Source organism: Rhinatrema bivittatum, chromosome 3 (assembly GCF_901001135.1).
Source record: "Rhinatrema bivittatum chromosome 3, aRhiBiv1.1, whole genome shotgun sequence".
NCBI lineage: Eukaryota > Metazoa > Chordata > Amphibia > Gymnophiona > Rhinatrematidae > Rhinatrema > Rhinatrema bivittatum.
The window spans coordinates 280,853,385-281,430,100 of record NC_042617.1 but is presented as its reverse complement, the minus strand read 5'-3'; the positions used below and the strand labels follow the sequence as shown (position 1 = coordinate 281,430,100).

Genomic DNA, 576,716 nt, shown 5'->3' with positions numbered 1-576,716 from the left:
GCTGAATTATTTTATTATGAATGTTTTAGTGTGAGTAGCACAGAGTTATGTATGGATAGCATATGACTATGGTAAATAAATAATTCCACTTGAAAGCATAGTTTATTTCTGATGATGCTTGCAAAACTGGCTTGATCTGTTTTCCTGTGATCTGTCGCATCTGATGCAATACCTCTGCCATCTTTCTAATTCAGGTATTGTGACTTTGTGAGTATGAATACACCTCCATGCATTTATGGCATATCATTCTCTGACAGCACACATCTCCACCAAGCCTCTGGTTTCTTGTTTTAAAAAGTTCTCTGTCAACTCAAGCCCCTGGTGCAGAAGATGGCAGTAGCTTGGGATCTGAATGTAGTTCTTTCCCAGCTCATGAAACAGTCTTTTGAGCTTCTAGCATTAATTCCTCTAAAGTTCTTTTCCTCATATCATCTAAGCAATGCAGTGAGCTTGAGGTTCTAATCCATTATCCTCTGTATATGCAATCCATCATCTGCCTTTTTTTTTTCCCCAAGGCCATATGCTCATGAGTGTGAGAAAGCCCTCCATCCTTTGGACTGTTAAGTGAGTTTTGGCTTATTACAAGGGATGGACCCAGCTGCACTGCCAATCCAATCAACTGTTTATTTCATATGACCCTAATCGCCTGGGAATGGTAGTCACTAAGCTAAATCTTTATACCTAGCTAGCTGACTGCATGCCTTACCTGGTTTGCCTATCACACATGCAGTTAAAGCACATCAGGTGAGAATTATAGCATCCTCTGTGGTTCATCTTTGTGAAGTCCCCATTGTAGATATTTGCAAAGCTGCACCACTGTCATCTGTTCATATTTTCACATCCCCCTATTATCTTGATAACTGTGCAAGGGTTGGTGCTAAATTTGGTCAAGTAGGTTTGTGAAACCTATTCTTGCTGTAGTCCACTCTCCATGGTGGGATGACAGGTTGCTTATTCAGTAATGCTCTGCTGCAACCTTCAGCATGACACTCCCCACTGATAATGGTTAAATCAAGTTTTCTTACTGTAAATAGTGTTTCCATGAATTAGCTCTGAAAATAATCCACCCACCTCCCTGGAGAGTAGACTATGCTGCTAGATTAGTTCTGTTACTGATTGAGGAGGCTCATAAGGCAACTCCTGCACATACTCTGAAGAGCTCAAAGCTCTACTAGCTGGGAGAGACAAGTCTAGTGCCACCCGATGATATCACTCACATGTAATGGCTAATTCATCCTGTTATTTATGGAAACCACTGTTTTATGGTAAGCAAACCTGTTTTCTATATGTTAGAAAGCATAAATGAAGTAGGGAAAGTATGCAGGGGCATGGCTTTGGAAAAGCTTTTCAACCTAGATTTGTAGAAAAGGTAGTAGTGGTGGTGGGTGGGTTGTATGTAGAGGTATCTCTCCCTAGATGGGTAGGGTTGGGTTATGTGGATCTATTAGAGAGGGCTTGTATAGGTTTGTGGGGTATTTTTGGGTGGGATAGCTATTTGTAGGTAGCAGCTGATATGAGGAAGTGTTTGGGGGGAGGGGGGTTGGTTGTATAAGTTAGATACTTAGAGAAGGGGGGGGGGGAATTGAGAAGCTGCATCCTTTATTTTCTAGTGGGGGAAGAACGGTATAGGTGTGAAATTTGAATGCATAATTTGAAAATGTCTTTTTTGCCATCCTTTGCTAGTTGCTTCATTTATTGCCTCTGTGTTTAAGGGTGGCGAGCTTTGGAATGGAGTATTGGTCACTACTCGCAACAGTTTCCTAGCGAAAGTAATATGGTTATTTTATTTTTGGAAACTTAGTTTTCTGAAAATAGCCATTGTGGCTGGTTTTTGAACGCAGCGAAGATACATCGAATTCCTGTAGACTAAACCGCATTTCTTTCATTTCCTTTTTTAAAGTTATTGTAATGAGGGGTAGACGCAGTGTTGCCAGGTTTTCATGAAAGAACAAGCACTTTTTTCCAAAAAAAACAAGCCCAAAAAAAGCCCAAAACACGTGAGATTGAAACTTTTTATTTTTTATAGCATTTAACGCCCTCGCATATTCATTTCCCTCTCTCCCTCCCTCCTCCAAGTACATCTCTGGCCTCCACACTCATTCCCCTCTCCAAGCACATCTCTGGCCTCCACACTCTTATTCCCCTCTCCCCACCCCCCTCCGAGCACATCTCTGGCCCTCACATACTCATTTCCCCCTCCCTAACCCCTCCGAGCACATCTCTGGCCTCCACACTCTCATTCCCCTCTCCCCACCCCCCTCCGAGCACATCTCTGGCCTCCACACTCTCATACCCCTCTCCCCACCCCCCTCCGAGCACATCTCTGGCCTCCACACTCTCATACCCCTCTCCCCACCCCCCTCCGAGCACATTTCTGGCCCTCACATACTCATTCCCCCCTCCCTAACCCCTCCGAGCACATCTCTGGCCCCCACACTCTCATTTCCCCCTCCAAGCACATCTCTGGCCCCCACACTCTTATTCCCCTCTCCCCACCCCCCTCCGAGCACATCTCTGGCCTCCACACTCTCATTCCCCTCTCCCCACCCCCCCTCCGAGCACATCTCTGGCCTCCACACTCTTATTCCCCTCTCCCCCCCCCCCCTCCGAGCACATCTCTGGCCCCCACACTCTTATTCCCCTCTCCCCACCCCCCTCCGAGCACATCTCTGGCCTCCACACTCTTATTCCCCTCTCCCCACCCCCCTCCGAGCACATCTCTGGCCCCCACACTCTTATTCCCCTCTCCCCCCCCCCCTCCGAGCACATCTCTGGCCTCCACACTCTCATTCCCCTCTCCCCACCCCCCCCTCCGAGCACATCTCTGGCCTCCACACTCTCATTCCCCTCTCCCCACCCCCCCTCCAAGCACATCTCTGGCCTCCACACTCTCATTCCCCTCTCCCCACCCCCCCTCCAAGCACATCTCTGGCCTCCACACTCTCATTCCCCTCTCCCCCCACCCCCCTCCAAGCACATCTCTGGCCTCCACACTCCTCATTCCCCTCTCCCCACCCCCCCCTCCAAGCACATCTCTGGCCTCCACACTCTCCTTCCCCTCTCCCCCACCCCCCCTCCAAGCACATCTCTGAGCCTCCACACTCTCATTCTTCCACTTCTCCCCACCCCCCCTCCAAGCACTTCTCTGGCCTCCACACTCTCATTCCCCTTCTCCCCACCCCCCCTCCAAGCACATCTCTGGCCTCCACACTCTCATTCCCCTCTCCCCACCCCCCTCCAAGCACATCTCTGGCCTCCACACTCTCATTCCCCTCTCCCCACCCCCCCTCCCAAGCACATCTCTGGCCTCCACACTCTCATTCCCCTCTCCCCACCCCCCTCCAAGCACATCTCTGGCCTCCACCACTCTCATTCCCCCCCCCCTCCAAGCACATCTCTGGCCTCCACACTCTCATTCCCCCCCCCCTAACCCCTCAGAGCACATCTCTGGCCCTGCACACTGATTCCCCCCTCCTTAACCCCTCTGAGCACATCTCTGGCCTCCACATACTCATTCCCCACCCCCCACCAAGCCCATCTCTGGCCCCGCACTCTCATTTCCCCCTACCAACATACTAATTCCTCCCCTCCTGATACCTGGCTGTAGCTACACACGCTGGATTCCTTTGCTGTTGCGCTCCAATGCTGTGCTGCTGGCCTTCCCGTTCCGCCCACGTGCGATGCTGGGTGGGTCTGCCCACAAAACGTGTCGTGTGCATCAACAAGACTTGCATTCTGCTCTGATTGGCTTACTGCTGCAATATAGGGATAGGGTGCGCCTGCTATGGACAGGCTTCATCGCAGCAGCAGCAGTCGCCAATCACTGTAACATGATTCAGAGCACAAGTCCCGCCCAACAAGCCCCAAAAAACCGCGACTGGCAGAAAAAATAGCCCAATTAAAAGCAACCCGCGAATGGGAAAAAAAAACCCGCGAATGACTACAAAAAGAAGCCCAATCTCGCGGTAAATAAGCGAGGTTGGCAACACTGGGTAGACGTCAATTGAGTGAGTTACAAACGAGACTTATGAGTCAGGTGCTTCTCGTCTTTTAGAGGGCTAAAGGTTTTTGGGATGGAAAGGCTAGAAGCCCAGCCTTATATACGCTGTCATAGTAGGCGTGGCGGTCGGAGTTCGGCTAACACGGGTGCCATATTGAGAGTGGCTGACCCGGAAGTAGACGGCTACTGCGTGCCCATGTTCCGGTGGATTTCCGGCTCTTTCCTTTTTTTTTTCTCAGCCATCTTGGATGTGAGTTCGTCCAGCGGTAAGTGTGTGGTCTTTATCCGCTGCCATCCTGCCGCGAGAGAGAGGCGGGGAGTTGAGGGATAGAGCAGGTGTCCCACCGCACTGGGTGCTGACTGCTTGGTCTGACATTGGCAGTGGCATCCGGAATGGAAAGTATTGGAGACAAGATGAGGCCCGGGCGGCGGATGGGCCTTTTAGACGGGAGACTGCGGTTCCTGAGATCCTTGTGGTGCTCCCGGGCCTGCTCCCGGCTCCCTTTAGACTTCGCTCGGGTTACCTGTTAGTCTGGGTACTGAAGAGCCGCACCGCTCCCTTTGGTCTCGCGGTTTCTTCCGTTGGGAGGCCTCGGTTGGCACAGACCCCTGTCCTGGATCCTGGCTGACAATGTTTCCTCATGTTGTTGTTCCCTTAGTGTGGCACGTTTGTAAGAGATGTCACGGTGTGTGTATGTGTGTCTCACCAGGGACCCATGGAGGGTAGGGCTGGGGCTGGCATACGGCAGGTCCTTCCCCGGAAAGGGAGCTGGAGAGGGGGTGCTTTAACGCTGCCTGTTATCACATCAACTTTAAGTCAAAACAATCATGATAAAACCCTAGCTCCATTATTGAAGAAGAGAGTAGCGAGCCGTTTTGTTGTGGCTTTTTTATTTATTTATTTATTTATTTTATTAATTGGTTCGTGGGGAGAAATCCAAGCAGCCATATAATCCACTTTTAATGTAGCTGCCCGGTGAGTCTGTTGTACTTATATGGAGAAGGGGCAAAGCCTAGCTTGGTATCAAAGTCCTGTCATTCCCATTTCAAGAGAGTACTTTTAAAGTATTACTAAGGTCCGTGGCAAGGAGCGATTACATTTGTGTTGTGGCTGTTCATGTGAAAGCTGCCCTATGTTAAGAGGTCCGTGTTTTGAGCCATTCTTAGCTGACTGGTACATACAAATAATTGGTTAGGTTTTGTACTGTATAACAATACTAGAAAATAATATACGAGGTCTTACAGTTCTTATGATGGTATAAGAAAGGAAGAAGATGTCCAGACTTAGGAGTGCATGTGGTAACATAATAGGCAAAAGGTGACTGAGTGGACCAAATGGTCCTTATTAATTTGAGGTACCATTATACTGTGTAAGACTTGTTTTATACATAGTTTTGAGGATTGAAATGTTCAGGCTAATAATACTTTATGCCATATCTGAGTATATGCAGCACAGAATGTTCAAAGGCAACTTGTGAATTTTTTTTATCTGCATTCTGAAAATTGGTTTTTTTGTTTTTTGTTTTGTTTTGGTTTTTTTTTTTTTTTTTTAATTTTCCATCTCCAGACATGCCCGGTGAAGCCACAGAAACTGTTCCGGCAACAGAGCAGGAACTGCAGCAGCCTCAGGCTGAGACAGGTATGTATGATGATAGTTTTAATCTATTTCACAACAGGGAACCAGAAGCTCATCCAGATGGAGTTAGTGTTACATCTTCCAAATCAGGAGATGGATGAACTTAGGGAAATCCATTTGTTTGCTGTGTGCAAAAACTGTCATAATTCTGTCACATCTTGAACAGTTGATGATCTGATCCATTTCAGCTCCTTATGATGGATGAGTTAAGGGGTCCTGTTGATGGGCAATAAGACACAATGCTAACATGCAAGGTGTGGGCACTGCTGTACAGCTGGGCTTTGGTGTTTGACATGCAGAAATACTAACAGAAAAGCTTATGGATGCTATTCCCACTTTTTTTGTTTTGGTTTGTTTGTCAAGACTTGCAAGGACAAGCATTTGCTTCTCTGCTAGGCAGACGAAATGCTGGTTTCTTGCTTTCTTTAAATGATCTTTTTTGTTTTAGCTGTTACTGCAGATATTGTATCGTTTTTGCACCCCTGTTTTTTAATAAGAATTCTTCTTTACTAATATCATACTGTCCTATTTCCTTTTTACTGTGTTTATTGTTCTGATGTTGACACACAAAGCACTACTTCTTTTTCTTCTGTTAGTATCTGGTCATCACCTGCTGACCCCTTATCACAATCTTCCTAGGAAAAACTGTTTTACTTGCAAAGCAGCAAGTGTGTCATTGCACCTCTGCTACTGTTGTATCCTGATGCAATGAAGGCAAGCCTAATGGTGGCAAGAGACATAGGATTGGAGCTGCATGGGTGTTGTCCATGGGGACTTTGCATTTAAATCTCTGGTCCTTGGCAGGCTGTACTTACTTTTTTTTTTAATTGGTCAATATCTTATATTTTTGTACACAATGAAGGATATGACAACTTTTAAATTAGTTTGTTCCTTAGCTAAATATGGCACTCAACATGTTGATCTAATTGTGCAGTACAATGAATGAGGATGTCTAGGTCTCTTATGGGTGTATGTGTTCCCGCACATTGTGTATCTGTTTTAATTGCTTTGTGTAGGCAGATCAGCGTACAAGTATGGCTGTTTTAATGCAAATCTCCATCCATGGCAGTGGTGCCCAGTGCCTGTGACTATACAACTATCCAGAGATTTTTTTTTTTTAATTTCCCCACTATTTTGTATCCCCTCTCAACTCACTTGACCCAGTCATTACAGTGATAGTTCTCAACTGAGGGCCACTACCTCTTCAGCATGCCTGACTGACCTGGGGAACAGAAGCTCTGATCTGGGAGTTTAAACCTACAAGGCAGAGAGCAGCACTAACACTGAGCCCCTAACTGCGAGTGTATAGGAGAGAGGTATGACTAGAGAACTGTATGCCACTGTAAAAAGCCCCTAATGAGTTCTTAGGCTGCAGCATGTTTCCTTTAAACAGAAGAGCATAAGCACAGCCATTGGTTAAATATTTTCAGTTGAGAACATAATGGGAGTTTGGCTCATAAGCCTGAGCTCATTGTGTGAAGATTGTGCTCTGTTGGCATAGAATATCAGAAGGTCCAGCATGTTCCATCTTGTGCCCTGTGCACTTTTGGAAAGCTTCTTCTTGATTGGTGCCTGCTGAAGCATTTGCTTCTTACTTTGGCTTCAGGAGTAGGGATATTGCATGACCTCATTACACAATGTGGGTTGCCAACACTGGGGTTCACTTGGTGCATGTTGCCTGAAGGGTCAGGTTTTACCCAAAAGAGTGTGAGTTGACTTGGGGAGATGAAAGAAAAATTGATTGGTCACAAGCATCCTGAACAAAGCTCCTTGCTCATTTGTCTCAGTAGCTGGTCTGGGAGTGGACTTTATACTTCTGATTTTAGAAACTGAACAAAAATTCATATGAGGCCAACCTTTTTTGTGTGTTTTGTTTTTCTAACTAGGTAAAATGCAGTCATTTGAGAGACTTTCTCTGGCTGCAGTTTTTCTTTCTCCAGGGTTAACTCTCACTTTTTGGGTCTTAGTGCAACACACGACTGGTACAAGATCAGTGTGGTGTGTCTGGTACGTTATTCATGGATATTTTTTTAGAGATTTCTTGAACTGCTGATATTACAGTAACTCCTCCCCCAGCCCCTGGGGAAGCAGGCGGGGCCCCCACTGAAGTGACAATGACAGCTGAAGAAACCAAAGCCATTGCCACTGAATCTCCCAAGGTGGCAAGTGAGGCTTCCCAGACTGAGGCCATGCAGTTTGAGGCTACTCTTGAGCCTTCAGGTAGGTGTCTGGGTTCAAGAGTGATACATATGATATGAATGAATATGTACCATGTGGTATTCTCTACTTTACTTTGTGCCCTCCATGGAGATAACCCATTGCATCTGCAGTACAGGAGCAGTCTTGACAGTGGCTTTTTAACATAGCATGGTAGGTGACTTATATTTGAATTTATTCAAACTTATTTGCTGCTCTTTTCAAAGACAAGGTGGCTCCCATAGCCACATTCATAAAATAATACAAGAATACATATACTGTTCAGACAAACTATACATAAGATGCTACATCTTAGCAAAAACAGTCAAAACTTGGAGCCATTAAGATGGCAAAATTAGAAGCGCTTGACCTAAGCTGATAGTTATTTTAAATTAAGCCAAAGGATCCAAGTTATAGGCCTATTTAAATAAGTATGTATGTCTTTAGAGTCCTTTTAAACTGATTGGTACTGCAGTTCATTTTAATGTAGTCTGATGAAGAATTATAGAGGCATAGGCCTGTTAAGGAAAAGGCTTTGTTAAATCAAGTCTTGCAATTTTGACAGAAGGAATCTCAAGCAAGCATTTCCCTTCTGATACAAAGGAAATTATGGGTCTATAAATTCTTAATATAGAACTGATCCAGCATTTACTGTTGTCATGCACCATCTTATGAATTACTCAAGATCTTATAGTTTATCCGCCACTTCATGGGTAGCCAGTGTAATGAAATCAAAGTGGTGGAGATTATGTTCATGTAACGGTGTATTCATTGATAGGAGCTGCAGCATTTTGACTAACTGCAGAGGTTGTACCCTGTATTGAGGGAGACCAATGTAGAGTGAATTCCAGTAGCCAATTCTGCTTAATACAAGTAATTGTAGTACAGTAGTCAGATTCTAAGAGAGGGCGTAGATGCCTAATGAGGCGCAGCTTATTGAAAGAAGATTTAATTACAGTTTTAATGTGTCGTGAATGGTAATTCAGAATCAATTATGCCTACATTTTTTGCTTGGTTCTTTAATGGGATGATGTCTTTTTAAAATGGTAGATGACAGCAGGAAAAGAACTATTGGCCCATCCAGTCTGCTCAGTTGGATAGGTGAGAATACAAATTACCATACTTAATCCAACATCTTCTCCCTCCTCCACCCCCCATACACACAGTGGCTTACCACCAAGCTTTGAAGTAATTGAAACAAACACAAATATCTAACTTTGGTCATATCCCCCTGAGTGTGTTTGTTTTTTTTTGTGTTTTTCTTTTTTTCCCATTGCCCACAAGAAGTAGGTGAAAGCATGGTCTTGAACTGCAAGGTGAGGCTTTAGTTTGGATTGGTGGTGGCAGAACTGTCTTGCAGGTGACCTGCCAACTGTGTATAAAACAATACTAAAGTCTAAAACTATTTTAATTCAGCATATGTTACCTATGTATGCAAGTTCTCCTGCACCCTTTTAGGGCTGGAGGTTGTGACTTCCAAATTGAAGACTGGTCACTGAGCTGCTTATAAAGAATTGATAGGATATTCCCACATCTGCTGGAGAGCTGGAAACTGCATTTCATTTAAAGTAACAGATTATATCTTTTTCCTCATTTGCAATTATTATCCATGTACCTGGTTTCATGATGGGATTATTTAGTATTTTAAAAAAGTTCTATTTCCTAGCATGTAGCCAGATGGACTCAGAACCAATGGGTTATGCTCCCCTGTCAGCAAATGGAGACTGAGTCAAGTTTCAAAGCTGACGTCACCCTAGATACACTTCTGCAGTGACATCAGCCATTCGGTATTTCTCCGTTTCCAGCTGATGTGGACATGCTTTCCCTATGGGGATCACTGTACCTTTTGGAAGAAGAAATTCTACTTTTAAATTAGAGAAAAGATTGAGCCCCTCTCTCCTGCAGTGATACCTAAAGGTCCCACCCCCAGTTGAGAATTCCTGAGGTGATTTCCGAGATCGCTCAGAGGCAAGCCTTGGTCCGGTAGCCGGTTCCCGGCGTGGACTTTGCAGCTGAAAGGCAGCGAGTGCAGGAAGCTGAGTGCGGCAGCGATGGCCAAAGCCCTCTCCACCCTGCAGCCGGAGACTGTCTCTGTACTCAGCCAGTAAGTGCTGTCCCTGGATAAGTTTAAAAAAAAAAAAAATCCTCCCGATTCAGATGTTTTGGAGGGGTTTCAATAAGACTTCCTCTGGTCTCCTTGCCCGGCATGCCGTACTGATGTCATTCCCAAACCCGTTGGGGTAGGGGGAAGTGGGCTTCTGAGCAGTTTGAGCGACCCCTGGGGAGCTCTGCCCCACTTTAGGCTTGGTCAGCACACTGCGTGGTAAGCTGCGGCGGCACCATCTTGCGCACGTCTTTGTACGCGCTGTATTGCCCACCATAATGCTTCAGTACATGCAGTGCGCATAACGTCACGTATGAATATATGTGCACAACTTACTAGGCGCAAAATATAAATAAAGCCAGGTGCACGGGCTATGCATGCGCCTTGCTGCAGCCCACATAGGCGCCCGAAATATGTGCACATCAACTTTAAGTGCAAGCCGTCTGAACACAGTTACAGTCTCCAGTGGCTCCGGCAGCAAAGAAACATAAGCGCCTTTCTCTCTGTGCTGCTTGTCATATTAGGGCTGCACGCTCTGACCTGGATTCTTGCTTATGTCAGCACTGTGAGGAAGCCTGGGGAGAGTTGGCCTCGCTAAACTTTGCTAAGTCCAGCTCCTCCCATTCGGAGGATGGGTCAGCCACAACCTTAACCAGAAGTGCCCCAGATCTGGGTTATCCATGGGAGAGGAAACTTAGATTGCTTCTTCTTGTGCCTAGTTATCAGTTCTGGGCACTGTCCTTTGTCCTGGCCACTGCCCCCAGAACATTTTCCAAGATTATGGTGGTCGTAGCGAGAACGTTTTGAGAAAAGAGGGAATCCTGCTGCACCCGTACTTGGGACGACCGGTTGATCCGGGCAAAGTCCGTGGAAGAGAGTCTCCAGGTGACCATCAGGATGACCTCCTTGCTTCCGGAACTCAGTAGGGTTGTAAACCTGGACAAAAGCAGTTTCAAACCCTCCCAGTCCTTGGAATATCTGGGAGTCCGGTTCGACACCAAGCAGGGCAAGGTCTTCCTCCCAGCCATGTGGATAAGGAAGTTAATGTCCCAAGTGCATCTGTTGATGAACACGATACGCCCAACGGTGTGGAGCTATCTTCAAGTCCTCTGTTTGTTGTCAGCAACCCTGGAAGTACTGCCATAGGCGAGGGCACACATGGGACCACTTCAACACTTGCTGCTGTCACTTTGGAACTCACTGTGTCAAGACTATTCAATTTGCCTCCACTTACCGATGGAAGTATGCTCTCAGCTCCAGTGGTGGCTGCAGGAAGCTCATCTGGACAGGGGTGTACCTGTGTCCCTCCGAACTGGCTGGTTCTCATGACAGACGTGTGCCTCCAGGGCAGGGGAGCTCACTGTTGGGAACTGACGGCCCAGGGGCATTGGACCAAGGAAGAGGCCCTCTGGAACATAAACTGCCTGGAAGCCTGGGTAGTCAGATTGGCGTTTCTACAATTCGTCCTGACTCCATCTGCTGGCAGGGGAGCATAACCCATTGGTCCTGAGTCCATCTGGCTACCCTAAGGAAAACAAAAATATCTGGTAAGTACTTTCTCCAGTGGTGATCCAATTGGCAGAACAGGGCTTCAGGTTTGCATGCTGATCTCAGCTGTAATGAAGTCTTCCTTCACTAGGCATGGGGCTCTTTTTGTATCATCTTTTTCCCCTTTAATCTCATTAAAGAGTGTGTGTGTGTGTGTGTGTGTATATGTATGTGTATATATATATATATATATATATATATATATATATATATATATATACATTCCATCTGACTGCATAAATCTGCTTATTTTGAAATGATTTAGTGTACCCTTTTGGTTTAGGTGGTATATTAAGTAAGAGAAATTATAGAATTGAATAATTAGCTACTTTATGAATTTAAAAAAATTTAGTTGTAAATGTAGTTAATCTTTTACCATTTTCATATTCTGTGCAGCTCTTTCAACTGTTGGTCTTTCTATTAGTGATTCTCTTGGAATCTGGTGGGCCTGCAAGAATCTTGCTGATGACTTTGTTAATAGTGTGGGTGGTGGTTTGGAATATATGCTATAACTCCCTCTTGCTCTTACTCTAGCTCCTGCTGTTACTTCCCTTCCTGCCAGTGCTCCAGTAGCACCTGCAGGCCCCGTTTCTGCTCCTTCGGTTCCAGCATCAGGTACACTGAGTGTGCTGGCTGTCCATAACCCTTGTGTCTCACTAACAGTACTTTGCTGTGAGAAATCATAGTGAACTAAAAACTGTCATATATAAGGCACTAACACAGACAATTTTAGAAATTTGTGGAGGGATGGAGTGGCTTTTCATTTAGTTTTAATTGCATCTCTTTATTCATTCTGTTGGAAAATAAGTCTTTGCTATGGTCGTTTTTTTGTTTTGTTTTTTTTTAATTGATTTCCCCATTCTCTGAATATGATGTGGAAAATTTGGGCATCTTAAGCCACCTCTTGTTACAGATGTGGAAAAGGCAGTGGATGTGCCACTGTACAAATCTCCCAGTTTGGCTTCTTTGTGTATAGCCAGTGAGGTTGGTGCAAGACCCAGAACAATTACGTTATATCGTCAGATCTTGGAAGGAATCCTGCCATTCAGGGTAGCTAGCAATTGGAGGCTTGCTACCCCAAGCATATTAATTTACATATTATAGTATCTGTTTTTGGTTGAAAGCAGGAGCTGTAGGTTCCAATTTGAAGACTAGTCATTGGCCAATTATAGAAGATGAAAAGGGATTTCTGTCTCTACGTGGAAAGCAGTTTCCTTTTCCACAGAAAAGACTTCTTTTTTTTTTTTTTTTTTTAAACAAAGACCCTCAATTTGCTGCAGAATTTAACTTTGTATGCAGGGTCCAGGCAAAGTCCTATTATACGGTTCCAAGGGTGTAGACTGGGGAGCAGTATTAGAAAATCCCTTCATGGAAAGGGTAGTAATACATGAAATGTCCTTTGAGTGGGGGAAAAAATGTAATTAAAAACAAACAGGCCGATACAGTACAGTGCACTCTTGGATGCGCGTTTTCCCTTACCCCTTATTCAGTAAGGGGAGGAAAACACGCGTCCAACCCGCGGCACCTAATAGCGCTCTCAACATGCAAATGCATGTTGATGGCCCTATTAGGTATGCGCGCGCGATTCAGAAAGAAAAATGTGCAGCCAAGCCGCACATTTTACTTTCAGAAACTAGCGCTGACCCACAGGTTGGCGCTAATTTCTTCCAGCACCAGAAAAGTACACAGAAAAGCAGTAAAAACTGCTTTTCTGTGCACCCTCCGATTAATATCATAGCGATATTAAGTCGGAGGTCCCGAAGGCTGTAAAAAGTTAAAAAAAAAAAAAGAAAAAAAATTTAAATTGGGCCGGCGGCTGTCGGGCCGAAAACCGGACGCTCCATTTTGCCGGCGGCTGGTTTCCGAGCCCACAGCTGTCAGCAGGCTCGAGAACCGACGCCGGCAAAATTGAGCGTCTGCTGTCAAACCCGCTGACAACCGCCACTCCGGGTCAAAAGGAGGCGCTAGGGACGCGCTAGTGTCCCTAAGGGCCTCCTTTTCCCTGTTTCCACCGCACCACCTAATTTGAATACTGCATCGCGCGCACCGGGGGCCTTCTCTTGTTTGAAATTTTTCCAGGTCCTCCTCCAAGCCTTTGTTCAGGCACAGTCAGCCCCTGTCCCTGCCCGAGCATAACTCCAGCTTGGAAGGCTTTACCCTCTCAGCCCTATCAGCAGGCCTCTGGACATGTCTCGGTTCACCAAGGGTATCCCTGACAAGGGACCCAGACACCACGGACGATGGAGATGCAGGCTCATTGGAAAACATAAGAACATGCCATACTGGGTCAGACCAAGGGTCCATCAAGCCCAGCATCCTGTTTCCAACAGTGGCCAAACCTGGCAAGTACCCAAAAACTAAGTCTATTCCATGTTACCGTTGCTAGTAATAGCAGTGGCTATTTTCTAAGTCAAGTTAATTAATAACAGGTAATGGACTTCTCCTCCAAGAACTTATCCAATCCTTTTTTAAACACAACTATACTAACTGCACTAACCACATCCTCTGACAACAAATTCCAGAATTTAATTGTATGTTGAGTGAAAAAGAACTTTCTCAGATTAGTTTTAAATGTGCCACATGCTAACTTCATGGAGTGTCCCCTAGTCTTTCTATTATCTGAAAGAGTAAATAACAGATTCACATCTACCAGTTGTAGACCTCTCATGATTTTAAACACCTCTATCATATCCCCCCCTCAGCCGTCTCTTCTCCAAGCTGAACAGCCCTAACCTCTTCAGCCTTTCCTCATAGGGGAGCTGTTCCATTCCCCTTATTATTTTGGTCTGTACCTTCTCCATCGCAATTATATCTTTTTTTGAGATGCGGCGACCAGAATTGTACACAGTATTCAAGGTGCGGTCTCACCATGGAGCGATACAGAGGCATTATGACATTTTCCATTTTATTCACCATTCCCTTCCTAATAATTCCCAACATTGTTTGCTTTTTTGACTGCCTCAGCACACTGAACTGACGATCTCAATGTGTTATCCACTATGATGCCTAGATCTTTCTTGGGTGGTAGCACCTAATATGGAACCTAACTTTGTGTAACTATAGCAAGGGTTATTTTTCCCTATGTGCATCACGTAGCACTTATCCACATTAAGTTCCATCTGCCATTTCGATGCCCAATTTTCCAGTCTCACAAGGTCTTCCTGCAATTTATCACAATCTGCTTGTGATTTAACTACTCTGAACAATTTTGTATCATCTGCAAATTTGATTACCTCACTCATCATATTTCTTTCCAGATCATTTATAAATATATTGAAAAGTAAGGGTCCCAATACAGATCCCTGAGGCACTCCACTGCCCACTCCTTCCACTGAGAAAATTATCCATTTAATCCTACTGTTTCCTGTCTTTTAGCCAGTTTGTAATCCACAAAAGGACATCGCCTCCTATCCCATGACTTTTTACGTTACCTAGAAGCCTCTCATGAGGAACTTTGTCAAACACCTTCTGAAAATCCAAGTACACTACATCTACCGGTTCACCTTTATCCACATGTTTATTAACTCCTTCAAAAAAGTGAATCAGATTTGTGAGGCAAGACTTGCCTTGGGTAAAGCCATGCTGACTTTGTTCCATTAAACCATGTCTTCCTATATGTTCTGTGATTTTGATGTTTAGAACACTTTCCACTATTTTTCCTGGCACTGAAGTCAGGCTAACCGATCTGTAGTTTCCCAGATCGCCCCGGAGCCCTTTTTAAATATTGGGGTTACATTAGCTATCCTTCAGGTACAATGGATGATTTTAATGATCGGTTACAAATTTTTACTAATAGGTCTGAAATTTCATTTTTTAGTTCCTTCAGAACTCTGGGGTGTATACCATCCAGTCCAGGTGATTTACTACTCTTCAGTTTGTCAATCAGGCCTATCACATCTTCTAAGCTCACCATGATTTGGTTCAGTCCATCTGAATCATTACCCATGAAAACAACCTCCAGTACGGGTACCTCCCCAACATCCTCTTCAGTAAACATCGAAGCAAAGAAATAATTTAATCTTTCTGCGATGGCCTTATCTTCTCTAAGTGCCCCTTTAACCCCTCAATCATCTAACTGTCCAACTGACTCCCTCACAGTCTTTCTGCTTCGGATATATTTAAAGTTTACTGTGAGTTTTTGCCTCTACAGCCAACTTCTTTTCAAATTCTCTCTTAGCCTGTCTTATCAATGTCTTACATTTAACTTTCCAATGCTTATGCATTATCCTATTTTCTTCTGTTGGATCCTTCTTCCAATTTTTGAATGAAGATCTTTTGGCTAAAATAGCTTCTGTCACCTCCCCTTTTAGCCATTCCGGTAATCATTTTGCCTTCTTTCCACCTTTTTTTTAATGTGTGGCATACATCTGGACTGTGCTTCTAGGATGGTACTTTTTAACTGACCTCGCCTTTTGCACACTTTTTACCTTTGTAGCTGCTCATTTCAGGTTTTTTCTAACACTTTTTTTCTCATTTTATCAGTTTCCCTTTTGAAAGTTTAGCACGAGAGCTGTGGATTTGCTTACTGTCCCCCTTCCAGTCAATTCAAATTTGATCATTTTATGATCATTATTGCCGAGCGGCCCCACCACCGTTACCTCTCTCACCAAATCTGTGCTCCACTGAGAATTAGATCTAAAATTGCTCCCTCTCTTGTCTGTTCCTGAACCAATTGCTCCATAAAAATGTAATTTATTCCATGCAGGAACTTTATCTCTCTAGCATGTCCCGATGATACATTTACCCAGTCAATATTGGGGTAATTGAAGTCTCCCATTATTACCGCACTACCAATTTGGTTAGCTTCCCTAATTTCTCTTAGCATTTCACTGTCAGTCTCACCATCTTGACCAGGTGGACGGTAGTATACTCCTATCACTATAGTCTTCCCCGACACACAAGGGATTTCTACCCATAAAGATTCAGTTGTGCATTTAGTCTCATGCAGGATGTTTATCCTGTTGGACTGTATGCCATCCCAGACACAAAGCACCACACCGCCTCCCGGGTGCTCCTCTCTGTCAATGCGATATAATTTGTATAGCACTGTCCCATTGGTTGTCCTCCTTCCACCATGTCTCTGAGATGCCAATTAAGTCTATGTCATCATTCACTGCTATTCATTCTAATTCTCCCATCTTACTTCTTAGACTTCTAGCATTAGCATACAAACATTTCAAAGTTTGTTTTTTGTTTGTATTTTCATTCTGGTTTTATAATTGATAGGGACAATTTAGAATTTTTAGCTCAGGTGAGTTTTTAGTTACAGGCACTTGGACTACTTTTCTTATTGGAACCTCAGTGTCGGGATGCCCTAATTCTAATGCATTTTTAGTATCCTTTGAAGATACCTCTCTCTGAACCATGCGCTGCTGAGCGACTGTCTGCTTTCCCCTTTGTTCTAGTTTAAAAGCTGCTCTAGCTCCTTTTTAAAGGTTAGCGCCAGGCTTGGAACCATACCGGACCATGTTACGGTTTTTCCACAGAGATGACTTGCTGACACTGGTTTCCCAGACCCTGAAGATTCTGGGAGTTCCCAGTATGGACCCTAAATCTGAGCCAAAGAACACCATTCTGGTGTCTGTACAGAAAGCCTCTTGCTATTTCCTGATGCTGGAAGCCATCCAGGAGTTAATTGACCTGGAATGGGTTGCCCCGGAAGCCAGCTTGAAAAGAGGCTGGGCATTGGAGGCCCTGTACCCTCTGGACCCAGAGGCCAAAGAATGCCTGTGTTTCCCCAAAGTGGACAACCCTGGTCTGCACTGTTTTGAAGCAAACTACTATCCCAGTAGAGGGAGGAGCGGCCTTGAAGGACACGCACGATAGGCGGCTGAGGTCCATCCTTAAGTAAGCCTTTGACGTGACAGCAATGACTATACAGATCGCTTCCTGTTGTGCTCTGGTGGCTCGCTCATGTCTGCTTCTCTTGAGAGAGAGGCAGGTAGTTCAGGGATGCAATCCGGCGAAGCAGTGGAGCCCGCTGCAGCATTCCTAGCAGATGCAAGCTCTGACCTAGTGCATATCTTGGCCAGAGGAGTAGTCTCAGTTGTGGTGGCCAGAAGGCAACTATGACTGAAGCTGGTCAGTGAACGTGATCACTAAGGCAAACCTCTCAAAGATGCCTTTAAGGGATCCCTCCTATTCAGAAGCGAATTGGAAAAGTTGGCCAGTAAATGGGGTGAATCTCCAGTGCTGCAGCTACCAGAAGATAAGAAAGAGGTTGCGGCGCCCTTTGCCTATGAGGGGTCAGACCAGAGCTCCCAGCATTTTCGGCCCTATATAAACTCGCCATTTCATACATCTGTACCTTCAGGAAGGTCTCAGTCCTTTTGGAGCCATCAACCAAAAAGAGGAGCTGGGTCGGGCTCAGGTTTCACTCTAACTCCCCACTGAAATTTGGCCAACTCGTCCATGGGACAAGGAGATAGGGGTCCGACTATCCCTTTTCTATCAGCGGTGGGTCGAGATCACGACAGACAAATGGGTACTGGACATCATAAGAGAAGGATACGCGCTAATTTTGCAGCATCACTCTGACATGTTCATTATGTCTCCTTATCACAAGAAACTGGCAGTGGAATCTATGTTGGTAAGGCTCCTCAGTTTGACAGCTATAACTCCAGTACTTACATCCTAGGAAAATACAGGGCATTATTCCGTCTATTTCATCGTACCAAGAAGGAGGGTTCCTTTCGCCCCATTCTGGATCTCAAGCACGTCAATCGTCATCTGCGGATAAAATTCACTCCTCATGGCAACTCTTAGCTCAATCATAATGCCCAAACAACTGGGAGAGTTGTTAACCTCCCTGGACCTCTTGGAGGCCTACCTTCATATTCCAATCCGCTAGGACCACCAGCATTTCCTACACTGCGGTACTGGGCTGCCATTACCAGCTCTGGGTGTTGCCCTTCAGCCTGGCAACTGCCCCAGAACATTCTCCTAAATTGTGGTGGTGGTGGTGGCGGCTCTGAGGAAAGAAGGGGATCCTGGTGCACCCTTACCTAGACGACTGGCTGATTCTAGTGAAGTCATTGGAAGAGAGCCTCCAGGTGACCAGCAGGGTCAATTTCCTGCTTCAGGAACTTGCTTGGGTTGTGAACATGGACAAGAGCAGCCTCAAGCCCTCCCAGTTCTTAGAGTACCTGGGAGTCGGTTAGACACCAAGCAGGACAGAATCTTCCTCCCCCCCCCCCCCCCCCCCCCCCCCTTGAGGATAAGGAAGCTGATGGGCCAAGTGCGCTGGTTGACTAACACAATGCGCCCCAGGGTGTGGAGCTATCTCCAGGTCCTCTGCCTGATGGCTTCAACCATAGAGGTAGTGCCATGGGGGAGTGGCCGCATGTGCTCTCGAACGCTCCCTGCTGTCACGTTGGAACTCGCTGTCGCAAGACTACTCAGTTCACCTCCAGCTACCGATGGAAGTATGTTCTTGGCTCCAGTGGTGAATACAGGAAGTTCACCTAAGCAAAGGTATAAGCTTGTCCTCACCAAACTGGCTAGTCCTCACGACAGACGCAAGCCTCTGAGGGTGGGGAGCTAACTGTTAGGAATTGACAACCCAAGGGGTGATGGACCAAGGAAGACACGCTGGAATATAATCACCTGGAAGCCCGAGCTATCAGATTAGCTTGCCTACAATTCAGCCACAGACTCCAGGGCCAGGCAGTCCGCATAATATTAGACAACACAACAGTGGTAGCCTACATCAACCACCAGGGAGGAACCAAAAGCCACCAAGTGTGTCTATAGAAATAGACTCCCTTATGGAATGGGCAGAGTTAAATCTACAAGGGATCTCGGCCTCCCACATTGCATGGAAAAGACAACGTCAGAGCAGACTTTCTCAACAGGGAGAGTATGAGTCCAGGAGAATGGGTGTTGTTGACCAGATTGCTGGGGCTGCCCATTCATCGACCTACTGGCCACATCCCAAAATGCGAAGGTTCCCTGATTCTTCAGTTGCAGAAGGGATCAACTCCCTGGCCCAGACCTGGCCAGAGGAGGACTTATTGTACGTCTTCCCTCCGTGGCCTCTAAGTAAAATCATTCGCAAGTTTGAGCGCCACAGAGGATTAGTCCTTCTGGTGGCCCTGGATTGGCCTAGATGCCCATGGCGTATAGACATGTGGAGGCTTCTGGTGGAGAACCTCCTATATCTCCCTCCGCACAGGGAGCTTTCTCCAACAAGGTCCAATCCTTCATGAGGATCCAACTTGGTTTTGTCTTACGGTCTGACCCTTGAGAGGGCTTGCCTGCTAAAGCATGGGTATTCAGCTGCAGTAATTGCCAACTTGCTCTATGTGCGGAAGTTCTAGACATCCTTGACATACGTGCGGAGCTAGAGAATATTTGAGGCCTGGTGCGAGGAACACAAGCTCTCTCCTCGGTCGATTAAGATCCCCATGATTCTGGAATTCTTACAGGACGGCCTGAACAAAGGACTGTCCCTCAACTCCTTTAAGGTCCAGGTGGTGGCTCTCCTGTTTCAGAGGCAAGGTGAACTGAGGCCACCTGTCGACCCATCCGGACTTGGTCCGTTTACTAAAAGGAGTTAAAACACCTCCGCCCACACTTAAAGTGGCTGGTACCCCTATGGAACCTCAAACTAGTATTGGACTTCTTAGCAGGGCCTTCCTTTCAGCCGCAGCACGCTCTGCCTCTATGCCTTACATTGCACTCTTTGGGGGGGAATTTTAGTTATGTGCATAATCTAGTCATCTCAGGAGCAACTCTCCCTAGCAAAGGGAATCCCATTTTTGTTAAGAGTCCCTTCAGTTGCTGGATGTCTGAGTTTTGCTCACGTTTCACTCTCCAGAATTGATTACCTCATGATTTCATCTGGATATCTTACTAAGGTCCTAGAAACAGGAATAGATCAGATAGTTATATCTGGTTATGCACTGGTTTGGGTATGAATAATTTGGGGTTTTTCTAAACCGAAGAATTGGCGACATCTGTATGAGCCCATTGTTTTTTGGGGAAATGGCCAAGGTGGTCCTGAGAGGGTAAGGGGTTTTGTTTTTGTTTTTTTTTTTATCCTATACTGTTTAGCATTCAGTTCCCCCCCCTTATTTTTTTTATTTTTTTATCTACTGAGCTTAGAAAAGCAGTTATATAAGGGCAAATGACACTTAGCACGGAACAAAACTAATTCTGCTTGTGAATGATTTATGGCCACTCATTGCTCAAAGGGCGTCCAGAGTATTGGGTATTACAAGTACAAACTGTACCAGTTTGTGGATAAGCCTGAGAAGCTAATGTCCAGTCTCATTAGAATCAATAGTGGGCCTAAGCATAGAGCCATACTGAGAGACCAGAAGGGGGAATCTTTGCAGTTCTGGCCTTGACATATGTATAATGGAAGAGTTTTTATAAGGAGTTTTATACTTCTCAGGGTTGTGACCTAGAAAACTGCATCTTTTCTGTGTCGCGTAAACATTCCAAGATTCACTTCAGAGTACCTAGTTACATTGAATGCCTCACTTACCCGAGAGGAGTTGGTACAAGGAATTAATAGGGCCCAGCTGTGTAAGGCCCCAGGCCCGGATAGTTTTAGTGCAGAATTTTACAAAACTCTAGTGGCTAAGGTGGTTGAATCTTTGGGCTTGTGCTTCAAGGCCTTGACGCTGAAGGGACTATTCCCCTCTATTCCAACACAGCTTTAACTGTTATTCCCAAATTAGGGAAAGACTCTACACTAGCAGGTTCCTATCAACCCATTTCTTTGATAACATTTTAAATTAAGCTTCTAGTAAAGGTGTGGGTGGACATGTTAGCACATCTTAGCTCTTGTGTTTTATATACAGTATAATTTTTTTATGTTTTGTATTATATTATATTTTATATCTTGTTGTAAACTTCTTAGCACAGTTTTTCTGATACAGGCAGTATAAAAAAAAAGTCTGTAAATAAAATAATGCAAAGCACTGCCTCCAATCCCAAAGATCCAAAGAAGGTTTAATAAAATATCGTGGTTCATGATATTGAAGGCAGTGGAAAGATTGAAGAACCACCATGGTTTCTTTTCCCCTATCTTAGTCCCAATTGGTTTCTCTATTATAAGCTTCCCTGAATCTGGATTCGCTAGGGTTCCGTTCTTCCATTATACAATTCTGTTCTTTCATTATACACTTAAGCAGACTAGCCAATGCCTGTTCAATTAATTTAGCCACCTTAAGAGAGCAATAATATTAAGTGGTCTCTCATGTGCAGAGATCTTAATGCCAGAACAAGGCAATATTTTGGTTACTTTATTTAGCTTTGCTGATGAGGTGATTTCTCTGACTTACTCTCGCTCCTGTTCCATCTCCTCCTGCTGCTGCTCCAGTGGCACCTACGGACCCTGTGTCTGCTCCTTTGGCACTGGCTTCAGGTACTCCAAGTGTGCTGACTTATCCGTAACTCCCTGTCTCTCACTAATGGTACTTTGCAATGACAGTTGAGACTGTGATGTTCAAGTCTTCCTGGAGATGGGTGTAGGCTATAATTTGATCACTTTGTTGAACACTCTTCATCAGTAGAAAATGCAAGAAATTTCTTGCTCCAGCAAAGTTTTGGCAGTGCAGTGACCTTCAGGGAGTGAAGGTTTGGTGGAAGAAGGGCATTTGCTTGCTGCTTTCCTCTTCTTCCTCCTCCTTTGGGCTTTCAGCTCAGTCAGAACCAGTCTCTACTGGCTATGGTACCATCACCACAATCCTTCATTTACAGCTACTTGGGTTCCCCCCATTTTTCCCTTCTTTTGTCTAGCTCAGCTATCACAGTAATAGACCTTGGCTAGGGCCAAAGACTTTGGCTCGCTCTGCAGTCCAGTATGCATGCATCATGAGTCTGGCTACTACATGATGCCATTGTACACTGACTATAGTTTAAGTTTTGATGCTTTCTAAGTAGAGTAGACTTTGTCAGTTAATTGCATAGGTATGATTCATTTTTCTTCACCTCTTGTTTTTCTTTTCTTTTTTTGTAATACTTGATCTGTGTGTGTTTTTTTTGGGGGGGGGGTTTTGGTGGTTTGAAGCTCTGTCTGTTTGTACTGTCTTAAAAGCTGACTTGGTATCTGATAATGCTGTTGACCAGGAAAACTTGGCACCTTCTCCTGCTCATATCCCATTGCTTACTTCTAATCTAGTACTTCAGCTGACATCACAAAATATACCAGAATGCCCTGCTCTACTCCATACGTCACTCATTCCCCCTGCCTCTCATACTCATTTATTTTCATTGCCTGCTGGAGAGGAATCTGCTGTCATTGCCTTGGATGTAGATGAGAGCCCCAAAGCCAAGATCCTGAATACCCAACACTAGATATATACCATGTTTCTGCAGCTGTGCAGAATATACTAGATCTCTCACTGTTCAATCCCCTCTTGCAGGGAGTTCCAGTTACCTCAGTGGGAAATATCCCTGTTGCTCCTATGGCCCTTGCCACACAGGTCCCTGTGCCTCCAGTGGTGCCTATTGCTCTGGTTGCAGCAGTTCCTATGGTCTCTGCCACTCTAGCAGCTCCTGCAGTGTTTACTGTTCCTGCTGCTCTAACTTCCCCCACCTCTGATATCCCCAGGGTTGCTTTCAATTGTTTCCATCACAGCAGTGGCTGGGTCAGAGAATACTGTTGCAATTTGTCAGCTGCCTGATGATGCAGGAGTTCCACCCTTACCTGTGAATCTAACATCACTGAATGCTGCAACTGATGCTCCTAAAGTTGCAGTTTGCAGTAAAGCCCCCTGTAGCTCAAGTGCCCAGCTGTGCTATGCCCATCACTGCGAATGAAATATACTCTTCAAGCACTGTTTCATCTGAAGCTGATTTACTTCCAAACCAAACAACTTCTATTTCTTCTTCTTCCCCTATTCCAGCTAATCCGGCTTTGCCTGCCTCTCCTGAGCCTGTTCATCCTTTGGGAACTCTATTGCCAGCTAAAGAGCTAACTCCCTGCCCTGCATCTTCTGCTGCTTTCTCTCCACCCTCATTTCCATCTCATGCGACTTCTGAAGCACCACCCTCTTCTCTAACTAATTCCCTGATCCCTGCTGCCGCTGAAGACGATGACCTGCCGCCTCTGATTCCTCCAGAGGTGCCTATGGAAGAAATTCCCTTCCAGCCAGTTCTTGTGGATATATCATCTCCCAAACCAGCTGGGCCCCCTCACAAGGCCATGGCTCCCCCTGCCAAGGAGGCAGTGATGAAGAATGACAAGGGTATTTGCCTTCATGTTTGCTGTGTGCATGGTGTGTGAGCCAGAGGGCCTGGCCCCAGAGTACTAACCCCCACTCTTGATTATACATAGTCTTGTTTCCACTATAATCTCCTGTTTTCCTAATGCATATAGAGCATGGATGTTTATGGAAATCTTATAAAACACATTGTATCGAAGATTTTATCTGTTCAATATATCAAAAAATTACCTTCATACCTTAATATAAAAAAAATATTTTATAATAAATGCTTTGGACCTTCATACCACCCTGCGGTTTATAAGCTGTGAGTTTTGCTTGTGTTTTCACGGCTCGGGGTCATCTTTAATCATTGGTCCTTTTTAAAAACGCTTATTTAAGTTTGCAGTCTTTTTTTTTTTTTTTTAATGAAAGATTACTTAAAGTATAAAAGTAATACTTCCCCTTTGGTTTGGGATCCAGAGTCCATCTTTCATAAAAAAAGACTGCAAACTTAAATAAGCATTTTTAAAAAGGACCAATGATTAAAGATGACCCCCGAGCCGTGAAAACACAAGCAAAACTCACAGCTTGTAAATCGTGGGGTGGTATGAAGGTCCAAAGCATTTATTATATTTAATATTTTTTTATATTATAAGGTATGAAGGTAATTTTTTGATACATTGAACAGATAAAATCTTAGATATGTGATTTATATAATATTTGGTTCATTGATCACTGGACAATTTGCTATATAATATTGGTGTTTCACTAATGTTTATGGAAATCACCAGGTAAATGTTAAGCAATGGCAGGGCACTGTGATCAGCTCAGCTTGCACTGGTCTCAGTATTTCACCTGTCTTGTTTTTTCTTAAAACACACCTAGCATGCAAAACAATGAATAGTTTATTGTCCTCCAAAGTGTAAGACTTGAAAATCATTATGTGCTTTTATGTGTGTTTTCTGTGTCCTTGGAATGTACTACCTGAGATTTGGATCTGGTCCTGAAGTTCTTGTTCTCATCTCAGTACCTTCTGACCCTTTTACTGCTTTGGTAGAATGGGGCAATTGGGGAAACTGGCACTGGATCAAAATCTCATAGTGCCCTGGAAGTAGCTTGCATATACCAGTTGCAGATAAGCACTGGACTTTATGGTCCTCTTACCTACAGCTGCCCAGAGACCATCTTATTGCATATAGGCATATCCACATGCACCTACAAACTTCTGAGGAATGTGCATGCTGTGATCACTTGGTATTACTGTGCTGCTTGGCTTTTGTTTTAGGTGACGTGTGTGTGTGCACACAGTTTGCATTGGAAAGAAAATACCTCCGCTCTTGATGCACCCCTTTTCACTAACTAGGAGCCAACTAGTTACAGCCCCGAAGCATGGTTCTGGTCTGTGATCTTGTCTTTTTGTCTGGCATGAGTGTTGGAGGATGTCTTGTTTGTGTTTGATACCGCACATGTTGGTTTGTTCTGTCTGTCTTAAACTTGAGTGGCAGAAGTCTTGTTACAGCTATATGATCCTCTGTGACCTTGCATAGTCCTGCACTTGCATATTTATTGCTGAATTTCAGTAAAAAAAGACATGCAGTATGGGGCTGAGCAACATGGCATTCCTGAGGTCGCAGCACACCTGTATTTTTGCAGAATTTAGCATTGTCCTGTTCTAGTGGATTTACATCCTTACTGTTCTGTAGGATCTAGGCAAGGAGGGAGACTAGAATAAGAATTGCCAAATTGGTTGAGACCAAATTAATTTCTTGCCCAACATCATGCCTCATGCCAGAGTGTTTAAAGGAATTGTGTAACTTCAGCATTGAAATAAGCTTAAAAGTTTCCTTTTTTTTTTTTTTTTTTTTTTTTTTTTTTAGTTACTGAAGTGTGACTGTTTTCTAATCTTCTGGTAATATAGTTTTATTTGGGGGTTGAAATCCTTCATTTTTGTACACTTTATTTTCTGTACAAGCTGACATGATTAGACAGCGAGAGGTCGGTTTGGCAGGGCTTGCGAGAAGGTGAAAAAGGGAACTAATTTTCTTGCTGTGATCCAGGTTTCTTTGAGTACTGTCTGAGTGCTTTCAGGGAAAGCAAGCTTTCTAGCATAGTATTTGAGCTTTGTCAGGGAAATCCTGAATGGTTTAGTTTCCCTTTGTATTGCTTCCTCCCTCTTTTTGCCCTCACTTATTATTGGGCCGATACAGTAAAGTCCGCGGGAGAGTGGGTGCACAGGCCACTCTCCTGTGCGCGCGATTCTGTATTTAAATGAGGCCCGGCGGTAAAAACAGGGAAAAGGAGATGCTAGGGACACTAGCACGTCCCTAGCGCCTCATTTTGGACTGGAGCGGCGGCTGCCAGCGGGTTTGACAGCCAACGCTCAATTTTGCCGGCATCGGTTCTCGAGCCTGACAGCCACGGGCTTGGAAACCGGACGCCGGCAAAATTGAGGGTCCAGTTTTCAACCCGACAGCCGCGGGCCAAATTTTTTTTTTTTTTTTTACCCTTCGGGACCTCCGACTTAATATCACCATGATATTTTCTGAATCGCGCGGGAATACCTAATAGGGCCATCAACATGCATTTGCATGTTGCGGGCGCTATTAGGTTTGGGGGATTGGAAGCGTGGTTTCGGCCCCCTACTGAATAAGGGGTAATGCTAGTGCATCAAAAACGTGCGTCCAATGGCGGGTTAACAGTGCGCTCCGGCGCGCACTGTACTGTATTAGGCCCGTATGTGAGCAGTAAACAGGCAGCAGTTGTACCCATCAGACCTGAAGGTTGAAGGTAGTGAAGGGAATTATCTTGTCTTCAAAGATGAGTTGACAGGACTTCCCTCCCTTCTTTTGGCACTGGTACCTTCCTCTGGCTTAGGCTTGTGTTTCAGCAGTCCAGGGGTTTCTGAAAAGTTAGTTTGTCAATCCTGTTTTGTGTACATCTGTATGCCTTTTGTGTTGGGGTAGGTAGTCATTGGTGGTGGCCATCTTTGCATAACCCAGTTTTTATCCAGAGTTCCTTTGCATGTGAAAACGGTTTATAAAGTCAGAACATATGTATCCTTTCATAGGTCATAGTGCTACCTTTGCTTGGTAATTTATATGGTCAGCATTCCTTCATGAGGTACACATTTGAAATGTTTGTTTGTCTGTCTTGCCAGGCTCTGGAACAGAATCGGACAGCGATGAATCAGTACCAGAGCTGGAAGAACAGGACTCAACACATGCATCAACACAACAAGCCCAGGTGGGTCTCTCCTAGTATCTCACCCTCAAAAGGGCTCAATTACCCTTTCCTCTGTGTGAAAATCTGGGATCTAATGCATGGTTAATTTGTGCAGAGCCCAAGACTTCTGACAGATTTATTAGAAACTGATCCATGGTAGGCTGGTAATTTTCCTATGCATTGAAGTGATGTTTATTGAATGCTACTTGCCATGTTTCATCAGATTTTTTTGCCCTGGGTACAGGTGACACATGGTGTATGAGCTGTAAGGAAGAATTTATCTGCAAAACTGAAAAATGCACTTATTGTGTTTCATACTTGGGAATGCTGAAAGGGAACTTAATGGTTTTATTTACTTATTTTTTTTTTTTTTTTAACAGCTTGCAGCAGCAGCTGAAATAGACGAAGAACCAGTCAGCAAAGCAAAACAGAGCAGAAGTGAGAAGAAGGCTCGGAAGGTAAATATCCAGACCATCTGAGGTTACCCGTGCTTGTCATGTAGGTGACAGCTGCACTGACACAATGTATAGAAATAGCAGTTGGTTAACTTGGGCAAGGTGTGGCAGCTATGTCTGACCTTTGACCCTTGACAACCACTTTAACATTTGATGCTCTGCTTTGTATGTGATATCTGGTGAAGACACTCTGCAGTCTTTCATCCTATAGAAAGTGTCTGTCCTGCTCTGGGCATCTAAGGGTGTACTGAGGAACTTTGGGTGACTTCTGCAGTAATTGCCCATGGACAGACCAAAACTCCATAATCTTGGAAATCCTTGACTACTTGGTCTGAAAACTTTCTCTGACAATTGGGTCAGAGCAGCCTCCACAACTGAGTGTGTGAGATCTTAATTCTCCCATTGTTCACTGCTGTACTGAAGTCTGCATCAGGAACGCATATGGATGGAGAAGTTTTGGAGACTTGACACAAATATTAACTAGTCGGAAGGCATCCTATCCCATTAATTTGTTTACCTGTCCTTTAAAATAGTGTCTAATTTGGGTGCAGCAAAAACAGTAATACAACACCTACACTGATGCCAGAAGGTTGGGTTGAGGATGGTAGTACAATGGCTTATTAAAATAGAGCCTCAGGTCTGTTTGTTGGGGAATGGAGTTGTCAATTTCTTTCTTTTTTTTTTTTCCTAAAGGCAATGTCCAAACTGGGGCTTCGCCAGGTCACAGGAGTAACCAGAGTTACAATCCGAAAATCCAAGAACATCCTTTTTGTGATCACAAAACCCGACGTGTATAAGAGCCCAGCATCAGACACTTACATCGTCTTTGGGGAAGCTAAAGTGAGCAAGATCTCATCAGCAGAATCTATTATGGGAAGGGGATGAGGGCAGGGGAAATGGTGGGACTGCACCCATACACTGAGCAGCCTTGAATTGACAACTCATTGGCTGTACCATAATTTCCTTCCTAACATCTGTTCATTTTGTATTTCCTGCCCCCTCTCCCCATACCTGTACTTCAATAATTTTTTGGCAAGGATTGCTTTCCAGTTCTGTTACTACTTTTTCACCCATCCCTCTTTCCTGCCAATAGATTGAAGATCTCTCCCAGCAGGCTCAGCTGGCAGCTGCTGAGAAATTCAAGGTGCAAGGGGAAGCTGTCTCAAATATTCAGGAAAATACCCAGACTCCAACAGTGCAGGAGGAAAGCGAAGAGGAAGAGGTATGAGAAACTTAAAAAAACTTACATCTTTCCCCACACAGGTATTGCAGTTGGAGAGAGCCAGTGTCGGGGCCTGCATGTTCAGGCCTCTTCATAGGGGAGTGATGCACTTGAACCTTAAAGGAAAGGTGGGATGTTTTGTAATCTGCAGCAGTGATTGCATTGGCCTTTTTAGAAGGCTTCTTTCGCAATACTGGGCAAATGAACTTAATATTGTCTTTGAAACCTTAAAGAGGGAGAGACAGGATGTGTACTTTTTGCATAGCAACTCTGAGGCTGTACATCTCTATAATCAGCCTGACACTAGATAAGTGACCATTTTCTGTCTGTAGTTCAAAAGGTATTGGCTAAGCAATAGGTAGGTGGGCTATGCAACAGCTTTTAAGGAATCCATTTTTACTTGAATTTTTAGAAACATTTTAAGTGTTTATAGCTATCCCCACTGGGATTGTACACATGACAACCAAATATTAAAGTCCGCACCGATGAGCTCATCCTCCCTTTCTCGCGCCCAATGCACACCCGAGCACTTCGGAGGCCACCGATCGGCCCTGCTCCACTTCATTACCACGAGGAGCCGTCCAGCCTGCCAACCAGGCCCCATCTCGGGTCCCCACTGCTCCAACTGGCTCGAACCAACCCAAGACTCCACCTACCTTCACGTCAGACGCGCCGAGGGACAAATCGATTAAAGGCCGTGCCGGTAAGCCGTAGGCGCAGCTTGCCGAAGGAGAGCAACAAAGGGGCCTGCCCCTAAGTGCGCCCCTTTGTGCTGCCCCCTATGCTTCCCACCCTCCTACACCTGATCTTGACCTCACCACATCACCTAGCCCATTTCCCCATCCCTGAAACACCTCTCACAGATCTCGCAAAATTAATAAACTTGCCCTGACTTACTCGCCTCCCCTGCACCTCTCTCCCCTAAGTCTCCATGGACTCCCCACCAACCAGAGCACCACCCTCCCAGGCATCTCAATCGTGAACCCTCCCTTTACTTCCTAGACCATGGTTCCACACCCCTCGTCCTAGGGGTGATTTTGTGCCCATTTTGCCTCTAGGCGCAGAACGGCGATCTGGTCCGTCACCGGCCATTTTGTCGGAGCCCTGCCTGCTGACTGGGGGAGAGGTTCTCCAATTTCTCCTCCCAGCCTGAGTCCCGTTCGACCTCACGATCCGGGGTCCGACCCCCTCGGGGAGCCCGGTCCTCTCCCCCCCCCCCCCCCCTCACCTATCTGATCCCTTAAAAGGCCAGTCAGTTTTTTCTTCAAAATTTATTTTACTTACGCGTAGGGCTTTTTTGGAGGCGGAAGCTCATCAGGATGAGCAGCCCCCTCCCGCTAAGATTGCGCAGCAGGACACGTCTCTGGATGCCCTTTCGGCCCCTGGGGGAGCTCCGGATCCTGCTCCCTTGGGATCTTTTCTGGATCCTCTCCTCCAAAACCTAGATGGGAGTGTTGATGAGTCCGCTCCAGTAGAGGGGACGACCCTCGGGTTTCTCGGCTGTTTCGCCAGGAGGAGTTGGATCCCTTGATCCCCTATGTCCTGGAGGAACTGGAAGTGGAGGAATCAGTTAGTTATTTATTTTTATTTTTTCTATACCGATATTCCTGTATACAATACATATCGCACCAGTTTACATGGAACTGAACTGTCGCTTCAGGGCGTAATACATTATAACAAGTTGACATATAACTTAAAGGAGAACATTCATGAACAAGGTAAACTGAAGCAGGGAACAAAAAACTATGTACATTCAGGGTATGCATAGGTGATACTGGGTACACAATCAGAAAGAGTATGTAAAGTGATAAAGATGACGTCTGACTCTTAATCAAGTTTTAGCTCTCCGGGTATGTAAAGTGATATAGATAAGGACTGTCTTTTCATCAGGTTTTAGCTCTCCGGGTATGAACAGGTGATACAGTTAAGGGGAAACCAGTACTCTCGGGGCTGTGTGCCCTGCCCCAAACTTTTCCTTTCCACCCAATGCTTAAGCAGTTGGTCACTCGGGAGTGGGAATCTCCGTACGCGACCCTGCGGGTGGGACGGGCGATGGACAAACTCTACCCTTTACCCGAGGAAGCCTTGGATATCCTCAGGATTCCCAAGGTGGACACGCCGGTTACTGCAGTCACCAAGCGGACCACGATTCCTGTTACGGGAGTGACGGCTCTTAAGGACTTACAGGATAGGTGGCTAGAAGGCCTCCTCAAGCGCATTTTTGAGGTGTCAGTGCTCTGTGTTAGAGCGGCGGTCTGCAGTAGCCTCATGTAGCGAGCGACTCTCGGGTGGGTCCAGCAAATGTTCACATCACAGGTGTTGCTGCCAGAGGAAGCAGATCAGGCGACTAGGATGGAGTCCGCGGTAGCTTACACAACGGATGCATTATATGATCTGTTGTGGGCATCTTCACGCAACATGGCCACTGCAGTTTTGGCTAGACTGCTTCTCTGGCTCAGGAACTGGTCCGCAGACGTTTCTTCCAAAACTCAGTTGGGCAATCTTCCTTTTAAGGGAAAACTGTTTGGGGAGGAATTTGATGCCCTTATTAAATCTCTTGGGGAGAATAAGGTGTATAAATTGCCAGAAGACAAACCTAAGTCTTCCAGGCCCTTTGGGGCAGCACGTTACCATTTCCGAGGACAGCGCAGATTTCGGCAGTCACGGCCGCCCGCTTTTCCCGCCTGACAACAGATTCAGAGGGTTCAGTCTTGGCCTACTTCCTTTCGTGGTCGGAGGCCATTTCGGGAGGGAGGCTCTCAAGGGGCCACCGGAGGTAAGCAGTCCCAATGAATGTGTTCTGACCCTCTCCCCGGTTCCAGTGGTGGGAGGTCATCTCTCCCTGTTTCTCGAGGAGTGGGTCAGGATAAAGTTGGACCAGTGGGTCCTCAATATCATCGCCCACAGTTACGAGTTGGATTTTGCCCGCCCGTTAAGGGATCTTTTTCTGATTTCTTCCGCCGGCTCTCTGGCCAAGCAAGAGGTAGTTGAGCAAACCCTGAGTCACTTGAAATCCCTGGGGGCTATTGTTCCGGTCCCTCCAGAGGAGCGCAGGGCCGGCTGGTACTCCATCTATTTCGTAGTCCCGAAGAAGGAGGGGTCCTTCCGGCCAATATTGGATCTCAAGGCAGTCAACCGAGCACTTCAGGTTTCCCGATTTTCGCATGGAGACTCTACGGTCTGTCATTGCGGCTGTCCACTCAGGAGAATATTTGGCCTTTTTTGGACTTGACCGAGGCGTATCTTCACATTGGGATACGCGAGCGCCATCAGTGGTTTCTCCGGTTCATGGTCCTGGGGGAGCATTATCAGTTCCAAGCTCTTCCCTTCGGCTTAGCAACAGCGCCTCGGGTCTTCACCAAGGTAATGGTAGTCATAGCAGCGGCCCTTTGGCGGGAGGGGATCTTGGTTCACCCATACCTGGATGATAGGCTCATCCAGGCCAAATCGGAGAGCCTCTGTCGGGAAGCAGTGAGCAAGGTTCTACTCCAGCTCCAGTCCCTTGGTTGGGTGGTCAACTTTGCCAAGAGCCAGTTGGTACCATCTCAGGTTCTCAACTTCCTGGGAGCACGCTTCGGTAGGCAAGGTCTTCCTCATGCGGGAGAGGAGGCTCAAGTTAGTGGTGCAGATCCATCTGCTCATGTCCTTATCCCTGCCCATAGTATGGGATTATTTGCAGGTACTTGGTTCCATGGTGTCTACTCTGGAGGTGGTTCCCTGGGCGTGGACACATATGAGACCATTACAACGCGCATTGCTTTCTCGGTGGGATCTGAAATCGGAGGAGTTTCACCTGCCTTTGCCACTGATGGAACCAGCCAGGTCCAGTCTCGATTGGTTGATTCCGGCCCACTTGTTACAGGGGATGGACCTGGAGGAGCTGCAGTGGGTAATAGTCACGACGGATGCCAGCCTCACTGGTTGGGGAGCAGTTTGCCAGTCACAATCCGCTCAGGGTCATTGGACAAGTTATCAGGCGACGTGGTCAATCAATCGATTGGAAACCAGAGCGGTACGCCTGGCATTGCGTGTTTTTCTCCCTCTGGTAGCCCAGTGTGCGGTGCGAGTCTTGTCAGACAATGCGACGACGGTAGCCTACATCAACCGCCAAGGGGGAACCAGGAGCTGGTCGATGGCCTGGGAGGCCGAAAGGCTCATGACGTGGGCAGAGCGACATCTAGTCTGGTTGGTGGCCTTGCACATAGCCGGGGTGGACAATGTGCAGGCAGACTCTCAGCCGCCAGCATCTAGATCCCAGTGAGTGGGAATTGTCTGACGCAGCTTTCCGGCTGATCACTTATCGTTGGGGGGGGTTCCACACCTCGACCTGATGGCAATTCAGACAAATGCAAAGGTGCCCTGGTTTTTCAGTCGTCGGAGAGACCACGGGTTGGGAGGAGTGGATACTCTTGTTCTTCTGTGGCTGCTGCAGCACACTGAACCAACAATTTCAATGTGTTATCCACTATGATGCCTAGATCTTTCTTGGGTTGTAGCACCTAATATGGAACCCAACATTGTGTAATTATAGCATGGGTTATTTTTCCCTATATGCATCACCTTGCACTTATCCACATTAAATTTCATCTGCCATTTGGATGCCCAATTTTCCAGTCTCACAAGGTCTTCCTGCAATTTATCACAATCTGCTTGTGATTTAACTACTCTGAACATAACATAAGAACATGCCATACTGGGTCAGACCAAGGGTCCATCAAGCCCAGCATCCTGTTTCTAACAGTGGCCAATCCAGGCCATAAGAACCTGGCAAGTACCCAAAAACTGTCTATTCCATGTTACTGTTGCTAGTAATAACAGTGGCTATTCTCTAAGTCAACTTAATAGCAGGTAATGGACTTCTCCTCCAAGAACTTATCCAATCCTTTTTTAAACACGACTATACTAACTGCACTAACTACATCCTCTGGCAACACATTCCAGAGTTTAATTGTGCGTTGAGTAAAGAACTTTCTCCGATTAGTTTTAAATGTGCCACATGCTAACTTCATGGAGTGCCCCCTAGTCTTTCTATTATCCGAAAGAGTAAATAACTGATTCACATCTACCCGTTCTAGACCTCCCGGTGCACACATTAAACGCACAGACTGGGGTTTTAACGACCTACACACACAAAACCAAGGCACAAGCCCTCTGCCCAGCCCACCACATAAGAGCGGCGCAGCACGAGGAGGCCACAGCTCTGTGCCTACAGTGCAAGGAGGCCCTGGGAGAACCTGGACAAGGACTCCCCAGCCAATAGAGGAATCCGGATCCACCGATTAATACCCTGGACCTCTCTATCCCCAGCACGACCCTCCCCCAAACGGGATCCCTGGGGAACGCAGCAACCTTTAATCTAGGCCCAGGATCCTTCTCCTGGGTAGAATTCTTTAAGGGTCTACACACCTTGTCCACATGCAACTGCCACCGATGGCACAGACACATCTGCCACCAGAGGACCCTTGCCTCCAGGCCTTCCAGTGACATGTTCTCCCCCCCCCCCGGCCAAAAGCCTTACCATAGGGACACGGACACCTCTGACGAGGATCAAGACCCCCTGGAGGAAGGGGAAATACCTCCAGGAGCAGAACCTTATCGAACCATGAGACATTTCTTCTCCAAAGAAGAGATACCAGATCTTGTGGCTCTCAGCTTGAAGGAGCTCACCATTCCAGGCACAAATGCCACAGAGGAATCAAAGACTAACCCTTTCTTAGAAGGGCTCAGTCAGGCCTCCCTCCATTTCCCCTTGCTGAAAACCATACAACAGCTGATCAACTTGGAATGGGATGCCTCAGAGACCAGTTTCAAAGGGAGGCAGGCCCTGGAAGCCCTATATCCACTGGAACCCTCAGCCAAAGGTCTACTAGTGTTCCCCAAAGTCGACGCCATGGTCTGCGCGGTAACAAAGCACACTACCATCCCGGTTAAGGAAGGAGCAGCACTCAAGGATGCCTAGGACAGACGTCTGGAATCCATCCTTAATCAGTCATTCGACGTATCAGCTATGACACTGCAGATTGCTGCCTGCTGTGCCGTGGTAACACGTGCCTGCTTATCCATGACCAGGAACGCCGCCACGCCTGGCGAAGCACTAAAACCAGTGGTATCCTTCCTCACGGAATGCGACCTCTGACCTGGTCCACACCTCAGCCAGGGGCGTCTCATCCATAGTGGCAGCCAGAAGGCAACTCTGGCTCCGAAATTGGTCAGCCGACACGACCTCCAAGACGAAACTCATGCGAATGCCCTTTAAAGGAGCCCTCCTGTTCGGAAGCAAACTGGAGAAGTTAGCCGACAAATGGGGCGAATCTTCAGTACCTTGGCTACCGGAGGACAAGAACAAAAGAAGCCAACACCCCTCTCCCCGATTTACCTAGGGGCAGAGGATCACAGCGTTTCAGACCTTACAAGAGTACATATCAAGCCCCTCGCCCCGCAGGCAGGGTCCAGTCCTTTCAGAACAAACACAACAAGAGGGAAGCCAGCTCTGGCACAGGTCCCAGCCGACCCATCCACAAGAAGAAGCCATAGGGGGCAGGCTTGCCCTATTCTACCAAAGATGGGTCGAGATGATAACTGACAAGTGGGTCCTAACCATCATTCGAGAGGGATACTATCTGGACTTCCACAACATCCCTCCGAACAAGTTCCTGAAATCTCCTTGCCACGCAGCCTCCAAGAGGACTGCAGTGGAAACCACACTGGACAAATTACTCGCCGATGCAACATCAAAATACTGGGCACTATTCCATCTATCTTATCGTCCCCAAGAAAGAGGGAAAGTTCCAGACCATCCTGGACCTCAAGTCGGTCAACCGCTCCCTGAGGGTACCACACTTCCGCATGGAAACCATGCGCTCGATAATAAGGGCAATACAGCTGGGGGAATTCCTTACATCCTTGGACCTGTCAGAAGCATACCTGCACATCCCGGTCCATCACGAGCATCAGTGCTTCCTGCGCTTCACAATCCTGGACCACCACTACCAGTTCCAAGCACTACCCTTCGGGCTCGCCACAGCCCCTCGGACATTCACCAAAATTATGGTGGGAGTAGCGGTGACACTGAGGAAAGAGGGAATCCTTGTACACCCATTTCTGGGCGATTGGCTGATCAGGGCAAAGTCTCCAAAGGAAAGTCATCAGGTGACCACCAGAGTCAAGGCTCTACTGGAGAAGCTCGGGTGGGTTGTCAACACAAGCAAGAGCTGCCTACAGCCCTCCCAATCCCTAGAATACCTGGGAGTCCAGTTCGACACCAGACAAGACAAGGTCATTCTTCCCCCTACGAGGAGAAGAAAACTGACGAACCAATTGCGAAACCTGCTAACAAGTCTTCACCCCAAGGTATGGAACTACCTCCAAGTACTCAGCCTCATGACATCAGCCCTGGAAGTGGACCCATGGGCAAGAGCTCACGTGCAACCGCTATAGCGCTCTCTACTGTCACGGAACCCGATGTCCCAGGACTACTCCATTCGCCTGCAGCTCCCGGAGGAGGTGCGGAACCATCTCCAATGGTGGCTACAAGAAGACCATCTGAACAAGGGAGTAAGGCTATCCCCACTGACCTGGATCTTGCTCACTACGAATGTGAGCCTACGAGGGTGGGGAGCCCACTGCCAGGAACTGACTGCCCAGGGGCAACGGGACAAGGAAAAGTCAGGATGGAACATCAACGGACTGGAAGCCCGGGCGGTCAGACTAGCCTGCATACGGTTCAGACACAGACTCCAGGCCAAATCGGTCAGTCATGTCAGACAACGCCACGACAGTTGCCTACATCAACCGCCAGGGAGGAACCAAAAGCCAACGTGTCCCTGGAAATAGATCCTCTAATGGTGTGGGCGGAAGCAAACCTACAAGGGATCTCAGCTGCCCACATCGTGGGAAAAGACAATGTCACTGCGAACTACCTCAGGAGAGAAAGTTCTAGACCCAGGGGAATGGAAGCTGTCGACCACAGCCTTCCAGTTGATAGTAAATCTCCTGGCAACCTGGTCCAACGCCCAAGTTCCCAACTTCTTCAGTCGCAGACGAGAACCACAATCCCAAGGGATCGATGCCCTTGTCCAAACCTGGCCACAGGAGGACCTGCTATACGCCTTCCCCCTGTGGCCACTGCTGGGCAGGATCATCCGCAAGATAGAGCACCACAGGGGGCTAGTACTTCTAGTGGCCCCGGTCTGGCCAAGAAGGCCGTGATACGCAGACATGCGAAGACTCGTGATGGTGTGCTCTCTACCTCCACACAGGGATCTGCTCCAGCAAGGCCTGATCCTCCACGAAGACCCAACTCGATTCTTACAGTCTGACCTTTGAGAGGACATGCCTGAAGAAGAGCAGATACTTGAGGGCAGTGATCGACACCTTGCTCCGAGCATGCAAGTTCAAAGCTTGGTGCGAAGACCGCAACATCCTTCCGCGAACAGTCAAAATTCCCACGATCCTGGAAATTCTGCAGGACTGATTACAGAAGGGGTTGTCTGTCAACTCCAAGGTTCAGGTGGCCGCTCTGGCCTGCTTTCGAGCCAAAGTGAAAGGTACCAGCCTAGCATCTCATCTGGACGTCTCCCGCTTCCTGAGGGGTCAAGCAGATTAGACTACCCCTAAAGTGGCCGGTACCCCTATGGAACCTCAATCTAGTACTAGATTTCCTAGCGGGAGCCTCCTTCAGACCTGGCCGAGGTCTGCCTCTGCGAATCCTAACTTTGAAGACGGCAATCCTAGTAGCAATATGTTCGGCCTGTTGCATCTCCGAACTTCAAGCACTATCCTGCTGAGAATCGTTCCTCAGGTTCACACTGGGATCCATACAGCTACGCACGGTCCTTTCCTTCTTCCCAAATGTGGTTTCTCACTTCCATCTAAACCAAACCATCTCGCTGCCATCCCCAGACGAGCATAAGGGCTCGGTCCGATACCTAGAAAGGTCGGAGCCCATACGAAAGACGGACCACCTATTCGTCCTTCACAGTGGGAAGAAACAAGGGGAAGTGGCCTCGCGGGCAACAATAGCCCGCTGGATCAAAGAAGTAATCAAGGCGGCCTAGATAGAGGCAGGCAAGCCTCCACCTCTACAAGTCAAGGCCCATTCCACTAGAGGTGGGCCCAAAAAACAAAGAGGAAGACGGTCTAACAAAGCCGTGAGGAATAAAACAAGGAGTAGCCGAAAGTCCTTCAGAAAATCTTTATTAATTGCCCGACTCTAGGCCTGAGTTTCGCCCATCAAATGCCTGCTTCAGGGGCTATAAAAAGATGATAAACAATAAATAATGAACAATAAATAATAAATGATATAGTCAATTTTATAAATATTAAAACGAAAACTAGGAAATAATTAAGATTAATATTAATTAAAAACAGACGCAATTATACTTCTACTATTACATCCAGGTTGCGTAGTAATAGATGAGTAAAACAATTTTTTGGCAAGCAAAACAGAGGACTAAAAATATACAAATAAAATTACAGCAAGGTAAAAACACAAGCGACCTTAATACTATCAACAAGGGATGTAACAGCCAATTAATTAAAAAGTTCTTAAAAACCTTTCATACAATGGTAAAAATCGGAAACATACCTGAATGGAATCTAAATTGGCATGTTCATAGGTGTGCTCGATCCATTGGAATCCATCACAGACTTAACTAAAGAATATTATTAGTATAAAAATATTATTGGTGGTAATTAAAAAGAGGGGGAATGGTGATTAAAAAATGTTAAAAATGAGCAAAATAATAAATCAGTTACCTCGCATAGATACCATCACTGGGCTCACAGGTTTGCCCTGTTCATTGGACTGCGCAGATATTGTGTATTCATCCAACAATCGGAAAATTCACGATTGTGGTTAAAACGACTTCAGAATATGACTAAAAAAATCCATATATATAAAAACCAAAATAAGTAACTAACGTTGTTAAGTGAACAGCGTTCTTGGTGTTATACCTTCATTTAGAATAATACATTTTTTTATAAAATATGGGCATCCATACACGAAACATAATATTGATGAAAACGATGTATTAAATCATTTTTAGAACTCAGCGAAACTGCTCATTTTTGAGCTTCTATAAAAAAAAAATGTAAAACTGCAGATACTAAATGAATCATAATACTCAAAACAATCTTTATCTAGCCGCGATGTCACAATTACTCTTACTTTGATGCCGAGATCTGAGTTAGTAATAAATATCCTCTAACTTAATGGCAAATCTGTGTCCACAAGAGTATAAGTTGGAATCAGTGATGTGGCATTTCTTATTTTCTGCTGTGTCCACAGTGACCAGTGAAAGATAGGGTGTTTGTGAATAAATGGCATTTTTATTTTCTACCGGGTCCTGAGTGACAGTGTGCAAACAACATTATTAAGCCAAAATTCTTATTGTATGGAGAACCACAAAAAAGTGCTTATATCAACTACTAATAAGCTGTTGTCAAAAAATGATAAAAAAGCGGCAATGCAAATTAAGTGATGTGCCAAAATGCTTATATAAAAAACCGCAAAAAAGTGCTTATATCGACTCCTAATAAGCCGCAGAAAAGTGCTTATGTCAACTACTAGTAAGCCGCTGTCAAAAATTGATGCGAAAACGGCAATGATAAAGTGCTGTGCCGGAAAAATAATGTAAAAGAAATAATCAGTGCAACAACAACGTTGTAATAAATTACCTAGAGATTTGCTAAAACAGACCAACTTAGAATACTTACAATGCGTCTGTCTACAAAAACTTAGCAAAAGAAAGAGGTCGGCGAGAGAGAGTACCTTTTAAACTTGTTTGGCGCCAAAAGGTGTTGTCAATCAGCTATGAGTGGGCGGAGCAAAAAACCAACGATATCCAAAATGTCTTGAACATTTGTAATAAGAAAGCTGCTGAATGAATAAACTATAACACTAATCAGGCTGAATATAAAAGTAAAAATTAAATTTGATAAAGGGGGAAGTTTGATGAAAAGATGTCAATCAACTAGTGACGGGTGGAGTCTCGCTAACATACTTGTCAATCATCTACTTACACTTATAACAATCTATGACATCGCAAAAAATATTCCATTCTTGAACAACAATTCTATATAAAGTAATGTAAATCTGAAATCTTATTATAATTGGAACTTAAAATATCATTTAATCCACATAATAAAAAATCAAAAGGTGTCACAAACCACCTAAAATAGATAATAAATAAATAAATATAGATACTAACCAAAAACAATGTCTGGGTGAAACAAAAAAAATGTTTTTGTGTTGTGAAAGGGATGTCAATCAATGAGTAGAGGGCGAAGACTCACTTATATTACACCCATCTATCACCATACTTTCATTTACTCTTCATGAATCTTCATAACAGCCCATCATATCACATATTGATCTATCCATAAAGCATAAAGAGTGAGAGTAAAAATAGCTATAAAAAATTAAAACCAATATTTTTAAAAGGGAGGAAAAAAATTATTCTGTGATGAACTCCATGATAGGAGCAACCTAAAAACATGAATTAAAAATGGATACTTAAAAAAAAGAATAACAGTGTTATAGAAAAACAGAAAAATCAATATCTAAATTTAGACCATGTGGTGACAGTTTTAAAATCATAAATCAATTTTTGTTCTTGCTGTAATAGTATTTTGTCTAAATCGCCTCCTCTCCAGTGCATAGATTCCATTCAGGTATGTTTCCGATTTTTACCATTGTATGAAAGGTTTTTAAGAACTTTTTAATTAATTGGCTGTTACATCCCTTGTTGATAGTATTAAGGTCGCTTGTGTTTTTACCTTGCTGTAATTTTATTTGTATATTTTTAGACCTCCTTTTGTTTTGCTTGCCAAAAATTGTTTTACTCATCTATTACTACGCAACCTGGATGTAATAGTAGAAGTATAATTGCGTCTGTTTTTAATTAATATTAATCTTAATTATTTCCTAGTTTTCGTTTTAATATTTATAAAATTGACTATATCATTTATTGTTTGTTTATTATCTTTTTATAGCCCCTGAAGCAGCCCTTTGATGGGCGAAACTCAGGCCTAGAGTCGGGCAATTAATAAAGATTTTCTGAAGGACTTTCGGCTACTCCTTGTTTTATTCCATTCCACTAGAGCCCAGGCAGTGTCCTGGGCAGAAACAAAGATGCTGTCACCCACCGAGATCTGTCAGGGCGGCGACATGTTCCTCCATTCACACCTTTGCCAGGTTCTACCGCCTGGATGTCCAAGCTCGAGAGGACACAGCATTCGCAAGGGCAGTACTAAGTGGGCCACGGGCAGCCTCCCACCTGGTTCGGGAGTAGCTTTTGTACATCCCATTGGTCCTGAATCCATCTGCTACACGCAAGGAAACTGAGAAATTACTTACCTGATAATTTCGTTTTCCTTATTGTAGACAGATGGATTCAGTATCCCGCCCACGGCTGCCGCTAAGCACGAAAACCTCGGGTGTCAATTCCCGAGAACAGGACAAACACGGGTAAGCTACGCTTTCCTTCAGCTAGGACACCCATAGTTACCAGGTGTCGGCATTTCTCGGTTGAGGGCACTGGCGGTGTCCAGCTATAGTCCACGTCAACCAGTTCAAGTTGATCACGTTTCTCAAGTTGTTCAAGTTAAACAAAGTTAACCAAGTTAATCAAATTATCCAGGCACACATATATCCACAATTGCTTTGTGAGGAGAATACTGAAGAGCAGAGCTTCCTGCACGGGTATATGTACTGGTGCTGATGTCAGGAGCACACTATACCCATTGGTCCTGAATCCATCTGTCTACACTAAGGAAAACGAAATTATCAGGTAAGTAATTTCTCCAATAAATAGATATGGTGATCTGTTTGTCACAGAAGAGGGTCCCGTTTTTCAGCACAGTACATCACTACATTTGACATCTTCATGATTTTGGTGACAAGATGAACCCTGTATTTATTCTCTCCTCACTGTCTGGTGTAGGTTGATGAGACTGGTGTGGAGGTGAAGGACATTGAACTGGTGATGTCTCAAGCTAACGTGTCCAGGGCGAAAGCTGTCCGTGCACTGAAGAACAACAGTAATGACATAGTAAATGCGATTATGGTAAGTGGGGATATGTGCTCTCCTGCTTAGTGTAAGCCCAGTGAAACACTTGTCTGCTGCCTTTCCACAACTGAAGGGTTGCACTATGAACAGCAAAATGCTGATTTCATTGTGCTAATAAAAGTGAGAGTCCATTTATATTATCAATGCTGTCAGTAAACAGAACAGATCCCATGTGGGATCTGTTCTTTTTCAGATTGGGAAATATATATATGATGATTAAATTGGGAAAAGGTTCTCTTTCCATAATAGAAGCTGTTAATGTTCTCCAGGCAAATGTATGTTCTCATCTGGTGCTGATAATGTTGCAGAATGTTACAGAATGGCTAGGGCACTAGCAGTCAAAACTGTAAAATCAAAAAATCACATTTTACACTTTCTCTTTTTTGAGGGTGTATACAGCACTATTTGCTCTTGGGAGCATGGCACAATTTAACTTTTTGAATTAACTGCTCAATCTGTATTTAAAGAGTAGACTGTACCTTAACATGTTTTTCTGTTTCTTTTCCAGGAGTTAACGATGTAAACATCAAAAGTGAGATCTTTATTTTAATTTTTTTTTTTTGAAGTGTTGGAGAGGTTGAAGCAGCTGAAATTGGGGTTTGTACTATTTCTATTGATGAATAAAGTTGTGGCTTATTGTTGGTGAAAGACTTGTGTTTTTAAAAAAAAAAAAAAGCTGGTGTGGACACCCGTCCACTGGGAATTATACAGAGACTGCTATCCACACAGGCTGCCAAAAGTTTTCCGGATACCAATTACATTTGGTCACTGCCGATCTGAACTGATGACCACTCCACTGAGCTATCCAGTAGTTTGTCCCCCTCCTCTGACAAACACACACACAAGACTGGTCTTTTTTTTTTTTTTTTTTTTTTACTAGAACCTGAAACACTGGGAAGTTCTTTAGACAGCATCTGGTCATTTAGTTTAGTGGAAAATGTTCTGTCATGGTGATAGATCTAGTGTTTTGGTAAAGGTTTGCAAGTTGCTGAAATGTAAGAATGGAAAGCAAAGCCCCTCAGCTGGAGCTGGCTTTTGGCAAATATTGAACAAAGGGTGGTTGTAAGGAATGACCCTTTCAGGTGCAGCAGTGCAAGCTACTTTTGGCCAGTGCAGGCTGATTGAGCTACAGCTTTTTAATTAGAAAAAGATGATGAATGTGAGCAGTCAGAAATCAGAGGGAGAGGAAAGTCTTGCACTGAGTGATGCTGTTACTGAGCATACTGTGGGAGTTCTTCCACAGGGAGAGTACTAAATCCAGTCCCTCATTTATATTAGAAAATCTATTAACCTTCAAAGGACTGGTATTTCATTGTAGGCTGCAGTAAGGATGAGGAAATAGCATTTTCCTTAGGAAGAAAGAAGAAAACAAGATGGCTTTTGCTGCATGAAAGCAATGTAGCCATAGACAAAATACAAACGTGCCATAACTGTACCTGGACATGTAATAAAGTTTGGGCTCTGTACTACATCTCATTCTGTAGTATGATATTTAGGGACTGGACCAACTTACACCGTAAAGCTTGTGTTCTTTCTTGCTTCTCTCTCTTTGGGGAGATGAAATACGACATCAAGTATTCTCCTGAAATACTCTACCTGTCTCCCAGTGCTATATATTAGCAAAGTAGTGAAGCACTACAAGCCCCATCTGTTGATGACGACAAGATAGTGTGTTTTTTGTGGAAAAGACCACTGTTCTCGCACAACGCCTTCTATAGCAAGTGTTAACTATTCCAGTATTCAGTTTTGCATTTTTAATTCAGTTCTATTTCTTAGAAACTAGGAAACTACATTTTAAACCAGGATTAGTTATTCTGGGATGAATATGTGAAAACAATAGATGTTTTCCATCGATAAGCGAGTGAATCAGCCATGGTGTCTTGGGTGTGACGTCATCCGGTGTGCAGCTCGGAACCATCTCAGTATAGAAGAGCTTGACGCTCTGCCCATGCACGGACATTCCCACACAGTTGTCTGTCTTCGGTTGCTTTTTTCCTGTGTCTCACAGCAGATGCAAATCTTCTCACACCAGGTCGTAGAGAGCCAAACAGCACTTTTACTTCTTGAAAATGTCAGAGCCCCGGGGTTTAAATATTGTTCCTGAGGGCACATCATGTCCACAACAAACGGACATAATTATTGTTATGACTGGGCCCGGAGCACGATCAGGCTATGTATAAGGACTGCAACCATATGTCCTCATGGGCCAGAAGACAAGAGGGCCGAAAAGATTGCAAGGCTGCGGGAGACAGAAGCAGGATCTTCCATGTAGGTAGTAATTTACGCACCTTCACCCTGACATTCAGTTCATTAATCACCGAGCCCCAAGCCTCAACATCCAATCCAGCAAAAGAGAGCTGCTTCAGAAGGCCCAAAATAAACAGTGCAGCACAAGCAAAAAAAAGAAAAAAAGCACCCCAACACTATCAAAGCCAAACCCCAGAATGATCAGGGTAGTGCTTAGAGGCCAAAACGTCCTCTCAAAATAAATCTGCATCGGTGCAAGTGACAGTGATGCATGAGTCAGGTGGACGCCCATAAACAGCGTCTTGAGTCCCATGCGGTGGACACAACCACATGCAACGTGCCTCAACATGGCAGGATGCTCCTTTTTCATCTCAGCCGTGGTTTTGACACCCATTCCACCTCTGGAGCCTTTTCCTCAGTCAGGGGATCTTCCCACTCTTCCTCGGGGCCACCTCCATTTTCCACAGATTTTGTTCTCCTGCTTCACAATGCTTACCTGGCCAGAATGGGCCAGCACCAGGAATTTTTGGCAGGACCTCCTCCTAAGGTACCCAGAAGGGCTGATTCCACTGAGGTCTTGGGAAATGCCCAGACCGTGGGGAGTGCCCAAGGGTCAGCAGTCCTGGGTCCCAGGGGTACCTCCAACCACCTCAAGTGCCCCGAGGGTCCGTTTGGTACACCCCTCTGCGGGGGGGGTCTGTTCCTCAGCAGGACCCGGATCCAGATGAACCTTCAACTACGGCTCAATTGGAAAGGGATGATCCTAGAGTCCTGCGGATCTTCCAGAGAGATGAGCTGGACCCCCTCATTCCACATATCCTACAGGAATTGGACATTGAGGACCCGCCTGAGCCTAATCCACCAGTGAAGAAAGGGGACCCACTTCTGGCTGGTCTACGTCTACTGTGTAGGTCCTTTCCTTCCCATCCCACGTTCCTTCAACTGTTATCCAGGGAATGGGATTCTCTGGAGACCTCCCTCAAGGTCAGCAGAGCCATGGATAAGCTATATCCTCCTCTCCCGGATGATTTCCTGGAGCTTCTTAAGGTTCCCAAAGTAGATTCTGCAGTCTCAGCGGTGACGAAAAGAACTACCATTCCAGTAACAGGTGGTGCAGCCTTGCGAGAGATCTTCAAGTTTGAAAGCTGGAAGTTTATCTTAAGAGAGTTTTCGAGGTGTCTGCCCTGGGGGTCCGGGCAGCCATTTGTAGTTCCTTCGCTTAGCGTGCAGGCCTCCCCTGGCTTCAACAGCTTCTCAGCTCCAAGGAGTTGCCTCCTGAGGAAGCACTTCAGGCAGACCACCTGGAGGCCGTCATAGCATATGGAGCAGACGCTCTATATAACATTCTGAGAGAATTGGCCAGATCTATGGTTTCTGCAGTCTCGGCTAGACACCTCCTGTGGCTTCGCAACTGGTCGGCGGATTCTTCCAAGTCGCAGCTGGGATCCCTACCCTTCAAGGGCAAGCTACTATTTGGGGAGGATCTGGACCAGATTATCAAGTCCCTCAGAGAGAATAAGGTACACAAACTGCCAGAGGATTGCCCTCGTTCTTCTAGGTCTTTTAATTCCACTAGAAGCCAATTCAGGAATCAACATCGTTTCTGCCAGGCAAGGAATGCAGCTCCTCGTCAGTCGTCCTCTCAATCTCAATCCTGGACTCAGTCCTTTCGTGCCTGAAGACAGCCCTGCTCTGGTCCGGCCCAGGGGATGTCCTCCCAAGTCTTCACAATGAAGCTATGCCTGCCCACTCCCCGATCCCCAGGATAGGGGGATGTCTCTCCCTTTTCTACGAGGAGTGGGTCAACATCACGTCAGATCATTGGGTCCTGGATATTCTAAGACACGGCTACGTGTTAGAATTTGCTCGGCTGCTAAGAGACAGGGTCCTCTTCTCTCCATGTGGCCCAGTCCAGAAACAACTCATAGTCCGGCAGACACTCGACAGGCTTCTGGCTCGTGGAGCGATTCGTCCGGTCCCCCCCCGGAAGTAGGCTGGGGACATTATTCGGTATACTTTCTTCCCCAAGAAGGAAGGCTTCTTCCGCCCGATCTTGTATCTCAAGATGTCAACAGGGCCCTCAAGATTCCCCACTTTCGGATGGAAACCTTGCGCTCCGTGATAGCGGCGGTACACTCCGGAGAATTTTTGGCCTCCCTGGATCTGATGGAAGCTTATTTACACATTCCCATCCTTCAAGCGCATAAACATTTTCTGCGATTCAAGATTCTGGGACAGCATTTCCAGTTCCAGGCTCTACCCTTTGGTCTTGCGACCGCTCCTCGAACCTTCACGAAGGTGATGATAGTAGTAGCTGCCACTCTCCGGAGGGAGGGAGTCTTGGTGCACCCATACCTGGACAACTGGCTCATTTGGGCAAAGTCCTCAGCCCAGTACCACCAGGCGGTTGACAAGGTGTTGACGCTTCTTCACTCCCTTGGTTAGGTGGTCAATTTTGCCAAATGCAGCCTTTCTCCATCTCAGTCTCTGGACTTCCTGAGGGTGCATTTCGACACAGCGCTGGGCAAGGTGTCTCTGCCCCCGGACAGGGCTCATACACTCATAGCTCAGATACAGCGATTCATCAGTCTCTCGCTTCCAACGGCATGGGATTACCTCCAGGTCCTGGGATCCATGGCTTCCACTATCGATCTGGTCCCCTGGGCGTTTCCACATATGCGTCCCTTACAGCGCGCCTTGCTCTCCCACTGGAAGCTGGTGTCTCAGGACTTCCAAGCCATCCTTCCTCTCCTGCAGGGAGCCAAGGACAGTCTCTCGTGGTGGTTCATCCTGTCTCATCTTCTCCAGGGTGTTCCTTTGGACATCCCGAAATGGGTAATCGTCACGACGGACGCCAGTCTCTCTGGCTGGGGAGCGGTGTGTCAGATGAGTTCTGCGCAAGGGAAGTGGACACCGTCCCAAGCAACTTGGCCGATCAATCGCTTGGAGACCAGAGCAGTGGTCTGGCATTGAAACGCTTCATACCTCTCGTCCATCATCGCGCAGCCGAATACTCTGACAATGCGACCACTGTGGCCTACATCAATCGCCAAGGGGGGCACGAGAAGCCGGATTGTCTCTCGGGAGACAGGTTGATGGCGTGGGCAGAGACTCATCTCTCCCGCCTAGCGGCTTCCCACATCGCAGGCATAGACAACGTTCAAGCCGACTTTCTCAGTCATCAACATCTAGATCCCGGAGAGTGGGAACTCTCAGAGGCGGTGAATCGCCTGTTCCACTGATGGGGGGACCCCTTAACTGGATCTAATGGCAACCTCCCGGAATGCCAAGGCAGCTCGGTTCTTCAGTCGCAGAAGAGAGTACGGCGCAGAGGGAGTGGATGCCTTAGTCCTCCTCTGGCCCCATCACGTTCTCCTCTACATGTTTCCCCCTTTGCTTCTGGTGGGCAAGGTGCTCCGGAGAATAGTCCCATCAGGGTCCGGTAATGCTGGTGGCGCCGGAATGGCCCCGTCGTCCGTGGTTTGCAGACTTGATCAACCTCGCAGTGGACGGACCTCTTCGTCTGGGTCACCTTCCACGCTTGCTGCATCAGGGTCCGGTATCTTTCGCCCAGGCCGATCACTTCTGTCTTGCGGCCTGGCTTTTGAGAGGTGTCGGCTGAGATGGCGTGGATACCCAGAGGCCGTTATCTCGACCCTCCTCAAGGCTAGAAAGACGTCTACCTCATCTCCTATATCAGGGTATGGAAAGTTTTTTGTGTTTTTTTGAGAACTGGTGTGCCTCCATACCTGTCGCCACAGACCGCCTCTGTGACTCAGATCCTATCTTTTCTTCAACAGGGACTGGATAAGGGTCTGGCCTACAACTTGCTGAGAGTGCAAGTCTTTGCCCTAGGCGTTCTACTTCATCAACGAGAGGGAACTACCTCTCCTCTCACAAGGATATCATCAGATTCCTCAGGGGGGTGAAGCACGTGAAACCCCCGGTCCATGCTCTTTATCCTTCGTGAAATCTCAATCTCATTCTCCAAATCTTGGTCGGTCCACCCTTTGAACCCATGTGTTCCGTGACCCTCAAGGATATCACGCTCAAGATGGTTTTCCTGGTAGCTATCTGTTCTGCCCGCAGAATCTGAGCTTCAAGCACTCTCATGCAGAGAGCCCTACCTTCGTTTTATGGATTCCGGAGTTTCCTTGCGCACTGTGCCTGCTTTTCTGCCTAAGGTGGCTTCTGAATTCCACTTGAATCAGACGGTAGAGCTTCCGTCCTTCTCAGCAGACGCATCAGCAGATCTACGCAAGCTAGATGTTAAGCATATCCTCATTCGCTATCTGGAAGTCACTAATATTTTCGCCTGTCGGACCATCTTTTGTTCTCTGGCATGGTCCGAGGAAGGGGGCCAAGGTGTCAAACTACCATTGCTCGCTGGCTGAAGGAGGCGATCTCGGTGGCCTACATTGGAGCAGGTCAACAACCTTCGGCGGGTGTCAAGGCCCATTCTCTTCGAGCTCAGGCTGCTTCCTGGGCGGAGATGCAATCGGTCTCGTTCCAGGAGATTTATCGAGCGGCAACTTGGAAATCGTTACATACCTTTGCTCGTCGTCATCGTCTTCACATAGTCGCCTACTTTTGGCTCCTTTGGCTCTAGGGTCATTCGAGCAGGGCTTTCCGGGACCCACCCTACATAGGGAAGTTTTAGTACATCCCACTGTCTGCACTGATCCTGGCACATACAGGGAAAAAAATTTATTCCTTACCTGCTAATTTTCGTTCCTGTAGTACCAAGGATCAGTCCAGACGCCCTACCTGACTGTTTTATTGCCTCTCTGCTAAATTGTTCTTCAGTGCCTTTTTTCCTTTGGCTGGTTAATGGTTCATTCTGCAAGTTTGTTTGACACTGTTTTGTGCCTTTTGCACACTGTTATTTGTTACTTAATTCTATTGTTCTTGATCCATCCTGATTTTCCTCTTTGCTTTGATATACTCCATACTGAGGATTAGTAGAGGGTGCATTACCTTATAAGGAAGCATCCTTCAAAGTTCTAATTGACTCCAGCTGCTGGAAGGGGGAGATAACCCACTGTCTGGACTGATCCTTGGTACTACAGGAACGAAAATTAGCAGGTAAGGAATAATTTTCTTATATAATAATTCAGCAGCTTTCGCACATATCAGTACGTTTTGTTGAGGTTCTTACATTCACTCGTCAAATTTATTCCTCATGCTTCAATTGATTTCTCTTGTCTTTTTCTTATTGTAGTTCTCTGCATTCTAATGATTTTGTTAGGTTAGGTGTTATACATTTTTGAATAGCCATGTTTTTAGCTCACGATAGTGTCATGGGTAGGGCAGTGCTAACTACGCTAGGAGAAGGCTAGATGCTGTCACTTAGGTGACCAAGTAGCAAAATTATAAATAACTAAATATATATATATCATAATGATTAAGAAGAGGTACATTCAGCAACCCTCAGCTTGGGACTCTCCAAGACAGGCATGGCTGATTCACTCTTATTGAAGGAAAAAAGCAAGTTTGCTTACTGTAAACCTTTTTTTTTCTGTAGATAGTGAATCAGCCATGCAGACCCACCTACCTCCCTGGCACTTTCTGGATATGGGGGCCGATCACGGGTCAAATTCTTTAGTACCAACTGAAGACCACCCAAGGTAACTGCATGGGAACATCCGCACATGGGCAGAGCGTCAAGCTCTACTATACTGAGAAGGTTCCAAGCCGCGTGCTGCCAGATGACATTGTGCCCAAGACAGCATGGCTGATTCATTCTATCTACAGAAAGCACTGTTTATGGTAAGCAAACTTGCTTTTTTCAGTAAAGTGAGTTCTTCGGTCTTGATGGTTAATAAATACCCAATAATCACTCAGGAATTTTAGTTCCGTCTTGGTGCACTTGTCTTCAGCTGGTCGGAAAAGTTAAGATTAAAAATCATGTGTTCCCCAAATTTGGAGCAGTTTAAACTTTTTTGATCAGGTTAAAAACAGTGTATAACATGGCAGCTTGTCACAGCTATGAATGGAAACTGGCTTTGCAAGAAAGAATTGTCATGAAATCCCAGAAAGCTGCCCAGACTGTTAATACACTGAAACTTCTTGCTCATGCATAGTAACTATTTTCTTGCTTACAATGTTAATTCTGCAGCAAATAAAATAACAGATATATAGGTGCAAATGTGTTGGGTTTTTTGTTAATCTTTTTGATTGGTGATGCTTTTTAAGATCCCTGCATCAGTGTAAAATTATGCAGACAATGTATTATTTATTAAGTTATATCATTTGTTACAATGAAACAATCCAAGAAAAAAAAGAATATTAAATTATATGAACTTGGAATACATCCAAAATATATATCTGTAAATTCAAACTTATTAGCCCACATCTAGAGGGAGAGGAGAGAGAACGAGGTTCATAAGTGAGTCAGTTTATTATACAGCCACATTATACCCTTCTAGCCAAAACTAAGATGTAGGATAAGATTTAGTGAATGTTTTCTCTTAGAAAGCAATCTAATTGCAAAGGATCCAAAAAAAACCAAATTTACTGTTCTGATAGGTTATTAAACATTTACATGGAAATTAAAGGAAAAAGCTAGCGCCAATATCCAGAGCTCTCTTAAAAAGAGAAAATGTTTTCTATGGGCTTGAGTAGCTCTGGAAAGATCTGAATTTTTTGCCCACCAAAAAACAAATCTTTACACTGAAAGTATTTATGAAAAACCTGCTTCAATGACAGAGACCAACAAAGTAGTTAAGATATTGTCTAATGAATCTTCTAGGAAGGTAGAAATGCCAGGACTTTCCAGAACATCCATTTCTCCTTCCTAGCTGAAATCGCTTTCTTATTAAGAAGGTAATACAATTTAGATAAAACAGGAACTTTGAAGACAAAGGATAATACTTCACAAATATACTTCCTGAATAATTTTCTACGTGAGAGCAATCTAGAGAGAGGAAAATTTAGAAAGCGTAGATTGAGGTGTTGGAAAATGAAATGAGATAATGCAATCTGATTATGAATAAAATTCTCCTTAATAAACAAGTAACTTGCAAAGAGGTAAACTGAGAATTAAATGTAGAAATAGAGCCTTCTACACTTTTAGTCTTATCTTGATCTTCTATCTTAGCTCTAGTTTCTGTTGAAAAAATATGAATCTGGGACATTGAACTAGATAAATTTTTATCTACCTTAGCACACAATCTAAAAGGGTAACATTTTCTGGTTCTTCAATTCCTTCAACTAATCCACTCATAGAGGGATTTATTGAAGGAAAAGGTACAAGTAAAAGGTTACCCTTCGAAGCCTGCAATACTAAGGAGCTAGGTTTTGACCGATTTTCCGCCCCATAACTCCCTGCAACCTGTTGAGGTTGAGAGGCTACCACTGGAGTGTCAGAAATGTCCCTAAATACAATCAAATCTTCAGAGTGATAATGCAGCAGGTTGAATGGGGTGGCTGAGTTAGACCCAGGACTTAGAGATATTCCTGAGGGTGAATTCACACCCATACAGTCCCTGTATGGGGTAATGTGGTCATTCATAGGTCCATGTCTTACTGACGAGGAAGGAACAGGAAAGGAGGTCCAGGCTTTGGATTTCTCTTTCCTCCCCATTTTGCACCCCTTTGGCTGTGCACTACAGGGCCCCGGACTTTAAAGGTGTTCCGGGCATTCCTTGATGACATTGATAGGGCCCAACTGTGGGGAACCTCTCCTCCTCTCAGGACATCAGCACTGGCAGAATGGTGATTCAGCCTGAGTGGCCTTCCAACACACAAGTCCTTCCTCTCCTCCCCAGGATACATTCCTCTTAATGCAGCTGTTTTCTCTGTGGACAAGCAGGATGGCAGTCTTCACGGATGGGTGATATCATCCGATGGAACCAGTCATGGAACTTTGATCTCCTACTGAGCATGTGCAGCTGTAGTTATTTCCCTGGCCCCCCCCCCCCTCCCCCCGAGCCTTGTGATTGAGGTATTCAGCTTTGCTGTTGCAGCTACTGCTGTGTATTGTTCTAAAAGCCTTTTTCATACCCTTCAATATCTTGTTCCCCCCCCCACCCCTTGTTTTTTTTTTTCCTTATTTCACCTCTCTGTGAGTCGCATGCCGGACCTTATGCTATGTGGCCTGGCAGAATCTGCTGTCTTTTCTTAATAAATAATGCTGCATCTGCTGCTTATTTTCTATGTCCTCTCATTAATCTGGCTATTGTGCTGATGGGACTGGTCGCATGCAGTCCATGCGTGGACCATGTAGGCCTCTTGGCCTGGAGACTCGCCCGAGTTTCCAACCAGGCTGGAGTTCCTTATGATGTTAGACCACTAATCCAGGCAGTGCAGAATAGAGGACTGGATCCTTCCTGTGGGGAGGAGAGTGCATCGTCCCCATGCTCCTAGGAACTAATCTCTTGGGCAGAGCTTCCCAAACCTGTCCTGGGGACCCCACAAACCAGTTGGATATTCACAATGAATATGCATGAGATAAACTTGCATACCATGGAGACTCAGTATGTGCAAATTATCTCAATCATATTCATTGTGGATATCCTGAAAACCCAACTGTGGAGGCCCCAGGACAGGTTTGGGAAGTCCTGCTCTAGGGGCTTCGTGTACTCTGAATGACACTCTCCTCCCGATTGTCAGCTAGCAATGCAGTCTTGAGAGAGGAGCATGAGCCCGAGCCAGCAGCATTGCTGCTGCACCATTGGTACCATGCCTGATTATAGGTTGCTTGTGCATGCCCGAGCACCAATGGTCTTGACGCATCAAAGTCAGGGATGCGTTGGGTGCCATGGACATCATTGAGCACCATGGCTTCCCCAGATGCCATCAAGACTGCCATCGCTGGCCATGGTCAGCAGGCGTCTGTGAGAGCCATGGACACTTCTAATACCTTTGAGTACCATGGTTGCCATAGGTGCCATTTGATGCAATGGCTACCATTGACACAGTTGAGCATCATCCTGCCATGGACACCATCGAGCACAACTTACTGCCTTTGAGTGCCTTGGGTGCAGCCAGGCACTGTAGTCCTTGGGTGTCATGGCTGCCTTCGGTGACATGGGGCACAGTGGACCCCCCCTCAACCCTGTCAAGGGCTGTAGATACCACATCAGTGTCCATATGGGCATCATGAGCACCATGGGCTCCATTGAGCACCATAGATGACATAGATGTGGGGCACTGTTTTTTGCCATGGTTGCTGATGCTGTCCATAGACGAGTATAGACAAGTGCCATTTGCAGTGGGTGCAAATAATGCCTTCAAGCACTGGGGGTACCATTGAGACCTCTGATCACCATAGACGCTATAGAGGTGATCACCTTAGATGCTGTTGACTGCCATGGGGCTATCTATGCTGGTGGGCACCACAGGTGGTGTCAAGGCATCCACCACTCCTTTGAGCGCCAGGGCACTGTTGAATGCTTTGATACTGCATGGCTTTCAACACCATGCGCCATGGGTGCCATTGATACCACTGTACATTCAACCCCTTCAAGCAAAGTGGGTGCCGTTGGTACCGGGTGAGGTGGGGTCATAGATGTCTTCAGGCACCAAGGGTGCCATTAGCTATCTGCTCTCAAGACTGTTGAGCCCCTTGGTGTTGTCGAGTACCGTGGATGCCATCAAGCATCTCTGGCGCTGTTGCATGCTGCAGATTCTGTGGATGCACTTTGTTTAGTGCCATAGGCATTGTTGATTGCGGATGAGCATCTGCTGTTCTGTTGGCACCATGATTGCATTAGAATGCCACAGGGCACCACTGCTGCTGAGCACCATGAATGCCGTCGGGCACCATGAAGGTCATCAATGCCGTAGCACTGCAGACGGCATGCTTATCAAGCTTCTTTGGGTGTCCTCGGGTGCGGTGTGTGCCTTGAGGGTGATGCCGTTACCTACTGCCCAGCAACGGACCAACACAGTTGGGGCCCCAGCGACACACTGGTGTTGAGCCTTGTGCATGGACTACATAAGGCATCATTGAGACCGTGGCACGCAGCAAGCACACATGACACCAGCAGGAGTTGTTTACTCTTCCCAGCGCTATGGCACTGCTGGAATATATTCTCTCCTATTGGTGCCATGGCGTGTGGGAGTGTCATGGCATTGTTGCCGTCATCGCCTAGGGGCCTTGTTACATTTGTTTTAATCATCTCTTTTGTGTCTTGCCATGGGTGCTATGTGGCATCAGTGAGAGGGGCACCGTCACACACTTTTTGATTGCTCTTTTCCAGGGTGCAGCTGCCAGCCATAACTTGTGGGTGGTCCAGGCTGTGGCCCCAGTTGCTGTGATGTTGAGCATATACATGCCTTCAGCCGGATGGTGCACCATTGCACAAGTGCAAGGTGTTGCATTTGCAGAAAGGAAAATTAGTTTCTTACCTGATAATTTTCGTTCCTGTAGTACCAAGGATCAGTCCAGGACACCTGGGTTGTGACTCCGCACCAGTAGATGGAGACAGACTAAAACTTGTGGGCGGAGCCATATATAAGCCCCTGTGCCAGTCACAGCCCCTCAGTCATACGTAATGTCAAAGTAGAAAATCCAAAAGCCAACATAGCTAACTATAGAAACTCACTAAGTAAACGAAAACAACTCCAACACCCCTACAGGAAAACAGACTCCCCAACCAGGAGAGCGAACAAAACAAGGGGTCAGCGTATTAAAAAAACAACAATGAGCGGACTCTCCGTTACTATAGTGCAACACTGCGGGCGGGATCCTGGACTGATCCTTGGTACTACAGGAACGAAAATTATCAGGTAAGAAACTAATTTTCCTTTCCCTGTACGTACCAGGATCAGTCCAGGACACCTGGGATGTACCAGAGCTAAGTTACCGAGGGTGGGAAGCAGAGAGTCCCGCTCGGAGTACCCTCTCTCCAAATCCCCCAGCATCAGTAGCCTGAACATCCAACCGGTAATGTTTAATGAATGTATGCAACGATTTCCAGGTAGCCGCCCTGCAAATCTCTTGAGGCGACACCTGAGAAGATTCCGCCCAAGACGCAGCATGAGACCTCGTTGAATGAGCACGAAGACCCACCGGCGGTGATTTACCGCGCAAAATGTACGCGGAACCAATGGCCTCCTTGAGCCAACGGGCGATCGTCGTGCGGGACGCAGCAGAACCTTTCTTCGGACCCGACGTCAACACAAACAGATGATCCGTCAACCGAAAAGAATTGGTGACCTCTAGATAGCGAAGAAGAGACCTCCGCACATCTAGCTTTCTCAAGTCCCTCTATTTTGGGTCAGAAGACTCCCCTACCGCAAAAGCGGGAAGTTCAACTGATTGATTCAAATGAAAAGCCGATACGACCTTAGGCAGAAAAGAGGGAACGGTCCGCAAGGAAACCCCCGAATCGGAAATGCGCAAAAAGGGCTCCCTACAGGACAAAGCCTGCAACTCGGAAACTCGACGAGCCGACGCAATCGCTATCAGGAATACAGTCTTCAACGTGAGATCTTTGATCGTAGAACGCTTCAGAGGATCAAACGGAGCTGAGCATAAGGCCGAGAGTACCCAGTTGAGGTTCCAAGACGGACAAGGGAACCGCAAAGGAGGACGGAGGTGTTTCGCTCCCCTAAGAAAATGGGAGATATCAGGGTGGAGAGCCAGAGAGACTCCCCGGACTTTACCACGCAAACAACCAAGCGCCGCCACTTGGACCCGTAGGGAACTGCATGCTAAACCTTTGGCCAGCCCAGCCTGGAGAAAAGCCAAAATATCAGGAATAGTAGCGGAAGTGGGATCCAGACCCCGCTCTACGCACCACTCTTCAAAAACTACCCAGACTCTAACATAAGCCAGAGATGTAGACTGCTTCCTGGATCTCAGCAACGTGGCAACTACCGCATCTGAGTAACCTTTGCGCTTCAATCGATTCCTCTCAAAAGCCATGCCGCGAGACAGAAGTGATCCGCATCCTCTAAACAGACGGGGCCCTGACGAAGGAGCCCCGGAAACCCCTGTAGATGAAGGGGCGGCGCCACCGACAATTGGATCAGATCCGCAAACCACGGACGGCGCGGCCATTCCGGCGCCACCATGATCACGTTGGACGGGTGCAATTCTATGCGCCGCAGGATTTTGCCGATCATGGGCCACGGTGGGAACACATACAGTAGCACCTCCACTGGCCAGGGAAGAGCTAACGCGTCGACCCCTTCTGCTCCTCTTTCTCGGCGTCGACTGAAAAATCTCGGAGCTTTTGAGTTGTTCCACGTGGCCATCAGGTCCATGTGGGGCGTTCCCCAAGTCCTGCAAATGAGAAGAAACGCTTCTTCCGCCAGCTCCCACTCTCCCGGATCCAGGTGGTGCCGGCTGAGGAAGTCCGCCTGGACATTGTCGACTCCTGCTATGTGAGACGCAGCGAGATCGCTGAGATGCCGCTCTGCCCAGGCCATCAAGGAACGCGCTTCCTCCGCTACTTGAGGGCTTTTCGTCCCGCCCTGGCGATTGATGTAAGCCACGGTGGTAGCGTTGTCCGACAATACTCGGATCGCCTTTCCTCGTACGAGGGGTAGAAAAGCTTGCAATGCCAGACGGACCGCCCTGGACTCTAGGCGGTTGATAGACCACCGGGTCTGATCTTCTGACCACAGACCTTGAACCGATTTCCCTTGGCAAACTGCACCCCAACCGGAAAGACTGGCATCTGTGGTCACCACTGTCCAGTTGGGAAGGAGAAGAGATACTCCACAGGAGAGATGTTTGGAATCCAGCCACCAGCTCAGGCTGGAGCGCGCCTGACTGTCGAGAGGCAGTGGAAGATAAAATTCCTCTGAAATCGGTTTCCAGCGGGAAAGCAATGAAGACTGCAGCGGCCGCAGGTGAGCGAATGCCCAAGGGACTAACGCCAGCGTGGAGGCCATAGATCCGAGAATCGTCAGGTAATCGCAGACTCGCGGACGGTGCTGAGACAAAAGACGTCGCACCTGAGACTGTAATTTGCATATCCGTTCCTGAGAGAGAATCACTCTGCCCCGTTTTGTGTCGAAGACGGCTCCTAGATACTCCAAGGACTGAGTGGGTTCCAGATGACTCTTGTTGTAGTTGACCACCCAGCCCAGGGACTGCAAGAATTGAAGCACCTTGGCTACCGCCTGCCGACACAAGCTCTCTGACTTCGCCCGAATCAGCCAATCGTCGAGGTAAGGGTGAACCAGGAGGCCTTCCCGACGTAAGTGCGCCGCCACCATCACTTTCGTGAATGTCCGAGGCGCTGTTGCCAGGCCGAACGGAAGAGCCCGGAACTGGAAGTGTCTTCCCAGAATGCAAAACCGCAGGAACCGCTGGAACGCTGGTTGGATGCCCACATGAAGGTATGCTTCTGTGAGATCTAGTGACGCAAGGAATTCTCCTGGCCGCACTGACGCGATCACCGAACGAATGGTCTCCATCTTGAAGTGAGGGACCCGAAGGCATCTGTTGACTCCTTTCAGATCCAGAATGGGTCGGAAAGTGCGGTCTTTCTTGGGAACTATGAAGTAAATGGAATAACGGCCCTTGCCGTACTGATCGACCGGAACCGGAGAGATGGCCCCCAAGCTTTCTAGTTTTCGAATGGTGTCTAGCACCGCCGCCTTCTTCTTGGGATCCTTGCAGGGCGAGATCAGGAACTTGTCCGCTGGAATGCGAGCAAAATCTAACTCGTAGCCGTGTCTTATCACATTGAGGACCCACTGATCCGACGTAATGCTGGCCCATACCTCGAGGAACAAGGATAGACGCGCCCCCACGTTTGGGACAACGTGGTGAGGACGCAAGGAGGGATGGGCCGGCCGAACTTCATTGCGAAGGCTTAGACCCCGCACCCGAAGGGGCCCCTCCTTGCCTGCCAAAGCGTTTGCCTCGAAAGGACTGCTGCCAGTGAGTGTTTCGAGAAGAGGACGATCTATAAGAGGGCCCGGTGGATCTTTGCGGCCTGGACTTTCGGGGTCCCCGGAAACGAGCTCTGCTGGAAAACAAAGAGCGCGCCCGGGCCCTATCCTCTGGCAGCTTAAACGCTCGGTTCTCACCTAGCGAAACCATCAAGTCATCTAATTCCTTTCCGAACAGCAATTTCCCTTTAAAGGGTAACGCCCCGAGGTGAGCCTTGGACGAACCATCCGCTGCCCAGTTGCGCAGCCAAAGGAGACAGCGTGCCGACACTGCCGAAACCATGGATCTAGCTGAAGTGCGTAAAAGATCATGGAGCGCATCAGCCCCATTCGCAATAGCTGCTTCCAACCTATCTGCTTGGGAAGCCTCCTCCGGAGAGAGACCTGCATTAGCCTGCAGAACCTGGGCCCAGCGCAGACTAGCTCGCATGGCAAAGTTCGTGCAAATGGCGGCTCGCACTCCCAGGGCGGAAACCTCAAAAATCTTTTTGAGTTGTACCTCCAACTTCCGGTCTTGAATATCCCGGAGGGCCGTAGCTCCCGTGACCGGGATGGTAGACCTCTTCGTGACAGCGGACACCGCCGAATCCACCTTTGGAAGTCTGAGGAGCTCCAGCGCCTCCTCCGGTAAAGGATAAAGTTTATCCATGGCCTTGCTGACTTTCAAACCCAGCTCCGGAGTATCCCATTCCTTGAATAGGATATCCGTGGATGAAAAATGAAAAGGGAAGGCGACCGCCGGCCCTGTGAGACCGAGCAGAACAGGATCCATATTCGCCTCCTGGCGGACCACCACCGGGGGAGCCTCAATCCCCAGCTCCTGGAGAATGGCTGGGATGAGAGGTGACAGTTCCTCCCTGCGGAATAGCCGAACTACCTTGGGGTCATCCCCGTCTAAGGCCTGTGCAATTTTCCCTGCACTGGGCTGCGCCGTTCCATCCGGTGCTGCCGTCCCGGCCCCCATCAGGGGCTCTTCGGAGGCCTCAGAATCCGTTCCGGAGAAATCCTCGGAATCCAATTCTTGCGGGAGCCCCCGGGGAAGTCGCTTGTCCCTGGACGAGCCCTGGGCAATTTCCGCACTCTTTCTGGCCTTCTTTTTCCATGGTGGGGACTTGCGGACAGCCGCACGCGAGAGATCCCCCCGTATGCGCTTGTGGCGCTTATATTTGAGGACTTTGCGCAGCAACAGCACAAAGTCCTCAGAAAATTCTCTGGAATCCGCTGAATCGCTACACGAATCCTCCCGGGACCGAATCCCCTCCGAGGGGACCTCTCCCGCCTTGGCACGCTGCGGGGAAAGCGCGGGAGGCAGAGACGAAGCCCCCACCGTCTCCCTGGAAATTTCCTGGCCGGTGGCCAAAATGGCTGCCACTCCCCACGCTAAGTGGGAACAGCTCCTGAGGAGTGTCAGAGGGGCCCCCACCTCGCGGCGGCGATCGCGCGACCCTGGACCGAGCTCCCCGAGGTGCTGCTGAGGTGCCCTCATCACCCGGGACACAAGCCGAACAAAGGCTGTCCCGGGAGAGACGCGCGCGTGCCGAGCCACAGGCCCTGCACTGCGAACCGCGAGGCATGCCGGCGAACGCGGGGAAAACAGAGGCGCGACAAAAAAAAAAAGTTACCTCAGAAAAAAATTGAAAATTAAAAAATGACCAAAACGGTGCAATTCGGCGACCTCCCCCCAGCTGGCGACGCCCCCCCACCGACGAAAACGGAGCGGCAACGCCAAGGAACGGAGAGCCGCAAGAAAATAAAAGTAAAACTTTTTTTTTTTTTTTTTTTTTTACAGAAAAAAACGCGCTGTCCTTGGTTCTGAAAGCCCTTTTTCCTGCAGGGGTGAGTGAACCAGGCTCCCTGGTGTCACCCCTGACGCTGCCACTAGTTTAGCCGGGTCCTCAACCCTGGCAGCGGCCTCAACAGGGGGAGGGTAGTCCCCTCAGGACCTCTCAACTCCCCTGGGAGGCAGGGCACCCGGGAAAAAAATTAAAAAACAAAAACCCAATTTAGCACATAAACAATTAAACTAAGACCAAAAAACTAACTCAAAATCAAACCTAACTAAACACCAGAATCAGGTCAGGCAGAGGCTGTGACTGGACCTGCACCATCTACTGGAGACAGAGTAAGACTGAGGGGCTGTGACTGGCACAGGGGCTTATATATGGCTCCGCCCACAAGTTTTAGTCTGTCTCCATCTACTGGTGCGGAGTCACAACCCAGGTGTCCTGGACTGATCCTGGTACGTACAGGGAATGGGAGTTTGAGGCAGGGGCACTAATATTTAGTTGCCCCCTAGTGTGTGTTTCTCTTTGGAGGCATAAAATGTTATGCTCTGCGGTTGCCAGTATATTGGCATGTCGTGGCTAAGACTGCGCTCCAGGTTACTTCACAGTAAGTGTGGATACCAGAGTGATAGTGGTGGGAGCTTCCCCTTATGGATAAAGGGTAGGCCTTTTAGGTCCCTCCTGTCTGGGCTTACACTCTAATCCCTTTCACCAGAGAACAGGCCCTTTCTTTTTGGAGGGGTTTTGGTTGTCTTGTGACACCAAGGGAAACTGCGATCTTCAACCAAGAGATCTTCTCTTGGTTCAATTTTTGTGCCCTTTCCTGTACCACAGGAGAATCTAGGCCTACTGGTGCTTGTCAGGGCTCACTACTGGGCACCTCTGTGAGGTGCAGTGTGTTTCTCACCCTGAGTTTGCATCATTCCCCTGCCTTGGGCATTTATGTAGCACATCGGGTTTTGTCTCTGCCTGTCCTATGGATCTCTTTTGTGTAGAACCCAGCTCTTCCCTCCTAGCCCCCTTTTTGGGTTGGCTGCCTCAGATACAAAAAGGAGAAAAGTGGGGCCTTCAGCACTATAGGGTTTCCTTGCTTTGACCTGTTTTGGGCAGCCCAGAGCTAGGGATTCACCCATAATTGAGGACTACCATCCTGCTTGTCCTCTGTGAAAGCAGAGTTGCTTACCTATAACAGGTGTTCTCCATGTTTTAGTTATATCAGTGTCTGAGGGGTTCTGCCTAGGGGGCAGGAAATAACTAAAGCTGCACATGCTCAGTAGAGCATGCTGAAAGCTCTAGATTCTTTGATATCAAAGTTCTGTGACAGGCTCCATCGGATGATGTCACCCATCTGTGAGGACTGACATCCTGCTGTCCTCTGAGAACACTTCTTACAGGTAAGCAACTTTGCTTTCTCTGCCTATTTTTTTTTTTTTGTCTCAATAGGAGCAGTAAGTATTTGGAGAGTAATATTGGGACTCCTATGGATCGAGTATCCAATTCTTAGCAGAGAATTTAAACTGTAGGTTAGGAGTGAATCTGGTTTGGGGTCCAGGATTCAAATCCTTACTTAGGTCTTTATTTTATTTTTATTTAAAAATTCTTCTATACTGTCATATAGAGGAAGAAGTGGATTCAGTTTGCATTCCCACATTTGGCTTTGGGCATTTCAGGTTAGAATATGTATGGTTTTACCTGTTTAGGGCTCAGCAAAACTTTGTTCCTTACCATGGGCACTGGTATAGTGATTTATTGCACCTCTGCTGTGAAGAAATCTGTTTTCAATTTGTTAATCCAAGTTTATTCTCTTTTGTGATTCTAAATGCCCACTGACTGTGCAGAATAACTCTACAAACACACAGACAGAAACTGAAGGATGAATGATTCTAAACTAGTGCATAAACATAAAAATAAATATTTAATAGCAAAGTACAAAACTTCACTGAGAATACTGACATACACAATGCACTAAGTAGATATACTGAGGTTATGACAATTTGGTATGCAGACCTGTGGTGGCTCATAGACTTCTGTGGTCGCTGCCATACTGGAAGTGGAACTATTAACATAGAAACATAGAGGATATTCTGCAGGTTATGCAACAGTAATTATCGGTAAGTCTATAAGAAAAATTGCGAACTTGTTAACCTCCTTTTTCCTGGGTCTTTGTCATTGGCTGAATAAATCATACACTAGAGAGACCTAAATAAGTTAGTTAATATAAATGAAATTGTAGCTAAGTCAGAGAAAAATAGCCCTTTGGAAAGGAAGCTAAATTAAAATCTTTTAAAACTGTTCAGCGAGGAGGAAGTGATGCAATCCTGCTAGATGGTGGCATAAACTCGGCTTTATCCCCAATTCTCAATCTAAAGCAATCTTTTCAAAAAAAAAAATACCCTCTTGACAACTGAAAAGTGCTGAGGTGGGAGACGCATACACTGGGATGGCTCAGAAGAAAAATCATTAGCAGAGGAGAACTGCTTCAGATCGAGCTGAAGTTATAAAGGCTGCACATCTGGCGGCGGGAGAAGGTGTAAACAGTGTAGCATCAAAGGTAGGCCATGATCTGGAGGGGGCCAAGAGCAGAGGGGACAATGAAAACATGCCTACATGAGTGGATTTTAGGCATTGGTTTACCAAGGTGCAGCAGGATATGGCCACAATTAAACTCTGAGCGATGGTGGCAGATCTTGGCGGAAGGATTGAGGAATTGGAGATGCATGTGGAGGAGCAGGCTGCAGATTTGAACGCAGAGTAAGAGGAGGTGACTGGAGTGACAAAAACGATGCAGGAGCTTGAGAGGCTGGAGTACCTCGAACAGGTTCCGCTGCTCCAATCTGTTTTCGAGGGGTCCAGGAATCTCCAGAGCATGCGGATTGCTTTCAAATTGTCACCAGTATTTGCACTGCAATTCTAGGGGCAAATGAAAGCTTGGAAGAATTGCCTTTCATTAAACTGGAAAGAATGCACAGAGTTTTAAGAGCACAGAGGGGAAATCTCCCCCATGAATTAGTGGCCTGTTTTCATAGTTTTGCTATAAAAGAAAAGATTGTGCAGCAGGCTTGGAAAATGGATCCAGATTATCTTGAAGGAACAAGTTGTGGTGGTGTTCCAGATTGTTTTCTGTTGGTAATTAGAGACCAATGTGACTTTAAAGGAATAATTGTTATTCTGAAGAGAGAGAAGATACAGATGGCTCTTCCCCTTCGGGCTTACCTTAATGAAGCAAGGCCAAGGCAGCGCGGGTGAAAACAGTGGCAGCAGCATTGTTCCTGTGGAACGAGGGGGCTCTTTATCAATGGAGCAACCATGGGTCAAGTCCTCAACATTTCATGAAGGAAGGTCAAGCAGCCCAAATAGCAGTGTGTGCCTGGAGCAGGGGGAAAACTTGCAGGCAGCCGGAAAATCCTGCTTCACCTGGCACAGAAAGCTTCTGATAGAAGATCAGAAGATGGCTGAAACCCAGTATGTCTGTATAGTGAACAGATCAGTATATTTTACTAGGGTTCTGTTAAATGGGAGGTGGTTATATGCCCCAAAGAGAACCTAGAGATGAGGGAAAATTTGGGGGGTAAAGACAAGGCAATTTTATATGTTCTTGTGTGGGTGGGGTTTTGTTTTTTGGGCGTAACGGGCTTTGTGTGTGTATTCTGGAAAGAGCTTACTGGATGGGATGGGGGTCATTCCTCATGATGGGCACACACCAGGTGGGGAGGTGGTGTGGGAATGGGGGGTAGAGGAGGGGTAACAGCTGGGTGGTATGGGATTTGGCAATTTAGGTGTGGGGGTAGGGCTGTTAGAGATCTGGGTATTTTGAGTTGATAGTTGGGTATGGGCACATCTAGGAGGTAAGAAACTATGGGATCGGATTGCTAAATGGCTCAAATAAAAATTCTTTAAATGTGAAACGGCTAAACTCCCCTATTAAAAGAAAATTATTGCTGAAGGAGGCAGAGGCTCTGAAAGCAAATATTCTTTGTCAAGAAACCCAGTTACAGTTGAGAAATGAAAGATTAATGTTATCTAAAGCTTTTCCAAATCAATAATGTGTCTTCTACAAAAACAAGGAGGTGTGGGGATTTTATTTGCTAGTCATTTGTGGATGTTAAGGTTGTAACCAGGGACACTGAGAGGAGATTTTTAATTCTGAAAGTGGCAATATATTGTGAATTGTTTACTTTAGTAAAATATCTGTGCCAAATACAGCGCAGGGTGCTTTTCTGGTTTCTCTCTTGATGGGTGGAAGTTCATCTGTTGATTGGAGGTGACTTCCTTTTAATTCAAGTGGAGGAAATTGGGTTTCATTTTTGCAGAGATCTAGACTGAAGGAAATGATTATTAAATGGAGCTTAATGATATTTGGTATCTACAAAATCCAACCTTGTGAGATTATTCTTTCTTCTCAAACCTGCACTCTTCCTCTTTGAGGATTTGACTACTTTTTGCTAGATAAGATGTTAGTGGGTACTACTGTGGGAGTGGGTGTCAGTACTATCTCATGGTCCAATTATGCTCCAGTGTAGGTAGAGTTGAAAGTTGGGAGGGACCAGAAGGGACACAAATATTGGAGACTGAATGAAGACTTGCTGTCAGATAAAACATTTAGTGAGCGCTTATTGGAAGAAATTAAGGAGTATTTAATGACACTGGTAAGGTTAACGCAGCTACGTTATGGGAATGTCTGAAAGTAGTGGTGCATGGTAAACTAATCTCTCTGTCATCTAGAATTGGGTTTATGCCACTCTGCTAGCAGATGGAGACAGAATTCATGTCTGGACTGGTGTAGCAGGATTCAAGGAAAAGAAAATACTAGGTAAGACCAAATTTCAACTTTTGGAAGCTGGGGGTTTTAAGCTAAAAGATTCAGTGGACTGGAAAAACAGGTTCTACCTTTAAAAAAACAAGCAAACAATGAAATAGTGCAATGCTTCATTAAATGCAGCATTGTCATTCCTTTATATTTCCAGTATCATGATTAAATGGGCTGTATCACTCCAGAATAATCTGGCATATTGAGTTTTAAGAGTTTGATTTCCAGGATGGATAGTGAGGATGTTCCGGTCATTGTGCAACAACATTTAGTAGCTGGACTTAGGGCTGAAATCAGTGGTCTGTTGTATGACATCCTCTTCCCTGCCCTCAACTGAGGAGCCACTGTAATGGCTGGACTACATAAATTAGACGGGTAACATAAAAGAAATGAAAAACCCTAGGTAGTTGTGAATGAAAAGTGGCATAGCTCAACAAAGGCAGGTGCCAATGGAGCCGGAAGCCTAAAAGAGCAGCAAGAATTGACCAGGCTGAAAAAAAAATGCATGTATTTATTGAATTTATTCAAAGGCTCTCTATTTGGAGAAGATCTGAAACTGTTAAACTGACTGATTGATAAAGTTCATTACTACAGGTCAAAAAATAAAAAAAATGAATAAGGCCATAGTAGATTTTCTACTGATAAATTATAAGAGGGCGGGTCTGGTGACACAGTAGCTGTATTGCGCATTGCCATGTAAAGGATCCACAAGTTGTATCTTCATTCTCCAGGTCGGCTGGGACTGGGGATGCTGGAAAGGCAGCAATCATAGGCCCATGGAGGGAAAGGCTGATGTTGCTTATGGCTGGATTCGTAGCTCATGATTGCAGGATTCCGAAAGGACACCTGGTGCATGGCCCCTGGTCATGGATTATCACTGCCGTTTATTACTTCTGTTTATATTGCTTTCCCAGCAATAGTTCAAAGTGGTTTACATCGGTAATGCAATACACTAATTTAGTGCTAAGATACTTCATAATCTGTTTATGAAATGTCCAATCCAGCTGTGAATAGTGAGCCACTCTGATATTACTTATATAAATTAGAATGTTAAGTTACTTTGTTAAATGTTACTAATGACACAGAATTAAAAAGTTAGTTAAATGTCATTAAATGTTACTTATGTTAGTGAAATTGTTAGTAATATGTTACCAATTACTCCATGTTAAAATGTTAGAAATGATACAAAGTTACAATGTAAAGTAACATAAATCTTACTGGAACTATGTTACACTGTAAACCGTTGTGATATGCCAGATCGAACAACTGTATATAAAAATAAATAAATGAGGCTCCAATCATCCAAGCAGACTTCTTCAAAGCTTATGAATGTATAAGATGTCCCTTGTAGCTTCCTTTTTATTGCTGAATTCGACCTCTAACCTTTGGAAACTAATGGATCATAATTCTACAAAGTTAAATCAAAATATGCTTTATGTATTCATAGAATCATAGAAATGATGGCAGAAAAGGATCAAATGATCCACTTGGTCTGCCCAGCAAGCTTATGCTAGTATCTGCTGCACTGTGCAGGTTACCACCATGCTTATCAGTTTCCCAGACCGTAAAAGTCAGGGCCCTCGGATGCTGTTTGAATCCAGTTTCCCTTAACCGTTTCTATGAAACAATGTTGGAGTTGCATCAAAAGTATCAGGCTTAGTGATTAATGGTAGTAAGTGCCACATCAGCAAGTTAAGCCTGATGTTTGTTTGTTCCCAAAACTAAAAGTCAGGGCCCTCAGTTGCTGTCTGAATCCAATTCCCCTTTTCCTACTGCCATTGAAACAGAGTGATAATTGCATTAACAGTATCGAGGCTTATTTCTTAAGGGTAGCAAGTTACCCCCATGCACCCTTCTTTATTTCCAACCTGTAGCCTTTAGGGATCCACATTGTTTATCCAATGCCCCTTTGAATTCCTTCACTGTTTTATCTTCACCACCTCTTCCAGAAGGGCATTCTAGGCTTTCACTACCCTCTCCGTGAAATATTTCCTGACATTTAGTTCTGAGATGTACTCCCTAGAGTCTCATTTCATGACCCCTAGTTCTCAGAAAGGGTTTGTCGATTGTGCATCATTAAAAGTTTTCCGGTATCTGAAGGTCTGTATCATACCTCCCTGCACCTCCTCTCTTCCAGGGTATACATATGCAGAGCCTGCAGCCTCTCCTCTTACACCCCAGAGTTCTGAAGGAACTAAAAAATGAAATTTCAGACCTATTAGTAAAAATTTGTAACCTATCATTAAAATCATCCATTGTACCTGAAGACTGGAGGATAGCTAATGTAACCCCAATATTTAAAAAGGGCTCCAGGGGCGATCCGGGAAACTACAGACCGGTTAGCCTGACTTCAATGCCAGGAAAAATAGTGGAAAGTGTTCTAAACATCAAAATCACAGAACATATAGAAAGACCTGGTTTAATGGAACAAAGTCAGCATGGCTTTACCCAAGGCAAGTCTTGCCTCACAAATCTACTTCATTTTTTGAAGGGGTTAATAAACATGTGGATAAAGGTGAACTGGTAGATGTAGGGTATTTGGATTTTGAGGAGGTGTTTGACAAAGTCCCTCATGAGAGGCTTCTAAGAAAACTAAAAAGTCATGGGATAGGAGGCGATGTCCTTTCGTGGATTACAAACTGGTTAAAAGACAGGAAACAGAGTAGGATTAAATGGTCAATTTTCTCAGTGGAAAAGGGTAAATAGTGGAGTGCCTCAGGGATCTGTACTTTGACCGGTGCTTTTCAATATATTTATAAATGATCTGGAAAGGAATATGACGAGTGAGGTTATCAAATTTGCAGATGATACAGAATTATTCAGAGTAATTAAATCACAAGCGGATTGTGATACATTACAGGAGGACCTTGCAAGACTGGGCGTCCAAATGGCAGATGAAATTTAATGTGGACAAGTGCAAGGTGTTGCATATAGGGAAAAATAACCCTTGCTGTAGTTACACAATATTAGGTTCCATATTAGGAGCTACCACCTAGGAAAAAGATCTAGGCAACATAGTGGAGCTGAAATCATCAGCTCAGTGTGCTGCAGCAGTCAAAAAAGGAAACAGAACGTTAGGAATTATTAGAAAGGGAATGGTTAATAAAACGGAAAATGTCATAATGCCTCTGTATCGCTCCCTGGTGAGACTGCACCTTGAATACTGTGAAAAATTCTGGTCGCTGCATCTCAAAAAAGATAGTTGCGATGGAAAAAGTACAGAGAAGGGCAACCAAAATGATAAAGGAGTTGGAACATCACCCCTATGAGGAAAGGCTGAAGAGGTTAGGGCTGTTCAGCTTGAAGAAGAGACGGCTGAGGGGGGATATGATAGAGGTCTTTAAGATCAAGAGAGGTCTTGAATTAGTAGATGTGAATTGGTTATTTACACTTTCGGGTAATAGAAGGACTAGGGGGCATTCCATGAAGTTAGCAAGTAGCACATTTAAGACTAATTGGAGAAAATTATTTTTCACTCAACTCACAATTAAGCTCTGGAATTCGTTGCCCGAGGATGTGGTTAGTGCAGTTAGTGTAGCTGGATTCAAAAAAGGTTTGGATAAGTTCTTGGAAAAGTCCATTAACTGCTATTAATCAAGTTTACTTAGGGAATAACCACTGCTATTAATTGCATCAGTAGCATGGGATCTTCTGGGTGTTTGGGTACTTGCCAGGTTCTTGTAGCCTGGTTTGGCCTCTGTTGGAAACAGGATGCTGGGCTTGATGGACCCTTGATCTGACCCAGCATGGCAATTTCTTATTTTAAGTCCATGGGGTAATTCCCCAGACCCCTTAGGTTGCCATATCAGGTATCTCAGAGGTATAGAGGATATGAAAACTTGCACAAAGACTGCCTATGAGTTTTTATATATGGACCTGTGCCATTCCACTACCACCCTAAGGTTGGATGCTGCATTGTACCACTTTTAAATTGGGAACCTGCAGACACCCCCTCTTTCCCCCCCCCCCCCCCCCCCCCCGGCCTGCTTTGGGTAAATATAGGATCTTCCTAGCTACTTTGGATTGCTTACCTAACCAGATGAATCTCAACAACCTAGTTTGCCATTTTTCCAACAATGGGACCGGGATTTCTATGGGCAGAGTCTGGAAGAGTTATAGTAACTTGGGCAGTACATTCATTTTGATAGCTGCTATGCGCCCTAACCAAGAAATGTAGCGGTCCCATTCCTCCATTTCTTTGAAGATACCAGTCAGCAAAGGAGGAAAATTCAGAGAAAAAAGATTACCTTTCTTACCCAGGAAGATCCCCCAAGTATTTTTTATTTTACTGGCCACCCATTTAAAGGGGAATTTCCCCCGAAGAGCCCTCTCCTCTTAAAGCAGCTGTTACGGTGATGGGCGAGAAGGTGGACCCCTTGCCCGAGGGGGAGTTGGCGCTACCTGAGAGGATGAATCCCCACTGTCGGGAGGCGAGGCCGAACTGGTGCAAGGGCCAGCTGGAGCTTCACCAATACCAACCCCGTTCCCTGCGGGTTGAGCCTTTTGGGTGATGGGGCCGGCTAGTCTTAGGTGGGCTCCCGTGAAGATGATTGGATAACAGCCGGAAGGATCACAGATAGTCTGGCCAAGATCTGAAGCCAGAGGGTCATTGGCAGCCAGAGGATCGTGGATAGCCAGTCCGAGGTCAGAAACCAGAAGAGTCACCAAAGCCAGTCTGAGGTCAGAAGATTACTGAAGCCAGACAGAGGTCAGAAGCCAGAAGATCCATCCGCAGGAACCAAGGATGGGGGGGAGGAGGACTCAGAAGGCAGGAGCAGGAACGAAGGCACCACGAAGCATAAAGGACTCCACAGGAGTGAAGAAGACTCATTGCAAGTCACCAGGGGAGTGTCAGTTCAGGTTTTTATAGGGCGTCACCGGTCCAGCTTGGACGCTGCCTCCCACCATGCTGTCCAGCTGCCTTAGGGCGCGAACCTCAGGGGTGTCCCCCTGTGATGATGTCACGCATCCCGGTTACAAAAAGCCTACACTACTGCTAGCCCTCGGGGGCCTCTCTTCTCTTTCAGGTCACTGCCTGGAACCAGTACTCGCTCCTCTAGGGCCCATGTTCCCGGACTCGCTGCCTGGACTTCACTTTATTTATTTTATTTATTTAACATTTTTATATACCGGCATTCGTAGGACACATCATGTCGGTTCACAATTAACTGAGAAAGGAAATTACATTGAACAAGGGGGGTTTAACTGGGAGAATTGGATAATAATTGGATAAAAGGAACAAGGTAAAAAGCGAAGAACGAGAGAAAAGAGAAAGCAAGCATGGATAACTTAATTGGAAAGATATGGGTTTAAAATTACATATTACATATGTGAACTTATTTACAACGTTGGGGGGAGGGGTGAGGGGAGAGGGAAAGGGGGGGAGAAAATATGCGAGAGGGGAGGTAAAGGTAAAGGAGAGATTGATATGGTAAAGAAGGCGGGGGGGGGGAGGCTGAAGAGGCTAAGAGGCGGGGGGGAGTTAGGGCACTTCTGCCTGGAAGATACCGCTGCCTACACCATCAGTGAGTTACCATCTACTTCTCTCAGAGTTGTTCCCTGGAACCAGGTACTTGTTCCTCGAGGGCCTACCTTTACTTCAGCTCCTGTTTTCCCTACCAAGAGAAACCGCTGTGTGAATACTCAACCAACGAGGCTCTATTCCAGAACCATGCATATACTTCATTGTACTCACTATCTCAGTTTCTCTTCACTACAGCACAGCCATTGTGAGATCGCAGTTCCAGAGCCCTGAGGGACTAAAAGCCCAGCTGGGCTTCATCTCTGCTCACTACTTCCACCTCTGGTGGCTCCTCAATACTGTTAATAAAAGATCTATCTGTGTTGTGTCCTAAGCTGAGCCTGACCTGTGGCCCCTCACGGGACTTCCCCCCGTGGGTGTGGTCAGCAGCCACAGTGTCCAAGGGTCCACCCAAAACCTTACAAACAATAACAGGGGGGCACCAGTGGCGTCCTGCAGGCCGGAGGCCCCGCGCTGGCGTTGGCAGCAGCAGAGGCCTTCCGGGCTCGGGGAATTGCGCAGGACGAGGAACCGGCCCGGGGGGTAAGTATAACAGTACCCCCCCTTAAGCCCCCTCCCAGGAGGTTTTGGCTTCTTGGGATGAGAAGCGTGAAATTGCCAAAGTAGACTCTTATCTAGGATGTTACTGGCGGGTTCCCAGGAGTTTTCCTCTGGGCCGAAACCTTCCCAAGTGAGAAGATACTCCTTGCTTCCTTACGTCTAGTACATCTCGAACTTGGTAGATGATGTCGTCATCTGAGGCTACAGGTTACGGTTCCAGTTGTCTCCTGGTGGGCCAGGAGAGTACCAATGGTTTTAGGAGTGAGACATGAAAGGAATTATGGATCTGCAAAGAAGGGGGCAGGAGAAGCTGGTTAGTGACAGGTCCCAAGCACCAAAGGACTGGAAACGGCCCAATATACCATGGAACTAGACGCATGGATGGAAGTTTAAAGCCGATATGTTGAGTACTGATCCAGACCTTCTCTCCTGGCCTGAATTGAGGTGTTGGTCTTCGGTGGGTATCAGTCACCTCCTTGGCTCTGCGGCCAGCTTCTTGTAGAAACAGTTTGGTCTCATTCCCAAGATGGTATAGCTGCTGGGCTTTTAGCTGAGCCGCCGGGGATGGTACCGTCAACGGTACTGGCAGTGGAGGGAGAGGCTGACAGCCATATACCAGGAGAAAAAGAGATGTCTTAGTGGCTGAGGAGACATGAGAATTCAAGGCGAATTCCGCCCAGGGCAAAAGAGATACCTAATCATTTTGTCGGGCATTGATGTAGCTATGCAGTAACTGTTTAAAGGTTCGGTGGGTCCTCTCCGCCTGTCCATTTGCTTGCAGGTGATAGGCCCTGGTGAAATCGAGTGAAATATTAAATTTTTGCAAAGGGACTTCCAGAACTTGGCCGTGAACTGGTTTCCGCAGTCCAAGACTATATGCTGGAGTAGGCCATGGAGGCGGAAGTCATGCTGGATGAAAAGCTGTGCCAATTAGAGCTGGCAGAGCGACAAAGTGCGCCATCTTGGAGAACCAATCGACAGATGACTGTGTTGCCAGATGGTGGAAGATCTACCACAAGTTCAGGATACTTTGGAGTTTTTCTGGGTCCATCTGGAAACCACGGCAGGAGACTATGTAACTGAGGAACGGTAAATTCTCTACCTCAAAGGTACATTTTTCCAGCTTGGCAAACAGCCGGTTGTCTTGGAGACGTTGAAGGACTCGGATGACATCTTGTCGGTGAGTTTGTAGGTCCTTGGAGAACATGAGGATATCATCTAAATAAACAACCACTGAACTGTATAAGAGATTGCAGAAGATCTTGTTCATCATGTTTTGAAAAATGGCAGGGGCGTTGCACAAGCCAAATGGCATTACAAGGTACTCATAGTGCCCGTCTCGAGTGTTAAACGCTCGTCCCACTTTCGGATACGGATCAGGTTGGAGGCCCCGCGGAGGTCGAGCTTCAAAAAGATTCTAGCTCCTTGCAAGCGGTCAAACAATTCTGAGATGAGTGGCAGAGGATAGCAATCCTTGATAGTGATGGCATTCAGACCCCTGTAATCTATGCAGGGTCGTAGAGACCCATACTTTTTAGCCACAAAAAAGAAACCCGCTCCAGCGGAGGATGTAGACTGGCGGATGAATCCTTTGGACAAGTTCTTCTGTATGTAGTTCGTCATGGCTTTGATCTCTGTGAGTGAGGGTGGATAGACTCGCCCACTAGGGGGTTCTGTATTGGGCCGGAGATTGATGGTGCAGTCATACGGACGATGAGGTGATAACATATCCGCCCCCTAGTTTCGAAAAGACATTGGCGTAGGAGGCGTAGTGGGCCAGTAGCCCGGCAGGAGACAGGGCGGTGGAGAGACTGCACCAAGTGGACGGTATCTGCAAGCAAGAGTTGTGACACGATGGCCCACTCAAACCTAGGGGAGTGTTTCCGGAGCCAGGACAAGCCGAGGACTATGGGGTGAATGGCTTGGTCCAATACGTGAAAGACTATTTATTTTTTCTTCATGGAGAATACCAGTGTGCAAGATGACAGGTATGGTGGTATGGGTGACTTTCCCCAGCAGGGGTTCACCCGAGATGGAAGAAAATACCAGCGGCATGGGGGTCAGGTAGGTAGGAATTCGCAGGTGCTGAACCAGTTGTTTGAAGATAAAGTTACCGCCCGAGCCAGAGTCAACTAGAGCCAGAGTGTAAGCAGGGGAACGGGAGAAGTTAAGCCTAGGGAAAGTCCCCCGATTCGACCTAAGCCTGGGAATTTCCCGGGCGCAATAGGCAAGCATGTGTCCAGCTCCTCCACAGTATAAGCAGTAGGGATGTGAATCGTTTTTTGACGATTTAAAACAATCGTCAGATATATTTTAAATCATCAAAAATCGTTAGAGCCGCGATACAATAACAATTCCCCCGATTTATCGTCAAAAATCGTAAATCGGGGGAGGGCGGGAAAACCGACACACCAAAACAACCCTAAAACCCACCCTGACCCTTTAAAAGAAATCCCCCACCCTCCCGAACCCCCCCCCCAAATGTTTTAAATTACCTGGGGTCCAGTGGGGGGGTCCCGGCGCGATCTCCCACTCTCTGGCCACGGCTGCGTTAAGAGAAATGGCGCCAGTGGCCCTTTGCCCTCACTATGTTGACATAGTGAGGGCAAAGGTAGCGCCGGCGCCATTTTGCCCTCACTATGTCGACATAGTGAGGGCAAGGTAGCGCCGGTGCCATTTTGAATATTGGCAAATCGGCCCAAGTGCAGAAGGTCGCTCCCGGACCCCCGCTGGACTTTTGGCAAGTCTTGTGGGGTCAGGAGGTCCCCCCACGCTGGCCAAAAGTCCCTGGGGGTCCAGCGGGGGTCCGGGAGCGATCTCCTGTACTCGTGAAGTCAGGTCACAGGAACCAAAATGGCGCCGGCGCTACCTTTGCCCTGTCATATGGTAAGGGCAAAGGGCCACCGGCGCCATTTCTCTTAACGCAGCCGTGGCCCGAGAGTGGGAGATCGCGCCAGGACCCCCCCACTGGACCCCAGGTAATTTAAAACATTTTGGGGGGGTTCGGGAGGGTGGGGGATTTCTTTTAAAGGGTCAGGGTGGGTTTTAGGGTTGTTTTGCTGTGCTGGTTTTCCCGCCCTCCCCCCTCCCCCGATAAAACGATTTTTTAACCTAAAAAACTAAGACGATCAGATTTCCCTCCCCCCCTCAGCCAAAATCGATTGTTAAGACGATCACATGATTCACATCCCTAATAAGCAGTCCTCTACAACGACGTCTGAGGTGTTCCTCGGGGGTCAATGGACTGTGACCCAACTGCATGGGTTCCTCAGGGACGTCCCTGGTGGCAGTAGGCACCAGCTTGGGAGACGAGAGGACCTGGAAATAAGTGGAGGTCTTTTAGAGGATAACACCCGGGACCCCTCCTGGAGCCGGCGGTCAATGCGGCCAGCCAGGTCGATCAAGGCATCCAGAGAAAAGGGTAGCTTGCGGGCCGCCAATTCATCTTTTATCCAAGCGGTGAGACCATCTAGGAAAATTGAGCGCAGACAGTCTTCGCCCCAATGAAGTTCAGACGCCAATGTACAGAACTGGATTACATAGTCCGTCAGGGGTGGGGGACCCCTGTCGCAAGTGGACAAGGTGGTACTGCAAATCGCCTGGCACCTGGGGTCATCAAAGACAGTACGAAAGAGCAACAGGAATGCTTTGAGGTCCTGCAGGACTTACTCAGCTTGTTCCCACAGCGGTGAGGCCCAAGCCAGAGCCTTCCCCTCTAACAGGGAGAGGATGTAAGTCATTTTGGTGAGATCCGTGGGAAAGAGGGTGGACTGCAAACAAAAGTGCATGTGGCACTGGTTAATAAAGCCGCAACACAGCTAGGGATCCCCGGAAAAGCGAGGAGGAGCCAGAAGCGGTAGGACCGGTCGAGGGGCAGGCACAGAAGGGGAGAGATTCCCGGCTGAGGAAGAGGAGGCCCCCTGTTGTATTGTGGACTCCAGACGTTGGTTGAGGTGATCCACCGCTGAAGCAAGGGACTCGAGGACCTTCTGCTGTTCTAGGATTTTCTGGGCCAGGCAGAGGCCTCTGCCGCGTCCATGGACTTGGCAATCTGTTACGGTGATGGACGAGAAGGTGGATCCCTTGCCCGAGGAGGAATTGGCGCTACCTGAGAGGGCGAACCCCCACAGGTCCCTACCGTTGGAAGGCGAGGCCGAGCTGGTGCAAGGGCTGGCTGGAACTTCACCAATACCAACCCTGTTCCCCGTGGGTTGAGCCTTATTGGTGCCGGGGCCAGCTGGTCTTAGGTGGGCCCCTGTGAAGATGGTTGGATAACAGCCGGAAGGATCACAGATAGCCAGGCCAAGATCAGATGTCAGAGGGTCATCAGCAGCCGGTCCAAGGTCAACAGCCAGAGGATCGTCATTAGCCAGTCCGAGGTCAGAAACCAGAAGAGTCACCGAAGCCAGTCCAAGATCAGAAGCCAGAAGATCCGTCCGCAGGAACCAAGGATGGGGAGGAGGAACCGGAGCAGGAACAGGAATCGGAAGGCAGGAGCAGGAATGAAGGACTCCACTGGAGTGAAGTAGACTCGTTGCCAAGTCGCCAGGGGAGTGTCAGCTGCAGGTTTTTATAGGGCAGCGCCCTGGCATCCAGAGGAAAGGCCGGCAGCGACTTCCTGCCACGGGCTCTTTAAATCTTCAGCAGGGGCGCATGCCTAGAACAGGAAGTAGCTGCGGGCAGCACCGGCAGCATCCTGCAACTCGGAGGCCCCATGCTGGCATCAGCAACGGCGGAGGCCCTCCGGCCTCGGGGAACGGCACAGTAAGATTCAGAATCTCAGATTTATCCCAGTTAATTCGGAACTCCGAAACCGTTAAAATGCTCCATTTCTTCCACTGTAGCTGGGAGTGATTCTTAGGGTTCGTCAGCGTAAAGAGGACATCATCTGCAAAAAGTGACTGTTTAGAAGAAAAGGTCCCCAGAGGGATGCCATGTATAGCTTGATTATGCCAAATTTTTATGGCAAAAGGTTCCAAAACAATAACAAATAGGGGTGATAAGGGATGATATATGTGAGCCTACTTCTGAAATTAACATGGAGACTATGGCTCAGACTATGGTTCACCCAGAATCCTTTGCTACATTGGCCTGTCTGCAATTCTGGCCATGAAAACCTCAAATGCTTTATTGACCCTAGTTTGGAGAGACTCTGGGAGACATCTGAACTGCATATGGAGTTGTCTAAAACTTGTGATGGAGGGTCATGCGGTCACAAAGGGCAAATGGATGAGGTCACATTCTCACAGGATACCGTCAGAGTCCTGGAAATCTCCCTGAGGCTGAAAAGCTGCCAGGACAAAGAACTAACAGAAGATTGACGTGAACAACAGCCAACTGGGCCTCAATTCATTCACTAGGGCATTTTTAGGCCCTAGTGATTGATGAGCTCATTCTAGTTTGATCACCAAGCTTTCAGCCTGATCCTCGCTCGAGGTGTTATTGTTCAGAAAAAGGTCTCAACAAAGTTTACTGCCACTTCCTTGCAATCAGTATACTCCAGTGTCTCAGGTACTCCGCAGAAACAAAGATTGCACCAGCACGATCTGTTCTCAAGATCATCTAGTTTTTTGGCCATAGCATTTATCTCCATTTTGGAGGCCATCTGATCAGACCGCACCCACTTCAGGTCTTCACTGAGCGTGTCCACCCTGACTTTCGTTTCATCAATTCGGCAACCTAGTTCGGAGATTTCCTCTTTAACATCAGAAATTAGGTTAGTAATTTCTTGCCTCAGATCCCGAAACCATCCATGAAAATCCTCTTGTGATAGTATGCCTGCTTTCCTCGAGGACAGATCTCCTATCAAAGCCCGAGTCTGTCTCAGCCTCGTCTCCAGCCACCATGTTGTCCGCCTCGCTTTCTCAGCCAGCATCTAATTTTGAGTAGGAGAATTTGCAAAAATCAACAGCCTTTTTCTTAACGGACATTTTAGCTTGCTGCGAAGTAAATCAAATAGAAATCACTTCTCTGGGTACATTGATGCTGAAGATATTGCTCGGATTGTTCTGCTCGACAGAGGAGCTCGTCCATAAGCGACTGCTCACCCTGATGATGTCATTTCCTTCCATTAGATTGCTTCTGAACTCCCTTGCTTGTAATCTTGGAGAGCATTGTTTACACAATTGGATTTAATATCCAATTTACACGCTGAGTTTTTGTTTTCCTAATTGATTGACATTAATACAGCATCCTCTTAATAGAAATGTATTTTCTCATGTATTAATGAGGCTGGGACTCTTGGAAGTCATGTGATTGCTTGTAAATTGAGCCCAAAAGGCAGGAATGAAACTTAAGGCTGAACGTGACCCACTTTTTGAATTTTGGCCTACATTCTAGCATCTCAGTATGTTCTGTTTTGTAAAAACTAATAAGGTTGCTGACATGTCTGATCAGTGTGATTTTCATAGTGCAGTGATGAGAGCTTCTAGGAAAAAATTTTCAAAGCACCTTAACAAAGAAAACGGCAGCATAATAAGATTTTACTGATCAGACTTGTGCAAATGATGACTAGGAATGCTAAAGTGCCAAAGGTCAGTATTAAATTTTGCTTCTGCCTTCTAGGCTCAGCTTACAAGAAATCATGACTTTATAAGAACACAATATTAGTATATATGAGATAATAGTATTAACTAATTGAAACATTTTATGCTTACAACGAAACTAACCCATTTGTGTGCAGGTTTAGGGGGGATTATGTATATAATTTATTGTACAACCAAAAGAGCCCTTGAGATCTGCATGTGCCTTACTCTAGTATCGGGTTCTGCATTCCTCTATAAGAGATCTTCCTAATAAAAAAAAAAATTAAATAAAAAAAAAACATTTTTCCTGACTGTTAGTGTTCAGTATGTATATTGCAGTGGGAAGTGCCCAGTCCAGATATATCCCAAGCCATATGTCTGTATTGGGGCTGGTCAGGTGTAGATTTAATGGCAACAACTTGCAACCAAAAGAGAAATATCAACAAGCAGCAAGTTCAGTAAATCTGAAAGTGGGTGCACTAACAGTAATCTGGGATTAGAGACTAGCATACATAGTCTTACATCTTCCATTTTCATAGTGATTTGCTTCAGTCTGCATTTTTCCTTACCTGGACAATTGACTATTGTCAGGCTCATCCCTGTTGAAGGTTCTAGAGTTTCTTGAGCAGACCATTCGGCTCCTTCAATCTCTGGGATTCCTGATCAACTGTGCCTAGTCTAATCTTATCCCTGTTCATAGGATTATGTTCATAAGGGCATGTTTAGAGATTGTGCAAAAGAAAGCATTCCTGCCAGGTGAAAGGGCCATAGTGCTGGGGTCTACTAGAGATCCTCTTTCAGCAGAGCTGGTCTCCAGCAAGATTGGTCCTAGACCTACTCAGTTACATGGCAGCTGCAGTGTACGTGGCTCCCGCAACTTGACTACATATGAAGTGTCTTCAGTGGGTCCTTCGAAACCAATGGGATCAACTATCAACCTTTTGTGAAAATGTCTCTGCAGTGGTAGTTGAAGCTAGACGTTCAGAGTGTGTGTCTCCTATTGCATTGAGTGATCTAGTGATGCCTCCACTAGGGGGTGGAGGAGGGCTCATACCAGCTGACACAGACACAAGGAGTGTGGTCCTTAGCAGAGAATTTCAGTTGATAAGCAGACTGAATTAGCTATGCTGCTTGGGTGACGTTAGGTGGAGCTGTCTCTTTTTTGCTCTACTGGGCATGCAAGGTAGTTCCTGTGCAAATTAGCCTCCTCTGTTTTTTCATCAATGCTTCGTACGGGCATGGAATCTCTCCAGACAGTCAACATCTTTGGGGGGAGGTAAGGGTGCCTCCTTGCTCTGTCCAGGACATCTAGGTTGTCCTCATCAGCCAAAGCGCTGGCCAACCTCTGCAGGGACACTCCAGACACGGGGCACAAGACCTGCGTTGCAATTGACCCTGGCACCACAGCTGACGCAAACAGCACCAAAGACTTTGCCAAAGACTGCATATCCCATGCTGGCAGCACCTCTTTCTGCACTAACAGTGCATGTATACGTAAGTCGGCACACATGGCTCAGAAGGCACTAAAGTGAGTGCGAAAGGCCCTGACGCCATGTGCACCATCCGCACTATCACAGAAGAAAGCCCATGCGGTACACCACGCTCCAGAAAAAGCCAAGGCTCCAAAAGCACCACAACACATAGGCAAGAGCTGTTTGGATAACCCACCTTTCAAGAGAAGAAGGCCGGAGACAGCTGATTCTCCAAACTTTTCGCCTGCAGAAGAGGATCAGACTTTGGCCCATTCTCTTCTGATGTCATGATCATCGGTTAAGTGTTTGTTTGTTTTTTTTTGATGGATTTTTTTTTTTACTCTCGCATCTCCGGAGGCTGTTCACAAAGAGTGGAAATAATCTGTCCCACCCTTGGGAAATTCCAGCCCGCTCTACATACTAACAGTGGCTATTCCGCCATCAAAAACTCCAAGGGTCGTGTATCATCTCATCAATGCACCATCTCATTTACTGTCACAGTCCCAGGTTACATTACTATCATGTAATCTATGGCAACAGGGGTTCAGACTGCCTACAACTCAACCCATATGCTCCCTCTTACTTCTTACCCTAGTCTGTATATGGGATAAACAAGGCATGAAGCATGCAGATCCTATTAAATGTTCTCAGCAAGTGGTGGAGCAAATCACAGACATTGTCTGCAATTTATTTCTCCTCTCTTTCCACAAGCCGCACCTCATTTTTCCCCCAGTGTACCCTATTCATCCACTGGAGACTATGCCATCAGAGCTGACTATGCCCCATTCACTGACAACTGACCCTCTCAAGCATCAGAGAGAGGAACTCCCTCCTCCATTTCCACTTTCTTGGGATCCTTCACCATTATCCCTGAGATCAGAGAGTCCTATTCTACCGTCCCTGGGGGAGTCCCAGGGTAAATTTACAGGTATTCCTTCTGACCCACCAGAGGAACTGCCAGACCATTCCTCAGTTCCAGAGGGCCTCATGTATTCACGTTTTATTGAAAAGGTGGGTTCTTTTTTAAAAATTGCAATTCGGAAGGAACCAGATTCCCCACTCAGAGGTTATAAGCTTAGGGGTAGATTTTCAAAAAACACGAATAGGCGTACTTTTGCTGGCGCATCAGGCGCAAGCAAAAGTACGCTGGATTTTAGTAGATACGCACGGAGCCGCGCGTATCCGCTAAAATCCTGGATCGGCGCGCGCAAGGCTATGAATTCTGTATAGCCGGCGCACGCCGAGCCGCGCAGCCTACCCCCGTTCCCTCCGAGGCCGCTCCGAAATCGGAGCGGCCTTGGAGGGAACTTCCTTTTGCCCTCCCCTTCCCCTCCCTAACCCACCCACCCACCCGGCCCTGTCTAAGCCCCCCCCCTTACCTTTGTCGGGGGATTTACGCCTCCCGGAGGGAGGCGTAAATCCCCGCGTGCCAGCGGGCCGCTAGCGCGCCGGGACGCAACCTGGGGGCGGGTCCAGAGGGCGCGGCCACGCCCCTAGGCCGCCCCGGGCTGTAACCACGCCCCCATGCCCACCCCCGAAACACCCCCGACACGCCCCCCTCGGAGAACCCCGGGACTTACGTGAGTCCCGGGGTCTGCGCGCGCCGGTGAGCCTATGTAAAATAGGCTCACCGGCACGCAGGACCCTGCTCGCCTAAATCCGCCCGGATTTGGGCAGATTTAGGCGAGCAGGGCTCTTAAAATCCGCCCCTTACTGTTCATCCTGGAGATATCAAGCAACCCTACCACTTTCCCATCTCACCCAGTATTGTAGAAATCTCGGAGGTTCTGGGAGCCCCTTCTTTGGGTATCATCACAGTGTGAAAACTGGATCTAAAGTTTTGCCTTCAAAAATCGCCCGGTTGCGGGGTAATACAGATTCCACATAATTCTGTTGTGGTGGAGGCAGTATTGCACTGAGCCAAAATGGCCAGACTTCACTCTAACTCACCCTAGGAAGGGACCACAAGCTGCTGGACAACTTTGGGAATAAGCTTTTCCAAGGCTCTATGCTGTCAACGTGGATCCGGCAGCAAGAATTTTAGATAGTACTTACAACAATTAAAACCTTTTGTTCGATCCGAGGAAGGACAGGCAATTGTATCACAACCCCTTCCAGACCTGGAGGAAGGTCTGTCACCTCTTGCAAACCATTTATGAAGGCTTTGACACAGAGGTGAGAACATCAACAGCCTCCATTGTAGCGGGGTAACCATGCCAGTAGTATCCGGGAAGATGTCCATGACAAATTGGCTGATCTTCCCTGTTCAGGTGTAAACCTCTTTGGGGACAAGCTAAAGAACACACTTACCCACATTTAGGACCAAAACCTTGCAGTGTAGTCACACTATAGATGGGAGTCAATCTTCTAGTTCTCAACACTTCTACTTACAATTTAAGAAGCCTTTCCTCCAACAAAAGCCCTATTGGCCATATCAGGGTTATTGTCAATAACCCTACCAATTGTTCTGCCTTCAACAGCCATCTACACAGCAGAAGGGTAGAAGAGGGATAGATGCCAGCAAAAGCTACCAGCACAAGCAGAGTCAAAGCCACAACATATTTTGACAGAATCGCTGCCACAGCAGATGACATCATGTGGGGGCAGGATCGACTACATGCAACATCTTGGGCCCACATAACGTCAGACCAGTAGGTACTATCAATAGTAAGACACAATTATCAGCTCAACTTCAAGAGCAAACCTTGAATACCCCACTTCTCCTCCCCTCTAATAGTTAGTGTAGCTGGGTTCAAAAAAGGTTTGGATAAGTTCTTGGAAGAGAAGTCCATTAACTGCTATTAATCAAGTTTACTTGGGGAATAGCCACTGCTATTAATTGCATCAGTAGCATGGGATCTTCTTAGTGTTTGGGTAATTGCCAGGTTCTTGTGGCCTGGTTTGGCCTCTGTTGGAAACAGGATGCTGGGCTTGATGGACCCTTGGTCTGACCCAGCATGGAAATTTCTTATGTTCTAACCCCACTCAGGATCTTTTACAGAGGGAGATACAATCCGTCCTCAAACAAAACATCATACAAGAACTATCTTACTCCAGCTACAACCAGGGCTATTACTCCAAATACTTTTCATCCCCCCTTTCAATTCTTTGTTATAATATATACTTGTGTTGTTTCAGTTTTCTTAAAGTTAGACTGGAGGGGGTTGGCGTTGTTTTTTTCATTGGGTGAGTTGGTATGCTTTGAACATCCATGTTTTTAGATCTTTTTTGAAAATTTTAGGTTTTCTTGAGTTCTGAGTTTGGTTGGGAGGGAGTTCTAGAGTTTTGGGCTTCCTAGAGAGATTGCTCTCTTTTGGGTTGAGGTGAGTTGTTTGGAATGAGTAGGTGGTGTCTTTAGAAGTCCTTTATTTGCTGATCTGAGGTTTCTGTTTGGGGTATGTAGTTTTATGGAGGAACTTAGCCAGTGTTCTTGTTTTTCATATATGATTTTATGTAGTATGGATAGTATTTTGTATTCAATCCTGAATTTTATTGGTAGCCAGTGTAATGAGATAAGTGTTGGAGTGATGTGGTCATGTTTTTTAGATCCAGCGAGGATTCTTGCGGCTGCGTTTTGTAGGATTTGGAGTGGTTCGGATAGTGTTTAGAGGTAAGTTGAAAAGGAGTGAGTTACAGTAGTCCAGTTTAGAGAAAATGAGTAATTGAAGGACTGATCTGAAGTCGTTGGTGGAAAGGAAAGGTTTTAATTGACGGAGTGTTAGTAGTTTATGATATCTGTCTTTGATTTTTGTTGTGATGTGGTTTTTGAAAGAAAGTTTGTCAATTATTACTCCAAGATTGCGGGCATGATTGAAGATGAGGAGAGTTGTTCTTTCTGTCTAATATGATTATTTCAGTCTTGTTGAAGTTAAGGATGAGTTTTAAGTTGGTTAGTATTTCCTTTATTCTGCTTAGGTAAGTGGCTGTTAATTTGTATGTTTCTTCTAGTGATTTTTGTATTGGGATTAATATTGAATGTCATCAGCATAGATGAAGTGGGTCAGATTAAGATTTGATAGGAAGTGGCATATTGGAAACAGATAGATGTTGAAGAGCGTCGCTGATAGAGCAGATCCTTGTGAAACTCCAGTGTTTAGATTAATTTTCTTTGAGAGGGTATCATTGAGCAGCACTTGATAGGTATGAAGAGAACCATTGTAGGGTTGTTTCCTTTGCCCCAATTTCAGATAGATGGTCAATCATGATAGTGGTTTACTGTATCAAAGGCTGCTGATAGGTCGAGTAGGACTAGAAGGTAGCTGTGGCCGTTTTCGAAACCTTTGAATACGAAGTCGTTCATTGCTAGTAGTAGAATCTCCGTGTTCAGTTGCTTTCTGAAGCCAAATTGCGTGGGTAGCAGGATGTTGTTTTCTTCCAGGTGGTCACTGAGCCATGTGTGGATGACTTTCTCAATGATTTTGGCATTGAATGGTAGGTTTGATATGGGTTGGTAGTTCAGTGGGTTTTCTGGATCAAGATTATTCTTTTTCATAATGTGTTTGATTGCAGATTTTAGGCATTCTGGGTAGTTTCCTTCCGTGAGGGAAAGGTTTACGATTACAGTTATCGTCTTAGTTATTGATGGTTCAGGATTTTTTATCGCTGTAATGGGTATGGTGTCAATAGGGTGTTTGACTGGGTTCATTTTTTTAATGATCATTTGGATTTCCAGAGAAGATGCTGTCCCAAAGTTGGGCCAGCTTTTTGTTTGAATGTTCTGTATTTTCTTGTCTTGTGAGTCATTTTTTAGGTTGTTCTTTATAAGGATTTTGATTTTTTTCATTAAAGAAATCTGCGAAGTCGTTACTAGAGATCTTTGGTGTTGATTGTGACTGATGCTCATAAGATGATTTGGTTAGTTCTCTCCTTTATTCAATGGACCGACTAGATGTGTTCGGTAGACCTCAAGGATGTGTACACCCACATTTCAATATACCCTTCCTGTTGGCAGTTCCTGTACTTCCAAGTGAATTCCAAACATTATCATTATAAGGTCCTTCCATTCGGGCTCTCTTCAGCACCGAGACTCTTTACCAAATACCTGGCTGTGGCTGGTAGATGTCAGAGGATTCACATTTTCCCTTATCTGGATGATTGGCTGATTGTTGCCCCAATCTGCTATCTCTATGGCAACATCTGGACTCCACAATAACTTGCTTGGAGTCATTAGGATTCCTCATCAATTACGAGAAATTGGTACTCACACCGACAAAGACTTTGCAGTTCATTGGATCAAGTCTATTCTGGCTCCTATCTCGAGCATTCCTTTCACAGGAGAGGATTGACAAACTTCATCAGCTATGTACAAATTTACTTCTGCAGTCAAGGGCCACCACCCACCAAGCCCTGGTACTCTTGGGTCACATGGCAGCAGCAATTCACGTAGTACCTCACACTCGCCTACACGTGAAGCGCCTATAATGGGGCTTGAAATGTCAATGGACCCAGTATATTCAACCAATGTCCACAATCAGAACTGTGTCTTCTTCCATGCAAAAGGACATAACTTGGTGGTTAGATTGGAAAGTCCTTTCCATGGGGGCACCTCTTTGAGATCCAACCGATGCTTCAACACAGGGGTGGGGGGGGGCTCATCTCCTTTACTACCAGACTCAAGGTCAGTGGTCAAAAGATGAGCTTCCTTATGAGATCAATCTCTTGGAACACAGGGCCATTAGGTGTGCAATAATGGCCTTTGCACATGTGCTTCGAGGCCATGCCCTAATGATTCACACGGACAATCAAGTAGCCATGTTTTATATAAACAAACAGTTCCTGGCTCCTTTACAGGGAGTGGGTCCTCAACAACATAATAACCTTTAGAGCCACTTATATACCAGGAATAGCGAATGCTGTAGCCAACCGCCTCAGCAGAGTGTTCCATTCTCACGAGTGGACCCTCAACCCATCTGTAGCACACCAAATCTTTGCCACAGAGCAAGATCAGAAAGTACGTCAATTCTGCTCAGTTCATCTAAGTCCATATAGAATGGCTCATGATGCCTTCCTAATTCCATGGTCGAAGGGACTCCTTTGTGTTTCCTCCAATTCCCCTTATCTCACGGACAGTTCAAAATATGATACAGGACAGAGCTCGCATGATCCTCATAACTCTGGCTTGGCTGAGACAACCATGGTTTACTTATCTGGTACAATATTCCAAAAGCGATCCTTAGATCTCGGTCAAGACCCAGACCTCTTGACCCAGGAGGATGGCTGCCTTCTTCGTCTACACTCTTCCCTCTTTCTGACAGCGTGGATGTTGAACACAAGATCCTGCAAGGTCTAACTCTTCCCACAGATATCCAGAAAATTATAGAGGCAAGGAAACTATCGACCAGACGTAACTATTTCAAATGGAAAGAAATATGCCAAGCGGTGCTAACTTCAGGAAATTAACCCCTTTTCTTTGCCTCCTAAAGAGATCCTTAGTTATTTACTCCACATAAGAACATAAGAAATTGCCATGCTGGGTCAGACCAAGGGTCCATCAAGCCCAGCATCCTGTTTCCAACAGAGGCCAAACCAGGCCACAAGAACCTTGGCAAACACCAAGAGGATCCCATGCTACTGATGCAATTAATAGCAGTGGCTATTCCCTAAGTAAACTTGATTAATAGCAGTTAATGGACTTCTCCTCCAAGAACTTATCCAAACCTTTTTTGAACCCAGCTACACTAACTGCATTAACCATGGAGGCGGTCCAGAGAAGGGTGACCAAAAAGGTGGAAGGTCTTCATCAAATGACTTATGAGGAGAAATTGAAGAATCTTAATATGTACACCCTGGAGGAAAGGAGGAGCAGAGGTGATATGATACAGACTTTCAGATACTTGAAAGGTTTTAATGATCTAAAGCCAATGACAAACCTTTTCCATTGGAAAAAAATCAGCAGAACCGGGGGTCACGATTTGAAACTCCAGGGAGGAAGACTCAGAACCAATGTCAGAAAGTATTTCTTCACGGAGAGGGTGGTGGATGCCTGGAACGCCCTTCCGGAGGAAGTTGTGAAGACCAAAACTGTGAAGGACTTCAAAGGGGCGTGGGATAAACACTGTGGATCCATAAAGTCTAGAGGATGTGAATGAAGAGAAGAGGCATGGGGGTAGCTTGCGGGAATGACAGCTACTACCTGGAGATTAATACCCTTATTCAATAAACATACTCACTGTCACTGCGACTCCAGCATTGCTCTATGCTTCAACTGCAAGAGGAAATGTGGTAAAAAGGATTTGCATTCACAAAAACTGGGGAGTAGCTTGCTTGTTGCGGCAGTTACTACCCCAAACCAAATATGTCTGATACTTCACTTTCAATGCATATCCAGCATAGCTCTCTGCTTCAACGGCAGGAGGAAAGAGGAAAAGAGGATTTATATTCAGGCAACAACCAACAAGGACTGAATTACATAGTCTGGGTAAACAAATAATTATGGGTGTAGCTTGCTTGTTACGGCAGTTACTAACCCAAATCAATTAAGCCTGATACTTCACTTGGAATACATATCCAGCGCAACTCACTGTTTCAACGGCAGGGGGGAATAAAGAAAAGAGGAATTATATTCAGACAACAACCAACTAGGACTGAATGGCACAGGCTGGGTAAACAAATAAGTGTGGGAGTAGCTTTCTTATTGCATCAGTTATTACCCCTAACCAATTAAGCTAGATACTTCACTTAGATGCAGCTCCAGCACTGCTCTCTACATCAGTGGCGGGTGTGGAAGGTAACTAGAACCAAAAAGTTACTAATAAGGGCCAAAAGTAACAGATAAGTATGAGAAAAAAAAATAGTGTGAAAGCTTGCTGGGCAGACTGGATGGGCCGTTTGGTCTTCTTCTGCCGTCATTTCTATGTTTTGGGTTTTTTTTGTAAGTGTGAAAGTGACACCTGCTTATAAATTAAAGGATGAGCTAAGGGTGAGTGGGAGAGGGGTGGGAAATATAAACACACAAACTTCTGTTTGCTGCCTGTCGTTCCAATTACCTATTTATTTTATTTATTTAAAAACTTTTCTATACCGTCGCTAAGTTATATACCATCACAACGGTTTACAAATAGGCACATAGACTAAGGTATGTAATGTAGGTTATCTTACATTCTAAAACAAAACACACGAACACACTAAATAATATACTCCAATAGTTTACTTCTCCCCAATATTCTCCAAGCAGTACTTACTGATTTTTTCCAGCCACCAGCAAGGTGATCCTTTTCTCCCGCCTGAGAGGCTGCATACACAGTAGACATATCAACAGATGCCAGTGTTCAGAATTCTCCCTTCATCCTGTCCAGGTAGGAGTACTATATTCTCACAACTATACTCTTCACCATCACATATGGAATTTCTATTCATAAAGATGCTAAAGAACAGTCTACAACTTGTATCCTGCTTGCCTCTGCCATCCTTAACATATAGCATCACTTCTCCACCAATTTGGCCTGCTCTGTCACTTTGATACATTGTGTATCCTGGAGTTAGTGTCCCATTGGTTATCCTCTTTCCACCAGGTCTCTGAGATGCCTAGTATGTTTATACCTTCAATTAATGCCATATACTTTAACTCCCCAATCTTATTTTCTTAGACTTCTAGCATTTGCATGCACACAATTAAAAGTTCATTTTTTATTTTTAGTGACAACCTGCTTATTATTGGTTTATTCAGGTAATTTGGAATAGTGTACTTATCTGCTCTTTATTTAAATCCACCTAAACTACTTCTGCCCGTACCATAATCTTTCTGGCAGGATATTCTACCTTTCTTGTTTTGACAGTATCTTTAGGAGCTACCTCGCTCTAAACCATGTGCTCCTAAGTAATTTTTTATTTTTCTCTATGATCTAGTTTAAAAGCTGCTCTATTTCCTTTGTCAATGTTAGCGTCAGCAGCCTCATCCCATCCTGTCTGAATAGGCTTTCCCTTCCCCCAGAATGTTCCCTCAGATCCTAAGAAATCTAAAACCTTTTTCTCTGCACCATCCTTATCAACCACTTGTTGAGCCTTTGGTCTGCCTCTGAAGTGCTGCACCTGGAACCATTGCTGAGCATGCTCTCCTGAAGGTTCTCAATTTCAATCTCATACCTAAAAACTAAATGGCTTCCAGAACCTACCTACCTCCTGCACCTTCCTATGCCATTGCTACCTACAAATACCATGACAGCTGCCCCCTCCGCAATGTTCCCTAAAATCCTATCTGGATGATACATAAGGCAAGTTACCAAGTACTTCTTATGCCCACAAGCTAACCGGATGTATACATTTCTAGTAATTGAGTGTCCATTTGGGCACTTACCCCTGGAAAGATATCCTTGGTGTGAGAGGATAATTCATCACCTAGAGAGCAGGTCATAGCTACACCATCACTACCTGCTACTCCAATGTGATGCTCTCCTTTCCTGTAACCCTGCTTCTTTAAAGCAGCACAGGCCCTGCCAGACTGGAGGTAGGACCATTCTACTAGGTCTCCGGTTTCTGCTATACATTTCTCTCTTACCTTCTTCAGGAATGCCACTCTAGCAATCAGACTCCTCCTCTGAGAATAGGACCTCTATTTTAAGGCCTTACATATAAATGCCCACCAACAGGCAAGTGCTTATATATGACATTTGGTGCAAAAGACTAGGTCACCCTCCTCACTGCTGCATTGCATTGGTTTATTTCTAGTTATATGCTGGGCTGCATAGAGAGAGGAATATCGAGTAAGAAAAGGGAAGTGATTATTCCCCTGTACAGGTCCTTGGTGAGGCCTCACCTGGAGTACTGTGTTCAGTTCTGGAGACCGTATCTTCAAAAAGACAAAGACAAGATGGAAGCGGTACAGAGAAGGGCGACCAGGAAGGTGGAGGATCTTCATCGGATGACTTACGAGGAGAGATTGAAGAATCTAAATATGTACACCCTGGAGGAGAGGAGGAGCAGAGGTGATATGATACAGACTTTCAGATACTTGAAAGGTTTTAATGATCCAAAGACAACGACAAACCTTTTCCGTAGGAAGAAAATCAGCAGAACCAGGGGTCACGATTTGAAGCTCCAGGGAGGAAGATTCAGAACCAATGTCAGGAAGTATTTCTTCACGGAGAGGGTGGTGGATGCCTGGAATGCCCTTCCGGAGGAAGTGGTGAAGACCAGAACTGTGAGGGACTTCAAAGGGGCGTGGGATAAACACTGTGGATCCATAAAGTCAAGAGACCGCCAATGTAGAGTGGGTGGCTCACCAGAACGATGGCTACTGCCTGGAGACAATACCCTTATTAAATAAACATACAGATGCTTACTGTGACTCCAACATCGCTCTAAGCTTCAACGGCAAGAGGAAATGTGGAAAAAAGGATTTGATATCACAAAGAGGGGACTAGCTGGCTTGTTACGGCGGTTACTACCCCAAACCAAATAAGCCTAATACTTCACTTTCCAAGCATATACAGCATAGTTCTCTGCTTCAACGGCAGGGGAGAAGAAAAGAGGGTTCGCACTCACAAAGCGGGGAGTAGCTGGCTTATTACGGCGGTTACTACCCCAAACCAAATGTGCCTGATACTTCGCTTTCGATGCATATCCAGCATGGCTCTCTGCTTCATGGCATGGGAGAGGCTGATACATCAAGCATTTCCAGCATAGCTCTCTGCTTCAACAGCAGGGGAATAAGAAAAGCTGAGGCTTCACGCATATCCAGAATAGCTTCAACTGCAGGGGAGAAGAAAAATAAATAAATAAATAAAAAAGGATTCGCACTCTCAGAGCAGGGAGTAGCTGGCTTGTTACGGCGGTTACTACCCTAAACCAAAAGGGCCTGATACTTCACTTTCAATGCATAACCAGCATGGCTCTCCGCTTCAACGGCAGGAGAGAAGAAAAACAACCAATAGGGGCTGTATGACATAGTCTGGGTAAAGGGAATAAACATGGGTGTAGCTTGCTTATTGCAGCAGTTACTACCCCTAACTAATCAAGCTAGGTATTTCACTTGGATGCAGCTCCATCACTGCTCTCTACATCAATGGTGGGGGTGGAAGGGAAATAGAACCAAGAGTTAAGAGAAAATGATAAGTATGAGAGAAAAAAATGTGTGAAGCTTGCTGGGCAGACTAGATGGGCCATTTGGTCTTCTTCTGCCGTCATTTCTATGTTTCTATAAAAATGTCCTTAACTGTATTTGGTATATTTTTGCTTACTTTGGGGCCTGTTTATTAAAGGTTTTCTCCCATTCTGTGACTATGGGAAAAATGCTTAGTTAAATGACCCAATGTGCCATGATCTATGATTTATTTAAATTGTAGTTGGGGTTAATTTGTAAGTATTTGTATGAAGCCATTAATTGACTACTATTTACAATTTTTCCCAAACCCCCTACTTGGGTAGTAGTTATATATATAATCCATATCAAGATTTGAGTTGTGGATGAATGAAAATGAGGAAAAACAAACACTAACGCAATATAAAGTTTATATTTTTAAATTCAAAGCATCAGAATCCACCCAACAGCTTAAGCACAGTCCTCTTAGCAAGTAGAACTGCCTGAAAGATGGAGAAATATCAGCACCAGTACAAAGTCTTGCTCTCACATGCCGCAACAAGTTTATAAAATTAATTAAGTAGAACAAATATAGAGGGACTGGTTCGTCACCCTTTCAAATAATAAGGTAACTACTAAGCCGAAAGCATATGAAGATAAAGGGACTGTACTGTCATATATAGGAATTTTTTCCTGCTTTTTCTGTTTCACTGTAAACCGGCATGATTTGCATTTAATGCAAGAATGTCGGTATATAAAAGTTAAAAATTAAATAAATAAATAAATAAATATATATATATCAAGAGAAAGAACCGGGGCAGTTTATAGATATCCATAAATCATACGCATCTTAGCATGAGCAGAACTCCAAAGTTTAACGCTAAACAGAAATATGATTATATAAGCACTACAATTCCCAACACACATACTGAAACAGCTGTCGCCAAGGCAACAAATGTTCATGTGGTCGCACTTTTCCTGGAGAGAAAGCATGTACAGGAAAGGCAAAAAAAAAGCAAGAGCTCAAAGTGGAAGCGCGAGACATGAAATTATAGAAGTGGGCGGGGCACAACTAGGGATAGAATAGAGGTGATAGAACAAGGAGGCGTGGCTGAGGCCGCTGCAGCCGGGTCTTTTCTAGAAAATACGTGAAGCTCTGCCGTCGTGATGGCGGCTGTCTCTAATCTCCACACCTTCTGAGAGAGAATTTCGCTGCGTCACCAGCGCGCGATGGCTGGCGGGCGTCGCGCAGGCGCAGTGCTGGCAGTGTGAGCGAGCAGACGGTCGGTGTGCGAGGTTGTGGTGGTAGTGGGGATTGATAGTGAAAGCGCGCGCGTAGCCGTCGGTTCGCTGCTCGCGGAGGCGAGAGGAAGAGCACAGCAGTATTGAAACACCAGAAAAAAAAATAAGCTTTCTGCCTTTTCCTCCGGGACAGGGAGCGCCCTCCCCCTCCACCCGGCGAGGCCGGAGCGGCGGGACATAACGGTTGTAGAGACCCCTCGAGAACAAAGGCGCGCGTGAAAGCGTGTGTGTGGGTTTGTAAGAACAGCGCCCCGGGAGCCAGGCAGCCAGCGACCGCCCAGCCCGCCACCGATATGTAAGTTCTGTCTACGGATGGAGGCTAGGCCGCAGACTGCGCCGGCCCCACAGGAATGGGATTTGGTGGGAGAGAAAACTTTGGTAGAGGATTGCCTGGGTTAAGGAAGGGAGGGATTCCGCGCACGTGTAGCTGGGCCGACCTGTTCTGTTCCGACACCTGCCTTCACACTTCCACTGTTCCAGCACTTTCTTTTTCTTAAACTCCGTTTTTGGTATCTTTCGCGCCCCCCCCCCCCCTTTTTTTTTTATCTCTAGTGTTTTACCCTATAGCCTTACACATAACTGGTCTAGGCATCGTTCTTACTCTAAAACCCTCTTTCTTTACTCTGATCCCCTCCACTGTCCCAGCAACTTCGTTATTGTTAAGCCTCTGCCCCAGCACTAACCTGTTACTATCTTATCTAGCTTGCACCCCCCCACCTTGCTTTACATTCTCTGTCTACCCGAGTTTGTCACCTTTATATCTTACATTTCTCTTCCGCCCTTTATAGTCATATACGTTAGCTTAATCATTGTTGGGATGACTTTCCAGAGAAAAAAAATGTATTTTGTAAAATAATTGTATCAAACTTATATACAAACACAAGTTCTGCCATTTGATTGTAAAGGTTATTTGTATGGGATTTTGGTATTTCCCTTTTCTAAGGTGGAGGGGGATGTGTGTCCTATATTGATGCTGTACTGTTGTTTTTTGGTTTGTTTTTTTTAATGAAAAATCAATTGAGTTGATATAGTTACATGTAGTAATAAGGAAAAATATATGCAGACTTATAAAGAGGAAACCAAGACATGGGATAAATGTCATTTTGATTTTACTTGTAATGTTTCTAGTGGTATTATTGAAATCTTATATTTAGAGACCACCATTTTCAGTTTTTATATAATCTATTTCTGGAAATTTAGCAGTGTTTTATTATGAGAACAAAAATGGGAGAGAGAGAGGAAAAATGATGCATTTTTCCTGGTAAATTTTTATTGTAATAAATGCTGTTAAATTTCCAGAAGAAATAACTGAAATCAAAGGCTCCTACTTAGTTTGTTCCATTTTCATGCTTGAAATGTCAATTGTACAGCTTTGCTCTTTCATAATGTTAGTACTGATGAGAGAAATCATATTTTCATAACTAACATTAAGGAAAACAAACTAGAGAATATTAAAAGGCAGTCTTTACTGATGGTAAAGTAGTTTGAAAATATGCTGATTAAAAAAAATATAACTGTCATTGTTAGATCTTGTACTTTCAGAAGGTGTTAACTTCTCTATATATTTTGCTTTCATGGGTCCAGAAGAAGTGCATACTAACTGGGGACAGTCTTAACTTCAGCCCCTCCCCCCTCTTTTCCCCATCTTTCCTCCCCTCAAAAATAAATATTTCTATATAATACACAGTATAAATAACATAAAATGTCTAAATTCAAACATCAAAACAAACCACACCAAAATCCAAATTAGAAATAATGGTTTAAATCCAATATAGCACAAATCATTAAGACTAGGACACTGCTATTGATGTCGTGGGAAAGTATCTCCAACTCATTTTTTTTTTTAATATAAAAAAAAAAATTCTGAAATTATTTGGCTATAGGCTTTTAATTTCTTTCTTTCTTTCTTTATTTATTTAGAAACTTTTATATACCGGTATTAGTGGGGACATCATACTGGTTCACATATTAACTGAAAGCTTGTAAAATACATTTCAACAGGGAGAGTGTAAAACTGGGCGGGGGGTTAACCAGAAGGCAGTAGGAAGAGTAGAAAAACAAGAAGTCATAACAAGAAAATAACAATTTACAAAGTGATTATCTCCTTAATATAAGGAGAGGGCGGTCACCTGGAGGGGGGGAGCGGACTGAGGAGGGGAAGGGAAGAGCTATTCTATGTAGGCATGAAATTTTTCAATTTTTTCAATTTCAATTTTTTCAATTTCTTGAAAAAAACTTTAAAAAAATCAGATTTGATCTGAGAAACTATGACTTAAACAAATGGGTGCTGATTGTTTTGTATTTAATGTAAACATCAAGACAAACTGTTAGCTATACAAATTCTTCAGTGTCTAGAACTTAAGGGCTGCGCGTGCACCAGTGTCTTTTAATGTTGCTTATCCTTGACAAATCAATAACATTTTCCATCTTCTTTTAATGTTGGTAAAATATTCACTTCTCTGAGGTCAAGCAGTATGGCAGTCCTCGCACATGAATAACTACTACAGATGGATCTGACATGGAAGTTTAATTTTGAAGTTTCTTAAAACTTTAAGCATACCTCACTGGGTATGTGCAGTCTGCTATGCTATCTTTTCCATGAGGATTATCTTCTCTCCTGCTACTAGGGAACCATTTGCTTCCTAAAAGTGCAGGAATTGGTCTTCATTGGGTCTTGCAGTCTTTTGTTCTTCCTCATTTAGTCACCTTGGTAGGTTTTTCATGTTTATAAGTTTTTGGGGAGTATTTTATTTTTTGTGTGTTTTTTTCCTTTAAGCAGCCAGATGGTGCATTGAGTTAGCATTGGTTGCATTATTTGCAGACATTGAATCGTTCACATTTGTTGTGTTTTTATTTAACAGTATTTATGACTCACTTTCCAAACCAAGCTAGGATTCACTCAAAGAAGTTTTCATACGATGTACCCAAAGGAGAAGAAAGCAAGCAGTTTCAACAAATGCCCCCGTGTGTAAGAGCATCATATCTGTCACAGATGTGTCCGTTGCCTGGGGGCTGACCACGATATCTGGAGGTTGTCACCCTTTGTGACTGTCGTTCCTTCCTTGACTTCATGGAGAATTGTTTTAGGATCCATGAGTCTAGTCTATTAGTATCGGAGGCATCAACATCAAGTGACCTAAGTGCTGCATCAACTGCTGGTAGTGTGTCACCTAATGGAGTAGGGCAGGAAGCAAGGAAAGAGGGGAAGAACAATAGAGCATCAGACAAGATCAAGGAAGCTGTCATCTGGCTCTTTCCACCTGAAGAAAATGAAGAATTCAGCCTCCTTCAATTCCAGCATTGCTCTCTTGTCGATGCATGATACTGGGAACTAGGCCATTATGGCAGCAGCCTTGAATCCCTGAAGTATTCCTGCAGGGATGAGCGCTCACCCTCTGTTTAATCCAGGAGTCTACTCAATCTGATTGTCCAGGTGAATGCCACCTATACATCTCTGGTATCCCAGGAAACAGTCTCCCTGCTTACCTCCCAAATTTAGGGGACCCTGGATCATAAGATGCAGAGCATTGGTGCACCAGCATCAGTGGCTCTGCAAATGGGCAACTAGCCATTAGTGGAATCCATACTGGCACCTGGTAAAAGGAAACAGATGCTGATTCCTGGAAGGAAAAAGATGTTGGTTACCGTTGTACCAATAATTTCCAGTCTATGGGAGGAGAAGGCTTTGCTGGAACACAGGAGTAATTGGTGTCTAGGCTCAACAGAAAAGTTCTCCTCTCTGAGGCCTTGTCTGCTAGCCAGGTGAGGGCCTGGTCCATACCCCTGACCTACATTCTTGGGTATATGGCTATAGATCTGAGAACTTCTCTGATAAGGAGGCTTCAACAGGTGATCCCTTGGACACTATAGAAAAGATCTCCTCTGGAGGGCCTCTCCTTTGTCTTGTTTTAGAGAATGGTGGATATCATACTATTTATATTTCAGAAGGAGAGAGTCCAGGGCTAAGATGCTTGACAGCCTCCAACTTATGGAACCCCCAAAGTAAGTCATGGTAGTACCTGTCCATTAGATCCTTCAGAGGAGGGAAGGAATGCCCTCTCTGTCCAGAAGGCTCCAGGCTTCTAGAAACAGTAGCTGCCTCACTAATTTAATGATGGTTGAATCCACTCTCAATATAGCTAAGAGGTTGAGAACTCATTCATCTACCTCTGGGGAGATTTGCTTGCAGAAATGTTTTTCAAGAAGTTGTGCTCAAGGCCATAGAGCATTCTATCAGTTTTTCATGCACCAGTATATGTAGGACTTCTCTATTGGTATAGAAGTTTATGAAAAGCTTATGGCATATTAAGCCTCCTGTCCCATGGAACATGAATGTGGTTCTGGCACAGTTAATGGAGCTTTTGTTTGAACCTTTGGAGTCTGCTTCTCCGATTTCTCTGGAAGGTATTTTTTCTTAGTTTTAATCACATCAGCCAGAAAAGTAAGTGAATGCTAGGTATTGGTTCATTACTCTCTCTCTATATGCTATTATTTCACAGATTGGTGCTCCCCACACACCCAAAGTTTTGCCGAAGGTAGTATCTGCTTTGTTTCCAAGACTACATGCAGGTGAAAAAGCCCTTCATTCCTTAGATTGGAAAAAGGGTCTTGGCTTACTACAGAAAAAGTACTCTGCCACATCATCAGGCTTCGCAATTTTGTTTCATACAAACAAACATTGTCCTGTTGGCTGGCAGACTGTATTATGCGTCATTGTTCCCTAACAAGCATTCATGAGAGCCATGGCTACGTTAGTGGATCATCTGATAGCTGTACTTATTGAAGGCATCTACAAAGCTGCAACTTGGTCATCTGTGCACATCTTTTAATCCCATTACCATATGGACAATTTATCAAAGAATGACAGTAAACTTAGACAAGCAGTTTTGTGTAATTTTACCCAGTAGTCCACTCTCCTCGGGTTAGGGTTGCTTATTCAGTAAATGCTCTGCTGCAACCCTCAGCTTGGGTTTTCTCATATGTTGTGGCTATTGCCTTGCTTGTCAATAAAGTAAGCAAGTTTGCTTACTGTGAACCTTGTTCTTTGTAGACAGCAAGATGAATATTATTCTAAATACCTGCCCATTTTCCTGAAGTCGCCTACTTACCTAGACCTAGCTCTATCGATAGGTATCTCACAAGGCAACACCCACACGAGTATTCCTGCGTATTGCTCAGTAAAGTAAAAGCTCTAGAAAGAAGGATCCATGTATCACAATTTGGTGACATTACCCATGTGTCATTAGCTAGTTCATCCTGTCTATGGAGAACACTGTTTACTTAAGCTAACTTGCTTCATATATACTGTCACTTTTTGCAGCTTAGAGCTCCCCTTAGATGCTGTGGATTGCTAAAGTAAAATCCCCAAAAAACCAGAAGCCCTAGATAATGATGCAGTATTACTTTGCTTCTTTGAGAATTCTGCACTAAAACCTTAAAAATTTTGCATCTCAGGAAGAACCTTTTTCTATTTTGATGTTTAAATTGCTACTCGGTCAGTGCATTGTTTTATTTTAATATAGTGTGGAGAATTTTGCTGAATTTTAAAATATTGTGTACAAAATTCCCTCAGGAGTAAATCATTTTACAGCTGTTTTAATTTAGTACTCAGTGATATGATTAATGGCATAAATTCAGGGTTCTCGAGTAAATCACACAGAGACTTAATAGACATGCAGGCCAAAGCAATATCGGCGCATGTTAAAGGGGCGCTCATGATTGTGCACCGATCCACCCCTCTAGGGTGCCAAATGCTACATGCAAATGGGCTGCCATGGTAAAAAGGAGGCACATGGGGAAATTGCATGCCCCTAGTGCCTCCTCGGCAACAGGTGCCCAGGAGGAGGTGGCTGTCAGCCACTTAGGAAAACGGACGCTCAATTTTAGAGTATCCGTCTTCCTAACCAGTACACAGCCACAAGTTAGGAAAATGGACGGTCATTAATTGATCGTCCATTTTTTTAACCTGACCACGGGCACACTTTTTTTGGGGCGGGGGGGAGAGTTTCTATCATTTTTACCTCCGACTTAATGTCACAATATTAAATGAGAGGACTTACAGAAAAGCAGTATTTTCTGCTTTTCTGTATGCTTTTTGGGCTCCTCAAGGCTAGCTCCAGATTTGGCGTTAATTTTTTAGATTAAAAATGTGTGCTGGAGGCACATCGAGGTTGAATCGATAAGGAGCCTCATCATGCATTTGAATGTGATGAGTGCTATTATCTACGCAAGCGATAGGACACTCATTTTGGGTGCAATAGCCCCCCGTTCTGAATCGGGGGATATGGACGCGCATCCAGTCGAGGGTTAACTGTGTGCTGCAGCCAGTGCACGGTATAACATCAGCCAGATGGATTAGGTATGTAGGGAGAGGATTGATAATTTATATATTAAATAGTAACATTTATAGAGGCATCATAATGACACTGTAAATGTGGGAGCAATTTCAGTTAACTGTAAGTGGTATGCTGAGTATTTTTTGTTTGCGAATAAATATGCAGAATGAAAATCTTATCCATTTATCTCAGAATAATTTTAGTAAGTTAGTTTGTAAAGGAGACTCATTCATACTGTTAGAGGGTGTGGCATACCCCAGCTCTTCTTAGTTGCAATCTGCTACATCGTTGTCATGGTGCAGAATTCTACAAATGGATTAGTCAATCCAAATTACTGTCACTTAATGAATGTATATGATTAATTCCTGCTTGAAATTTCCCGGAATTATAAATGTAAAATCACAATGGTAAACTGCCTTCAAATATTAAACTTCCTCTGCACTCAAGCAGGCCAGTCCCCACAAGTGGGTCATACACCTCTACCAGCAGATAGAGACTGAATAAAAGCTAATGTAACTAATATATAGCCCTGCCCAGATATCAGCCAGCCAGTAATCTCCATCTCCAGCAGATAGACATGCGTTTCCCTACTGGGGATTGATTCTAGTGTAAAAAAAGAAAAAAGAATTTATAAAGTGGAGGGCTTTAGGAGAAAATGAGAAGTTGGATAGCACCGCTTTCCTCCCTTAGTCGAATGACTTGCGTCCTGCAGCCTTTTTCAGGCATGGACATAGAAGGGGATAAAAAAAAGCAGTTGCAGGTGGTGAGGGCTTTCTCCCTCTCCCCTTGAAACCAGAATGGGTCTCTGGCTACAACTAGGGAGGGCTGAGCTCAGGTTAAAAAAAAACAAAAACTATAGAGACTTTCTTTTCCCTATCTTATTCTTACCAGGTATTCCTCCTTTGGCATTGGTATTCGGCATCTTCCAGCTTACGACTTTGGGGAGTATAGTTAGCTGTGGAGGTGGCACAGGCTCGTCAGGTTGAGCAGCCTTTGGCTAGGCCTTGCTCCCAGGTTTGGTATCTCTGACCACGTAGTAGGCCATGGCAGTGCTTTCATACACCTTTGTAGGTGCCTTCTTGCCAGCGGTACTGTGGTGACATGGGCACGCATAAGGCCACGGCCTCTGTGCGTGTACCTCTACCCCTGCTAGTGTGCGCGCATAGCTGAGTGCATGCTTGAGCACATATCTTATTGGGCATGCTACAAGCCGGTGCAGCATGGCGCCAGTGTCAAAGAAGTCTAAGTGCTTGGTGATTTGTACTGCTGGTGATTCAGCCAGGGCTTTCTGCAAGTCTGTGTTAGTGCTGCCTGGATGCTCAAGGTGACTTGTTTTCTACTGGTTTTGCCGATGCTGGTCCATCCTTTCGAGTCAAAGGGGAGTGGGACTGTAGACGACACATCGAGGGTATTCCCTTCGGTTGATCCAATGGCAGACTTCTTTAGGAGATTCTCGCTCAGAGGACGTCAGGTTTGAGCTTATGGGGCCTTTTCCTGGTTTGAATTTTTCCAGGAATTACAGACTTTTCTGCAGGAGTGCATGTCAGAGATGGTAATAACTTCTAAATCAGGGTTGTGTACTCGTGGTCCCCACTTGTTTGCCACCACATGCAAATGCCGCAGTGCAGCGGTGCCTGATGTTCGGGAGGGTGTGGATCAAAATGACACTGACAATGACTTGGTTTTCTCTCCTTTTGAGAGAGGGGAAATGCCCCCGGATTTAGAGCCACATAGAACTCTGCTCTGTTTCTTTCATAGAGATGGGTGGCAGGCAGTGTGGACCCCATATTGGTCATGTTACGCAAAGCATCCTGTATCTTTCCCCTCCGAGTTGATTGACCTAATGGAGTGTGCCAGAGGCAAGTTTTAAAAAGGGGCGTGCCTTTGGATCCAAGGGATACAAATCTGCCAAGGCAAGAGAGCAGTTGATATTTCCCAAAGATGGATGCGCTGGTGTGTTCTGTATTAAGCAAGCCACCATTCCAGTGGAAGAAGGGGTAACTCTAAAGGATGCTCAGGATAGAAGAATTGAATCTATCATTAAGTCTTTGAGGCCATTGCGATGAATTTGCAAATTGCTGCTTTTTGTTCCCTGGTGGCTTGAGCTAGTCTGTCTCTCTCTCGCGACAGGGTGTGTTATCCCTTCCCTCTCTGGCCTTTTAATAGGCAGGATCGTTAGATAGCAAGTCATGCTGAAACCATACTTTGGTGGCTCTGGATTGGCCATGGTATGCTGATCTACAGAGGCTGCTGGTGGGCAGTCCCCTCAAACTGGCTTCAGAAGGATCGTTCAGGAACCCATTTTACATGATGATCTGGGTCTGTTTTGTCTTACAGTTCGGCCTTTGAGAGGGTTAGTTGTTGAAGCATGGTTATTCTGCTGTCGTGATTTCTACTCTTCTTTGGGCCAGAAAAGTTTCTACATTTATGGATTATATTACAGTTTGGAGAGTTTTCAAGGCCTGGTGTAAGGAGTGAAATTCCCAGCCTCTCAAAATGGAAATTCCATTAATTTGGAATTTTTACAGGAAGATTGCGTAAAGGCTTGGCCTTTAACACCTTAAAGGTTTAAGTGGCAGCACTCGTCTGTTATAGGGGGCGAGTCAGTGGTGGGCCCTTGTCTTCCCACCCAGATGTGTCTCGGTTCTTAAAGGGATTTAAGCATCTTCATCTTCCCTTGTGGCTACCGGTGAATCTGTGGGACCTTAATCTGGACCTGAATTTCACGGCAGGTCCTACATTTTGGCCACTACTTGTCCTCTCGTTGCAATTGCTTACCTTGAAAACAGTTTTTCTGGTGATAGACTATTCTGCACGTTGGGTTTCTGCCTGATACTCTGGGGGCGATACAGCTTCAAAAGTGGTTTTGGAGATCCATTTGAATCAGTCTATTTCCCTGCCACATTAGATAGGGATAGAGATGAGAGTAAGTATCATTCTTCTGCGTACCTTGGATGTCAAGCCATATCTGATGGCGGTACTTGGAAGTTCTAATATTTTGTCCGGAAGTCTGACTGTGCTCCATGGTGGAAGTAAACAGGCGAACTGGCGATGTGGGCAACTATAGCCCGTGTTAAGGAAGTCATTACGGCTGCCTGTGTGGATGCCGAGACTCCTATGCTGAAGCCGGTTAGACGACATTCCACGAGGGCTCAAGCGATGATATGGACAAACATTCAATTGTCTCCTGTCAAGATTTGCTGAGCAGCGATATGGTCATCCTTACACGCCTTTTCCAAGCATTAACACTTGGACATTCGGGCTCGGGAGGATGCCGTATTCACGCGGGCAATATTGACTGGACTGTGGGCATTCTCCTGCCCTTGTTCGGAAGTAGCTTTGGTATATTCCACTTGTGGGGATTGGCCTGCCTGAGTGCAGAGAAAGGAGAAATTACTATTTACCTGATTTTCTTTCTTCTAATGAAAGCAGCCAATTCCTGACCTGCCCTCGGCTGCTGATTTTTGCCTTTGCTTTGCCCTTTAGGTACAGAAGTTGCTGCTATTCGTGTCTTAACCAGCCCCTCAGTTTGGTGAATGTTCATTGTTTTGTCTGAGCTTGGTGTTCCCTATTGGTCGGAAGCATGAGTGGTTGATTGTTAATTATGTTCATATAATCAGTTTGTCCACAGTTTGGCTTTTCCAGAGAATACTGGCAAACTGATATTGGGGCAGGGCTATATGTCCATGATATCAACTTTTATTAAGTCTCCATCTGCTGGTTAGAGGTGATAACCCAATTGTTGGGGATTGGCTCTTCCTCATTAGAGGAAAGGAAATTATCAGGTAAGTAGTAATTTCTCTATGGGTGTAATTGGAACCAAGATACATTTTAAAAGTTCTGGGTTCACTGTAGCAGCAAGGAGGAAAGTGAGTGCTCCTCTGGATTTCTGGTGTAATACTTCGTTTCCATTCTTCTGTATTTTTCTGGTCAGGAATTCAACTCATCCTAGATGCCTTCATCCTATCCCACTTCAATCCATTACTTTCACCCAATCTAAACACGCTCTCCTTCCCTACAACTCTGACTTTTGCATGCTCAGCAAACAACAACTCCCATTATATACTAGACCTCATCGAAGAATTTATCCTCCACTTACTATGCCTCACTGAGACCTGGATTGGAGAGGGTGACACTTTCTCACTCAGCTATGCCTATCTGGAAAACTTGTCTACCACATATCTCGTCATAAAGGAAGAGGTGGAGGAGTTGCAATCATTTTCAAAGATACACTAGCTCTTGAACTAGTATTCTCCATACTAAAAGGCAAACCTGACTGCCTAACAAGTTTCAGGGTAATGAACCCCCAAAACTTATAATTTATTGTCCTCTGGAAAATCACTCTGATTCCTGTATGAGATTATCTGAATTTGTTAGCTTGCTACCATCTTTCCCAACCTGTTGGTTCTAGGAGACTTCAAGTCCTCCTTTAAAGGCTATGCTTCAACTTTCCAGCGCAATATGGATAACCTGGGTCTCGCCCAAATAAGGTTCTGATCTATACCCATGGAAACACTCTTGACCTAATTTTCTATTCTTTCAACATTAAACTAAATATAGCTTCATATCGGTGATTTGTCTCCTGGTCAGACCACAACCTGATTTGGATTACCTTACAAAACCCTAGTTAAACATCTATATCCCAGACACCACGACCTTCATCCAGAAACTTGTCCACAGTCACCAGTGACACCCTAAGAGAATACCTAAAAATACCCACTGCTATCAACACAGGCCTAAACCAGTTCAGCAGTGGAATAAGACATTTAGACACTAGCACCTCTCAAGCCAAAACCTACCAAAATTCTCCTTTGTTCCACAAAGATCTCCGCTCAGTCTCAACAACTTGAACGGGCTTATCATAAACAGAAAACACATTCCAATAACCAGTTCTATAACATACACGCCAAAAAGTAACAAAGTGGCCATCTGTCAAGCAAAAAAAAAAAAAGACTACATTTCTAAACAACTCGAACTAGCAATGTATCAGCAGATCCTTTGAACTTATGTGGAAGCTTTCTAAACCTGAAGCTCAAACACTCACCACTGCCACTGTTTATCTTTCAGCAGAAGACTTCGCTCAATTCTTCACAGAAAAAAATCCAGAAAATTAGATCTTCCCTAGATGTTCTTCCTTTCTCAACTTCACTGATCATGGCAGTAAATCTTCCAAACAAAGATGATACCTCCTACCAAACCTCAACCAAACTATTCCCACTAACTGACTTTAGGAAAGTCACCCCACAAGAAATGGAGAAAATCCTCCAAAGAATTAGTCCATTAGATCCCATTCCACCTAGATTTATCTGCAACCTGAAGTAAGACTTAACCCCAGGGCTTAATTTGTGGGGAATGGCCTGGAACATAGTTCCACCACTTCTTTTCAGACTCGGGACAATAGGCAAAGCAGTGCAGCCCCTCATTTCCCCTCTCCCCCCCCCCCCCCCCACTAGATAGCCTACAGAGAAGGGGGGTAAACCTGGAGCAGAGAATAGCCATTCTGCTACTTAATCCAGCCCTTCCAATCCTATTCTGCAAGGAAGGGAAGGGGGTATGAACCTGAGGTGGGCACTACAGAGCAAAGAACAGATACAAGTGTTGAATTATCAAAAGTTTAAAACTTGTAAGCAGCAGTGCTAATAGTTAAGGCTTCAGAACCTGCCTTGATGACTGGAACTACTGTTTACAAGTTTCAGATTTGTATTAATTCATCCCTTTTTGTGTCTATTACTTGGAACTTAATTTCTGGTAGAATGACTGAGAATGGGTTTTCGGTTATCTTTTTTCCTGGACCCAAAGAAGAGCAGAACTGGTGGTGTGAATCATTTGTGGCTTCCTCACTGAAATGGAGTCTGAAATGTGTGTGAGAGAGATTGTATCTTTAGGGGAGAAAGAGTTTATACCTGGCTCTGGCCTTACTCTCTCACATGGTTTACACCCATCCCTGACCTTGCTTCCTCCATCTCACCTCCAACCCACTCGCGCTACAATGTTCCTTTTTGTGTACAGACTAAGCTCTGCTTTACCCCCTTGGCATTTGCAACAGTGGTAAGCCATTCTTTCTCAAGTCACTTTCTCTCACTCAAAAGTGCAATCACCAAATTGATTCTAAAGAAACCTGGATCGTATGAAAATAAATTAGACAATTATCGCCCGATCTCTAGCTTCCCCTTCCAGTGTAAGCTAATAGAAAAGATAGTTGGTTTTCCTCGATGGTAGAGGAATTGGAAATAATTTTACAGTGTCAACATTCTGCTTTAAGAAAGGTCATGGAACTAAATCAGTTCTTCTAACCATCACTAATAGCATCCATTTGCATGTTGGTCAAGGTGGTGATTTTCTCCTCATCTTGCTAGATCTCTCTGCCACCTTCAACACAGTTGACCCACCAACTTCTGATCCAGCATTTTAATGCAACATCGGCATGGAAGGCACATGCTAAACTGATTGAATCCTTTCTGTCTAACAGAACCCAGTGAACCCTCAAAACCTCAAGCTCTCATGTGTGGAGTCCCCCAAGGCTCAATCCTCTCCCCAGTTCTTTTTAACATTTTACATTCATCCAATATGCGACCTCATTCAGATCTTCAACATATAGTGCTATTTTTTTGCAAATGACATTCAAGTCTGTGTCAAAATCGAAGCTGACCAATTGCCTTAGATTTCAAATCTCGCTAATTGTTTTATCAGTGGCACACTGGCTTAGCAACTAGAAAATACCATGCTAATAACTGCCTAGGATAAATCTATGTTTACTTATCTTATAGTTTTTGTTGATTATATATTTATCTCTCTCTAATTGTTTCTTAGTTTAAATTCTGTACTGTCTTCCATTGCCCAGGTTTTACGCTCCCTGTTTAATGTAACTTTACTTTCTACCTTGATGTTAATTGGTTTCCCCTCAGTTACATTGTAAACCGGTACGATAAGACCTAGTCTTGAGCATCGGTATAGTAAAAGAAATTAAATAAATAAATAAATAAATTAAATTAAATTGAACCCCTCTAAATTGCAGCTTCTCTGGATTAGCCGCCAAGGATCATCCCTTACGGTCACCATCCTACCTGTTAAACACTCCATTACATCTCAAAGAATCCATATGAAGCTTAGTGGTCCTGTTTGATCAGAACCCCAGTATGGAGAAATATCTCCAAAGTAATAAAAACCTCATTCACATCCACCAACTAAGAAACTACCTAATCAAACACAACCTGGCTACAGTAATTCACACACTCATTGCCGGAAAACTACTGCAATTCTTTATTCATTGGCGTCTCCCTATACAACTCAGAATGCCTCCAGCTCCTACATAAATCAGTAAGAAGAATCCTAGTAGGAACAAAAGCATCTGACCACATAAGTTTTATTTCAGCCATACTGGCTTTCGGTAGAAAGCAAAATCAAATTCAAAACGCTCTGCTTCCTCTTCAAGTGCATGAACAAACAGGTCCCAGAATATCTCTTGCAACTCTCTTCTCCCTTGTGCACCCAAGAGAGAACTCAGATCTTCCCAATTCGTTCTACTTTCTACCCCACTTCTGGTCTCTAATAGATTGTCCTGCACCAGACAGGGCCTTTAGCTGTTATGCATCAAAGATGTGGCACGTGCTTCCATTATCCTTAAGTACGAAGCCCAGCTACCTCACCTTCAGGAAAAAAGCTAAAGCATGGCTTTTTAGCTAGGCATTCTTTATAGAGACTGCCTGTCCAACAACCCAGTTACCACAGAAATATTCCTATTTCTCCAACAACAACAAAATGACCTAATTATGAATCTGTCTTTAAATATATATAGTTGCTCAGCCAGTATTGTTTGTTGATCGAATACTATTGAAACCTAGTTTAGATTTATTTTAATCTCTTTGAGGCCATGCATGATTAAAGTGGTATGTCAAATGATGGGAATCCGTACAATCTAATTCTTTTTAATGTTGTGTTTTTAGGCAGCCAGCATCTGCAAAGTGGTATGACCGAAGGGACTATGTCTTCATTGAGTTCTGTGTTGAAGACAGCAAAGACGTTAAAATAGATTTTGAAAAATCCAAATTGACTTTCAGGTAAATAGCCAAAGCAGAATTTTCCCAAATTGGAAATGTCAATAGGTAAAATCATTCCCCAAAATATTTGGTATGTGACAAGTTGGCTGTGGTATTTTTAGTCTGAGGGTCCTGTTTCTAAGCTGTTAGGGCCTCTGATATTTGGGTTCTTTACTATTTTTTTAGGCAAAGGATATAGGTTTGTGCAAGATAAATTCTTAATATTCATCCAGTATTCATTACTACATTACCTGGAGTCATTCTACTAGTAACAATTTAAAGTAACTATTTAGCAGGGTTAATTACTTGCCCAGCCCTTAAAAATTCCATTCACAAGCTCACCAAAAATGTGAGCAGCCTTGGTTTTCATAAATGTGAAAAGATTAGCACCACTGCCTGGTGCTTTTTGCCACATCTCGAAAGAAAGATGCCAGTCCCTTGCCTCACAATGAAAAAAAAGCCCCCATATCATAAAAATGAGGGACCAGCCAGCCAAGGTTATGTGGCAAAGTGAGTTGGTGAGAGGTGGAAGGAAAAGGAAGGTAAAGAAGGCTGGAACAGAGGCAAAGAAAGCAAATGAACAAAAAAAATCAAGTAAATCATAAGGAACATTTTTCCCTGGCTTACAAAAATTGTGGCTGCTGTCTATGACTTTTTTTTTTTTTTTTTTTTTTTTTTTTACAAATCACATTTGTATTTTTAGGCTGCCTCACCAGTTTGGCTCAAGGCAATATTTTTCAAATATAAGTTTTTGCCTAAGTGGGTACCTGAGGCAACTAGAGATAAACTTGCTCAAGGAATGTCCGTTTTAATCCTAGTTTCCCAGGTTACAGGTTATTGCTCAAACCACTAGATTACGCTATCCACCCTTGCAGTGTTTGCTCTCTGTAGCACTCTAGAGGTCAGAGGGTGTCAAGTTTGTGCATGGGTAGTGAGGCGGGAGGGAGGTGAAGAGAGCTACCTGTATATAACAGCATCAGCACATCATGAAAATAAAACTTGAGCTGTTACTAGTAGGGTGTTTTAGTGACATTTTTGGGGTTTACCGTAGTTCTCCATGGACAAGCAAGATGAATCCAGCTACACAAGTGAGTGATGTCATTTGACAGGGCCAAAATACAACATACTTTTCCTAGAACTCAGAAAAACGTAGAAGTATTTCTGAGCATGTGAAGGTGTTCCTGCACAGCCACTGCTGCATGAGCCTCCCCAATCTTTTTCTTCCACCTAAGCAAAAGAATGTCTTGCACGCTTTCAGCTACCACTGTACTTCTTGCAAGTTTTTTGTGCTGTTTTGGTTTACTTTTGATTAGTTTATTTTTCGTTTTTTCAAAAACATTTTCTTCAGTTTCTTCACAAACAATGTTGGAGAAAAGTTCCAGCTCAGATTAAAAAAAAAAACCCCAAAAACTTTCAAATTCTATTTTAAATGCATGCACAAGATGTCAAGACTGGATCTATGTGATATGTCTTCTGTGTCTCTGCCACACATGACATAGTTAATCATTCTATGCCTGGAAAAATGCCCATCCCTCCCTCTTCCCCCTCAGTTAATAACTCTCCTTAAAAAAAAAAAAAAAAAAGCATCAAACTTTTATTTGAAAGTGCTTGGTTTGTGCCATAAAGGTCTAACCAAAAAAAGTGGCACAGCAGGAAAGCAGCTGAAGGTCTTCAGCAGGAGCACTTCTTCAGGTGAGGAGACAGGAATATTTATTGTCTTCTGATCAGGGCCATTCTTGATGGTGAAGTGCTGTTATGGCTGCTCCTTAAGAGTGTGGGAAAAAGACTGTGCTGTGCTCTGCCTGAGAGTCATGTCAGCAATTGGTGGGGGAAAGATTGCAGAGTTGCGGATGCATAGAAGAGATGGATCAAAGATGACTGCAGCATTTGCCATCCTGGGAGACCCACATCTGCAAGGTGGATGGTCCAACCTGTTCTCCCTGCCATGCTTGCTGCAGGGAGATAGGAGCTGCAGTCATGTCTGAGCTATGGCTGGGGAAATCACTGTCTTCTTGGTTCCTGTGGTACAGGAGATTGAAGTAATTTCTTCCAGAGCTGTATTTGCAGTTAATTTTAAAGGGCCAGCTACCACACCTCAAAATCTTTCCTCTTTGGCTTGGCCTCAATCAGCTGAATAATTTGAAGTGCTTGCACCAGACATTTTGTTTGGGACAGAACTGCTCCAGGATCCTCTTCAGTGGTTCCTGCCCTCCAGGGTGCTGCTTGTTAAGCAACAGGATGGAAGAGTATGAGAAGGAATGAAGATGTGGATGGGGGAGATGAAAAGTCCTCCAAGTCAGATTGTTCTCTTATGGATCTTAAGATTGCGAGGCAATGATTCCAAAGGTGAATTAGAAGAGAGGGGAGTATTCTGTGGTGAGGAAAAAAGTTTATGGTTAAGCTGTTTTGGTTTTTTTTTGGGGGGGGGGGGGTTTACAAGTATAAACTAGCTGGTCTTCTCATACCTTGGAAATTCTTAATATTGCTGAGGAAAAGATTGAAAGTTCAGGACCCTCCTCTAAGAATCCTATTATGCCTAGTTAAGGAAGCCTTTCTAAATCCTTTCCTTTGCACAGGTCGGTCAAGGATTTAATTGATCTAGAGTGGAATTCACCTAAGACCAATTTTAAAGGCGATGAGCACTGGCAAAAACATACCTTCACGTGTCACAGGAAAGGGGAGTACTGAGATTCTCTAAAGTAGATGCTCTGGTATATGCTGTTACTAAAAGGACTACTATTCTGATAGGAGGTGCTGCTTTCAAGGATTCATAGGATATGAAAAAGAAGCAGTATTTAAGCAAGCCATTGAGGCTTTTAGTATGGCTGTTCGTGTGGCAACATGTAACTGTATTATGGCAAGGACAGGTTTGTCACAGTGTTGTTCAATGGAGGGCCCCTGGTCAGTCCTTCAGGAGGCAGCACAAATGGAACTGGGGGCAGATGCCTCTCTTGATTTGGTATGCAATTCTGCGAGGAGCATGGCCTCTTGTAGTAGCAGGGTGTTTGCTGTGGCTTCGAAACTGGTCAGCAGATTTGATTTTTAAAGGTAATCTAAGTTTTCCTTTAAGGGAAACTAATGTTGGCAAGGAGCTTGCAGATGGCAAAGGCTTGGGGCAAGTCCAAGGTGCCCAAGCTTCCTGAAGATAAGCAAAAAGGTCTTTGTATCAGATTGTATTCAGAAATTTGTTCTGGGACTTGAGAAGTACATCAAGCTCAGTATATAGGGAGTCAAAGATCCAGACCCTTTAATAGGTTCCAGTCTTTTTTTCACTCTTCTAAGAGGAGGAAAGGATGGAGGTTTGGGTATATCTCAGAACTCCCAATGAAGGAAGTCTGAAAGTGAGGCTAGGTGGTCAGTTCACAGATTTCCAGAGATGGGTTCAGATCACTTCAGACCAGTGGGTCTTAAAAATCATTAGAGATGGCTATGCCTTAGTTTATCCATACAATTTCAGATGCCTTTATGGTTTCCCCTTGTCATTAGACACGAAAGGAAGTGGTTCAAGTAATGCACGATTGTGTGTTCAGCATAGCAGCGGTAGTGCTGGTTCAATGAAATCAGGGTCGGTATCATTTTACTTTGGTTTCTGAAAAAGAGGGCTTCTTTTCAGCCTATTCTGGATCTAAAGCAGGTCAACAAGACCCTAAAGGTGCCTCATTTCAGGATGAAAATTTTGTGGTTTGTGATTCTGGTAGTAAGGGGGAATTCCTAACATTCTTGGATCTGATGTAGGCATATCTCCATATTCCTATCAAAAAAGAGCATCTGAAGTATCTTCATTCTGCAATATTGAGCGGTCAGTTTCTATTTCAGGTGCTGCCTTTTGGCTTGGCCATGGTTCCAAGAACCTTTCATAAGGTTATGATGATGGCATAAGGAGGGCGTTTTGGTTCATCATTATCTGGATCACTGGTTAATTCGGGCAAAGTTGTAGCAGGAAAATGAAACAGCAGTGACCAGAGTGATTCAGTTACTGCAGGAACTGGGCTGGATGATAAATTTTGTAAAACGTAGATTGCAGCCTTTTCACTCCCTGGAGTATCTGGCAGCATTTTTTTTGACATGAGAAGTGGTAGTGTTTGGTTATGGTGCAGAGGATCCAGAAGCTTCAAAGTCAGTTGTGGGCCTTGATAAGTATCATAAGACCTACAGTGCAGCGATACCTTAAGCTGTCGGGCTCCATGGCAGCACCCTTAGATTTGGTTCCTTGGGCAAGAGCTTACATGAGCCCCTTACAGAAAACCTTGTTATCTAGGTGGGATCTTCGATCACAGAACTACACAAAGCTTTCTGTTGTGGAGCAAACAAAACTCATCCTAAATTGATGGTTGATGACAGAACTTAGTTGATTTGGATTCTATTGAGTAACAGTAAGGATGGATGCCAGTCTACTAGGTTGGAGGGCTCATTGTCAAGGTCTAGTAGCTCAGGGAACTTGGTCATCAGAAGAAGCTCATTGGTTCATCTTCTGACTTGAAAACAGGGCAGTATGATTGGCTTTCCTTCAATTTGTTTCCCTCCTTTGGGGACGAGCAGTTAGTTTTGTCATATAGTGCCACAGGTCCAGGATGTGCGGAGAGTAACTATTTTCTGTTAAAAGAAAGAATAGTGCAATTAAAACTCCCCAACCCCCCTCCCTTCTCCCCTCTGCACTTCGTAGCGCCTGGGGGAGTGTACCGGGACTTTGGTACAAGGTGGGGTGGCCGCTCTGATATCTGACCAGATGGGAGACCAGGAGGTGTCCCAATGGAGGATATCATGTAGGCTCCTGCAGGTGTGTGAGCGGTAAGTGGTACCCGCATTTCTGTATGCTGTACAAGGAGACACTGAGACCTGTGGCCAGGCCTCAAGGTGGACTTGTACATGGGGCAATGGTTGCTGAATCTCATGTTTAGCAGATCAGCCAATGCAGCTGGACCTTGGTTGGGAGGGAACCAAGAGTCAGAGCATTGGTCGGCACAGGGACTTGTTACTGACAAGAGAAGAAGCCCTGCTGCAATCCCAAGAAGATAGAGGGGTTCTCCTGATATTGTGGCTAACATAGCGATATGTGACACTAATACAGTTCTAAAAGGCACATGACCCAGAACTTTTCGAACCACGGTCCGAATGGGAGAACACAACTCTATGGGAATGCCGCCGAAGCGGGTACTTACCATCTCAAGGAGACCAAGAACCCTTTGGTTTTAGCTGAAGCAGCTCCTCTCTTGGATTGGGTAGAAACATATGTAGGCCATTTCGGTGTTACATATAGCAATATTCAAGATGATTTCCCCAGCTGCAATTTTCTGGACCCTGGGAAATGGGCTTTTGTCACAAAGGGCCTTCTCTCAAGAAGCCTGATGGGTGGGGGAGGGGGAAGCCACTCATGGTGTCCAGCAAACGTGAAAAGGTTTTTCAGCAGAAGAAAAGGTCATTAAGATTAGATGCCCTTGTTGAGGTACCCTCTCAGGAGGGTCTGCTTTGTGTTTCCTCCATAGACTCTGTTGAGCAGGGTCATTCAAAAGATTTCCAGGCATGAGGGTCTGATAATCCTGGTGGCTCCCAATTGCCATGGCGTCCTTGGTATGCAGATCTAGTCAGGATGGTAGAAGAGAATCCATTGATTACCCTAGAGCAAGGGCTTTCCTGTGCAGGGTCCAGTGGTACACGAAGATCCATGTTGGTTTTTGTCCTGCAGCATGGCTCTTGAGAGGGCTTGGCTAATTAAGAAGGGATATTCTCAAAAGTGATAAACTCTTCTAGAAAGAGGTCTACTTCCTTAGGCCAGACTCTCACATGCACTGCATTAACTTTGAGGATTGGTACGCTGCTAAGGTACTGGAAAAGTAGGCCTCAGTGCCTACAATTCTTGTAGAAAGGTTTAGGTAAAGGTTTGGCTCTAAACTCCTTGTAGGTTCAGGTAGCCACAATTGCATGTTTTAGGGATTGATTTTTGGTAGCTTATCTGCTAAGGACAGAGGTCTATCTTCCAAAGTTCAGTGCTCATTGTGGATTATGAGGAAGAAACAATTTCATCATTTGAAATAGTTTCCAAACTTTTGAAAGTTCTGTAGAATTACTATCTCATCCATCATTGGAAGTGCTACTCTGCCAGATGACATTTTTTACCCAGCATTTATTCAAAAGATTGAGGAAGAAAAGTTCCCCAAGGAAAGGAGTTTCCTGGAATGCTGAAATTTATACATCTGCCTGAACAAGCAATGGCTGTTTCAGTACACAAGGCACTTAAAGAAATTCAACCAGATCTGGCAAGTGCCTCTTAATATGTCACCAGTAAATAAGAAAATAGACTTAAGATATCAAGTCCAGCAATGTTCAGGACATAGGAAAACATAACTCCCTTATGACTTGGTAGTTGTGGCAGTAGCCTTAAAGAAAGCAAATAAAACTAAAATATATTCCAGTGTACCTCCGGGTAAAGATGCATAATTATTGGACACTGCAGTTGAAAAGATGTTCCAGTTAGCAATGCTTCAGTTGGATTTCAGCACACCAGTTTCATATGGTTTGATATTTACATGATATTTTACAGATAATGAAACACATCAACTGTCAACAGAGATTTGAGATTTCTACCACACATTGATGCAGAAGACCATATAAAACATTTAAGTCAATCTGTTATGTCTTTGATATATCATCCAGGTAGTTAGCAATAGGATCTAGAAAATTCACATGGCTAAAAGTATCAGGCCTAAGAGAAGATATATATGATAAATTAGCTGATGCCCATGCACAGGAGAGAATCTTTTTGGTGATGGTATAAAAAAAAAAAAAAGCTGTAGATACTAAAGATCAGTTCTACTCTGTAAACCTTCTATAGTAGCTGCTGTCAGGCTTCACAAAATAAATTCCAACAACCTTTCAGAAAACAGCATTACCATCATGGAAGATATCAGCCTTACCCATATCAGCAACAACAAATTCCTCGTCCCAGGGACAAGACTCAAAGATCTACCCACACAAAGCACATGCCCTCAATTTTGATATCAAAGTGATGGCCACTTTATTTAGGGGCAAGATTGTAGCATTTTCACAATGGGGGTTACTCATCACACCAGACCTTTGGATTCCAAAGTTAATTCAAGAAGGTTATTGCCTAAATTTTCTGGAATTACCACCTCAATCCTCCATATGGTCTACTGCCTCTAGATAAGGTTCTAATACTAAAAGAAAACTTTCCTCTCTGGCAGTACATGGGTTAGAACCAGTCCCAATATCAGGAAGGTAAACATTCTGTTCCAGATAACTTTCTGATTCCAAAAAAAGTCAGGAAGTCCAATTCTGATCTACAGAATCTAAACAGATTCCTCAAAAAGAAATTCAAGATGAGCTCCCTTGGTACCATTCTCCCACATCTAGAAGTTGGGTATTGGCTGACGACAAACCTAGATTTTAAAGGATGCTTTCATGCACATAGCTATTCACAAGAATCGGATGAGGTACCTGCAGTTTGTAGTAAGCAAAGAGCACTATTGGAATCTAGCCCTATTCTTTGGCCCGTCAGCAGCTCTGAGGATTCACTAAGTGCCTGACAGTAGTAGCTGCACATCTCAGGAAAAGCACGATATTAATCTTTCCATACCTTGATGACTGGATAATATTGAGCAGATTCAGCTCAATATATGTGATGGTTATCTGATGATCTAAGGTGGTCAGAGACAGGTGGTTAAGGCGACAGCAAGAGCCAGGGGATGCTTGGCTGCACTGGGAAAAGAAAAGATGGTGATATTGCTCCATATAAATTCCAGAAGAGACCTCCTTTGAAGTGCCATGTACACTTTTGGAAATCTTCCAAATGATATAAACAGGATGGAGTCTTTCCAGCGGCTACTAAAATGGTCAGTGCATTTTGCTGTAAAACATATGGTGACAGACTTAAAGATCTAAACATGCATATCCTTCAAGAAAGGCAGGATAGGGGGGATATGGAAATCCTGGAGGTTTCTAAATTTCTGTGCACATGAGGAGGGCATCTGTCAAAGGAAAGGAGGCTTTCGGTCATGAAATGAGGGTGAAAGGGGTTAGACATAGGAGTAATCTAAAATATTTCTTTATGGAGTGGGTAGCGGATGCATTGAACAATATCTGAATTAACACAGAGAATCTGAGGAATTGGTTGAGATTATAAAGCTGAATAGTTATTTGTGTAGATGAGCAAGCTAGGCAGGCCATATGGTCTTTTTTTTTTTTTTGCTGTCACATTTCTTTGTTTCTATCCTCAATAGGACCAGAACAAACCACATCCTATTTGCTTCATACCCGTCTCTAGTTGAAATTCCTAGCGAACTTCCATAACTCTTTCAACTGCAACATGTTAGTTGGAATTCATAGGAGCTTACCTAAACACTGAAAGCAACGAAAATTTTCTTCTTCAAAGGTTGAAGAATTTAATTCCCAAGTTGTCCAGACAGCCATCACTGACAGCCTTTAATGAGAATGTTAGGCCACATGGCAGCCACTGTCGTTCCACTTGCTCATTTATACATGAGAAGACCAGTGGTGTTTGAGATTTTGTTGGAGTCTGCATACTCAACCATTGGCTTTCAGAATAAAGATAATCAAGCTGCTCACCTGGTCCCTATATTGGTGGACCCAACATTTTGAATCTTCTCTGTGGTGACAATTTTCATCTTTTGCTAACACAACTGAAATTAACAGATGTTTCTACACAAGATGGGTTCCCAAAACAATGTGACTTGCTTGCAAGGCAAACTATTCAAGAGAAACATTGCCACATAAACCTTTTAAGGCTGAGAGCAATACTCAAATCTCTGCTTGTCTTCCAGAGGTGGCTGAAGGGAACCATAGTTCAAATATGGTTGGACAATCAAGTAGCCGTGCATTACTTAACCAGGGAGGCATGGGATCTGCCATCCTGTGCACGGAAGGATGCAAGATATGTAATTGAGCAACAAAAAGGAAGATATATTTGAAAGCTATATATTGCCCAAGAAAGCTCAATACCCTGACAAACTCCTCTGCCATCCACTAATCTCATGAATTGACTGCACTCTTTCCTAGCATTGGAGAACACCAAAGGTGGACATCTTCACAGCTTAATCAAACCACAAGCTTCCCCAGTAATACTCAAAAATACCAGCTCCAAATGCCCTAACACCAGATATCTTTATCATTCCAGAGAACAAACATCTCTATGCATTTCCTTCTCTTCCTCTTATATCAAGACTATCTTCAAGTTAAGGAAGGATAAAGAGATGATACTGCAACTATTTTGGCTGCATCAGATTTGGGTTCCATAGCTGCAAAGACTAGCTCTTGCTCCTGTTGCGTCCGTTGGTCTTCGGCTTCGCCCCGCCTACCTCTCTCTACTTGCGGCTCCTCCCGCTCACCTTGGACTGATGGCTGTCGCGGTGTCTGTTTGCCGATGTCTCCGGTGTCCCCGGACAGGCTTTGGTGCTGCCTCCCACCATGCTCCTTCAAGGTACCTCTAGGGCGCACGCATGCACGCCCCCCTCATCTTTATTTCCAGGTTGGCGCGAACCTCAGGGGCGTCTCCCTGTTCTGACGTCACGACCTCAGGGTATATCTGCCTACTGCATTTGCTAGCTCATTGAGTTAGCAACCGGAACTATACGGATGGGATTCGCTCTCTATTCCTAAGCTACTCTGCCACTTCAGCTCTACTGGAACTCTTACTACCCTTCGGAGTCACTAATGGAGTACCCGCTCCTCAGGGGCCTCTCTGCTCCTTTCATGTGCTATCAGGAAACTGGTACTCGCTCCTCGAGGGCCCATGTTCCCTGTGTCACTGCCTGCAACTTCTGCCTTCTACTTGGAAGAACTAACTACAGTCATCTGTGAGTACAAAAAACATCTCTACAGTACCGCTTCGCCGGAATCAGGTACTCTCTCCTCGAGGGCCTGCCCTCTGCTCCAGTGCCAGACCTCTCGTCTAGTGAAATCTTGGCTATTGCTAGTGAGTACAACGCTACAAGAGTCTCTCTGCTCTAAGGGATCAGGCCCTCGCTCCTCGAGGGCCTGCTCTCCCTGTCTTGGAGCTCTCCTATTCTACTTGGGACTCTGAATGCTAATTCTATTGTGTGCTCATAACTGTCTCTTTCCACTACAGCACTGCTTACAGAGGAACCGTTCCAGCGTTCTATGAGACCCGCCCAGCCGGGCTCTACAACTACTACTCACTACTGCCACCTCTGGTGGTTCCAAATACTGTTTAATAAAAGATTCAAATCTGTGTTCGGAGTTTAGCCTGACACTGTGGTCCCTCACGGGACTCTTGCCCGCCCCCCCCCCCCCCCCCCCCCCGTGGGCATGGTCAGCTGCCATAGTGTGCGAGCCTCAGTAGCTGATATGTGTTCTACAGCTATGGTTATCTAGATATACTCTTTTATTTTATTTATTTTTTTTTTTAAAGCACTGTCTTGAAGACTCTTGCAATGATACTTTTGGCTAAGTAATTTTAATAAAATAGAGAATCAACTCTCCCTTCTTTGAAATTACTGTGTATCCAGCAAAAATTCAGATATTTCCTTGCATCCCTCAGCTTCAGAGTTCCAGTGTGGCTGGAATTGTCTTGCTTGTCAACATAGAAAGCACCTGTAATGTGTGTTCTGCGGACAGTAGAACAAACCAGCCACCCAATCCCTCCTTCCTATACAGTTAAAGCTTCACTAGTGAAGGATCTGGGGAGGCTTGCATGGCAGCAGTAGCTGCATGAAATTACTCACACATGCTTAGACTCGGGGTCTTTCTGAGCTCTAGAGAGTGCATTCCATGTCTATGCTGCAGGTGACTTTATCCATTTGCATGGCTGGTTTGTCCTAGTGTCCACACAACATCTGTTGCAGATAAGTAACTTTTGCTTAATTATTTAGAGCATACTATTTGTATTTGCAGGTATGTAATTGCCGTTCCTTTTCTAGTCTGGTACTTTTCTGAAAAGGAAGGAGTTTAGGATTATAATGTCTTGAAGAGCTGTGTGGTTTAGGATAAACTTTCCTGATTGGGATTCTGAAATGTTACTGATTTGAAATAAGCAATTAACTTTTTTATTTTTTTTTTTATAGTTGTCTTGGAGGAAGCGATAATCTTAAACATTTAAATGAAATTGAACTCTTTCAGTCTATTGATCCAAACGTAAGCAGTTTTATTTACTACTACTAATGCTTATTTTTGTAATGTACAAACCGTTCTGCTCCGTAGTACTTATAATTCATTCAAGAGACACAGACAAGATGAAGTTATTGTAAATTTCTGAAGACAAGCAGGTTCACCATTCCCGCAAGTGAGTCACATTCATCTCTTGCACCAGAAAAATTTTCCAGAGCCTTCTCTACTCATGTATAACAGTTCCCACCCTGGTAAGGCAGCTTCCCTCAGTTTTGCTTTTTCTACCATGCCCAACTAATACATTCTTCAGCAGTTCTGTTAGATAAAAACTGAGAATTCTCTGCTGTGTCACCTGCCAAAAAAATATTCTTATACCACTGTTTAGGTTCTGCAGTATTTGCTAAGTTTTTATTAAACATTTTTGAACTTACGGTCTTTTTTTTTTTTTTGGGTTCTCACCAGTATGATTGAACTCTTCTTGACAAATAGACCACTTTATTGTCCTGCCTTATTCAAAGTAGGAAGTATTATAAAAAAAAAGCAAATATTAATTTTAATATTTTCAGGGTTTATTCTTAACATTTTCTCTGAAGACAAAGCACTTCATCATGACATCAAATGGATGACTTCTTCCAGAGTTTTCTAGAAAGGCCTTAAAGCCTTTTACTGCCTGTATACAATAGCTTCCATACTGCTGTGTCTCCCCTCAGTTCCTTTTTTGTCTTTCACATGCATGATTTTTTTTTCCTGTAGATAAGCAGCATGAATCAGCCATGTTGTCTGGGTATGTCCTCCGTGCCACTAGGTGGCGGAGTTCTCAAAGATCACTAAAGTCTTTTAGTGAGGTGTTCCTTCTTGTATCTTCCCGCGTTTCCCTGAGTCTCCTCAGTCTGTTTTTTTCCGCACAACTAAATGTACGTGGAGCTGCTCTTTGAGAAAAAAAGTGATTTTAACAGAAAAAAGGAAAAAAAACATCAGCTTACTATAGGAAAAGTTAAACAGACTTAAGATGCCTCATCCGCCAGGCTTTAAGTTCTATGCATGTGGTAAAATCATGTCTGTCACAGATGGGCACGAACGCTGTTATCCCAGAACAAGCAGGATGCTAGTCCTCACATATGGGTGACGTCAGTGACAGAGCCCCAACGCGGGAAAAACTTCTGTCAAAGTTTCTAGAAAGCTTTGACTGGCAGCCTGAGGCTACTGAGCATGCCCAGCATGCCATGATATTCTCTGCCACAGGGGTCTCACTTCAGTCTTCGTTTTTCCGCGCTGTCATAAGCATCGCGGTTACCGGAGCCCTGTGAGATTCCCTCACATTTTTTGACTCAAAAATTTCAATTTTCTCCCACATCAGGTCTCACTTTTCATTTCCCACCGGACGGTGACAGGAATAACATTCCATTTTTTCAAATTGGAAACTTTTTTTCGAATACTTTCATCGACGGCCGTCTATTCCAACATGGCCTCCGGGTTCAAGAAATGCCCTTCTTGTAACCGGACCATGTCTGTTACAGATCCGCATCTAGAATGCGTGATCTGTTTGGGGGAGAAGCATGACATCGCTTCATGCCCTCAATGCCAAGAAATGACCCCAAAGGGTCGAAAGCTTAGACGTGAAAAAATGGCTAGTATTTTTCAGCTAGTCCTCTCACCATCGACATCGAAATCCACCTCGGTGGGTGGAACTAAAAAGCTTCTCCTAAAGAAGAAACATATCGAAGGTTCCGGGGATGCCACTTCACCGACCTCCCTCCCCCCCCCCCCCCCCCCCCCCCCCCCCCCCCCCCCCCAATCTGTCATCGACAAGGTCAGTGATTGAACCCAGAATAAAACACAAGCATTGACATCGTCGACCTTCGGAATCTTCATCTGTTCCGTCATCGACAGAACCGACGGCAAAGAGTAAAAAAATCGCTGATACGGTGCCAACCTCGATTACTGCACCGTCATCGATATCGGCATCGGTACCTGTCTCCGCCGCACCGGACTTAACTGATCTAATCCAAAAACTAGTTATGGATGCCATCCAAAAACTGCTGGCGTCATCGCCGATGCCGACTGTATTGTCGATGCCGGCAGGAACGCCGATGCCGACATAGTCTATGCCGGCGGCTGTGCCGAGGCTGCTACTGCCGATATCTCCGGTTACCTCAACGGAGACTTTCGAGCATGTCATCGGCATCGAAGGATACATCGATACCGATGCCACTGCAGCCCTCGATGACTTCAGCGATGCCGCATCCATCGTTCTCTATGCCTGCCGTCATACCATCGATGCCAACTTTTTCTTTGTCATCGAGGCCGATTTTCTCGACTCCCATTTCTCATCCGGAATCGACCATTCCATCGACGTCACAGTCGATGTCACTCTATACAACGGCACCTTCTATATCACTGCATAAGAAATCGAGGTTTAAGTCATCGATTAAACAAAAATTGTCGATGCCTCAACAACCTAAACTTCCATCTTCACAAGAGAAGCAATTGCATGACATCTCGACTAAGAGGTATCAGGATTTGATATCCTCTTTACCATGTGGTCCAGAAGAACAACAAGTGGAGGATTCTTCACAGGACGAACCCATTCCAGGACCCTCTGGAGTAGTTCCTCTTCCCAAGGTTGTACCTCCACAACAGATACCTCAATATGACACCTGGTCTGACACAGATTCAGATCCCTCCTCGCAGGACTTCATGTCAAACCCATCTCCACCCCCTGCTGCAAAACAATCACCGCCAGAGGATCTGTCTTTTCCACTTTTTGTCCAAGAAATGGCAGATTCTATCCCTTTTCAGATACAGACTGAACAGGATGTACGGCAGCAGACCTTAGAGGTCCTTCAATTCGTGGACCCGCCGAAACACACTATGGCCATTCCAGTTCATGACATTCTCCAACTGCAACAAAGGCTCTGGGAACACCCATGTACCATTCCTGCAGTTAATAAGAGGATAGAATCAACATATCTGGTACAGCCGACTGCTGGTTATCAGAAAACTCAACTACCCCACCACTCTGTAGTGGTAGTCGGCACAAAAAAGATCCAGAAGGACAAGAATCCATTCTTCGGCCCCTCCTGGAAAAGATAACAGATTTCTAGACCAGCTAGGCCGCAAAATCCTTCCAGGGAGCAATGCTGAACTCAAAGATCTCAGCATACCATTTGTACATGACACAGTACCAGAGGAACCTCTGGAAACAGATGGAAGATTTTATCCCTTCACTGCCCACTCAGTATCAGGAAGCTGCATCTGCTATAATTGGCAAGGGATTAGATGCAGGAGAGCACGAGGTGAGAGCGGCCTATGACAGTTATGACACAGCTTCCCGAGTAGCTGCATCTGGCATAGCTACAAGATGCTGGGCCTGGCTTAAGGCTTCTGATGTACGCCCAGAAGTCCAAGACAAGCTAGTAGATTTACCCTGCCTTGGTGACAATCTATTTGGGTCCAAGGTGCAGGACGCAGTTTCTCAGCTCCGTGATCATACGGAAACGTTACGTCAACTCTCCGCATTGCCCCATGAATCTGCTACGCATACCATGAGACGACCTCCACGAAGAGAATCCAGACGTCCTTTCTGTAGGCAGAGAAGGTACGATCCCCCTGCCTCTAGACCACGACAGCCTAGGTCTCAGCAGAGACCTCGGCAAAGAGCGGCAAGAGCACCACCACCTTCACAAACTGGCCCTACTACCGGTTTTTGAAAGTGTACCCAGAGAACAAGGCCTTCATATCAATCCTCACTCAAACATTCCGGTAGGAGGCAGATTGTCCAAATTCTACATCAATTGGACAACAATAACATCAGACCAGTGGGTCCTCTCCATTATACGTCGAGGATACCAACTAAACTTAGTTTCAACCCCTACAGAATTTCCACCAAGCAATTCTCACCTCGACAAAAATCACATTCATCAACTTCAAATAGAATTATCCACCCTTCTGACATCCAGAGCCATCGAGCAGGTCCTCTGGACTCAGCAGGGCAGAGGCTTCTATTCCCGGTATTTCCTCATTCCAAAGAAAACAGGAGGTCTTCGGCCTATCCTAGTCCTCAGAAATCTCAACAAATTTGTAAAGAAGGAAAAGTTCAGAATGGTTTCATTAGGAACCATGCTTCCACTTCTTCAAAAAGGGGATTGGCTTTGTTCTCTGGATCTTCAAGATGCTTACGCTCACATTCCAATTTTTCATCCTCATCGCAAGTACCTACGCTTCATAGTAGGCCATCAGCATTTCCAGTACAGAGTTCTGCCATTCGGCCTCGCCTCTGCCCCCAGAGTGTTCACCAAATGCATGGCAATAATATCAGCACACTTGCACAAACAAGGTGTCCATGTTTTTCCGTATCTCGACGACTGGCTCATCAAAAGTCAGTCTCAAGAAGGAACTCTAACTTCTTTGAAGTACACAATTACTCTCCTTCACAACATGGGATTTCTCATCAATTATCAAAAATCCCATCTGACTTCATCCCAGCTCCTTCAATTCATAGGAGCAGACTTAAATACCATCCTCGCAAAAGCATTTCTTCCCAAGGATCACGCAGAAACACTTTCTTGCCTGGCGAACTTGATTTCTTCAAGAACCACAGCTACAGCTCGTCAGCTTCTAACCTTATTAGGCCACATGCCCTCCACAGTTCATGTTACTCCTCTAGCAAGACTAGCCATGCAAATCACTCAATGGACTTTAAAATCTCAATGGATCCAAGCCATTCAACCACTTCATGCTCTAATTCAGATCACACCCAAGCTACGCTCATCTCTGCTTTGGTGGATAAACAAGGACAATTTGCGCAAGGGCCAAACCTTCCAGCAAACAGTTCCACAAATAACTTTAACTACAGATGCATCCACCTTGGGTTGGGGAGCTCACATAGAAAATCTCCACACCCAGGGTACTTGGACGAAACTCGAAGCAACCTTTCAAATCAATTTTCTCGAGCTTCGAGCTATACGCTATGCACTACATGCCTTCAAAGACTGCCTTTCCAACAAGACTGTTTTGATCCAAATGGACAACACAGTAGCCATGTGGTACATCAACAAACAGGGAGGTATGGGCTCGTATCTCCTTTGTCAAGAAGCTGCACAGATTTGGGGCTGGGCCCTAACACACTCAGTGTGTGTTCGGGCAACTTATTTGCCAGGCATACACAACACAGTAGCAGATCAACTCAGTTGTCTATTCCAACCACACGAGTGGTTTCTGGATCCCTCAGTAGCGACCAGGATCTTTCAGCGTTGGGGCCAGCCGCCAATAGACCTCTTTGCATCACGTCTGAATCACAAAGTGGACATTTTCTGTTCACTACACAAATAGAACAATCAGCCAGCCAAGGACGCCTTTGCTCGCCCTTGGAACTCAGGCCTACTATACGCGTATCCTCAGATATCGCTCATAACCAAAACTCTAGTGAAGCTACAGCAGGACAAAGGCTCCATGATACTCATAGCCCCGTATTGGCCTAGACAAGTCTGGTTTCCCACACTTCTAGACCTCTCGATCAGCGATCCAATTCACCTGGGAGTAGCTCCCACTCTAATTACTCAGGATCAGGGTCGGTTGCGCCATCCCAACCTTCAATCCCTCTCCCTGACAGCATGGATGTTGAAAGCTTAATTTTAAAACCACTAAACCTTTCAACAAAAGTATCTCAAGTGCTTATAGTTTCACGTAAACCTTCAACTCTGAAAAATTATTCGTCAAAATGGAAAAGGTTTACTTTGTGGTGCAGGCAAAGCAATATTGACCCTTTTTCCTGCTCCACCTCCTCTCTACTAGACTATTTGTCACCTGTCAGACTCTGGTCTGCAGACTTCATCTGTAAGAGTGCATTTAAGTGCCATCTCGGCTTACCATAATAAGATGGCAGATGCACCTATATCCACACAACCTCTCATCAGTAGATTTATGAGAGGTTTAACTCAACTTAAGCCACCAATTCGGCCACCAGTCACACAATGGGACCTGAATCTGGTCTTAACACGACTCATGCGTTCTCCTTTCGAACCCATAGATTCCTGTGATCTTAAATTTCTCACATGGAAAACTATCTTCCTCATAGCCATTACATCAGCTAGGAGGGTTAGTGAGCTACAAGCACTTGTCATATATGAACCTTATACAAAGTTCCTACATGACAGAGTGGTTCTCCGTACACATCCAAAATTCCTTCCCAAGGTAGTTAAGGAATTCCACTTAAACCAATCCATAGTTTTACCCACATTCTTCCCAAGGCCCCATGCTCACCAAGGAGAACAGGCCTTACATACCCTGGACTGTAAACGTGCACTATCTTTTTTTTTTTTTACTTAAACCGCACTGCAGTCCACAGGAAATCCAATCAACTGTTTCTCTTATGACCCAAACAAACCGGGTAAAGCAGTGGGTAAACATATTCTATCCAACTGGTTGGCAGATTGCATACAGTTTTGCTATGAAAAAGCAGGCCTTCCTCTCCAAGGGCGAGTAAAGGCACATTCAGTAAGAGCAATGTCAACCTCGGTAGCACACTATTGTTCAGTGCCAATCATTGACATATATAAAGCAGCAACATGGAGTTCCCTTCACACCTTTGCAGCTCATTACTGTTTAGACAAGGAAGGACGACAAGATTCAGCCTATGGACAATCTGTCTTAAAGAACTTGTTTCCAGTGTAATCCCAACTCCTTCTACATCCAACCTGCTGTAATCTTCGGCTGATTCATTTCAAAAACAATACTTCACTGTTGCTTTGCTACACAATGAATCCGCCTCTGGCTTGCTAATCACCCATATGTGAGGACTAGCATCCTGCTTGTCCTGGGATAAAGCAAAATTGCTTACCTTGTAATAGGTGTTATCCCAGGACAGCAGGATGTAGTCCTCATGAAACCCACCCGCCACCCCGCAGAGTTGGGTCTTATGCCTTTTATTATTTTTAATTTTTGCTAAAAGCTTATTGCTACATACGAGACTGGAGGGAGACCCCTGTGGCAGAGAATATCATGGCATGCCGGGCATGCTCAGTAGCCTCAGGCTGCCAGTCAAAGCTTTCTAGAAACTTTGACAGAAGTTTTTCCCGCGTTGGGGCTCCGTCACTGACGTCACCCATATGTGAGGACTACATCCTGCTGTCCTAGGATAACACCTATTACAAGGTAAGCAATTTTGCTTTACATCTGTTTTGGGTCCCAGCCATGATCAGGCAAGTTGCAGGGACTGCGGACGCATGTCCCCACGGGCACAGCGGCAGAAAGCTGCCCGTATAGCTCAGAGAAGAACCATCTGGCTCTTATGCCCCCTCTGAAGTTTGCGCCAGATCTTCTCCGGGACCACATCAAAAACCTAAGGCCCCCTCCCATTGTAGGGCCACTTATGCAGGGCCCCCCCGCAGTCCATCACATCAGCGCTGAAACAGGCTCGATCGGGATTGACGCATGGTGCGGGACATGTGCTGCTGGCGCTGCAGCCGCACACCACGTCGAAGCACTGATGCACCTAAAAAAAAATATCGACGCCCTGTCGCCTCTAAAAAAAAAAAAAAAAAAAAAAAAAAAAAAAAAAAAAAATCGCACCGAATGAGCATAGGCACTCCAACGCACAGAAGAAATTGCATCAAAGTTGTGTTCCATCGACGCACTGCTGACTCCATCACAGCCCTCTCCGATGCAGCCCGACGCAGTGCCTTTGACACAGACGCAGCCTATTGCCAAACCTCCTAAAAGGCACTCTACTGGTCATAAAAGGCCAAGGGAACCTTCTCCCCTACTCATTGTGGATTTAGATGATGGTCCATCTCCTCCAAGAATCTCTGGAAGTTCCTCAGCCTCTTCAGAAATTTTTTTTCAGGTTTCTCCACGACATCACACCGCCGCAGGGGATCCAGTCTTCAGGATCCGCTCTACGAGAAGATCAGATGCCCACCAATTGACCACTCAACCCAGGGGGGCTGGATAGTGACATTCTCCTGGCAGCACTACCTCCAGCGGGCCTCCCGTCACAACTGAGGCCGCCCCCTACATCGGGCTTGGCCTCTCAAGCCATATCTCAGATCTCAATGATCTTGACACAATTTCTGACATCAATGGAACATCAACCACCTTCTGACAAGCCCTCCGAGGCTCCATTGTCACCTGGGAGCTCACCTATTCCAGGCCCTTTGCCCAGGGAGCAACCCCAGAAACCCTCTCCTCCGGTGGAAGACTCTCCCCACTCATCCTTCTTGCTGGGTTATCCATTGGACCCAGCGGAAATCCCGCCTAAACCAGTATTGCCCCCCCCCCCCCCCCCCGAGGTTCTATTTATTCACATTTTTTGGAGAAAGTGGGCCACCGCTTAGACATGGAGTCCAAGAAAATCCCAGTTCCCTGTACGTACCAGGATCAGTCCAGACTGCTGGGTTATGCCTCCCGTCCAGCAGATGGGGTTATGCCTCCCGTCCAGCAGATGGAGTCAGAGAGAAACTGAAAAGGCACCACTGATATACCCTGGTGCGCCCCCTGCGATCCTTCAGTATATTTCTGACTCCAGCAGATGAGAGAGCATAACCTTGCGGTCCTGATCTCCTGTAAATTGAATTGTGAAGGGGTTTCCCTATCAGGTTTGATTAGTATATAGGAGAAATCCTGTGACTGGATCAAGGTAATATTTTGTACCTAATGAGGTACTGCTAATTTGGTATTGCTAATAGGAGCCGTAGCAGGCAAGGCAGGGCACTGCCCTACAGCCTTTTCCCGGGGGTTTCTTTCAGCCCTACCCAGTGAGAGGAGGGGAGAATTAATCGGTGGGCCGGTCACTCTCCCTTTCCGACTCCTGAGAAGTTTAATTCCTCGGAGAAAAAGTTTAGCCGGGTGCACTACACCCCCTACCGGCTCCAATAATAAATTGTTTGTGAGGTAATTTACTTAGCTGCCGGTGGCAGCGCTCTCAATAAAAAAAAAAAAAAAAAGAGGTAATTTGGTCCCAGCCTGCTGTACTCACTGTGGTCTCCGGAAGGGGTGGCTTGTCACCCAGCCCTTGTTCGCGCCGTTTTTGGATTTTCTTAAAAAAAAAAAAAAAAAAAATGCCCCGAGGAACTGTTTGTGCGGCGTGTGGGGATCACGGCCGCCGGCTCTCCCGCGAGGGCCTTTGCTCCCGGTGTCTTCCCGGGGGTGAGGGCTCCTCGCGGGGGCCAGCCGCAGCCGGGGGCTCCCCTTCCCCTCGGACTGGTGCACGGGCAGCGTCGGGCAGATCTCGGCAGTCCTCGCTGCCGATTCCGGGGGCGGCAGCCATTTTGGAAAATTCGGCGGCCATTTTAAATGAGCTCGATGGCGACGCGATTTCCTCCGAAGAAGGGGAGGACCTCCCCCCTCTGTCCCCACCGGACCTTAGCCCCCGCGGGCCAGATTTGCCACCTGGGGGAGCAAAAGGAGGTTCCTTGAAAAGACCTCATCCCTTTACCTCACAATTTGTTCTTTTGCTCCATAAGGCGTATATGGAAGCCGAAACGGAATGGGATCAGGGTAATCCTGGCCCAGCTAAACAGGGAAGAGTTTCTACAGGTCTCTTTGGATTGGGAGATCCAGCTCCGGCTCCTCCTAAACCCCCGCAGCAGGCTTCTCCGGCTCCCCCTCCAAAACCACAGCCTGCAGCTCCGGTTCCCCTTTCACAGGCTCCGTCCCCTCCGGATCCTGATACGGACGTGGGGGGTATGGACCCTGTTGACCCGGTTGAGGGAGATGATCCTCAGATTCTCCGGTTATTTCATAAGGAGGAATTGGATCCGTTGATTACTCATGTCCTTAGGGAACTAAAGATTCCAATACCCCAGATAGACTCAAATGCCCAGCCAGGGGATTTTGAATTGGATGGGCTCCGCACTCCCGCGCATGCTTTTCCTTTTCACAATAAACTGTTTCAGCTTGTGTCCCGGGAATGGGATAATCCGGAGGCAACTCTTAGAGTCAGCCGGGCTATGGATAAGCTTTACCCTCTCCCTACTGAATCCTTGGAGCTCCTTAGGGTGCCAGGGGTGGATTCGGCGGTCACTGCCATGGCAAAACATACCACCATTCCCGTAACAGGGGGTACGGCCCTTAGGGAGCTTCAAGATCGGAAGTTGGAGACGTTGCTTAAACGCATCTTTGAGGTGTCAGCCTTGGGAGTACGGGCGGCAGTTTGCAGTTGCATGGTACAAAGGGCTACCCTTCGCTGGGTACAACAGATGTTGACATCTCAGGATCTGCCTCCGGATGAAGCAGAGCAGGCAAAACCGCATAGAATCTGCGGTGGCTTACGCCGCAGATGCCTTCTATGACCTCCTCCGCACTTCGGCCCGGTCTATGTCTTCGGCAGTGTCGGCTCGGAGGTTACTCTGGCTGCGTCACTGGGCAGCAGATTCTTCCTCCAAGGCCCAACTCTGTTCCTTTCCCTTTCGGGGAAAACTGTTATTTGGCACAGAGTTAGAAGACCTTATCCGGTCTTTGGGGGAGAATAAGGTGTTCAAGTTACCAGAGGACAGGCCTAGATTTTTTTCGCCCTTCGGGTACTTTTCGCGGACGATTTCGCGGGCAGCGACGTTTTCGATCGGGGAGGGGCTCCTCCTTTGCTACAAGGCAGCCATCTACGCGCTCCCAGTCATGGACTCCTTCCTTTCGTGGTAGAAGGCCGGCCCGCGCAGGGGCGTCTCATACCTTCGCCACCTCTAAAGTGGCTCAATGAAGGGACGCCGGTCCATTCCTCCGTCCCGGAGGTCGGAGGACGATTCTCTTACTTTCGGGAGGAATGGGCCACAATTACCACGGACCAATGGGTCCTCGACATTATCTCTCACGGATACGCCTTAGATTTTGCAAAACCCCTGCGCGATTTGTTTCTAATCTCTCCCAGCGGTTCTCTAGTAAAGCAACAACGAATTGCTCAGACCCTGGAGCGGTTACAGGAGCTGGGAGCGATAGTGCCAGTGCCGCCCGCCGAACAGCGCACAGGCCGTTATTCCATCTATTTCATCGTTCCCAAAAAGGAGGGCACGTTCCGGCCGATTCTGGATCTCAAGCGGGTCAACAGGGCTTTGCGCATACCACGGTTTCGGATGGAGACCCTGCGCTCGGTCATCGCCGCGGTACACAAAGGCGAGTATTTGGCTTCCTTAGATCTCACGGAGGCTTACTTGCCCATAGGAATCCAAGAGTTCCATCAAAGATTTCTGCGCTTTATGGTCCTGGGATCTCATTTCCAGTTCTGCGCTCTTCCGTTCGGTCTGGCGACAGCTCTGAGAGTGTTCACCAAGGTAATGGTGGTCGTGGCGGCGAGTCTTCGGAGAGACGGAGTGTTGGTACGCCCTTATTTGGACGACTGGCTCATTCGGGCGAAATCGCACCATCTCTGCGAGGACGCAATTCAGGCAGTTCTCCATCGCCTCCACTCCTTGGGGTGGGTAGTCAATTACCCCAAGAGCCATCTGATCCCCTCCCAGAATTTGGAATTTCTGGGCGCCTCGTTCGATACCGAAGTGGGGAAGGTTTTCCTGCCACGGGCAAGGATGGAGCGGCTGATGGCGCACGTTTGCCGTCTCCTCGCCCTTTCCTTACCAGTGGTATGGGATTACTTACAGGTCCTTGGATATATGGCGTCCACTCTGGATTTGGTTCCGTGGTCTTTGCGCATATGCGGCCGCTACAGAGGGCCCTTCTGTCTCGTTGGGACCCCAAATCGGAAGAGTTTCAGATACCTTTGCCACTCTTACCCCCAGCGCGGACCAGTCTGCAGTGGTGGTTGGATCCGGTCCACTTGCTCCAAGGTACCGATTTGGAGCCACCCCAATGGATTATTGTCACGACCGATGCCAATCTGACGGGCTGGGGAGCAGTCTGTCAGTCTCAGTCCGCTCAGGGACGTTGGACGCCTTCTCAAACCAAGTGGTCTATCAATCGTTTGGAAACAAGGGCGGTTCGCCTAGCGCTACAAACATTTTCTGCCTTTGATTCGGAACAGAGCAGTTCGGGTTTTGTCCAACGCAACCACGGTAGCGTATATAAATCGGCAAGGCGGTACACGGAGTCTACCGGTGGCAACCGAAGCCAGCCAATTGATGGTGTGGGCAGAGCAGCACCTGTCTCGGATTGCAGCGTCTCACATCGCAGGAGTCGACAACGTTCAAGCAGACTATCTCAGCAGGCAACGCCTAGATCCGGGAGAGTGGGAACTATCTCCCGAGGCACTCAGACTCATCTGCCGCCGGTGGGGAACTCCACGGTTGGACCTCATGGCAACTCGTTTGAATGCCAAGGCAGCTCGCTTCTTCAGTCGCAGAAGGGAACACGGGTCGGAGGGCGTGGACGCGCTAGTTCTTCCCTGGCCCACGCACGTTCTTCTGTATGTGTTTCCACCGTGGCCGTTGGTGGGGAAAATATTGCGGCGAATAGAATCCCACGCGGGACCCGTCGTTCTCGTAGCCCCGGAGTGGCCAAGGAGGCCGTGGTTCGCCGACCTCATCAATCTAGCGGTGGACGGCCCCTTGCGTCTCGGGCATCTGCCTCGGCTCCTTCGGCAGGGTCCAGTATTTTTCGACCAGGCCGATCGCTTTTGTCTAGCGGCTTGGCTTATGAGAGGCGGCAATTGAGAAAGAAAGGATATCCGGAGTCGGTCATTACTACTCTTCTGCAGGCTCGTAAACCCTCTACCTCGGTTGCTTATGTCAGGGTATGGAGAGTTTTTGACTCCTGGTGTCAGGGTCTGGAGGTGCCGTCGCGGAAGGCTACGGTGTCTCATATTCTGACTTTTTTGCAAGAGGGTCTAAAGAAGGGTTTATCTTACAATTCTCTGCGTGTGCAGGTGGCAGCCTTAGGCTGTTACCGTGGTAAACTTGACGGAATTTCCATTGCCATGCATCCGGACGTTGCACGATTTTTAAAAGGAGTTGAGCATTTGCGACCCCCGGTATGACCTATCTGTCCTTCTTGGAGTTTAAATTTGGTTCTCCGGGGTCTTTGTACTTCTCCGTTTGAACCCCTGCGAAGGGCTACTCTCAAGGATCTCACTCTCAAAACTGTTTTTCTCGTCGCTATTTGTTCAGCTCGCCGAATCTCGGAACTTCAGGCGTTGTCTTGTAGGGAACCTTTTCTCCGTATTTCTAATTCAGGGGTTTCTCTACGTACCGTTCCCTCGTTTTGCCTAAGGTAGTTTCCGCTTTTCACGTCAACCAGACGGTGGACCTACCGGCTTTTGCGGTTGACGGAGCGGAGGCGTCGCGGCAACCGGAACTTCGCAAGTTGGATGTTCGAAGGACGCTCTTGCGGTACCTGGACGTTACCAACCCTTTTCGGTTGTCTGATCATCTGTTTGTCTTGTGGGGTGGTCCAAAGAAAGGGAATAAAGCTTCAAAAGCTACGATAGCACGCTGGTTGAAAGAGGCGATTGTTTCTACTTACATTTCCCAAGGTCGCGCTGTTCCAGAGGGTCTTAAGGCTCATTCTCTGCGCTCCCAGGCGGCGTCTTGGGCAGAGAGTGGTTTTATCTCCTCACAGGAAATTTGCCGAGCGGCTACTTGGAAGACGTTGCACACATTTGCGAGACATTACCGTTTGGACGTGCGCACTCCGGTGGACTCCTTTGGCAGTGGTGTGCTTCGTGCAGGACTGTCAGGGTCCCACCCCGTTTAGGGCAGCTTGGGTACTTCCCAGCAGCCTGGACTGATCCTGGTACGTACAGGGAAAGGAAAATTAGGACTTACCTGATAATTTTCATTCCTGTAGTACCAAGGATCAGTCCAGACGCCCGCCCATATCAGTGAAGAGTATAAAGTCCCGCAACTGTTGTTCTTTTTTTTCGGGTTCCGTTTTTACGGGTACTTGTTCTTTTTTGTATGGTTGACTGCATGGTTTCCTCGTTTTCCACATGTTCATACTTTTCATCTTTATCTTGATCTAGTCACAGAGTTTGCCATAGTTTTCTAATTTTCATACTGCTTTGTTATGGATTATACTGAAGGATCGCAGGGGGCGCACCAGGGTATATCAGTGGTGCCTTTTCAGTTTCTCTCTGACTCCATCTGCTGGACGGGAGGCATAACCCCATCTGCTGGACGGGAGGCATAACCCAGCAGTCTGGACTGATCCTTGGTACTACAGGAATGAAAATTATCAGGTAAGTCCTAATTTTCCTATCCTAGGCAAGAAATGCTGGGAATTCTTAAAATCTTTGACAGCCCAGCTGAACCTACGGCACTACCATCACACTCAGTGCTAGACTCCATAATGAAGAAGGTGTGGGAATCTCCCTTCTCGACCATGCCAACTTCAAAGAAAACCGACCTCAAGTATCACATGCGGGACTCGCCTTTTTATTCAACAGTCCAGCTTCCCCATGTGTCTGGTGGTCAAATAGGCAATGCAGAGGGCAAAAAAAATCGAGGCTTCATTCGAAACCCCCCCTCCCCCCCCCCATGGAGAGACGGCAAATACCTCAAATTTTGAAAAGAAGGCATTCCAGTCAGCTATGTTAAATGCCAAAATACAGAACCACCAGTTCTGTGTGACACACTATTTGTTCGAATGCCTTCAGTCCCTGAAACCCCAATTACAGGAGGGGTCTCCAGATGCCTGCCTCCCTCAAGAATTCCACGATATGGAAGAGGGCCTTCGGCACCTCCTTCGTTCAGTCTACGAAGGTTTCGAGACATCGGCAAAGACTACCACTAATGCCATAGCGGCAAGACGACTTGCATGGCTAAGGGCCCGTGCAATCAGAGATGATGTGCACGAGAAACTGGCAAATCTCCCCTGCCACCTGGACAATCTTTTTGGGACAGGCTCACAGAGACTGTGGCGAAAATTAAAGAACAAGGTGGCAGTCTTGTCCTTGACCTCCCCGTCCGAAGGTCCATAGTCTCCATGCCATTTCACCTCATACCGGAAGTTACCCTCGACGCACATATAGGCCATACTCATCTTACTGGCCTCCATCCTACCAACCCAGCCACCAACAACACGGGCCACGCCAACGCCCTCGCGCACCTCTGCAACCGGCGGATCCTCCTCCTCCTAAAAACCAACAAGGTTTTTTAGGACTCTCGTTACCACAGCTACTGGCACAGACTGTAGGAGGCAGGCTGTCCCATTTTCTCTCAGTCTGGGAAAGCATAACAATCCGACCTTTGGGCCCTAACCATAATAGAGGGTTATTCTCTCAATTTTCTCTCTCTCCCAACCCTGCCTCACCTAGTTCCCCAAAAACATACTGCACATCGGGGACTTCTTCAGATCAACCAGTTACTCCAGCAGTGCATACGAGAGTTGACTGCATCGCAACTTCAACATGGATTCTGTTCACAATACTTCCTCATTCCCAAGAACTCCGGGAGGCTTCGACTAATCCTGGACCTATGCTCTCTCAACAAATACCTGCAGAGGGAAAAATTCAAAATGACTTCCCTCAAATCCATCCGTCCTTTCCTTCGACCCAGAGATTGGATTTATTCACTAGATTTGAAGGATGCATATGCCTATATACCAATGCATCCCAAGTCCTGACGCTACCTTTGTTTCACGGCGACCGCTAGACGCTTCCAGTACAAAGTACTATCGTTCAGCCTCTCCTCCGCCCCAGAGTCTTCACAAAATGTCTAGCGGTAGCGGTGGCACGCCTCAGTCGACAGGGAGGTCAGATATTTCCTTACCTGGATGACTGGCTACTGGTAGCCCCCAACCAGTCTACCCTGCAAGACAATCTACTCCGTACAATATCTTGCCTAGACAATCTAAGCCTTCTGATAAACTACGAGAAATCAAATTTGCAACCTACTCAAACCTTGCAATTCATCGGAGCCCAAATTGACACCATTCAGGACAAAGCCTTCCTGCCACGGCCTCGAGCGCTTGCTCTGACCACACTGGCCAGTCGCCTCTTACAACAGCTCCAGCCCGCCAAATCCTCACCATTCTGGGACACATGGCAGTGGCCATCTGTCATCCTCCATACGCAACTACATATGCTTCGTGTACAATAGGGCCTGAAGACACAATGGACTCAGTTCCTCAGCCCACTTACCACTCCTATCGCTCTGACAGCCAGCATGAAGATAGACCTACAGTGGTGGCTAACACCACCGGCACTGACTGACTCACCTTTATGATCCCCTCGACATCAGACAGCCCTCAACTGCTTACCCAAGAAGGAGGATCGCTGATCTCCCACTCCATTCATCACTAAATCTCACTGCCCTGGAGGTTGAAAGGCTTGTATTCCAAAGCCTAAACATTTTCTCCTCAACTTAAAGATAATCTGGTCTCCTCCAGAAAACCATCAACTACACTGAGTTACCAACGAAAATTGTCACGTTACACTTCCTAGTGTTCGGCCAAGGGGACAGATCCACTCACCTGTCCACCAGAATGCCTCCTGGATTATCTCAATCTGCTTTACAGGGAAGGCCTTGCCACAGCCTCACTTCGAGTATACCTCAGTGCCATAGCAGCTTACCACACTCCTCTCAATAGGGAGCCTATCTCTTGTCAGTTCCTCATCTCCAGGTTAATGAAAGGTGTCCTACGTTTACGACCACCGACCTGTAAACCTCCAGTACCGTGGGATATCAACATAATATTGGAACAGCTCATGCTTCCACCCTTTGAACCATTGGACACTTGTCATCCCAGGTACCTTTCCTGGAAAGTGCTTTTCTTAGTCGCCCTCACCTCTGCAAGGCGCATCAGCGAGCTACAAGCCTTAGTTCACTACCCACTTCACCTTGAGTTTTACTATGGCAAGGTTACGCTGCGTATGCATCCTAACTTCCTACCAAAAGTGGTTTGGTTTTCCACATCAACCAGACCATCACTCTCTCGACTTTCTACCCAAAACCTCATGCAAACGAGAGCGAGCGAAATCTCCACTCATTAGACAGTAAGCGGGTGCTATCCTTCAACCTGAATACACCAGGATTTCTTGTATCAAAAAGAACACTATCCTCCTGGATCTTAAGCTACATTCAGTTCTGCTACCAGAAGCTTTCAGAGACCCTATCCGCCACACCCAAGGCGCATCAAGTACGTGCAATGGCTGCTTTCATTGCTCACGTCCTCCAAAAGATGTGGGAAAACCCTTTCTCAACCCTGGCTGGGTCACGGAAGATGGATTTAAAGTTTTGCATGAGAGATTCCTCCATTTATGAGTCGGCCCAATTACCACACGATTCTATTGTGGTGGAATCTGCAATGGCGAAAGCAAAAAAGTCGAAACTTCATGCAAATGCACCTCCCGGTAAAGACCACAGATACCTAGATGACTTTGGACGTAGAGCTTACCACGCGTCAATGTTATCTTCCAAAATTCACCACCATCAATTCTACATGACGCAGTACTTGTATGAATGTCTACAGAACTTGCGTCCAGTTTGTTTCTCGACTCAACACCTTGCCACAACCCTTCCTTGATATGGAAGAGGGCCTATGCCATCTACTTAGATCAATTTATGAGGCCTTCGAATCCTCTGCTGGGTCGTCTTCAGCAGCAATCGCTGCAAGATGCCTTGCCTGGTTGAGGGCAAGCACAATTCGTGATGTCCATGAAAAGCTGGCGAACATATCTTGCAATGGAGACAGTTTATTTGGAGACAAGTTTGGTGAAACAGTCTCGCACCTCAAAGAGTAGAGCACCGCAGTACTATCTCTTACTTCCCCCTTGGAACATCACGCAACATCTACTGGCACCTACTGGGCATGCCCAGCATAGCACCAACCCTGCATCCAGCAGGGGTCTCCCTACAGTCTTCTTTTTTTCCGTGCAGCAGTAGCCATGCGGGTTAAGGAGCTCTTCAGAGATTCCTGACAGGAATTTTTCCTCATGGAACTTTAAAAAAAAAAAAAAAAGTTATACTCCCATTCTGGTCCCCTTATCGATACCTTTGCTCCGTTGGCGAACGGTAAGATTCCCGTCGAGTTTTCCCTAGCAGCCTAGTGGCCATCGACTGCACCGCGGCTAAATTTTTATCGAAGCCACGGTGTCTGATTTCCGTCTGTGCCCCGACTGCACTCAACAGTGTCCATAACTGACCCTCACATGGTCTGTGTAATGTGTTTGGGGTCTGACCATGATGTCCTTATTGCACCAAATGTGCCCAGATGACACCAAAGGGTCGCAAGGCTAGGCTGGAGAAGATGGAACTTCTCTTTCGGTCAAAAACCCCGACTCCATCGATAGCTTTGTCGTCCGAATCAGTACCGTTGACTTCGCGCCAGCACCAGGAAATCGCTGCTGCCCGACCAGCTTCCTCAGGAAAAAGACCGAGGAGAATATTGAGAGAAACATCGACACCACCATCGGAAGGCTCAGGCCACCGATACAGGCAAGCCCTCGGCAACGTCGTCTGAGCCAACTGCAAGTCCCGTACTAAAAAGGCCCCATCCTCTTCTGCTTCTGGGTCACAGAGGCGTTCCCCACCTGGAAAGGTGCCGGGAGCTGCGACTCCACTTTCACCGGTGGACCAGGCTACACCAGTGCTGCCTCCTACTCCGGAACCGGGTATCCATGTCCCAGGTTTCCATGAGGAATTGGATCGGATGATCCAAGAGGCCATCGATAAAGCACTCCAGGGGCCCAAACCTCCATCTGTGCCGGTTCCCGAGCTGGCCACCGATACCCTTGTCATTGGAAGAAGAAGAAACACTGATCTCCATTCCGCCCTCGGGAGTGCCTCCATCGATGCCTCCCTCAATGCCTTCGATTCCTCCTTTGAGGCCATCGATGCCTAGGCCTGGGCCTTCCGGGATAACACCTTTACTCCCTTCTGATTAACATATTGGAGCTGGTGATGAGCCTGAAAATTCGTCCCAGGATACTGATGATCTTCCTTGTGAAGGAAATGTCTGAATCTGTTCCATTCCAGCCTCAGACTGAAGAGGACTCTGGGCATCAGATGCTGGAGCTTCTCCAATTTCTCTATGCTCCAAAGGAAATCATGTCTATCCCTATTCATGAAATCCTTCTGGATCTTTTAAAGAGAAATTGGGAGCACCCTGGCTCTGTGGCACCTGTCAACTGGTAAGGCAGATGCCACCTACTTAGTTCAGTCAGCCCCTGGCTTCCAGAGAACTCAATTAGATCATCACTCAGTGGTTGTAGAGTCAGCCCAGAAGAGGGCACGACGCTCCAAACCTCATTCTTCCATTCCTCCAGGAAAGGAACAAAAATTCCTGGGTGCATTTGGAAGACGTGTATTCCATGGCTCAATGCTGATCTCTCTCATTGCTTTCTATCAATTGTACATGTCCCGATACAACAAGGACCTGTTCACAAAGATTCAGGAATTTGCTGAAGCCTTACCTCTGCAATTCCAGGACCAGCTTCATGCCCTAGCACAAAAAGGCCTAGATGCTAGCAGACATGAAGTACGGTCTGCATATGACATCTTCGACACCGCCTCCAGAGTTTCGGCAGCAGGAATTAGTGTGAGGAGATGGGCCTGGCTAAAGTCTTCAGACCTCAGACCAGAAGTTCAGGACAGGTTAGCTGACTCGCCCTATGCTGGGGATAATCTTTTTGAAGAAGCAGTGGCACAACTCAAGGACCACCAAGAGACTCTGCGCCAGCTCTCCTTACTACCTTCTGATCTCTCTTCCTCTTACAAAAGATCCTTTAAGAGAGACTCCAAGAGACAAGTCTACCGGCAAAGGGGATACTATCCCCCGGCATCCAGGGGTCGGCCTTCTAAACCTTACCAAAAAGGCCAACCCAGGCAACCTCGAGTATGGAAGTCACAGCCAGCCAGGTCCAGCGTCTGGCTTTTGCCTCATTCCTAGAGAGCCAGCCTCTACTTCCGGCTATTCCCATCGGAGGCCGGTTGTGCCACTTCTCCAAACCTTGGCGCACAGTCACCACAGATCAGTGGGTACTCGCTGTAGTAACTCAAGGTTACCACCTCAACTTTCTCTCTGTTCCACTGGATTCCCCACCTCGGCTGACATGGGGAACATCCGACCACTCCTGGAGCAGGAGGTCTCCCTCCTCCAGTCCCGAGCAATAGTCAGTGCCCCTCTCCCAACAGGAGCAGGGGTTCATTTCCTGATACCAAAAAAGGCAGGTGGTGTTCGCCCAATACTGGATCTTCGCACCTTAAACAAATACCTACAAAGAGAAGTTCAAGATGGTGACCTTGGGTTCTCTTCTTCCCCTTCTCCAAAGGGAAGACTGGCTCTGCTCTCTAGACCTCCAGGACGCCTACACCCACATTTCATTACTCCGTCACATCGCAGATTCCTGCGGTTCCTAGTAAACCCAAAACACTTCCAATATTGTGTTACATTTGGCCTAGCATCTGCCCCACGAGTCTTCACCAAGTGCCTCGTAGTGGTAGCTCCCTTTCTCAAGAGTCAGTGTCCATGTCTACCCCATCTCGACGATTGGTTGATCAGGGCTCCCACTCAGCAAACTGCACTGACATCCCTATGACTCACTATGCATACCCTGATCTCCTTAGGGTTCCTCAAACTATCCAAAATCCAGGCTAGTTCCTTCTTAAACCCTGTCGTTCATAGGGTCCGACTTGGACACTCCAAAAGCGAAAGCCTTCCCACCTCAGGATCAAGCTTTCACTCTCACTTCTCTGGCCCAACGACTGCAGTCTCGACCACATTCAACTGCACATCATTTTCTGGTTTTACAGGGTCATATGGCATCCTCTGTGCATGTCACTCCCATGGCTCGCCTTGCCATGAGAGTAATGCACTGGACTCTAAAATCGCAGTGGATTCAGTCTTCTCAGTCAATGTCCACCATTATCCACATCACCAAACAGCTCCACTTATCACTGACCTGGTGGGCAGACCAATTCAATCTGCTACAAGGCCTTCCATTTCAGGTTCCAGAACCTCAAATAACCTTGACAACAGATGCTTCCAGCCTCAGTTGGGGTGCACATGTTGGGAACCTGCAAAATCAGGGCATTTGGTCTCCAGAGGAAGCCAAACACCAAATAAATTTCCTGGAGCTTCGTGCAATCAGATATGCTCTCAGGGCTTTTCAGGATCACGTTTCCAAACAGGTCACCCTGATTCAAACAGACCACCAGGTGGCCATGTAGTACATCAACAAGCAAGGGGGAACTGGCTCCTACCTTCTGTGTCAGGAAGCAGCAAAGATATGGGCGGGGGCCCTTTCCCACTCGATGTACCTCAGGGCCACCTACTTGCCAGGAGTGGACAATGTGTTAGCAGATAAACTGAGTCGCACTTTTCAACCTCACGAGTGGTCCCTCAACCCCACTGTAGCGGACTCAATATTCCAATGTTGGGGTTACCCTCACATAGACCTCTTTGCGTCAATTCACAACCGCAAAGTAGACAACTTCTGCTCTCTCACTCGCAGCCAACACCTGCAGCCGTGGGCCAGCGGTCTCCTTTATGCGTACCCTCCACTTCCACTCATTTCAAAGACTCTCGTGACGTTGCGAAGGGTCAAGGGGCTAATGATTCTGATAGCCCCTCATTGGCCACGCCAGGTCTGGTTTCCAATTCTCCACGACCTGGCAATACACAGACACATTCCTCTGGGGAAGGACCTGTTTCTGATCACTCAGAACAACGGCTGCCTTTGTCATCCCAACCTCCAGGCCCTCTCCCTGACTGCCTGGATGTTGAAAGGTTAATACTTCAACCTCTTAACCTTTCAGAGCCGGTTTCCTGTGTCCTAGTAGCTTCACGAAAACCTTCCGCTAGTCAGTCTTATTACAAGTGGAACAGCTTTACGGTATGGTGTACCTCCATGTCCATCGATCCCTTCACTTGTTCCACACCGAAGTTTCTGGACTATCTCTGGCACCTGTCAGGCCTCAAAACTTCTATCAGGGTACATGTCAGTGCGGTAGCCGCCTTCCATAAAGGTGATGGGGATGTACCTATTTCAGTACAACCCCTTGTAACACACTTTTTGAAGGGCTTGCTCCACCTTAAACCTCCACTGTGCCCTCTGGCCCCTTCCTGGGACCTCAACATGGTTTTGGGGCGGCTCATGAAACCACCGTTTGAGCCTCTCCAATCCTGTGATCTCCGCTATCTCACTTGGAAAGTGATTTTTCTTTTGGCGATCACATCTGCTCGCAGAGTTAGTGAGTTACAGGCCTTAGTCGCCTACCCGCCTTACACTAAATTTCTGCATGATAGGATAGTACTCCGCACTCACCCTAAGTTTTTGCCTAAGATAGTATCTGAGTTTCATATCAGTCAATCCATTATACTACCCACCTTCTTTCCCAGGTCCCATTCAAATCCAGGAGAATAGGCTCTGCATACCCTTGACTGTAAACGTGCTCTAGCATTGTATCTAGACCATACAGCTGGCCACAGGAAGTCCACTCAGTTGTTTGTTTCCTTCGATTTCATCAAATTGGGTAAACCTGTGGGTAAGCAGACTCTCTCCTCCTGGTTAGTGGACTGTATTTCCTTTTGCTATCAGCAGGCATTCCACTTCAAGACCATGTCAAGGCACACTCAATCAGGGCCATGGCAACAACAGTAGCGCACCTACGCTCGATGCCGCTTGCTGACATCTGTGAGGCTGCTACCTGGAGCTCTCTCCACACCTTTGCGGCCCATTATTGTTTAGACAAGGCTTGCATACAAGATTCCATCTTCGGCCAGTCTGGTATGCAACTTATTTGCGAACTGAGGTACCAACATCCTTCCGCTAACCTGTTAGGGTTCAGGATGCCCTCTACCAAATTCCACCTCAGTTTTTGTACCTGTTGCATGGCTTTGGGTACATTTGGTGCATTGCTCGGGCATCCTCAGCTCTGTACTCACCCATATGTGAGGACTACCATCCTGCTTGTCCTGTGAGAAAGCAGAGTTGCTTAACTGTAACAGGTGTTCTCACAGGACAGCAGGATGTAGGTCCTCACGAAAGCCACCCGCTACCCTGCGGTGTTGGGTTCATTTACATTTTCTTATTTTATTTTTGCATGTTCTTTTTACTATAAGACAGACTGAAGGGGGACCCCTGCTGGATGCAGGGTTGGTGCTATGCCGAGCATGCCCAGTAGGTGCCAGTCAAAGTTCTGGAAACTTTGACAAGTGTTCTGTGATTGGGCTCCATCCTGATGATGTCACCCATATGTGAGGACTAACATCCTGCTGTCTGTTACAGGTAAGCAACTCTGCTTTATCACTTTTAAAGCACACACTGCACCCACGCTTAAAATATTCCACTCATACATACTTCCCCTCGTAAAAATACTTATACCAAACATGATCATATAGAACACTCTTAAAATATTCACTCATACTAAATATATTCTCAAAAATTCAGTCCCCAATTGGTGAACAGTCCAATAAATTGAAGATATAAATCACATTTTCATTAACTCAAAAGATCCCCACTCGATGTAACAGATGTATTCACAACTAGACCAGGTGCCACCCATCCTCATATCGCTTCTGGAGAAGTTCAACTTGCTTATTGATGCATTACCGACCCAGTTAGCGTCTGTTCCCAGGACAGCATCTGTGCCAGCAGGGCACAGAGGCCTCCCCCTACCAAACGGTGGTAGTCTGATCCACCGAGGAGAAAACTCCACTGAGGCCGGCAGAGACGCCAAGGCCTGCCACCCCACCTTCCAGTTTTATCGGTGCCTGCACTTCTAGACAAAGGCCGAGCACTTAGGGACCTATCCCTTGTGGCTTACTGTGAGGAACCCTGTGACTCCTGGGGGATGACACTTCAAAGGGTCTCCCTTCAGACCCTTCTCCTCCAGAGGAGCGAAGGAAGTCTCTGCCTGAGGATTTGACATACAGGTTTTGTGTGGGTGATGGCAGAAGCCATCCCTTTTCAGTTTTTAATGAAGGTGGATGCCAGGCACAAAATGCTTGAGATCTCTAGTTCGTGGAGCCTCCTAGGGAGATCGTGGTAGTCCCGGAACACAAGCTCCTTAAGGAGTTTCTGCTGAGGATATGGGAACACCCCCTCACAATGCCTCCCCTTAAGAAAAAACTGGGGTTTACCTCATCCAGAAGGCTGCAGTATTTGATAAGCCTCAGCTTCCCAGCAGTCGGTGGTGGAATAGGCCCTCAAAAGGGCCAAGCACGCTCCGATTCATTCCTCTGTACCCCCGGGGAAGGACCATAGAGCGATGAAAGCTCGTGGGAGGAAGGTATTTCAAGGCACCATGCTCATTGCCCTCATTGCTGCCTACCAGCTCTGCATGAGCCAGTAAACATAGAAATGACAGTAGAAAACTGTCTATCCAGTCTGCCCAGTAAGCTTAAGGTAGTATCTGCTGTGACGTGTAGGTTACCCCAAGTTTATCAGTTTCTCACACTGTAAAAGTCAGGGCCCTCAGTTGCTGTTTGAATCCAATCCCCCATTTATGCCTTGACTTTGAAGCAGAGAGTAATGTTTGTTGCATCAAAGTATGTCTTATTGGTTAAGAGTACTAATCACCGCATCAGCAAGTTACCCCCATACTTGTTTCCACAGAGAATAAAAGTTGGGTCCTCGGTTGGTGTACGAATCCATTTCCCCTTTTCCCCCTGCAGTTGAAACAGAGAGCAATGATGGAGTTGCATCAACAGTATCAAGGCTTATTGGTTAACGGTTAAGTACTTGTAGGACATCTGGAAGTGGGTGCAGGAGGTGGCCGAGCAGCTACCTCAACAGCAGCAGGACACCCTCATGTCACTGGTGCATAAGGGCCTAGAGTGCAGAAAGCACAAGGTTCCTGCGACCTACAATGTTTTCGAGATCTGAGTTACTTTTTCAGTACATGCTCCACTGCAGCCCCAGACTTGGTACTCCCTGCGTGTTATGGCTAATTCAGTACTGCTTGTCAATGGAGAAGTCAAGCTTATTTATCGTGAATGGTGGGTTCTTCATAGACAGAAGAATGAATTAGCCATGTTAAATACCCATCTGCCTCCCTGGAGAGTCAACTACTTAGACTTGACTCTAAAATCGGCTGAGGGGGCTTACAAGGCAATGCCCATGCAGGAGTTCCTATACATGCTCTATGAGCTTAGAGAGAAGGGATTTGTTCAGTGCCATCAGATATCACTCTCACACGTCATGGCTAATTCATCCTGCTGTCTATGGAGAATATTCCCAATAAGCAACTTTGCTTTCCCAGAAAGCTCTGAAAGAATCCATTCAGTACCAACACAGTTGTGATACATGTGATTAGTAAACAGTCTTTGGAGAATATCTGCTATGAATAAATATAGTCTCTTCTAGAATTGTTTGTATAGGGAAATAAACTTTATCTGTCTAGCATTTATGATTGATTCGGTTTAAGAATGTGGTAAATAAAGCATGGATTTGCCATTAGGTTTAAATAACTGTTTCAGGAAAAGCAGGCATAAATGTAGACCCAGGGTCATGAAGTGATATGAACACATCCAGAGCTGAAGCTGATTGATAGCTGTATGCAGTTAGTATGAGAAACTGAGTAGGATTTTTTAAATTTCATAATTTAAGGAATTTCTAACACTAACTATTAATATCCCCAGCGAAGTGACTTTGCTATTGGTTTGGCTTTTAAAGTGTTTATGCTGTCTAATGTGTATATTTCTGCTGTTTTTCAGGATTCCAAGCACAAAAGGACAGACAGGTCTATTTTATGTTGCTTACGGAAAGGAGAGTCTGGTCAGTCATGGCCTAGGTTAACGAAAGAGAAGGCAAAGGTAGGTTGTAACCCCAATGCAAGCCTGGCACAATGAGGACCTTTGATACAAGAAAATCAGATATTCTTTACTATCCCAGGTAATTAGGGGTGGTTTATGAAAATAAAATTTTATAACTGTATTCATTACCTATCTGCAACATCACTCCAGAGTGACTGGTTTGTCCCCACTTCCAGCTGATGGCAGAGGGTTTTTTGTTAAATATGGCCTTACCTCTACTATTCTATGAATGGAACTTCCAGCTGATGTATAGACCTAATGGTATAGCATAATTTCTTTAGGAGAAACATGTATTTTAAGAATGATCTGAACTTCAAAAAGAAGATATGAGCAAAAGCACTTATGCTATGCTTTCTCACAGGACAAGCAGGATGGTAGTCCTCACATATGGGTGACATCACAGGATGGAGCCCAATCACGGAACATTTTTGTCAAAGTTTCTAGAACTTTGACTGGCTCCTACTGGGCATGCCCAGCATGGCACCAATCCTGCAGCCAGCAGGGGTCCCCCTTCAGTCTTCTCTTTTATCCCAGGTCAAGCAGGATGTAGTCCTCACATATGGGTGACATCGGTAATGGAGCCCTATGTACGGAAAAACTTCTTTAAAAGTTTCCATGAAACTTTTGAATGGCACCGGAGTGCCTACTGAGCATGCCCAGCATGCTATGATATTCCCTGCCACAGGGGTCTCCCTTCAGTCTTCTTTTTTCCGCGAAGCCGTTAGCATCGCGGGCTAAATTGGAGTCCTGAGGTGAATTTCACCTAGCGAAAAAAATTCGTATTTTCGGGAAAAAATTACTCCGTCCGCAAGGGTTTCCCTTCCTATAACTTTTTTCCGTTGTCAATTCCCGGCCGGGAACGATATTTTTCGGCTTATCGCCGTCGACGGCTGTCCGGCCTCGGGCTTCAAAAAGTGCCCAAACTGCGTGAGGACTATGTCGATTACCGACCCTCATTTTGAATGTGTTCTTTGCCTCGGCAAAGACCACAATATCCAAACATGTAAATCATGTGCGGAAATGACAGCAAAAGGTCGTCGTCTTCGGGCCGAAAAGATGGAGCAATTATTTAACATCCAATTGCTTCCACGGCCCTTGACCTCAGCGCAATCTTCTCCATCCGCTTCCGTACGTCAACTAACCCTAAAGAAGAAACGTCCGGAGGCGGGAGATGCCTCAAAGCCGTCCCCTTCGGTGTCTTCAAAAGCATCAACCTCGGGGAGTGAAAAACAGAAGGAAAAGCACCACCACCGGCATCGGAGACGCCAGGTAACGATGACCGAGAATCCATCGGAGGACACGGCCTCGCCGGCAAAGAAACCCCGGACGGGGACTGAGGCTCCGAGGCCTAGTGAAGGGCGATCCCCACCGATATCTGTGACGGGCTCCATACCTCCTCAGGGCTCTGAGGTTGTATTGGCATCGCCAACACCACCTCCCTCCACAGCTGCTCTGTTATCACCAGCTGTGAGAGCGCGGAACTTGACGCCTTTATCCGTCAAGCGGTGCATCAGGCTCTAAGTGATGCGACAACTCCACCGATACCCGTTCCATCACCGACAGAGCCATCACCATCGATGCCGCAGACACCGAGGGCACGGGAACCGACATCGATGCCTACTCCGGTACCTCCACCGATGCCACAGGTACCTCCACCGATCCATCCACCGGTACCTACACCGGTGCCCGCACCGATATCTCAGATGCCAGCACCAGTGACCAAGGAGGATATATCCGGGTTACATCCAGTTTTACCAAACTGGACACATTACTGGACATCCTCAATAAGAAGATTCCAATGGACCCGATTCCAGGCCCATCAGGAGTTCCAAGACCCCCAAGGCCTCGTTCTCCAGTCTTACCATCTCGTCCTCATCACACACATGAGATTCCTATAGACACCAGCTCTGAATTTTCATCTGAGGAAATATTTTCAGAGCCTTCTCCGCCAGATGACCACAGGAAATCTCCTCCTGAGGACCTCTCTTTTACCAACTTTGTTAAAGAGATGGCTGACACCATTCCCTTTCCCATTCAAACGGAAGTGGATGCACGTCAGAAGACCTTGGAAGTCCTCCAGTTTGTGGACCCTCCCAAGGAGATGTTAGCAGTCCCGGTTCATGAGCTGTTCCAGGAACTACAATATAGAATTTGGGAGCATCCGGGTTCAGTATCTGCAGTTAATAAAAGAGCAGAATCAACATATCTGGTGCAACCTATTCCAGGGTTCCAAAAAATACAGTTGCCCCACCAATCAGTGGTCGTGGAATCCGCTCAAAAGAAAGCAAAGCGGCAAAAATCTCACTCCTCTGTACCACCTGGGAAAGAGAGTAGGCTCTTGGATAACCTAGGAAGAAAAATCTTTCAGGGTTCAATGCTGGTCTCAAAAATTTCATCTTACCAGCTGTACATGAACCAGTACCAAAGGAACCTTTGGAAGCAGGTTCAGGAACTCTCTCTCTCTCTCTCCCTGAACAATATCAGGAATCCTTACAGGACATAGTTCATAAGGGCCTTGACTCTGGGAAACATGAGGTTCGAGCAACCTACGATTGTTTTGAAACTGCTGCAAGGCTCTCAGCATCAGGTATTGCAGCAAGAAGATGGGCATGGCTCAAAGCCTCTGATCTACGCCCAGAGGTTCAAGAACATTTGGCAGATCTACCTTGCTCAGGGGACAATCTCTTTGGTGAGAAAATAAAAGAAGCTGTGGCAACCCTAAAGGACCACACTGAAACCTTGAAACAGTTGTCGTCCCAACCACAAGAGACCCAGCCTTCTGCCAGGAAATTTCCAAGGCGTGACACTCGACGGCCTTATTATCGCCCACATCGATATTACCCCCCAGCAGGTAGGCCAAGAGCTAGCCGCCCAACACAACGCCAGCAGCCTAGACAAAGGCCTGCAAGGGCTCAACCACCTCCACAAACGGCAACCACTTTTGGTTTCTGAAAAGCCCCAGAGAGCAGCAGCCAGATCAACCCGTTCCCAGAAACACCAGTAGGAGGTCGCATACAGTACTTCCACAACAATTGGACCTCCATCACCACCGACCAGTGGGTGTTATCCATCACGACTCACGGTTACAGGCTGGATTTCTTAACTATCCCAATGGAAAATCCACCACTTCACTCTTGCACAATAAATCAACACTCCATAATTCTTCAAACAGAATTATCCACCCTTCTGAGAGCCAGGGCCATAGAACCAGTTCCTGGACCTCAAAAGGGCAGAGGATTCTACTCCAGATATTTCCTCATTCCAAAGAAAACAGGAGGCCTTCGACCCATTCTAGACCTCAGAAATCTCAACAAATTTCTCAAAAAAGAAAAATTCAGAATGGTATCCCTAGGCACCATTCTGCCTCTTCTTCAAAGGGGAGATTGGCTCTGCTCTCTGGATCTTCAAGATGCATACGCTCACATTCCCATTTTTCCTCCTCATCGCCAGTACCTGCGTTTTCGGGTACTGGATCAGCATTTTCAATACAGAGTGCTGCCATTCGGCCTTGCATCAGCACCACGAGTATTCACAAAGTGCATGGCTGCAGCAGTGGCACACCTCCACAAGCAAAGAGTGCACGTGTTCCCTTATCTGGACGATTGGCTCATCAAAAGTCAATCAAAAGAAGGAGCTCTCACTTCTCTCAAGCTCACCATCCAAGTGCTTCACTCCTTGGGATTTCTCATCAACTACCAGAAATCCCATCTGTCACCAACTCATCTGATACAGTTCATAGGTGCAAAACTAAACACTACAATAGCAACAGCTTTTCTTCCAAGAGACCGTGCTCAAACACTTGTACTGTTGACTCACAATCTTCACAACCAATTCCAGGTAACAGCTCACCAGTGCCTCATTCTTCTAGGGCACATGGCTTCCACGGTTCATGTAACTCCCATGGCCAGATTGACCATGCGACTTCTACAATGGACATTCAAAGCACAGTGGATACAAGCCACTCAACCAATGTCCACTCCTATTCACATCACACCAGAGCTCAAATCTGCGCTCCTCTGGTGGACATCAATGAACAACCTGCTCAAGGGTCTACCTTTCCAGCAACCAGTTCCACAAGTGACTTTGACTACAGATGCATCCACCTTAGGGTGAGGAGCACATATTGGTCATCTAAAAACACAGGGCAAGTGGACACAGCTCGAAGCCTCTTTTCAAATAAATTTCCTGGAGCTTCGAGCTATACGTTATGCGCTTCATGCATTCAAGGACTGCCTATCACACAAGACTGTTCTGATCCAAACGGACAACACAGTAGCCATGTGGTACATCAACAAGCAGGGAGGCACAGGGTCGTACCTCCTTTGTCAGGAAGCAGCTCAAATTTGGGACTGGGCCCTAGCACACTCAATTCTGCTACGAGCCACTTACCTAGCAGGCATCCACAACACAGTAGCGGATCGCCTCAGCCGTCACTTCCAACCACACGAGTGGTCTCTGGACCCATTGCTAGCAACCAAGATATTTCAGCGTTGGGGTCAACCGACAATAGATCTCTTTGCATCCCACTTGAACTACAAAGTGAATAATTACTGCTCTCTCCTCTGGCAGTCCAACAGCCTACCAAGGGACACCTTTGCTCGCCATTGGAATTCAGGCCTGTTATACGCGTATCCTCCGATACCACTCATAACCAAGACTCTAGTGAAGCTACATCAGGACAAGGGGACAATGATACTCATAGCCCCATATTGGCCTCGACAAGTATGGTTTCCCACACTGCTAGATCTCTCAGTCAGGGATCCAATTCGCCTGGGAGTAGCTCCCAATCTCCTAACTCAAGAACAGGGTCAGTTGCGCCATCCCAACCTTCAGTCCCTGTCCCTGACAGCATGGATGTTGAAAGCCTGATCTTACAGCCTCTCAACCTTCCAACCGCTATATCTCAAGTACTTATAGCTGCACGTAAACCTTCCACTAGAAAGAATTATTCCTACAAATTGAAACGGTTTACATTGTGGTGCACTCAGAAAGATTTAGATCCTTTCACTTGCCCCACTACCTCGCTACTAGATTACTTTTACCATCTCTCAGACTCTGGTCTTAGGACATCATCTGTAAGGGTACACTTAAGTGCAATCTCAGCTTACCATAACAAGCTGGGAGACGCACCTATCTCCACACAGCCTCTCGTCAGTAAATTCATGAGAGGCCTAACTCACATTAAACCTCCAGTTCATTCCCCAAGCATACAATGGGACCTGAACGTAGTATTAACTAGACTTATGCGTTCTCCTTTTGAACCCATAAATACTTGTGACCTTAAATACCTTACTTGGAAAACGGTATTTCTCATAGCCATTACATCAGCTAGAAGGGTCAGCGAACTACAAGCGCTAGTCACATACGAACCTTTTACAAAGTTCCTCCATGACAGGGTAGTCCTCCGGACACATCCAAAATTCCTTCCTAAAGTTGTCACGGAATTTCACTTGAACCAATAAATAGTTTTACCAACATTCTTTCCTAGGCCTCACTCTCACCAGGGAGAAAGAGCCTTACACACTTTGGATTGTAAGCGTGCGTTATCCTTTTATTTAAACCGCACAACAGCCCAAAGGAAATCCAGTCAGCTGTTTGTATCCTATGATCCAAACAAACCAGGCAAAGCAGTGGGTAAGCATACTCTGTCTAACTGGCTAGCAGATTGCATACAATTTTGTTATGACAAAGCAGGCCTTACTCTTCAAGGGCGAGTAAAAGCACGCTCAGTCAGAGCAATGTCAACTTCAGTAGCACACCTTCGCTCTGTACCTATTCTGGACATTTGTAAAGCAGCAACATGGAGTTCTCTTCACACCTTTGCAGCTCACTACTGCCTAGACAAAGAAGGAAGACGATTCAGCCTATGGACAATCTGTCTTAAAGAACTTATTTCCAGTGTAACCCCAACTCCTTCTACATCCCACCTGCTGTGATTTCGGCTGATACATTTCAACAACAATACTTCACTGTTGCTCACCTCAAAATGACTCAGCCTCTAGCTTGCTAATCACCCATATGTGAGGACTAGCATCCTGCTTGTCCTGGGATTAAGCAATTTTGCTTACCTTGTAATAGGTGTTATCCCAGGACAGCAGGATGTAGTCCTCACAAAACCCACCCGCCACCCCGCGGAGTTGGGTCCGCTACGTTTTATTTTATTTTTGGCTAACGCTTATTGCTACAAAACAAGACTGAAGGGAGACCCCTGTGGCAGGGAATATCATAGCATGCTGGGCATGCTCAGTAGGCACTCCGGTGCCATTCAAAAGTTTCATGGAAACTTTTAAAGAAGTTTTTCCGTACATAGGGCTCCATTACCGATGTCACCCATATGTTAGGACTATATCCTGCTGTCCTGGGATAACACCTATTACAAGGTAAGCAATTTTGCTATGTGTACATCCTTCGCGTACACGTCCCTAACAGAAACCTGAGATCAGCAAACAAAGCACTGCTAACTATTCCTTCAGTAAAAACAGCTAGACTAACTCAAGTAAGGGATAGGGCCCTATCTTTAGCAGGACCTATAATATGGAATACCATGCCTTTAGAAATCAGAATGCAAAGAGACATAAAAACATGGCTATTTAAGCAAGCATACCACACAGAGAATGGAGAGTAGAATCCAGGGAAATGCAGGTTGCGATCAGCAGAACACACACACACCATTTTACTCGAATTGTGTGTTTTATTTTATTTCAACAATAAAGGACTAGATTTAAGTATTTCTTATAGCTGGTATAGATAGAAGTAGACATGACTTACCACACCCACCAATTAATATTTAATATGAAACTGTTATAGTATTTGGCACCTGTTTAGTGGATATAATTTAACACATTTATGCAACATGAAGTTATGTGCCTTATCGTGAACTGTTGTGATGGCATGAGAAGCAAAATGGAAAAAAGAACAGGTGTGTGAGGGCACGAGGGATAGATATGCAGAGCGTAGGAGCAGCATCTCAAATAGTTCATCTTTCCCTTAGATGACAAGAATAAGTAAGATAAGTCAGCTGATGGAGTAAATGCTGGGGACACTGAGGTGAAGTATCATTAAGAAGAGATGTTATACTAAAATTACAGTAGCAGGGGAAAAACCAAATTTAGTATGTTAGGGTTAGAAGCAGGGGGAACAGAATATGACAGACCAGCAGTTTAATTTCCATAAACCCAAGCTGCATAAGAAGAAATAAGACGAAGCTTGTGCAGAGGTATCGGCAATAGGGCAGGCAAGAGAATGATAAAAACAAGCATTTGAAGGGGATAATCTTTTATATAAATAAAAATGTTAAATAGTTTGTACCTCGTTGCTAATCTTGGCAACCACTTAACAGAATGCGTTCAAATTTGCACACAACATTCACTTCCCATACGGGAAGGATCTTATACACTTACATTACATATAGGTCACACCTGTGACAGGTAATACAAGTTTAAAAATTGGTTACACAAAACAGCGACATCTGGTGGCCGTCAGCGCAAGCGCAACCTCTTACACCTTTCACACACACTCACACACCACCCACCCCCCGGACAGGGCTATTGTCTTTCATTCACACAGACCCCCCCACAAGCCTGCCAATGTCACTTACTTCACCCACCCTCCCAAAACACAATGAATTCCAGGCTGCTACACTGGGAAGCCATGCATTTCACACACCCTCCGAAATGAAATAAAAAAACCCTCTTCGACCCACCCACGCACATGCCTGTTCTAATTAATGACCACGCACTCCGAACACACACTACACCTGAAACAAGTCCGCGCTTCTCCACCGGCAGCACAGGAACGGTCCGGGACACATCGCATTCATTAGGGCCGTCTGATGCCAGCAACCAAAATGGTGCCGACGGCCCTTGCCCTTATTATGCTATACGGAGACAACAATGACGTCGGTACACCATGTGACATAGTAAGGGCAAGAGCCCGTCGGCGCCATATCCTCTGCGGACATTTGCCCTTACTAGGTCTGGGATCCTGACGCGCCACTTTCACCTCAACACTGACGTACTTACCTTACATGGCGCTCAGAGAAATTTTGCTACATGGCAGCCGGCGGAACAAACCCAAGCAAACACCCTCATCAACGGCTGGCAGTTTACACAGGTATCCGGGGAGGAGCACGGTGGGGGGCCGTACTTATTTTCAGCCGCACGTGTTTAACAGTTGGGGAGGGGGGTGCACTCATTCTCCACAGGCTCTGTTCTGTCTTTTCAACTTAACCAGGCTCTTCCACAGCATGGAGAATGAGGGGGGGAGGTGAGTGTCAGGGTCGGGGAGAGGTGAGTGTGAGGGGAGAGAGTTGGAGTGGGGACAGGGGAGGGAAGGGGGGGGGTGAGTGACCAAGGTGGGGAGGAGGATGAGTGACTGAGGTAAATGAGCAAGGTGAAGGGGGAGGGAAGGTTAAGAACCTGACTCTGCCACTGCAACGCGTGGCCGGGTTCCGCTAGTGGTCTAGTAAGAACAAAACCTGCCATCTGTGTGGTTATGAAAATGCTGAGAACAAGCAATACAAGAAGTATTGGGGTACAGTGCAACAGAATGTTTATACATTAACTGATCCCACATATTAGTAGAAAAAGGTGTATGTGTGGGTAAAGAGAAATTAATCAAAAGATCAGGGGAAAGAAGAGTAACAGAAGGGGAAAAAAAGTAGAAAGACAGGAAAGATACATACTGACTAAGAGCTAGGTGCAATAAAGCGTAAAGTAACCACAAAAACTAAAAAGAAAACAAGATTAGAAAATTATAAACTTAATAATAACTTTATTTTAGATATAAGGAAGGAAAAACATACTCCTAATTAAGGAGTACTTCAATGTCCAGAAATTAGTCTATTAAAAAACATGTCTTCAAACTATCCTAAAAATTCCTAGTGTGAAGATCAATTTCTAAAGAAATTTAGTCCAAACAGATAGTCTCAGCAAATGGATTCTATGCTTGGACAGGGCCTCAGATCAGCTATGTGCTTGAAGGTGGAGTCTGCATCTAAGCAAGCAGCTGTGGGAGTCAGCGTTGTTGTTTTGTGTGGTCCAGTGTATACCAGATCTTTCCACGTTTGGTGGGTAAAGTTGTGTCTATAGACTGTCTCCTACTGCCTACACCAGAGCTTTCCAAACTTTTCATGTTGGTGACACACTTTTTAGACAAACATAATTTAGGGACACAGTAATTAGTCTACAAGCAAACCGGAGGTTAAAGGTTAAATGAACGAAATGTATTTCGACAATTTATGTATGTTTCCTTAAATATATACATAATAAAATGTTTCACAACACAACATATCTTGTGAAAACCTTTCATTTATATTAAAAATATATAATATTCCAAGATTAATGTTAGTTATAATTTATAAGTAACAATAATAAAACAAAGTTATTGTGTTATTCAATTTACCTCTTTAATGAGATATATGAGCTTGATGGGATGAACACAGCTTTTGAATATTTGGTGTTAATAAAAAAGTCCAAAGGGTCTTCTGCATAATTTTAAAAAGCTGGCCAGTTTCACACTATATAATTATTTGATAGCCTCATTCAACTAATTCTATATGGCTATGAGAGTGAAATCTGGAATTTATAGGAAGGGACAGAATGTCAATATAAATCCTGCACCTCCAGTTCTGTAACTCTGTGCATCCACTGAAATTCCCCCAAACAATGGAGCTTGGATATTTCCCTTACAGCTCATCATACTAAAAGATATTTTCAAATGCTGGTGTCACCTCACAATAACAGCAGCACAAACACCTTCCACTGCCAGGCACATTGTGAACTAAAATAAAACCTCGCAAAAAAGACACTCAAAATCTATACTGCAATCCCATTGTAACATAACAGTAATAACACCAAGGACTCAAACAACAATAACCCTACCTGTGAAAAAGCATGGGTAAATATTACACTGGGTCCTAGAATACCAATACACCACCTATTGAGGAAACAAAACAAACCCGATTGCTATAGATCCCTATGCTAGCAGAATCTCTCATCATGGTCACACACACAGAGCAGAGACAGACCCTCACCAAATACAGAATACGAAATAAAGGAGCACAAATTAGACAAAAACTGAAATGGAAACTCCAAGAAGCCAGACTCTGTGTATTAACAATGGAAAAACAGAACCACCATTCCTCATAAAACAAACAAAATCAAGAAACATAAAGCATCAGTTATAATAGTAAAACCATACTAATAAAAGAATATTTTAAAACTACTGATAGATAGAATTTCTATTAATTAAAATCATATACATTTTTTACAATTTCCCAGAGGTTATCCTCTCTCACACAGACTCACATGTCCATTCTCTCTCACACATACACTGTCATATACATACACATTCATGCTCTTATACCCACCATAACCTCTCGCTCACAGACACTGACACACTCTCAGGCTCTAAGACACTCTCTCCCCCTCCACACACACCCCACACACAAACTCTTACTCCCCTGGATTTTCTCATATACACTCTCTCTGGCACCCTCACATACACACACACCCAGGCAAGCTCCCAGTCATTCTCACACACTAAAACTGACCCCCAGGCAGGCTCCCATTCATTTTCACACCACTCCCTCACCATCCCCCAGGCAGGCACCCATCCATTCACACACATACACCCCCAGGCAGGCACCCATTCATACACATGCACACACTAAAGGCAACCCCCTCTCTTTCTTTTGCCAGCAACCTCGGAGCCTCTTTCATTCCTCTGCTGCCACTGATGCCGCATGGCTATTGGGGAGGCGCTGATTGCTGCTATTGGCACTGAAGCCCATTCTGCTGCCTCCTCTGTGCAGGCCCTGTGGGTTTCCAGTTCCTCCATGTTGATCTCGTACATTGTGAGATCCGAATAGAGAAAGTGCTACTCTTGACATTAACAAAGATTACATGTGCCAATCAGTAAAAAGTAATTTATTTCTTTTTTTTTTTTTACCTTTGCTGTCTGATCTTAGTTTTCTAATTGGTTGGTCCCAGGCTTTTTTGTTCCACCTCCCCTTTCTTATTTTTTTGCCAATTCATTTCATATTGTCTTTTTTTCTATTTCTTTTCTCTCCATCTATCTTCTTCCCTCAAACATACAGTCAGGTTCTCATTCTCACATGCTTTCGCTCTCACTCACCCACACACAGGCTCTCACTCTCACATGCTCTCTCTCTCATACAATCATTCATACACAGTCTCTCTCTTGCACATGCTGTCTGACTCTCACACACCCAGGCTCTCTCTCACTCCCACATGCTGTCTTGCTCATGCACAGGCTCTCACTGTCACATGCTGTGTCTCTCTCACACACGCACAGGCTCTCACATGCTGTCTCTGCAAACATTGAGATCCTCACTCCCACACCCAATCTCTCAACTCATCTCATACACGCACCCAATCTCTCAACTCAGCTCATACAGGCATCCAATCTCTCAACTCAGCTCAGCTCATACAGGCACCCAATCTCTCAACTCATCTAATACACGCACTCTACAGGCCCTCAGCCTCTCTCTTACCTCTGGGCCTCCTCTTCACGGGTCGCTGCAGGATCGGCTCTGCAGCGGCCCTGATCTTCTCAGGCCGATCCGCGGTGGGGGCCCTGCTACCGGGCCTCTTCTCGCCCGCTGCAACAACGCGGCTCCTCTTCTGCACGCGGCTGCTTCATCTCCTTCCTGCCCGTGCGGCTCCGGCAACATTTTTCTTCCGGGGCCGCGTGGGCAGGAAGGAGGCGGAGCACCTGCACGTTCAGACGTGCCCTTTTTCTTCGGGCCGTGGTGACGTGAACTCATCACGGCCTTACCAATCTTCCGGCTGTGTGTCTGCGGCACACAGCACAACAATTCTTCGCTGCTCAGCCGCCAGTGGGATGAGCTCCACCGGCGGCCGCATTGGCTCCCACTTGCCGGTGTGTCACGTGCACCGGGCTTGCGCGGCACACCTCAGGCGACACACCAAAGTGTCGCGACACACACTTTGGAAAGCTCTGGCCTACACTCTTGGGGGTTCTAGCACTTCAGATTTAGTTCTGGCAACACTTATTTGCTGTGTAGCCACCTGTAAATTTTTAAGAAAAACAGGTTATCTGGTACTTTAGAATACTTCTGATCAACTTGTTGAGGCAAACTCATGGCTCTGCCTGTACATAAATCAAAAGGAGTGAGTCCAGTAGATCTCACTGGATTCATTGTAAGTGCCATCAGGGCAGCTGGTAAAGCAGTGAGCCAATTTTGCTCATGAGACATTAATTGTTTTAATTTTGTTTTCAGAATCCCATTCATCTCTACAAGACCATTAGATGTAGGGCGATACAGAGACATGACTGCATGCAATGTTTAAATCTGTTAACATGCAGTAACTCATTTTTAAAATGTGACCCATTATCAGTCACAATTTTTATTGGTACCCCAAATCTGGGTATAATATGGGTTAACAGTACCTTTTTCCATACAAGTACCTGTTTCTTCTTTACAAGGTATAGCCTCCAACCATTGGCTGAATGGACAGACACATACAAGTAAATAACGGTTGCCAGAACAAGATTGAATCATTTTTTATTTATTTAGGTTTTTTATATACCGGCATTCATGACAACAATCACATCATGCTGGTTCACAGTAAAACAGTGGTGCATAATAAACTTCATGTCAGTATAATCACAGTACAAGAGAAGGGTGGAGTGAAAAGCACATACATATAGATAAATCGCAATAGAACAATGTGTGGCACAAATTATACTGAACAATAAGTTTCCTAGCGTGTAGCAGATGGATTCAGGACCAATGGGTATAGTGTACTCCTGATAGCAATTGGAGACTGAGTCAGATTTCAGTGTGACATCAGCACTACATATACCCGTGCAGGAAGCTCTGCTCTTCAGTATTTCTCAGTCTCCTTAGCAGTTTGGGACTCTACACACGCTTGCACAGTGTTAGACGAAATCCAAACCAAAGAAGAGAGAAAATCTTACTTCTACAAGACTAGCCCCGCTCTCCTGCGGTGATACCTAAGGGTCCCTCCCCCAGTCGAGAATTCCTGAGGTGATTTCTGAGGTAAGCCTTGGTCCGGTAGCTGGTTCCCAGCGTGGACTTAGCCCCCAGGAACGGGAGTGGCTGAGAGGCAGTGGGTGAATGGCCGAGCGAGACTGTGAAGGTATTCCCCTCTCACCTCGCAGCTGGAGACCGGGAAACGCCGAGACAAGGTAAGGTAGAAAACTTTATTTAAGTCTCCGGTCTCCAAGGCTCGGCGAGCCGCACAGATCGCCATCCGGCGTCTGTCCCATCGGGTTGAGCAGCCCCGTACAGGCTAGGCCCCGATCCGGCGCAAGGGTCCTTCCATGTGGAGACTCTCCGGGAGAGGGAGGGGGGTCGCCAACTTGCCCACGTGGTCATCTGTGCCATTTCCCCCCCTTGATCGCCGTCTTGTCCGCACATCGGCAAGCCGGGCGAACAAACTACTTGTGCGCACAGTGATGCACACAGCGGCGCCGGGTGCACAAATTAGCCTGTGTGCGCAGCGGCGCACGCATCTTGCACACACAGCTTCGGTGTACCCAGAACGCACAAATAAGCTTCCCGGCGCACGCACATATGCACATAGATGAGTTTGAACCACTCCATGCGCACAAATCATAGCACCGCCGGCCAAGAAAGCCAAGGGAGAAGCCCTCTGCCCAGCCTGCCACCTGAGAGCTGCGCAACGCAAAGTGGCCTCTGCTCTGTGCCTACAGTGTGAAGAGGATCTGGGAGAACAGACAAGGCCCCCCTCAGCCAGAAGAGGAATCTGGCTCCACCAATGACAGTACACTGGACCTCTCTATCCCCGGCTCCGGCCCTCCTCCGATGGGCTCCTCGGAACACCGCTGTATTCGATATGGACCCAGGGACCTTTTCCTGGGTGGAATTCTTCAAAGGGCTGCAAACCTTTGTCCAGGCGCAATCGGTGCCACCTATGACACAGCCTCAGTTTCCACTTGAAGAACAAAACCTTCCAGGCCCCTCTCGTCCTCCCCGAAACGTGCCTCCTCCAGGCAAAAGCTTCCCCTTAGGGGACACAGACACCTCGGAGGAACAGCCGGACTCCCTGGAGGAAGGGGAAATCCCTCCAGGGACGGAAGCATTACCGAACCATGATGCGTTTCTTCTCCAAAGATGAGCTATCAGACCTAGTGTCTCTGAGCCATTCCAGGCACAAGCTCCGAAGCGGAACCAAAGACGAACCTGGTTTTGGTCGGGCTTAGTCAGGCCTCATGCCATTTCCCAATGCTGCAGGCCATACAACTGATTGACCTGGAATGGACTGCCCCGGAGACCAGCTTCAAAGGAGGATGGGCCCTAGAAGTCCTATACCCTCTGGAACCCTCAGCCAAGAACTCCTGGGGTTCCCCAAAGTGGATGCCGTGGTCTGCGCGGTCTCAAAGCGCACCACCATTCCAGTCGGAGGAGCTGCACTCAAGGATGTCCAGGACAGACGTCAGGAATCCATCCTTAAACAGTCATTTGATGTCGCAGCTATGTCCCTGCAGGTTGCTGCCTGCTCCGCCATGGTGACACGTGCCTGCTTGTCACTGTCCAGGGATGAAACCACGGCCGTCGAAACATTAGAACCGGGATATCTTTCCTCACTGATGCGACCTACGACATGGTGCGCACCTCAGCCAGGGGCGTCTCATCCATAGTGGCAGCCAGAAGGCAACTCTGGCTCCGAAGTTGGTCAGCCGATGCAACTTCTAAGATGAAACTCACGAGAGTGCCTTTTAAAGGTGCCCCCCTGTTCGGGAGCGATGGCCCGAACAGGGGGGCACAACAAATGGGGCGAATCCCCCAGTACCTCTGTTATCGGAGGACAGGAACAAAAGAAATTAACGCCCCTCTCCCCGAAGATCCAAGGGCAGAGGATTCCAGTGTTTCCGACGTACAAAAACACATAAGCACCTCACCCTGCAGGCAGGGGCCAGTCCTTTTGGAACAGACACACGAGAGGATCCGGCTCAGGTCCAGGCCCCAGCCGCACCCCACAATGAGAATCAACAGACCCATCCATAGGCAGAAGCCATAGAGGGCAGGCTTGCCCTATTCTACCAAAGATGGGTCGAGATAACGTCTGACAAGTGGGTTCTAACCATTCGAGAGGGATACTACCTGGACTTCCACAGTACCCTTCCAAACAAATTTGTGAAATCACCGTGCCACGCCCCCTCCAAGCAGAAGGCAGTGGAAACCACACTGACAAAACTACTCACCCTAAGGGCGATAACACCGGTGCCCACGCACCAACAAAATACTGGGCACTATTCCATCTATTTTATCTTCCCCAAGAAAGAGGGAACATTCCGGCCCATCCTGGACCTCAAGTCTGTCAATCACTACCTGAGGGTTCCTCACTTACGCATGGAAATCCTACGCTTGGTCATAAGGGCAGTACAGCTGGGAGAATTCCTGACCTCTCTGGATCTGTCAGAAGCCTATCTCCACATCCCGGTCCATCACGACCATCAGCGCTTTCTACGATTCGCGATACTGGACCATCACTACCAGTTCGGGCACTACCCTTCGGACTAGCTACTGCCCCTCTGATGTTAACCAAAATCATGGTTGTAGTGGTGGAGACACTGAGGAAAGAAGGAATCCTCGTACATCCCTATCTGGACGATTGGCTGATCAGGGCAAAATCTCCAGAGGAAAGTCACCAGGTAACCATCAGAGTAAAGAATCTACTGCAGAATCTTGGGTGGGTTGTTAACACAACCAAGAGCTGCCTGCAGCCCTCCCAATCACTAGAATATCTGTGAGTCCAGTTCGACACCAAACAAGGCAAGGTCTTTCTTGAAGGAGAGGAAAACTGATGGACCAGTTGAGAAACCTGTTAACCTGTTTCTGCCTCAAGGTATGGGACTACCTCCAGGTCCTCTACCTCATGACATCAACACTAGAAGTCATCCCAAGGGCAAGGGCCCAAATGTGACCACGTTCCCTTCTGTCGCGATGGAACCAGATGTCCCAGAACTACCCCATTCGCCTCCAGCTACCGGCAGAGGTGCGGACCCAGCTCCAATGGTGGCTACAGGAAGACCATCTGAGCAAGGGAGTAAGGCTATCCCTACCGACCTGGGTGTTGCTCACCACAGATGCAAGCCTACGAGGGTAGGGAGCCCACTGCCAGGAACTGACGGCCCAGGGGCAGTGGGACAAGGAAGTGTCGGGATGGAACATCAACTGACTGGAAGCCTGGGCAGTCAGACTAGCCTGCCTTCGATTCAGTCACAGACTCCAGGGCGAATTGGTCAGTCATGTCTGACAACGCCACAACAGTTGCCTACATCAACTACCAGGGAGGAACCAAAAGCCATCAGGTGTCCCTGGAAATAGACCCCCTAATGGCAAGGGCAGAAGCAAACCTACAAGGGATCTCAGCCGCCCACATAGCGGGAAAAGACAACATCACTGCGGATTACCTCAGCAGAGAGAGTCTAGACCCAGGGGAATGGATGCTGTCGACCACAGCCTTCCAGTTGATAATAGACCGCTGGGGAACACCAGCCATGGACCTTCTAGCAACCCGGGCCATTGCCCAAGTTCTCAGCCACAGACGAGAACCGAAATCCCAGGGAATCGACGCCCTCGTCCAGACTTGGCCACAGGAAGACCTGCTGTGTACGTATTTCCCCCATGGCCACTACTGGGCTGGATCATCCGCAAGATAGAACACCTCGGGGCTAGTACTTCTAGTGGCCCCGGACTGGCCAAGAAGGCCATGGTATGCAGACATGCGAAGACTTCTAGCGGAGAACCTTTTGTCTACCACCACACAGGGACCTGCTCCAGCAAGGACTGATCCTCCACGAAGACCCAACTCTATTCTCTCTTACAGTCTGGCCATTGAGAGGACTCGCCTGAAGAAGAGCAGATACTCGGGGGCAGTGATAGACACCTTGCTCCGAGCACACAAGTTTTCCACGTCTCTAACTTACATACGAATATGGAGAATATTCGAAGCCTGGTGTGAGGACTGCAACATCCTTCCGCGGACAGTCAAAATCCCCATGATCCTGGAATTTCTGCAGGACAGCTTGAAGAAGGGGGTGTCTCTGAATTCTATCAAGGTTCAGGTGGCTGCGCTGGCCTGCTTTAGAGCCAAAGTAGACGGCATCAGTCTATCATCCCATTCAGACATTTCCTGAGTAGGATCAAGCAAATCCGACCACCACTAAAGTGGCCGGTGCCCTATGGAATCTCAATCTAGTGCTAGAATTCCTGGCGGGAGCTTCCTTCAGACCTACTCGCGGTCTGTCACTACGGCTCCTGACCTTGAAGACTGCATTCCTAGTGGCAATATGTTCAGCCCGTCGCATCTCCAAACTTCAAGCACTATCCTGTGGAACCGTTCTGTAGATTCACACTGGGATCCATACAGCTCTGCACTGTCCCCTCCTCCCTTCCAAAGGTGGTTTCTCATTTCCATCTAAACCAAACCATCTCGCTGCCATCTCCAGATGAGCATAAGGACTCTGAAGACTCACGCCGCCTTCGCCATCTTAACGTCTGCAGACTCCTAGTCCGATTCCTGGAAAGATCGGAATCTGTACGAAAGAAGGACCACCTATTCGTCTTTCACAGCGGGAAGAAACAAGGGGAAGCGGCCTTGCGGGCAACCATAGCCCGCTGGATCAAAGAAGTAATCAAGGCAGCCTACATAGAGGCAGGAAAGCCTCCACCTCTACAAGTCAAAGCCCATTCCACAAGGGCCCAGGCAGTGTCCTGAGCAGAAACCAAGATGCTGTCACCCGCCGAGATCTGTTGGGCGGCGATGTGGACCTCCTTTCACACCTTCTCGAGGTTCTACCGCTTGGATGTTGCGTCCGTTGCTGCTCGACGCCCTCACTCCGCCCTCTCTACCTCTGTGGCGACTCCCTCCGGGTCTGATGGACGGCTATAGTCATGGCATCTCCATGCAGTCTCCCTCCGGCGTCCCCGGACCAGCTCGACGCGGAGGATCTGCCATGTTGCCTGATGACATAGGGCGCGTGCTCCGACTAATGTACCAGCAAGGGCGCGAACCTCAGGGGCATCCCTCTGAACTGACATCATCCGCTTCCAATATAAAAGGTCTCAGTATTCACTAACTAATCGAGTTAGCAAGAACACAAATTCATCCAAGCTACTCTGCCTCCTTGGACTTACCAGGGGTACCCGCTCCTCGGGGGCCTCGCTCTTTTCTTTATTTCAGATTGCAGATAGGAACCGGTACTCTCTCCACGAGGGCCCATGTTCCTGAACACTCTAAAGATTCTCTACTACCTGGAAGCTATCGCAGATACAGACATTTGTGAGTTACCATCGCTCTCTCAGAGCTTTCCCTGGAACCAGGTACTCACTCCTCGAGGGCCTAACCCTTTCCAGCTACTGAGCCTCTTTAAGACCTTATGTGAGATTGGTTATCTAGTTCTTGCTATGAACACGGCATACCCTGTCTACTCACTATCTGTAGTATCTCTACAGCTCAGCCACCCTGGGATCACTGTTCCAGTACCTGAGGGACTTCAGCCCTGCCGGTCGTATCAGCTCACAACTGCCACCTCTGGTGGTTCTACTAACCTGTCTAATAAAAGAACTATCTGTCTTTCTCCATAACCCAGCCTAGCCGGTGGTCCCTCTCAGGATATCCTCCTGGGGGCGCTGTCATCTGCCATCAGCCCAAGGATTCACCTATCTACCTTCCTCTACAGCTGAGTGCCTTCTCCAAGCACTCCGCTGGTACAGATTGCTACTCCTTCCATCAGGGGTCTTCAGCAACAGTTCATAACAGATTATCTACTCCCTTTACAGGAACTGAGCATATCAGATTGCTAACTCCCAGCTCTAACAGGGCTTTCCTAACAGATTGCTAACTCTTCCTTCCACAGGAGTAGATTCACCCAAGATTGCTATCTCTGCAGTCTATACCCTAACAAGATTGCCACCTCCTCCCACCAAGGGAGCTGATTCATTACAGATGTTCAGGCCCAGGAGGACATAGCATTCGCTTGGGCAGTACTAAGTGGGCCATGGGCAACCTCCCACCCGGTTCAGGAGTAGCATTTGTACATCCCATTGGTCCTGAGTCCATCTGCTACATGCTAGGAAATGGAGAAATTACTTACCTGATAATTTTGTTTTCCTTAGTGTAGACAGATGGACTCAGCATCCCGCCTACGGCTGCCCCAAAATCCAGAAACCTCGGGTGACAATCTCCAAGAGCAAGACAAGCACGAATAAGCCATGCTTTACCTCTAGTTTAAGACACCCAGTTGGAAAAATAAGTTCAACCAGTCCAAGTTAATCAAGTTAGCCAAATTAATCAAATTATTAAAACACACATATATCCACAATTGCTTTTCGAGGAGAATACTGAAGAGCAGAGTTTCCTGCAAGGGTATATGTAGGCTGACATCAGATTGAAATCTGACTCCATCTCCGAACTGCTATCAGGAGTACACTATACCTATTTGTCCTGAGTCCATCTGTCTACACTAATGAAAATGAAATGATCAGGTAAGTAATTTTTCCATTAAAATCATCCATTGTACCTGAAGACTGGAGGGTGACTAATATAACCCCAATATTTTAAAAAGGGCTCCAGGGGCAATCCGGGAAACTACAGACCGGTTAGCCTGACTTCAGTGCCAGGAAAAATAGTGGAAAGTGTTCTAAATATCAAAATCATAAGAACATATAGAAAGACATGGTTTAATGGAACAAAGTCAGCATGGCTTTACCCAAGGCAAGTCTTGCCTCACAAATCTGCTTCACTTTTTTGAGGGAGTTAATAAACATGTAGATAAAGGTGAACCGGTACATGTAATGTATTTGGATTTTCAGAAGGCATTTGACAAAGTTCCTCATGAGAGGCTTCTAGGAAAAGTTAAGTGTCATGGGATAGGTGTGGATTACAAACTGACTAAAAGACAGGAAACCGAGTAGGATTAAATGGACAATTTTCTCAGTGGAAGGGAGTGGACAGTGGAGTGCCTCGGATCTGTATTGGGGCCCATACTTTTTAATATATTTATAAATGATCTGGAAAGAAATACGAATGAGGTAATCAAATTTGCATATAAATTATTCAGAGTAGTTAAATCACAAGCAGATTGTGATAAATTGCAGGAAGACCTTGCGAGACTGAAAATTGGGCATCCAAATGGCAGATGAAATTTAATGTGGATAAGTACAAGGTGATGCACATAGGGAAAAATAACCCATGCTATAATTACACAATGTTGGGTTCCATATTAGGTGCTACCACCCAAGAAAGAGATCTAGGTGTCATAGTGGATAACACATTGAAATCGGTTCAGTGTGCTGCAGCAGGCAAAAAAACAAACAGAATGTTGGGAATTATTAGGAAGGGAATGGCATATAAAAGGATGGATGTCATAATGCCTCTGTATTGCTCCATGGTGAGACTGCATCTTGAATACTGTGTTGCACTGGAAAAAGTGCAGAGAAGGGCAACCAAAATAAAAGGGGCTGGAACAGCTCCCCTTTGAGGAAAGGCTAAAGGAGTATGTTCAGTTTGGAGAGGAGACTGAGGGGGAGATGATAGAGGTCTACCAAATCATTGAAGGACCTGAAAAGGTTAATGTAAATCGGTTATTTACTCTCTCAAATTGGACTAGGGGGGCACTCCATGAAGTTAGCAAGTAGCACATTTAAGATATCAGAGTTTTTTCACTCTGTGCATAGTTAAACTCTGGAATTCATTGCCAGAGGATGTGGTTACAGCAGTTAGTGTAACTGGGTTTGAAAAAGGTTTGGATAAGTTCCTAAAGGATAAATCCATAAACTATTAATTAATAAGCATTAGTAGCTTGAGATTTATTTAATGTTTGGGTTCTTCCAGGTACTTGTGACTTGGATTGCCACTGTTGGAAACAGGATACTGGGCTTGATGGACCCTTGGTCTGACCCAGTATGGCATATCTTATGTTCTGGACAAACAAACATTGTCCATTGCATCGTCTAGAAGAAAAGTTCCACCCATTAAAGTGCGTTTGGTATGTCTGTTGTCCGAATTGGTGGGGAGAATAGCAGAATGAGAATTTTGGCTTCTGTTAATGCTGAATTGTAATTGCTGAATTTTTGTATTTGTTTTGTTTATTTTAATTCTATATTGAATTTGAATGTAACTGTTTAATTTGGTTGTTTTCTGCTTTGAGCAGTCCTTGTTTTATTTTTTTAAAAAAAGCTTTAATCTAAAATCAGATTCCTGTTATGATAGATGTCCATGTCTGTATTGATATTTGTATAGTATTTTTCAGTTTATAGTGATGGAAGTTATTCACTATGAAGGAGCAGAAGCCTAGGTGCTTGATGTCAGGAAGGAGCAGCCTGATCTTGGTGTATTGGTCCTAGCCCAAAAAGGGGAGTAATAACCCAGTTGCCCAGTCTGGTATGGAAAACTCATATAACAGAATTCTCATTTTGCTCCTAGCCACTCACCTTTTTGATTTTCCCTTAAGAGACAGAGGCCGATTACATTAAAGCTCAGAAGTGAACTGTCAAAGCTGAGAAGGCCTAGTATTGATGTGCCATCGGATTGTCCCTCCTTGCTCTTTTTGTACTCCTACATGATTAGAACCCCATGTATTCCTGAAATTACAAAAACCAATCTTGTTTATCCAAAACATTTGAGAATCTTGAAATCCATAGAAAACATCTTCTATCAATTCACAGCTCAACTGGCTCAGTGTGGATTTTAATAACTGGAAAGACTGGGAAGATGATTCAGATGAAGACATGTCCAATTTTGACCGCTTCTCTGAGGTAATTGCCTCATTTGCCATGTTTGAGACTGAATAGCTGTCTTTCTGATTTTTATTTCAACAGCAATGCCAGCGATCATAGTAACTCTAATGAAAGCATGTGATAACATTTAAAATGCAGTGCATTCATTTGATCTTTAAAAGATGCTGTAATCAGTTTTGCCCAGTGGAGACCCATTTAACATCTAAATAACCAGAAAAGCAGTGAATCTGATGGGGGTGGGGGGGACGACAGTTAGTATACTGAAGGTCATCAAAGTTTCCATTTGTAATGAGGTTGGAGAAGTGCCTTCAAGAAAAAAGCCATTTCAATTAAAGCTTTAAATAAATTACTTGATGCATTGAAATCACAAATGCCAACTTTTTGTAGTTTAACATTTTGAGTGTATTTAATGACCAGTATTTGCTGTTTGAAATAGATGATGAACAACATGGGAGGTGATGAGGATGTAGAATTACCAGAAGTAGATGGAGCAGATGATGTAAGTGATTTGTCTCATTTTTGTACTGAACGTCTGTGTTAAAAAAAAAAAAAAAAGTAAATAAAATAAAATTGTAGTATAGTAATTGCAGTTGAATGAAAAGTGCTTGCAATATTATTTTAGTATGTTTTGGTTTATTTGCTAGTCACACGTGTGTTTATGGTCGTCCCACATTTCCATGAACATTTACATGAAAACAGGATCTTTGTCCCTTGGCTTTTCTGCTCATCCTAACCTGAATTTTTAGTCTTCAGATCACGCATGTTCATCTATACTTGAGACAAGTGTAGAATTATTCTGGCTTATATAGGCTTCCTGGACTGGGTAGCCACATAAAGCAAGATTTTTCTTTCTCTTCAGCTAGCCAGACCAGTCCAGATGCAAGGGTTATGCCCTTTGACCAGCAGATGAAAGGCTTGCTAACATCACCCTATATAGACTCCCATGCTGACATCAGTCTGCCAGTATTCTGTCTCCAGAAGATAGATAAGCATGTTGTGGCTGAGGTCTGGTTAGGCTAATTGGATTTGAAAATTGAAGGGCTGCTCCTGTGGTGAAACCCTTGTGCTCTGTCCCTCAATTCAGTGTAGCCTTAGACCAGGGAGCTTCCAGGGATTTGTTTGGGCCCCAGAGTTTATTCTGTGGGTTTCCCCCTCCTTTTTTTCTCTGCAGCAGGATAACCTCACAGAAATAAAGAAAAAAGTAAATCTGGTTTGTTTCCTTTATCCCTCTGCTTGTCTGGATAAAGTTTAAAAAAAAAAAAAAAGGCTTTGCGTCCGCATCAGCTTTGGAAATAGATGATTGGCAAGGCCTCCTTCGGGACAGCAATGAGTGAAACCTGCAGTCTTGATTTGTGGCAGGCAGCCTCTGAGGGGAGTAATGTCTGGCCCATCGGAGCATGGGAAAAAGACTGAGTTCTGCTTGCATTGTGCACATAGGCAGGTTGGAGGAGCAGGCTATTTGTGTGGACAGAGGGCTGCAAAAGGACATGTCTGCTCTGGGAGGTATTGTATCACTGGGGTTATTGAGACAGCAAGTTCCTGCTGGCGGTTTGCTGCAGCAGGAACCATGTCCATTTTGTCTCCACAGTAAAGAGTTTTGAGCTGGGCCCACCCTCCTTTTGCTTCCTAGGGAGCAGGATCCTGCAAGACTGCAGTAGCAGTGGCATTTAAAGGTAACAGCCCCTTCTTTTCCTGATTCAGCCTCTTCTGCCTTGTTCTCAGTTTCAACTGATTTTTTTGAAGTGTTTAGGGCAGAGTGCTGCTTCAGGTCCTTCTCTGGTGGTTCCTGTTTCCCAGGAAGGAAATCATGGTTTCTGGCCACAAGAGAATGATGGAGGAGGAAGCAGAGGATGTGAAGAATCACAAGTTCTCCAAGGACAAGCAGGATGGTAGTCCTCACACATGAGTGACTTTAGATGGAACCTAATGCATAACTTATGTCATAGTATCTAGAAACTTTGACTCTGCACACTGAGCATGCCCTATACCACGCGTCCATGCAAGGGTGCCCCTTTCCAGTCTTTTTTTTTTCCCGTGGAGCTGTCAGCATCACTGTTGAATAGAGCTCTAAAACTGGCTTTTTGCCTCATGGAAAATTTTTTTGCAGGTTTTGGCTTTCTCTCTTCAAAAGTCCGTCACCACGTCCATCTTGGTACCTTCCCGTAGTGTCACCAGTCAGGGTTCTTGGCGTTCGGGTAAGTTCCCTTTTGTGGTTCCCCCCCCCCCCTCCCCCGTAGTGTCAGTGCCTCGGTTCCTGTTCTTAATCATCACTGCCCACCGCCATCATTCCTGTTTGTTTCACCCCATTGTGGCTGCATTTGGTTTCTGCTGATGCACCCAGTGCCTGATGACTATGTTGATCACCGATCTTCATTAGGTTTGTATCCTCTGCCTGGGTGCATCTTATGATGTCCAGAGTTGCCACTTGTGTGCCCAGATGTCCCCGAAGGGATGTAGACTTCGATTCAACATGGACAACCTCTTCGGGTCAAAAAAAGTCAGAGGCTTCAGCATTGGCATCCGGAGGACCTCTGAGCTGCACCAATGAAAACCACGCAATCGACATCGGCGGGTCAGTCTGTTTCATCAAGTGGATAGGAGGGATGAGAGACAGACTGTTGTTGATCTCCTCTGGGCCTAGGATGTCAAGTTCATAGTCATAAACTATGGTTGCCCATTGAACACAGAGTACAATACAAAACGCTATGCACTATACATAAATTAATTCATGACGAAAAAGCAGAATGGCTGAACACAGCACTACATGCACATGTTCCACATAGAAACCTGAGATCTGCTAACAAAGCTCTCCTAACCATCCCTTCTGTTAAAACAGCAAGACTGACCCAAGTCAGAGAACGGGCGCTATCCTTAGCCGGACCCATATTATGGAACACCATGCCTCTGGAGATTAGACTACAGAAAGATTACAAAGTTTTTGAAAAGAGTTTAAAAACCTGGCTTTTTAAACAAGCATTTGTTAGAGAAAATGGAGTTTAGGAGAGTAATGAATACAAGCAGCAGAACACCAGCACTCAGCACTTAACTTAATATGTGTGATTTTGTTATTTTATTGCACCATTAACATTAGTAAAATATACAGTTATGCATAGACATGTAAAAAAGAACAATATAACTTTCATCAACTAGTCTTTATTCTGAAACTGTTACTGGACTTTAATGGCACTTTTATAGATAGTATTAATATTTCTCATAGGACAAGCAGGGGATGGTAGTCCTCACATATGGGTGACATCACAGGATGGAGCCCAATCACAGAACACTTTTGTCAAAGTTTCTAGAACTTTGACTGGCACCTACTGGGCATGCCCAGGATGGCACCAACACTGCAACCAGCAGGGGTCCCCCTTCAATCTTCTTTTTTCCGTGCAGCAGTAGCCACGCGGGTTAAGAAGCTCTTAGAGATTCCTGACAGAAATTTTCCTCATGGAATTACTTCAAACTTTAACACCCCACAGGGGTCCCCCTCTTGAATTTTTTACTTCCACGGTACTCCGGTAAGTTTTTACCCAATTCCGGTTGATTCCCGTCGAGTTTGGCCCTTGTGGCTTACTGGCCGTCGACCGCACCACGGCTCAATTTTTTCAAAGGCCATGGCGTCGGGGTTCCGTCGGTGCCCTGACTGCACTCACACCATGTCAATCACAGACACCCCATAAAGTCTGTGTAATGTGCTTAGGGTGTGAGCATGATGTCCTGACTTGCACCAAATGTGCCTTAATGACACCAAAAGGTCACAAAGCCAGAATGGAGAAGATGGAACTTCTCTTTCGGTCTCAAACTCAGACGCCCTCCATAGCCTTGACGTCGTCTGAACCAGCACCGTCCACGTCACGCCAGTATCTGGCACCGGCCGGTGACCGTGCAGCGTCGGTGACTTCCTGGCCATCGACTACCTCTGCTCCCCCTCAGGATCAAGGGGATCGTAGAGAAACATCGGCATCAACACCGAAAGCCTCGGGCCATCGAATTTAAATTTTTATTAGGCAATAATCATTTTATCAACAGTAACATAACACAGGCGTACAAAAATCGCAAGAAAACTGGACAATCGTCCCATTCTTTGTACATAGAAATAGACAAGCATCCCAATAAACTACAGTGTGTCTGAATTTGAATATGCCACAATTATCAGTGTTCAGTCTACGAGGCGTCATCTGTGCTTGCACCTCATCTCGCCTCCATTTCTGATACGGAGTCCACACTCGCTGAAAGCGAGGCAGACTCTGCCAGTTTTGTGCATTCATCTTGTATAGAATACACATAATGTCCAATTTTTGTAACACAACGTTTACAGATGGCACTTGTGCCTGCTTCCAAGAGGATACTAAAACACATCTAGTACTTATGCATATTTGTGAGAGGTAATGTATTAGAATACTTATTGGTGTCAATATGAACATTGAGCAATGCACATTCCGGTGTCAACATAATAGACTTCCCCATAATATTTTTCATAACTGTGGTAACCTCCTTCCACAATCTATGTACCTTTTGGCATTCCCACCACATATGGAAAAAATTGCCGGATGAGCCACAACCCTTCCAACAGAGGTCATCAGATTTAAGTTTTGCACGGTAAAGCTGATAGGGTGTGAAGTGCCATCGAAATAGTACCCTAAGGCCATTCTCGGTAAGTACAGCAGATATAGAGCATCCCTTAGTGTAAAGGAAAATTTGATCCCATTCCTCCTTGGTGAAAGATTTATTCAGATCTTGCTCCCAGGCCCTGAACATATTTCAAGTTGGCTGGGAGCAAGTATTGCAAAAGGCCATAAACTTTGGATAAGCTTCCCTTGAGCCTATCCGCAGCCTCACACCAAACCTCAAATTGCAATTTGCCCTGAGAGAGCTCACCCACGATATCTTTCTTCTGGATAAAGTGATGTATTTGATAAGGATAAGGGTGTGTGTGTAGTAGTCTATATGTGTCCCTAAGTTGATTGTAGAGCAGCAAGTCATCTCCACCCCATAACTGACACAGAGTGGTGAGTCCCTTAGCGTCCCAATCCCGATAAAACACATTGTCCCTACCCGGTGGGAAGTGTTGATTATAAAACAGGTGAGTATTATGGAAGTAAGTTCTCACACCTTGTAGGACATGTTTCCACTGTGTCCAATTCCTAAGAGTGTTTTGCAAGGGCAATGTTAGCGTACCCCGAGCCATCCACGTCTCTCGTGGCTGCCATATGAGGGATCTGAGAGGCACTTTCCCCAATGCTGTCTATTCAATGGTTACCCATCTTGGTATTTCCATTCGTTAGTGCTATTATAGCCTGGCAGAAAGTTGCGCAGCAGAATACCACCCTTGTAATCTCGGGACTCCCATACCCCCCTGTAATCTGTGTATGTAACACCGATTGAGCCACCCATGGGGGACATCTCTTCCATATAAAGGCAAATAATCGTTTCTGCCATTTCTGGCATCGACCCTTTCTGAGACCGGGTCGCCGAGGCAACCCTCACCCGAATGGGTAATGGGAGCCGCAACTCCGCCTTTAACGGTGGTCCCTCTGGCTACGTCTCTGCCTCCTCCCCTTCCGGAACAGGGGCTGATTGCTCCAGATCTCCATGAAGAGCTAGACTGGATAGTTCAGGAGGCCATCGACAAGGCGATGCACAGATTCCAGGTTCCTCCGATGCCGAAACCGGTGCCGATTTGTGGAACCGACCATGATCCCATTCCGGCAGCATTGGCACCGCTGCTCTCGAGGATGGAAGCGCTTATAGCCACTTTTCCACCGATGACTCCGGTGCCCTCTCCACTTGCTCTGTCATCGGGAGGAGAAACACCATTCAGTCTTCCTCCATCGGGAGTCATGCCGATGCCGCAACCATCGACGTCATCGATATCTGTGCCGCAGATCCGTCCATCGATGCCCTTGATGCCTTCATCGGTGCCTCCCATAACTCCCTCGATGCTTTCGGAGCCTAGACTGGGACCTTTGGGAATACCTTCCTCCCGTCCCTCTCAGGTGCCTAGTAGAACCGGTGCTGATCCTTATGACACCTGGACCGACGATTCATCCCCGGACACCGATTTACCGTCTCCACCCTCTCCTACCGAAAGCAGGAAGCGTTCTCCCCCAGAGGACTTGTCCTTCATCAATTTTGTGAAGGAAATGTCTGAGTTGGTTCCCTTCCAACTACAGACTGAGCAAGACGATAGATATCAGATGATGGAGCTGTTACAATTTCTGGATGCTCCCAAAGAAATCACCTCCATCCCTATCCATCAAGTTCTTTTGGATCTTCTCAAAAAGAATTGGGAATACCCTGGTTCGGTAGCACCAGTCAACCGCAAAGCAGATACCACATACTTGGTCCAGTCAGCTCCAGGGTTCCAAAAACCTCAATTGGATCACCAGTCCGTGGTTGTTGAATCTGCCCAAAAGAAGGCATGACGTTCAAAGCCCCATTCTTCCTTCCCTCCAGGCAAGGAACAGAAATTCCTGGATGCCATTGGTCGGCGTGTCTTCCAGGGATCAATTCTTATCTCTTGGATAGCCTCTTACCAACTTTATATGACTCAGTTCAATAGGGTCCTATTCAGTACAGGACTTTGCAGAGTCCCTGCCTCAGCAATTCCAGGAGCAGCTACAAACCCTGGTCCACAAAGGTTTTGAAGCGGGGAAACATGAAATAAGGTCCTCTTGACATCTTTAATACTGCTTCCAGGGTTTCGACAGCTTCTGTTTCTGCAAGAAGATGGGCCTGGCTTAAGTCTTTGGACTTACGTCCTGAAGTCCAAGACAGATTGTCCGATCTGCCTTGCATTGGAGACAATCTGTTTGGTGAACAGATCCAACAAACAGTGGTGCAGCTCAAGGATCATCATGAGACTCTTCGCCAACTTTCTCTGATGCCTTCTGACTATTCGACCAAACAACCATGGGCAGATTCAACAACCACGGACTCAGAACGACTTTTTAATCGTCAAAAAAAGTTCTGCCCACCACTGTCTATAGGTCACTCCACGAAGCCTTTCCAAAAGGCCCAGTCCCGACAACCTCGTAAGCAAAAACCTCAAGCAGCTCCTCAGCCGGACCCTGCTTCCAGTTTTTGACTCCTGCATAGAGAGCAGCAGCCAACTTCCACTGCCACATGTACCAGTGGGAAGTCGATTGTGTCATTTCAACATCTGGCAAACAATTACCTTGGACCAGTGGGTCCTTGCCTTAATCTCTCAAGGTGGCCCATGAGAGGGAGAATGAACTTTCTCTCCATCCCACTGGATTCCCCCCCTCTGTTGACTTGGGGAACATCAGACCACTCACTACTCCTGGACCAGGCGGTCTCCCTCCTCCTTCAATCCAGAGCAATCAAAGCAATGCCCTACTCCCAACAGGGCCTCTGATTCTATTCCTGGTACTTTTTAATCCCCAAAAAGTCAGGTGGCGTTTGTCCAATTCTGGACCTGCGTGCCCTCAAGTACCTCCAACGAGAAAAGTTCAAGATGGTAACCTTGGTGTAAACCCCGCCTCCTAGGAAACAAGTCACACCCCAAGTCCCCGCTAGAGTAGTCGCTAAACTGGCCATTTAATGTAAGGGGTGGTTGTTAGCTGTGGACAACAAGGTTTACAAGAATAAAGAATTATTTCATAGGAAAAAAAACCACTTAGACTCAAACTGATAGTTTTGTTAGAGCTAATAACTTCTTTATAAAAAAAACTTTTAGTTTGTTACATAACTTTCTGAAGATATCTCAAATACAACAGATTCAACAACATAAGTCAGAAAAATATAAATACAACATTTGCTTCCTCTATCCTTTCAATTATGTATCCTTCCTTTTCATTTTCATAAATTTCTCAGTCTTTACACATAACCTCTAACATGCTTTTCGGTCCATTCTCCTTTTCCTTTTCTTTTCCTACAAATAATTTTTTTATATTGTCTTTGGTTTAGTGAGCTCACCATTGAAGACCGGTGGGGCCCTTTCTTTCAGGTTGCACTTCTTCTTCTTTTCAAAGAGTCCAGTTTTCTCCGCTGCAGGTTCCTCAGGCACCTACTACCTATCTAAAAAAAACTAATTAAAAGAAACTATCTGTTCTATCTTTTTTTTAACACTAACTAATGCAAATAAATGAATAATTATAATCCCTCTAAACCCTTAACCAGACAGTCTTAAAAAAATATATTCAAATAGATGAAAGGGTTCTTTATGCATCAGCATAGTATACAGATACTAACCCTCTTTGGAAAGTAAAAATGAAAAGGCTTAATTATAGGCACTTAAGAAAAAAAAATCACTATATTTGCCTATTTGTGCCTCAGCTTTCACAATATTTCTTAAAGCTTAAGAAATACCTTTTAAAATAAATACAGAATCCTCAGACTCCTAAATGATTCCTTTACTTTCAGATAGTTATAGTAACTTAACAGAGGTCCTGCTTTCCTAGCAGCCGGGTTTAAGCTCAACCTGCTTCAGAGAGGATATTAATTAGCCCACTGTCAGTTCAAAACCAACAAACTTCTTACAAAAGTTTCTTAGGGCTAAAGAAATTCCTTTTAAATCAATATAGGATCCTTAGATTCCTAAATGATTCCTTTTAGATTCAGACAGTAACAACATCTGAACAGTGGTCTGGCTTCCTAGCAGCCAGGGTTAAGTTCAACCAGTTCAGATAGGATGTTTGTTACAATAACTAGCCGCTGTCAGCTTAAAACTAACAAAACTTCAACAAAATTCTTTTCCTTTCCTTTTCTTTTAAGAGTCCCTATCACAATCACAAGCTAGAGCCAAACTCCCACGGGGCTCTCTAAGTTAACTAAGACTCTCATTCATACACTCACCCCCTTACACTCTGACTATCATAAAAAAAACTTTTTAAAAAATGCCTTTGAGAGAGAGGATCTTCTTATACACAACCTTCCTCTCTCAAGGCTACCCACCCACTCACTGTTTAACTGTCACACTTGGAATACTGACAGCAGCTGTCCCAAGCTCAGTGACCCTGTGACAGCCACAGCCATACAGAACCTTCATTCACACACCTAAACTTGCCCTTTTTATTCCCCCTTACCTCTTTTTAGAACTTTTTCTTTTTTTTTTTTCTTTTAACCCTTATGGGTTACATTGGGTTCCCTCCTTCCTCTTCTGCAAAGGGAAGACTGGCTCTGCTCTCTAGACCTCCAGGACGCTTACACACACATTGCGATAACTCCATCTCATCGCAGATTTCTAAGGTTCCTGGTAGGCCCAAAGCACTATCAATACCAAGTGCTCCCATTCGGCCTAGCATCTGCACCACAAGTTTCACCAAGTGTCTTGTAGTAGTAGCAGCCTTCCTCAGGACCCAAGGTGTTCACGTCTACCCCTATCTCGACGACTGGTTGTTCAGGGTTCCCATTCAGCAAGCTGCTATGACGTCCCTACTTCTTACCTTACACATTGATCTCTCTAGGATTTCTCATCAATTACACAAAATCCTGCTTAGTCCCATCTCAAACTTTGTCATTCATAGGGGCAGACTTGGACACCTTCAAAGCAAAGGCAGTTCTGCCTCGAACGTACTCTCACTTCTCTCACACACCAGCTACAATCTCGACAATGCTCAACTGCATGCCCATTTTCTTATCTTACTGGGACACATGGCATCCTCAGTACATGTTACCCCAATGACCCGTTGGCCATGAGTCATGCAGTGGACTCTAAGGGCACAGTGGACTCAATCCATTCAACCACTATCAACCATTGTCCACATCACCAACCCACTTCGTCAGTCTCTAGCTTGGTGGAAAAATCAGTCCAATCTCCAAGGCCTACCTTTCCAGACTCCAGATCCTCAAATAACCCTTACCACCGATTCTTTCAACCTCTGCTGGGGAGCACATGTTGCCAATTTACAAAATCAAGGGTCTTGGTCTCCAGAGGAAGCCAAACACCAAATCAATTTTCTGGAGCTACGAGCAATCAGATATGCTCTCAGAGTGTTTCAGGATTGCCTTTCCACCAGGTCATCCTGATTCAGACAGACAACCAGGTGGCCATGTGGTACATCAAGGAGGGAAGGATGGGCTCCTACTTCCTGTGTCAAGCTGCACAGATATGGGCAGAGGCCCTTTCCCACTTGATGTACCTCAGGGCCACTTACTTGCCGGGAGCGGACAGTGTGTTGGCAGACAGGCTGAGTCGCACTTTTCAGCCGCACGAGTGGTCTCTCAACCCCACAGTAGCAAACTCAATATTCCAACGTTGGTGTTACCCTCACATAGACCTCTTTGCGTCACCTCAAAACCACAAAGTAGAAAACTTTTGCTCGCTCACTCGCAGCCAATATTCCTACCAAGAGACGCATTCTCCCTCATTTATTTTTTATTTATTTAAGACTTTTTTATATACAGACAATCGTTGGGAACATCTCGGTTTACATGAAAACAAAATGCAGCACACAGGCTTTACATATAACAAGGAACAGGGATATAGAAAATTTTATCAGTTAACATGTAGACGAAATGCCACTAACTGGCTTTTAGAGGTAATAAGGAACAAAATTGTACAGCTGTTATGTATTAAAAAATTAACAGGATTTATACAACTGTTAAATCAAAACTATGTAACAGGAATTATATCCAGTTTTATATAAAAGTTAGGGTGACAGGTAAAAAGAGTGAGCTGGGGGAGCATTTTACGGCGAAAAGTATACACGAGGGATCAAGGAGGGAGAGGGTGGAACAGGCACAGGTCTTGTTAGAGAGGTGGGAGGAGCATGAAGGCGGGGTAAGAGCGGGGGGGGGGGGGGGGGGGGAAGGGCTGAGGTGAACTGCAGGGTCGGGGAGCCAGGCTAGGGGGAAAAGTTAGAGGAGGAGTCGGGCCAGGGGGGAGCCAAAGGAGGGATGGTGAACTTGTGCAAGCGGAGGGAGAGGTCGTTTGGACGCAACTAAGATGGTGGCTGCAAGAAAGCCATCTGAGCCAGGGAGTGAGACTATCCTCAGGGTAGCACACTGCCAAGAGCTAACAGCCCAGGGACAATGGAAAAAAGTCGGGATGGAACATCAATCGCCTAGAAGCCCGGGCAGTCAGACTAGCCTGCCTATGGTTCGTTCACAGACTCCGAGACAAATCAGAGTAATGTCGGACAACGCCACAACATTGGCCTACATCAACAGTCAGGGAGGAACCAGAAGCCAGACCCCCTAATGTCATGGGCAGAGGCGAACCTTCAAGAGATCTCAGCCATCCACATCACGGGGAAAGAGAGCGTTGCTGCGGATTACCTCAGCAGAGAAAGTCTAGACCCAGGAGAATGGAGGCTGTCGACCACACATTCCAATTGATAGTAAACAGTTGGGGAACACCAACCATGGACCTCCTGGCAAACCTGTCCAACGCCCAAGTGCCCAGCTTCTTCAGCCACAGGCAGGAACCCCAGTCCCAGGGAATAGATACCCTGGTACAGACCTGGCCACAGGAGACTCTATTATACACCTTCCTGCTGTGGCCCCTATTGGGCGCAATCATCCACAAGAGAGAACACCACAGGGGACCAGTACTTCTAGTGGCCCCAAACTGGCCAAGAAGACCATGGTACGCAGACATGCGAAGGCTGCTGACAGGGAGCCCCCTCCCGCTACCTCCACACAGAGACCTGCTCCAACAAAGACCAATCCTCCACGAGGATGCAGCTAGATTCTCTCTTACGGTCTGGCCATTGAGAGGACTCGCCTGAGGAAGAACAGATACTCGGGGGGAGTAACTGACACCCTACTCAGAGCACGCAAATTCTCCACATCCCCAACATACATAAGGATTTGGAGAGTATTGAAAGCCTGGTGTGAGGACCGCGCCATCGTTCCACGCTCAGTCAAAATTCCTGCGATTTTGGAATTCCTGCAGAACGGACTACAGAAGGGATTGTGTCTCAACTCCATCAAGGTACAGGTGGCTGCATTGTCATGCTACGGAAACAAGAGCGAGAGCGGCAGCATAGCCTCTCACCCAGATATCTCCCGCTTTCTGAAAGGAGTCAAGCAGATCCGACCACCCCTAAAGTGGCCGGTGCCTCTTTGGAACCTCAACCTGGTCCTAGATTTCTTAGCAGGAGCCTCCTTCAGACCTCTCAGACTATTAACATTGAAGACAGCCTTCCTGGTGGCAGTCTGTTCGGCCCGTCGTATCTCCGAGCTACAAGCACTGTCCTGCCGGGAACCGTTCCTCAGACTCACCCCGGGAACAATCCAGTTGCGCATGGTCCTGTCCTTCCTCCCCAAAGTGGTTTCTCACTTCCATCTCAACCAAACCATTTCGCTACCATCGCCAGATGAGCATAAGAATTCGGAAGAGTCTCGCAGTCTACGCCACCTCAACATCGGCAGACTCCTAGTCCGATACCTGGAAAGGTCGGAATCCGTACGAAAGATGGACCATCTATCCATCTTTCATAGCGGGAAGAAGCAAAGGGAAGTGGCCTCGCGAGCAACCATAGCCCGCTGGATCAAAGTCATCAAGGCGGCCTAAGTAGAAGCAGGCAAGCCACCGCCTTTACAAGTCAAGGCCCATTCCACTAGAGCCCAGGCAGTGTCCTGGGTGGAAACCAAGATGCTGTCACCTGCCGAGATCTGTCGGGCGGCAACATGGTCCTCCATCCACACCTTCTCCAGGTTTTACCGCCTGGATGTTCAGGCTCGAGAGGACACAGCATTTGCAAGGGCAGTACTAAGTGGGCCACGGGCAGCCTCCCACCCGGTTCGGGAGTAGCTTTTATACATCCCATTGGTCCTGAGTCCATCTGCTACACGCTAGGAAATGGAGAAATTACTTACCTGATAATTACATTTTCCTTAGTGTAGACAGATGGACTAGCATCCCACCCATGGCTGCCGTTCATGAAATTCTCAAGTGACATCTCCAAGAGCGAATGATTCACGGGTAAGCCATACTTTCCTCCAACTAGGACACCCATCCTACCGGGTGTCGACGTTTCTCGGTTGAGGGCACTGGAGGTCTCCAGCTATAACCAATTCAACCAGTTCAAATTAATCAAGTTAACCAAGGTATAAAGTTAATCAAATTATTCAAATTATTCAGTCTCACATATATCCACAATTGCTTTTCGAGGAGAATACTGAAGAGCTGCACTTCCTGCAGGGGTATATGTACTAGGGCTAACGTCAGATTGAAATATGATCCGTCTCCAACTGCTATCAGGAGTACACTATACCCATTGGTCCTGAGTCCATCTGTCTACACTAAGGAAAACGAAATTATCAGGTAATTTCTCCATTAAGTAACAGTCGGAGGTTCGCCCAGAAACTTGGGAAAATTCAGGATTCCGAGATTGAATAGATGAGAGAAAAATTCTCCATCAATTCCAACCTGCGAGAGAGAGCAGAATGGAATTTTCATGCTGCACAACCATTGGATCCAGTTTGGAAATTACCAAAGCCACTTTTAGAAACAGAGGACAAAACCTTGTAAATATTCTCCAAAAGTTCTCAGATTCTAAAGTTATAATCGTCTGCTTAACTGGCATTTGGAAAGAGTCCTGCAGCTATGGAACCGCCTGAGAAACAGAAGCTGCTGAAGAAGCCTGTCCTCTTCCCAAACCAACGTTGTCAGAGGGCAAGAAGGAAAGGACAGAACTAGTGGCTGCGGTATTGCCAGAGACAAGCAGAGATGAAGCAGTAGACAATGAGACACCTTCAGCTCCCACTGGCACTCCAGCAGTGTCATCGGTAAGCACGTGTCTTCTGCGGTAGAGACTGTTCCTGGGGGCTGAGGGAAACCTTGTAGAATGCTGCAGCAGGGAGCACACCACTGGGAGAATGCGATGGGTCCGCGACAAATGCAAACGAAGTAATAAACTGGCTGGGAGGTAAGGAGAGTTCGGTGGGGAAAATCCTAACTTGCCCCTTCCTCTTCGGAGCCATAATGGAGAGCAAAACAGGAATCTTTACAAAAGAAGAGGAGCACAGCAGTACAGGTCTAACCACTTGTGGCCATCTTGTCCCCTTAATCCTGCAGCCTTTTGATCTTTCTGAGGATATCTCGGGTCCTTGTGGCTTCCAGAAAGCCTTCCACTAAAGTCCTATGGACTGAAGTGGAGGAGATGTTTTCTCACAGGACAAGCAGGATGGTTGTCCTCACAAATGGGTGACATCGAGGATGGAGCCCACCACGGAAAACTTCTGTCAAAGTTTAATAGAACTTTGACTGGCCCCTACTGGGCATGCCCAGCAAGGCACTGACCCTGCAGCCAGCAGGGGTCTCCCTTCAGTCTTCTTTTTTCCGCGCAGCAGTTGCCACGCGGTGAAAGGAGCTCTCTAACCACGTTCCTGACAGGAATTTGGAAATTAATTTCCTAAGAAAATTTGCCCCTCAGGGGTCTCCCTTCGACAAATTTTTAGTCATCTTACGGAACCCGGTAAGTTCTTTGCCTTCTTCCATCGACTGCCGTCGAATTTGGCCCTCGAGGCCTGTTGGCACTTACCGATCCCCAGCCTAAATTTTGGCTTCCAGCCATGGCAACGGGGTTCCGTCGTTGTCCGGATTGTACCCGGACTATGTCCAATCACAGACCCCCACAGGGTTTGTGTAATGTGTTTGGGTAGTGAGCATGATGTCCTGACTTGCACCAAATGTGCCTTAATGACACCCAAGGGTCGCAAAGCCAGGATGGAGAAGATGGGGCTCCTCTTCCATGCACCCACCCCAACGCCATCGATAGCATTGACGTCATCGGAACCGGCACCGTCGAAGTTGTACCATCATCGTCAACCCTCCGGTGACCGCCGCCATCGATCGCTTCTCGGCCGTCGACTCCCGTCCCTTCCCCGGATGGGCGAGGGGATCGGAAGGAAAAGCACCGCCATCGACGGCACAAGTCTCGGCCTGTCGAGGATCCACAGCCATCGACCTCTGCTCAAGCCGAGCCACCGACGAAGAAGCCGCGAACAGACCGGACGCCCTCCACGTCTCGTTCGCCAGCATCGAGGAAACCCTCACCCTCTCGGGGTGTGGGGGCCGTGATCCCACCGGTTACGGTGGTCCCTCCGGCCCTGCCTCAGCCTCCCTCTCCCGTCGAGCCGGGTATGGTTACCCCTGGTCTCCGGGCAGAACTGGACCGGCTGGTCCAGGAGGCCATCGAGAAAGCGATGAAGAAATTACAACCTCCATCGGTACCGTCTCCGGCACCGGTTCCAGTGCCGCCCCCGGCACCGACGCCGGCACCGGCTTCGCCACCGAGGAGAGAACCGACCACCGAGCCGTTGATACAAGCGCTAGCACCGCTACTGAGCCGCATGGAGGCACTCATGACGGCCCTTCCATCGGTGATTCCAGTGCCATCGACAACACCACCGTCTCCGACTGGTTTCTCATCGGCAGGAGAAACACCGTTTCGAATTCCCCCTTCCGGGGTAGTTCCATCGGTACCTTCTGGTATATCTCCACCGATTTATCCTTCGGCTCCATCGATTCCGCGCCAGGCACCGATTCCATCGGCAGCACCGAAGCCATCGATGCCATTTCTGGTTCCACCTACCGCACCGATTCCACCTCGGTTTCCATCGATGCCTTCAGAGCCTCAGCCAGGTCCATCAGGGCTACAAGCCCCACATGATCCCTACGATACCTGGGGTGATGATGATACCTCTTCTGACACAGATTTGCCTTCGCCACCATCTCCTACAGAGAGTAGAAAAAGATCTCCTCCTGAGGATCTATCTTTCATTAATTTTGTGAAAGAGATGTCAGAAGTTGTACCTTTTCAACTACAATCTGAAGCTGATGACAGACACCAGATGATGGAACTACTTCAATTTCTGGATGCTCCAAAAATCATCGCTTCCATCCCTATACACCAGGTGTTTTTGGATCTGCTCAAGAAAAACTGGGAATCTCCTTCATCGGTGTCACCAGTTAACAAGAAAGCTGACTCCACATACCTTGACCAGTCAGCACCAGGTTTCCAAAAACCTCAACTGGATCATCGCTCTGTTGTAGTTGAGTCCGCGCAGAAGAAGGCCAAGCGTCTTAAGCCGCACTCTTCTACCCCACCTACCAGGGACAACAAATTCCTGGATAGTGTGGGACGGAAAGTGTATCATGGAGCTATGTTGATTTCACGCATAGCTTCATATCAACTTTACATGACTCTACAACAGAGCCATCCTTAAGCAGATGCAAGACTATGCTGACACGTTGCCGGACCAATACCAACCGCAGCTTCAAGCCCTTCTTCACAAAGGATTTGAGGCAGGGAAGCACGAGATTAGGACTGCCTACGACATTTTCGATGCTTCCACGAAGGTTTCAGCCACAGCCATCTCAGCCAGACGTTGGGCTTGGTTAAAATCATCCAACCTTCGCCCAGAGGTCCAAGATCGTCTTGCTGATTTGCCCTGCTTAGGCGACAATTTGTTTGGAGAGCAAATTCAACAGATTGTGGCGGAGTTAAAAGACCACCATGAGACGTTGAAACAACTCTCATCTGTCCCACCTGAGGTGACCTCCAAGCAACCGCAAAAGAAGGACTCTAAGAAGTCGTTCTTTCGACCACGCCGCTACTACCCTCCGTCAACTAGGGCTCGTCCTGCACGGTCCTCTAACAGGCCTCAGCCTCGTCAGCCGAGAAAGCAAAGACCTACTGTAGCCCCACCTCCTGGGCCTGCGGCGGGCCTTTGACTTCCCTGTATTGAGCACATGCCAACTCCCACTTCCACACATCCCTGTGGGAGGTCGGCTGTACCACTTCTTACCCCGTTGGAAACAGATTACCTCAGATCAGTGGGTGCTAGCAATTATCGCACAAGGTTACCACCTCAACTTCATAACACTTCCGCCAGACTCCCCACCCCTTCAGGCATGGAGTCTAACCAGCCATTTGACTCAATTACATCAAGAAGTATCCCTTCTTCTACAATCAAATGCTATAGAACCCGTCCCTCCTTGTCAACAAGGGAAAGGATTCTATTCCAGATACTTCCTAATACCAAAGAAATCAGGGGGGTTACGTCCAATTCTGGACCTTCGGGCCCTCAACAAGTATCTGCAAAAAGAGAAGTTCAAGATGGTAACCCTGGGCGCCTTGCTCCCTCTGTTGCAAAAGGGGGATTGGCTGTGCTCTCTCGACCTCAAGGACGCTTATACCCACATTGCGATAACACAATCTCATCGCAAGTATCTGCGTTTTCTGATAGGCCACGACCATTATCAATACCGGGTACTACCTTTCGGGCTGGCATCTGCTCCACGAGTCTTTAACAAATGTCTCGTAGTAGTCGCAGCATTTCTCAGGAAGGAAGGTGTCCACGTCTACCCCTATCTGGACGATTGGCTAATCAGGGCCTCCACCCCTCAAATTGCGCAATCCTCCCTGAAGTTGACAATTCACACACTCCTCTCCTTAGGGTTTCTTGTCAATTACGAGAAATCTTGCTTGGTCCCATCTCAGACCTTATCCTTCATTGGAGCAGACTTGGACACCTTACAGGCAAAAGCCTACCTTCCACTTCAACGAGTCCAAACTCTCATGTCTCTAGCTCACCAGCTCCAGTCTCAACACACTGCCACAGCTCGCCAATTCCTCATCCTCCTAGGACACATGGCATCCTCGGTTCAGGTTACTCCCTTGACCCGACTAGCCATGAGAGTAACGCAATGGACTCTGCGACACCAATGGATTCAAGCTTTTCAGCCTCTGTCCTCCATAGTCACAGTCACACAAGCGCTGCGCCTATCCTTAACCTGGTGGACGACTCAGGTCAATCTCCTTCAGGGCTTACCCTTTCTCCTCCCAGATCCACAGGTAATCCTAACCACCGATGCTTCCCACATCGGTTGGGGGGCCCATGTGGACGAATTACAAACCCAAGGGTTGTGGTCGCCAGAGGAAGCCGAACACCAGATAAATTTCTTGGAACTTCGAGCAATTCGCTACGCGCTCAGAACTTTCAAAGATCATCTATCAAATCAGATAATCTTAATCCAGACAGACAACCAAGTGGCCATGTGGTACATAAACAAGCAGGGAGGCACAGGCTCCTTCCTTCTGTGTCAGGAAGCTGCGCAGATTTGGGCAGAAGCCCTCTCCCATTCCATGTACCTCAAGGCCACTTACTTGCCGGGAGTAGACAATCTATTGGCAGACCAGCTGAGCCGTGTCTTCAAGCCACACGAGTGGTCACTCGATCCTCTGGTAGTGACCTCTCTGTTTCACAAGTGGGGTTTTCCCCGCATAGACCTCTTTGCGTCCCCTCAGAACCACAAAGTGGACAATTATTGCTCTCTCATTCGGAGCCAACACTCTCAGCCGAGGGATGCCTTCTCCCTCAAGTGGACGACAGGTCTGCTTTATGCATTCCCTCCACTTCCTCTTCTGTCAAGGACTCTCGTGAAGCTACGCCAGGACAGGGGAACCATGATCCTGATAGCTCCCCACTGGCCACGCCAAGTGTGGTTTCCCATACTCCAGGATCTCTCCATCCGCAGGCACATCCCTCTGGGAACGGATCCGCATCTGCTCACTCAAAACGACGGATGCCTCCTCCATCCCAACCTCCAAGCCTTGTCCCTGACGGCATGGATGTTGAAAGGTTAGTCCTTCAGCCTTTTAACCTTTCGGATTCGGTTTCTCGTGTCCTGATAGCTTCACGAAAGCCCTCCACCAGAAGATCCTATTCATATAAATGGAAAAGGTACACATCATGGTGCACTTCTCAGTCCCTTGATCCCATTTCCTGTCCAATCTCTAAGTTCTTGGACTATTTATGGCACCTATCAGAATCCGGTCTAAAGACCTCTTCCATTAGGATGCATGTCAGTGCGGTAGCCGCCTTCCATAAAGGTATAGCAGGTGTCCCTATTTCAGTACAACCCCTGGTGACACGCTTTCTTAAAGGCTTGCTCCATCTGAAGCCACCCTTACGTCCTCCGGCCCCATCTTGGGACCTTAATCTGGTTCTTGGTCGTCTAATGAAACCACCTTTCGAACCTCTGCACTCCTGTGAATTGAAGTATCTCACATGGAAAGTATTATTCCTATTGGCTATCACTTCAGCTCGCAGGGTTAGTGAGTTACAGGCCTTAGTCACCTATCCGCCTTACACTAAACTCCTGCAAGACAGGGCGGTGCTCCGCACTCACCCTAAATTTTTACCTAAGGTAGTTTCGGAGTTTCATATCAATCAATCCATCATACTACCTATCTTTTTTTCCCAGGCCCCATTCCAACTCTGGGGAACAGACTCTGCATACCCTAGACTGTAAACGAGCTCTAGCGTTTTATCTAGACCGTACAGTTGCTCACAGGAAGAGCACTCAATTGTTTGTCTCCTTCCATTCTAACAAGTTGGGACAACCTGTGGGTAAACAGGCTCTTTCCTCATGGTTGGCGGACTGCATTTCTTTTTGCTATCAGCAAGCTGGCATTCCTTTTCAAGACCGTGTAAAAGCACACTCTGTGAGGGCCATGGCGACTTCAGTAGCACACCTTCGATCGGTGCCGCTTCCTGACATCTGCAGGGCTGCAACCTGGAGTTCTCTCCATACCTTTGCAGCCCACTATTGTTTGGACAAGGCTGGAAGACAGGACTCCATCTTCGGCCAATCTGTCTTGCGTAACCTTTTTCCAACATGATGTACCAACACCCTTCCACCTTCCCAGTAGGGTGCGGATGCCCTTTCCCAAATTCCACCCCAGTTGTTGTGCCTGTTGCACGTCGTTGGGTGCATTTGGTGCAAGCCAGGACATCCTCAGCTCGGTACTCACCCATTTGTGAGGACAACCATCCTGCTTGTCCTGTGAGAAAGCAAATGTTGCTTACCTGATGTAACAGGTGTTCTCACAGGACAGCAGGATGTTAGTCCTCACGAAACCCGCCCGCCTCCCCGCGGTGTTGGGTTCGTTTTAGTTTTTACTTTTTTAGGCACTGCCTGTAGCTTTGAAAATCAGACTGAAGGGAGACCCCTGCTGGCTGCAGGGTCAGTGCCTTGCTGGGCATGCCCAGTAGGGGCCAGTCAAAGTTCTATTAAACTTTGACAGAAGTTTTCCGTGGTGGGCTCCATCCTCGATGTCACCCATTTGTGAGGACTAACATCCTGCTGTCCTGTGAGAACACCTGTTACATCAGGTAAGCAACATTTGCTTTGTGTGGCGTGAGCAGAAGGTCCTAGATACATTCTCCTGTCCCACACAAAAACTTCTATACCCTTCGGAGGCTGGCTTAAAAACCAATTCCATCAGAGTTCATCTTATTGCGATTGGTGCATACCACCATGGTGTAGATGGTACGCCCATTTCTGTACAGTGTATAGATACATGCATCATGCAGGCCTGCATGATGCAGGCCTGCTTCAATTGAAGCCTCCCCTAAGGCCTCCACTGGGTCTTGGGACCTCAACGAGGTATTAGCTCAGCTAATGAAAGCTCCTTTTGAGCCTCTGCACCCCTGTGCCCTGAAGTGATTTCCATCTTAACCAATCAATCATCCTGCCAATTTTCTTTCCCAAGCCCCATTCGCACCAAGGTGAACAAGCACTGCACAGATGGGACTGCAAGCGAACCTTAGCCTTCTATCTGGACCTGACAGAAGCCCATAGACAGTCCACCCAACTCTTTATTTTTATTTTATTTTTTAACTCTTTATTTTTAGATTTTTCAAATTTAACAAGTCAAAAATAAGACATCCAGAATATAGCAGATTAGCAAAGGAAAGAAAAAAGTTGCATAAAAAGATATAATCCTGTAAGACCACTATGTGGGGACCTAAATAGGAAATAAAAAACAAAAGGAAGGCACAATATCAAACTAATCTTGCTATATAAAACAAATTGGATTGCAACATTAGGCTCGAACAGGGAGGGGCCCTTTTTGATTTTGAAGAAAACCTTCCAGCTGATCAGGATCAAAGAAAATATATTGTAGTACCTGTTTTTATAATACACTTACAAGGAAATTGCAAAAGAAATAATGCACCCATATCAAGCACTCGTTGCTTTTTAGCCAAGAAAAGCTTCTTTCTAAGTTGGGTCATCTTAGCAACATCAGGAAATAAAGCAAGTTGTTGACCTAAGAGGAATTTGTTAGAATGAAAAAAACATTTTCATAGTCCACATACAATTGAGCTCCAAAGCAAATACAACAAGCAAAGTAGCAGTACCCTGCATTTCTATCTGAGATACTTGCAAAAAAGTTCTCATTCCCTGTACGTACCTGGATCAGTCCAGACAGTGGGTTATGTCCCCAATCCAGCAGATGGAGTCAGCATAAACTTCGAGGGGGCGTTACCATATATACTACTACCCCCTCTGCAGGAGTTCAGTATCTTCTGACTCCAGCAGATGCGAGTAGGAATCAGGGTTTCTCCCAGTTTCTGCTAGGATACTTTTCTTCCTTGCTTATTGTTTTCTTGGGCTTCTGCCTACTCTTTGTTAGTGGATCAAGTTTTCCATTAAAAAAAAAAAAAGGGTTCCAAATTTTGGGGAGGCGTGGCTTCCCCCTTGTGTTGTCTCTCTCTCTGTGCTGTGCTCTTGTGCCTTGCGACGGGGTAAGTTGTATTTTTCTTGGGTTTTTTTTTCCTTTCACAGCTTCTCAACCTCTGGTGCTCGCGGATGCCGGTGGGGCCGGCCTCTCCGCGCTCCTGCACGTGTCAGCAGCCATTTTTGCAGCGCCTCAGGGGCTGCTAGGGCACACAGCAAAGGATTTCTCGGTGGGTTGTGAGGCCAGGAGGGCCCCCCCGCGGCGCTTTCTCTTGGCGGGCAGTGCAGGCCGACCGGGCCCCCCGCAGCGGCGATTTCTCTCGCGGCCCCCCCCCCCCCCCGAGGCTTAATTTATTCACTGTTGCTGCCGGTTTTTACATTTTCTCGGCGATCCCGATGCCGCGGCCGGCGCGTTGTTCGGCCTGCGGCGAACCTAGGTCTAGGATTTCCCGCGAGGGCATCTGTGCACGGTGCCTTCCCAGGGGGGAAGGCACCTCGCAGTCCCTCGCCGAATTTTCCTTCCTGCCTGGTATGCCCGGGAGGCGCGGGCCGGCCCCTCCCCCATTCCTGGCGGGAATGGCGGCCATTTTACATTCCCAGCACCCTGAGGGGACTCAGGCAGCGCTGGATGACAGGGATACTGTGGCTGTCTCTCCTCCAATGCTGTTGCCGGAGCAAGACCCGCAGGTGCAGGGGTCTCCAGGGCCCCCCCCCCCCCCCCGGAGCTCCCTCTGGCAGACCGGGGTTTTCCCCGGAATTTATTCTCCTGATGCACACGGCGTACCTGCAGGGGTTAGACGCTCCTATGGGTCCTCCCCCTGCCAAGGTACCGTGGACAGCCTCTTCTGCTTCGTCTTCTCAGGCCCCCACCGCCTCGGCGGCAGCTGGGGCACCTCTCCCTCACCCTCCAGCTCGGGCCCACATCCCGACCGGGTCTGTGGGAGCAGTGTCAGGCCCAGCGGATACTGGACCGGATCTTTCGGACTTGGGCCAAGGGGACCCCACGCCGGAGGGAGACGACCCGCGCACGCTCCGCCTTTTCCAGAGGGACGAGCTGGATGACCTTATCCCGCTCATAATTCAGGAATTGGATCTGGACCCTCCGCCGGATCCGCCCGCTCCAGTAGCGCCTGCAGTCGTCACTTCTTCGAAGAAGGGGGATCCCATCCTGGCAGCCCTGCAGCCGAGAGCTCGAGCCTTTCCCATTCACAATTCGTTCCTGCAGCTTCTCACTAGGGAATGGGATACCCCGGAGGCTTCCCTGAAGGTCAGCCGTGCTATGGAAAAGCTTTATCCACTACCGGAGGATTTCCTGGATCTCATCAAGGTACCCAAAGTGGACTCCGCGATGTCAGCGGTCACGAAGAGGACAACGATACCGGTGACTGGAGGAGCGGCCTTACGGGATACGCAAAATCGCAAGTTGGAAGTTTTCCTTAAGAGGGTCTTCGAGGTCTCCGCGCTGGGTATGCGGGCAGTGATGTGCAGTTCCCTTGCCCAGAGGGCAAGCCTTCTTTGGGTGCAACAACTTCTCACGTCTCAGGATCTGCCCGCCACTGAGGCCGCCCAGGCGGATAGGCTAGAAGCTGCGGTGGCGTACGGGGCGGATGCCTCGTACGATCTGTTTCGGGTCCTGGCAAGATCCATGGTATCGGTAGTAGCGGCACGACGCCTGCTGTGGCTTCGCAACTGGGCGGCGGAACTTACCCCTGAAGGGCAGAGAGCCTGGGCTCTCTGCCCTTCAGGGGTAAGTTCCTCTTCGGGGAAGACCTGGATCAGATCATCAAGTCTCTGGGGGAGAATGCTGTTCATCGGCTTCCGGAGGATAGATATCGTCCTTCCAGAACGTATGCATCCTCCTGGGCCAGGGCGCAACGGTGCTACAGGAGCTACAGGCCGTCGGGCTCCAGGCCCGCCGCCCCCAGGTCACAGCCCTGGTCGCGTCCCTTTCGCGGGCGCAGACCCGCGCGCACCGCCCCCGGAGCAGGTAATCCCTCTCCTAAGGCCTCACAATGATGTCAGGCTCGCCCACTCCGCCGCCCCCAGGATTGGGGGTCGGCTGGCGCTTTTCTACAAGGAGTGGGCGCAGATCACCTCGGACAGATGGGTACTGGACACCATAGAACACGGCTACGCATTGGAATTTGTCCGTCCTCCAAAGGAAAGGTTCATTTTCTCCCCCTGTGGCTCCACCAAGAGAGGAGCAGTACAGCTGACGCTAGACAGGCTGCAGGAAATCGGCGCTATAGCGCCCGTGCCCTTCGGAGAGGTGGGCTCGGGCCACTATTCCATCTACTTCGTAGTACCAAAGAAAGACGGATCCTTCCGGCCCATCTTGGATCTGAAGGAAGTCAACAAGTCCCTCCGGGTTGTCCGGTTTCGCATGGAAACGTTGCGGTCTGTGATCGCGGCGGTGCATCGGGGGGAATTCCTTGCCTCTCTGGATCTTACAGAGGCCTACCTTCACATCCCCATCCGCCTGGATCATCACCGTCTCCTCCGGTTCAAGATACTGGACCAGCACTTCCAGTTCATCGCTCTCCCGTTTGGATTGGCGACGGCGCCGCGCACCTTCACCAAGATCATGGTAGTAGTAGCGGCCGCCCTTCGGAAGGAGGGTGTTCTGGTCCATCCTTACCTGGACGATTGGCTCATCCGAGCGAAGTCTTTTTCCCACGGTCAGGCAGCGGTGGCCAGGGTAGTACAGTTCCTGCATTCCCTGGGATGGGTAGTGAACTTTTCCAAGAGCTCCCTCGAGCCCTCGCAGCGCTTGGATTTTTTGGGGGCGACCTTCGACACCCAACTGGGCAAAGTCTTTCTGCGCCAGGACAAGGCGCACTCCTTGTGGGATCACATACAGCGGTTCTCTGCGTTACCAGACCCCACCTCCTGGGACTACCTGCAGCTCCTGGGAGTGATGGGTTCCACCATCGACATGGTCCCCTGGGCGTTTGCGCATCTCCGGCCCTTGCAGAGGGCGCTCCTCTCCCGTTGGAAACCGATTTCGCAGGACTACCAGGTGATCCTCCCGCTCCCGCAAAATGCCAGGGACAGTCTGGGCTGGTGGTTGGATCCGTCGAACCTGGCCCACGGCGTGTCCCTCGATCTGCCAAATTGGGTGGTGGTAACCACCGACGCCAGTCTAGTGGGCTGGGGGGCAGTCTGCGATCGAAGCGCCACACAGGGGACGTGGTCCGCAGTGGAGGCGAAGTGGTCAATCAACCGTCTGGAAACCCGAGCGGTCCGGCTAGCTCTGCGACATTTCCTCCCGCTTCTTCGGAACCGGGAAGTCAGAATCCTATCGGACAACGCTACCACCGTGGCCTACATCAACCGACAAGGAGGCACGCACAGCCCGCAGGTCGCGCTAGAGGCGGCGCTGCTGATGCAATGGGCAGAGCGTCATCTCGTCCGGCTAGCGGCCTCGCACATCGCCGGAGTGGACAACGTTCAGGCGGACTTCCTCAGTCGTCAACTCCTGGACCCAGGAGAGTGGTCTCTCTCCGACAAAGCGATGCAACTTCTCGTCCATCGGTGGGGAGTCCCCCACTTGGATCTGATGGCGTCCGCTCTCAACGCCAAGGCTCCACGCTTCTTCAGTCGCCGGAGAGAGCGCGGCGCGGAGGGAGTGGATGCCCTGGTCCTCCCGTGGCCCCCACATCTTCTGCTCTACGCTTTTCCACCGTGGCCCCTGGTGGGCAGGATGCTCCGCAGAATAGAAAGCCATCAGGGGACCGTGGTCTTTGTCGCTCCAGAATGGCCCAGGCGACCCTGGTTTGCAGACCTGCTACAGCTGGTGATCGACGGGCCAATCAGGCTGGGGCACCTCCCCCAGCTCCTACATCAGGGCCCGGTATTTTTCGAGCAGGCAGAACTCTTCTGTCTTGCGGCCTGGCTTTTGAGAGGCGCCGCCTCCGGCGCCGGGGCTACCCGGAGGCGGTAGTATCCACGCTGCTGCGGTCGCGAAAGACGTCGACGTCGGTAGCCTATGTTCGAGTCTGGAAGGTGTTCGAGTTGTGGTGTTCCAGCCGGGACACGAGACCCGCACTGGCTTCCGTCCCTCAGATCCTCCAGTTTCTACAGGCGGGAGTGGACAAAGGTCTCGCCTATAATTCACTGCGGGTTCAGGTGGCCGCCCTTGGTTCGCTGGTGCGCGAAGGGGGCTCTCTCCTACAGCACCCGGACATCGCTCATTTCCTCAAGGGTGTCAAGCATTTGCGGCCTCCGTTACGGGACCCTTGTCCCTCTTGGAGTCTCAACCTTGTGCTTCGCTCCATGTCGGGACCTCCTTTCGAGCCGCTACGCAGTGCAACGCTTAAAGACCTCACCCTCAAGACTGTCTTCCTAGTGGCCATCTGTTCAGCTCGCCGCATTTCGGAGCTGCAGGCACTGTCGTGCAGAGAGCCTTATCTCCGTTTCTACGACTCCGGAGTCTCGATCCGCACCGTTCCCTCTTTCCTTCCGAAGGTAGTGTCTGCATTCCATGTGAACCAAACGGTGGATTTGCCGTCCTTCGCGGCCTCGGAACCGCGGTCCCTCCGACTCTTGGATGTCAAGCATACTCTGTGCCTCTATCTGGAAGCTACCAATGAGTTTCGGATTTCGGACCATCTTTTTGTTCTTTGGTCCGGGCCTAAGAAGGGCTCTCAGGCCTCAAAGACGACCATTGCCAGATGGCTGAAGGACGGTATTGCCGCTTCATACATTGGGGCGGGGCGGACTCCCCCTCCCGGCATCGTTGCGCATTCTACACGGGCTCAGGCGGCTTCCTGGGCGGAGGTTCATTCGGTCTCCTCTCAGGAAATCTGTAGAGCAGCTACCTGGAAATCGCTACACACGTTCTCAAAACACTATCGCCTACACCTCGCCTCTCCTGTTGAGGGACATTTTGGCGAGCAGGTTCTCCGAGCGGGCCTCGCAGGACCCCACCCGATTTAGGGACGCTTGGGTACATCCCACTGTCTGGACTGATCCAGGTACGTACAGGGAAAAGAAAATTATTCCTTACCTGCTAATTTTCGTTCCTGTAGTACCATTGATCAGTCCAGACGCCCACCGCGTTTGGGCTCTCATCCTGCTCGGCCACTACGGTCCCGTTGTGTTCTACTCCCTTCAAGAGTTCTCCGTTTTCACGGTTTTCACAGCTCCCTACACTTTGGCATGCTGTTTTCGCAGCTCCCTCCCGTTGGTGGGAAGTTATGCAGTTTGATACTTGAATTTCCAGGCTTCTTGCCAGTTCTTTAAACTTGATCCACTGAGGGGTTTTGATTTTCTCATCGGGCTTTGATATACTCGATACTGAACTCCTGCAGAGGGGGTAGTAGTATATATGGTAACGCCCCCTCGAAGTTTATGCTGACTCCATCTGCTGGATTGGGGACATAACCCACTGTCTGGACTGATCCATGGTACTACAGGAACGAAAATTAGCAGGTAAGGAATAATTTTCTTTTTTCTAATGCATTAACATCTGGTGAAACATAACTATTAGCATTCCCACTCTGTCTAAAAGGTAAATAAAATGCTTTGGTAATAGGAGGAACCAAATCAGGAAGAACTTTCTGAACCTCTATGTAGAATTTCCTTAATTCGATTGGAGAAATACTCAAGGATTTAGGAAAATTAAGAATTTGCAAATGTAATTTCCTCAAATTGCCCAACATGTCTAATCTACATTGGATAGATTCCTGATCTTTTTTTTTTTTTAATTATATCTTTATTAAATTTTAACATCCTTACAAAGCATCCACTTTGACAAAGTAATATGGTTTTAACAATTGAAGAAAAATTTTTTTCATAATTTACAGGCAAATAATATTAATTGTTACAAAACCCATTAGACCCCAATAAACTCTGGGGGGAGGGGTATCTGCAAATTAAAGGAGACAAAGGAAAAGGAATAAATTTCCCATATTCAGCCATTAATCATGCCATTTTTACATAGCATTTAATTTATTTGTATACCGTTCAACCGTTTATTCTTTCCTATCTCTTCCTTCTTATCCAAGTTCTGCTACCCTTGTTATTTGTAACTGCTCCTTCGATCACCACAGTTCTAGTTGATGTATTTAATGCACTCCCGTTTCATGTAAACCAGCAAGATATGTGCTCATGATTGCCGGTATATAAAAACCTTAAATAAAATAAATAAATAAAATAAATATATAGAAAAGGCATCATGTAAAACCAGATTTCATCTTATAGACTATACGTTGCCTATTGCAACGATATTTTTTTTGCCTCTATAAAGTTCTTTAGCTGTTCAGGTTGATAGAAGATATAGTTGTTCCCTCCATGCTTAATCACGCACTTGCAGGGGAATCGCAAAAAAAAAAAATGATGCCCCCACTGCTAGTGCTTCACATTTCAATGCCAGGAAATTCTTCCTCTTAGTCTGAGTCACTTTAGTCAAGTCGGGATAGATCCTTACATTTCCTCCCATAAAGATAACTTGCATTTTTCTGAAATAGGCACGCATAATCTTCCCCAAATCCATCTCGTTGAAAAAAGATATTAATAAAGTTGTTCTTTCTACTATCTCAGGTGTAGAAGTTTCCAAGAATGTTGTTAAATTCTCTAGAACATTTGAGGCCACTTGCACTTGCTGGGTAGAACGAACTGGAAGAAAATATACTTTATCCAGGGGTGGGATCTGATCAGTGGAAATTTCTAATGCTTCTAAAAAATAACGTTTGAGAGTCATTCTTGGTAATTCTCCCATCACCCTGGGAAAATTTAAAACCCGCAAGTTTAAATGCCTCATATTGTTCTCGACATTCTCAAGTCTTCTGTTAATATTACCACAATCTTGGATTAATGTTGCTTGTACCTGTTTTACCTGTTTAATTTCTATATCCAAATTTTGTATTATCACCGTTGTTTCTTGTTTTTGTTCTAAAAAGCAACTACTTAATTTATCTACTTGTTGAGACATTGACGTTATTTTACCAGAACAGTCCACTAAAGCCTTTGCTAGAGTAGATGTTAATTGCCAGAGCGAATCTAGCGTTACAACCTCTGGCTTAGAAATATTAAGAATGGCGTCGGGTAAAGAAAGAGGGCATTGCACAATCCTCTCACCTCCACTCCTCTAGTCACCTCCTCCTTCTTGATCCAGCTCTCCTTCGCCAATCTCTCCGCTGTTTAGGGTGTTTGGTGGGAGGGTTCCCCTCTCTGCTGTCCCCTCGGGTCGAAAGAAACCGACCCCTTCGGTCGTCACTTCTAACCGTGGCGTTGAGGTCCCTCTCACGGCCGGTGGAAGACGTTCGTCTAAGGGGGCTAAGGGTAACTTCTTCCGAGGTCGGGTCACAGTCTCCTTCCTGTGACCCGACAGCCGGACCTCTTAGCTCCGTATTCGCTGGTCTTGGAGTGCACTGCTCGATCGTTCGCTGTCCGGAGGTGACCGCAGCTACTGAGGGGTAGTTCCGAGGTCTCCCCTTTCTCTTTGGAGGCATTTTGGAGAAAAATCAGAAAACTTCAGAGTATGAAAACGCCGGCACAGGTAGGAGCATGCACCCTCTCACGGCGCCATCTTGACTCCTCCCCCCGATTCCTGATCTTTAATCAGATCACATTTCCCTACAGAATCAAACTGTTTTTCTAACTAGGAAATGCGATCAATGTTGCTTTTAAGAACTTGATCATGGGCAATTACTTGAGTTTGAATTTGTAAATTGCTGAATGAACACTATCAAATTTGGACACCAAACACTGTTCTTAACCCTTAATTGCAATCCAGAGAGTGTCTAGTGTTATCTGTGCAGGAGTCTCAAAATTTGAAACTGCAGAAGCAGTTCCCCCGGTCTGATATGCCAGGGGTTCAATAATGCTCCTTGCCGGTTCCCAAAACTTATCCAAAGCAAGTTCTCCCACCTCACGGAGGGAACTCTGTCCGCATTGTAGTTGCAGAGGAGTCTCCATAGAACTTGCTGAGATCACGGAGCTCAAAAGAGGTGCTAAGCAAGAGTCAGGGCTGAGGGAGAATGGAGTTCCCTAAAGAAAAAGCAGCATGGGACTTGTGCCAGAAGGCTACATATAACCCTCAATGGTTGGTTGAGAGAGAGGCAACTACTACAGGCATAGGTGGGAGAGGGTAAACAACTCCTTTTCTTCTCTTCCCCATTCAACCTGAAGGAAATGCAAATAAGGCAAAAGCAGGAGAGAGTAAGTCTTACTTTGAAGCGGGTCCAAGTCCATCCGTTGATGAAGAAATAAAGAAAAAATCAGATGCATGCCCCTTTGGCATGCGAGGCTTTGGCGTGCCACTGCAGAAGGTCTTTTATGGCGCTGGGAAGAAGACATCAGACGCCGGGCGGGAACCCACGCCGGGCGGGAAATCACCGCCATGCAAGCAAGGAAGAGTCGGAGAGCCCAAAGATGATCTGAGGTCTCTCCCTGCTCCAAAGACAGCCTCCCCCCTTCTTTTGATAGGAATAGGTTGGGCGATGCCATCGCCAAACAGACACTATACAGTTGGCTAGGAGATTGTATCTCCTGTTATGCCCAGGCAGGACTGCATCTTGAGGGTCATGTCAAGGCTCATTCTGAAAGAACCATGGCAGTGTCAGTGGTCCACTTGCGAGTGGTCCCCATGGAAGAGATCTGCAGGGCTGTGACTTGGAGTTCCCTCCACACATTCACATACCATTGGATGGGGATGGCCAATGCAGCAGATTCGGCCAGTCTGTCCTCGGGAACCTGTTCGAGGTGTAGAACACAACTTTCCCAACCCTAGGGCCTGTTGTTTGGGTTCAGGCTGTATCCTTCTCTGTTACCAACAGCACCAGTGTGTTGTGCCTGTTGGTCGTCTTTTATGTTGGGGAACAGCCTGTAGCTAGGGATTCACCCGTGTATGAGGATTAGCATCCTGCTTGTCCTTGGAGAAAGTAGTTACTTAACCTGTAACAGGTGTTCTCCAAGGACAGCAGGAGGTTAGTCCTCATGAAACCTGCCCGCCACCCCACAAAGTTTGGTTTCTCTTTTTTTTTTTTTTTTGTTCTATGTAATGAGACTGAGGGACCCCATGTGGATGCATGGTAAAGGGAATGCTAAACATGCTCAGTGTGCTTAGTCAAAGTTTCTAGAAACTTTGACATAAGTTTTCCACATCAGGCTCTATCTGGTGTCACCCATGCATGAGGAATAACATCCTGCTGTCCTTGGAGTACACCTGTTACATATAAGCAACTCTGCTGTCTTGAAATCTAATGGCTCATGTAGACCTCAGGAGTTGAAGGAGAGCAGGAGTGAATGAGAATTGGGAAGACTATTCCCTGAGGTGGAAGATGGTTCTGCTATGGTCAGGCTGTTCTATAAAGAACTCTCAATTTCTCATTCTTTGCATGTACTTAATATTGCAGAGGAAAAAGCAGATAAAGGTCCCTGGATTCTCTGAGGATTCTGTTATGACTAGTATCTGGAAACCTGCAAAGGATTTTCCCTTGCACAGGTCTGTCATGGACTTAATTGATTTGGAATGGGATTCCCCTGAAACCAGTTTCAAAGGGTATTGCTCTCTGGTGAAGATCTATCCTCTTCTGTCCCAGGAAGGAAGGAGGCTGAGGTTCCCTAAAGTGGATACACTAGTTTGGTCATGAAAATGACCACTTTTCCTGTGGAAGATGGGTGTGGTGCTTAAAGATGCCCAGGATCAGAAGCTTGAGGTAGTACTTTAAGCAGGCCTTTGAGGCTATTAGTATGTCTCTTCGGATAGCAGCATGTAGTTGTATTTTGGTGAGAACAGGTTTGCATAGGTCTCAGCAATTGCAGGAGTATTTGCAGATAAGGATGAACCAAAATACCTTTTCGAATCAGAAAGGCCGCTGTGGCCAAACTCAAAGGACCCACGATCACAGAATTATGCAATCAGATTTTCAGTTCTAGATCACACGAGCGAGTTTGAATTATTGGTTTCTACCTAGCATTTTTATGAAGAGAATAAATGTGGAGTCCCCTTCTTGGGTAATAGTGATGACTGTTGGCCTTTTAGGTTGGGGAGCTCATTGTCTAGGTCAGGTTTTAAGGTACTCCAGGAAGAAGTCAGGTGATCAATCAGCTGGTTGGAAACCAGAGCAGTTGGGTTGATGTTGCTTCAGTTTGTGCCGATTCTCCAGGGTTAGGCAGCCAGAATTTTGTCAGACAATGCCATGACAATGGCGTATATAAACCATTAAGAAGGAACCAAGATCTCTCAGATGTCAGCATAACCTGGGCAGAGAAAAACTTGATTTCAGTATCACATATAGTGGAGGTGGAGAACATTCAAGCAGACTCCCTCGGCTGCAGTTTTGTGGGTTCCCAGGAAATGGGAGCTATCAGAGGAGGCTTTCGCTCATTGTGGTACATGGGGAAGGCCCAGAATAGATTTGACTGGCAAAAACACAGAGGTGGCAAGTTTTTTACAGCAGGCAAAGAGTTGGTCAACAGATCCCCTGATTCAGTCATGGCTGGAACATCAACTTTTGTTTTTCCTCTGTGGCCCTTGATAGGCAGGGTTCTTCAAAAGATCTTCAGGCTTTGATAGCCAGTGGTTCTGGTAGCTCCTGATTGGCCCAGTATGCATATCTAATTTAGTTGTAGGATGGGAGTCCCCTGCCCTATCCTTGGAGTCCAAGTCTGAGGCGCAGGGTATGTTGGTTCATGGGGATCGAAGTCTATTTTTGACTTACAGCTTGGCCCTTGAGAGGTCTCATTTAAGCAAGAAAAGATATATTCTTGAGCAGTAGTTGATACCTTTTGTATTAGTGAAAGATCTCTATTTTGCTTACATCAGGATATGACAGATCTGGTGTGCTGCTAAACAGATTGCAGCCAGATACTTCTATTCCTTTGTATTCTGCAATTTTTGTAGGAAGGTATGGATAAAGGTTTAGTTTTAAATTCATCGAAGGTTCAGGTAGCAGCAATTGCATGTTACAGATGTCTGGTGCAAGGTAGGCCTCTATCCTATCATCCAGATGTCTCGTTTCCTTAAGAGTAAAATGCACACAGCCTCCACTAAGAAATACTCTTCTGTCTTGGATTTTAAATTTGGTATGGTTGTTCTGGCAGGTTCTTCCTTTAAAGGTTCAAAAACAATTTCAGTTAAATTTTTCACTTTTAAAGTGGTAGTTTGGTAGCATTCTGTTCAACCAGGCATATTTCAGAGTTGCAAACTCTCATCTGTGAATATTTCTTGATTTTGTTTCTGAGACTATGGTAAAGATTGTGACAGTCCCGTCGTTCCTCTCAATGGTGGTTTTGCCTTTTCACCTTGGGTAGCATATCTTCCTTCCATAGAGATTTGTGTGAAGAGTATTGTCTTCCTCATTCCTTTATATGCAAGGAGAATTCTGTTATGATATTTGAAGTTCATGAATGGTTTTAGAAAATCAGATCTTGTCCTGTTTGCTGGGTCCAAGAAGAGAGAAGCGACTTTTAAGTCATCTTTAGGATGCTGGATTAAAGAGGTTATAGGTGCAGGCCTATGTAGATAATGGTCTGTTATTACCTAAGAGATTGAGAAATTCCAGGAGAGAACAAGCGACTTCATGGGCAGAAATTCATTTGGTTTCGGCATTGGAGGTTTGCAAAGTGGCTGCCTGGTCTTCCTTATACTTATTTTCAAAGCATTATCGTTTGTATGTTTGAGCCAAAGAAGAGGCTTTCTTTTTGGCTCAGAAGTCATGAGGACAGGTTTGTCAGGATCCTGCCCATTGGAGGGATAGCTTGGGTACATCCTATGTGCCTGGACTGGTCTGGCAGATAGAGAAAGGACAAATTTGTTCTTGCCTGATGATGATATCCTTTGAGTCCAGCAGACCAGTCCAGAACGTGCCCTAATCTACCAAACATAGCATATTCTGCAATTACTTCTTTCTCTTTTTCAGTAAGGATATATTCAACAAAACTTCAGTATAAGGTATTTTTTGCCTGATTCATGTTTGTATTTGTTTTGGTATAATAATTTGTTTGTGTTAGGATACTGGCAGGCTGAGGTCAGCATGGGAGTCTATATAGGCTAATATCAGCAAGATTTTATTCCGTTTGCATCTGCTAGTTGGGGGGGAGCACAACCCATGCATCTGGACTAGTCTGGCTGGATGAAAGGACAGGAAATTCAGGAAAGAAATTTCTCCTTATAACCTTGGAACCAGCACTCATAATTTGACTTGCATAAAACCCATTAAGTACTTAATACTTTTGTAATAGGGTTTTCCCCGTTCTGTTTTTTTAGCTGGGTAAGTTTGCCAAAATCTTTGTGGTTTGGTCCTTGCTGCCTGACTGGTCCAGGAGGAAAGCAGCTGTTCTGTTTTAAACATAAAATCTGTCATTCTTGTTGCAGAAAGAACAATGACTGATGTAATTAATCTTCTCTTTTATCCTCTCTAGGATTCACCAGATAGTGATGATGAAAGTAAGTTTTCAAATACCAGAAGAATTTTACCTTCAAATAAGTCTTCCTATGACAGTTTTTTTTCTTGTACCAAGAGGTTAGTGTAGTTCTCTCATGCTAAACTTGCTTTAATTGTTTTCCCTTTATCATTTTTTTTTTTTTTCAGAAATGCCGGATCTGGAGTAAAGAGCTGTTGTCTTCGGGATTTGAGGGGAAAGGGTTGGGCGGGGGAAAAGATACTTCACACAGATTAAAATAATTCCTGAGTTTGGTAGCTATAAAAGCATTTCCTGCTTCCTTTAAGCCATTCTTCAACCTGTTTAAAAACAAAGAAGGTATAGCTGAGGGTTGATGTGTACCATTGTACAGGACAGTCTTAACCACATGATGCAATAATGTTATGCATGAACATCTTTCCACTGACTTCCAAGATGGGATTGTTGGGTATTGACAGTTGATAAAGCAGTTGCAACCATAAAAGATTTTGGCCTTCCAAAGATAAATCTAATTAGTAGCATCCATTTAAATGAATTTGCATGTTATGGCAAATATAGACTTTACTATTTACCCTTAAAAAATCTGTTTAATAAACAGCAAAATCTTTAAAGATTTAAGAATCTGAATGCAATGACCTATTTGAATCGGCTTACAGCATTAAAGTGATGTGCTATACCTCAGTGTCTTCAACTGTTTTATTTTGGTAATTTGTATTCCCACAAGTTTGATTAAAAAATCGTAACATTTTTCTATTCAGCTGCTGACTAATGTTCCAGATATACTCTAGCTTTAAAACCAGAGAGCCCCTGCCCACACCCCATACTTTACTTTATTGGAGCCTGTACATTTGGTATTCCACTTGTGAACTTTTACATCCTAACATAGAAGAGGAAGAAATAGCTGTACATTATATTGTTGCTTGTTAATCTATACATTTAGACCAAATTGTATTTGCACTGTCAGTATGGAAACAAGTGACAAAACATGTTGATACACTATTGGGTATATATTTTTGTTTTTTGGACTGATCAAGTATGAAAACCCTCACGTTGTGTTCAGAATGGTGGCATTTTTTTAAAGTCTGCATTTCTAATAAACTGTTCGAAGACTCCTTGGCAGTTCATTTTATTTTTTCAAAGCATCTGCATTTCTGTACCTACATGGCTTGTTCTGTTTTACTGTTTGCACATTTTTTTCATGTTTCTTTTTGAGAGAGAAATAAAAGGTAGAGATTATTTCTGTATGATAAAGGAAATCGTATTTACACTTTCCCAGCAAATTTTTTTAAAACACAAAAGTGAATTTGTGATTTGAAAATTGTAGGTACATTTTGACATGAGTTTAAAGTGTTGTGATTTGAGTGAAATAAAACAAAATGTCCTTCAGACCTCTTGAAAGTTTGCATTTTGGTTGTCTCCATTACATTGGTTGATGCTTGCTTGTTTCAAACTCTTTGGGTCTTCATGTTCACATCTTATACAACCAGGATTTGTTGTACAATATGGAATTTGAAGCTTTTAGATTTCAACCCAAATTTTTTTTAACACAAACCTACAAAGAAATATTTTCCCTTACTGAGCTTGTGGAGGAAAAAAAAAAAAGGATCTCATCTTTCATTTTGACATATAACCTGCACTCTTAAGTCAGTAGGGAAAATAATTTACTTAGGATATCAAAGCGATCTATGCTGAGCCCATTCTCAGGCCGATTCAGTACAGTGCGCTCCATCGGGTTTGGCCACGCGTTTTTGACGCACTAGCTTTACCCCTTATTCAGTAAGGGGTAATAGCGCGTCAAAAACGCGTGGCCATCTACACCCCCCCCCCCCCCCCCCCCCCCCCCCTGAAACTAATAGCACCCGCAACATGCAAATGCATGTTGATGGCCCTATTAGTTATTCCCGCGCGATTCAGTAAGTAAAATGTGCAGCCAGGCTGCTCATTTTACTTTCAGAAATTAGCGCCTACCCAAAGTTAGGTGTTAATTTCTGCCAGCACTGGGAAAGTGTACAGAAAAGCAGTAAAAACTGCTTTTCTGTACAACCTCAGACTTAATATCATGGTGATATTAAGTCGAAGGTCCCAAAAGTGAAAAAATAACAAAAAAAAAAAAAAATGTAAAATCAGCTCGCGGGTTGAAAACCGGATGCTCAATTTTGCCGGCATCTGGTTTCCAAACCCATGGCTCACAGCGGGTTTGAGAACTAACGCTGGCAAAATTGAGTGTCTGCTGTCAAACTCGCTGACAGCCGCTGCTCCTGTCAAAGAGGTGCTAGGGACGCACTAGTGCCCTAGCGCCTCTTTTTACCACGGGCCCCAATTTGAATATTTTTTTTACTGAATTGCATGCACAGGAGAGAGCGGGTGCTCTTCTGCGACTTACTGTATCAGCCTGTCTGTGGTTTCAAAGTGCTGAGGAAGGTAGATTTTGTTGATAACCTCTGCATCATGTTGGCTTTTGAAAGAGTGAACAAAGCTCATGTGCCAGCTCGCATTTAGATTGGATTTTTAAATTTAATTATTCCCCTTTTTAAATATGAGCTCGGTGAGAGTTCAGATTTGGTAAGATGTATTCAAGGTAATGGAGGGTGACGTGGCTTATCTATGAATCTCTTCCAACTCATGAAAGTCCAATAAATTTCTCTAGAATGCTATTTGTGATATTTTTAAGGGTAAATTTGCCTCTGACATACACTTTTGATACAATAAATTTGCTAAAGAAATTTTTAAAGAGGGAAGTGGAATGTTTCATAAAACATTCAATGCATTACTGGTTTGTAATGCTATGATTACTTTTTAATCATGAACGTTCCACCTCCGACCTTGAGAATCTTTTTTCTGTGAATGAAATGTGCGCTGTGAATTTTAAGATCATAATATATTAGAGTGTGAGATCTTATTTATCTTCATAAATACTTTTCTATTTAATGTCCATATCGCCAACACAATACAGACTTATAATCTATCCAATTTGTAATCCACCCGACAAGGCCTTGTTTCTGACCGTGACAGGTCTTTCCCTCAGGGGATGTCCACTATATTTATAAATCGTCGGAATTACTTATCTTGAAATTGTAGTTTTCTGCTATGGCATCTTTTTGAACAGTCATCAGACTGTGGGTTCTCAAAAAGAGTGCAGCGTTGTATAAAACTGCTGTTGGCGTCTTTCTGGACCAATGTTAACTTCCGTTTGAAGATGTTCCTCCCCAACACTCTAAATTACAAGTCGAAATAATTTTTTTAAAATATCTGAGCAAGCCATGCTTCAATCATTCCATCATTTTTACCAGCATGTGTCTTCCACTCTCCATACACTCACTAACTTCAAACGGAAGTTAACATTGGTCCAGAAAGACGCCAACAGCAGTCTTATACAACGCTGCACTCTTTGGGAAACCACAGTCTGATGACTGTTCAAAAAGATGCCATAGCAGAAAACTACAATTTCAAGATAAGTAATTCCGACGATTTATAAATATAGTGGACATCCCCTGAGGGAAAGACCTGTCACAGTCAGAAACAAGGCCTTGTCCGGTGGATTACAAATTGGATAGATTATAAGTCGGTATTGTGTTGGTGATATGGACATTAAATAGAAAAGTATTTATGAAGATAAATAAGATCATCTCACACTCTAATATATTATGATCTTAAAATTCACAGCGCACATTTCATTCACAGAAAAAAGATTCTCAAGGTCGGAGGTGGAACGTTCATGATTAAAAAGTAATCATAGCATTACAAACCAGTAATACATTGAAAGTTTTATGAAACATTCCACTTCCCTCTTTAAAAATTTCTTTAGCAAACTTATTGTATCAAAAGTGTGTCATTAATTAGAGGCAAATTTGCCCTTAAAAATATCACAAATAACATTCTAGAGAAATTTATTGGACATTTTTCATGAGTTGGAAGTGATTTGTAGAGAATGTGTCCAAAAAAAGTTTTTGGTGCATAGGATATTGTGGCTTATCTATGGTCATAAGGAGTATCTGTGGGAGAGGCAGGAATTTTAAAAATTGGCTTCCCTGTTTCTCAGCCTTCTGCTTTAACCACTAGGCAACTACTCTACTCCATCAAAAAGATGAAGATGTGTGCATTTTGGAGGAGAAGGCAATGCAAGGAAGCACTATATGATTGTTGAGGTGGGAGAGATACCAGTGATTGCCAGCCAGAATGGAACTGGGGCCATTGCATCTATCTTCCCAAAATGAAAGGAAATGCTAAATGCAACATAATCCCCTCTTTTCCCATCTTGCTGAAAACAAAGCCTTATAATACCAAGGAAAATGTGTTCTTTATATAGCACTTCAGCTAACAAAGATGAAGAGCAACATTTCTCTCTGCTTTAGACTTAATTAACATTAACTACGTCAAATAATTATCAACCATTTTACACAGTGTAAAATAGTTAATGAAAAATCAGGTTGTGTGTTTGCTATGACAAATGGGCCTACCTATTCATGATCTCCTTCCAGTGTGGATCAAAAAAATGAACATTCCATATATGATTTGCTGTTCCCCATGTACAAGCAGCACCATTCAGCCACGTAAGATGAGTGACATCCAATGGTGCCAAGTTGGGCTTTATTTCTCTTAAAGTTTCACTTCACTTTGCGTATGCACAGAGGTTCCCATGCTTACATTGCTGCATGCCCTTTCCTCAATCTGTTTTTGTCCAATTTGCGAACAGTCTACATAACATAAATTGCCATACTGGGTCAGACCAAGGGTCCATCAAGCCCAGCATCCTGTTGCCAACAATGGTCAATCCAGGCTACAAATAAATGACAAGAACCCAATCACTGATTCCATGCTACTGATGCCTGTAATAGCAGTGGCTATTCCCTAAGTCAGCTTGATTAATAGCAGTTAATGTATTTCTCCAAGAACTTATCCAAACTTTTTTTTTAAACCCAGCTACACTAACTGCACCAACCACATCCTCTGATAAATTCCAGAGCTTAATTGTGCGTTGAGTGAAAAATAATTTTCTCACAGGACAAGCAGGATGTAGTCCTCACATATGGGTTACATCACAGGATCGAGCCCAGTCACGGAACACTTTTGTCAAAGTTTCCAGAACTTCGACTGGCCCCTACTGGGCATGCCCAGCATGGTACTCTGCAGTCAACAGGGGTCCCCCTTCAGTCTTCTTTTTCCGTGCAGCAGTAGCCTCGCGGTAAAGGAGCTCTGCAGAGATTCCTGACAGGAATTTTCTTCACGGAATTTCTAAAAGTTTATTTGCCCCACATGGGTCCCTCCTTTAACTTTTTTCAAGCCGCGGTACTCTAGTAAGTTTTTACCCGTTTTCTGTTGATTACCGTTGAGTTTGGCCCTCGCGGCCTACTGGCCGTAGACCATACCGCGGCTCAATTTTTGCCATGGTGTCGGGGTTCTATTTGTGCCCGGTCTGTAATCGCACCATGTCTATCACAGACCCTCAAAGTCTGTGTAATGTGTCTTGGACGAGAGCACGATGTCCTAACTTCACCAAATGTGCCTTAATGACACCAAAATGTCGCAAGGCCAGAACAGAGAAGATGGAACTTCTCTTCTGTGCTCAAACCCTGACTCCGTCCATTGCATCGATGTTGTCGGAACCGGCACAGTCAACTTCGTGCCAGTATCGACCACAGGCCGGTGACCGTCCGGCATCGACGACATCTCGGCCTTCGACACCTTCTACTCCCCCTCAGGACCGAGGAGATCGCGGAGAGAAACATCGACATCGTAAGCCTTGGACCATCGAGGGAGCGAAGTCATCGACCTCGCCATCGTCCAAGCCGCTGTCGAAAAAACCTCGTCCAGAAAAGGCACCGACCTTTTTGATGACCGGGTCACAGAGGCAACCCTCACCTGACAGGGGATCGGGAGCCGCGACTCTGTCTTTAAGGGTGGTCCCTTCGGCTATGCCTCTGCCGCCTCCTGTTCCGGAGCCAGGGCTGCTTGCTCCAGGTCTCCGAGAAGAATAGGACCGGATGGTTCAGGAGGCCATCGACAAGGCGATACGACTCCATGTTCCACCGACACCGGTACCGATTGTGGAACCGAGCACCGACCCGATTCCAGCAGCGTTGGCACCGCTGCTATCCAGGATGGAAGCGCTTATTGCCGCTTTTCCACTGATGGATCCCGGGTCACCGATGGTTCCGGTGCCTTCTCCACTTACTCTGTCATCGGGAGGAGAAACACCGTTCCGCATCCCTCCATTGGAGTCCTGCCTCAGCCATCGATGCCGATACGTCCCTCGCCACCGATCCAACCATCTGTGCTGATATAACGAGCCATCCATCAATGCCCTCCAAGCCTGCTCTGGTGCCTTCGATGCCTTCATCTGTGCCTCCAATAATTCCTCCGATTCCTTCGGAGCCTAGACCAGGACTTTCAGGTATCCCACCACCCCGTCCCCCTCTAGTTCCTAGAGGGATAGGTGCTGATCTTTATGATACCTGGACTGATGATTCCTCGCCAGACACCGATGATTTACCTTCACCCACTGAAAGTAGGAAGCATTCTCCTCCAGATGACCTCTCCTTTATAAATTTTGTGAAGGAAATGTCTGAATTGGTTCCCTTCCAATTACAGACTGAACAGGATGACATCCATCAGATGATGGAGTTGCTCCAATTCCTGGATGCTCCCAAGGGACTAACCTCCATCCCTATCCACCAGGTTCTTCTGGATCTCCTCAAGAAGAACTGGGAACATCCTGGCTCCATTCCTCCAGTGCACAGAAAGGCTGACACTACCTATTTGGTTCAGTCAGCTCCAGTCTTTCAAAAAACTCAATTGGATCACCAATCTGTAGTTGTTGAATCTGCACAAAAAAGAGCAAAGAGATCAGAGCCCCATACCTCTTTTCCCCCGGGCAAGGATCAGAAGTTTTTAGATGCCAGTGGCTGCCGGGTATTCCAAGGCTCGATGCTCATCTTCCGGATTGCTGCCTATCAGCTCTATATGACCCAATATAATAGGGTCATTTTTAAGCAGATACAAGATTTGACAGATACCCTGCCTCAACAATTCCAAGATCAACTTCAAACCCTAGTAAACAAGGGTTTTGAGCAGGCAAGCATGAGATCAGATCATCTTATGATATCTTTGACACTGCCACTAGGGTATCTTCAGCTGCTTTTTTGGCAAGAAGATGGGCCTGGCTCAAGTCTTCCAACCTTCGCCCTGAAATACAAGACAGGCTATCCGACCTGCCCTGTGTGGGGGACAATCTGTTTGGCGAACAGATTCAGTGAACGGTGGCGGAACTTAAGGACCATCATGAGACCCTAAGACAGCTCTCTCTGATGCCTTCTGACTATTCTTCTAAACAGCCCTTCAGAAAGGACTCTAAAATGTCATTCTTCCGCCTGAAGAAATCCTACCCGCCACCAACCAGATCCCGTGTCACGAGACCTTTTCAAAAAGCACAGTCTCGTCAAACATGTAAACAAAAGCCACAAACAGCTCCTCAACCAGGGCCTGCTTCAGGTTTTTGACTTCCACCTAGAGAACAGCAGCCAGATTCCACTGCCTCACATACCAGTGGGAGGTCGATTGAGTGCCATATGTTGTGGAAGTGGCACAATCACCTCAGACCAATGGGTATTGGTGATCATTGCTCAGGGTTACCATCTGAACTTTCTCTCCGTGCCACCAGACTTTCCACCTCTACCGACGTGGAGAACATCCGATCACGCCATCCTTCTGGATCAAGAGGTCTCCCTCCCTCTCCAGTCCAAGGCAATAGAACCCGTGCCCTACTCTCAGCACGGCCTAGGGTTCTATTCTATACAGCGCCTATACAGTATCCTGGGTGCGCTGGTACCTGTCATTTCAAATGACAGGTACCAGGAAGTGGATCCCAACTTTAACCAAAAGAAAAATTAAAATCCCCTCCTCCCGAAGCAAGGTGCAGGGCAAAAAGCGACTCGACATGTAAAGTATTGTGAATAAGTGTAACAAAAGTTAACTTACTTTTTCTTTCTTTCAGCCCTCTCTGCCCTCCTCCGGAGGCGCGCACCGCGGCTCCCCTGCCTCCTGGGAGCAGCCGGTGGCGAAAGCGGCTTCCAGCAGCCCCCGCCGGCGAAGACGGATGAACACACACCCGTAGTGCATGGGCACTCAAGCCAGCGAAAGGACATGTATGGGCTTGCATGACGTCACGGCGTACATTCATATGCTTTCGCTGACTTGGGGGCCCGTCAATTTGGACGCTCAAGCCAGCGAAGCGTATGAATGTACGCTATGACGTCACACACGCCCGTTCATGTGCTTTCGCTGGCTTGAGCGCCCGTGCACTACGGGCAAGCGTTCATCCGACTTCGCCGGAGGGGGCCGCTTTCGCCGCCGGCTGCCCCCGGGAGGCAGGGGAGCCATGGTGCGCGCCTCCGGAGGAGGGCAGAGAGGGCTGAAAGAAAGAAAAAGTAAGTTAACTTTGGTTACACTTATTCACAATACTTTACATGTCGAGTCGCTTTTCGCCCTGCGCCTTGCTTCGGGAGGAGGAGATTTTAGGTTTTCTTTTGGTTAGTTGCTTCGGGAGGAGGGGAGAGAGGACTGGGGCTGCCCCGGAGACCGGCACCCATGGACGCGGCCAGGGCAGGTGACCGGGGGCTGGGGGAAAGTTTGCCGTCTACCCTTACCCCACCTCCAACGCAGGGGTAAGGGTAGGCGGTAATTTAGCAGGTTAACGACGCGGCTAAACTGCAGGTTAAAAAGGCGATAGTCGGGGTGCACGTTACTGAATGGGAGGGAATAGCTAATCCGATCGTTTACATCTCATATACATGCCGTGGGCGGAAAGGGTTACCCGTTGATTTAAAGAAGCGGTAAGGATGGGTTAAAAGGGATAGTGAATTGCAGGTTGGACTAACGTGGCCAAATTATGAGTAGAAAGCGGGTTAGAAGCAGGGTAACCGCAGCCGCACTTTACTGTATTGGCCTGTCGGTGAGGGCCATGGCGACTTCAGTAGCACACTTGCGATCGGTGCCGCTTTCTGACATTTGCAGTGCTGCCACCTGGAGTTCTCCACACCTTTGCAGCCCACTATTGCTTGGACAAAGCCGGAAGACAAGATTCCATCTTCGGCCAGTCTGTCCTTCGTAACCTGTTTACAACGTGATGTACCAACACCACCTGCCCGGTGGCGTTCAGGATGCCCTCTACCAAATTCCACCCCAGTTCTTGTGCCTGTTGCACGCCTTTGGGTACATTTTGGTGTATGTTCGGACATCCTCAGCTTGGTACTCACCCATATGTGAAGACTACCGTCCTGCTTGTCCTGTGAGAAAGCAAATGTTGCTTACCTGTAACAGGTGTTCTCACAGGACAGCAGGATGTTAGTCCTCACGAAACCCGCCCGTCGCCCCGCGGTGTTTGGTTCGTGACATTTTATTATTTTATTTTTCGACACTGTTTTAAATAAGACTGAAGGGGGACCCCTGCTGGCTGCAGGGTTAGTGCCATGCTGGGCATGCCCAGTAGGGGCCAGTCAAAGTTCTGGAAACTTTGACAAAAGTGTTCCGTGATTGGGCTCCATCCTGTGATGTCACCCATATGTGAGGACTAACATCCTGCTGTCCTGTGAGAACACCTGTTACAGGTAAGCAACATTTGCTTTCTCAGATTTGTTTTAAATGTCCTACTTGCTAACTTCATGGAGTGCCCTTTTGTCCTTTTATTAGCTGAAAGAGTAAGTAACCGATTCACATCTACCTGTTCTAGACCTCTATCATATCCCCCTTCAGCTGTCTCTTCTCCAAGCTGAACAGCCCTAACCTCTTAAGCCTTTCCTCATAGAGGAGCGGTTCTATCTCATTTATCATTTCGGTTGCCCTTCTCCATCACAACTGTATCTTTTTTTAGATGATGTGGCCAGAATTGTACACCGTACTCAAGGTGCTGTCTCACCATGGAGCGATACAGAGACATTATGACATTTTCCGTTTTATTTACCATTCCCTTCCTAATAATTCCTAACATTGTTTGCTTTTTTGACTGCTGCAGCACACTGAGCCGACTATTTCAATGTATTAACCACTATGATTCCTAGATCTTTTTCCTGGGTGGTAACTCCTAATATGGAGCCTAACATTAAGTAACTACAGCATGGGTTATTTTTCCCTATATGCAGCACCTTGCATTTGTCTCTCCATGCATCACCATGAAAAAACTCATAACAGCTTCTCAAATGTCAGGAAAGATTATTGCTGTGATTTGCTACATAAACTTGATTTTCCCTGTATGTACCCGGATCAGTCCAGAACGTGGGTTGAGCCTCTTGTCCAGCAGATGGGGACAGACCAAAACTGTGAGGGTATCCTATATCAGGACAGAGCCTACCCTACACCCCTTCAGTATTTGTCTGTTTACAGCAGATGCAGGCAGCTGAACCTACGGTTCCCCTTCTTCTTCTTCCCTTAGTTTCCCTGAGGGGATCTTCTTTCCTTTTGGGTCTGGATCAAGCAAGTATTTAATCTTTGTTAAAAAAAAAAAAAAAAAAAAGGACTTTGTGAGAAGAAAAAGAAAACTTTCAGAGACAGTGCGGTCTCTTCACTCTGCTGGGAGTCTAAGGGAGGACTTGCCCTCCCCTTTTTTTATCCTAGGCCCCCTTTTTCTTGGTGACCATCTGGGGTGATACTGGTGGTCCAGTCACTCCCCCATTGTCTAGCTGTCCACTGTAGAACAGTACCCTCTAGGCAGTGTTTTTCCCCTGGCTTTGCTGAGCACTTAAAAAAAAAAGAAAAAAGGTACAGGCAGGGCTGTATTTTTGTAATTTCCATGTCTTTTTTTTTACCTTTTAAGAACTGTGGACAGCTCCGGCAGCGTTCAGTCACTACCTCCGCTGACCAACGGCTTCAGCCCTGCACAGCGCAGCTGATTTTACTTTTTTAGCGATTTTATTTTTTCCAGCACTGATGCCGCATTCCAGCGCCTGTAAAGCAGGTGGAGAGCCTGCCACGCAGCTTTCTCGCGGAGGCCTCTGTTCAGGGTGCCTACTGGGAGGGGAGGGTCCCTCATCGGTCCCCTTACCAGCGACCCGGGGGTGAGTTCCCCACTGTGTGGCAAGGCCGTTCCCGGCCCGAAAAACCGCGGGAACAGTGGCCATCTTGGAAACAGGCTCAAATGCAGAATCAGATGTGCAGGAAGAAGGTAAGCCCGATTCTTTAGTTTCTCCAGATTTGAGCCCCCCTCATGCCCCGGAGGGGGGTGCCTGACTTCCCTCCCCCCCCCCCCAATCCCCGGGAAGTCTAAGTCTTGTTTCTCTGTGGAGTTTGTGCTTCTTATGCACAAATCCTATTTAGCCAGCTTACAGCAAGAGGAAGATCCATCCCTGGACACCCCCCGCCAAAAACCCTGTGAATTTCCCCTCCGCAACCTCCAAAGGCACTGGAGGGACAGGGTTCGGTTAGTGTGACTGTGGTCCTGTGGGTCCCGCCACCTCCAGATCCTCCACAGCCGCCGCCGGTCCCAATTCCAGATCCGGATGTTGATCCCCTGCTTCCTAACACCCCCCCCCCCTCGAGGGGGACGATCCGCGGGTTCTACACTTATTTCAAAAGAAGGAACTTGAACCACTCATTCCCTTCATTTTCCAGGAATTGGGAATTGAGCTGCCCCCAGCGGATATGGTTATGGCTGCTATGCCTGCCAACATTGTTGCGTTCGTGCCTTTTCTCGCCCTTGCCCCACCTTCTCTACCTTTGTGGCGACTCCCTTCGGCTCAGATGGACAGATGCAGCAACGGCTTCTCCACGCCTCTTGGTCCTGGAATCCCCGGGCTGGCTTGACGCTACGGATCCACCATGTTGATGACGTAAGGGCGCGCGCGCTCCAGACTTTGTACCAGCAAGGGCGTGAACCTCGGGGACATCCCCCCGTAGTGACGTCACCCGTTCTCAATTTAAAAGGTCTTTGCTAACTACAAATGAGTTAGCAAGGAACTCCAACGGGACTTGCTTCGGCAGTCCACGCTACTTGCAACTACATTCCGAGTCAGCTAGGGGAATCTTTCTCCACTGCTAGACCTTTTCAAACTTACCAGGAGTACTCGCTCCTCGGGGGCTCCGCTCTCTCTCTTCTTGATTTCAGATTGTTGGACGGGATCCGGTACTCGCTCCTTGAGGGCCTATGTTCCCGACGACTCAGAAGACTCCTATTGCCTGGAAGCGATCGCAGACATGAACACAGTGAGTCCTATTACAGACAGGAACCGGTACTCGCTCCACGAGGGCCCTTGTTCCTAATCTCTAAGGCACCCTTCGGTCCAAGACGTTATCGCATAAGAACATAAGAAAATGCCATACTGGGTCAGAGCAAGGGTCCATCAAGCCAGGATCCTGTTTCCAACAGTGGCCAATCCAGGCCATAAGAACCTGGCAAGTACCCAAAAACTAAGTCTATTCCATGTTACCATTGCTAATAGCAGTGGCTATTCTCTAAGTGAACTTAATAGCAGGTAATGGACTTCTCCTCCAAGAACTTATCCAATCCTTTTTTAAACACAGCTATACTAACTGCACTAACCACATCCTCTGGCAACAAATTCCAGAGTTTAATTATGCGTTGAGTAAAAAAGAACTTTCTCCGATTAGTTTTAAATGTGCCCCAAGCTAACTTCATGGAGTGCCCCCTAGTCTTTCTACTATCCGAAAGAGTAAATAACTGATTCACATCTACCTGTTCTAGACCTCTCATGATTTTAAACATCTCTATCATATCCCCCCTCAGCCATCTCTTCTCCAAGCTGAAAAGTCCTAACCTCTTTAGTCTTTCCTCATAGGGGAGCTGTTCCAGTCCCCTTATCATTTTGGTAGCCCATCTCTGTACCTTCTCCATCACAATTATATCTTTTTTGAGATGCGGCGACCAGAATTATACACAGTATTCAAGATGCGGTCTCACCATGGAGTGATACAGAGGCATTATGACATTTTCCGTTTTATTCACCATTTCCTTTCTAATAATTCCCAACATTCTGTTATCCACTATGACGCCTAGATCTCTTTCTTGGGTTGTAGCACCTAATATGGAACATAAGAACATAAGAAAATGCCATACTGGGTCAGACCAAGGGTCCATCAAGCCCAGCATCCTGTTTCCAACAGTGGCCAATCCAGGCCATAAGAACCTGGCAAGTACCCAAAAACTAAGTCTATTCCATGTAACCATTGCTAATGGCAGTGGCTATTCTCTAAGTGAACTTAATAGCAGGTAATGGACTTCTCCTCCAAGAACTTATCCAATCCTTTTTTAAACACAGCTATACTAACTGCACGAACCACATTCTCTGCAAACAAATTCCAGAGTTTGATTGTGCGTTGAGTAAAAAAGAACTTTCTCCGATTAGTTTTAAATGTGCCCCATGCTAACTTCATGGAGTGTCCCCTAGTCCTTCTACTATCCGAAAGAGTAAATAACCGATTCACATCTACCCGTTCTAGACCTCTCATGATTTTAAACACCTCTATCATATCCCCCCTCAGTCGTCTCTTCTCCAAGCTGAAAAGTCCTAACCTCTTTAGTCTTTCCTCATAGGGGAGTTGTTCCATTCCCCTTATCATTTTGGTAGCCCTTCTCTGTACCTTCTCCATCGCAATTATATCTTTTTTGAGATGCGGCGACCAGAATTGTACACAGTATTCAAGGTGCGGTCTCACCATGGAGCGATACAGAGGCATTATGACATTTTCCGTTTTATTCATCATTCCTTTTCTAATAATTCCCAACATTCTGTTTGCTTTTTTGACTGCCGCAGCACACTGAACCGACGATTTCAATGTGTTATCCACTATGACACCTAGATCTCTTTCTTGGGTTGTAGCACCTAATATGGAACCCAACATCGTGTAATTATAGCATGGGTTATTTTTCCCTATATGCATCACCTTGCACTTATCCACATTAAATTTCATCTGCCATTTGGATGCCCAATTTTCCAGTCTCACAAGGTCTTCCTGCAATTTATCACAATCTGCTTGTGATTTAACTACTCTGCACAATTTTGTGTCATCTGCAAATTTGATTATCTCACTCGTATTTCTTTCCAGATCATTTATAAATATATTGAACAGTAAGGGTCCCAATACAGATCCCTGAGGCACTCCACTGTCCACTCCCTTCCACTGAGAAAATTGCCCATTTAATCCTACTCTCTGTTTCCTGTCTTTTAGCCAGTTTGCAATCCACGAAAGGACATCGCCACCTATCCCATGACTTTTTACTTTTCCTAGAAGCCTCTCATGAGGAACTTTGTCAAACGCCTTCTGAAAATCCAAGTATACTATATCTACCGGTTCACCTTTATCCACATGTTTATTAACTCCTTCAAAAAAGTGAAGCAGATTTGTGAGGCAAGACTTGCCCTGGGTAAAGCCATGCTGACTTTGTTCCATTAAACCATGTCTTTCTATATGTTCTGTGATTTTGATGTTTAGAACACTTTCCACTATTTTTCCTGGCACTGAAGTCAGGCTAACCGGTCTGTAGTTTCCCGGATCGCCCCTGGAGCCCTTTTTAAATATTGGGGTTACATTTGCTATCCTCCAGTCTTCAGGTACAATGGATGATTTTAATGATAAGTTACAAATTTTTACTAATAGGTCTGAAATTTTTTTTTAGTTCCTTCAGAACTCTGGGGTGTATACCATCCGGTCCAGGTGATTTACTACTCTTCAGTTTGTCAATCAGGCCTACCACATCTTCTAGGTTCACCGTGATTTGATTCAGTCCATCTGAATCATTACCCATGAAAACCTTCTCCATTACGGGTACCTCCCCAACATCCTCCTCAGTAAACACCGAAGCAAAGAAATCATTTAATCTTTCCACGATGGCCTTATCTTCTCTAAGTGCCCCTTTAACCCCTCGATCATCTAACGGTCCAACTGACTCCCTCACAGGCTTTCTGCTTCGGATATATTTAAAAAAGTTTTTACTGTGAGTTTTTGCCTCTACAGCCAACTTCTTTTCAAATTCTCTCTTAGCCTGTCTTATCAATGTCTTACATTTAACTTGCCAATGTTTATGCTTTATCCTATTTTCTTCTGTTGGATCCTTCTTCCAATTTTTGAATGAAGATCTTTTGGCTAAAATAGCTTCTTTCACCTCCCCTTTTAACCATGCCGGTTAAAAGGGCGGGAAAACCGGCACACCAAAACAACCCTAAAACCCACCCCGACTCTTAAAACAAATCCCCCACCCTCCCGAACCCCCCCAAAATGTTTTAAATTACCTGGGGTCCAGTGGGGGGGTCCCGGCACGATCTCCTGCTTTCGGGCCACGGCTGCGTTAATAGAAATGGCGCCGGTGGCCCTTTGCCCTTACCATATGACAGGGCAAAGATAGCGCCGGCGCCATTTTGGTTCCTGTCACCCAACATCACGAGTGCAGGAGATCGCTCCCAGACCCCCAGGGACATTTGGCCAGCTTGGGGGGGCCTCCTGACCCCCACAAGACTTGCCAATAGTCCAGCGGGGGTCCGGGAGCAACCTCCTGCATTCGCGCCATATTGCCAATATTCAAAATGGCGCCGCGCTACTTTTGCCCTCACTATGTCATACGGGGTTGACAGGAACTATGTCATATGGGTTTGACAGGAACCAATGTCATACAGGTTTGACAGGAACCAAAATGGCGCCGGCGCTACCTTTGCCCTGTCATATGGTAAGGGCAAAGGGCCACCGGCACCATTTCTATTAACGCAGCCGTGGCCCGAGAGCGGGAGATCGCGCCGGGACCCCCCCCCCCCCACTGGACCCCAGGTAATTTAAAACATTTTGGGGGGGGTTGGGAGGGTGGGGGATTTGTTTTAAAGGGTCGGGGTGGGTTTTAGGGTTGTTTTGGTGTGCCGGTTTTCTCGCCCTCCCCCGATTTACAATTTTTTGACGATAAATCGGGGGAATTGTTATTGTATCACGGCTCTAACGATTTTTGACGATTTAAAATATATCTGATGACTGTTTTAAATCATCAAAAAACGATTCACATCCCTATTACAGATATCTATAATTGTGAGTGTATCATCTACCACTGGTTATGCCCAGCATACAGTCTACTCACTACCTATAGTCTCTCCTTACAGCTCAGCAACTCAGAGATCGTAGTTCCACTATCAGAGGGACTTCAGCCCTGCCGGGCACTCACTACTGCCACCTCTGGTGGTTCTACTTCCAGTCTAATAAAGAACTCTGTGTTTGTCTCAATACTCCAGCCTAGCCGGTGGTCCCTCTCAAGATCTCCACGTGAGGGTGCTGTCATCTGCCATCGGCCCAGGGATTCACTATTTCTACTAAGTGTTACTCTTTACACTAATAGAGTGGTATTATCATCTGCCACTCTGTGGGAGCCAACCCACATCAAACCATTACTCCTCTCTCTGCGGAAGCTGATCCATATCAGATAGCTATCTCCCCGTGGGGATCATACAGGTTGCTGGCTCATCTTTCTACAGGAACAAAGCATAACAGTATCGGATCTTGCTAAGGAGTAGCTACTCCTTAGCAAGATCCGATTGCTACTCCTTAGCAAGATCCGTAACAGATTGCTAACTCCGCCCCCCCCCCGGCGGGGTGATCGCTAACAGATTGCTAACTCCTTCAATGGGAGAATCCAGCCAGATTCATAACAGATTGCTAACTCCTCCCCTCTGGGAGAGCAGATCTATAAAAAACATGGACCCGGTCCTAGCGGGACTTAGGGCTCTTCCATGTACTTTTCCTTTTCACCCTATGCATAAGCCAGTGCTCCTTAGGGAATGGGAGTCCCTGGAGGCGGGACTCCAAGTGGGGAGGGCTATGGACAAGCTCTACCCCCTCCCTGAGGACTGCTTGAATCTACTTAAAATGCCCAAGGTGAATTCCTCTGTCACGGCGGTTACCAAACACACCACCATCGCGGTAGTTCGGGCTCCGCCAGATCTCACGCCATTTTCCTACACTACAGGCTGTACAACAAATGATCGACCTGGAATGGGATGCTCCAGAGGCCACCTTTAAGGGAGGGCGAGCCGTAGAAGATCTCTACCCCTTGGACCCCGCAACGAAGGAACTCCTGAGGTTTTCCAAGGTCGATGCCCTGGTCTGCGCCACCACAAAGCGCACTACCATACCAGTCGAGGGAGGAGCTTCACTCAAGGATGCCAGTGACAGACTGCAGGAATCCATCCTCAAGCAGTCTTACGATGTATCAGCTATGACCTTACAGATCGCTGCCTGCTGCGCCGTGGTATCACGTGCCTGCCTGGCTATGGCCAGGGACGCAACTATGCCAATAGAGGCATTAGACCCGGCAATATCATTCCTCACGGATGCGACCTCAGACCTGGTATGCACCTCAGCCAGGAGCCTCTCGTCCATAGAGGCATCCAGAAGATAGCTCTGGCTCCGAACGACACGACCTCTAAGACGAAGCTCACGAGAATGCTCTTTAGAGCAGTGGTCCCCAAACCTGTCATGGAGGGCAAATTTGCATTGAGGATGTCCCAAAAACCCGACCAGCCAGTCGGGTTTTTGGGATATCCTCAATGAATATGCATGAGAGAAAATTTGCATGTTATGGAGGCAGTGCATGCAAATTTTCTCTCATGCATATTCATTGAGGATATCCCAAAAACCCGACTGGCTGGTGGCCCTCCAGGACAGGTTTGGGGACCACTGCTTTAGAGGAACACTCCTATTCGGAAGCGAACTGGACAAATTAGCTGACAAATGGGGCGAGTCCCCAGTACCCTGTCTACCGGAGGACAGAAACAAGAGGAACCAACGCCCCTCTCCCCGGGCACCCAAGGGCAGAGGATCCCAGCATTTTAGACCATACGAAAACACTTACCAAGCCCCTCGCTCCGCCGGCAGGGGACAGTCCTTTCGGAACAGACACAACAAAAGAGGAGCCAGCTCTGGACCAGGCCCCAGCTGCAACATGCAATGAGAATCAGACCCATCTACAGGAAGAGATCATAGGTGTCAGACTCGCCCTATTCTACCAAAGATGGGTCGAAATAACGTTGGACAATTGGGTCCTATCCATCATCCGAGAGGGATACTACCTGGACTTTCACAGCATCCCTCTAGACAAGTTTGTGATTTCTCCATGCTACAACCCCTCCAAGAGGAAGGCAGTGGAAACCACCCTATCAAAACTCCTCGCCCTAAAGGCAACACTGGTGCCCACGCACCAACAAAGTTCTGGGCACTATTCCATCTACTTCATCATGCCCAAGAAAGAGAGAACATTCCGGCCCATACTGGACCTCAAGACCGTCAATCGCTACCTGAAGGTACCCCGCTTCTGCATGGAAACCCTGCGTTCGGTCATAAAGGCGGTACAACCTGGAGAATTCCTGACCTCCCTGGATCTATCGGAAGCCTATCTCCACATACCGATCCATCGCATCCATCAGCGTTTCCTACGCTTCGCGATATTGGGCCATCACTACCAGTTCTAGGCCCTACCGTTTGGGCCAGCTACGGCTCCACGAACGTTCACCAAGATCATGGTGGTAGTAGCGGCGACACTGAGGAAAGAAGGAATCCTCATGCACCCATACCTGGACGATTGGCTGATCAGAGCGAAATCGCCAGAGGAAAGCCATCAAGCAACCACCAGAGTCAAGGAACTACTGCAGAGCCTCGGGTGGGTTGTCAACACACCCAAGAGCCACCTGCAGCCCTCCCAATCCCTAGAGTACCTGGGAGTCTGGTTCGACACCAAATGGAACAAAGTCACCTTTCCCCCTAAAAGGAGAAAGAGATTGATGGAACAATTACGAGCATTGTTGAACTCCACTCTTCCCATGGCATGGGACTGTCTCCAAGTCCTCGCATCAACCATAGAAGTCGTCCCATTGGCAAGGACCCACATGAGGCCCCTACAACATTCCCTACTGTCACGGTGGAACCCGATGTCTCAAAACTACTCCGCCCCCCTCCGGCTACCGGTGAAGGTTCGGAACCAGCTACAATGGTGGCTACAAGAAGACCATCTGAGCGAGGGAACAAGCCTAACCCCACCGGAATGGACCTTGCTCACCACGGATGCGAGCCTGCGAGGATGGGGAGCCCACTGCCAGGAGCTAACAGCTCAAGGGCAATGGGACAAAGAAGAGTCGGCATGGAACATAAACCGACTGGAAGCCCGAGCAGTCAGACTAGCCTGCCTATGGTTCAGTCACAGACTCCGGGGCAAATCAGTCAGAGTCATGTCAGACCACGCCACAACAGTGGCCTACATCAACCACCAGGGGAGGAACCAGAAGCTAGCGGGTGTCTCTGGAAATAGAGCCCCTAATGACGTGGGCAGAATCAAACTTACAAGGGATATCAGTCACCCACATCTCGGGAAATGACAACGTCACTGCGGACTACCTCAGCAGAGAGAGTCTGGATCCGGAGGAATGGACACTGTCTACAGCAGCCTTCCAGCGGATAGTAAACCACTGAGGAACCCCCAGCCATAGATCTTCTGGCAACCGGGTCCAACACCCAGGTTCCCAAGTTCTTCAGCCGAAGACGGGAACCGCTTCCCAGGGAATCGATGCCCTCGTCCAGACCTGGCCACAGAAGGACCTACTGTATGCCTTCCCTCCATGGCCACTACTGGGTGGAATCATCTGCAAGATAGAACACCACAGAGGGCTGGTACTTCTAATGGCCCTGGACTGGCCAAGAAGACCGTGGTACGCGGAAATGCGAAGACTTCTGGCGGGAAACCCTCTACGCCTACCTCGACACAGGGATCTACTCCAGCAAGAACCTATCCTCCACGAACACCCAACAAGATTCTCGCTTACGGTCTGGCCTTTGAAAAAGAGTGGATACTCAGGACCAGTGATTGACACACTGCTCTGAGCGTGCAAGTTCTTCACCTCCTTAACATATATAACGAGTATGGAGAATATTCGAAGCCTGGTGTGAGGACCGCGACATCCTTCCACAGACAGTCAAAATCCCCATGATCCTGGAATTTCTGCAGGACGGCGTGAACAAAGGGTTGTCTTACAACTCCATCAAGGTGCAACTGGCTGCCCTGGCCAGCTTCAGACCCAGGGTGGACGGCACCAGCCTAGCGGCCCACCCAGACATCTCCCGCTTCTTAAAAGGGATCAAGCACATTCGGCCACCCCTAAAGTGGCCGATACCCCTATGGAATCTCAATCTAGTGTTAGACTTCCTAACGGGAGCTTCGTTCAGACCAACTCGCGGTCTGTCCCTATGGCTCCTGACCTTGAAGACGGCGTTCCTCGTGGCAATCTGCTCAGCCCGTCGAATCTCCGAACTTCAAGTACTATCATGCCGGGAGCCATTCCTCAGATTCATGCTGGGATCCATACAGCTGCCCACTGTACCCTCCTTCCTGCCAAAGGTGGTTTCTCACTTCCATCTAAACCAAACCATCTCGCTGCCATCTCCAGACGAGCATAAGGACTCGGAAGACTCACGCCTTCTTCGCCACCTGAATGTCGGCAGACTCCTATTCTGATACCTGGAAAGATCGTAACCTGTACGAAAGACGAACCATCTATTCGTTCTTCACAGTGGGAAGAAGCAAGGGGACGCGGCCTCACGGGCAACCATAGCCCGTTGGATCAAAGACATAATCAAGGCAGCCTACGTAGAGGCAGGCAAGCCTCCACCTCTACAAGTCAAGGCCCATTCCATAAGGCAGTGTCCTGGGCAGAAACCAAGATACTGTCACCCGCATAGATCTGTCGGGTGGCAACATGGTCCTCCAGCCACACCTTCTCGAGATTCTATCGTCTGGATGTTCAGGCCAAGGAGGACATAGCATTCGCAAAGGCAGTACTAAATGGGCCACGGGAAGCCTCCCACCCAGTTCGGGAGTAGCTTTTGTACATCCCATTGGTCCTGAGTCCATCTGATACATGCTAGGAAATATAGAAATTACTTACCTGATAATTTCATTTTCCTTAGTGTAGACAGATGGACTCAGCACCCCGCCCATGGCTGCCTCGTACTCAAGAATCCTCGGGGGAACTTCCTCCCGAGAGCAACACAAGCATGGGTAAGCCAACCCTTATCGCTAATTCAGACACCCATATTACCATTTGTCGGCGCTTCTCAGTTGAGTGCATGGCGGTCTCCAGCTAGAAACCACGTCAACCAATCCGAGTAATCAAGTATCAAGTTAACCAAGTTAATCGAAATTATCCAAACACACATATATCCATAATTGCTTTTCAAGGAGAAAACTGAAGATCAGTGCCTCATGCACAGGTATTGCTGACGTCACATTGAAATCTTACTTCATCTCCAACTGCTATCAGGAGCACACTATACCCATTGGTCCTGAGTCCATCTGTCTACACTAAGGAAAATGAAATTATCAGGTAAGTAATTTCTACATTACATGCTTTACAGAGTTTACAAAATTTGGAGGCATGGTTAATCACAAAACCCCAATTTAAGAGCATATATCACCAGTTTTAAAACATTTGCACTGGTTACCAGTTATGCAGCATCTGAAATTTAAAGTTTTAAATGTATATAAAGCACTTAAAAAAGATGCCCCTATTTATCTGAGATGTTTCATCATTATATTCCTTCTTGAGCTTTGCAGTTTAGCTCTTACCTTCTTGAGGTTCCTAGTTTTAGAATAGCACATTTACAGTCCACATGTAAGGGAGCTTTGTCTATTATTGGCCCTTCTCTTTGGTGTATGCTTCCTGAGAATTTGCAACTTGTGCAGGATTTTAAAGTATTTATAAAGCAGTTGAGTATTCTATTATGTGAAGTGTTTTCTAATGAATTAGTGACTGTTTTATAATGTTTTGTTTTACTTTTATTTTTAATGTAACTTATTTTATTAATGATTGTAATTTGTCTGGCTTAATTATTTCATTATAAGCAAAAGTTTAAATAAATAAGATGGAGAAAAATGGCAATTTTTGATTTGCCTCAGATGGCTGACCTAGACCATGATATGGCAAATTGTGGTCCTGTGGCAGAATGCCACACCCCCTCCCCCCAGCCACCTGATTTCTGTAACTTCAGGTTCAAATACGGGTTTTTATGCTCGTCAGAGCAAAGTATTTATCTTATTTTCCACATATTACAATACAAATTGTTTTCATTATGGATTCCAATAAATGATGCATAATCAGTGATAAGATAAGAGGAAAGTGTCATTGCATCACAAAGAAAAAAAGCATCCCCCCTATAGAATCTTCATTTAAAAAAAAATTGATCAGAATATTTGGTGCTATATGGCAGACTCTTCAGTGCCAGAGAATCATCATGGTGTAGACACCTCAGCACTGAAGCATATTGGTGCCAAAGCATTAATGCAGAAACAGGTGACGATGAGACATTACACTTAGAAGGGATTATTGTTGAAACATCAAAAGGAGGTATTGAAGCAAAGGCATGGCACAGAAATAGCTTCCAGGGAACCAACCAAACTGACAGTCTGAAAATACATTTAGCAGCATCAAATAGAATCACCTCCAGTAGTAGAGACAGAGAGATCCTCCAACAAGTAGTAAAAAGACAACAAAAAAAGTTGCTTCCTTTACTATCTTTGCCAGAATGCCATTCATTTGAGCAAAGGCTATGGACAGATTTTGTACATGGCTATATGAAGGAAAAACCACAAGATAGCTTCAAACCAGCATCCAATAATGGAAAAATTAGCTGAATCCCTAAGCTCAAAATTCCCATCCATACTATTTTGAAACATCAAAAGAAAAAACAAATGTGAAATCCACTAAATTCATTGAAACACTTGTGGGATGATTCTTAAGTTCCTATGAATCCGAAGGACTATGACTTGACTTTATCAGTAGACCCACCCATAGATTCATTGCCAGAGCCAATAAGTTCTATGCCTCTAGAAGGTTCCACATATCTGAAATTCTTACAGAAAATGTCATAGACCATACCCTTTAACTTAGAAGAGGATATAAATACAACAGAATTAAAGGGAGTGCTGAGATTCATTCAGCCACTAAAACAAATCAAAGTGGTGCCAGTGCATGAAGCTTTATTAGAAGAGAAGCTAAAATGTGGAAAACACCATTTGCCATTGAACCACTGGCTAAAACTTATTAAATACAGAGTGCAAGTGTGTCCCAGTCATGGCAAAGTCCAGCTTCCACATGAATCCCTGATCGAATCAGCAATAAAGAAAGCAAAATAATCCAAAACTCACCCAAGTTCCCCTCCAGAGAAAGATCCTAAATTATTGGATGCAGTAGGCAAGAGTTTTCCAGTGGCCTATACTATAGCTGAAAATAGGAGCACATCAATTTTAGATGGTCCATTTCCAATATAACAAGTTGCAAAGGTTCAAATCTCTCTCCAAAAAATTATCAGGAGGAGGATGTAAGCCTTCAATGAAATAATGGCAGACTCAGAGGATTGCGTGAAACATATGACTCCTTTGATACTGTTTCAAGAATCTTAGTATCAGCCATAGCAGCAAGAAGACTAAGAGCCCTTAGCCTCAGAGAAAGTGAACAAGAAAAATAGCAGACACCACATGTACAGGCAAATATCTATTTGGAGAAAAATTTAAAGAAACTGAGAAGGCAATCAAAGATCAAAGTACGGCAATCCAATCTCTTTCCACATTACAACCAGATAGTTTGACTCAATACGGGAATGAGCCTTATAAGAGGCCATACTATTACTCACAAAGAAGGAGATACAACCCTTATTCGTATTACAGACAATAGCCTTTAATTCTTCCACAACTACAACAGCTGTCATAGCAAGGGCAACAACAAGATAGGCAAAAAACAGGAATAGAATGCAGCAAATACAGCAGCCTCTGCAGAGGCCTACATCAGGATGTAGACCCAAACAAATTTATGGTAGGGGGAAGATTTCAAATTTTTCAAAAACCACTGGAATCTAATCACTTTTGACAAATGGATTTTAAAAATACAAAATGGGTATTATCTAAACTTCAAGAGATTTCCACTAGAGAATCCCCCCTGTTACAAACATTATTCAACACTACAATTAGAATTTCTCAGTGAGCAACTCCAGTCTCTTTTGAAGACGAGCCATTCAGCATGTTCCACAGAATCAAAAAGGAAAATGGATTCTGTTCCAGGTACTTTTTAATCCCAAAACAGACAGGAGATCTCTTCCCAATATTTGATCTCAAGAAAGTTGAAATACCTATCTCAAATGAGAAAAGTTCAGAATGAACTCATTGGGTATGATTCTCCCACTCTTGCAAAAAGGGAATTGATAACTTCATTAGATCTAAAAGATGTTTATACCTATATCCCAATAAACAAAATACACAACTATCTAAGGTTTACACTGGAGGATCAACATTACCAATACAAGGTACTGCCATTCTGCCATCTAGGAGCAGGGCCTAGAGTGCTCATAAAATGCCTAGCAATTCACCTGAGAAAATGAATATACTAGTCTTTCTATACTTGGATGACTGGCCTAATATTGAGCAGATCTTACAAAGACTGACTCATAGACACAGACTTTGTTGGAAAGACAATGCAGTATCTAGGATTCATAACGAATGTCACCAAATCCAATCTACTACCAAAGCAACAACTGGAATTCATAGATGCTCACGTAGATATGATCAGGGGGGAAGCATAGCTACCAGTACAAGGAGCATTAAACTTAAAGAATTTAATCATTCTTGTTCATAAAAGAATGGACAACAGCTTGCAAGTTTGAGACTATTGGGACACATAGCATTAATGGTCCACATCACTGCCCTGGCAAGGTTTAGGATAAGGCATGCACCATGGCATCTGAAAAAGAATTGCAATCAATGCATTCAACCTCTAAACAGCAAACTTCCTATCAAAAAGCCCTCATAAACTCACTGACCTGGACAGAGGAGAATCGTCTTTGTGACCAATATGTTCATCCTCCTGACCTACAGTAGGGTATAATGACAGATGCATCACGTCAATGATGGGAAGCACATGTCAACACCATCTGTACACAAGGTGTGTAGACACTCAGGAATACACACTTCATATCAATTTACTAGGCCCGAAAGCTATTTTCAATGCTCTTCAAGTGTTCGAACAATTATTAGAGAACAAATCATTACAAATTCAAGCAATCAATTAGCGATGTTTTACATAAACGAGGAAGAACGGGATCCTCCCTGCATTGCAAAGATGCTCTTGAAATATGGGACTGGGCAGTAATGAGAAAATACAAATCACTACAATCTATCTTCTGGGGAAAAAAAAACTTGCGAGCAGGTTAAGTCACCAACTCCAGCTTCATGAATGATTTCTTGATGACAATGACATACTAAACAATTTTTTCACAATTTGGGGAACACTGTTGCAGACGAGTTTAGACCATTTAAGGTATTCCTATACAAATCCTTATTAGCTGGGGTTGAAGTAGCTTTTAATTTTATTGTAGTGTTAGCAATTGAAGTTAGAAATCCAAGATGATGCTATTTAGTATTTTTTTCTTCGAGCAATATATACTATTTCACCCCTCACCACCATCTTACATGTTTCCCAAAACAATATAGGAGAGAACTCATGCTTGACATTGTTCTTTTTAAATTCCTCTCATTTTAACTGCAAACATTGTTGGAAGTCCAAGTTAGTTGCCAGGTAAGAAGGAAACCTCTAATTCTTAGGACCCACCCATCTATCAACCTAACAGAAGTCAACCCAAATCATGGAATGATCAAAAATTTCTGTTGGTCCTATTTCCATGGTATGTATCGCAAATAACAAAGTGTTTGAAGTTAAAATATAATCTGTTCTGGATAGGATCATATGAGCCCTAGACACATGGGTATAGTTCTTGAGCTCTGGAATACATCCAGGTATTCATCACACTTAAAGAAGAACAAAGATAGTTTGCTCCCTTCTTTTTATCCATGCCAGGTATATGTGTCCCTGTTGATGGTATGGTGTTAGCTTGGGCCTCTGCCAAATGGGAGAGGGAGGACCCCCTGCTCCACAGTCTGCCAGACTTCCTTCAACAATTCAGACTTGTCTTTGAAGAACTTGGACAAACCTCTTCCTTGGCTGCCTATCTGTTGTGGATCTGCCAGGGGACTCGCACCCCCTTAGGCAGATATGCTATTCAGTTCCACACCTTAGTCTCCAAATAACACTGGGGAAAAGATAGCCTCACAGCTATATTTCTACAAGAGCTATCAGGGAGGATCAAGGACCAGCTAGTGGGCCGAGATGTTCCTACCTCGCTGGATGCCTAGATCCCTCTAGCTGGCCGAATTGACCACCGGTTTTAAGAGAGAACTAGAGAGAGTAAACCCATGGGGCATAGCTCCCGTTTCCAATGGCCTTTGCCTCCAACAACCACCTTGGATACCTGAACACCGGAGGAACCCATGCAACTGGGTAGAAATACTTTCTCCAGATGATAGAATCTGCAGAAGACAGATGGGCTTATGTCTCTTGTGCAGGATGGGAGCACATGATGACCAATTGCCCTGAGAAACAGGGGAACTGGCATGCCTAGGGTTGCCCGGGGAGGCAACTCTAGGCTGTACGTCTTCCTCCCCTCAATTGCTTGTTCCGATCATGATCTCTAGGTGAGATCCAGCTTTATACCAAGGCCTTCCTCGACTCCGGAGCTAAAGGAAATTTTATAGATGAAGCCCTGCTCCACAAATACCAGATTCTTACCACTCCATTGAAGCAACCCGTGACCATTCCCTCCATCTATGGGGATCCTCTTCCTGACCAGCTGTCTGAGATGACCATTCCGGTATCGCTCCATTCTGGACTTCTTCATCCTCAAACCATTTTGCTCTATGTGATACCTTGAGCTGTGAATCCTATTATTTTGGGACTACCATGGCTTCAGCAGTATCAACCTGTGATTGACTGACGCTTTCTGCAACTAGCCCAATGGAGTCGTCCTTATTCCACCACCTGTCTGATATCCTTCCACCCTCCAATCTGAATCTGTTTAGCCAGGACAGCTACAGTGCCTGGACTTTCTCCGCAATATGCTGACTATCTTGATGTGTTCTCCAAGCAGCAGACAGACACTATTGCCACAATGCCCTTATAATTGTGGCATCAGACTTATCCCTGCCGCGAGGAAGAGTTTACCCATTGTCTCCACCAGAGACTGAGGCTATGAGTGAGTATATTAAAAAAAAAAAAAATTTGCCATGGCTTTATCTGGCCCCCCTCATCTCTTGCAAGAACAGGCTTTTTCTTTGTAGCTAAAAAAGATGGGCCACTCGGACCATACATTGACTACATAGGCCTTAATGCCATTACAAAACAAGTCGTTATCCACTGCCACTCAACTCTGATCTGTTCAATCACCTGCAGAGTGCTAAAATCTTCACCAAGCTAGACCTAAGAGGGGTCTATAACCTGATTTGCATCAAACAAGGAGAAGAGTGGAAAACAGCCTTCAATACCCGCAATCGACATTACGAGTGCTTCATTAAGCCTTTTGAGCTTTGCAACACTCCAGCCTGTTTCTATACATGGCCAACAAAATCTTCCAGGATATTCTTTATTCCTCCATCATGGTCTTCTTAGATGATATCCTCATCTATTCCCAGTCTTTGGCTTCTCACCAGCAATATGTGTGACAGGTGCTTCAGTGACTATGGGAATACCACCTCCATGCAAAACTCGAGAAGTGCCTCTGAACAGGAAAAACGTCCCTTCTTGGGCTACATCATTTCTCACACTGGCCTCTTGATGGACACAGCGAAACAGAAAGCCGTCCTGGATTGGCCTTGGACGGTCGGCCTTCAGGCCCTACAACGCTTTCTAGGTTTTGCTAACTCTTACTGCCAGTTCATTCTTGGGTATTCCATCCTAGCAGCCCTGCTTACAGCGCTAACCATAAAAGGGGCAGACACCCAGAACTGGTCCCAGGAAGCCATTGAAGCCTTTCAGGAGCTGAAACATGACTTTGCGCAAGGTCCCTGCCTGTGACACCCGGACCCTGAACGTCCCTTCATTGTGAAGGTAGATGCCTCTACCCTCGGCATAGGGGCTGTTCTCAGTCAACACAGTACCGAAGGGACTGTACTACCTTGCTCCTTTTTCTCCAGTAGTTTTCTCTGCCAGAGAGAAATTACATGAATGGAGATCGTGAACTCCTGGCAGTAAAATTGGCTTTGGAGGAATGTCGACACCTCCTAGAGGGTGCTAAGCACCGTATCACCATCTACACAGACCATAAGAACCTCAAGTACCTACAGCAAGCCCAACAACTCAATTTCAGAAAGGCTTGCTGGTCTCTTTTCATCTATTGGTTTGAATTTGAACTTTGTTACCGACCTGCTGCAAAGAACTAATGGGCAGATGCGCTGTCTCCCTCCTTCTTAATGGAAAATGTAATGGAGGCTCCCTGACACATCAACGAGCTTGCAAGAATCATCCTCGCTTCTTACACTTCTGTCTCCACTGGGAAGACGGTTGTCCCCAAGAGGCTCCGAGAAAGAGTGTTAAAATGGGCACATGATTATTGTTTGATGGGACATCCCATAGTAAAACAACTACATGGATTCTTGTTCTACTTGTGACCTCCTCCAATGCCACTATTGGTGGCCCCAGGTCAGGAAGGATCTTAAGAAATACATAGATTCCTGTTCTGCTTGCGCACAGAACAAAGCTGCTCATGCCTAACCCTGGGGGTTTGTTTCAGCCATTACCACCCCCCAGGGAACTCTTCCACAGACTTCATTATGACCCTTCCCCTCTCACATGGCTCCACTACGATATGGGTCATACTGGACATATTCTCTAAAATTGCACATTCCCTGTATGTACCCAAATCAGAGGCATCTACCTGAAAGAGGAAGGATCATTCTGGGTTGAAGAACAGATATGGTCTCGAAGGCCTTTTTGAGTAGTTCAGTGGCCCTGAACAACATCAGCGGGCCAATCCTTAGGGATGCTCCTTTTCAGGTGAGGGCTGCAAGGGATGCCATTAGCAAAGAATAGTGAGGAATAAATTGGCAGTAGTAGTTTGTGAACCCCAAAAAAGGTTGTAAAGCTTAGATTCCTATGGGACAGAGCTAATCTCAGGGCTGAGAATTTGGCAGGGCTCATCTTCAGGCCTTGTGCAGAGATAATGTAGCCTAAAAAGGGTAATTCCAACTGTTCAAATGAACATTCTTCCAATTTTGCATACAGCTTATTCTCATGAAGTCATTAGAGGAGAGGTCTTACTTGGATGTCCTGCTGTGCAAGGGTCTGAGATATTAGAATGTTATCTAGTTATACCAATACGCATGTCTGTAAAAGATCTCTGAAGATATCAGTCACAAAGTGTTATGGTTGAGTGGTGTTTGGCTGGATCCTTGGGGACTGTGGCAGATGACCATGCCCACGGGGAGGAGCCCCGTGAGGAGCCACAATACTAGGCTAGACTCAGGACGCACAAACACAGTTAGATCTTTATTATACCACCAGAGATGGCAGTAGTGAGGTAGTCTGGTAGTTGTAGTCTCAGGGACCTCGGCAGAGGGAGCCCTTCTCATCCCGTTGGTATCGGAAGGTTCCGAAGCAGGTTTCCCAGCAAGGAAGTACTGTGGATGAGATAGACTGAGAGAATACTCACTAGGTGTTTGCTGTAGGTATGCGATTCTACCAGGTTGTAGAAGGAAGTACAGGCACCGAGGCAGGGAGAGCAGGCCCTCGAGGAGTGAGTACTTGTTCCCTGTAAGGCACCTGAAATAAAGCAGAGGGCCCCTGAGGAGCGGGTACCCAAGTTAGCCGTTACCCCGAAGGGCAGAGAGAGAGCTTCCAGCAGCAGCACGGAAGTGGCAGAGTAGCGTAGACAGGAACGAATTTGAGTCCTTGCTTACTCAACGAGCTAGCAAATTAGAATAGGTTATATACCCGGATGGTGTGATGTCAGCAAGGGGGTATGCCCCCAAGGATCGCGCCAAGGTTGGAATAAAGACGTGGGTGGTATGCGCACACCCTAGTAGCTACCTGGGAGGAGCATGGCGGGAGGCTGCACCATAGCCCTTCCGGGGACGCCGGAGAGGTCGGCTTGTAGACGAGGCGGTAGCCATCTTTCCTAGGTAAGCGGGAGGAGCCGTGAATAAGGTGAGGCAAACAGGACGAAGCTGTCTAGCACCGACGGATGCAACACAAAGTTCTGGAACACAACAGGGGCACTGGAAAGTCCGATCGGCATGACGAAATATTCATAATATCCATCTCAGGTATTAAATGCAGTTTTCCATTCATCCCCCTACCTGATCCTTATCAGGTTATAAGGCCCGCAAAGATGCAATGGTGAAAATCTTGGCCCCCTTCGAGTTGGTCAAATAATTCAGAAATGAGGGGTAGCAGGTATTTGTTTTTGTTTTATTTTTATAATTGTGATACAGAGATACAAAAAAGGCCACTGTAATAAATCAGGTAATCAAAAACAATCATCATATGACTATATAGTTATAGTAGTGACATACTCCAATACAAGAGCACATGCCACATTCTCCTAATCACTTTGGCCTAGATTTATCAAAATGCTGTAAATATAGCGGAAAAAGTGCCGGTGATAAAAAGGGGGCGTGGTTAGGCTAATTTATCTGCTCCCATATTGCATAGGTAATTTCCACAAGAGGGGAGGGAAGGAGAGAGAGAGGGAGGGAGAGAGAGAGAGGGAGGGAGGGAGGAAGAGAGAGAGATGTAGGGGAGAGAGAGAGGGGGAGGGGGAGGGGGAGGGGAGAGGGAGAGAGAGACATATGTAACTTTACTATTTATACCCACTGTAAGAGGGAGCACTTTTAACTGGGGGGGGGGGGGGGGGGTTGGGAGGTGGGGTAAGTTTGGGAGGCGGGCTGTTTTACATACACAGAGGTACGAACAGCAAAGTTGACATCACTGAAGATTTTCTGTCATTTGGAGCAATGAAAGGTAAAAGAGGAGTTGATTTGAACAATAGTAAAGTTACATATTGGTCTCTACAGAAGCTTTCTCTCTCTGTCAACGGCATGTGCGATAAAAACCTTTTTGGTCAGTAACTCACAGCTAACAATGTACAGAAAAAAAGGTGTAATTACTTCTGGTGTTAAAACCTGCGTTGCTGTACAATACTCTATCACATTTGATGTTAGGAGTTGCTCATCATTACCATGAACTCTGCCCAAACTCCTCCCACTTGCATATCTAATGTTACATTTGCATATTAATGCACGTTGCACTATTTAATGCATGTATTAGGGCCTTAATCCTAACGTTAAGGCCCTAATGCAAAATGATCCTGTTTGGTTTTAACAAAAAGTCCGTGTATGTTCACATAGATAATAAGACACCCAGTCATCCTACATCACTTAACATCCAAAAAAAAACCCCAACAAAACCCAAATATAGGAACATAAAATTATTAATAGAACATCATCAATGTAAAATAATCAGTGCCACTGAGTAATGAAGCCCAACATTTGTAAGTGCAATTTAATAGAATCAGATAATAAATCAAAAAAGGACATCCAAGCTTGTTTGTAATCTCTGGACAAAGAATGATGCATGAAAAGCATATCCAAGCATTCTATATGCATCTAGTCTGCCATAAGATTGAACCATAAGGTACTAGTGGGGGGTTCTGGTTGGAGCCAAAAATTTTAAGATACAAAAAAAGCCACTAACTGAGCCATAAAAATGAACCTAATATATCCTTTAGATACGTGCAATTAAAATAAGAAGGAGCCCATAAAAATTTCGCTGAGTATGAGTGGTTTCAGATGAAAACATGGAAAGCATTATGAATATCAGCAGCAGTGGATGAGCTGCTGGGATGTCACTGAGCTTCAATGGAAGTGGCGGTGTTGGGAAATGTCCATAAACCACTTCAAAAGATGACACAGTAGTGGATCTTCCAGCTTGATGGAGGGACTCCTCATGTCTTCCATTAGACGTCTGCGATTGAAGTTGCCTTCTGTCCCTGGGTCCATCGGGGCAGGAGTCTGAACCGTGACCGGTCCGTGAGTCCAAGAGACTGGAAGAGAAAGTGGAGGAGTGGGTGCGGTATTGCCTAAGAACAGTCCTCCTGCAGGACTTAGGCCCGTCCGTTTTCCGGATGAATAGAGCATGTAGAGACATTATGGCTGGGCTGACCGCAGTACATGCATAGGCCGTGCTTCTTCTGAAGTCTTCTCTCTTTGGAAGTAAAATGTCCATGACCAAGTTGCATTGGTTCATCTTTATCAATAACAGGAATTACTGGAACCATCCGAGGTGCATCAATAGCACTGGCCTGTTTCAACCCGGGTAACACCTTAGGCCGGAGTTCCTTCACCTTGTCCTGGAGCAAGTGATCAATCCGAGTGGTAAAGGCTATTAATTCATCCAGCGAGTCAGGTGTTTGACGAGCAGCCAGCTCGTCCTTTAAACGGTTATCCAGGCCTCTGCAAAAGAGAGTCTTGAGACATTTGGGGTCCCAGCGGAGTTCTGCCGCCAGAGTTTTGAATTCTATGGCCAATTCAGCCAATGATCTGTTGCCTTGCTTCAATTCCACCAAAGTAGAACCGGCTACAGCAGTTCGAGCAGGGTCATTGAAGATGGATTTAAACAAGTCCATAAATCCTTCTATGTCCTGCAAAATAGGGTCCTTGCATTCCCACAAGGTAGATGCCCAAGACAAGGCCCCACCATCCAGGTATGAAAGGATGTAGGTAGTCTTGGAGAGAGCCGTAGGAAATAAAGATGGCTGTAAGACAAAATGCATGCAGCATCTTTCAGGTAGATGCCTCTTCTACTGGAGCAGGAACAGTGCTGTCTCAGGCAGTAAACGTTAGTAGACTTTGTCCCTGTTCATTCTTCTCCAGGAAATTCTCCCCAGCCAAACAAAAATTATACTAGTGGGGACCGGGAACTTCTGGCCATCAAGCTCATGCTAGAAAAATGGCAGCACCTCTTAGAAGAAGCTAAACATCCCTTCATTGTCACAACAGACCATAAAAACCTTCTCTGTCTCCCAGAGGCCAAGATGCTCAACCTCTGGCAGGCTCAATGGTTGTTGTTCTTTAATAGATTCAACTTTTGCATAGTCTTTTGTTCCATGGAGAATGCCAGGGCGGATTCAATATTCCAATCATTCTATCCCTCCAATACTGCTATCAAACCACAAATTATCTTGGACCCAGCCAAGATTATAGCCACCTCTTCCTTCTCTGTTCCCATTGGCAAGACTGTAGTACCCAAGGGCCTAAGGGAAAAGGTCTTCAAGTGGGGTTACGACTCCAGGCTGGGCAGAAACCAAGGATTCCGTAAAACAATGGATTTAATTTCACATCAATACTAGTGGCCCTGAATGGCTCAAGACATATGTGGAATATGTGGAATCATTCTCCAACTGTGCCTGTAACAAACCATCCCAACAGCGCCCATGGGGTCTTCTCCAACCTCTACCAGTTATGAACAAGTCTTGGACCAACATATCCACAGATTTTATCACACACCTTCCCATATCAGGGAGCCATACAGTTATCTGGGTCATCATGGATCATTTTTCCAAAATAGCACATTTTATTCCCTTACCATCATTGACCTTAGCAGCCAATCTGGCACAACACTTCTTTAAGGAAAGTTTTTGCTTTAATGGCTATCCTGAACACATAGTAAGTGACTGAGAGGTACAATTTATTTATTTTTTTTTGTATTTACTAAAACCATTTATTCAGAGGGGATCCTGAGATGTGCACCAACACCTTCAAGATAAAAAGCTGGGTACAATTTCAATTTAATTCTCTGAGAATGAGATACAATTTTAAACTGGCTATATTTTACCATCTGTGTTCCTTTGACATCATAAAATGTAAGAGTTGCATTAAGACAGCCATCAAAGTCCAGGTGCACTCCTAACTTTCTGGGGGGTTTCAGATACAGAATAGTCTCTTCATTGTTGTGAAGAACAGAGATGCGCTGCCCATGACAGCAGAGGCACCAGGAGCAGCTGTTTCTCCCCAGCCGGGTTGCTTCGTAAGATCCGTTTGGGGAGTGGTAATTAGTGGCAACACCAATGCTCACCAATCCATCAAGAAGTTCAACCTCCCAGTAACTGCTGCGCTCCAGCTCCTTCCCTAACACCTGGGCACAATGTTTAAATCTCCTCCCGTTTGCTGGATAGTTCAAGGGGGTTGTTTGCCGTTTCACCTCTTTGGTTCCAATCAGTGCAAGCGATGTCTCTGCTGTGTCAGAATCCAAATCCACCTCACAGGCATATGGCAAAAAAAATGCTCGAAGTTCAGAAGTAGCCGAGTGGTCAGCTCCGTCACACAGTTGCACACTTGAGGTACAATTTACCTCAAAGTTCTAGAGAAGCTTCTGCAAAAAGCTCAATATGTCCCTTGACTTTTCCTCTGCATATCACTCTCAATCTAATGGTTTAACAGAAAGAACCAATCAGACTTAAAAGCCTTTTCTTTGGGCATATGTCTATGAGCAGCAGAATGACTGGGCCCAATTATTATCTTGGGCAGTGTTCTGTTGCAATATCCATACCCGAGAATCTTCAGGATCATCACCTTTTTTCATTGTTCATGGCAGATACCTGAAGATACCTCTTCCATTACCATTGATCACTGTGACATCAGCAGTCAACCACATGGTGGATAATTTCTTAGAGCCTTAGGAGAAGATTCATCGGCTCCTCTGTAGAGCCACTGAAGCCTACACTTCACTTCACTTCACTTCACTTCACTTAATCAATTCAAAAAAGGAATCAAGACCTGGTTATTTAAACAGGCCTATCCCAACGCCTCTCAACCCTAGCATTTGACTTCTCCTCAACACTCATTATTTCCCTCTCCCTAGTACAGTGTCCCCCCGCCCCCCTACACACCCTCCCTCCCTCACCACCCCATCCATTTTATGGCTTCCTGATATTCAGTCACCACCTCTCCTTCCCATCGCCACCACCTGCCCCCTTGTACAGTTCCTACCCCACCCCGCCTCCCCTATGCGCTTCATCCCCCACCCCGCGCTACCCCCCACTCTGTCGCCTCTTGTATATATTTAATTTATGTCCAACCTGGTTAACCACATGTAATCTCATTTAATAACTGTGGCGCCCGTTGGCTCTACAGTAAAGTTGTCACCTTTTAACTTCCTATCCTTCCTCCATCTATCATTGTAATTTCCTTTCTCAGTTGTCTGTAAACTGACATGATGTTTTTTACGAATGCCGGTATATAAAAGTTATAAATAAATAAATAAATAAGAAGCGTGCTGGTAAAAGAAGGTGACTTGCGCCTCCACTTACTCCTAGCACACTAGTCTGTTTGAGTACGCAGAACCTTTGCCTGAAACTTCCCTCTAACCAATTCACTCCTCATTTCATCGGTCTTTATCCAATCCTGAGACAGGTTGAACCTGTCACTTATCAGCTAAAGTTGCCTCCTACTCTATGTATTCACAACACATTCCATGTGTCTCTGCTAAAACCCATGATTCTCAAATATAGAGACAGGAAAGCTAAAACCCATGATTCTCAAATTGAGAGACATGCAACTACCAGCATTCACAATGTTTTCCACAGACTCCAATGCAAAGTACACAAAATCCTGGATGCTAGGAAAATATGGTGAAAACTTCACTACTTGATTTCCTGGAAAGGTTTTGGTCCAGAGGAAAACACGTCGGGGAACCAGTCAACAATGTCCAGGACCCTCAGCTAAACCAAGAAGATTCACAGACTATTTCCTCACAAGCCCAAACCGAGGAGTTTGGGGAAGGGTACTGTTACATTGGGCCGACCACAGCAGCCACAATACGGCTGATCTTACTCACCCCAAGACACAGTTGCCATACTGCTTCTCTGACATTGGTCTTAGGCGCGCACATTTCGGGGCTTTATAGGCCCCGCAGCAGGAAGTTCCTCACAGTGCTGGCTGAAGACATCATCTCTGCCAAGGATTTAAACCTTGGACTTGCAACTAGCCGGCATCTTTGCAACAGGTCTTCTGCTCATCAGTACTAGTTGCGCTGCTTGTTCCTGTTGGTTCTTTGCTTTTTTTTCCGTCGGATCCTATCTTTGTTTCTGGTTCCTCGTGCCCTTCCTATAAGTCCTCATCTGCCCTGCTCCAGCCATTTCTGCCCTTGTCCATCTTCCTGTGTCTCCCTCTCTGTGTGGTCTCCTGGTTGCCCTGACCTTAGAAATGAAATAACAGCAGAAAAGGACCAAATGATCCACCTAGTCTGCCCAGCAGTGCCTGCTGCACTGTGCAGGTTACCCTCATGCTAATCAGTTTCCCAGACAGGGCCCTCAGATGCTGTTTGAATCCAATTCCCCTTTTCCCACTGCCATTGAAGCAGAGAGTAATGATGGAGTTGTATTAATTTAATTAAATCAAGTTGCACTAACTTAATTAAATCAATTAAAGGGTAGCAACTGCCACACCAGCAAGTTACCCCCAGGCACTCTTTTCTTTATTTCCAACCTCAAGCCTTTAGGGATCCACAGTGTTTATCCCATGCCCCTTTGAATTCCTTCACTGTTTTCATCTTCACCACCTCCTCTGGAAGGGCATTCCAGGCATCCACCACCCTCTCCGTGAAGAAATATTTCCTGACATTGGTTCTGAGTTGTCCTCCCTGGAGTTTCATTTTATGACCTCTAGTTCTATTGATTTTTTTCCAAAGGAAAAGGTTTGATCATTGTGCATCATTAAAACCTTTCAGGTATCTGAGATATGTATCATATCTCCCCTGCATCTCCTTTCTTCCAGGGTATACATATTCAGATACTTCAGCTTCTCCTCATAAGTGTTCCAATGCTGACCCCTCAACATTTTGGTCGCTCTTCTTTGGACCGCCTCTATCCTGTCTTTATCCTTTTTTGAGATATGGAACCAGTACTGAATGCAGTACTCCAGGTGAGGCCTCACAAAGGGCCTGTACAAGGGCATTATCACCTCTTTTGTCTTACTGGTTATTCCTTGGATTGGACCTTGTCTCTGCTTGCCTTCTGCCTGCTCTCATTTCAGACTGGACCTCAGCTTTGCTTCCTCTCAACCTTTCCCAAGCTCAGATTAGACCTCAATTCTGCTAGCTCTCTGCCTGCCCTGATCTTGATCTGGCTCCCGACTTCATCCAATTACTATGAATATCATGCACCTGTGGAGTCCTCAACTTAACCAGTTTCCCACACCCAAAAATTGGGGTCATTCCTACTAACCGCTGCCTCTCAGGCAGTGCAGGACAGGACTAGTTAGGAATAGAATCTTCACCTTTACTGGCCACCTGCCCTTCAGGATGAGCCTTTGGGTTCTGGTGGCCAGCAGGTCTTCAAGTGGAGGTGCACTTGGGTACCTGGAAACAGAAGGGCACCCACTAGAGCAGAACAGACCTGTAGAAACAAGGAAAAAAGCAGAAAGGTGCCCACAAACAGAGACACACAATACAATACCTGGATGGAGCGGATCCTCAGAAGCAGAATCGGAGCAGCTGCTGGCTGGAGCAGAAACGGAACAGTCTGAAAGCGGCTGCTACTAATGCTGGAACTGGATCCAAATTATTACTATCTTGCTATACAATCATGAAGGGACTTGTCTTATATACAGTGACCATCATATAGCACCGCGGGCTTGTGGCTTTTGAATAAATCCTGCATAAGGGCTTTATAATCATTGGTCACTATTATAGGATTTATGGATTCTTTGTAAAAAAGCTATCCGTGCACTTATCTGAATGAATGTCTTGATCTAGTCCACAATGTGATCGGACTTCTTATGATCAGTTGTTCTATTTGTCTGGATAATGTCCACAATAAGGTCGGGCTTCTTATAATCTGTTGTTCTATCCGACACTGTAATGTTTCGGAGTGAATGCTCCTTCTTCAGGGAATCGAATCACTAAAGTGCCGGCTTCTAAACTGCAGACTGTGGTGGACTAATTTGGTCCATGTAGTGCGGTCAGCTATCGGGACTGTGCATCTTTAATGATACGCGGTGTTGTGATCTACCTGCTGTAACAAGATGGTGTGCCCGTCGCTGGATCCATAGCAGGCTGTGGAGCAGCTGACACTGGAACTGGATCCAAAGCAGGCTGTGGAGTAGTTGTCACTAGAACTGGTTCTAAAGATGGCTGTGAAGCAGCTGATGCTGGAACTGGATCTGGAGCTGGCTGTGAAACAGCTGTTGCTGGTGCTAGTACAGGATCCAGAGTTGGCTATGAAACAGCTGCTGGTGGTGGCTGGACTGGATTTTCTGAAGATGGGCCTGGATTAGACATACGACCAGGAACATAATCTGACTCCCTTTCGAGAGACAGACACAGGTCTTGGCATTTGAATACCAGGGCCTCCAAGGGTGCAGATTCTCCTGTTGCAGAGACCGAAGCAAGGCCCAGCCTGGAATCTGGAACTGGATTCAATTTAGTAGGTAAAAAGACAGAGTTCTACTGGGAATGAATGGGATCTGGCTTGGCAGGACAGGAAACAAGGTCTGATATCATATCCAATGCAGGTGCTACCTTCCTAAAGGCTGAAGCAGACTTCGCTAAAGATCAGACTGTTGCAATGCTGCTTGAGCCTAGGCCTGCGAGCAGCCTCTTACCTCTGTTTGCCTGCCTGCTGCCCCGATGCTGTTCTTGTGGCCTGGGGCCACCACCTGTGTTCCGTGGCGGTCTGAGCCACTGCCGTCCTGCCTTTTCGGCCTGGAGGTTGCAGATATCATCCGTCCTCCTGTGGCAGTCAGGACTGCTGCCGCCATGCTCCGCGGCGGGTCAGCCGCGGTTGCCGTTCCTCTTTTGAGGCCGCCGTTTTCCTTCCTCCTGCGCTGACAGGGCCGCCACCTCCAGCTCCCTCTCCACGGCCCAGTAGCCACTGCCATTGTTCCTCCAGCGGCCTGGGAGCTGCCAACCCTGGGACCTGTCTTGCGGCCTTGCGCCTCTCCTGCTTCCTTTTTCGTGGCATGGACGCCTCTCTCCGTGGTCCTGCCTTAGATGCGCAGCCACACCTCTCTCTGCCTCTTAAAGGGCCCGCGGTGGGAGTAGCCCTGCGGCCCCACTTGATGATGTCATCCAGGGATGTCTCCACTTCTGCTCTAACGCCTTCGCAAGGAGCCAGTCCACTTCTGGACTTCTCTTCATCTTCAGCTTCTTCAAGGCACTCCGTTCTCCATGGGAATTCCCTCGTCTTCTTCATCTGTGGTTCCTGGTCCTTCATCCAGTCTTTATCCATGGTTCCTGGTCTCTCGTCGGATCCCATGTCCTTGTCTTAAGATGTCCTTGATGTCCTCGCCTTCAGATATCCTTGTCTTCAGTTTTCCTTGACGTCCTTGTCTTTAGATGTTCCTGACGTCCTCGTCTTCAGATGATCCTGATGACTTTGTCTTCAGATGCTCCGCCTCTAGGTGTTTACTCCTTCCGGCTCCTCTCCTTGGAAGCCTTGTCCTCGGATGTCCTAGTTCCGGATTCGATTCCTAGCTTCCTGCCGTCCTCTGTCCAGCTTTGAGATGACTTTCTGGTGTGTTTTTCATGCCGGATCTGAAGTTTCGCCTTCTTCTGGTTGACCTGTCGGGGCATCGAGATTGCTGGGTCACTGAAGCTTCTGTTCAGGTCGGTTGCTGCTTCGAGTTTTGCCCGGATTCCTCTTCGTCTTTCCACTCATCAAATGTCCTCATTGATGTTCCTGATGTTATCTTCATCCTGAAGCCTCAGCCTTGCCTTAGCCTTGCCTTCTTGCCTAGTGTTCTAGCTCATCCATGTCTCCAAGTACCTTCGCCCGACCATGTCTCCAAGTATTTATTTATTTATTTATTTATTTATTTCACTTTATATACCGACTTTCAAATTCATTTCAAGGCGGTTTACATTAAATTGAGTTGCAGTAGCAACACTCAAATACATATAAAACAATCCTTACACATTTTAGATAACATAAATCCTTACACATTTTAGATGACATAAAGTTAAACTAAAACATTTTAAATCCCATTCTCAATACAACCATACAGTAGAACCCCCGCTTCTACCCCTTTCCTCATACCGTTAATCGTCCAACCCATCCTCATATCTATTTACTCTTCTCCCTATTGAGCCTCCTTCCCGTCATCACACATCTAATCTTCTCACTATTGCCCTGCTTAACCCTTCTTGTCTCTCCTCAACCTATAAAATATAATAGGGAAAATCCATTAATTAACATAAGCCTGTTCAAATAGCCAGTTCAAATAGCCTGTTCAAATAGCCAGGTTTTAATTTGCTTCCTGAAACTACTAATATTCTCCTCTAACCGAATCTCAACAGGCAAGGAGTTCCTGACCATGTCTGACCATGTCTTCAAGTGTCTTCTTCTTGTTGGGTCTCTTCCGATGCATTCAGGTTTGGCAGAGGTCAGAGCTCCTGGTCTTCAGCCCGTCCACCCATGCTTGGACACATCTTGCCTGCCTCGGCCCTTCCTCGGAGCTCCTCTGCAGTCGCGCCGTGGTCCAAGGGCATACTAACCTTCCCGGAATTGGGACCGCTCCCTAGTGCTCCCACAACACAGACTGAGGCAGGCTTGGCTGAGACTAAAGCAGGCTTTGCTCGGGCTGGGGCTGAGACTAAAGCAGGCTCGGCTGAAGCTGACTTTGCTGGGGCTAACCTCACCTGAGAGGAGGCAGGCATAGGGGCTGTGCAAACAGCAGGCTTAGCCTTCTTTGGTGCTAGGGCTGGAGTTTTACATGCAAAACTCCAGCAAAACTAACAATTATCAATGATATTCTTTTTAAAACATACCAGGAAAATCCAGACTCTGGTTACAAGGGTAGGGAGATAGGTTTTAAAAGAATCATAAATAGGAACATTGCTAGTAGGATTCATCAGTCAGAAAAAATAACTCCTGATGTACCAGGCTTGCTGCGGTCTAGGGGTAAAGAGGTTTGCTGGTCTCAGGTTGATGTCATGACTTGTGCTGGGGTAAGGGTAACCCCAAGGACAGGAGCAATGCAGGACTCAGGGAGGAAGATATGTGCAGGACAGGACTGGCTAGGAAAAGAATCATCAACTGTATTGGCCACTTCCTCCTAGGGTTCATCCTTTGGGTTCTGGTGGCTGGCAGGTCATCAAGTGGTGGTGCACTTCAAGACAGGAGAACAGGAGAGAGCCCACTAGTACAGGATAGGCCTCCAGAAATAAGGAGGGAACAGAAAGGTGCCCACAAACAAACAGAGACACACAATACAATACAAGGAGTGCACCACAGACAAAATGCAAGACAGGACAGATAGATCAAACAAATCAGGAGGCCACAACACAAGGCCAAGTGAACAAGGAAACTAAACAGAATAAGGTAAGAACAAACAAACAAGGAGGCCATTTTACTGTGGCCGCACAAAGAACAGAAAGCAAATACATAAAAAGCAAACAAGAACTATAACTAAGGCAGAAGCATTAGAATGACCACAACAAAGAGTACAAGAGACTCCAAGCTGAGATGATGAGCCTACCAGGAGACTGTCTTATAAGGGAGTGGGAATGCTGCATCATGCTGCAAACATGGCTGTCAGCAGGCCCTCCAAGCCATGGAGGGCCCTTGAAGGCAGAAGGGCTGAGAGCAGCCAGAGTTCTCGCACTAACTTATAGTAGCTCAAAGTCTATTACCTCTAAACTCTCACAATTCTTAACAGAATGAAGCAAATACTAATTTATATAAGCTCACAAAGTTAGCTCAAAACCTATTATTATCTCTAAGCTCTCAAAATTCTTAAGTATCAAATACTAACTTTATTAGTGCAAAGCCTATTATCTCTAAATTATCACAATTCCTAACAGTGGCAAACAAACACTATGTTATGATTATTGGTGTTCGGGTGGATTCTTGGACACCGTGGCAGCTGACCACGACCACGGAGGGCAGTCCCGTGAGGGACCACGGTGTCTGGCTAGACTCTGGACACACAAAAACAGATTGAATCTTTATTTAAACAGTTTTGGAAACCACCAGAGGTGGCAGTAGTGAGTAGTAGATGTTGAGCCTGGCTAGGCGAGCATTCCACAGGACGCTGGAACAGCGGATCCTCTGCTTGGCTGTGCTGTAGTGGAAAGAGACTGAGAGTTATGAGTACACAGTGAGAAATATACAGAATCCCAGGAAGAGTTGGTGAAGCTCTGAGACAGGGAGAGCAGGCCCTCGAGGAGCGAGTACCTGATCCCTTAGTGCAGGGAGACTCAGTGGTATTGTACTCACACAGCGGTTCCACTAGACGAGAGGTCTGGCACTGGAACAGAGGGCAGACCCTCAAGGAGCGAGTACCTGGTTCCAGAGAAGAACTGTGGAATAGATGGTAGTTGTACTCACAGATGGAAACTGTTAGTGAAGTCTTCCAAGTAGAGAAGATGGTAGATACAGGCAGCAACTCAGGGAACATGGGCCCTTGAGGAGTGAGTACCGGTTCCTGATAGAACCTGAAAGAAATAGAAGAGGCCCCCGAGGAGCGGGTACCTCATTAGCAGTAAGAGTTCCAGATAGCGCTGGAGTGGCAGAGTAGCTTCGGTACGGAGAGCGAATCCCATCCGCAGTATCCAAGTCGTTGCTAACTCGATTAGCTAGCAAAAGAGATAGGCTTAAATATCCGGGCAGCGTGACGTCATATCAGGGGGACGCCCCTGAGGATCGCGCCAATGAGGAAATAAAGATGAGGGCGGTGTGCGCGCGTGCGCCCAATGGTACCTTGGAGGAGCATGGCGGGAAGCAGCACCAAAGTCGGTCCGGGGATGCTGGAGAGGTCGGCAGACAGACGCTGCGGCAGCCAGTAGTCCAAGGTGAGCGGGAGGAGCCGCAAGAAGAGTGAGGTAGGTGGGGCGAAGCTGTCGCAGACCGACGGTCGCAACACACTAATTTATACAAGCTCACAAAATTAGCTCAGAACCTAAACTCTCACAATTCTTAACAGTGGCAAATACTAACTTATATAAGCTCACAAAATGAACCCATAATCCTAATTCTAAACACACACAGTTATTAACACTTGCAAACAAATATTAGCCTTAAAAACTAACACACAGTAAATACAGCCAATTAATAGTTTAACCCTTTAAAGAAAAATGTAAAAGATTTTAAGTGTTCTCTCCCAGAAAATCCAACTTACCACCAGTAGATGAAGGTTCTGCAATCAGCAGTGCCTCTAGTAAAGTATTTACCTGAATAGAAAAGTTCTGTTGGGGTGAGATTGGGCATATTTGCATCAGCATTCACAATGCAGTGTACTTTTGTGGAGAGAAAATGAATGTAATTTGCACTTCTGTATTTACTTTTTCTTCTTGTTAAAAATCTAATACAAATTTTAATTTTACTAAAAAGGCTTGATGCAAAGACCACACAGGTGCACAGACTGCTGGTGGTCAGGCTGTGTCAAAGAAGCCCTCGACCTAGGGCTGGCCCAGTGGCTCGGTGGCAGTGCTGTGGGGGTCCTAGATTCGATTACTGAATCGCACTATCCACACCTCAGGTTGGCTGGGGCCAGGGATACTGCGAAGGCAGCATTCATAGCACCTGGGTCAAGGTAAGGAGTCATTGTCATTCCTAAGGGCAACACCTGATGGTTAGATTTGAAGCCTATGATACAAGGTTTCAGTAGGATCCCTGATGCATGGTTCCTAGCCTCAGAATTGTTGCTGCAATGACCCGAGTAGAAACAGTGGGAGGGAGAGTCTATTAAAATTCCCGCATAGTTGTAAATGAAAGCTCATGGCGCCAGATCACAGCTCTAGTTCTGATTAGGCTGGAATTAAAAGGAGGGACTACTATGTCAAAGAAAAAGAAGCCCTTAACCTCTTTTGACTCCCTAGTTTCAAGGATACAACCACCAGGGCTCTGAGCGCTTGAGCAAGGAGCAAAGAGTGTCAGCACCAAATCTTGAGCAGAGGAATAGAAACTTCAATGTGACTCTTTGATAAACAGCTCCAAGAAACAGAAGGTGCACTGCACTCTTGGCACTTCCCATTTAACACCAAGTATGGTGGCGCCATCACAGGTCCAATTTCCCAAGCCTGTCATGGTGTCATCTGCACCAAGCTGAAGTCATACAGGTTTAGAGTGGGAAGTCTTTCCTGCCTCTTGAGTTTGCTTGGTTCTGAAGCCCAAATAGCTGATTTTTAGGACAAAGAGATCTTTAGTTTCAAGATCACTATGGTCCCAGTCATCCACTCAGCCATTGTTTTCTAACTTGGAGTCTGAGGAATCCTGGGACCCTGGATACCTGTCAAAGGAGTACTGCTCTAAAGAGGAAATCTTAACTAACTTTCCATCAGGGTTTTCTCTGCCATAGGCTATAAATAGGTCTCCACCTGAAGACTTATCTTCCTCTAATTTTCTCCTTAGAATGTCTAAGGCTGCCCTCTGAGTTGCAGATTGAAAGTAGCTTAGTGTTCAAGCTTTAATTAGTCCATTATTTGATTACTGTAATGTGTTACTGGTGGGCTTTCCTAAAAAAAAAAGCATACAGCAGCTGTAAGTGATGCAAAATATGGCAGCTCGGTGTTAGGATCCCCGGCTGCATAGACCCGCTCCCGAGTCCCCTCACCTGCGCCGGCTGGAGGCCCAGCTCAGTCCTTTCCATCGCATGCGCGCCGAGTCACAGGATTTAAAAGGCCAGCGGCGGGAAAGTTCCCTGAAGCCCAGGATAGGTGGGTATTTAAACCCTGCCTTACCGCTTCCACTTTGCCTCAGCAATGGATCCTGCTCTTCAGAGAGTGTGAGTTGTCTGCACTCCTGATCCCTGCATTCCTGACTCTGCCTTGCCTTCTGTTCCTGACTCCTGGTCCCAGTGCTCCTGATCCTAACCTCTGGATTCTGCCTTGTTCCTCTTCCCTTTGGATTGGACTCTCAGCCCTGACTCTTTGCCTGGTAATTTGACTCTGCTTGATCTCCGCCTGTCCTGACCCTCTGCCTGGTAATTTGATTCTGCTTGTCAGCTGCCTGCCTCGACCCCTGGTTCACCCAACACTGCCTCTGCCTTTCGTCTTCTGGCTCCATGCTTGAGAGACCCGCACCTAAGTCCTGTTGGCCCTGGTACCCAAGGGCCCAACCTGCGGGGAATGAGGACTTGTATAGGTGAAGGTCCTGTTGGGTCTTCTCTCCCAGAACCGTCTACTGACGATGAGGACCAACAGGGGCAATCCCCTGGAGGTAGCAACAACCTTGTCTCGACTCAATGGTCCACGTTTCCAACACTCGGCTGATCTATGGTTGTCCATGTGGGATGAGTGCTACACTACTTCTGCACCAATTACATTGGCTACTGATTGAGAAACGCATCCAATTTAAGATCTTAACTTTGATGTTTAAGGCATTAAGGGGGGGAGGGGGGAGCAAAATATCTACAGGATAGCATTTCATGCTATATCCCTAATCAGAATTTATGCTCCAAAAATGAAGCCTTATGCCAAGTTCCTTCAAGGCAGGAGATACGAAAAGTGGTGCATCAGAAAAGGATATTTGGGGGTAACAGGACCAGAGATATGGAATGCAGTTCCACATGAAACGAGATTGGAATCAAACTATTTCTGTGGCACTGGAAGTGGACCCTTGGCCTGGTGCAGGATTGGTACGGCCCTCTGGTCGGACCCAGAAAGCACCTACCACCAGGAGGCGGAGCACAAGAGGAGACAGAGGCAAGCTGGAGCTTTGCCAATAGCAACCCGGGGTTTTCCGCAGGTTGAGCCCTTGGGTACCTGGGCCGCCTGGTCTTAGGTGGGCCTCTCAGGGTCTCCTAGAGAGGAAGCGCAGGGGAGTGCCTACCACGAACAAGGGTGCGCAGTCAATGTCCAAGCAAGCAGGTTCAGGAAACACAGGAGGCCAGAAGAGAGTGTCCGAGTGGATAGCGAGGATCAAGGCCAGAGTATCAGACCAGAAAGGTCAGCCGAAGCAGGGGTCAGTACCAGTAGTCAGTCCAGGCATAGTCAGGTCAGGCAGAGGTCAAGTTCCAGGCAGCGGTCAGAAGAGGTCACAGGGCAGGCAGAGGTTGGTTCCAGGCAGTGATCAGACGTGGTCAGTGGACAGGCAGAGGTCAGTTCCAGGCAGCGGTCATACAAGGTCAGTGGACAGGCAGAAGTCAGTTCCAGGCAGTGTTCAGACGTGGTCAAGAGCAAGCAAAGGTCAGTACCGTGATATCAGTCCGAAGGGTACTACCAGGAGAGACGAAGGAACAGGAGACGCTAGAACAGGAGACACTGGAACAGGCAAACAAACTACATTGGAGTGTATGACCCGATTGCCAAGGTGAGGAACAGGAAGCAGGGCCTTGCCTTAAATATCTGGCCTACGTGAAATCATCGGGAGGTGCCCCTGCAGGTTTTCCTGCCATTGGCCCTTTAAAGTGCTGCAGGTCGGCCGCACGCATGCCTAGGGGTGGGACCGAGGACACAGAGCCCCAACGGGAGCTCCGCTGTGAGGCCTGCACAAGAGAATGCGAGCGGGGGAGCCGGGGACACTGTGAACTGGCTGCAGCTGCGGAGGAGGAGAGCCCGAACTCGTGGACGGGAAAGCGAGGTGAGCAGGGCCGGCTGCAGAGCGGACACGGCCGGGACGCGCAACAATTTGCATTTCGGAAAAAGATGAAAAGCTGGCTGTTTGCATTATAGTTGGAGAGGATGTGTACTTCTTTATAAGAGTGTCTGGGATTATGTTTTTGCTATTGGTCATACTTGACTGTTCTGCTGGGACTTTGTCCTATTTATTGTATTTTATTTTTAGTTATTGTTTATATAATGTTTAATGATGTACACCACTTGACCAGATCTAATATCTGATTTAGCGGTTTATAAGAATCCAAAAATAAATAAATAAATAAATAACTAGTAGTGGTGCTGCACTCAGGACAGGATTTAGACATAGGCAACATAGACAACTGGACAGTGTGCCAGATTTTGAAGGCACCAAATACCTGGGCCAAAGAGGAGGTACCTGTGCCACTCTGGTCCAACATGCTCTCCCTTGCTTTCAAATCTGCAGGGAGGAGAGGGGGCCCTGCCCTCATCTTCAATTTCTGTCTATGGGTGTCAAAATCTTAAATACAACCCTAGCTGCACTGCCATGCAGAGCAATTGTTTGATTCTCAGGTCAGATCTTCAGCTCCTGGGGCTAACTGGGACTGCGAAAGGAAGAGGAGCTGTAGCCGTGTCAGTGGGGCTGGGTGACCCAAGGAGGTGATAGCTGGGCTGCATGGACCAAAGAGGCAAGGCTGCAGGTGTGTCGGCGGAGCCGCACAGCCCAAGGTGGAGGAAGAAGCTGTGAGGCCTGAGGAGAAAGAGCTGCAACTGTGTCGACCGGGCCACAAGGCCTAAAGAGGAATCAGCTGCTGTGTCGGGTGAGCCCCCCCCCAACTTCACCACAGAGGCAGGAAACAGTATAGGCACCTGCCCTCATCAGCTCGGGTTGAGTCTCTCCCTTCAGGAGGCAGGTGGTAGGCCTCTTACTGCTACCTCACCACTGGCTCCATGCTGCAAGCTTTCTGCTCCTCTGCTGTGGGTTCCCCTAGTCCTCAGCCGTGGAAAAAAAAAAAAAGCAGTATCGAGGTTTACAGCCTGCCCCTCCATAAGACAAAGGATGCCTCCTCCTGCAGCAACAGGCAGTCAGCTCACTGGGACCCTGTTATCCCAGGGCTTTGACTGCTTCCCCCTAACCACCAATATGAGTAAAAAAACAAAACATTTTTTAAAGTTAATAAGCTGCTGCTACTGCTTCTGTATGTTTGGGGGATGGGGGAGAGTATGTGAGTGTGTGTGACTATGAATAAGCAAGTGTGACTCAGAGTGTGAGAAAATGAGTGAGAGACTGAGCGTTTGTGTCATCATGTGAGAAAGTGTATGTGACTGAGAGCGTATGTGTGTGTCAGTGAGCATGTGAAAACGTGTGTGGGAGACTGAGCATTTGTGTCTGTGAGCGTATGACAAAGTGTGTGAGACTGAGCATTTGTGTGTCTGAGAAAGTGGTGTGAAACTGAGCATTTATGTGTGTCAGCATGTGAGTGTCAATCAGACATCATGTGTGACAGTGCCGGTGCATATGAGTCAATGAGTGTGTGTGACTATATGTTCCTGAACATTTAAATGTGTGTCCGTGAATGTGCGAGAGAGTGTGTATGTGTTATATGAAAGCGAGAGGAGGTCTGTGCACATCCCTCACTCCTGACCATCTCAGGGCTTTTGGAATCAAAAGAAAATGTTCTGAGACATTTTATTTATTTAAGAATAGGGAATTTTTAAAATCTTTATTGGTTTTAATTGTTGGATGTGTCTGCTGTTTTGAAATATTTTATTGGTGTTTGGGAATTTTTTAAACATTTTATATGACATTTTAATTATTGGATATTCTATATGTCAACTGTTTGAAATATGTGTAGTGGGTCCCCCATTCTCGGTGCTTCCTCCAGACGAGAAGGAAGAATAATCTTCTGGGGCCCCTGGCGTTTCAAAATCTACTCACACTCCAGACTCACACTGGAAGTAGAGGACCTCCAAAAGGTGCCAAACTTTCAGAGAAGGAGCAAAGAAGGCAATAACAGCAAGAATAGAAAGAATGATTCATACCAGTGTTCAGCCATACATTTCAGTCACTGGGTAGAATAATCATCAGAGAAAAAAAAATCACTTGGAATCCAAGGATGGTGTTCAAATGAAAAGCTTTACTGTAACTTAAATAGAATGATCCAAGCCACAATTCCAAAAATTAAAAACATCAAAAATATAATGGCAATGAAAATTGTCAGTTTGTCCATCTTAGGTATTAGCTCCCTTCACACTTCCTTTGCATCATTATCCATGGAGCAAATGTCCTCCCCATGCAATGTGGGATAACTAGAATGGGGTTCCAGCATAAAGTCAGTCTCCAGCCAGAATATCCCCAGACTTAAAACCTGCAGGGAAACAGTCTAAATACAAAAACATCCAAATTCCCCTATGGGTCAAAATCCTAAACTTCTTTCTCAACTTGGAAAAATCTCAAAAGGATTTAGGCTCTTAATCTGCCGGATGTAGCCTGGAGTATCCCTTTGGTGGAATCTACGAGAAGTAGTGAGATGGTGGATGCCCTCCAAGGGGCTCTGCTCAAACAAATGGTAATGGATCCCACGAGGGAGGGTGCGATACTTGCCCTAGTGTCACAAATGGGGATAATGTCTCTAATACCCTTGTTATTTGTAACTGCTCCTTCGATCACCACAGTTCTAGTTGATGTATTTAATGCACTCCCGTTTCATGTAAACCAGCAAGATATGTGCTCATGATTGCCGGTATATAAAAACCTTAAATAAATAAATAAATAAATAAATAAAATAATGTCCGGACAAGTGCCCACCTGAGTACAAGTGATCATCAGACGGTATGGTTTGATATTGCAAATAAGAATCAAAGAAGTCACATGAAGACCCAAGTTTTGAATTTCAAATATACGGATCTTGACAAAATGGGGATGTACCTGGAGGAAGAACTGCAAGACTGGGAGAAAATGGGTGAGGCGGAACAATAGTGGGCTAAATTAAAAGGAGCTATTACAAAGGCAACAAATCTATATGTTAGAAAAGTAAACAAAAGCTCAAGGAAAAAGAAACCAATTTGGTTCTCAAAGGAGGTGGCTGCAAAAATAAAGGCAAAAAGATCAGTGTTCAGGAAGTATAAAGGATCCCAAAAAGAGGAACACAGGGAACAATACCTGGTGAAAATGAGGAAGACAAAGAAAGAAATCAGAAAAGCAAAAGGTCAAGCAGAAGAAAGGATTGCCCAAGAGATAAAGAGAGGTGACAAAACATTTTTCAGATATATATTTATAAATGATCTGGAAAGAAATATGACGAGTGAGGTAATCAAATTTGCGGATGATACAAAACTGTTCAGAGTAGTTAAATCAAGAGCAGATTGTGATAAATTGCAGGAAGACCTTGTGAGGCTGGAAAATTGGGCATCAAAGTGGCAGATGAAATTTAATGTGGATAAGTGCAAGGTGATGCATATAGGGAAAAATAACCCTTGCTATAGTTACACAATGTTAGGTTCCATATTAGTTGCTACTACCCAAGAAAGAGATCTAGGCGTCATAGTGGATAACACATTGAAATCGTCGGTTCAGTGTGCTGCGGCAGTTAAAAAAGTAAACAGAATGTTGGGAATTATTAGAAAGGGAATGGTGAATAAAACGGAAAATGTCATAATGCCTCTGTATTGCTCCATGGTGAGACCGCACCTTTAATACTGTGTACAATTCTGGTCACCGCATCTCAAAAAAGATATAATTGCGTTGGAGAAGGTACAGAGAAGGGCTACCAAAATGATAAGGGGAATGGAACAGCTCCCCTATGAGGAAAGACTAAAGAGGTTAGGACTTTTCAGCTTGGAGAAGAGACGGCTGAGGGGGGATATGATAGAGGTGTTTAAAATCATGAGAGGTCTAGAATGGGTAGATGTGAATCGGTTTTTTACTCTTTCGGATAATAGAAAGACTAGGGGGCACTCCATGAAGTTAGCATGTGGCACATTTAAAACTAATTGGAGAAAGTTCTTTTTCACTCAACGCACAATTAAACTCTGGAATTTGTTGCCAGAAGATGTGGTTAGTGCAGTTAGTATAGCTGTGTTTAAAAAAGGATTGGATAAGTTCTTGAAGGAGAAGTCCATTACCTGCTATTAATTAAGTTGACTTAGATAATTACCACCACTATTACTAGCAACTGTAACATGGAATAGACTTAGTTTTTGGGGTACTTGCCAGGTTCTTATTTCCTGGATTGGCCACTGTTGGAAACAGGATGCTGGGCTTGATGTACCCTTGGTCTGACCCAGTATGGCATGTTCTTATGTAAGGAAAGCCTTAAGTGATATAGTAAAATTGAAAGGTGACGAGAAGCAATGTGTCAAGACAGACAAGGAAATGGCAAAAATATTAAACAAATACTTCAGTTTGGTGTTCACTAAAGAAGACCCTGGAGAAGGACTGTTGCTGGTTGACAAGACCATAGAAGGAAATGGGCTAGACACAACTCCTTTTACAGAAGAGTATGTATAGGAAGAACTAGGAAAACTGAATGTGGACAAGTCCATGGAGCCAGATGAGGTACATCCCAGAATACTATGAGAACTCAGAGATGTCCTAGCGGGTCCGCTAAATGACCTGTTCATTAGATCCCTGGAAACGGGAGTGGTGCCACAAGATTGGAGAAGAGAAACTGTGGTCTCACTTCATAAGAATGATAGCAGAGAGGAGGCTGGAAACTACAGGCCAGTTAGCCTCACCTCGGTGGTGGGAAAATTAATGGAAACGCTGCTGAAAGAAAAGTTACTGAACTATCTACAATCCAGTAAGTTGCTGGACCCGAGGCAGCATGGATTCACCAAATAAAGGTCCTGTCAGACAAATCTGTTTGATTTTTTTGATTGGGTGACTAGAGAATTGGATCAAGAAAGAGCACTTGACGTCATCTACTTGGATTTCAGCAAACTTTTTAATACTTTCCCACATAGGTTTGTGAACAAAATGAGAAGCTTTGGAGTGAGCGTCAAGGTGGTGGCATGGATTACAAATTGGTTGGCTGATAGGAGGCAGCTTGTAATGGTAAATGGAACCTACTCTGAAGAAAGAGCCGTGTTAAGTGGAGTGCCACAAGGATTGGAATTGGGACCGGTTCTGTTCAATATCTTTGTGAGCAACATTGCAGAAGGGATAGAAGGTAAAGTCTGACTATTTGTGGATGATACCAAAATCTGCGACAGAGTGTTTACGCCTGAAGGAGTAGAGAGAATGAAAAGTGATTTACGACGACTTGAAGAGTGGTCGAAGATTTGGCAGCTGGGAATCAATGCCAAGAAGTGCAGTCATGCATCTGGGATGCGGTAATCCAAAAGAGCTGTATGTGATGGGAGGGGGTGGAAGGCTGATTGCATGGACCAAGAGTGGGATATTGGGGTGATAGGCTCTGGCGATCAGAAGATGGCAAAGCAATGTGACAAAGCAATAGCTAAAGCCAGAAGAATGCTGGGCTGCATAGAGAGAGAAGTAACTATTAAGAAAATGGAGGTGGTGATGCCCTTGTACAGGTCCTTGGTGAGGCCTCACCTGGAATACTATGTTCAGTTTTGGAGCCCTTATCTCAAAAGGGATAGAGACAGGATGGAGGCGGTCCAGAGAAGGACTATCAAAATGGTGTGTGATCAGAATCAGAAAACCTATGGGGAGAGACTGAAGGATATGAATATGTATAGCCTGCAAGAGAAGAGGCATAGGGGTGATATGAAACAGACCTTCAGATACCTGAAAGGTTTTAATGATGTACAAATGTCAAACCTTTTCCATTGCAAAGAAATCAGTAAAACTAGGGGTCACAAAATGAAACTCCAGGGAGGACATCTCAGAACCGTCAGAAAATATTTTTTTAATGGAGAGAGTGGTGGATGCCTGGAATGCCCTTCCAGAGGGGGTGGTGAAAACTAAAACAGTGAAAGAATTCAAAAGGGCTTGGGATAAATATTGTGGATCCCTAAAGGATGGAAATGAAGACAAGAGTGCATGGTGTAACTGTTGCGTCCGTCGGTCTCAGACGGCTTCGACCTCTGTGCCTCACCTTTCTTCCTTCTCTCTCCACAAGCCTTGGGAAGATGGCTGCTGCCGCGTCTTCATGCCGCTCTCTCTGGCGTCCCCAGAACGGCAACGGTGACAGTGTTCACCATGTTTCTCCTGAGGGCCTCCTAGGGTACACGCGCACGCCACCCACATCTTTATCTACGTCATGGCAGGAACCTCGGGGGCATCCCCTCCGAGTGACGTCACAACATCCTAGTATTTAGCCTGCCCTTCGTTTGCTAACAAACTGAGTTAGCAAGGGTTGGACTGCCTCCAGTCTAAGCTGCTCTGCTGCTTCCCAGCTACCGCAGGAGGCTCTCTCTGCCCTTCAGGGTAATTCATCACTAACCTGGGTATCTGCTCCTCTGGGGCCTGCTCTTCCTACTCTGGTGCCTATTACTGATCTACTTCCACCTACCAGGATCTTCATCAATCCAGCTATCTACTTCAGTGAGTAACTAACCCTGTCAGTCTGTCTCACCTTCAGCTTCAGCACTCAGAGTCTGCATCTGGGACTTTCCTTTACTACCCTGCTCTGCCTGCCATCTACTCGAGAGTGGGACTGGTCTCCTCTGCTGAGGACCCCTAGACTACTTCTACTGGGTTACCTCACTGCTGCCCGTTCCCTGGGCAGTACCATCAAGCTGTATAATAAATACAAATTCTCTGTGTCTGCGTGTATAGAGTCTAGCCTAGTACTGTGGTTCCTCACGGGGCTCCTCCCTGTGGGAGTGGCCATCACCACAGTACCCAAGAATCCACTTCAACACCTCAAAACCATAACAGATTGCTAACTCCATGGATTTGGCTCAGCTCACTGCCTTGCAGGCCATTCCGGGCCTGGCCCAGCGAATCTCCAAACAACAGAATTCGTTGGAACTTGACTGTTGCCTTTAACCAGTTACACGCACAGATGAATACACTGACTACCGCAGGTAAAGAATTTTCACCGCCAGAAGTGACGGTCAAGACTACATTGCCTCTATCTGCTCCAACACGCTTCACAGGTGAAGTTTGGAAATGTAGAGGATTAATCAATCAATGTTGCATGCACTTTTCTCTGCAACCTAACCATTTCCCTACAGCGTATGCCAAGACCACCTATATCCTTTCGTATCTGAAAGGAAGAGCGCTGGCTTGGGCCTCACTGCTGTGGGAGCACAATGACTCTAAACTGAATGATCTTGCCGGGTTTCTTGAACTGTTCATATCAGTATTCGATGACCCTGCCCGGTACTCGACAGCAGGATCCACTTTGGTTCATCTAAAACAAGGTAATTGTTGGTGTTTTGAGGTAGTTGTGGGTGGATCCTTGGGCCGGTGGCAGATGACCAAGCCCCCGGGGAGGGACCACCGGTCAGGCTCAGAGTATGGAGACAGACACACACTAGTTCTTTTATTAAACAGTATATTGAACCACCAGAGGTGACAGTAGTGAGCTGGAAGTGCCCGACAGGGCTGTAGTCCCTCAGATACTGGAACAGCGATCCTGGATAACTGAGCTGTAGAGAAACTGAATATAATGAGTAGGCAGGGTATGCAGAGTTCAGGAACAGAACCTTGATGGTAACACTCACACAACACAACAGTCTCTAGAAGTAGTCCAGGTGTTGGAATGAGTTAGGCCCTCGAGGAGCGAGTACCTGGTTCCAGGGAAAGCTCTGAGAGAGAGAGATGGTAACTCACTGGTGTAGTAGGCAGCGATGACATCCAGGCAGAATAAGTATTCAGCAACCAGTCCAGGAACATGGGCCCTCGAGGAGCAAGTACCGGTTCCTGACTGTGACCTGAAAAACAAAGAGAGAGTGAGGTCCCCGAGGAGCGGGTACCCCTGGTAAGTCCGAGGAGGCAGAGTAGCTAGGAGAGTAATCCCTTCCTTTGCTCACTCCTTGCTAACTCGATAGTTAGCAATTTCTGAGGCCTTATATATCCGGTACGGATGACGACATCTCAGGGGGATGCCCCTGAAGTTCGTGTCATTGCTGGTACATCAGTCGGGGCCACGCCACGCGCGCGCCCTTAGGCTCTTGTGAATCATGGCGGATTGCAGCATCGAGCCGCTCCAGGGACACCAGAGTGAGTCAGCAGAAGACGCCGCGGCAGCCAACCTTCCACTTGAGCAAGAGGGAGTCGCCAAGGATGTAAGGAGGTCGGAGTGGAGACGTCGAGCAGTGACGGTCGCAACAGTAATAAACCTTTACCAGACTCACCATTGAATTCAAGACGTTGGCTTCTGAATTACATTGGAACCCTAGGTGCCTGAAAGTTTTCTTCTTTGAAGGCCTGAACTCCTGGTTGAAAGATGAGCTGGTGACTCGTGAGATGCCTGAAACCTTAGCAGAACTGATGAAGTTGGCAGCAAAGATTGATCGCTGACTTTGCGACAAGGTTCAAGAGGTCAAGAGTCCTAGAAGACCACTTCAGGGAGACTCAAGTCAAGTCTGTACCCAGGCCTACACACCCAGGACCTGTTGCTGGTGAAGAGGAACCAATGCAATTGGGCCGCAGTCATTTGACTTCTAAAGAGAGACGAATTCGAAAGAGGTTGGGACTAGGCATGTATTGTGGACAAGCTGATCATGCTGTACAAACATGCCCTAAATGTCCGGGAAACTGGAAGACCTAAGTCCTGTGGGAGGACTCTTCTTAGGTCTAACTGCACCCTCTCCTCCGCTCTCTCTTCCAGTATCTTTAATCTGCGGGCCTCTAGAATTCCAGACCCTTGCCTTAGTGGACTCTGGGGCAGGGGGAAATTTCATTTTGAAACGTCTAGTGGAACATTTGCGGATCCCTACCACTACCATGACATCTCCATTACTTTTGTCCTCTATTCATGGAGAGCCCTTACCGGGTGAAGTAACCCTGCTTACAGAACCAGTGAGTTTACGTACTGGTGCTCTTCATACAGAGACTATTTCCTTCTTTGTGCTAGAGAAGGCCATGCACCCTTTGGTACCTGGACTACCGTGGCTGCAGAAACATATGCCACAATTCAACTGGGCCACTTTGGAGCTTTCACGTTGGGGTCCAGATTGTGATGGCAAATGCTTGATGGAAGTCTCTCCAATACCATGCATGCCAACTATCCTGTTGCTGCCTGGGTTGCCACCTCAATATGCATCTTATCAAGATGTATTTTCCAAAGAAGCTGCTGATGTGTTGCCTCCACACAGATCATACGATTGCGCAATTAATTTGAAGCCAAATATGGAACCACCCAAAGGAAGAGTCTATCCCCTCTCCGTAGTAGAGAATAAAGCGATGTCAGAGTACATCCAGGAGAATCTCCAGAAAGGCTTCATAGGACCTTCCAAGTCTCCTGCCAGCGCAGGATTTTTCTTCGTGGGGAAGAAGGACAGAACATTACGTCCATGCATTGACTACAGAGATCACCATAAAGGACCGCTACCCCTCACCACTCATCTCGGAGCTATTTGACAGGTTAAAGGGAGCCAATATATTCTCCAAGCTTGACCTCAAAGGAGCGTATAATTTAGTTTGCATCCGCTCTGGCGATGAATGGAAGATGACTTTTAATACCTGGGATGGACACTTTGAATACCTGGTGATGCCCTTCGGCTTGTGCAACGCTCCAGCTGTCTTCCAAAACATGATGAACGATATTCTGCATGATTTACTCTACCAAACTGTCGTTGTCTACTTAGACGACATCTTGATATTTTCCAAGGACCTGCAATCCCATCAAGAAGATGTCAAAAGAGTTCTGCAGAGACTCTGCGAGAACCACTTGTACGCCAAGTTGACTAAATGTGAATTCCACAAGGAATCCGTGCCCTTCTTAGGGTACATTGTCTCAAACAAAGGTTTCCAAATGGACCCTCAGAAGCTTGAGAGTATTAAAAAATGGATGCAACCCACTGGCCTAAAAGCTCTAAGACGATTTTTGGGATTTACCAACTACTACCGGACCTTCATCAAAGATTACTCTTCATTGACTGTTCCATTAACAGCGATGACTAAGAAGGGAGCCAACGTTGCCACTTGGTCTATGGAAGCTGTGACAGCATTTCAGAAGTTAAAAGACGCTTTCTCAAGCAAACCATGTCTCCGCCATCTGGATCCTACACGACCCTTCATTGTGGAAGTCGATGGCTCTGATGTAGGTGTAGGGGCCGTGCTAAACCAGACCAGTGATTCTAAGATCTTGCACCCCTGTTCATTCTTTTCCCGAGGCTTCTCGCCCACGGAGAAGAACTTCGGCATTGGGGATAAAGAACTGTTGGCAATAAAAATGGCATTTGAAGAATGGCACCCCTGGCTTGAAGGTGCACAACATCAGATAACTGTTTACACTGATCACAAAAATCTGGAGAACCTCCGTCACGCTTAAAGCCTCAACCATAGACAGGCAAGGTGGTCTCTGTTCTTCAACAGATTTGACTTTGTGCTGAAATATTGCCCTGGTTACAAGAATGGCAGAGCGGACGCATTATCTCACTCTTTTCTCTCAGAGGATGTACCTGATGAACCCCAGCATATCATTGACCCGAAGAGAGTGATTCTCACAGCTACACATCCGGTACTCCCGGGCAAGACCATTGTACTCTGAAATTTAAGAAAGAAATTGCTAACATGGGCTCACAATTCGAAACTGGCCGAAAACCCTGGTCAACGGCAAACATTGGCTAAGCTACAAAAGTACTATTGGTGGCCCACATGAAAGAAGACACTCTTGCGTACATAGCCTCCCGCTCCAATTGTGCCAGACAGAAACCTCCGCCTGGACGTCCATGGGGCCTGCTTCAACCCTTGCCAGCACCGGATGAGCCCTGGATCCACATTGCAACAGATTTTGTGGTGGACTTGTAACTTTCTGGAGGTAATAATACCATTTGGGTTACAGTAGATCGATTTTCGAAGCTGGCTCACCTTAGAACATAAGAACATAAGAAAATGCCATATTGGGTCAGACCAAGGGTCCATCAAGCCCAGCATCCTGTTTCCAACAGTGGCCAATCCAGGCCATAAGAACCTTGTGGCTCTCCCGGGCTTACCATCAGCCATGGAACTTGCTAAATTATTCATCAGCCACATCTTTCGCCTACACAGCATGCCTAAACACATTGTTTCAGACAGAGGAGCTCAATTTACAGCCAAGTTCTGGAAAGCCTTGTGTAAGAAATTCGACATCACACTTGACTTCACCTCAGCGTACCATCCTCAGTCGAATGGCCAAACTGAGAGAATGAATAGAACTCTCAAACAGTTCCTCCGCGCCTATGTTGGTTCACGACAGATGACTGGGCTGAACTGTTGCCCTGGGCTGAATTCGCCATCAAGTCGCATCCAGCATCATCTACTGGATCTACACCTTTTGAAGTGGACTACGGACGACAACCCTTACCACCTTTACCACTTCCACTTTCTGTGTCATCCCCGGCAGCTCAATCTACTGCCAAAGATATACAGCAGCTCTGGAGAAAGACTAAAGAGATGCTCCAAAAAGCAGGACAAAGAGCAAAGAAAGGCTATGACACTCACCGTAGCTAGGCTCCTAAATTCCAGCCTGGTGATAAAGTCTGGCTGTCTACCAAACATATGAGACTTAAGCTTCCATCTGCTCGATTTGCTCCACGCTTTGTCGGACCCTTTCCTATTCTCCGACGATTCGGCTCACTCACCTACAGTCTGAGACTACCTCCAGCTATGAAGATTCATATTGCATTCCATGTTTCGCTTCTGAAACCGCTTGTTCTTAGTGAGTTTTCCACCAAGACACCTGAACCTACTCCTGTTGATGCAGAAGAAGACATTGAGTACAAGGTTGATGCCATCCTTGACGTAAGAAAGAGAGGCAGAGTTTGGGAATACCTCCTGTCATGGGAGGGATACGGACCAGAAGAAAACTCTTGGGAACCATTGGCTAATATCATGGACAAAGAGATGCTTCGTCAATTTCATCGATCGCATCCTCAAAAACCAAGACCAGGTAGGGGGTCTGAGGGGACCCTTTGAAAGGGGGCACTATTGCGTCCGTTGGTCTCAGACAGCTTCGACCTCTGTGCCTCACCTTTCTTCCTTCTCTCTCCACAAGCCTTGGGAAGATGGCTGCTGCCGCGTCTTCATGCCGTTCTCTCCGGCGTCCCTGGAACGGCAACAGTGACAGTGTTCGCCATGTTTCTCCTGAGGGCCTCCTAGGGTGCACACGCACGCCACCCACGTCTTTATCCATGTCATGTTGTGATGTCACTCGGAGGGGGCGTCCCCTCCGAGTGACATCACGACATCCTGGTATTTAGCCTGCCCTTCGTTTGCTAACAAACTGAGTTAGCAAGGATTGGACTGCCTCCAGTCTACGTTGCTCTGCTGCTTCCCAGCTGCAGCAGGAAGCTCTCTTTGCCCTTCGGGGTAATTCATTGCTAACCTGGGTACCCTCTCCTCGGGGACCCTTTGCTGTCTTACAGGTACCTATCTGGGATATCGGGTACTCGCTCCTCGAGGGCCTGCTCTTCCTACTCTGGTGCCTATTACTGATCTACTTCTGCCTGCCAGGATCTTCATCAATCCAGGTATCTACTTCAGTGAGTAACGAACCCTGTCAGTCTGTCTCACCTTCAGCTTCAGCGCTCAGTCTACATCCGGGACTTTCCTCTACTACCCTGCACTGCCTACCATCTACTCGAGAGTGGGACTGGTCTCCTCTGCTGAGGACCCCTGGACTACTTCTACTGGCCTCACTGCTGCCCGCTCCCTGGGCAGTACCATCAAGCTGTATAATAAATACAAATTCTCTGTGTCTGCGTGTATAGAGTCTAGCCTAGTACTGCAGTTCCTCACGGGGCTCCTCCCTGTGGGAGTGGCCATCACCACAGTACCCAAGAATATACTCCAACACCTCAAAACCATAACAGTAACTTGCTGATGTGGCGGTTACTACCCTTAGCCAATAAGCCTTGATACTGTTGATGCAACTCAAACATTGATTTCTGCTTCAATGGCAAGGCATAATGGGGAATTGGATTCAAACAGCAACCAACGAGGGCCCTGACTTTCACGGTGTGAGAAACTGATAAGCATGGGGTAACCTACAAGGCGAAGCAGATATTATCATTAGCTTACTGGGCAGATTGGATGGTCCTTTTCTGCCATCATTTCTATGAACCCTTATTTCAAAAGTATCAAAATTTTTCTTACCCTTGCTTCTTCAGGTAGCTCAGGCACAAGACCCTTACCCCAATCCTTTGGGATATCGGGAGTATGCCTTTCCCTTCAGACTGGTCAAGTTAAGAATCCAAAAATCTCCATCAAAAGACATTCAATGTCCAACTATGAAAGTGATAAGCAGAGACCCACCAAAAAGTATCAGTCAATCTCCTCTCGAGACCCTGGAAAGAATCACAAACTCCACTCTCCTTCCAATCCAAGCTGCTCAAAAGTAGCTGAAATCCTGAAGGGATCTCTTTCTCCTAAATTGAAATCATGGGGGGGGGGATCTCCTACTCCTCCAACAACTATCTTGAGATTTTGGGGAAATCTCTAGTTCCTTCACTCGCTTCAGTCTCCCCCTCTAATCCACTCTCCTTACCCATTGAAGCATTAAGCATGCTCCCTGGGATTAAATACCCAGTTGCCATTCCCTCAAAAAGGTGGGGTTACAGGGAAGCCGTGCTGGAGGAGCTGCCTGAGAGAGAGGGGCGCAAGGGACCAAGCCCGGGAGAGAGATCAGACTTCCGCCTTCCCTCCCCGACGTCATCTGGGCGAGACAGCCTGCGACTATTTAAATCGAGTCGCAGCCTCAGGTCAGTGGAAGCCGTGCTGGAGGAGCTGCCTGAGAGAGAGGGGCGCAAGGGACCAAGCCCGGGAGAGAGATCAGACTTCCGCCTTCCCTCCCCGACGTCATCTGGGCGAGACAGCCTGCGACTATTTAAATCGAGTCGCAGCCTCAGGTCAGTGGAAGCCGTGCTGGAGGAGCTGCCTGGGAGAGAGGGGCGCAAGGGACCAAGCCCGGGAGAGAGATCAGACTTCCGCCTTCCCTCCCCGACGTCATCTGGGCGAGACAGCCTGCGACTATTTAAATCGAGTCGCAGCCTCAGGTCAGTGGAAGCCGTGCTGGAGGAGCTGCCTGGGAGAGAGGGGCGCAAGGGACCAAGCCCGGGAGAGAGATCAGACTTCCGCCTTCCCTCCCCGACGTCATCTGGGCGAGACAGCCTGCGACTATTTAAATCGAGTCGCAGCGGCGCGCAGCCGCCGGCGCGCAGCCGAAGCCGCGCGCCAAAGGGGCGCGCCCCTGGGTAAAAATTTGCTGCCGGATTTTAGAAACAACTCGATCCGATGGGGAAGAAGAGGAAGATGAAGCCTGCGGTGTCAACACCAGTGGCAAAGGAAGTAAGGGGCCCCATGGACTTTCATCTAGCGAGAAGGGTGAGTCAGACTTCGAGGGAAGTCATTTCTGATATCTCTTTCTCGTCGGGAGCAACAGCTAGTCCCACCCCACACCAGATACCCAATATGTCTCCAAGCAGCAATGGGGTTAGTAACGGAGTAACTACCCCCAAGTTGCCTGATGAAGATCTAACAAGGAGAGCAATAATGTTCCATCAGTTCAGGACTCTGTAGTTACTGTGGAAAGTAGAGACAATCCAGTTGTAGAAATGACTGAATTGCCAATACCCCCAGATCCAGACCCTGAAAATATTACTCTCCTTGATGTATGGAGAGCTGTTACCAAGATAGAGAAGAATCTCTCTCTATCAATGGCTCAGTCCACCAATTTCTCAGCCCAGACAAAGGAAACGCTGAAAGACTATGGGACACGAATTGAACGTATGGAACAAACAGGGGCTGCTTCAGTAGCACAAATTGCATCATTGCAGACAAGTGGAGCCACCTTCATTAAGGACTCTTTAATGTTATACAAGCAAGTTGAAAATTTAGAAAATAGTATAAGGAGTAAAAACATACGTTTTTTGAATTTTCCTTACACAAGGTTGATATCAGCACAAGAACTCTTTAAGAAATATGTAAAAGAAATTTTGGGAATATTAGGTGATCTAATGATTTCTAAGATGTATTATATTTCTAATATGAGGAGAATAGAGGGAACATCAGAAGGTGGTATAGTCCAACTTGCTGCACAAAACCCAAATTTGACATCATTTCTTGAAGCGTCGCAGGACGATATCCAAACAAGAGCCACATTGATTGTGGCATTTGGTTTGGAGCAGGAGAAAAATCTGGTAATGCAGAAATACTTTAAAAATAGAAGCTTTAAATTTTGTGGCCAAATAGTTCAGGCCTTTCCGGATGTCTCAAGGGCTACCTAGTCAAGAAGAAAGCAATTTCTTGAAATGAGACAGAGGGTGGTTTCAATTGGAGCCACCTTCTTTCTCAAATTCCCATGCAAATGCATTATTATATATAAAAAAAATAAGTTTATCTTCTTTGACCCTGCACATTTAGAAGTTTTTCTTACGGATAAGAGTGGAGGAGGGGTACCTAACAGTTTATTGGGTAATATAACTGGTATAAAATAGATAGGCTCTTATATTCAAGGAGTGAATTTTCCTTTATATATTTTCTATATATGATGACTTCCCATATTGTGGACTTAAAAATTGGCAAAAAACATAATTGTGTATTTTCTTTCATAATTGCTTTCAAAAGTCTAGTATGTTGTTTTTTCCAAAATGTTACCTTTCTTTTTCTTTGTAATTGTATTAAGAAACTGAATAAAGTATAAATTAAAAAAAAAAAAAAAAAGGTGGGGTTACAGAAATGGGAGGAATCATAATTTACAAAACCCTTCCTATTATCCTAACTAGAAAAATCATTGGAAAAGCTGTTAGTGACTGGCAAAATCCGGCCACAGATGTATTCTTTTTATTAGCATGTTTTTCTATTATGATTGATGTTTTATACTACTTGATTTTATTATTTGTTGTTTTATGAGAAATGGTGATATTTCTGTTTTTCCATTGTTGTACTGCATACAGAGTCTGGCTTGTTACAGTTTCCAGTTCAGTTTTGTTTGCATGTTTCTATTTATACTTTACTAGCCGTTAAGCCCGTAACAACAGGCTACATTAAAATTTGTTTTTCCGTCCATTTCCTTCCCCCTCATTCTCCCTCCCTCTCCCACCTCCCCCTCATTCTCCCTCCCCCTCCCCCTTATTCTCCCTCCCACCTCCCCCTCCTCTCCCCCTCATTCTCCCTCCCACCTCCTCCTCATTCTCCCTCCCCCTCTTCTCCCTTCCACCTCCCCCTCCCCCTCCCTTTCCCCTTCCCCTCATTCTCCCTCCCCTTCATTCTCCCTTCCACCTCCCCCTCCCCCCTCATTCTCCCTTCCACTTCCCTCTCCCCCATTCTCCCTCCCACCTCTATTCTCCCTACCACTCCTTCTCACCTCACTCTCTCCTCCCTCCCCCTCCCCTCAGTTACTCCCCTCTCTCAATCCCCTCCTCTTCCAGCTCATTCACAACCCCTTCGGATGGCGTGCGCACGTGCCGCCTCTACTGGTCCTCGCCGCCGCCGCTACGGATCCTCGCCACCACCGCTGCTGCTACAGGTCCTTGCCGCCGCCGCAGCTGCTACGGGTCCTCCAGCGCCATTTTTGTCAACAGGCAAACTCTGGCCGACGTGCTCACCCACGCATGCGCGGTAGAGCTGCTCTCTTCTGTGCATTTGCGGGCCGTCGGTCAGAGCCCATTTATAAGGTAGATAGTCTCTTTATTCTGTATTTTATGAAGGTCTGTCTGTGTTCTGCATATGTAACTGAGGTCAGGGATTCTGCTAGCATGCAGTTTCTATGTAGGGATCAGTAGCAGCCTAACTTGTTCTGTTTCCTAATAGGAGGTATATTGGTATTTTAGGGCCTCATGTAATATTCATAATCTTGCCTTTTCATAAGTAGGTTTGTTACTGTTTGAGTGCTGGCAGTTAGTGCTATTTTGGTATGGGAGGTTTACTATATTGTAATTCAGTTTATGCAAAACTTTTCAAAGGCCAAGTTCACACTCCTAATAATAGGCCCAATACCATATGGGTTCAAAATGTCTTTTGTTGGGTTTTGTGGCTGGCAATACAGTAGTGCATGTAAATATAGTATACATGTTACATATGATGTTTAAGCTTAGAAGACTGTACTTTGAATGTCCTTTTTCATATAAAATCAATGATAAATGCATACTTTTTAATTGTGTGTGGGGGGGGGGAGGGGTGCAAGGCTATAAGGTTCACGTAGGGTGCCTAATACCCATGCCTCAGTCCTGTCTGCACTGGTTCCATGTGGGAAAGCAGGAATCCATCTCTAGCTTTGTATCAGTGGCTGTCCCCAGTCTCAGCTGCAGCAGTGATGCATGCAGTCTTCACTATGGGTAATTTTTTTTTCATAATCCCAGAGGAATCCAGTGACATGGATCACTTCTAGTTCTCTTTATCTTGGAGTAAGAAGGCAGAGCAGAGCCTGGAGAACCATAACTGTAAACATGGCAGACCATGTAGCTCATGGTTAATGGGAAAGTGCTGAAGTAGTGGGAGAGTGGCAGGGGGGAAGAATTGGAGGCAAACAATAGTCACAGAAAGGGTAGGGGGGAGCTGGGAGGAAATGCTTGTGCATTGTTAGTGAGGCTTCTGTCTGAGGTGGCTGGACTGAGCTCTGAGAGGGGCAGATATCTGTGGAACCAATTATTTATTTTTATTTATTTATTTGGAGTTTCTTCTATACCGATAGCCGTTTGCACATCGTATCGGTTTACATACAACTAAGAACTGTTGGGCGTGGCCCTTACATAGAACAATAGCATAAACTGAAACATAGATACAGGGGATAAGTATGTATAAATAACAGGGACTATATAAAGGAGTATCAAAAACAGCTACAAGATAACTAACTATATATTAATGTGAGGAGTTATAATGCAGGGTATCATGCTAAAAAAAATAGCAAAAACAATGTACAAGAGACTATAATACATGGTACAGGGAGTCATGGACATTATGAAACAGCGTTATTAAACAGATGCATTGAGATAAGGTAGACAGCCGGAAATGGTAAGCTGAATACCTAATAGATTAAAATGAGGGGGGTTCCGGGGAACACGAAGGGGGAGAAAGGACACATAAGGGCAAGGGAAAGCTACGCAGGCATAAGGGATCCTGTGGGGAGGTGAAGAGAAGAGTGGAGAGAGGCAAGGGCACCTCGGAGGAGGTAGGGAGTACTTAGGAGAGATACCAAGGTCAGATGAGCGGGGGGAGAGACATATTATCTAAACGAGGGACAATGCAACAGCTAAGCTCCTAAGCCAAAGTTGCAGACCAGCCAAGGCAAGTCCAGAGGTCAGAAGGATCCCCACCCTTGGAAGAAGGGAGGGGGGGGGGGAATCTGAGATGGAGAAAACTAGAAGTGTTTGTGACATCGGAAGCCGGTTGGCTCTGTAGCTCTACGTTTAAAATTCAAACGATTTAAGTGTTGTTGATTAGAATTGCTCCATATAATCAAACTTTCAGAAGCATTTAGCTCCACATAATTGAACTGTACAGAAGCATTTATGACACATTAGAAGTGTCTGTGATATAGAGTTCGAATTAATATCAAACTCAAGGTTGTTAGTGATATTGGAAGCCAGTTGGCTCTGTAGCTCTATGTTCAATATATAATCGAACTTTTCAGAAGCACCTATAACATATTAGAAGTGTCTGTGGTATAGAGTTTAAATTAATATCAAACTCAAGGCGGTTAGGCAATTGGTAAAATTGATAGTTAAATCCCAACATAAAACAGAATTGAGTTTAAATTAACATTAAACCAAGACGGGTGGGTAACTGGCAAAACTTACAGTAAAATTGCAATAAATAATGATTTACAATTGAGTAACAATTTTTACAACAAACTTTCAACATTGAATAATTAATTTTTAAAAAAATATATAAAATTTAAAAAAAAGGGGTAGATTATAGACCTGTGATTGTACCAACACGGCTTTCAAGGATGTTTTTCTGTTAATTAACAGAATCATTGGGCCGGTGCTGAGGTCTATTCCTTTCAAAAATTAAATTCATCTATAAAAATTAAATTTATTTGTATAAAAAATTAAAAAAAAAAGATTATCTTTAATAAAATTTGAATTTTAATATATACAGCAACATTCACAATTTAGATTTAATTGAGTGCCAATATTATCCTTAACTAGTTAATTTTTTGATGTTTCTTGTATACTAGTTATTTCCCTTATCATCTGTTCTTATATCCGATTCAACCTACTGCCTACCCAGTTTTCTACGGATTGGATTAAAACCAGCTATATCATTTCATTGTTGGACGGTAAACCCCTGGCGTGGGCCTCCTCACTGTGGGAGCGTCAGGACCCTCGCCTGGCAAATCTGGAACAGTTTGTCGCAGCCTTCCAACATATCTTCGATGAGCCCTCTCGCAGGCCCACTGCCGCCTCTGAGTTACTTCAGCTACGCCAGGGCAACCGGCCTCTTTCCGAGTATGCGGTGGAATTCCAGACCCTAGCAGCCAAACTGAACTGGGGGGATGACAGCCTCCATGGCATATTCCTGGAGGGTCTCTCCCCAAGACTCCAAGATGAGCTGGCGGCGAGGGATCTCCCGGATGACCTAAACAGCCTCATCGATTTGGCTGGTCGAGTGGACCGCCGTATCCAACGTCAGTTCCGAGAAGGGAGGTCCAGTCGTAAGCCCAGTAACTCTGGAGCTACATTTTCCCGACCAGTACCCTCCTCTTCTGCCTCTCCGGGGAATCAAGACGTAGAACCTATGCAGTTGGGCCGGGGCCCAATCTCGCAGGAGGAGAGAAGGAGACGCTGTTCCCAAGGTCTGTGCCTGTATTGCGATGGCAAGGGGCACTTCCTCGCCCGGTGTGGTGAGCGGCCGGGAAACGCCAGAACCTAGGGATCGTCGGGGAGCTGACCCTAGGTAACACCACTTCTGCCTCCCCGTGTACCGTTCTGGTTACCCTAGCCCTTCCTGGAGGAGACTTCGAAACGCTGGCCCTGATTGACTCCAGAGCCGGGGGGAATTTCATCCTCTGGGATCTAGTCAAACAATTACAAATCGGGGTTCGACCCCAAGAACCCCCTATCCGAGTGTCCTCCATTCACGGGACCCCCCTCCCGGGGGCCATTTCTACCTGTATCAAGCCTCTAACTTTACGCACGGGTCTTCTGCACATAGAAGAGATCTCATTCCTCGTCTTGGAGAGGTCCATGCACCTGGTCATTTTGGGCTTACCCTGGCTTCAGAAGCACTCCCCGGTTATCTGCTGGGATACCATCCAAATTGCATCCTGGGGTCCGCATTGTTTCGACACCTGCCTGGCACCTATTCCTCAACCCCCGGTACCACTCCTGACCACACCCTTGGCGCTGCCACTGCAGTATCAGGATTATATGGATGTTTTCTCAAAAGAAAAAGCCGAGCTCCTCCCAGAACACCGACCCTTTGATTGTGCCATCAACCTGATTCCGGGCCATGTCTTCCTATATCTGGGAGAATTTGGATAGTGGCTTCATTCGGCCATCCAACTCCCCGGTCAGGGCCGGATTCTTCTTTGTTGAGAAGAAGGACGGGTCTCTCCGGCCCTGCATAGACTATTGTGGCCTGAATAATATTACGTGACACAACAGATACCCACTACCGCTGATTCCGGAGCTGCTGGATCGACTACAAGGAGCCAAGGTTTTCACCAAGTTGGACCTCATGGGGCATACAACCTGGTATGAATACGACCAGGCGATGAGTGGAAGACCGCGTTTAACACAAGGGACGGGCATTACAAATACCTGGTCATGCCCTTTGGTCTCTGCAATGCCCCCGTGGTTTTTCGGAACTTAATGAATGAGGTGCTGAGGGATATGCTACACACCTCGGTCATAGTATATCTGGATGACGTGCTTATATACTCAAAGGACCTGGCTATGCACCGCAGAGTCGTTCGGAGTGTACTACAGAAGCTCCGGGATAATCGGCTCTTCGCCAAGTTGGAGAAGTGTCAGTTTGAGCAAGAGTCTCTAACCTCTCTTGGGTATATTGTATCTTCCACAGGTTTCCATATGGACCCTGAGAAAGTAACGGCCATCAAAGATTGGCCCCAACCCGTGGGAGTTAAGGCGCTTCAGCGTTTCCTTGGCTTTGCCAGTTTTTACCGCCAGCTCATACCCCACTACTTCCGGATGGCGGCTCCACTGACGGCCCTCACCAAAAAGGGGGCCGACGCTAGGAACTGGTCTGCGGTCGCATTACAAGCCTTCCAGGAACTGAAGTCTGCCTTCCTTCAAGACACATGTCTCCACCATCCGGACCCCCAGCGTCAATTTGTCGTGGAAGTGGATTCCTCCGATGTGGCGGACGGGGCTGTCCTGAGCCAAGTATCCAGCAACGGCAAGTCCTTGCCGTGTTCTTACTTTTCCCGGAAATTCTCGCCCGCAGAAAAGAATTACGGCATAGGAGACAAAGAACTTCTGGCCATCAAACTAGCCTTCGAAGAATGGCGCCAATGGTTGGAGGGCGTCCAATACCCCATGATCGTCTACACGGACCACAAGAATCTAGAATGCTTGTGTCGTGCCCAGCGCCTCAACCCTTGACAAGCTCGGTGGTCCCTCTTTTTTAGCCGCTTCGACATTCTCCTCCGCTACAGGCCAGCTTCCAACAATATCCGGGCGGATGCCCTCTCTCGCACGGCAGAGACGGACGATACCCCTAATCCGCCTCAATATATCCTCGATCCGGCCAAAGTCCTTCTTGCGGCTTCCGAGCTGGCTCCCGCAGGCAAGACGGTGGTGCCCACTCGCCAGTGTAGGAAGGTCTTATCGCGGGCCCACGATTCACTGACTGCAGGTCATCCAGGAGTACCCGGACCTTGGAGTTATTGACCGATTTCTACTGGTGGCCCCAGGTCAAGAGGGATGTCCGTCTCTATGTTAGTTCCTGTCCTACCTGCGCCCGACAGAAGCCATTGCCTGGCCGCCCCTGGGGGCTTCTCCAGCTGCTGCCCATTCCCACCGAACCCTGGACACATCTGTCCACAGATTTCATTGTGGATCTACCTATCTCAGAAGGGAAGACTGTAATCTGGGTCACGGTCGATAGATTCTCGAAGATGGCCCATTTTGTGCCCCTTTCTAAGTTACCCACAGCACCAGAACTTGCAAGCCTCTTCGCTCAACATATCTTCCGCCTGCATGGGCTTCCTTTGCACATTACCTCAGACTGAAGCCCCCAGTTCACGGCAAAATACTGGAGAGCTCTCTGCAGAAAATTCGGGGCTCAACTAGACCACACGACCCCAAAGCAATGGCCAAGCCGAGCGCACTAATCGAACGCTAAAGGCCTTCATCCGTGCCTTTGTGGGGGATCTCCAGGATGACTGGGTAACACTATTGCTCTGGGCAGAGTTCTCTTACAACCACCACCGACATTCTGCCACCAACTTGTCTCCCTTCCAGGTGGTCTATGGGAAGACCCTTAAACCTCCCTTGCCCCTGCCTCTGACGGTACCGTCTCCCGCAGCACAACTTACAGCACGGCAGCTGCGCGACCTTTGGGGTTCCACCCAAGAGAAACTCCGCTTGGCAGCGGCTAAGGCGAAGAAGTATGCTGACAGGCTATGATGTCCAGCGCCTGTTTTTCTCCCAGGGGAGAAAGTGTGGTTGAGCACTAGAAACATCCAATTGCGGTCTCCTTCCATGCGGCTGGCTCTCAGGTATATTGGCCCGTTTGCTGTGGCAGAGCGAGTGGGTGCAGTATCCTACAGGCTACGACTACCGTCCACCCTGAGGATTCACAATGTATCCCATGTGTCTCTCCTCAAGCCTGTGGTTCTATCTAAATTCCACGATAAAGCTCCTGCGCCCACCAACACGTCTGCTGAACAAGATGCCATTTATCAGGTGAAGGACGTGCTGGACGTATAGTTCCACCGTCGCGTTGGAAGTATCTTCTCTCCTGGGAGGGTTACGGTCCCGTGGAGAATTCATGGGAGCCGTCCTCGCACATCCTGGACAAGAACCTCCTTCACCAGTTCCACTTGGCTCATCCTGCAAAGCCCAAGCCCCTGGGAAGGGGGCGTAGGAGGTAGGGGTACTGTTACGGAACCGGGCCAGGCCCCGGTCCCTTCACTCACCTCGGGGCCGGCCCGGCCCGCTGCTGGTCCGTTCCGACCAACAGGCCCATCGAGGCCTCCTATGGCGCTCCCTCCTCGAGGGAGACGCCACGATCCATCGCGGCTGGCCCCGCCCCCTAGGCACGCTCGCAGGGGCTGCTGACTTAAAGGGGCCAGCGCGGAAAAACACAGGACAGCCTCCCTGATGACGTCAGATGCTGCAGGGGTATGTAAACCCTGCAGCCAAATCTTACTTTGTCTTACAACAAGGTTTCCTCTGTTTCAGAATTGCTATTTGCGCTTCTTCTGATTTCCGCTCCAGCTTCTGACCCTTGGCTTTAGATTCCGACTACCGCTCCAGCTTCTGACCCCTGGCTTTGGATTCCGATTACCACTCCAGCTTCTGACCCTTGGCTTTGGATTCCGACTACTGCTCCAGCTTCTGACCCCTGGCTTTGGATTCCGACTACCGCTCCAGCTTCTGACCCCTGGCTTTGGATTCCGATTACCACTCCAGCTTCTGACCCTTGGCTTTGGATTCCGACTACTGCTCCAGCTTCTGACCCCTGGCTTTGGATTCCGACTACCGCTCCAGCTTCTGACCCCTGGCTTTGGATTCCGACTTCTGGCTCTTGTCTCCGGCTTCTGACTTTGGCTTGTCCATGGCTTCTGATTCTAGTTTTATTCCATGGGTTCCTGACTCCGGCTCTCGTCCAGGAGGTCCCTCCTAAGTCCAAGCGGCTTGGGTCCTCACGAGCTCCTCTCGGGGAAACTGCAGGCTTCCCGTGGTGAAGTTCCAGCTGGCCTCCTGGCTTTGGCCCCTCTCTTCTCAACCTTCAGGAACTCCTCTTCTAACCCTGGCCCTCAGGAGACTGCACGTAAGTCCAAGCAGCCCGGGTCCTCACGGGCTCCTCCTGGGGGGACCTCGGGCTCTTCAACTGGACAAAAATTCAATGTACAATTATTTTGAAACTCTACATTCTTAGATTGAAACCCTTAGCTGATTCTTTGTAGGCTGTGATAGTACTGGATGAACAGTAACAGGACGATGCAATATTGTGTGCTGGCTGCAGTGCATGGCTCAACCCGCGATTGGACACGTGTTTTGGAAGCTCATCCATAACCCCCGATGCAAAACGGGGGTTAGCATGTCCAAAACGTGCTTCCAATCGCACGCGTAGATAATAGCGCTCATCACATGCAAATGCATGTTGATGAGGCTATTATCTATTCCCCCGATGCAAAAAAAAAGTGCACCCAACACGCACATTTTTATTTGCCAAAATTAACACCTGCCCCGAGCTCGCATTAATTTTGGAGACACCCAAAAAGTGTACAGAAAAGTAGAAAATACTGCTTTTCTGTACCTCCTCTGACTTAATATTAAGTTGGAGGAACTAAAAAATGAGAATGTCCCGGAAAAAAAATGTAAAAAAAAGGAACATAAGAACATAGAAGATAAGGGAACACTCAGTTAACGAGCATCCATTTTGAAAAGGGACGCTCTAAAATTGAGTGTCTGTTTTCCTAACTGGCTGACAGCCACCTCTTCGGGACACCCACTGCCTCCTTTTGACTACGGCAGCCCATTTGCATTTTGCATTGGGCGCCCTGGAGAGGTGGATCGGCACATGTTGTCAATAATGAGCGCCCGTTTAACATGCGCCAATATTGCATCGGCCTGTAAAAGTAATCAAAAGATGATGCTACATGAGATTTCCAAATGAGAATCTTTTCTGTGCCATTGAATGCAGAGGGAGCATCCAGACTTAGATAATTCGTTATGTTAGTTCAGTAAAAACTCTTGCCTGCGATCCCTGAGAGTCGGGGAGGAGCCAAAATAGCCGCTTGTTAGCAGCGTGTTTCGGAGCTCCCGCTAAAGTTTCTACTATGAAAGCTTTCTGATTTTGAATTATGTCTCCCAAGCGAAAAGGGAAAGTAAGGGTTTTTCCCTCAACACCCTTTCTCCCAGCGGGACAGCGAACTATCACCGAATGCGCTCAACTTTACCCGAAGCAGGAGAGGCCAATCCCCACTGACGAGTCTGGAAAGGAGGCCTCCGTCTCGCCTGGGGAACTTTCATTGAGTCCTCCTACACTAAGATCTCCACAGGCGATTTCGTCAAGTCTACCGTTGGAAACTGCGTTGGAACCCCTGAGAATGCAGAGCTTGGTGGAAACTTTAGAGGGAGCAGAAGCGAGTAGCGTGATGAGTGGAGAAAGATCAGAGCAAGGAGAAAATTCAGCTCTGGGTTCGGCGGATAATTTGAAACTTGATCATCATAATGGGAGTAAGATGGTTTTGACTACTAATATAAATGCTGAATTGTTACCGCTCTTAACATTGATACAGGAACATCGACCAGAATTAATTTTGCCATCCAAGCCGCCTGTGGTTACTTTGGACTCACTATGGGAGTTAATGGCCCATCAGAATCTGGCCCTCCATGGCTGTATGGCACAGATTACTCAAGTTTCTTCGAGACTGGACATTGTGACTCAAGACCACATTATTAAACTAACTGAGCAAGGGAATAAGATACAACTGATTGAAAACCAGATTAAAGATATTAAAAAAGTACAGTCAGTTATGACTCAAGATTGCACTGCTCTTAATAGGAAAACTGAGCTGCTGGAAAATCGTCTAAGACGACTTAATTTAAGACTATTAAATTTCCCCAAGATAGTAGGAGAATGTTGCGCTGGGAGGTGGACCCTTGGCCTGGTGCAGGATTGGTAGGCTCCCTGGTTGGACCCAGAGAGCGCCTGCCACCAGGAGGCGGAGCACAAGAGGAGACAGAGGCTAACTGGAGCTTCACCAATAGCAACCCGGGGTTCCCTCAGGTTGAGCCCTTGGTTACCCGGGTCATCTGGTCTTAGGTGGGCCTCGCAGGATCTCTGAGAGATAAAGTTCAGGGGTGTGCCCACCACGAACAAGGGTGCGCAATCGATGTTCAGGTCAGGGAGTCCAGGAGCCAGAGAAGGCCAAAACAGAGTCTCTGAATGAAGAGTCTCTGAATGAAGAGCAAGGATCAAGGCCAGAGTCAAGGATAGCGTGGTCAGCCAAAGCAGGGGTCAATACTAGTAGTCAGTCCAAGGATGGTCAGTCAGCCAAAGGTCAGGTTCCAGGCAGCTGGAGTTGGTACGTCACTGCTCCAACATAGCAGAGAATTGGGAATGGCCCAATGAATTTAGGAGCCAGGTGCTGAGAGGGTAATCGCAACCTGATATGTTTGGTGCTCAACCATATCTTCTGTCCGGTCGGAAGAGTGGGGCCGACCGTCAGTATCTGCTACTCTCTTGGACCGTTCGGCGGCCTGAGCTAGACGCTCTTTAACTTGGTTCCATACGAGTTGAATGGTTTGTGCCATGAACTGAGCCACTGGCGAAGGCACGGAGAGAGGCACAAGCAGAGGCAAGCGTGGTTGGCGGCCAAACACCATGGAGAACGGAAAGACATCAGTGGCAGCGGCAATGTGCATGTTGTGTGAGCAGTTTGGGTCTATTACTCGGCCCAGGGTAACAGGTCTGCCCAGTTATCCTGCTGGTCATTTGCATACGACCGTAGGAAGGTCTTCAGTGTACGGTTGGTTCTCTCCGCTTGGCCGTTTGCCTGAGGGTGGTAGGCCGATGTGAAGTTCAGGGTGATGCTGAAATTTTGGCATAGTGATCGCCAATACTTAGCGGCAAATTGCGGCCCTCAGTCCGAAATTATCTTCTTGGGTAGGCCATGCAAGTGGAAGATGTGTTTCAGGAACAACTTGGCGAGTTCTGGAGCTGATGGAAGTCTCCCTGACAAATAAAATGACCCATCTTAGAGAAGCGGTCAATGATGACCCAGATGACGGTGTTATCTTGAGGCGGAGGCAGGTCAGTAATGAAATCAGTTGATATACTAGACCAGGGTTTGGTGGGTGCTGGAAGCAGTTGGAGAATTCCCCATGGTCGACCAGTTGGGGGCTTCTGTTGAGCACATATAGGACAAGAATCAACATAGTTGCGTGAATCTTTTACCATACTGGGCCACCAGCAGAACCTCCTCAGCATCTCGAGGGTTCTAGCTCGGCCAGGATGTCTGGCTAGCTTTGAGTCTTGGGCCCAGTGGAGTACACGCTCATGTAGTCGGTGTGGGACGACTGCCTTTCTGGCAGGTACCATGGTGGTAACTGCGAGGGATACACAGGCTGGGTCGATTATGTGTCTTGGGGAATCTGGTGTATCTTCTGGTTCGAGAGAACACAAAAGTGCATCTGCGCGGAGGTTCTTCGACGCTGGCTGGTAGCGCAGCTCGAAATTGAATCGTTCGAAGGACAACGCCCATCGGGCTTGTCTTGGATTCAATAATTGTGCTTCTTTTAGATGTTCAAGATTTTTATGATCTGTGAATATGGTAAACCTGTGTTATGCTCCTTCCAACCATGGACACCACTCTTGGAGTGCTAGCTTGACAGCGAGAACTTCACAATCTCCAATTGTGTAATTTTGCTCCGCAGGTGAAAATTTGTGGGAATAGAAGGAGCATGGTACCAATGTACCCTTGGAGGAGTACTGACTCAACACCATCCTGGCTCTGATGGCAGATGCGTCGACCTCAACGACGAATGGGCAGTTTGGGTCTAGATGTCGCAGATAGGGACTGGAACAGAAAGCCTCTTTTAATGCGGGAAATGCAGCTTGAGCCTTGGGACTCCATACCCGGAGGTTGGTTCCTTTTCTAGTAATAGCCATGAGTGGGGCAGTTAACATGGAATAGTTAAGTGATAAAACTTCTATAGTAATTCGTGAATCCAAGGAATCTTTGTAAGGCGCAGAGGCCTACTGGCTGAGGCCAGTTGCGAATCCCTTGAAGCTTTTCAGGATCCATAGTAAATCCTCGATCGGAGATGATATATCCCAGGAAGGGCACTTTTCCAGTTTTGCGTAGAGATGATTCTCTCTGAGGCGTTAAAGAACTGTCCTGACATGAGTGTGATGGGACTTCATGTCCTTTGAGAAGATCAGGATGTCATCTAAATATTCAACTACAAATGAATAACGTAGATCTCGGAGGATCTCAATCATCAGGCGTTGAAAGACTGCAGGGGCATTACAAAGGCCGAAAGGCATCACTATGTACTTATAGTGGCCATCCCTGGTGTTGAAAGCGGTCTTCCAAATGTCCTCAGGCTGGATGCGTACGAGACTGTACGCCCCTTGTAGATCCAGCTTCGTGAAGATCTGGGCCCCTTGCAGGCTATCAAACAATTCACTGATGAGGGGCAACGGATAGCGATCCTTGCGGGTGATGTCGTTAAGCCCACGATAGTTGATACATGGGCATAATCCTCCGTCCTTCTTTTTGACGAAGAAGAAGCCCGCTCCTGCTGGAGAGTCGGAAGGTCTGATGAACCCTTTCTCTAGATTTTCTTTGATATACTCAGACATTGCTTGAGTCTCAGGAAGGGAGAGTGGATAAGTTCTGCCTTTGGGAGGCGTGGTGCCCGGCAGAAGTTCAATAGGGCAATTAACTTTCGGAGTGGAGGCAGCATATCAGCCTTTTGCTTCGAGAAGACATCCTCGAAGTCAGAGTACTGGGCAGGTAGACCAGTGAGAGTTGTAGTCTTCAAGACGGTAACTGCTGGAGACACTTGCTTCAAGCAGTATTTCTGGCATTGAGGACCCCCCTGAACCATCTGGAGAGACTGCCAGTCAAATTGTGGTCCATGTTCCTGGAGTCAGGAAGCCCTAGGATGACTGGGTGTATAAAATGTTTCAAGACATACAAGGATATTTCCTCCTCATGGAGGGTTCCCACGGTGAATGGGAAGGCCACCATGCGATGAGTGATTTGTCCGGGGAGATGTTCCCCTTGGATTGATGCGATGCGGAGAGACACCTCTAGGGATTGCAGGGGAATCTTCAGGAGGTTGACGATGTTGTCCATGATGAAGCTGCCACTTGCTCCAGTGTCAATAAGAGCAGTGGTGGCAAAGGATCGGGATTCCATGGAGAGGGAGATTGGAAGTAAAAGTTGGGGGCCAGAGACTATAGCGCCTAAGCTCGGGACCCCCACCGGGCTTAGGCTTTGAAGTTTTCCGGGTAAGCTGGACAAGACTGCCGCAAGTGTCCAGAGGCACCGCAGTATAAGCAGAGACCTTGCTTCTTGCACCGAAGACGCACTTCAGGAGACAAACGCCCACGGTTAACTTGCATCGGTTCTTCTGTGGATGGAGGTGGTGCCGGTAGAGCCTTCAACTGAGGGCTTGGGGCACGTGCTGGGCATTGAGCAGGAGATCGGGGTGCTTTCACTTCTTGGTGCCGTTGCCGGAGGCGATGGTCGATTCTCCCAGCGAGGGAAATCAGGTCCTCTAGAGATATGGGAATCTCACGGACAGTGAGCTCATCTTTGAGAGTGGGAGACAGGCCTTCTAGATAGATTGCCATCCCAGCTCTGTGGCCAACATGTGGAATTCCACCGTAAACTCAGAGAGGGATCTTGAGCCTTGACGGAGGTGGAGAAGATGATGGCCCGCAACCGCCTGATGACCAGGGTCTTTGAAGGTTTGTTTAAAGGTGGCGATGAACTGAGACAGTTGAGTGAGGATAGGTGCATTAAGTTCCCATAGTGGAGAAGCCCATGCCAGGGCTTTCCCCTCAGGGCATGAGAGGATGAAGGTGATCTTGGTGGATTCCTTCAGGAACAATGAAGGCTGAAGGGAGAACTGCATGAAGCACTGGTTGAGGAAGCCTCGGCAGAGGCGTGGATCCCCACTGAAACAAGGAGGAGCTGGCAGAGCCAGTGATGCTCTCGGTAGCAAGGTGGATGTTAGGCCCACGGGATTGGCCATTACTGCATCCAGCAACAGAGAGCGGAGCTCTTCTACTGAAGATGCTTGAGTCTCTAGGACTCATCGTTGCTCTTGGGATAGTTGCGGCCAGACCTGGGATGGTCCATATGGCGGGAGACTCCGCCGAGTCCATGGCCTTGGCAATCTGTTGCACCGGGAGGTGGATCCTTGGCCTGGTGCAGGATTGGTAGGCTCCCCGTTCGGACCCAGAGAGCGCCTGCTACCAGGAGGTGGAGCACAAGAGGAGACTGAGGCTAGCTGGAGCATCACCAATAGCAACCTGGGGTTCCCTCAGGTTGAGCCCTTGGTTACCCGGGCCGCCTGGTCTTAGGTGGGCCTCGCAGGATTTCCGAGAGATAAAGTTCAGGGGTGTGCCCACCACGAATGAGAGTGCGCAGTCGATGTTCAGGTCAGGGAGTCCAGGAGCCAGAGAAGGCCAAATCAGAGTCTCTGAATGAAGAGCGAGGATCAAGGCCAGAGTCAAGGACAGTGTAGTCAGCCAAAGCAGGGGTCAATACCAGTAGTCAGTCCGAGGATGATCAGTCAGGCAAAGGTCAGATACCAGGTGGCGGTCAGACGTGGTCAGTGATCAGGCAGAGGTCAGTTCCAGGCAGCGTGCAGATGTGGTCAATGGACAATGCAGAGGTCAGTTCCAGGCAGCGTTCAGACGTAGTCAAAAAAATAGGCAAAGGTCAAATCCAGGCAGTGATCAACGTAGTCAAAGTAACAGGCAGAGGTCAGTACCAAGAAGACAGTCTGAATGGTACTACCTGGGTAGATGTAGGAACAGGAGGATGCTGGAACAGGAGGACGCTGGAACAGAAGACTGGAACAAGACACTGGAACAGGAGACTGGAACAAGACACTGGAATAGGAGACTGGAACAGGAAGGCAAACTAGCTATCACAACGTGATCGACCCGCTTGCCAAGGCAAGGAAATGGGGTCAGGCCAATTCCTTTTAAGCAGTGATCAATCAGGGTGCGCCACGGAGCTGGGTTCCACCCCTGGCCCTTTAAGAGGCCGGGCGGTCTGCGCGCGGGCGCCTAGGGGCAGGGCCGACGCCACGGAGGACGTCGAGCCCCGCCATAAGGCCTGGTCTGGAGCGGGAGCGCAGGGGACCGGAGGCGCCACGAGCTGGAAGCGGCAGTGGAGGGGACGCGCCCGGAGCTGGTGGAAGGCGTAGTGAGGTGAGCAGGCCTGGCCGCGTAGCTTACGGGGCCGGAAAGTGCAAGAGAGTTACCTAGAGTCACTCTTTGTAGATACTTGAGCAAGACTTTACATATTTCCTCTGACAATATACCATCCTTCAATAAGGTGTATTTTTTTACTTTTTCTCGCTCAAGAGATAATATGATCTATAACCAGCTAGATCTGGGGAATTTAACTGATCTTTTGGAATCATCTAATACAGAGATTGCAGAGAGAGCCACCTTGTTAATTTCATTTATTTATGAGCATGACAGGGGTTTGATTATGAGGAATTATTTCAGAACATGGGGGTCCATTTTATGGGTCAATTTGTCCAGATCTTTCCTGATCTGGCAAAAAGCCACACAGTAGAGAAGGAAAGGGTTCCTAGTGCTATGGCAGGAAACAAGATCTTTGGGTGCAAGTTATCAACTCAGACACCTGTGCAAATGTGTTATTAAGTTTAATAATAATACCTATATTTTCCTAACTCCTGAACAACTTAAATTGTGGCTTAATTCCCAGAGAAGGTTGATGAATATTTCATCACCTATTGAAAGCCTAATCACTTAATATTTGTATAAAGGGGTAAAAGGCATACAAGTTATTGGCATTTTCCTTTGTATTTCTGAATGTAACTGGATTTCATCTTGGGCTTCCTAATATTTTCTTGCTCCATCCCCCACAGTATATTTGTGGTCTATTTAAAAATTGTTTCTGAAGAAATATTATGTGAAATTATCTATAAGATCTTTTATGATTTTGTTTCTGTACAAAGATGATAATGCTTTGTAATTATTTGAAAATCTAATAAAAAGAAAATTAAAAACAAACAAACAAGCAAAAAAAACCAAAACTATTGCCTGCAGAGAAATCAGCTTTCACCGGGATTACTGTGTTCGCCTCAAGCTGCAGCAGCGCCTCTGATGGACTTCCCCAGTCCATCTCTCTGACACTGATGGGAATCCCAGATGAGGGCACGCTGCATTTTTAAAGAAAGCAGGGGACCACGCAAGAATTAGTTTACATCCCTTTTAGGACCAATGCAGCTTCCAGGAATCCAACGTGCAATGGATGCTTCCTCTTGAAATAATAGATGGATGTTTCATTGTAGAAAAATAGAACATATTTGCTCCCTCAGCCTGGGAAAGGCCGTCAAGGACAACACGTGGGGTCACCCTCCGCTTCCTTACTGAGGTCTCTTTTTAGGAGCAGGCCATGATTTCTCCAAGATTCCCCAGGACGGGATCGCTTTAGAAAATCCCAGTTTAGAGCTCTCCTGTATTTGCTTTATTACCATTTTGTAATTTTTCCCCTCTTTTCCTACCCTCTCAATTTTACCATGCTATAGCTTACTTTGGAAATATATGTAACATTGGCCTATCAATAAAGTTATTTGAATTTGAATCTTCGCCCTCGCCCTCTCGCCCTGCTTCGCCCCTTTCAGCCAATGCCTTTGCGGTCCAGTACTAAGTGGCAGCTCAATCGCCCAATGGGAGTGCAGGTGCCCGCCCCATGACAGGCCACCAGGCACACTTGGCTATTGTACGCCTGCGCCACTGGCTTCCCTCTCACTCGGCGTTGTGCTTCGTAGCCGGTGTCGCCATGTTGGGGGCTGTGGGTCGCTGCTCCGCTGCTGCCTTGCGGGTGCTCAGACCTGTCTCGGGCTTGGCGTTGCGCCGGCTGCCGCCGCCGCAGCTGAGGGATGGAGCCTCAGTATCAGCTGCGCTCGGGGCACGTGAGTGACCGCGGCAGGGATGGGCGCCCGTGACCTCGCGCTGTCATTGAGGGCCTGGCGGGCCGCGGTGGGAGGGAGAGAGAGAGAGAGCGGATGGAGAGGGCCCCGCCGACATCGTAAAGGGAAGTGCAGAGAATCTGGAGTGGCGGTCGCGCCCCCGCCCCCTTCTCGTCCCGCTGATTTTTCTCTGTGCCCTTGAGTTCGAAAGGAGGGTACGAGTGGCAGCCGGGGCCTGCAGGCAAGAGGTGGGGTGCTGAGCTCTCCCTCTCTCGCTCCGTGCCTGCGGGTTCCTTTTAAAGCTTAATTTGACAATCCTCTGCTTGGATTCGGTTGATTGTATCTATCCCTGGGTAAAGTAGAATGTTTGTCACGTTACTACGCTTGAATGCACCGAAATACAGGTCAAAATGTATTTAGTCCAATTGAAAAAGTATCGCCATATATATTTTGTTTGCTGACATATAATGGAAAACGAATCTTGTGCCCTTGTCTATATCAGATTAGTAGGGGGTATTTTAAACAGGCTTTAATCCGAGTTTATCACTGTATTTGTTTTTCTGCTTCCAGGGAGAGATTATGCAGCACAAACTTCGCCTGCAGCTAAAGCTGGTATAGCCACCGGCCGCATTGTGGCAGTCATTGGTGCCGTGGTGGATGTCCAGTTTGATGAAGGACTACCTCCCATCCTGAATGCACTGGAAGTCCAGGGCCGAGACACCAGGCTGGTCCTAGAAGTTGCTCAGCATTTGGGTAAATTATTACTATCAAAATTTTTATGTAAGAAAAATATAAAGATTTTGAATTCTTTCTCTGATGATCTACTAGTTATGACTTTCGTTCTTCTGAGTTAGCTGAAGCCACTATTGATCTGAGAAGGATTACCTGTATGTTTTCAGATTCTTGTACCCAAAGATATGCTGTAGGTTATGGATATGTAATCCATGCTCTGCATCTTTCCAGGTGAAAATACAGTTCGAACTATTGCCATGGATGGTACAGAGGGTTTGGTGAGGGGGCAAAAGGTCCTGGACACTGCAACACCTATCAGAATCCCAGTTGGCCCTGAGACTCTGGGAAGAATCATGAATGTCATTGGTGAGCCAATCGATGAGAGGGGTCCAATAACAACCAAACAGTATGTTATTCAAGTTTGATTCATTTTGTTCATACACATATTTTTTTTTTTCCAGAAAATTATTCAGTTATATCTTGGGCTGTGCAGGCCAGTATTTCACCTCCAGCATGTGTGCCTACTTGGTGGAAGTCTTACCTCTTGTGATTAAAGATTTAATGAACATAAATGTGTATTTCAATATGCTCTGCAGCACTGTGTTTTATTAGCTTTTGTTTGGTTTTACAGTTTAGGCTTTGAAGGTTTTGTCCCTTATACTAGCTTAATGACTAAGCCTGTGTTCTACTGCATCATCTTCTAGGGTACCAAGAAGCAGCTGGGTCATGCTTTCTCCATTCTTTTCTGTTTCAGGTTTGCTGCTATCCATGCTGAAGCCCCAGAGTTTGTGGAGATGAGTGTAGAACAGGAAATTTTGGTCACAGGCATTAAAGTTGTTGACTTACTGGCACCTTATGCCAAAGGTGGCAAAATTGGTACGTTGAGTGGGGCTAGAATCTGCTGAAAAGCCATAATGTTGGGCACTCGGTTCCATTCTTGTAGGTTCGTACATTAAAAGTCAGAGTACTGAGCTTAGTTAAACAGTGCAGACAGTGGGGCAAGTTTAGTGAAACAATCTTACTGCACTGCTCCAATTTGGAAGGTCACAATGGTGAGAATGTAATATACTTGTGCCCCCAATAAGCAGGCTTCACTGCAAACCTTCGGGCCGATACAGTATAGTGCGCTCCAACGGAGCGCACTGTTAGCCTGCATTTGGATGCTCAATTTTGCTGGCGTCCAGTTTCCGAGTCCGTGGCTGTCAGCGGGCTCGAGAACAGACGCCGGCAAAATTGAGCGTCAGCTGTCAAACCCGCTGACAGCCGCCGCTTCCGTCAAAGAGGCACTAGGGACGTGCTAGTGTCCCTAGCACCTCTTTTTTACTGCAGGGCCTAATTTAAATAAATTAAGATACTGCATCACGTGCACAGGAGAGTGGGCGTTTGCCCGCTCTCCCGTGTTTTTACTGTATCGGCCCACTTATTTCTCTATCAAAACTGTCTAGTAGAATATTTAGCTTTGGGTGCTGAAGTCCATATGTGAAGTTTGAAAATATGCTGTTTATACTGGAGATTCTCCAGCTAGCTGTGACTTTATCTGCCAAATAAGGAAACGGGGCCCCTTTGTGAGCCCTTAAGTGGTCTGTCCTTTGCTGATGACTCAACGCTGACTTTCGTTCTTCTGAATTTGCTGAAGCCAGTGCATTGTCTGAGAAGGAAAAAAAAATGTTATGGTGACATCACATAGAGTATTTGGCTCTCACTGGGTGGCTACTAAATCAGTGTTCTGTTCCTAACACAGGGCTGTTTGGTGGTGCTGGTGTTGGCAAGACTGTATTAATTATGGAATTGATCAACAATGTGGCTAAAGCACATGGTGGCTACTCTGTATTTGCTGGTGTTGGAGAGCGTACCCGTGAGGGCAATGACTTGTACCATGAAATGATTGAGTCTGGCGTTATTAACCTGAAAGACACATCATCAAAGGTGAGTTGTTCTTTTGGAGCAAACATACTGGTTACTAGGAATGTGTATTTTCTTCTGTTTCAGCAGGTCCACCCGTTCCTTGTCAACTACCTAGTACACGTGAAAAACGGATATTATGCATATAACTCATTAAAAATACATGCTTAATATCCATTCTTTCACGTGTACTAGAAAGTCAGCGAAGTACACACGTACCCCACCGAAACAGAAGAAACATTCATATCCCTACTGGATACCTCATCTTCTAGGGGAGAGGGGGTTGTTCATGGTTACAAGGGTGTAATTTTTCTGATTCTCCCTTGCCAAAGCACCTGTCTCATAAAGCTTTAATATTCCATCTCTAGGACCTTGTGGCAGGTTGTGTGTGTCTTGGGCTTTTTTGCTGTGGTACCTGTACCAGCACCATGCTTATCTTTTGCACTCCTAGGTAGCACTGGTGTACGGACAGATGAATGAGCCCCCTGGTGCCCGTGCTCGAGTCGCTTTGACAGGTCTGACTGTTGCAGAATACTTCAGAGATCAGGAAGGGCAGGACGTGCTGCTCTTCATTGACAACATCTTCAGGTTCACTCAAGCAGGCTCAGAGGTAAATATGCAGTGAGAAAAAGGGTTTCTGTGTGTGCTGTAATTCCTTGTTTTCCCCAGAGAACTTCTTTCCCTTAAGCCAGCCTGCAGGTGTTGTCCTGACTCTTACAAGACACTAACTCCAACTGAGGCTTGGGAATGCCTGCTTGACCAAATAAACATGATGGAAGAAAGACCATATGGCCTGTCTTCATGTATCCCAGTATCCTTGGACTCTTGTAAGATTAACATCTTACTGGTTGGAAAGCTACTGTTATGTGTTCTGATTTGGTCCTTCAGTTCTGCTAGAACTCTCCAGTCTTGACTGGGGAGTTCAGAGAAACAGGGTCTGTGCCAAAGCCTTGAGAGCTTGTCCTGAACTTTCCTGGGTATTGACTAATTAATGAATCTTAATTAGGTAGTATGTGTTGTATAACCCCTGTTTACTGGTTATAACTTTTTACAGTTGCCTTTATCTCTGATTTTCTAATAAACGTTTCACCTTGTTAGCTCTATCTCTGTGGCTAATGATCCCAGTCTGGAGTTTGTTTGCTTTTTTTTTTTTTTTTTTTTTTATTTGGTCTGGATTTCTAGGATAAGTGATGCCCCCTCCCCCACCATTTCTAGAAATCACTAGAGGAGAACTTACAGATGAAGTACTTGCCCAGAGATTGCTAGTGTATGAGTACAGGTGGAACCTGGGCAGTGCTTAGCAGGACCTGCCAAGCATTCATGAAGTGGGTGTTAAAGATAACGCTAAGGCGTTTCGTGACAGTGTGCATGCTGTGAAGCACTTAAGCCCAGTGCATAAAGCATTAAGACACTTGGGCTGTATTTGACAGTCTTAATATACAGATGCATAACATATGATTATATGAATGAAACCTTTATGTACACTTTTTTCACAAGTATACAGTTTAATTTCCCAACTTAGCACCAGGTGTTGATAGCCATATGCCTACAATTTAAAATAGTATTCACTGATATTCATTCCTTTTAGCTTTCTGCATTTTAGTAACCAATTGTAGTCCTAGATTTTCAGGAAATTGCCCATTCTCATTATTTGAATTCTTTATTTAGATTCGACTTATTTTTTTTTAAGTATTAACTGGAAGCAGATTGAGATTTGCCAGTGGTTTCTCATCTTAAGATCCTCTGCCTGATTTCAGGTGTCTGCCTTACTGGGCCGTATCCCCTCTGCTGTAGGATACCAGCCGACCCTAGCTACAGACATGGGTACCATGCAGGAGAGAATCACAACCACTAGGAAGGGCTCTATCACATCTGTACAGGTAAGGCTGGGAGTCTGGTTACAACTAGTGCTGAAGCAGCAGGCTGGGAGAAGAGATGCAACTTTATGGTTTCAACTCATGGGCCTCATGTTTCCTCTCAGGAGAGAGCAGGGCCAGTTTGTGTTAGTGCTGCACACTGCCATGCAGAAAACCTGGATTAGGTTACTAGTATGGGTCTCCTTCCTGGGCTGGCTGGGGATGCTGCAGAAGCAGTATTCAGAGCACATGGGGTGTGGCAGTCAGTCCCAAGTATATAACTGTCCCCTGTAAAGTAGGGGAATCATCCCCAAGCAAATAAAGGCTTAAGGTACCAGAGCCCAACAAAGTCTGGATCTGAATAAGATGGAAATCCAAAAAGTAGAAGGAAATTGAGCCAAAGAAGATGATTTTTGGAAGAACAGAACCAAAGTAGTAGAATGTTGCATTTCTAGAAATCTTTTAAGCAAGTAGTAATAAAAAGAAATCTCATGTAAACATGTTGGCTTATAGTTTGAAACTCAAGGTTATCTTGAGTTTTGGAAGATTTAGATATTTGTGTCTCAGGTTCAGTGGAAACTAAATTTTTCCTGCTTAAGTTAATGCTGTCTTCTAGGTTTGGATTGTAGGTGTCTTTCCTCCCCTTGGGGTTTTGCCTTTCTGTTCTTCCTAAGCTTGGTACGTTAAGAGCCAGGACTGTGGCGTGAAGTAATCCTTCTGGTTCATGTTCCAGGCTATTTATGTACCTGCTGATGACTTGACTGACCCTGCTCCTGCCACCACCTTTGCCCACTTGGATGCCACCACAGTGTTGTCTCGTGCCATTGCAGAGTTGGGCATCTACCCTGCTGTGGATCCCCTGGATTCTACCTCTCGTATTATGGACCCCAACATTGTAGGACAGGAGCACTATGAAGTGGCCAGAGGTGTACAGAAAATACTGCAGGTGAGAAGCAGTTTAGTCCTGTGGAGCTCTTCAGGGTGACGGTGATTGATTGGTATTGTACATGTACTTGTATGGCGGCAACATAGACAAAACAGTAACTTGCAAAGCAGGGGTGTGACATGGTGAGCGTTTTTAGCTCTTACAAGTTTACCAAAGAGATTGATTATCCTGTTTTGTGTGTTGGAAATGAGGAGTAAGGGTTTTGTAAACTGCACTTAGCCTGTCTGTGCTGTTTCACATAAAGGCAGTGTTTCTGTGCTGGGAAACCATTGAACTTCTGGAGGCTTTTCCAATTCTGTTACATGTAACAGGCCTGAGTTGTACATCTTACTTTCTTTAGTGCAGTAACTCAATTCCTTCTTGCCTCTCTGTTTTCTAGGATTACAAGTCCCTTCAGGATATCATTGCCATCTTGGGTATGGATGAGCTGTCTGAGGAAGACAAACTGACAGTAGCCCGCGCCCGTAAGATTCAGCGCTTCCTATCCCAGCCTTTCCAAGTGGCTGAAGTGTTCACAGGTCATTTGGGCAAGCTGGTCCCACTGAAGGAAACTATCAAAGGATTTTACCAGATCCTGACAGGTGAATTTCCTCTTTGTGTGGGAAGAAGGGGCTGTCAGCCAGGAGGAGATGAATTCTCAGCTTTAAAATAAGGCTGGTACAAACTGGAAGTAGAAGCAGTAGCCTGTCTGCACAGCAGAACAGTGAAGTCATATTGGATAAAAATACATCAAGATGTCTTGTCCATAATATGGAGATAATATATCTAAAGGCATTACTGGAGCTGACTGTATTGATTTACTATGTTTCAAGGGCAAGATTTGCTCTTATTGGGCAAGTTTGCAAAATTTTGAGCAAACTGAAGTTGCCTGTGTTTGTATTTCTTTATCCCTAGTCATCACATCTGATAAGGCTTTTAATCCAGTGGTTTGTGGACACCTCTTGTGAATGACTGCCTCTTGTCTTTTGTCTTGCAGGTGTCTATGACCACCTTCCTGAGCAATCTTTCTATATGGTGGGTCCGATTGAAGAGGCTGTGGCAAAGGCTGAGAAACTGGCTGAAGAGCATTCTTGAGACTTAAATGGTTCCGTCTTGCCTCACTTTACCCAAATGCACTCTGGTTTACACAAAGTCCTCTTGGTGAAGCTTTGTATTAGTCTGTGTGGCTCTCCAGGGAGAAGGTCAACTCTCCTTCTGTATGTCGACAGAATATTTAACATTTCCAATAAAAAAACATCCATAAAAAACAATCCTATCTGCTGGTGCTTCTCTTTGCAAAGGGTTTATTTCTTGTACTGGGTCTTGAAACACTCATTTATCCCCCAGTAAATGGGGTTGGGGAAGGATATAAGTATGCATTCTTGTTGAGAGTTTCCCTGTACGTACCCGGATCAGTCCAGACCATGGATTGAGCCTCCTGTCCAGCAGATGGAGACAGACAAAAACTGAAAGGGTATTCTATATCAGGACAGAGCCTACCCTGCATTCCTTCAGTATTTGTCTCCAGCAGATGCAGGCAGCTCATCCTGCGGTTCCCTTTCCTTCTTAGTTTGTCATTGCCCTCTGAGGTTTTTTCTTTCTCTCTTTGGCAAGATCAAGCAAATATTATTTCTCTTGGCAAATTTAGAAAACAAAACCCAAACACCCAAACTTTACAGTAATCTGTTTATTTTCAAGAGGTCTTTAAAATCATGAGAGGTCTTGAACAAGTAGATGTGAATTGGTTATTTACACTTTCGGATAATAGGATGACTAGGGGGCTTTCCATGAAGTTAGCAAGTAGTACATTTAAAACTAATCAAAGAAAATTCTTTCCCTGTACGTACCAGGATCAGTCCAGACCGCTGGGTTATGTCTCCCTTCCAGCAGATGGAGTCAGAAAAAAACTGAAAAGGCACCCCCTCTTAACTTGGTGTGCCACCTGCGATCCCTCAGTATTTTCTCTGACTCTCAGCAGAGGAGTTTGACAACCTGCGGTCCTGATCCTTTAAATTTTTTTAAGATTCCTTTAACTTTCTTTATCTACAGAGTTTTTAGGCTCTGTCTTCTTTCCTGACACCTTTGGCTACATCACGTTTGCTTAAAAAAAAAAAGGTAAACAATTGGTATTTTCTTCTGTTACCAGGTCCCTTTCACTTCAGCTGCGGTAGAGGTAAGGCTGGGGCTGGACGCTCCGAGAGCCTTGTTCCTGGAGGGACGAACTTCTCTGGAGGGGGATTAACCAGTGGGCTGGTCCCTCCCCACAGCGCCCCAAGTCGAGTCTTTTCCTCAGGGGGGACTGCTCCTTTCCCAGAGCTCTGGAAGGCCGTAGTTCGGCAGGTTTTTTCAGTGCCTCTTAAGTTGTGGGCCGCCGCGTTGCCCAGTCGTCCGTGGGATGCCACGAGGGCTGTCGTGCACGGCATGTGGGGAGTCGGGACCGCATCTCTCGCAGGACGGGGTATGTGCTTGCTGCCTCCCCGGTGGGGAGGGCTTGTCGGGGGATTTCGCGGCGATTTTACCGCGCGCCTCGGATCGGCTTCCCCGATCGCATGCAGCTCCGTCGCCAGCACGCATGGGAACGGACACCATTTTGTCCGTTCCCTGTCTGCCTGCTGGAGGAGAGGATTCGCTGCAGTCTCCTCCCAGCTTAAGTCCGGTCTGGCCGCGCAATCCAGGGCCCGTCCCCTCATTGAACCTGGACCTACCTCCTCCCCCATCGGAGCCCTTAAAGGGACAGGCAACTTGTTCCTCAAAGTTTATTTTACTGATGCATAAAGCCTTTTTGGAGGCAGAAGCGCATCAGCAAGATGAGGAACCCCCTCCCCCAAAGGTCGCAAGGCGGGCCACGACCCTATTTGCCCCTTCGGTTCCTGATGTGACTCCGGACCCTGATCCTTCAGGCTCTTTCTTGGATCCTCTCTTCCAAAATATAGACAGGGGTGTCGGAGTCCACCCCAGTAGAGGGGGACAATCCCCGGGTTTTCTGCTTATTTCGGTGGGAGGAGTTGGATCCTTTGATTCCCCCATGTTCTGGCGGAGCTGGAAGTTGAGGCACCAATCCCCAGTTCGAAGCCAGTACTCTCTGGGCTGCATACCTTTCCCCAAACTTTCCCCTTCCACCCAATGCTTAGGCAGCTGGTCACTCGTGAGTGGGAATCTCCCGACGCAACCCTGCGGGTGGGACAGGCGATGGACAAGCTCTATCCTTTACCCAAGGAGGCCTTGGATATCCTCAGGATCCCCAAGGTGGACGAGTCGGTTACCGTGGTCACTAAGCGGATGACCATTCCTGTCACTGGAGTGACTGCGCTTAAAGTCTTGCAGGATAGGCGATTTGAGGTCCTTAAGCGCATCTTCGAGGTGTCAGCGCTGTGTGTTCAGGCAGCGGTCTGCAGTAGCCTCATGCAGCGAGCGACCCTCGGATGGGTCCAGCAAATGCTTACTTCACAGGAATTGCCACCGGAGGAAGCAGATCAGGCAAATAGGATGGAGTCCATGGTGGCTTACGTGGTGGATGCATTATATGATCTGCTACGAGCTTCTTCGTGCAACATGGCCACAGCAGTCTCGGCTAGGTGGCTTCTTTGGCTCTGGAACTGGTCCGCGGATGTTTCTTCCAAAACTCAGTTGGACAATCTTCCTTTTAAGGGTAAATTGTTCGGTGAGGAGCTGGACACCCTTATTAAGTCTCTCAGGGAGAACAAGGTGTATAAGTTGCCTGAAGATAAGCCCAAGTCTTCCAGACCCTTTGGGGCGTACGTTACCATTTTCGGGAATAGTGCAGATTCTGGCAGGCTCGGCCACCCGCCTTTCCCATCTGACAACAGACTCTGAGATCTCAGTCTTGGCCTACTTCCTTTCGTGGCCGCAGGCCATTTCGGGATGGGGGCTCCCAAGGAGCCGCCGGAGGTAAGCCATCCCAATGAAGGTGTTCCTTCCCTATCCCCGCTTCCAGTGGTGGGGGCTGCCTCTCCCTGTTTCTTGAGGAGTGGGTCAAGATCACGTCGGACCAGTGGGTCCTCAATATCATCGCAAACGGTTACGAGTTGGATTTTGCCTGCCCGTTAAGGGGTCTCTTTCTGATTTCTCCTGCCGGGTCTCGGACCAAGCAAGAAGTAGTCGGACAAACCCTGAGTCGGTTGAAATCCCTGGAGGCTATTGTTCCAGTTGCTCCAGAGGAGCGCAGGTCCGGCAGGTACTCCCATCTATTTTGTAGTCCCGAAGAAAGAGGGGTCCTTTCCGTCCAATATTGGACCTCAAGACAGTCAACTGAGCTCTTTGGGTTCCCCGTTTTCGCATGGAGACTCTCCGCTCTGTCATTGCAGCCATCCACTCGGGAGAATATTTGGCCTCTTTGGACCTGACCGAGGCATATCTTCACATCGGAATCCGCGAGCGCCATCAGCGGTTTCTCCGGTTCATGGTCCTGGGGGAGCATTATCAGTTCCAAGCACTCCCGTTCGGGTTAGCAACAGCTCCACGGGTCTTCACCAAGGTGATGGTGGTAGTAGCAGTGGCCCTACAGCGAGAGGGGATCTTGGTTCACCCCTACCTAGACGATTGGCACATCTGGGCCAAATCGGAGTGCCTCTGTCAGTTGGCAGTGAGCACGGTTCTGCTCTGGCTCCAGTCCCTTGGTTGGGTGGTCAATTTTGCCAAGAGACAGTTGGTACCATATCAGGTCCTCAACTTTTTGGGCGCATGCTTCGATACCTCAGTCGGCAAGGTCTTCCTCACTCAGGAGAGGATGCGCAAGTTGGAGGCGCAAATCCGTCGGCTCTTGTCCTTACCCCTTCCAATAGTATGGGATTATTTGCATGTACTTTGTTCCATGGCATCTACCCTGGAAGTGGGTCATTGGGCATTTGCCCATATGAGACCATTACAACGCGCATTGCTTTCTCGTTGGGATCCGAAATTGGAAGAGTTCAGTCTGCCATTGCCCCTGCTGGAACCATCCAGGTCCAGTCTCAGTGGTTGATCCTGGCCCACTTGTTACGGGGGATGGACCTGGTGGAACTACAGTGGGTAATAGTCACGACGGATGTCAGCCTCACTGGTTGGGCAGTTTGCCAGTCACAATCTGCCCAGGGTTGTTGGACACGTTATCAGACGACGTGGTCCATAAATCTGTTGGAGACCAGGGCGGTGCGCCTGGCATTGCGCGTCTTTCTCCCTCTGATAGCTCAGCATTCGGTTCGAGTTTTGTCGGACAACGCAACGACAGTGGCCTACATCCCCCGTCAGATGGGGGAGCCAGAAGCCAACTGGTGGCCTGGGAGGCCGAACGGCTCATGGCTTAGGCAGAGCGCCATCTGGTCTGGCTAGCGGCCTTGCACATAGCCGGGGTAGACAATGTTCAGGCAGATTTTCTCAGCTGCCAGCTTATGGATCCCGGCGAGTGGGAATTGTCCACTGGGGGGTCCCATACCTCTATCTGATGGCGACATGGACAAATGCGAAGGCGGCTCATTTCTTCAGTTGTCGGAGAGATCACGGGTCGGAAGGGGTGGATGCCCTTGTCCTGCCGTGGCCTCACGACGTTCTGCTTTACGTGTTTCCTCCTTGGCCCCTAGTGGGCAAGGTCTTGCGTCGGATAGAGAACCACATGGGGTCTGTAATCCTCGTAGCTCCAGAGTGACTCCAAAGGCCGTGGTTTGCAGATCTGATCACCTTGGCAATCTGACAGTTACGTCTCAACCATCTTCCGAATCTACTGTGACAAGGTCCAGTATTTTTCGATCGTGCGGATCGCTTTTGTCTAGCGGCCTGGCTTATGAGAGGAGGAAATTGAGAGAGGATATTCGGATTCTGTTATTTCTACCCTTCTGCAATAACTAAATTCGTCCACATCGTTGGCCTATATTCGTGTTTGGAGAGTTTTTGACTCGTGGTGGGGTAAATGTGCCCTCGTATCGGGCTTCTGTGGTGCAAATTCTAGCCTTTTTGCAGGAGGGCCTGAAGAAAGGTCTGGCTTGCAGTTCTCTCCGGGTGCAGGTCGCTGCCCTGGGTTGTCTGCGGGGCAAAAGTGACGGGGTTTCGCTGGCAGCTCATCCAGATGTGTCCCGTTTTTTTAAAGGGGGCCAAGCATTTGCGTCCTCCAGTCAGACAGATTTGTCATGTGTGGAGCTTGAATTTAGTTCTCCGGGGATTATGTGGGCTTCCATTTGAGCCTCTCCAACGGGCTACGTTGAAGGACTTGACTCTCAAGACTGTTTTCTTGGTAGCCATTACTTCCGTGCGGCGGATTTCCGAGCTTCAAGCTTTATCGTGTCGGGATCCGTATCTCCAGATTTCGGATTCAGGAGTTTCACTATGGACCGTCCCCTCTTTCTTACCCAAAGTAGTATCTGGTTTTCATGTAAATCAGACGGTTGAGTTACCAGCCTTTCCGAATTTGGATCCTGCTTCTTCGGTGGATAGGGATCTGCATAAGTTGGATGAGCGGCGGGTTCTCCTTCGCTAACTAGAGGTGACCAATGCCTTTCGATTATCGGATAATTTGTTTGTCTTATGGAGTGGCCCTAAGAAGGGTCACAAGGCATCCAAAGCTACGGTTGCTAGGTGGTTTGAAGGAGGCCATTTCCTCTACTTATCTTTGCGCTGGCCACGCAATCCCTGAAGTCTTGAAAGCACATTCTACCAGATCTCAAGCGGCTTCTTGGGTGGAGAGCCAGTCTGTCTCTCCGCAGGAGATTTGTAGAGCAGCCACTTGGAAATCGTTGCACACTTTTGCAAAGCATTACTGCGTGGACGTCTGGGATCCGGATGTGGACTGCTTTGGAAGCAGTGTTCTTAGCGTGGGACTCTCCAGATCCCACCCCCAATTAGGGCAGCTTGGGTACATCCCAGCGATCTGGACTGATCCTGGTATGTACAGGGAAAGGAAAATTGGTTCTTACCTGCTAATTTTCGTTCCTGTAGTACCAAGGATCAGGAAAACACAAAAAAATAGATGCCTCAATCTTACGACCTGAAGAGTCATGCGGTGCTGGAGACATTGCAGCGCCTCCTTGGTGTCTGTGCTCTTAACGCCCGTGCCCCTAGCAGAACAAAGGAAGGGGACCTTGAACCATACTCTACTTGAAAACAGGTCAACCGAGGTCTTCGTATACCCCGCTTCTGTATGGAGACTTCAAGGTCTGTCATAGCTTTAGTTTCAAAGCGGAGAGTTTTGTTAGTGTTTGTGGTAGTTGTGGGTGGATCCTTGGGCCTCGGGGGGGAGATCCCGAGAGGGACCACCAGTCAGGCTCAGAGTATGGAGACACACACTAGTTCTTTTATTAAACAGTATATTGAACCACCGGAGGTGGCAGTAGTGAGCTGGAAGTGCCCAGCTGGGCTGTAGTCCCTCAGATACTGGAACAGCAATCCTGGATACTGAGCTGTAGAGAAACTGAATATAGTGAGTAGGCAGGGTATGCAGAGTTCAGAACCAGAACCTTGATGGCAACACTCACACAATAGTCTCTAGAAGTAGTCCAGGTGTTGGAATGAGTTAGGCCCTCGAGGAGTGAGTACCAGGTTCCAGGGAAAGCTCTGAGAGAGAGAGAGAGATTTTAACTCACTGGTGGTGTAGGCAGCGATGACTTCCTGGCAGAATTGGTATTCAGTAGCAAGTCCGGGAACATGGGCCCTCGAGTGAGTACCGGTTCCAGATTGCGATCTGAAAAGAGAAAGCTAGGCCCCCAAGGAGTGGGTACCCCTGGTAAGTCCGAGGAGGCAGAGTAGCAAGGTATGCAGAGAGCGAATCCCATCCGCCAATACCTGGAGGAAAGCTCAGTAAGCGTAACCTAGTCCTTGCTAACTCAATTCGTTAGCGTTTTCAGAGACCTTAAATATTCGGTGAAGATGACATCACCTCAGGGGGATGCCCCTGAGGTTCGTGCCATTGCTGGTACTTGAGTTGGGGCCACGTGTGTGCCCTTAGGCTGCTGGGAAACATGGCAGAATGCAGAGTCTAGCCGGTCTGGGGACGCGGGAGGGGAAAGGCATCAAAACACCGCGGCAGCCAAACTTCCAACAGGCAAAGAGGGAGTCGCCAAAGAGGTAAGGTGGGTGACGTCAGGCAGCGACGTCGCAACAAGTTTCTAGCATTGCTAGATCTAACTGTAGCGTACCTGCTCTTCGGAATTTGTCTTGCTACTGCTCCCAGGTCCTTTATCAAGATAGAGGTGGTAGTAGCAGCTCGGCCGTGGAGGGAAGGTCTGTTGGTGCATCCCTACCTTGACAACTGGCTGTTCTGGGCAAAATCAGTCGCTTTGCCATTCAGCTGTTAGCGGGTGCTTCAGTTCCTGCGGACGCTTGGGGGGGGGGGTTGTCGACCTTCCCTAGAGTCATTTGGTGCTCTCTCAATCGGAATTTCTGGGAGCACGGTTCAATACTCAACAGGGCAGGGTGTTCCTTACTGGAAGTGCATTCTAAAGCGGCAGGGTCAGATTCGGGTGTTATTGTCCAAACATCCTCTGAGTTTGGGATTTTCTTGAGTACTGGGTTCAATGATGTCTACTCTGAAGTTGGTCCCATGGTCTTTTGCTCACATGCGGCATTTACAGTTGGCGTGGCTTTCTCAGAGTCCAATTTCCGAGCAATTTTATCTCCCCCTTGCCTCTTACGGAATCCGCAAGATCCAGTTTTGATTGGTAGCTTCTCTCGGACAACTTGAGTCTGAGTACCCTTGGTTGTGCCTGAGTGGACAATTGATTACCATGGATGCCAGGCTCTCCGGCTGGGGAGCAATCTATCTATGGAAGTTTGTGCAAGGCCAGTGGTCCCGAGGGAATCTCTGTGGTCCATCAATCGCCTGGTAACCAGGGTGGTACGTTTAGCACTGCCGGCATTTCTCCCGATGCTTCAAGGGAAATCGGTCAGGCTGTTATCAGACAATGTGACCACGGTGGCTTATATTTTATCGCCAAGAAGGTACCAAGAGCAAACTGGTGACATTGGAAGCTCTTCAATTGATCAGCTGGGTGGAGCAGGTCAGCATTGTGGCATCTTACCTAGCCGGGGTCGACAATTCACTCAGACTTTCTCAGTTGGCACCATCTAGATCCCGGGGTGTGGGAGGTAGCCGAGGAGGCTTTTCGGAGCATTTGCGACGCTTGGGGCACACACAGCTTGGATCTTAAGGTGACCTTTCAGAAGGCCAAAGCTCCGCGCTTCTTCGCTGGCTGCAGAGACACAGGAGCGGAAGGTGTGGATGCTTTGGTTCTTCCCTGGCCAGGAAATTTTCCTTTGAATGTCTTTCTGCCTTGGCCGTTGATTGGCAAAGTCCTGAGGAGGATAGAGCTTCTTCCGTTGGAGGTTGTACTCGTGGCTCCAGAATGGCCAAGACGTCCATGGTTTGCGGATCTCGTCAATCTGAAGGTGGTGGGGGCCTCTGCGATTTCAGGACCTTCCGAGCCTTCTACATCAGGGGCCCATCTGTTTCGATGAGGCGGATCGCTGTTGTCTAGCGGCATGGCCTTTGGGAGGCAGCGTCTGAAGAGTAAGGGTTATTCGAATGCGGTGGTCACTGCCCTCCTGAGATCTCGTAAAATGTCCGCTTCGCTCGCGTATGTCCGGGTGTGGAAGGTTTTCGAGTCTTGGTGTATAGAATGTGAGTTTCTTCCTCTCCGGGCGTCGATTTCTGATATCTTGGGCTTTCTTCAGGAGGGTTTGTCTAAGGGATTGTCTTGCAGTTCTCTGAGAGCGAGTGGCAGCTGTTGGTATTTTGCGCAGTTCAATCCGGGAGTAGAGTTAGCTTCGCATCCGGATGTGACTTTTTTTTTTTTTTTTAAGGGGTGCTAAGCACTTATGCCTTCCTGGAATCTAAACTTGGTTCTCAGGATTTTATGTGCTGCGCCGTTGGAGCCTCTGACACGGGTTAGGTTGAAAGATTTAACATTAGAAGTAGTTTGTCTGGAAGCGATTATTTCATCATGTAGGGTGTCCAAGCTCCAAGCATTGTCGTACAGGGAGCTTTTTCCTACAAATTTTTTATTCTGGAGTTTCCCTGCAAACAGTTCCTTCATTTCTTCCCCAGGTGGTTTCTGCTTTTCATTTGAATCAATCGGTGGAGCTCCCGTGGTTTCCGGGGCTGGATAGGTCGGATCTCGTTTCCAGAAAGTTGCTGAAGCTCGAGATTTGTAGAGTCTTACTGCGCTTTCTGGAGGTGACAAACAGTTTTTCTATGTCTGTCCAGCCTTTGGTGCGGGGGAATGGACCGAAATGAGGTCGTGGAGCATCTAAGATCACGATCGCCCGCTGATTGCAAGAAGCAATCACTTCAACATACTTATTGCTTGGGACACTCTTACCGTTGGGGGTTCGGACTCATTCTACCCGCTCACAGGCGGCTTCTTGAGTGGAGCACCAACAGATATCACCGCAAGAGATTTGTAGAGAGGCTACATGGAAGTCTTTGCATACTTTCGCAAGAGTGGATGTCCAGGCCCCAGGTTTGGGGGGATTTGGTGAAGGAGTGCTCCGCACACTCCTCTCCGGGTCCCACCCCAAGTAAGGAGAACTCTGGTACATCCCAGGAGTCTGGACTGATCCGGGTACGTACAGGGAAAGGAAAATTAGTTTCTTAACTGATAATTTTCATTCCTGTAGTACTACGGATTAGTCCAGAGTCCCGCCCGTCAGAAGCATGGAAATTAGGGAGAGTCCACTTGGCTATTATTTAGTTTTCAGATCTATTACTTAGGGAATAGCCACTGCTATTAATTGCATCAGTGGCATGGGATCTTCTTAATGTTTGGGTAATTGCCAGGTTCTTGTGGCCTGGTTTGGCCTCTGTTGGAAACAGGATGCTGGGCTTGATGGACCCTTGGTCTGACCCAGCACGGCAATTTCTTATGTTCTTATGCAAAAATTTGGATTACCCTTTCTAAAGTGGGTCTACAGGTTCCGTTCCTAGAGCGGTAAAGTGAACTAGTTATTTTCTTTTTCTTGTTGTGGGATTCTTGTACATAGTTATAGTGGTTTTTGGGAGCCATTCTGCTTTGACATTGAGTAATACTGCCGCACTGTACGTGGTACCATCCTATATAAGGTGGAGTTTTGTTTTGAAAATTTCTGTCTCCATCTGCTAGAGGGGAGGCAAAACCCAGGAGTCTGTACTGATCCGTGGTACTACAGGAATGAAAATTATCAGGTAAGAAACTAATTTTCCTTTCTGTATCTATGCTATACTATCCCTCTCCCCATTTTAGAGGGAAGGCTGTCTGAAGAGAAATTAAATAGCCTCTTGGGTATATTCCCATGGGGTGATTTGAATATAGAAGCTTTCTGGGCAGTCAGAAGTCCAGCCACCGCACCCCAGGAGTAAATACAGATTGAAGTTTTTAGCAATAAATTGCTGTGTGGCTTGAATAGAGGGAGAATGGAACAGGCATGGAGGTATGCTTTCCCTGTCTCTTCAAGGCAGTTTGGGCTGAATAGGGAGCCAGGAAGGTCTACCTTTCTCCCTGTTGTACAGCGAGAGGCTTTAATAAAAATATCTTATCTTCTTGCTTTAATGGTGAGTCTTGGTGTAGGGTTTCTCTAATCCATTCAAAGCAGGCTTTCTTGCTAATATCTTCATAGGGTTGTGTTTTGTTCTTTTTTTAATTCCACTTTTTGTGATGGATCTGCTACTTCAAAATTGATTTCATTTAGATACTGTAGGTATTTTCCTGGCATAGGGGGGAGGGGGGCTAACAATCTTCCTGTGACCTTGGGCAAGTTAATTCACCCCCCCCTCCCCCAATTGCCTCAGGTAGTGTCAGCAGGATATTTAATTTCTAAAGAACAGCTTAATACAATTTATTTTTATTATGAATGTTAAAACAGTATTAAGATTTAGACCATAAATATATCCAAAAGTGGCATGCACATTTTTTTGTAATTTAGAAAACATGATACCAAAGGTAACTTAATGATGTGGCAGTTGCTACCTTTAGCAAATAAACCTTAATATTTTTAATGCAACTCTATCATTGCTGTCTGCTTCAATGGCAGTGGGAAAAGGGGAATTGGATTCAGACAGCAATCAACGAGGGCCCCGACTTTTACGGTTTGGGGAACAAATAAACATGGGGATAACTTGCTGATGCGGCCCTTAATTACTAAGCCTGATACTCTTGATGCAATTCCAACATTGCTCTCTGCTTCCACAGCAACAGTTAAGGGAAATTCTTGCTTCCATTGTTAACTGGTTTTTTTTCCCCCTAGTTCATTGTAAACTGGTACGATAAGATCTGGTCTTGAGCATCGGTATATTAAAAGAATTTAAATAAATAAATAAATTGGATTTCAAACAGCATGTGAGGGCCCTGACTTTTATGGGCTGGGAAACTGATCAGCATGGGGTAACCTGCACGGTGCAGCAGATACTGGCATAAACTTGCTGGGCAGACTGAGTGGATCATTTGGTCCTTTTCTACTGTCATTTCTCTGTTCCCTGTACGTACCAGGATCAGTCCAGACGGTGGGTTTTGTGTCGTCTTCCCCCCCCCCCCCCCCCCCCCCTCCCGTCCAGCAGATGGAGTCAGAACAAACTTCTGAGGGAGGTGCTACATAAGCCTGCATCCCTGTTCTCATTCCCCAGTACGTTTCTGACTTCAGCAGTTTGGGAGCAGGGGAACAGAATTCCCCAGGACAGGGGCTTAGTGAGTTCTGATTCCGCAGCTAGGCCCTTGTTCTCCTTCTTTGTGAGGGATCAAGTTTTCAGTTGTAAAAAAAACAAAAAACAAAAAATAGTTTATTGCAGCAGTTCTGCTGCATAGGAGAGCCTCTCTGCTTTCGCTGGAGCATTTGCGGGCAGGCCTGGGGGTTTTTCACTCTCCTTCCTCTCTGTCTCAGAGTTTGGTCTATATTGTGGAGTAAGTCTGTTATATATTTTTATTCCCAGGTCAGCATCCATGTGCGCCGGACCGCTGGGGTGGAAGCTGGTGGTGCTGGCCTCTCCTCTCCCCCCCCCCCGGACAGCGGTCAGCTCGCGGCCCCACGACTCTTTCCACGGGGCTGCCACCCGCCGGGAAGTCCCATTCTCTGGCGGTGTTTGTGGATTCCGGGGGGGTGGGGGCGTTCGGGACGGTCCCAGGCTAAGGCTTTCCTGAGGCTCCGAAGAGCTCCAGCGTGTCACTGCGCTCAGTCTCCTCCCTTCCCCCACGATCGAGTCATGCCGAGAGTGTCTGGCGTGGAGTGTGGCTGACTTGGGGGGCTGGATCTCGCGGGAAGGGGCTATGCACACGATGTCTCCCCGGTGGGGAGACTAGCACGCAGGAGGACAACTCCGGAGCACGCGGGCCCGACCACGAGGGATGCCAGCAGCAGGCCCCATTCCCTCGAATCCCAGGAACGGTGGCCATTTTGGCCCAGGACCAGTCAGATGCTGGATCCTCGGGAGAGGATACCGAAGGCCCGTTTTCAGTTCTGCCTCCTGTTTTGAACTCGGCAGAAACTCCGGAGCCACACTCTGTCCCGCGGGAGGACCTGGCCCTGCCCCCCTCGGGCCTACCATCATTTTCCCCGGAATTTATTGTGCTGATGCACATTGCTTTTTTGCACCGGATGGCGCAGCCTTTGGAAGTCACCCTGGGTCCTCTACCACCCAAGCTGGCATGGGTGGACCTTCCCCTGGGGGGGGGGGGGTCCCATCGCAAGCAGGTTGGCAGCTCGTAGGAGGGGTGGCGGCTTCATCTGGGGATCTCCTTGGTCCACCCAGAGTAGTACCCAGAGTGCACTTGCCCGTTCAGGCGGGGTACCCTGACATGGCCGTGGACAACCCCCTATTGGGAAGGGCACATGGACTCCTGCAGGGCACATGGACTCCTGCAGAACAGAAACTGCACATCAACCTGCTCAAATTCAGAGCAGTCCACAGAGCCCTTACATTCAAACCTAGGCTTCTTTGCTGCTCGGTGCAAGTTTGTCTGGACAATGTTGTTGCAATGTACTGTCTGAACAAGCAGGATGGGACAGGTTGCCTTTCCCTGTGTACTAAAGCCCTTGCCATATGGAAGTGGGCTGTTTATCAGCGGTCTACCTGTTAGGCCGCTCAAATGTCCTTGAAGATTCACTTATTCGCCATCTTCTTCCTCACAAATGGAAGCTACATCCAGACATTGTTCATTGCCTTTTTATCCACTGGGGTGTTACGAGGATAGACCTGTTTGTGTTTCCATAGAATCATCTCCTTCCCAATTATTACTCAAAGCTTCCTTCTCTAGATGCACTGGCATAAAATGTTTGCCATTTCATGGCCATGTCCTCTCATGTATGCCTTTCCACCCATGCCTCTCATCATAGGCCTTTCCTGAAAATCTGCAGTGACAATGTGTTTAGATCATCTTCATCGTCCCAGCCTGGCCCTGTCAACCTTGGTTTCCCTGGCTTTGACATCTCTCCATGTTCATGATGGTTCCTCTGCCTCTCCTGCCAGACCTTCTCACGCAGCATGAAGGTGTCCTCCATCCAAACTCACAATGCCTAGCTCTCATGGCTTGTCTTCTTTAGGGCCTCTGAGCAGACCTCTGTCCTTGCCTCAGCCAATTTGTGATGTTCTCCTGGAAGTCTGCAAACCATCTACCAGACATTCTTTTGTATGGTGTGCATCTCAAAGTCTCCTGCCGGCAGACTGCCCCACTTCTCACCTTCTCCACTACCTCCTTCACCTCTCCAATGCTGGACTACAAAATTCTTCTGTGAGAGTGTATCTGGCAGCCATCACAGCCCATCATTCCCATGTTCAAAGCTGCCCTATCTCTCAACAACCACAGTTCATGAAGGGCCTCTTTAACCTTAGGCCTCCTCATCTCTGTCCTCCTTTGGCTCAATGGGATCTCACAATTGTTTTGGACTGCATCACCCTGTCCCACTTTGAGCCTTTAGTCTGCCTCTCCCCACTTCTTGGCGTGGAAAGTAGCTTTTCTCATTGCGGTGACCTCAGCTCACAGAATTAGTGAACTTCATGCTTTAGTGTTTTATTTCCCCTCTAACTCCAGTTTTTTCCTTACAAGGTAGTTTTTCCTACCCATTCCAAGTTCCTACCTAAAGTGGTTTCTCAGTTTCACCCCCACCAATCCATCACATTGCCCACATTCTCATCTCCTCATATAACACAAGAAGCCACTAGACAGTGCTCTCAGCTCTTTGTGGCTTATGACCCTAATGTTGCCGGAGCGTTAGGGAGCGATCCCCATTCCGGGGAGATGTGTGCCCTTGGACCATGACGCGACTGCATAGAGGAGCTCCGAGGAAGCACCGCGGCAGGCAAGACATGTCCAAGCATGGGAGGAGCAAGCTGACCACCGAGCCCTAACCTCTGCTGAACCTGCACGCACTGGTAGAGACCAAACAATGCAATGCTAGTCTCTGGGATGGCCTTCCGGCAACTCGATAACCCTTTCAGACCTGCCACTAGGGAGCGGCAGATGCGGCAGGATTGACAGAGGTCGAGGACAGACGATGGAACTGGAACTAGGAACGAGACGGGACTTCGGACTTGGCTCAAAGACTTGAACAAGGCAAGGATGCTTGGAGACTCAGACGAAATGAAGACATGTGGAGCTTAGGACTCAGATGAGACGAGGACGCTTGGTACTTGGAAGCTCAGACGAGACGAGAATGAGAAGTAGCTTGGAACTCAGACGAGATGAGGACATGAGGTAGCTTGGAACTCAGATGCAAGACGCTCAGAGGTGGAATGAAGATCTGGGGTGGACTCTAGAGAGTCAGGCGAGGATTCCGGATCCTCCGATGAGGACTTGGAACTTGGGAAGACTCAGACGAGGATAAGGACTCAGGGCACTCAGAGACTTAGACTGGCGCTGCCCCTCAGGGTGCCCTACACAGCCGGCATGGGCTGGTTACGGACCACCCTGTCCCACTGTGCGCTCTACACAACCTGAAGAGGCTGGTCGCGGACCACGCGTAGAGCGGAACATGCACAGGACTGAGGTTCAGGACATAAGAGGAATCCGAGCAGAGCTCAAAGACAGATCCAACCGGAAGAGGGCTGCAGCCACCAGACTCAGACACCGGATAGATAGGGATTTACTCTCAGGGAGGTCAGCTGAAGATGAGGTCCAGGGTGAGGCAAAGCTGGACCCGGAGCTAGGGACTGACAGTACTTCAGGATTAGGGCTCGGAACATCAGGGCTGGAACATAGGACACCGGTATCTCGGGGCATCTGGACATCAGGGACCTCTAGAGAGGACCTCAAGGATGTCTAGAACATGATGGACGAAGACATCCAGAGACAAGGGGACGTCTGGACATCTGGAAACGAGGATCCGTCAAGAGACCAGAACGTGGAACGAAGATGAGGACAGAGGTACAGGAACCATGGACGAAGACAAGGAGTACCAACGAGGAACGGAGTGCCTTGAAGAAGTGAAGAAGGATCTCGGAGGACTCCTGGGATGAAGAGCTGGAACTGAAGATCCAGGAGTAGTACGACTCCATGACCAACTCCTTGCAAAGGCAACGATGGAATGAAGGAAGGCCCTCTTTATAGGGCTGAAGAGGAAACATCAGCAGGAGGACTGCCCACTGTTGGCCCTTTAAAGGAAGAGAGGAGGTGCGGCCACGCGCCTAAGGAAGAGGCAGGACCATGGAGAGTGGCGTCCTGCCACACAGGAAGAAGCAGGCCCCGACGTGAGCGGCTCCCTGCCGCGAAGGAAGAAGATTGACAGCAGCTCCCTGCCGCAGAAGAGGATGTCGGAAGCAGCCTCCAGGTCCATGGAAGAGGGCCCGGTGATGGCGGCCTCCTGGCCGAATGGTGAGGAGCTTCGGGGCGGCCTGCAGGCCGCTGAAGAGGATGTTGGTGGTGGCCTCCAGGCCAGGAAGAGGCGGTGCCCATGCCAAGGGGAGACCGTGGAGTTGGTAGCAGCCTCCAGGCCATGAAGAGCGGTGGCGGCCCATGCCGCGAAGCTGGATGGCGGTGGCAGCGTTGGCAGTGGCATCTGGCCCGCCGCATAGGGGAACAGCGGCAGCCTCCTGGCCGCGAATAGAGGCCAGGAGGCTGCCTCAGGCTGTCCATCTAAGTGGCCCGCTACGGAACAGCAGCAGCAACGATGACAAAGTCTTGTGGGCCTATCCCACAAGCAGGATCGTAACACCTAATAAGACTGGTTCTCCGGTCCTCAAGCAAACTATATCTCGTTTGCTCACTTCTTGCATACACTCCTGCTATGCTTCTTTTGCTCATTCTTTTCTTGGCCGGATCACAGCACACCAAGTCCATAGGTGGACCGCTACTGCTGCTTTTCTCAACTCTGCTCCTCTCCTGGACTTTTTAAGGCAGCAGCATGGTCCTCAATCCACATTTTGCCCGTCACTTCTGCCATGATAGGGACTCTACCTCTGATTCCTGCTTTGGCTCTGCTGTACTTCATGCTGTCTCATGACTCTTATCTAGGTTTGTTTGTTTTTTTCTCCCTTGGACTTATTCCTTAGCTTGTCCAAGGACAAAGCGAAGTTGCTGTCCTGTAACAGGTGTTTTCTGTGGACAGCGAGCAATCAGTCGCACATTCCCGCCCTTCTCCCTACGACTTGCTGTACGTAGTTAGGCTTGTTGCCTCTTGTTTGGTTTGGTTCTTGTTTCTGTTCTCTTGTCAGCTATTCCAAATGACTGAGATGGGAGAAGTAGACGGTATGTAACAGCTGTTTACACCAATCTACTGCTCATGTGTGGGAAGATTCTCAAAGATTCAACTTCAGGTCAGGCCCAACTTGATGCTGTCAGATGACATAACCCATCAGTGTGACTGATTGTCCCAGTGTCCGCAGAAAACACCTGTTACTTGTGAACAACTTCGCTTTCCTGGGCCGGCAGCTGCAGCAATAGTCCGCCCCCGTAGTGGAAATGCTGTAGTGGTGCAGGAGGCTTGTGCACATTTGTATGACTTTTGGGCATAGCCTTCCCTGATTGTTATTAAAGCCTGTGAGACATATTACCAGACCTGCCAAGTTGCCCAGTTCCAAGAAGGAGATTTTAGGTCAGTTCTGGCTTTTTGACAACCCTTTTCTGTGGCATTATGGGACCTGCAGCACTGATTTCAATGCGTAGAATCAGGGACTACAAGTACCATGTTCCTTTGGAATATAAATTCAAAAGCAGGACTAGCCAAAAAGTCTCCATCCTGAAACCAGGTAACTTGTCAACTGTATACTGCTGCTACAGTACATTACTCTGTGAATGGAAACACGAGCATCTGCAAGATGCAGGTCAGTTACCCTACTGAATGCCCAAGAAATACCGTTGACTAATCATAAAGCTTTAAAATATTAATAGGAAAGTTTCTTATCTGCAGAAAGGGTTAAAAAACCTTACAATTTTGGCGAGTGAGAAAATACTCTGCCTAGCTGCTGCTGGGATGAGCACAAATGGCTTTCATTAGGGGCTCCTTCATAAGCCATTACACCAATTTGAAAACACACAAGAACCATTTGCAAGGCAGCATCTCCAGGGCCATGGCAGCTTGCCCGAGCGGATGGGGTGAATAATGCTAGGTGCAGTGCTCCATCTAGTGGAGAATGTGTACTAGGTGTGAAACTATTTCCAGAGTTGCTATGTTACAGAGGGGAGGGACTGTCTCGCACCAGGAAGGGATGGAGATGGCTTACATCCAGAGAGGCAGAAGTGCAAATTAATCCTTATTTATGGTTTCTAGAAGGTGGGTGGGAGAAACAATTGCAACAGTCTCTGAGAAGGTGTCCATGATCCTAGATGAGAAATATGTTCCTTGCCACCCAGGGCAGTTGCTGGACAAAAAGCTATGGATAAGGGTTGTTTTTGGTGCCCCCAACTCCACCTTCCCTTTAGGACTCTGTATGCTCACAGACTGACTCAAAGGGGCAGTGTGATGCTCTTCCCCCTCTGCCCCAGATTGGTGCCCCAGGCAGTCACCCTGCTTGCCTAGCTCTTGCAGAAGCACTGCTGGCAGTGCCACCTTTACTACAACAAATATGTGTGTGTATATATATATATTATACACCTACACACAACAGCCCTCAATAATAAATATGAGAATCATTTGTAGTGCAGATTCCTTTTGTACTGTTTAAATTGTCTTTCAATGAGATTTTTCAGCTAGGGTGAAGGTTTTAAGTAATAGAAGCAGTCAGAGATCTATATATATATTTTTTCAGTCCTTCATGTGGGCAAATCCCGTCTTCCAGAGGGAATGTGTTCTGGTCTGAGTTGCTAATCACAGATGCTGCTTTTAAGAGCTTAATTTCTCTTCTATCCCTCCCTCCCGTTTTTTGTTTTTTTTTGCACAGTCACTGCATGGATGGGAAGAGCCTCTGAGACAGGCCCTTAGCCTGACACAGATGATCTCAGGGGATATTCAGTGACAGCAAGCCAAGCTGTAATTTATTTCAAGGTTGGGAAGGGCTTTGAAGACGAGCAGATCTGAGATCACACAGGTGGGCGGAATATTTTCATACCCACTAAACCAGGAGGATTAGTGATATGCTTGAATAATGTTAACACACACACAGACGGGCACACACATTCTGAAAATAGATGTCTCTGCCACTGATGTGATGTCATCTCCCCTTTTAAAATTCCACTGCCTTTGTGTATGTATGTAGAAGAATTGAACACCTATTCTTCCCAGCTCTAACAAAAGACGAATAGCTTTATTTTATTTATTCTCTTTATGTACATAGTTTTCATTTAATTCATCTAGGTGTTTGTTCGAGTTCTACAAAGCAGTTTTGGTAGCATATGAAAGAAATGTTAGTGGGGCCACGTGACAAGACTTAATACTATTAAAGGGTTTCTTTACAGGGAGGCCTTTCTCTCTGTCTCGGTTCTAATCCTCGGATCTACCACTGATTCTGTGTTGTGACCTTTGGACCTTTATTTCTCTGTGCCCGGCTGAAAGCAAGATGTTTGTATGAATTTGACTTTCCTGATCATTAAGCAAAATGTATTTTCCCTAGAATGTGGGAATTTCTGCCATTCCCCTTGGGAAAACTGATGACATGTCAAAGCATAAGAACATAAGAACATAAGAAAATGCCATACTGGGTCAGACCAAGGGTCCATCAAGCCCAGCATCCTGTTTCCAACAGTGGCCAATCCAGGCCATAAGAACCTGGCAAGTACCCAAAAACTAAGTCTATTCCATGTTACCATTGCTAATGGCAGTGGCTATTCTCTAAGTGAACTTAATAGCAGGTAATGGACTTCTCCTCCAAGAACTTATCCAATCCTTTTTTAAATACAGCTATACTTACTGCACGAACCACATTCTCTGGCAACAAATTCCAGAGTTTAATTGTGCGTTGAGTAAAAAAGAACTTTCTCCGATTAGTTTTAAATGTGCCCCATGCTAACTTCATGGAGTGTCCCCTAGTCTTTCTACTATCCGAAAGAGTAAATAACCGATTCACATCTACCCGTTCTAGACCTCTCATGATTTTAAACACCTCTATCATATCCCCCCTCAGTCGTCTCTTCTCCAAGCTAAAAAGTCCTAACCTCTTTAGTCTTTCCTCATAGGGGAGTTGTTCCATTCCCCTTATCATTTTGGTAGCCCTTCTCTGTACCTTCTCCATCGCAATTATATCTTTTTTGAGATGCGGCGACCAGAATTGTACACAGTATTCAAGGTGCGGTCTCACCATGGAGCGATACAGAGGCATTATGACATTTTCCGTTTTATTCATCATTCCTTTTCTAATAATTCCCAACATTCTGTTTGCTTTTTTGACTGCCGCAGCACACTGAACCGACGATTTCAATGTGTTATCCACTATGACACCTAGATCTCTTTCTTGGGTTGTAGCACCTAATATGGAACCCAACATCGTGTAATTATAGCATGGGTTATTTTTCCCTATATGCATCACCTTGCACTTATCCACATTAAATTTCATCTGCCATTTGGATGCCCAATTTTCCAGTCTCACAAGGTCTTCCTGCAATTTATCACAATCTGCTTGTGATTTAACTACTCTGAACAATTTTGTGTCATCTGCAAATTTGATTATCTCACTCGTCGTATTTCTTTCCAGATCATTTATAAATATATTGAACAGTAAGGGTCCCAATACAGATCCCTGAGGCACTCCACTGTCCACTCCCTTCCACTGAGAAAATTGCCCATTTAATCCTACTCTCTGTTTCCTGTCTTTTAGCCAGTTTGCAATCCACGAAAGGACATCGCCACCTATCCCATGACTTTTTACTTTTCCTAGAAGCCTCTCATGAGGAACTTTGTCAAACGCCTTCTGAAAATCCAAGTATACTATATCTACCGGTTCACCTTTATCCACATGTTTATTAACTCCTTCAAAAAAGTGAAGCAGATTTGTGAGGCAAGACTTGCCCTGGGTAAAGCCATGCTGACTTTGTTCCATTAAACCATGTCTTTCTATATGTTCTGTGATTTTGATGTTTAGAACACTTTCCACTATTTTTCCTGGCACTGAAGTCAGGCTAACCGGTCTGTAGTTTCCTGGATCGCCCCTGGAGCCCTTTTTAAATATTGGGGTTACATTTGCTATCCTCCAGTCTTCAGGTACAATGGATGATTTTAATGATAAGTTACAAATTTTTACTAATAGGTCTGAAATTTCATTTTTTAGTTCCTTCAGAACTCTGGGGTGTATACCATCCGGTCCAGGTGATTTACTACTCTTCAGTTTGTCAATCAGGCCTAGCACATCTTCTAGGTTCACCGTGATTTGATTCAGTCCATCTGAATCATTACCCATGAAAACCTTACCCTCTGCTAATCTCAACGGCTGATCACTGCACTTTAAACCCATTCTCGGGCTCAAAAAGGAACTTACAGTGGAGAAAGTCTTCATTTATTTGCTTGTATTTATTTATTTTTGGCTGTCCTGCTTCTTTGGGCTTCCTGCTCAATTGAAACCTACCACAGTTGGGCTAACATGATTTGACGCTACCCAGTGCTTCCCTCATTTGATTGTCCCTCTCATCTAGCCTAGCCATGCAGTGACAGTCCTTCAGCGGAGCAGTACAGACTGTGGGTCCATCTAAGTGCATTCTTGAGCTGGCCAGTAGGTGTCACTGTTGCACAATGGCTCAGACCCCCTCCCGCTGAAGGGCTGTGAACAGTGATTCCATGGCAGCCCCAGCACTTGCTGGTCCAGGGCAGTGATAAAAAGTTGGCTAATATAATTTATTTAAAATTTATTAGGCATTCTTTTCTGAAAGAAATAAAAACAACGAACGCTGTATGGCTAGGTTCTGTCTATTGTACTGTGAAATTCCATGGGCTCCTACATAGGAATGCTATGAGCTCCAATCTGCATAAGAACTATGCCAGTTGTGCTGCTTGGTTCTGCTTTGCCTTTATAGCAGCGAATATTACAAAGAGGGCTGGCCTTTGGGAAGGGTAAGCTAGGGACTTGCTTGGTGTGTCATGAGACAAGGGATACCTTGGGCTCTGCCAGAATCACCCATTGGGCAGGGCATCAGCAGTGGGAATATGTGTCTGAAATAAGATGAGGTAAGAGGAGGCTAAGCCTCCCCCAAAGCATGGTGGCTCATATATGCCTCCATAGGCCCCCTGCTGTTTGTACGCGTTGACTTCAAAGTACAGGATCTTACAGCCCTGTGCAGGAGTCTAGCCCGGTGCAGCAGAGGAAATCGATATGCTATTACATGCTGCAGCTGCTGGCTGCAGGGGGCCCAAAAAAGTTGAGGGATTGGAGAAGAGGAGATTGAAAGTACTGGGAATTGGGGCATGGAGCAGAGACCTATTTTATATGGAGTAAGGGGGGGGGGGAGGGAGCCTGCATATGGGGTAGTAGGGGCATGGAAAGGGATACCTACATGAGGGGTACAGGGAGAGGGTGGGAAGACTCAAGATGTGGACATGAAATAGGAGTTAGGATGCAGGGATAGGTTGGGGAGGGAAGAACAGGAGAGAAAGGACCATTGAGAGAGGACTAGGACTATGGAACAGTCCTAGCCCTCTCTCCCTTGCTTCTCAAACCCTGTGCTGGATTGGAGAATTAAGGTCACCAAGAGCTGAGGGAGGCTGAAAGTATGTAGATTACATCATCGGGGACATTATAGAGCTGTCCCACCTTCATTCTGGAAACCTCTGTGCTGCTTTGGAGGAGGATGCACACCAGAAAGGAGAGCATCGCCCTTCAGTGGCAGTAATAGTTAGAGGTTTGCCCGCCACCTGAAATCGAACCTGCACAGATGGAGCTAATTGAGCAATAAATGGTCCCCATATGCTAGGGAAGCATTTAATCACTCTATTACCACATCCCTTACACCAGGATTTAAAGTTGAGCATTAGGAGGTCTTGCATTTCAGCATACCATAGTGAGAAAGTGGGAGCATCTCCTGTTACCCATCGCACCAAAATACATCTCTGTGCAACACACAATCTTTTTATCACCAGTAATCTAATGCTTTTACCCAAAACACAGAGGGCAGCTTGATCTAGTATCTTGCATTGCATTTTATCAAAGAATCCTCGAACTTGGGTTGTTGTATAGGAGGACAATCCCAAAAATTAGGCCTGAGTGTTACAATAGGCTCTCCGCACCTCTGACAATTAGTGCGCTCAATAAGTTTAAGCTTGTGGGCTTTGTAGGGAGAAATTACAATTCTATGTAGAATACGTAAGTGCTGTTCCCTAATGGGTGTGGAGATAATGGCACGATTAAACAGCACTAGGCTATCATGGAAGTCCTCTCTTTCTAGGTTTACCTCTAAGTCATGACTCCAGACCGATATTAGAGCCTGCAAGATGTTGTATTTAGTAATGGAGTGGAGGAATTTATATAAAGTTGCCAGAGAGTGTTTCTCCCCACGATTTAGACCTAAAAGTCTTTGAAATGGCCCTGCACCTTGAGCCGAAGAACATGTACGAAGCAACGTGGAGATGAAGCTGCAGATAGTACAAAAAGTCATGAGTCTGAAAATTGAAATGGTCTCTACAATGTTGAAGGAGAACACCCGTCCATTTAGATAATCAATAAATGAGTGAAATTTGTCCCACCCCATCATGAACTGCTTGATAAAGAAAGGGGTGTGGGCCCCAGCCAATAACCTGAGGTTCCTGCAAATCGCCAACCATGTACTGAAATAGCATATTATTTTTGTGCCAAGAGAATATCTCATCAGCCCCGGCATGCAGTAAGAAACTGAGATTATGGGGCGAGCAATAATGACCTCCAAAGCTCTATTGGCAAAAGTTGTGCGATTGAGTAGCCAATCTCCCAGGGCCCATAAGGCGCAGGCCGCATTGTAATAGCGGATATGGATATTAGGAAACCCCCATCCTCTGTCCCGTATAGGTACCATTAATTTATGTATAGAAACTCTGGTCCTCTTAGCCTTCCAAACAAACTTAGAGCAGATGGAAAATAGAACCTGTAAATCTTTACGGGACAACATCAGGGGGAACATTTGCAATAAGTACAAGAATTTGGGGAGCAAGGACATTTTGAGCAGGGCAATGCGACCCAACAAGGATAATGGGAAGTTCATCCATCATGCTGTAACAATTTTCAAATTCTTTAATCATCAAAGGAACATTGGCCGGTACCATTCCTTTGGGTCCCTATGAACGAATACCCCTAAATACTTAAGACAGGAGGTCTCCCATTGGAGGGAAAGGGGCTGCCAGAGGTCATGGAGATGATCCAGAATGTCTAAGATAACTGTTTTTTCTAGATTTACTTTAAAACCAGATGACAGCCCATATTCCTCAAAAAGATCTAGGACCAGGGGAAATAATTATTTGGCACAGGTTATAAATAAAAGGATATCATCCGCAAATAGAAATGCAAATGGGATCGGTGTGCCTTGATGGGTCACAAGTGCCTGTAGTCCTTCCTGTAATTTCTCTATCAGAGGTTCTATGGATAAAATGAATAATAAAGGGGATAAAGGACATCCCTGTTGAGTTCCGCAATGAAATGAGAACTGGGGGTACCATTAACTTGGATCCGGGCCCCCAATCGCTTGTAAAATAGCCCCAGAAAAAAATATATAATGCAAGTATCTGGAATAAAAAGTCCCAGGAGACCCTGTCAAAGGCTTTTTCTGCAACAAAGCCCATTAAGACTGGATCCCCGAAGACTCCACGATGGCATGGATCCAACAGTAGATGTAACCTGTGAAGATTTACACTGGAGTGCTGACCTTTGACAAACCCCATCTGGCCAGGTGAAATGTGACCAGGCAGGATATTCGCCAGCTGGTTAGCAATGATCTTCACATATATTTTAATATCCACATTTAATAAAGAAATGGGATGATAGGAAGGATGGCATCTGGGGATCCCTGCCTAGCTTGGGGAGCATTACTATACGTGCCATGCACAACATATCCAGCATCTTGCCCCTTTGAATCATTTCCACATAAAGGTTTCTCAGGCTATCTTGTATGAGATGGCAGGCACTTTATAGAAATGATTGGTTAATCCATTGGGACCGGGAGCTTTAAAGTTAGGCAAAGACTGAATAACTGAGAGCACGTCAGCATTCGAAATGGGAGTGTTAAGAAATGCCAGTTGAGAGGAATTTAAAGAGGGAACCTCGAGTCCAAGCAAAAATTGACTGTCTAATGAAGAATTCCCCTCTTACCTCTTGTACAATGCTGAGTAATAGTCATGAAAAAGATCACTAATATCCTTGTTAGCTGTTTTCAGGTTTCCCGTTGGGGACTTCAACCCTGCAACAAAGGCAGATCTGCAGTCTCTTCGTACCAAATTGGCGAGAAGCTTTCCCGATTTATTGCCATACAAAAATAGCCAGTGTTTAAGAGACATCAGAGAAGAGGTCACCCTCTTGTGGAGTGTGTCATTTAACATTTTCTGAAGGGAAAGGAATTCAGTTTTAGCACGTTTCGAAGGATTAACCAAAAGTTGCCGCTTCAATACAGTTAATTGAGCAGTTAACGACATAATGTCCCTGTCCAGCTTTTTTTTTGAGCAGAAACATAACTGAGGATGTTTCCTCTGAGTACTGCTTTCATGGTTTCCCAAAAGAGAGTAGGGGTGTCTTTTTGTTGGGCATTGTTATTTGCAAACTCTCTTCAACGGGTTTGTAAATATGAAGTAAAGTACTTGTCTTGAATTAACCAAGGAGGCATTTTCCAAAGAGACATATCCCAGACAATGATCAGAGAGAACAAGAGCTTCAATGTCCGCCCTCATCACCTTGGGGAAAAGTGTTTCTGAAGTGAGCACATAATCTAAGCGAGATTTAAAGTCTGTGGCCCGAGCAAAGTAGGTAAAGTCCCCTCTCTAGGGTAAAGGATCCACCAGGTGTCCACTAATTTCAAGTGTTGGCACAAAAAAAGATGCTCTCCTCCCCTCAGTAGATGGACGATGGGCTTTTAAGGGTGCCCTGTCTAGTAGATTGTTTGCCACACAATTAGTTTCTACATAATATTATAGGTGCCAACTCAAAGGCACAGACTTGGGTAACAATATCTGCAAAAAATTGAGTCATAATTATTTGGGCCATAAATAGATCCTAAAATCACTGACTTTCCGTATAGAAAGCCACGAAGTAGAACATACCTGCCATTGGGATCCACTTGTGAGGACTGTAATTGAAAGGAAACAGATTTATGGAATAAATTCACCACCCCTCTACTGTGTGAGGTGCCTGGGGTGGCGAAAACTTGGTTAATACCCCGCTTTTTAAGTTTCAAATGTTCTCGCTGTGACGTGTGTCTCTTGCAAAAACATTATTGATCCTCGAAGCCTATTAAGGTGAGAGATTATTTTTTCACGTTTTACTGGTGTGCCCAGGCCCGCCATATTCCACGTGATAAGCTTAAGCTGAGTACCCATATTGAACAAAAGAAAAGAAATTGGGTGCCCTCTTGGTCCAATCAGAACTGCAAACATTGAGGATATTCCTCCCCGCCCCCCCCCCCCCCCCCCACCTATTGTCAGGAACCATTATTTTGGCATATGACCCCCAAAGATGAAACAAATAGGCGTTGGCAGGAAATAAAGCAGTGCATTCTCATTATCAAGAAACTCTCTCGCTTCAGTGCACTTGAATCCTGTCCATTCCCTCCCTCCTCCCCCCCCAAGTCCCTCCGCTGTAAACTAACACACCACAATATGCTCTTTATTATCAAAGAGCAGAGGAGTCTGCGATGCATTTGGGTGCTTTCCCCCTTTCCCCTTAAAGGAAAGAACAAAAAAAAGGAAAAAGAAACACGAGCTCATGTTAACCTTGCAATAAATAGCTTCCCCCAAATGCAAGATAAAACTGACAAGAGTGTGAACCATTTAAAATGGAAAATACAAAAGATTAGAACCATATAACTGTAAACCACAACTTGGCAGGTGTAACTGAAGAACTTAGCAATTCCATGGTAGTCTGAACCATTGGCCATAGATAGTTTGAAAACACTGATGTCTCCGGCACATCAGGAAGTCACCATCCACAAAATCACAAGGCAGTAAACCCACGGTGCTTTAGGTCTCATCAATTGTACAGATAAATATCGTGGGTGTGTAGGAAAGGCCGAGGATTTGATGTGATCTAAGCAATCTAGGCCTCTGCTGTTATAAAGCCCAGGGAACAAGTGTGATATAAGCACGTCAGGATGGGCCCGTCTCCGCCGCAATGGAGGAGATGTTAGAAATCCTTGTGCTGCTGGCACTGAGTCACACCAATGGATGCCTTAGTCGGACAAGATTTTAAGACAGGCTGGGTAAATTATGGCAAATCTCACCTGAAGTTTCACCAATTCACCGCAGACTGGGCCAAATTCTCGCTGCAGGGAGGCAACACGTGCAGATTAATCTTGAAAATGGGAGAGAGATTCAAGATGGCTGCCTGAAGGACACACTCCATGCTGCTCTGACTCCTGGATTTCTTTTTGGAACAAAAGTTGTCTTTTTACTTTATTATGCCTCATAAAAGGAAGGGGAAGATTCGAATATTTCCTCCGGATTTGGATAGCCCCGCAGGTCAGCGGTTTATATCGGAGTTTGCTGTCCCTACCCCAGGAATTTGAGCATCGAGCCCCGCTGGCGATTCGGCAAGAGGAGTGCTGTTTTTGCCTGGGGAATTGTCTCTAAGCCTGGGGAATTGTCTCTAAGCCCCCCGGCTCCTCGGGCATCGCTGCAAGCTTCTCCCCTGTACGCCGCTGATGGGGCTGGGTCGCCGGTGGATGACATCACTGAGCCGACTCAGACGGGAGGACGCATCGGCGTCGTTTCAGTTGGGAAACGGCTCCCCTCCAAGCTGTGGGCCCTGAAACCCAGGAGAGTGGAGGACTGAGGGAGGGAGTTAGCCCTCCATGACCAACAGAGGAGGGTGGAAGCGCAGGCCTGTGGAGATCACCGCTCATGGTGTCATGCATGGGATTTTTTCTAAAGCTTTGCGCAGAAAAACCCCAGCCTTCAAGAAAGTGTCTGTCTGGCATAAAGGAAGAGTTGTGAAGAGGACCTGTGGTTCTAAACATAGTACGGAACATAGGGGGCCTGAGGCTCTAAAACAAAGTACAGAGCACAAAGGTGCACAGAGCACGGTAGCTTGTGTGAAAGGGTGTGGCTCAGAAGCTGCACTAAAGAAAAAAAAAACTAAAGTTTCAGGAAGAGAAGAAACGGTTGCAGGGACAGCCAGGAAGTAGTAGGTTTGTATCAGCTAATGGAGAAGCCCAGCTGGAGGTAGATGGGGATTAAAAGTGATTTAGTTAATACTGGTTATGCAGGCTTTTTTTTTTTTTTAACCTTTTTTATGCCTTGAAAAAAAAGAAAAGAAGGAAGGAACACTGGTGCAGAAGAGCTGTGCTAAACAAGGTGTGGCCCTAGAAAAGCTGCAAGAGTGGGCTGTGAGTACGGTGAATGGAAACAGGGTGGAGCCCTCTTCTTGCAAGCAAGCCATTCTGCAAGGAAGATGTGCAGCCACAAGAAAACCTGGAGTGGAGCAGACAGGCTACTGCAGCACCAGAATTCAGTAGTCTGAGAGCATGCCTGAAGGAACCTGGCAAGCTCTGATCCAGAATCTTCAGGAGGGAAGTAGAAGGTTTCAAGAGAGCCTTGCAAGGAGTCAGCAGGCCTGGGCTGAGCAAAAATGAAACTGGGAAATACACTGGGCCATGGACAACTTCTATTTGGAGTGGAGTCTCATGGCCTTGTCAAAAACCGGTGACACAATGCCCAGGAGGGGGCACTACAGAATGACCAATGGGCTTCAACATTGATTGGCCAGAGGATGGCGCTACAGTTGCTCTTGAGGAAGACCCTGTAGGGTGCCCAAACACTACAGGGAGTCCAGAGACTGCTCCCATGAGAAGCCCCGAGAAGGGGGCGGTGAAGAGCCCTGAGAGAATGGTCACAGAGAGCCCTGGAGAGGGCAACACAGACTGCCCAGAAAGAGGCAGTGTTGAGAAGTTGGAAGTCGGTGCTACAGGTGGTCCAGATGAAGATACTGTAGGGTGCCCAAACACTACCAGGAGTCCCAAAACACCTCCCATAAGAAGACAAGAGAGAGAGGGCACAGCAAGCAAGTGAGAGATACCATGGAGAGCCCAGAGGGTGGCGCTGTGGAGACCCCAGCAAGTGAAGCTGTGGAGGAGCTGGCAACCGACATGGGCAAGTGACCAGAGTGTAATGAGGTGGAAACTGCGGAGAGCCCAGAGGGAGGCACTGCAGAGTTTACAGAAAAACAAACTGTGGAGAGCCCAGGGGGAGGTACTGCAGAGTGTACAGAGGAGGAAACTGCAGAGAACCCAGAGGGAGGTGCTGTTGGGAACCTGGAGGAAGAGTCCATGGAGAGCCCAGAGGACGGCGCTGTGGGGACTCCAGCAACTGAGGATACAGAGGAGCCAAGGAGGGGCTCTACATCAGAGATACCAAATGCTAGGAAGCGGGCGCAACTATTTATAGAGGAACCAACACTGGTGGTTACCCAGTTGGTCCATAAAGCTCCATCGGGGTGGAATTCAAACCCGGAGCCAGCAAAGGACTTAATTAAAGGACTGTGGATGTGCACTGTGCGAATAGCACACTGGGTGGTGGTCATGATACTGTCAAGGGTAACCCTAAGAGATGGGGGTGAGCATGTTATGAGGTCCCCATTTCCAAGTGTAGCTGGTGGGAATTCAGAGGAAAGGGACTGGGAAGTCTTGGACTTTCCTGGATGGGATCCAGGATGGAGTAGGGATGCTTGGTCCGATGGGTCCAAGCTGAGGAGAGGGGTATGTGAGGCTGTAGAAGGACTAGGGGACACTCCATGAAGTTAGCATGGGGCACATTTAAAACTAATCGGAGAAAGTTCTTTTTTACTCAACGCACAATTAAACTCTGGAATTTGTTGCCAGAGAATGTGGTTCGTGCAGTTAGTATAGCTGTGTTTAAAAAAGGATTGGATTGGATAAGTTCTTGGAGGAGAAGTCCATTACCTGCTATTAAGTTCACTTAGAGAATAGCCACTGCCATTAGCAATGGTTACATAGAATAGACTTAGTTTTTGGGTACTTGCCAGGTTCTTATGGCCTGGATTGGCCACTGTTGGAAACAGGATGCTGGGCTTGATGGACCCTTGGTCTGACCCAGTATGGCATTTTCTTATGTTCTTATGTTCTTATGCCCCTAGTGTTTCCCTATTTACCTGTTCAGGACCAGGCTAGTCGCCCGATCCACCTTAAATTCCTTAAGGACAGTATGCTGTATGGGTGGGATCCTGCGGGACAGGTGGGGCTCAGAGGGCATAACCAGAGACTGGGGAATAAGAGCTGGGATCCAGGTGGGGATGACCAGACCAGGCCCAAATACTGAGCTGAGACGAAGCAGTACAAACTGTGAGTAGAGAGATTACACTCAGGCCGATACAGTAAGGAGCGGTAGGAAGAGCTGCGTTAGTGCCGGGTGCACCCGCGGTTGCCGCACACACAGTCCAGCTCACCTACCGCTCGATACTGTATTTAAATAGCTTGCAAATGCAAGCTGCGTCCAAGAAGCATCCGTGAAGCGTTAGGCCCGCGCAACCCATTTTACTGTATAGAGCGCTATACAGTATCCTGGGTGCGCGGGCCTAACGCTTCACGGACACGCTGGTATCTGTCATTTCAAATGACATTTGAAATGACAGATACCAGCCGTCTCAAATGTCTCCAGCCTCTCTTAAACATTTCAAATGACATTTGAAATGACAGGTACCAGGAAGGTTCTCCTATGCTCGGGATTGCCAGTCCTCTCTCCCCTCCTCCCGAAGCAAGGCGCGTAAAGCAGCCTTGCTTCGGGAGGAGGGGAGAGAGGACTGGCAGTGTAAAGCAACGAAGCGACTTACTCTTCTTGCAGCCCCCCTCCGGAGACGGACATCGGCGGAGACGGACCGCGGCTCCCCTGCCTCCCGGAGGCAGCTGCCGGCGAAGATGGACGCCTGCACGGGCGAAAGCGGCCCCTGTGCGTGCAATTGGGCCGCTCAAGACGTGACGTCACATGCCGTGACGCCAAACGTGGTGACGTCACGCCTTGAGCGGCCCAATTGCACGCACAGGGGCCGCTTTCGCCCGTGCAAGCGTCCATCTTCGCCGGCAGCTGCCTCCGGGAGGCAGGGGAGCCGCGGTCCGGCTCCGCCGATGTCCGTCTCCGGAGGGGGGCTGCAAGAAGAGTAAGTCGCTTTGTTGCTTTACACTGCCAGTCCTCTCTCCCCTCCTCCCGAAGCAAGGCTGCTTTACGCGCCTTGCTTCGGGAGGAGGGGAGAGAGGACTGGCAATCCCGAGCGTAGGAGAACTGTCCACTTCGTTGCTACTTTTTTTTTTTTCCGCTTTTTCCCGCTTTCGTTGCTTCGGGAGGAGGGGAGAGGACTGGGGCTGCCCCGGAGACCAGCACCCATGGACGCGGCCAGGGCAGGAGAGCGGGGGCTGGGGGAAAGTTTGCCGCCTACCCGTACCCCTGCCTCTAACGCAGGGGTAAGGGTAGGCAGTAAGTTAGCAGGTTAAACGTGCGGCAAAACGGCAGGGTAAAAAAGCGATAGTCGGGGCGCGCGTTACTGTATGGGAGGGAATAGCTAATTCGATCGTTTACATCTAATATACATGCCGCGGGCGGAAGGGGTTACCTGGTGATTTAAAGAGGCGGTAAGAATGGGTTAAAGGGGATTGTGGATCGCAGGAAGGGCTAACGCGGCCGGAAAGTGAGTAGAAAGCGGGTTAGGAGCAGGGTAACCGCGGTTGCACTTTACTGTATTGACCTGACTGTCTGCAGGTTGTGATATGACTGAAGCTGTGAATAAAGATTATGTTTAAGAGAGGCTGGAGACGGACTGAATCTCTGCCTCCAGGCCTGTGGGGATCACTGCTCTTTTCCCCAGTCATAAAAATGAATCTAGCAGGAATGCTGACCTGAACGAGGTGGGCATAAAGGAAGGAATGCAGGAAAGCTGAGAAAGTGCCGGCTCTCCCGGCGTGCGCACAGGCCATTCTCCTGTGCGTGTGATACAGTATCTTAATTTATTTAAATTAGGTCCGGTGGTAAAAAGAGGCGCTAGGGACACTAGCGCATCCCTAGCGCCTCTTTTTTGATGGAAGCAGCGGCTGTCAGCGGGTTTGACAGCCGACACTCGATTTTGCCAGCGTCGGTTCTCGAGTCCGCTGACAGCCATGGGTTCGGAAACCGGATGCCGGCAAAATTGAGCGTCCGGTTTTCGACCCAACAGCCGCGGGCCCATTTTAAAATCTTTTTTTATTTTTTACTTTTTACTTTTTTAAACTTTCGGTACCTCCAACTTAATATCGCCATGATATTAAGTCGGAGGGTGCACAGAAAAGCAGGTTTTACTGCTTTTCTGTGCACTTTCCTGGTGCCCGGAGAAATTAACGCCTACCTTTATATACCCTGTAGGCTTACGACCTCACATCTTGACATCACATTAGAGGTGCACCATTGAATTTCAAAATAATAATTTTTAATAATCATTCCCATATTCCACTGACAAAATTGATGCACGTCATAATGCACACACATTGTGGACATGTGATGCAATACAATGCAATAAACTACGTAGCGCTACGGACGCTCTTTTCAACAGCACTTGCTTTTTTTGGCACCCTTTTCATTTCATTTTGATTTGAATACTGCATCGAGTGCTCAAGGGAAGTGGCAGCGCATGTGTTAAAAAAAATAAAACGGACGCAAATTTTAACGCGCGTTTTATTGCATCAGTCCTAATGGTAGTAGACCTCCAAACCTGGACTAAACAGAAATGCTGTACAAAGCACAAGCAAACTGTAAACAGTAAGACCGGGTAAAATGAATTACCAGATCCAGAGAAATGAAGAATAATATTGGAGTCAATGCAGCGAGATGAACTCTCCAACAAGGGGGCCAGAGATCCATCCTCGGATCTGTGTTTTTCAACTTATTCATTAATGAACGGGAATAGAGAGTTATCAGTGAAGTCAAATTTGCAGATAACACAAAAATATTCAAAGTAGTTAAAATATGGACAGACTGCAAGGAACTGCAGAAAGACCTTGTGAGACTGGAGGATGGAGCATATAAATAGCAGATGAAATTTAATGTGGACAAATGCAAATTGATGCATATAGGGAAAATAACCCTAAACTACATAAATGCTGGGTTCAGTATTAGGTGTTCCCACCCAGGAAAAGGATCTTGAGGTCACTGCGGATAGTACATTGAAATCCTCAGCTTTGTGTGTGGCAATGGTCAAAAAAGCAAACAAACTACTAAGAAATATTCAGAAAGGAATGGAGATTAAAACGGAGAGCATCCTAATGCCTCAGCATAGATTGATGGTGCAACCGCCCCTTGAGTATTGTGTGCAGTTCTGGTTAACCCATCTATAAAAAAGATATAGTGGAATTAGAAAACGTACAAACGAGGGCCACTAAAATGGTAAAAGGGATGGAACAAGTCCCCTATGAAGAAAGGCTGAACGGGTTAGCGCTCTTCATCTCGGAGAAGAGATGGCCAAGACAGAGGTTTATAAGATCATGAATGGGGTGGAACAGGTAAATAGAGAACAGTTATTTAGTGTGTTGTTGAATTATATTATCTTCTCTCTCTCTTTTTGCTGTTCTGTATATATGTGTGTTGCTAGTAGGGATGGGAATCGTTTTTTGACGATTTAAAATATCGTCCGATATTTTTTAAATCGTCATTAATCGTTAAAGAGTGCGATACAATATAAATTCCACCGATTTATCATGAAAAAATCATTAATCAGGTTAGTGCACACTAATGGGAGTTAGGACACAACCTAAAAACCTACCCCAACCCTTTAAAACCGCTCCCTTAGCCTCCACCACCCTCCTGACCCTCCCAAAAATGTTTTAAAATTACCTGGTGGTCCAGCGGGGGTCCCGGGAGCGTTCTCCCGCTCTCGGGCTGTCGGCCGATAAACAAAAAACCCACCCCAACCCTTTAAAACCGCTCCCTTAGCCTCCACCACCCTCCCAACCCCCCAAAAAACATTTTAAAATTACCTGGTGGTCCAGTGGGCCCTGGGAGCGATCTCCCGCTCTCGGGCCGTCGGCTGCCACTAATAAAAATGGCGCCGATGGCCCTTTGCCCTTACCATGTGACAGGGTAACCGTGCTATTGGCCGGCCCCTGTCACATGGTAGGAGCACTGGATGGCCGGCACCATTTTTAAAGATGGTGGAGGGTGGTGGAGGCTAAGGGAGCGGTTTTAAAGGGTCAGGGTGGGTTTTTTGTTTATCGGATTGGGCCGGACGAAAAAAAATGCACGATTTGAATCGGAATCGGAACCGAACCGATTCCGGTTCCAATTCACATCTCTAGTTGCTAGTAATAGTTTTTGATTTTAATCTAATATTTTCTTATATGCACATATGCTATATGTGCATATAACTATACATAACATATATGTAGCATAACTTCTTCCATCCTGATATATTTTTGCCATAATGCTTTTGTATTACAATTTTGTTTTATAAATTAACTTTTTCTACTGATCTCCTCTGTTCATGTTATTTTCCCCACATGATTTACGATCAGTTACATGGCCATTACAACACACACACACACACACACGATGCTCCTTTTTTCAGGCCTGCCGCTGCTCGGCTTCCTGTTCCACCTGGTTTCTTTGGCCTCGCTGCTGCTGGAGCTCCAGCTCCTTCCTTTTTCTTCAGTCCCATGGGCCCGCCTTCCTACTCCTCCTCATGTCTTAGCTCTTCCCGCAATGATGGCATCTCTTTCCTGCCAGCAAGGGCCCCTGTGACCCCCTCTTCCAGTTTGGGCCAGCAAGAAGGACCTGCCATCGCTCTGCCGCCCCCCAGGATGGTGGTGCTCTCTAGGCAGCTGCCTAGTTCTTCCAGTGGCCCTGGTGATACTGAAGCAGTGAGTGAGGAGAGCATGTGGTAGTGTTCCCATCTTCCACCCTCAAGAAGGCAAGCAGCAGGCCATGCTTTTGAATTCCAGGGCCTCATGCCCTTGTCCAAGGAGACCGAGGACAGTAAACAGTGCACACCAGTCTACTCCCACCTCCGAAAGTGAAGGAGAGCCAGCTGATTCTGGCTTGAAAAGGAGGCTTGGACTTTATTGGCTGAGGAAGGAGAGAATGCGATTTGCTGGAGAGCATGGTTTTCCAGGGAGAGGACGGGCTCCAGGATCACTAGGGATGGAGGGTTAGACTTATGGGCCTTAGGACCAATGGGGGAAGGCGTGGGGCGAGGACAAGGACCACTGGGGGAAAACAGGCACGAATTAACCATTATATGTGAGTAACGCTATTGGACAACAATGACATGGACCCTTTTGAGGCAGATAAAGGCTATAAGACCAAAATAAAAACAAAACAAAACATTTCAAGAGAGTCTGAGACATGTTCGTGTGTTAGCTCGGACAAACCCCCCCCCCCCCAAAAAGGCTTATAAGGCAGCATGCATGCATGCAAGGGAACTCCCACATTCCCATGCATGCATGCAAGGGAACTCCCACATTCCCATGCATGCATGCAAGGGAACTCCCACATTCCCATGCATGCATGCAAGGGAACTCCCACATTCCCATGCATGCATGCAAGGGAACTCCCACATTCCCATGCATGCTCAGTAAAGCCTCTACTGAGCTCTGAGAGCTGGTCTGTATCCACGCCATCAGATGATGTCACCCACATGTTATGGCTAATTCATCCTGCTGTCTTCGGAGAACCCTGTTTAGTTTCTTGGGGTTTCCATTTCAGTTTTGTCTACATTTTTGTCTTTCTCCTTTATGATTCCTTATTCTGTATTAGATCTGTCTGTGTTCTGCATGTGTTTCTGTGTAGGGAGCTGTAGCAGTCCAACTTGTTCTGTTTTCCTAGTAGGCTGTGTGTTGAGGTTCTAGGGCCCAGGTTAATATTTGCAGTGCTGCCTGTCGAAGGTAGGACTTTTGAGTTCTGAGAGTTAGTGCTGTTTTGATACGGCAAGTTTGCTTTATAGATTTGGAATGTATTCTCCTGGCTGTGGAGAGCTTGTGTTGCTTTTACCATGATGGCTCCAGAATGTGTTTATTATGTGCATTGAGAAAATGCCTGAAAAGGAGAGGGGGAAGATAATGTATGAGTGGTGTGGAGGTGGGGCAAGGAACAGAGAGAGTGCCTGGAGGGAGGGAGAGAGGGGAGGGGGAGAGAGGGTGTGGAGGGAGGGAGGGAAAGTGGGAAGTGAATGCCTAGAAAGAAGGGAGGAGAGGGGACATAATATCTGGAGGAGAGAATGCTGTGAGGGATGAGAGGTTACCTTGAGAGAGAAAGAGAGAGTGGAGAGAACTGGAAGGGGGTGGAGGCTGAAGAAGGATCCCATTAACAATTTTCACCTGGGGCATTGTTTGCCCTACAGCTGGCTCTGCTAACAGCATAGCCATAAAATGTCTCCCTCACTGTAGCAGAAGCAGAGAGAAGATGCTAGGCCGGTGAGAGTGAGGTGGATCAAGAGAGGATACCAGTCCCTGCAGAGAGCAAAGAGATTGGGGTAATGCTGGCATGCTGGACAGGGGCTGGAGTCAGGGCTGGGGCAAGGGCATTAGGTGCCCTAGGCACCTTCTGCCTTAGGCCTGCCACCCCTCCCTATCATGCCGTCACCCCCCCCTTGGTTGGGCGCTGCTCGCAGCCTGCTGAGTCTCCACTCTTTTTTGCCACCACTCACGGCCCCACATGGCTTGCAACCCCCCTAATGGTTGGCGCCTTAGGCCCAGGCCTAGTTTGCTTAGTGCTTCCGCTGGCCCTGGCTGGAGTGGAAGTGAAAAAAAGCTGTAGGGGTGTGGAAAAAAGGATGCTGAGCAGTACTGGAGAGAGAGGAATGCTGGGCACTAGGGGCAAGGTGGGAGGGAACAAGAGCGAGGGGGATGCTGTGCCAAGGTCACTCCTGCCAAAGAAGGCAGCACTGTGCTGGAACTGCCATCAAGTCGAGGTGAGGGGAGGGGCACAAGGCCGAAGGTTTGCCAGGGATGCCTATTACCCTTCTGCTGGCTCTGTCCCCTTCACAGCTGTCCCAATCTCAATCGGTGTCCCTTAGGGCTTCGTTCATGGCCCTCTTCTATTCTCTCTATATTTATTCCCTTGACAATATTATCTCCTCCCATGGTTTCCAGGACCTCCTTTATGCTGAGAACTCCCAGATCCTACTTCACTGCACCTAAACTCTACCCAGCATCCACAACCAGATCTCAACTTGCTTGTCTGACATTCCCACTTGGATGTCCAGCTGCCATCTGAAAATCAACATGGGCCAAGATGGAACTTCTTGCTTTTCCCCCTAAGCCCACTTCCCACTCCCACCTATTTTGCATCTCTGTGAATAACACTAGCATCCTCCTAGTCCCCTCTGCCTAGTACCTCATAGTCATCTTTGATTCCTTTCTCACCTCTGCACATATCCAAAGCAGTGCAAAATCATGTCCTCTCCTTCTTGCTAACATTTCGAAAAGAGAAGAGACGGCTGATGGGGGATATGATAGAGGTCTTTAAGATCATGAGAGGTCTTGAACGAGTAGATGTGACTCGGTTATTTACACTTTCGAATAATAGAAGGACTAGGGGGCATTCCATGAAGTTAGCAAGTAACACATTTAAGACTAATCAGAGAAAATTCTTTTTCACTCAACGCACAACAAAGCTCTGGAATTTGTTGCCAGAGGAGGTGGTTAGTGCAGTTAGTGTAGCTGGGTTCAAAAAAGGTTTGGATAAGTTCTTGGAGGAGAAGTCCATTAATGGCTATTAAACAATTATACTTAGGGAATAGCCACTGCTATTAATTGCATGAGTAGCATGGGATCTTCTTAGTGTTTGGGTAATTGCCAGGTTCTTGTGGCCTGGTTTTGGCCTCTGTTGGAAACAGGATGCTGGGCTTGAATGGGCCCTTGGTCTGACCCAGCATGGCAATTTCTTATGTTCTTATGTATCTCTCCCTCTCCAAGCACACCACAAGAACCCTTATCCAGTCATTCATCACTTCCCGCTTGGACTACTGCAACTTGCTCCTCACAGGTCTCCCAGTGAACTATTTGTCACCACTACAGACTGTTCCAAAGCCAGCTGCACAGCTTACCTTCCACCATCATCACCATGACCATGTCATCCTCAAGTCATTCCATTGGCTCCCTGTCTGCTTCTGTATCCATTTCAAGCTTCTTGTGCTCACATACAGATATCTTCACTCTGCATTTCCTCATTACCCCCACCTAAAGCATTCCCTTGTAGTTCAACTAATTCCATGGCCGTCACAGTCGGTGTGTGCCATGGGCAGGGTGTGCCTCCTGTGGGTGTGTATGCTTGTGCTGTGCTGCTGAGGTGATGTTTAGAGTCATGGTAATAGCGGTAGTTGACACTGTGCTCTCTAACTGCACTTGTTTTGCTCTGATTTTTTTTCTTTCTAATAAAAGTTCTTATGACAGATTCTACCACAGATTCCATTAGAGATTGAGGTGCAATCTAGCCATTTGTAAAAGGTGAGGGGAAGAGAAGAAAATGAGAGGAAATACTGGCCTAATTCCTGTCTACACCACAGGAGCCATCTTTGCATGCAACTCACCTCCACTAGAAGAAGCAAATAGTCCTGTCTGCATCCGTTCCCTGGACTCTCATCCACCCCTTTGACTGCTCTCTTTATGGGACTAGAAGGCAAAAGTCCCAGACTAATTAAATTGACCCTATCCTCATTGTCCAGCTGTAGATCATATGTCTATCTGTCAGACTGTAAGCCACAGAGCAGGGACTGTCTCATCCGTGTCTGTACAGTGCTGTGTACACCTTGTAGTGCTATTTATTTAAATGTTTAGTAGTAGCAGTAGTAGAAGAAGTAGTAGTAATAGTAAAAAAAAAATATATATATATACCGTATATATATATCACCAGTTCCACCTTGAGACTCTGGAACTACTTTATTCCCGATGAGAATTCCTCCTGGTCCATGACTCACTTGCACTTGCTCAGTGGCCGCAGGTGCTGAGTTGCCCTGGGCTGGGCTGGGCTGCCCCCCCACCCCGCAGACATTTGCGACACGACCAGCTCAGACCTGGCTGTCAGGATGAAGCCACTGCACAGATGTTGTAACAGCACCAAACTGTGAAAGAATTTCACAACTGTCAGTGCAGACTATGCAATCAGTGTACACAGAAAATACATCACATACACACACAGAAGGCATCACTTCCAATGGCTATATGCACAGGAAATGCATCATGTCCAGGGATAATATACATAGGGAATACATCTCTTCTAGGGCTTGTGTACAGTTACACAGGGTGTAGGTCAAAAAACCAAGTGCTCTTCTCACTATAGCCAGACAGTGGGGCCAGAACCAACAAATTCTGCAGCAAGGATCAAACTTTGCGGCCTCTACCGCAGCTGTGGAATTGCAGAAGAGTGGGATCCCTGATTATAGTTATATCTAGAAAATGCCAATAGAGTAAATAACTCAAGAGAACTGCATCCTGCTTTTCCAGCGCGTGCTCCAGAACTTGTCCTGGATGTGAGAGGAACTATGAAAAATATTCACAGAGGATGTGCGTGATGGCTTTGATGAGATAATGCGGTGGAGGAAATAATCAGAGAGGCAGTACATGATGGCTTGACTAGACTGTAAACTCCAAGCAGTAGGGAATGTCCATTGGATGCATCTGTTCAGCACTGCATATATCTGGTATGCGCTATACAAATCATGATAATAATAATAATAAGGATGCCCCAATCACAGACCAGGGAGCAAAGCTTAACAAAAGTGAATAAAGGTATTGGTTCATAAAATTAGGGGATTCCCAGCAAGGACCGATGATGGGTTGGGTTGGGTCACAGACTGTCTTTGGGATTACAAAATATAAATTTCAAATACATAGTTCTTTCAAGAGGTGGGACTTTGCCCATTCCCCATCATACAAAGCTTGCTGACCACCGGGTATCCTGCAGGCCACTGGAGCCAGTCAGTGCTCAGCTTTGTTCCCAGAGTTCCTGCTGCTGTTTCCAGTCAAACACCACAACCCCCCGCCCAATACTAGAGACTGTCATTTGCCCACAACCCCCCTTATTATTATCTTAAATATATGAAAAGAAAGAAAGAATCATGTTCAATTGTTCTCACAGAACTATGCCAAGGTTTGCTCCAGTTATAAACTTTTATCGAGCATTTTTTTCCAAGCCTGATATAAAATTGACTATGAATCATTAAAAGAAATGCAAATCTTCACCTTCCCTCCATACTTCATTTTTATTGTCAGTTTATATTTATTAAATGTATTGTGCAAAATGATTTGGCAGTTTTGAACGTCTGTGGGAATTTCGAGTCTCAGCTGTAATACTTGTTTCAGCATCTGAATATTATTTTTTTTTTGTATCTTAGGGTTTATCATTATTATTATTTTGTAATCAGGCTGCCTGGAAATGGATCCCTGCATCTTTAAATAATTCATGTTAATCTTGCTGTTGGCTGGGGCTGCTGTGACATCAGCTGCAGGGCTCTATCAGCCACCTGCTTCCAGAGTCACAGAGAGACAGGAGGCAGCAGCAGCACCGCCACCACTACCACTACCAACAGCAGGGCACCTGCACTGACCCCCCAATACTTTGTGGATCGCTCATCTGGACGGGGATCGGGCTTCTAGGTAAGGCCCAGGTCCACCCATGACAATTTTGGTTTGGGTTTTTTTTGTTCCCCCCCATCCCCAACCTAATTTGGTTGTTGCTGTTGTAACCTTTCGGATGTTACTTTTCTGTATCTCTGCTGCTTGCAGGTCTTGTATCATTTCCTGCAGCTGCCGGGCGTCTCCCGGGTCCCAAAGCCCCTCCGGATTTGGTAGCGTTTAGAGCAGTACACATGGCTCTCCCCCCACTCCCCTCCCCCAGACTTTATTTCCAAACACAAGTGAGCAACCGCACCCCTCCTCCAAAAAAAGAGGGGGACGACCCCCTCCCCCCATCCCTTTGCCCGGATGGCTGGTGGCCCATGTTTGCAAAGGATTTTCTGGAGGACGGATGGAGTTGGAATTGAAATGCGTATTTTTTTATTTAGTTGATCAAAAGATCGTGGAAAGAAAAGCAAACATTTTCCGATAGTAAAGACAGAATCTGCCATTTTCTGCCTCGCGGTTCAGAAGCTTTTTTTTTTTTACCTAAAAAAAAAAAAATGCTTAGAGTGGGAGGAATTGGCTTGAAAACGGCAGTTTTTCGCCCTTCAAGGAAAGCATCTTTTTTGTTGTTTTTTTGATGCATAACGAGTATTTTTTTAAATGGACGTTTGTGAGCTCTGAGGGTGACCTTGTGTTTTGTGCAGAGATTCCTTGGGCTCGGGCTTCAGAATTTCAGGTTTTTGCTTGTTTGCCTTGGGGGGGTCTCCTTTCTGGCATGTTTTAAATATATCTGATCATCCCGGCACTCTGGCCCTGCAACCTTGGATATTTATAGGCCACAGAAACGCAAAGGAAAGAGGTAGAGAAAGAAACTAACTCCAGTGAACTCCCCTGCACCACGTTTTACAGGGCTATCCTATCATTTCCTGTTCCTACATCACCTCTTCTCCCCGTCCCTTCCCACAAGTACTTGTTTTATTTTAAGCATGCACTGATAGATTTGAAAAAAAAAAAAATGACGCAGACATTTTTTTTTTAATCATTTTACTTTTTTTCTGTAAAGTTCCATTTTCAAGCTGGGACTGGCAGCCTTGTTCAAAGTCTATTGAAAATAACAAGATTACAGGTACTAGCATGCTCTGGGCTAGTAGTGAAAAAGCCGGGAGAGAAATGGGAAAAATTGGCTGGTTGTTTCAGTTCTAGTTACCCGGGATTTTTCGGCCCTTGTGCAGATGAGATTTTACGATCTCACTAAAGAGTCTAGCACGTTGGATTCTCAGGAAATGAGAACGCCCTGGGGGCAGCCAGAAGAAAAGAGATGTGACTTGATTTTTTTTCTCCTTGGCAAATTTTTTTATTTTTTTTTATTTTCAATGGTGTTGCAACTGCTGCTTTAATTGTATAAAATAAAAAAAAAATGGAATGGAAAAACGTGATTGGTATACATATATCTTGTCCATAAAGCGTGGCACTCGCCCATGGGTATAAATGTATTAGTTCAACATAAACCTAGTAAATGAGGGTGAAAATGATGACAACTAGTTGTAACTCGCTGAGATTGGTTGATCAACCGGCTATAATAACTTGCTTAAATAAATGTCAGGACCTGGCCTTTTTACCCGGATTTCCTGGGCTTGCACTACTGTGACCCAAGTAGGCTTGCCCATGTGTGACTACCCAGTTTATGAATGGGGTTTGCGATTTGACATTTTTGGCTCGTCTTCATTATAAATCCTAAGAATTTTTTTTCTTGCACAGTTTAGTTGAAAAGAAAGGACCCTCGAGCATACCTAGGAACCATAGACAGATGAGGCTGAATTAAATCTTATGTCTTTTGGACTTCCGCTCAGTTGGAACCAGCCTCTACTGGACGAGGGTGTCATGATCCTTCGTTCCAACTAGCCAGGGATTGTCCCAATTTTTGTTCATGCAGTCCCTTCCAACCCCACCCCCCTCCAAAATCCTGCTTGCAGCTACAGGCCTCCGACCTTATTTCCTTCTTGCATCTTTGGCCCACTAGGCGTAGGCACTGTGCAATGTCTTAAGATTCTCCCCACCTGCCCTGAGGCTGTGAACCCTCTCTGTAGTATTTCTAGTCCCAGGGATCCCAAAGAGAAGCCCAGCCTAAGAATTAGAGCATTGCCACTGAGCCCCCAGGCCAGTCCTGGAAAGCATTGGCCCCTAACCACATCCAAGACTAGGGGCATGGCCCTGCTGCAAAAATGGTCAGTTGCTCCTGGGCCTAGTCCATTCTCTGCCTCTAGACAGGATATCCCTGCACCTAAATTATCCTGTACCGATGTGGGTCTAACCTGTTTTTAAACGTTTCCAGCCACAGAGGTTCCACCGCTTTCCTGGGTAACCTCCCTTTTCAGAGTTATCAGTTCTCCACTTTAAGGGTGAGATTTATGCTTAAGATGTTGGGGGGGGGGTTTAAGAAGTGGTGGTGAATTCTGTTTTTGTTAAATTCCTAAAAGGCACAAAAACAACTGAAAAATTTCAAGAATGAAAGTGACAGAAATCCAGAGTTAATTCATTTTTTGCTTTAGAAACAGGAGCTATAAAGGACTGCTAAAAATATAGATGCATTTTTTTTTTTGTGGGGAGTTGTGTTGCTAACCTATAAGACATGCATGAATCTCTGGGCAGAGAGGGTGTCCAGTGCCTGCCAGCTGATGTCTAATGCTTTCTGGAGACCCAAGAGAGTGGCTGATTGCTCTGGCCTTGCTTCTGCCTTTTGAATGAAACAACAGATTAATGCAGAATCCATTTCGTATCTGAGCTTGTCACTGCTGGTGGTCCCCAAAGGGAGGTCAGCAGCCTGAATCATTAGCAGATCCTAGCATTTACTTTTCATGTGTATGTGTGTGTACTCATGTTTGCAAGAGGGGTGGGATGCTGTGGATATAGGAAAAAAGCGACTGGAGAAGTTTCTAGCAAAACCACAAATGAAGCATCAGCCTGTCTTGCCACAAAGAAATCTGGCACATTACTAAATATTAAACACCAATCTAATTTAATAGCTGCCAGAACATCTATAGAAAATGACACTTCAGAGAAAACATCTCCAGTTGATGTGTCCACTAAAACAATAACCAAAGATGTTAATGAATGTTTTAGTAATGGGGCAGTTTTATTTTTCTGAAGGTGATGGTCGCAGTTTATTTCTTTTGTGTTATTGCTAAAAAAAAAAAATGGCTCAGTAAAGGCTGGTAACAGATCTCCAGAGGCTGTAGAGATGCCACAGAAGATATGCTCAGGTTGGATGAGTAAACTGCACGGCTGCAATTTCTCTTCTTTCTGGATGAGGAGTTTCTGACGTGGAAGCTTGGAGGAGGGATGCATGTCTGTTACCAAAGCACCTTGGAGCTGAGACAGGTGGCTGTGTCAGAGCTCACTGCTGTTAGTGGTTCTGGGACAAGGTAAGGGGCGGGGGGGGGGGGGGGGGGGGGGGGAGGGAGCAGAGCAAGAGCTGTGCTAGAGGAGAGAGACCTGTAGTATCAAAGGGAGAAAGAGACACAAGCTCCCCCATAAACAAGGCCTTTGAAGGAGTACCCTCCTTTATGCTACATTCCTGCTGTGCACATTTAGATGATGACGTCTTCTGACAGTGACCAGATCAGGGCAAATGTTGCAAACACAGCTTTAGCTTCACAATCCATTTTCCCTGAGTAATTTAATTTTAATGTATTTTTTTTAAACATGAGTTTTACCTTTTGAGACTACTCAGCTAATTCAAAGGAGATTACATTCAGTGGGTTTACAATCTTAAATCGCTGATGCAAAAAGTCTAGCGCACAGATTTCCATGCAGTTGGATGCACATTTTGGACGTGCTGGATGCAGTAAGATTAGCGTGTCCAAAATGCGTGCCTTAACAAGTGCAAGCCCGATAGCTCCTGTCAGATGTTAATTACATGTAGATGAGGAACATTAGCTATTACCTCCAATGCAGTTAAGCGCTGGGTGCCCAATGCACAGTTTTTAACGCAGCAAATTTAAGTTCAGCCTCTGAGGTGGAGTAAAGTTAGCTTGCAGACAAGGGCTCATGAAAAACATTTAAATAGTTTCTCTGTGTTGTGATGTGTGTCCTCCCACACAGTATTGTGACACTTTACTGCTTTTGGTGGAAAAAAATAATTTTATATTTTCACTTCATTAAAAAAAAGGCACTTATTGCTGCACAATTTGGACATTCATAGCAAGGGGTGCCTATAATTTTGCTGAGGTTGCTGAAGTGAATTATAGCAAAAATAAAAGAAGCGGATCAAAATGGATGCTTATATTGAGCGATGCAATAAATTGTTGAGTGCTAAGGACATCCAATTTTCTGTCTGCGTGTCCTTTTTAAGGGCACTTCTCCTGGGTTGCATCGGGCAACCCAGGGGATGTGGCTGCATGTACATTAGGAAAACAGGTGCTCCGTAAGATTGCCCGTTTCCAGCACATGTCTTATTGTATTGACCCCTCAGTTTGTACTGAGGCAGTGGAGGGTGAAGTGACTTACCTAAGGTAATGAGTAGTGCCAGCAAGATTTGAACACTGGCTTCCCTGGTTCTTAACCCACTGCTCTAACCTTAAGGCCACTCCTCTACTCCATTCTTTGCCACTGAAGGCAAAACAACAGAAATTGATTCTGATTAGAAAATTAAGCACATATGAGCTTGAGCTCTTGTAGATCGTGGTACTGCTTATTGGACCAGTGTAAAAATTCCAGAAAGATGTAGCAGGCTATGACTTCTGGAGGCCACTTAGGTCCTTTCTTCAGATGTGCTCAAGGCCAGTGTGGCTACTAGAGCTTTATACACTGGCATGACAGTGTGAATTTTTAATGGTGTAGAGATGTTACAGATGAATATTCAGAGTAGCAAACTGAACACATTGCTTAGATTGAACAAATGAGTGGGTTGCTGTATTTCTCTGTAGAGATGTGAGAAAAGAAATGCATTTTCCATGCCATAACTGAACAGCTCCAGCTTGGACAGATGGAGCCAATCAAGGTTCTAGTTTTGGCACTCTATATATGTCTGCCCATTAGCTCTGTGATGGGTGTTTGTATAAATTACCCCTCACCTGAAAAGGGGGCTGCCCTCTCAAACCTTATTTAACTATTTACATTGTGCTCTCAGCCTACACAGTACTGTGATAGAATTCACGTACGGGCATTGACCCTTCTTCAAAGAGCTTATGATCTTAAGTTTGAGCACAGGGAAGTTAAGTGACTTGCTCAAAGTCTCAAGTGGTGGTGATGGTGGGGCTAGAGGGAGGGAAATTAAACTGGGCTATTCCAGGGTCGCAGGCCTATACCCTGAGCTTTGCTGCACTGCCACCCTTTTCCTTTGAATTATCTGCATTTCCTTTTCAGCAGTGTCCTAAAAATCAAAGCTTTGGGCTGAGGTCTTTTTTTGGGGAGTAAGGAGTGACTGGTAGAGAAATGATCGTTTCCCCCTTGTTGCTTGGTACTGTTGTAGCGAGGGAACCAGAAATTCTTACCCCCTTATAGTGAGGTCCTTGTCTCTCTGTATTTGTGAGGTTAAATCCATCTTTTGGCTAGCTTGGGATGTGTCTGCACCACTGTCCACAAAGGCATTCAATAGACAGGGTGAGTGTCCTTTGGCTGTAGCTAATGGGGCTACCAGCGATCACAAGCAAGCACATTTTATGTATTTTCTTATATTTAGCTCATTCCTTTTCACTGATAGCTGAAGGCATGTTCCATTCAGGTAGAGCAGGCATTTCCTTGTCCCCAGAAGAATTACAAGATTTTCTCTCATGCTATGGCAATGGAGAAAATGCTCAGTAAGCACTAAGCAGGGCTCTAAATTTGTTCCTGAACAACTGGAGGGTGAAGTGACTTGCCCAAGCAGGATCACTGGTTCTCTGCCCCCCGCTAGACTGCTACTCCACCTGGAAAAGAATTCCCAGGTGCTGCCTTGTTCGCCCTTCTGGTGCCCCTGCCACTGAAACCATTTCTGGCCGGGACCCAGGAGAGAAAAGATAGTGTTGAGTGCCCTTCCCGCCCCCGCTCTATACCCCAGCAGCATTGTAGGAATAAATGGTGGCGTCTGTGCCAGGCTTCGGGCAGAGTCGAGTCGGCGTCAGTAGAAGTGGTGGAGCAGCCTGGCGCGAGGGGGGAGGGGGCCATTGGTGCTTCCCCAAGCTGCCGGCGCTAGGACTCCCGCGGCGTCCCGGCTCCGGTCTTGCGCCGCCTCCTCGCCGCTCACTTCCGGCTTCGGGGGTTTCTTTTCTTCGCGGCCCCGGAGCGTCGCCGCCGCCGGGCCTCGCTCCTGACCGCCCCCGGCCAGGTGAGGCGGTACGAGCTCCCCGTTAGGTCTTGAGGAGCCGGCGGCCGTAGTCTCGGCACCTGCGGGTGTGTGGTGGTGGTATTTTTTTTATGGGTGGGGGATAGTGGCGACCTCCAATCTTTCTAACTCCGCCGGGCTCCTCGCCGCGGAGTGCCAAGCTGGGGCCCTCCGATCTGTGTAACCTTGCCGGGAGGGGAGAGACCGTGTGTGTGTGGTTTGGGCTGGGATTTCCTCAATCTGCGTTTCTTCTTCCGGGAGGGGGGTGTGTGTGGCAGGGGACCCGGAACCTCTCTTCCCGACACGGGGCGATGGTGATAGCCATGATGCTGTGATCTGGGCTTCCTGCCTGTGCCAAAAGCTTCTTTAACCTAGTAAATGATGGCTGAGAAAAGAACAAAACAAAATGGTTCATCCAGTCTGCCCAGTTGCGATTCTTCTACTTCGGGTAGATGAGCCATTAATTTCAACCCCTTTCCTATCACTGCCCCCCATATTGGTCCCAAGCATGCCCAGAGTCTATAGTACTGGCCTCTTCCACTCTTATTTACCGTTTCTGTACAGATACACGCTTATATGACATAGTACCTACTCCATGGAGCTTAAAATGGAGCTCAAGATGAACATACATTTATATATCTCATAATCAGTGAAAACAATAAAAGTGTGCATTAAAACATAACAAGAGTCTATGGGCAATGTATGTATTATAGAGAAGTGAGTTAGAAGCCGTGTTGTAAAGGTTTTTAGCCTGGATTTAAACAAGGTGAGAGAGGGGGTGTGATGTACTGAGTGAGGAAGTCTGTTCCAGACATACAGTAATGTGAAATTGTGGCATCAGGTGTTGGCTGTGGAGGAGATGGGCACAGATAAGAGTGATCTGCCCAATGAGCAGAGTTCATGAGGAAGGTGTAGGGAGTGAGAAGAGAAGGTAGGTAGTGAGTTGTAGAGTGAATGCATTTGTAGATGAGTAAGAGAATCTTGAGCTGTAGACAGAAGTGCATGTGGAGCCAATGTAGTGACTTGGGAAGAAAAGTTACAGTCGTGCAGCTGAATTCTGAACAGGTGCAGTGGAGAAAGATTGTTCGGGAGATCTGTGAAATGCAAGTTGCAGTAGTTAAGCGGCAGGTGATAGTGTGGCTCAGTATTTTGGTAGCATGTAAAGAAAGGAAGGGATGGATTTTAGCGATGTTACAGAGGAAAAAGACTACTCACTTAAGCAATGTGGTGATTGGAGAAGGAGAGAGGCATCAAAGATGATCCCAAGATTACAGGCTGAGAGTACTGGGAAGATGAAAGCACCATCAACAGACAGAAAAAAAGAGACGAGGGGAAGTGGGTTTAGGGGAAAGACAAGAAGTTCTGTCTTGGTCATGTTAAATTTTTAAGGTGATGGTGGGACATAAAATAGTGATGTCAGACAAGCAGGCAGCGATTTGGGACTGAATTCTTGATGACGTTTCTGGTGTAGAGCATAAAAGTGGTACTGAAAGTCATGGGTGAAGATCTCCACTGGTAGACCATTTCAGGCCTTGTCATCTTCCTCTCTGACTTCTACCAATTCAGCACCCAGCCCCACTTGTTATCAAGTTTTCTATTAATCCACACAGCTAGCAAAACATCTGGTCTCCTGATAGTCATTGAATTTGAGGGTTTAACCATGGACACTCTGTGCAGGTTACCCAGTGCCTCTCCTGGAAGCCCGATAAAGCTATACCACTGTTAGAGTGGTCAATGCTGCACCAGTGCCACCTTGAAAACCTGATGCAGGCTTCCGATTGCTGTTGGGGTTGTACCTGCCAATCTGTGCAGATTAGCCCTTGGCTGCCTCCATGGCCTGTGCTGCCACTAGGTCAAAATTCTGCTTTCCCTTTGCTTTTTGCTAGTAAGGATCCTCTAGTTTTACTCCAACTTTTTGAAGTCATTTGCCTTTTCATCTTCCATTACCCCTTCTGGAAGGGCATTCCAGGCATCCGCCACCCTTTTCATGAAAAAAAAAAAATTCCTGGCATTCCTGAGTCTACCCTCTTGGAATTTTATATCATGCCCCCTAGTTCTTCAACTTTCTTTCCATTGATAAAGGTTTATTTGTGCATTATTAATTCCTTTCTCGGTTTCTCGTCTTCTTTGTCTTATACATATGTACAGTGCCTTGTAAAAGTCTTCACACACTTGCACATTTTTCACATTCTGCAGTTTAAAAAATACAAGTCAAAATGCATTAACATGAGTGTGTTTCACTGATCTACACAACACACTGTTTTCATCATGATAAAACAATTTTAGAAATATTCCCAAAGTAATTTAAGAATTAAAAAAAAAAAAAAAAAAAAGCAGCCTTGATTGCATAAGTCTTCACCCCCTTTTCTCTTAGCAAACCCAAATTGGCTCTGGTTCGGAAAAATTGCCTTAAGACCTATAAGTTAAATAGAGCTCCGGGTAATGTTGTTCAAAAGGTAGGGGTTGGTTGAAGGCTGTAAGAAAATGTCAAATGTGTTTGAATGTCCCTCGGGGGCACTGTGAGGTCCATCATTGTAACTGGAAACAGTTTGGCACCAGCAAAACACTGCTGCGATCAGACAGTCCCTCCAAAGTCAGTTGCTGTGGGTTAAGGAAACTGCTGCAGAAGATCACTGTGAGGCCTAACATTACTTTAAGATAGGGACGGGCAATTCCGATCCTCAAGGGCCATCAACTGGTTGGGTTTTCAGGATTTCCCTAATGAATACACATGAGAGAGAGATGCATACACGCTGCCTCTGTTTTATGAAGCTATTTTTCATGCATATTCAATAGGGATATCTTGAAAACCTGACTGATTGGAGGCCCCCAAGGACCAGAATTGCCCACTCCTGCTTTAAAAGAACTGCAGAGATCTCCGGCTAATTGTTAACAATTTCAAGATTACTCCACAAACGTGGTCTGTATGAAAGGGTGGCAAGAAGGAAGTCACTGCTGAAGAAAAGCCATAGGATGTGCTGCATAGCGTTTACAAAGAAACACTTAGGAGACACTGAACGCATGTGGGAGAAGGTTTTGTGGTGACAAAAGTGGACAGTTTTGGCCTCCGCACTAAGCGGTACGTGTGGCATAAAAGCAACGTAGCACGTTGCCCTGCTAACAGCATCCCAACAGTAAAGCATGGTGGCAGCATTATTGGGGGGGGGGGGGGGGGGGGGATGCTTGTGAAGATTTGAGGGATGGATAAGTACAGGCAGATCCCAGAGGAATCCTGATCCAGGGTGCCACAGACATAGGAGTGGGGAGGAGATTCACCTTTCAGCAGGGCACTGAGCCTAAGCACAAAGCATAAGAAAGGGAATGTCCTCGAGCTGCCCAAAGCCCAGACCTGAATCCAATACAAATCTGTGGCAAAACCGGAAGACTACAGTTCTCAGACCATCCCCAGGCAACTCGATAGAGCATAAACTCTTCTGCCAAGAGGAGTGGGCAAAAACTGCCATCCCGCTGTGCAGCCGGTAGACCCGAATCACTGCTGCAGAAGGGGCTTCCACCAAGTATTGAATCCCAGACCTTCACAAGCAAGAGTGTTTGCTTTTTTACTCTTAATTACTTTTGGAGCATGTCTATAATTATTCTTTCATGATGAAGGTGTAGAGTATGTTGTGGAGATCAGTGAAACAAACTCATTTAATACATTTTTAGCAGAATGTGAAAACTGTACAAGGGTGTGAAGACTTTCACAAAGTCTCATTTCGTATGGGCTTTTGATGCAGACCTGCGCCATTTTAGTTGCCATGTTTTATTCTTTTCTAATCTGTGATTTCTAGTACATGGAGTCAGGTTTCGGCCGCCAGGAAGCTGCTGCCTTTGTAATTACTAGAGGATTTCTTTCCAGCACATCACAGGATTGTCTCTCTACTTCTTCTAGAAATCCATTTCCAACTGTATTTCTCTCTCTCCCTCCCCCCCCACCCCACTTCATCTCTCTGCAAATCCAGGAGGTCAAATAAAAAATAGGTGATGCAGTTGTCACCTGGTGCTGCTTCACCTACCCTGCTTCCCTTATTCTGGCGTTGCTTGCATGTAGAAAGCTTTTAAGATGTCTTCTATCCAGGTACTCTGGATAGAAGAGTTTTTTTTATTTTCTCATGGGTGGCCCAGGATATTTCCCCTTTAGGGTTCCAGGTAAATAGGAAATCAATACTGTAACCAGCCTTTTCTTGTTCGCCACTGTCAATCTCTTTTTATCTCAATAATTGGTGAAACAATCTGAGTCAATGCAGCAGTTCCAAACCATTTTAATTAGAAACAGAGAAGAAAAGAGAATGACATTAGCCTCTTAAAAAAAAAAAAAAATCCTTTAGCTTATTAAAACGTCTGTGCAAAACGGGGATAAAGGAGTCCCAAAATGTGCAAGATGTATCATGTGCAAATGCATGTGCCAAACTTCAAGAGGCCTTTGAAATACATAAATGGTTGTAAATAGAAGGGAATCTGTAGTTCTCTATCTCCACTGGACAAGAGGCAATAGGCTTAAATTTCAGCATGGAGAGACATTAGGAAGAACTTTCTAACTGAGGCTAGTTATGCCCTGGAACAAGTTACCCAGGGAAGTGGACTGCTTCTGGTAGTTTTTCAACAGCAGGTTGGCTAGGTACTCCTCTGTCTGGGATGGGTTATGTGTTATGGATCAACAGGAGAAGAAAATGGAAAATTGCTTTCTTGATAGGAAGGAGGATAGAAGGGACTCAACCACTGTCCCTGAAACATCTTATTGCAGCTCTTCTTCAGTGTTTTATGCAGCATGACCCCATTTTACCTCTTGAGAATCCACATGATTCCAAACAGCAGGCCTCAAGCCCCTTTCTCCTTCACTTGGCCAAAGCAGCAGTGGTGGCCACAGTCCTCAAAGGGCCTGTGATTCAGTTCATGCTCCCACGCTCTGCGCAAGTTTATGGTCTGATAGGAAGCACTTCCAGAGCAGCGGCTGCTTTAGTCTGAAATAGCAAAAGTAGCTCCTTATAAACTGACAGATTTATTGAGACATAAGATATGAGGGCAGGAGTCCACTTCTGATGAATTTGTTAGTAAATAAGGTGCCACTAACCTCTATGTCATATTTGCTATTGTCTTAGGGCTTGATTTACTAAGGCTATTTTCCTAATAAGAAAAAAATCTTAGCAAATCAGGCCCTTAATGATTAATGCATTTTTCAGCAGAAAGCCTTTTTTTTTTTTTTTTTTGCTCATCCCTCTGCTTTAGCAATCCACCTCATTCATAATTCTTGCAGTCCCGGCATCTTCTCTTGGTGGTGGTGGTGGTTTTTTTTTTCATGTATTGAAATGTATTAGAATGGAGTGAGAGTTTTGGAATATCTCATGCAGTAGGATGTTGTACCTGTTACTGCAATACAGTTGGTGGACAAATGTTTGCTGTGTGGTTTTCTTCTCACAGATATGGAAACCAATAATCATTTCGGCTATACTGGACTTTCCTCTGTACCGGCTGCTTCAGGACTCAAAGCTCTCCCATCCACTACTGAGAATCTCTACACAAATGGGTCTTCTATAAACTTCACTCCTCAAGGAAAAGGTGATTGTCTCAACAGAGGCGGAGACATGGTCATTAATGATCTGACAATATGGGTTGCCTTCAGACTGATACTGTGCAAGTTAAAACTGCAGTTACGACCTAAGTTCTAATCCTGCTATTGACATAAGAGAATCGAAGTTTTTCCATTCCAATGATCTAATGAATTGAAACAGAAGGTGTTTATTTCTTTAGAAAGTTATTAACACCTCACTCATCTCAAGGATTGCACACGTTCCCTATATATATCCCCAGATCAATCCAGACTCCTGGGTTTTGTACCCCTGCCAGCAGATGGAGATGGATAAAGTTTTATTGAAACTGCTATATAATATAATATGCCACCTGCAGGCCCTCAGTATTTTTCTGTTTCCAGCAGATGGCAGATAGTCTTAAAAAAACAAAACAAAAAAAAACAAACAACCATGAAAGGAAGAATTAGATTTCAAACTGAGCCTCCCGGGGAGTTGTAAGGTCCGGGTGGGGCTATCCTCCCTGGTCAAAGTGAACAAGCAGGGGATTGGTGACCCTTCTTTTAGCTTGCTCCAGATATCTGGTGGCCAAAATCCCTCAGCCCACAGAGTGCTGTGACCTGCTGGTGATCTTGTCCACTCCTCCAAGGACACAGGGAAGTATTTTATTTATCTTTCATTGTTTTGCTTCGCTGAGTAAAGTTAAAAAAAAAAAAAGATTTAAAAAAAAATAATTTTTTTTCTGTGGGAAGCCTCTGCTTAGATCGAGGGTCCTGGATAGGTGGCTGAAGGGTTGCAGTGCAATGAATAGGTCTCCCAGCATCAGTCACTCATGGCACTGAGGCTAGAGGTACAGCTTCCGGCCCTAATTGTATGGTCAGAGCCATGCAGTGTGCTTTGCTGGGCCTGCATGGGGTAGCGTTCAGGGCTCAACAGGCAAAATTTATGTGCTAGGTGTGCTGCTGGTGGGGAGGGCACATCAGCAGTGGCCTCCCCTTGTGATTGCTCTGCATCTTCGGCATGCCACTTCGGAGCTTCTACCGGGGCCTCTCTCTACAGCACGAGGAGGACAGTGGCCATTTTGGATGTTGCCATGCAGTTAGCTACGCGGTTTCCTGTGGTTTTGGGGAACCTGAGCTTTCTCCACCATGCCTGTCCCTGGCTGCTTCGGGTCCTGGGATGGATCAGAATGATTTTGATGGGGAAGATTTCCCTCTGGATATTGGCCTGCGGGGATTGGATCCTCTCGAGCAGGATTCCGATGACTCTCAAGTTTTTTCTTCTGAGTTGTGCTTCTAATATACAAGACTTTTCTGGCCAGGAAAGTGTCAGGGGGACTTGGTGACTCACGATTAAATGCCCCACTCTCCTGTGGTGATACCAAGTGGTTTCTTCCCCCAGTTGAGATTTCCTGAGGTGATTATTGTGGTCCCTCAGAGGTGTGTCTTGGTCCGGTAGCTGGTTTTGCTGGTGTGGACTTAGCTGCTTGAGCAGCTGAAAGGCAGGGGGTGCAGGAAGCCAAGCATGGTGGTGATAGCACATGCCCTCTCCCCCCCCCGCAGCTGGAGACCATCTCTGTGCTCACTCAGGTAAGGCTGAGCTCAGGTAAGTTAGAAATAAAAAAACAAACAGAGACTTAGTGGGAAGTTTTTTTTTACTGTGCAGGGCTTCCTCCTCCCTCCAGTCTCTGTGCTTGGCGGTCCGTTCCGACATTCGTCCCACTCTGTGGGAGGTCGAGTGACACGGGCAGTCTGGTGGGTTGAGCAGCTTCTGTAGGCTAGGCCCCGCTCTGAGGCTTTGCGCTACACTCTGTGTGGTAGGCCGCAATGGCTTTTACGTGCTTTCTTAGGCTGCCCTCTACAGGCTTGTCGGTCCGGTGTGTGCCTCTCGGTGTGCGTCCATTTGTGCACCCAGTTCTTGGGTGCACATTAAAGCCTTGAACTGAGTGCCCACGTTAAGCGCTGCCTAGTGGCCGCGTGCTTATGTCAGCGCACAAGTTGCACTGTTTGCTTAGGTTTTTTGTGCACTTTTTGAGCGCCTAGGTGTGTGCACATAAGTGTTGGACGCATACATTTTTTTGGTGCCTTATTGAGCGCCTATATAAAACAGCTAGATGCACGCCTCTGGCTGCCGCTCAGTGCATTGTCGGCCATTATGGCTCCTGTGCCTAAGAAGCCTAAGTGCCTCTCTCTTTGCACTGCTTGTCATATTTGGGCGTTTCAGCCAGGAGTGCCTGCTGAATTGTGCCAGCGCCGTTTGGAGGCTCAAGATGAATTGTCTTCCTCTGATTTTGCTGAGCCTGGTTCTTCCCAGCCGGATGTGGGTTTGGGTAAAGATGTCTCAGGTGGGACAACTGAATTTGGAACTCCTCTAACTGGCTCCTCAGCAGGGGATGGTAGTTCAGTGAGTACTCCTCACATACCTCCCGATCTGGATGCTTCTACTTTTTCCAGGGGTTACAATCTTTTCTTCAGGCACAGTCCTCAGTTCTGTCCCATGTTCCTAGAGCAGATGCAGCAGTGGGAACCTTGCTTGGGCCTTCTGTTCCACGACGGAGTACCCCCGAGTGTCAGCGGCTCCTTTTGCAGAAGATCCGGATGGCACGGATGATGACGCCGGTCCTGCTTCTCTTGAGGCAGATTGGAACCATATAGAACTATGTTGCAGTTCTTTCACAGAGATGATCTGCCAGCCTTGAGTTCCCAGACCTTGACAATGTTTGGAGTTCCTGGGTCAGATCCCCTTTCTGAGCCGAAGAAAAATCCTATTTTGGTTTCCTTGCGTAAAGCCTCTTGTTTTTTCCTGTGCTGGAAGCCATTTGAGAATTGATTGATCTTGAGTGGGGCGCCCCAGAGGCTAATTTCAAAGGAGGTCAGATTTGGGAAGGCCTGTACCCTCTGGACCCAGTGATGAGAGAGAGCACTTATGTTTTCCGAAGGTAGGTGCACTGGTGTGTGCAGTCTCCAAGTGGACCACTATTCCCGTGGAAGGAGGGAGTGGCCTTGAAGGATACTCAAGATAGAAAGATTGAGATTATCTTTAAGCAGGCATTTGAAGCTGTGGCAATGACCTTGCAGATCGCTGCTTCTTGTTCCTTGGTGGCTTAATGGCGGCAACCTTGGAAGTTGTACCATGGGGGAGGGCCCATATGCATCCTTTTCAGCGCTCCCTGTTGTCTCAGTGGAATCTGCAGTCTCAGAACTATTTGATTCGGCTCCACCTGATGGAGGTCTCCTCCCAACTGCAGTGGTGGCTGCAGGCATATCATCTACAGAAAGGAGTCTCCCTGTACCCACCGGACTGGCTAGTACTGACAATGGATGCGAGTCTCCTAGGTTGGGGAGTTCACTATCAAGAGCTGATGGAGCAAGGGTGCTGGAGTGCAGAAAAGTCTCTCTGGAACATCAATCAACTGGAAGCCAGGGCCGTCCAGTTAGCATGTTTGCAGTTTGCGACAGGCTGCAAGGTTGATCGGTCTGAATAATGTCGGACAATGCAACGACCGTGGCTTACATCAGTTGGCAGGGAGGTACCAAGAGCCAGCAGATGTCCCTGGAAATAGATCAACTTATGGAATGGGTAGAGGTGCATCTCCAGATGATCTCAGCCTTGCACATTGCAGGCAAAGAGAACGTCAGAGCAGACTTTCTCAGCAGCGAGAGTCTGGACCCAAGCGAGTGTGCGTTGTCAGATGAGGCATTTCAGCTGATTCGAGATTGCTGGGGTCTCCTGTTCCTGGACCTGTTGGCGACTGCATAAAGCGAAAGTCTCACGATTCTTCAACTGCAGAAGAGATCCAAAATGATTGGGGATTGATGTCTTAGTGCAGGAGTGGCCAAAAGAAAAGTTGTTGTATGCCTTTCCTCCATGGCCCATGTTGGGCAGATTGATTTGAAGGATGGAAAGCCACAGTGGGATGGTGCTCTTGGTCACTCCAGATTGGCCCAGGAGACTGTATGCAGATTTGCAGAGGCTCCTGTGGATTTGCATCTTTTACTTCCAGCGCACAGGAACCTGTGGCAGCAGGGACCTGTCCTTCACGAATATCCAACATAATTTTGTCGTATGGTATGGCCATTGAAAGGGCTCGCTTGCTGAAACATGGATTTATTTAATTTATTTATTTAAATGTTTTTATCTACCGACATTCGTAAGAACATCATGCCGGTTTACATAGAACATAGTTAACCAATGGAAAAGAAAATTACATGGAACAAGGGTAGGGTAACATGGGAGATAAATATCTATAGGCATAACAAAATAGTTATAAGACATGGGTAAAAGATAATGTGATTTCAATATATATGGAAAACGAAGGAAGTTACTGTATGTACAAATGTTAAGTGTGGGAAGAGGAAAGGAGAGGTATGGATGTCAAATGACATAATAAAAGAAATAGCAGGGGCATATATGGCTGAGGGGGGTGGATTTATATTGTTTAGAGGTAGGCTTGCTTAAATAGCCAAGTTTTTTGAGGTTTTTTTTTAAATTTCTAAGCGCATTGCTCCTGTCTAAGATCAGGAGGCATGGTATTCCAGGAATGAAGACCCGCAATGGATACGGCACGTTCTTTAGTGGATTGCCGAAGGGAGAGTTTTGGGGAGGGTGTGTCTAGATTGCCTTTATAAGAGGATCTGGTAGATCTATTAGATGGGTGGAAGTGAATGGAGTCATTCATCCAGTGCATGTTTTGGTTGTGGAGGGTTTTATGTAGGATAGTGAGAGTTTTGTAGATTAATCAGTGGGAGATGGGGAGCCAGTGGAGCTCTTTGAGGATGGGAGTAATGTGGTCGATTTTTGCGAGAGTTGGTGAGGATTCTGGCCGTGGCGTTTTGGAGCATTTGAAGGGATTTAGTAGTGGCTTTGGGTAGACCAAGTAGGAGGGAGTTATAGTAGTCTAATTTAGAGAGAATAATGGATTGCAGGACAGTATGGAAATCATTAAAGTGGAGGAGCGGTCTTAGTTTTTTTAGGGTGTTTAGTTTAAAATAGCACTCTTTCACGGTCGAGGCAATGAATCTTTGAAAGTTGAGGCGATTGTCTATAATGATGCCTAAGTCTTGTGCTTGCTGCGAGAAGGAGATGGTTTGTGGGAGGGTAGATAAAGGGTTGTACGGTGGAGAGATAATGATTAGCTCCGTTTTGGTAGTGTTGAGGGCAAGGTTAAGACTGGTGAGGAGGGTGTTGATCGACGATAGAGCATTATCCCAGATTTTAAGAGTGTTGTCTAAGGAGTCAGTAATGGGGATGAATATTTGGACATCATCCGCATATATGAAGTGGGGGATGTCAAGATTAGATAGGAGTTGGCAGAGTGGACGTAGATAAATGTTAAATAGAGTGGAAGAGAGAGAGGATCCTTGTGGGATGCCTCTGTGGAGGTGGATGGGTTTTGAGTCATAGTCGTCTATTCTGACCTTGTAGGTTCTATTGGAGCGAGATGATTTGAACTAGAGGAGGGGGATTCCAGTAATACAATTTCTGGATACTCTGCAGCAGTGATTTCCACCTTGCCAAGAGCTAGAAAGTTCTCCACTTCCTTGGCCTACGTGCAAGTTTAGAGAATGTTTGCGGCCTGGTGTGAGGATCGAGGTGCTCTTCCTTCCTTGGTCAAGATTCCTCTTATTTTGGAATTTTTTCAGAATGGCTTAAATAAAGGCTTGGCTCTTAATTCCTTAAAAGTACAAGTAGTGGCTCTCACCTGCTTCAGGGGTTAGGTAAATGGTGGATCCTTGTTGGCTTATCCTGATGTGGCCCGTTTTCTGAAAGGAGTGAAACATCTTCATCCTCCCTTGCAGTTTCTGGTGCCCCTATGGAGTCTTAATTTGGTCTTGGATTTTTTGGTAGGCCCTATGTTTAGACCACTATGTACTCTGTCCTTGCGGTTGCTGATTTTGAAAACTCTGTTCCTTGTGGCAATTTGTTCAGCGCGTAGGGTTTCCGAACCTGCAGGCCTTGTCTTGTCAGAAGCCATTTCTCTAGGTGACTCCAGGGGTGGTACCACTGCATACTGTTCCTTCCTTTTTACTGAAGGTGGTCACTGAGTTTCACTTGAATCGGACCGTCTCTCTGCCGTCCCTGGATAAAGAAAGAGATGCGATCCTTGGATATAAAGAGACATATTGTCAGGTACCTGGAGGTTACGGAGCTATTGTGGAAGTCAGATCGCCTGTTTGTCATTCACGGCAGTACTAGATAGGGAGAGCCAGCCTCACGGGCTACTATAGCTCACTGGATTAAGGAGGTAGTCATGGCTGCATACGTGGATGCTGGAAGCCGTTACCTAGTCAGGTTCAGCCTCATTACACTCTGCCTCAGGCAGTGTCATGGGCAGAAGTTAGATTGTTGTCTCCCTTCGACATTTGCCGAGCTGTGACGTGGTCCTCCTTAAAAACCTTTTCCAGGTTTTAACGCCTGAATGTTCAGGCCCGGGAGGACACGGCCTTTGTGCGTGCAGTTTTGTCTGGACCACGGGCAGCCTCCCACCCTATTCGAGAGTAGCTTGGGTACATCCCACTTGTTCTGGATTCATCTGACTGGACACTAAGAAATAAGAAATTACTACTTACCTGATAATTTCTTTTTCTTTAGGACAGTCAGATGAATCCTTCCCTTGACTGCTGTGTGGTTGCATATTGCTCCTTCTGTGTGCCTACATGTTACAGGGATTACTGGTAAGTGTTACTACTAGTCTAGGGACTAGAGTATTATGTTCTTATCTGAGCTGAGAGTTGCCTGTTGGCTGAATATTGACATGGTTATCTGTTTTTAATCAAGTTTTTTGGCTAGTCTTTTCACAGTTGCTTTTGAAGAGAATTCTGGCAGGCTGAGGTCACTGCAGGGGTATATATACTGTGACGTCATCTTGCTCCGTCTCCATCTGATGGTAGGAGTGCAGAACCCACTTGTTCTGGATTCATCTGACTGTCCTAAAGAAAAGGAAATTATCAGGTAAGTAGTAATTTCTCAATTATTCCTTTGGGCATTCACACATATGCGACTTCTCCAGAGGACTCTTCTCTCCCAATGGAATCTGTTGTCTGGAGAATTTGATATTCCTCTTCTGGTAGAGGCAGGAATAGTTTCTCCTGGTGGCTACTTCGGGCCAATGTGGATTGGGTGGTGGCGACTTTTGATGCCAGTCTCATGGGCTGAGGAGCTGTGTGTGTCAGGATTTGGTGGCGCCGGGCCGGTGATCAAAGAAAGAGGCTTCTTGGTCTGTCAATTGGTTAGAGGTGAGAGTGGTGTGATTTGTGTTACTTGCTTTTCTTCCAAGATTATGAGGTTGTTCAGTAAGAGTTCTTACTGACAATGAGATGAAGGTGGCCTATATCAACCTCTAGGGTGCAACCAGGCATTGGGCAATAGCTCAGGAGGCGCAAGAATTGGACCTCTGGGCAGAGCAGCATTTGGGGAGGATAGTGGCATCACATTGCTGGGGTGGACAATGTACAGGCGGATTTCCTGATTTGCAAAGCATTGGATCCAGGAGAGTGTGAATTGTCGGAGGCAGTGATGTCTCTAATTTGTGAGAGATGGAGGATTACCTCATAAGGACCTAATAGCGACCAGAAGAAACACAAAATTGCCTTGGTTGTTCAGCTGTAGAAGAGAGTATGGTGCAGAGGGCATTGATGCTCTGGTCCTGTCGTGGCCTCTCAACATGCTATTGTATGTCTTCCCTCCATGGCCTATTGTGGGTAAGGTGGTAACAGCAGATTGAGAAGCATATGGGAGATGTGATTCTCGTGGCTGCTTTGTCCTTGGTTCGTGGATCTTGTCATCATGGCCATAGACGGGTCCCTGAGATTCAGCCTTCTAGAGAATCTTCTCCATCAGGGCTCCATATTTTCGGAACAGGTGATTCACTTTTGTTTTGCGGCCTGGCATGGTCGGGTTATCCTGAAGCGGTTATTACTATCTTGCTGCAGGCCAGGCGGAATTCCACATCTCTATCTTATGTGCAGGTCTGGAAGGTCTTCGAGTCCTGGTGTATGTGTCGAGATGTGCAGGCATTGCGAGCTACAGTGCCGCATATTTTGACCTTCCTGAAGGAACGTTTGGTAAAAGGTTCGGCTTTTAATTCTCTGAGGGTGCAGGTAGTGGCCCTCAGCTGTCTCCCTGGTAAAGTTCAGGTTATTCCCTATCCATGCATGCAGATGTTGTATGTTTTCTTTGTGGGGCAAAGAACTTGCGGCTGCCGGTCAGAAAGCCATGTCCGCATTTAGAATTTGAATCTGGTGCTTATGGCCTTATGTGCGGCTCCGTTTGAACCACTGAGGAGAGCGACTGTGAAGGATTTAACTCTTAAGGCGGTTTTTCTGGTGGCCGTTTGTTCAGCGAGGAGGATTTCAGAGCTACAGGTTTTATCCTGCTGGGATCCATTTTTGCAGATTTCGGAGGCAGGGCTGTCACTGTGGACAGTGCCCTCCTTTCTGCCAGAGGTAGTGTCACGTTCCTTGTTAATCAGACTGTGGAACTACCGGCCTTTCTGGATCTGGATTCCTCAGTCCCTCATGCGAGGGAGCTGAGACTTTGGGACATCTGGTGAATGTTGTTAAGAATTCTGAAGGTCACTAATGATTTTCGTACTTTGAATCACCTTTTAGTTCTCTGGAATGGCCCAAGGAAGGGGCATCAAGTTTCCAAAGCTACAATTGCATGTTGGCCCAAGCAGGCGATTGGTTCAGCATATATTTCTAAGGGTCGGTCGGTGTTTGCAGGTTTGAGGGCTGAGTCCCAGCAGGTGTCCCGCTGAGTCCCAGCAGGTTTGAGGGCTGAGTCCCAGCAGGTGTCGCCGCAGGAGATTTTGCAGGGCAGTGACTTGGAAGTCACTGCACACTTTCGCCAGACACTATTGTTCGGATGTCGGGGCTCCGACTGTGGCCGGTTTTGGTGAGAGTGTTCTGTGAGCGGGACTTTCAGGGTCCCTCCCAGTTTAGTGGGCTTAGGTACATCCCAGGAGTCTGGACTGATCTGAGTATGTACAGGGAAAGGAGAATTGTTTCTTACCTGCTAATTTTTGGTCCTGTAGTACCACAGATCAGTCCAGGGACCCACCCAAGATATGAGGGGGAGAGTCGTCTGCTCGATTTGTCTGTTGGTTTATAGTTACGGCAGAGTTATTGCAGAGTTATTAGCTGGTCACTATGCTGTTTCCACTTGACTCGAGGTTCTTTCACGGAATGTTACAGCGTCTCCACCCTCCTGTTCGTGGGTATTTGGGTGGGCTGTTAAACTTAGTTGCTTGGTTTGGCATCTTGGCTTGGATACAGTTCCATACTGAGGGACTGGAGGTGGCACACTATGTTTTATATAACAGTTTCAATAAAATTTTATCTGTCTCCATCCGCTGGCAGGGGTATAAAACCCAGGAGTCTGGACTGATCTAAGGTACTACAGGAACGACAATTAGCAGGTAAGAACCAACTTTCCTATCCCCTGCCACCAAGCTGGACATTGGGGTAGTACTGGTCCAGAGGGGTCCCTAACACCATGTGGGTGCAATGTGCTAACTGAGAGGGAAGTCTGTACCATTCTGAGCTGTGACCCTCGCTTCTGCTTCATTCAGTGATCCCTGGGGCTCTGTCATCGGGGTATTAGCCAAGCCCAGCCCTGTTTGGCTCCTGAGACTGCACAGCGGGTTACGGTTGTTGGCTGTAATGCCTGGCATCATCCCTCCCAAGTCATCGCAGCTTTGTGTAGGTGTACTGATGGTACAGTAAAAGATTTCACATTGTATTGATCTAATTTTTACCCCAAGCTACCTGCATATTGTAACTTAAGTTTTTAGTAAATCTGGCATGGCTCAAACTGCTGTGCATCGGGAGGCTCCAATTATTTTATTTGAGGTTCTCTGAACAGGTACTTTCTGTTGGCTGTGTTTCATTTCTCTTTTTGTTTGATTCCTTTTTCAGGCTTGAATGGGGACATGAATATTAATGGAATTTCCACAGTGTCGCACACCACCACGTCTGCCACGCATTCCTCATCGCACCTCAGCCACTCCACCGTGGGCTATGAATATCTCTGGAGCTACTCGCAGTACCCATCTGCTGCTGCTGCTGGGAGCCTCAAGGACAGTTCGCTCACGTCCCAGTTCCCTGGGCTCGGACAGTACCCACTGAATGGCCTCATAGCAGCAGGGCGGCAGGCCGGTGCTGGGGGGCACCGGGCTCATCAGAAGGGGGGGCAGGAGTTCTGGGATAATGGCAGCCGAAGCTCCATCGGGCTCAGTTTCAACTCTCAGGAGCTGTACAACTCTTTCCACGATGAAGGTTTTGGGGTGATTGCAAATGACCCCCCTGCATTCTACACAGCGCCCCAGCTGGCCCCCATGCTGGCTTCAGGCGCTCAGGACTCCTCGCCCGCCCCATGTGGTAAGGAGCAGGGCAGTGGACAGCCAGCTGAGGTGGCAGCCAGGGAGTTGCCTTCCGTTGTCCCAGACAGCAGAGCTGCCCTGGTGGAGGGCTTGGATTTAGAAGCCACACAGCCAGGTACGGAGTCTGCCTTCCACAGTCTGACTTGCTTATGGTTTTTATGATCTGGGTAAAGTTTAACTTTTGTTTCTAGTGCCTGCTGCCTTCTGGGGATTTATTTATTTATGTGGTTAATCATTCTTGATGCCACGCCTTGCTCAAAAAATCCAAGGCAAGTCACAAAATAAAATGTAAAATCATCATGTACTTTTCAAAAAACAATCAAACCCAAATCTAAGAATAAGCAATATTATCAGTATAAGCATAATACTTAGACATTCAGTAACTAAAATCTCATAAAATAAATAGATGTATTGGAAATTTCTCATATTTCTTACGCATAACCTGCCTAAAATTAGAAAAAACTTCTTTCATATAACCAAAGAAAAATGAGTGAAGGAAAGATGAAAACCATAAAAAAAAAATACAAATGAACATTGGCAGGGAGATAACCACTCTAATGCCATCCTGTCTCCCCTGAGAAATCTTAGGGATTTAAGCCAGATGTTTCCTGGGATATTGAGGATTTCTTACTACAGGCATGAGGTGCATTTGCAGGAGGCAGAGACAGACAGCGAGAGCTACTTCATCTGACTTTATTCTGACTCCCTGTTAATAGGTATACAAATAAGTCAACTTGTTTAAAAGTTACATACAGATTAAAGCAGCCTCAGGAAGTGAAGAGAAGGCATACAAATAACTAACATTCTTATATTCCTCTTGCTGGTAGAGTTTGAAGCCTAACTCCATGTGTGTGTTGAGTTATTTACTTTAGGGGGGTCTGCCTGATAGCTCAGAGGGACCTGGGTTCGATCCTGGCTCTGGTCTTATGTTCCTTAGGCTGGCCAGGATTAGGGCTAAGGATGCTGCGGAGGCAGCATCCACAGCCCCTAAGGGAGGAAGAGGCCCAGGTATTGAGCAAAGGCTTGATTTAGGGCCCTTGAAGGCAGGGAAAGGCCTCTGGCCCAGGGCTTTCGCTACAATGACTGGAAGGGAAAGTAATCCCTGGGTAGTTGTGAATGAAGGCTCATGGCACTGGATCCCAGCCCTGGAAATCCGAAGGGTGGAAGGAAAAGATAATGAAAATGCCTGTAGCTACAGTAACGTACCAACATCAGCCTCCCTGAGGAAGAGGACAACTCTGTAAGATTTATTTATTTATTTATTTATTTATTTAATTCTTTTATATACCGACCTTCATGACAGATGTCATATCAAATCGGTTTACATGTAACAAGGGGGTAAACATTCTTATCAACCATTTAACAGTAAAATAATCAGAGGAGGTAATAAAGTTACATATAACAAGGAGATCGAACTTGGGAGAAGAAGAAAGAGAAGGACAGAGGAATAACCATTGTGATAAAAGGTATCACTAAGTAAGTTGTCCAGTAGGCTTGAGATGTGGAGTTCTGAAATTGAATAGATTAAGGGAAAGCTTGGCTAAATAGCCAGGTTTTAAGTCTTTTTCGAAATGTTTGTAGGCAGGGTTCCTGTCTGAGGTCTGGCGGTAAATTGTTCCAAATAGTGGGTCCCGCTATAGAGAATGCTCTTTCTTTGGTTGCGGTGTGGCGTGAAGTTTTGTTAGGAGGTACATGGAGAGATCCTGTATATGATTCTCTGATGGGCCTGGAAGAGGAATGAAGTTTGAGGGGGAATTGGAGGTCCAACGGTTGTTGCTTGTGGATCGTTTTGTGGATTATGGTAAGGGATTTGTGTAAGATTCGATAATTTATTGGCAGCCAATGTAGGTTCTTTAAGATGGGGGAGATGTGATCTCTGCGGTTTGTATTGGACAAGACTCTAGCTGCTGCATTCTGGAGCATCTGTAATGGTTTTGTGGATGAGAGTGGAAGCCCCAGAAGAAGAGTGTTGCAGTAGTCAATCTTGGCAAAGAGCGTGGCTTGGAGGACAGTCCTGAAGTCATGGAAAAACAGTAGGGGTTTAAGCCTTTTTAGGACTTGCAGTTTGTAGAAGCCATCTTTTGTTGTGTTGTTAATGTATTTCTTTAAATTTAAGCGATTGTCAAGGATTACTCTGAGGTCTCTAGCATGAGAAATTTGGGCTGTAGGAGGGGGCTGAAGCGAGGAGTCATGATGGTCGGTTGAAATAATGAGTAGTTCGGTTTTGGATGTATTTAGGACTAGATTCAAATTGTTGAGGAGTTGGTTAATGGATTGAAGGCAATTTTCCCAGTATAGGAGGATCTTTGATAGTGATTCTTTTATGGGGATTAAAATCTGCACATCGTCTGCATAGAGATAATGTGTTAATCTTAGATTAACACATTATCATGTCCTTTCTGTCACCTTTTCTAGGATGTTATTCTTCTGCAGTAAACTCCTTGAGTGAGTGGGAAATTACTGGTCTGCTATAATTGCTCTGGTAGGTATGGGAAAGACATATGCCCACTCCTCCAGCTTTACAGGATGGTGGGAGGAATGGGGAAATGAAGGTGAACAGAAACTATAAATCAGTTCTAAGGATCTTTATGTTAATGTGTTATTTGTGATGGACATGTGCGAGATCACGAAGCAGCCATATCAGCCGGCAGCTTTGACCTTTCAAGTGCCCACGGCTATGAGAACTGGAGGTGTCTCAACAAGGGGACTGTGCCCATCTGCTTCAGAAAAGCGCTTCTTGCTGTGCTCACAGGGCTCTCAGAGGTCCATAAGTTTAAAGATGGACATATCTTCAGCCTATATATATAGTGAGCTTAGAGGTTATATTAACTTCATGTCCTGCTAACCTGTTAATAATTATGAAGTTGGGAGTCAGGGTTCTTAGTGGAGCAGCAGTGTACACAGCACTGTACAAAAAAGGAACCTAAGAGGTGAAATCCATAAGGCATAGAGAGTTTGCAGAAGGAACTCTGCGTTAAGCACAGAGGATGAAGGATCCCTAGTATAGAAGAGATAGTGTTGGAACAAGAACAGAGGTGGAAAGAGAGGTTTCCAAACTAGCATGAGCCATTGGCAGGGCTTCTAGTACCAGCTGCATCCCAAATTCTTCTCCCCTCACTTAAACATACTTTGGTTGACAAGGTTTTGCTAAACTTTGCTCAGTCAAGTACAGAATATTTCTTTTTTTTTGTTTAAGATCTTAAAATGTGCAGCTATGATGAGACGGCCCCAGCGCTGGAGGTGGCCGAGCTGTTGCCAGCCCCAGATGTTAGCTGCCTGGGTGATCCCGCCCCACTCAGTGAGCAGCTGGATGACTCGCACCTTCTGAGCTCAGACAACCTGGAACCATTTGGTGCAGACTTATCTAGAGGTGAGCCAGGTATTTCAGCTGCAGATGGGAAGGGATCGCCAAGTCCCCGAACAGCAGTGTTTCAGCTTAGCTTCCAGAGCATGCTATCAGAGCTCTTGGCCACCAAGAATGGTCGGATGTGGTGTGGCTGTGTTACGATGAGAAATTGAGTTTTTCTGTGCATGCTTTTATTTGCCTTGATGTCATACACACTGTTCCAGGTCTGATATCTGGAAGAGCACACCCCTGACTTCGTAAGCTATGTCCTCTGTAGCAACCAAGCATATTTTAATGAAGAAAAGCAGTAGAGTGAATATGCTGTGCACTGGGAGTTGCAGAGCAGCTGCACATCCAGGCATTACTTTGAAGAGTTGTTTCCCTGGGCGGATTTGTATAGGTGTCCCTGGTTGGGGAGGGGGTCAGGGGTGATATGATGTGCTTGAAAGAACCTGGTCAGGGTGAAGTTGCTTTTGTCAAGTTTTGTGTCTTCCTTTCTGATTCTCATCTGCTATGGTGGCACAGAGACAGGGAGTGGGGGGCTTTATGACATGGAAGAGTCGGAGCTGGTCAGCGAGGATGAGAAGGCGGCACTGGGCGCTCCTGCAGATGACCTGTCAGCGCTGGATTGCCCCACATTCAGCAACTCCGCCTCCTTCCACATCATGGCGGACGAGAGTCAGAACTCCAGCTTGCTCTATGCGGCTACCGAAGCCTCTCCAGTCCTGGAGGAATCAGTCATGCAAGGTACGCTGGTCCAGTTGTCACTCAGCCTGGCTTCCACCTGGAAATATATTTCTGCCTGCAGATTCCCTACACCTGAGGCATTCTGTCTCACTTCTCGAAGCAGCACTAGAACAGAAAGTGAGCTTCTAAATCCCACATCTGAAATCTATTAGAACCCTGGTCCCAGAAAATGGGACTGGCGCACAAAGGCAGAAAGGGAGGTTTCCCTGTATGTACCCAGATAAGACCAGACTCCTGGTCTTATCTGGTGCTACCCCAGGTTATGTGCCGGTGCTACACCGGCACATAACCTGGGGTAGTACCTACAGTCCTTCAGTATTTCTCTGTCTCCAGCAAATGGAGGAGGTGCAAAACCTGCAGGTGCTATAAGAGATTTTTTTTCAAGAGAAGATTTCTCTCCTAGGAGATTGGCAGGTCCTGGTGGGACCATCCCTCCTAGTTGTAGAGGCGGACAAGAAGTTGGAGGTTGGAGACCTTAAATTGCTCTTGGTACCATGCCGGAGGTGAAAGCTCATGGTCTAGTTCCCTCACCTCCATGAGTCAGGGGAGAAGCCTTTGCTACGCTTTAGATATGACTGTTCTTTTTCTCTTTCTGTGCCTTGCTGTGTTTTGTTATAAAGTTTACAAAAAAACAAAAAAAAATCCCAAGTGTTTTAGAGGCAAGGATCGCGTTGCCTTACTTCTGTTTTCCCTGGCACTGCTGGTGCAGGGGGGCAGCTTGGGGGATAGATAAACTTTCTTTTTTCACGTAGATAAGCAGCTGAATTAGCTATGCTGTATGGGTACGTCCTCTGTGCCACTAGGTGGTGGAGCTCTCAAAGCCTAACAAAATCTTTTAGCCAGGTACTCCCTCCATCCTGTATCCTGACAGGATTACCTCAGGCTCCTCAGTCTGTTTTTTTCCACGCAACGATGTGCGTGGAGCTCCCTGCTTCTCCTCTCTTCATTTTAAAATAATAACATCTATGAACATATCTTAACTGATAACAGAGGAAAAGAAACAATATATATATAGCAACACCGGCCCCTCAAACCAGTGTGAAGCCTACCAAAAAACCCTCCAAAAAACCAAGTTCGATCTTGAGCACGCATACCACCTATATAATCAATATAGGTCGGGTACTAACTAGTATGAACACCAGTTCCATTCCACGTCCACGTACGTGCTTACAGGGCATCTAAGAAATTTGGAGGTTCCTTCTGAACCACAATTTCCAGTGGACAGCATTACCGGGGGGAAAAAAAAAAGAATACTTTATTGGATCCTCCACCATATTTCTATCAGCGACTGAAAGTTCAACTAACAGATTCGTGTTTCCATACTAATGTCACCTCCCCACTCGCTCCGGGGAAGTTGAGTTGACGATGCAAATGTTTCGTGCTCCAGCATCCGCTCCAATATACACCAAAAAAGGATAAGTCAGTGGACGACTACTAAAAAAAAATATATATATACAAGAGATGTCAAAGGAGTTAAAGTCTTTCTTCGGAAAGGCTCATAACCCCTATTCTAACCATTACAATTTGCATCGCATATCTTGATACTCGACAGGCTCTAGAACCACAACTTCTAATACGCCTTGCCTCACTACCATAACCTTGAGAAAAGGTGGAAGCACTTTCTGCACTCCGTTATTTTTCTCCGTAACCTGCAGGTCTCCTTTAAGACTTCAACAAACACCTTGGCAGTCAACCATCTACCATAGTTTACGGACAACTGGGCATGTTACCGTCCCGTCCAGACAACTTATTCGGCGATCAGTTCACCGATACCACACAAAGCCTCGAGATTATAATTGGTAGTCCCCTTTCATACCTTCTCTCAGCGTTCATTTAACACAACGCTACTAATCAGCCTTGACCCTCTACCGAGGATTAAAAAAAAAAAGAAGGAAATGGAAATTAACCTTCAAACCTTACTCCACTTATAAGTGTCATCTTTTCAACCATTGAGGCAACAAGCTGATCAGCCACACCCACCACATCAGCTCACTAGCTGCGGCATCCTATGGATCCTCAACCTCCAAAAACCCGGTCGGGTTTTACGTCGTCATAAGGCTACCCTCATTACCTTGGGGATAAAGTTCCCCGCTTATTCACAATCTGTAGTTACATTGCACTGATTCAATTAGCTTAAAAAGATTATAATTATAATACGGATAATACATGCAGAATGCCTTCTCTCAGGATCATTCTACCGTCCTTCATCCCGGGGGTCACTCTGCCTTTGCAACAGGTGCAGGCATACATATTAATCCACTCCAGTACCTAGTGTTGCCTAGGTTTTTTCCAAAAGGGCAACCATTCATATGGCCTTCTTCCCACTAGTTTTCAACAACTACTGGACAATTATGATGCTGCACCTTCCGTTGTCAGGGAGAGTAATCTTTCCCTATTTGAACGATAGTTTCCGACTGTTCATCCATTCCAATGCTACCAGACGGCAATTTTGGCAGACGATTCTTGACTAATCAATCTAGGACTCTTAATCCAAAATAAATAAATAAAAAAAGAAACAGGGAGCCAACATTGCAGTCTATTACAACTGCAATCCATAGGTGCCTGCATCACGAGCTTCACGACAAGGCTTTCTAGTTATCCGAGAGCATTGACTCTCTCTCAACAGATGGTACAACTCTACTTCACAGTACTACAGTGACAACTTGCTAGGCCATAACTGTTCAGACACATGTATGGTAGCCACCTGCATTGTTCCGAATACATGCCTCCATATCCGCCACCTGCGAGGTGGCCTCAGGCACCGATAAACTCCATTCATTGACCTCTCACATTCCTTGGTCTGCAGTAAAAAAAAAAAAAAAAAAAGGGATGCACTCACAACTGTGGCTACTCCCATTGACATTAACGGGCTCATCCTTGCCTTCCCTGTGCCATCACATAAGGCTCATCTCAGCATTGGTACGAATTTCAGACACAAGCTCTATCGACTTCGTACAAACACGCTCTGCACATATACCTCAGAATTCCCTACAAAGGAATGATGTACACGATTCACACAGAATCCGTCTTCCATTGTTTAAAAAAAAAAAAAAAATACAACAAAACAGAAAGTGTATCCGGTTCCTAAACCTCTACGATGTGGCAGTTCAGAGACTGGATCATGCTCCTCGACTATCCATCTCACTTCCATCAATATTTACCCAGAATTGTTGATTCAAGACCGGACAAACTCAACATCACTTTCGCTCCCACAAAGGGGGGAACTAACTACAGCAGTAATTCCAGACATACTTTCACTAAGACGTTTTCACTACTGAGGATCTCTGCAACACTGTACAACAGGAAAATGGAGAACTTTGTTCGATTTCTCTGAGCTCGCTCAAACTCCAGGGGCCTTTCTCATCGATTGGTCACAGCGCATATTTATGCATTCCCTCCGTTTTCCACTCATCTCTCGAACACTTCAGAGATACAGAGAAGACCAGACGACTCTGCCATGTCGCGGATATCCATTGAAACCAAGCGCATCTGTTCCTCATCGCGCCAACATAACCAAGACGTCCATGTTAAGGTTGCCTACGACGTCTTTCGATCCACAACCCAATCCTCCTGGACGCAGCTCCTAGTTCCTTCGCTGGGCCGAGGGAACATCCTCTCCACGCCTCCCTACACCTTGGAGCGTGGTCTTTGACGAGCTCGCTTATCTGTGTTTTTTCTCCTATCCTCAGATCAACTCTCCATTACATTCAGGTACCGGGGAGATTGTCCCACTGCGCTTCCAAGTGTTCATCAACCGGTGTGGCCTCTTGACTGGCCCACCTGGCTGACTTCTGCCCTGCCTCCATCCGCGATACAGCAAGGGCAATACAACTCCTCACTACGAGTTCTTGTAAGCACCATTGCAGCTTATTACCTTCATCTAGAGGAAAGACCTCTTTCAGGTTATTCATTGGTATACAGGTTCACGTATGACCTATTACGCCCACATCCACCTTTACGAAACCATCGGAGCCATGGCACATTAACATGGATGTCGAACAGCCAATGATGTTCTTCCTTCCTGTGCACCTCTACACACTTGTCACCTTCGCTACCTCTCACACGGGCCTATACAGTTTAGTGCGCTCCGGTGGAGCGCACTGTTAGCCCACGTTTGGACGCGCGTTTTCGACGCACTAGCTTTACCCCTTATACGCGTATCCAACCCCCCCCCGAAACTAATAGCGCCCGCAACATGCAAATGCATGTTGATGGACCTATTAGTTATTCCTGCGCGATCTGTTTTTTCTGCTTTTTTGTACACTTCCCCGGCGCCGGCAGGCATTAATTTTTGAAAGTAAAATGTATGGCTTCGCTGCACATTTTGCTTTCTGGATCGCGCGGGAATAACTAATAGGTCCATCAACATGCATTTGCATGTTGCGGGCGCTATTAGTTTCGGGGGGGTGGGTTGGATATGCGTATAAGGGGTAAAGCTAGTGCGTCGAAAACGCGCGTCCAAACACGGGCTAACAGTGCGCTCCGGTGGAGCGCACTATACTGTATAGGCCCGTGTGAGAGGTAGTGAAGGTGACAAGTGTGTAGAGGTGCACAGGAAGGAAGAACATCATTGGCTGTTCGACATCCAAGGAAAACGGACGCCGGCATAATTGAGCGTCCGTCTTCTGACCTGTGGGCTGATTTAAACATTTTTTTATTTTTTTTTATTTTTGGGGCCTCCGACTTAATGTCCGTTTTCCGAGCCCGTGGCTGTCAGCAGGTTTGAGAACAGACGCTGGCAAAATTGAGCATCGGCTGTCACTCGCTGACAGCTGCTGCAGTGTCCCTAGTGCCTCTTTTTACTGCGGGCCCTCATTAGCATATTCTTCCCCCCTGAATCGCGTGCACAGGAGAATTGCCTGTGCGCGCGCCGGGAGAGCGGGCAAACGCCCGCTCTCCCGCGACTTTTACTGTATCGGACCGATAGAAGGTGTTTTCTTTCCTGTTCGATTTAACTCCTACAGGATAACCAAGTGCATTACAGGCATTGGTTCACTACCCTCTTTCTCTTCAATCTCACCACAACAGGGTAACCTTGCATGCTTACCCAGAGTTTTTCTACTAACGGTGATGTCCAGTTTCTGCATTAACCAAACCATCATCTAACCCACGTTCCTTCCAAACCTCTTCCAATTAACATTAAGGAGAGATTGACATACCTTTGATTGTACTCGTGCACTAGCATACTACATTAAGCGCACTTTGTCACCCAATCGACCCTCATGGCTGTTTTCTTCGTCAATCCCAACGCACAAGAGCGTCCAATGACGACTACAACTTCACCCAAAAAGATATCCAATTATATCCTTTTCAGCGATAATAGAAGGTCGCTAGCGCTGTCTGCGTCCCTGGGGTCACATCAGGTGCATGAGATGTCAACCTCGATTGCCTCTCTCCCCATCGAGCACCTCTCATGAACATTTGGACAGCGGCGACGCAATCACCGCTGCACATTTTGCATCCCACCAGCGTTTACACAGACAGACGGTGGATGATCCTTTTTCGATGGACTATTCTACAGAAGTGCAAACTTCCAAACAAATACAGCCTTCATAGGAACTGTCTGCCACTTTTTTCGTATTGAGCAAAAAAAAAATAAAATTAAAATTCACTGAAACATACTAATTGCTCAATACATCAGCTAGGGACTCCCATACAGCATGACTAATTCAGCTGCTTATCTACATGAAAAGAGCAAGTTTGCTTACCGTAAACGTTGTTTTCCGTAGATAGCAGATGAATTAGCCATGCTGACCTGCCCACTTCCCTGGACAGTTCTAGCATTCCTACCTTGCTTTGATACTGACTGAGGAGCCTGAGGTAAACCTGTCAGGATACAGGAGGGAGGGAGTACCTGTCTAAAAGATTTTTTAGACTTTGAGAGCTCCGCCACCTAGTGACACGGAGGACGTACCCATAAGGACTGGCTAATTCATCTGCTATCTACGGAAAACACCGTTTACGGTAAGCAAACTTGCTCTTTGGCTCTCTTGGTGGTTTGTTTCCCCATTTAGGCGTCTGCTGCGTGGTTGGCGCGGTGCCCAGGTATGCCGAAGGAGGATCGATACTCCGTCTGTGGCCGCTACTCCACACGCCTGTTGCGCGCCGGTCACTGTTCCCAGTGCCTCGCTGCAGGGGAGGGCACATCGGAAGGGCCTGCGGCGGCATCCCCTATGCAGCGACAGTCTGGTGGGCCAAAAGCTGCACAGCGTGAGGCTGATGATCCGCTTCCGCTGAGCGTGGGAATGATGGCCATTTTGGAAACCTTTGCGGCTAAGTTGCAGCTTAAAGCAGGGGGAGGGGATCTCCCACCTGCGCTTTCTCCGGCCGATTTAAGCCTCGAGGAGGCCACGGAAGGCATTTGGAGGATGATTTTGCGAGTTTCTCTCCTTTTCCACCTGAATTTGTGGTATTGATGCATAAAGCCTTTTTAGCCCGCAAGACCGTGGGGCAGCCCTCTCACAAGAGCAGGGCAGCTGGACCCCTGCCCGGTAAGAGGTCCATGTTTTCAGGGACTTCTGGGTCCACGAGGATTTGGTGGTGGGTCCATGGTCATCCGGAGTTGGGGGCCGCTGAGGAGGCTTCCTTGGAAGATTCTGATCGAGTATTGACACCGGGGGATAGCGCTTCAGACACTGATCCTTATCAGGGACCGCAGGACCTGGCCAAGGAGCCAGGAAAGGTTCCAGTGATGGATGGAGACAATCCCAAGGTGCTTTGCCTTTTTTAAGAGGAAGAACTGGGACCCCTGATACCATATGTTCTGGCGGAGTTGGGTATAGTTCCTCAAGAGGAATCAAATCAGGATGAAATAGATCCAGTCATGGCGGGCTTGCGGGATCCAGCCAGGACTTTTCCGTTTCATAAGTCAGTGAAATAGTTGGTGGTCAGTGAGAGGGATGCTCTGGAGACTGGCCTTAAGGTGAGCTAGGCTATAAATAAGTTGTATCTGTTGCCAGAGGACACTCTGGAGGCATCCACCTGCGGGTTCCGAAGGTGGATGCCTCCATCTCCGCAGTTATGAAGAGAGTGACCATTGCAGTGGCGGGGGCCACGGCTATGAAGGATGTGCAAGACAAGAAGCTGGAAGTGCATCTTAAAAAGATATTTAAGGTGTCGGCACTGGGCATCCGGGTGGCTGTGTGCAGTAGTTTTATGTTTCAAGCGTCACTGCAGTGGGTGCAGCAGATACAGGAAAACAGAAGTATGTCACCCTCTGAGTCTCAGCAGGCAGAGCGTCTAGAGGCAGCGGTTGCTTATGGCGGGGATGCTGTATATGAGCTCATCAGTACTTCTTCCAGAATGATGATGTCTGTAGTCTCTGCCAGGATGCTTCTTTGGTTGCAGAATTAGTTGGCTAAAGTCTCCTCGAAAGCTCAGCTTGGAGCACTGTCATTCTAAGGCAAGCTCCTCTTTGGCGAGGACCTGGAGCAGCAAATAAAGCTTTTGGGAGAGAATTAAGTTCACAAATTGCTGGAAGACAAGTCCAAAGGGTCTCTTCCAGTACCCTCTTGGTATCGTGCCAGAGGCGTTTTTCAGCAGATCAGAGCTCGGGCTACTGGGCAGAGGCAGGTTTCGAGGAGGTTGCAGTCCTGGAACCAGTCCTTTCGGATCTATAGAGTGGGCAGGGAGGGCGCAAGCCAGGGTTCTGGAGGGGCTAAGCTTTCACAAGCAAGACTGACCTACTCCTCCATCCCAGGGATTAGAAGGTCTTCTCTCTCATTTTTACGGGGGGTGGGCCAAGGTTACGTCAAACCAGTGGGTTCTAAGCGTGATAGAATAAGGTTACATTTTAGAATTTGCTCGGCCTCTTAGGAGTCTCTTTTATGGTATCTCCCTGTGTCTCGGCAGAAAAGGAGTGAGTCATGTTGCAAACTCTCGAGCGCTTGCGTCTGCTGGGAGCCATAGTTCCCATGCCTCTGCAGGAATAAGGGATGGGATGTTATTCCATTTATTTTGTGGTGCCCAGAAAGGATGGGGAATTCTGCCCAATTCTGGACTTGAAGAAGGTGAATTGAGCCCTCAAGGTTCCACGGTTTCAGATGGGATCTTTGAGTTCCGTTGTCACGGTGTACGAAGAGGAGAGTTCTTGGTGTCTCTGTATCTGACGGAGGAGTATCTGCATATCTGGTTCCGTCAGGACCATCAGAGATTTCTCTGGTTCATGATCCTAGGAGAGCATTTTCAATTTTACGCCCTTCCATTCGATTTAGTGACAGCTCCGTGGATCTTCACCAAGGTGATGGTAGTGGTGGCGGCGGCGCTCAGGAAGGACGGCGTGCTGGAACACCCATATCTGGATGATTGGCTGATTCGAACAAAGTTGCAAGACCTATGCAGGCAAGTGGTAGAAGTGGTGTTGCGCCACTTGCAATCATTGGGTTGGATAGTGAATTTGTCTAAGAGCCAGCTTCTCCCCTCGCAGGTCTTGAGTTTTCTGAGGGCGCATTTCGATACCTGAGTGGGGAAGGTTTTTCTCATGGAATATGCTCAAGTTGCATTCTCAGGTTTGGAGTCTCTTGCAGGCCCATGATCCTAGGGTCTGGGATTACTTGCAGGTCCTCGGCTCCATGGCATCTACCTTGGAACTCGTTCCCTGGGCTTTTGCTCATTTGAGACCACTTCAGCAGGTGTTACTGTCTTGCTGGGATCCAGTGTCGAAGCAGTTTCATCTTCCCCTGCCGCTTACAGACTCAGCAGGGTCCAGTCTGTCATGATAACTTTCGTGTCGCCATTTGTGCAGTGGAGTGGACTTTGGAGGTTCCACAGTGGAAGGTGGTGACTATTGATGCCAGTCTCTCTGGTTGGGGAGCAGTGTGCCAGTCCCAGTCAGTCCAAGGGCAATGGTCTTCGGAGAAAGCATTGTGGTCCATCAATCGGCTCGAGACGAGAGTGGTGCATTTAGCCCTCTAGGAGATTTTTACCTCTTTTGCATAACTGCCCGGTCAGGATCCTGTCCAACAATGCGACGACGGTAACCTACATCAACCACCAAGGGGGGACCAAGACTCGAGTGGTGGCTCAGGAAGCGGAAATACTGATGTGTTGGGCAGAGCAGCATTTGTCTTTGATAGCAACCTCCCATATTGCGGGGTCTGACAATATGTAGGCTGACTCTCTCAGCAGTTAGCTCCCATTGTCCTGGATCTATCGGAAGAAGCGATGAATATCATTACCTACAGATGGAATGTTCCTCATATAAGAACATAAGAACATAAGAAATTGCCATGCTGGGTCAGACCAAGGGTCCATCAAGCCCAGCATCCTGTTTCCAACAGAGGCCAAACCAGGCCACAAGAACCTGGCAATTACCCAAACACCTAGAAGATCCCATGCTACTGATGCAATTAATAGCAGTGGCTATTCCCTAAGTAAACTTGATTAATAGCAGTTAATGGACTTCTCTTCCAAGAACTTATCCAAACCTTTTTTGAACCCAGCTACACTAACTGCACTAACCACATCCTCTGGCAACAAATTCCAGAGCTATATTGTGCGTTGAGTGAAAAAGAATTTTCTCCGATTAGTCTTAAATGTGCTACTTGCTAACTTCATGGAATGCCCCCTAGTCCTTCTATTATTCGAAAGTGTAAATAACCGAGTCACATCTACTCGTTCAAGACCTCTCATGATCTTAAAGACCTCTATTATATCCCCCCTCAGCCGTCTCTTCTCCAAGCTGAAAAGCCCTAACCTCTTCAGCCTTTCCTCATAGGGGAGCTGTTCCATCCCCTTTATCATTTTGGTTGCCCTTCTCTGGATCTAATGGATCTAATGGCAACTCAGCGGAATGCCAAAGCTCCTCAATTCTTCAGTTGCAGGAGAGAGCGAGGAGTGGAAGGAGTCGATGCCCTGGTTCTTCCTTGGCCAAATGATGTTCTGATATACGTGTTTCTGCCATGGCCTCTGGTGGGCAAAATAGTGAGAATAGAGGTCCATCCAAGAAGAGTAATTCTGGTGGTTCCAGAGTGGCCTTTGAGGCCTTGGTTTGCGGATCTGGTCAGTCTAGCTGTGGATGGACCACTGAGGTTGGGTCATCTTCCATACCTGCTACGCCAGGGACCCAAATTTTTAGGTCAGGCAGATCGCTTTGTCTAGCGGCTTGGCTTTTGAGAGGTGGTGTTCAAGGAAGAAGAGATATTCTGAGGATGTTATTACTACTTTGTTGCAAGCTTGAAAAACTTCCACCTCTTTGGCATATGCTAGGGTCTGGAGAGTTTTTGAGTCCTGGTGCGCTGATCAAGGGTGACCCTCAGCAAGCCTCGAAGTTGCAGACTCAGGCCTTTTTGCACAAAGGACTGATTAAAGGTTTGTCATTCATCTCCTTGAGAGTACAGGTCTTGGCCCTGGGTGGTTTTGTTCATGGGAAAGCCCTTGGCGACGCATCCAGATGGGGTGTGCTTCCTCAGAGGAGTGAAGCATTTACGCTCTCCTACTCATGCTGTTTGTCCGCCTTGGAGCCTAACTTGGTCCTCAAGGGCTTGTGTGCGATGCCATTTGAGCCTCTTAGAAGGGTTATCATAAAGGATCTCACTTTGAAGGTGGTATTCTTGGTGGCTATTTGTTCAGCTAGAAGGGTCTCAGAGATTCAAGCCTTGTTATGTAGGGAGCCTTTCTTATGAATCTCTGATTCGGGGGTCTTGTTGCAAGCTTGATGGTTTCGGTGTTCCACTTGAGTCAATTGGTGGAACTTCCTGCTTTCCAAAATCTGGAGTTTGGTATGCCTCATGCCAAATAGTTAAGGCGTGTGGACGTCCGGCGTGTTTTGTTGTGGTACCTGGAGGTGACCAACAGTTTGAGTGTTGGATCACCTTTTTTATGCTGTGGAGTGGTGCAAAAATGGGTCAGAAGGCTTCGAAAGCCACGATTGTCCGTTGGTTGAAAGAGGCCTTTGGTTTTGCTTAAATTTTTTTGTGGTCATACTGTCCGAGAGGGCTCATTCAGTTCGGTCCCAGGTGGCCTCCTGGGCAGAGTGTCAGCTAGTGTCCCCACAGGAGATTTGCCAAGTGGCAACTTGGAAGTCTTTACATACCTTTGCCAGACACTATAGATTGGATGTCCATGCTCCAGAAATTACTGATTTTGGAGAGGGCATCCTTCGATCGGGACTCTCACAGTCCCACCCAGGTTAGGAAAGCTTTGGTACATCCCAGGAGTCTGGACTGATCTGGGTACATACAGGGAAAGGAAAATTGGTTCTTACCTGCTAATTTTTGTTCCTGTAGTACCACAGATCAGTCTAGAGTCCCGCCCAAGGGTATGTGCATTTGGAGAGTCTGCTCGATCTGTCTTTTGTCTGTTGTCTTTAATATCTGAAGAATGGCACAGGTTTTTTGTCTCTCGTTAAAGTTTTTAATATTGTTTATAGTTGTAAGTTGCTTTTTACTTCTTCTGCTCGTTCGGGGGATATTGTTTCATAAATTGAACATAAGAACATGCCATACTGGGTCAGACCAAGGGTCCATCAAGCCCAGCATCCTGTTTCCAACAGTGGCCAATCCAGGCCATAAGAACCTGGCAACTACCCAAAAGCTAAGTCTATTCCATGCTACTGTTGCCAGTAATAGCAGTGGCTATTTTCTAAGTTAACTTAATTAATAGCAGGTAATGGACTTCTCCTCCAAGAACTTATCCAATCCTTTTTTAAACACAGCTATACTAACTGCACTAACCACATCCTCTGGCAACAAATCCCAGAGTTTAATTATGCGTTGAGTGAAGAAGAACTTTCTCCGATTAGTTTTAAATGTGCCACATGCTAACTTCATGGAGTGCCCCCTAGTCTTTCTATTATCTGAAAGACTAAATAACTGATTCACATCTACCCGTTCTAGACCTCTCATGATGTTAAACACCTCTATCATATCCCCCCTCAGCTGTCTCTTCTCCAAGCTGAAAAGTCCTAATCTCTTTAGTCTTTCCTTATCATTTTGGTCGCCCTTCTCTGTACCTTCTCCATCGCAATTATATCTTTTTTGAGATGCGGCAACCAGAATTGTACACAGTATTCAAGGTGCAGTCTCACCATGGAGCGATACAGAGGCATTATGACATTATCCGTTTTATTCACCATTCCCTTTCTAATAATTCCCAACATTGTTTGCTTTTTTGCTTGCCGCAGCACACTGAACCGATGATTTCAATGTGTTATCCACTATGACGCCTAGATCTTTCTTGGGTGGTAGCACCTGATATGGAACCTAACATTGTGTAACTATAGCATGGGTTATTTTTCCCTGTATGCATCACCTCCAATTGGTTGGAGGTGTTGCTGTATCAGCTTGGGTACATAGTAATACTGAAGGACTGCAGGTGCTACACCAGGTTATGTGCCGGTGGCTGTGAAAACTTCTCTGCTGGGGAAGGCAAAACCCAGGAGTCTGGACTGATCTGTGGTACTATAGGAATGAAAATTAGCAGGTAAGAACCGATTTTCTTTTACAAACCAGCAAGAGCCATTGTCAGGGTTCTAGTACCAGCTGCATTCCAGGTTCACAAGTTCTTCTCTGCTCAATTTAACATATTTTCAGTTGAAGATATTTAACCAAACTTTGCTCAGTCAAGTACAGGGTGACCAAAATAACAAAAGAGATGGAACAGCTCCCCTACGAGGAAAGGTTAAAGAGGTTGGTTCTGTTGAGCTTGGAGAAGAGACATCTTAAAAGGGCTATGATAGAGGTCTATAAAATCATGAGTGTAATAGAATGGGTAAATGTAAATTGGTTATTTTCAAAATAGACAGACTAGGGGGCACTCCATCTAAGTTAGTATGTAGCACATTCAAACCAAATTGGAGATAACTTTATTTCATTCAATGCCCAAGTAAGCTTTGGAATTAATTGCCAGACAATGTGGTTAAGGCAGTTAGCGTAGCTGGGTTTAAAAGAGATTTGGACAAATTTCTGGAGGAGAAATCCATAAACTGTTATTAACCTAGTAGAATTAAGAAATAGCCACTGCTCATCATTGGACGATAGCAGCATGGGATCTATTTACTGTTTGGGATCAGGCTAGGTACTTGTTACCTGGATTGGCCACTGTTGGAGACGGGATGCTGGGCTTGATGGACCCTTGGTCTACCAGTATGGCAAATTCTTATGTTCTTATGACATTGGTTTGGGTGGAATGGCCAACGGCAAGTGCAGGATATAAAGGTGATATCAGCAATTCCCTGTACGTACCAGGATCAGTCCAGACGGTGGGTTATGTCCCCCGTCCAGCAGATGGAGTCAGAACAAACTTCGAGGGACTCACCATAAAGGCCAGTACGCCCTCTGCAGGAGCTCAGTATTCTTCTGACTCCAGCAGATGCGAGTAGGGGAACCGGTTGTTCCCCCAGAGTAGCAGGGTTTTAGTACTTCTGCTTCTTTCTTCTTTTCTGTTTCCTTTTGGGAGCGTCTTGAATCAAGTTTTGAAGTTTGAAAAAAAAAAAAAATTGACAATTTTTGGGGAGGCGTGGTTTGTGGCTTTCTGCTAAGCTGTTTGCCTCCTCTAATTTTCTCTCTCCTTTTCGCTTCCTACCTAGCCGGGGGTAAGTTGTTTTGTTTGTTTTCTTCTTTCCCTCGCGTCTAGGTTGACTTGGGAGCGGGTGCCTCATGGAAGCCGGTGGTGCCGGCCTCTCCACCTCAGCTTCCTCCGCCCCACGGACCCGGGACGTGCATTCCCCGGGGTCGCGGCTGTAGGGAGGGTCGTTTCCCCTGTGCCTTCGGGGCGATTTTCGACCGGGCAGCGCCGGCCGGTTGGGCCCCCCCCCCGCGGCACCTTTCCTCCTCCTCGGGGCCCCCCCCGTGGCCTTTCCGCTCCTCCCCCGGTGATCCCGATGCTGCGGCCGTCTCGATGTGCGGCCTGCGGCGAGCCGGGGTCGAGGATTTCCAGAGAGGGGATCTGCGCGAGGTGCCTCCCCGGGGGGGAAGGCACCTCGCAGCCACTCAGCAAGTTCTCCTTCCTTTCGCAGCGGCGCGGGCCGGCCACTTCGCTGCCTTTGGCGGGAAGGGCGGCCATCTTGGATCTCCAGCGTGCTGGGGATTCTTTCTCAGCGCGGCCAGATGAGGAGGAGGGGGAGCTTTCTCCACCAAATCTTGATCCGGAGGAGGGACCGAAGGACCCGGGGTCCCTCCCGACTATACCGCGATTTTCCCCGGAATTCATCCTGCTTATGCACAGTGCATATTTGCAGGTCCTTGATGCTCCCGGTGGCCTTAACATGGGCCCCCCTCCTGCCAAGACTCCACGGATTCCGTCTGCTCCGCAGGGCCACCCCGACCTGGTGGGTTCGGTGTCTGGGGCCCCACCACCGACCACCCGGCTCCACCCTGCGCCGGGAGGAGCGGGGCTGGTCCCAGTCCCGGGGGGAGACGCCTCAGATCCCGCGGATCCTGCGCTTCCGGACGCGCAGGTGTTACCTTGGCCGCGTGGGGCGCGGCGACGCGGCGTGTGGGAGGGGCTGTCTGGGGTCCGGGGAGCCACGAGAATAATTCAGCGGCATCGGCAGCGCGATCGGGTAAGGATCGCGGCGTTTCTCTCCAGCACACAAGCCAGCATCTTCGCGCGACTAGGAGAGCCAATTCTCGCGCGATTCAAAGCTCTGGCCACGCCCCCCTGACGTCAGACGCTGGCAGAGGCACCTCTGCGCGGGAAACTTGACTATTTAAAGGGAGCAGTTCCTCTGATTCACTGCTTCGGCCACGATTGTTCTCTGAGCTATCGTCTGGGGATTTGCCTTGGTTTCTGCCTATTGATTGTTGCCTGACTCGGACTGTGTACTGGATTTCGCTGCCTGCTGCCTGCCTTTGGATTATCTGCTTCTGGTTCCTGATTGTCTGCCGCCTGCCCTGACTCGGACTGTGTATTACTTGTGTCACCTCCAGGTAAGCGGTCTAGCCCGCGGTTCCACTACTATCTACGTGGTTAGCATAACAGCAGGCAGAGGGAGACGACCCACGTGCGCTCTGCATCTTCCAGCGGGAGGAGTTGGACGCTCTGATTCCTCAGATTCTACGGGAGCTGGACCTGGACCCGCCGCCGGACCCGCCGGCTCCTGTGGCCCCTGCCGTCGCCACGTCCTCCAGGAAGGGGGATCCTGTTCTAGCCGCCCTCCGGCCACGATCTCGAGCTTTTCCTATCCATGATTCTTTTTTGCAGCTCCTGTCCAGGGAGTGGGATACTCCTGAAGCATCTTTAAAGGTCAGTAGAGCCATGGAGAAATTGTATCCGCTTCCTGAGGATTTTCTGGATCTTATCAAGGTCCCAAAGGTTGACTCGGCGGTGTCAGCGGTCACCAAGAGGACGACAATTCCCGTGACAGGCGGAGCAGCATTGAGGGATACGCAGGACCGCAAGCTGGAAATTTTCCTCAAGCGCGTTTTTGAGGTCTCCGCCCTGGGGATGCGAGCAGTCATGTGCAGCTCGCTCGCGCAACGAGCCAGTCTTCAATGGGTGCAGCAACTCCTTACTTCTCAAGCTTTGCCTCCAGAAGAAGCCGCCCAGGCGGATAGCCTGGAGTCGGCCATAGCCTACGGGGCGGATGCCCTATACGACCTCTTCCGAGTCCTGGCGAGATCCATGATTTTGGTGGTAGCGGCTCGACGTCTCCTGTGGCTTCGTAATTGGGTGGCGGATGCCTCTTCTAAGTCAAGTTTGGGCTCTCTACCTTTCCGAGGAAAGTTTCTCTTCGGTGAGGACTTGGATCAGATTATCAAGTCCCTGGGGGAGAACGCGGTCCACCGTTTACCTGACGATAGACATCGTCCGTCGAGATCTTTTGGCTCCTCTAGAACCAGGGCCAGAGCGCAGCGGCGCTACAGGAGCTACAGGCAGACGGGGGACTAGGTCTACCTCCTCCTCCAGATCTCAGGCCTGGCCGCGGTCCTTTCGTGGCCGCCGGCCCTCACGTGATGGTTCGGGGCAGGGGAATCCCCCGCCCAAGCCACCGCAATGATGCCAGAGTCACCCACTCCTCCAACCCCAGGATCGGGGGCGTCTTGCGGATTTTTACGAGGAGTGGGTGCGTATCACCTCCGACCAGTGGGTCTTGGATACGATAAGAGACGGCTACGCTTTGGAGTTTGCCCGCCCCCCGCGAGAGAGGTTCCTCTTCTCCCCCTGCGGCTCAGACCTCAAGAGGACAGCGGTTCAGCAAACTCTGGATCGCTTGCAGACGATAGGGGCCATCTCACCCGTCCCCTTCGGCGAGGTGGGCTTGGACCATTATTCTATATATTTCGTCGTGCCCAAAAAGGACGGATCGTTTCGGCCCATCCTGGATCTAAAGGAGGTCAACAAGTCGTTACGGGTCCTCAGGTTCCGTATGGAGACGCTACGCTCAGTGATCGCTGCAGTGCATCAGGGGGAGTTCCTTGCCTCCCTAGATCTAACGGAAGCGTATCTGCACATACCAATCCTTCCGGCTCATCGGCGTTTTCTCCGTTTCAAGATCCTGGGTCAGCACTTTCAGTTCAAGGCCCTTCCCTTTGGGCTGGCAACCGCTCCTCGCATGTTTACCAAGATCATGGTAGTAGTGGCGGCGACCCTACAGAAGGAGGGCATTCTGGTTCATCCCTACCTGGACGATTGGCTAATTCGGGCGAAGTCTTTCAGCCAAGGACAAGCCTCGGTGGCCAGGGTCATACAAGTTCTGCGTTCCCTGGGTTGGGTGGTGAACTTCTCCAAGAGCTCCCTCGTACCCTCGCAACACTTGGACTTCTTGGGGGCGACCTTCGACACGTGTCAGGGCAAGGTGTTCTTCCGGCAGGACAAGGCTCAATCTTTGCGGGAACACATACGGCGCTTCTCTGCGTTACAGGAACCCACCTCTTGGGATTATCTTCAGCTTCTGGGCGTGATGGCCTCCACCATCGACCTGGTACCTTGGGTGTTTGCGCATATGCGTCCTCTTCAGGCGGCGCTGCTATCTCGCTGGAAACCGGTCTCACAGGATTATCAGATTATACTCCCGCTTCCACAGACGGCCAGGGACAGTCTACGGTGGTGGTTGGTACCGGCGCACCTGGCTCGAGGCGTTTCCCTCGAGGTGCCCAACTGGACGGTGGTTACCACCGACGCAAGTCTAGTCGGATGGGGAGCCGTCTGCGGGCGCAGTGCCACTCAGGGGACGTGGTCGAAGACGGAATCGACATGGCCAATCAACCGCCTGGAAACCAGAGCGGTCCATCTGGCGCTCCTTCACTTCCTCCCTCTGGTCCGGAACCGAGAGGTCAGGGTCCTCTCGGACAATGCAACCACAGTAGCTTACATCAATCGGCAAGGAGGGACGCGCAGCCGTCTCGTCTCGCTCGAGGCGGCCCTTCTGATGGAATGGGCGGAAATTCACCTTGCACGACTGGCAGCCTCGCATATTGCCGGGGTGGACAACATTCAGGCGGACTACCTCAGTCGTCAACAGCTGGATCCCGGCGAGTGATCCCTTTCCAACGAAGCGATGCAACTTCTTGTCCGTCGGTGGGGTGCCCCACACTTGGACCTGATGGCGACCGCGATCAACGCCAAAGCTGCCCGCTTCTTCAGTCGCAGAAGGGAGCGCGGCGCAGAGGGAGTGGATGCCCTGGTTCTCCCGTGGCCGCCACATCTTCTTCTCTATGCCTTCCCGCCTTGGCCCCTGGTGGGCAGAGTGCTGCGCCGGATCGAAAGGCATCGGGGAAGCGTGATCCTCGTCGCCCCAGAGTGGCCTCGTCAGCCCTGGTTTGCAGATCTGCTTCAACTAGCGATCGACGGACCAATACGACTGGGACATCTCCCTCGTCTGTTGCATCAGGGACCGGTATTTTTCAAGCAGGCAGAACTCTTCTGTCTTGCGGCTTGGCTTTTGAGAGGCGTCGCCTCAGACGCAGAGGATACCCGGAGGCGGTAGTTTCGACTCTGCTGCGGGCTCGGAAGACGTCTACCTCGGTGGCTTACATCCGAGTCTGGAAGGTTTTCGAGCTGTGGTGCTCCAAACAGGACATTCGGACCACGAGGGCATCGGTATCACAGATCCTACAGTTTCTTCAAGATGGGCTGGACAAGGGCCTTGCCTATAATTCAGTTCGAGTACCGGTGGCTGCCCTTAGCTCACTGGTGCAGCCTGGGGGCTCACTACTCCTCCAACCGGACATCGCCTGTTTCCTCAGGGGAGTTAAGCACTTGCGACCTCCGTTAAGGGATCCATGTCCCTCCTGGAGTCTCAAGCTAGTCCTTCGGGCCTTGTCGGGTTCTCCCTTCGAACCTCTCCGTGGAGCTACTCTTAAAGATCTCACGCTCAAGACCATCTTCCTCGTTGCCATCTGTTCTGCTCAGCGCATTTCGGAACTTCAAGCTTTATCTTGCAGGGAACCTTATCTACGTTTCACGGACTCGGGCGTCTTCATCCGCACCATCCCTTCCTTCCTTCCGAAGGTGGTGTCGTCCTTTCATTTGAATCAGACTGTGAACCTTCCATCCTTCGCGTCCAACAAGTCAAGGTCCATTCGTCTCTTGGATGTCAAGCGTACGTTACTGTGCTATCTCGAAGTTACCAACGACTTCAGGGTCACTGACCACTTGTTCGTACTATGGTCAGGTCCGAAGAAGGGTTCTCAGGCATCAAAGACAACAATTGCGAGATGGTTAAAGGAAAGCATCTCGGTTTCTTACATTGGAGCGGGACGACCTCTCCCGTGTGGTATCAAGGCTCATTCTACCCGCGCGCAGTCAGCATCCTGGGCAGAGGTTCGCTCTGTCTCCCCTCAGGAGATCTGCCGGGCAGCAACTTGGAAATCGCTGCACACCTTTGCAAGACATTACCGGCTGCACCTCCCGGCGTCAGCCTCTGGGCAATTTGGCGAGCAGGTTCTCAGAGCAGGCCTCTCAGGGGCCCACCCGGTTTAGGGAAGCTTTGGGACATCCCACCGTCTGGACTGATCCTGGTACGTACAGGGAAAAGAAAATTATTCCTTACCTGCTAATTTTCGTTCCTGTAGTACCATGGATCAGTCCAGACGCCCGCCACTCTTGGGTTCCTGGTCCTGCTCCGCTTCTTCTGCTCGTTTAGCTCTCTTAGCGGCTTATTATGTTTCTGGTTCTTTCCTATTATGAACTCAGCTCCCCACAAGTTGGTCGTGTTACCTATTTCATGTTGATGTTGAGTTTACTAGTTACATTTCTAGTTACGCAAACTTGATTCAGACTTGTCTTATTCGGGCTTTGCTAATCGGTATACTGAGCTCCTGCAGAGGGCGTACTGGCCTATATGGTGAGTCCCTCGAAGTTTGTTCTGACTCCATCTGCTGGACGGGGGACATAACCCACCGTCTGGACTGATCCATGGTACTACAGGAACGAAAATTAGCAGGTAAGGAATAATTTTCTTTTGCAGTTTCCTGTTCATACCCCAGATCAGTCCAGACAAGTTGGTTTTGCATCCCTACCAGCAGATGGAGGCAGAGAACTAAAAAGCTTTTCAGGCACTGCTACTTAACCGAGAATGCCACCTGCAGTCCTTCAGTATTTCTCTATTTCTAGCAGATGGTAGAGGTGAAAATCTGCAAGTCTAGTTAAAAAAAAAAGAAAAGGAGATTAGAGTTAAGTTTAGGTGAAGAAGAATAGAAGAGCTTCCTGAGATGCTAGGTTCCTTTGTAGGCCATCCCTCAGGTTGATGATCCCTGTTCTGCTTTAGCCCGCAATATCTAGGGTTAGGAAAGCCAGGGGTCCTGGTTTTCTCCTTTTCCTGAGGACTTCTTCCCTGAGGATTCAGTCAACAGCCTACAGCAGGGAGGTATTTCATTTTCATTTCTTTAGTTGCTGGGCTGACTGTGTCTTTAAAAAAAAAAAAAAAAAAAGTGTCCTTAATGGAGTCACAGCTGGGCTTTAGCAGGATATAAAGCTGATATCAGCAATTCCCTGTATGTTCCTGGTCAGTCCAGACAGCTGGGTTTTGCCTCCCACCCAGCAGTTTAGTATTTTATTTTAGTCATAATTATTCCTGGTAATTTCCTGTATTATTGTATCCCAAATTACCCAAACAAGAGGAAACGTCAAATAAACCTGCACGAATGTTATGAAGGTCCTTTAGTGGAAGTCTGACATATATGATTATTCCATGATAGTATACCAGTGCAAATAATATATAATTGTATTGCAAAACATATGACAGCATGAAAAAAATAATTTAAATAAGATGTGCCTACTCTGTCGCGATGTCTTTAGCTAAAATTATGATTGCTTTGTCCCGGACACTCTGTACCTGAGCTATTCAGCCGTAGAGGTGAGAGGCTGTATATGTGCCCATGCCCTGAAGCATCCAGCCCTAGAGGTTACCGGCTGTATTAGACCTCTGCCCCAGCCCCTTTGGTATCCAGTCCTAGAGCTAAGAGGCTTTCTGCTTCTCAGCCCTTTTAGTTATTCACAGCCCTGGTATCTCTCTGAAGTGAATATGTTATGTCGCACAGACAGTGGCTTTGATCTGAACAATGAACGTGAAGTGGAACAGGAAGAAAGTGAGGCCTTGAATACATCAACTCCAGCGCTGGAAGAGAAGTTTCAGAACATCTCCCTGGAGGAGAGTGTGGTCAGCAGCTACCCAGAGCCCTGTCTTTTTACTGGCGAGGAGGTCGAAGTAAGGAAGGATGGTGATGATGGCGGGGGAGGAACGCCGGGCCCTGTCACTGCATCCACGAGTGGTAACTGCATTTCTAAGCTTGATCTGAGCCTCACCTTGCCAGACCATGGCTGGGAGCACTGGAATCATTTCTAAACAGAGCTTTTTATTCTTTCAGCAGGCGATATTGTGCGCAGACGGATGGCCACGGTTGAAGAGGTGATCCTCCCGCTGAAGCATGGGTAAGTCTGTCAGTCTCTCTCGCCATCCTTTGAGCCTGATTGTCACCATGGCTTTATTTCCTTTTGGGCTGAGGGTTATGATTTTCTGAGGTCACCTCCATTTCACTGCCTTATGCATTATCTCGTGGTTATAGAGTCTGATGGAGTACATTGAATATCGGTGTGTGAACAGCACAGCCCCCTGGCTAAATGACCAGAAGGACGAAGTTAGCAAGTAGCTCATTTAAAACAAATCGAAGAAAATTCTTTTTCACTCAGCGCATAGTTAAGCTCTGGAATTCATTGCCAGAGGATGTGGTTACAGCATTTAGTGCAACTGGGTTTAAAAAAGGTTTGGATAAGTTCCTAGAGGAAAAATCCATAAACTGCTATTACAGTAATTAATAAGCAATGGTAGCTTGTGATTTATCTAATGTTTGGGTACTTGCCAGGTACTTGTGACTTGGATTGGCCACTGCTGGAAACAGGATACTGGATTTGATAGACCCTTGGTCTGACCTAGTATGGCAATTTCTTATGTTCTTATGTTCTAATGCTAGCAACCTATCCAGAGCTAGGAAACACCAGTCTTTGCTGTCGCTGGCAGAATTACAGAATCCCCATAATGATGTCCTAAGTATTGTTTGTGTATTCCCCCTGCAGGTGGAAGCGAGAGGTCCGCATCAAGAAGGGTAGCCACCGCTGGCAGGGAGAGACCTGGTATTATGGACCCTGTGGCAAAAGGATGAAGCAGTTCCCTGAAGTTATCAAGGTACCACTGCTTGTTCCTTGTGAAGAAGCATCAGGCTTCCTGCTGTTTTTGTTGTGAAGAACACGTCATGTCACTGGAATATCTGAAAGCTGTTATAAGAGTGAGGCTCCTTACCATCATCACAGGCTTTTCAGCAAGCAGGGAGGAAGACAAATGAAAGCAGGTTTATAGATGGCTGTGCAGGATCTTGCTGGCATGTGTGGGGCCCTTGCCCTAGGGAGGAGAGGGGCAGCTCTGTGCTGGTATGGGTGTGGTACCCTGCCTGAGTTGGGAGGACACAGAGGTAAATCTCTGTGCTGGCATGGGTGGGGGGAGGTGTAATCCTGCACTGACATAGATGTGGCACCCTGCCCTGGATGGGGTGATGCGGGTCGGGGGAGAAATTTCAGCGCTAATGGCCTTGCTTCTTAGCACATTGCTGAGACCGGATTCTCTCCACTTTTTTTTTATTTTTGCAGTACCTGACTCGAAATACTAATCTGCCAGTCCAAAGAGAACACTTCAGCTTCAGCCCCAGGATGCCTGTCGGAGATTTCTTTGAAGAACGTGATACACCAGAAGTGCGTATTCCTACCATCACGCATTTAAAGTGCATCACGCAGGAATAGATTTGTTATGGAATCACAAGAATAGAAATTGAAAATAAGGAGTCCCACCCCAAGTCATTGGCCCTAAGGGCTCTTTATTCTTGCTCCTCAGTGAGGGTGTGGTGGTGTGACAAGGCGTGAGGTTGGGATGCTATGACGGCAGCTTCTAGCCTGTAGATTTGACCAAATTAGGAAGCTCTTGGGACTTCACTGTCTTCTTTCTTTTCTTTGTTCAGGGTTTGCAGTGGGTGAAGCTGAACTGTGAAGAAATCCCATCCCGTATCCTGGCTATAACTGGGAAGAGGGGGCGTCCCCGCAACACTGAAAAGATGAGGGCCAAGGAGCATGCAAAGGTGAAGCGGGGCAGGGGGCGGCCCCCCAAAGTCAAGGATGGAAACTTGCTGAGCAGAGCTGATGCCAGAACCATGAAGAAACTGGAAAATCAAGGTAAGGGCAGAGAGCTCCCTGGGAAGAGGGAGGAGCCATGGGAGAACTCCCGGGGGTGGGGGGGAGATGGGTGAATGGCCCAAGACCTCCCTCGAGGAAACTGGAGGGAGGAGGATGGAGGCCCGAGAGCTCCCTTTGGGTCATAGACATTGGGGGGAGAGGGTGGGGCGGCCTGAGAGCTCCTTGAGGGCAGAAAAACCAGGGGAAGTACAGACTGTAACTGTCAGAAGAGAATTCAATAACTGCTGCCCATAATGTCAGCATCCAAGAGGGGAATAGCTAGAAATGGGATTCATTTCATTCTGAGTCCTTGCAGACTAAAGATTCTCCTTGTCTTGCTCTTCTTCCTTCTCTTTCCATAACCGTTTCAGAGGTGCTAAGCGATGAAGACAAATTAAAGCTGAGTAAGATCAAGAAGAAAATGCGGAGAAAGGTATTGTGGACCGCATTTGTTCAGTTTTTAAGTTGCAGATGAACAATATTTTATGGGTGAAATAAAGAAGTAAATGTATATAATGAATGATCTCTGCTACACAACATGTCACGTGCTTGCCAGAAGTAACTAAGCACCACTCAGCCAATGAACCTCATTTCTTAGTGTCCAGACAGATGAATTCAGAACAAGTAGGTTATGCACCTCTACCAGCAGATGGAGACAGAGCAAACTGACGTCACAGTGTATATACTTCTGCAGTGACATCAGCCTGCCAGTATTCTCCATCTCCAGCAGACGGTGGACGTGCATCTCCCTACTGGGATTGCTTTGATTTGAAAAAGGAGAAATAAAAGAAACTAAATTCACCGCGCTCTCCAGCGGTGATACCAAAAGGTCCCTCCCCCAGTTGAGAATTCCTGAGGTGATTTCCGTGGTCCCTCAGATGAGTGCCTTGATCTAGTAGCTGATTTTTCAGCCGGCGTGGACTTAGCTATTAATCGCTTGAAAGGCAGCGGGTGCAGGAAGCCAGGCATGGCAGTGACGGCATATACTTTCTCTCCCCGCAGCCAGAGGCTGAGCTTAAGTAAGTTTAAAAAAAAAATCATAAAAAAATACAGAGACAGAGAAGGAGGGTTTTTTGGTGTAGGGCTTCCTCCTTCCCCCCGACTCCATGCTTGGTACGCCATTCCAACGTTTGTCCTGCTCCTTTGGAGATCGAGGGGCATGGGCAGCCTGGTGGGTTGAGCAGCCTCTGTAGGCTAGGCCATGCTCTGAGGCTTTTTTCTCTGTGCCTCAATGGCGTTCCATGCGCTTTCTTTAGGTTGCCTTCCACAGGATTGTTGGTTTGGTGTGTGTGTCTAGCTATGCATCCAAGTTGTGCATCTACTTTTTTGGAGGCTTAGGCAGGCCTAGTAGTCTGTATATCCAAGTTAAGTGGCGCCTTAAGTGGCCGTCCGCTTACCTGTGCGCACAAGTTGAGCATTGCTGTGCTTTTATTTTATTTTATGGTGCCTTTCTTAGGGACGCCTAATATTTAGACACTTAGGTTGGACGCCTTAAAAAAACCCAAAACAAACTACACGCATGTCTCCGGCCGCTGATCAGCGAGCTGCCGGTCTAATAGCACCTATATCTAAGAAACCTAAACCGCTTTTCTCTTTGCACTGCCTGTCATATTCGGGCATCTCAACCAGGAGTGCCCACTGACTAGTGCCAGCATTGTTTGGAGGCTCAGGGAGAATTATCTTCCTCTGATTTCACTAAGCCTGGTTCTTCCCAGCCGGATGTAGGTCTGGGTAAAGACGTTTCCTGTTATACCCAGATCAGTCCAGACAAATGGGTTTTGCATCCTTACCAGCAGATGGTGGAGGAGAACAAAACCTTTGAGATACTGCTACGTATCTGAAAGTGCCACCTGCAGTCCTTCAGTCTTTCTCTGTTTCCAACAGATGATAGAGTTGCAAATAAAAGAGTTGCTAATAAAAGAGTTGCAGAATAAAAGAAAACGATTAAAAGAGATTTAGAAAAGTGGAGAGTGGGCTCCTCGAGGTGCTAGGTACGTTTGTGGATCTTCCTGTGGGTTGAGCGAGCATCTGGGGGTTAGTAACCTCTGCCTATGTTCACCTGCTGCTTCTGGAAGCTTTGATAGTCAGGGGACTGGCTCCTGTTTGGATGTGAGGACGCAGGAGGATGCATCCTTTTGAGAGTATTCTTCATGCGCGTTTTTCGGGTTCCCGCCCAGTTTAGGGGTGCTTGGGTACATCCCACTTGTCTGGACTGATCTGGGTATGAACAGAAAAGGAAAATTGGTTCTTATCTGCTAATTTTCGTTCCTGTAATACCACAGATCAGTCCAGAAGCCCACCCCGTCGCAATTGGAAGACTGAATTTCCTTACTTGGGGGATCCATTTTCAAGGAGACCTTTATAGATTGTACATACATTCTATTCAGTGTTTATCAGACTATGTTTGAGTTTCTGGACGTATAGGAGGCTTCAGTTCAGGGGAATTCCAACCCCAGGTTGCCTGTTTGCCCTGGAAAGGGTTTTTAGGGACTAATTTCTGGCTTGGGTACAGGTCAGTACTGAAGGACTGCAGGTGGCACACTCAGATATGTAGCAGTGCCTCAGAGGTTTTGTTCTTTGCCTCCATTTGCTGATAGGGATGCAAAACCAACTTGTCCAGACTGATCTATGGTATTATAGGAATGAAAATTAGCGGGTAAGAACCAATTTTCCTTTCGGAAGGGGCACCTGATTTTGGAACTCTCCTAACTGGTTCTTCAGCAGGGGAAGGCAGTACCTTAGGTACCTCCTGGTCTGGATATTTCTACATTTTCATGGATATAATTTTTCCAGGGATTGCAATCCTTTCTTCAGGCGCAGTCCTCAACCCTGTCCAATGCTCCCAGGGTAGAGTCGCAGGTGCAGTTCTTTCCTGGGCTTACTGTTAAGTGCTGGAGTACTTCTAGAGTGGCAGCAGGCCTGCCTGATAGAGATCTGGATGCAATGGATGATGATACCAATCCTGACTTTCTTGAGGATGGTTCAATTCCTCCAGGATTAAAATCATATAGGACTATGCTACAGTTCTTCTATAGAGATGAACTGCTGGCTCTGATTTCCCAGACCTTGAAAATGCTGGGAGTCCCCAGGGCAGATTCCATGTCTGAGCCAAAGGAAAAAAAAATCTAATTTTGGTTTCTCTGCGTAGAGCCTCTTGTTTTTTTTCCCTGTGATGGAGGCCATTCAAGAACTGATTGATCTTGAGTGGAGTGCCTCAGAGGCTAATTTCAAAAGAGGTCAGGTTTTGGAAGGCCTGTACCCTTTGGATCCGGTGATGAGAGAGCATTTTCGTTTTCCAAAGGTGGATGCACTTGTACATGCAGTCTCCAAGTGGACGACTATCCCCGTAGAGGGAGGAACGGCCTTGAAGGATGTACATGATAGGAGGATTGAAGCTATACTTAAGCAATGCAATGACTTTGAAAATAGCTTCTTGTTCTTCCCTGGTGGCTCACTTTGTATACTTCTTTCTCAAGAGGTTGATAACTCTGGGATAAATTCCAGGGCAGTTATGGAGCCAGCGGCTGCCTTCTTGGCAGATGTGGGCTGCGATTTGGTCCATACCTCAGCCAGAGGGGTGGCTTCAGTAATAGCGGCCAAGCATCAGTTATGGCTGAGAAATTGGTTGGCCGATGCAACCTCCAAAGCTAACCTCATGAAATTGCCCTTTAAAGATTCGCTCTTGTGTGGGAGCAAGTTGGAGAAACTGGCCAGTAAATGGGGCGAATCACCGGTTCCTCGATTACTGGAAGATAAGAAGCAGATGCCACGCTCCTTTAGCATGAAAGGTCAAGCTAGGGGATCCAAGTGTTTTTGACCCTATAGAGGAGCGACCTTTCAGAAGACTCGACCTTTTGGTAGGTCTTAGTCCTTTTGTCCCAGACAGTCCAGAAGGGGCTCGGATAGTGGGTCCTCCCGAGCCTCCCAATGAAGGTTTGCCAACCCACCCCTGGGAACAGGAGATAGGGGGATGCCTCTCCCTCTTCTTTCAGAGGTGGGTCGAGATCACATTGGATCAATGGGTCCTGGAGGTGATACGAGAAGGATAACTACTGGAGTGTTGCAGTATTCCTTGGGACATTTTCCTGGTCTCTCCCTGCCACTTCCCACAGAAGAAACAGGCAGTGGAGGATTCTTTGACAAGGCTCCTCAGTCCGAGGGCTGTGATTCCGGTGCCCATGTTTCAAGAAAATACGGGGCAATATTCAATTTCCTAGCGTGTAGCCAGATGGACTCAGAACAAGTGGGTATAGTGTGCTCGTGCTAGCAGTTGGAGACGGATCTGACGTCAGCACGGGTACATATACCCCCATAGGAAGTGAAGCAATTCAGTAATTTCTGTCTCCAAAGCAGTTTGGAGAGCCTGCACGCTCGCTGAGCTTGTTTTCCAATCTACTTTCTACTTTCTATATTCTACTTACCAAATTTCTAACAGAACAACGAGCCCCGCACTCCTGCGGTGATACCCTCGGGTCCCTCCCCCAGTTGAGTTTCCCGAGGTGATTTCCGCGATCCCTCGGAGGTCTACGCCTCGGTCCGGTGGCCGAATCGTGGCAGGGATCTAGCCCCCGAGCGAGAAGGGCTTGGGCAAGGCTGAGAGGCGCCTCGGTCCCGGCGTGGACTTAGAGGCAGCAGGTGCATTTCCTCAAGCACGGCGGTGAAGGTATTTCCCCCTCTCCCCCCGCAGCCGGAAACCGCCCGGGTTCCAGCCGGGAAGCGCCGAGGATCAGGTAAGGCGTATATCTCTTACTTTTGGTCTCCGAGGTACGAGGATCAGCGGCGTTGCCTGCATGCGGCACGCCGTGGAGGTCGCCATTTTGTCGGTCTTGTTCAGGTATTGAGCGCCCATGATAGGCGCCTGTATGTTATGCTGACCGCATATTGTTGAGCGCATATTGTATATTATTGAGCGCATATTGCTGACCATTGAGCGCATATTGTATATTATTGAGCGCATATTGCTGACCGCATATTATTGAGCGCATATTGTATATTATTGAGCGCATATTGCTGACCGCATATTATTGAGCGCATATTGTATATTATTGAGCGTATATTGCTGACCGCATATTATTGGGCGCCCTGCACTCGCCGCGATGGAGCATTTAAACGCCCCGCGTCTCCTGTGGTGGCTCCTCCTGATTCCGGCGTGAAAGCTCTCGGCCTCTGCTCTTCATGCCAGCTTAGAGCCACGCAGAGCAAGGAGCCAGACTCCCTTTGTGCCCAATGTGAGGAGGCCGTGGGAGCCTCGGGCCAGGACCAGTCTCAACCGAGGTTTGTTGACAGTTCCCCAGGGGCCACCCCGGATCTAGCGGGCAGTCTCGAACAGCCAGGAATCCCAGGGGACCTGGTACCCCGAAAGCTAGAGACCGCTTCCATTTCATGGGTGGATTTATTTAAGGGGATCCATGCCTTTGTACAGATGCAGTCAGCTTCCCGTCCAGGCCCTGCGGCTGCTCCAGCTGACCCTGCCCCTGGACCTTCTCACCTTTATCGTGGGCACCCGCCTCCGGGCAGTCCAGCTCATGCGGACCCTGATGTCTCAGAGGACGAGTCCGAACCCCCCGAGGAGGGGGAACTTCTCTCGGGGATTGAACCATATCGAACCATGCGGCGGTTCTTTCCCAAGGAAGATCTCTCCGATCTGGTATCTCAGTGCCTGACGGAGTTGGCTATTCCAGGCCCCAGCACTATGGAGGCAGCTACGCAGAACCCCGTGCTGGAAGGTCTTCGTCCTACAGCCCGCCATTTTCCCTTCCTACAAGCAGTGCAACAACTGATAGATTTGGAGTGGACTGCGCCAGCGGCCTCATTCAAAGGGGGTCGGGCCCTGACGGGCATGTACCCCCTGGACCCGGCAATCAAGGATATTCTGGCGTGCCCTCAGGTGGACGCCGTGGTTAGCGCTGTGGTCAAGCGCACTACCATTCCAGTTGGGGGGGGGGCGGCCCTCAAGGAGCCTCACGACCGGCGACTGGACGCCATCCTGAAACAGACCTTTGAGGTGGCAGCTCTATCTTTGCGGATCGCAACCTGTTGCACAGTGGTGACGCGTTCCTGTTTGTCACAGGTCAGGAACAATGCTCCGGCAGCGGACATGGAGTCAGCTCTCTCGTTCCTCACGGATGCCGCATCCGACCTAGTCCGTACGACAGCCAAGGGGGTCTCATCCTCCGTAGCAGCCAGGAGGCAGCTCTGGATACGGAATTGGTCAGCCGATGCTCCTTCTAAGACACGCCTCACCAGAATGCCCTTTAGGGGTTCTCTCCTGTTTGGCAGTGACCTTGATAAACTGGCCAGCACATGGGGTGCCTCTCCAGTACCTCGACTGCCGGAAGACAGGTTCAAAAGGAACCAGCGTGCCTTTCTGAGGCCCTCCAGAGGTGGGAGCTCCCAACGCTTCACTCCCTATAGGAGTTGCTACCAGGCACCTCGTCCTCAGGCCAGGAACCAGTCCTTTCGGACCAAGCAGCATAAGAGGGGAGCTGGCTCGGGTTCAGGTCCCGGCCGCGCCTTCCAATTAGAATCAGCCGATCCATCCGGGGGACGGAGCCATAGGGGGCAGGTTTAACCCTTTTCTACCCCAGATGGGTCGAGATTACGTCGGACCAGTGGGTCCTCGCCATCATCCGAGAGGGGTATTATCTGGACTTCCATCACATCCCTCCAGACAGGTTTGTGGAATCCCCGTGTCCAATCCACAAGAAGGTAGCATTGGAAGCTACCCTGGCGAGGCTCCTGTCCTTGAAAGCCATAATCCCAGTACCTGCATGGGAAATGGATTCTGGGCATTATTCCATTTATTTCATGGTACCCAAGAAAGAGGGCACTTTCCGGTCCGTATTGGACCTCCAGTCAGTCAACCGATACTTAAGGGTCCCGAGATTTCGCAAGGAAACTCTGCGCTCAGTCAAGACCACAGTACAGCCAGGGGAGTTCCTCACGGCCTTAGACTTATCAGAAGCCTACCTGCATATCCCGATCCATCAGGATCATCAGCGCTACCTACGCTTCAAGGTTCTGGGACGACACTTCCAATTCCGGGCTTTGCCCTTCAGGTTAGCCACGACGCCGCGGACCTTCACCAAGGTGATCGTAGTGGTAGCAGCGGCGCTCAGACGGGAAGGAATCCTTGTCCATCCCTACCTAGACGATTGGCTGATCAGGGCGAAATCACGAGAGGAGAGCCATCGGGTAACCAACCGAGTGATCGCTCTTCTGGAAAGCCTGGGATGGGTAGTCAACCTAAACAAGAGTTGCCTACAGCCTTCCCAATCACTGGAATACCTGGGAGTCCAGTTCGGCACCCAGGCAGACAAAGTCAGTCTCACTGCCAAGAGAAGCTTAAAACTCCAGACGCGTCTACGGTCCTTGATGGGAGCCAGTCGGCCCATAGCTTGGGATTATCTGCAGGTTCTCAGTCTCATGGCATCCACCCTGGAAGTGGTACCCTGGGCAAGGGCCCATATGAGACCTCTACAACGCTCCCTGCTCTCTCGAGGGAGCCCCCGCTTCCGGAATTACTCCGTGCATCTACCTCTACCAGCCAGAGTGTGGACCCAGCTTCGGTGGTGGTTGCAGTCCAACCACACGAGCAGGGGGTCGAAGATGTCCTCCCCCACGTGGATTCTGCTCACCACAGATGCCAGCCTGAGCGGATGGGGAGCACACTGCGAAGAACTCACCGCCCAAGGGCGGTGGAACAGAGAAGAGTCAGGGTGGAACATCAACCGTCTAAAAGCACGGGCAGTCCGGTTAGCCTGCCTGCAATTTGCTCACAGACTGCGGAACAGGGCAGTCAGAGTGATGTCCGACAACGCCACCACGGTGGCATACATCAACCGTCAGGGCGGAACCAGAAGCCGACAGGTGTCCCTAGAGATAGCCCCGCTGATGGCTTGGGCAGAGGCGAATCTCCAGGACATCTCCGCCGTCCACATTGCCGGAAGGGACAACACCGCGGCAGACTTCCTCAGCAGGGAAAGCCTAAATCCGGGAGAATGGCAGCTGTCCCCCACAGCCTTCCAGATGATTGTGAATCAGTGGGGGATTCCGGACATGGACCTACTAGCGGACAGGTCCAATGCTCAAGTACCCAGATACTTCAGCCTCAAGCGAGATCCGTTCTCTCACGGGATCGATGCCCTGGTTCAGCCATGGCCTTCAGGGACTCTGCTATACGCCTTTCCTCCGTGGCCCCTGCTGGGCGCCCTTATACACAAGATTCAGAATCACAAGGGCCTAGTTCTTCTAGTGGCACCAGACTGGCCAAGAAGACCCTGGTACGCGGACATGAGAAGACTACTGGCAGGGGAGCCCCTTCCCCTGCCTCCTCTCAGGGACCTGCTACGTCAGGGTCCCATCCTCCACGAGGATCTGGCTCAATTCTCTCTTATGGTCTGGCCATTGAGAGGGCTAGGCTGAAGAAAAGAGGTTACTCTGAGTCTGTGATAGATACACTCCTCCGAGCTCGCAAGTTTTCCACATCCCTCACCTACGTAAGGATCTGGAGAGTATTTGAAGCCTGGTGCAACACTCACGGCACCAATCCACATGCGACCACAATCCCTATTGTTTTGGATTTCCTGCAGGATGGGCTTCAGAAGGGTCTCTCCCTCAGTTCCATCAAGGTCCAAGTGGCTGCGCTGTCTTGCTACGGTCCCCGGAGGGATGGCAAGACTATTGCCATGCACCCAGATGTTTCCCGCTTCCTGAAAGGAGTCAAACACATTCGTCCGCCACTGAAGTGGCCAGTGCCCCTGTGGAACCTCAACATAGTTTTGGATTTCCTCACGGGATCCACCTTCAGACCCCTTCGGGGCCTGTCTCTCCGTTCTCTAACTTTGAAGTTGGTGTTCCTGCTGGCAGTGTGTTCAGCACGCCGCATTTCGGAACTACAAGCGCTGTCCTGCCGTGATCCCTTTCTCAGAATCACTCCAGAGGCTATCCATCTTCGCACGGTTCCCTCCTTCTTGCCTAAGGTGGTCTCACAATTTCACCTCAACCAAACCATATCCTTGCCAACCACGGCGGGTTTGAAGAAATCAGAAGAAGGGCGTTTGCTACGCCATCTCGACATCGGCAGATTGCTGCCCAGATATCTGGAAATGACAGAAGCAGTACGAAAGACGGACCATCTGTTCGTCCTTCACAGCGGGAAGAAACAAGGAGAAGCGGCCTCACGGCCCACCATCGCCCGCTGGATCAAAGAAGTTATCAGAGCGGCCTACGTAGAGGCCGGGAAGTCACCGCCTCTACAAGTCAAGGCTCTTTCTACCAGAACCCAAGCAGCATCTTGGGCAGAATCTAGGATGCTGTCGCCCGCAGAAATATGTAAAGCGGCGACATGGTCCTCCCTCCATACCTTTTCCAGATTTTACCGTCTGGATGTCCAGGCCAGGGAGGACACAGCATTTGCGAGGGCGGTCCTACGCGGTCCACAGGCAGCCTCTCACCCACTTCGGGAGTAGCTTTTGTACATCCCACTTGTTCTGAGTCCATCTGGCTACACGCTAGGAAATGTTTGTTCCCTTTTTGTTCCCTTCCCCCCGGCGAGCCTGATCTGCGATCGCACAGACAGCATCACAGCACAACAGCTAAGTCCCTCCCTCCAGACTTACCATCCAATCGGGGAGACGAGAGGGATTTTAAATTTCACCTCTCTCTGGCGCCGCTGACAATAACAACCTGAGGCCGCCGCTGCTGCTGACGCTACCGCTACCGCTTCTGCTGCCGCTGCAAGAGGAAGGCCTGCGCGATCGGCGCCCAGACCCGTCGGGGTAAGGCCTTTTTGTTCCCTTCCCCCCGGCAAGCCTGATCTGCGATCGCACAGACAGCATCACAGCACAACAGCTAAGTCCCTCCCTCCAGACTTACCATCCAATCGGGGAGACGAGAGGGATTTTAAATTTCACCTCTCTCCGGCGCCGCTGACAATAACAACCTGAGGCCGCCGCTGCTGCTGACGCTACCGCTACCGCCTCTGCTGCCGCTGCAAGAGGAAGGCCTGCGCGATCGGCGCCCAGACCCGTCGGGGTAAGGCCTTTTTGTTCCCTTCCCCCCGGCGAGCCTGATCTGCGATCGCACAGACAGCATCACAGCACAACAGCTAAGTCCCTCCCTCCAGACTTACCATCCAATCGGGGAGACGAGAGGGATTTTAAATTTCACCTCTCTCCGGCGCCGCTGACAATAACAACCTGAGGCCGCCGCTGCTGCTGACGCTACCGCTTCTGCTGCCGCTGCAAGAGGAAGGCCTGCGCGATCGGCGCCCAGACCCGTCGGGGTAAGGCCTTTTTGTTCCCTTCCCCCCGGCGAGCCTGATCTGCGATCGCACAGACAGCATCACAGCACAACAGCTAAGTCCCTCCCTCCAGACTTACCATCCAATCGGGGAGACGAGAGGGATTTTAAATTTCACCTCTCTCCGGCGCCGCTGACAATAACAACCTGAGGCCGCCGCTGCTGCTGACGCTACCGCTTCTGCTGCCGCTGCAAGAGGAAGGCCTGCGCGATCGGCGCCCAGACCCGTCGGGGTAAGGCCTTTTTGTTCCCTTCCCCCCGGCGAGCCTGATCTGCGATCGCACAGACAGCATCACAGCACAACAGCTAAGTCCCTCCCTCCAGACTTACCATCCAATCGGGGAGACGAGAGGGATTTTAAATTTCACCTCTCTCCGGCGCCGCTGACAATAACAACCTGAGGCCGCCGCTGCTGCTGATGCTACCGCTACCGCTTCTGCTGCCGCTGCAAGAGGAAGGCCTGCGCGATCGGCGCCCAGACCCGTCGGGGTAAGGCCTTTTTGTTCCCTTCCCCCCGGCGAGCCTGATCTGCGATCGCACAGACAGCATCACAGCACAACAGCTAAGTCCCTCCCCTCCAGACTTACCATCCAATCGGGGAGACGAGAGGGATTTTAAATTTCACCTCTCTCCGGCGCCGCTGACAATAACAACCTGAGGCCGCCGCTGCTGCTGACGCTACCGCTTCTGCTGCCGCTGCAAGAGGAAGGCCTGCGCGATCGGCGCCCAGACCCGTCGGGGTAAGGCCTTTTTGTTCCCTTCCCCCCGGCGAGCCTGATCTGCGATCGCACAGACAGCATCACAGCACAACAGCTAAGTCCCTCCCTCCAGACTTACCATCCAATCGGGGAGACGAGAGGGATTTTAAATTTCACCTCTCTCCGGCGCCGCTGACAATAACAACCTGAGGCCGCCGCTGCTGCTGATGCTACCGCTACCGCTTCTGCTGCCGCTGCAAGAGGAAGGCCTGCGCGATCGGCGCCCAGACCCGTCGGGGTAAGGCCTTTTTGTTCCCTTCCCCCCGGCGAGCCTGATCTGCGATCGCACAGACAGCATCACAGCACAAACAGCTAAGTCCCCTCCCTCCAGACTTACCATCCAATCGGGGAGACGAGAGGGATTTTAAATTTCACCTCTCTCCGGCGCCGCTGACAATAACAACCTGAGGCCGCCGCTGCTGCTGACGCTACCGCTACCGCCTCTGCTGCCGCTGCAAGAGGAAGGCCTGCGCGATCGGCGCCCAGACCCGTCGGGGTAAGGCCTTTTTGTTCCCTTCCCCCCGGCGAGCCTGATCTGCGATCGCACAGACAGCATCACAGCACAACAGCTAAGTCCCTCCCTCCAGACTTACCATCCAATCGGGGAGACGAGAGGGATTTTAAATTTCACCTCTCTCCGGCGCCGCTGACAATAACAACCTGAGGCCGCCGCTGCTGCTGACGCTACCGCTACCGCCTCTGCTGCCGCTGCAAGAGGAAGGCCTGCGCGATCGGCGCCCAGACCGTCGGGGTAAGGCCTTTTTGTTCCCTTCCCCCCGGCGAGCCTGATCTGCGATCGCACAGACAGCATCACAGCACAACAGCTAAGTCCCTCCCTCCAGACTTACCATCCAATCGGGGAGACGAGAGGGATTTTAAATTTCACATCTCTCCGGCGTCGCGCGCCTTTGGCGCGCGACAAAGGGGCTTGCCCCTTTGTGCGCCCCTTCGTGCAGCCCCTGAGATCATACTCTTTTTCATTATCTGCTTAATTCTCCTTTCATACCTTGATTAGAATTCAGCATATCATCTTTAAATCTATAAATTACATTGGCAACAAGATTCAAGTCAGCTGATTCGTGTAAGGGAGACGAGAATAGATCCCAAGCTTTATTCATCAACAGGAAAACAAATTGAAATTGTAATCCAAAATCTCCACAAACCCTGGAACCTCAACAGATAGTGTTCCCTGATCCTAAAGCCAGCTTCGGGTCAATAATAAGCCAGTTTACTGGCCCTTGAATCTTCATCTTCTTTGGAGCACTCGAGTAAGCCTCTAATATTCTCTCTATACCACACAAACAGATCAACATGCTTCTTGGTTTCCCTATCCCTATACATCACCATGTTTGCCATGGCGAATACTCCATACCAATCATCAAGAATCAACGTAAACATCAAACTAAGCCTCTCCCACAACACTACAACCGTCATCAAAGGCTAATTCCAATAATGATTTCACCAATCACACAATTCCTCGGCCTTTCTCTGTTATCTCTTACTCTATTCAATGCTCAATCACTTTCAAAAAAAACTCATATCTTAAACGACTACCTTACTGAAGTAAACCCAGATATCTGTGCAATCACAGAAACGTGGTTTAAACCTTCAGATTTAGCTCTGTTAAATCAACTACCAACTCAGCTTTATGATTTTTTCTCCATACCTAGAACCAAAAGAAAGGGAGGAGGTCTGCTTCTCACAGCCAAGAAAGGTCTAAGAATATCTTTACAACATTCATATACCACATCAAAATTAGAGCTCTCTTTCTTTAAATCTGATCATTTACAAATTGGCCTAATCTACGCTCCACCAGGATCTTTAGATTCTGACCCTTCACCAGTCATTGAACTCTCTGCCAAATACTTCAACCCAGACAAACCTGCCATCTTACTGGGTGATTTCAACTTACATGTCGATGCTTCACCACAATCCCCAAATTGTGTTACCCTACTCTCGGCTCTCAACTACATGGGCTTCACACAAATTATAAAAGCCCCTACCCACAAAGCAGGTCACACTTTAGACCTTATTTTCATTAATCAGTGCATCTCAAACACAAATACAATCACATGTTCACCTGTCCCTTGGTCGGACCATCAAATCATCAACACGACCTTCAAGCTTTCACAACATCCTCCACTTTCATTCCCAAAAAACACTATTCAATTCAGGAAACCTTGTTCTACAGACCTTCTCATCAATCAGTTCACTAATGAATTATTACATCTCGATCTCTCCAACGCATCTACAGCCACCACCTCATGGTGCAACATCACCAAAAAGATCGCAGACATTACCTGCCCTTCCATCACAAAAGTAGTACAACCTTCGCCAGACAACAGGAAACCCTGGTTCACCCCAGAACTGAAGCTGCTTAAACAAGAGCTAAGAAATAAAGAACACACTTGGAGGAGAAACCCATCCCCCACAACATTAGCTATTTATAAAACCTCCCTCAATGCTTATAGGATCACCATACTGAGAACAAAGAGAGATTTTTTCTCAAAAAAAATACATCATTTCATATTTGATTCAAAAGCACTTTTCTCCTACGTTTCAGCTCTCACTAAACCATCACCTCCTACCATTCCTGATGATCAAGCATTCAACAAAGCATCAGAACTAGCAGAATACTTTAAGGATAAAATTGACAAACTGACTATCTCTTTCTCATCATCTTTTTCATATCCCCCTTTCCCTCACATTACCTCACCTCAACTAAATACAACGCTGGAAACTTTCGAGACCACTTCAGCACTTGAGATAGAAAACATACTTAAAAAAATGAAACCGTCATCTCATCCCTTAGACACAATTCCTACTAACCTTCTCATCGCAATAAGAAACTCCATATCAAAACCAATTGCAGACATCATTAACTGCTCTCTCTCCCAGGGTCTAGTTCCTGACCAACTTAAATTTGCCATTCTCAAACCTCTACTTAAAAAACCTAACCTTCCAACCACAGATCCAGCTAACTTCCGCCCAATAGCTAATCTGCCATTGATCGCCAAAATTATGGAAAAGATAGTCAATAAACAATTATCTGAATATTTGGAAGAAAACAACATTCTTGTATCTTCCCAGTATGGCTTTCGGAAATCGTTAAGCACTGAATCTCTCCTTATCTCTCTTACCGATTCTATTCTATCTAATATGGACAAAAAACAACCACATCTTTTGATACTACTAGATCTCTCTGCAGCCTTTGACACTGTCAACCATTCATCTCTATTAAAATGTCTGGCAGATATAGGCATTAAAGGAACAGTCTTCAGCTGGTTCAAATCCTTCCTAGCAAATAGACAATTCAAAGTAAAGATTAACAACAAAGAATCACAACCGATCCCTTCCAACCGGGGGGTCCCTCAGGGTTCCTCCCTTTCCCCTACCCTCTTCAACATTTACCTCTTACCTCTATGTCATCTACTTACTAAACTAAACCTAACTCACTATCTCTACGCGGATGACATCCAGATACTCATCCCAATCTCAGAATCCTTACAAAAAACCTTGGCTCACTGGAACAATTGTTTGCAACAGATCAATCATCTTCTCTCCAGCCTTTGCCTCATTCTTAACAACAACAAAACTGAGATCCTAATCATCAATCAAGACATCAACATCAAACTTCTAAACCCAGCTGACCTACTCAACTCATCCACTCCCATATTAAATCACTCACCACATGTTCGAGATCTAGGTATCATGCTAGACAATCAGCTCAATTTTAAAAAATTCATAAGCACAACCACCAAAGACTGTTTTTATAAGTTACAAGTCTTAAAAAAATTGAAGCCTCTTCTTTATTTCAACGATTTTCGGATGGTCCTACAAGCCATTATTCTATCAAAAGTCGACTATTGCAATTCGCTTCTCTTTGGCCTTCCATATTCATCCATCAAACCCCTCCAAATGCTACAGAACTCTGCAGCCAGAATCCTTACCAATACGAATAAAAGAGATCACATCACCCCCATTCTCAAGCTCCTCCACTGGCTGCCTATAAAGCAAAGGATCCTATATAAAGTACTCACCGTAATTCATAAATCCATTCACAATATCTCTCCTCTTCAATTATGTAACCAACTACGCCCTCACTCCTCCTCTAGACCCATCAGAGGAGCATATAAAGGCACACTCTATGTACCTTCAACAAAATCCTCGCATCATAAACGTGCCATATCTACAGCAGGCCCCATTCAATGGAATGCGCTCCCACCAGACATTCGGCTTGAGTTCTGCCACTCTTCATTCAAAAAATAAACTTAAAACCTGGCTCTTTAGCCAAGCTTTTCCAGGACCATGATCATCATTTTTTCCCCTCCAACCAGCAAGAACATATCTTCTTCACAAACCCCCATTTTCCATACCACTACCTACTTCGGTATCTAATCTCTTGCTGCAGGACACTTGAGACTTTCTCACTTATACGTTATAATTTTTATGCTCAATAAGACCTGTCAACTTAATTGTTTAAGTCTTTTTTTTTTTTTTTTTCTCCTTTATCTTTTGGTCATCAATGTTACAACGTTATTGTTAAATTTTGAACTTATGTACACTGTTCCAAGTTTCATAACCTTGTTCTATGTAATGCCTTTTGGCAATTTTCATGTTCTGTTTCAATGTAAACCGATGTGATCTTTATTTCATATAGGAACACCGGTATATAAAAATCTAAAAATAAATAAATAAATGTTGAGATTACTTACCTTATAATCTCGTTTTCCTTAGTGTAGACAGATGGACTCAGCATCCTGCCCGGCTGCCGGTATACATGCCGGTAGGCCATGTCATTTTCTTACATAAGAGCATCCCCTTTGCCAGGTGTCGACGCCTTCCAGTTAGGAATGCTGGCGGTCTCCAGCTACTATCAATCGGTCAGGGGAATCCTGTTTCACTAATTTATTGATCGTCAGTACGCATATATCCATAACAGCTTTTGCAAGGAAGATGACTGAATTGCTTCACTTCCTGTGGGGGTATATGTACCCGTGCTGACGTCAGATCCGTCTCCAACTGCTAGCACGAGCACACTATACCCACTTGTTCTGAGTCCATCTGTCTACACTAAGGAAAACGAGATTATCAGGTAAGTAATCTCAGCATTAATTTTGTTGTGTCCAAGAAAGAGGGATCCCTTCGTCCCATCCTGGATGTCAAAGGTGTCAATCGTCATCTACTGGTGATGCATTTTCACATGGAGACCTTGCGCTTGGTGATAATGGTCGGTGCAGTAAAGGGAATTTCTGATCTCTTTGGACCCTTCCGAAGTGTATCTTCACATTTCCATTCGACAAGAGCATCAACACTTTCTGCGGTTCGCAGTTCTGGGACACCATTATTAGTTTCGGTCACTGCTTTTTGGTCTGGCGACTGCTCCCAGGACCTTTTCCAAGGTAATGGTGGTAGTTGCGGCAGAATTGAGAAAGGATGGGATGACTGGCTGATTCGAGCCAAGTTGCTGGGAGAGAGCCGCCTGGTGACTCGTAAGGTGATCTCCCTGTTGCAGGAGCTCGGCTGAGTGGTGAACCTCACCAAGAGCAGTCTTCAGCCTGCTCAGTCATTGGATTTCCTTGGGGTTTGGTTCAACATGAAGCAGGGCAAGGTTTTCCTGCCAGAAGCTCGTATTCAGAAGTGATGGCACAGCTACGTCTATTGATGAAAATTCTGCGGCTGACTGTATGGTCCTACCTGCAGGTACTTGGTTTAATGGCGGCGACCCTGGAAGTGGTACCGTGGACAAGAGAGCATATGCGTCCTCTTCAGTGCTTCCTTATGTCTTAGTGGAACCAGCAGTCTCTGGACTATTTGGTTTGACTCCACCTGCTGATGGAGGACTCCTCCCAGTTGCGGTGGTGGCTACAGCCGGATCATCTAAGGAAGGGAATTTCCCTAGCGTCACTGGACTGGCTAATACTGACGACAGATGCTAGCCTCCATGGTTGGGGAGCTCACTGTCAGGAGCCGACAGCGCAAAGGTGGTGGAATGCAGAAGAGTCTCTCTGGAACATCAGTCTGGTTGGCATGTTTGCAGTTTGGCGACAGACTGTAGGGTCGAGTGGTCTGGATAAATACAGACAATGCAACAACAGTGACTTACATAAATCGGCAGGGAGGAACCAAGAGCCAACAAGTGTCGCAGGAGATAGATCAGCTTATAGAATCGGCTGAACTACATCTCCAGATCATCTCGGCCTCGAATTTAGCAGGAAAAGACATTGTAAGAGCAGACTTTCTCAGCAGGGAAAGTCTGGACCCAGGATAATGGGCGCTATGAAACAAGGCGTTTCAGCCAATTCTGGATTGCTGGGGTCTCCCATTTCTAGACCTACTGGCAACTTCTCACAATGTGAAAGTTCCGCAATTCTTCAGGTGCACGAGAGATCCAAAGTCATTGGGGGTCAATGCCTTGGTGCAGGAGGGGCTGAAAGACAAGTTGCTGTACTCCTTTCCTCTATGACCCATGTTGGTCAGATTAGTCTGAAGGATCGAGCGCCACAGAGGAATGGTGCTCTTGGTTGCTCCATATTGCCCCAGGAGAGACCGTAGTATGCGAATCTGTGCAGCTCCTGGCAGAATTGCTGCTTCGGCTTCTGGCGCACAGGGATCTGTTGCGGCAGGGTCCTATTCTTCATGAAGATTTGTCTCTATTTTGGCTTACAGTATGGCCCTTGAAAGGGCTCACTTGCTGAAACGTAGTTCCCAGATCAGTCCAGACTGTGGGTTATGCCTCCTTTCCAGCAGATGGAGACAGAGAAGAACTTGAAGAGCACGCCCTCTTAACCTGAAGTGCCACCTGCATCTCTTCAGTATTTCTCTGTCTCCAGCAGATGGAGGTGGAAAACCCTGTGGTCTTGCCCTTTTATTGGGGTTAAGGCAATCTCTTAAAAAAAAAAAAAAAAAAAAAAAGAGGATCAAGCAGGACAAAACATATCCTCCCAGGTGGTAGGCAGGTCCTAGTAGGACTATCCCCCCTAGTAGCAGGCTTAAGGAGCTGGGGTTGTTGGCTCCGTGAGGATCCTAAGAGGTAAGGCACCTGGGGGGAATACCAGTGGCCCAGTCCCTGCCTCCCCCCCACCCCCCTAGTGTCCCCGGCCCGTTGAAAGAAAAAAAAAAAAAAGTAAAGTACAGAAGCAGCCTGTCAGCCTTTTCTAAGTTTTGTGCTGTACGGCTGTTGTAGCTTTTTTCAATTCCAGTCTCCCGATGCCGTGTCCCACTTGTTGTGTGGCCTGTGGAGAGTCTGCTTCGTGCCTCTCTCGCACAGGCCTTTGCTCCTGCTGCCTCTCCGGAGGTGAAGGCAACTCAGATCGGGGACTGGAGTTTTCTTCTAAGGACCACATGGCACATAAAAGATCTGCTCCTCATGAGCATCTGGCCGTTCCGTTCCAGCTCAGTGTGGGAACGGCGGCCATTTTGAATACTTTAGTAGCACGGGCCAGCGCTGCGGGGGGAGGGGATCTCCCGCCCAATTTATCCCTGTCCCTGGCAGTCCGGAAGATCCTTTGGAACTGGACCAGGACTTGTCTGATGGCCAGCCCGATCCCCTGGTGGGGAAGGGGGCAGAGCAAATACTTTTTCTCTAGACTTTGTGCTTGTAATGCACAAAGCCTCTCTGGCCACCCAGGCTCAACAAACTGAACTTCGCTTTTGGGTCGCCCTGAGGGACCTCCCCAAAAGCTTCCTAAGCACCAGGACTCCCAGACCTCCCTTCGAATTGCGAAGCTGCAGGGCTCTTCCCTTGTGGATGGTGCTTCCCTTCCTGACGTGGCTGGCGCTAGGACTCCAGACCCACTCCCGGTTCCTGCTCCTGTTTCGGGGGCAGAACCAGAGGATGACCTGGGGAAACCGACTCACCTTGAAGGTGATGACCCGAAGATAGTCTATTCCACAGGGAGGAATTGGACCCTCTAATCCCTTGGGTCCTATCGGAACTCGTGGTAGAGCTCCCCAGGAAGTACCTCCCCCAGGACTCCGTCGACCTGGTTCTGGTGGGGTTGCAGGGTCCAGCGAAGACCTTTCCTTTTCATCCTATGGTTCAGGAGTTGATGACTTGAGTGTGGGATGTGCCTGAGGCTGGGCTGTGAGTGGATCGGGCTATGGATAAACTTTATCCTTTGCCCGAAGAGACCCTGAAGATGTTGAAGTTTCCTAAAGTGGATGCTTCAGTGTCAGCAGAGACTAAAAGGACTACTATTCCCATAGCTGGAGCAGTGGCCCTTAAGGACCTTCAAGATAGAAAGCTCAAAGTTCTCCTCAAGCGGATATTCGAAATTTCAGCACTAGGTATCCGAGCGGCTGTATGCAGTAGCTTCATGCTTCGAGCTAGCCTCCGCTGGGTGCAGCATTTGTTAACGTCCATAGTCCTTCCTCCAAAGGATTTGGCGGAAGCGGAGTGCCTGGAGGCGGCGGCTGCATACGGAGCTGATGCCCTGTACGATCTTCTAAGAACTTCTTCCCGGACTGTGGCGTCTGCAGTATCCACAAGGCGGTTCCTATGGCTCTGCAACTGGGCGGCAGATGTCTCATCCAAGGCCCAGTTAAGTGCTCTGCCAGTCAAGGGGAAGCTTCTCTTTGGTGAAGACTTGGAGCAGATGATTAGGTCCCTGGGGGAGAACAAACTGCCCGTGCGATTTCGGCGCTCAAGGCGTGACGTCACGACGCTTGACGTCACGGCATGTGACTGCCTTGAGCGCCGAAATCGCACGGGCGTACACAGGCGTGCATTCATTCACTGCCGGCGGGGGCTGCCGGAGGCCGCTTTCGCTGCCAGCTCCCTCCGCCTGGATGAATGCACGCCCGCTCACTCCCGCCGCCGCCTGGATCAAACAGGGCGCCCACCCGCCCACCGGCTCCTGCCGCCGCCTGGATCAAACGCGCGCCCACCCGCCCGCTGCCGCCTGGATCAAACGCGCACCCGCCTGCCGGCTCCCGCCGCCGCCTGGATCAAACGCCTGGATGAACGGGCGCCCACCCGCCCGCCGGCTCCCGCCGCCGCCTCGATGACCGCACGCCCGCCCGCCCGCCCGTGTGGAGATGGGGGATTCGGAAAGTGACAAGGTATTATATATATATATATATATATATATATATGTATATATAATGTAACAACTTTACGCTGCAAATGTTAGTATATATGGAAGTCGTCCATGGTGCAGTCCAGTACGTAGCTGTTCGAACACCACACTAACACCAGGTAGAGGGTAGGCGGTAAACGAACAGGTTAAGGACGCGGCAAAATAGCGGGTTACAAAGGAGATAATCGGAGCGCGCGTCACAGTATCGGAGGGGAATAGCTAATTCGTTCATTAAATAGCTAATTCGTTCATTTACATATCATATACATGCTGCGTGCGGAAAAGGTTACGAGTCAGTTTCAAGAAGCGCTAAGGACGCGTGAAACTGGAGACTGTATCGCAGGATCGCCTTACGCGTCCCAATTGTGCGCTCACAGCGAGTTAATCTCCAACCGCACCTTACAGTATCGAGCTGTAAGTGAGTGAGGGGATCCCGGGGGGGGGGAATTGTGTGGAGGGGAAAGTTGTGCCACCCACAAAGTTTCTGTTCTGCGGCAGGCAGGCAGGAGATGGGCAATGTGGTGAGCACTGCCCCACTGCCACTATTGCATTTATTTTTTTTTTTTTAAGAAAATCTCTAGTCTCCTGCAACAGTTTGGTCAGCCTTGGTCAATCAGCGGCAAGGGCAAGATTTTGCAGCCCTTACCACAGCTGTAAAATTTCAGGAGACTGGGGGCCCCATACCATACCTTGTCTTGGAAGAGCAGCAGCAGTGATCCCAACACCAACTACTGGAGCAGAGGCAGAAGCAATCCAGCTGCTTCTGTGCCGTAGAAGGCAGGATGGGGGGCGTAGAGGGCTGGCAGGAAAGGACCTCGGGATCCGTATAGGACAGCAGCACACAACAACTGCAGCACAAAGGGTGCTCCACGGAGGCTGGGAAGGCAGGGCCTGGCCCAGCTATAGCAGCAGTTCTGGAAGTGGCACGTGTTGCAAGTTGGCAAATGGTGCGTGAATGGTACAAGAGCAAAGGGTAAACAAATACTCCAGGCCTTTAAGATTGCTAAGCTGTGGCACCTGCTCAGCTAGCAAAAGGGTAGTAGGAATGGGGAGGAGTTGTTGCTGGCAGTAGCCTTAATATTGGTGGGGCCATGGGCCCTGTGGCCCATCCCATTCAGATGACTATGCAATGAATTCTTGAAAGCTTTGCATTAATATTGTTTATGTAGGAGAGAAACAAAAGAAAACAAGAGGCCAAGACAACAAAACAGAAAGAAACAAAGAAAAAAACTAAGGTGAGAAAGAAAACATTCATGGATGGGGGAGATCAAGGGCTGTGCATGTGGAAGCTAGGGGGAGAGGGAGAGGCCAAGGATTGCGCATGGGGAAGGTGGGGATGGGAGGAGCGGGAGAGGCCATGGAGAAGCTGGGGGTGGGGAAGAGTGAGAACCTTGGAGCATTCCCAGCCAGCCTGGGGAGCAGAAACCTGGCACAGGAATCAAACCTAGCTCTTTACCATGTAAGTCCTCCGTGCTATCTGAACCTCTAGGCTGGCCCAGGATGTCTTTTTAGGGGGTAATTTTCAAAGTCTGTACTGTACTGAAATATTCCCTGGTTAAATGTGTGTAATCCAATTATATGTGTACATTTATGCCAACTGAGCAGAGGTATTCTAGGGGTGGAGATGGCACTTGCACCCCTACGTCTTGATTTCAGAATTATGCGTGTAAGTGTACAAGCGTAAGTTCTGCCTGTTTGAAGAGGAGGTGTGATTTTATGCGAGCGAATGTATGCTTGTGCTCAGCAAACTTACTTGCACAAGTTTGCTCTGAAAATACTTGGTACAGTGTACTGCCAGGTGGGCTGTTTGAAAAGCATCCACCTTATAATTACTCGTTTTCTTCGTGGACAAGCAGCACAAATAACCACCCAGCTGGAGTGACATCATCTGATGGCGCCAAATCGGTCAATTCTCTCTCAGTTCAGAGCTTTTCAGTTTGTTCTGAGCATGCATTCATGACACTTCCCATGCTACCATTACTGTGCAACTCTCCCTCAGTCTTATTTTTGTCCGCTCACACATGTGGTCAAAGTTTTCTCTCTCTAGTCATCACCATGTTTTCTCATCAGGAAAATGTCATAGAAGGCTTCTTCAGAGAAAAAACAAGAGCCCTTTTAAATCTTGTAAAGAATGTTACAAAAAAATAATAATGCAAGGTTCCACATTAGGAGTCACCATTCAGGAAAAGGATCTAGGTGTTATCATTGATAATAAGTTGAAATCTTCTGTACAGTGTGCAGCACTATCAGCCGCCTAGAAAGCAAATAGAATGCTAGGGATTATTAGGAAAGGAATGGAGAATAAAACAGAGAATATCATAATGCCTCTGTATCGCTCCATGGTGTGACCTCATCTTAATATTGTGAGGATTTCTGGTCACCACATCTCAAAAATGATATAGCAGAATTAGAAAAGGTACAGAGAAGGGTGACCAAAATGATAAAAGGAAAGTCTAGAGAGGTTAGGACTCTTCAGTTTGAAGAAGAGATGGCTGAGGAGAGATATGATAGAGATCTTTAAAATAATGAGTGGAGTACATAAGAACATGCCATACTGGCTCAGACCAAGGATCCATCAAGCCCAGCATCCTGTTTCCAATAGTGGCCAATGCAGGCTACAAGTACCTGGCAAATACCCAAACACTAATTCCCTATACGTACCCGGATCAGGCCAGACTCCTGGGTTTTGCCTCCCCACCAGCAGATGGAGACAGAGAAGTTTTGACAGACTCTGCCCTATACCCTGAGGTGCCACCTACAGTCCGCCAGTATTTCTCTGTCTCCAGCAGATGGTGGAGGTGCAAAATCCTAAAGTCTGTAGTTAGTCCAAAAAAAAAAAAAATCAGAAGTGAGGGGGAGTTTAATTGAGGATAGTTAGGCTTAGTGTCTCTTTAAGAGAAACAAAAAAAAAAACAACCCAACATGTTTTCTGTCAGCAGGTCCTGAAGGGACCATCCCCCCTGGTATTAGAGGCTCCTGGAGAGTGGGGTTGAGGACCCTGCTGCCCAGCTTACCACAGCTCTGGGATGATACCGGAGAGCCCGGCTCACTTGCCCCAGGAGGGACAGGACTCACGCTGCTCGACTCAGGTTTGAAGAAAAAAAAAAAAAGTTGAAGTTCTTCAACTTTTCCCTCCTGTCATTGCATTTAAAGCCGCCGCTTTTTTCCCTTCCTTTCAGTACCTGGCAAGTACCCAAACACTAAGTAGATCCCATGCTACTGATGCCAGTATTAGCAGTGGCTATTCTCTAAGACAACTTGATTATGTTGTTATTACATGTGTTTTAGTGGATCCTTGGGTGCTGTGGAGATGATCACGCCCACGGGGAGGAGCCACAGCGCTGGGCTAGACTCTATACACAAACACCGGAATTGAACTCCTTTATTATACAGCTTGACGATAGCCACCAGGTGGCAGTGGTGAGTTATAGTCCTAGGGGCCTCGGCAGAGGGAGCCCTTCTCTCCTAGGTGACATCAGGAGGTTCCGCAGCAAGGAGTTAATGTGGATGAGACAGATGAGATATTAGAGTACTCACTCTGTGTTAGCTGATATGGATGTGATTCCACCAGATAGTTGTCAATGGTACAGGCACTGAGACAGGAAGAGCAGGCCCTCGAGGAGCGAGTACCTGTTCCCTGAATGGCACCTGAAAATAGAACAGAGGGCCCCCGAGGAGCGGGTACCCAAGTTAGTAGTAAACCCCAAAGGACAAGAGGAAAGCTTCCTGCAGGCAGCAGAGTAGCGCAGATAGGAACAGTTCGTGTCCATTCGAGTCTATTTGAGCCTTTGCCAACTCAATGAGTTAGCAATCTTGAGAAGTAGATATACCCGGATTGGCGTGACGTGAGATGAGGGAACGCCCTTGAGGTTCGCGCCACTGGGTCTACTTAGACGTGGGTTGCGCGCACACCCTAGCAGGTACCTGGGAGGAGCAATGGCGTACGGCTGCACCATAGTCATTCCGGGGACACCAGAGAGGTTGGCTTGACGATGCTGTGGTAGCCATCTTGCTCAGATAAGCGGGAGGAGTCAAGATAGGGGTGCAACAAGCGGGGCGAAGCAGTCGAAGACCGACAGACGCAACAGATTAATAGCAGTTAATGGACTTCTTCCCCAAGAACTTATGCAAACCTTTTTTAAACCCAGCTACGCTAACTGCATTAACCACATCCTCTGGCAACAAATTCCAGAGTTTAATTGTGTGTTGAGTGAAAAAGAATTTTCTCCGATTAGTTTTAAATGTGCTACTTGTTAACTTCATGAGTAAATGTGAATTGGTTGTTTACTCTTTCAAAAAGTACAAAGACTAGGGGACACTCAATGAAGTTTTTAAGTTGTACATTTAAAACTAATAAGAGAAAAATTTTTTTTATTCAATACCATAATTAAACTCTGGATGTGGTGAAAGCTGTTACTGTATTCTGGTTTAAAAGAGGTTTAGATAAGTTCCTGGAGGAAAAGTCCATAAACCATTAGTAAGGTTCGCTGAAATCCACAGCTTATCTTTGGGCATTAGCAGCATGAAATCTGGCTACCATTTGGGATCTTGCCAGGTATTTGTGACTTGGATTGGCTACTATTGGAAACAGGATACTGGCTTGATGGACCTTTTGGTCTGTCCCAGTATGGCAATCTTATGTTCTTATGACACATTGGAATGCCAGAAATAAAGACAAATCTTTAAGAAAATGATAAAATATTGATCTCAACAGCGTCCACACCATCGCCTCCCTTATTACAAGCAGAGGTGCCTTCCAGTAACAAAGGGCCTGTGTTACTATTATCGCCTTTACTGGAGATTCATTCCTTTGTGCGAAATCTCTAGTCTGATTTCCTGAATACATATATGAAAGAATTGTTAAAGAAAGTGCCACCAATTCAGACTCCAGTTCGAGAAAAACGTCATGCAACTTCCAGCATCATTCTTTTAAAAAGAAGAGAAGAAAGCAGGAAATAAAGAACCCTAATTGGAATGTACATCGCACATAGATTTAGTATCTATATTTTTCACTATTGGTTGTATTGTATAAGGTACCTCCAGCAGTCTGGACTGATCCGGGTACATACAGGAAAGGTGCTTTTTGTATTTTATTTTCACCAGCTGCAATACTTCATGCATTGGGATAGTTCTGAATTGCATTGTGGTTGAATAAAACTCATTACTCCCTGCTATTCTGTCAGGCTTGTAACTTTTTCCTCCAGATTAAAAGGAATTGCTTCAGCCATTGTTTGAAGGAATGTTAGCTATGTAGTATCTTCTGGCAGCATTGAAACTCTGCCTGGTTAAGGAGACTGGTCAGACAGCAGATCTGGGGAATGCATATGTGTGATATATATTCTATTGAATCATATGAGCTCTGTGAATCTTCTGATACTAAATCTATCTGCGATGTACATTCTTCATTTCCTGCCAATAGTGAAAAATATAGATATCAAGTATAGGGTTCAAAGTTGCCCTGGGCATACTAAATATCAGCTGCCACATGAATCCCTGATTGTAGAGTCAGCCATGAAGAAAAGAAAACTAAAATGGTTAAGGCAGTTAGCATAACTGGGTTTAAAAAAGCTTTGGCTAAATTCTTGTAGGTGAAAGCCAAAAACTGATATTAACTGAGTAGACTTAGTGAATAGCCACTACTTATGACTGTGTGGTAGCAGCATGAGATCTATTTACTGTTTGGGATCCTTCCAGGTATTTGTGACATGGATTAGCAACATTACTCCCTGCTTAGACGGCTAGAGGGCGAAAATTAAGAATAGCATGCATGGTGGTTATTTTGCTGGTGTTGCAGTTACTACCCTTAACAGATGCTCCCCGATAAGATGGCAGGGTGGGGGAAAGGAATTGGATTCAAACAACAACTGAGGGCCCCAACTTCTGCGGTCTAGGATACCGGTACACAGACATAAGGGAAAAAGGCGCAGGACTGCTTCTACGGCCAACTCCTAAAGGAACGAAGAAAGTGTTCATGGGGGTAACTTTATGTTACCATTCGCATAAAGCATGGAGATTACTACCCTTAACCAATAAGCCTTGATGCTTTAAATGCAACTGAAACATTGTTTCCTGCTTCAACGGCAGGGGGAAAAGGGAAATTTGAATTCAGACAGCAACCAAGAGGGCCCCAACTTCTATGATCTGCAGGAGGTTCGTCTGTTCCCTAAGGGGGAGTTGAGGCCCCTTATTTCCCATGTTCAGAAGGAACTGGGTGTTAAGGTGGTGCAGCAGGAGTTGGACAATGAAGGGAGGTATCCGGTTGATTGGACTCCGGGGCCCACTGAAAGCATTTCCTCTCCCTAAAAGGATCAAAAAGCTGGTGAACAAGGAATGGGACTTCCCGGAGGCGAGTCTCAAGGTGGCTAGAGCTATAGCAAAGTTGTATCCCTTCATGGAGGATGTCCTGCCGCTGCTAGTATTGCTGAAAGCACATGCTTTGGTCTCCGTGGTCACTAACAAGATGACCATTCTGGTTGCAGGTCTGGCAGCGATCCTGCGAGTGGTGAATCTGTGGAAATTTGATGCAGAGGGTCTGTTTACACTGGGTCCAGAAGTCTCAGGAGAAATCTTCAGCAGACGCTAGTATTAATAGCCAGGCAACTTTGGTGGAGGCTGAGATTGCATATGAGGCTGATGTGCTTTATGACTTGAGCTGGACTTCAGCCAGGAATATGGGTGTGGAGGTCTCGGTGCGACATTTGCTGTGGTTGTGGAATTGGTCAGCTGATATGTGGTCCAAGTCTCAGCTCTGTAATGTTCCCTTTAAAGGAAGGAAAATTGTTCAGGGAGGACCTGAAACAATTGATGAAGATCTTGGTGGTCTAAAGGGAATAAGGAGCTGGAGGGTAAGATGAAAGTCAGTCTTTTCCACCTTGCTCTAGGTTTCTGGAGGTGCAGCAGTTTTTGTCCCAATAAGGGTTCTCACTATCTTCGTGGCAGAACCAGGAGTCCGGTAGGCAGCAATCCTTTTGAGGTTCCCGTAGACTTCCCTGAGAGGACTCTGACCTGGAGGCCCAGAGGCAGTAAGGCTTCACATTGAAGCCAGGCTGGTCCACTTTCTCGAGATGGTGATGGAAGGCCATCTATCATAGTTTTACAAAGCATGGAACAGGATTACCTCAGACCAATGGGTCCTAGATGTAATAAGGGACAGCTGGACTTTAGAATTTTTTTGCCCCATCACGGAAGCTTTCGTGGTGTCTCATTGCAGTGACCGAGGCAAGCAAGTGGTGATTCAGGACACGTGTTGCCTTCAGTTGCTAGCATGATTGTACCAGTGGCGGCCAGGGAATACAGTCGCGGGAGGTACTCTATTTACTGTGTTGTGCCAAATAAGGAAAGAGCCTTTCTTCCCAGCCTCGATATGCAAAAGGCGAAATGTGATACTGCGAATTCCCCGTTTTTCCGTATGGAAATGTTGCGGACGGTGATAGCAGCTGTTTGTTTTGTGGAGTTTTTCGGGCCTTGCTGGAATTGATGGAAGCCTATCTGCACATTCCCATTCGGGAAGAACATCAAAGTTTCTTTGTGGTATGGTTCTGGGGTAACTTTTCCAGCTTTGGGCCCTCCCGTTCGGTTTGGCGACTGCACTTTGCATGTCCACAAAGGAGATGGTGGTGATGGTGGTGGCAGCGGTTCTCCGCAGGAAGGAGATCCTAGTTCATACTTATCTGGACGACTGGCTTATCTGAGGGAAATTGGAGGAGGTAAGCTGGCAGTTTGTGCTCATCGTAATGGATATGTTGCAGTCCTTGAGCTGGGTGGTGAATTTGGCGAAGAGTCACCTGAGCCCTACCCAGATGTTGGAATACTTGGGGGCGAAGTTCGATACTCAGCTCGGCAAAGTGTTTCTCACCTTGGAGAGGTTTCGGATGTTACAATCCCAGGTGGTACAGATTTTGCAGATGTCAGTGCCCAGGGCTTAAGATTATCTTCAGATCTGGGTTCAATGGTATCTATGTTGAATTTGGTGCTATGGGTTTTTGCCCACATGGACCCTCTACAGGTGGCATTGCTGTTGCGCTGGAATCCATTGTTGAAGGAATTTTATCGGCCTTTATTGTTGCAGGGTACTTCCAGGTCCAGTCTCTCGTGGTGACTGTGTCGGCCCAATTTGGAGAAAGGGATGGTCCTGGAGGTTCTGGACTGAGTTTATAGGGATCACGGATGCCAACCTCAAGGGTTGAGGGGCAATCTGTCAAGAATGGATGGCACAAGGATTGTGGTCGCCAATGGAAGCATTCTGGTCTATCAATTGCTTGGAAACAAGAGCAGTGTGCAGGGCGTTGGTGGAATTCCTTCCACAAGTCTGAGGTCAAATGGTCAGTTTTTTCAGACAATGTGACAATGGTAGCTTATATCAATTGGCAAGAGGGAACAAAGAGTCGCGTGGTTGCCCAAGGAGCCCAGGACCTTTTTGCCTTGGTGGAGGGACATTTGCAGGGGATAGCTGCTTCACATGTTGCGGGAGTGGACAGTGTGCAAGCGGACTATCTCAGCAGGCAACAGTTGGATCTGGGAGAATGGGAGCTCTCGAAGGAGGCCTTTGGCCTTTCCAGTCTCGTTGGGGCAGTCCCTGTCTGGATCTGATGGCATCAAGGAGCAAAATCAAGGCAGCAAGTTTCTTCAGCCACAGATGATAGGCTGCAGCCGAGGGTATAGATGCTCGGGTTCTTCCATGGCCGACAAGCATCCTACTATATGTGCTCCCTCCATGAACGTTAATAGGTCGCGTGTTTAGGCACATCGAGAGGCATCCAGGCCAGGTGCCCGAGAGGCATCCAGGCCAGGTGCCCGAAAGACTGCATCATCCGTGGTTCACGGATCTGGTTCAGTGCGCAATTGATGGGTCCCTGAGATTGGCTCAGTCACAGGGGCTGTTAAGGCAAGGTCCTATTTTCTCTGATCGGGCGGATCACTTTTGTCTTGCAACTTGACTTTTGAGTGCAGGCGCTTGCGACAAAAAAGATACTCTGAGCCCATGATTTTCAAGGGCTTAGTTTACCATTCCTTGCGGGTTCGGGTGGCAGCCTTGGGGAGTCTCAGAGATATACTCCAGGGAAAAGGTCGTTGGCCTCACATCCGGATGTTGTGAGGTTTTTGAAAGGGGTCGGGCACCTGCGGCTTCTGGTGCATAGATTGGCTCCAGCGTGGAGTGTAAAATTGGACTTGTTTGGGTACCTTGGAGGCCTCTGTTTTGAGCCGCTGAGGAAGGCGTCATTAAAGGACCTCGCGCTGAAGGTGGTATTTTTGGTTCATACCAGTAGCAGGAAGACTCGAAGGCATTGCATCTCACTGGATTCAAATCACAACAGACAAATGAGTTTTGAAAATCATAAATTGGGGTATTTTCTGAACTTTCAAAGTCTTGTACAACATCCCTCATGTTAGCTGCATCATTCAGACCATCAATTACAGATACCCAATCAGGAGTTGCACTCTCTTCTGCAATCCAAATCAATTCAGCCAGTATGTCTGCAGCAAAAAGGGAAATGATTCTACTCCAGATATTTCCTGATACTAAAAAAACAAAACCAGGAAATCTAAGACAGTTTTAGATCTCAGAGACCTAAACAGTTACCTGAAAAAAATAGAAAAGTTCCAGATGAACTCATTGGGGACTATCAATCCTTCCACTTCTATAGAAAGGAGACTGGTTCACTTCCATAGATCTAAAAGATGCTTGTGTACATATCTCAATCAAGAAAAAACACAGAAAATAATTAAGGGTCACCTGACAAGATTGCCATTATCAGTACAAAGTTTTACTATTTGGGCTGGCAGCAACTCTGAGAATTGTCATGGTGTCTGGAAAGGAGAGTAATTGAGATGCCGGTTCTAGTTACCTACCTACCGCACACACAAATTTTCAAGAACGGAGTAGCACTGAGACACATCCAAAATTGATACCAAAAGTAGTATTTCAGTTTAGTGTTGACTTTGCCAGTATTTGATCCCAAACCACATGCAACTAAATGTGAGCAAGATTTACATACATTAGACTATAGAAGAGCAATCTTATTCTATATGAACAGAACAAAATTGTTCAGGAAATCATCCCAACTCTTTATTTCCTATGATTCAAATAGGAAAGGAGAAGCTGTAAAGAAGCAGCCATTGTCTAGATGGATTGCTCAATGTATATCTCATTATTACTCATACATGAAACGAGAACTTCCACAGCCAGCAAAAGCCCATCTGGTCAGAGCAGTTGCAACCTCAATAGTGCACCTTAACTCCGTGTCGATCCAGGACATTTGCAGGGCCAGCTATGTGGTCTACAATACACACATTCACCAAGCCCCACCATGTAGAGCAAGCTACCAAAATGGACTATACCTCTGAGCATGCTGTACTCAAATCTGTTTTACAATAAATCCTCAACTTCTCACCCATGCTGTCGGATTGCAGAAACTCAAAACGGATGATTCCTTTGCAATCCTCATCCTGGGAGTGTCCTATTTTGTGTGGCTATTTGTGCTGGTTATTCACCGAGAAAGCGAAGTTGCTTACCTGTAACAGAACAAATAGCCAGACAATCCCTTCCTCCCTCTCTCCCTGAGAAGTTAAGAACAGCTAAGGAAAAAACCGAGGGAGGGTCATGTGGCGACAGCAGTGAGGGAAGTGCCACAAATGCTCAGAACAAATGGAAAAGCTCTGAGGTGAGAGAGAACCGACTGATCTGGCAACGTTGGTGACGTCACCTCATCTCGTGTGGCTGGTTTGTTCTGCTGTCCATGAAGAGCACCTGTTACAGGTAAGCAACTTCACTTTCTTCTGTCTCCCTGAAGGTAAAGAAGGAGGTGGAGAAAGGGAAGCCTAAGCCATGCAAAGGGAAGAAGGAGAAAGAGAAGGTAAAGGCTGTAATGAGGAAGGTGGATAAGAAGGCGCTGGCTCAACGCCGGCTGGAGGAACGGAAACGACAGCAACTCATCCTGGAGGAGATGAAGAAGCCAACAGAGGACATGTGTTTGACAGACCACCAGGTGTGTACAGCTGATCCATGCACAGCAGGGAGGGAGCATGGGGGAGGAGCAGAGTTCTATTCTCTGGGCTTTTGGTTCAGTTCACTTGCAGTGGGACCAGACAGAGCCCAAGCAGGTTATATGCAAATTCCTAAAGGTCCCTGGAACAGTGGCATTGTAACATCTTTTGAGTCTACAGTCCAGTGCATTTCAGGATCCAAGTCAGTATGATTTTACCAGAGAAAGATCATGTCAAACACATTTGATGGATTTTAATTGTTTGGGTGACTAGAGAATTAGATTGAGAGCATGCGTTGGATGTGTTTCACTTGGATATCAGCAAAGCTTTGACACTGCCCCAAGTAGGAAGCTCATTAATAAAAAAAATAAGCAGCCTGGGAGTGGATACCAGAGTGGTGGACTGGATTAGAAATGTGTTGACAGATAGATGACAGAGGGTTGTGGTAAATGGAAGTTGCTCAGAGGCAAGAAAGGGGCCAGTTCTGATCAGTATCTTTGTGAGCGATATTGTGGAGGAGTTAAAAGGCAAAGTTCACTTTTTTTGCGGATGAGCAAAAATCTGCAACAGAGTGGATACCCCTGTGGGAGTAAACACAATAAGAATTAATCTAAGGAAGCTTTAAGAGTGGCCAAAGGCTTAGCAGTTAAGATTCACTGCCAAAAAGTGCAGAGCTATGCTTTTGGAGTGCAGAAAACCAAAAGAGCTGAGAGTGACTGATGAGCACAGACCAAGAAAAAGATCTCAGGCTGATGTGATTATATTTATTTATTTAAAATAGTTTGACTGCACATGCCTCAGATCATGGCAGTTTACAAAAACTTAAAAATGTATTTATTTATTTAGAGACTTGTATATACCGGTATTAGTAGGGACATCATACCGGTTCACATTTGAACAGCAGGTTTGAAAGTACATATTAACAAGGAGAAAGAACTGGGAGGGAGATAACACAAGAGCAGCGTAGAAATGTAGCTTAACAACAGGCGAACATAGAGCTCCTTAATATAAGGAATCTAGGATAGTCTATATGGGAGATAGTATAGCATCATAGGAGGGAGGGGGAGGGCTAATCCGGATAGGCTTGTTTAAATAACCATGTTTTTAACTTCTTTTTAAATTTAATGGTGCATGGTTCAAGGCGTAAGTTCCAGAGTGAAGGGCCAGCAATTGAGATGGCACGGTGTGGAGGAGAGGTGATGTCGCGTGTGGAGGAGAGGTGGGCTGTTTTAAGGGAGGGTACTAGTAGAGTGCCTTTGTTGGCAGTTCTGGTGGGCCGGGTAGACTGATGAGTCTTAAAAGGAATGTCTAGCCAGTTGGAATTGTGAGCGTGAATGGATTTATGTACAATGGTCAGGGTTTTGTAGTGGATTCGGGAGGGGATAGGGAGCCAGTGTAAGTCTTTAAGGATAGGGGTGATGTGTTCAGATTTATGGGTATTTGAGATGATTCTAGCAGTCGCATTTTGTAACATTTTGTAGGGGTTTTATTGTGGAGTAGGGGAGCCCCAGGAAGAGTGAGTTACAGTAGTCCAATTTAGAGGAGATGGTGGCTTGGATCACTGTGCGGAAGTCTTGGGTGTATAGTAGTGGGTTTTTTTTTAGGACATTGAGTTTGAAGAAACCTTCTTTTAAGTATGGAGCTGACGTATTTCTTCATGCTGAGTTGTTGATCAAGGAGAACTCCAAGGTCCCTTACGAAGGGTTGGGCTGTGGTGATGTTGAGATTGGGGTCATTAGACGGGGGGGGGGAGGGGGAGAGTGGGGGGAAATAAGTAGAAGTTCAGTTTTGTTGGTGTTGAGTGTGAGGTGGAGGTTGGTGAGTAGAGAGTTGATGGCCGCGAGGCAGGTTTCCCAGTGCCTCAGGGCGTCAGAGATAGAGTTGTGAATAGGTATGATGATCTGGAAACATACATAAAAATGAAAAGAACTTATTTCAGCCATATAAAAAATGAATATACATCACCAAAATATCACATAAAATCAATATCACATAAAACACAGTCTGCCGATCTGAAAGTAGCAAAGCAATATGACAAGCTGATGGCTAAAGCCAGAGGGATGCTGGGCTGCCTAGAGAGAAGCATGACCAGCAGGAAGAAGGAGGCCATGATGCCCCTACATAGGTCACTGGTGAAGCCTCACTTGGAATACTGTGCTCGATTCTAGAGACCGTATCGCAACAAAGATAGGGAGAGGTTAAAGTGGTCCAGAGAGAGGCCACTAAAATGGTGTGGGTTCTACGCCAAAAAGACAGATGAGAGGAGAGGACCTAAATTTGAATACTGTACAGGAGAGGAGAGACAGGGAAGATATGATACAGGTATTAAAAATATACAAGAGCCATCCTTTTCTAATGGAAAGGAAGCTGTAGAACTTGGGATCTTGGCATGAAACTCCCTGCGGGCAGGGGGAAAAGGGGGTTTTAGAGTCCAGGAACAATATCAGGAAGCATTTTTTTCATGGAAAGGGCGGTGGATGCCTGAAATGCCCTCCTGGGAAGAGGCAGTGAAGACAAAAACGGTGGTGGAATTCATAAGTGCGTGGGATAAACAGAGGATGGAAATTAACGTGGCAACTTTTCTGAATGCGAGTAACCTGCATGGGGCAGCAGTTAAAGCTCTGAATTCTTTGCTGGGCAGATCAGATGGACTATTTGGTCTTGCTACCATTTCGATGTCCTCTCCGTCCTTCTTTTTCCACAGCCTTTGCCTGAGTTGTCCCGCATTCCTGGCCTCCTCCTGCCCAGCTGCACGTTCTCAGATTGTCTCACCATAGTGGAATTCCTGCACAGTTATGGGAAGGTGCTAGGCTTCGATGTGACCCGGGAAGTGCCCAGTCTCTGTACGCTACAGAAGGGCCTTTACAATGCAGAAGACAGTCTGGACGTGGTCCAAGACCTGCTGGTGAAATTGCTGGGCGCAGCGATGAAAGATCCTGGACTGCCACCCTATTACCAGGTACTGAACGATGTCTTACTCCTTAGGTGTGAGACGTACGTTCGTCTGAGGTTTGTGTGGTGGTAAAACCATGCACGCAGAACTCTGGTCAGATTTATCTGTGTTTATTAGTGTGGAGAATCCCAGGTTCCCTGTACGTACCCGGATCAGTCTAGACAGTGGGTTATGTCCCCCCTTCCAGCAGATGGAGTGAGAGAAAACTTCGAAAGGTGCTCCCATATAAGCTATTGCACCCTCTGTTACCCTTCAGTATTCTTCTGACTCCAACAGATTAGAGTGGCTGAACTCTAGTTCCCCACTAAGACTTCTGAAAAGCTAAATTTAGTGCTCTTTTCTCTATTTCTTAGCTTCCTTCCTATCTTAAGATGGATCAGACAGGGAAAGCTCAGACCCTTGTCTAGGGCCCAGCAATCTAACTTGCAGGAAGAGCTGTTTTTCAGTCTCCATTGCTGTATTTGCTTTGTGGGGGTAAGTTTTTGTACCTTTCTTATTTGCAGGTTAGATTTGTAAGCCCCGGGGTGCAAGTTGGTGGTCCAACCTCTCCCCCTTTTCCTCAGAGCCGACCTGCTGCCCTGAGAAGTCGTTTTGCCTCTGGGCAGCCTCCACAGAGATGCGACATTCCTCTGTGTGGTGTAAATAGCAATTCAGGCAGGTTGGGGAGAAGAAGTAGTGCTGCAGACGGGTTTTTTCCCTGCTCCTCGCAGCCACTCACCAGCGATTCGTCGGTGTCTCAGCTCACAGTCCCATGCCGCGGTCCTTGAGGTGCTGCACATGCGGAGAGCCTGGTTTCTGGCTCTCCCGCAAGGGGATCTGTGCGAGATGCCTCCCTGGTGGGGAGGGTTCCTCGCGGCCGGCAGGAGAAGCAGGTTCACGTGTGATGGCGCGCCCCGATGCACGGAGGCCGGCCCCGATCCCACCCAGCACGGGAACAGTGGCCATTTTGATTCTGAGCCGACTGCTCCAGAGCAGCCAGGGGACGATTCGGACGCCGGTTCTTCAGTGCTGCCGCCGATCCTGACCTCTGTCAACCCTCTGGACCCTTGTCCACCCACAGGAGACCCACCCTCTGTGCCTTCTTCTGGACCACCTCCATTTTCGGCGGATTTTGTGCTTTTAATGCACAATGCCTATCTGGCCAGAATGGGAGAGCAGCAAGATCCAACAGGGCCGCTTCCTCCTAAGGTGAGCAGGATGGCTGATCCTCCGGGATGCCCTCAGGGAGTAGGGGCCTCGGGACCTGGGGTTCACCAAGGTGCCTCCAGGTTCCGCGTGGTCCATCATCCTCCGGGGGGCTTGGCTCCTCTTCCTCAAGGCCCTCTCCCGGATCCAGACCTGGATGAACCCTCTCTGATGGCTCAGATGGAAGGGGATGATCCTCGGGTACTGTGTCTCTTCCAGAGGGATGAGTTGGATCCGCTCATCCCATATGTCGTGTAGGAATTGGATATTGAGGATCCACAAGACCCTCCAGGGCCTTCTCCACCAGCTAAGAAGGGGGACCCTGTGCTATTGCAATTGCTGTCCCGGGAATGGGATTACCCTGAAGCCTTCCTCAAGATGGGTAGAGCTATGGATAAGCTATACCCCCTCCCAGACGATTTTCTGGAGCTCTTCAAGGTTCCCAAAGTGGACGCGGTGGTATCTGCAGTGACGAAACGAACTACCATTCCGGTGACGGGAGGTGCTGCCCTACGAGATATGCAGGATAGAAAGCTTGAGGTGTATTTCAAGAGAGTATTCGAGGTGTCTGCTCTGCGCGTCAGAGCAGCGATCTGTAGTTCCCTCACACAACAGGCAGGACTCCAATGGGTCCAACAGCTCCTCAGTGCACAAGAGCTGTCTCCTGCCGAAGCGCAGCAGGCTGACTGCCTGGAGGCCGTGATAGCGTATGGGGCAGATGCGCTATATGACCTGCTCCGAGTTCTGGCCAGGTCTATGGTTTCAGCAGTCTCGGCCAGACACCTCCTGTGGCTCCGCAACTTGTCGGCGGATTCCTCCTCCAAGACCCAGTTGGGCTCCCTACCCTTCAAAGGGAAATTACTCTTCGGAGATGATCTGGACCAGATTATCAAGTCACTCGGCGGGAATAAGGTCTACAAGCTGCCAGTGGATTGGCCGCGGGCTGCTAGGACCTTCAGTTCCACTAGAAGCGATTTTCCGGAGCCAAAGATGTTTCCGTCAACCAAGAACAGCTGCCTCTCATCCGCCCTCTTCTCGTTCCCAGTCCTGGTCTCATTCCTTTCATGGCCGAAGACTGGCCTGGGATAATCTTCCCCAGGGGGCAGCTCCCAAATCTTCACAATGAGGCTGTGCCGGCCCATTCCTCGGTCCCCAGGATAGCGAGCCATCTCTCCCTCTTCCAAGAAGAGTGGGTCAAGATTACCTCGGATCAATGGGTACTGGATATTCTAAAGCACGGTTACGCTTTAGATTTTGCTCGTCCTCTAAGAGACAGGTTCCTCTTCTCTCCCTGCGGACCACCACAGAAACAACTCATAGTACGCCAGAGACTCGACAGGCTCCTGGCCTTCAAAGCAATTCGCCTGGTTCCTCCGTCGGAAGTGGGAGCTGGCCATTACTCCGTCTACTTTGTAGTCCCCAAGAAGGAGGGCTCCTTCCATCTGATCCTGGATCTCAAGATGGTCATCAAAGCCCTCAGGGTCCCACACTTCAGGATGGAGACCTTAAGCTTAGTGATAGTGTCGGTACATAGCGGAGGATTTCTGGCCTCCTTGGATCTGACAGAGGCTTATCTCCACATTCCCATCCGCAAGGCGCATCAGCGCTTCCTTCGCTTCAAGATTCTGTGACAGCATTTTCAATTCCAAGCCCTGTCCTTTGGACTGGCGACAGCTCACCGTACCTTCACCAAAGTAATGGTAGTAGTGGCGGCAGCCCTCAGGAGGGAGGGAATCCTGGTCCACCCCTATTTGGACGATTGGCTCATCCGGGCAAAATCCCTGGTCCAGTGTCAACGAGCGATAGACAGGGTGTTGCATCTCCTTCAGTCCCTCGGATGGGTGGACAATTTCTCCAAGAGCAGCCTTAGTCCAACTCAGTTCCTGGACTTCCTAGGAGCACATTTCGATACAGCTATGGGCAAGGTACTGCTGCGTCCGGATCGGGCCCGGGCTCTCATCTCCCAGGTACAGCGATTCATTTCGCTCTCTCTTCCCACAGCCTGGGATTATCTTCAGGTTCTGGGCACTATGGCGTCCAGTATTGATCTGTTTCCTTGTGCTTTTGCGCATATGTCCTCTGCAGCGAACCTTGCTCTCCCGCTGGAAACCAGTTTCTCGGGAGTTTCAGGCCATTCTCCCGCTGCCAGAGAGGACCAAGGGCAGTCTGGCAGTCCCTCAGTAGGTGATTGTCACCACAGACGCCAGTCTCTCCGGTTGGGGAGCAGTCTGTCAGACGAGATCGGCACAGGGGACGTGGATGGAGTTGCAAGTATCCTGGCCGATCAATCGCTTGGAGACCAGAGCGGTATGCTTTGCATTGAAGTGTTTTCTCCCCCCTACTCCAGTTTGCCCAGATGAGCCAATCGTCCAAATAGGAGTGGACCAGGATTCCCTCCCTCCTGAGGGCTGCCACCACTACTACCATTACTTTGGTGAAGGTACGGTGAACTGTTGCCAGTCCAAGGGGCAGGGCTTGGAATTGAAAATGCTGTCCCAGAATCTTGAAGCGAAGGACGCGCTGATGCGCCTTGAGGATGGGAATGTGGAGATAAGCCTCCATCAGATCCAAGGAGGCCAGAAATCCTCCGCTGTGTACCGACACTATCACTAAGCTTAAGGTCTCCATCCTGAAGTGTGGGACCCTGAGGGCTTTGTTGACCATCTTGAGATCCAGGATCGGATGGAAGGAGCCCTCCTTCTTGGAGTACAAAGTAGACTGAGTAATGGCCGGCTCTCACTTCTGTTGGAGGAACCGGGCGAATTGCTCTGAGGGCCAGGAGCCTGTCGAGTGTCTGGCGTACTATGAGTTGTTTCTGTGGTGGTCCGCAGGGAGAGAAGAGGAACCTGTCTTAGAGGACGAGCAAAATCTAAAGCGTAACCGTGCTTTAGAATATCCAGTACCCACTGATCCGAGGTAATCTTGACCCACTCTTCTTGGAAGAGGGAGAGATGGCTCCCTATCCTGGGGACCGAGGAATGGGCCGGCACAGCCTCATTGTGAAGATTTGGGAGCTGCCCCCTAGGGAAGATTATCCCGGGCCAGTCTTTGGCCACGAAAGGAATGAGACCAGGACTGGGAACGCGAAGAGGGCGGACGAGAGGCAGCTGTTCTTGGTTGACGGAAATGTCTTTGGCTCCGGAAACAGCTTCTAGTAGAACCGAAGGTCCTAGCAGCCCGCGGCCGATCCGCTGGCAGCTTGTGGACCTTATTCCTGCCGAGTGACTTGAAAATCTGGTCCAGATCATCTCCAAAGAGTAATTTCCCTTTGAAGGGTAGGGAGCCCAACTGGGTCTTGGAGGAGGAATCCGCCGACCAGTTACGGAGCCACAGGAGGTGTCTGGCCGAGACTGCTGAAACCATAGACCTGGCCAGAACTTGGAGCAGGTCATATAGCGCATCTGCCCCATACGCTATCACGGCCTCCAGGCAGTCAGCCTGCTGCGCTTCAGCAGGAGACAGCTTTTGTGTACTGAGGAGCTGTTGGACCCATCAGAGTCCTGCCTGTTGCGTGAGGGAACTACAGATCGCCGCTCTGACGCCCAGAGCAGACACCTCGAATACTCTCTTGAGATACACCTCAAACTTGTGTACTGAGGATTCTGTCAGACAACGCAACAACAGTAGCGTACATCAATCGTCAAGGGGGAACAAAGAGTCGTTGCGTTTCTCGGGAAATGGACAAGTTGCTGGCCTGGGCGGAGGTCCACCTTTCCCGCCTAGCGGCCTCTCACATCGCAGGAGTGGACAACATTCAAGCTGATTTCTTGAGTCATCAACACATAGATCCCAAAGAGTGGGAACTCTCTGAGGAAGCAGTGGCATTTCTATTCAGTCGGTGGGGGGTCTCCCCACCGGGACCTGATGGCTACTCTATGGAACGCCAAAGCTCCGCGATTCTTCAGCTGCAGAAGAGAGCACGGCGTGGAGGGAGTGGATGCCTTAGTCTTTCCCTGGCTGCAGCACATTCTCCTCTGTGTTTCCGCCATGGCCCCTGGTGGGAAAGGTAATCCGAAGAGTAGAGAGTCACCACAGTCCAGTAATTTTGGTGGTGCCAGAATGGGCCACGTCGGCCGTGGTTCGCGGATGGTCAACCTCGCAGTGGACGGCCCTCTTCGCCTAGGACATCTACCACGCTTACTGCGCCAGGGTCCGGTATTTTTCGACCAGGCAGATTGCTTCTGTCTTGCGGCCTGGCTTTTGAGAGACGCCGGCTGAGAAGATGAGGATACCCAGAGGCCGTGATCTCGACCCTCCTCAAGGCTAGGAAGACCTCTACGTCCGTTGCCTATGTCCGAGTTTGGAAGGTCTTCGAGACCTGGTGTGGCTCCATACCTGTATCGCTGCGAAGTGCTTCAGTGGCTCAGATACTACTGTTCCTGCAACAGGGCCTGGAAAAGTGATTGGCCTACAATTCCCTGAGGGTGCAGGTGGCTGCCCTCGGTTCCCTGATCCAGCACCGGGAGGGAACCCCCCTTTCCTCTCATCCGGACATCGTTCGATTTCTCAAGGGAGTGAACGTTATGCCTCCAGTACATGCTCTGTGTCCCTCATGGAGCCTCAACTTCAACTTCTTCGAATTCTAGGCGGCCCACCTTTTGAACCGCTACGAGCCGCTACCCTCAAGGATCTTATGCTCAAGACAGTCTTGCTGGTGGCTATTTGCTCAGCCCGCAGAATTTCGGAGCTTCAGGTGCTATCGTGCAGGGAGCCCTATCTCTGTTTCATGGATTCAGGAGTTTCCTTGCGCACGGTGCCCTCTTTCCGGCCCAAGGTTGTTTCCGCGTTCCATATGAATCAGATGGTGGAACTCCCATCTTTCTCAACTGAAGATTCCCGTGAGCTTCGCAAGCTTGATGTTAAGCGCATCCTCATTCACTATCTGGAGGCCACAAATGACTTTCGCTTGTCGGATCATCTATTTGTACTTTGGAGTAGCGAAAAGAAGGGGGCCAAGGCTTCGAAACCCACCATTGCTCGCTGGCTGAAAGAGGCCATCGCCTCAGCATATATTGGTGCCAGTCGACAGCCTCCAGTGGGCATCAAGGCCCATTCCCTCCGAGCTCACGTGGCTTTCTAGGCAGAGAGTCAATCTGTTTCGCCTTAGGAGATATGCCGAGCAGCCACCTGGAAGTTTTTACATACCGTTGCTCGGCACTATCGTTTGAATCTACAGCCACCGGTTTTCGGCTCCTTTGGCAATCGGGTCATTCGAGCAGGGCTATCCGGGGCCCACCCTAAGTAGGGAAGCTTTGGTACATCCCATTATCTGGACTGTAAAGCTGGGGTATAATCATCATACATCCAATATGTATCATACAACCAATATATAACCAATATATGAAATGTGATATGCACCCCTTCCTCCCCCCTCTCCCCCCTTCCCATTGCGGAGAGTACATAATCAACATTATAACACAGATTCATAAGACTATGCTGGATAAACAAGCATTGTACCTGATATAGAATAAACTGTGTTAAGATAGGATAAGGGGAAAGTCTAAATAAAGAATTACTTATCTAGATACTGAACTGATTCATATATGAGCCATATATAAGAAGCATCACTGTTGTGCAATATATTCTGAGAAAGGTTTCCAACTCTTATGAAAAGAGGCCAGATTGCAATATTTTACTGCAGTTAAGGAAGCTAAGGTATGATATGTGTGTTCATGGTTCATTTTGAAAGTTTAGTTGTCTCTTAAAGTTTAGTACACACTGTGTAGTTGTTCAAGTTGAAAGGGTTTTATACCTTGATCCATCCATCTTGTCTCTTCAGGCTTTGATATTCTTAATACTGAAGGGTAACAGAGGGTGCACTTGCTTATATGGGAGCACCTTTCAAAGTTTTCTCTGACTCCATCTGCTGGAATGGGGACATAACCCACTGTCTGGACTGATCCGTGATACTAAGGGAGCGAAAATTAGCAGGTAAGAAATAATTTTCTTTTCTCTAGCCCATGGCTAGTTTATGCTGCTGGGGAAAACTAATCTGGCCAAGCATTACCTGCTGTAAAAAGTTAGATGCCAAGTGAACTGCATCCCTATCCAAAGCTAAAGCAGAGGCAGGAGAAGGGATAGTATTTTCTGCCATGACAGAGATGATAATATGCAGTATCATTGCTCTCTAGACCCACAATGTGTTTTTGGGAGTCAATTGCAGGTGTACAGATCACTTGTCGAATGGCCAAGTATAGTCTTCCAGATTGAGAACAGCATAAAATGGGTGATACCTCTTCCTCTTCTAGGAATTTATTTATGTTAGGGATATACCATGGAAGAGAGGCTGTCACCCTTCAATTTCTTACCTCTGCCAGCTGGGGGCAGTAAAGATATGTGCAGTTACAGTGCCCCTCCTCCCAGTTAGAATTAGATTTTATCGGTTTTAAATCTCCACCAGGATGCTTCTGATCTTCTGAGGTGTGGAGGAAGCAAAGGGGATGGCATTCTCTCCAGTCCTTTGCCCGATGTTACAATTTATGCAGTGTCTCTCTTTCTTTGCAGTCGCTGAAAATCCTGGGGGAGAGGATTTCTGAGATCGGACTGAACCGGGACAGCGTATCCGAGGTGCTGCGGATTTTCCTGGAGGCCTATGGAGCAGACCTGCAGTTATGCGACAGTCTGCGCAGCAAGCCCTTCCAGGCCCACCCACCAGACACCAAAGCTACCATCTTGGCCTTCTTAGTCGGCGAGCTCAACAGCAGTGCCATCATCATAAAGTATGTTGAAGGGCTTAGCCAGATGGGCCATTTTTTGCAATATGCCAACATTCTGTTCTTTTTTTTTTTTTTAAAGTAAAAAGTGGGACAAGCATGTAGCAGTATGGTTTTCGGAATGCTTTCCAAGACAGATTTGTAGAAGTATGTTGCATACTGAGTATATGCTATGCTTGGTGCAGTCAGGGGATTGGAAGAACGTGAGTGGGGAAGGTGCAGTTGGCTGTCTTTGTGCATGTATGCTCTAAGGTAGGGTGGTTACACTTAACGGAGGCAGTTAGATGCTGTGGAATGTTGTCAAGTGATTCTTTCCAAAAGCCCCTCCTCCATTTCCAACAGCTTGGCCTAGAGCAAAACTGAAGCAGTGTTGTGCTTTTTGCTCAGTTACCACAAAACTTTCTGGTATAAAATCAAACTTCAAGAAAGCAAGCAAGGAAGAGTGGGCCACATGGGCACCTGAACAGTGATAAATCTCAGCTATGTGTGTGTTGCTGTATGAAGGGACTGTTGTGGGTATGAATGTTGAGGGGGTTGGGTTGGGTTGGTAGGTGTAAGTCTATGGGTGTGTGTGTTGGGGGAGGATTTGTAAGTATGTGATGTATGTGTGTGGGAATTATGGAGGGTGGGGAGTGTGGAAGATGTGGGGTTGGAGGTGTGTGTATGTGCAGATGTTTGTGGGGAGGGTAGTGTTTTAGGTGACTTGGAAATGTGGGGGGAAAGTGACTTTGAAAGTGCCTTTTAAGTGCCATCCTTTGCCAGCTGCTCAGTTATTTTTCTCTGTCTCTGTGTTGCTCTGGGCCAAAGTGCTGGAAGGGAGCACTCATCAGTATTCTGCAGCCTGCAACCGTTAACCATCCCCAATTGCTTTATGGGTTGTTGTTGTTTTTTTTTTTGAAGCTCAGTTCTTTGACAATACTGACCCAATTTTTGAACTCATCTGAGAGATTCCCATTATTTTCTGCATGCCAGATGTGGTGAAGTTCTTTCTCTTTTGGGGCATTATTGTGCTTTATAGACAGGCAGATGGTTGATAGCTTTTACAAGGGGCAGTTCTATCATTAGACAATCTGAGACTGTTGCCTCAAGTGACAAGCAGCAACATTGTGGGGTGGCAGGAACTGCTCCCTGAAACACCCCTGCAGTAGCTGCCTCATTTTCCAGCTAAGACAGTAAGAGGCCTGTGCAGCAGTGGGGTTCCCACCCCCCACGGGCAGGAAGACGACCTTGAGCAGCTGAATGGTAAGTTGCTGACAGGGGAAAGACTGGGGGGCTGTGTGAGAGGGGAGGGAAGGAAAGGAGGAAGGGGTGAAAGGGAAGGTGAAAGAAAGGGGAAGGGGGTGACTGAGTCAGGAGGGAAGGGAAGGGGGTGTGAGTGAGAGAAGGGGAAAAGGGAGAGAAGTAGAGAGGGAGTAAGGCTATATGTGAATGGGATAGAGTGCAGTACACACAGCCCCCCACCATAACTCCTACATTCTCAAGAGGCAGATGCTGGGGAAGGGTGGGAAGCAGGTGATAGGGTTCCCAGGAGTATGACAGGGTTGCCAGATCAGTCCAGACTCCTGGGTTTTGCCTCCTTTCTAGCAGATGGAGACAAAGTTTTACTGACTCTGCCATATAACCTGGTGTGCCTCCTGCAGTCCCTAGGTATTTCCAGCAGAGGTGCAAATCCTGCAGTCTGGAAAGAAAAAACAATTTTAGAATTGGAGAATTCTTCCCCCTGCATTCCATCCGGTGAGACTGGCATCGGTGGTATCTACCACACAGTCCAGTACATCCAAGTCCACCCCGTGACTCAGATAGGCCCGACCAAGCCACCACGAAAGACTGGACCTGGTGGCTCCCTCAAGAGGCAGTGGAAGATGAAACTGCTCTGAGAATGGATCCTACTGGGAAAGAAGTCGCGTGGCCCAAGGAACTAACTCCAAAGTTGATGCCACAGAGCCTAGAAACTGAAATCCCACACCCTGGGCACCATAGTGCTAACAGACTGCGAACCTGCGTCTGCAGTTTGAGCATGCGATCCCTGGTGAGAAAAACCTCCCCTATCCTGGTATCGACACGTGCTCCCAAGAAATCCAAAACTTGAGAAAGGGTGAGATGACTCTTTGCCAGATTCACCACCCATCCTAGGGACCTCAACTGCTGTAGCACCTGAGACACAGCCTGTTTGCAGAGGACTTCTGACTTTGCCCGAATGAGCCAGTTGTCCAGATACCGGTGAACCCCAGTATGCCCTTCTTTCTGAGCACCGCTGCCATAACCACGATCACCTTAGTGAAGTTATGCAGAGCTGTCACCAATCTGAAAGGGAGAGCACAAAATTGAAAATGCTTCCCGAGGATCATGAACTTCAGGAATTGTTGGTGGTCTGGGCGGCTTGCTATGTACAGTAATGCCACGGAGAAATCTAGTGAAGCTAGACACTCTCCTTTGCGCATTGCTGTGATGACCGAGCGCAGTCTCCATTTGAAAACGAGAGACCTTCAGAGCCACATTTACCTTTTTTAAATCCAAAATCAGACAGAAGGACCCTTCTTTTTTGAGCACCACAAAATATATGGAATACCTTCCTGTTCTCCGATCCCCCGTAGGCACGGGAACAATGGCTTCCAGCCTATGCAAAAGATGTACAGTCTCTTGGAATGCCTTCCTCTTGGTGAATGGGGCGGAGGGGAGACCATGAGCAAGTCTTTTAATGGCCGAGCAAATTCTAATGCGTAATTGTCTCTTATCATGCTTAAGACCCATCGGTTCATTGTGATTTTGGCCGGGATGGAGGAGTGGACCGGCCTCGCTTCATTGCGAGGGCTTAGCTCCACCAGAGCCCTGGTTATGGCCATCCTGGTTTGGTTTCTTCCCCCTTGAAAGGACTTGCCCCAGAATTGTTGTCTTCCGGCCCCTTGTTTCTGGGCTCCCGCCGGAGGCCTATTTTGTTGAAATCTCCTAATTGGCCAAAATTGGGACTGCCTCGAGAAGGAATCCTTGCCTCCTTTCACTTATCCTCTGGCAACCTATGCCCCTTGGTCTCACCAAGATGCTTCACTAGCTCTTCCAAGTCCTCTCCAAATGGGAGCTTTCCCTTAAAAGGCAGTGCTCCCAAATGTTACTTGGACCAGACATCCGCCGACCAGTTCCTTAACCAAAGGAGTTGCCTGGTGGAGACCACTGACATAATTCTTGAAGAAGTTCTGAAGAGATCATACAAGTCATCAGCCACATAAGCCACTGCCACTTCCAGACGGTCTGCCTGTTTAGCCTCAGATGCAGACAGTGTCCTTGTAGCCTGCAATTGCTGCACCCAACGCAGGCTAACCCTCTGTATAAAACTACTGCAAACAGCAGCCCTTATGCCTAAAGCAGACACCTCAGAAATCTTCTGTCCTGCATATCCTTCAGCACTGTTGAACCAGCCACTGGAATGGTGGTGGTCTTAGTGACCACCGACACGGACACATCCAACTTTGGAATTGTCAAAAGCTCAAGTGTATCTTCCGGGAGTGGGTACAATGTAGCCATCACCCGTCCAACCTTCAGGCCTGTCTCTGAAGTGTCCCACTCCCTGACCTCTAACTTTTTCACTGATTTGTGATAGGGAAAGACTTTTTGCTGGACTCCTTAAGCCATCCATGACTGGGTCCACCCCTTCCCAATCAGATTCCTCTTGGTGAACCTTGATCCCCAACGTCTGTAGAATATGGGGAATCAGGGATCACAGTTCTTCTTTGAGGAAGAGATGCATCACCTTAGGATCGTTCCCTTCCGTGACAGGGACCTGATCCAGCCCTTCATCCGGCTCTGCCATGTCTGGGCTAGTATTTGCAGCCGCAACATCGGGAGAGACAGCTTCCGGCGGGATTACTTCAGCCGGCTAACTAAACGTGCCACGATGCCTCTGAGTCCCCCTAGGAGCCTTCTCCCTCGAAACCCTAGGTCTTTTTCCAGGCCAAGCTGCCTGCCACCCTGCTGCTTTCCTGGCCAAGTATGCTTTATGCATGAGCAGCACAAACTCAGACGAAATCACTGAGGAATCCTTAGAATCGTCCCACAAAAAGTCCCATTCCTTATCAGAATTGGCCTTCCGCCTGTCAAGGGGGCTCTGTTATTGATGGGGACAAAGGTGGGGGGAAATCTTCCGACCCCATCATAGGCTCTGAAGCGTCCTTTGCCAAAGCAAAGATAGCTGTCGTTCCCGTGCACAGTGGGAGGATGTTCGCTGTGGACGGGAGGATGTTCTGAGGCGCTCCTGCAACTTCTTTGTGCTTCCTTTGCCTCTCTGATACTGCTGCAGACTGTCCCGACCCGCCATCCCCTCCAGAGAGGCATCAGGAGCAGAGGCCAGTGCACGAGAGGATACTAATGAAGCATTATCCTTTGAAGATACTTCCCTCCGAACCATGCGCTACTGAGCAACTGTCAGCTTTCCCCTTAGAGCAGCTTTTAAACTAAATCAATCTCCTTTTTAAAGGTTAGCACCAGCAGTCTGGTTGCACCCTGGTTAAGGGAGAGCCCATCCCTTCGTAAAAGACTCCCCTTCCCAAAAGGTTCCCCAGTTTTTTTTGCAAAACTGAATCTCTCTTCCTTGCATTCAGAAGAGGGTAACCTTTTGTTGAGCTCCCCTTTTTGCTTTTATTTTGGTAAAGTGGTAAAGTTTGGGAAAAATAATAAAAAATAGCTTTTTTTTTTTTTAAGAAATAGAGGGGGAGTTCAGAGCGGCAGACTTGTAGCAACAACTGAAGCTGCAGGAAGCATTCTGGCCAGTTTTATGAGTTCTCAGGCCAAAATAATGAGACGGACAGTGAAAAGCTAAGAGAAATTAGGGAAGCTAACCAAATTGGTAGTGCAGTAATAATGGGAGATTCCTAGCGTGTAGCAGATGGACTCAGGACCAATGGGTTTAGTGTACTCCTGATAGCAGTTGGAGACGGATCAGATTTCAATCTGATGTCAGCCCCTAGTACATATACCCCTGCAGGAAGTGCAGCTCTTCAGTATTTTCCCTCTCCATAGCAGTTAGGGACTCTATGCACGCTCGCACAGCGTTAGAGTAATTTTACCAAAGAAAACCAAATTAAGAAGAAACCTTACCTCTACAGACGAGCCCCGCTCTCCTGCGGTGACACCCATTGGGTCCCTCCCCCAGTTGAGAATTCCCGAGGTGATTTCCGCGATCCCTCGGAGGTAAGCCTCGGTCTGGCGGCTGACTCTCGGCGGGGACCTAGCCCCCGACATCGGGTGAGGCTGAGAGGCAGCAGGTGCAACCTTGAGCGCGGCGGTGAAGGTATTTTCCCTCTCCCCCCTGCAGCCGGAGGCCACCCGGAACGAGACCGGGAAGCTCCGAGACAAAGTAAGGTAGAAATCTATTTAAAAGTTTCTGGTCTCCGAAGCTCGAGGAGACGCACAGGTCGCCAGCCGGAACCAATGCCATCGGGTTGATATGCCCTAGCAGGGCTAGACCCTGGTCAGATCCGAGGGTCCACCCACGTGGAGACCCTCCGAGGTGGTCGCCATATTGTCCGCGTGGTCGCTGTGACCATTTTGCCCGGTTCGCCGCCCTGACCGCCATTCCGACCCGTGCACACAGAGGCGAGCCGTGCGCACAAATGCCTTGTGCGCACAACGTCGCGCGCCCAGGTACCGTGCGCACAAGCGACGTGCATAGCCTCGCGCTTACTGTGCCGGGCGCATATCTTTGACCTGTGCGCACAACAGCGCACACATCTCCATGAGCGCACACCAAACCTACGCGCACAACTCCGCACACCGGAGCGCACAACTGTATGTTACGCGCACAACCCATGGCACCACCGGAAAAGAAACTCAAGGCTCAAGGCCTTTGCCCAGCAATCCACATTAGAGCTGCACAGCATGAGGAAGCCACGGCCCTGTGTATACAGAGCGAAGAGGCCCTAGGGGATCCAATCATGGCCCTCCCCAACTGGTACCGGGTTTCAGCCTCACGGACCTAGCATTGCACAGCGGGACCCCCCCCTCAAACGGGGCTCCCCAGGGATACGGCGCCCCTTAGTATAGACCCAGCATCTATCTCCTGGTGGAATTCTTCAAAGGTCTGCATACCTTCGTCCACATGCAACCGGGGCCTCCTATAATACGGCTACAGGTCCCACCAGAGGACTTCAGTATCCCGGGACCTTCTGTGCCCAGGGAAGCGATCCCACGGCCCAGAAGCCCCACCTTCGGGGACACGGACAACTCTGATGAGGATTCAGAACCCCTGGAGGAAGGGGAACTCCCTCCGGGGACAGCCCCACCGAAGCATGAGACGCTTCTTCTCCAAGGACGAGCTTCCAGACCTGGTTACACACAGCTTAAAAGAGCTTGCTATCCCGGGCACCAGTGCCTCAGGGGAACCTAAGAGGGACTCCGTGGAACCTCCCGTCATTTTCCATTATTACAAGCCGTCCAGCAACTAATTGATCTGGAATGGGATGCCCCGAAAACTACGTTCAAAGGGGGACGTGCTCTAGCAGCCATGTACCCTCTGTTCCCAGCCGCCAAAGATCTCCTGGCATGTCCGAAAGTGGATGCCATGGTCTGCGTGGTCTCGAAGCGCACTACTATCCAGGTGCAGGGAGGAGCAGCACTCAAGGATGCTCAAGACAGATGTCTGGAATCCATCCTCAAGCAGTCCTTTGACGTCTCTGCTATGTCTCTACAGATCGCGGCCTGCTGTGCCGTGGTGATATGCGCCTGCTTAGCACAGACCAGGAACAACACTCCCGGGGAAGCCCTGGAACCAGCGGTATCATTTCTCGCAGATGCCGCTTCTGATCTTGTGCGCACCGCAGCTAGAGGGGTGTCATCCGCCGTGGCAGCCAGAAGACAAATATGGCTCCGAAACTGGTCGGCCGACGCATCTTCCAAAACCAGACTCACAAGGATGCCCTTCAAGGGGAACCCTCCTGTTCGGAAGCGAATTAGATAAACTAGCCAACAAATGGGGCGAGTCCCCATTGCCGCGGCTACCAGAGGACAGGAATAAGAGAAACAAGCGATCCGTCCCCTGAACCTCCGGGGCAGAGGATCACAGCGCTTCAACCCATATAGAAGCAGATATCAAACGGCCCACCCTTCAGGTCAAAGCCAGTCCTTTCGGAACAATCACAACAAAAGGGGAGCCAGCTCGGGCCCAGGCCCCAGCCGCACCCCACAATGAAAATCAGTCGACCTGTCCAAAGGAAGAAGCCATAGGGGGCAGACTTGCCCTATTCTACCAAAGATGGGTCGAGAACTTCGGACAAGTGGGTCCTAGCCATCATTCTAGAGGGATATTACCTGGATTTCCAATACCTCCCTCCAGACAAGTTTGTGGAACCCCCCTGCCACGACCTTTCCAAGAGGATGGCAGTGGAGGCTACACTGACCAGATTGCTAGCCTTAGAGGCTATAACACCAGTGCCTCCACAACAAATAAATACTGGACATTATTCCATCTATTTTATCGTCCCCAAGAAAGAAGGAATGTTCTTTCTTGGGGACCTCAAGGTGGTCAACCGTCACCTGAAGATTCCTCGCTTCCGCATGGAAACCCTACGCTCAGTAATAAGGACGATACAACCAGAAGAGTTCCTTACATCCCTGGATCTATCGGAAGCCTACCTACAAATTCCGATCCATCAAGAGCATCAACGTTTTCTACGCTTCTCGGGCACTACCATTTGGTTTAGCCATTGCATCCCGGACGTTCACCAACATCATAGTGGTGGTGGCAGCAACACTGAGGAAGGAATCCGCGTGCACCCTTATCTAGACGATTGGCTGATCAGGGCGAAATCCCCAGAGAAAAGCCACCAGGCAACCAACAGAGTCAAAACTTTACTGGAAAGTCTCGGGTGGGTGATCAACATAAACAAGAGCTGCCTGCAGCCCTCCCAATCTCTAGAATACTTGGGAGTCCGGTTCGACACCAAACAAGACAAGGTCATTTTGACACCGACAAGGAGATCAAAACTGATGACCCAGTTACGAACCCTGTCGAGCGAACTTCGCCCCACGCATGGGACTACCTACAAGTCCTCTGCCTCATGGCATCTACACTGGAAGTAGTGCCATGGGCACGAGCTCACATGAGACCCCTACAACGCTCACTTCTATCACGATGGAATCCATTGTCCCAGAACTACACTGTACGTCTTCAGCTCCCGGACAGAGTTCGGGCCCAACTACGATGGTGGCTACAAGAAGGCCATCTGAGCCAGGGAACGAGACTATCCTCCCCAACCTGGATCCTGCTCACCACGGATGCCAGCCTACGAGGATGGGGAGCACACTGCCAGGGGCTAACCGCCCAAGGGCAATGGAACAAGGAAGAGTCGGGATGGAACATCAATCGCCTAGAAGCCCGGGCAGTCAGACTAGCCTGCCTACGGTTCAGTGTCAGACTCCGAGACAAAGCGGTCAGAGTAATGTCGGACAACGCCACAACAGTGGCCTACATCAACTGTCAGGGAGGAACCAGAAGCCAACAGGTGTCCCTGGAAATAAACCCCGTAATGTCATGGGCGAAGTGAATCTTCAAGAGATCTCGGCCGTCCACATCGCTGGAAAAGATAACGTCGCTGCGGATTACCTCAGCAGAGAGAGTCTAGACCCATGAGATTGGAGGCTGTCGACCACAGCATTCCAATTGATAGTAAACCGTTGGGGAACACCAACCATGGATCTCCTGGCTAACCGGTCCAGCGTCCAAGTGCTCAGTTTCTTCAGCCGCAGGCGGGAACCCCAGTCCCAGGAAATCAATACCCTGGTACAGACCTGGGCACAGGAGACTCTGTTATATGCCTTCCTACCGTGGCCCCTATTGGGCGCAATTATCCACAAGATAGAACACCACAAGGGACCAGTACTTCTAGTGGCCCCGGACTGGCCAAGAAGACAGTGGTACGCAGACATGCGAAGACTGCTGATAGGGAGCCCCCTCCCACTACCTCCACAGAGAGACCTGCTCCAACAGGGACAATCCTCCACAAGGATCCAGCTCGATTCTCTCTTATGGTCTGGCCATTGAGAGGACTCGCCTGAGGAAGAGCGGATACTCGGGGGCAGTAATTGACACCCTACTCCGAGGCACGCAAGTTCTCCACATCCCTAACATATATAAGGATTTGGAGAGTATTCGAAGCCTGGTGCGAGGACCGCGACATCATACCATACTCAGTCAAAATTCCTGCGATTTTGGAATTCCTGCAGAACAGCCTACAGAAGGGATTGTCTCAACTCCATCAAGGTACAGGTGGCCGCATTGTCATGCTATGGAACCAAGAGCTAAGAGCGGCAGCATAGCCTCTCATCCGGATGTCTCCCGCTCTCATTCCTCCCCAAAGTGGTGTCTCACTTCCATCTCGACCAAACCATCTCGCTACCATCGCCAGATGAACATAAGAATTCGGAACAGGCTTGAAGTCTACGCCATCTCAACATCAGCAGACTCCTAATCCGATACCAGTAAAGGTCAGAATCCGTACGAAAGACGGACCATCTATTCGTCCTTCACAGTGGGAAGAAGCAAGGGGAAGCGGCCTTGTGAGCAACCATAGCCCGCTGGATCAAAGAAGTCATCAAGGCGGCCTACGTAGAAGCAGGCAAGCCACCACCTTTACAAGTCAAGGCCCATTCTACTAGAGCCCAGGCAGTGTCCTGGGCGGAAACCAAGATGCTGTCACCCACTGAGATCTGCAGGGCGGCGACATGGTTCTCCCTCCACACCTTCTCCAGGTTTTGCCGCCTGGATGTTCAGGCTCGGGAGGACATAGCATTTGCAAGGGCAGTACTAAGTGGGTCACGGGCAGCCTCCCACCCGGTTTGGGAGAAGCTTTTGTACATCCCATTGGTCCAGAGTCCATCTGCTACACGCTAGGAAATGGAGAAATTACTTACCTGATAATTTCATTTTCCTTAGTATAGACAGATGGACTCAGCATCCCACCCACAGCTGCCGTTACTCATGGAATTCTCGGGGGATTCACGGGTAAGCCATGCTTTCCTTCAGCTAGGACACCCATCCTACCGGGAGTCGACGTTTCTCGGTTGAGGGCACTGGCGGTCTCCAGCTATAACCAATTCAACCGGTTCAAAATTATTAAGTTAGCCAAGTTATAAAGTTAATCAAGTTATTCAAATTATTCAGTCATACATATATCCACAATGCTTTTTGAGGAGAATACTGAAGAGCTGCACCTCCTGCAGGGGTATATGTACTAGGGCTGGCGTCAGATTGAAATCTGATCCGTCTCCAACTGCTATCAGGAGTACACTATACCCATTGGTCCTGAGTCCATCTGTCTACACTAAGGAAAACAAAATTATCAGGTAAGTAATTTCTCCAATTTCAATTACCCCAATATCGACTGGGCAAATGTAACATCAGGACATGCTAAAGAGATAGGGGCGGATTTTAAAAGCCCTGCTCGCGTAAATCCGCCCGGATTTACGCGAGCAGGGCCTTGCGCGCTGGTGCGCCTATGTTCCATAGGCCTGCCGGCGCGCGCAGAGCCCCGGGACTTGCGTAAGTCCCGGGGTTTTTCGAGGGGGGCATGTCGGGGGGCGGGGCAGATCTGTGCGGCGTTTTGGGGGTGGGCCCGGGGACGTGGTTTCGGCCCGGGGCGGTCCGGGGGCGTGGCCGCGCCCTCCGGAACCGCCCCCAGGTCGCGTCTCGGCGCGCTAGCGGCCTGCTGGCGCGCGGGGATTTACTTCTCCCTTCGGGAGGCATAAATCCCCCGACAAAGGTAGGGGGGGGGGTTTAGATAGGGCCGGGGGGGTGGGTTAGATAGAGGAAGGGAGGGGAAGGTGAGGGGAGGGCGAAAGCGAGTTCCCTCCGAGGCCGCTCCGATTTCGGAGCGGCCTTGGAGGGAACGGCGGCAGGCTGCGCGGCTCGGCGCACGCCGGCTACACGAAATCGACAGCCTTGCGCGCGCCGATCCTGGATTTTAGCAGATACGCGCGGCTACGCACGTATCTACTAAACTCCAGCGTACTTTTTTAAAATCTACCCCATAAAGTTCCTAGATGGAATAAATGACAGTTTTATGGAGCAATTGCTTCAGGAACCGATGAGAGAGAGCAATTTTAGATCTAATTCTTAGTTCAGCGCAGATTTTGGAGAGAGAGGTAATGGTGGTGGGGCCGTTTGACATTAGTGATCATAGTATGTTCAAATTTGAATTAATGACTGAAAGGCAGGACAGTAAGTAAATCCACAGCCCTAGCATTAAACTTTCAAAAGGAAAATTTTGATAAAATTAGAAAAATAGAGAAAAAAACCCCCTGAAAGGTGCAGCTAGAAATGTTAAAAGTGTGCAATAGGTGAGGACATTGTTAAAAAAAAAAAAAAAAAATACCATCTTAGAAGTTCAGTCCAAATGTATTCCATGCATTATGAAAGATGGAAGGAAGTTCAAACGATTGCCAGCATGGATAAAACAGAGGTGAAAGAGGCTATTTTAGCCAAAATATCTTCAATCAAAAATTGGAAGAAGGATCCATCAGTAGAAAAAAGGATAAAGTATATGCATTGGCAAGTTAAATGTACGACGATGATAACACAGGCTAAGAGAGAATTTGACAAGAAGTTGGCCATAGAGGCAAAACTCGTAATAAAAACTTTAAAAATATATATCCGAAGCAGAAAGCCTGCGAGGGAGTCTGTTGAACCATTACCATTGCGCGTATTACCTACAAATCAATGACCATCATTCACAAAATCCTAAACAATGATCATCATGGACTAAAAGGCTTAAACATAACCCCCCAAAATCCACAAAGTTTCACTGTGCCCAACTACTATGATAATTGCATATTTTTGTATGATAATTGCATATTTTATAAACCGTTATGATGGCTCTACCGAATAACGGTATATAAAACTCTACAAATAAATAAATAAATTAGATGATCGAGGGGTTAAAGGGGCACTTCAGGAAGACAAGGCCATTGCAGAAAGATTAAACAAATTCTTTGCTTTGGTGTTTACTGAAGAAGATATTTGGCAGATACCTGTTCCGGAGATGGCTTTTAAGGATGACGATTCAGATGAGCTGAACCAAATCACGGTAAACCTGGAATATGTGGAGGGTCAGATTGACAAACTGAAGAGTAGTAAATCGCCTGGACCAGATGGTATACACCCCAGGGTTCTGAAAGAAATAAAAAATGAAATTGCGGGCCTATTTCAATTAATTTGTAACCTATCATTAAAATCATCCGTTGTACCTGAAGGCTGGAAGGTGGCCCACTGTAACCCCCAGGAAATTATAGACTGGTGAGCCTGACTTCAGTGCCAGAAAAATCATGGAAACTGTTATAAAGAATAAAATCACAAATCATTTAGATAGACATGGTTTAATGGGACACAGCCAACATGGATTTACCCAAGGGAAGTCTTGCCTCACAAATCTACATTTTTTTGAACGGATGAATAAATATGTGAACAAAGGTAGATGTGGTGTATTTGGATTTTCACTAGGCATTCGACAAAGTCCCTCATGAGAGGCTTCTAAGAAAACTAAAAAGTCATAGGATAGAAATTGATCTCCTTTTATGGCTTGCAAACTGGTTAAAAGATAGGAAATGAGAGTAGAATTAAATGGTCTGTTTTCACAATAGAAAACGTTAGTGGAGTGCCTCGGGGATCTGTACTTGGACCGTTGCTTTTTAATATATTTATAAATGATTTGGAAAGGGGTACAATGAGTGAGGTGATCAGATTTGCAATGACACAAAATTATGCAAATTAAATCTCAAGTGGATAGTGATAAATTGCAGGAGGACCTTGTGAAACTGGAAGGACTAGGGGACATTCCATGAAGTTAGCAAGTAACTCATTTAAAACAAATCAAAGAAAATTATTTTTCTTTTAGTGCATAATTAAGCTCTGGAATTCATTGCCAGAGGATGTGGTTATGGCAGTTAGTATAACTGGTTTTAAAAAAAGATTTGGATAAGTTCCTAGAGGAAAAATCCATAAACTGCTATTAATCAATACTGAGATCCATTTAATATTTGGGTGCTTGCCAGGTACTTGAGACTTGGATTGGCCACTCTTAGAAAGAGGGTGCTGGGCTTGATGGACCCTTGGTCTGACTCAGTATGGCATATCTTATGCTGTTATGTTCTTATGTATTTCCCTGTGTGTCTGAACTGCTGCAGGACGCCAAGAGTTCTTCTGAGGGGAAGGGAACTGGCACCATTAGTCGTCCACCCCTGGCACTGAAAGGCCTGAGCCACACAAGGATCCCCTGCCCCCTGCTCGTCCACCACAACACCAAGAGGGTTAGCCCCACCAAGAGCTATAGTCTAAGGATGAGGCATCCTGGTCTATTAATCGGTTAAAAATGAGGGTGGTGCAGTTATTTCTTGTCTTTTTGCCTCTGTTACGTGATCACCCTGTGCGAAACCTGTGTGACAATGCAACAACGGTGGCTTACATCAATCAGCAAGGGGGAGCCAAGAGTCGGGCAGTATCCCAGGAGGCCAGGAATTGTTTCACTGGTGGAACAGCATCTGGCGTTGCTAGCGGCATCCCACATAGCTGGGGTGGACAAGATTCAGGCAGATTTTCTCAGACGGTAGCGGCTGGACCCCCTAGAGCGGGAGCTGTCAGAGGCGGCAATGTGTCTTCTCTGTTGCAGGTGGGGCATTCCTCACCTGGACATAATGGCGTCTCAGCGGATTGCCAAAGCACCTTGCTTCTATAGTCGCAGATGGGAACATGGAGCAGAGGGAGTCAATGCCCTGGTTCTGCCTTGGCCCTGAGGGATTCTTCTTTACATGTTCCCCCTGTGGCTGCTGGTGGGCAAGGTTCTACGGTGGATAGAAAATCATCTGGCAGAGATGATTCTGGTGACACCGGATTGGCCACGACGGCCATGGTTTGTGAACTTGATCAATCTGGCAGTAGACGGGCCGTTGCGGCTTGCTCATCTACTGAAGCTTCTTCGTCAGCGTCCAATATTTTTGGATCAGGCGGATGTCTTGTTGCTTGACTTTTGAAAGGAAGCATTTGAGGGGGAAAGATATTCGAACAATGTCATTTCCACCTTGCTGCAGGCCAGAAGGCCGTCCAATTCCTTGGCTAAAGTGAGGATCTGGAAGGTTTTCGAGTCCTGGTGTACAGATCAGAGAGTGAAACCTACTCTGGCATCAGTGTCTCACATTTTAACCTTTTTTGCAGAGAGGGCTGGTGAAAGGTTTGGTTTTTAATTTCCTCAAGGTGCAAGTGACTGCTTTGGGCTGTCTGAAAAAAGGTGCATGGAGTGCCCTTTGCCACTCATCCAGATTTGGTGCGACTTCTTCGAGGAGGCGAAACATTTGTGTTCTCCAAGGTAGAAAATATGTCCTTCCTGGAATCTTCACTTAGTCCTCAGAGGAATGTGTTTGTCGCCTTTTGAGTCTCTAAAGTTGGGAACTATGAAGGATCTCACTCTTAAGGTAGTTTTTCTAGTGGCAATTTGTTTGGCTGGAATAATTTCTGAACTTCAGGCATTATCATATAGAGATCCCTTTCTGAAGACCTCTGATTCTGGGGTCTCATTGCGTATGGTACCCTCTTTTCCCCTGAAGATTGTGTCTGCATTCCATTTGAGTCAGATGGCGGAGCCTCCGGCTTTCCCAAATTTGGACGGGTCAACGCCACATGTGAGGGATCTGCATTCTTGGATATAAGACAGGCTCTGTTACGTTACCTCAAGTTCACTGATAGCTTCCAGGTATCTGATAATCTCTTTGTGCTATGGAGGTGGGGCTAAGAAGGAGAAAAGAGCCTCAAAATCCACAATTGCGCGGTGGTTGAAGGAAGCTATAGGCTCAGCTTACATCTGTCAGGGGCATCCTGTCCTGGTGGGGTGAGAGCTACTCTACTGAGTCGCAGGTGGCTTCTTGGGCTGAGTGCCAGCAGGTGTAGCTGTAGGAGATTTGTCGGGCAGCCACTTGGAAGCTGTTTCACATTTTGCCAGGCATTATCGCTTGATGTCCAGGCTCCAGAGTCCATGGGCTTTGGTGAGCGTGTTCTTCAAGCAGGACTCTAGCAGTCCCACCGTAGTTAGAGATGCTTGGGTACGTCTCGGGAGTCTGGACTGATCTGGGTACGAACAGGAAAGGAAAATTGGTTCTTACCTGCTAACTTTCGTTCCTGGAATACCTCAGATCAGTCCAGAGTCCCGCCCTTGTTGTTGAGGAGAGTCTGCTCATACTCTTTGTATATAGGCTGAAGAATTGCTCAGGATTGTTCCCCTATTGCTATGGTTGTAAAGGATTTTTCTGTTTTGAAGTTCCACTTTCCTCCTGCTCGTTGTGGGAGTTGTTCAGTTACATTAGGGTTATTATGGTATTCATCTTGGCTTCGGTACAGGTCAATACCGAGGGACTGCAGGTGGCACACCAGGTTATATGGCAGTGCCAGTGAATCTTTCCGTGCATCTGCTAGAAGGGAGGCAAAGCCCAGGAGCCTGGACTGATCTGTGGTATTCCAGGAACGAAATTTAGCAGGTAAGAACCAATTTTCCTTTCTCTGGGAACTCTTATTGGTGCTTCCTCAGCATTTCAAATTGCTAAAAGTGTCAGACTCCAAAGGACCTCGCTCAGCAAATCTCCCAGTTGGGAGGACCACCGTGGCCCTCTCAGTGATTTGATTTGTGCTAAGCATTGGAGGGGAGAAGTGCCATCTCATCCCTTGCTTCAGGCAGCAGATTGCCTTGAGCGGCCCTTGGCTTTTACATAATTCTTTTCAACATTCCGTATGTTTGAAAGCATAAAAACAAGTAGAAAGAGCATGCAGAAGCATGGCTTTGGGCAAACTTTCTAGTATAGATTGGTAGAAGGGGTGTATTGGCAGTTCTCTTGCAGGTGAATTTTAAAAGAAGTTACACGTGTAAATGTAGCATACTAGTGGAGCAATTTTCAAAAGCCATGCAGAACCTATGGACAATTCAATGGCATGTATTGTAGCAATTTCCAAAAGCCCACTTACAGGAGTCAAGTGCATGTACATGTGTAGAACCCAATTTTAAGCCTGTAAATGCTTTTAAAAATCAGGCCCAAAGTATGGGCATACGGGGTGAGAGATGTTTTGTGTTTATTTCGGGGGGGGGGTATGGCGTGTGTGCAGGTAGGATTGATTTAAATTAAGGTGATTTAAATCGTTTCCCGCTGATAATATTACATTTCTTAAAAAATGGTGCATATCTAATCAATAAAACATGTTGGAAATTTACTTGTTGAAAGGTCCATGGTCAAAAGCCATTTAGACGGGTAATCTAATAGTATCCGTCTAAATGGCTTCCCTGGTTCCATTCAGCCCTTATCCGGATAAAAAAAAGGGGCGTTTTGAGGGCGTTCCAGGGAGGGGGCTGAGATATCCTGCTAACCTAGCCGAATATAGAGTATATCTGACTAGGCTAGCTGGATAACTTTAGACCTGCATCTGAACAGCTCCAGAGTTATGCGGCCTTGTGTGGCCGGATAATGTGCTACGTAACTGGATGTCTTGACAAGATATCTGGTTAAGTAGTGCTGACATAACGTTGAAAAACCTTTCAAATACAGGTGCCTCGGGGGCAATCTCGTATGAAGGCCCTGTAGGGCCGTTCTCTGTTCACCCCCAAAAAACGTTTTTGGGAGCAGAGGCTTCCTGTGCATTTTCCTTTTCTATTTTTATGAGCAGCCTGCCTCCTCACTTCCCTCCCACTCTCCCGCTAATGAGAAAGGGCCTCGGATACCCTCTCCATCCCCCCTCAGTATCTTCTGTTTGCTAATTTTAGCAGGAAAATCTGTCCACTAACTACCCTACTGAATATGGACCTCCCAGTCACTTAAACTCAAAGGTGTAGAGAGTCTTGAAGAATGCTGTTAATTCTCACAAATGAACTTACCAATTGTCTTCAGACATATCCACATCCTTTTCTCCCAATAAACAATTTTCAGGATGTTTCATTCTTGCAGCTAGGCCATGCATCTCCTGCTTGCACGGTTTACACTTGACACATTTTTATTTTTCACCTGGGGAAGGAAATTCTTCAAAATATTCCCAGATCGATAAGGTATCTCTCATGCTCAGAAGCCATGACAGTTTTCTGCAGCAAAGTGTGAGGGAATATAGGAAGCTGTGTGTGTATTGAATAATGTCTTCCCTTTCCAGTTCACTCCCCTATCCTTTCTGATGTGCCCTTTGTCCTCTTCCTATTTTGTTGCACTACCTTAACTAATTCCTCTGGCTTGCTGGGCCCAGCTATACTGTCATATAAGCGCAGAACAACCATCCTATCCAGTCTGTGTTTTTGCAAAATGACTTTAATCTGCCGAGAACAACCTGACAGGCCAATGCCAAAAGGCGCGTTCAGTCAAACACACCTTTCTGCCTGCCCTTGAACACGCATTTTCTGGGCAGCAAGGCATTTTGCGCACAGAAAATGCCTGTTCCTAAACGGGAGTACTGCTTAGCGCCTTTGCATGGAAATCCCTTGCAAATGAGGGCATTAAGCTGTTCTTCCCGATGAAGAGAAACTGCATTTGGCCAGCGTGCTGGAAACTTACCTCCTGGGTCAGGGCTGGAGTTAACTTTCCCTTGCTATGAAAAAAATAGAAAAAAAGTTAAAGGAAAAAAAGTTGACAAAAAGTCAGGAATTCTCCCGGTAAGTGCCAGCAGTCACCACCATTTAACCAGATAATTACTGACTGCCAATTGCATATTTTAAAGTTTAGGGACACCGTTTAACTCCAGCTGGATTAGCAAAGAATTAGCTTACTGCATCTGGAGTTAAAAAAAAAAAAATCAAAAAAAATCTGAGTGTTAAAAATGTGCCCTGAAGACCAGTGCGGTTTCTTAATGCACAGATTAGTGAATTGGCCTGTGAAAGTGCAAAACATTCCATAAGCAAGAGCTGGTAGTTACTGGGCAGTGCTGGCAGACTAGGGTCGTTTTCATACGAAGAAAAACTGAAATGAATGCCCATGTTTAATTGGGAGGTAACTAAATGTGTGTGTGCGTGAAAGACAGAGCCATTCATTCCTTTTTATGAAATTGTAAGGGTAGGTTTAACATATTTGTGATGAGATTTAATTGTAACTGTTTTGAATGAGAGAATGTAATATTTTATGGATTTATAAACATTTTTTAAAGTCCAATTTCAATTTTTAAAACATAATTTTTTGATTTCTATCAACCCTGGGTGTATTTCTATAGAGGCAAGGTGATGATGGGGACAGGTTATGCAACTTATTTGTAGGTGGGGTTAGGAGAGGGTGGGGATGTTGTAGTGTTTTTGTGATTATGTACAGTTATGTGTGTGTGAGATTTTGAAAGTATGGATGGAGGTGACTTGGAAGGTGCCTTTCAGGGCCCCTTTTCAGCAGCTGCTTCAGTTATTCTTCCCTGTCTGTCTGCCTGTGTTGCTGTATGCCGAAGTGCTGGAAGAGTGAGAGAAGCAGGAGCGAGCTTTTGGAATGGAATGCTGGTCACCATTCTGCAGCCTTTGTTTCCCATAGGAAGTATTCTTTGTGTTTTATATCCATGTCTGATTTGACATTGGCAAGGTTGAAATTAGAACTGAGGCAGGACTTCCGGTGATGTGGAGAGGTTGCATTCAGGAGTGCTCTGTCAGGGCCTATTTTTATTATGCAGATTTAATTTCTCTTGTGGATTTCTTCTTCCCAAAACTTTTTTATTAACTGTTTATTCAACAAAGTCATAGCATATACAACTAGAGCATTAAACAGTAATATGCCATTGAGTACAATCACAAGATATGTACATTTATTCAGTCATAGTTTGTCTATTTTTTATCTCCTCTTTTATACCCCGTCCCCAATTCCCCCTTCCTAACTCCCTCCCTCAGCTCTTCCAGGAAAGTACCTCTATATCAAGTGTTCAAAACTAATTTAATTGTGCTTATATAGCTTTTCTCAAGTAGAGTCTACTCATCCATATATTGTGTGGTTCCCATATGTATTGAAAAGCTGCCAATGTCTCATTTCTCATGGCTGCAACTTTCCCATGTAACAAACATTATCCAGTTGTTGTTTGTAGACATTCATAATTGGAATATCTTCTCTTCTCCAGTGAGCAGCTATTTTACATCTGGGTCTACCAGTATTTGGACCATTCTAAAACCTCTTAATTTGAGAGAATACTGTAGCCTAGCATGTGGACTATAATTTTTTCATTAGAATGTCCATTAAATCAGCGATGCTAACAGAATTCAAAATGAAGGCTGCCTGTAGTGGCATGGTGGCTGAGATAGAAAAAGTTATGGCCGAACCGAAAGATGATTTTGTGAGAGATATTTCCAAGCTGGTCTTGGTGAATTTAGACGATTGCCTACATAAGACATACCATTCTGGGTCAAATCAAAAGTCCATCAAGAACAGTATCCTGTGTCCAACAGTGGCCAACCAAGTCAAAAATACCCGGCAAGTACCCAAACATTAAATGAATAGATCCCAAGCTACTAATCCTTATTGATTAATAGCAGTTTCCTAGCGTGTAGCAGATGGACTCATTACAAATGGGTATAGTGTGCTCGTGCTAGCAGTTGGAGAAGTGGTACATATACCCCTGCAGGAAGTGCAGGCGCTCAGTAATTTCCGTCTCCAAAGCAGTTTGGAGCTACCTCACGCTCGCTGAGCGTTTTTCCAAATTCTAACGACTAAATTCATAGAACAATCTTACCTGAAGACGAGCCCCGCACTCCTACGGTGATACCATCGGGTCCCTCCCCCAGTTGAGTTTCCCGAGGTGATTTCCGTGGTCTCTCGGAGGTACGAGCCTCGGTCCGGTGGCCGATTCGCGGCAGGGACCTAGCCCCCGAGTAAGAAGGGCTCGGGCGCGGCATAGAGGCGGCCTCGGTCCCGATCCGTTCGCGGTGAGGACTTGGCCCCCGAGTGAGACGAGTTCGGGCGCGGCCTAGAGGCAGCGGGTGCACTTCCTCGAGCGAGGCGGTGACGGTAATTACCCTCTCCCCCCGCAGCCGGGAAGCGCCGAAGATCAGGTAAGGCATACATCTTTACTTTGCTGGTCTCCGAGGAAGCGAGGATTAGCGGGGTCTGCCTGCGTGGCAGCCCGCCTAGGAGGTCGCCATTTGCCTGCCTGCTCGCCGTCACCATCTGCCCTGGTTCGCCGCCTCGCCCTAGCGCTCAGACCGGACTCAGCGCACAGGCGACGGGCGTGTAGGTTAGGCGCACATTGATAATTGATAGGCGCACGCTGAGAGGCGCACGCTGATAAGCGCACGTTGATAGGCACACATCTTCGCGCATATTACAAAGCGCATAGAGATAACAGACGCGATGGAGGGTATGAGAGCCCATGCGTCCGCAGAGCTGGCGCCTCCAGAATCAGGCATAAGAGCTCTAGGCCTCTGCTCCGCATGCCACCTCAGAGCCACACAGAGCGAGGAAGCAGACTCCCTATGTGCCCAATGTGAGGAGGCCCTGGGAGTTCCAGGCCAGGGCCGGTCCCAGCCCAGCGTAATTGCTAGTTCCTCAGGGAACACCCCGGACCTAGCAGGCCGCAGTGAGCAGCCAGGAAACCCTAGAGACTTGGTGCCCCTAAGGCTAGAACCTGCTTCGCTCTCATGGGTGGAATTATTCAAGGGGATTCACGCCTTTGTCAAGATGCAATCTGATCCCCTAATTGACCCGTACGTACCGGATGACCCTACCCCTGGACCCTCAAGACCTAAGCACGGCCACCCGCCACCCGGAAGCCCCACTTATGGGGATTCAGATTGCTCTGTGGAAGAAGAAGAGCTCCCCGAGGAGGGAGAACTTTCCTCGGGGATAGAGCCGTATCAAACCATGAGACGCTTCTTTCTTAAGGAGGATCTCCCAGACCTGTCGGAGCTGGCTATCCCGGGCCACGGCACCCCAGGGGAACCTAGAATGAACCCCCTGCTGGAAGGCCTTCGTCAAACGGCCCACCATTTCCACCTCCTACACGCAGCACAGCAGCTAATTGATCTCGAGTGGAATGCGCCGGAGGCCTCATTCAAAGGGGGTCGGGCCTTGTCTGGCATGTACCCCCTGGACCCGGCAACCAAGGAGCTGCTGGCATGCCCCAAGGTAGACGCCATAGTTTGCGCAATTGTGAAGCGCACTACCATTCCGGTGGAGGGAGGGGCGGCCCTCAAGGATGCACATGACCGGTACATGGACGCCATTCTGAAACAAGCCTTTGAGGTGGCAGCCATGTCCCTACGTATTGCGACCTGCTGCACCGTGGTGACGCGTTCCTGTTTATCACAAGCCAGGAACAACATCCCGGGAGAAGAAATGGAATCAGCCCTCTCGTTCCTCACTGACACTGCCTCCGACTTAGTCCATATGGCAGCCAAGGGAGTGTCATCCTCAGTGGCAGCCAGGAGACAGCTCTGGCTACGAAATTGGTCGGCCGACTCCTCCTCCAAGAAGCGCCTTACCAGAATGCCCTTTAAGGGATCCCTCCTGTTCGGCAGCGACCTCGGGAAACTGGCTAACAAACGGGGCGCCTCTCCATTACCCCGTCTACCAGAAAACAAGTCAAGGAGGAACCAGCGCCCTTTTCCTAGGCCATCAGAGGTAGAAGCTCTCAACTCTTCAACCCTTACAGGACTCGCTACCAAGCACCTCGTTCTCAGACCAGGAACCAGTCCTTTCAGACCAGGCACAGCAAGCGGGAAACCGGCTCGAGTTCGGGTCCCGGCCGCACCCCACAATGAGAATCAGCCAACCCATCTGGGGGACGAAGCCATAGGGGGCAGGCTAACCCTATTCTACCGCAGGTGGGTCTAGATTACTTCGGACCAGTGGGTCCTCGCCATTGTCCGGGAAGGGTATTACCTGGACTTCCTTCACCTCCCTCTGGACAAGTTTGTGAAATCTCCTTGTCCGCCCCTCAAGAGGGCGGCGCTGGAAGCTACCTTGAGAAGGCTCCTGTCCCTAAAAGCCATAATCCCAGTGCCTGCATGGGAGATAAATTCTGGGCATTTCTCCATTTATTTCATCGTGCCCAAGAAGGGGGGCACCTTCAGACCCGACCTGGACCTCAAGTCGGTCAACCGGCACTTAAGGATCCCAGGATTTCGCATGGAAACTCTGCGGTCAGTCCGAAGTGCCATATAGCCAGGGGAGTATCTCACATCCCTGGATCTGTCAGAAGCTTACTTGCATATCCCAATCCATCGGGATCATCAGCGCTACTTACGCTTCAAAGTCCTGGGACAACACTTTCAGTTCCAGGCTGTACCCTTCGGGCTAGCCACCGCGCCACGGACCTTTACCAAGGTAATAATAGTGGTGGCGGCGTCACTCAGGAAGGAAGGAATTCTCGTCCATCCCTACCTAGACGATTGGCTGATCAGGGCAAAGTCACCGGAGGAGAACCACCGGGCAACCAACAGAGTTATATCTCTTCTGGAAAGCCTAGGATGGGTAGTCAACACAAACAAGAGTTTCCTACAGCCTTCGCAGTCGCTGGAATACCTCGGAGTCCATTCGACACCCAGGGAGACAAAGTCAGCCTGACCTCCAAGAGGAAATTGAAACTCCGGAATCGTTTGCTGAGCGCCATCCGGCCCACAGCTTGGGATTACCTACAGGTCCTCGGCCTAATGGCCTCCACTTTGGAAGTGGTACCATGGGCGCGGGCTCATATGAGACCGTTATAACGCGCCCTTCTGTCTCAGTGGAGCCCACGATTACAGAACTACACCGTGCATCTACCTCTACTGGCCAGAGTACGGCATCAGTTACGGTGGTGGCTGCAGCCCGGCCACATGAGCTGGGGGTCAAAAATGTCCTCTCCAACCTGGACCCTGCTCACTACAGATGCCAGCCTGAGCGGCTGGGGAGCACACTACGAAGAACTAATCGCCCAAGGCGGTGGAACAGAGAAGAGTCGGGGTGGAACATCAACCAACTAGAGGCACGGGCAGTCAGGTTAGCATGCCTGCGATTTGCCCACAGACTTCGCAACAGAGCAGTCAGAGTGATGTCGGACAATGCCACCACGGTGGCATACATCAACCGACAGGGCGGAACCAGAAGCCGACAGGTATCCTTAGAAATAGCCCCCCTGATGACATGGGCGGAAGCAAATCTCCAGGACATCTCCGCCGTCCACATCGCCGGGAAGGACAATGCCACGGCAGACTTCCTCATCAGAGAAAACCTAAACCCGGGGGAATGGCAGCTGTCGTCCACGGCCTTCCAGATGATCACGGATCAGTGGGGGACGCCGGGCATGGACCTACTAGCGGACAGGTCCAACGCTCAAGTACCCAGATATTTCAGTCGCAGGCGAGATCCTCTATCCCAGGGGATCGACGCCCTGGTACAGCCATGGCCTCAGGAGATCCTGCTATATGCCTTTCCCCCATGGCCCCTGCTGGGTGCCATTATACACAAGATTCAGCGGCACAGAGGCCTAGTTCTTCTGGTGGCCCCGGACTGGCCAAGAAGATCCTGGTACGCAGACATGAGAAGACTACTGGCAGGGGATCCTCTACCCCTGCCTCCTCACAGGGACCTGCTGCGGCAAGGTCCCATCCTCCACGAGGATCCAGCTCAATTCTCTCTTATGGTCTGGCCATTGAGAGGGCTAGACTGAAGAAAAGGGGATCCTCGGGGCCGGTAATAGATACACTCCTCCGTGCACGCAAGTTCTCCACATCACTAACTTATATAAGGATCTGGAGAGTATTTGAAGCCTGGTGCGAAACTCGCAGCACCAACCCACATGCCGCTAAAATCCCCATCATTTTGGATTTCCTGCAAGATGGGCTTCAGAAGGGTCTGTCCCTCAGTTCAATCAAGGTTCAGGTGGCAGCGCTATCCTGCTACGGCCCCAGGAGTGACGGCAACAGCATTGCCACACACCCAGACGTTTCACGTTTCCTGAAAGGAGTCAAACACATTCGCCCGCCACTGAAGTGGCCAGTGCCCCTGTGGAACCTCAACCTAGTTTTGGACTTCCTAGCGGGACCTGCCTTCAGACCCCTCCGAGGCCTGTCCCTCCGTTTGTTAACCTTGAAGATGGTGTTCTTGCTGGCCGTGTGTTCAGCACGCCGCATCTCAGAGCTACAAGCACTGTCCTGCCGCGATCCATTTCTCAGGATCACCCCAGGGGCTATCCATCTTCGCACGGTTCCTTCCTTCTTACCCAAAGTAGTCTCGCACTTCCACCTCAACCAAACCATATCCTTGCCAATCACGGAAGGTTTGAAGAAGTCGGAAGAAGGTCGAATACTGCGCCATCTCGACATCGGCAGGCTGCTGTCCAGATACCTGGAAATGTCGGAAGCAGTACGAAAGTGAGCAGGGTCCAGGTTGGAGAGGACATTTTTGACCTGTTCGTCCTTCACAGCGGGAAGAGGCAAGGAGAAGCAGCCTCACGGGTGACTATTGCTCGCTGGATCAAAGAAGTTATCAAGGCAGCCTACGTAGAAGCGGGAAAACCACCACCTCTTCGGGTCAAGGCTCACTCTGCCAGAGCGCAAGCGGCCTCCTGGGCAGAAACTAGGATGCTGTCGCCTGCAGAGATATGCAGAGCGGCATCGTGGTCCTCCCTCCGTACCTTCTCCAGATTTTACCGTCTGGACGTCCAGGCCAGGGAGGACACATCATTTGCAAGGGCAATCCTAAACTGACCTCGGGCAGCCTCCCACCCAGTCCGGGAGTAGCTTTTGTACATCCCATTTGTAATGAGTCCATCTGCTACACGCTAGGAAATGGAGAGATTACTTACCTGATAATCTCGTTTTCCTTAGTGTAGGCAGATGGACTCAGTATCTGCGCACTGAGTGGTCAAAGAATTCCTATCCAAGATGGTGCTGGCTCGTTCGGAACATAGGATATTGCTGGTCACACTAAATATCAGAAAAGAATAATCTTTTCACTAAAAATCCCTTCTTCTTCCAGCAGACTTTTTTTTCTTCTTTATTATTATAAGGGCGTTGGACATGAGTACTGTAATATTGCTAGATCCGAAGCAAAGTGCTTATCCCTAGTTTCTCGGATATTTGATGAGAATAAGTTTTTGGGGACTTTAACATGCTAAGAACTTAAGAACATGCCATACTGGGTCAGACCAAGGGTCCATCAAGCCCACCATCCTGTTTCCAACAGTGGCCAATCCAGGCCATAAGAACCTGGCAAGTACCCAAAAACTAAGTCTATTCCATGTTACCGCTGCTAATAATAGCAGTGGCTATTTTCTAAGTCATCTTAATTAATAGCAGGTAATGGACTTCTCCTCCAAGAACTTATTCAATCCTTTTTTAAACACAGCTATACTAACTGCACTAACCACATCCTCTGGCAACAAATTCCAGAGTTTAATTGTGCGTTGAGTAAAAAGGAGCTTTCTCCGATTAGTTTTAAATGTGCCACATGCTAACTTCATGGAGTGCCCCCTAGTCTTTCTATTATCCGAAAGAGAAAATAACCGATTCACATCTACCCGTTCTAGACCTCTCATGATTTTAAACATCTCTTTCATATCCCCCCTCAGCCGTCTCTTCTCCAAGCTGAAAAGTCCTAACCTCTTTAGTCTTTCCTCATAGGGGAGCTGTTCCATTCCCCTTATCATTTTGGTATTCCTTCTTTGTACCTTCTCCATCGCAATTATATCTTTTTTGAGATGCGGCGACCAGTATTGTACACAGTATTCAAGGTGTGGTCTCACCATGAAGCGATACAGAGGCACTATGACATTTTCCGTTTTATTCACCATTCCCTTTCTAATAATTCCCAACATTCTGTTTGCTTTTTTGACTGCCTCAGCACATTGAATCGACAATTTCAATGTGATATCCACTATGATGCCTAGATCTCTTTCTTGGGTTGTAGCACCTAATATGGAACCTAACATTGTGTAACTATAGCATGGGTTATTTTTCCCTATATGCATCACCTTGCACTTATCCACATTAAATTTCATCTGCCATTTTGATGCCCAATTTTCCAGTCTCACAAGGTCTTCCTGCAATTTATCACAATCTGCTTGTGATTTAACTATTCTGATCAATTTTGTATCATCTGCAAATTTGATTATCTCACTCATCATATTTCTTTCCAGATCATTTATAAATATATTGAAAAGTAAGGGTCCCAATACAGATCCCTGAGGCACTCCACTGTCCACTCCCTTCCACTGAGAAAAATTTCCATTTAATCCTACTCTCTGTTTCCTGTCTTTTAGCCAGTTTGCAGTCCACGAAAGGACATCGCCACCTACCTCATGACTTTTTACTTTTCCTAGAAGCCTCTCATGAGGAACTTTGTCAAACGCCTTCTGAAAATCCAAGTATATACTACATCTACTGGTTCATCTTTATCCACATGTTTATTTATGCCTTCAAAAATGTGAAGCAGATTTGTGAGGCAAGACTTGCCTTGGGTAAAGCCATGCTGACTTTGTTCCATTAAACCATGTCTTTCTATATGTTCTTTGATTTTGATGTTAGAACACTTTCCACTATTTTTCCTGGCACTGAAGACAGGCTAACCGGTCTGTAGTTTCCCGGATCACCCCTGGAGCCCTTTTTAAATATTGGGGTTACATTAGCTATCCTCCAGTCTTCAGGTACAATGATTGATTATAATGAGAGGTTACAAATTTTTACTAATAGGTCTGAAATTTCATTTTTTAGTTCCTTCAGAACTCTGGGGTGTATACCATCCGATCCAGGTGATTTACTACTCTTCAGTTTGTCAATCAGGTCTACCACATCTTCTAGGTTCACTGTGATTTGATTCAGTCCATCTGAATCATTACCCATGAAAACCTTCTCCAGTACGGGTACCTCCCCAACTTCCTCTTCAGTAAACTCCGAGACAAAGAAATCATTTAATCTTTCCGCAATGGCCTTATCTTCTCTAAGTGCCCCTTTAATCCCCTCGATCATCTAACGGTCCAACTGACTCCCTCACAGGCTTTCTGCTTCGGATATATTTTAAAAAGTTTTTACTGTGAGTTTTTGCCTCTACGGCCAACTTCTTTTCAAATTCTCTCTTAGCCTGTCTTATCAATGTCTTACATTTAACTTGCCAACGTTTATGCATTATGCTATTTTTTTCTGTTGGATGCTTCTTCCAATTTTTTAATGAAGATCTTTTGGCTAAAATAGCTTCTTTCACCTCCCCTTTTAACCATGCTGGTAATCGTTTTGCCTTCTTTCCACCTTTCTTAATGTGTGGAATACATCTGGACTGTGCTTCTATAATGGTATTTTTTTTAACAATGACCACGCCTCTTGCACATTTTTTACTTTTTGTAGCTGCTCCTTTCAGTTTTTTTCTAACAATTTTTCTCATTTTATCAAAGTTTCCCTTTTGAAAGTTTAGCACGAGAGCCGTGGATTTGCATACTGTTCCTCTTCCAGTCAATTCAAATTTGATCATATTATGATCACTATTGCTGGCCGTTTTATATTTGCACTGCTTGTTTTGTTCCTTGAACTGTGACAATGTTATCTCTTAGTTCCAGAGATTACTGTGTTTCTAACTTTATATATGGATAAAACACGGATTTCTATCATGGATGGGAGATTTATGCTATATATATATATTTTTTTTTTTTTAATTGTGATACTTTAAGGTCTACATGGCATATTGGAATTAGGGTATGTTTTCTTTCTGCTGAACTTCTTAAATAATATTGCTTTCTCTTTTTATCATTCGTTGGAATTTACTGTTATAATACCCTTCTGTTACCCTGCTATATATATGCTTTCTTTTATTTTTTATGGAAGATTTGAATCATCAAGTTTATGTGGTGTGGAACATTAGAATGTATTTTTGTGTTAAGCTGAATCTACAGGAGAGGACTATTCTTTGGCCCTCGAAGGGTACATCCTCTAAAGAAGAAGACGACATGGTGAAGAAAATGCAGACCCTTGGAGCGTTATACATTATAAGTTGGTGTCTATTATGGTATGTTTCTTTTTTTGGCTAATTGGAGTGAGCCTGTTTGGCTTTCTGTATTGGGAAAGGTTTTGTAGGTCTGGTTTGGTCTATTTGCATGGTATGAATGTTGTATGCAGCTAGGGGTAAGCCATTTTGTTACTTATAGGCGAGCATGGGTAAGGGTGTATTTCTCATGGTTTTTCTTTCCTAATCTTCTCTTTGAATCTGGGGGACACCTAAGCTAGGGTGTGCCTCTCTTAATGAAAGATATGTATCTTCCTCGTATGAGGAGCTTCTTTTTTGTAGCTTTGAAAAGATTTTTAAAAAATGACTGTAGTTAAAATCGGTTCTTTAAATGTGGATGCATACATTCTCCCTTAAAAAGGAAGAAACTTTTCCAGATGTTTAAGAGAGAGAAAAATTGTGTATTGTTTTCTTACAAGAGACTCATTTGTTCTTCGTTGAGCATAAGAAGTTTAATAGAGATTGGGTGGCCTATTGTATGGTTTTTTTTTCTCATTCCATGTGACAGAGGGGTTATTTTCTTTCATAAAAAATTTACTCTTTATAATTACAAAGACAGTGGCTGATCTAGAAGGAAGATTTGTGTTTGTGGTGGTAAACCTTTATAACAAGAAGTTATTGGGCAATATATATATATATCTCCTACTGTATTTTCCCATTCCTTTTTTTCTCATCTCATTTCTATTGGTAGTCGATATCCAGAAGACATTGGGTGGGGATTTTAGTTAGTGTATGATCCTTCAATAGATGCAGAACCTCCAAGGAAGGTAGACATTAGCTATCATCATTGGGAAAAGGTATACAATTTCTATTGAAAGAGTTGCAAATGGGGGATATTTGAGAACTCTACATCCTGGAGAAACTGATTATATTTATTATTCTCCCTTACATAATTCTTACATTTGAGTAGATTTATTTTTTTCTTGCAACTTCTCTGTTCCTGTGATACTACTATTGGTAGTATTTTGGCTCATGCTGCTATTTCTCTGGGTTTATAAATAGAACAGCAGATCTCTATGGCTTTTAAGTGGTGCTTTCCTTCTTACATATTTACTGATTATAAGTTTAAAAATGATCTACTATATTTAGATATAAATTATAATCCTGAAACTCAGCCACATGTCCTTTGGCTGGTGGGGAAAGCAGTGATAAGTGAGGAAATTATTTCTTACCTTACAAGGTTAAAGCTTATGAGATTTCTAGAAAGTGCTGGAAAAGACTGTATAAGAACATTGGATTTTTTGCATAAAGAGAAATTGAATTCTATGAAAAATAGATTAAACCATTTGCTGCATCAACATGCAATATCATCTATTCAGAGATTCAGAACAAAAATGTATAGGTTTGCGATTGTATCCAGTAAATTATTGGCATGCTTGATTAAGGGTTCAAAACCCAGGCATTATATTACTAATTTAAAAAATTCAGGGAGAGAGATGTTGACCATATAACATCTACTTTTGTAGATTATTCTAAAACTTTATATTCTGCCAAAGACTTTTCCACAACAATGATACAAGAGTTCTTAGCTGATATTCCTTTCCTCTAGTTAACTTCACAGCAGAAAGGCATGTTAAGTGCTCCTATAACAAGAAGTGGATTGGGCTATTAAGAAGTTAAAACTTGGTAAGGTGCCTGGTATAGATGGTCTCAGCTCAGAGTTTTATAAGATTCTTAGACCTAATGTTTTGTCCTTATTAAAACAGATCTATGTTGTGTCAATGCTGCAGGGACTTTTCCGGCCAGAATTTAATCAGGCTTTGATAATTATGCTTTCCAAAAAAGATAACTTTTAGGAAGAGATAAATCTTTATCACCCAATATCCCTCGTTAATTTATTTGTCAAACTTTTGGCATCTGTTTTGGCTTCTCGGTTAAGTGTGATGTTGCCTGACTTCAAAGTGAATTTTAAAAGCCAGATGCGTGCCAAAACTGGGAGACATGCGCGCGCCGAGTGGATTTTAAAAGCCGCCCAGATATACGCGTATCTCCTGCCCCGTGTGCAAAAATATTTTTTCCTAAAAAGGTGTGGGGCATGGTCTGGGCGGGCCATGACCGTTTTGGATTTCACATTGAAATCAGTGCATTAATACTTATTCGCACAGGCGCGCACCGGGGTCCCCTGCCATGAAACTTTATTTCTGCAATGGATGGCGTATAAGTCATAAAACAAAAAAAAAAATACAAGATCAGTGGGGTTTAAAAGGTTGGGGCTAACAGTGTAGAAGGGAGGCTATTTAAATAGAAGTCCTATCCCTTTCCTTTGCAAACTGGGAATGAACTGAGAAAATGGCAAATTGCGTCTGCGTGCAAGGTTTTTAAAATCCCCTCACACAGTAGAAGCGGCATTTGCGCACATAGGCACCCGCCCACTTAAAATTGCGCGCACGTGTGCATTCAGCCTATTTTATACCATGCGCGCGAGTCGGCAAGTGCGTGCACATGTGCACCTGTTTAAAAGTTACCGTCTTAGTGTCTACAAATCAGGTAGGCTTTGTTAAGGGCAGGCATGGAATGAAAAATATTCTCACACTCATTGACGCGTTGTGGAATCCTGATCCTTTTAACAGGTCCGACATCTTAATAAATCCTTGATGCGGAAAAAGTGTTCTTCAAGGTTCAGTGGAAATATGTTTTATGTTCTCGAATAGTTTGGTATACCATAAGCTTATTGTCATCCACAATCTAGGCTCAGTTTTAATGAGCACATGTTGACTGCCTTTAACTTAGCGAGTGGGACTAGACAAGGGTGCTCGCTATCCCTTTTCTTATATATTTTAATGGTGGAACCGCTAGCTTCTAAATTGTGGCTTCATTGAACATTTTGGTAGTTTTGCTGGCTTGACCATTAATTATAATAAATTGAAGTGCTTCCATTATTTGTTGAAACCCAAAGGGCATGGTGGGATGTTTTCCAGTTTAAATGGGTTTCTATTTCTTTCAAATATTTGGGGTTCGTGTCTCAGATCTATACAGTTTAAATATTGCTCCTATCTTGGATCATTTTCAACAAAGGTTGCAGACCTGGACGGAGTTTCCTATCTCTTTATTTGGCAGGTATGCATTATTTAGGATGGTGGTATTTCCAAAATTACTATATCTTCAAATGCTTCGTTGTTGGTTAACATGCAGGGATGTTCTGAAATTGAAGTCTTTGCTATCCAAGTTTCTGTGGAAGAATAAATGTGTGCATATTAGCTATGCTACCTTATTACAGGACAACTCTAAGTGTGTGTGTGGGGTTCTTTACCAGACTTTAGATTCTATAATACTGCTTGTCAGCGTAGACTTGGTTGGCAATGGCTGAATATAAATGTCATTCTCTTCAGTTATTAGCTTTGATAGTTTCTCTGTGGGGGGCTTTATATATCAGCAACACGTCAGCTACCTGCCGTCATAAGAAATCATCCCTTATTAGTGGCAATGAAATGAGCGTGGCAATACCTTTGTCGCTGATGGGGAATATCCTGGCAGTACTGGGCTCTGCTTCCCCCAGTAGGAAATCCTACCTTTCCTCCTGGAATGCAGAGCAGTTTTTCATTCTTAGTATGATCATGGGGTTACTAGGCTTTCCCATTTATATTGTATGGCAGCACATACAGTTTTTTCATTTGAAGAATTGAAAAATGATTTCCATCTTCCCAGCAAACTCTTTTATGCTTATCTACAGACTGGGCAGTATGTGATGGAAGTAAAAAGTTGTTGTCCCTGTACTTTTGGCTTTGATTCCCTGGTGAATTTAATCATTGGGACTGATGGTCGAGCAAATAAGTTGGCTTGTTGGTATAAAATGAAATTGGAAAAGTCCAATGATGTGGCATTATCTGCATTAGCATTGAAGTGATCAGCAGAGCTGGGTACTGTAATCAAGGTGACGGATTTGGGGAATTTATTTAAGAATTTGAACACTATGGGGCGGATTTTAAAACCCCTGCGCGCGCCTATTTTGCATAGGCCGCCGGCGTGCGTAAAGCCCCGGGACGTGCGTAAGTCCTCGGGGCTTTCGAAACGGGGAGGGAGGGGGCGTGTCCGGGGGCGTTCCCGAAACGACGCGGCGTTTCGGGGGCGGGCCTGGGGGGCTTGGCGCCGGCCCGGGGGCGTGGTCGAGGCCTCCGGACCACGCCCCCGGGACCGGAGGACAGAGCGGGGCTGCCGGCGACACGCGCAAAGTTACGCCTGCTGAAAGCAGGCGTAACTTTGCCGACAAAGGTAAGGGGGGGTTAGGTAGGGGAAGGGAGGGGAAGGTGGGGGGAGGGCGAAGAAAAGTTCCCTCCGAGGCCGCTCCGAAATCGGAGCAGCCTCGGAGGGAACAGGCAGGCCGTGCTGGGCTCGGCGCGCGCAGGTTGCACAAATGTGCACCCCCTTGCGCGCGTCAAAGGAGCTTTTACTCATAGGTTTCTTTTCATGTGTTAATTATATAATTACTAGCCGTTAAGCCCGTAACAACGGGCTACATTACCTTTTTTTTTTTCGGTCCATTTCCTTACCCCTCATTCTCTCTCCCTCACTCCCCCTCCCAGCTCATTCACAACCCCTTTGGATGGCACAGATGGAAGATCTCCGTGGGAGGTTCCTCCCTCCCGCGCGCCGCCGCTACTGCTCCTCCCCGCGAAAGAGGTCCCTCCCTCGCACGAGCCACTGCTACTGCTCCTCGCCGTGCCAGAGGTCCGTCCGTCCCTCGCGCGCGCCCGCCGCTGCCGCTACTGCTCGCCGCGCCATTTTTGTTACAGGCAAGCTCTGACCGACGTGCTGCCCACGCATGCGCGGTAGAGTTGCTCTCTACTGCGCATTTGCGGCACGTCGGTCAAGCTTCATTTATCTAGTAGATTGGGAGAGAGCAATTACCGCTATAGAACATATCGTGGCATCCAGGCCTTCTTTTAAAGCTGAATGTTTGTTGTTAGGTTTCTTAGATTGGACAGATGGCCTATCAAAAGGCTCCGTGCAATTCACACATATTATTCTTGTGATTGCTAGATTGGGTATATTGAAATATTGGTTGGAAGAACAACTCTCTCCAATACAATTCTGGTTCTTTCAAATGCTGTCTGAAATTTTTGATACAATTGGATACTAAACTGGCACAGAAACCTTTTATCGAGAGATTTCTAGAGGGCTTGGGAAACCTTTTTGAGATGACACCATTACAATATAAGTAATTGATGAATACGGACATGGCTTATGTGAATGTTCAGTGTGCCTTGACTACGGCTAACTACTGCGGTAGAGTTTGGTATTCATTCAAAAGAAAAATGTTGTATATCTTAGTTGTCTTTATTTTGTACACATTTATCGTTCCTATGTAGATTTTCTCTGTAGTTTGATTGCATCATTAAATAAAAATTACTTTATATAAAAAAAAGGAACTGAGGCAGAGGATCACACACGGTGACATCTAACTCCCCCCCCTCAAAAAAAGTTACATACTAATGTAGTAGATATAAACAGAAGGACCGTTTGTCTCACCTAGTATACCTACACTTCTGTAGATAAGGATATCTGCTAGTTCTCAACTTCATCATCTTCCCTGCTCTTACTATAGTCATCACTCTTCTTTGCCCTTACCACCATGAACTGCACTAAGGATCTCTCTCAGCTATTGGCCCTACAAGCTTGACTGCCTGCAGGAAAACCCTCCTTTTTTGCCCTTAATTGGGTAGCATTGTGAAGTCAGCCTGCTACCCCTGTTAGTAACCTGTCCTCTCTCCTGGTTATACTTGAGAGTATTCCAGGATCCTGATATTGCTCCATGTTTAAAGCTACTAGACCTCTGCTCTGTGCAAATTGTGCTCATGGTCTCTTCTTTTTTGGGCCTCTGTCAGTTTAGGTAGATGAACACATACAACTTTCTGTATCTAACCAGCATCTGGGCCTTCCCAATTTCTTTTACCCTGTCTCTCTCCCACAACTGCTCTAATCATTTTCCTCTTACCTGTCCCAAGTATGCTTCAATTCTGCCATGGTTTTGGTTATTGCTAACGTTTGTTGTAGGTGATTCGAAGCAAACTTGTTAAAGAAGTAATTATTTGCATTTTATCATGACCTTTTGAATTTCTTTTCGGAATGCTTCCACTTTATACTTTATTGAAGTTTGCTAAATATTGGAATGTTTCTGTCATATTCCTGCTTCTCTTCTTCAGTAAGTACTTTCTATTAGGTCTTTCTTAGTAGAGTTTGTGTTGCTGGCATTATAATTTAATCTTCTCAATGTACTTACAAAATTATGGGCTCCCAAATGGAACACAGTGCTCAAAGCAGGAATGAGGGGGCAGAGGGTCTTATAAGTGACCTATGCTAGGGCAATGTTATCTCCTTTTTCTTGCTGGTGACTTTGCTCTTTTATGCACCTAAGTGTACTGTTTTATCTACTGCTTTATTACATTGACTAGTAATCTTTGGATTGTCTGAGATGATCACTCCTAGGGTCTTTTTCTGTTTGGTAGCTGCCAAATGGATTTTAAAAGTGAAAAATATATATTTATAGATCACTAGGGTGATCCTTCCTGGGGGAATGTAATCCACTGTGAAGTGGCATGAAAGGCAGAATATAAAAAAAACCAAACCATGCCATGCTGGGTCATACCCAATAGCTCATCAAGGCCAGCATCCTTTCTCTGAAAGTGGCCAATCCGGGTCACTTGGAAGTACCTAGTAGATTCATATGAGGAGATCCAATCCTTGTTGGTCATTCCTAGAAGTGGCAGACCCGAAGTCTACCTGACTTTCAGTTGTTAATGGACCTTGTCCTCCGGAAACATGTTTAAACCTTTTTTCTTTATCGTCCCCGAGACACATGAGTTTTTCCTCCTCTACCAGCAGATGGAGACCGAAAACAAAAGCTTCACTGCACTCTTTGGTACTTAAGCTATTGTGCCACCTGCAGTCTGTCAGTATTCTCTGTCTGCAGCAGATGGTAGGGGTATCTAATCTGCGGTTGGACATTTTGGCCCGAAGAAATTGCTCCCAGGGATGTTAGGTTCAGTTTTGTGTTATCCCTCTGATGGAGTAGGGGCAAGCAAGTGGTTGGTCGCCTTTCTTTAGCTTCTGGGGCTGGTTCCCTAACACCCTATCCCCTTCCTCCCTGTTGGTGAAGCTCCAGGTAGCCTTGTGTAGGATATCTCTTTCAGGGAAGTACTATTTTCCTTCTTTTTTTTAGCTGTTCTTTTCGGGGACATTGTCTCTTTTTATGCAATCGTTTAGGGGGGGAAAAAAGAAAAGGGACATGCATTGCCAAGGCAGTGTTGGGAGTGGTTCGGAGTTGCTGAAGCTGAACAGTAGGAGCATTTTGCTGGGCCATTCACATGGATCGGGGGCCCTTTTTCAGTTTGCATAGAAGGTGAGGAGTTAAATGTTTTTCCTCTGGTTCCTGTGCGGTGCTTAAATTCAAGATAGCTGTATGCTGGGCAGTGCAGGAAGTGCTGCGTGGCTTGTGGGGACTGGCAGGTGATCTTGTTGCCCTCGGGCCTCTGCAATATGTGAAAGAGGCCGGTGGCCTTCGGGAGAGAAGGCCATTCTTCTGTGGAGTCAAACGAGGGAAGAAGCAGCTACAATCTTGGGCTGCAGGTGCCGATCTCAGGCAGACATGCTGAGAGCAGGAAAGGTGGCCATTTTAGAGGCTGCTCCTGTGGTGCAAGGAACTGCAGGAGAGAGGGCTCCATGGATCCCCTGATGATGATCTCTGTTGAGGAGGGCTCTGCTGACTGTGACAGGAGGCTGTTCTGCTCGGTGCTGTGAGGTGATGAAGGATGAGGAGCCTTTTTTTCGAGAATTTGGGTTGCTAATGCACAAAGCTTTTTATGTGAAGAAATGTGCTGGTTCCAGTGGTTCTCTTGCCAAAAGTACTTCCTCCAGGGGGTCACTGCGTGCTTCATCCCAAGAAGAGGAGGGTGGACCCTGAGCCATTGGGTCTGGAGACCGGGAGTTCTGGGGAAGATTTTCTAGCTGATTTCCCAATCGATCTCCGTAGGGATATGGGCAAGGAACCTCTGGAGGAACATGAAATTCCACTAGTGGACAATGATGATTCCAGGGTGGTCCATCTTTTGAAACATGAGGACATTAGTTCTGGGTAACTGATAAGCATAGGGGTAACTTGCACAGAGTAGCAATTACTACCCTTAACAGAGCTTTTTGTTCTGCTCATGCATCGGAGTTCCCCAGCATGTACCTCAGTCATCATCAACGGTTCAGTTCAGTTGCATTTTTCTTGCGTTGCACACGTACGCAAATCTTTCTCCTCCTCAGTGACACTTTTCATCGCTTCAGTGTCGACAACGAAGAAGATCCCAGGCTTCAAATATTGCTTCTTTGGACATATTATGTCTGCTATGGTCGGACATAACTACTGTTTATCTCTGTCTCGGTCTGGAACATGACCAGGCTTTCTGTAGGGACGCTTGTCCCTTTGGGCCCAGAGACAAAAGGCTGAAAAAATCACTAAGCTTCGTGGGGAGACGACTTCATTGCGCTCAGGAAGCTATGCACCCTCCCCTTGGCACTCTATCCAATCTTCACCGGGCCCAAAGCCTCAAGCTCTGAGAGAAACCCGAAAATGAGCATCCTCTGAGGACCCAATGGTTCAGCAAAAAAAAGGAAAAAACATCACAAATCTCCAGAAACCAGGCCCAAATTTTAGAAAGCCAGTGTTTCAGCGACTCATCCAGTGCTGGAAAGGCTGTCCACTTCGCACAGTAAAACCCATCCACCTGCCCCTGGAGCACACCAAAACAGGGCCGGTATCTCAGGCCACTGATGCATCGCTGCATGACACACCCTGGCACAAAGCATCTGCATCTTCCTGGGATGCAACAGCGTCATATGCCACGCCTGTGCTGTCCCACACTTCGTCTGCATTGTCCAGGGAAACTACGGCGTCATCCAAAGAGAGGCCTGTGTCTCCTCTGCATCCACTCCCAAGATCCCCTGAACATAGCTCCATAGAGGTCATGCAGCAAATATCAGCCATTCTATATGGCTTTTTTTCTTCTCATCATCCAGAGGTCAGTCCTCCAAGGTTTCACATTCCAAGCTCAGATCGTCGCAGGTCACACCAAGAGTCAGTCTCTCCGCAAACCAGTCAACAGTCTCCAAGACAAAGCCCAAGAAGTCTGGAGTCACGCGAGGTATCCCCTGATCAGGAGGATGAGGCGGAGAGGCAAGATTCCCCTATTCCATACCAATCACCCTCCTTGTCTCAGACTTCTTCTACTGGCCTCCCTTCTGATGAACCAGAGGACCCTCTAGAACACACCTCCCCACCTGAGGATCTCACATATCCAAAATTTGTGCAAAAAATGGGAGCCTTGCTGAATGTAGAAATTCAGAAGATCCCAGTCCCCCGTGAAGATGTCTTTGGGCTCTTAAAGATACGAGATGCCCCTTTGGAGCCAGTGGCTTTACCTCCTCATTCAGTGCTGAAATCAGTCCTGCTTAAATCTTGGGAATTTCCTCACTCCAACTTACCAGTAGCTAGGAAGCTGGATCTGAAATACTGCCTTAAAAAATCTCAATGTTATGGCCCGGTACACCTCCCACACACGTCTGTAGTGGTTGAGTCAGCTATGAGGAAAGCAAGAAAGTCGAAACTCTATGCTAAGAAGATCTTTCAAAACTCAGTGCTTGCCTCTCATTTCCAACAACACCAATTCTATATAGTCAGGTAAATATATGAATGCTTACAACTTCCAAGGCCTTTTGTGTGCTCTGACATGAGAGAGCAGATTACTCCTCAACCTTTAATTGATCTGGAAGAGGGAATCCATCACCTCCTTCACTCAGTCTATGAAGCATTCGAAACGACCTCCAAAGCCTCGGCATCCGCTATAGCGGCTCAGAGAACATCCTGGCTGCAGGCCAGCTCAATTAGGGAAGACATCTACGACAAACTGGCAGATCTCCCTTGTCTAGGTGACAGCCTATTTGGAGATAAGCTCTGTGAAACAGTGATGCAGATTAAGGAATATATCATAGCATAGCAATGCAATGCAGACCGCGGGAAAATAAAGGATAAGCCATTTTTTAAATATGCTGATGGAACGATGATGGACCTTGTTGGTTGGTACAAAGAAGCAGTTTGGAAGGAGTTATTCCCCTGAGGCAGGACCTTTTTTGGTCCGAAACACGATCGTGTTGGGACTGGGACATAAAATGAGATGAGTATTTCTGCTGGAATCTCTTTGACTATGATTTGTGATTACAGCTTCAGAGCACTGTGTGTTAGTTGTTAAAGTTGACGTTATAGCCTGGAGTTCGTCAGCACTTCTGGATATTGATTTTATTAATTAAAAAAAAAATATACAAAAAAATGCACAAGGTTAATTAAATAAAGCAATGTGACCCTACACCACATCAGAGTCTGCTGTGTATCACTGACTCTATGAGTAAGGGGCCTACAAAACTTGATGGCTATATTGATTCGCTTGTAAATACATACCAGTTTAACCATCTTTTTTGATTTGTGTGATACAAGCAAGGTTACTGGAATACACTTGTGTGTTTGGGGTGTTGTATGTGATTGATACCAATATTATTTCTGACATGGGTTTTGAATATTATCCGACAGGGGTACCACTTGCAATTCAAGACCCACCCTTGCTTTTACCCCATTTACTCTTGCCAAAAAACCATCTCTATCAGATCCCTCTCTTACAGCAGGATGCGAACAAATTGTTAACACAGAAGGTGATTCAAAGTATACCACCATCTCGCCACGATACAGGATTTTACTCCCAATACTTCCTCATTCCCAAGTGCACGGGAGACTTGCGTTCCATACTAGATCTTCACCCACTCAACAAAACGTTCAAGAGGGAGAAATTCAAAATGACAACTTTAAAGACCATCCTCCCTTTTATTCAACAAGGAGAGACTGTATGTGCTCCGTGGATCTCAAGGATGCTAATGCACATATACCGATTCACTGTTCCTGCTGGTGTTACCTTTGCTTCCAAACAGGCAAATGCCATTACCAATACAAAGTTCTTCCTTTAGGCTTCTCTTCTGCCCCACGAGTTTTCACAAAGTGTTTAGCAGTTGCTGTGGTGCATCTTCATCGCAAGGGCTTACGAATCTTCCTATATTTGGACGATTGACTAATATAGTTTCCCCCGATCCGCAGGATCTTCAAATCACCATTCACTGACTCGAATGCCTCGGTTTTCTCATCAACTATGAGAAATCATTCTCCAGCCAACTCAGGTACTAAGAGCGAAGATGGATTCCATCCGGGAGAGGATCTTTCTGCCCAAGGATACAATAAAACGCCTCTGGCTCTTGGCATTACACCTACAGAGCAAGTCCAGAGCCACTGTCCGTTGGCTCCTGAAGCTACTAGGCCATATGGTGGCCGCAATACACGTAGACCCTCTCACCCAGCTGCACATGAGAAGGTTGCAGTGGGGACCAAAAAGTCAATGGACTCAAGGATCTCAACCCTTATCAGCCAAAGTAACGATCACAACTTCAATGAAGAAGGACATACATTGGTGGCTACATCTAAAAGCTCTAACACAGGGATCTCCTCTTCGCCTTCTGACCTATCAGATAATTCTTTCCACAGTCTCACTTCCACCATGGACTGGGGTGCACACCTTCTTCATTATCAGACCCAGGGCCTGTGGTCCCCTGAAGAGTCCTATCAGATCAACCTCCTCGAACTGAGAGCTATTTGCAAAGCACTGGTGGTATTCGAAGATTTCCTAACAGGGAAAACAATAAGGATCCATACAGACAACCAAGTTGTAGTGTTTTACATAAACAAGCAAGGTGGATCAGGTTTGCTGATATTGTGCAAGGAAGTGACTCTGACTTGGGAATGGACGACCAAATAGGCCATATACCTTCAGGCAGCGTATCTCCCAGGAGTAGCTAACACGCAGGATGACAAACTCAGCAGAGTGTTCCATCCACACGAGTGGTCCCTCGACCAAAGCGTGGTAGTTTCTTTGTCCAGTGGGGCACATCTTCCATAGACCTGTTTGTGACCCAGTACAACGCAAAGGTGGAAGCCTTCTGCTCTCTCCTTTCGTCTCCGAAAAAGACAGCACAAAATGCTTTTCTCTTTTCCTGGTCCGAAAGTCTTCTATACGCTTTTCCACTGATCCCACTTATAACCCGCACGGTATAAAAGTGCATCCACAACAAGGCGGACATGATTCTTATTGCCTCAGCATGGCCGAATCAACCATGGTATGCATATCTAATACAACTATCAATACAACCATCCAGACCTCTGGGTTGTCAACCAACATTTCTGATGCAAGAGGAGGGAACCCTTCTGCACTCCCTTCTCTCATCTCTCCTCCTCACTGCTTGGAGATTGAGCGGCAAGTCTTAGAACCCTTGGACCTGCCAATGGCTGTTCAAGATATTCTCCTCTCTTCTCGAAAAACCTCCACTCGTAATTACTTCTTCAGATTATCCCGTTACGAAATTTGGTGCCAGCAACACACTAATCGGAGAAAGTTCTTTTTCGCTCAATGCACAATTAAACTCTGGAATTTGTTGCCAGAAGATGTGGTTAGTGCAGTTAGTATAGCTGTGTTTAAAAAAGGATTGGATAAGTTCTTGGAGGAGAAGTCCATTACCTGCTATTAATTAAGTTGACATAGAAAATAGCCACTGCTATTACTAGCAACGGTAACATGGAATAGACTTAGTTTTTGGGTACTTACCAGGTTCTTATGGCCTGGATTGGCCACTGTTGGAAACAGGATGCTGGGCTTGATGGACCCTTGGTCTGATCCAGTATGGCATGTTATTATGTTCTTAACAAGGACTGAATTGCACAGTCTGGGTAAACAAATAAGTGTGGGAGTAGCTTGCTTGTTGTGGCGGTTACTACCCCAAACCATTTAAGCCTGATACTTCAATTTGAATACATATACAGCGCAGCTCACTGCTTCAACGGCAGGGGGAATGAAGAAAAGAGGATTTATATCCAGACAACTAAATTGCATAAGGTGGGTAAACAAATAAGCGTGGGAGTAGCTTGCTTATTGCGGCAGTTACTACCCCTAACCATTTAGGCTTGATACTTTACTTTGATGCAGCTCCAGCACTGCTCTCTACATCAATGGCGGGGGTGGAAGGAAATTAGAACCAAAAAGTTACCAATAAGGGCCCTGGCCTCAGCAGTCAATGTAACAGATAAGTATGAGAAAAATAAGTGTGAAAGCTTGCTGGGCAGACTGGATGGGCCGTTTGGTCTTCTTCTGCCATCACTTCTATGTTTCTATGTATTTACTTCAGAGACGTTAACTATAATAGGGCAAGGGGAGAGTTATTTGGAGATCATTTGTATTAGAGACCTAAGGTAAAAGTTGTATACCTACTGTTGTGCCATGCTTTGCTGTACTCCACATCATTACTCATCGTATCATGGAAGGCTTAATTATATATGTTTCTGTCAACCTTGTCATAAGATTAGAGACGACACTGAGAGCATGGGGGGATTAGTTTCTTTTATTATGTAAAATTTGTTATGACTTCAAATGTCTGTGTATATGACATCATACTTATTTGTTATTTGGAAGTCAATAAAAAGAAAATTATAAAAAATAAAAAAACTGGGATGAGATCCCTCAGTGTGTGGGTCTTATCGACCGTTATCCTTCATTAACCTAGATTTAAAGATTTTGGCAAAACACAGTTGGTGGATGGCTTATTTATTCTGACCAGGCTGGCTTAATTCCTGGAAGAATGACATCTGATAAAGTCAGGAAAATTGTTAATATTATGTGGTGGACACAAAAAGAAGATATAGCCTCTCAGTTTCTCTCGGTAGATGCAGAGAAGGCTTTTGATATGGTACACTGGCCTTTTCTGTTTAAAGTTATGGAGAAGATGGGATTTGGGAAATATTTTCTGAGTTGGTTGGGAAAACTTTATCATGATCCCCAGGCGAATATTAAAATAAATGGCGGTTACTCTAATAATTTCTTAGTCGGGAGAGGGGCTAGACAGGGGTGCCCTCTATCCCCACTTTTGTTGGAACCACTTGCCATCAAGATAAGAGAAAATTCTGCAATTAGACAAGTAAATTGTAAAAGGTGCACACATGCACCCATAAGCGCGCATTTTGGGAATGTGAGTGAAAATCCGTTTGATTTTATATTGTGCATGCAAGTACATGCATACCATTTAAAATATCTCTACCGCGTGTATGTGTTGGAGCCTTTATACGCATACTTATAAGTGACTGGCAGAGCAACCCTGTTTTAAAGGGCCAATCTGACACTATATATATCAAGAAAGCGAAAAGTCAAGCGGAAGAAAGGATTGCCAAAGAGGTAAAGCGAGGTGACAAAACATTTTTCAGATACATCAGTGAAAGGAGAAAAGTGGTATACTGAAATTGAAAGGTGAAAAGGATCAATGGGTGGAAACAGATGAAGAAATGGCAGAAATATTAAACAAATACTTCAGTTCGGTGTTCACTAAAGAAGACCCCGGAGAAGGACCGTTGCTAGTTAACAAAAAACTGGAGGGGAGTGGAATGGATGAAACTCTATTTATGGAAGAGAATGTATGGGAAGAGCTAGGAAAACTGAAAGTGGACAAAGCCATGGGGCCTGATGAGGTTCATCCCAGGATACTGAGGGAGCTCAGAGATGTGCTGGCAGCTCCACTGCGTGAACTGTTCAATAGATCCCTGGAAACGGGAGTGGTGCCGAGTGATTGGAGAAGAGCGACGGTGGTTCCACTTCACAAGAGTGGGAGCAGAGAGGAGACTGGAAACTACAGGCCAGTTAGCCTCACCTGAGTGGTGGGAAAAGTATTGGAGTTGCTGCTGAAGGAAAGAATAGTGAACTGTCTACAAGTAGCAGAATTGATGGCCAGAGGCAGCATGGTTTTACCAAGGGAAGGTCCTGCCAGACGAATCTGATCGACTTTTTTGATTGGGCGAGTAAGGAATTGGATCAAGGAAGAGCGCTCAATGTCATCTACTTGGATTTTAGCAAAACATTTGATAAGGTCCCGCACAGGAGGCTTGTGAATAAATCGAGAAGCTTGGGAGTGAGTGCCAAGGTGGTGGCCTGGATAGCAAACTGGTTGAAGGACAGAAGACAGTGTGTGACGGTAAATGGAACTTTCTCTAAAGAGAGAGCGGGGATGAGCGGAGTGCCGCAAGGGTCAGTATTGGGACCGGTCCTGTTCATTATCTTTGTGAGCGACATCGCAGATGGGATAGAAGGTAAGGTTTGTCTATTTGCGGATGATACTAAGATCTGCAACAGAGTGGACACGCCGGAAGGAGTGGAGAGAATGAGACTGGATTTAAGGAAGTTGGAAGACTGGTCGAAGATATAGCAGCTGAGATTCAATGCCAAGAAGTGCAGAGTCATGCATATGGGGGTGTGGAAATCCGAAAGAAATGTATTCGATGGGGGGTGAAGGGCTGAAGTGCACGGAGCAGGAGAGAGACCTTGGGGTGATAGTGTCTAACGATCTGAAGTTGGCGAAACAATATGTCAAGGCGATAGCTAAAGCCAGAACAATGCTGGACTGCATAGAGAGAGGAATAACGAGTAAGAAAAGGGAAGTGATTATCCCCTTGTACAGGTCCTTGGTGAGGCCTCAACTGGAGTACTGTGCTCAATTCTGGAGACCATATCTCTGAAGGGGCAGAGACAGGATGGAGGTGGTCCAGAGAAGGGCGACCAAAAAGGTGGATGGTCTTCATCGAATGACTTACGAGGAGAGATTGAAGAATCTAAATATGTATACCCTGGAGGGAAGGAGGAGCAGGGGTGATATGATACAGACGTTCAGATACTTGAAAGGTTTTAATGATCTAAAGTCAACGACAAACCTTTTCCATTGGAAAAAAATCAGCAGAACCAGGGGTCACTATTTAAAACTTCAGGGAGGAAGACTCAGAACCAATGTCAGGAAGTATTTCTTTACAGAGAGGGTGGTGGATGCCTGGAACGCCCTTCCGGAGGAAGTGGTGAAGCCCAAAACTGTGAAGGATTTCAAAGGGGCGTGGGATAAACACTGTGAATCCATAAAGCCCAGAGGATCATAAAGCCTAGAGGACGGGAATGAAGAGAAGAGGCACGGGGTGGCTTGCGGGAAGGACGGCTAGTACCTGGTGATTAATACCCTTATTTAATAAACGTTCACAGGGTTAATGCGACTCCAACATTGCTCTATGCTTCAACAGCAAGAGGAAATGTGGAAAAGAGGATTTGCATTCAGGCAACAACCAACAAGGCTGCACAGTCTGGGTAAACAAATAAGCGTGGGAGTAGCTTGTTTGTTGCAGTGGTTACTACCCCAAACCAATTAAGCCTGATACTTCACTTGGAATGCATATTCAGCTCAACTCACTACTTCAACGGCAGGGGGAATGAAGAAAAGATGATTTTTAGTCAGACCACAACCAACAAGGACTGAATTGCATAGTCTGGGTAAACAAATAAATGTGGGAGTACCTTGCTTGTTACGGCGGTTACTACCCCGAACCAATTAAGCCTGATACTTCACCTTGAATGCATATCCAGCGTGGCTGTCTGCTTCAGCGGCAGGAGGGGAATGAGGAAAAGAGGATTTACATCCAGACAACATCTAATAAGGCATTGATCTGAGCAGCATGAGTATACAAACATTGGGGTAACTTGTCGATACAAAGGTTACTATCCTCAAACATTAAGCCTTATACTTCACTTGATGCAGCTCCAACCCTGCTCTCTGCATCAATGGCGGGGGTGGAAGAAAATTGGAATCAAAAAGTTACCAATAAGGGCCCTGAAGGAAATTGGAATAAAAAAGTTACCAAGAAGGGCCCTAAACTCAGCGGTCGGGGTAACAGAAAGGTATGGGAAAATAAGTGTTAGAGCTTACTGGGCAGACTGGATGGGCTTGTTGGTCTTCTTCTGCCGCCATTTCTGTTTCTATGTTTCTATATATCCCACTGTAAGAGGAGCACTTTCAACTCAGGGTGGGTTTGGGGGAGGTGGTATTACAAGGGTCTACAGACCCTTACATCCTAGGCAGACCAATGTAACACTGCCTCCCCAAAACCCACTCTGAGTTGAAAGTGCCCCTTTTACAGTGGATATATATATAGAGTGTCAGATTGGCTTAGCCCATTAAAAGAGTGTCTCTGCTATCTGTCTCTGACTCTTCCCCCCCCCTCCCCCCCAGTTTTCAGGATCCCTCTGGCCCAGACTTGTGCCTCATCAGGACCAGCAGTAAAAGTTACCTGCATAACTTGGCGCATGTTGCCATGTTCAGCCTTGCAAAATTCAGGGGGTTACGTGCATATGTCTTGGCCCCACTTCGGAACGTCCTTTCCCCGTCCGTTTTCTGCCTCCTGATTCTTGCACATGGGTATGTACGTGCGTATTTCCCGGCTTCTTAAATCTCGCATTGCTCACGTGCGGCCCACGTACGCGTGTATGGGGCCATTTTTGCGTGAGTAAAGCTTTGAAAATCTACCTGATTGGTTTTTGCATAGGGAAAGATAACTGCAAACTATCCCTCTTTGCAGATGATGATATCTTGTTTACTCTGACCCAGAACATTCCTTAGATGCAGTGGTGGGGAAATTGGGTAATTTTAGCAAAGCCTCTGGGTTTAAAATGAATTTGCAACAAATCTGAAATACTGAATTTATCCCTGCCTTCTCTTATGGAACAGGCCTTAAAAAGCAGGCATCCTTTTCGATGGGCAATCCACAAAATTAAGTACCTAGGAGTTAATACTGGTAAATGGTTGAAGGATTTTTATTCACTGAATTTTCTTCCCTTACGGAATAATATTGGGAAAGAATTAGAAAGTGGGAGTGATCCTCATTCTCATGGTTGGAAGGATTGTGGTGATGCCTAGGATCGGAAATTTATTTCACACTCTCCCGATACCACTTCCTAATTCCGTGCTAAAACTATGACAGATGAGGGTATTTGATTTTATTTGGAAGCGGCATCCTCCAAGAGTAAAAGGAGTGTGATGTATAATTTAAAGGTGACTGGGGGTTCCCATTCTTTGTTGGTACTATGTTGCGGCCCAACTTCGAGCAGCTGTAGATTGGTTCAAAGTAGATCATTCTAAGCAGTGGGTTACTAAGAAGCAGTATTGGGTGGGACATATGCCTTTACAAGCATTATTGTGGCATCCTCGGGATACTTGGAGACCATTAGGGGAACTTGCCCCAAGTACAAGTAATACACTTAGGGTCTGGAGGAACTGGCGTGACAAACTAGTAGGACACACAATTTATTTTTCTCATCACACCTGTTCCACAATTTACTATTCAACCTTTGTAAGTCCTTGGGGAAATTTAAGTTATGGAAGGCATGCGGGATCACACGGTTGGACCATATTTGGGAACATGGGGGGATTGTGACATTCAAAAATATGTGTAACAGATAAGGCTTACCTAGGGAAGAGTTTCTCTCCTATTTACAAATTTGTCACTTTTGGAAGAAGAGAAACATTGATTCGCAGCTCTCATTCGGGAGATCTTTTTTGAAACGCATTTGTGATAAAGCGGATAAAGTCAGAGGGTGTGATATCTAAACTATAATATAGCTGTGAATGAAGCCTCAGTGGTGTCTCCCACATGGGAGAGAGACTTAGGGGAGGAACTTTCTGAGGAGGAATGGGCTTCATTTATTCTAAAGACAAGCAAATCGTCCATTTCTTCCTCTCTGACTGAAAGCAGCTATAAATTATTATTTAGGTGATATCTGACACCTGAAAAATTGCACAGCATGTATCCAAGAATGGCTGGTTGCTGTTGGAGAAGATGCTCACAAGGGGGACTTTCTTTCACATTTGGTGGGAATGTGGGGTGATTAAACATTTCTTGAAGGCAGTAGGTACTTTGAGAGTAGATATTGCAAAGGAGCAGATAAACTTAGATCCGAAGAATATTTGTTAAACATTCTTCAAGAGAATCTCAACGGTAATGCCCAAGTATTAGCCCAACAGATCTTTATAGCGACCCGGTGTGAGGTAGTATTGTCTTGGAAACTTCCAAATGCCCCTAGGATGAAGGCAGTAGTGCTTCATTTGGATAAAGTGTGTAGGATGTGTAAATTAACAGCAATTAAACATCGTAGACTGCACAAGTTTGAATGGGTTTGGGGGTTATACTTTTCTTGGCTCTCTAACCCAGATAATAGTTATTATAGTGAACAGTCCTATAGAAACATCTTAGGCCTATTTGAGCTCTTTGAGATATAAATTGCAATGTATGTCTTCTAGGGTGATTTAAAACTAGATAGCATTACTGTGTATCATGACCAGGATAACTATGTGACTCCGAATCATATTGAATTTCTTCAGTTTTCTTTAATATTGATGATATCTTCGTAATTTGACATGATTTATTAGTCTGGGGTTGAATGTACTAAAAATGAGGGGGGTAGGTGACATTGTGGATGAGATGTATTGGGAGAGGGAGTTGGGAGGAGGTACTTGCTTTCTGTGTGCATATAATTGCAAGATTTAAGTATTGTTTATCAGGATTTCAAAATCTATGTATCCTTAGTTTTGACCTACATATTCAGGATGTCCTTGTGTGGCCTTTCTTTTCTAATTATAAAAAAAACCCCTGTTTTAAATCTGCAACCTGTTAGTTCCATGGCATGTCCTCTGGCACTTGTACTAATTGAAAGGTCAAATAATCATTCCTGTTAACTTGTTCCACCCCATTTATGGTTTTATAAATCTCTCTTATATCCTCTCTTAGTCGTCTCTTCAGACTGAAAAGCCCCAACCTGTTGAGCCAACCTTCATAAGGGAGCTGGTCCATCCCCTACCATAAGTTCATATCATCAGCACCCTTTTTCCTCTTCTTAACAAAATTCTATATTTTCATTGCAGCGAAATCGACAAGAGTCTGGAGAACATGTCCAATTACAGGAAGAACAAATGGATCATCGAGGGGAAGCTGCGCAGGTAGTGGACCACAGCAGACAGTGCCTAGCACGATAATGTTGTTCAGTCAGAAGCTTCTCCACCTGCCTCACTTCCTTCTCTCTACCTTGTATATAGCTATGGGTGGGGTCTGCAGCAGCCTCACAAGGAGTGCAGCAATTATAGTGCAGGTGTGAACTATTAACCCACTGATGACTGCAGCACCCAGTGTCCATGTATATTTAGGTACTAGGGTCTGTACAGAGGCTGCACAACTGCAGGTATTACAAGAGACACCTGCCTTGCCAGCAGGATATTTGTCATTTCATGTCTCCTTCCCTGCAGGCTGAAGTTTGCACTGGCGAAGAAAATGGGGCGTCCAGAGTCAGAGGTAACGGGCTTGGCGGAGGGACAGCTGCGGCGCAGCTCACGTATCCTGGAAGAGGATGATGACGCAGAGCCAGAGAAGGAGGAAAGTTGGGCGAGAAAATTCCGCAAGGATTTTGAGGTGTGAGGAGGCAGTGAGAAATGGAACACAATGGCCAAGTGTGCAATCAAAAGTACAAATAATACTTGACTGGGGAGCAGTTGTGATTAGTGACCTGAGAGGGGCGTGTTCATCTTTTTGGTAGATTAGTATTTTTTTTTAATAGAAACGTGATTTGTTTAATTGGTAGAAAATTGTATTTCCTTAGAGACCCTGGTGGGGGGAAGCTAGGCATGTTGGGGACCCTCAAGCACCGAAACAGAGAAAATGTCAGCAGAAAAAAAAAACCAAAGCACTTTGTTCACTTCGTCTGCCCATTGAAGCAATAGAAAGTTATTTTGACTTTTTACATTTATTGTAATAGTTCACCATTTTGTTTGCCACATATCTTCCTCTTTCTCAGGGTGATAGCCCCTCCGCAGCCAACATTCTGGAGATGGAGAAGCAGATTGAAAAGCTGACCAAGGTAACAATCAGCTTACAAATGCAGGTAGCCATCAGGTCCCAGTGTCTTCAGTTTCATAAATCTGCATAGCAAATTAGAACAAAAAATTATTGCTCATTAGCAACTATGATTTGCCTTGTTATTCAGTTCCATTCTTAATTTTATACCATTCCTTTCTAGTCAATAAACTACCCAAAGCAGCTTGCAACAATTTCAGATTCAATCCATATTACAAAATTATCAGACATAACTACAATAAAATCAATAAATGCTATAACAAAATCTGTGATTACTCAGGGCTATAAGCATTGGAAAACATCTGTTCTGTGCCTGGTAACTTTGAGTGAAGCCTCAGTCCACATTCCTTATAAAAGTAGCTTTCGCTCTTATGCAGCGCTTCTCCTCCCAGTTGGCGCCATTCTGACACGAGCCACTTGTGTGCATGCCATCGTCCCTCTCCACCCTGCCCTTCATACTGCCATCATCACATAGCGGTAAAATCTGCTTGGTACCTTGTTCATGCAGAGTTTACCAAGGATTTTCAAAGCAAACGTATGCGCATAAGTTTGCTGTGAAAATCCTTGGGTAATTGACCCTGTACAAATAACCTTGCATAGAGTTATACCTCCTCTTTGGAGGATGTGACTTAAGCATAAAAAGTATGTGCCTAAATTCCAACTGTGCCCCTGGAATGCCTTTCTGTAGTTCATGTAAAAGGGCATTTGCTTGTAGCAGGGTTACATATGAATTCCAGGCTATTTTAGTAGAGCCAGTTTTATATGCGCAAATGGCTTTGAAAATCGTTCCCTGAAAGTTTATCACCTTGTCTCCTTACCCTCCACTGTATCCAGGAGGAAGAGAAGCGAACCCCCCCCCCCCCCAGCCCTTTGCCTGCGTGCCTAACTAGCCTCAACCAGTCTCTTTGTCTCTCCCCCAGCGCCAGACTTTCTTCCGAAAGAAGCTCCTGCATGCCTCACAGAGCCTGCGTGCTGTCTTGCTGGGGCAGGATCGCTTCCAGAGGCGCTACTGGGTCCTGCCTCGCCTGGGAGGTATCTTCGTGGAAGGATCGGATCCTACACCAGGTATGTAAGTCTTTGAGCCCCCAGAGGGTACTGGTGGACTTTGCGTATTGATGTTGGCGCACAATGTAGCACTCAAGATTTATTGATGTGTATTATCCAGCTGCGGTTATCGTGCTAGAGCTGTGGCGCAGATAAACATTGTGGTGGGGCTATGATTACACAGTGGTGTGGTTTTCTCTGGAAGTTTTTCACAGAGGTTTTCCATGAATGAGGTCCCTTTACAATATCTATGAATAAGATTGTGTAAGTATTCACAAGTTGAGATAATTATAAAATTTAAAGGATTTTTGGTATTAGCTGAGTTTTGTTTGCTGCACATCTTTAAACACTGAGGGAATGGGGAAGGGCTTTTAATGCTTTCCAACATACAGAATATTGGAAAGAATGATGTGCACTGGATCGATGTTCATCTGTCTGAAGGCATAATAACTCTCCACATAAAGGAAGATAATTCATCAAATTTGGCAAGCAGGAAGAAAATATAATTCCCTGTATGTACCCAGATCAGTCCAGACTCCTATGTTTTTCCTCCCTGCCAGCAGATGGAGACAGAGAAAGTTTCACTGACACTGTACATAACCCAGTGTGTCACCTGCAGTCCCTGAGTATTTCTCTGTCTCCAGCAAATGGTAGATGATGTAAAACCTGCAGTTTGGAGAGAAAGAAAAAAAAAAGATTAAAAGAAAATTCTGGATCCTCCCAGGGGATTGTGAGGTCCTGGTGTGGCTGCCCCCCCCCCTGGTTTGAGGCAGACAAGTTGGTGACTCCCTTTTTTTTTTTTTTTTTTTTAAACAGTTTTATCGAATATACATAAGTATACATATATACAATATTATCACCAGTTTAACATTGAGCCCTCCCAATGATACTTTTCCCCCCATGTACATTACAACCATGCTTTATAATAAACGGTACGATGAAAGAACCGGGCTTGTCCAGAACTGTGCTCCGAATCCTCTATTCAACGCTGTGTGCGACTCTTTTCCCCTCTCAGCCAGCTGGCGGATTACTTATCCATTATCAGGTACTTCTACAGCGCAATGTCCATACCCTAATATTAACCACCACCAGTCATCGAGAGTCACATAATTTGCGCCACCGAAGGTAAGGATCCCAGGTGGAATGAAAACATTTCATATTCTGGTGCTTTTCCGATGTCAGTTTGTTCATCGTACAGACATGAGCAAGTCTCCTCAGTACAACCGCAATTGTTGGGCTGTGTGCCTGCTTCCAGGCTTTTGCTATCTCAAGTCTGGCTGCTATGCAGGCTTGAATACAAAAAGGGTGGAGTTGAAGCTTCCTGCCCTCTCCTAAAGCATTTAACAACACCATCTCCATTGATAAGTGCACTTTATGAGCTAAAACTTTAGAAATCATGTCCTCAATTTGTTTCCAGAGTGGTACAATGCATTCCCCAGTCCACCACATATGTGCGAATGTTCCCAAAGTTTTACAGCTCCTCCAACATTGTCCGTCAAACTTGGGAGCTATTTTCATTAGCCTATCTGGTGAAATGTACCATCTGTATAAAAGCTTATACCCATTTTCAACCAATATAGAGGATATCGAGGCCCTACTAATTTGATCATAGAGAGCCACCCAGTCTTCTGAGGACACCTCTCTGGGAAGGTCTCCAATCCAGGCCTTATTACAATTTGAGGTAATACTGGGTCTGACATTTAACAATTTATACATTTTTGAAACAAGGCCCTTAAATTTAAATGGGGCAGAGCAAAAAAAGAGTCGAACAGAGTTTTTCCCAGACTCAAGTTATCTTTAATGTTTTTGCTCATATAGAAATGGGTCACCTGTTGATAAGCCAAGAATTCTGATGTCGGTAGTTGGTATGATGTACATAAAGACTCAAAAGACAATATGGTGTCCCCCTCCCCACATTTGCTCAAGACGTTTTAGCGCTCGGGTTTTCCAAGCTTGAAAAGAGAGTGCTGGGAGGCTGGGTAAAAAGGTGTTGTTATGGAATAGATTGGTTAGGTGACGGCAGGTCTTATTGCCCACCAATTTCCCCTTCCATCTTTCCCAAATCTGCAAGGTATGTCTGGTAGTGGGTAACATGTGAGGGCAAGCCTTCCAGGTTTTCCTAGGTTGCCAGGGTATAGATTCTAAAGACATCTCAGGCATGTGTGATTGTTCGATGATGGCCCAGTGTTTTAATTCCTTAACATTGTGCCACGCTACCAGGGGTCTCATCGGGGCCGCTAAGTAGTACCATGGAAGATTAGGGACGCCTAGCCCTCCCTCTAGTTTATTTTGGTACAGGATATAGGAGGGCGTCTTTTCCAAATAAAACTGAGAACTATTTTTGCCAGTTTTTCAGTCCCTTATTCGGAATGGGAAAAGGCAGGGATTGAAATAGATATAATAGCCGGGCAGACTGCTGGGTTATGCCTCCCTTCCAGCAGATGGAGTCAGAGAGAAACTGAAAAGCACCCCCTAGATAATCTAGTGTGCCACCTGCGATCCCTCAGTATTCTCTGGCGGTCTGATCCTTCTTAATTTTTAATGATTCTTGAATAGTTATTAGGCACATTTGGTGTCTATCTTTATTCCTCTGGCTAGATCAACTTACTGCAAGTTTAAAAAAAAAAAAAGTTATATATATATTTTTGACATCGTTTTGATCTTTCCCAGGCAGGCAAGGCTAGGCAGTGCCTATGGCCTCTATACCCGGAGAAATTTGCCCTTAAACGGTGAGGAGGGAGATTTACCGGTGGGCCAGCCCCTCTCCTCCCTCTTTGACAGACCCAGAGACATTCCCATTCCTCTGATGGGTGTTGTAGTTGCAGGGAAGCTGTCCATAGCATTCTTACCCAACGACCGTGCGATTACGCTGTCCAACCTTGCCAGCTATATCCGCCGTCGAAAAATTACCTCAGCTGGCCAGCTACTCAGGTTGCTCAGCCACATGGCATCAACTGTCCATGTCACCCCTATGGCCTGCCTTGCCACGAGAGTGACCCAGTGGACTCTGAAATCCCAGTGGCGACAAGCTACTCAGCTGCTGTCATCCATGGTACACATAACCAGCCAGCTTCGTCTGTCCCTTGCCTGGTGGACATACAAAGCCAACTTACAAGTGGGTCTTCCTTTCCAGCAACTGGCTCCTCAGGTGACGTTAACTACGTACGCCTCCAACCTAGGTTGGGGAGCCCATGTCCAAGGCCTTCAAACTCAAGGGACTTGGACAAAAGCCGAAGCGACCCATCAAATCAACTTTCTGGAGCTTTGAGCGATGCGGTACGCCCTTTATGCATTTCAGGATTACCTCTCCATTAAAGTTGTCCTGATTCAAACAGACAACCAAGTTGCAATGGTGGTATCTGAACAAACAGGGGGGCACGGGCTCTTATCTGCTTTGCCAGGAGGCAGCACAGATTTGGGCCTGGGCCTTGTCGCATTCCATTCTTCTGCGAGCCACTTATCTAGCGGGCACACAGAATGCACTGGCGGATCGCCTCAGCCGATGTTTCCAGCCCCACGAATCGTCTCTAGATCCCTCGGTTGCAAGCAGAATCTTCCACAGGTGGGGTCATCAGAGCATTAACCTCTTTGCGTCCAGTCAGAACCAAAGTGGAAAGCTTCTGGTCCCTGCACAGGGATCGGCATGCACAGCCAGGGATGCCTTCGCCTGTCCCTGGAACAAAGGCCTGCTTTTATGCGTATTCTCCGATTCCGCTAATAAGCAAGACTCTCGTGAAGCTACAACAGGACCGGGGCTTAATGATTCTCATAGCCCCATACTGGTCACGCCAAATCTGGTTTCCCATACTTCGCAACCTTTCTGTCCAGGACCCCATTCGCCTGGGCACGTCACCCAACCTTCTAACACAGAATCACAGCAAGTTACGTCACCCGAACCTGCAGGCCCTCTCTCTGACGGCTTGGATGTTGAAAGGCTAATACAACAACCACTCAACCTTTCAAGTGATGTATCTCAAGTCCTAGTAGCTTCACGGAAGCCTTCCATGCGAAAATCCTACCGCTCTAAATGGAAGAGATTTACCTTGTGGTGCACACAAAAGGGCTTGGATCCTTTTTCTTGCCCTACATCGAGTCTGTTGGATTATCTCTGGCACCTCTCGGAATCTGGTGTCCAGACATCATCTATCCGAGTGCACCTTAGTGGCATCTCTGCTTACCATCAAGGAATAGGGGATGCCCCGATAATGGCCCAACCCCTGGTGAGTCGCTTCATGAGAGGCTTAGTACAGCTTAAGCCTCCTCCACGGCCACCGATCGTGGCATGGGACCTCAATGTCGTACTTACAAGGCTCATGCACACTCCTTTTGAGCCCTTGCACTCCTGCGAACTCAGATACCTTACATGGAAAGTTCTTTTCCTAGTAGCCATCACATCTGCTTGCAGAGTGAGTGAGTTACAGGCCCTTGTGACCTACTCACCCTACACAAGGTTCCTCCATGACCTGGTGGTTCTCCGCACTCACCCTAAATTCCTTCCTAAGGTGGTAACTGATTTCCATTTAAATCAGTCTATAGTCTTGCCCACTTTCTTTCCAAGACCTCATGCTCACCCAGGTGAGTGAGCTCTCCACACCTTGGACTGTAAGCATGCGCTTGCGTTTTACTTAGACCACACTACAGCCCACAGGAAGTCTACCCAACTCTTTGTCTCTTTTGATAAGAACAAACTTGGGAATGTGGTGGGCAAGCAAACATTGTCAAACTGGTTGGCAGACTGCATCGCATTCTGCTACCAGCAAGCAGGCCTTCCACTACAGGGACGAGTCTCAGTCAGAGCAATGGCAATGTGAGTAGCACACTACCATATAGTACCGATTGCTGACCGGCAAGGCTGGAACCATGGAGCTCTCTCCACACCTTTGCAGCTCACGTCTGCCTGGACAAGGCTGGGCAACAGGATTCCGTCTTTGGCCAGTCTGTACTAAGAAATCTGTTTCCAGTGTAGGAACCCAACTCGTCCTTCCTCGACCCGCTGTGTATTTCAGGCTGCCTCATCCTTGCCAACAGCACCCCAGTTGTTGTGCCTGTTGTACATGTTCGGTGCTGCTTGGCCTCATATGTATGACTCAGCCTGTAGCTTGCTATTCACCCATATGTGAGGACTACCATCCTGTTTGTCCTGGGAGAAAGCAAAGTTGCTTACCTGTAACAGGTGTTCTCCCAGGACCTTTGGGTAGGCGCTAATTTCTGAAAGCAAAATGTGTGGCTTGGCTGCACATTTTGTTTTCTGAATCGCGCGGGAATACCTAATAGGGCCATCAACATGCAGTTGCATGTTGCGGGTGCTATTAGGTTCAGGGGGTTGGACGTGCGTTTTCGGCCCCTTACTGAATAAGGGGTAACGCTATCGTGTCGAAAACGTGCATCCGTCGGAGCGCACTGTACTGTATCGGCCGGATAGATAGGCAAGCATCACTAATATATCAAAAGATCACTTATGTTTTCCGTAGATCGGATCACCTCTTTGTAGATCAGATCAGCTCTTTGTACTGTGGAGTGGTTCAAAGAAGGGAAGTAAGGCGCCTCAGGCTACAGTTGTGCAGTGGCTGAAGGAATCAATCAAGTCAATTTACATTTCTAAAGGGTGCCTGCTGTCAAGGGGTTTAGAGGCACACTCAACTCGTTCTCAGGTGACTTTCTGGACTGAGTCACAACAGGTGTCTCTGCATTAAACTTGCTGGGCAGCTACTGGGAAGTCGTCGTACACTTTTGCTAGGCATTATCGCATGGATGTCGGGGCTCCAGTTTCTATGTGCTTTGGTGAGAATTATCCAGGTCCCTCCCAGTTTAGTGGGCTTAGCTACATCCCAGGAGTCTGGACTGATCTGGTAAGTGCAGGGAAAGGAAAATTGGTTCTTACCTGCTAATTTTCGATCATGTAGTACCACAGATCAGTCCAGACACCTGTCCATTTACTGGAGGGGGAGAGTCCACCACTCGTACTGTTGCTTTATATATAGTGCAAAGTTGTTGGAGGTTTTCAATGCTGATCACTTATGTTAAATTTAGGAAACAAATTTTCGATTGTCTTTTTGGGCATCTTCACCTTCTTCCAGAGGGTAGGGAGTTTGCTTAGAAATTTATGATTGTTGCTGTCATCTTGACTTGAGTACAGGTCAATATCAAGGGCCTGCAGGTGGCACACTGGGTTATGTACAGTGTCAGTGAAACTTTCTCTTTCTCCATCTGCTGGAAGGGAGGCAAAACCCAGGAGTCGAAAATTAGCAGGTAAGAACCAATTTTCCTATATCTTGGATGACTAGAAATATCACTTTCCTAGCATGTAGCCAGATGGACTCAGGACCAATGGGTTATGTGCTCCCCTGCCAGCAGATGGAGACAGAGTCAGGTTTCAAAGTTGACGTCACCTTAAATACAGCCCTGCAGTGACCTCAGCCATTCAGTATCTCTCCATCTCCTAGCAGCGGTGGCTGCTAGCCCCACACCAGCAGTGGTGTTTAGCGGGATTGCAGCACTAGTTCGAAGGAGAAGTTTACCTTTAAATTGGGAAAAAGATTGAACCCCGCTCTCCTGCGGTGATACCTAAGGGTCCCTCCCCCTGTTGAGAATTCCTGGGGTGATTTCCGAGATCCCTAAGAGGTGTGCCTTGGTCCGGTAGCCGGTTCCCGGCGTGGACTTTGCTGCTGAAGCAGCTGAAAGGCAGCAGGTGCAGGAAGCCGTGCGCGGCGGTGATAACCTAAGCCCTCTCCCCTCGCAGCCGGAGACTGACTTTGTATTCAGCCGGTAAGCACTGAGACCAGGTAAGCAGAGAAGATCTCCTCTGATCCAGAGATAGGGAAGGGCTTTGGTAAGTCTTTCCTTCTGTTTCCTTGCTCTGCGCGCTGTACCGACGTCGTTCCCGTTAGGGCAAGGGAAGGGGGCTTCCGAGTGGGTTGAGTGGCCCCCTGTTGGGCTAGACCTCGCTTCAGGCTCGGTGGATACTCCACATGGCAGGCCACGGTGGCACCATCTTGCACATGATTTGGTGTGGCAACATTTTCTCCCCTTCGTCGGTACGCACTGTGCGGGCCGGCCCTTGTGTGCCTAATGTGCGCGTAAATTTTATCCCACTGTTTTTGTTTTCACCATATACAGTATACACGCTTGCACAGCGTTAGAGTATTCAAACCAAAGAAGAAAGAAAATTCCAAACAAAGAAGAAATCTTACCTTTCCAGATGAGCCCTGCTCTACTGTGGTGATACCTAAGGGTCCCTCCCCCAGTTGAGAATTCCTGAGGTGATTTCCGAGATCCCTCAGAGGTAGGCCTCGGTCCGGTAGCCGGTTCCCGGCGTGGACTTAGCCCCCGGCAACGGGAGCGGCTGAGAGGCAGCGGGTGCAATACTCAGCGCAGCGGTGAAGGTACTTTTTCCTCTCCCCCCGCAGCCAGAGACTGCCTGCAACGAAACTGGGAAATGCCAAGACAAGGTAAGATAGAAAACTTTCTCTAAGTCTCCGAGGCTTGGATAGCCGCACAGCCTTTGGAAGGGTGGTGTTAAACGGACCACGGGCAGCCTCCTGCCCCGATCAGGAGTAGCTTTTGTACTTCCCATTGGATCTGAGTCCATCTGGCTACACGCTAGGAAATGGAGAAATTACTTGCCTGATAATTTCATTTTCCTTAGTGTAGACAGATGAACTCAGCATCCCACCCTTGGATGCCCAAGAACTGTGCCAAGGATTCGCCCGTGGATTGGATATCAAATCCAAGAGATTATGGGTAAGCCTTTATCCAGTCCCTAGATCAAGGCACCTATATTCGTACTGGGGTTCAGTGTTTTATTTGTTGAGTACAGTTACGGTTATCCGTTTTTAATCATATTTTTAATCAAGTTTTTCACTAGTGGGTCCCTTGTGTCGTTTGAAGAGAATACTGAAGAGCTGAGGTTACTGCAGAGGTGAACCTAGGGTGGCATCAGCTTTGAAATCTGACTCTGTCTCCATCTGCTGGCAGGGGAGGCATAACCCATTGGTCCTGAGTCCATCTGTCTACATTAAGGAAAACAAAATTATCATGTAAGTAATTTCTCCATTAGCAATAACATCTCAACAGGTGATTTATTTTTTAATCTTTTCTTTGGGGTAGTTGCTTTGGATTCTCCTGAATTACTTCCCCCTTCTGTCACATCCCACACTCTTGCTCCTCCTTTGGTGTTGAATGCCAAACAAAAAAAAAAAAAAGAAAGGAGAACCTAAGGTCACTGGTTTGAGCAGCAGAAGCCTGAGCCTTAGACTTGGTAGAGATCTGTCCTCTGAAGAGTAAGTGGCTGCCTTTTTGGGGGGTTGTTTTGCTTGCGGCTCCAGTCTCCACTGGAACTGAGTCGGGGGGGGGGGGGCGCTGTGTTTTTGTGGAGAAAGCTGGAGGGGGGGGGGAACTATGGCTGCAGGTGATCTGCGTCAGCTGTGGGGCCTCTCTGCTCAGCCTGCTTTGTGGTGGTGGAGGTCCCAAGATTTAGGGCAGCCAGGCAGGGCTAATCTGCTGCCAGGGATACTTTAGGCAGAGTCCAGTGAAGAAGTGGTTTCGGCGGGAGCATCAGCCATCTTGCGTCACATTCCCATGCTGCCTCCCAATTCACAGCTTCAGTGGGGGACTCTGGTAATGGCAGATGAGGGTGTTCTTGCTTTTGTTCCAGCATGGGTGCCCCCAGTTTCAGCCTCCCCAGGTGTAAGCAGTGGCGTAGCCAGAAATTAATTTTTGGGGGGACCCAAGGTTAACATGGGTGGGTGGTTGACATAACAGTGTAGGCTCTACTATTTGTACTCTTATCAATAAATAAAGAGTGCATCTGACAATAGATTTCTAAGTAGTTTCATCATGAGTGATGCTTTAAAATATTTTAATTCTATTATTTCAAGCACTTACCAGCATTAAAAATACCTTAATATATATTTATTTTATATTTATTGCAGTTTATAAATAAATATCATGTAAAAAGTAACAAGTTTAATGGAAACATCAGATTCAATTACGTATTAAAACAAATATAAATGTATTCTTTTATGAAACCTCATTCCAAAAATGCAGAAAATATAACTACAATAAAACAGCAATAATCATAATCATCATCATAAAATTTACAACAGGTGCAGAACAGACTAGGACATGCAAAAAAATATATTCAAATGCTGGTGCAACCTTATCTACAAAAAGGCAGCAAAGGCAAACATTACACCAAGCCCTAGAACACTAATACACAATGTATTGGGCCAGAACAATCCGAACTGCTACAAATCCCTACAGAGAAACTACACGCTAGCCAAAATACTGCACTTCTGTTACACATGCGCAACACAGACAGAGCCTTACCTAATACAAAATAAGCAACTACAAATTAAAAACAAATATGCAGACAAAACTGAAATTGAAAGCCTAAGAAACCAGTCTCAGACTCTATGAATAATGGAATACTGAAGAAACGTTAAAATACAAATATATAACAAATGCTCATTCCCAAAGGTGGCATATTCCAATCGCTGAAAGGCAAAATATATATATTTTTTACCTTTATTGTTTGATTTTCTTTTTCTTTTTTTTTTTATTGTTTTCAAATCAAATAGTAAGAGAATAACATCTTGCAACTGTAAATAGAATGATGAAATACAGAAAAGAAAAAAGAGAGAAATTTATCTCGTAATAACATTATAGCACTATACAAGTACATATATATCGTAATAGTTAACCATCTTTTTCATCATTCTCCAAAGGAAATAAGAGAATAGAAGGGCCAGTAACCTAAGCGAGAATATAAAGGAAATATCACATTACATCTACAATTGGCTTAACGGTGACAGTAGACCTTGTTACTGATCATTTCTGGGATTGATGTAATCCAGGAGAAGATACTAAATTTCCACTCCTGGAGTTTAAACTCCTGATTTTATTTTTCTAATCGGTTAGTCCCAGTCTTTGTTCCCTTTGTCTGTTTTTTCCTAATTCCTTTTCCAGGATCTCTTTTATTCTTTCTGTTTCTTCTCTTTCTTCTTGTCTTCTTTCCTTCTTCCTTCATACATACACACAGATTCCCTGTACGTACCTGGATCAGTCCAGACCGTGGGTTATGTCCCCAATCCAGCAGATGGACTGATCCATGGTACTACAGGAACGAAAATTAGCAGGTAAGTAATAATTTTCTTTTCTCTCTCACATGCACTCTCTCAAACACATGCTTACTCTTGTACGCTCTCTCACATACACACAGGCTCCCATTTTCATATGCTCTCTCTCACATACAGGCTCTCACTCATAGGTTCCCACACACACACACACACACACACACACACACACACACACACAGGCTCTTGCTCTCACATGCAAGCTCCCATTCCCCCTCACAGACACACACAAGCTCTCACTCTTATACTCCCTCTCATACACAGGCTCTCACATGCATTTCATTTTCATTTCATTTTATTAAAATTTGTTGATCACCTATCACAGAATAGGTCTAGGCGATTCACAATAAAAACAAACACAATGTAATTTGATAATGTACATTACAGATAGCAGACAATACCATTAATCTTCAAGGCTCATACACCCACACAGGCTCTCATTCACACAAGCAGGCTGCCTCTCCCACACACACAGAGGCTCCCGCTCTCAAACTCTCACACTCAGGCTTCCACTTCCACACACACATATGCTCCCTCACACACATACATACAGCTTCTCCATTCCCTCATGTTCTCACATACACACTCCTAGGCAGGCTCCCATTCATACCAACACCCCTCCTCCCCAAGGCAAGCTCCCATTCACAACAATACCCACCCCCCCAGGAAGGTTCCCATTCACTTGCAGACACAAAACCCAGACAGTCTCCCCATTAGGAGCAGAAGGGGGAGCCCGTTCTGCTGCTGCTCGTGTGTCAACCCCTGCGCTATTCAAAACTCTTGCAACTAGTACTTTCTATATGCTGATCTCGTGTAGATAAGAAGTGCTAGCACACTAGGAGGAGCAGGCAAACAGGCTTTCGACAGTCTGATTTCTCTTCTCGGCCGCCGGTGGGATGGGGTTCACCAGTGGCCTCACAAGGCTACCTTCTCTTCGGTTGCCAGTGGGACAGGGTCCTTCAATGGCCTCCTGGGCCATCTTCCTTCTTTGGCCGCTGCTTCACTGGGTGTGCACATGTGGTAACGCCTCTCTTCTTAGGCTACCGGTCCGGGGCAACACTAAGTGGGTGAGCCTAAGCTCAAAATAAGTGGGCCATGGCCCACCCAGGCCCACCTGTGGCTATGCCACTGGGTGTGAGTGCCTCGTGTGGTGATTTTTCCCTGGAGTTTTTCCGATTTTTGCAACAGGCCTTTTGTGCTATTCAGAAGTCTGGTACAAACCCAGATTTTACAGCTGACGCAGTCAGAACTCTGGTTGCTGCCCCATCTCCACACAAGTGTTGTTAGGAGTCTCCAGAGCTCTCCTTCCTAGGTATGGATAAGGATAGGGAGGATTTTGATGACCGAGCAGATTTGGTTAGTAGCTGTTCCATAGAGGAAGGGAAGATGGTCTCTGACAGGGAAGATGATTCAGTTATCTGTCTCTTTCGTAAAGAACTACTGGTGGCCCTCGTTGATCAAGTGGTATCCTGCTTCAGAATAGTGGAAGTTGAGGACACCCCTGTATGGAATCCCATCATTAAGGAAGTGTAAGCCCTGAAAGTCCTTTCCTCTTCATTCTGAGGCAGAAGGGATGGTCTTGATGGCTTCCAAGTCTGGTCTCTGACAGGGAAGATGATTCAGTTATCTGTCTCTTTCGTAAAGAACTACTGGTGGCCCTCGTTGATCAAGTGGTATCCTGCTTCAGAATAGTGGAAGTTGAGGACACCCCTGTATGGAATCCCATCATTAAGGAAGTGTAAGCCCTGAAAGTCCTTTCCTCTTCATTCTGAGGCAGAAGGGATGGTCTTGATGGCTTCCAAGTCTGGGTTCAAAGGAGTGCAGATGCTGCAGAAGCTGTATCCCCTCCCCCTAGATTCATTAAGCACTTACTTCAGATGCCGCCTCATGTGGATGCTTTCATTATGGCAGTTACTAGGCGAACCACAACCCCAATAGAGGTTAGCATTTCTTTTAAGGACCCTCAGGATAGAAAGATAGAAAATCCCTTGAAGCATTTATTTACTACTTTGGCGGTTCAAATTTCTATCTGTGGGGGTTTTGTGATCAAACAAATCCTTCGATGGTTGCAACAGCTGCCAGTAAGTGAGGAGGAAGAGGATAGGTTGGAGTCAGCTGTGGCCTTTTTGGCTGATACCTTGTATGATCTTCTCTGGGTCTCTTCTTGTTCAGTACATTCAGCTGTCATGACTAAGAGATTTTTCTGGCTGTGCAATTGGGCTACGACCTCTTGGTTAAATTCCTGGCTAGATAAGCTTCCCTTTAAAGGGAAGTTATTATTTGAAGAGGATCAAGAACTAGCAAATCCAAAGCCTCAAAGGCTGCTTGAGGATAAGCCGTTCTTTCTGCTGTACCTCCAGAGGCTGAGGGCAGTTTCATGATGCTAGGCATTTTAGGCTGGGTAAACAGACTTCTTATTTTCTCAAGCGTTCGTAGTCTTCAAGGGCCAGGGGGGGCAATCCTTTTGGAAGCCAAAATCTGATTATGTCCCCCTACCCACAGATGACGGCAGAGCAAACTGATTTCTCCACTGACATCACGCCACTGTGTATAGGTGGCGCATCACAGTGAGAACCTAGTATTCCCTGTACGTACCTGGATCAGTCCAGACCGTGGGTTATGTCCCCAATCCAGCAGATGGAGTCAGCCAAAACTTTGAGGGGGCGTCACCATAAGTAGAACTACCCCCTCTGCAGGAGTTCAGTATCTTCTGACTCCAGCAGATGCGAGTAGGGAATTTGGAGTGCTCCCAATTCAGCATAAGCTTTTCACTTTGTCTTTGGCTGCCTTTTCTTGGGCTATTGCCTTTTTTCTGTGGAATCAAGTTTGAAGCAAGTTTGTTATAAAAAAAAAAAAAAAAAAAAAGGAAAGCTCCGATTGAGCAAATTAATTTATTGAGGGGTTCAACTTTGGGGAGGCGTGGCTTACCCTCTGTTTGCGTCTCCCTTGTGTTCTATGCACTACTGTTGGGGTAAGTCTCTGTTTCTTTTCCTTTCAGCTCCCCAAACACCCCTGGTACCTCGCGGAGACCGATAGCACCGGCCTCTGCGCGCTTGCCACACTGTCAGCGGCCATCTTGAGCGCCTCGTGGGCGGCTCGGCAAGGCAGGCAGGCAGGTTTTTCTTTTTGGCGGGTAGTGCGGCCAGGAGGGCCCCCCCGCGCCTTCGGATTCCTCACTTCGGCGGGCAGTGCAGGCCATCGGGCCCCCCCGCGGCGGCGGCGTTTCGGCTCGCGGGACCCCGAGGCTCATTATTTTATTCATTTTGAGCACTTTCGTTTTTCTTTCGTCTTTCGTTTATCGTTTTTCGTTTTTCGCGGTACTTTTTCGGCACTGCGATGCCGCGGCCGACGCGCTGCGCGGCCTGCGGCGAACCGGGGTCCCGCATCTCCAGGGAGGGCATCTGTGCCCGGTGTCTTCCCGGGGGGGAAGGCACCTCACAGCCTGTGGCAGATTTCTCCTTTCTCGCGCCTCTGCCCGGACGCCGGGGGCGGACCCCTCCCACAGGCCTGGCGGGAACGGGGGCCATCTTGAGCGCTCGGCGCCCCGAGGCACCTCAGGAGAGAGCGAATGACAGGGAGTCGGAGCCAGACTCGCCCCCGCCCTTGCTGCCGGAGCAGGGCCCGCAGGGGCAGGAGAGCGCGGACGTGCCCCCCTCCAGAGCCTCCGCGGCGCGACCCGGGTTTTCCCCGGAGTTCGTACTACTTATGCACACGGCATACCTGCAGGGTCTGGATACGCCGGTGGACCCCCCCCCTGCCAAGATATGCCGAACCTCGCCTGCGGCTCCGGCCCCCCCCGTTGCGGCGGGAGCGGGGGCCCCTCGCCTACCCGCACGGGCTCGGGTTTCGCCAACGACAGGGGGATCGACGCCGGACCCAGTGGACCCTGACCCGGACTTCATCGATCTGGGGCAAGGGGACGCCACGACGGAGGGGGACGATCCGCGTACGCTGCGCCTTTTCCAGAGGGAAGAGCTGGACGAGCTCATCCCGCGCATCATTCAGGAGCTGGACCTGGATCCGCCACCTGACCCGCCTGCTCCAGTAGCGCCGGCGGTGGTCACATCCTCAAAGAAAGGAGATCCGGTCCTGGCGGCCCTGCGCCCGAGGGCGAGGGCTTTCCCCATTCACGACTCGTTCCTGCAGCTCCTCACGAGGGAATGGGATACCCCCGAAGCGACTCTGAAAGTGAGTCGTGCCATGGAACGGCTGTACCCACTACCTCAAGATTTCCTGGATCTCATCAAGGTTCCGAGAGTTGACTCTGCAGTCTCGGCGGTCACGAAGAGGACGACAATCCCGGTGACAGGGGGCACGGCCTTGCGGGATACGCAAGATCGCAAATTGGAGATCTTCCTGAAAAGAGTCTTCGAGGTCTCCGCGCTGGGTATGAGAGCAGCGATGTGCAGTTCCCTCGCCCAGCGGGCAAGCCTCCTGTGGGTTCAACAACTTCTCACCTCCCAGGATCTGCCAGCGGCGGAGGCCGCCCAAGCGGACAGGTTAGAAGCTGCAGTGGCGTACGGGGCGGATGCCTCGTATGACCTGTTCCGCGTCCAGGCGAGGACTATGGTCTCGGTGGTGGCGGCCAGGCGGCTGCTGTGGCTTCGCAATTGGGCGGCAGATACGTCTTCCAAGTCGAGTCTGGGCTCCCTACCATTCAAGGGTAAGTTCCTCTTTGGAGAGGATCTGGACCAGCTCATCAAGTCGCTGGGGGAAAATGCGGTGCACCGCCTCCCGGAAGATAGATATCGCCCTTCCCGGGCGTTTGCTTCATCCCGGACTAGAGCCAGAGCGCAGCGACGTTACAGGAACTTCAGGCCGGGGGGCTCCAGGCCGCCTGCTTCCCGGTCACAGCCCTGGTCGCGCTCCTTTCGCGGCCGCAGACCTGCGCGCCCCGCTCTCGGGACAGGTAACCCCTCCTCCAAGTCTTCACAATGATGCCAGAGTCGCCCACTCCACCGTCCCCAGGATCGGGGGACGTCTGAAGTTTTTCTACAGGGAGTGGGCGCGGATTACCTCAGACCAGTGGGTCTTAGACACCGTAAAGTTGGGTTACGCTTTGGAATTTGTCAGGCCACCGAAGAGTCGTTTCGTATTTTCCCCTTGTGGCTCGGCCCTCAAGCGGCAGGCGGTGCAGTCCACGCTGAACAGGCTTCTGGAGATAGGCGCTATTGCGCCCGTGCCCTTCGGAGAGGTGGGCTTGGGCCACTATTCAATCTACTTCGTGGTGCCAAAGAAGGACGGATCGTTTCGGCCCATTCTGGACCTCAAGGAGGTCAACAAGTCCCTCCGAGTGCTCCGTTTTCGCATGGAAACGCTGCGGTCGGTGATCGCAGCGGTACATCGGGGGGAGTTCCTTGCCTCCTTGGACCTCACGGAGGCTTACTTACACATCCCCATTCGGCCGGATCAGCACCGTCTTCTGCGATTCAAGATACTGGACCAGCACTTCCAGTTCATAGCTCTCCCGTTCGGACTGGCGACGGCCCCACGCACCTTCACCAAGATTATGGTAGTCGTGGCTGCGGCCCTCCGGAGGGAGGGGATCCTGGTTCATCCCTATCTGGACGATTGGCTCATTCGCGCGAAATCGTTCACCCTTGGCCAGGCGGCCGTGTCCAGGGTGCTACAGTTCCTGCATTCCCTGGGATGGGTGGTGAACTTCTCCAAGAGCTCCCTCGTACCCTCACAGCGCTTGGATTTCTTGGGGGCAACCTTCGACACCCGGCTGGGCAAAGTCTTCTTGCGACAGGACAAGGCGCTCTCTTTGCGGGAGCACATACGACGTTTCTCTGTGTTACCGGAACCCAACTCATGGGATTACCTGCAACTCCTGGGGGTGATGGGATCCACCATAGATATGGTCCCCTGGGCGTTTGCCCATTTCCGGCCCTTGCAGTGGGCGCTCCTCTCCCGTTGGAAACCGGTTTCGCAGGACTACCAGATGATTCTGCCACTTCCTCAGAAGGCCAGGGACAGTCTGGCCTGGTGGTTGGATCCGGCGAATCTAGCCCGCGGCGTGTCCCTCGACCTACCGGATTGGGTGGTGGTCACCACCGATGCCAGTCTAGCGGGCTGGGGCGCTGTCTGCGATCGCAGCGCCACGCAAGGAACGTGGTCGGCGGTGGAGGCGACGTGGTCCATCAACCGTCTGGAGACCAGGGCGGTCCGGCTCGCCCTGCGGCATTTTCTCCCGCTCCTCCGAAACCGCGAGGTCAGAGTGCTATCGGACAATGCGACCACCGTGGCCTACATCAATCGCCAAGGAGGCACGCGCAGTCCACAAGTCGCGCTGGAAGCAGCGCTGCTCATGCAATGGGCAGAGCGTCATCTCGTCCGGCTGGCAGCGTCACACATCGCCGGGGTGGACAATGTGCAAGCGGACTTCCTCAGTCGTCAACGGCTGGATCCCGGGGAGTGGTCTCTGTCCGACGAGGCGACGCAGCTCCTCGTACATCGGTGGGGGGCTCCCCACCTAGACCTGATGGCATCCGCTCTAAACGCCAAAGCTCCCCGCTTCTTCAGCCGGCGAAGAGAACACGGTGCCGAGGGGGTGGACGCCCTGGCACTCCCATGGCCGACACATCTGCGGCTCTACGCTTTTCCACCGTGGCCTCTAGTCGGCCGGATGCTCCGCAGAATAGAAGGACATTCGGGGACGGTGATCTTCGTCGCCCCGGAATGGCCCAGGCGACCCTGGTTCGCGGACCTGCTGCAGCTGGTGGTCGACGGCCCGATCAGGCTGGGGCATCTCCCCTTCCTCCTACACCAGGGCCCGGTATTTTTCGAGCAGGCAGAACTCTTCTGTCTTGCGGCCTGGCTTTTGAGAGGCGACGCCTCCGGCGCAGGGGGTACCCGGAGGCGGTAATATCGACGCTGCTGCGGGCGCGCAAGACGTCCACGTCGGTGGCCTACGTTCGCGTCTGGAAGGTGTTCGAGCGGTGGTGTGCCAACCAGGAAACTAGTCCCACAACGGCTTCGGTCCCTCAGATCCTTCAGTTCCTGCAAGACGGGGTGGACAAGGGATTAGCCTACAACTCGGTGAGAGTCCAAGTTGCCGCTCTTGGTTCGTTGTTGCGTGATGGGGGTTCTCTCCTGCAGCACACGGACATTGCTCGGTTCCTCAAGGGCGTTAAGCACCTCCGGCCTCCGCTACGGGATCCCTGTCCCTCCTGGAGTCTCAACCTGGTGCTGCGAGCCCTGTCGGGGCCTCCGTTCGAGCCCTTGCGCTCCGCGACGCTTAAGGATCTCACCTTCAAGGCGGTATTTCTGGTGGCAATCTGCTCCGCTCGGCGTATCTCAGAGTTACAAGCGCTATCGTGCAGAGAACCCTACCTCCGGTTCTCCGACTCTGGAGTCTCGATCCGCACCGTCCCTTCCTTCCTACCGAAGGTGGTCTCGGCTTTTCATGTGAACCAGACGGTGGAGTTGCCGTCCTTCTCCGCCTCCGAGCCGAAGTCTCTCCGACTCCTGGATGTTCAACGCACACTGCGTATATACCTGGGGGTTACCAACGAGTTCCGGACTTCCGACCATCTATTTGTCCTTTGGTCCGGTCCGAAGAAAGGCTCCCAAGCCTCCAAGACAACCATTGCGAGATGGCTGAAGGCGGGTATTGCCGCTTCCTATGTCGGGGCGGGGCGGACGCCTCCGCCTGGCATTGTAGCGCATTCCACAAGGTCGCAAGCGGCCTCCTGGGCGGAGGCGCGCTCGGTCTCATCCCAGGAGATCTGTCGAGCGGCTACCTGGAAGTCGTTGCACACGTTCGCGCGGCATTACCGCCTACACCTCGCCTCTTCTGTCACGGGACACTTTGGTGAACAGGTTCTCCGAGCAGGCCTCGCAGGACCCCACCCGGTTTAGGGAAGCTTGGGTACATCCCACGGTCTGGACTGATCCAGGTACGTACAGGGAAAAGAAAATTATTACTTACCTGCTAATTTTCGTTCCTGTAGTACCATGGATCAGTCCAGACGCCCACCGCTTTGGGTCTTTTCCACTCCTGCTTCATCTTGCTCGGGATATCGGTAAGGGTATCTGTACTTCACCACTTGTCAATTTTCCACTGTTGTCCCAGCATCAGCGCCTCACGAGTTGACGTGTTGTCTGTGTGGCCTCCTACCCGTTGTAGGTCGCCCACGGTTAGTCTGTTATTACAGTTACATGGCTGGTTGTTGCCAATTTCTTTATATAAACTTGATTCCATGAGGGGGTTCGGGTTGTTCTACTCGGGCTTTGATATACTCGATACTGAACTCCTGCAGAGGGGGTAGTTCTACTTATGGTGACGCCCCCTCAAAGTTTTGGCTGACTCCATCTGCTGGATTGGGGACATAACCCACGGTCTGGACTGATCCATGGTACTACAGGAACGAAAATTAGCAGGTAAGTAATAATTTTCTTATCCCAATGGCAAAGCAGTGAAACAATTACAGCAGATAAAAATACATAAGATAACATCAATAAGAGCAGAAAGTGTGGAAAACTCCTCGTGATTCCACCCACCTGTTATGAACAGATATAAACTAGGGAATAACAGGACGGAATCAAAGCTTCAGACAAGGAGACTTGTGCTGAAACGTCTCTAAATATACACACAGCAGTACAGAGAACTGGGTCATACAGAGCCCACACATAAAGAGAGAAGCCCAAATTCCCTAGGGGGGAGTCCTGGATTGTTGTAGCAGGACTAATAGAAAGAAAATTAACAGGAAACATTTTTCCTTCCATGTCTTCCTGCTACATGAGTCCAGTCTACACGGGTGGAAAGTACCAAAGCCGCACTACTTAGGGAGAGAGGAAGTAAGGGTCGCCTAAGGACACTAGCCCCATAAACTGGTCCTCCTTAGCCGAGATGTTCAGTCTTTAATGCTTGGCAAAGGAATGTAAAAACGACCAGCTTGCCGCCTTACAAATATCTTCAGGAGACACAGAATCAGCTTCTGCCCAAGAATGCAGACTGTGCTCTTGTAGACTGAGAATAATTTCCGGAGTCCTTGCGGAGCAAATACACAGAAGCTGTTGTTTCTCTATCCAGCGATTGAACCCTTCAAGGCCATTTCACCCTTGTATGGTTCCCCCAAGAGGACAAACGATCTATTCGTTTTTTGGAAGGTATTAGACCAAGGTACCTGTAACATCACAGATTCTGAAACACAGATCTCTATGAATTTGATCTATATTAATATATGAATCATAATAAGAGCAACATTTTTGGCAATCCAGGAGGATCCTGGAGTAATCTGGCTGGATTCAGAAAAGGAAATTAGCAGGTAAGACTAAATTTCTTCTTTCTCTTCAGCCAGCCAGACCAGTCCAAATGCATGGGATGTACCAAGCTGTCCCTCATTCTGAGAGGAACACTGCCAATGGTGCTTTCAAAATGCCTGAGCAAAGGCTGCAACTTCCCTGGATCAAACATCCAAATGTTTTATGCTTCAAAAAAGAATGCAAAGATTATTTTATTTTTTATTTATTTAAAGATGCCCAGGTAACCATTCTACAAATCTCCATTTGCAACACCAAATGGAGTTCTGCAACAAAAGGCTTGCACCATAGTAAAATGCGCCTGAAGATCCCTGAGCAGCAATAAACCATTGGCAATTCATGCCAAACCTATCGCCTTCTTAATCCACTGGGCTTTGAAGCCTTCAAAACCGCTTCACCCTTCCAAGAATGACTGAACAAAATGAAGAGATGATCTAAATTCTGAAGGCGATACACACCTTTTGGATACCAGAATAGATCCCTGTGAACGTTCAGCTGGTGAAGCGCCTTGTAGCTCAGGAAGGAAGACCATCTGATTAAGGTGAAACTGCACAATCACCTTCGGAAGAATGAAAGCAACTGTGCGAATAGACATAGACTCCTCTGAAAACCTCAAAGTCCTTCTACAGGAAAAAGCCTGCAACTCTGAAATCTGCCTCCATGAACATATTGCATCCAGAAAGACTGTCTTAAAAGGTGAATTTTGAAAAGTTACACATAAAAAAATATAACTTGTGTGAATAGAATATTTATTTTAAAGGGTTTCTAACCTGCACGTTTCAAGAAAAATGTTCACGGCCATTTACAAATATTACATACATAAAATACAAAGAATAAAAGTAACAGCAAAATTTATGAACATCAAAAGATCAAAGAAACTTGAGTGGTAGCACAACTCAGAGTCTTTAAAAGCAATTATGAAAAGATAAGTTTTTGATGCTTTTTTTTTTTTTTTTTTTTTTTAAGAATTTGAGGGTTGGTGCAGGCATGGATCGACTCTTGTAAACCATTTGAAAGACAGCCCTGCAACAGAGAAGGCCTGGTGTCATATTACATCGATTCTTGCCAGTTTTGGTGCTGGGTCATCCAAAGGAAAGTTGGTTCTTACCTGCTAATTTTCGTTCCTGTAGTACCACGGATCAGACCAGACTGCTGGGCTTTGCCTCCCTTCCAGCAGATGGAGACAGTGAAAAACTTCGAGAGCAAACCCTCTTAACAGGGTGTAGCACCTGCCTTTCCTCAGTATTAGAATCCTCAAAGCAGAAAGTGTATTGCAACCATTCAACAAGAAAGACAAGCAAGGACAAGAAAAAAATGAGCAAACTATATACATTTGAACTTCTGCGATCAAGATAAGGAAAAAATAGATCCTGTAGTGGAGCTGAAAAAGAAGGTTATGAAGACAGATCGTGCAGACTCTCAGAAAAATCGAGTCTACTCCCAAAGGGCGGGTGTTTGGACTGATCCGTGGAACTACAGGAACAAAAATTAGCAGGTAAGAACCAATTTTCCTTTTCCTGTACGTACCCGGATCAGTCCAGACTGCTGGGATGTACCAAAGCTTCCCTATCTGGGGTGGGTCCTTGGGAGTCCCGCTCAAATGACACTGCTTCCAAAACTGGCAATTTCTGGAGCCTGGACATCCAAATGATAGTGTCTGGCAAAGGTAAGTAAGGACTTCCAGGTCACTGCCCTGGTGACCTGGAAGTCCTATTGCCTTTTTCCTTGTTTAATTCCCCCCTTAGTTCCTATTGCCTGTTTCCTTTTTTGGTTCCCCCCCCCCCCCCCTTGTTGCGGCTCCCCCGACCCTGTTCTCTGTATTTCTCTAAAGTTCAATGTAAACAGATATGATGTACCCACGAATGTTGGTATAAAAAAGTTGTTAAATAAATAAATTGCTTCCGGTGACACAAACTCTGCCCAGGAAGCTGCCTGCAACCTTATGGAATGTGCTTTCAAACCTTCAGAGATAGGATGTCCATGACAAATATAAGCGGAAGCAATAGCCTCTTTCAACCAACAAGCTAGGGCCGCTTTTGACGCTTTGTGCCCCTTCTTAGCACCACTCCAGAGAACAAAAAGATGATCGGAGACCCGAAAGGCATCAGTAACCTCAAGGTATCGTAAGAGGGCCCTCTTGACATCTAGACACTTCAGTTGGATGAGGCGCATCCAGCTCGACATTGGTAAAAGCTGGAAGCTCCACTGACTGGTTCAAGTGGAAAGTTGAGACCACCTTCGGTAGAAAGGAGGGAAACCCCAGAATCAGAAATTCATAAAAAAAAGATTCCCTGCACGAAAAGGCTTGGAGCTCCGACACCCTCCGAGCTGTGCAGATTGCCACCAAAAATGCCGTCTTCAGAGTTAAATCCTTCAAGTTGGTCTACTTGAGAGGTTCAAAAGGGGCTTCGCACAAGACTCTTAGCTCCAAGTTAAGGCTCCAAGATGAACATACCAACCGAACAGGGGGGATTCAAGTGTTTTGCCCCTCGGAGGAAATGTACCACATCTGGATGAGCCACAAGTGGCGCCCCATAAAGCTTTCCTCTCAGGCATTCCAAAGCCGCAAGACAATTTTCTGTTGAGGCCACTCTGTAAGAAAGCTAGAATCTGCACCACCAAGGACTGTTGGGGGAAGGACTCCCTGCTCGTGACACCAAGATTCAAAGACCTTCCAGACTCGAACATAAGTTAAAGAAGTAGAGGTCTTCTGGGCCCGAAGCAGAGTAGTAATAATGTCTTCTGGGGATAGCCCTTCTTCCTTAACTGCTTCCTTTCAAAAGCCAGGCTGCTAGACAAAAGCGATCTGCCTGGTTGAAAAACATAGGGCCTTGCCACAGCAAGTTTGGAAGATGACTTAGTCGTGGGGGTCAGTCCACTGCGGGGTTGACTAGGTCGGCGAACCAGGGCCTCCGGGGCCACTCTGGGCCAACGAGAATTACCGTCCCTGAGTGAACTTCTATCCTCCGCAGAAGATTGCCTATCAGAGGCCACAGAGGGAACGCATAAAGCAGAACCTCGTGTAGCCATGGGAGTACCAGGGCATCGACCCCTTCCACTCCGTGATCTCTTCTGCAACTGAAGAAATGTGCCTTGGCATTTGTTTGTTGCCATCAAATCCAGACGAGGAGTGCACCATCTGCGTGAAATGAGGGTCATCGCTTCCCATGACATCTCCCACTCTCCAAGGTCTATTCTTTGGCAGCTCAGAAAATCCACTTGCACATTGTCTGTCCCCGCTATGTGTGTAAGACTAAATGCTGTTCTGCCCAGGACATTGGCTGCTCCGCTTCCAGAGCTACCTGATGACTTTTAATTCCCCCTTGATGGTTGATGTAGGCCATTGCCATTGCATTGTCCGACAGAACCCGTACGGCCCGGTTGCGCATGAGTGGAAGGAACCTTTGTAATGCCAGCCTCATTTCTTTGTTCTCTAGGCGATGGATGGACCACTGCGCCGCCTCTGTCGACCATAGGCCCTGGACCGACTGGGGCTGGCACATCTCCCCCCCCCCCCCCAACCAGAGAGGCTGGCGTCCGTGGTGGTCACTATCACCCACTGAGGCACCTCGAAGTCCACCCCACACCTCAAGTGTTTGTGGAGAAGCCACCAACCAAGACTGGACCTGTCGGACTCTGTGAGCGGTAAGACCACCTGGAACTCCTCCGACATCAGGTCCCAACGGGATGGCAACGCTTTCTGTAAGGGTCTCATATGAGCAAACACCCACAGGACCAACTCCAGAGTGGACGCCATGGAGCCAAGGACCTGCAAATAATCCCAAACTCTGGGCACCAAAGCTGCCAAAAGATATTGAATTTGAGACTGCAACTTTAGGATTCGGTCCTCCACTAGGAAGAACTTTCCCACTCTGGTATCGAATCGTGTTTCTAAGAAGTGCAGAACCTGAGAAGGATGACGATGACTCTTGGACTGGTTGACAACCCAATAGAGGGACCTCAAATGGAATAAGACCTTGTCCACCGCTTGCTTGCACAGCTCCTCTGACTTCGTGCGGATAAGCCAGTCGTCTAGATACAGGTGAACTAGCACTCCCTCCCGCCAGAGGGCTGCTGCCACCACCACCACCATCACCTTGGTGACCGTGCACGGAGTTGTATCCAGACTGAAGGAGAGAGCCACAGAACTGGACATGCCTTCCCAGGATCATGAAGCGGAGAAACCTCTGGTGATCCCTTTGGATCCCTATGTGGATTCCTATTCACTACAACTATGGGAAACACACCTATCTACCATCAACCAACTTGTCCTTCGGTAGTTTGTGTACCTTGTTGTCACCCAGAAATTTGATCAGCTGCTCCAAGTCTTCCCCAAAGAGAAACTTGCCCTTAGTCTGAAATGTTTTTATTGTTTTAGATGAACCATACAACAAAATAACAGACCGGAAGTGTTGTGACTCTTAAACACCCCCGGACAAGTTACAAAGGAGAACAAAAAGATACATGAGTTTTCCTTACCTCCCCTCCTCACCAAACCCCCCCCCCCCCCAAAGTCCCTCCCACCACACCACTAGTAAACCACAACAGCAACAAACAAGTCCATACGGTGTGTTTGAGCATCAAGAAGACGCTAAGAAAAAGCCCAGGTCCTGACCCAGGGAACTTGAGTCAATCATTTAGGATCAAACTTCTGGAGCGGTACGGAATTGCCTGAATATATGGGTCCCATACTGACAAGAACTTCCGTTGTAGTTGAGAGTAGCGTGACGCCAGATCATCCATACGCATCATGTGATGAAGATGGTTTCGCCATGACCAGAAAGAAGGGGCTTCTGTATCCCTCCAATGTAACAAGATCACTTTTTACCTACTAAGCAGGCTTTCAGGATGAATAAGCGTGGGCTCTCACCGGTAAAGGAGGGAGACATCCAAAGTGAGGAAGGGGGAACCCCATTAAATTCATGATGTAATTGGCAATACGACCCCAAAATTGTCTTATAGGACGTCAAGCCCAAAAAGAGTGAGATAATGTACCTGTAACCCTCTTACACTTCTCACGCATGGCAGAGGAAGAGATTTGGGAGCGACAAGCTATATGGGCTGACACATAGGCCCGCCATAGAAATATGTATTGCATTTCCCTATAGTACATACCCGAGGAAAGTTGGGACATTTGCTTGAAGCATGCGTGAAGGATAGAAACAGTAAGAACAAACACTCCCATCACCGTTCCATCGATCCACAAGAATCGAGTACATCTCCTGCCGGGTAAACTTTTTAAGGTTTTTATAATATAGGGAAAGGGAAGGAGGCTGTGATCTATTAAACAAAAATAAGGCATCCAGAGAGTGAAAGACTGTGGGATTCCAGGAATCGGAAGGGAAGGACTTAATGTAGTGTTGAATCTGGAGGTATGAAAATACCTGGTCAGGACGCAGATTATACAAGTCCTGAAAACCTGGAAATGACAGCAACTGTCCCTCCTCATTACGTAAATGACCTAGCTGAGTGATGCCTTTAGTTTCCCATAAACGAAAACCCGCTGTCTGAGAGCCCGGCAGAAATCCAGGTTCCCCTGAATAGGCAGCAAGTAGGAACAAGTCCGTGGGATCTTTTAACAGTTTGGTACTGCTGCCCAGGTTTTTCGAAGGGGCGCTATTGAAGGGGATTGGATTAAAAAGGTTGGGAGTGTAGCTGAGGAAGTCTGCAGAACATATTTCAAATCCAAGGGGGCTACCAGGGCCTTTTCAGCTGAAACATTGACGTAAAAAGATTGGCCCAGGAGCCAGTCTCTGACTATGCGGAGATTGCCAGCTAGATTATATGTGCCCAAGTCAGGAACCCCCAGCCCCCCTTCCCCCGACTTCTCCTGCAATCCAACCAAGGGAATTCTAGGCTTCCCGCCCTTCCACAAAAAGAAGTGCAATTCTTTATCCAGATTAAATCTTTGCGTTTGAGAGATAAAGGTATATTTTCAAGGACATAAAGCCACTTTGGCAGGAAAACTATCTTGAACAGATTTACCCTACCACCCAGGGAAAGAGACAAAGGTTTCCAGGTACGCATAACCAGGGGCGGGATATTTAAGTTATATAAGTTGGCTGGGGAGCAGAAAGAGCAACCCCTAGTTCCCTGTACGTACCTGGATCAGTCCAGACCGTGGGTTATGTCCCCAATCCAGCAGATGGAGTCAGCCAAAACTTTGAGGGGGCGTCACCATAAGTAGAACTACCCCCTCTGCAGGAGTTCAGTATCTTCTGACTCCAGCAGATGCGAGTAGGGAATTTGGAGTGCTCCCAATTCAGCATAAGCTTTTAACTTTGTCTTTGGCTGCCCTTTCTTGGGCTATTGCCTATTTCTTTTGAATCAGGTTTGAATCAAGTTTGTTTAAAAAAAAAAAAAAAAAAAAAAGAAGACTCTGATTGAGTTAATTAATTAATTGAGGGGTTCAACTTTGGGGAGGCGTGGCGGCGGCGTTTCGGCTCGCGGGACCCCGAGGCTCACTTTTTTATTCTTTTTGAGCACTTTCGTTTTTCGCGGTTTTTTTCGGCACTGCGATGCCGCGGCCGACGCGCTGCGCGGCTTGCGGCGAACCGGGGTCCCGCATCTCCAGGGAGGGCATCTGTGCCCGGTGTCTTCCCGGGGGGGAAGGCACCTCACAGCCCGTTGCCGATTTCTCTTTTCTAGCGCCTCTGCCAGGACGCCGGGGGCGGGCCCCTCCCACAGGCCTGGCGGGAACGGCGGCCATCTTGAGCGCTCGGCGCCCCGCGGCACCTCAGGAGAGAGCGAATGACAGGGAGTCGGAGCCGGACTCGCCCCCGACCTTGCTGCCGGAGCAGGGCCCGCAGGGGCAGGAGAGCGCGGACGTGCCCCCCTCCAGAGCCCCCGCGGCGAGACCGGGGTTTTCCCCGGAGTTCGTCCTTCTTATGCACACGGCATACCTGCAGGGTCTGGATACACCGGTGGACCCCCCCCCTGCCAAGATATGCCGGACCTCGCCTTCGGCTCAGGCCCCCCCCGTTGCGGCGGGAGCGGGGGCCCCTCGTCTTCCCGCACGTGCTCGGGTTTCGCCAGCGACAGGGGGAGCGGCGCCGGACCCAGTGGACCCTGACCCGGACTTCATGGATCTGGGACAAGGGGACGCCACGACGGAGGGGGACGATCCGCGTACGCTGCGCCTTTTCCAGAGGGAAGAGCTGGACGAGCTCATCCCACGCATCATTCAGGAGCTGGATCTGGATCCGCCGCCTGACCCGCCTGCCCCAGTAGCGCCGGCGGTGGTCACATCCTCAAAGAAAGGAGATCCGGTCCTGGCGGCCCTGCGCCCGAGGGCGCGGGCTTTCCCCATTCACGACTCGTTCCTGCAGCTCCTCACGAGGGAATGGGATACCCCCGAAGCGACTCTGAAAGTGGGTCGTGCCATGGAACGGCTGTACCCGCTACCTCAAGATTTCCTGGATCTCATCAAGGTTGCGAGAGTTGACTTTGCAGTCTCGGCGGTCACGAAGAGGACGACAATCCCGGTGACAGGGGGCACGGCCTTGCGGGATACACAAGATCGCAAATTGGAGATCTTCCTGAAAAGAGTCTTCGAGGTCTCCGCGCTGGGTATGAGAGCAGCGATGTGCAGTTCACTCGCCCAGCGGGCAAGCCTCCTGTGGGTTCAACAACTTCTCACCTCCCAGGATCTGCCAGCGGCGGAGGCCGCCCAGGCGGACAGGTTAGAAGCTGCAGTGGCGTACGGGGCGGATGCCTCGTATGACCTGTTCCGCGTCCAGGCAAGAGCTATGGTCTCGGTGGTGGCGGCCAGGCGGCTGCTGTGGCTTCGCAATTGGGCGGCAGATACATCTTCCAAGTCGAGTCTGGGCTCCCTACCCTTCAAGGGTAAGTTCCTCTTTGGGGAGGATCTGGACCAGCTCATCAAGTCGCTGGGGGAAAATGCGGTTCACCGCCTCCCGGAGGATAGATATCGCCCTTCCCGGGCGTTTGCTTCGTCCCGGACTAGAGCCAGGGCGCAGCGGCGTTACAGGAACTACAGGCCGGGGGGCTCCAGGCCGCCCGCTTCCCGGTCCCAACCCTGGTCGCGCTCCTTTCGCGGCCGCAGGCCCGCGCGCCCCGCTCTCGGGACAGGTAACCCCTCCTCCAAGTCTTCACAATGATGCCAGAGTCGCCCACTCCACCGTCCCCAGGATCGGGGGGCGTCTGAAGTTTTTCTACAGGGAGTGGGCGCGGATTACCTCAGACCAGTGGGTCTTGGACACCGTAAAGCTGGGTTACGCGTTGGAATTTGTCCGGCCACCGAAGAGTCGCTTCGTATTTTCCCCTTGTGGCTCGGCCCTCAAGCGGCAGGCGGTGCAGTCAACGCTGAACAGGCTTCAGGAGATAGGCGCTATTGCGCCCGTGCCCTTCGGAGAGGTGGGCTTGGGCCACTATTCAATCTACTTCGTTGTGCCAAAGAAGGACGGGTCGTTTCGGCCCATTCTGGATCTCAAGGAGGTCAACAAGTCCCTCCGAGTGCTCCGTTTTCGCATGGAAACTCTGCGGTCGGTGATCGCAGCGGTGCATCGGGGGGAGTTCCTTGCCTCCTTGGACCTCACGGAGGCTTACTTACACATCCCCATTCGGCCGGATCATCACCGTCTTCTGCGATTCAAGATACTGGACCAGCACTTCCAGTTCATAGCTCTCCCGTTCGGACTGGCGACGGCACCACGCACCTTCACCAAGATTATGATAGTCGTGGCTGCGGCTCTCCGGAGGGAGGGTATCCTGGTTCATCCCTATCTGGATGATTGGCTCATTCGCGCGAAGTCGTTCACCCATGGCCAGGCGGCCGTGTCCAGGGTGCTACAGTTTCTGCATTCCCTGGGATGGGTGGTGAACTTCTCCAAGAGCTCCCTCGTACCCTCACAGCGCTTGGATTTCTTGGGGGCGACCTTCGACACCCGGCTGGGCAAAGTCTTCTTGCGACAGGACAAGGCGCTTTCTTTGCGGGATCACATACGACGATTCTCTGTGTTACCGGTACCCACCTCATGGGATTACCTGCAACTCCTGGGGGTGATGGGATCCACCATAGATATGGTCCCCTGGGCGTTTGCACATTTCCGGCCCTTGCAGTGGGCGCTCCTCTCCCGTTGGAAGCCGGTCTCGCAGGACTACCAGATGATTCTGCCACTTCCTCAGAAGGCCAGGGACAGTCTGGGCTGGTGGTTGGATCCGGCGAACCTAGCCCGAGGCGTGTCCCTCGACTTACCGGATTGGGTGGTGGTAACCACCGATGCCAGTCTAGCGGGCTGGGGCGCGGTCTGCGATCGCAGCGCCACGCAAGGAACGTGGTCGGCGGTGGAGGCGACGTGGTCCATCAACCGTCTGGAGACCAGGGCGGTCAGGCTCGCCCTGCGGCATTTTCTCCCGCTCCTCCGAAACCGCGAGGTCAGAGTGCTATCGGACAATGCGACCACCGTGGCCTACATCAATCGCCAAGGAGGCACGCGCAGTCCACAGGTCGCGCTGGAAGCAGCGCTGCTCATGCAATGGGCGGAGCGTCATCTCGTCCGGCTGGCAGCGTCACACATCGCCGGGGTGGACAATGTTCAAGCGGACTTCCTCAGTCGTCAACGGCTGGATCCCAGGGAGTGGTCTCTGTCCGACGAGGCGACGCAGCTCCTCGTTCGTCGGTGGGGGGCCCCCCACCTAGATCTGATGGCATCCGCTCTAAACGCCAAGGCTCCCCGCTTCTTCAGCCGGCGAAGAGAACGCGGTGCCGAGGGGGTGGACGCCCTGGCACTCCCATGGCCGGCACATCTGCTGCTCTACGCTTTTCCGCCGTGGCCCCTAGTAGGACGGATGCTCCGCAGAATAGAAGGACATTCGGGGACTGTGATCTTCGTCGCCCCGGAATGGCCCAGGCGACCCTGGTTCGCGGACCTGCTGCAGCTGGTGGTCGACGGCCCGATCAGGCTGGGGCACCTCCCCTTCCTCCTACACCAGGGCCCGGTATTTTTCGAGCAGGCAGAACTCTTCTGTCTTGCGGCCTGGCTTTTGAGAGGCGACGCCTCCGGCGCAGGGGGTACCCGGAGGCGGTAATATCAACGCTGCTGCGGGCGCGCAAGACGTCCACGTCGGTGGCCTACGTTCGCGTCTGGAAGGTGTTCGAGCGGTGGTGTGCCAGCCAGGACACTAGCCCCACAACGGCTTCGGTCCCTCAGATCCTTCAGTTCCTGCAAGACGGGGTGGACAAGGGACTAGCCTACAACTCGGTGAGAGTCCAAGTTGCCGCTCTTGGTTCGTTGTTGCGTGATGGGGGCTCTCTCTTGCAGCACGCGGACATTGCTCGGTTCCTCAAGGGTGTCAAGCACCTCCGGCCTCCGCTACGGGATCCTTGTCCCTCCTGGAGTCTCAACCTGGTGCTGCGAGCCCTGTCGGGGCCTCCGTTCGAACCTTTGCGCACCGCGACACTCAAGGATCTCACCTTCAAGGCGGTATTTCTGGTGGCAATCTGCTCCGCTCGGCGTATATCAGAGTTACAAGCGCTATCGTGCAGGGAACCCTACCTCCGGTTCTCCGACTCGGGAGTCTCGATCCGCACCGTCCCTTCCTTCCTACCGAAGGTGGTCTCTGCTTTTCATGTGAACCAGACGGTGGAGTTGCCGTCCTTCTCCGCCTCCGAGCCGAAGTCTCTCCGACTCTTGGATGTTCAACGCACACTGCGTATATACCTGGAGGCTACCAACGAGTTCCGGACTTCCGACCATCTATTTGTCCTTTGGTCCGGTCCGAAGAAAGGCTCCCAGGCCTCCAAGTCAACCATTGCGAGATGGCTGAAGGCGGGTATTGCCGCTTCCTATGTTGGGGCGGGGCGGACGCCTCCGCCTGGCATTGTAGCGCATTCTACAAGGTCTCAGGCGGCCTCCTGGACGGAGGCGCGCTCGGTCTCATCCCAGGAGATCTGTCGGGCGGCTACCTGGAAGTCGTTGCACACGTTCGCGAGGCATTACCGCCTACACCTCGCCTCTTCAGTCACGGGACATTTTGGTGAACAGGTTCTCCGAGCAGGCCTCGCAGGACCCCACCCGATTTAGGGAAGCTTGGGTACATCCCACGGTCTGGACTGATCCAGGTACGTACAGGGAAAAGAAAATTATTACTTACCTGCTAATTTTCGTTCCTGTAGTACCATGGATCAGTCCAGACGCCCACCGCTTTTGGGTTTTCTACTCCTGCTTCATCTTGCTCGTGGGAACGGTAAGGGTTTCTGTACTTCACCAATTGTCCATTTTTCACTGTTGTCCCAGCATCAGCGCCTCACAAGTTGACGTGTTGTATTTGTTGCCTCCTACCCGTTGTAGGACGCCCACTGTTAGTCTGTTATTACAGTTACATGGCTGGTTGTTGCCAATTTTCTATAAACTTGATTCAATGAGGGGGTTCGGGTTTTTCTACTCGGGCTTTGATATACTCGATACTGAACTCCTGCAGAGGGGGTAGTTCTACTTATGGTGACGCCCCCTCAAAGTTTTGGCTGACTCCATCTGCTGGATTGGGGACATAACCCACGGTCTGGACTGATCCATGGTACTACAGGAACGAAAATTAGCAGGTAAGTAATAATTTTCTTATATCTAAGGGACTCCTTAGCCCACTGCAACAGAAAGGTCTCAGCCCACTGTTCTCTGAGAGTTTATGCTGCAACTTTGCAGGATGTTATTATGATACCTCGGCTAGGAGCGCTTTAACCTACAAAACCCATGACAAAAACATCAGATAGTACTCATCGAAATGAGAGCCCTCCCAGCATAGGCCCCCACATGACAGTGAAACATAGGTTGTGAACCTTTAAGCGCTCAAAGCTGTTTCATACAAAGCAACACACAATATGGTACAAAGAAGGACTATAGAAAAAACCCAAGTAGCCCCTCCAACCCCCTCCCCCTGCTTCCAAAACAACAAAATGGAAGCTACTACCATGCAAACAACCCCCCACCCCCCCCCCCCCAATCCAGCCCCATTCACAACAGTTGAAATGTCCACCAGAAAAAAAGGTACATGATGTAGCAAGTTCCTGTTAGGTTGTGAAAGCAAAAATAGAATGTCAAACAAGATTATAACATGTCAGTGTAGTTAACTATAGCATAAACCAGACAGACCAATAGTGACCATAGTCGCCCAGTCCCTCCTCTATCTCAGCGGGATAAACACAGACCCCCATTAATTCCATGAGGCTCTGGTGAAAAATTACAAAATTGTAAAGATTAAATCCGGAACAGCTACTAAACCAAATGGAGCTAGTCATCAACATAGAGAAAACTGAATTCCTCCATCTTGAACGAAAAAACACGACAGTCATCCAATCCCCGATCCTACTAAAAAACAATCAGAAAATTGGAATAGCAGAGAAAGTACGGAACCTCGGTGTAATAATAGACACAGAACTTAGCCTCAAACAACACATATCATTAAAAGTCAAAGAAGGATATGCCAAACTAATGGTTCTCAGGAAACTTAAACCGTTACTAAATCAAACTAACTTCCGAACTGTCCTACAAGCTTTAATATTTGCCAGCACTGACTACTGTAATGCCTTACTGCTCGGATTACCGTACATGACATTAAGACCACTCCAAATACTCCAAAACTCAGCCGCAAGAGTTTTGACAGGAAAAAGAAAAAGAGATCATATAAATGAAACACTAGCTGAACTATACTGGCTGCCAATTGAATACAGAGTAAAATATGAAACCCTTTGCACTATGCATAAACTAATCCATGACGAAAAAGCTGAATGGCTAAACACAGCACTCCGTGTCCACGTCCCACACAGAAACCTGAGATCTGCCAAAAAGCCCTCCTAACCATCCCATCAGTAAAAACTGCAAAACTAACTCAAGTCAGAGAAAGAGCACTATCTTTGGCCGGGCCGATACTATGGAACACCATGCTCATAGAGATAAGACTACAGAGAGATTTCAAGACTTTCAAAAAGAGCTTAAAGACATGGCTCTTTAGAGAAGCCTTTTCACAAAGAGAGCCAGAAAGAGAAAAACGCTGAAAGCTGTACACATAAAATCTTCATACAGCACTAGCACATTATATGTATGTACGTCATGGTTTGTCTATTGCACCTTTTAAATTAAATGTATAATTTAACAGTCTTTATCTTAGTCACAGGACAGATTAATCATCACTGAACATTTAGCCATTACTATGAAACGATGTTACCGAGATCATCAGGCACCTCCGTTACTAATAATAGGAACAGTTGCATGTACAATTTACTATATGTGCCTGAACTTCGGCATAGAAAAAGTTATAAATAAATAAATAAATATATGTAGACCGTTGTGACGGTATTCTACTAAACGACAGTATAGAAAAGATTTTAAATAAATAAATAAATAAGTGCCCTAGAGACCACCGATCAGCAAATTAGAAGTAGAACATGCCAAGCCAGCGACGGCACCTAGCCCATGACAGAGCCCACTGCTGCCAGGCTCTGTGGGCATGAAGATGAATGAATGCGCAAGAAGCTGTGAACTGCCTCGGCCTCCGTGAACCAGCGAACCCCCTCCAGCGAGGTTACCCGGAGCCGTGCAGGGTAGACCAGGGTAGCCTGAAGGCCTTCCGCAATCAATTTAGAGCAGAGGGGGGCCAAAAGGCAGCGTTTGCTGTTAAGTTCTCCTAAAAATCCTGGAAAACCAGGATTTTATGGTTTTCATATTGCAAGGATTTACTGGCCCGGGTCACTTGCAGGATCTCACGTTTATGCGCAAAGTTAAAGATTTTGGCAGTGACCATCCAAGGTCTGGTATTGGTGACTTTTTTGGGCCCAAGTCGGTGCGCATGCTCAATGCATAGCGGGCCATGTGCGCGCGAGAGATCGAGCTCTTTACTGAGCCAGCTTTCCAGGAAGGCAGGAAGGTTTCTTTCTTCTAAAGATTCGGGAAGGCCAAGAAAACGCAAGTTTGAAATCCTCGAGCGATTTTCGAGGTCCTCCAACCTTTCGGTGTGCTTCTCCAGTGTGGCCTTTAGAACGGTGAGATCTGACTGGGAGGTAAGGCAGCCATCTTGAAGATCCGACACGTGCTGTTCCAGCTCAGAAAAATGGGCTTCATAGCCAGCAAAAGCCGCAGAGATTTCCGAAAGCTTAGATAAAATTGTCTTAAGTTCCGGGCCCAGTGTCTTGGCAATCGCCGCTTTAATCTTGGTGAGCACCGCCGTGGAAGGCGGCGCAGGGGGGTCCAGCAGCATAATGGCAGGCACTTCCGGGATCCAGGGTCGGTCCTTGACCTTCTCTTTTTTCGCTAAACGAGAGGTCATCACCTGCGCTACACGACTGTCTGAGATTAGGATGGTCTGGCTTTTGATCTTCAGCCCAAAAAAAATATTTTTAGCTTGTGGATGAGGCTGGATACAGAAGCTGAGTGCTGCGAGGGGAAATCACGTCCATTCCCTGCACTGCATCATGTGATCTCCAAGAAACTTGCCCTTAAAAGGCATCGCACTGAGCTGAGCTTTAGAGGACACATCTGCCGACCAATTGCAAAGCCAGAAAAGCTGTCTTGCCAAGACTGTTGACACCATCCTTTGGGAGGAAGTACGATGGTGATCATACAGGGCGTCTGCTCCATAGACAACCGCCACTTCTAAGCACTCGGCCTGCGCCAACGCCTGAGGTGGGAGATCCCTGGCACTCAACAGCTGCTTCGCACAACGGAGACTCGCTTCGAGCTTCCAATCCTGTAGGTCCTTAAGGGCCGCCACCCTCGTGACTGGGATGATGGTTCACTTCGTGACCGTTGACACCGAAGTGGCCACCTTGGGCACCTTCAAAAGTTCCAGAGTCTCCTCCGGCAAGGGATAGAGCTTGTCCATAGCCCGGCCAACTCTCAAGCCCATCTCAGGAGTATCCCACTTTCGGACCATAAGCTGTTGACCATATGGTGGAAAGGAAAGGTCTTGGCCAGACCTCCTAGGCCAGCCATGACAGAGTCCACCATGTCCTGGCCTAAATTATCCTGGGGGACCGCAATGCCCAGCTCCACTAGGACATTCAGAATCAGAGGGTCCAACTCTTCCCGCTGAAATAAACGCACAACTTTCGGATCATCACCATCAACAGGAAGTGGCTCTTCGTCCTAATCCCCACTAAGGAGAGAAGAGTCCGCAATGGAATCATGAGCAGCAGGTGCCATGAGGTCAGATGATCCCAAAGGGGGGTCACCAGCATCACTCCAAGACGAAGGCCCCCTGATCTTGCGAATTCTAACGGCCTCTTTGGCTCCTGTCTCGTGGGGACCTTTGCGGGCGGTCCTTCAGGTAGTCTGCGCTGTGGGAGGGCACTCAGGCAGGCCTGACTGCTGAGATAGGTTTTGTGCATTAAAAGCACAGAGTCATCAGTAAAACCAGTTGGGCCTCTAGAACCCCCCCCTTCAGGGGATCGGGTTCCTCCTCCAAACAATCAGGGAACTCATCCTGAAGATCCTCAGGACTTAATTTGGCTGGAGACAAATCGGGTGGGAGATTGCCCTCCCCCCTACTGTCCTCTGCTTAGCTGCATCGAAAGATTCCAAAATGGCCACCGTTCCCACACTGAGTGACTTCCAAATTACCCTCTGTCATCTATCTGTCAACCGGTTTCTAATCCAGTCCACCACCTTGGAATCTACTTCCAGACTGCTTATTTTATTCAAGAGCCTCCTGTGTAGGACAGTATCAAAAGCTTTTCTGAAATCCACGTAAAGCACATTCAAAGCAAGCCCTTGGTCTAATTTTCTAGTCATGCAATCAAAAAGTTGATCATATTTGTTTGACATGGTTTCCCTCTGTTAAAATCATTCTGCAACCCACTGGATTGTAGATGTGAACTACCCTTTCCTTCAGCAGAAACTCCATTTATTTTCCAACCACCAAGGTGAGGCTAACCAGCTTCTAATTTCCAGTCTCCTCTCTGTAAAGAGGGACCACAGCTGTCCTCCTCCAGTCTTGCAGCACCACTCCTGTTTCCTAGGCTGTATTGAACATGTCCTTCAGCGGACCCGTCAGAACATTTCTAAGTTCCCTTAGTATTCTAGGATGTACCTCATCTGGCCACTTTGTTTTGCTAGTTCTGTACCCTCACACTCACCCTCCACAAACCCATCTATAAACCTACACACATTCCACCCCCCCCCCTTCCAAACACACATTTGCTTACTGTCTCATGAGAGAGACTTCAGGAAATTGGGAGGTCATGAGATCAAAGGCAGTGTCTTATTGTGCATTGGTAACTGGATAAAAGACAGAAAACCAGAGGGTAAGACTAAATGGTCCGTTTTCCAAATGGAGAAAGGTTGATACTAGAGTGCCCCAGGGTCTATTCTGGGACTTGTGCTGTTTAGCATATTCATAAATGATCTGGAGAAAGGACCAAAGAGTGAGGTGACCAAATTTGCAGATGAAACAAAATTGTTTCGAATCATTAAAATGGCAGCGGATTGTGAAGAACTGCAGAAGGACCTTGTGAGGCTAGGAGACGGGGCTTCTAAATGGCAGATGCAATTTAATGTGGCCACGTGCAAAGTGATGCATGTAGGGAAAAATAATCCCAACTACAGGTACATAATGCTGGGTTCCATGTTAGGAGTCACCACCCAGAAAAGGACCTTGGAATCCTTGTGGATAATATCTTGGAATCTTTGGCTCATTGTTAAGTGGCAGTCAAAAAGGCAAATAGATTGTTAGGAATTTATTTGGAAAGGAATAGGGAATAAAAGTGAGAATATCGTAATGCACCCTAAGTAGTATCTGCAATTCTGGTCTCCCCATCTCAAAAAGACATAGTGAACATAGAAAAGGTAGAGAGAAGAGAGACAAACATGATAAAAGGGATGGAAAAGCTTCTTTATGGAGAAAGGCTAAACAGATTAAGGCTCTTTAGCTTAGAAAAGAGATGACTGAGAGGATGTATGATTGAAATTTATAAAATCATGAGTGTGGTGAAACGATTATTTACCCTTTCAGAACAAAACTAGGACTAGGGGACACTAAGAAACTAGCAACCGACAGATTTATTTTCTTTGTAAATCTTTTTATTAACAACCAAAATACCAATTTTTCACAATTAACACAAGAACCAGAACAGTACATTTTGTAGAGAAGAACCAAATCACAGAACAAGCTGATAGATTACGCATCAGACCTTCACTCCCCTCCCACAGCTCCCATCCCCAGCATACTGTTTTTGAGTCGAAGGATAGTGGGAATTAACCATCAATATGCAGATCATTTAAAATTTGACTATCGGTCCTATGGGACAAAAATGAATATAAGCCGTCAACCGGCAGATTTAAAACAAATCGTAGGAAGTATTTTTTTCACTCAGTGCACAATCAAGTTATGGAATCTGTTGCCGGAGGACATAGTTAAGGCAACTAATGTAGTAGGGTTCAAAAGAGGATTGGACAAGTTCCTGAAGGAAAAGTCTATAAACAGTTATTAGCCAGGTAGACTTGGGAAAACCAGCGCTTATCCCTGGGAGTGAGATAGAAGAAATAGGATCTGGACTGGCCACTTTTGGAGACAGAATGCTGGGATGGATGGAACTTAGTCTGACCCAGCATGGAACTTCTCAGTTCTTATACATCCCCACAGCCACACCTCCCACCTTTATAACCAGCCGAACCCCCAAAAAAACCCATACCCAAAAGTTCTCTTTCACACACAACCCTGCACCTCATTACACCGAAGTAGAACCACTCCCACACAAACCTACCCAAACGCACACATCCATGCCCTAACACAGCCCACTTGTGCTGCCCTACATTTGCATACACATCCATGCCCCCAGACCACGCTCACATGCACAACCCTCTCCATACCCTACAACATCCACACAACCACATCTGCTACCTACAAACTCACAGCCATAAGCACACTCCATAATCCCTGCACACACACACGCACCTCCTGACAACTCTACCCACCCAAAAAGAGAGACACATCCCACACAGCTCTGTTACTACTCTGCCCCCGCCCCCCCTCCTCAAAACGCACAGACACCCCTCCACATCTATGTTGGAAAGCATTACCCATGCTATGCCTTTGCAATCTTTCCATACTTGTTACTGTAAGAATGGACATTTCTGCATTTTAGGTACAAGCCAACATGCTATTTTTTCACTGCCCTGAGGGTTTAACACTCTGTAGCCTTTGAAGCCCGTAGCCTACACTTAGCACGGTGTAAAAAATCATTTGAAATAAAGTAGTGAACATTTTAACTTCAAGGAGGGAGGGCTGGGATTTTTAGATGGGGCCCCAGAACCCTGTTTATGTAGACAGGTGCCCCTGGGCACTGGATGGCGCTGCTGTATTGTATACAGCATTTTATTTCAGCTGCACATTTGGGAATGTCTTAATCTGCACTGCAAAAGGAGACCATTCTTAGTTCTCAAACCATATTTTGAACTCCACATTGCTCTGATAGTGAGAGAGAGTAAACCTGCTGTATAAGTGCCTTGATCCTGACAGTGGTTGAGTATTGTCTACAGGCTTTATGTATTGTTGATGCCTATCATGGCTGTTCTGTTGCTTGATGTTTGTTTTATGTAATTATATCTGTTTTCTTTGTAACCTGCCTAGGTTTATAGATAGTGCAGGCTATAAATATGTTGAAATTAAATTAAATTGATGAGTGTCCGCTTAACCACCAATTTTGAAGAATTGGTAGCCAGGTAAGGTTTTGTGGTTGCCACTAGTCACCTGGACCCTGGAGACCTGCTTACAGTATTTCTGGTCCCCTGTTAAAAGTATGTATGGCTGTGCACATGGGATTACTGTTGCCGTGTTGGTGAATGATGTGTGTGTTTCTTTACAGTACTTCCCGAGGACATAGCCACAGAGAAAGCGAAAGAAAACCTCAAATCCTTGCTCCCTGATACCCCCCCTGTGAAAGCTGAGTTGATGGAGGAGCCCATCAATGGTGTCAGAAGCTGCTCCCCTGCCAGACCCCGTGGCCGACCTCGGAAAGCAATGCCTGAGCCAGAGGAACAGGACAGGACCAAACGGCGGCGATTGACCCAGGTGGAATCCGCGGCCGAGCCTCCGAATGGTGCACTCCTCGCAAACCAGAGCCAGCATGACCTCAGCCAGTCGGCTTTCCTGTCATGGCTAAGCCAGACACAGGACTGTTTGATATATGCTCCTGTTCTTACCCCTGAAAGCAGCCCTAGGAAGCCCAACCCCACCCTCCTTCCCCCTGAGGAGCTTTCATCACCCCCCCTGGACATTTTGGAACAAAGTAACGCTAACACTGAATCTACCAGAGACATGGCTGAGAAGCAGGGCCAGTGGTTTAGACTGCTACCCCGGACACCCTGTGACCCTCCCACCGTGTTCCCCTCGCTTGTTGCTACCTCCCAGGAAGATCCCCCTATCCTGAGGGCAGTGCCTCAGTCTTATGATCTTCCATGTGCCAGGACTCCAGTTTCAGTTCCTGCAGCGAGACAGGTAAAGAGAGATCCAGAGCAAAACCTCCACTTAGCAACTTCCATAAGAAGTAAAGCATTTTAAGGGTTCCCTGGGAACAACTATATTTTAAAGAATTAAACCAGGGTTGCCAACTCGTGTTTTGTTTTGTTTTGTTTTTTTTACAGAAAGTCTGCCAGACTGATATTCTAACTTTTTTACAGACACACATTTTACTGTTTGCACTTTGTGCACAGCTGGACTTACTATGCCAAGATTCGCCCCTATGTGCTCCGAGACATAGTCTCCACCTCCTGCATGGTGCAGCCCTGAAAAGCTTGAGCTCACAGCCCCAGAGGCAGGCTCAATGCTCATGAAATTTTTACTGACGTGGAATTATTATGACTGCCGGTAGATTTTACTGACAGTTTGTAACCCTGGCCTCAAATGATATCACTAGTAATGGCATCTGATTTGGTTTATGCCTAGCAACATGTTTTAAGTGTTCGTAGCTCCTTACATGCTTGAGTCAACAACCAGTGTTGGGACTGCCAGAATGTATGGCAGAGAGACATGAAATGTTAGAATTCCTAGCAGTAACACAGGCAACCCATGTGGCTGGGTTGTCTTGACAGGCTGTGATGGTAGAATGGACTTGGCAGCCGAATCTGTCTCGCAGGTTGCAATAACGAAACCTTAGCTGAAACACAGGCTTGTCTGGCAGGCTACGCAGGGGACTAGGAGGCTCACTAGTAATGGTAGTTACTTAGATTAGGCTGTGATGACACAATCAAAGTAGTAGCTGAGGCTGTCTGGCAGGCTGCGAGTTCTGTAATAACCTGAAGTCCTAGGCGGAACGGCAGGCACTCACATAGCTGGGTTGTCTGACAAGGCTGCACATGGGACTCAGGAGGTTAGATTAGATGCTTTGGCAATAGCCACTCTAGTATTGCTGGCTTTTTAGATTTTTACACAGTCTTGTGGTTAAGTATGAAATAGGTGGGTGCTGGGGGGAAGTAAATGAGGATCTTGTATACTTTTCCAACCAAGATGGTGGAGTGCAAAGGAGGAAGACAAAAAAGACTGCTGGATATGGAGAAATTTTGCAGGTGCTGACATGGTGTGATCAGGATAACTGGATGGACCAGGTGGTTTTTTTTCTGCCATCACTCATGTTAAAGAGACATGAACGCTGAAACTTGTGATCTAGGCACACTAGCAGCAATTCTTCCATTCCTGGGATTGTGATTGAAAAGGGATTGTGAGGAATCATTTGCAGTACTCTAGAGCATTGTTTCTCAACAGGTGTGTCAGGGCACACTGGTGTGTCGCAGGGCCAGCAGATGGCTGCCTCCTTATCAGCCCGGGTGGGACCTGGTTGACTTCCCTTACATTGGGCCCGATTGGATGCTACTCTCACTTCCTTCTCTCCTTTCTGGCCCGGTGGGAGGCTGTTTCCTCCTTCACCCAGATCAGAGCGAGGCATCGCCAGCCCCTGCTGTTCTGGTCCTGATGGGACACAAACTTTATCTTCCCGTGCTGAGTCTGGGAGTGAAGCTGATGATGATCTCTTCACCCTGTGGAGGGTGGGGGAAAAGGAGGTTGGGGATGCTGGGAAGATGAAGGTGGAAGGGAGAGGGAGTGTGGGGGCTGCTGAGCAGAAAGGGATGAGAAATAGGAGATCGGGGTAGCTGGGTAGGGAGAGTCAAAACAGGGAGGGAGCAAAGGAAAGAGGATGTGGAAGGGGGGGAAGTCAGTCAGAAATGCTGGGCAGGGATGTGAGTGTGAGCGGATGATTGAAAGGGAGTAATTGGGAGACATGAAGGATGATGGAGACATGGAGGGAGTGACAAGGGATGCAAGAGCCATAATATGTCAGTTTGGGGAATGTGCATTTCTTCTCTCTTTGTACTTTGCTTAGTGTATGTTACTGAGATAGCACCAGTACCAGAATCAGAATATATGTTTTATATGGTGAGTTGTATGGGGAAATCCCTCTGCATCCATTGTTTTGGGACCTGGGGGGAGGGGGGAGCAGGTTCCCGAGGACGCAGAGTGCATGTATACATTTAGCCCTGTGACGATCATGTGTTCAGTGTGTCACGTATGTGAGAACCGTCTGTCAGGTGTGTCCTGACTGGAAAAAGCTTGAGAACCACTGCTCTAGAGAGCTGGGCGCTCAATAATATAATTGCTGAACTGATACACAGCCTGTACCAAGTCCTGATAACTATGTTAGGTGTGTCTCATTTCAGGACAGCAGAGTCTCTGCAGATACCTCCACTGGGGGCAGCCTCCCTCTTACCACCTCTTCCACCCGGCTGCATGCCAGCACTAGGTCCCGCAAGGCATCCTGGAAGGTGCGCGGCAGCCCTGAGAGAGTCCTGACTCCCTCACCTCCGCAAGGGTATCTGGTGCAGGGGCAGCCCAAACGCCGGGGCCGACCCCCAACCAAGTTTTTCAAGCAGATCGAACAGAAATACCTCATACAGCTGACGGCACAGCCCATTCCACAAGGTGAGGGGTGCAGCTGGGAGCGGCAGGGAGGCTGTTGATTCAGTGGGCAGGTTTAGGGGTATTATTTTGGAGTTAGGGACTCGGGGAGGGTGATGGTAGTGCCTGTGAAGACTGAAGGCTCTTTGGCTCTGTGCTCACCTTTTACAGAGATGCAGAGAGGCTGGTGGTGGATCAAGGACCCAGAGGAGCTGGAAGAGGTTTTAAAAGCACTCCATCTGCGAGGGATCCGTGAGAAGACACTGCATAAACACCTCACCAAACACAAGGAGTACCTCAGGGAAGTCTGTATCCGGCCTGCTAATGGTAAGTGCCATGGCACAGAGCCATGCTTCTGGTGCAGATCTGACAATGTGAGTGCACAGCTTCCTGCTTCTCACAAACACAGCTTCCCTGCTGTAGGTTTTTCCGCTATAACAGTGTAAAGAGATGAAGCCCATGAGACTATCTCATAGAGGAGAGCTTATTTTGGTGGCAGGGAGTGTGACAGAGAATATGATAATTGCATTAGACCTAGAGGTCTTTTAATCTGCCCATTTCCCCTTCCCGTTGCAGTCCCATAAATCCTATTTGATCTGTGTCATTACCTCTCACACATTTTGTTGCCTGTGACTGAAAGGAGAGGAGAAGGTGAAGGAACCACACACTCAGCAGTAACATCTGTAATCTTTCCTGCTCCAGATCCCATCTTTGAATTTAGCCCTGGTCCAGGGAATCCTGTGTGTTGGGAGGCACTGCGGAGTTGGTCTGTGCCAGATCGGACATTTGACGTGGACCTGTCCATCCTGCAGTGGGTGGAGGACCTGGAGCAGCGAGTGTTGATGTCAGATCTGCAGATCAGGGTAAGTGCGGTGCAGAAGGCCATGTAAGAGGCCTTTAGCACACACTGCAGCAAGGATTTACAGTACTGCCTGCACTTAAGATGCATGAGACCAGCATACAGGAAGTGCCAGCCTGCAAGTTTTGAACATGCTCACAGGGCTGGCATAGACGAGAAGAAAGTGGTGGCACAGGTTCCTGCTGCTATTTCTGCTCAGCCATGCATGAATGCACCACAGGGAATAGTGTTGGCGGTGGCCTTAGGCCGACAGTGCCCCTTGTTATACAGTGTCCTGGGTGACTGCCCTGCTTGTTCTACCTAAAACATTCTGGTAGTACATTGTCATATAACCAGGCGCTCCATTGGGTGTGGTTAAAACATCTGTATATGTGTTAACTTTGTGAAGATATTGCTCACCAACTTTGATGGTCTTCCTTCAGCTAATTTTACAAAATATAAAGGTTAACAAAGTTGTCGGTGATACTTTTTTATTGGACTAACAAATTTGTGACTAGTTTTCCAGGGTTGTGTGCCATCCATCCATTCAATGCAAAATGTACATATACAAGTGGACTATTATGGCAACCATGTTATTTTAATCTAGCTAATTGCACGGGTTTCTTTTTTTCAATGTCTAACTCAGCCAGAGCAAGCGATCTGAAACCATGTGCTTTCATTTGCATCTACCAGGGGATTTATCACCTATTTTATATCCAATCCCCTTCCCCACAAACATACGGAATCTGGTCATTGTAGTGTCCATCCTAATCTAGGGACCATGCACCAGGGCTCCTTCTAGAAGCCTGCAATTATGGGCCCTAAATGCAGCCATTAGGTGTCACCACTGCATGATGACCAAAACCCACCCTTCCTGTTCATACCCCAGATCAGCCCAGACAAGTGGGTTTTGTATCCCTACTAGCAGATGGAGGTAGAGAATAAAAAATTTCAGGCACTGCTACTTAACCAAGGGTGCCACCTGCAGTCCCTCAGTATTTCTCTGTCTCCAGCAGATGGTAGAGGTGCAAATCCTGCAGTCTGATTGTAGTTAGAGAGAAGACAGAAGATCTGAAGACGGAGCTCCCAGAGGTGTTAGGTTCCTTCATGGGCCATCCCTCTGGTTGAGCAGGCGAGCGGGGGGTTGGAAATCCCTGGCCAGGCTCGACCCTTGATTCCACGGGGAGGAAAGCCAGGGGTCCTGGTTCCCTCGCTCCCCCTGAGGCCCTCTCACCCAGTCCGGCCATCTGCAGCATCCAGGAGCACCCAGAAACAGGAAAGTATAACTTTCTTTTGTTTTTTTCCTGGGTTGCTCGAGAGGCTGTCTCTGTAAGAGGCAAAGTAAAAAAAAAAAAAAAAAAAAGAGAGGCCTATTCTCCATCGGCTCAACGTTTGGGCGAGCAGGGAACCGCACAGCCCGTGCTGGTTTTCAGCACCCGGAGCCGAGACAGTGTCTGCAGCAGTGGTGGCTTGTCTTTCTCCCGCTCTGGGTTATTTTTAGCTGCAGACCATATTGCTGAGTATGCCATCTCCTGCAGAGCGCAGGAAAGCCTTTTGGGCCTGTGAGGGGAGGCATAACCACCTCAATGCAGCCCTTCTCTGAAGCAAGGGAGCCTCGACACAGGGATCAATGGGCAGGCGCTGCACATGTGCTGCAGGCCCTGTACAAGAGGCCCTAGGGGGAGTGTAAAAGAGATGTCGGCCATTTTAGCTCCACGTGGAAGGAGTACTGCCACAGATGGGGAATGCAGGGACTCCCCCTCTTTCTCCGGTACACCAGGAGTCTGGAGAAGAGGGAGATGGGACAGCGGGCCCAGGGGAGGGCCTGGCAGCTGCAGAGCATGGAGACCGCAACAGGTTTTCCGCATGAGGCCTATCTCGCTAAGGAGGAGCCGGCGTGTAAGCGGCCAGCCATACAGAGATCCTGAGGCAAGGCTGAGAAGTCCTGGGCTGAGGTGCCTCCGAAGTCTGGGTGGGAGCATTTTGCATCTGCTGGCCTGGATCGATCAAGAGGGGAGGAGGATTTTTATGATGATGATCCACAGGGGGATCCGCAGGTTGACCAGGGCGCTGGTCAAGGCGCGCAGATCCTGCGCCTGGTCCGATGGGTGACCCGGAAGCAGATGATGTCACTCTGGCGGAAGGGGATGACCCGAGGATGGTCAGGTTGTTCCGTAAAGAGGAGTTGCGGCCTCTCATCCCTCAGGTTCTGGAGGAGCTGGGAATAAAGGTTGAGCAGCAGGATTCTGACAACAAGGGGGTAATCCCGGTGTTGGAAGGGCTGCGTGGACTGCCGAAGGCATTTCCTTTATCAAAGAAGATGGAGCTGATCGATCGGGAGTGGGATTTCCTGAAGGCAGGATTGAAGATGTCCAGGGCTAGGGCCAGGCTGTATTCCCTGCCAGAGGATATCTTAGAGCTATGTAAGCTTCCAAAGGTGGATGCAGCAATGTCAGTTGTGACGAAGAAAATGGAACATTCCTGTGGCAGGGTCGGTGGCCTTGAAGGATGTCCAAGACCAGAAGCTGGAGATCCTGTTAAAGAGGTTGTTTGAAGTCTCGGCTCTGAGCCTTAGAGCTGCAGTCTCTGCGAATCAAATGCAGAGGGCTTGTTTGTGCTGGGTGCAGAAGGCACAGGAGAAGGCTGCTGGGACATCTGCTGATCCTAGTCAGGATGCTCAGCTGGAAGTGGGGGTGGCCTATGTGGCTTCGCACTTCGGCTAGGAATATGGTGACGGCGGTAGCCGCATGAAGACTCCTGTGGTTACATAATTGGTCAGCGGTTGTTTGGTCAAAGTCACAGCTTTGTAATCTCTCTTGTTGTTTGGGGAGGATCTGGAGAACCTGATGAAGCAATTGGCAGATTCTAAAGGGAACAGACTGCCCGAGGATAAGAAGGGAAATAAGACCTTCCTGCCTCGCGCTCGTTTCGGTAAGATGAGGAGATTCAGATCCAGCAGAGGTTCTTCCGGATGCACGCAGAAGCAGGGTTCGGGAAGACAGCAGTCCTTTCAAGGAACCCATAGGTAAACTAGAGGGCAGGGTTCTGGAGGTGCGAAGCCCACCCAATGAAGACAGGCTGGGCCACTCCTCTCTGGTGGTTGTCGGAGGAAGTTTGTCCTGTTTTGACGAGGAGTGTACCAGAATCACTTCCGACCAGTGGGTACGGCTACACCTTAGAATTTTTGCAACCCCTCAAAGAGGCCTTTGTGGTGTCCTGTTGTGCTTCACCTGTCAAGCAGGTGACAGTGCGGGACACTCTTCTGCAGTTGCACCGGTTGGAAGCCATTATCCCGGTTCCTCAAGAGGAGCAAGGTCAAGGAAGGTATTCTGTGTACTTCGTGGTCCCCAAGAAAGGAGTGTTCGTTTTGGCCCATTCTGGATCTGCAAAGAGTCAACGTGACCTTGTGCATGCCACGCTTTCAGATGGAAACATTGTGGACGGTGATTGCAGCAGTACGCAAAGGGGAGTTTCTGGCCTCCTTGAATCTGAGGCATATCGCCACATTTCCATCAGAACAGTCCATCAGAAGTTTTGTCATTTCACAGTAGTAGGCGAGCATTTTCAGTTTCGAGCTCTTCCCTTCGGGTTAGCTACTGCACCAAGAACATTCACGAAGGTGATGGTAGTGGTGGCAGCGGACCTCAGAAGAGAAGGGATACTAGTGCATCCATACCTGGATGATTGGCTTATTTGGGCAATGTCAGAGGTAGAGTTTCACTGTTCCATTTGGCGGGTGACGGAAAGCCTAAGGTCCCTGGGCTGGGTGATAAACCTGGCGAAGAGCCATCCTAGTCCTTGGATTATCTGGGAGCACGATTCGATATCCGGTTAGGCAGGGTGTTTCTTACCTCAAAAAGGGTGATCAAGTTACAGTTGCAGGTGGTTCGTCTGCGGGACCTGCCAGTCCCTAAGGTCTTGGATTACCTTCAAGTGCTAGGATCCGTGGCCTCTATGCTGGACTTGGTGCAGTGGGCTTTTGCGCAGGCACTCCTGTCCCATTGGAATCCGTTGTTGGAGGAATTTCAGCTGCCATTGCTGCTCCAGGAGGAATCCAGGTCCAGTCTCTCGTGTGATGGCTGTCGTGGCCCAATTTGGAGAAGGGAGTGGATCTGGAAGATCCGGTCTGGGTAGTAGTGACCAGCGGTTAGGGAGCAATATGTCAAAGATCTGCAGCCCAAGGGCAGTGGTCTCCGATGAAAGCATACTGGTCAATCAACCATCTTGGAAACAAGGACAGTCTGGAGGGTGCTGCTGTTCTTTCTTCTTTGGATTCAGGGGTAGGCGGTACATATATTCTCAGACAATGCGACGATAGTGGCCTATATCAATCGGCAGGGCGGAATGAAGAGTCACCTGGTGGTTCAGGAGGTTTACAAACTCTTTGCCTGGGCGAAGCTTCATCTAGCAGCACTTGCAGCCTCTCATGTGGCAGGTGTGGGCAATGTGCAGGCAGATTATGTCAGTAGACAACAGTTGGACTTGGGAGAATGGCAGCTGTCAGCAGAGGCCTTTGCGCTCATTCAGCACAGATAGGGCGAACCCCAGTTCGATCTCTTGGCAATGAGGAAGAATGCAAAGGCGGCCAAGTTTTTCAGCTGCCGGAGGGAGTTCGGCTCAACAGATATCGACGCCCTAGTTCAGCCATGGCCAGGGAGGCTCCTGCTATATATCTTCCCACCATGGCCGCTCGTAGGTCAGATTTTGCGTCGCATTGAGCAGCATCAGGAAAGAGTGATCCTGGTAGCGCCGAAGTGGTTGCGCTGTCAGAGGTTTGCAGATCTGGTTCGGGTATTGGTAGACGGGCCCATCCAGTTAAGCCACCTGAGGGGGAGTACTTCATAAGGGACCCATCTTTTCGGAACAGGCAGATTGCTTCTGTCTAGTGGCCTGGATTTAGAGGCAGCGTTTCTGCTTAAAGGGTTATTCAGAGCCGGTGATTACTATTCTTCTTCAGGCTAGAAGATCCTTTACGTCTTTGGCGTATATCAGACATTGAAGATTGTTTGATTTCTGGTGTGGTATCTATGGCGCTGATCCTTTGCAGGTGAATGTTGCCCAAGTCTTGGGTTTTTTGAAAGAGGGGTTGTCAAAGGGTTTAGCCTATAATTCCCTGTACATACCAGGATCAGTCCAGACACCTGGGTTGTGACTCCGCACCAGCAGATGGAGACAGAGCAAAACTTGTCGGGCACCCCTACATATAGTAAGGCGCCACCCACAGCCCGTCAATCTTTCTCTGTCTCCAGCAGATGGGGCAGGTCCACCCACAGTCTCGATTGATCCTGGTTAGGGAATTAGCTAGTCAGGGGAATCTGATTTAAAAAAAAAAAAAAAAAAAAGAGAAGAAGAAATCTTCAGGAAGAAAAGCAGCGGAAGCCCGAGTCCTGTAAGCCTCCCAGGGGGGCTGTAAGGTCCTGAGGGGACTATCCCCCCCCCGGTTGAGGCCGCTGCTGGGGTTGAGGACCCGGCCTGTGCAGGCAGCAGCGTTGGGGGTGACACCGGGGAGCCCGGTTCACTCACCCCCGCTGGAGAGGAGCAATCAGGACCAGGGCCAGCGGCAAGTAAAGTAAAAAAAAAAAAAAGTGCTGTTTTTGTTTCTTGGCTGTGCGGCTTCTCCTCTCGCTCCGTTTTTTTCGTCGCGGGGGGGAGGGGGGCCGTTGACTGACCGGCCGAATCGCTGTGTTTGTTTTTGGTGAATTTTATTTTTTCTTTCTTTCTTTCGTCCCTCCCGACCGCGGGCCGCGGGCAGATCGCAGCATGCCGAGAGGAGCCTCGTACTGCGCGTGCGGCTCGGCGCACTTGCGCATCTCCAGGGAGGGGGTGTGCACGAATTGCGTTTCGGGTGGCGAGGGGTCGTCCGAGGTCGGGCGGCGGGCCCGACCCCGGCCGGTGCGATCGCCGCCGCGCGAAGAGCCCGATGAAGGGGGCAGGGCTGATCCGTTCCCGCTGAGCGCGGGAACGGCGGCCATTTTGGCATCAGTAAGAGAAGCCACGAGGAAGGCCGTGGGGGATACCGGATTGCCCCCAGCGCTTTCCCCGCAGCAGCGACCCCCCCGGGGGAGGGTGAGTCGCCGGAGGACCGTAGTCTGGAGGAGGCCTCCTCGGATTCGGAGGCCTCCCTTTCCTCAGATTTTACAAGCTTGCTTCACAAGCTTGTTAAATATAAGAAATTGAAGCGAAAGAGACGTAAAGGGGGGTCGGACAGACAGCCGGAACCCCGGAAGAAAAGGTCGGGGGACGCTCCGCGGCGGCCCGCGGATCCGCCCAAGGGACGCCGGCCCTTACGGGGGGTCCCTCAAGATTCGGAGTCCGAGTCGAGTTCGGCTGCAGAGGACATCGTGGATGTGGAGGCTCCAGGTGGCTCCGGGGCTCACGCCGGGACGGAGGCGGTGCAAGCCGGAAACGCTAAAGGTGGACCAGCGGTGGAAGGTGATGACCCTAAGGTCGTATGCTTGTTTCGGAAAGAAGAGCTGGCGCCACTGATCCCGGCCATCCTTCAGGAAGTAGGAGTGGATGCCCCCCCAGTGGGGTCTCGTAAAAATGCCAAGATGGATCCGGTGCTGCTGGGTCTTCAAGGGCCAGCGGTGGCATTCCCGTTCCACTTTTCGGCGACGGATATCCTGTTCCGGGAATGGGATACTCCGGATTTGGGCCTGAAGGTCAGTAAGGCTATGGATAAGTTGGATCCATTGCCGGAGGACGCGCTGGAGATGCTGCGTTTTCCCAGGGTGGATGCAGCGGTGTCGGCAGTGACGAAACGGTCCACGATTCCGGTTACTGGAGCCACGGCCCTTAAGGATATTCAGGACCGGAAACTTGAGAGTCAGCTGAAGAAGGTGTTCGAAGCTTCGGCCCTGGGAGTCCGCGCGGCTATTTGCAGTAACTTTGCGCTGCGGGCAGGTTTGCGCTGGGCGCAAGTACTTCAGGCCAATGCAGGTCTCTCGGGAGAAGAGGCGGCACAGGCGGACCAGCTGGAGGTGGTGATAGCGTATAGCGCGGATGCCATGCATGACCTCCTGCGGACGTCGGCCAGGGCCATGGTTGCGGCAGTTTTGGCACGCCGGTTGCTATGGCTCAGAAATTGGGCGGCGGATGGGTCCTCCAAGGCTCATCTCTGATCTCTTCCGTTCAAAGGGAAGCTGCTGTTCGGTAAGGAGCTGGACGACCTGATGCAGTCTCTGGGAGAGAACAGGGCTTTCAAGCTGCCTGAGGACAGGCACAGAAGCAGGACGTCTTTCTCCAGTAGGGCCCGTTTTCGGGGACCACGGAAGTCGCGGCAGCAGAGATCGTCCGGGCCCTCCTACCGGACGGGGTCGGGATCCTCGAGAACATCGTCATGGTCTCAGTCCTTTCGTGGCAGAAAGTTTGGGAGGCGAGACGGTCCCGCGTCAGGGTCGGGTCCAAAAGCCTCACAATGAAGTACGGCTGGTCCGTTTCCTGCAGCCGGCTCCTCCGGCCGTGCCAAACGTAGGTGCCAGGTTGGAGCGGTTCTACGGGGAATGGACCAGTATAACGACGGATCAGTGGGTCCTCAGCGTGATAAGACAAGGCTACGCTTTAGATTTTGCACGGATTCCGGCGGACAAGTTTTTGGTCTCCCCTTGCAAGGGTCGCGGCAAGCAAGTGGCCGTCCGGGATACGCTGTGTCGGCTACAAGACCTGGGCGCAATAATGCCCGTTCCACCGGGGCAACGCCGTCGGGGAAGGTACTCCATCTACTTCATTGTGCCAAAGAAGGAAGGTACCTTCAGACCCATCTTAGACCTGAAAGGGGTGAACAGATGTCTTCGCGTTCCACGCTTCAAGATGGAGACGATTCGGTCGGTGATCGCCTCGGTGCGGCCAGGCGAGTTCCTGGCGTCCTTGGACCTCACCGAGGCTTACCTTCATATAGGCATTCAGCCGGACCATCGGCGGTTTCTGCGCTTCTGTATCCTGGGCAGGCATTATCAGTTCAAGGCTCTCCCCTTCGGCCTCGCCACCGCTGCGCGGACGTTTACAAAGGTAATGGTGGTGGTGGCAGCCGAGCTTCGCAAGGAGGGGTTCCTGGTACATCCCTACTTGGACGACTGGCTCATCCGGGCCAAAACGGAGAGCCAATGCCGACAGGCAGTCGAAAGAGTCCTGCAACTTTTGCGCTCCCTCGGCTGGGTGGTCAATCTCGCCAAAAGTCGCCTCGTCCCCACCCAGACACTACATTACCTGGGAGCGCTGTTCGACACGAAGCAGGGCAGAGTGTTTCTGTCCCAGGAGCGGGTGTCCAAGCTTCAGGGCCAGGTGCGCAGGTTGATGTCCCTGCGGTGCCCGTTGGTCTGCGATCATCTCATGGTGTTGGGATCGATGGCGTCGATGCTGGCATTGGTTCCCTGGGCTTTTGCTCATCTACGGCCATTGCAATCCGCATTGCTCTCCCGCTGGCGGCCAGTGTCTGAGGAATTTCACATGCCACTTCCACTATCGGATCAGGCGAGGTCCAGCCTACAGTGGTGGCTCAGCTCCGACAATTTGTCACGCGGAGTGTCCCTGATTATGCCCGCCTGGACGGTGGTCACTACGGATGCCAGTCTCTCCGGCTGGGGGGCAGTGTGCATGGGACACTCGGTGCAAGGACAGTGGGCCAAAGCTCAGTCACAGTGGTCCATCAATTGCTTGGAGACCAGAGCGGTCTTGCTGGCGCTGCAGGCTTTTCTCCCATTGATTCGCGGGAAGGCGGTCAGAGTCTTGTCGGACAACGCGACCACAGTGGCGTACATCAATCGCCAAGGAGGAACAAGGAGCCGAGCCGTCGCGGAGCAGACGCGGCAACTGATGACCTGGGCGGAAAGGAATCTCAGCAACATCGCGGCGTCCCATATCGCCGGAGTAGACAATGTCCAAGCAGATTTTCTCAGCCGACATCGCTTGGACCCGGGGGAATGGGAGCTGCCGGAGGGCGCTTACCACCTTCTCTGCGAGAGGTGGGGAACGCCGCACATGGATCTGATGGCCACCGCTCAGAACGCCAAAGCCCCGAGGTTCTTCAGTCGAAGGAGAGAAAGGGAGGCCGAAGGGGTGGATGCCCTGGTCCTCCCCTGGCCCACAAATGTTCTGCTGTATGTGTTTCCTCCTTGGCCTCTGATAGGCAAAGTTCTTCGGCGCATAGAGATGCATCCTGCAGAGGTCATCATGGTGGCGCCCGAGTGGCCACGGTGTCCTTGGTTCGCGGACCTCCTGCACTTGGCACGGGAGCCCCCTCTCCGATTCCGAGGGGAGGCGGCGCTTCTACGTCAAGGACCCATCTGTTTGGAGGACGCGGATCACTTCTGTCTCGCGGCCTGGCTTTTGAGAGGAAACGCTTGAAGAATAAAGGATATTCGGATGCGGTGGTAGCCACATTGCTGAGTTCTAGAAAGCGTTCTACGTCCTTCGCCTACGTTCGGGTTTGGACGGTGTTTGAGGATTGGTGTAGAGCTCGGGCGGTGAATCCTGTGCTGCCCTCCGTACCGGATGTTCTTGCTTTTCTTCAATTACCCAAATAAGGAGAACCTTATATCATATAACAAACATCATTTAAAACACACATTTATTTAAGAAAGACACCACTTGATATAAACCCACATATACAGTCACATATTTAAAAACATCACAAACATGAACGTCATATAGGCAGAGAAATATTTATAAATATGATATCATCATAAACATTATAACCTCCAAATAAATTGTGTTAAAGTGCTTCAGAGTGCCAGTTCTCGTAGCTTTCAACTTCACAGATTGTTTCCATTAAATTCTCATAATATTTGAGCTTCACAGTTCTTCTTCAATAATCGCTGCCATAATGAAATTCACTCAAATACTGCCCGTCACCACTCCCGATACTGATCCCAACGAAGATCTCCGTTTCACCTGACAAGCAGGCTTCTTCAGGGGAAACGTCTAATATCTCATGTGAATCCAACCACGGGACACACAAAAATCGTTTATCCAAAACACGAATTTCTTCAAAAATTAAAAGAATTTTGAAGAAATTCGTGTTTTGGATAAACGATTTTTGTGTGTCCCGTGGTTGGATTCACATGAGATATTAGACGTTTCCCCTGAAGAAGCCTGCTTGTCAGGTGAAACGGAGATCTTCGTTGGGATCAGTATCGGGAGTGGTGACGGGCAGTATTTGAGTGAATTTCATTATGGCAGCGATTATTGAAGAAGAACTGTGAAGCTCAAATATTATGAGAATTTAATGGAAACAATCTGTGAAGTTGAAAGCTACGAGAACTGGCACTCTGAAGCACTTTAACACAATTTATTTGGAGGTTATAATGTTTATGATGATATCATATTTATAAATATTTCTCTGCCTATATGACGTTCATGTTTGTGATGTTTTTAAATATGTGACTGTATATGTGGGTTTATATCAAGTGGTGTCTTTCTTAAATAAATGTGTGTTTTAAATGATGTTTGTTATATGATATAAGGTTCTCCTTATTTGGGTAATTGTGCATATTGGGGAACCAATTTTTGATTATTCTCCCTCAGTTATTGTATACCTTGCTTTTCTTCAGGCTGGCCTTGCGAAGGGTCTGTCTTGCAGTACTCTTAAAGTCCAGGTGGCGGTGCTTGGTTGCCTCAGAGGTAAGGTGCACAGTAGGTCGTTAGCGCAGCATCCGGATGTGGCGCGTTTTCTTCGGGGAGCCAAGCATTTGCGGCCACCATTACGTCGGCCTTGTCCTTCTTGGAATCTCAATTGTGTTCTTTCCGCTCTGTGTACGTCCCCTTTTGAGCCTCTTAAGCGTGCAACGCTAAAGGATCTTACTCTCAAGACGGTGTTTCTTGTAGCAATCGCGTCAGCGAGACGTGTTTCAGAATTACAGGCGTTATCTTGCAGGGAGCCTTTCTTACGCTTCTCTGAGGCGGGGGTCTCGTTAAGGACGGTTCCCTCCTTCCTTCCTAAGGTGGTGTTAGCTTTTCATTTGAACCAGTCGGTTGAGCTGCCCGCTTTTCCGGAGGGGGAGCGTTCTGATCCTGATACTAGAATGTTGAAGAAACTTGATGTCCGCAGAGTCCTGCTCCGTTATCTGGAAGTTACGAATCCTTTTCGGGTTTCGGACCATCTCTTTGTTTTGTGCTCGGGGCCAAAACGTGGTGGGGCAGCTTCCCATACCACGATTGCGCGCTGGCTCAAGGAAGCCATTGCTTCAGCGTATATACTGAAAGGGAAGCCTGTTCCTGCGGGTCTTCGGGCTCACTCGACGCGAGCACAAGCCGCCTCTTGGGCGGAGTCTTCGCACGTGTCACCACAAGAGATTTGCAGAGCAGCGACTTGGAAGTCATTGCATACGTTTGCTAGACACTACCGATTGGATGTTCAGGGCCTGGATTCAGGGGGATTCGGAGAGAGAGTTCTGCGAGCGGGACTCTCTGGCTCCCACCCTCGGTAATTCAGCTCTGGTACATCCCAGGTGTCTGGACTGATCCTGGTACGTACAGGGAAAGGAAAATTAGTTTCTTACCTGATAATTTTCGTTCCTGTTGTACCAAGGATCAGTCCAGGAGCCCGCCTGCGTAGTCTGTTTTTTGGAGTTACGAAGAGGAGAGTCCGCTCGGTTGGCACTCTATGTTTTTTCTTGTATGTTGTTGGGGCCTCTGGTTCTGTGAGTTCTGATCCAGCTGGGGGTTCGTTGAATAGGCCCTGGTTTCGGGTGGTATAGCTAGTTAGTTGGAGTTTTTTCCATTTGCTTTGACATTACGTAAGACTGACGGGCTGTGGGTGGCGCCTTACTATATGTAGGGGTGCCCGACAAGTTTTGCTCTGTCTCCATCTGCTGGTGCGGAGTCACAACCCAGGTGTCTGGACTGATCCTTGGTACTACAGGAACGAAAATTATCAGGTAAGAAACTAATTTTCCTTTCTCTCCGCGTCCAAGTGGCAGCCTTGGGTTGTTTCAGGGGAAGGTTGCAGGGATGACCCTTAGCATCTCATCCAGATGTGTAGTACATTTCCTTAAGGGAGCGAAGCATTTGCAGCCTCCAGTCCAGGCCATCCTGGAATCTTAATTTGGTTCTTTGGGTGTTGTGTGGACCTTCCTTTGAGCCTTTGAGAAGGGCTTCTTTGAAGGATCTTACCCTGAAGACTGTGTTCCTAGTGGCGATTTGTTTGGTGAGACAAATTTTGGAGCTCCAGGCCTTATCATGCAGGGAGCCCTTTTTGAGAATTTCCAATGATGGTGTTTCCTTGCATGCTGTTTCTTCCTTTTTGCCCAAGGTTGTGTCAGCTTTTCATCTTAGCCCCACGGTGGAGTTGCTGGGGTTTTCACAATTGGCATCTGATGCTCCCCATGCAAGGGAACTTCGCCTTTTGGATGTGTGTCAGGTTTTCCTAAGATATCTCAAGGTGGCTAATGGGTTTCGAGATCGGATCATCTCTTTGTGTTATTCAGTGGACCAAAAAAGGGCTGCAAAGCGACTGAGAGTACAATTGCTCGTTGGTTGAAGGAGGTGATAGTTTCGGCCTGTATTTGTAAAGGTTGGTCACTCCCTGAGGGATTGTGGGCGCATTCCACTAGAGCACAGGCAGCCTCCTGGGTGGAGTGTCAGTTGGTGTCTCCACAGGAGATTTGTCAAGCTGCAACTTGGTCTTTTTTGCACATTTTTACTAGACATTACCGTTGGGATACCACGGCCCCAAAGGAGGCCTCCTTTGTTGAAAGTATGCTGCATGCAGGTCTTTCAGGATCCCACCCAGTGTAGATGGGTTTGGGTACATCCCACTTGTCTGGACTGATCTGGGGTATGAACAGGAAAGAAAAATTGGTTCTTATCTGCTAATTTTCATTCCTGGAATACCACAGATCAGTCCAGACTTTCGTCCCATTGTGGTTATGAGTAATGTTTTCGAAAGACCTCTCCTGATTCTGGATCCTGCTGGTCATGGAGAATTTAAGTTTTGTGTTGCAGAGTTATGAATAAAATTGTACATAGTTCTCAAGTTTTTTGAGACTCCAAATTTTTCCTTTTCTTGGTCCTAGTTCAGGGGTCAATTTGGTTGGGGGTTCGAACTTATTCCCCAGCTTGCTTTAGAGGGAGAGATCCTTGGAGTTTGGGGTTAGACATCTTGGCTTCAGTACAGGTCAACATTGAGGGACTGCAGGTGGTACTCTCAGTTAAGAAGCAGTGCCTGAAAAGGTTTTATTCTCTTCCTCCATTTGCTGGTAGGGATGCAAAACTCACTTGTCTGGACTGATCTGTGGTATTCAAGGAACGAAAATTAGCAGGTAAAAACCAGTTTTCCTTTCCTCTTAGGGGGTGGGGTTGGGGGTTGTGAGCTGTAAACATGGCCTCTGCAGCATCCTCAACCAACTTGAGGGTCAGAAGACTTGATGCAGAGATTGAACTGAAGACCTTCAGCATAGCATTGCTCAGTGCTACCACTGAGCCAGCAAGCTAACTATTTAAAGATGTGCTAAGGCCTTGCTCTTCTTTGTAGGTTATGTATATATATTCTGGGTATAAATCATTATGAAAACGATGTGATACATTTGGCTAGCTCAGTGGAAATAGGCTTGCTGCCATCTCCTCTGCAAGAGAACCTGCTATGGAAGCAGGAATCAATGATCTTACTGGCTTATATCATTCCCTCTGCAGGGATGGATGTGCCTCGACTCGGACTCCATCCGGGAGGACCTTAGATACCATGAGCACAAGCTGGACCCCCTGGAGGACATCACGATCCGGGTGAAGAAGGAGGGGGCGATGGTGCAACGGGAGGCCACCCATCCACTGGATCTGGCAGTGCTGCGGCTGCTGGCCTTGGAAGAGAACATGGAGCGCAGGTACCTGAAGGAGCCGCTCTGGGTGCAGAGCGAGGTTGTCACGGAAAAAGTGATTGTGACCCACCCCGATGCCCCGGAGCTTGGCCAAACAGAAGTGTGAGTATCAGAATAACCCCTCGCTATTTCTTTGAAACAATCTGTGGCACCCCCCCCTCCTAAAAGATTGATTTGCTGCTACAACAAGAACACAAGCAGAGATCTTGTGCTAGATTTATAGGGACGGGGCACCACATGCAGCATAAGTGGCTGTGTCCTCTAGACACAGCCTCCCATTTTGTCTAAAGTTCAGTCTCTTAGAAGATGGAGACTGTATAGTTGCCTTCTGATGAAGGGGTCTGTGTGCTGTGGAAAGACCGTCTATTGCAGCATCTTTGGATAATTTTTATAGGTCTTGGTATTTTACGTAAGGCTTCTGGTTTTCAGTTTAAACTGATAGACCTGGATTTCACATTGGAGAGTTTTCTCAAGGTTTGTTTTAAACCAAAAATAATGCCATAATCTGACTCTCCTCCAATGGCAGATGGAGTGCACGCATTCCACCTCCCCGATATGACCTATGGGAGCCAAAGATCTTAGACCAGGGCCGTTCCCCTGCCAATATCTTTTACTGCTGATGATTGACTGGCAGAAAGAGGAAGAGAATGATGGTGTTTTGTACTGTGTCCCCCCTTTCTGTGGTCTGGGACCCACTTGCCACTTAGAACACCTGGCACTTTGTTGTCACCCTGCAGTTCAAAGTACGAGTCATGCCACAAAGGAGGAGGACGTGGACCAAGGATTAGCTGCTCTTGTCCTTCCTCTGCCAACCAATCAGCTGTGGGGGAATATTTCAGTAGGGAAAGGGAGGAGGGTGAAGGGGGGACGGTGGATGTGAGTGTCAGGACTGTTGGGAAGGTGGGACAGGCGGCGGGGGATACGAGTGCTGAGGCTGTTGGAGGGCCAAACTGTGAGGGACATGAGTGCTGGGGTCGGAATGAGATATGTGACTGTGAGAGCAGGACTGACCCTAGCAGGACCTTAGAATGTGCAGCCATACTGTGTACCAATAGGAAATTACATTGACAAGGATGAGGCTACAGTGGCAGTGCTTGGACCCAAAAGCGTGGGGCCTGGGGGGCAGTTGTCCCTGATTTCACCCTTCACAAGGGCAGTCCAGAGAAAATAAAAGCTCTCAGAATTTCCCTGTAGGGAAATTGAGGTCTCAGCTGAATTTCAGAAATAAATGCTTATCGTTTTAAAAATCTTTTCCTAGCGTGTAGCCAGATGGACACAGGACCAATGAGTTTATGCTCCCCTGCCAGCAGATAGAGACGGAGTCAGGTTTCCAAGCTGACGTCACCTTAGATACACCCCTGTAGTGTCCTCAGCCCTTACGTATTTCTCCATCTCCAGCAGATGCGGACATGCTTTCCCTATGGGGATCGCTGTACCTTTTGGAAGAAGAAATTCTACTTTTACATTGGAGAAAACATTGAGCCCCACTATCCTGCAGTGATACCTAAAGGTCCCTCCCCCAATTGAGAATTCCTGAGGTGATTTCCGAGATCCCTCAGAGTTGTGCCTTGGTCAGTAGCTGGTTCCTGGTGTGGACCTTGCTACTGATGCAGCTGAAAGGCAGCGGGTGCAGGAAGCCGAGTGTGGCAGTGACAGCCAAAGCCCTCCCCCCCCCCCCCCCCCCCGCAGCCGGAGAATGTCTCTGTACTCAGCTGGTAAGCGCAGATCTCCTTATGGAATGGGCAGAAATACATTTACAGATGATCTCAGCCTTCCACATCGCAGGAAAAGTCAACGTCAGAACAGACTTTCTAAGCAGGGAACGTCTGGATTCAGGAAAGTGAGCATTGTCGGACAGAGTCTTTCAGCTGGTAGTATTTCACTGTGGTCTCCCATCCATCAGTCTGCTGGCCGCATCTCAAAGTGCGAAGGTTCCCCGATTCTTCAGTTGCAGAAGATATCAGTAAAGCCTGGGGATCGACGCTCTCGCTCAGACCTGACCAGAAGAGGAGTTGCTATACGCCTTCCCTCCGTGGCCCGTCCTAGGCAGGATCATTTGCAGAATCGAGCGCCACAGAGGATTATTCCTACTTACTAGTAGCTCCATATTGGTCCAGGTGACCATGATATGCGGACATGTGGAGACTTCTGGTGGAGACCCTCCTGTGCCTCCCACCGCAGAGGGACCTGCTACAGCAGGGACCAATCCTTCATGAGGATCCAACTCGATTCTATCTTATGGTCTGGCCCTTGAGAGGGCTCGCCTGATGAAGCGAGGATATTCAGTGGCAGTAATTGCCACCTTACTCTGCGCGCGGAAGTTCTCTATGTCGCTAGCGTATATGCGGGTCTGGAGAGTATTTGAAGCCTGGTGCGAGGAATGCAGTGTTTCCCCTCAGACAGTCAAAATCCTACTAATTCTGGAATTATTGCAGGATGGCTTGAATAATGGTTTGACCCTTAACTCCTTGAAGGTCCAGGTAGCGGCTATCTCCTGTTTCACTGGCGAGGTGAACGGAATCTGCCTGTTGGCTCATCCGGACATGGCCCATTTTCTGAAAGGGATGAAGCACCTCCGGCCACCCCTGTGGTGGCTGGTTCCCTTGTGGAATCTTAATGTAGTATTGGAGTTTTTGGCAGGCCTCGCCTTTCGGCCTCTGCGCAGTTTTTCCTTGCGTTTATTAACCCTGAAAATGGTGTTCCTGGTGGCTCTATGCTCAGCACGTTGCATCTCTGAACTACAGGCATTGTCATGCCGGGAACCCTTCCTCCGGATGACTCCAGGAACGTTACAGCTTTGTACAGTTCCATCCTTCTCACCCAAGGTAGTCTCGGAGTTTCATTTGAATCAGTCCATTTTGTTGCCATCCCTAGATAAACACAAGGATGTGGAAGGATGCCACCACCTCCACCATTTGAATGTCAGTAGGCTTTTGATGCAGGATCTGGAAATTTCAGCACCGGTCCGAAAGATGGACCGCCTGTTTGTCCTTCACAATGGAAGGAAGCAGGACGAACCAGCTTTGCAGGCTACCATAGCTCATTGGATTAAGGAGGTGGTCACAGGAACCTATGTGGAGGCAGGAAAGCCATTACCCCTTCAGGTTAAAGCTCATTCCACTAGGGATCAGGCAGTCTCATGGGCGGAAGCTAGACTGCTGTCTCCCGTCAACAACTGCCGAGCGGTGACGTGGTCCTCCTTGCACACCTCCAGGTTCTATAGCCTGGACGTTCAGGCCCGGGGGGACGCAGCCTTTGCAAGGCCAGTGTTAACCGGACCGCGGGCAGCATCCCTCCCCGATCGGGTGTAGCTTTTGTACATCCCATTGGTCCTGAGTCCATCTGGCTATACGCTAGGAAATGGAGAAATCACTTCCCTGATAATTTTGTTTTCCTTTGTGTAGACAAATGGTCTCAGCATCCCACCCACGGCTGCTCAATAACAGTGCCAAGGATTTGCCCATGTAGTGGATATCGATTCCAAGAGATTACGGATAAGCCGTCATCCAGTCCCTAGATCAGAGCATCTATATTCTTACTGGGGTTCAGTGTTTGTTTGGTTGAGTACAGTTACGGTTATCCGTTTTTAATCAAGTTTTTTCACCAGTATGTCCACAGTGGCTTTTGAAGAGAATTCTGAAGGGCTAAGGTCACTGCAGGGGTGTATGTAGGGTGACGTCAGCTTTGAAACCTGACTCCATCTCCATCTGCTGGCAGGGGTCCTGAGTCCATCTGTCTACACTAAGGAAAGCGAAATTATCAGATAAGTAATTTCTCCATTATAGGACAGAAAAATGGATAAATATTTCACTTTAGAGTAAATAAAATTACATAAAATGTTGCATGCTTATAATACAAAAAGTACCTGCACCATAAAGACATTGGGACACAGGTCGTTATTTAGCATCTTCAAATAACCCCTAATTAGTTGGAATATAAACACCTGAATTGTACAGTTTATTAACACCTAATAACAGAAATCCTAATTATATTGGTCTTGCCTTGCTATTGGTGAATTGTGACACATGCTCCTGTGATGGGCTGGGCGAGGAGGAGGGTGATAAAGGAACTGGGGTAATGTATTCTCTTTCCTCTCCCCACAGAGAGTATTTAATCACCTCCCGGTTACGCACCTGGAGACAGACACTAGAGAGGTGCCGGAGTGCTGCGCAGGTCTCCTTGTGCCTGTATCAACTGGAGAGATCCATTGCCTGGGAGAAGTCCATCACCAAGGTGGTAAGTTTGGTGGGGGGTGCTCTACTCCCCCTCCCTTTGGCAAGCGAAGAGCAGATGTTGAAGCCCATCCTGGAGATCTATTCTGGAGCTTCTTTCCATGCTGATACTCATTATGTAGCAATGTCATATTTCATTTTCCCCCACTATAGTAGACATGAGTGTATTTTCCTGCCTTTGCAGGATGAGAGCCACTCTGGAGTCTGAAAAACGCAGGAAGTGATATCCGCTGTATCACCCAAGTAGCTCTGCTGCTTCCCCAGTTTTTCATTGGTCTTTATAGCATTTGTTCCTGTTCATACCCCAGATCAGTCCAGACAAGTAGGTTTTGCCATACCTACCAGCAGATGGAGGCAGAGAATAATAACTTTTCAGGCACTACTACTTAACCGAGAATGCATCCTGCAGTCCCTCAGTATTTCTCTGTCTCCAGCAGATGATAGGGGTGCAAATCTGCATTCTGAACTTTGTTTAAAAAAAAAATATATATATATATATGGAATAGAGTAGAAAAGAGAAGAAGGAAGAAGCGAAGAATGTGCTCCCAGAGGTGTTAGTTTCCTTTGTGGGCCATCCCTTTTGTTGAGCACGGCGAGCAGGAGGTTGGAAATCCCTGGCCAGGCTTGACCCTTGATTTGCAGGGGGAGGGAAAGCCAGAGGTCCTGGTTCCCTCCTCCCCCTGAGGCCTTCTCTCCCATTCTGGTCGTCTGCAGCAGCCAGGAAGCATCCAGAAGCAGCAAAGTACAGCTTCCCTTTGTTTTCTCTGGATTTCTCGATGGCTATATCATTAAAAAGAAAAAAAAGTGTAATGTAAGCTTTTTTCTTACAGGACAAGCAGGATGGTAGTCCTCACATATGGGTGACATCATCAGGATGGAGCCCAATCAGGGAACACTTTTGTCAAAGTTTCTAGAACTTTGACTGGCACCTACTGGGCATGCCCAGCAATGCACTGACCCTGCATCCAGCAGGGTCCCCCGTCAGTCTTCTTTTTTCCGCACAGCAGTAGCCACACGGGTTAAGGAGCTCTCTTGAGATAGCTGACAGGAATTTTCCTCATGGAACTTCTTTCAAAATTTTCAAAAAAATTCTACCTCATAGGATCCCCCTAATGATATCCCTTCGGGGCCTACTGACCATCGACCGCACCGTGGCTAAATTTTTGTCGGAGCCATGGCGTTGGGTTTTCGTCGGTGCCCCGACTGTACTCAAACAATATCCATCACTGACCAGCATGGGGTCTGTGTTATGTGTTTGGGGTCCGACCACGATGTCCTAACTTGCACCAAATGTGCCCAAATGACAGCAAAGGGCAGTAAGGCTCGTTTAGAGAAAATGGATTTTCTCTTTCAATTAAAAACCCCGACTCCATCGATAGCTTCGACGTCGTCTGAGCAGGTGCCATAGACTTCTCACCAGCACCGGGACACCGCTGCTGTTCGACCGGCGTTGACAATTCCAAAGGTATCGATTGCCTGCTTAAGAAAAGGACCAGTGGACCCTCCGGCTATGCCAGTGCTGCTTCCTACTCCGGTGCCAGGGTTCCATGCAAGGAATTGGATCGGGTGATCCAAGAGGCCATCGGTAAAGCACTTCAGGGCTTCCAACCTCCATCGACGCCTGTACCGGTCCCCGAGCCGGTCACCGATCCGATTCCTGTAGCGCTCGCACTGCTACTGGGTAGACTGGATGCATTGATCGGTGCCCTACCTCTGATGGAACTGAGAGCACCGGTGGGTCCAGTGCCTTCTACACCGATTCCATTATCATCAGATGACGAGGAAACAGCGATACACATTCCACCGTCTGGGATCTTACCACCGACTCGTCCATCAATGTCACTAGTCCCTTCGGTGCCTCCTTCGATGCCGTCAGTGCCACCTCTGATGCCGTCGATGCCTAGGCCTGGTCCTTCAGGATTAGCACCATTTCTCCCTGCTGGAGACCCACTAGGTGCTGGAGATCAGCCCTATAATCCTTGGACCGATGATTCGTCCCAGGATACAGATGATCTACCATAAGAGCCCTCTCCCCCAGATGAAAGACGATGCTCTCCACCAGAAAATCTGTGTTTATTAATTTCATCAAGGAAATGTCTGAAACCATTCCCTTTCAACTTCAGACGGAAGAGGACTCTAGGCACAAGATGCTGGACGTACTCCAATTTGTAGATGCTCCTAAGGAAATCATGTCTATGCCTATCCATGAAATCCTGCTTGATCTCCTGAAGAGAAACTGGGAACACCCATGTTCGGTCCCACCTGTCAACCGCAAGACAGATGCCACCTATCTGGTGCAGTCAGCTCCTGGGTTCCAAAAGTCACAGTTGGATCATCACTCTGTGGTTGTTGAATCAGCCCAGAAGAAGGCATGACATTCAAAACCTCATTCCTCCATACCTCCAGGGAAGGAACAAAAATCCCTGGATGCTTTTGGCAGGCATGTCTTCCATGGCTCAATGCTCATATCTCGCATTGCCTCTTACCAGTTATACATGACCCAGTATAACAGAGATCTTTTTAAAAGGATCCAGGACTTCTCTGATTCTTTACCAGAGCAACTCCAGACTCAGCTTCATACTCTGGCTCAGAAAGCACGAGGTCCGCACTGCATATGATATCTTTTACACTGCCTCTAGAGTGTCTGCAGCGGGAATTAGTGCAAGAAGATGGGCCTGGCTCAAATCCTTGGACTTAAGACCAGAAGTCCAAGACTGGTTAGCAGATCTACCCTGTGTGGGCGATAATCTCTTCGGGGAAAAGATCCGAGAGACGGTGGCGCAGTTGAAGGACCACCATGAAACGCTGCGCCAGCTTTCTTCTGTGCCGTCTGAGTTCCCTTCCGCCCCTAAGAGAACTTTCAGACGTGACTCTAAGCGGCCGACCTACAAGCCAAGGAAATTTTATCCTCCAGCTTCTAGAGGACACCCTTCCAGACCTTACCAAAAAGGTCAATCCAGACAGACTCGGCCTCAAGTCTCAGCCAGATTTATTCCTGGTATTTTCTAATACCAAAAAAGTCAGGTGGCGTACGCCCGATACTGGACCTCCGCGCACTAAACACATTTTTGCACAGAGAAAAATTCAAAATGGTAACCTTGGGCTCTCTACTTCCTTTTCTACAAAGAGGAGATTGGCTATGCTCTCTAGATCTCCAAGACGCTTACACACACACATCTCAATTATTCCATCTCATCGCAAATACCTGCGATTCCTGGTCGGCCCTCGTCATTTCCAGTACCGTGTACTACCATTCGGCCTGGCGTCGCTCCACGAGTATTCACCAAGTGCCTGGTGGTGATTGCAGCCTTCCTCAGGAATCAGGGTGTGTATGTCTACCCTTATCTCGTCGATTGGTTGATAAGGGCTCCGACTCAGCAGGGCGCATTAACCTCCCTGCGACTCACTATCAACACTCTGATCTCCTTAGGGTTTCTAATCAACTATCCCAAATTCAAGATAGTTCCATCCCAAACCCTATCCTTTATAGGGGCTGACCTAAACACTATACAGGCGAAAGCCTTCCTCCCCCAGGATCGCACTTTCACCATAACATCTCTGGCGCATCAACTACAGACTAAAGTATCTTCAACCGCTCGCACGTCCTCATACTGTTGGGTCACATGGTGTCCTCGGTGCATGTCACTCCGATGGCTTGCCTAGCCATAAGAGTAATACAATGGACCTTAAAATGCCAATGGATTCAAGCTTGTCAGCCAGTGTCCAGCATTATCCGGGTTACCAAACAGCTCCGTCTGTCACTAGCCTGGTGGATGCACCACTCCAATCTCATTCAAGGCCTTCCATTTCAGGCTCCAGATCCTCAAATTATCTTAACAACAGACGCATCCAACCTCGGGTGGGGTGCACATGTAGACGGCCTGCAGACTCAGGGAAGCTGGTCTCCAGAAGAAGCCAAACACCAGATAAATTTCCTGGAGCTACAGGCGATCCGGTATGCCCTCAAGGCCTTTCAGGATTGCCTATTAAACAAAGCCATCCTGATTCAAACCTACAATCAGATTGTGATGTGGTACATCAACAAACAAGGGGGGAACGGGCTCCTACCTCCTGTGTCAGGAAGCTGCACAGATATGAGCATGGGCCTTTCCCGCTCGATGTGCCTCAAAGCAACCTACTTGCCGGGAGTGGACAATGTGTTGGAGGACAAACTGAGTCACACTTTCCATCCACACGAGTGGTCTCTCAACCCCACGGTAGTGGACACAATAATCCAACGTTGGGGTTACCCTCGAATAGACCTCTTTGCGTCGGTCCACAACCACAAAGTAGACAACTTCTGCTTTCTCATTTGCAGTCACCACTCGCAACCAAGAGATGCCTTCGCCCTCTCCTGGGCCAGCGGTCTCCTTTATGCATACCCTCCACTTCCTCTCATTTCAAAGACCCTCATGAAGCTCCGGCAGGACAAGGGATTAATGATTCTGATAGCTCCCCACTGGCCCCACGAGGTGTGGTTTCCAATCCTCCAGGACCTATCAGTATGACGACACATTCCTCTAGAGAAGGATCCCCTTCTAATCACTCAGAACGAAAGGAATCTGCGTCACCCCAACCTCCAAGCTCTGTCTCTGACGGCCTGGATGTTGAAAGGTTAATACTCCAACCTTTTAACCTTTCAGAGTCGGTATCCCAAGTCTTTGTGGCTTCACGAAAGCCTTCAACAAGAAGGTGTTATTGCTCTAAATGGAAGAGGTTTACGGTCTGATGTATTTCCATGTCCATAGATCCCTTCACTTGTTCCACTATGAGGTTCCTGGACTACCTCTGGCACCTGTCAGAGTTAGGCCTAAAAACTTCCTCTATCAGGGTGCATGTTAGTGCAGTGTCTGCGTACCATAAGGGTATAGGAAATGTCTCCATTTCAACGCAGCCCTTAGTATCACGTTTCATGAGAGGCTTGATCCATTTAAAACCTCCACTGCGCCCTCCTACCCTTGCTTGGGACCTTAATGTGGTTTTGGGACGGCTCATGAAATCTCCGTTTGAGCCTCTCCACTCCTGTGATCTCCGCTATCTCACCTGGAAGGTAGTTTTTCTTCTTGCGATTACGTCCGCTCGCAGAGTTAGTGAATTACAAGCATTAGTTACCTACCCGCCTTACACTAAAATTCTGCATGACAGGGTAGTGCTCCGCACTCACCCTAAATTCTTGCCGAAGGTAGTGTCAGAATTTCACATTAACCAATCTATTATCCTACCTACCTTTTTTCCCAGGCCCCATTCAAACCCAGGAGAACAGGCTCTGCATTCCTTGGTCTGCAAACGTGCTCTAGCCTTCTATCTGGACTGCACGTTGGCCCACAGGAAATCCACTCAATTGTTTGTTTCTTTTGAAACCATCAAATTGGGAAATCCTGTGGGAAAGCAGACTTTCTCCTCCTGGTTGGCGGAATGCATTTCTTTTTGCTACCAGCAAGCAGGCATTCTGCCGGAAGACCGTGTAAACACACACTCGGTCAGGGCCATGGCGACTTAGTAGTGCATCTCCGTTCGGTGCCGCTTGCTGATATTTGTAAGGCTGCTACCTGGAGTTCTCTCCATACTTTCACAGCCCATTATTGCTTAGATAAGGCTGGCACACAGGATTCCATCTTTGGCCAGTCTATTCCTCGCAACCTGTTTTCAGCTTAACTTCCCAACGTCCTTCCACCGACCCGTTTCAGGGTTCAGGTTGCCTTCCTAACCAAATTTCCACCCCTGTTGTTGTGCCTGTTGCATGTCTTTGGGTGCATTTGGTGCTTTGCTCAGGCATCCTCAGCTCGGTACTCACCCAAATGTGAGGACTACTATCCTGCTTATCCTGTGAGAAAGCAGAGTTGCTTACCTGTAACAGGTGTTCTCACAGGACAGCAGGATGTTAGTCCTCAAGAAACCCGCCCGCCACCCCGCGGAGTTGGGTTCGTTTCCATTTTCTTATTTTATTTTTCACACGTACTTTTACTATAACACGAGACTGAAGGGGGACCCCTGCTGGAATCAGGGTCAGTGCATTGCTGGGCATGCCCAGTAGGTGCCAGTCAAAGTTCTAGAAACTCTGACAGAAGTGTTCCGTGATTGGGCTCCATCGTGATGATGTCACCCATGTGTGAGGACTAACATCCTGCTGTCCTGTGAGAACACTTGTTACAGGTAAGCAACTCTGCTTTATCTGAAATGGCAGTCGGAGGTCGGATTGCATCAGGGTGAGAAGGGAGGTGTGCGCGGCTCTTGTGATTTCAGCACCCAGGTTGAGACATCTTGGCAGTGGCATCGGAACTGTTTTTTCTTCTGCTCAGAGTTATATTTAGCTGTGGGCCATGTCGCTATTCATGCCAGCTCCCACAGAGTGTGGGAAAGTCTGTCAGGTCTGCGGAGGGAAGCAATTGCGGCTCAAAACAGCCCTGTTCTGCACTAGCTGCGCCTCTGGAGGCGAAGAGGCCTCGGCAGAGGGCTCAGCCAGCGGATGCTGCACTTATTCTGCAGGTAGAGCCCAGGAGCCCCAGTGGGGTTGAAGGAGACAGTGGCCATTTTGTCTCCATGTTGCAGGAGGCTGCAATAGATAGGGAGTGCAGGGACTTCCCTCCCCCACTTTCTCCAGTACAGCAAGAGTCTGGAGAAGGTAGAGAAGTGGCAGCAGAACCAGGGGAAGACCTGGCAGTGTAGAGGACCGTGAGCATGACAGAATGTCCACGGATTTTGTTTTGTTACTGCATGAAGCCTACCTCACCATGAAGGAAGCTGTGGGTAAGTGGTCGGCCACCCAGAAGTCCCAGTGCATGGCTAAGAAGCCTCAAGCTGGGGCGCCTCCCAGGTCGGGTGCATTCTTCACCTGCTGGGCCTGGGACGATCGGGAGTGGAGAACTCCTCTGAAGAATCGGAAGGAGACGATCCTCAGGAGGCTCCACACATTGACCAGGGTGCTGATCAGAGCGCGGATCCTATGACTGTCCCAGTGGGTAGTGATCCGGATGCAGAGTATGTTCCTCTCACAGAAGGAGATGACCCTAGGGTGGTAAAATTGTTCCATAAGGAGGAGTTGTGACCTCTCATCCCCCAGGTTCTAGAAGAATGGTGCAGGAGGTTTCATACAACGAGGGGGCAAACTGCGTGGGCCACCAAAGGCTTTTCCTTTGCCGAAGAAGCTGATTGACCAGGAATGGGATTTCCCTGAGGCAGGATTGAAAGTGGCCAGGGCTATGGCCAGGTCGTATCCATTACCGGAGGACACTTTGGAGCTTTGGAAGTTTCCAAAGTTGGATGCGGCGGTGTCATGGGTGATGAAGAAGACGACCATCCCCGTGACAGGGTCCGTGGCATTGAAAGATGTCCAGGACCGGAAGCTAGAGATCTTGTTAAAGAGACTATTTGAGGTCTTGGCTCTGAGCCTTAGAGCTGCGGTCTTTGCTAGCCTAATGCAGAGAGTTGCTTGTGCTGGGTGCAGAAAGGCGCAGGAGAAGACATCGGGGGCCTCTGCTGATTCTAGCCAGGAAGCTCAGTTGGAGGCAAGGGTAACCTATATGGTGGATGCCCTGTATGATATGGTTCAGACTTTGACCAGGAATATGGTGTCTGCGGTAGCTGCTCGAAGGATCCTGCGGTTGCGTAATTGGTTGGCGGATGTGTGGTCAAAAGCGCAGCTTTGCAATCTCCCCTTCAAAGGGAAGTTGTTGTTTGGGGAGAAGCTGATGAAGCATTTGGCAGATTCTAAAGGGAATAGACTGCCCGAAGATGATAAAGGGAGTAAGAAGACCTTTCTGACATGTGCTCGCTTTCAAGAAATGAGGCGATTTTGATCCAACAGAAGTTCTTCTGGATCACGCAGAAGCAGGGTTCGGGAAGGCAGCAGCCCTTTCAAGGGACCTGTAGACTGGCCAGAGATAGCTTCGGACAGGATTCTGGAGGTGAAAATCCACCCAGTGAGGGCGGGCTGGTCCACTCCTCCCTGGAAGCTTTCAGAGGAAGGTTGTCTCGTTTTTACAAGGAGTGGGTTCTGGAAGTGATAAAGGACAGCTATGCCTTAGAATTTTCGCACCGCATCAAAGAGGCCTTTGTGGTGTCTCGTTGTGCTTCACCCATCAAGCGTGTGACAGTGCAGTGCGGGACATCTTTCTAAGGCTGCAATGATTGGAAGCCATCATCCCGGTGCCACAGGAGGAACAAGGGCAAGGAAGGTATTCTGTGTACTTTGTGGTCCCCCAAGGAGGAGGGCTCGTTTCAACCCATTCTAGATCTGCAAAAGGACAATGCAGCCTTGCAGGTGCTGCATTTTTGGATGGAGACGTTGCGAACGGTGATTGCTACTGTACGCAAGGGGGAGTTTCTTGCCTTCTTCACATTCCCATCCGAGCAGACCAAAGGTTTCTACGCTTCACGGTGCTAGGAGAGCATTTTCAATTTTGAGCTCTTCCCTTCGGGCTGGCTACCGCGCCAAGAATGTTCACAAAAGTGATGGTGCTGGTAGCGGTGGCCCTCAGAAGGGAAGGGATACTAGTGCATCCATACCTGGATGATTGGCTCATTTGGGCAAAGTCGGAGCTGGAGTGTCACTGTTCCATTCGGCGGGTGACTGAGCATCTAAGGACCTTGGGCTGGGTGATAAACCTACTGAAGAGCCATCTAGAGCCGTCCCAGTCGCTGGATTATCTGGGAGCGCAGTTCGACACCCAGTTAGGCAGGGTTTTTCTCCCAGGACAAGCAGGATGGTAGTCCTCGCATATGGGTGACGTTATCAGGCGGAGCCCTATTATGGAACTATTCTAGAAACTTTTACTGGCACACTGAGCATGCCCAGCTTGCCATGATCCCTGTGCCCTCAGGGGCCTCCCTTCAGTCTCTTTTTTTCCGCGCTGCAGTTTGCCTCGCGTTAGGAGCTCTGTGAGATTTTTCTCACAATTTTTCCTCACAGAAACACTTGAAGTTTTAATTCACAAATAATTTCCCTACACGGGTCTCCCTTCACATACATTTCATCGATGCTCGGTGAGTACTATGCCCTGTTCTCCGGTCGGTTCCTGTCACCTCTCTATCGGTTCTCCCGGGTTACCAACCGAATTGCGACCCTCTTTTCTCCCAATGTCTATCACTCTCGGTCCGCCCCACGATGCCCGCGAGTGTCCTTGCTGCGATCTTCCACCGGGTCCATCAGGGATAGAGGGATTGGGACATCCACGGTTCCTGTTGCAGTCGCCGTCGATGCCCCATTGGTGCCTCCGTCGATACTATCGAAGCCACCATCGATACCTCCATCAATGCCCTCGACTAAAGAAAATGCTCCATACTTCGGGTTCTCAACCAGAGCCCATGCAATCCTTGGGCAAGAAACAATGCCAGGAGCAGTAGAGGCACGGTGACCGTCCGTCACCAATGCCATCCGGGACAGCAAGGGCATCTTCCTCAGTACTGGAAAATGACTGGACCGAGCACCGTGGGAATCATCGTCACCGGCATGGTGATCATCCGTCACTGACACCATTCTGGATATCGATGGCAGTTTCCTCGGTGCTGGAGAATGACCAGGCCGAGCATCGAGGGAAACATTGTCACCGGCACCGACATGGTTCCGCGTTCGGTGCCGGCACTGACACCGCATCAGCATCAATGTCCATTGAGCCAGTTGCGAAGTGGGCCTGAGTACAAGAGTCTCCATGCTCCTCTGAACTCGAGGCACCGAGGTGTTCCCCACCGACACCAGTGCCGGGTACTGAGCCACCACAGATTCATGTGGAAATGCCAGTAATGCCTAGCCTGTTTCCCCTGTAGCTGCGCTACCTATACCAGCTTCCAGGGAGGAGCTGGATGTCCTCGTCCATCAGGCTGTCCTCGATGCCTTCCGGAATCTACTAACACCGGAGCCATCGATATTCACACCGTTGAGGCACCGCCTCGTTGTGGCACCTACCAACGACAGCCTAAGTCATCGACGCCAACTTGTCCTTATGAGCCTCCATGGATCCCTATACCTATCCCGGGATCCTCGAAGGGCGATGGGCACTCTAATCCCACTTCAGCACCGATCCCATCGAGACCTAAGTAAAGGACATGTCTGAAACCATCCCTTTCGACCTGGTCACTAAAAAGGACTAGAAGTTTTTGGGAGGATCTAGGTCGTAACATCTTCCAAGAACCATATTGGAGTCACATATTGCTATTTACCAGCTATATTTGACACAACACCAAGGGAACCTCTCTGCTATCCACATGAAATTCGAGAGCAACATGTGATTGCTTCGAAAAGTCCTCCCATTGCCAGCAACAGGACTCTGTACTAGATGGTAACCTGGCTTACAGCCCCTGATTTACATCCCAGAGTCCAAGATAAACTAACTGATCTGCCATGCACCACAGATAATCTCTTCGTGCACAAGGTCCAGCAGACAATGGCTCAATTGCAAGACCACCGCGAGATCCTGCGACAGCTCTCTACGTTTCTTGCACAGCAAAGAAGGATGGTAAAAGGAAGTTTTACCGCTCACGCTCCCAAGTGAGACCAACTGATATCCAGATAACACCAGCTCCGCCAGTCGGGCAGGCTCCTGGATTTTTCAACCTTGCCAGAGAACAGAATGGTCCATCGGGATACCGTTCCCCGGACGCAGAGGATTTTAATCCCACTATTTCTTACTTTCAAAGAAAACAGGTGACCTCCACCCATCCTGGACCTCAGAAATCTCAACAAATTTCTTCAGAAAGAAAAGTTCAGAATGGTGTCTCGGCACCATGCTTCCCTTACTACAACAAGGGGGTTCCCTCTATTCTCTGGTCTTTCTATATGCTTCATAGTGAGTCAACAACATTTTCAGTACCAAGTTTAGGCATTCGAACTAGCTTCGACAACTTGTGTATTTTACCAAATGCCTAGCAGTGACTGCCGCTCATGTACAAAGAACCAACAGAATTCACGAGTTTCCTTACCTGGACGACTGCCTAATAAGGAGTCAATCCAAACAAGGAACTCTAAATTCTCTAAGACTCACTATAAATCTACTACATTTGGCTGGGAATTCTGATCAACTACCATAAATCCCATATGGAGCAGATAGAAACATATAAATGACAGCAGAAGAAGACCAAACAGCCCATCCAGTCTGCCCAGCAAGCTTTCGCACTTTTTTTTTTCCTCTCACATACTTATCTGTTTCTCTTGGCTCTTAGTTACCTTTTTTATTCTATTTCCCTTCCACCCCCACCATTAATGTAGAGAGCATAAGAACATAAGAAATTGCCATGCTGGGTCAGACCAAGGGACCATCAAGCCCATCATCCTGTTTCCAACAGAGGCCAAAACCAGGCCACAAGAACCTGGCAATTACCCAAACACTAAGAAGATCCCATGCTACTGATGCAATTAATAGCAGTGGCTATTCCCTAAGTAAAATTGATTAATAGCCATTAATGGACTTCTCCTCCAAGAATTTATCCAAACCTTTTTTGAACCCAGCTACAATAACTGCACTAACCACATCCTCTGGCAACAAATTCCAGAGCTTTATTGTGCATTGAGTGAAAAAGAATTTTCTCCGATTAGTCTTAAATGTGTTACTTGCTAACTTCATGCAATGCCCCCTAGTCCTTCTATTATTCGAAAGTGTAAATAACCGAGTTATATCTACTCGTTCAAGACCTCTCATGATCTTAAAGACCTCTATCATATCCCCCCTCAGCCGTCTCTTCTCCAAGCTGAACAGCCCTAACCTCTTCAGCCTTTCCTCATAAGGGAGCTGTTCCATCCTCTTTATCATTTTGGTTGCCCTTCTCTGTACCTTCTCCATCGCAACTATATCTTTTTTGAAATGCGGCGACCAGAATTGTACACAGTATTCAAGGTGCGGTCTCACCATGGAGCGATACAGAGGCATTATGACATTTTCTATTCTATAAACCATTCCCTTCCTAATAATTCTTAACATTCTATTTGCTTTTTTGACTGCTGCAGCACACTGAGCCGACGATTTTAAAGTATTATCCACTATGATGCCTAGATCTTTTTCCTGGGTGGTAGCTCCTAATATGGAACCTAACATCATGTAACTACGGCAAGGGTTATTTTTCCCTATATGCAACACCTTGCACTTGTCCACATTAAATTTCATCTGCCATTTGGATGCCCAATCTTCCAGTCTTGCAAGGTCTTCCTGTAATGTATCACAGTCTGCTTGTGATTTAACTACTATGAATAATTTTGTATCATCCGCAAATTTGAAACCCTCACTCGTCGTATTCCTTTCCAGATCATTTATATATATATTGAAAAGCACCGGTCCAAGTACAGATCCCTGAGGCACTCCACTGTTTACCCTTTTCCACTGAGAAAATTGACCATTTAATCCTACTCTCTGTTTCCTGTCTTTTAACCAGTTTGTAATCCACGAAAGGATATCGCCTCCTGTCCCATGACTTTTTAGTTTTCGTAGAAGCCTCTCATGAGGGACTTTGTCAAACGCCTTCTGAAAATCCAAATACACTACATCTACCGGTTCACCTTTATCCACATGTTTATTAACCCCTTCAAAAAAATGAAGCAGATTTGTTAGGCAAGACTTCCCTTGGGTAAATCCATGTTGACTGTGTCCCATTAAATCATGTCTTTCTATATGCTCTACGATTTTGATCTTGAGAATAGTTTCTACTATTTTTCCCGGCACTGAAGTCAGGCTCACTGGTCTATAGTTACCCGGATCGCCCCTGGATCCTTTTTTAAATATTGGGGTTACATTGGCCACCCTCCAGTCTTCAGGTACAATGGATGATTTTAATGATAGGTTACAAATTTTAACTAATAGATCAGAAATTTCATTTTTGAGTTCCTTCAGAACCCTAGGAGGATTCTGCATCTAAGTGAAATAGCTTAATTAGTTAGGGGTATTAACCACCGCAATAAGCAAGCTACACGCATGCTTACCTGTTTATTCAGACTATGTAATTCAGTCCTTGTTGGTTTTTGCCTGAATATAGATCCACCTTTCTTCATTCCCCCCTGCCGTTGAAGCAGAGAGCCATGCTGGCTATGCATGAAGTGTCAAACTTTCTCCCCAGCCGTTGAAGCAGAGGGCTATGCTGGATATGCGTGAAGTGTCAAACTTTCTCCCCTGCCGTTGAAGCAGAGAGCTATGCTGGATATGCATTGAAAGTGAAGTATCAGGCTTATTTGGTTTGGGGTAGTAACTGCCGTAACAAGCAAGCTACTCCCCGCTCTTTTGTGAATGCAAATCCTTTTTTCCACATTTCCTCATTGCCGCTGAAGCTTAGAGCAATGTTGGAGTATATGTATGTTTATTGAATAAGGGTATTATCACCAGGTAGTAGCCATCGTTCCCGTGAGCCACCCACTCTTCATTCACATCCTCTAGACTTTATGGATCCACAGTGTTTATCCCATGCCTCTTTGAAGTCCTTTACAGTTTTGGTCTTCACCACTTCCTCTGGAAGGTCATTCCAGGCATCCACCACCCTCTCCATGAAGAAATACTTCCTGACATTGGTTCTGAGTCTTCCTCCCTGGAGTTTTAAATCATGACCCCTGGTTCTGGGCACTACAGTCGCAACGGCCTTCCTGCCCAACACCCGCGCAGACATCCTATCAAATTCTCCACATCTCTGCGCGCATGCAACATAGCCTTAGCCCATCAGTTCTTCCATTGCTGGACCACATGGTTTCCACGATCCACGTCACTCCTATGGCCAGACTAGCCATGAGAAAAACTCAGTGGATTTTAAAATTTCAGTGGCTCTAAGTCATTCAACCGCTTTCGTCCCTGATCCATATCACCGATCCAGTAACCAAATCCTTAGATGATCTTGGCCATGGTCGCATCCAACTTGGGTTGGAGAGCTCATATCAACACCCTCCAAACCCAAAATGCGTAGTTTCAGATCAACATCCTGGAGCTTCGAGCCATGCGTTATGCCCTTTATGCCTTCAAACACTGCCTTTCACACAAAACAGACAACACAGTGGCAATGTGTTACTCGAACAAACAGGGACGCACAGGCTCTTATCTGCTCTGCCAGGAAGCCGCACAGTTCTGGGCCTGGGCCCTTGCACACTCCATGCATCTCCGGGCCACTTATCCAACAGGCATACCGAACATACTAACAGACCATCTCAATCGATGTCTCCATCCCCATAAGTGGTCTCTGAATCCATGTGTAGCGAGCAAAATCTTCTAGCGCTGAGGTCAACCAACCATCGACCTCTTGCATCCGAATCGAACCACAGAGTGGACAGATTCTGCTCCCTACACAGGCTTCGAAATGCGTTAGCCATGGATGCCTTTACTCGCCCCTGCAACAAAAGCTTCCTATATGCATCTCTTCCAATACTGCTCATAGCCTAAACTCTCGTGAAGCTACAGCAGGACAGATTATTAATGATTCTCATAACCCCGTACTGGCCTCGATGAGTATGCTTCCCCATACTTCTCAACCTATCACTCCAGGAACCAATTTGCCTGCCCACAGGTCAACCTCATAACACAGACTCACTGATATTATCAGGTACTTGTAGCTTCACAAAAACCTTCTACATGTAAATCTTACCATTCGAATTGGGCAAGATTTACCAAATGGCGTGCACAAAAAAGGTATTGGCCCCTTTTTCCTGCCCCACTCCATCTCTATTAGGCTATGTAGAATACCTTTCGGTTCCCTGTACGTACCAGGATCAGTCCAGATGGTGGGTTATGTCCCCCGTCCAGCAGATGGAGTCAGAACAGACTTCGAGGGACGTCACCAGTAAGAGCCAGTGCTCCCTCTGCTGGAGCTCAGTATCTTTCTGACTCCAGCAGATGAGAGTTGGGGGGATCACGGCTCCCCCACACTGACAGGGTTTCAAGTTTTTTCTCTCCTCTTCTCTTTTCCTGTCAACTAGTTTGATTTGTCTCTGTATTATTGTTGAATCAAGTTAAAGTTTAAAAAAAAAAAAAAAAAAAGTGCCCTAGCTTGGGAGGCGTGTCTTTCTCTCTGCCTTCCTTGCTTCTGTTTGCTTCCTCGCGTATGGTAAGTTTTGCAGTTTTTCTCTGTTGTTGTTTCTTTTTGCAGGTTTTCTTCGATCCTGCAGTTTTTGTTTGGAGGCCCGTGGCTGCCGGGGGTCCCGGTACCGCCACGTGGTGGCACTCGATCCCGCGGGGCTCAGGCCTTTTTCGCGGGCTTTTCGGTCTGCCGAGTCGTTTCTCGGCGCTGCAGAGAATTGGTGGAGCGGGTTGTGTAGGCCCTCCGGCCCCCCCGCGGCGCCTCGTAGTGCCTTCAGGCCCCCCCCCCGAGCCCTTTTTCCGTCTTTTTCCCGGCGTTTTGTGTTATGCCGCGGCCGTCCCGATGCGCGGCCTGCGGCAAGCCAGGGTCCCGGATTTCGCGGGAGGGGATTTGTGCGAGGTGTCTCCCGGGTGGGGAAGGCACCTCGCAGCCGCTCGATACTGTTTCGGCCCTCCCCTCCCCCCGGCAAGGGCGGCGCGGGCCGGCCACGTCGCCGCCATTGGCGGGAACGGCGGCCATGTTATTCTCGCAGCATGTTGCTGCGGCTGAGGCGGTTTTGGAGCGGAGGGATTTTCGGGAGGTTTCACCCCCAAATTTATCCCCGGAGGGGGGCTTGCCAGTGTCTGAGTCTTCGGAGGTCCCCTCCTCGGGCCCCCCTCCCAGCTTCCCGCGTTTTTCGCCGGAGTTTATTCTCCTTATGCACAGCGCATATTTGCAGGGGCTGGGGGTTCCCGGGGGTACCTCTTCCCCCCCAGACCCCCCACCGGCCAAGACCCCTCGGGTCTCCGTGGCCCCTCCTGGTGCGCCCCCCGGCCCGGTGGGGTCGGTGTCAGGGGCCCCGGGGCCGCTCCCGTGTCCTCGGGTTGCTCAGGGAACTTCGGGAGCGATCTCGCCATCGGGGAGGGCTTCCCCCGATCCTTTGGACCCTTCGCTGTCGGAGTTGCCTCCCGAGGGGGACGATCCGCTGGCGCTTCGCATTTTCCAGAAGGATGAACTGAATGACCTGATACAACAGATCCTCTTGGAACTGGATCTGGATCCTCCCCTGGATCCACCGCTCCCGGTGGCGCCCGCAGTCACCACCTCAGCCAGAAAGGGGGATCCGGTACTCGCAGCGCTTCGTCCTAGGCCTCGGGCTTTTCCCATCCATGAGTCCTTCCTGCAGCTCCTCATCAGGGAGTGGGATGCTCCTGAAGCCTCGTTAAAGGTTACTCGGGCCATGGAAAAGTTATACCCGCTGCCAGAAGATTTCTTGGACCTGATAAAGGTTCCCAAGGTGGATTCGGCCGTCTCGGCGGTCACCAAGAGGACGACGATTCCAGTCACTGGTGGTACGGCGCTCCGGGACACCCAGGACCGTAAGTTGGAAGTCTTCCTGAAGAGGGTGTTTGAAGTTTCTGCCTTGGGCATGCGTGCGGTGATGTGTACCTCCCTGGCCCAGCGGGCCAGTCTCCGATGGGTGCAACATCTGCTCACTTCGCAGTCCTTACCCCCGGACGAAGCCGCTCAGGCTGACCGCTTGGAGTCTGCCATAGCTTATGGGGCCGATGCCCTCTACGACCTGTTCCGAGTTCAGGCACGGTCCATGGTTTCGGTGGTGGCGGCCAGGCGGCTCCTTTGGCTTCGCAATTGGGCGGCGGATGCTTCCTCTAAGTCGAGCTTGGGCTCCTTGCCTTTCCGGGGCAAGTTTCTTTTTGGCGATGACTTGGACCAGCTCATAAAGTCGCTGGGGGAGAATGCGGTTCACCGGCTCCCTGAAGACAGACATCGTACCTCCAGGGCGTTTGCTGCTACCCGGACCAGATCCAGAGCGCAGCGGCGCTATCGATCGTACAGGCAGCCGGGGCCCCGTGCTGCCTCCGCCAGACCTCAGCCTTGGTCCCGGTCCTTTCGGGGGCGGCGGCCCGCACGTGACGGCTCTGGGCAGGGTAACCCCCCGCCTAAGTCGTCCCCATGATGCCAGATGGGCCCACTCCTCCACTCCCCGGATAGGGGGTCGACTAGCGGATTTCTACGAGGAGTGGGTAAGGATATCCGCAGACCAGTGGGTCCTGGACACCATAAGAGAAGGTTACGCATTGGAGTTTGTCCGTCCTCCCAGGGACCGGTTCATTTTCTCCCCCTGCGGTTCGGATCTCAAGAGAGCGGCGGTGCAACAGACGCTGGACCGGCTGCAGGGCATAGGAGCCATTTCCACTGTCCCCTTCGGCGAGGTGGGCTTGGGACATTATTCCATCTACTTCGTCGTACCGAAAAAGGACGGTTCCTGGCGGCCCATCCTCGATCTCAAGGAAGTCAACAAGTCCCTGCGAGTCAGCCGGTTCCGCATGGAGACTCTTCGATCAGTGATCGCGGCGGTTCACCGGGGGGAATTCCTGGCCTCCTTGGACTTGACGGAGGCCTACTTGCACATTCCTATCCTGCCGGCGCATCGTCGTTTTCTCCGCTTCAAGATCCTGGGTCAACACTTCCAATTCACGGCCCTCCCGTTCGGCTTGGCGACAGCTCCTCGCACCTTCACCAAGATCATGGTCGTCGTGGCGGCGGCTCTCCGCAGGGAGGGAATACTAGTCCATCCCTATCTGGACGATTGGCTGATTCGAGCGAAGTCTTTCGCCCACAGGCAGGAATCGGTAGCCCGGGTGGTCCAGGTTCTCCAATCCCTGGGATGGGTTGTGAACTTCTCCAAGAGTTCGCTGGTTCCTTCCCAGCGACTGGACTTCCTGGGCGCCAGCTTCGACACGCTGCAGGGCAAGGTGTTCTTGCGTCCGGGCAAGGCTCAGTCGTTGCGGGAGCATGTCTGTCGTTTTTCGGCTTTGCTGGAGCCCACCTCCTGGAATTATCTACAGTTGCTGGGAGTGATGGCGTCCACCATCGATATGGTGCCCTGGGCTTTTGCGCATCTGCGCCCCCTGCAGGCGTCCCTCCTCTCCAGGTGGAAACCAGTGTCTCAGGATTATCAGGTGGTCCTCCCGCTCCCTCCGGTCGCCAGGGACAGTCTGGACTGGTGGCTGGTCCCGGCGAATCTGGCTCAGGGAGTTTCCCTCGAGGTTCCCAACTGGGTGGTAGTCACCACCGATGCCAGCCTCGTGGGCTGGGGCGCCGTCTGCGACCGAAGTGCAACGCAGGGGACGTGGTCCCCAACAGAGGCGACGTGGCTGACGGTGCGGCTGGCGTTGCAACGGTTCCTCCCCCTGGTGCGGAACAGGGAAGTACGGATCCTCTCCGACAACGCCACCACGGTGGCTTACATCAATCGTCAAGGAGGCACAAGAAGCAAACATGTCTCCCTCGAGTCGACCCTCCTCATGGAATGGGCAGAACGGCACCTCGTCAGAATCGCAGCCTCTCACATCGCCGGGGTGGACAATATCCAGGCGGACTTTCTCAGTCGTCAACAACTGGATCCCGGCTAATGGGCGCTCTCCGACGAGGCGATGCGGTTATTGGTTCAGCGGTGGGGCGCCCCGCATTTCGATCTGATGGCTACGGCCACCAACGCCAAGGCGCCTCGGTTCTTCAGTCGCCGCAGGGAACGCGGCGCGGAGGGGGTGGATGCCCTAGCCCTACCGTGGCCGGCTCGTCGGCTGCTCTACGTCTTTCCTCCATGGCCCTTGGTGGGCAAAACGCTTCGCAGGATCGAAAATCATCAAAGTCCTGTGATCCTCGTCGCTCCGGAGTGGCCGCGCAGGCCTTGGTTTGCGGACCTTCTCCAGCTGGCGGTGGACGGTCCGCTTCGGCTCGGTCACCTCCCTCGGCTACTACACCAGGGTCCAGTATATTTCGACCAGGCCGAACTCTTTTGTCTTGCGGCATGGCTTTTGAACGGCGCCGCCTGCGACGCAGAGGCTACCCTGAGGCAGTAGTTTCTACTATGCTGCGGGCCCGGAAGTCTTCTACTTCGGTTGCTTATGTACGAGTTTGGAGAACCTTCGACGTCTGGTGCTCTTCCAGGGGGATCCGACCCATGGAGGCGTCGGTTCCCTTGATTCTGCAGTTCCTTCAAGATGGTCTGGATAAGGGACTCGCCTATAATTCCTTGCGAGTCCAGGTGGCGGCCCTGAACTCTTTCGTGCGAGCGGATGGCTCTCTTCTCCTGCAACCGGACGTCGCCCGATTCCTCAAGGGGGTCAAGCATGTATGTCCTCCTGTACGGGATCCTTGTCCCTCCTGGAGCCTCAACCTGGAGCTTCGAGCCTTGTCAGGGGCGCCTTTCGAACCGATCCGGGGAGCGACCCTCAAGGACCTGACGCTGAAGGCGGTCTTCCTTGTGGCTATTTGCTCCGCGCGTCGTGTCTCGGAGTTACAAGCTTTGTCCTGCAGGGAGCCTTATCTCAGGTTCACAGATTCAGGAGTCTCCCTGCGCACCGTACCTTCTTTTCTTCCGAAGGTAGTCTCGTCTTTTCACTTGAATCAGACGGTGGAACTTCCGTCCTTTGGACCCAACGAGCCCCGGGCTCTTCGTCTTTTGGATGTCAAACGCACGCTGCGTCACTATCTGGAGGTGACCAATGACTTCCAACTCTCCGATCATCTCTTCGTTCTCTGGTCGGGTCCGAGGAAGGGGTTCCAGGCCTTGAAGACGACGATTGCACGTTGGCTTAAGGAGGCTATCTCGGTATCCTACATCGGAGCAGGCCGGCCTCCTCCTAGTGGGGTCATCGCTCACTCGACTCGCTCACAAGCTGCATCTTGGGCGGAAACTCGCTCAGTCTCTTCACAGGAGATCTGCCGGGCAGCGACATGGAAGTCGCTGCATACCTTCTCACGACATTATCGACTACACCTGGCATCGTCCTCCATGGGACATTTTGGTGGCCAGGTTCTCCGAGCAGGGCTTTCAGGGGCCCACCCGGTTTAGGGAAGCTTTGGTACATCCCACCATCTGGACTGATCCTGGTACGTACAGGGAAAAGAAAATTATTCCTTACCTGCTAATTTTCGTTCCTGTAGTACCAAGGATCAGTCCAGACGCCCACCTCTTTGGGATCTTTTGCTTCTGCTCGGGTCTGATGCTTGTCGATATATCTATATATTCAGTCTTTGTGTTTTATCTCTGTTTCACAGCTCCCTACAAGTTGGGTGCCTTACCGCTCGTTGGCGGTTTATTATTATCTATAGTTACTGCCTGTTTTTCAGGTATGTTTACGTTTATGTAACTTGATTCAAACCCTCTTTGGGTCTTTGGGCTTTGCTATACGTGGTACTGAGCTCCAGCAGAGGGAGCACTGGCTCTTACTGGTGACGTCCCTCAAAGTCTGTTCTGACTCCATCTGCTGGACGGGGGACATAACCCACCGTCTGGACTGATCCTTGGTACTACAGGAACGAAAATTAGCAGGTAAGGAATAATTTTCTTATTCTGGTCCCTAGACATCCTCTGCACGGGTACACCTCAGTTCCATCTCAGTGTACCACCAGGGAGTAGGGGATGTCCTGTTAACGGCTCAACCCCTTATGAGTCGGCTTATGGGTTTTCTACAACTTAAGCCTCCTCTATGATCACTGGTTACGGAATGGGGCCTAAATGTAGTGCTTACAAAGGCTCATGTGTTCCCCATTCGAGCCTTTGCATTCCTATAACATTAAAATTCTAACATGGAAAATTCTTTTCCTCCTAGCCATCACCTCTGCTAAAAGGGTCAGTGAGTTACAAGCCCTTGTTGCATACTCACCCGACACTAGGTTCCTCCGTGACAGAGTGTTCCTCCGTATTCACCCTAACTTTCTTCTTAAAGTGGACACAGCCTCTCACCGTACTCAGTTTATAGTCTGTCCACTCTTTCCCAAGGCCTCACTCTCACCAGGGCGAGAGGGTTTTGCACACCTTGGACTGTAAGCATGCACTTGCATTCTATCTAGATCGCACTGCACTCCATAGGAAATCCACCTAACTCTTTGCTTCTTTGACAAAGACAAGTTGTGAGTTCTAGTGGGCAAACAAACTCTCTCCAACTGGTTAGCAGACTGTATTGAATTCTGCTATGAGGAAGCAGGCCTTCCTCATAGCAGAATTCAGACTGGCACATTGAGCATGCTGGCACACTCAGCATGCTCAGTGTGCCAGTCAAAGTTTCTAGAAACTTTGACAGAAGTGTTCTGTAATAGGGCTCCGCCTGATGACATCACCCATATGTGAGGACTACATCCTGCTGTCCTGGGAGAAAACCTGTTACAGGTAAGCAACTCTGCTTTCTTACCCTGGAGAGGGTGGTCAAGTTGCAGTCGCAAGTGGTTTGACTGCAGGATCTGGCGGACCCCAAGTTCTAGGTTCCATGGCCTCTACACTGAATTTGGTGCCATGGGCCTTTGCTCACATGCGACCTCTTCAGAAGGCATTCCTTTTCCTTTGGAATTCGTTGTCTGAGGAGTTCCAGCTACCATTACCGCTCCATTAGGATCCAGGTCCAATCTCTCATGGTGGCTGTTGCATCCCAGTTTGGAGAAAGGAGTGGATCTAGAAGTTCCAGACGGGGTGATTGTGAACACAGATTCTAGCGTCAGCGGTTGGGACATATGTCAAGTATCTACAGCCCAAGGACAGTGGTTGCCAGTGGAGGCATCTTGGTCAATCAATTGTCTGGAAACAGCGATACACTGTTTCCAGACAATGGAGAAGGTACAGAGAAGGGCTACCAAAATGCTAAGGGGAATGGAACAACTCCCCTATGAGGAACGACTAAAGAGGTTAGGACTTTTCAGCTTGGAGAAGAGACGACTGAGGGGGGATATGATAGAGGTGTTTAAAATCATGAGAGGTCTAGAATGGGTAGATGTGAATCGGTTATTTACTCTTTCAGATACTAGAAAGACTAGGGGGCACTCCATGAAGTTAGCATGGGGCACATTTAAAACTAATCGGAGAAAGTTCTTTTTTACTCAACGCACAATTAAACTCTGGAATTTGTTGCCAGAGGATGTGGTTAATGCAGTTAGTATAGCTGTGTTTAAAAAAGGATTGGATAAGTTCTTGGAGGAGAAGTCCATTACCTGCTATTAAGTTCACTTAGAGAATAGCCACTGCCATTAGCAATGGTAACATGGAATAGACTTAGTTTTTGGGTACTTGCCAGGTTCTTATGGCCTGGATTGGCCACTGTTGGAAACAGGATGCTGGGCTTGATGGACCCTTGGTCTGACCCAGTATGGCATTTTCTTATGTTCTTATGTTACTCTTTTTTTCTTCCTTGGATTCAGGGACATGCAGTGTGGGGTAGATTTTCAGACGAGCGCGAACAGCCTACTTTTGTTTGCGCTCCAGGCGCAAACAAAAGTACGCTGGATTTTAGTAGATACGCGCGTAGTCGCGCGTATCTACTAAAATCCTGGATCGGCGCGCGCAAGGCTATCGATTTTGTATAGCCTGCGCGCGCCGAGCCGCGCTGCCTCCCCCCGTTCCCTCCAAGGCCGCTCCGAAATCGGAGCGGCCTTGGAGGGAACTTTCCTTTGCCCTCCCCTCACCTTCCCCTCCCTTCCCCTACCTAACCCACCCGCCCGGCCCTGTCTACACCCCCCCCTTACCTTTGTCGGGGGATTTACGCCTCCCGGAGGGAGACGTAAATCCCCGCGCGCCAGCGGGCCTGCTGCGCGCCGGGCCGCGACCTGGGGGCGGGTACGGAGGGCGCGGCCACGCCCCCGGGCCGTAGCCACGCCCCGTACCCGCCCCCAAAATGCTGCCGACACGCCCCCGGAACGCCGCGACGACCGGGCCCGCCCCCCGACACGCCCCCGACACGCCCCCCTCCGAGAACCCCGGGACTTACGCGAGTCCCGGGGCTCTGCGCGCGCCGGGAGGCCTATGTAAAATAGGCTTCCCGGCGCGCAGGGCCCTGCTCGCCTAAATCCGCCCGGTTTTGGGCGGATTTAGGCGAGCAGGGCTCTGAAAATCTACCCCTGTGTGTTTTCTCAGACAGTATCATCAGACACAATCGACAGGGTAGAACGAAGAGTCGGTAGGTGGCTCAGAAGGTTCAGGAATCTTTGCCTGGGCGAAGCTTCATCTAGCGACACTAGCAGCCTTGCATATGGCAGGTGTGGACAATGTGCAGGCGGACTATCTTGGCAGACAACAGCTGGATCTGGAAGAATAGGAGCTGTCAACGGAAGCCTTTGCCATCATTTGGTGCAGGTGGGGCAAGCCTCAGTTCTGATCTCATGGCATCACAGAAGAATGCCAAGGCGAGCAGGTTTTTCAGCCACTGGAGGGAGTTTGGGTCTACAGGGATCAAAACTCTGGTTCAGCCGGGGCCAGTGAGACAACTTTCTAGATGTGTTCCCCACATGGCCACTCGTAGGTTGAGTGCTGCGGCTTTAAGAAAAAAATCACCGATCTGATCACACCAGTAAAAACCTATACTGGTCCTATTCCTTTACCCTCTCTCTCTACATTTATCCAACATACCTCTAGCTTGGAAAACTTCGAACTGACATCCTCCCTTGAGATCGAAACAATACTAAAAAAGCTAAAACCGGCCTCACACCCCACGGACTCGATCCCTTCTAACCTGCTCATCTCCATTCCAAAAACTGTCGCCAAACCAATTTCAGAGATCGTTAACTGCTCATTAACGCAAGGCATAGTTCCAGACCCCCTGAAACTCGCAATTCTAAAACCTCTTCTAAAAAAACCCAACCTGTCCTCTGACGACCCGGCCAACTTCCGCCCCATAGCCAACCTCCCATTTATCTCTAAAATCTTAGAAAAAATAGTCAACAAACAGCTATCGGACTATCTAGAAGACAACAAAATCCTAACCCACTTGCAGTTTGGCTTCCGGAAAGCTCGAAGTACTGAAGCCCTATTAATCTCTCTAACTGACACCTTACTTCTGAATCTTGAAAAAAAACAACCCTGTCTTCTCATTCTCCTCGATCTTTCAGCTGCCTTCGATACAGTGAACCACTCAATACTCTTGGAGCGACTTACTGACATCGGTATCAAAGGCACTGTACACAGTTGGTTCAAATCATTCCTCCAAAACAGATTTTACAAAGTCAAGATCAATAATAAAGAATCTCACCCTGTCAGTTCTTCACTGGGAGTCCCTCAGGGCTCATCCTTATCCCCTACCCTCTTCAACATTTATCTCTTACCGCTTTGCCAACTCCTCTCTAAACTTAAACTAACGCATTACATATATGCAGACGACATACAAGTACTCATTCCATTGACGGAATCACTACAAAAAACCCTAGAATTCTGGAACAACTGCCTTCAAGATATCAACAACCTCCTCACAAGCCTTAACTTAATCCTTAACACTAATAAAACAGAACTACTCCTCGTCGCACAAGATGGCAATTATGCACTCTCCAACTCGCCCCTCACCAGACAAACATCCCTCTCTTCTCAAGTCAGAAACCTCGGAGTCATAATGGATAACCAATTGAACCTAAAAAGATTCATCAATAACACCACAAAGGAAGGCTTTTTTAAACTACAAGTACTAAAACGGCTGAGACCACTACTCCACTTCCAAGACTACCATTCTGTCCTACAATCAGTTATCTTCTCTAAAATTGACTATTGCAATTCACTTTTACTCGGCCTTCCAGCAAACACCATTAAACCATTACAGATGCTTCAGAACGCATCGGCCAGGATTTTGGGAGTAATATGATGAGTAATATGATCTCTTTTAGATCATATTACTCCCATCCTGATGAACCTGCACTGGCTCCCAATTAAATTCAGAATCACTTACAAAGTACTAACAACTATTCACAAAATCATTCACAATCTCATGCCATTGGAGCTCAACATCCCATTTCAGCCACATTTACCCTCCAGACCAGTGAGATCCGCTTACAAAAATACCCTCTTGGCCCCACCCATTAAAACTTCCTTAAGTAAACGAGCTCTGTCCACCTCAGGCCCGGCCCAATGGAACTCTCTTCCTCCTGATCTAAGACAGGAACATTGCCACCGGACCTTCAAAAAGAGACTCAAAACTTGGCTGTTCGGCCAAGCCTTTCATCTACGTGCGGGTTCTTCTTAATATGTTTTTTCCTTCATACCAACAGTATAGCGCTTTGGGCAGCACCCCAACCTTGCAGATGATTCTCCTATTGTGTTCATATCCCTCACCCTAAGTTATTTCGCGATGCCCTCAGATCTTCTGCCAGCTATTTTCTGGCATCATGAAAGACCTCACTATTTAAATGTTGTTTTGATACCTATTCCATTGCTCCAAGTTATTTATTCCTTGTTAAATGTAAAAGCACTCGTATATGCTAGTTATTGTTATATTGTAAACCGAAGTGATATGTAATTTCTTACATGAATATCGGTATATAAAAGTGTTAAATAAATAAATAAATAAATAAATAAATAAAGCAACAACCGGGAAGAGTGATCTTGGTAGTGCCGGAGTGGCCTCACCGTCCGTGGTTTGCAGATTTAGTTCAGCTGGTGAGCCTGTCTGGTTAAGCCACCTGAGGGGAGTGCTGCATCAGGGACTCATCTTTTTGGGACAGATGAATCGCTTCTGTCTAGTGGCTTGATTTTTGAGAGGTGACACTTCCGTTTGAAGGGATATTCAGAGCTGGCAATTATTACTTTTCTTCAGAGAAGAAGATCTTCTACTTCTTTGGCTTATATCTGAGTTTGGAGAGTTTTTGAGTCCTGGTTTGGGGTTCCTGATGCTGACCCTTTGCAGGCGAATGTGCCCAGGTCTTGGCCTTTTTTGCAGGATGGCTTGTCAAAATGTTCAACTTATAATTCTCTCCGAATCCAGGTAGCAGGCTTGGGCCGTTTCAGAGGGAGGGTGCAAGAACGACTGCTAGCGTCTCATCCGGACAAAGTACATTTTCTTAAAGGAGCAAAGCATTTGCGTCCTCCAGTCCGTGGAATTTGTCTCGCTTGGAATCTTAATTTGGGTCTTCGAATATTGTGTGGACCTCCTTTTGAACCATTAAGAAGGACTTCTTTAAAGGACCTTACCCTGAAGACAATGTTCCTGGTGATTTGTTCGGCAAGACGAATTTCGGAGTTTCAAACTTATCGTGCAGATTTCTGACGATGGAGTTTCATTGTGGGCAGTGCCTTCTTTGCCCAAAGTCATGTCGGCATTTCATCTTGTCCAGATGGTGGAATTGCCGGGCTTTCCACGCTTGACGTCTTATTCACCCCATGCAAGGGGATTTCACCTTTTGGACATGCGTCGGGTTCTATTGCAGTATCTCAAGGTGACAATTGGCTTTCGGAGGTCAGACCATCTCTTTGTTTTAGTCAGTGGACCAAAGAAGGGTTGCAAAGCGGCTAAGAGCACTATTGCAAGGTGGTTGAAAGAGGCGATTGTTTTAGCCTATGTTTGTAAAGGTCGGTCAATCCCTGAGAGATTGCAAGCACATTCTACCAAGGCTCAGGCAGCCTCCTGGGCAGAGTGTCAATTGGTTTCTCTGCAGGAGATTTGTCAAGCAGCGACTTGGTCCTCTTTGCACACTTCCACTAAACATTACTGTTTGGATATAAGGGCCCCGGATGAGGCCTCATTTGGTGAAAGTGTATTGCATGTGGGTCTTTCAGGCTCCCACCCAGTGTAGTGGGGCTTGGGTACATTTCACTTGCCTGGACTGACCTAGGGTATGAATAGGAAAGGAAAATTGTTTCTTACTTGCTAATTTTCGTTCCTGGAATTCCACAGATCAGGCCAGACTCCCGTCCCCTTTATATTTTGAAAGACTTTTCCTACTTCTGGATGCTGTTGGTGATGCAGAATTTGAATGAGTGCTGCAGATTTTGAACAAGATGGTACATAGTTTAAGCTATTTGGAAGTTTTTTCATTACCCAAAGTTGAGGGTTCAGTTTTGTTGGGGGTTCCAACTTATTCCTCAGCTAAAGGGAGAAATCCTGGAAGTTTGGGAAGAGATCATCGTGGCTTGGGTAGAGGTCAATACTGAGGGACTGCAGGTAGCACTCTCGGTTAAGTAGCAGTGCCTGAAAAGTGTTTATTCTCTGCCTCCATCTGCCGGTAGGGATGAAAACCCCACTTGTCTGGACTGATCTGTGGTATTCCAGGAATGAAAATTAGCAGGTAAGAACCAATTTTCCTTTTGCTGTTCCCATTGCAGTTACTGCGATGTGAGGTGGGTCCCAAGAGCAGGAGAGTGCAATGGCAAGAAAAAAAAAATTCTTTCCTCTGTTTGTGGAGGCTCCATGAAGGCAGTTGGACTTGGACTGGGACTTTTGTGAGCATCTGCCTACCTATTGTGTTCCCCTGCTGCAGTCAGATTTTGTCAGGTGCCATGCATACTGCAGCTGTACTGCTTGCTGGCATCAGTTGTGTTTGCAGTTCCCGTGGCAGGAGCTGTTTGATTGTGCTGATGCTGCATAACTGTTCCTGGACACATGCAGATGAATCCCTGAGGTGCTCCTGGAACTGGCACAGCACCTGATTTGGTGCAGCATGCTTTCTTGCCTGTGAAGATACTTGGTAGTCAGTTTCTGTGGTGGAAAAGTGGCAAGATGGTGCACAAGCTGTTTTTTGGGATGGAAAATTGACATTTTGTGCCTGGCTGCATTTATTTCTATTCTCTTATAACTTTCTCTAGGCTTGCTCCCTAGGCAGCTCCCATCTCTTTTGATAGAAATAACCTTAAAGAGTGGCAGCTACGATTAAAATATATATATATTTTAAAAATCCCTACACTTATTTTGGGGAAGAAGAGAAATGCAGACACTTAAGTCATTTTAGAAAAAGAAGTACAGCCATCTCTGCATGCAAAGATCACTTTTCTTCTGTAGCAGACCACTGAATCATTTGCTGCCTGATCAAAAAAGGTGAAGGATGTTTTTTTTTTATCCTTGGATTAGTCTCTAATGTAGATGGACCACCTGCAGACATCTCAACTTTGGGATGAAGTTGCAGGCTGCTGGAATAGGACTACTTAATGCAAAACACTGATAGACTGACTCCCTCTCTCGCATTACGTTCAGGGATCAGTAGCCCTCTGGAGAAGGGCTTAATCCTGTGGTGGTGTATAAGTTGAACAAAGCCTGTAAGATAGGTACAGCTGACTTCATGGATAAATCTATCTGAGCTCATCCTCTCTCAAATGACAGGCAGATTCTCTGGCTATTGCTAACTTGTCAAATGAATCAAGTGGATCTGGGCTATTGATGAAGAGACCAGTGAATGGGAGACCAGTGAATGGGATACCCTCTTCCATCCTCTCAACATTGCAAGACCATCATCTGTTCCTGAATCCGTTCGGTCAGATTCAGAAGAAGAACTTTCCTTGTTTTCTCGATCTGAGAGTGAGAGACAGTAACAAAGCCTTAGTATTCAATTTTTCTGACGACGAACAGAAGGGGAAGCCCATACACCACGTCATGGGAGCAGTCAGAATGGAAGTTTGGGGGTCTGTCCTTTCATGACAGTTAATTCCAGAGAATGGGATCATCCAGATAAGACTGTTATTCCTTAAGGTGATTCATTGCGTGAGGAAGCTACCTAAGGAGAGCAAGAAGATGTGGACATCAGCTCCGGGGTAAATTCAGTCATGTTGAGTAAGAGTATCACTCCAGTGGAGAAACTCTGCTGCTAAATATATGGACTCTGTCTGGAAGAGGCAGTATAAAACATCTGGTGTGCTATTACAGCTGGTTATTTTTTCATCCTATTCTTCCAGAGCAACAATAAGGTGGCTTCATATGCTGCATGAAGGTGAGGATGCAGAAAAAGGTTTTGCCAAGTACTCTGATTCTGTTGCTTCACATGGTGGCCAGAATGATGGAGGCCATTGCTTTTGACTCAATTTCACTAGATGCCGAATCCTGGCTAAAGGCTGTTTGACTGAAACAATGGACCTACCATTTAAGGTACATTGGGTATTCCATTGGATGGCAAAAAACTTGTTTGGGTCTAGTTTAGTAAAGCTTGGTGGAAAATAAGAATGCCTTTCCACTGCAACAATGAAAATACTGTGATTGGATTTTTCCTGCAATGATTCCAATATCTGAGGTCTTTTAGGAGCAGTTCAACCAGCAGGTTTAATTGCTACATAGGCTCCTACAACAGATCCTTCCAGCAAAAAGCAAGAAAACAGATTCTCTCCAACCACAAAAACAGTTTGAGAAGTGAAATTCCTGCCCATCTGAGCTCTGCCCAGAGCCATAAACCCAGGCTCCAGTATGTTCAGGGCACTTGGGATCAATCAACTCAGGATGATTAAGTCCTCAGTGTAATCTGAAATAGATATTGCATAAAATTATTTTTCTGCCAGAGTTGTCCTATGACTGTTTTAAAATTTTTATTTATTTATTTTAAAAGATTTATAACCCGCATTCTTCCAAATTCGAAGCAGGATACAATAAAACGTATGTAAAAAGTTTAATTAGACATAGAATAATGAACGATCCAGAAAAGTTTCTGGTCTTACCTCAGACAGTCAGATTTGCCACCACTAAGGAAGATTCGAAAGAATGTTCTTCATTAATTTAGTATCTCAAAGAAGTCTAGGCTTCTGACTGGCCTGGGCTTCAAATACCTGAATGAATTTGTGGAGCAGGATGGAAGGCTGCCAGTGATATTAAAAGCAATACGATCAGAAGCTGTTTGTTTCTTGAACTTGGACTATTAGCAGGGCTGGAAACTATCCAGGCACCAAAACGTTCACTGCTGGCACCCAGTTTCCAAAGCATTTCACCCCGGTGAGGAGAAGTGTCTGCAGCTTATGGTGTTCTCGCTGCCAAAGAAAAAATCCTACTACTCTTATGGGATCCTCTCCCTCCCCACCAGGCTGCTGCAGAAATGAAGTCGGCAGCACGGAGGACAAAGCTTGCATCTCCACAGCTACTTCTCTCCTCCCCCCTACATTTCCTTTCTAAACAAGAAGCACTTAGTTTCGTCTGTCCCTGGTTTGCCAGGTGTTCTTGATTTTCTTTACCATGGGGGTCATATGGAAGTAAGGGAGGAGGAGTTTAGGATAACAGGTGAAAGGACGTAGGCATGAAGGACAGAAGTAGGAGAGAGATGCATCATGGGGAGGGGGCAAGAGGCCTCCCATGGGGAAGAGGGGTGGAGGAAAGATAGAAGGGGAGGAAGAGTAGAAGAGGAATGTGGGGGAGGGGTTACAGTTTGTCTATCCCTCATTCAGGCTCTGCATACAGGGCTGGTTCTCAGGATTTCCACAATGAATATTTAAGATAGATTTGCATACATTTGATTCAAAGTCCAAGTTTATTTGTATAATGTGACTGTCCTGAAAACCAGACTTCCTTGCAGCTCTCAAGGGCCAAAATTCATCATACCTGCCTGGCTCCTAAAAACTATTTGCAAGTACTTAGGATTTTCTAATATTTTTCCAGCCCAGCCTATTAGGCAATTGCATTAGTAGTATGTTTTGGGGGGGGGAAGCGGTTTGCTAATATAAGATAAAGCCTAGCGTGTGCATCAGGAATCTTTATGAAGATGTTGGGCCCTATCTATCACTAGTCTGAGTTCAAGGGATATTTGTTTTTATATGCATGTATGATTTGCTGGTAAGCGCACCTTCACTGAAGGAAGCCAATGGAACCAGAGACACCATGATAGTCAACTAGGAAAAAATGCACTTTATCCATGTTAGGATTTGGTTTATTGAGCTTGATTTCTCAGTTCTCGTGGTAGAAGCAGGGCTTAATTTGTAGGGACACTGCCTGGATCTGAGTTCCAGCACTTCTTTTCAGACTTCAGAGGCAGAACAGAATGGGTTTCAGCCCCTCGCTTCCAGGCAGCATGCAGAAGCAGAACAAAGAACATCTGTTCTCCGAGGGCAAGCAGGATGGTAGTCCTCACACATGGGTGACATCATCAGATTGTGCGCCGACACAGAAAACTTATGTCAAAGTTTCTAGAATTTTGACTTGGCACACTGAACGTGCCCAGCATGCCCTAAACAACGCGTCCGCACAGGGTCTCTCCAGTCTCTCTTTTTCCGCAGAGTTATAAGCATCACGGTGTAAGTGAGCTTACTTTGGCTTTTTGACCTTTTGGAAAACTTACTTTTTTCTCGCTTTCAGCAGGTTTTTTTCTACACAGTGTTTGCCGGGTCCCCCTCGGTGCTTCCCTGTAATGTTCTAGTCAGGGTTTTCAACGCTTCTGGTTTTCTTTAGTGGTCTATTTCCCTACAGTGGCAATGCTTCGGTGCCCACTGGCCATTGATGCCCATCGCCATCAATTTTGAGGCCCCTTTTAGTTTGTCCCGTCATGGCCATGTCTGGTTTTTGGCAATGCCCCCAGTGCCTGAGGATCATGTCCATTACGGACCCCCATGAGATATATGTCCTCTACCTGGGGGGCATCACATGACGTCTGGGGTTGCCGCTTATGCACACAAAAGACCCCGAAGGGACGTTGTCTTCAGCTTGAAAAGATGGAGCAGCTCTTCAGGCCGAAGAAAACCAAGACATCTGCGGCATTGACATTGATGGACCTCAAAGCTGCACCAATGGACACTATGCCATTGACACTTGCGGTGTCGTCAGCAGATAGGGGTGCTGGAGACCAACCACCATCGATCTCCAGGCCGAGGTTGTCTGGTTCCTTGTCATCGGCCTCAACAATAGGGAAGGACCAGGCCAAGCACTGAGGGAAGCCGAAAAAGCCTCGGTAGCAGTCCCCATCGATGCATGGTGCCGGGCACAGGGATGCCCCAACTCATGCCTCAATGCTCCCGAAACGACACCTTGGTGAGGAGCGCCAATCCTCCATCAGTGCTGGTGGTCAGTCACTGTCTCCACCAGTCCTGATGCTAGTCACCAATCCACCTCACGTGTCCGAAGAGGATCTGGCCACCCCTTCTTTCCCCCAATCAGTGCTGCATCGGCAATGTTCAAGGAGGAACTGGAGTGACGAGTCCAGCTGGTGGTGGAATGGGCGCTGCAGGACATTGGTCCTGTGGCACCCACGGCACTGGAGCCGGTACCATCCATCCTGGAACCACTGCTGGAGAAGCTCATTGCGCTCATCAGTGCATTACTGACCCAGTTGGCTTCGGTTCCCAGAACAGCATCGGTGCCCAGCAGGACACCAATGCCTCCCTCTACCGATACTGTGGTCATTGCTGGTTCCTCTGAGGCCTGTAGCCCTCCAACTAGCTTTGCTGGTGCCTGCACTTCTGGGTAGCTGAGCGCCTAGGGCCCCATTCCCTGCGGCTTACAGTGAGGATGAGAGTCCCTATGACCCCTAGGAGATGATACCTCGGAGTCCTCTGGCTGTTTCCAAACAGAGACTATCCAATTGGCTAGCAGATTACATCTCCTTCTGTTATGCCCAGGCGAGACTGCGGCTTGGGGATCATGTCAGGGCTCATTCTGTCAGAACTATGGCAATGTCGGTGGCCCACTTGTGAGCAGTCCCTGTGGAGGAGATTGTAAAGCTGTGACGTGGAGTTCTCTCTACACATTCATATCTCACTATTGTCTGGATAGGGACGGCCAATGCTACAGTAGGCTTGGCTAGTCTGTCCTTCGGCTTGCCTAGGCCTGTTGTTTGGGTTCAGGCTGTCTCCCCCCCTCTGTTACCAACAGCACAGTTATGCCCGTTGGCACCTTGTTGGGTGTCTGTTGGTCCCCTTTTATGTTGGGAATCCATAGCTTGTAGCTATGGATTCATCCATGTGTTAGGACTAACTACCATCCTGCTTGTCCTCAGAGAAAGTAGAGTTGCTTACCTGTAACAGCTGTTCTCCAAGGACAGCAGGATGTTAGTCCTCACGAAACTCACCTGCCACTCTGCGGAGTTGGGCTTCTCCTATTTTTTCATTTATATATAATTCTATGTATGACTAGAGAGGGACACACTGAGCATGCCCGATATGCGTGGTATAGGACATGTCAGGCATGCTCAGTGTGTCAACTCAAAGTTCTAGAAACTTTGACATGTTTTCTGTGTTAGGGCTCCATCTGATGATGTCACCCACGTGTGAGGACTAACATTCTGCTGTCCTAGGAGAACAACTGTTACAGGTAAGCAACTCTGCTTTCTGCTCCCTAAATATCATTCCCCTCCTGTTGTTCTGCGCCCTCCCATCCTATTGTGCGGAGAACAGGAGGGGGAAGGTGTGATCCAGCAGCCTATAGAACAGCACAAATTTGAAATTTTTGAGCAGTAATTTAGGTGCAATAAAAGTGAGCAAGGTCAGGGGAAAAGTCAGAGAAGTGAAGTTAAGGTGCTAAGTGTGGATTTTCAGCACTTGCTGCTTAATTTGTGCCTAGTCAGGACCCTCAGTTTTAGGGACCTTAAGTTGGGTACCTATTTGCAGAAAACCAAGGCCCCTGAAAATATCTGCCCTAATGTAAGTGCCCAGCTTTTTTTTTTTTTTTAAATGTATTTCTATGCTTAGAAGATCATCTCCTATGGTGACATCTGGACAGCATCCAAGAGTCTTGGGTCTGATGGTGAAAGCAGTAGAGGTGGTCCTATAAACCAGTACATATATGAAATCTTTATAAATTATTTTTGCTGATGAGCTGGACAGTTCCAAATCAAGACTTTGATTCAAAACAAATTCTCACTGAAGGTGAAAAGAGTGCTTGACTTGAGGACTTCAGAAGGACACTTTCTGCATACACAAGCCTTTTAAGCATCATTTATGGTACCTGTCTGACAACAGATGCAAGTTGTGCAAGATGGGGAGCAGTACTGAACAAGAGCACCAGTCAGAGAAGGCCAGAGGTTAAAGGATGACATCTTCCTTCACGTAATTGTTTTGGAAATGAGGGCGCTCTTCAACATTTGTTTATTCTACAAAGATCATAGTATTGGAAATAATATCCAAATAATATCTGACAATTTTGTACGTGTCCTAGATGGCAACATACAGGGAAATAAGCTAGCAAATCCAATTTCCTTACAGAAAGCTAGGTATTATTCAGAGTGATAAGTAGTCACTTATTAATGCAGCATTTGAAAGCAAGAGGAAATAGAGAATTCAAACTATACAGACATTACATGCTAAGCGAATATGGAAGAATAATGAGGTTGCCTTGTAATTTAAGGAAAATTGTTCCAATGAGTATCAGTCAGAAACTATGTGTAGTATTGAGGACATTAATGCAATAACTTGGATCATCTTCAGTTAAATTTGGAGGAAAAAAAGTAAATTGGACTCTACAATTACAAAGAAGGAAACTCGGGAAACCATTATGTTTTTACTTCTCATTAAAATCACCAGGACTGGATGGTTTTATTGTGAATTTTTATCAAGTCTTTTAATAGCAATCTGAAGCCTGAACCACCATTATGATTTCATTTTTTGGATTAAAGTTAAGAACATAAGAAATTGCCATGCTGGGTGAGACCAAGGGTCCCTCAAGCCCAGCATCCTGTTTCCAACAGAGGCCAAACCAGGCCACAAGAACCTGGCAATTACCCAAACACTAAGAAGGTCCCATGCTACTGAGGACACCGTTGCTTATTATAGTATTGGAGAAGCCAAATAGAGACCTGCTGCTTACTGTAAATTTCAAGCTTGTCTCTTTAATGTGAACTGAAGTGTTTATACTAAGATATTAACCCAAAGATTAAGCAAAGTCATGGATTAATCAGGTTTTTTTTAAAAAGGTCATCACTCCACAGATAAGAGACTATTTTGTAATATTTTTATAGTTCATGAAAAATACAGGGATAGACAGAGATGTCTATCTCCACTTTAATTTTGCACTAGAGCCTTTAAAAATTATTATTAGACAAACTAAAGAGCAGAGCTGTTTCTAAAGAACATATCGGCAATTGATATCCCCTGGAAGAGCAATGTTCAAGCGTATTGGTTGAGTAGGGAGAGTCTGGGAATGGGACCTGACTCAGCAGATTTTTCCTTGGATTCGCAAACCATGCAGAATGCTCAGCTTCGATATAATGGTATGTGGACATAACCAGTTTTACATCAAGACTCCAGATTCCCCTTGCTATCTTGTGACAGCTGATGCACTGGCATAAACCTGGGATTTGGATCTTCTTTGTATTTTCACCGTGGAGCACAATATTAAGAGAGCCAGATCAGGTGCAGATCCACAATTCAGAAATCATAATGATCATTCTGGCCAAGGAGATCATGGTTTCTGAGACTTGTGGAGCTGGCAGTAGCAGAACTGCTATATCTGTCATTGTCAGAAGGACTTCTCCTCCAGATCCAGAAGGACTGAAGCTGATGGCTTGTAAGCTGAAGGGTCTTGGTTAAGGAAAATAGGATTCTGCTCTCACCTGATAAGAGTTGTTGAAGACCAGGACTAAAGTATATTCCATATGAGGAAAATGTTAAGAGAATCCTCTGAGAATCTCTCTGGATTTCATTTTGGTTCTCTTGCTGAAAGGTCTTCAGATAAGTCTCAAAGTTTCTACTCTCAAGGTTCACATGGCTGCCATTTTAGGAAAGGAATTATCATGTCACCTGGATGATGTTTGTCGAAGAGCACAAAGTTGACTCCTCTGAGTTTTAACAACCCTTGTCCAAGCTGGGGTCATGACTTTGGTTCTAAATGCTCCTCTAGGAACATTTTTAATCCACTAGGCACATTGTCTTTATATTTTCTCACCCGTCAAGTCAGAATATTTGGTGACAATGTGCTCCACTAGGAGGGTCAGTGAGCTGAAAGATTTATCTCCATCTCCTTTGTTTCTTCACTATGATGAGGTAGTGGTAATACCAGTTCCAAGTTTATTACAAAGATAAATTCTTAGTTTCACATAAATCAAGAGATTGTACTGCCTTCGTTGTATCCTCGGGCAAAGGAGAAACCATTGCATTCTCTGGATGTATAGAAAGCATTAAAATTGTAATTGAACAGAACAAAAGTGTGTCTTAAGTCTGACCAGTGGTTTGTTTTGTACCCTGCCAGTAAGGGAAGATTCCCATCCTCAAGTCTGCCTATTTCTAGGTGCTCAAACATATTACAGAGGCCTAGGTCGCTTCATAAAGAGCCTTTTGAGTTTGTCGACATTGTTGCTGTGTCAGTTGCAGAGAAGGCAGAGGCCTCTGTTGAACACTGAGCTCTCTGCACACCTTTACTAAGAACTACGGAACAGATAAGTGCGCATTGGCTGATGCATCGCTTGGAAGAAAGATCATTCATGCTGTGCTGCTTCTCACCCAATAAAGTACAGCATTGGTATATCTCTTATGTCCAGGTTGATGGGAAGAACAAATTAGAATGGGAATTTGGTTTTTATTTATTCTTAACACCAGTCTGGACGAACACATGTCTGATGTTCACTTAGTTCAGTTGATATTTTTTTGATTTTTATATGTTGATTTTTATTTCAGTTAAAGCTGTGGAAGTTCTTGACTAGGGGTGCAGTAGAGCTTCCTGGAATCTTTAGTTTCCAGCTTTGGTCTCACCCTGTAAAGAACAGAGAAATACCATCATGTCCATACTGGTATGGAGAACTAACAACAAGAATTGACCAACGTAAACCAAAATTGTCAACCTATTTGTCTGATTTTTAACATCAAATATTCTTTCTATGCGGATAATATTCAATTGTGTATTCTGCTGGGGAACTCTTGTGCAGAAAATCTTTGGCATTATTATCATCTTGTGTGATATGTATCAGAGCTTGGATGGGTAGGCATTATTTGAAATTGAACCTGGTGAAAACCAAATTACTGTGGGCTGTGACTCCAACTAACATTGGATGTCTGGTTGTTGACCGATGTACAGCTGCTGGTGAAACTCCAGGTGGGGAGTCTGGGGCTGTTATTGGATTGTTAGTGGTTGGACTATGCAGGCTCATATTAGTGCAACATTGTATATATGACTTTTTTCCACCTTTGATGCCTTCGATTCCATTCACTTTATGTGAAAGGGATCTGATTAAGATAGTACTTGATTACATTCTGAGAGGACTGGATTATTGCAATGCATCATTAGTTGGGGTTCTGCCTAAAGTTATACATTCAGAATCCTGCTGCTTGTGTCGTTACTGGTGCTAGCATGCTTGAAGTATCATGCTGATCTTATCCAGATTGCACTGGTTTCCTGTTTTATGTGGAATCAAATTTAAGGTTTTATGTTTGTTTTTTAAGGCCCTGGTTATTTGAAGGAACGGTTTACTTGATATTGTCCTAATTGGCATCTAAGGCCTTCTCAGTGTGCTTTGTTTGCTTCACTATGTTTGAAGGTGTTAAAGCATACCAAGATTACATATTCAAGCATTCCCTGTACATAACCAGATCAGTCCAGACTCCTGGGTTTTGCCTCCCTGCCAGCAGATGGAGACAGAGAAAGTTTTACTGACACTGTTACTTAACCTGCTGTGCCACCTGCTGTCCTTCAGTATTTCTCTGTCTCCAACAGATGGTAGATGGTGTAAAACCTGCAGCCTGAGGAAAAATAAATAAATAAAAGGAAAAAATGGAGAAGAAGATTTTCCTAATTCACCCAGGGGGTTGTTAGATCCTGGTGGGGCCATCCCCCCTGGTTTAAGGCAGACAAGCAGGGGGTTGGTGACCCTTTTGGTACTTGGTCTAGCGATCCATTGTTGCACTTCTGGTGGTCCAGATCCCTCCCCCTTCACAAAGCAGCATCCTGGAATCCGCTGGCAGCCCTGCTGATGCAAGCCTGTTGTTCAGGGACATATCCCCCTTTATTTCTTGCTTGCCTGGGACCTTAAAGTTGTAAGAAAGACAAAGCAGTTAAAGGTAATGTTTAAAAAAAAAAACTGACAGATTTTTTTGACGGACCGCCTGTTTGTCCTTCAAGATGGAAGGAAGCACGGTGAACCAGCTTCACGGGCTACCATAGCTCGCTGGATTAAGGAGAACATAAGAACATAAGAAATTGCTATGCTGGGTCAGACCAAGGGTCCATCAAGCCCAGCATCCTGTTTCCAACAGAGGCCAAACCAGGCCACAAGAACCTGGCAATTACCCAAACACTAAGAAAGCCCATGCTCCTGATGCCAGAAATAACAGAGGCCATTCCCTAAGTCATTAACTGCTATTTGATTAATAGCAGTTAATGGACTTCTCCTCCAAAAACTTATCCAAACCTTTTTTAAACCTAGCTACACTAACTGCACTAACCATATTCTCTGGCAACAAATTTCAGAGCTTAATTGTGCGTTGAATGAAAAAGATTTTTCTCCGATTAGTCTTAAATGTGCTACTTGCTAACTTCATGGAGTGCCCCCTAGTCCTTCTATTATCCAAAAGTGTAAATAACCGATTCACATCTACTTGTTCAAGACCTTGCATGATTTTAAAGACCTCTAACATATCCCCCCTCAGCCAATTTAAAAAAATCCTGCTCTTCGGAAGACCTCAGTTCCCTCCTCAACACTGAACTTGCGAACATCAACTTTACTGACGCAAACTCAGCCCTCGCCTCCTGGTTTAGCATTACCAACAAGGTGGCAGATTATCTATGCCCTCAGATGGAAAAAGAACAAAAACCCATGGTTCACACCAGAATTAAAGAACCTCAAACTAGAACTACGACATAAAGTACACCAATGGCGCAAGAATCTCTCCACAGCCACCTCATCAGCCTACAAATCAGCTATGCACAACTACAGAAATACAATCCTCCGGACAAAGAGACTTCTATGCTCGCAAAATCCACCACTTCTTCTTCGACGCCAAGGCCTTGTTCTCTTATGTCAAGGATCTTATGCAGCCAGCCTCCCCCACCATCCCAGATGACCTAGCCCAATCCAAATCTTCAGAACTGGCTATCTTCTTTCAGAAAAAAATCTTAAACCTTCTAGCCCCGCTCGCCGCCTCAAAGACACAACTACCTCCTTCTCATTCCTCTACCTTCACCCAGAAAGCAAACTTCAATTCATTCGAACACACTTCTTCCCTCGAAATAGAAAATATACTAAAAAGATGAAACCTGCCTATCATCCAACTGATTCCATCCCTTCAAAACTACTGCTCAACATTCCTAATACAATTGCTAAGCCACTCACTGAAATTATCATCTGCTCTCTATCTCAAGGCTCAGTTCCAGATTCTCTCAAACTTGCCTCCATTAAACCACTGCTAAAGAAACCTAACCTGAATCCAACCGACCCGGCAAACTTTCGACCCATAGCCAACCTCCCGTTCATCGCCAAACTCTTGGAGAAAATTGTCAACAAACAGCTTTCTGAATACCTTGAGGAACACAAAATCCTCACCCCAGCTCAGTTTGGTTTCCGTAAATCACTGAACACTGAATCCCTTCTAATCTCACTCACTGATAACATTCTCTTAGGCCTAGATAAAAAAACAACATTCCTTTTGGCCCTACTCGATATCTCAGCGGCATTCGACACCGTGAATCACTCCATCCTAATAAAAAGTCTTTCTGACATCGGCATCTCAAGAACTGTCCTCAACTGGTTTAAGTCCTTCCTCTGCAATAGGAAATTCAAGGTCAGAATAAACAACAAGGAATCTCATCCTATTAGTTCAACACTTGGAATCCCACAAGGGTCATCGCTTTCCCCTACACTTTTCAACATCTATCTCCTCCCCCTCTGCCAACTTCTCTCAAATCTAAAAGTAATTCACTTTATCTACATGGACGACATCCAGACTCTTATTCCAGTTACCAAACCTCTGTCAAAAACCCTCGACTTCTGGAACAGTTGTCTACATTCCATCAACCGCCTATTATCCAGCCTCAACTTAGTTCTTAACACTTCTAAAACTGAACTCTTGCTCATCTCGCAGAACGATAATAATCTGGCTCTCAGCAACCTACTTGCTCCTCATTCGACCTCCATCACCCATGTGAGAGACCTCGGAGTCACTCTCGACAACAGTCTGAATCTAAAAACATTTATCAACAATACAACAAAGGAAGGTTTCTACAAACTGCAAATTCTAAAAAAGCTTAAACCCCTCCTGCACACACATGACTTCTGCTCGGTTCTTCAAGCCATCATATTCTCTAAAATTGACTACTGCAATTCTCTCCTACTCGGCCTTCCGGCTTCCACCACAAAACCCTTACAGATGCTACAGAACTCTACTTCAAGGATTCTGACGAATACCAAAAGAGGTGAACATATTTCTCCCGTTCTAAAAAATTTACACTGGCTCCCTGTCAAATTCAGAATCATTCACAAAGCTCTAATGCTGATCCACAAGTCTATCCACATGCAAACCCCACTTGATTTAAGCTTCCCTCTTTGACTTCTCACATCCGCCAGACCTATAAGATCAGCATACAAAGGCTCACTCTATGCACCCCCCGCCAAGACCTCACTCAGAAAACGCACCCTCTCCACAGCAGAGCCCACACAATGGAATGCTCTACCACCTGACCTGCGCCAAGAAACTTGCCAAAAGACATTCAAGAAAAAGCTTAAGACTTGGCTCTTCAGCCAAGTGTTTCCCTGAAGAACTGAAGCACGTCATCAGACTCTTTACACCTCACAACATTATTTAACACGGTTATCATTTTTGCTGTTAATTGGGTTAACAGGAAGTACAATAAACCCTGTTTATTGTACTTCCAACTGTAGTTATATGTAAACCGACGCGATATGATTTTTCATGAGCATCGGTTTATAAAAGCTTATAAATAAATAAATCTCTTCTCAAAGCTGAACAGCCCTAACCTCTTCAGCCTTTCCTCATAGGGGAGCTGTTCCATCTCCTTTATCATTTTGGTCACCCTTCTCTGTACCTTCTCCATCGCAACTATTATCTTTTTTTGACATGCGGCAACCAGAATTGTACACAGTATTCAAGGTGTGGTCTCACCATAGAGCGATACAGAGGCATTATGACATTTTCCGTTTTATTAACCATTCCCTTCCTAATAATTCCTATCATTCTGTTAGCTTATTTGACTGCTGCAGGGAGCCTATGTGGAGGCAGGAAAGCCATCACCGTCTCAGGTTAAAGCTCATTCTACTAGGGCTTAGGTGGTTTCATGGGTAGAAGTTAGACTGCTGTCTCCTGCCGATATCTGCCGAGGGGTGACGTGGTCCTCCTTGTACACCCACTCCAGGTTCTATTGCCTGGACATTCAGGCCCAGGAGGACAAGCCTTTGCAAGGGCAGTGTTAACTGGACGGTGGGCAGCCTCCCTCCCCGATTGGGAGTAACTTTTGTGCATCCCATTGGTCCTGAGTCTATCTGGTTACACTCTAGGAGAAATTGCTTACCTGATAATTTCACTTTCCTTAGTGTAAACAAATGGACTCAGCATCCCGCCCTCGGCTGCCCAAAAACTGTGCCAAGGATTCGCCCAAGGAGTGGATATCGAATCTAAGACATTACAGGTAAGCCTTCATCCAGTCCCTAGATCAGGGTATATTCTTACTGGGATTCAGTGTTTATGATTGGTTAAGTACAGTTACGGTTATCCATTTTTAATCATATTTTAATCAAGTTTTTTTTTTACACTAGTATGTCCACAGTGGCTTTTGAAGATAATACTGGAGGGCTGAGGTCACTGCAGGGGTATATGTAGGATGACGTCAGCTTTGAAACCTGACTCCGTCTCCATCTGCTGGCAGGGGAGCATAACCCATTGGTCCTGAGTCCATCTGTCTCCACTAAGGAAAACAAAATTATTAGGTAAGTAATTTCTCCATTGTGCCAAAGCCTTTTCTTAGCAATGAAAGCAGCACGAGAGGGGCACTCTCGAACCAGCTTCTGGTCCTCAGTTGATCCACAGCCATACTATTCACGCCCAGTGGAAGCAGGGAGGCAGGGTCTGCGGGGCAGGTTCAGTGCTTCTAGTTTTTCCCTGGAAGAGAAAGTTAGTTCCTTGCAGAAGGTTCCTCGCTCAGCCACCATGGGCTGGCAGGGGGCAAATTTCTCTTCCTCATCTCATCTCTCCTTTTAAACTATGGTGGAAATTGAGCCAGCAATCGCGTGGCAGTTTCCGGAGGTGGGCGCACACAGGCACGTGAAATTGTGAGCGTAAATCTGCGGAATATTTTTTGGAGCGCATAGTTACGCAAGTACATATGCGCGTACAACCATGACCTAGACTTGTGCGTGTATTTATGCTGGCACTTGTGCACATCTGGCCATAACCTAGACTTGGGCACATATTTGCATGAGTATATATGCGTGTACATCCACAACCTAAGACTTGAGCTCGTTTGCATGTGTCGTCCCAGGTGCGTGTGTGCACCTGGGTGGCGCTGGTGTTCGTGCAGGAAGCTGCCTAGAGCCGCAGTTCACAACAGCTAGACACCAGAGACTAGCAATTCTAAGCACTTTGCTATCTTCGGTGGCTTTCCATCTGAGGGCAGTCCAGCCCGCGCTTCCTCTATGCTTGTGTCAGGGCTGTTTGGGATGCTCGTGGCATTTTGGCTTCTGCAGATTTCCAGTGTTGAGCAGGTTAACCTTGGCAGACTTAACTCTGAAGGTGGCTTGTTTCTGTTGGTTATCTGTTCGGCCAGGAGGCTTTCGAAGCTCCAGCCTTTGTTGTGTTGAGTCCCGTTTCTGCAGATTTCAAGGTCAAGGTGATTTTGGCGGTCCATTTTAGTCAGACTGTGGACCTTCCAGCCTCAACAGTGTTGGACCCTCCACACCTCATGCAAGAGAATTTAGGCTCTTGTTTGTGAGGCTTTCATTATTGAGGTATCTGAAGGTTACTAAGGAGTTTCATAGATCAAATCACCTCTTTTTTATGTGGAATGATGCAAAAAAGGGATGTCAGGCTTCTATGGCTAAAAATTGTGCATTGCCTTAAGGAGGCGATTGGTTCAACCTATATATCAGAGGGTCGGCAGTGCCTGAGAGTTTGAAGGTTCACTTGGAACATTTTCAGGCGACCTATTGGGCCAAGGCTCAGCAGGTGTCTCCGCAGATTTGTAGAAAGGCTACTTGGAAGTCACTGCACACTTTTGCCGGACACTATCACTGGGATGTTGGGGTTCCGGTTCCCATGGCCTTTGGTGAGAGTATTCTGCGAGCAGGTCTCACCCATTGTAGGGGAGCTTAGGGACATCCCAGGAGTCTGGACTGATCTGGGTACATATAGGGAAAGAAAGATTGGTTCTTACCTGCCAATTTTCGTTCCTGTAGTACCACAAATCGGTCCAGAGACCTGCTCATTGATGGTGGGAGAGTTGACTGCTCGTTCATATGGTTTGTATATAATGCAGGGGTGTTAGTAGTTCTCCATGCTGTTTATTTGCGGTAGTTTCTGGGATGGAGTTTCCAGTTGGCTATGGCATCCCCATTCTCTGGTTCCTTGGGGGAGTTTGCAAGTTTTTTAGTGTGGTTATCATCTTGGCTTGGGTACAGGTCAATACAGAGGGGAATGCAGGTGGCACACTAGGTTAAGTAGCAGTGACAGTAAAACTTTCTCTGTCTCCATCTGGCAAGGAGGCAAAACCCAGGAATCTGGACTGATCTGTGGTACTACACGAATGAAAATTAGCAGGTAAGAACCAATTTTCCTTTTTGTTGCATTGCTATGTTTCTGTAAAGTAATCTTCTACAAGATGCTCTCGCATAGAGGCCGGTTTTTCAAAAATTGGGAAACTTGTTCAAACATTTTCATGTTTCCAGGCGTTTCAGTTGAGTTTTTTAATTCTGTTTTGTAGCAGTTCATACTGATGCTATTTTATATGCTTTGTTATGTATTTTGTGTTGTAAGCTGTTTTGGTTTGTATTTTGTAACTTGCCTGGAGCACTTGTTTGAATAGGCAGATAAGAAATGTAGTAAATGAATGATGACGATATAGGAGATAACTCTTCCTGAGCTGTGAACACATTCTCCCTGGGCAATAAAAGTGTTTGATTAAAAGAGCAAAAGAAAACCATGATTGTATTTTGATCTGCAATCTAAGCAGTTTAAATATTAAGACAGCATGCATGAATTTAGGCATAGGCAACTGCCTCTGATGCCAAATTTTTATAGATGCTGAAGTGTCACCGATGCTCCCTCGCCAGTATCCAGGCCTACCGCCATGGTGACACTGGCCCCATAGCACCAACTGAAGAAATTCAGCACAGGGCCTCCTGCAGCTGTCACACAGCATATGGCCCAGTTCTTGCATGTGTTTCCATGGTAACAGGAAGCCTGGGTGAGAGGAGAGGGTGGGGCGCTGCAGGGCCTGTCAATGTGGGGTGGCTGCAGGAGGCTCCCGCACTCAGTTTCTCCGGTTGCTGCAGCTGTCGGGGGGTGGGGGTGACCGCCCTGAGGGAAGATTTCAGCAGGTGCGAAATGTGTGCACCCAGGGTTAAATCCAACCCTGTGCAAGCCCTTTAGTCAGAGCAGAGGGAGGAGGTGATGATGTGTGGAAGCAAGATACTTGTTTCTGCCCAGAAACCCAGACCAAAGCTGGGGTCCAAAGGTTTCCTCATAGCTGCGCTACTGGGTGCAACAGTTGTCACATCGTGCGTGTTCCCTTCTCAGTTGATTGAAGCTTTTTCTTGTTATTTTCATAGGCCCCCATCTATGAAGCAGGCTTTAGATTTTTGGCTTTTATTTATTTAGATTTCTATATTCTGCTTTTCACACTTTTTTCAGAGCTTCAAAGTGGATTACATTCAGGTACTGTAGGTATTTCCCTGTCCCCAGAGGGCTCTCAGTCTAGGTTTGTACCTGAGGCAATGGAGGGTAAAGTGACTTGCCCATTTTTGTGATAACATTTAAAAACATTAATCCTATTCTACTGGTTGCAATGTTTGTGTCTTGCGCCCTCCCACCACCACCACCGTCACCCACCATGCATAAGCACCAGCTGATGGTGCAGCAGGACCCATAATGTAACTCCTGCAAAGTAAAGCTACAACAGCTTTCCAGCTGTAGAAATGGATCTTTCTGCTATTACCTTAACGTCAGTAGGGGGTTACGTTTTGATGATGAATAAATAGGCATGACTCCTGACAGAGTATGTTCCCAGAATCGGTCTGAAAAGGAGCCGATGGTTATCTTTTCAGGCCTGGGCTCACCAGCTCCTGGTTTTTTGCCATTTTAGATTTGTCTGGTGTGCCGGAAGGGAGATGACGACGAGTATCTGCTGCTGTGTGACTGCTGCGACCGCGGTTGCCACACCTATTGCCACCGACCCAGGATCACCGAGGTCCCCGAGGGAGACTGGTTCTGCCCCATCTGTGTCTCCAGAGTAAGTAACGGGAGAGCTGGGGAGGTGCAGACAGCAGGTAGGAAAGAAAAATGCCTCCTAGAATGCCTTCTGCTTTTCTCTTGCCAGCAAGCAGATGAGGATTATTTTCACTCGCTGACCCCACAGCGTCAGAAGAAGCGGAAGAGCGGGAGAATATTCAGTTTCCTGGAGGGTGATGGCCCAAAGAAGGCGCTGGGCACGCGGCGGCGAGAGAATGGCGGCATGGCAGTGGTGTCTCATTACTCAAGTGAAGGACTTTCTCCCTTGAAGCGACGGCGAATATCCATGAGAAACCACAACGTTGACCTCACCTCCTGCGAGTGAGCATGTGCCCTATATTTTGCGGTGTGACCCTCGCCTTCCCCCCTCCCTCTCCCACCCTGGTACTAATCCCTATGCTCCCTGCCATCCCCGGCATCATACACGGGCTCCATGTCAAATGCTTCCTGTTAGGTGCTGTTGGCTTGCTCTGTGACAGGCTCTCCCCATCCTCAGTGCAGCCCACTGCTTCTTGTAAGCTATGTGAGTGAGCACACACACGAAATCCCAATATTATTTGCATTATACTGGCTTGTAGCACACAGATTTGAACTCACTTTATAAAAAGTTGCACAAAAGAAAACGTTTGTGCATGGAGCCTTTCAAAAATGAGAAGGTTCAGACCTCCCCTGTGCTTTGTGTGCTCGGATCTCCGGGCTTTGCTCCTCGGGTGCTGACAGCATGCTCTTCACTGAATCAGGTGGACTGCAGTGCGTTGCGCAGAACTGCCGTGTAGGATTGCTCTGGTTGGGCGCGTGCATTGAGCCTGACCTGAAGGTCCGGTTGTTCTGCTGAGCTTGGAGACCTGAGTTCCATTCTGAGCCTAGGCTCATGGAGCAGGGGGGGCGTGGAGGCGGAAGCTTGCATGGTGCAACTGCAGACGGGAGCAGTGAGCTAAGAGTGCTTATGTTGGGAATGTCCCTTTCCTAGGATTATTCTGATGGAGATGGAGTCCCATGAGGATGCCTGGCCCTTCTTGGAGCCTGTTAATCCCAGGCTGGTCCCTGGATACAGGAAGATCATCAAGAATCCCATGGACCTCTCTACCATGCGGGAGAAGCTGCTGACTGGAGGGTAAGAGGCAGGCTTGTCTCTTGCATTAGTAGCAAAGTTAAGGGCAGGGACTAGAAGTGAGGCTGGCTTGGGTAGTAGGACATGGCAAGAGGGACAAGTAGGTAATCACAATGCATTGGACTCTGGAAAAGAGGGGAATGATTAATGTCTTCTGAGGAGGCGAGCAGTGGTGCTTTGCCAGAGCCCTTCTTCTCCCATGCAGAGTTTAAGTGATAGTTGATAGCATGTCTTTCACTGGAAGAGGTGGGAGATGGCACCTACTGCTGGAAATGCCAAGATGCAGATCCCAGGCTGCACTCTCACACGGGTTTAGCACCAATTTTCCAAGATGCTTTGAAAGGAAAGTTAGTTTGAGAACATGGAGTTTTATTCTCATTTGTGTCGGTAATGAAAGATTTAACGCAGCCATAAACAAAAAGCGCACAATGAGATATCAGAAATCACCCTCTCACTTCTACTCAACAGTGCCCCTTCCCCATCTGCACAGTGACATCCCAGGTAGCCAGCAAACCTGGGGGAGACATCCAGAGGATGAGCTCCTAACCTGATTTAGGGTCAGGGTGCCGTCAGGATGAGAGTGCTAATCCAGTGCTGCCTAGGGCAGCCCCTTTCTGAGGATGAGGGGAGTGCTGATCTGCTCTGTCTCTGGTCTCTCCAGGTACTTCAGCTGCGAGGAGTTTGCTGCAGATGCTCTGCTGGTGTTTGACAACTGTCAGACCTTCAACGAAGACGACTCGGAGGTGGGCAAGGCCGGGCTCTCCCTGAGGAAGTTCTATGAGAGTCGCTGGGCAGAGTTCTATCAGGGAACAGAACCGGCCGATCGCTGACTGAGGGGGGGGTGTGGGCCATGGTCCCCTCTGCACTAGCCCTCCCAGCACAGGTGGGGGGTTATCACTCAGAGAGCCCAGGATCCTCGCGTGGTGCAGCGGGGGAGGCGCACGCTTGCCCCCACCACCACCACCACCACCTTTTCCTCGTGTCCTCATTTTGTATGTCGGCGCACGGGAAGAAAATCGTTTTTTTTTTTTTTGCAACAGGAGGGGCAAGAATTGAGAAATTTGCTTTCACGGATGCACCAAACGAGGAACAAACTCCCCACCATGGACTGTAAGCCAAAAAAAAAAAAAAAAAAAGACACCTTTTTTCCCTGTTTTATTTTTTAATTAAAGAAAAAAGGAAAAAATAGCTGGGAATATTTAATAATAGCAATAGTTTACTAGTGAATGTGTTTTGGGGGGGGGGGGACCTAGAGGCAGCACACGTGTGCACACCCCTGCAGGGCACCCGGCTCTGTACTGTTGAAACATTTGATGCATTACAGGCCAGTAAAGCCAGGGGGGGGGGGGGGGGGGTCTGACCGCTTAGTACTGCTGCCATCCGGGAATCACCCATCTCTCACCTTCTCTTCCTACCTCTAAAATCTCTCCTATCCTCTTTCCTGCCAGAAACCCCTGCTGCAACGTTTCCCCCAGGAAAGAACCCATCCTCTGTGAAAGAAAGGAGCTCCTTACAGCCTTCATTTTGCTTCTCTCTCTCTCTCTTCTGTCCCATACTCATCAAGCTTTGAAAGAAATGCCCCCCTCTGTTTGCCTTTTAACTCTTTTTAGGTTCTGAGCATTCTATCATTAAAATAGTATCAACAACAAAATATAATTGCTCCCAAGAAAGAACAGGGCAGATTTTCTCTTTTTTTTTTTTTTTTTAAATCTGTACCAAGATTTTTTTTTGTTTCAACTGGAAGTTCCTTTTGCTTTAGGTGGCTCCCATTGCTAGGATCTCTGATTGAGTCCAGGTGCTTCTTCGCTGATCATCCTCGGAAACCTGTTCCTAACGCAGACAAGCAGGAATCAACAGCTGGGTCGTACAGCCACACGGCCCATAGGGTCCCATTTTATCAAAGCTCCGTTACCGTGCTGTGCAGTGGTAGCTTCCCTCCGTGTTTGTTACTGCGGGGCGTGCCACGTGGTGCTGGCTCGCAGGGTATATGGGTCCATGTTAAGTATGGCTGGGGGCAGCGAAGTGGTTACCTCTGTGAAAGTCCGTGCCCATCTGGCACAGAACGGATATTTCGAGACAACCTTGGCTTTCTCAGGATTTCACTTCGGGTTTGCCGAGTTACGAGCTGCTGTGAGATAAGAGGACCAGGCTCCTCCTCCTACTAAAGTGCGCTGCAGTTTTCAGGATCACCTATTCTTTCTTACCTCCACTATCGACTGTGCCATTAACTCTGTCCTTCCTCATCGTCTCAGTGTTGTAAGGAAGCGCCTTCCGGCAGCACTGGAAAGGTTAGCTCCCATGTTGCCAAGTTAGCACCAGGTCATGGAGGCAGTTTAAGGGCAGCCCCTATCTCTGGAGTGTTTTCCTGTGGGTCCTGCAGCCCCCATGTCCATTTCCAATATGGTGTCCTTTCTGGGATCATAGTTCTCTGCTCTGGTGTTTTGATGTTCTGGCCCAGACCACTCTCCTGCTCAAAGAAGTCTCCATATTTTGCTTTTTTTTTGTTAACTGTGCAATTTCAGTTTATTAATCCTTGATTTTCTGGAAACCTGTTTATCTCCTGACACTACTATAGCACCTCTGTACTGCCATTCCTGTACCTAGCAGTGTGGATATTTTTGTGGCACGGGGTCAGCTGCTGTCAAAATATTGGGGTAAAAAAAAAAACATTTTTTCTTTGTAATTGCTGCTGGCACCCACTGAATTGAAAGAGAAAATGCCACAGCTCTGCTAGATACAATTGTCTGAAAAAAGAAAAACAGAAAAACACTAGTCTTTCCCTGTGGTGTCTTGCACGGGCTGACTGAGAGTGCATTCACTATGGACTTTGCCCTGCTGTTTTCTGCAAGACCCTAGACCCAGTATTGTATCTTCAGTCAGCCCATCCCCATGTCCCTCTGTAGCAACACTGAGTTTCCTAGTAGCCATTTCGTGTTCACTGACTTGCATCTCAGGCTGAGGGTGCAGACGGAGTGGCCGGTGTCTCTGCCCCGTCGAATCTGTGATGGCTGCCGGAGTCAAGATTACGGGTACTGACTTTGAGAAGGCAGGCAGCTGTCCCAGCAGGGTCGCGATAGAGCACAGCAGCTCTTAGCTTTGGGTGCTGGGATCTCCATTCACTGGCCGCACCCCCTCCCCCACCCAACCTTGCGCAAAAAAAAAAAAAAGATGATTACATTCCTGTAAGGGCAAGAGCGACTGGGGACATCCCCCTATGCCCCCACCATGAGAACAAAAAGGGAAACATGGGGTGAGGGAAAGGTGTGTGTTTGTGATAGGGTGGGGGAGTCTTCCCCTTCAGTCTCAGCCATTCATCACACAAGCACTGGATATAAAAAGGTTGTTTTTCTTTTTGAGTGGGGGGGAGCTAGGTTTAAAAACGTACGTCCCATTCCTCCCCTGCCTCTTCTTTAACTAGCCTTTCTTTGTTGTTAATATTCTATCAACTAACCTCAGTGGACTTCTGTTTGCATTTTGAATAAGAAATGGATTGAAGATTTATTTGAATTGACTTTATAATATGCATAAATATTTATATTTTATCTAAACTGCACTGTAACGAGCGATGGATCTGTTTGTTGTTATATAATATATATATTTTTTTTAAAGTAATATTATGACCTATTCTCATGGGAAACGTTACGTAATGTTTGTGATGTCACTTTCTGCTATAAGCTGTCTCTGGAATCTATTAAGTTTATTTTATGTAAATTGTTAGTTTGTTTTAATGTTTCCATTTACACCAGTGGCTGGTACCTGACATGTGACTCAGCCAGGCTCATTAGCATTTTTGGAGGCGGGCCTCAAATTCTCTGCCAGTCAAGGCGCTGTATGTGATGGCCTCCTAGGTAGCCTGATTAGTGAGGCTGCAGGAGCTCACTAGCCCGTAGACAATGAAAATAGTATTTTTGTTTCCCTTTTAAAAAGGTTATCTGAAACTATTTTATTTAAAAAATATTAATGTGTTTATTAATGTTTCAAAAAAAAAGTTCAGGATTTGTATGTTTGTGCTGGGAAGAAGAGGGTGAGGTTTGTGCTGGGAAGGGTTATGATGATTTGCGTATCAGTAGTTGAGGGCTCAGCTGCTGCCTACTAACTGATATCCCTCATGTTTCTTGGGCAAATAGTGAGGACATTTCTCAGAATTGATATGTGATGAAGATGTAGTTTTAACACAAAATCCTAATATAAAAAAGTTTAAATTTGCAGATCAACTTGAGCAAGCTGTAGCCCTCACTGGAAGTTCAGTGGCGCTTAATTTCTAAAAAAAAAAGCAAAAAGTTAATGTTTTTATGCAGGCAGATCCACAGCAGAGTCCTTGTTCATCCCTACCCTCCTCTTCACTGCTATCTGACAATTTTCAAGTGAGAGAGAATTAAAGTCCAGGTTCAGGTTCAGAGGTCCTCTTTCCAAGCAAGGGGATTCTCTTACCCTTTTTTTTGATATAACCAAATGTGTTTGTTTTAGTGACATTTTTGATAATGTACAGTTTTTTGTGAATTTAAAAGTTATTTCTTTCTATATTTTTAGGATCAATCTCATTTTTAAAAGAAAAGAGTTTAGAAATCATGTTGCAACGTGATGTTCTTTAAGTGCAACTGTAGACCGTGCGTGGCAGTTGAATAAAAACACCCCACGTTTGTTAAGGTGCTTTTACGAGTGACTGGTTTTGAGGGAGGGGAGTGCTATTACTTTTTACATTGCTATACAGTCTCTGCACTGGTAGGAAGAGGGGGATGCCCCTGCTGCACAACACCTTGTGTTAACCTGGTGAGCTCATGGTGAAAACTGGCACAGATCTCAAAAGGGCCTCTAATGAAATACTTCAACAATTCTTCACCTGCCATCAAGGCCAGATTCAGTAGTGGAGTAGCCCTGCCCTGCTCCAATCTCTTTTCTACAGGGCACCAGCCCTATAGGGTGCAACCAGGAATAATACCTAAAAAAAAACCAACCCCCAAACCCACCAGAGCTTGGCACTTATGCATCCCGTACCCTGATTTAGCAGTAATTAAGTGTCAGTACATGTATTGCCAATGTAATACGGTACATAAAGTGTATCTGAGACCTCCTTCCCCATGACAAGACCATGCAGAGGAGGAAGAGCAGATCAGCATGCTACGCTTAGGCTGGCTGCTTGGGGAGGGCAGCTGTGTCTGTGTTGGTTTCCCCCTGCTCCCCCCTCCCAAAGCATGGTCCTAAGTCAGTACAGCCACCTTGCATTCTAGAAAAGCAGCACCTCGGCAAAAAAAAAACAAAAAACTAAAAACCAAATCCCCCAACTTTTTCAGGTTTCATCTTTTATTTAAAAACAACATCAACATTTGTCTCAAAATAAGATCAGCTGTGACTGTCAGCTCAAAAGGGAGGTGGGTAAGATCAGGAATGAATGAATCTTTAGCAGGAGTTGGGGGAGGGAAGGAGGAGCCAATATAAAACTAAAACCCATTTTGTAAAAAATAAAACCAAAAAACAGTTTACAAACCTGTACAAAATGTTCCTAGGTATAAATTAAACGGTTAGTTCCTGACTGGTGTGTAGGTGAGGGAGACCGAGGCAGGCTGAGAGGTGCCCCGTCAATGCCATGGCACGCGCGAGGGGCCTGCACCCTTCCCCCGCCAGAGGCACAGCTTTCCAGCTGGTTCCACAGCAGGCCAGGAGCTACGCAGCTGCTGCTGCTGCTAGAGAAACGGGTCCTGTGCGACGGCCAGGTGAGCTAAGCAAGCAGGCAAGCCCAGTTCAAAATTGGGTAACGTTACAGCCCCTCTTATGTGTAGCATCTCCTCCTGCCCCAAACAGCTCAGGCCTGCAGAGAATCCCTACTGTAGCGCTAAGAAAAATCTAGTGCCAGTAGCAATACTCAATAAAGGATATGTGCGAGTAGGACTAGGGCCATAACCCCTGCATTGCATCCTGGCATGTGCAGTCTTCTGCTGCTAGCATACTTGTAAGTTCTAGCTCTGAGATAACTACTTAAATGTATATTATTTTTTTACGCAAGGAACGTATGAAAAAGGTCATACAGGTGTGGTGTTCTGTAAAAACTGGCAGACTGCCACACCCACCTGTGCAGCACCTGCATGATTTTATTTCTTCTTTTTTTTTTTTTTTCTGTTTTCAAAGAGGCCTGATGCCCAGATTGGTAAGTACTCGCTCATCTCCCTTATTTAGAAAAACACAGCAGATTCTTAAACTCGGCGAGTTTAACCTACAAGTTAACAGAGCAGGCCTGCCCAAGCTGCATGACTTTTCTCCTATGGCACAGCTCTGTTTTAAAGGTGCCTGCTGGTTCCCCTTCTAGCCAGCCCTCTCTCTCACCTCTAGCAAATCCCAACTACAGCAGCAGGTGGTTATGCCAAAAGGTGAAAAAGCCCTCCCCGAAACATAAACAAAGAAACATACAAATTCCACATTTTTTTACAGTCTTTCCAGTAATAGCAGCAATCAAATGGGTATTGGAAGCCATGAAACTCTTCCCCCTCTGAAGACAAGGGGAGCCAATCCATAGGAGGATGGGGATGTAACAGGAAGACTTCTTTCTGAATAAGAGGGGGAGCCGAGCCCCAGTTCTCCAAGAAGTCAGCCATGCAGCAAGGCCGATTCCTAAAGATACACACAGCAGAAAGCTGGTGAGGTAGATGAGAGGAGAAAATCCAAGAGGAATGCAGACAGCAGCTCTGAGCAGTAAAGTCACAGGATTATAGAGC

The 576,716-nt window shown here is 47.3% G+C and overlaps 4 protein-coding genes and 2 non-coding genes across 22 annotated transcripts; all 6 read left to right on the top strand.

The window, feature by feature from the left end:
* The first annotated feature begins 4,118 nt into the window (after nt 1-4,118).
* NACA (nascent polypeptide associated complex subunit alpha) lies at nt 4,119-42,259 on the top strand. Of its 13 annotated transcripts, XM_029594833.1 has the most exons (12): nt 4,119-4,266; nt 5,568-5,639; nt 7,698-7,856; nt 8,883-8,933; nt 12,019-12,099; nt 23,343-23,684; nt 26,800-26,885; nt 27,245-27,322; nt 28,013-28,159; nt 28,413-28,541; nt 41,486-41,608; nt 42,120-42,259. In XM_029594833.1, the coding sequence occupies exons 1-12, from the start codon at nt 4,197-4,199 to the stop codon at nt 42,132-42,134; spliced, it is 1,353 nt and encodes a 450-aa protein (XP_029450693.1). In that variant the 5' UTR covers nt 4,119-4,196; the 3' UTR covers nt 42,135-42,259. The 13 variants fall into 13 exon arrangements, with proteins under 13 accessions (XP_029450693.1, XP_029450696.1, XP_029450694.1 ...); XM_029594836.1 differs by lacking the exon at nt 7,698-7,856; XM_029594834.1 differs by lacking the exon at nt 8,883-8,933.
* A 48,266-nt stretch (nt 42,260-90,525) lies between these two features.
* On the top strand, nt 90,526-198,778 carry PTGES3 (prostaglandin E synthase 3). Of its 2 annotated transcripts, none has more exons than XM_029594832.1 (8): nt 90,526-90,995; nt 104,979-105,092; nt 116,126-116,195; nt 141,705-141,803; nt 163,510-163,599; nt 164,018-164,080; nt 197,393-197,417; nt 197,563-198,778. In XM_029594832.1, coding segments are annotated over exons 1-8 (483 nt in total). In that variant the 5' UTR covers nt 90,526-90,993; the 3' UTR covers nt 197,583-198,778. The 2 variants fall into 2 exon arrangements, with proteins under 2 accessions (XP_029450692.1, XP_029450691.1); XM_029594831.1 differs by having other exon boundaries at nt 90,533-90,666.
* Nucleotides 198,779-276,516: 77,738 nt separating this feature from the next.
* ATP5F1B (ATP synthase F1 subunit beta) lies at nt 276,517-283,376 on the top strand. Its single transcript, XM_029594830.1, has 10 exons — nt 276,517-276,693; nt 277,261-277,443; nt 277,654-277,828; nt 278,177-278,298; nt 279,164-279,348; nt 279,776-279,934; nt 281,082-281,204; nt 281,914-282,126; nt 282,506-282,707; nt 283,103-283,376. The coding sequence occupies exons 1-10, from the start codon at nt 276,561-276,563 to the stop codon at nt 283,198-283,200; spliced, it is 1,593 nt and encodes a 530-aa protein (XP_029450690.1). The 5' UTR covers nt 276,517-276,560; the 3' UTR covers nt 283,201-283,376.
* On the top strand, nt 277,498-277,570 carry LOC115088895. The gene has a single exon (XR_003855969.1). It is a non-coding gene; the product is annotated as a small nucleolar RNA SNORD59 (small nucleolar RNA).
* LOC115088894 lies at nt 279,009-279,079 on the top strand. The gene has a single exon (XR_003855968.1). It is a non-coding gene; the product is annotated as a small nucleolar RNA SNORD59 (small nucleolar RNA).
* Nucleotides 283,377-323,022: 39,646 nt separating the features above from the next.
* Nucleotides 323,023-571,286, top strand: BAZ2A (bromodomain adjacent to zinc finger domain 2A). Of its 4 annotated transcripts, none has more exons than XM_029594826.1 (29): nt 323,023-323,129; nt 334,813-334,950; nt 344,837-345,415; nt 348,497-348,670; nt 349,172-349,393; nt 369,814-370,044; nt 370,141-370,204; nt 370,847-370,955; nt 371,414-371,515; nt 371,779-371,989; nt 372,361-372,422; nt 393,299-393,364; nt 402,920-403,114; nt 405,817-406,071; nt 413,755-413,969; nt 461,712-461,786; nt 462,090-462,252; nt 462,635-462,697; nt 463,614-463,758; nt 501,952-502,583; nt 504,797-505,058; nt 505,206-505,361; nt 505,737-505,897; nt 519,499-519,782; nt 523,784-523,916; nt 568,753-568,899; nt 568,987-569,219; nt 569,869-570,012; nt 570,671-571,286. In XM_029594826.1, the coding sequence occupies exons 2-29, from the start codon at nt 334,815-334,817 to the stop codon at nt 570,837-570,839; spliced, it is 5,388 nt and encodes a 1,795-aa protein (XP_029450686.1). In that variant the 5' UTR covers nt 323,023-323,129; nt 334,813-334,814; the 3' UTR covers nt 570,840-571,286. The 4 variants fall into 4 exon arrangements, with proteins under 4 accessions (XP_029450686.1, XP_029450688.1, XP_029450685.1 ...); XM_029594828.1 differs by lacking the exon at nt 323,023-323,129 and adding an exon at nt 329,260-329,397 and having other exon boundaries at nt 370,144-370,204; XM_029594825.1 differs by lacking the exon at nt 323,023-323,129 and adding an exon at nt 329,262-329,397.
* The last annotated feature ends 5,430 nt before the right edge of the window (nt 571,287-576,716 follow it).

Excerpts from the sequence above, each read along its gene's own strand:
- NACA (XM_029594833.1), top strand. The coding sequence starts at position 4,197 with ATGTTCCGGTGGATTTCCGGCTCTTTCCTTTTTTTTTTCTCAGCCATC. Across the intron at positions 4,267-5,567 it reads GGATGTGAGTTCGTCCAGCG|ACATGCCCGGTGAAGCCACA; the intron begins GTAAGTGTGTGG and ends TTCCATCTCCAG. Across the intron at positions 7,857-8,882 it reads GGCTACTCTTGAGCCTTCAG|ATGACAGCAGGAAAAGAACT; the intron begins GTAGGTGTCTGG and ends TTAAAATGGTAG.
- ATP5F1B (XM_029594830.1), top strand. The coding sequence starts at position 276,561 with ATGTTGGGGGCTGTGGGTCGCTGCTCCGCTGCTGCCTTGCGGGTGCTC. Across the intron at positions 277,829-278,176 it reads GGTCCAATAACAACCAAACA|GTTTGCTGCTATCCATGCTG; the intron begins GTATGTTATTCA and ends TTTCTGTTTCAG. Across the intron at positions 282,708-283,102 it reads ATTTTACCAGATCCTGACAG|GTGTCTATGACCACCTTCCT; the intron begins GTGAATTTCCTC and ends TTTGTCTTGCAG.
- BAZ2A (XM_029594826.1), top strand. The coding sequence starts at position 334,815 with ATGGAAACCAATAATCATTTCGGCTATACTGGACTTTCCTCTGTACCG. Across the intron at positions 370,205-370,846 it reads ATCCTCCCGCTGAAGCATGG|GTGGAAGCGAGAGGTCCGCA; the intron begins GTAAGTCTGTCA and ends TTCCCCCTGCAG. Across the intron at positions 393,365-402,919 it reads AAACAAAGAAAAAAACTAAG|GTAAAGAAGGAGGTGGAGAA; the intron begins GTGAGAAAGAAA and ends GTCTCCCTGAAG.
- PTGES3 (XM_029594831.1), top strand. The coding sequence starts at position 90,629 with ATGGCTGGCGGGCGTCGCGCAGGCGCAGTGCTGGCAGT. Across the intron at positions 141,804-163,509 it reads TAACGAAAGAGAAGGCAAAG|CTCAACTGGCTCAGTGTGGA; the intron begins GTAGGTTGTAAC and ends ATCAATTCACAG. Across the intron at positions 197,418-197,562 it reads ACCAGATAGTGATGATGAAA|AAATGCCGGATCTGGAGTAA; the intron begins GTAAGTTTTCAA and ends TTTTTTTTTCAG.